This window comes from Maniola hyperantus, chromosome 3 (genome assembly GCF_902806685.2).
Source record: "Maniola hyperantus chromosome 3, iAphHyp1.2, whole genome shotgun sequence".
Taxonomy (NCBI): Eukaryota; Metazoa; Arthropoda; class Insecta; order Lepidoptera; family Nymphalidae; genus Maniola; species Maniola hyperantus.
In genome coordinates, this window is record NC_048538.1 from 12,978,040 (window position 1) to 13,429,163 (window position 451,124).

At 37.0% G+C, this 451,124-nt stretch overlaps 14 protein-coding genes and 2 long non-coding RNA genes across 28 annotated transcripts; 8 read left to right on the forward strand and 8 right to left on the reverse strand.

Moving 5' to 3' along the window:
* Window positions 1–23,224: 23,224 nt before the first annotated feature.
* Window positions 23,225–58,918, forward strand: LOC117996452 (myelin transcription factor 1). 3 transcript variants are annotated; one of them, XM_069509290.1, is made up of 17 exons: window positions 23,225–23,276; window positions 40,786–41,828; window positions 42,483–42,555; window positions 42,769–42,809; window positions 44,337–44,495; window positions 45,349–45,637; window positions 46,144–46,341; window positions 46,563–46,767; window positions 47,175–47,338; window positions 47,486–47,583; window positions 49,985–50,198; window positions 52,004–52,132; window positions 54,796–54,990; window positions 55,747–55,809; window positions 56,393–56,679; window positions 56,801–56,961; window positions 57,276–58,918. In XM_069509290.1, exons 2-17 carry the CDS (start codon window positions 40,913–40,915, stop codon window positions 57,594–57,596), a joined length of 3,513 nt encoding a protein of 1,170 aa, XP_069365391.1. In that variant the 5' UTR covers window positions 23,225–23,276; window positions 40,786–40,912; the 3' UTR covers window positions 57,597–58,918. The 3 variants fall into 3 exon arrangements, with proteins under 3 accessions (XP_069365391.1, XP_069365392.1, XP_069365393.1); XM_069509291.1 differs by lacking the exon at window positions 52,004–52,132 and having other exon boundaries at window positions 54,781–54,990; XM_069509292.1 differs by lacking the exon at window positions 52,004–52,132.
* Window positions 58,919–60,246: 1,328 nt separating this feature from the next.
* Window positions 60,247–69,511, forward strand: LOC117996178 (WD repeat-containing protein 46). Of its 2 annotated transcripts, none has more exons than XM_069509317.1 (12): window positions 60,247–60,264; window positions 62,806–62,909; window positions 63,003–63,113; window positions 63,846–64,081; window positions 64,457–64,708; window positions 65,219–65,369; window positions 65,843–66,078; window positions 66,652–66,816; window positions 67,304–67,443; window positions 67,736–67,926; window positions 69,181–69,279; window positions 69,366–69,511. In XM_069509317.1, exons 2-12 carry the CDS (start codon window positions 62,892–62,894, stop codon window positions 69,486–69,488), a joined length of 1,722 nt encoding a protein of 573 aa, XP_069365418.1. In that variant the 5' UTR covers window positions 60,247–60,264; window positions 62,806–62,891; the 3' UTR covers window positions 69,489–69,511. The 2 variants fall into 2 exon arrangements, with proteins under 2 accessions (XP_069365418.1, XP_069365419.1); XM_069509318.1 differs by having other exon boundaries at window positions 63,852–64,081.
* E2f2 (E2F transcription factor 2) lies at window positions 69,498–75,925 on the reverse strand. Its single transcript, XM_034984197.2, has 7 exons — window positions 75,712–75,925; window positions 75,487–75,596; window positions 75,306–75,407; window positions 74,764–74,935; window positions 70,568–70,657; window positions 70,155–70,233; window positions 69,498–69,840 (listed from the first exon to the last, which is right to left on the reverse strand). The coding sequence occupies exons 1-7, from the start codon at window positions 75,820–75,822 to the stop codon at window positions 69,740–69,742; spliced, it is 765 nt and encodes a 254-aa protein (XP_034840088.1). The 5' UTR covers window positions 75,823–75,925; the 3' UTR covers window positions 69,498–69,739.
* A 3,040-nt stretch (window positions 75,926–78,965) lies between these two features.
* On the forward strand, window positions 78,966–80,280 carry LOC117996207 (uncharacterized). Its single transcript, XM_034984236.2, has 2 exons — window positions 78,966–79,421; window positions 79,493–80,280. The coding sequence occupies exons 1-2, from the start codon at window positions 79,139–79,141 to the stop codon at window positions 80,278–80,280; spliced, it is 1,071 nt and encodes a 356-aa protein (XP_034840127.1). The 5' UTR covers window positions 78,966–79,138.
* Window positions 79,825–82,657, reverse strand: LOC117996351 (mRNA export factor GLE1-like). 3 transcript variants are annotated; one of them, XR_011238520.1, is made up of 5 exons: window positions 82,515–82,657; window positions 82,330–82,425; window positions 81,469–81,605; window positions 80,712–81,298; window positions 79,825–80,065 (listed from the first exon to the last, which is right to left on the reverse strand). XR_011238520.1 is itself a non-coding variant. In XM_034984409.2 (4 exons), exons 1-4 carry the CDS (start codon window positions 82,567–82,569, stop codon window positions 80,780–80,782), a joined length of 807 nt encoding a protein of 268 aa, XP_034840300.1. In that variant the 5' UTR covers window positions 82,570–82,657; the 3' UTR covers window positions 80,284–80,779. The 3 variants fall into 3 exon arrangements, 2 of the variants coding, with proteins under 2 accessions (XP_034840300.1, XP_034840301.1); XM_034984409.2 differs by lacking the exon at window positions 79,825–80,065 and having other exon boundaries at window positions 80,284–81,298; XM_034984410.2 differs by lacking the exons at window positions 79,825–80,065; window positions 82,330–82,425 and having other exon boundaries at window positions 80,284–81,298; window positions 82,515–82,613.
* Window positions 82,658–82,687: 30 nt separating this feature from the next.
* LOC138404694 (uncharacterized) lies at window positions 82,688–84,026 on the forward strand. 2 transcript variants are annotated; one of them, XR_011238522.1, is made up of 5 exons: window positions 82,688–82,830; window positions 82,973–83,176; window positions 83,301–83,424; window positions 83,673–83,751; window positions 83,864–84,026. It is a non-coding gene; the product is annotated as an uncharacterized lncRNA (long non-coding RNA). The 2 variants fall into 2 exon arrangements; XR_011238521.1 differs by lacking the exon at window positions 82,688–82,830 and having other exon boundaries at window positions 82,861–83,176.
* Window positions 84,027–84,561: 535 nt separating this feature from the next.
* LOC117996349 (ATP-binding cassette sub-family F member 3) lies at window positions 84,562–98,140 on the forward strand. The gene is made up of 12 exons (XM_034984408.2): window positions 84,562–85,329; window positions 85,507–85,612; window positions 86,081–86,249; window positions 87,331–87,545; window positions 88,674–88,937; window positions 89,246–89,446; window positions 89,982–90,164; window positions 90,301–90,474; window positions 91,618–91,792; window positions 92,775–92,955; window positions 93,292–93,512; window positions 94,245–98,140. The coding sequence occupies exons 1-12, from the start codon at window positions 85,257–85,259 to the stop codon at window positions 94,398–94,400; spliced, it is 2,118 nt and encodes a 705-aa protein (XP_034840299.1). The 5' UTR covers window positions 84,562–85,256; the 3' UTR covers window positions 94,401–98,140.
* Window positions 98,131–201,754, reverse strand: Cen (cerebellar degeneration-related protein 2-like). 3 transcript variants are annotated; one of them, XM_034984215.2, is made up of 6 exons: window positions 201,413–201,754; window positions 103,918–104,030; window positions 103,033–103,181; window positions 102,100–102,540; window positions 101,572–101,740; window positions 98,131–100,211 (listed from the first exon to the last, which is right to left on the reverse strand). In XM_034984215.2, exons 1-6 carry the CDS (start codon window positions 201,486–201,488, stop codon window positions 98,826–98,828), a joined length of 2,334 nt encoding a protein of 777 aa, XP_034840106.1. In that variant the 5' UTR covers window positions 201,489–201,754; the 3' UTR covers window positions 98,131–98,825. The 3 variants fall into 3 exon arrangements, with proteins under 3 accessions (XP_034840106.1, XP_034840105.1, XP_034840104.1); XM_034984214.2 differs by lacking the exon at window positions 201,413–201,754 and adding an exon at window positions 130,457–130,883; XM_034984213.2 differs by lacking the exon at window positions 201,413–201,754 and adding an exon at window positions 110,507–110,766.
* LOC138404758 (uncharacterized) lies at window positions 162,624–166,332 on the forward strand. Its single transcript, XR_011238560.1, has 3 exons — window positions 162,624–162,756; window positions 164,161–164,335; window positions 166,192–166,332. It is a non-coding gene; the product is annotated as an uncharacterized lncRNA (long non-coding RNA).
* Window positions 201,755–205,566: 3,812 nt separating the features above from the next.
* Prp31 (pre-mRNA processing factor 31) lies at window positions 205,567–231,646 on the reverse strand. The gene is made up of 9 exons (XM_069509326.1): window positions 231,308–231,646; window positions 230,837–230,972; window positions 229,829–230,033; window positions 229,275–229,417; window positions 228,064–228,248; window positions 227,479–227,619; window positions 226,824–226,973; window positions 221,058–221,282; window positions 205,567–206,401 (listed from the first exon to the last, which is right to left on the reverse strand). Exons 1-9 carry the CDS (start codon window positions 231,500–231,502, stop codon window positions 206,291–206,293), a joined length of 1,491 nt encoding a protein of 496 aa, XP_069365427.1. The 5' UTR covers window positions 231,503–231,646; the 3' UTR covers window positions 205,567–206,290.
* A 5,941-nt stretch (window positions 231,647–237,587) lies between these two features.
* Window positions 237,588–242,377, forward strand: LOC117996199 (probable nuclear transport factor 2). Of its 2 annotated transcripts, XM_069509286.1 has the most exons (5): window positions 237,588–237,827; window positions 238,121–238,192; window positions 239,169–239,267; window positions 239,706–239,810; window positions 241,975–242,377. In XM_069509286.1, exons 1-5 carry the CDS (start codon window positions 237,720–237,722, stop codon window positions 242,086–242,088), a joined length of 498 nt encoding a protein of 165 aa, XP_069365387.1. In that variant the 5' UTR covers window positions 237,588–237,719; the 3' UTR covers window positions 242,089–242,377. The 2 variants fall into 2 exon arrangements, with proteins under 2 accessions (XP_069365387.1, XP_034840123.1); XM_034984232.2 differs by lacking the exon at window positions 239,706–239,810 and having other exon boundaries at window positions 237,591–237,827.
* Window positions 242,378–249,433: 7,056 nt separating this feature from the next.
* LOC117996194 (uncharacterized) lies at window positions 249,434–254,726 on the reverse strand. The gene is made up of 7 exons (XM_034984226.2): window positions 254,392–254,726; window positions 253,560–253,702; window positions 253,322–253,484; window positions 252,569–252,787; window positions 252,160–252,318; window positions 251,746–251,880; window positions 249,434–250,963 (listed from the first exon to the last, which is right to left on the reverse strand). The coding sequence occupies exons 1-7, from the start codon at window positions 254,530–254,532 to the stop codon at window positions 250,805–250,807; spliced, it is 1,119 nt and encodes a 372-aa protein (XP_034840117.1). The 5' UTR covers window positions 254,533–254,726; the 3' UTR covers window positions 249,434–250,804.
* Window positions 254,727–256,906: 2,180 nt separating this feature from the next.
* Window positions 256,907–288,976, forward strand: Taf2 (TATA-box binding protein associated factor 2). Of its 4 annotated transcripts, XM_069509287.1 has the most exons (28): window positions 256,907–257,082; window positions 257,164–257,218; window positions 260,844–261,007; window positions 261,631–261,847; window positions 262,343–262,575; window positions 263,104–263,281; window positions 263,796–264,065; window positions 264,838–264,978; window positions 265,557–265,837; window positions 266,440–266,679; window positions 267,374–267,623; window positions 268,030–268,192; window positions 268,533–268,702; window positions 269,378–269,591; window positions 270,126–270,327; window positions 271,113–271,236; window positions 271,525–271,665; window positions 272,524–272,685; window positions 273,050–273,178; window positions 280,652–280,721; window positions 281,333–281,526; window positions 282,357–282,405; window positions 282,696–282,783; window positions 283,067–283,238; window positions 286,403–286,654; window positions 287,231–287,461; window positions 288,336–288,497; window positions 288,606–288,976. In XM_069509287.1, exons 1-28 carry the CDS (start codon window positions 257,039–257,041, stop codon window positions 288,675–288,677), a joined length of 4,668 nt encoding a protein of 1,555 aa, XP_069365388.1. In that variant the 5' UTR covers window positions 256,907–257,038; the 3' UTR covers window positions 288,678–288,976. The 4 variants fall into 4 exon arrangements, 3 of the variants coding, with proteins under 3 accessions (XP_069365388.1, XP_069365389.1, XP_034840102.1); XM_069509288.1 differs by lacking the exons at window positions 286,403–286,654; window positions 287,231–287,461; window positions 288,336–288,497; window positions 288,606–288,976 and having other exon boundaries at window positions 256,908–257,082; window positions 282,696–282,787; window positions 283,067–283,177; XR_011238523.1 differs by lacking the exons at window positions 281,333–281,526; window positions 282,357–282,405; window positions 282,696–282,783; ... (3 more) ...; window positions 288,336–288,497; window positions 288,606–288,976 and adding an exon at window positions 275,048–275,346 and having other exon boundaries at window positions 256,910–257,082.
* Window positions 284,251–286,071, reverse strand: LOC138404759 (uncharacterized). The gene has a single exon (XM_069509676.1). It carries the CDS (start codon window positions 286,069–286,071, stop codon window positions 284,251–284,253), a length of 1,821 nt encoding a protein of 606 aa, XP_069365777.1.
* Window positions 288,977–321,016: 32,040 nt separating the features above from the next.
* On the reverse strand, window positions 321,017–329,084 carry LOC117996189 (procathepsin L-like). Its single transcript, XM_034984217.2, has 14 exons — window positions 328,977–329,084; window positions 328,327–328,429; window positions 327,493–327,601; window positions 326,256–326,379; window positions 325,682–325,796; window positions 325,474–325,586; window positions 325,300–325,405; window positions 324,904–324,984; window positions 324,567–324,796; window positions 323,880–324,006; window positions 323,615–323,720; window positions 323,073–323,162; window positions 322,873–322,973; window positions 321,017–322,270 (listed from the first exon to the last, which is right to left on the reverse strand). The coding sequence occupies exons 1-14, from the start codon at window positions 329,038–329,040 to the stop codon at window positions 322,090–322,092; spliced, it is 1,650 nt and encodes a 549-aa protein (XP_034840108.1). The 5' UTR covers window positions 329,041–329,084; the 3' UTR covers window positions 321,017–322,089.
* Window positions 329,085–415,932: 86,848 nt separating this feature from the next.
* fng (Fringe glycosyltransferase) lies at window positions 415,933–437,826 on the reverse strand. Its single transcript, XM_069509436.1, is given in 9 exon segments — window positions 415,933–416,780; window positions 416,997–417,174; window positions 418,889–418,959; window positions 419,467–419,552; window positions 419,902–420,049; window positions 428,913–429,015; window positions 429,404–429,452; window positions 437,380–437,685; window positions 437,687–437,826. Coding segments are annotated over 9 exon segments (1,041 nt in total). The 5' UTR covers window positions 437,732–437,826; the 3' UTR covers window positions 415,933–416,725.
* Between the last annotated feature and the right edge of the window lie 13,298 nt (window positions 437,827–451,124).

The following is a 451,124-nucleotide window of genomic DNA, read 5'->3' on the forward strand; positions in this document are numbered from 1 at the left end:
CTGATATTGTTCAATTTCACGCGATCCGAACATTACCGTTGGATCCTCGCGAGTTGACGACTCACCTATTTGTAATACGAACCGGTAAATAAAACCTGCTTTCCATGTCCTTTGTAGAGCTCCGCTTTCGTCATTTCTACGTAAATTAATGCAATTTAAGCATTAGGTAGGCATGTTAAAAAAACCGGTCAAGTGCGAGTCAGACTCGCGCACTGAGGGTTCCGTTCTTGGGTATTTTTTCGACATTTTGCACGATAAATCAAAAACTATTATGCATAAAAATAAATGACAATCCCCAAATTCATAGTTTTCGGATTGATTCCTTTACTTGTCCTATGACCTACCTACCTGCCAAATTTCATGATTCTAGGTCAACGCGAAGTAACCGTATAGTATAGGTTTTCTTGACAGACACGACAGACAGACAGACGGGGATAGACAGACAAACTGAAGACAGACAGACAGACAACGAAGTGATCCTATAAGGTTCCTTTTTTACTTTTAATGTACAGAACCCTAAAAAACATCATAATATACCACACTAAAACTTTTTTTTTGCAAAAATTAAATTCATGTACATGCATACTTCTTCTTAAAGATCTCTTCTCTTCTCTATTTCTAAGGTGTATAAAAACAAATTGCTAATCTTCGTTTGTCTCTGAAGGTACACTTGCCCAGATAGCTTCTATACCTACTTTTAAGGGATACGGTTTCATTGCGGTTTTCACCATCTCCACAAGGAAGTATTGTTGTAATTGTATTAATTATATTCTACATTCACAAAACAGCTAGGACCAGCTACTATAACCCAGATTTCTTGAAATGCAAATAGGATTTTGCTAAAAGCCTAATTTTATTTCAACTCATAACACTTCAATGTTGTTATGGAATAGATTGGTATAGCCGATAGCAGCGATATGGACCCGTCGTGTATGTGTTTTGTACCGTGTACCGTACGGGTTAATTTGTTACGATGTTTATCAACACCGACAAATGTAGAGGACATTTGTGTAACAAGCCCATGCCTCATCGATACTAGAGACAGTGTGACGGGTATGGTTGTATGAACGATTTTATTCAGCTTCGTAGACACCCTATGTTTTTATCTGTCTAGTTAAAAACCATGTAGATATTTTTATGTGAAAATCAGCCAGATAGTTGATAACCTAAGACGAAGTACTATTAGGTAGGCATATTATACTTATCTAAACTGTGCTACAAGTCACTAAGTACCTAACTCTATATTTAATTTAATTTGTACCAAAAACATTTTACTTACGAAATATTTTTTTTACCTTTGCACTATTTATGGAATACTCCTTTCCCCTTATATTAACCAATTAGACAAGAGAAATAGAAAAAAGGAATCCAAGATTAATTGAAATCAAACGACTTCAAAATTGCTTACGAAATGACACGGTCTCTCTATATAATTTCCTGCTTAGTGGAATAAGCCGCTCGAAATTCAACTAAAGTATAGTATTATCAAAAAATTGGCTTTATTACGAAACTATTTGCCTTCAGTAACAATCTTGATCAAATAAAAAATTAACCTGCGAAGGGTGTATAGTGGGGGACAAATTGCGGCGAACCTATACGGAAATATAAAGAAAAATATGTGGGACTTATTTCGATATAATTGGCTAGATAATAATTTAATATCATCGGGTATAGGTTTAGTTTAGATATGCTATAAAATATAGTAGATAGTTTTTCTTTTTCAGAAATAGAATAAAATAGTTAAGAAAAACATAATATGTTTCGTATCTTCATACATCGACGAGGCAACAAATGTTTGTTTTTTTCGCAAAATCAACTTTGTAATAACTTTTGTTTACGGAAGGATTTTTTATTTGGAAAACTGATTATGCAAGACTAATTTGCACTTGGTCAGTATTTTTTGCTATGATAATATATTACGTACACCCACCCAAAAAGTGGTCCGAAATGATATTAATAATGAATATTTCGTCAATCAATTGGGAATTTGCCAAAAAAAATAACCAATTTTAACGGAAAATTATGAATTGTATTTTTAAATTATAGCTATGTACGTTTCTTTGTATATGTTGTAACAAAACTTTTTCACTTTCGTACAGAAAACGACGATCGTCTGCGACTCCGATTTGGCTATTTCAATAAAATTATACAAGACTATGAAAATAAAACTGAGGCGGCTCGGTGTATTCAAAAGCAAAATTAATTTTTTCCTTCAAATCTCTGTGCAATCACGTTGCAAAAATAGACCTTATTGTTTGAACAACAAGAATTGTTTTTAAAAACAAAAAGTATTACACGTTTTAAAGTTATTTGTAACCGCAAGGCGCATCAGCCGCTACGTGTCGCCTTCAACGAATCCAAATGTATTTTTTTCGATTTACCCTCGAATTATAAAATCAATTAGGCGACGACATTGCTTTACCAACAGACGGATTTGCAATCTTTCTTTTAAATTAAGTTACAATGTCGATGTACAAAGGGCTCGTGTGCATTTCATTACTTTTTTCTCCATTATTTTTCGCTAAAATAAAAACGGAGGTTAGCTTAATGATCTAAACTGATATCAAAATTAAAATATAGGTAGATTTTTAACTTATGATTATGAACGAAATTGACAGCTTTACATTACCGTATTTCTAGTTATTTCATGCAAACCACTTCATAGTTCATATACCTACAAGGGTATCAGGCGGGTCGTCCCCCCGCCTCATACCCCGATTGCTAGCTCGACCTGTCACGGATTATACGTACGTACTCCTGTCTAAATTCGAAGGGAATCAAAAAGTAAATTTTATTGGTCAGTTAAATAACTACCCGCTGGAATGAAATGACTCATGAAAATACTTGAGAGATAGGAATAATAATATGTATTTTATATTAGGCGGTGTATAATTAGTGACACTGATCTGATGAATTTAAAAAAATTTAAGAAATTTATTCATCATTGAGATTTCATAAAACACCGCGTCTCGCCTGAGCAGTCAAAAACAATACTTATTCAAATGAAACAAAAAGCAATTAACGGTGGAGATATCCCTCCGTCCTCGGAGGATACAAGAGAGGAGAGATTATTGAAAAAATAATTAATAAATATTTATGACGGGCCACCTGAGGAGCGACAGCACTCTGATTTCATTTTTATCCAGTCCTCGAGTACGCATCTGCAGCGTTACACGGGAAAGCGGTTTATTACGAATGCAAAATTTTCCATTCATATTCAAAATTTTATATCCCGATGTGGTCGGGAGAGAGCTAATTTATTCCGGGGGAGCCAAGGAAACGTCCCAGCACCTCGCGTCTTGGGGAGGATTAAGGAAGGGTTGAGCAGGAAATTGACAGGTGCCTGTCAAAAATTACAAATAATAATTGAGACCGCCGCACGCCGCAGCGTGACTGCATTGCATGCCGATAAAAGTTGATTCTACTTTGCAAGCTACATTCAATATTTTGACCTAATTGTTGGTAATTTTCCAAGGCCTTCTTGTTTTTCTCAAGAAGAGACTGCCATATTATGTCTTCTAATACAATTTAAGAAACAGTCATTAAATATTTAATTTCCATAATTTTTTTTGAGTTCTGTTAATCAGAACAAAAGATATTTTGTTAATAAATAAAATAAATAAATACTTACTTGCATAACCGTACACTGCCAAGGCAATTTGCGTTCCAACATAATCAGTGTCGCGAATAAGCTGTTGCGTACATAATTTTGTAAACGGCCAAATCGTTGAGAGGTTCTTATAAATGTAGATTGCAAACATTAGTGAGATCACAACCAAGTGCTAACATGACCTTAAATGATAAATAATGAAAAAAATGCTAAAAAAATTTCATTAGTCAACAATGTAAATTCATAGCATGCGAGGGCACCGGCAAGCGGACGTAAGAACCATTTAAAATTACCAATATTTTAGAAACCTGCATTCTCTATCGACCAATGAAAATAAGGCTTTCATTTTTTTAATTTTGCTTTGATATCTCCAGCGTGCCGTATTACGTCACTTATACCCAGGCCACTTGATTGTAATAAACGTGGAGGGGCATCGATTACCCGCTTTACAGCTGGGACAGCGTTTAATGGCGGTAATCCACTACTGACGAACTTTTATTGCCCGTTACGACTGGCAAATACAGCAATCACGATTTGTCCAACGATATCTCTCTAAGCCGCTATAAACTTTGATGTTTTTAACTTCATCTCTATTTTTCTGTCAAGCATCGTACACAATGTATTTAAACTCGATCCCAAATAATAAAAATTCATTAAACATTTTTTTAAATACCTAACTCTAGTCTTATACTCTGAAAAAGAGATATTTACGAATATATTATATGCTTGATATTTAAATGCTAGTGAAAGATGAGGCGCAGCGAAAACATTGAAGGAAAACCATATAAAGGAACTAGCTTATGCTCGCGACTTCGTCCGCGTGGACTACACAAATTTCAAACCCCTATTTCACCTCCTTACGGGTTGAATTATCAAAAATCCTTTCTTAACGGATGCCTACGTCATAATAGTTTTTACGGTCTATACGTCGATTTTGTTTGTTCGCGGTTTTTTACACATCGGACATATTCATTGACTTTTGATAGAGTGCCATCATTTGTTACGTGGCCTGCCAATGTTTGCAGCTGTTCAACTGAACAGTGATATGACAACGTGAGTTATGAACATGTGCAACTGTTGTTGCAGTTTTATTAGTTTTCACGCAGCACCACAGGGCGATATATCGACAAAAGGGGCTTATTACAAGCTTGTCAGGAAATTATGTAACTTTTGGTAAATCAAGTGACTGTTGCGAGTAAGATTTTGACTATTACGTCTCAAACGACGGACAGCTGGATATACTCGTATTTTAAACCTCTTATATGTATAGGGATATTCACAATCCACAAACTCGCATTTCAGTCCACTCTTCATTCTTTCAACTGCCTAAAATATTATCGTTTAATCAATCAATTATTGTTTTTTTTTTAATTTGACGCCCAACTTTTTTATACAACTACCCTTTGCTTTTGCAATATAATCAAATCAGGACATTTGACGACCTGTGTGTGAGTGTTCCGTTACGATACCGTGTACGAGTAGAAACCAATAAGGTTTTAATAATACTGCCATACTCCTTTCAAGTCAGCTCACTTCCCTCTTAGATTGTATCATCACTTACCTCCAGATGAGATCGCAGTCAAAGGCTGACTAAAAAAATCAGAACATTACGGTTTTTGTTTCATATGTACAACCTGCATATTTATTAATTTCCAAATAAAACACACCCAATTGCTCATCTATTAATACGGTTCAGTTATCTTGCATAATGGATGGATGTGATTTTTCACGCATTCGCACCGGCCGGGCCGCTGCCCGCAGGCCAATCACGGATGCACTGGACACGTCCGTTGAGTTATTGCTTCCAATTGATTTGAGCGACTCCCAACGTTGATAAATTGAGTCATAAATAATGTTAAATATAACATTGCAAGCATTGGTTGATAAACGTATTTGGTTCTGGATTGACTTGGTTCCCCTCTGGCACTATTTAAAACAATCGCAGGTCTGCTAACAAGTCAGTATATTCTAAGAGACTAGATATTGTCAGCCTGAGCCCTGAGCGTATGAAATATTGGTTATATTTCTGATCCAGTGAAATTAACTATATATAATGCGATCCTGATCGAATTTTGGGCACGGTGGACGGACGACGGACTGCGTGGGAGGTATTGTAGTGCACAAGTGTGAGCGATAAGACAGATGTATTCTCTATTCCGTCAGTCTCACAGCCCGATGGGACAAAAATCCGATACCTACTACGAGTGAGATCAGACCCAGGATCGACTGCTTCACGTGCTCTTCGAGGCATAGGGGTGGAACACCGCAGATAATTTTTTGGAAAAAAACCTGCTAAAGTAGTAGAAAACCTACATATTAAGTACAGTAATAAAAGTGGATTTTTTTTTCACATTTCGTTTTTTACTATTGCATAATAAAAATGGATTTATAGAAAACATGGCGCCGGCGCAAAGCATTTTCATAATCGAAACGGGCCCCACCCTGCAATTCCATCAAGAATTTCATAGCTCCATCGTAAATATTTTGTCCGATTAACCGTTCGACAGCCGCGAGGCGTAAGAAAATGTTAATTAACGAATCCATTGTTTTCCCGCCCGGCGGCTCCAAGATGGTGCCGCTTCCGTTTCCGCCGGCCGCCTTCTTTATGTGCGTTTCCCTTATTTTTACGTTAGACGGGTAGAGAGAGGTATTGTCGGCGGGCGCGCTGGGTATAATGATTTTAATTTCCTCTAATCAAGCCTTCGGCGAGGCTTAAGAATTCTAATCGTGCACACCGCCGCCGCAGAGCTGACAGAAACATCACCACTTATTCTGATTGCGACGAGTGTGGTGCTGAATAATTAATATGCCTTTATTTTGCGTTATGCGCTCCAATAGAACAAAGACGCTGGGAAGCTTTCATTTATGAATTGTGGCGCGGACTCTTAAACTCTTTTTGTTTCCGTCACCGCCGCCTTGTATCAAGAGTTGGGTTTACGTGATTACGAATTGCGACAACGACCTCGCTGTCTGAGATTCTGACATAAAAGTAACTTGAGTTTCTGGTTTCTGAATATCAGTTGTCATAAGTACTTCTGACTACTTCCTGTAAAAGCCCCAAAAAATAAAGCAAAACTATCTATTATAATACCTCAAGTAGAACTTTTATCTTAAATTACAATATAAGCTAGGTATATATCTACTTACTACCTAACTTACTATCTAATGAAACATAGTGAGGATCCCTGCATGTACGGGTTCTCCCTAATATTGTCAAAAAGGTATGTGAAATCTGCCAATCCGCACTTGGCCAGCGTGGTAGGTAGGGAGATAACCCTTTTCATTCTAAAGAGAGACCCGTGCTCAGTAGTGGGCCGTTGACAGTTTGATGATGGTGATGATGGTTGTGCTGTATACCTAATTGTAATAAATACACGTTGAGGCTATGAAAATCAAATCAGGACATGAATTAATAAAGCCGAGTCACTCTGTACCTACTTATTCGACAACTTTTTACAAATTATCAAAAAATATATACGGACGAGGTAAATATAAAAGAAATACCGAGTAGTTATGTATAACTTTTAATAATTTATTGATATAGTAAATATATTTAGGTAAAGTAAAACACAACCATATAAAAAGATAGCCATTATCAAAAATATAACAGCGTAAAGTTTAATTATGTGGGGGGCGAAAGTTACCCCTTCGTTCAATTCCCACTAACGACCACATTTCGGTCGTCCAAATCACGACAACGCCACTTGCAATTAATTTTTTAACTACAAAATGTTAAGTACATAAGTAATTTTATATTCGAAATCGGTAGAGACGCAGAATTTACGAACATGTTAACGTTGTACAAAGACTTGACTCAATGATTTTGAACTTTACAGCGTTTTTAGGGTTCCGTACCTCAAAAGGAAAAACGGAACCCTTGTAGGATCACTTTTTTGTCGGTCTGTCAAGAAACCTACAGGGTACTTCCCGTTGACCTAGAATCATGAAATTTGGCAGGTAGGTAGATCTTATAGCTGACATTTGGGGGAAAATCTGAAAACCGTGAATTTGTGGTTACATCACACAAAAAAATTAGATTGTGGTCAAGAACTATAATAATTAGTATTTTCAATTTTCTAAGTAAGATAACTATATCAAGTGGGGTATCATATGAAAGGTCTTCACCTGTGCACTCTAAAACAGATTTTTATTTATTTTTATGTAATATCATAGTTTTTGAATTATCCTGCAAAATGTCGAAAAAATACGACCGTAGTACGGAACCCTCATTGCGCGAGCCTCATTCGCACTTGGCCGGTTTTTTTTCTTCCACTTACTATTTCCATTTCAATCAGAATTTTCACAACAGGGATATTATGTGACGCACTTGCAGTTAGTTTGGTGGCAATGATTAATGCTGCACGTTCAATTGTAATTCAGCATAATCACAACTTTGAAGTTGATAATAATTATTGCCACTGTGTGACAAGACAATTTACAACATCAGGTGATAAAATAATTAATTAATAAATCACCGCGATTAATAGCCTCAACTGGTGACAGAAGGGCTGGCTCATTTTTTGCGCAGCGGATCAGCCTGGCTGTCCAGCGCGGAAATGCAGCCAGTATTCTTGGCACCATTCCACGCGGTCATGATTTATATAGTAATTAGATAAGGCTAGCTTTAAGTTTTATTGTATTAAAAAAAAAAAAAAAAAAAATTATATTTTATCTAAATTTCTATTAAATTTGAACATAGGTAGCTAAATTTTATGTATAACTGAGTTTCAGTGCGTAACACAATAACCAGGTATTTTTACTTATATCTAAAGCTTTTTAATGATGAAAGAATTGTTAAAATCGGCTCAGTTAGATCTGAAGATCAAACAAACAAAATCTTTCCTCTTTGTAATAGTAGCAGGACCTCGTATTTGTAGATGATACTAGTATTATTACAATGATTCCTTGAATTTTAAAAGTAACGTATATTTTCTACTACTTGATGCCAGCGACTTCGATCGAAAAAAAATCTCGTGGAAACTCATTGATTTTCCGGGATAAAAAGTAGCCCATGTCATTCTCCAGGTCTTTAACTATACCCATGCCAAAATCACGTCAATCCGTTGCTCCGTTGCGACGTGATTAAAGGACAAACCAATAAACCAACAAACAAACACACTTTCACATTTATAATACGGGTAGTGATAAAGTGTGGTCCACGGTTCCTACACAATAAAGACAACCCTTCATTTCGCAGCATTTCGCATTCAAGTCACCCTATAGACCCCTCGTGCGAACAATACAAACCTTTCTATCAAGAATTAAGTTAAATGAATATCCCCCTATCTATCTAGACATCTAGCTAACTAGAATCTAGCTATGTATCGTAATATAAGATTAATAGAAAATAATATAGTGTAGAACAGGCGCTCGCAGTCCAGATATTATTTTCAACATCACAAGAAGCCTGCGAGTCATCCGCCACTCCTAGACACTATTAGCACTAATATGGCACTATGGTAGGAAAGCTGCTGATTAATAACTATTCGTATCATACATATTTTTATTAGAAGTCAACTACCTACGCCATAATTTTACCTGGCAGAAATTCAATTTTTTAGGATTCCGTACCTCAAAAGGAAAAAGAAACCCCTATAGGATCACTTTGTTGACTGTACGCTTAGTATAAGATTTTACGTCTCACTAACGTTTCTAGAATTCCAGAGTCGAAATACAATAACGTCAAAGTAAAATGGACCTAATGAGCCTTGAATTGAAGTCAAAAATTCAAAAATTAATTTAAATTTTAATTTAAAAAAAATTTTAGCTTCGCAACGTTTCCGCTTGGAGCGCTGGCTGTAGATCTGTAGACAAACTTGAGCTTTAACTAATTGAGCTATGTGTAGACAAGCTTGAGCAAGACGAGGTAGTTTAGATGCAGTTTACTAGAACGCGGGAGTGTTTCAACGCTCGAATACTATCAACGTTTCGTATCAGTCGTAAAGATATGAAAACATTCCAAACTCTCAAAAACATTATTTCATAAATATCTGAACCATAAACTAGGTTTATAAGATAAAACAATCATTGGCATTAAACACATAGGATAATAAACATATATCTTTTATTACATATTACTCATATGAGACAAATAAAACAACCTTAATAAGATTTATTACAGGGAAACTAAACGAAACAACTCAATATCCCGAACACTCATAACCCCCTAATAAATAAAGCGGCAATAAAATGTGAAAAACGATTACAAATCAATGAAGCGTGCCTTCCCTCTCGGGGCGCAAATAAAGCCCAAGTACACACTTCAAATATGCTTTTCTTAATCGTTCTCATAAAACAAAGATCAGCCAATCTCCCCCGTACGTAAAAATATAATAAAAATTAGCAAAGCACGAAACTGGCTTTGTTTTAGCGTAAAGAGTTCCGTAGGAACTAAGTATTTCTACTGAAAAATAATCCAAGACCCGATCTTAGGATTTATTTTCCTTTTTCTCTAGAATTTATGGTTGATTCAAATGAAATACAGCCGATTTCTTTTCCTGTTGACCCCTGACTTTAGTTTTATTCAAGTATATATAAAACTAATAAAGAACTTTACTTTTACATATCAGAAAAAGCAACAGCCAGTTTATTTATTTATTTATTCATTGTAGGTATACGCTTGACCACAATCACATCTGATGGGAAGTGATGATGTGGCCTAAGATGGGACGCGTTTACCTAGAAGATGCTTTTCTTGCTGGTTCTTTTTGGTTTATTTGAATTAAAAGCTCATGTTTCATTAAACGCTAAAAAATCTAACGTCAAGTCAATACGTAATCCTATAACATAGATAAACGTAGACTGTACTGAAAAACTAAGCCCTTGCTTAAGTTTCCAGTTATAAAGTTTACCAAAATTATTATGACAAAAGTCATTTTTTATGAGGAACCCTAAAATCCACCCTTATTGCTCACATCACGTTTATCAGCGCGAATTTTTACCGCAAATCGTTTCCTAAAGGAGCTACCGAACCGATATTGTTTACATTCCGGTTAGTAATAAGGCAATCGAAAGTATACAAACCGTATTATATCCCATTCTGCACACTGCCTGATCTCCCTAAATTAAATTTCTGTTCATATTGTTTATAAAAGTCTGTATAAAATATATTTTTAGCTATGTACAAGCAGTGAAACATATCCTACTATTAGCAATTTAAAATTTATTAGGAACTACCCCTACTTAATTCGGCTGTTATTTCTGAAAATCCTTTCTTAGTTGTTGTTTCCATTATAAAGAAAACCACTATAGGCTATTCCCACCAGTAAAGTTTGCTTTGTCCGAATGGTCTCAAATTATATAAGTATTTTTTAGTAGGTAGAGGTAAAACGTGAGTAAAACTGATGATCTGGAAAAGCATTTTTAATTCTTACACCGAACCATAAAAAAGTTAGTGGTAGGTATTGTTTAGTTCAACAGAGTTAGAGCCAAATCTAATAAGATTTTAAGTAATTTGTATTGAGCTAAACCCCTTCCTCCTGAGTGACGCTAGCAGCTCCCACAGGCCTCCTTCAGAGCAAGAAAATACTTTAAGTGTATTTTGCTAGAAAGCAAAACAAAAACTCCTGTAAAGATTTACCTCAAAACTCTCCCGTTGGATGTGTCACAGTAATTTGCCCGGGGACGACGGATCCCGCGCCCCTGCCTATGATCATAATGCCGTAAGCCATTTTAATCTTAACTTAGTTAAAAATCTTGCGTCCGACATTAGCATTAATCACTTTTGACAGCCTCCGTTATGGATATGCTGTAATTAATGTGTTTAGATTAGGAAAATGCTATAGGAAACCTTCAATATTAGTTGAAAGCTACTATTACTACTAAATTACTGAAAAACTCTAGTTAAATAATAATAGTTTAGTCAATACTTTCAAGCATCTTACTGTCTTTAACTGAGTATAATAATTTAATAATTATTACAATATGTTTGTAATAAAATTGATTCTACCTCAAAAGTAAGGCTTCTATTCAAATTTTTAAAATTCAAAACCAACCATCGGGATAAAATCAAATCAGTGGATTCGAATGGCATTACAATATTATTTTGTAAGAAACAAAGGAAAATGCCCTCATCAAGCACGAAATCTAAATCTTAATTGAACGCCGACATTGAAAGATTTCAATTCAATTACTAAACCATATTTAACGAAATCCAATCTCCTTTCCCTTGTGAAATAATATTATTTATTCACAAAAAAATAATACAAAACGCGGTCGCGAGACGCCGAACGCTCTGTTGGTTTAACTGAGATCATTCGATGTAAAAGTTCGAGCTGAGTACGAAGGCAGGAGGAAAACTTGGTTAAGCGAAGCCCTCTAAAAATGATTGATGCCACGGCGCGGCGGGGACGATCGCTCAGCTACTGATGCCGCTCAAGTCGAACGTTTTAAAACGAATAAACGTCGAACCGCTGGAAATTTGAAAATGAAGATCATTAGCGCTATATCGACGCAGCCCTCGCGTTTCATTATTACCCCGGTGGAATTTTGCATTTTTGCCCCGCAGCCCCGCAGTTTTATTGGTTGCCTCCTGTCAGTCATATCGGCTAAATAATTTAAACTAGCAGCAACTCGAGTTGCAGACGTACAACAATAGCGATCGATTCAATCACATTGCATTTGCGTATAGCCAATTTCCTAACGTATTGGAAACATTGAACAATTGTTTGAAGACATGTTATTACGCGGCAGCGTTTAGCCTGGGAGCTAACAAGCTCTAACGTTTGTTTCTGTGGAGTCTTTGTTCAGAATTTAACAATTAGGTAGACAAAGCGGCCGGTTGCGGACGGTGTTATCGCAGGTGATGGCCGTGAACAATACCGCCAGCGACAATGCATGCTCAATATCTTTATGCTGGCTTCTGTTGAAGGCCGATGCACTCGCTTGTTGAATCAGACTCCTTTGCTCAACGTACCTAAGCAACGTCATAGATGAGTATATTTGCAGAGCACAATTTTGACATGCCTTTTTATGGTAATTATGGCAAACATGGTAATCTGACGATACCTAAAATCTTGCAGGGCGAAAGCCACTAAAGAAATCATCTACACCTATCAATACTTATAATAAAACTGTAACAGATCAAATTCTGTACATTGAAGATATTTTGAAATTTTTTTTTCGAGGGCACTCTATAATCGATACTGAACACAAAACTGTAATTTTTTTCATTTTTGTCTGTCTGTCTGTCTATCTGTCTGTCTGTCTGTCTGTCTGTCTGTCTGTCTGTCTGTCTGTCTGTATGTCTGTCTGTATCACGGCCGCGCATCACGCTGAAACTACTGAATGGATTCCAATGAAACTTGGTACGATTTGAGGTCATACTATGAGGAAGAATATAGGATATTTTTATCCCGAAATTCAGCATGGTTCCCGTAGGAGAGGGGATGAAAGTTAAAATGTATACTGAGTTGTAATTCATTAACGCGTAGTCCGATTTCATTCATTCTTTTTTTGTTAGAAAGGGGATATTTTAAAGATTGTTCCATAAATATTTCAAGGTAATCGGTTTTTAACCGACTGTCAAAAATGAGGTGGTTCTTTTTTCTACATCGATTTTTTCGAGGTTTCTGGACCGATTTGCAATTTTTTTTTTTTAAATCAACAAAAAAAGTTTTCGTGGTGGTCACATAAAAAATTCTGGATTCAACTCCTTAATCCTGATGCTGCAGGGTTACTGCCCGCCTGAGTTATCAAGATTCAGGAAGTGTTCATAGTGAATTCATATTGTAGGTACCAAGCAACGACTTTATTCTCAGACTTCAAGTCTCAACTCCTCAACCTTGATGATGTAGGGTACAGCACTCCTAAAATATAATGTTTCAGGAACTGCGGATGATGCAAAATTATTTTAGGTACCAAGCATAGGCTACATCATTGAACTTCGGATCCTAACTCCTCAATCCTGATGCTGCAAAGTACTGAAGTCCTAAATCGTGGGGATTTTACAATTTCTGATAGTGAATTGATATTTTAAAAAAAATTAAAAAAATTGAATCGACTGTTAGTCGGAACGAAGTTCGCAGGGTCAGCTAGTTAATAATATAAAGAGGTAGTTAGGGAGTTTGTATAATATAGGTCTTGGATAGCTAAGCTGCTACCTCGAGTGTATAGTTAGCCATAAATTATACTATCGTATGCTCGCGATTTCATCCGCGTGGACTACACAAATTTCAAACCCATATTTTACCCCTTTAGGGGTTGAAATTTCAAAAATCCTTTCTTAGAAGGTGTCTACGTCCTAATAGCTATCTGCATGCCCAGCCCAATCTGTTGAGTAGTTTTAGTCAGTCAGATTTTCCATTACAATATAAATTATATATAAATTGATGATTATAGTCGAAATCACGAGTAATAATAATATAAAAACAAAAGCTAGTAGCTAATCATATAAAAACAAAAGTGTCTCTCTGTCTCTTATCTTTTCACGGCTCAACTACTGAACTGATCTGAACGCTTTTTGGTTTTTTCATAGAGATAAGGGTTTTTTCTTATGAAGCAATTTCAATTGACAAAATTGTCTAACAGCTAAAACGATGTAGAGCTGCGCTACGAGATACAAACTACAGACGTAGACCCTCTACGTATAGTCTAATCTATGGGTACCTCGACGAGACACCTCGAAGCCGCCGCTTTGTGCTCACTTCCTTGCCTTGAAGCGTCTCTCACGACACTCGTTGTATTCTCACCGCTGAATGCACATTTGATGTTCCCTCCCCCCTTTACCTTAGAAGGTAGACGTAATAACTACTTACCGCATCGCACAGCGCCGCTCTTTATTACACATTATAATATTCTAATCTTACGTGCTTTATTAAACTGGACTCAGAGATTTTAGTTCTGCTAGCATTTTTAAGATGTGCCTTTTTCTTTTAAAAAGATCTAAGACGTACTCGACGACCTCCCTGGCACAGAGTTCAGCGCTGGGGTCTTATTAGTGGGAGGTCCCGGGTTTGATTTCCAGCAGGGTAAATTTGGAATTTTATAATTTCTAAATTTTCTGTGGACTGGTGGAAGGCTTCAGCCGTGGCTAGCTAACGCCATACCGGCAAAGCCGTGCCGCTAAGCGGTTTAGCGTTCCGGTACGATGCCGCGTAGACTAAAGGGGTTTAATGAAACTTCCATACCCCTTTCAGGTTAGCCCGCTAGCATCTTAGACTGCATTATCACTTACCACCAGATGAGATCGCAGCCAAAGGATAACTTGTATCTGATATTTTTTTTACTTAGCTACATAGTAACAAAACTGTTAGATGAACTGCTAGTAAGTACCTCAACTGGTAAACACATAAACCACCTCCAACATCATCTCAAACAAACCAAGAAACCTAACGAGATGAAACATTGAATCACGGGCTCATTCACAACTCGTCTGGTAGCGAGTGACGCGTAGTGAACGTTTACGCAACGAACGTCATGACATGACACCTGCGGATGTTGAGTTTAATCGTATAAAGAGCTAATTGTCTGTGCGGATTCCACAGGTAAACACTACACGGCCGCCAATCACAAACCACGACGAGCTACGAATGAAGTGTTCTAAATTTAAACTCCTTCGTTAGTGTAAATTGTGGAGGTAGTTCAGTAGAATTTAAAGGTCAGTTTGATTTGAGTGTTCTGTATTAGTAACTAATCACGAAATGATCAGAATTTTATGTGCTATCAAAGTAACTTTGACTGGATGTATCTTTTAATCAACACATCCCTCCATGATGACCTCCCTGGTGCAATGGTGAGCGCTGTGTCCTACAAGTGGGAGGTTCCGGGTTCGATTTTCCGCAGGGGTAATTTGGGAATTTATGATTTTGGTGATGATTTTAAAGAAAAAATACAGTTTTATGCACACATGAACAGCGTAGTGGACTATGGCCAAACCTTTCTCATACTGAAAGGGGACCCATACTCAGTAGTAAGCCGGTGGTAGGTTGTTGACAATATTATGATGATGAAGCTGTAGATATCATTTTTTTATTAAATGTGAACTGAAAATATCTTGACGAGTCTCATCGCGTAGCATACTCATATTATTTTCGTAGCTCCGTGTAGCACTATTACAAATGTACTCAATTACGTAAATCGTCGATCGTGTACCGGATTATTCGACACGGAGTGATTTAATTCCGACTGATATTTATGAGCGAGCGCTTACGGTTAGTGCCGATTTGACTTAATAGAGCCGCACGTTTTAATGATACGTCATTTGACATACGAGTGTAAACCATAATGTTCATTTAGGCTGATCGCAGATTACGAGACGAGGCACACGCGGAATTTTTTTTTGGGCAACGACCTTGTTTTTTCTAACACTGAAAAATTCTTTGCTTGCGGTTCGCCTGGTCTATAATGGGCAATTAGTATTAATCATATTTTTAGAGTACCGTACCTCAATAGGGAAAAGGAACCTTTATCGGATCACTTCGTTGTCTGTCTGCCTGTCTGTCTGTTAAGACCTGTCAAGAGAATCTTAATCTTCTTACGTACTTCCCGTTGACCTAGAATCATGAAATTCAGCAGGTAGCAAGTAAAAGCAAAAATCCGTAATCCATAAACACATACACATACACACCCAAACACACGCGCACACACACACTCGCATACATGCACACCACTATCACTTGTAATAGACACCGGTATAACATGTCCGACCTTAGCGCACCAAATTGTAATAACATTTATTTAAGTTTTTAGGAATGGGGAAGTCAACCTACTGTAATACAGTATTCACTAGTACAGGAATTGTCACGCGGCCCATTCATACGTCCTTAGTAACTAATGACTACGTAACATTGTAAAGGGCATAATATATTATTGTTAAAATTTCGGATTTTAATAAATAAATTTTATTACTATTTACATTATACATCACAAAAATATGTTTCTCCTACGTGTGCGAGTCCGACTCACACTTGACGAGTTTTTTTAATGTATTAGTTACATATTATACAAAGCATGAAATGACAAGCATTTATTTCCATGTGACAATAGTCTAACAACAAAAGAAATATAGGTACGAGAGATCACATAAAAATCGGAGATATATTTTATAGTGTACGTGCATAAAATAAAACTGTCTGCAAACACTTAAGGTGCTACCCTTTTAATGTGAATCTGAACGTTATTATTTATTCATTCGTAATACATTTTTGAATAACTAAATAAACTATACAAAACTATAGGTATACTTTGCTTTCAGGGGTGATTTTTCAAAAGTGAAATAACTTTTATTTATGCAATAAATTTGTCAGTTTTTGTATAGGAAATCTGTTAATTGGTATTTGTTCGTCAGTTTATTTGAGTATTGAAAAATAGAATAAGTCAAATAAATATGAATAGAAAGATTTTTATTCAAATAAACTTTTACAGGTGGTTTTGAATCATCAGTTCACGTCCACGTCCCTGGATACAAGCTTGAATTTCAGGAAATCATTCCTCAGTGATGCCCTACTATTAAACAGAAATTCTGCCAAGAATAAATCATTTTCTTTTCTACTTTCTGGACATTTAAAAGAATAAAGAGGTAAATAGACCATTGTTTTTTGCTATGTTAATAAATAACACGAGAACTAACAAAAATCGTCGTAGCAAGCCAGGAAGCGTAGAGCCGCGTCACCGTTTGGCAATTCTTTATTATTCATGGGGCGATCGTTCAGTGTTTTATATGAGCTACGATCGAGTATCAATTTGTATGTACCCCGCATTAGCATCTCCTCAGGCATACATTGTTTTTTACAAGAAGAGCCCCCTCTTTTATGTTAGTTTAGCGCACCGCATAATTATGGAAATTTTGATAGTAAGGAAGTACTTAACACTATACATTCTTGCATATTTTTTATGATCAACTTGAGAGATTGAATTTATTCTGTCTTCATATTCACACTGCTGTATCACTTTCGTGTTCGCTCGTGACTTTATCGGGTTGTATTAATTTATTTTCAAAATTCCACAATAATCTCAGTTTTTTTGAAAAGTATGCATCTTCATGACGCGAGCGATCTGTGGGCCAAACACTGATATCTATTGAGGAGTTGAGCTGTAAAGAAGTAACAAATAAACAAACAAACAGGCGAACAGATTCATAATATTATTTATAGGTATGCGTCAGAATTAGAATGGAAATATATTTATTTGCTAGAATGTAGTACAATTTGTTCTTAAATCTACTTTGTTCTAACAAAAATCGTGAAAGACAACAGTAGTAAAAAGAAAAAATGTAAAGAGCTCATGAACTGCAGTGCCAGGAGAACCGGCATTGAGTTACCAGCTTTTTATGATTTTTTGACCCCTTTAACTGGTGGGAATACGGAACACCGCCAAAGGCCGTTGGTTCCACAACCAGGCATCGAGGTGGCAAGGTGCTTGTGTACTCAATTACAGATATACACCAATTCACGTGGCACGTTCAGATTAGTGTAATCAAAAAGTTTCACTTAGATGTCAGTTCCAATTAAAAAACATCATTAAGTATAAAACTTTATAAATCAGGATTCATACCTATTCTGTACAGCCAATTTAGCAATCGTCGCGTCCGCTATCTTTAATGAACACTCATAAGCTTAGGTACACTACTTAGCGTATTGTGGCTCAGCAGCTTTTAAGACAAGTAAACTGTAAAAGGAACTGAACACGCTTTGTGGGATTTGAGTTTTGTTCGCGATATTCCTTTGTGAAAATTTATCTTTTTGCTAATATTTTTAAATATTTGGCAATCTAGCTTGAAGATATTCTTTAGTGACTTTCTTTATAATTTATTATAATAATTATCTTTAAGGAACAATAATTAGCATAACAAAGGTCACTTTTCCTAGAACCAACGATACAAAAAAATCGGGCAAGTGCGAGCCGGACTCTCACACCAAGGGTCCCGTACCACTACACAATAACACTTTTTAATTTTGTTTTTTCATGGCAGCCAATTTGAACTTTTTATTATTTGTTACTATAGCGGAAATAGAAATACACATTCTGTGAAAACTTTAACTTTCTATTGCGGTTCAGGAGTACAGGCCAGTGACGGACGGACGGACGGACAGTGGAGGCTTAATAATAGGGTCCCGTTGGCACCCTTCGAGTACGGAACCCTCAAAATTGAGACTGACTACTCTTACAGCTAGCAAGTAAAAAAATTACGAGTAAATACGAGTATGTATTCTTTACTATTGAATTTATTATGTGTCTTCAATATTAAATGAGAAAATATTGGATCGACTGGATTAAATTATAATTAAAATTTCATGAAATCTATTAATTAAAACAGTAGGTAACTAAAACTGCTCCATAAGGTTGTCACGCGCACAATCCCGATTTTCGCTTAGTAAATGAACATTCATTCCACTGCAATAGAAACTGTTTCCGTTGTAGTAAACCGACAAAATAAGGATGCTTTTAAAAGACGAAGAATAGCAGTCATCTTTTTCTTACGAGATTCATACTTGAATTGATTTATATGAATAGCCACATAATTCCAACGACTTCGTCCGCGTGGAATGAGATTTTTAAAAATCGCGTGGAAACTCTTTGATTTTTCGGGATAAAAGTAGCTTTATCCTTTCCCGGGATGCAAGCTATCTCTGTGCGAAATTTTGTCAAAATAGATTGAACGAATGGGCCGTGAATGGTTAGCAGACAGACAGACATACAGACACACTTTCACATTTATAATATTAGTATGTACTAGTTTATGCTCGCGACTTCGTCCGCGTGGACTACATAAATTGCAAACGCCTATTTCACCCTCTTAGGGATTTAATTTTTTTAAATCTTTTCTTAGTGGATGCCTATGTCACAATAGCTATCTATATGCCAAATTTCAGCCCGATCCGTCCAGTAGATTGAGCTATGCGTTAATAGATCAGTCAGTCAGTTAGTCAGTCAGTCAGTCATTCAGTCAGTCACCTTTTCCTTTTATATATTTAGATGATTAGTATGGATTTCACCATTCGTCCACCATTAGACAACAATTAACAAGGAGTGCTACTTAGTCGCCTACGAGTAGTACGAGTAGTTACATTCGTAATTACTATTGCTGCTGTATAATTTTAAACCAGTGATGGTATACAATTAGTAGGTTTAGTTTAGAGATTGTTCACAAAAGATTTAGCTTTATTGTCATCATTTTAGCCCTTATGTTAACCGATGGCCATCTACTGCTAGACATAATATGTCTCATTGATTTCCACATTCCACGGTTTTGTGACGCTCGTAACCAGCAGCTTGAAACTCTTTTGATGTAGTTTGTTCAGCAACACTACGCTGCAGATGCGGGGTCGTAGTTCGAAGAAGAGTAACTACATACCGTCAACAATATCGCCTAAAGACAATGGAAACAGCGCCACACTCGCGTATAGTTCAACTAACAAGGGGCTGTTAATTTAAATTTACTATCTTAGCAGCGCGTAATGAACGGGAAGATGATTGCTATAATGGGATTGTAGATTTCGTCGCTAAGTCATAAGTATTCTGTATTCGCGTCCCGAAACACACTTACACAGAGTAACTGTAGCTCTATATACTTACGTTAATTGAGTAATACAAATAAATGTATAAGTACGATTGAATACTGAACCGTTTCTTAGTCACACGACTTCGTCCGCGTGGACTTATTTTTTTTAAATCCTGTAATAATTCTTTGGTTTTCCAAGATATAAAGTAGACTATGTCAGTCTTCGATGTGCAAGCCATCTTTTGTCAAAATCAGTTAAGCAGATGGGCTGTGAAAAGGTGACACACAGACAAAATATTACACCTTCGCAATTTGTAATATTACTCTACATTCATCTAAATGACTTTATTGTTTTTATGAAAGAAGTCTCATGATAATCGTCATGATCAACCCATCGCCAGCTAACTTCTGAGAAATGGGTCTCCTCTCAAGATTTCTGTTATAGTACACAACGCTGGCCAAGTATGGATCGGCAGACTTCACATACCTTTGAGAACATTGTGGTGAACTTTCAGGCATGCAAGTTTCCGCACGATGCTTTCCTTCGCCGTGAAAGCAAGTGATAGGTACTTAGCTAATTGCTTTTAACGCAGATACCTCCGAGAGATGAGTGTCCGGGATCGAACCCCGGACTTCTTGACTAGGAGACAGACATCTTAACCTATCAAACGATCTCTCAAAGCTAAAATCATAAATTTCGCGTAGCATTATCATGTAAAATTATTTGACGGTGGCAATTTTTAATTACTACCGTCTGAGCATCTGTCTGGAGACGACTGCGGCGGGCTGAGTGGCTGGCAGGTGACAACGGAGGCGTCGGGGAGCGGTTAAACGTGGCATTTTACCGCTTTTATGCATATTTGATGGTGCCGCCATAATCTCGGCAAGGGGAGTCTCTCACCTACATATGAATCATAACCAAGTTATTTCTTTGTAGCCTGTATCAGTATTAACTCGTATTAAAGCAAAATGTCGGTAAGAAACTAATTGGATGATGTAGCAAATTTTTATTCCAAACAGTTAGATCTCTACGAATACAAACATCGTTTTAGAAGCAATATGTATCGAATTTTAAACTCAATTTCTGTTCACGTATCGTGTAAAATATTATGAAGGTGGCAATTTTTAATTACTAGCCGTCTGAGCATCTGTCTGGAGACGACTGCGGCGGGCTGAGCGGCTGGCAGGTGACAACGGAGGCGTCGGGGAGCGGTTAAACGTGGCATTTTACCGCTTTTATGCATATTTGATGGCGCCGCCATAATCTCGGCAAGGGGAGTCTCTTACACATGAATTATAACTTTGACAAGTTACACATAAAAAAAGTATATTATGAGTTAAATAGAAATACACTTATTGTTATTGGCTGACCTAAAGTAGGTTATGTTATACCCTACTAATGTAGGAGGTTATACAAATTTAATTGAGCTAGATTTGTAAATTTTAATAGATATGTTGTATTACAGCCTGGTCTAAGTCAGTTTAATATTAATTAGAGAAACATACCCAATTTTTCAATACATCAAAGCTATACTATACGTATTTAACTAATTATTTCGCTATTGATTTATATCTACAATAATTTTGCATCTTGATATAGTATTAAAAGCTACACCCGTAAATTAATTCAAAACAATAATGTTCGGAACCTTTAAATAATCCATCGCTTTAAGCCAAAGCCGACGAATTTGAAAATAATTACAGACATTAGTGGCGTAATAAGAGTGCCATATCAATTACTGGCCGTAAGCAAACAGGGTATTACGTGCTTAATATTAAAATCAAATTTAGGACCGCCCTCCGTTAGTAAAACGCCTGAATAACGCTACAGAAAAGCATCTAGGTACGTGTGGATTGAAGGCTGAAAGTACAGACAGAAACACAAGTAAGATTTTTAACCATTGTAATTATATTATATCATTACTATTAATATTATAAATTCGAAAGTGATTCTGTGTGTCATCCGTTTAACTAATTTTGAAGAAATTGGGTACGGAAAAAGAAGATTGTTAAAAACCTAAATCCACGTCAGTGATGTCGTGTGCATCATTTACTTGGCACAGAGACAGCTTGCATTACATCTCGGAGATCGGTTACGTTTATCCTGGATAATCTAAGAGTTCCCACAGTATTTTTAAAGAACCTAAATCACGAGGATTTTGTCCCTGTCGCATCATAATATTTGCTAGTCCATTCTTGTTGTTGGTGGTCCGCCAACTTAGCTGAACACAGCCAACTACATTGTGTCTATATAGCTATCGACATAATTATTATTTAAACTTTTAACAATGCTAAGAATAAGCCTACTATCGATTTGATTTCCTAATAGAGCATTAGGTACGCGAATAATTAACCTGAAATCTGTAACTCGTTTAAAAATAACAGCAGTATGAAAATAATATTTCCAAATAAGTACTTATACACAGTTACAAAGAGCTTTTTAGGTTTTCAAGTTTCACAAACATCTCGATCCTTGACCGGAAAATAGCCACTTGGTTGTAAAACATTTCGTCACTTGGTATCCGTACCCAACGTGTTTGGTGACCACTACGCAACGTCAATTAAAATCGCATTTCGAAAGTACCTCGAAACACGTCATGCTACGAGGATAATTTCCAAACTGACTGTACGAAACAAAAACGTGATCGAATTGTGACATCGAGACTCGAGTGTTTGTTTACTTTACCCGCCCTTAGGGCTTTTATTTCTTCATATCAAGGCATAGCCGATTCATATAGTACTTTGACTTAGGTATTTCTTTTCTTCATCATCATCCTATCGCCTGTCTAGTAAGGACAGGTCCCCTCTCAAAATGAGAAGGGTTTGGTCATAGTCCGGCACGCTGGCCCAGTCCGGATTGGTAGACACACCTTTGAGCACATTATGGAGAACTTTTAAACATGCAAAATTCCTCACGATGTTTTTCTTCACTGTTAAAGCAAGGTATATTTAATTGCTCAAAACGCACATAAGTCCGAAAAATTAGAGATGCCCCGGATCGAACCTCTGAATTTCCGACTATCACAGCTCTTGTTAGCTCTCCAACAATCTTGTACTAGAAACAGGTGTACAACAGGTTAGATTTTCATGGTTTTGAGTTGGTAATAAAACAAAAAAAAAATTAATTTAGTAATAAAACGGGTACCATAATTTATTTATTTTATTGTTACAGAATCAAGAAGAAGTAAAAATAACACACAAGCTCTTCCGGCCATCTACCTCAAATTCGTAAGTACCTAACTTCGTTGAGAAAGTAAACCAGCAACAACTCATAGACCAAATTTTTGCAGAAATTGTAGAGACAAAGAAGTTATAGACTTATAGAGTACTAGCTTATGCTCGCGACTTCGTCCGCGTGGACTACACAAATTTCAAACCCCTGTTTCACTCCTTTAGGGGTTGAATTTTCAAAAATCCTTTCTTAGCGGATGCCTACGTCATAATAGCTATATGCATGCCAAATTTCAGCCCGATCCGTCCAGTATTTTAAGCTGTACGTTGATAGATCAGTCAGTCAGTCAGTCAGTCAGTCACCATTTTCTTTTATATATTTAGATATTAGATATAGTTCAAGCCTTTGAAATGATACCGACCTCTAGCTAGTACGAAAGGGTATGCAAAATTTAATTTACATTTTATTTTTTGTGCAGGTAATGTCAATTATGTTGTTGTAGTAGATATCTGATCAAAATCTTTGTTTTCACTTCATTACTCACATAACGACTACTTGCTTAATATGTCGAGTTATTATTATTTTCTCGTAATGCTATCATATTTGTATTATTTAATGTAACTCGCATAAATATGTGAGGGGAGCGTGATCCTCGACTCGGTAATTATTGCGTGACTTATTGGCGAACACAGATAACACGTTCTCTTTACGACCAAATTATAATGAGCTCCCTGGCGCAGTTGTGAACACCGTGGTCTCACAAGTGGGAGGTTCCAAGTTTGGTTTCCGGTAGAGACATGTCCAAAATTGTAATTTCTAAATTTTAGCGTTTAAACTATCGTGAGTGATTTCCATATTATACAGACCCCACACCCGGCTGTACTCACGTGTTTAGTCGACGTTAGCCCGACTAGTTTTGAACCTATCCGGCGCGCAGTCTCAACCGCGACGCGTGCGCGAACTGACTCCTTGAAAAAGGACCCCGGATGGGTTCGAAACTAGTCGGGCTAACGTCGACTAAACACGTGAGTACAGCCGGGTGTAAGATATGTATAATTTATAAATTGTGTCTAGTTTGGTCTGGTGAAAGGCTTTTGCTGTGCTAGTAGCCATACCGCCTAGTGATTTAGCGTTTCGGCACGATACCGTGTAGAAATTGATGAGGGAATTAACAAAAACACCATACCCCTTCCAGGTTAACTCACTCCCATCTTAGATTTCATCATCACTTAGGTCAGCTACTGATACACTAATGGCGAAATTGGACTTGGTCGTTAACTCATCATTTGAGTACCTACCTAACTACCCATAATGAAATTCAGTATATTTTGACTAGAAGTTGACCAGCGATATTTTAGCCCAAATTCCGTAGACATCTGAATCTGAATGTAATAGATTAAAATGTGATTCCACCATAACGCAATAAAACATACACGTACAAACTTCGTAAACAAAATTCAAAACGTACGCTCATTTACGTGACAAAATCATGCAGTATTATAAGAGCTAAGTCGAAAGGTCTTAGCATAATGGTGGTGACGTCTGCCAGAGGGGTGTAACAGCTTTATCTCCTCCCAGCTCGATCGTGACTCTCCGAAGAGATTTCTGTAATTACGCTGATTATTACAACGAGTCGTGCCGCGCCGCTTCGCCAGCCCTGAAGCAATATTTAATCATCCTAGCATTAAAATAAATACACGAATTTCATTCATATTTAATGATTAAACATCTAGGATGGGTGAATTAAATATTAATTTTTATTTTATTTTAAATCCAATGACTTTTGGCGCCCCAGATTGTAAACAGGAATCACTAGCCGCTAGTGATGAGTGAGTGAGCTAGCTAAGAATTATATCGCCTGAAGAGTAACAGAGAACGTTACTCTTCAGGTGATTTGAATCCACGTTCATCCCAAGGGGATATCATCCGAGTGATCAAAGTGAAATATACCTACCGTAGCCTACCACTAACCGTAAAACATGTCTACATTCTTTACTGTTACGCTAATCATCAGGTGATTCCATTCCACTTTAACTTAAGGTCTATTTCCACTTTGTCTTAAAGTGGAATATAACCTGCAACAGTAAAATATGTCTACAAACTTGTTCTGAGGTGATGCATAACAAAACAATAAACCACATCAAAATCGGTCCAGTTGTTTTGAAGAAAGTCTTAGTAAGACACGTCTACTGCAGTGTCCTCTGGTGCCTTATAGCAGTCAACCAAGTGTATAAACCTGCTTTAAAATCATAAACAAAGTCAGTATAGCATTTCAGTAAATACTTAGCTTGTGAAATAAATATTAAAAATTTGAACCAAAAAATAATAACAGAAATTGCAGGATATAATTTCGAAATTCCAATTTGTTTAAAAGCATTTGGCACACTCGCTTGGCAACAGTAGGTATTGTTTCATACTATTTATATAGATACATATAAATACAAATGTAAAGCCATAAGATAGTTAAATAATTGTAAATATGAAGCACGTCATAAAACCGCATAATTTAATACCGTAAAAATAAAAATTGGAATTCTATTTTCCGTGAAACAAAGCTTTTTATCTGCTCCCTCCCTTTAAACAAGTTTTAGAAAAACAATAAGTACTTAAAGGAAAAAATCTTAATGTTACATAACATTACAGAAACCATAAATTACAACAACTATCCCGAAGGTCGATGAACCTAATGGTAGAATTATGAACACAACAATAATCCGAAAAGTTAGTTAGGCCACAGCGTTCGAACAAAGTAAATGAAGATACTTAACCTTGTTGAGAAGTTTGATCCAATAAAACAAAGTTTCGAACAAACGAATGCATTAAAGTCACCCGCAAACTGATCCAATCGTAATATCGCACTTCCAGACATCGAAAGTTAGTATGCATTGACTTTGAAAAGTCGTCCAAAACTTAGTTTGGTTATGTTTATGAAACTATTCGGATGCTGGTGTGTGCCGCCGATACACATGCAAGAACTCGCGCCCAACTCTAGGCATAGTTCGCTAAGTGGAACAGCTGTAAAACAAAGTAGCGAAGGGTCTAGGAACTTAGTGTGTACGTTGGCAACTATTCGGGCCCGAACACATGTCCTCGAAGACGCGACAGGCGCGGCGGAGGCATCGAGCCCGGTGCGCTTCACAACTTAGACAGTTTAATTCGGGAAGCACGGGCGCGGCCGTCGACCGCGGTCGTTTTATAAATAAGTTTAACTAGGTTTAACAAAGTATTGCTCTGAGGATGATAACGGAACGGTGCCTACGCTCCGCCCCTCGCACCCCGCTCGAGCCGCGTGCAGATAAACTTTTAAAATGACTTTGGAAGCTTTTGAGCTTTTAATCGGCAAAGTTGTACAGACAGACAGTTCGGGTACAATCCTTGAACCGCTTGCGCCGGCGACGGCGGCCGCAAAACTTTGTTTTACAGGACTACTTTTCTTCTTGTTTCAAGGTTGGACTCTTAAAACAAACTCCGGTTCGACGGAGTTCGTGAACTCGGGCGCCAACAATTTACAAATTTCTCTCTTTCATAACAACTAACTGCCGCTCGGCGCGCGGCGAAAGTTGTCCTGCGTAGATCTTAATCGCATTGTCTGTTGCGCTCGCGGCTCCAACAGCTGATTGTGACGACACAGTTTATCGAACTTTCGCATTAATTTGTCTACAACACATCTGCGAACAAGTGCCTACCTATCAGAAAAAGTCTCTAAAGTTTAGACTTTTTTAAAACAAGGTAGCGTGGTATACACCTAGTGTATCGTGTCAACTCCTAAATCTACAAAAGAAAGGTTTAAGTGTGGCGACAAAACGATCCCTCAACGAAATGGACGTCGGTCGGCACCCTCTGATCCATTTATTCAATTTGTTTAAGTGACACTGATAGCGAGACTGCGGTCGAAAAAACTCGTCTGCCGAATTTGACGTTGCAGTGCCCCCGGCGACTGGCGGCGACTTCTTTTTTCAGTTCATGGCTCACCTGCCGGGGGCTGTCGAAGTGGTCTCGCGTGAAAAACACTGATTGGCTTTTAATCTGAACGTTCTCCTTTTTCACACCAACTCGAGCTTTCGAACCTTTCAATTGAAGTGCCTACAAGTGTGTGTAGAATTTATGGCACTTTTTTCACGGTCTTACCTGCAGTAGGTACACGGGACTTTGGATAATTAATATTTGATATAAAAGATCATTTTTAATGTACAAACATAGTTGAAATGCAGGCACATATCGGGTATTACGCGTAAATTTTACGTAACTAGAAATAAATAGGTTGCGGGTGTGTGGGGCGGGGCGGGTGGGCGCGGCGTGCGCGCGCAGCCCCCGCGCGCCGCCCGCGCGGCCTGCACTCGGCCTCCGCATAGTTCGCGAATCGCATCCCGCGAGGAACCTGCGCTGCGGAAATCGCTCCGCGACGGACACGGCGTCGTCGCTACGTCCTACGGATAAACTTTTCCGACGTAGCCGTTCTACGCGGAGCTCTACGGTCTACGAACTTCCTTATCGGCTACGAAACCGCGATTTTGTGCAGTGATTTTTTTTATATATTTCTCAGTGAATTCGTGTAAAAACTTTGGTGCGTGATGAGGGATCGCCCCTCAGTTTTATAGCGATGTCGGCCCTCGTTAGACCCGTTTGGTAAGTCTGAATATTTATTTTCGAGAAAAACAACGTTAAAACTTCCGCGGGTAGTTACAGTTACCGTTGTTTGTATCATTACAGTAAGTTTTCGGATTTATTTCAGCAGTGAAACCGTCGCTGAAATGCTCAAGAAATATTCAAGATATAAAATAAAAAAATCGTTTACGCACAAATCCCACGCTCGTAAAACCATTTCACGAAATGCTTTCAAAATATTTACTAGAAATATACAATATTCTTTGGTACGAATTCAGCTATAGGTAGAAATAATTTAATTATGATTATGTTAATTCTCAGTGTTGATTATTCCGGCCTCCTTTGACATGTGGAGTGTAATTGAATAAGCGTAAAGCGCAAGTCGTGAAACCGCGACGTCATTAGCTTTATTGAGGGAATACGTAATCGCGCGATGACAACCGCGCGAGTAAATGTTACTTATACACACAAACCACAGTATGTGTACAAACAATTTACGTTTACACTAGATTAAGGCAGGATTAACTATGGCGGATAAAATAATATGATGTCGGTTGATATGAAGATTCTTAGTTTCAAAACTTTTTTGAACCAATGTTTACCTAATGTTTAGTCTAAAGGTAGACTGAGCTACTCAACCATAACATGCGATACTTGGGGGCGAGACTTAAAAATGTATGGAGAGCTTTCGGACTGAGCGACACTGCAAACAATCGCGCGACACAATGTCGCGTATCGTCCTCACGTGTCGCGATCGCATACAACAAAGTCTATCTTAAGTCAAAATACCTATACAAAGAAGTCATTAAAGACTTCAGCACTTAAAAAGGTATGAATTTAACATAACTTTGAAACAAAGCATCTAACTTTCCGCCGACCTAAAAAAGTCTCTTTATGGTTATAGGTTTTGTAATTTTTTTTTAAAAAACAATTAGTAACATAAATTTAAAACAATGTAGCTAACTTTCCGCCGACCTATGGTTATAAAAGTCTCTGTTTTGTAATTATTTTTTTAAATCAATTAATACAATAATATCAATTAATGTTTTTTAACTTTATTACACAACCAATGACTATATTAATACAAAAGGCGGATTTAAGACTCGAGGGTCTTGTCTGCCAGTCAAGCCTAGAAACGTGTGAGAATATTGTGTTGAAAATCAAATTCTTCATTTATTGTTGTGCTATATCCAAGTAGACAAGGAAATCAATTAAAACAACCTTTTTAGGGTTCCGTACCTCAAAAGGAAAAACGGAACCCTTATAGGATCACTTTGTTGTCTGTCTGTCTGTCTCTCTGTCATTCCCGTTGACCTAGAATCATAAAATTTGGCAGGTAGGTACATCTTATAGCTGACATTTGAGGAAAAATCTGAAAACCGTGAATTTAGGGTTAGATCACACACAAAAAATTAAATTGTGGTCATTAACTAATAATTAGTATTTTCAACTTTCGAAGTGAGATAACTATATCAAGTGGGGTATCATATGAAAGGTCTTCACCTGTACATTCCAAAACAGATTTTTATTTATTTTTATGCATCATAGTTTTTGAATTATCGTGCAAAATGTCGAAAAAATACGACTGTAGTACGGAACCCTCATTGCGCGAGCCTGACTCGCACTTGGCCGTTTTTTGTTAAATTTATTTCACAACCAATAAGTATAATACAAAATGAAGTCAACTTAAGAAAGGTGTCAGAATATTCTGTCTGAAAATCAAATTCATCAAATAATTTGAAGAATTTGATAATTGTTACTGTGGTTTATCCGAGTGTACAACCGTAGATATATCCCTATGCGTTAAATAGGAGCTCTAGGTTGTCGATTGCAAAACATCTGTTTACTTTTATTGACAAACCAAACATTGACAGGTATTTAACAGTTTTAGAAATGAACAGTGATGTTTCTACAACTTTACATTAGGTATATGCAAAGCGAAATACAAATACGAATTAAATTAAATTGACTGCAGTTTCATAGAAATCCACGCGCGTACAGCAACAGGAGCAATTTAATTACAAAATACACCACTTTTAATTACAAACCATAAATAAATATGCATCGTCAGAATTCGATAATTAACACGTTTATACAGTTTAAAAAATTAAATTGAGTTTCCAAAAATATGTATAAAAATTGGTCAAAACATTTTAAGTATATAAGTGACGCGCTACATAGACAATGGTATGTTTTGTTTTCATATTTTCAAAATTTATTAAAATAAAATTTTAAATATCCGATTGCACATTTAAAACAGAAAACCTTTCTTGCGTCCGTCCTTAAAACGTGTGTAGTTATTAAAAATATTGATGTAAAATAAAAATTGTAAAATAAAAATTACCTACAGAAATCCTTGTGTTGCGTTGCTTCAACCTTTATGCCGAGCCAATAGGAAGTGATACCGCGTTAAATAGGATGAAATAAACATTTTATTTTGAAAAGCTTGCACCCATTAGAGAACGTTGCTTGTGAATGATGATATTATAAATAAAAATACTAGGTATATTATTGAATTGAAATTTTATAACATGTATAGCGATTAGACACATGGATTTAGGTTTGTAAAATTGTATTCTAAGAAGCTTAATATAGTTTCTTGGAATAAAAATATGCCCTTCTTCAGGTAGTCCTAAATTTGTTGAAATTGAGACACCAAAAAGTAACAACAACATACATAGATTTTTGTACGTAAATTCATCTAGAAATTAAGTCTATTTATACTATACCTATACAAGCCTCGTTAGACTTACATCGTAGGTATATTCACTAGTTTTTTATATTCATTTTTTTTTAATGAAAAATATTTCTTTAGTTAGGGCACAACAAGACCTTACCACCAGTTCGGAAAGTTGATTCTACTGAGAAGTAATAACATGCAGTAATGCACCATGCTGAGAATGGAAATATAAAGCTTCATTTACACCATAACCACATACTTAGTGTGAGAGTGTCATGCCACTGAGCTGCAATAAAAATTCTTTTCAAAAAATTGGCTTCCAAAACCAGTACAACAAAACACCTAATGAAATTGTTTCTATAGTATAGTGGTCGAGATGGCAACCGGTGCGGGCGAGTGCGGGTGACGTGCGGATATACGGGGCGTCCCTCCCCCCGCCTTACACCCCGATTGCCTCAACCTGTCACGGACTATACACGTACAAGTATATTGAAGTCTGGCTAGCGTTACGCATCGATTTCTAGTTTCTTTGTACGCTCGTCCGACTTCAATACTACTTACACATAACAATACTGGCCCACCCACGCAAATGGCCAAGTTGTAAAGAGTTTTCTGGTTTAGTATAGTTTTAAAATATTTGTGCGGGGTTGTCACTTATGTTTATGTTTATGTATACCTACTAATAAAAAAATAAAAAAAATAGAACCTGAAACCTCAGGTCATTGATATAAATGACAAGATATGGTCAAGCGAACAAAACTTTTCACGGTTTAGGAACCAAATAAATCCGCGCCACCTCTTAGATACCAATGAACGACCCGTTTGAAATCCAGACATCACTAAGTTTGTTTGTTCAATAATCCTGTCTATACAAAGTAATATATAAGTCAATGCCTCAGTTATAATTATCACTAAACCTCTTGGAGCTGACAATTCAAATTTTTCATACCGCCGTGGTTTACCGAGCCATTCAAAACCGTTTAACTGAGGTAGGGTTGCCACTAAACGGATTTCACGTGTGCCGATCTTGATAAGAACACAAATTGTTTCCACTGAAGCCGCCGAAGTTATCTGATGGGACAGCGTCCCGTGTAATTGTGGTTTATTCTGTACACAAATGTGGATTTGTATCGTTGGAACTGTAAAAATCATTTTGGATTTGAAATTTTATTAAGTATAAAACTTTCACAAAACTGAACAAATCTGTGTTTTGTTTATTTTTCACTTACTTTCATCGTATAAATGTTGCAGTCAAAATATACCCTATTTTGCAGATAATTGTATTTTTTTCAGTATCTAGCGACTTTACACTAACTAAGGTAATTTACAAAAATATATTTTATTTTATTCTAGACAAAAAGTTTAATGTAAATAATGACGATAAATAAATTAAATTTTCTTTTATTAAAAAAAATCCTGTATCTTTTGACTAGGTCCAAACAAAAGTATATTTTTATTTCTGAATTAAGAAAAATCTTACTTGTATGTATTTATTCTGTTCAGTCAAATTTAAACTTATACAATGGGGCCGATTCTCTTGTACACAATCTCTAAACTAAACTAAATTAACAGGTCTATATCTTGTGCTATTCTTTTCCGCAAGCAACATTATGAAAGGGATGTCAATAGATTTAGACGTGCCATTTTAGTTTAGTTTAGAGATTGTGTATAATGGAATTAGCCACAATAATATCATTGTTTCTTGTTAGATAGCTGATATAAATAATATGTACAAAATAAGATATTATGCAAGCCAAGAATCTTCGTGAATTTTTTAAGTGAAATAGCAATTTTGTCAAGATAACAATAGAAAAATAATGGAACTAGCAGTTTTAGACTTCGGAGCCGTAATCTTTGCGATTACGGCTACCTTTAAAAATTATTAACTTTTAACCCTTGACTGCAATCTCACCTGGTGGTGAGATTGCAGTCAAGGGTGTGGTGGTGGTGGTGGTAGTGGTGGTGGTGGTGGTGATGCCGTCTAAGATGGAAGTGGGCTAACATGGAAGGGATATGGCAGTTTGTATTAAACCCATACCCCTTCGTTCGGTTTCTACGCGGCATCGTACCGGAACTCTAAATTGCTTAGCGGCACGGCTTTGCCGGTAGAGTGGTAACTAGCCACGGCCAAAGCCTCCCACCAGACGACCAGAAATTTAGAAATTATAAAATTCCAAACCCCTGCCGGAATCGAACCCGGGACCTCCCACTAATAAGACCACAGCACTTACCACTGCGCCAGGGAGGTCGTCATAATAGCTATCTGCATGCCAAATTTCAGCCCGATCCGTCCAGTAGTTTAAGCTGTGCGTTTGATAGATCAGTCAGTCAGTCAGTCAGTCGCCTTTTCCTTTATATATATATATATATATATATATATATATATATATATAATTTACGGTAATTTATTTAAATATATAATAAAAATTTACTCTTACTGAATTATTAATCTATATATATATATATATATATATATATATATATATATATAATTCAGTAAGAGTAAATTTTTCAGTAGGCTATACTTTCTACGTTAGTATATTTTGTTTTTTAACAGAATTAAAAAATCAGGCAAAAATATTTAAAATAACTAACACTTAATAAATAATTAAGGAGTTATAAGGTATCAGAAGGACAGAATTACAAACAGACAAACAGACTATTAATCTAAAAACTTTCAGACTGTACTTAGTTGAGTAATAAAAAGTGTTGAAGTAGATACTTTATTTTTTCTCATTATCATCATCATCGGGTGCCTCTTCAAAATAATTTTTAGCGGTCATCACTCGAAAACCTTCTTTATCTAAAGCCGCATCTATTTTATTCAGGTAGGGCACTGCCCACCTTTTTATCTACGTATTTTTATTGTATCTGTGCTCAGTAGTGAGCCGACAATGGGTTGATTATGATGATGATGGTGACCTACATCTCTGGCGATGGAGCCCTCTTGCCTGGAGTTCCTAACTTAATTTTTTTTTTAAATTCTGTTGAGTAACAACATTTGTTTGAAAGCATAAGTAACGAATACACGACTAAAACCCATTCGCACGAGGAGGACAGATTCACCGATAACCCTCCGTAAGTACACCCTTCGCATAGGGTTGTTACACACGTCAAAATATTATGTGTAGATACGAGTATCTATGTATCTCTGGTGTTATAAAATTTTATTTCTTTGCATCAGGAAAAGCTCACAGAATTTATCAGAATACCCTTCCCTAAACAGGCGAAGGATAATAAAGGCGTAAGCCACTAAAATAAGAATTTTAATTTTTATTTGGAGTTTTGAAAAATTGAAATAAAATCGTAGTAGAAAATTGTAATAACAAGCTAAATAATATTTATCACCTTTATGTCTTTTCTTGGTTTTTGTTTTGCTTAATGCAATTTAAACGATTTATTTTAGCAATAAATTAATAAAATCATCTGTAACGTCCTCTGTAAATTAAAATTGACACGGAACGGAACAGAACAATAACAAATAAAAAAGTGTTTCAAAGTTTTTTTTAGCTGTCTAGTCTAATATTTATTTGTTTTATAAAATAGTTGCGGTATGTAGAAAATTCATGTCAAGGCGCAAATATTTATGCCCGAGTCGCAGTTGAGGGTTTTAAATAGTGCCGAGAGTTAATTTTGAATGCGCACTTGTATAATATGATACAAAGTTTTTCAATATAATTGTTAGTAAAAATAATAAAGCCACTCATCAATCATTTTATTTTAAAACACTATTTTGAAATAGAAATATCAGTGTTTCTCAGCAGTATTTTTATGTTTCAGGCGTTTTATTAAAACGTACTAAAATGCAATCTCGGACAATGATTCTGTAATAAAAACTGTTTACGTTTAACAATAATAATTTTAAAGCAAAAGGTTTACATTTGCATTTTCTGATAACTTTAATTCATCATAAGTACTTCCTACAACTTTAATTATTAACTTACATGAAACAAATACATTTCATTTAATTTCATGTCGTGTTAATATTCGTTAATTAGCTATTTATTGCACATATGTGGCAAAAGTATGTAGGGGGTAATGTCCGGAACTAATCAGATCAGATTCTGAAAGTTCTTTCACTTTTTTTAACCGACTTCAAAAAAAGGAGGAGGTTCTCAATTCGTCGGAATCTTTTTTTTTTATGTATGTTACCGGATTACTCGAAGGCGCCGGCACCAAAAAATATTATTATGGAACTATATTAACACTTGTATACATAATATATTCGGTAATAAATTAAATTATTTTTCAATTTTTAGTGTTTGTGTATCGAAGTCGGTTTTTATTTTTTTTGTAAAAAAAATAGCTATAAATTATATCAAGCAGATGAAGTTGCGGGTAAACGGAAAATAAAAAAAATATCAAAATTTGTTGAACGGGTGGGCCGTAAAAAACTTACAGACAGATAGACAGGCATACACACGTTCGCATTTAGAATGTTAGTATGGTTATGAATCAACAACTGTTATTGTTTTTGATTATACATCGATATAATTAACAGAACCAGTAAAACTCTTGAACACAACCCTACATGATTCGGTCGAGGGGTTAGGGTGCGTTGCTAGTTACAATGCACCGCGGCAGTACCATTACCCCACTTATTTAAACTGAGTGAAACTACTGCGATATTGATTTTAGCACTCATATGTTGCTTTTTAAAATTCTTTGTTTTTGGCAATCGATACTTTAAAACGACCCTCATCTTTAAAACGTTAATACACTTGTCCCACTGCTGACGAGGAAGCGACTAACTATATCGACTATTTTCTCGTTCAAGAAATGTAAAATCGATGTGTGATTTTGTCAGTTGGTAAACAAAGTTACAGTCTTTAAATAACACTTTTACACAAATCGATGTGTGTAAAAGTGATACTCAAATAAATTAATAGTCGATCGCTGACTGTGCATCCTGCCAGCAAGAAGTCTCTCTTTCCATTAGTTTGCCGTTGCAACAAGAGCTGTCAAAGTAAAACTCGCTCAGATACGCTCTCCTGGCAGTCGAAGCACTCGTGCCTCACTCGCGCAATGATTACAAATTAAATGACGGGCGACTACTCACCCGTTGCACTCGCACACTCGCTCATAGCCCAGCGACAAAGCTATCCCAACTGCACACTAGCTTCTCGTTGTTCACCAACTCGTTCTTACTTACAGCTCAACTCGTTTCTCGCTAATCGTCGGCGGTCGGACAACTGTCTTTATTTCAACAAGTTTACCTACCTACTATTGACGCACAATCGCAGTCTGAGTTTTTATGGTTTCGTAGGACAACAAGGTACTCTTATAGCTTAGTCCGGTCCGTCTGTCTATCTTTCTGTGTGTCACAGACTAAATATACCTACTAATAAATAAACTATAACACCTGTAAGGTCTATATCTATACCTTGCTATCTGTACATAAATTATCGGACAATGACATAGTCACAAGTATATCACTTTTTAGTATTTTAGGTAGACCGTACGTACTTATAGGTACAGTGATTCCAAAATAAGTAGTCCAATCTGAAGTTGCAAAATGGTGATCTGCCGTCTGCGCAGGTACAGTCAAAGCCCTGCTGAGATCTGTTTTGGTATAATATCTACTACGCAGTCATATGCCTCATGTTTAGGTTGGACTATATTTATTTGTGATCACTGTAATACTGTAATAAAGGTAGTAGACTGTACCTTTTGGTAGGAGTTCTTGTGAAGTCGTAAAGCCTACTAAAAACATCGAATTCTGTTATCTTCTTTCATTGTAATTTCTGTCCATCGTGTCCGATTGTTAATTAACATTAAACAACAATAAGTAAACATCTTTACAAACTGTAATCGTGGAAGCGTCGTTGGCGATGCTTATCTAAAATTACCCTCATCATTATCATTTTAGGATCACATTAAACGTAATATATGTCTATCGAATTTAAGTTAGCACCATTATAAAACCCTGTCCGGTTATCAGACAGCGTCAGTTGTTATATGAGCTATAAAGTTAAGTTTTCGTTAAAGCCATTAAACGGGAAACTCAATTCGGGGCTCAGATCAAATTGGGAGAGTATTTATCTTCGGCGGGGAGTCGATTTAAAAGCAAAATCACGCAAGCACACGACGCCATTATCACTAGAGCTCGATCCTCAGGCCGCGGCAACTCTATGAATCTAATCCAGCGGATTTATCTTCTGATTTACAGCCGAGCCGAGCCAACGAGGGCGCGACTGCTTGAAAGAAAAGTGATAATGTCTTAATCCTACCACACTCGAGTGTTCTCCCCTCCCCCCCCCCCCCCCCAATTTTATGGTCGCGCGCCCAGATGGCACGTTTTGATTTATGATTTCAATAATTAAGAATTCTTAGGTGCAATTTGAATTTGAGCCGCGATGTGGGGGCCTGCGGGAGGCCTGCCTGTTTGTTATTGCCACGGGGCGAGAAAGGGTCGCCGGTCCCACGGCTTACCTTTCATTTTCTGAGGAATTATAATAGAGTTTCAAGAAATTACGACGTCTTATAAGAGCCTTGCATATATTCATGTTCCTGGCAGAAATCAAACGTTTATGTTTTTGCTCAAGCCATATTTAAACTTATCTTACGCACCTATTACTCTTGCTAAAGTCATTTAATAGGAATAATAGGAAAAAATATTGGAATATTTAAATATTTGAGTCATTTTTGTCATTAGTGAGGCTAGAGTTCATACTTCATATTATATGGAATATTTTTCTGGAAAAATACCTTCACAGTAAAAATCCATCAGCTAATCATGTGTAAATAATTAGTGAAGGTATTTTTCTTAGCTTATAGGTACTTATCATTGTAACCGTTATCATTCTGAGGGGCTCCATGCTCATAGTAGTCAGCCGTCGATGGACGCAAAAGACACGTGCGTTGACATTGTCTATAAGATTTTGTTCCACAACAATTTATTCTAATCGTCGTTGTATCAAAACAAAAGCTTATTTCGTAACGGATATAAGCTCTACTTTGATGCCTACTCGTACACTCGCATTACAGTATGTGAAGGCCTTTACGTCTCGCCGCCTTCTTGTAATCCTCGTCCCGCAATATAACCCCGTGGCTGTCCTTATATCGCGCCCTAATCTCAAGGCATTACAATTAACGCGGCCCAAGATAACCCGCCACTCGCCACCCACTGATAAAGGGTACTGGCACTAGTTTAAACTTAAGCATCCACCGCCCTCAGGGGCTACCTAATTACCCTATGCATATAAGTAGGTACGTTTTCATAAACGTACACTTGCGGGTTACAACCAAAAGCATGATAAGCTTTTTGTTTCATAACTTTTTGTCGTTCGGTTGTTCAAACACATGCCCTGATCACGCGGTAAAGACAGATCTTTAGATCTTTAGAAATATAATAACGAACCTTCGTTATTATATTTCTATATTATATTTCAGAAGCTTATATGACATTACATTCTGCAATTCTGCAAATTCGGCAGCAATGTTCCGCTACATTGCTGCCGCGACATTGCTGCCTAGCTCGAAATGTAATGTCATATAAGCTTATAGAGATTTTATGGGGACCAGTAGTGCCGCGACAGGACTGTGACAGCTGGTGACAGCACTGTTGCGGCAGCGCTGCTGCGTGTAGCGTGGTTCGGAATCATACCTTAAATCCGACATGCCGCTAACATGACAAATAAAGATTCGCAAAGAGAAAATTACAATAACAAAAATGTACCTATTCTATTTGGTATGTCTGGTCTGTCTATGTAAGTTAACTTATTTAGCATACAAAAAGTTCATCATTTCTCCATGTTCGTATTTATTAGTTTAGTAGAGTAGGTAGATACTAGGTAGTAGTCGTAATTTACTTTTGAAACTTTATTATGATTTACAAATCATCATCATTATCATGATCAACCCATAGTCGGCTCACTACAGAACACGGGTCTCCTCTCAGAGTGAGAAGGGTTTTGGCCATAGTCTACCACGCTGGCCATGTGCGGATTGATAGACTTCACACACCTTTGAGAACATTATGGAGAACTCTCAGGTATGCAGGTTTCCTCACGATGTTTTCCTTCAACGTTAAAGCAAGTGATATTTAATTACTTAAAACGCACATAACTCGGAAAAGTTAGCGGTGCGTGCCCAGGATCGAACCCGCGACCTCCGATTAGAAAGCGGACGTCCTAACTACTAGGCTATCACAGCTTGGATTTAAAAAAAATCATGTGTAATTCAATATACCTATTTATTTCAATTCATACCTCATTAGATAACATGAAATATGAATTAAACATTTATTATCCGTCATAATTTTATCGCGTCTTGCCTAGCTTACACCTTGCAGTCTTTCATTCCATTCCATAATGAAACAATTTGTAGAGCGACATGTCGCTAGAGTACCCTCGCTGTTACTCCCTTTCAGAATCGGTACACGTTTCGGGTAATTTCGGACAAGTTTCATGGCGACTTGGGGTGCGGCACGTACGTAAATGTTTGCGGGATAGTATCGGTATTTTGGCCTTCCGGCGGGCACCCGTCAAGGACCATCGATTTGTATCTGAACCTTGTAAATGGATGCATTGCTCAAGCTGAAGTGGACATTTGAAAGCGATAAATATCTACAGTTCACAAACCGTTTGGAATAGGGTTCCGTACCTCAAAAGAAAAAAAGGAACCCTTATAGGATCCTTTCGTTGTCTGTCTGTCTGTCGTGTCTGTCAAAAAAACCTATAGCGTACGTCCCGTTGACCTAGAAACATGAAATTTGGCAGGCAGATAGGTCTTATAGCTCACGAACAAAACTGTGAATTTGTGGTCATGTCACAAAAAAATGTGTTCATATCAAATCAATCTAGGTCAACGGGATGTACCCTGACACGACAGACAGACAGACAGACAACGAAGTGAGACCTTTTTCTTTTGAGGTAGGGAACACTAAAAATGAACTAGCCTGTGAAGTAATTCAATAGATATTATGACATTGAACGGAATAATATTTATCTATTTTTTTCTATATATAAAAATGAATCGCTGAATGTGTTGCTAACATCGATGGTTGCTAAGCGCAAATCTCGAGAACAGCTGAACCAATTTCGTTAATTCTTTTTTTATAATAGTATGCCTTGGAGTACGAGGATGATTCTTACGGAGAGAAAAATTTAAAAATTGACTGAAAAAGTCTAAAAACAACACTTTTCTATATACCCATACAAAAGATTCGTAATAATACTTAAAAGTCAATTTGAACTTTAATACCATACCATAAAGTTTAAGTGTTAGTGGAACGGTTCCGAAGGCAAAACGTGACGTGTTAGGCGGTACGAAGTTCGCCGGGTCAGCTAGTTTTTTATAAATACACTGGATAGGGCTGTGTCACTGGTATATCGAGAAGAAGTAACCCTGCTTTAAATACTCCAATAAAACTTATTTTCTTTTGTAGTCATATTTTATTTTAGTTTTAATTTGTGTGAGTATGATGATTTGCTTTGTGTTTTTTATTTCATTCTTATCAGTTATTGTAACAATGCTTTTAATACCAAACTGTAAAAAGGGCAAGCTTAATGTGCTCGTTGATATAATTTCTAGAGCAATAAGTATACTGTTTTTACCAGTTTTCCCCAGGTCTTCCCCAATAAATAATAATTATCAAATCCTTTTCATACGAAAACTATAATATAAAACCTTTTTTACGTACCGACGTCAATTGTCAAAAAACGATTAATAAAATGACATTAAGATTCTAAATGAAACTTCCACTTCGCTCAAAACTTTTTAAAAGTTTTGACTTCACTTATTAACCCACTGAAAATCCAACGTAGTTTAAAAGTTAACAAAATATCATAAATTCTCACATAATATGCGTGGTGCGTTACTATCAAAATTACTAAACAAATAATTTTAGTATATAGGTACTTAATTTAGTAGCTAAAGCGATTTTTCCTAAATTGGCAATTACCTGCACATCAGTTCAAGCAGCTCCGTGACGAATGAAAACAAAAGTTTACAGCTAATTTGTAGAACTACTTATACTATATAGAAATTTACCCTCGATTGTTGTCTTTTATCCTTAACTTTTTTTTGCCTCTATAAATTGGTCTGAAAGCTCTTGAGTGAAATGGTTTTTACGTGGGAACGATTTTTGTGCATTTAAAATAAATATCATCAAGTGTTTAATATGTGATGACGTCGACGGAATCGCCGAGAATCATTTCCGCGTAAAAATATTGTGGTTGTGGATGGAAAATCGAATCGCAAGTACACTACTTCTTTTAATTCCATCTCGTTGTTTTGTTAACCCGTAAGAATGACACTGACGAGGCTGTTTGTTCCAGGACGGCGCCGTTAAACACACACACGACGCTGTCACACCTCAATAAAAGGAGGCTGGAGTTCGGCGTAGATATAGAAGCGTTTAGAGTGAACGATAGAAGACTAGATCGCGTGGACAGTGAAGCGTCCATGGACGAAGACGCAGCTGCCAAGCGACGTAGACGACTTCTCGATGACGACAGAAGAGACGAAATCGATTCCTACCACAGAACGTTCACCGTACACAGACCTAACATTCTACGTCATCCGAGTGAAGACGCAGAATCGCTTTTGCAAAGGACACAAAATGCCCTTAAGTCTCTCAGTAGCTGGCCCCGAGATCAGCCATCTCTACCTAATGGTGATGAAAATGAAGATGCTAACGACTTTGATAATCTCTTTAATGATAAACGATCAGATAAAATGTTGCCGTCCTCCCCGTCACAATCATCAGATAGCGCACATTCACAAAGAAGTTTCTCACATCAAAACGATGAGAAATCTCATGCATGTGAGAGAATAGAAAACGTAGAAGTTCCTTACAGAGACGCTAAAATGGAAAGAGAAAATAGTATAAATAACTACGATAGAGGAGATAAATCTCCAAACCACTACGATACACCTAATTTTGATGAACTTGTAGACTCGTCGTCCAACGAATTAGAAATTGATATGTCGGATCGAAACGATGACAAGTATGAAGATGACCGGGAAACTAAAAGAAGAAAAGCCGAAATAGTTGCTGTCAACAAACAATCGCTTTATAACGCTTACAAAGCTGCAACAGCTTCCTTGCCTTACTCTACACAGTCCGCATTTAAACCTCCAGCGGAAGTTAAGCACAAAATACATGGTTCGTCATTTCCCAGCGAACCTTTTGGGGGTTACTCAAATGATCACGAGAAGAGTTCACTTCATAAAGTGTCAAAACAGTACACAGTGCTGCAGCCTGCCGGTGCAGGGTCACGTGCTGCCACGGCGCTGCAAGAAGCGCGCACCGTGCCTTCCACTCAGCCAGCCCGAGATTCACGTCCCCTCACTGCACTTTCTCCGCCAGTCGTCAGAGGTACCGTTCGTCTCTGACACCCATCGCCAAACTTCTTAACGACACTATAACGTTCAACTCGCGTTATGAACCAGACAAAGTTTGTTTCAAGGTCGGTCGCGTTGTTTTCACAATGGAGATAGAATCTCGTGCGGCGAACGTGTATAATTATGATAGCTGGTTTTCAAATAAACATTCCTACATACGTTGTGTTCGTCTTCAGACTTCGTATAAATATTTTTGATCTCGGAGAAAATTATTCGTGGGGAAGACATGTAACAAATGATCATTCATTCGAAAGACGTTTCTCATAATTCTATCGTCGACACATAGAGTACGTTGAAACTCCACCTACGTTGACGTCGCATATAATGTATGTGGAGGTTTTCCTCGTATCGCACATTTCGGATTTACGTCATGCAATAAAAACGGGTCAGGGCACAGGGCGGGGCACCGTAGTACCGCCCCGCTTCTCTTGAAAGAAAAATTGTCAGTCGGACCGCGCAGCCGCCTGGCGTTCTTTATTTTTTCTTTTAAGTTGTGGATGGGGTGGGTTTCGGTGAGTGGGCGGCGCCGCGCAGGTACGCCTTGTGGCACGCCCGCTTATATCGATCGCGCTCCACGCCCCGCTCGATGATTAACAAAATACTAATTTGTTCATCGATTTGTCCGCAGAAGGCAACAAGTGTCCAACTCCTGGCTGCAATGGGCAGGGCCACGTTACTGGTCTTTATACGCACCACCGCAGGTAAGCCTGATGATTTCATGAATTTCAGCTATGACCTCAGTACTAGCTAGTTACTTACTGCCCCCTACAAACATTTTTCAAATAATTTCCTTACTAACATTTAACACGATGTTGCATATTTAAAATTTTAGTGACGAAAAATTTTCTTTTAACGTTTTAATGATCTTAATAAAATTATATTTGGGTTTGACATGAAACTTGTTTGTCCATCAGTCTGTCAGGATGCCCAAGAAAGGATAAAGTTACGCCTGAGAGTAAGTAATCGAAATGTACGCTAAGCTAGCAGTTTTGAAGCTATTTCGTTTTATTTTAATTATTTTGTAATGTATTATTTCTGTCATTATTTATAATTTTATTGAATTATGATTTGAATGTACTGACTTATTTTTTATCAGTTAGCATTGGGTATTTACTTGTTGTAAAACTTACTGTGTTGTACATAGCTATTAGGCACTTAGGCATACTTAGATCAACTTGTTAGTTACCACCAGTAGGTAGGTAATCATTATAGAAGGTAGGTACCTACTACCTAGGTACGTATGTACGTAGATATGATGTTATAAATACCACTAATCTCATAGGTATTATAGTACAAGGGTGTCTAGTAATTTTGATAAAAAATTAAAACCCGGCCTTTGTATACCTACTCTCACGTTCAAAACAAATGTTAGTCTAAACATGTAGAAATTGGTTCCTACAAAAAGTTTATTTTATCACTTCGTTTAGCTTTTTAGGTCCCGATTCTCTAGTCTCTCTCTAAACTAAATTTAGAGTATCTGCATCCTTTTCTTTTTACTAATGCTAAAAAAGGAACATGACTTTTACATTTAAAGACTCTAAATTTTAGTGCACAATACAAATTTAAACAGTAGGTTCGCGAGTGCGTGTTAAAATCACGGGTTTTACCATCTAAAAATTAAATTTAAAACTGTCAAACTGTGTCATATTACATATTACATTAGTAAGAAGAGCAAGAGCAAATACTCTAAAATTAGGTTGTGCTCAGAATTAGGCCCAATACCTAGTCACGCTGCTTGCACTGAATGTGGTCGAATAAGTAGGTAGGTACAGTAGTTAGGTATTTGAAACAGAAATTTAACCAGACGCATGCACATATAAGAAGGTGGAGTTAATTTTAAAGTACACATAGTACTACCTACCTATAATATAAACAAAAAAACATATATTTAGCCTAGTTTTTTATAAAGCTTGAAATACACAATGACCGACGGCAGCGCGGCACCACGACAATTACACAGAAAATACGTAAAACACGTCAGTCCGTCAGTCCGTCAGTCAATTAAACGGACTCTTCGCAATGTATCATAATCACTGAAATAGACATAATATACAAGTACGCTGGAAGAGATGTGCCAGACACAATTACAGTTATTTTTTGTACCCATTCCAAGCGTACCGGAAATTAAAATTGACACATTGTGTCAAATGGTCTTCATGTTGACACTATGTTGACAGATCATACTAAAATTTAGTTTCGGGTACGTTCACGTGACACTCACCAGCGCGCTGGTGAGTGTCACGTGAACGTACCCGAGAATGACGGAAATCAAGTTTCTTCAAAAACAGATAGACAACAGCGCATTTGACTTAGTAGAGGTCAGTGTCCCTAATTCGTTCCTGGTATTAAAACCTCTAGGAGCTGCGTTGAGCTGCACTAGAGCTTACATAAGCTTAAACACACGAGTTGTGTGTTTAAGCTTATGTAATGAAGGTTTTTCTGTAATTTTGGGTAGGTATCCTAATAAATTTTTCGGTAACAGTTTTGGCACTGCACGAGACAATCCTAAAGTGCCCGACGCCGGGGTGCAACGGCCGCGGCCACGTCAGCTCAAACAGAAGCACGCACCGGTCACTGTCAGGCTGTCCCACTGCAGCCGCCCGCAAAGCCGCTGCTCGATCACAGAGAGGACGACCTCCAGGTTTGTTTGGTATATCATCATCATCATCAACAACAACAACAACAACCCATGGCCGGCCCACTACTGTGTACGGGTCTCCTCTCAGAATAAGAAGGGTATAAGCCATAGTCAGCCACGCTGTCCGAGTGCGGATTGGCAGACTTCACACACCTTTGAGAACATAATGAATAACTCATATTGTATCAAAATCATCAACAATTGCCATAAAGCATAAACTCTCTGGCATGCAGGTTTCCTCACAATGTTTTCTTTCACACGTTAAAGCTAGTGATATTTTACATCATCATCATCAACCGATAGATTCGATAGTCTCTTGTAGGGACTTCCACACACCAAGGGCTTGCGCCGCCTGAATCCAGCGGCTCCCTGCGACTCGTCTGATGTCGTCCGTCCACCTAGAGGGGGGTCTTCCAACGCTGCGTCTTCCGGTGCGAGGTCGCTATTCCAGCACCTTGGGACCCCAACTTGTACGAACTATGTGCCCTGCCCATTACCACTTCAGCTTTGCAACCCTTCGTTGAGCTATGTCGGTTACTCTAATTCTCCTACGGATTTAATTTCAAAGTCTAGAACGGACATAGCATTTTAAGTGTTTTATATGTATATTAATTAGAATAGGTCAGTTCTTGCTAAGTCTAATGCTTGTCCCTGTGCCAGTGTTACTAGTGAATGGGCACGATATTTACTCTGAGATAGACATCTCATTATAGAACAAGAATAGTGAAACCTTCTAGGCAGGCGCGCACCACTTTAGGCTGCATCATCCCTACCTATTTTTTGCTTTGATTGCAGTCAAGCGTAAGTCTATTATGATTACCTAGTTTAAAAAACTAAGTTCGATCCTTTTTTCCAGTGCAATTACAAGCATTAGCACCAGCACCCATCTCCATCTCCGTGTCAGTAACGTCCGCGTCCACGGAAAGCGGGACCGTGTCTCGCGAGCGGGAGCGCCCGCAGGCGGCGTCGCCGCGGACTCCGCCCGTGAAACGCGAAGCCCCCGAGCTGCTGGTGCCCAAGAGAGAGGCCGCCGAGCCCGAGCGCGACTCTCCCGGCATGGAGACGCGCCACGCCGGCTACGGCGCGCCGCCCGACCAGAGGTCGCCTTACGAGCGCCCGCCCGATGACCATGTGCGGTCTTACAGGTAACATGATCATCCCATCGGTGGCCCACTGAGCACAGGTCTTCTCTCCGAATGATAATGGTTTAGGTTAATGCAGATTAGCAGATTTCACATACCCTTGAGACCATTTTGGAGAACTCTCAGGCATACAGGTTTCCTCGCGATATTTTCCTTTACCATTAATGCACGTGTAAATCTTAACTGCTTAAAACGCAATAGCTCTGAAAAATAGAGTTGCGTGTGCGGGCTCAAACCCAGGATCGCCCGAATAGGAGGCCAACATCTTAACCACCAGGTCATCACCCCTTATGACCTTACCTTACATCAGTCAATCAGTCAGTTTGTTTGCGCCCAGGATCTAAGCTAACACTGTGTGAAATTTCGTCAAAATCGATTAGATGTAGGTATGGGCCGTGAAAACGTAGCAAATAGATAGACAGACGGAGAGACTTTGGCGTTTATAATATAAGTAATTACTAATTAGTATGGATAGGAATCAATTATTGTTATTGTATCCCTTCTCTTAGTCAAATGAACGAAGCTCGATACGGCTACGAATCTCGGTGCTACGAAGGCGCGCCAGCTTTCGAGCGGTACGACCCGGCCCAATGTCCGCAGCGACCGTACCAGTGGGAAGAGGAGCGGTACCACGACCCCCATCTACCCACACCTATGAAAACGGACCAGTCCGAGCAAGAAGCGAGTACTGGACCCATATACCCTAGGTACGTGAAATTACATCGGACATTATCACCATGAATGTTTTAGTGAGTTATTCTAATGCCTTAATGTGGTAAACGGGATTTAATAGTAATAACCTGATTATTCTAAAATTATTTGTTCATTAAAAACTTTACTTTGTTTTATGCGCGAACATTAAAACTAAACCCGTAGCCGACGCAAAATTAAGATGTTTTGTATAAGTCGTAACGACTTGTCCGTCCAGACCGATGTACCATTACGAAGCTGGTGGAGTAGGCGGCGTGGCAGGCGTGAGCGCGATGGGACCGGGTGTGCCCCCTGGTTTCTCGGCGATCAATCTATCCGTGAAGATTGCTGCGGCACAGGCGCAGCGACCTCGCAGTCCAACACCGAGGGATCCCAGAGATCCTCGTCCGGCAGATCTTTCTACGTCTAATGGTAGTCCACAGGTGAGATCAATTTGAAAGACTTCAAATTTGAATTACATGCCCTGAGTCATTGGTGAGCAAGCTCGCAACTAACGAGTTCAACGATCGGGACTAAAATTCGAATCAGGCGGCGTGACGAATTACATTATCGCGCTCCACAAATCTTCTAATGATTAGTTAGTGGGCTGGACTATAAGGGCGACCTCTCTCCGGTCGTTCCTTCGTTGCTGAAGATCTTGGTCCTGGCTTAATCCTACCCTCAAACGGATTGTTTCCAACGGCTTCTACTGGTAATCATTTTCACGACGTTATGCTGAAGATTAGAAATGACAGACGTTAAGGGCGATAGGACTGGTGTATATACAAGCCAATAGCAGGGTCTTTAATCATAAGGAACATTGATCTGATGAAGCCGATTTCTGCAACAGGGTCCATACGCATCACCGGTGTACACGAGCGCCGGTGGCGGGAGCGCGGCCGGGCCGCGGGGCAGCCCGCAGCCCGGCGCCTCGCCGCAGCTCACAGCCAGCCCTCAGGTCCCCAGTCCACAAGGCCAGACCCTCGACCTTAGCGTGTCCCGTTTACCACATAGGTGAGGCATTAACATAGGTTGTAGTTTTATCACTTGCACATACCACAAATATCATAAATCATGCATGTCTGTATATTTTATTTGAACAGATATTATGGTATGTATTTCATATAAAACTGAATAAAATAAATTATTGTTTGTCAACAGTCGAAGTTTTCCTGGCGGCGTTTCATATAGTCGAGAATCAACGCCAGACAGTGGCGGAAGCCATCCATATCTAGAAGCATACCATCGAGACACTGCTGGTAAGTATAGCCTTATATTTTAAGCAACTCCTTGGAAGTCTATTAACTGTAAACCAGTGCTACTTTATGATATTATCAATTCTAAGATCTAGCCACAGGACATAAAATTATAGATACCTCCACATCAGACCTACATTTTAAGTGTCCTCGTAATTAAAAAAAAAGTAGGTCAACAATCAATATAATTATATCATAATTTTGTTTTTAAAAATCTCGTTGGAATTCTTTGATTTTCTGGGATAAAAAGCGTTCTCCAGCATGCATAGTTTGCATGCTGTGGGTACCTGATAGATAATGATGCCTGCGACTTCGTACACATAGATTTAGGTTTTTGTAGAAACCCCGTGATAACTCTATGATATTCCGGAATAAAAAGAAGCCATATAGGTACCCATCCCTGGGATGCAAGCTATCTTAAGCCCTTTCCTTAAAATCAATTAAAGGGTTGGCAGAAATTTTTGTTTTTCGAAAGTGGTTATTTCAAATTATGTTTTCCACGTAGCGGGCCCTATTCAGCGAGATGGCATCACACACTTGCGTGGGTACTGGTTAGGGTAAAACATGCGATACAAATTAAGAGCGACCGCGCTATAATCACTCCCGCTAGCATTGCAAGCCACACTCGCGGTACAATGCTAATTCCACACAGCAGGCGTGATCTCTCCTTAGTGCCTCGGCACATGGCAACATTTTCACGCGTCGTTTTACGAACGCACGTCGACAACATTGCGAACGTATGCAAAGTTCTCTCTCTCTCTCTCTCTCTATCTCTGCGTACACATACGTATTCCTCGTTGCTGAAGGTCATGACTCCTTTTCATTAATCATATAAGGTAGGGGTTTCCTTGGGATATAATGCAATAGACCCCAGATCCTTCAGCATACTACTTGACTGAATGACGTGCGAAATTTGTAATATTTAAGAATAAAATCAGAAATTGGTCCATAACAATTTTTTATTTGACAAAAAAGACCGAAGTCAAAATCAAAGTCAAATGATTTATTCAAAATAGGTAATAAATTACTCTTTTCGATGGTCAGTTGTTGGATTTGTAAGATATAGCGGTGATAATTATTACGCAAACTTAAAACTAAAGCTACGACTCTTTGTCAAAATATAACAACGTTGCTGGATAATTACTTATCGACAGATTTCAATATTACTAATTTAGCCATATTAAGTAAGAGGATGGAATCCTGTAACTTACATAATATGCCACACGTCATTTATTATCACGTCATTTTAGTGATAATAACCGAAAAAAAAAAGGTTAAAGGTAATTTTCAAGACACGGAGCCAACGAAATGGCCAAATTCGGACATTCAAAACCAGTTACCCATCCAGGTACCGACTTAGATAAATCTCGGTTGACCAGTGCAATAAACTAATGTATAAACTGTCGCAATAACTCGTCTCTCAAAGTTACACAAGCAACTGTAAACTGCAACTGTATCGCGTCTGTAACGCGTTTTAGTCGCGTCTAACGCAGGTAATAATGTCGCCGTGTGCAAAGAACCTTATACGTACACATACACGTACAATGTGTATGTACCCACTTACTTTGTATAAATTATTGCGGTTAGGTACGTCACGTGAAATGTTCGCGCGTGCTAATTAAAATTTGCAACAAATTTTATCAGCGTTCTTGACCTGATAATGCGATTTGACTAATTAACGTCTTTGTTTCGCTACTGTTTTAATTAATTTGTATTTTAAACTATAATTAGATACGCCCTTATACCAATCAACCAACCATACCAACTTGCAAAAAAAATCTTTTTCAATTATCAAAGTACCTACCTATATTATTTCTCTCAATGTCTTTTTACTCGTTTTCTAAGGCTACCTAAACAGTTCTACCTACCTAGAAGTACCTACAGAGTAGTATTGTAGTCTTTTAAGAATGGGTTTCTAAAAGCTAATAAATTCCGGAGAATTTTATCATGGGTTTTTCTTAAAATTCTGCTGGAAAAAAACATGTCCACCAGATGTAGATCAGCCATGAGATGAACAGACCAAATGAGGCTGATGGACGTCCCCTTATATTATTATGATTAAACAAGGAAATTAGCCATCAGAGATGAATGGAGAGATTGGAGACGCATTGTCAAGCATGCCACAGCACTGCTGTGACGACCACAACCACTTTATCAAGAGCGCAACAACAGAGAAGAAAATATCCATCTCCAGCAGTAGAACCATGAAAAGGTCCAACTGCTGAAAGACAGACAGATACATTTTTATAATAATAATAGCACTTTTAGCAGACTATTAAATAAAAACAATTTTCGAAACACGCCTGAACGTCAACATTATCGGATTAACACGGGGGCCGCCTCAACCTGTCGCGACTATACGTCTAACGGTTGACGATGATGATGACCCTATATCTGTTGTCAGGTTACGGCGGCGTCAGTCCTCACCCCGTGGCGGGCTACGGGCTCGCACAGCCAGACTACGCGGCGGCGGCGGCGGCGGCCGGCTACGGCGGCTACCAGTACCAGTGCGGCGCGTACCCGCCGCCGCCCGCCTACCCGCCGCACGCGCCGCCCTACTCCCCGCCCTGCTACATGCCGCCGCCACACGCGCCGCATGACAAGCCCAAGGATAGCAGGTGAATATGCTCTTAAACCTGCCATCAGCACACACACACTCTTGTTTCACAGTTTAGGCATAGATATTTACTTATTATGTACTTAAGTGCTGTAAGAATTTTTGTATCCGTGGAAGGGACTACGCTCTAAAATAAAAGAAAATAAAAATATTTTTTATTCAATTAAACTTTTACAAGTATTTTTGAATCGTTAGATGCATCTGGTCTGAAAGGTTTTCCTAGGGAAAACCTTTCAGACTTTCTTATTTAACGTGTCCGATACTTACCTACATAAAATAAATATTTCTTATTAGTTATTTATTATTTAGTATGTTGTTCCATTCTATGTAATAGTGGTGGTAAAGTGTTGATAGCCTAGTTCACTAACCACTGTTAAGACGTCGCCTCGCGTCGGCGTCCTAGTCGGAAGGTCCGGGGTTTGTTAAAGGCACACACCTCAAATTTTTCGGAGCTATGTGCGTTTCAAACATAATACATTATATCGTCTTAATCTATAGAAACGAACATAAAGTGACAACATAAATTTTGGAATAATAGAAAATTAGAAATAAGTAGGTACATGAAAAAAGAGCTGACACTAGCCGGGGATTTATGGTAAATTACCTGCAAAAAGGTAATGTATTCGAATGTAGTACCTAAGCACGCGTCTATTATGTATTCTGGGCTTGGTACCTACTAGCTCAGAATACAGTCATAATAGGACAGATACTAAGCAGGATAGACGCTACGTTTTAGCTCTAAGTATTGTGCTCTACTGAGTAGAGCACAAATAGTCTACTCCTTAGATTAAAAAAATAAATTTCCTTACGAGCATCAATTATTTTTTTGTGATTTTAACTTTATGATAAGTTTAATTCGTATTCTTAATTTAGTAAAAAATAAATACTTAGGTAAGTAGTAGGAAATACAGCATCAAAACACCATCCGAAACTCAAACAACAAAATAATAATATTGAGTATAAGGAAACATACCTACGTGCCTACATATTATTATACATTATAGTAGAATAGGTACCTATATTCTACTTTGATTAATTATTATCATAATTGAACTAATAGGTAATAAGTATGTGTGTTTAAACGAATGGTATGAGTTTTTTATCGACCTAAATACCTACTTGCAAACCTATGAACACAGTAGCAATAATAATTCACACAATAATTTGTTTCATAGTGTGGGATTTCGAACGTATCTCATAGCAAAGTCGTTTACTCACACTCGAACTCGATGGATCAGTCTAAATATACCGGCGGCCGCGTGCGCGCACGCCTCGTACGCTCCACGTAAATATACAGATAAGATATTATACACCTTCAGTCTGATGAGCACAAACCCAAATATGCGACGAAACAGGTGAGCGATACTCGTGCCTACCCAATTTACAACCCTGTAAACTTTCAATCGCTTTTTATTAAGATTTTTTTATAAACCGCTATATTAAACGAGCTATAATATATTAGTAAACATTTTGTAGTGTTTACGTAAGGTGACCGTATAAAAAGCGGGCTACATTATTACTCAGTTTATACTTTTTTCGCTCGCTACCACATAGCCATAGGTTAATGACTTAATGACACTAGGTATTCATATTGATTGTATTGTAAACAACGCGAACGGTACGAAAATATGTAGGCGGTTTTGTTTTTATTATAATTAGAACATGCATTCGTAACAAATACAGAATACTTAATAAGTACCTATTAATATTGTATGTAAAGTTTTTTATTGTTCCGTTCTGTTTGTTTTATTTGTGTCTGTGTTATCGTTTATTGTTTTTGTTTTATTTTGTATTTATTTACGATAGCTATCACCGCGACGACTATTACGGAAAACCGGGTTACCGGATACGAGAGTCGAGAGAACTAATCCAGTGCCCCATCGAGAGCTGCGACGGATCCGGTCACATTTCAGGCAACTTCGCCACCCACCGCAGGCAAGCGGCGATATTTGCGCACTTGCGAATATTCCAGCAATATTAGCCACCCAGCGCAATATTGCCGGCGCAACGCAATATCAGCAACACAACTAAACCGACCCAGTGCAATATTAGCGGCACGATGCAATATTCGCCGAACAATATTACTGTGACAATTTGTGCTATATGTTCCACTTTGCACATTTCCGTCATCAATTGGCTGTGCTCGAGGTTTCGCTGTAAACTAACCGCATGACGAAACGCTACTGTGAAATCGTCTAGATGTTACCTACTCTACTTGCGCGTTTTAGTTTTGGCTTTTGATTCTAACAAAGTTTTAGTTCGTGGTAAGTTTTTATTTCAGCATCGTCGAGCTCACAAAAAATAAAATGGCAGTTGTTTTTCACCACAACTGTTTCTATAAAATATATAGGTACCTACATAGTCTACGTATTTTTAAATATCATTAGGCATTTATATTTACTTACATATTTTCCGATTCGGAGAGTCGAATATTCTTAAGGAGGTAAGAAACAAGAACATAAGACCTGAAAATAATATAAATGAAATTTAAAAACGTGCATTATTAATTCTCAATTAAGAAGTTATAAACCGTAGTTGTAAGTAGAAGCCAAGTGCACTGAATGAAGACGCATAAACACTATGCTAATTTTAGTGTAGACTGTGTAGAGATGCAAACTCGCTCATAAAACTTCACAGATGTTTCACACTCCAGATTATTTTTATCATTCTTAAAAGTACTTTCACATTCCCCTTTAAGTAGACGGCGACAGCTAAGTAAACATGTACCTACGTAATACGTACATCTACCTCATACTTAGCTGGTTCCGATAAAATATATCTAAGACGCAGTTTGTAAAGAAATAGTCAGTAGGTACTAGGTATGTACGGAAAACTTGAGGCAGACACATGTAATTATCTCCTTCATACTTCATAGACCAATGATTTGGACACAAAGCGCGACGATAAGCAGGATGTCACACTAAACGTGCGCGTACGCGTGGTTTGTAATACAAGGAACTGTATGAAGTAGGTACCTACCTACGTCACATTGTGCTGGTGTAGGTAAAGCACGACGGCGACAACGCCAGCAAGAAGCAAAGCAAGTTCTTGCGATTGCCAATACAAATTCCAGGAGCCGCGTTGGATAAGTTGTGTCCACTGTCCATCATGCGTGGTGACTTGCGTGTACAGTAGCCGGCAAGAAATATTATATATCGAGCTTTAGAAAGAGGTTTCGGCTTCGTAGTCTCTGTCTCTGTCACTCATATCTATGAGACGTTTTGTCGGTCTCAACCACAGAGACAGCGCTCTACAAATCCGCTTTCTCTTTTTAAAGGTCGATCTACAATAATTATTCCTGCCGAGTACTGTATCTGCCTTAAGTATGGCGTTACAACTTAGGGCGTTGAGCATTTGTGCAGAAGATAGGTATTATGTAACAGCGTTTCGGCTCCACCACTCATCACTTCTGTATAAACCGCTCCTACTCTGCACAATAACACTTTTGTTTTAATAAGTTGCTCTACATATTTATATGTGCAGCATCCAAAAAAAATCTTATTATACGTATCGACTTATTTACCTACTATGAAATGAAATATTATTTTGTTTGCAACTGCTAATGATTTTATTAAAACTTTAACTGTAGGTAGATAAGTACCTAGTAACGATTTGAAAAATAGGTAAATGGTTGCATGCTTTTGTGTCTGAAATACCTAAGTAGATAATTATACCTATTGTTTGTTTTTTATAAGTTTTTCAAATATTATAAGTAGGTACTTAGTTTATTTTTGGAAATATCAACTAATTACCTACTCACAAGATTTTAATTACTTTACGTATTATTTGTTTGAGTTTCAGTAAAAGTTAGTCAAACTTAAGTTTATATGGACAGCTTAGTTAGGTATCTAGTATTTATTAGGTAGATAGGTATTTACTCTAACTTACTACTTAGTATGACTAATTACGTCCACTATTGCGTCTCATTAAGTATACCTAACAATAATCGTCACTTTATCCATTTCAAGGAAGCAGGCTCATTCCCTACGTTATCGATGATAAAAACTCACTTTAGAAAATGGTTAAGATTTACCATCAAAGGGCACCATCTGCACTGTCTGCACAGTGCTATGAAAGATCTGGCTGTATCTTTAATGGTATCCTTAGTTACTCAATCTGTTCAACGAGGTAATAGGTAGGTACCTCTCAATTTCTCGGACATAATATTCTTAACCCATTAAGGGATAATTTATTTCAGCAGAAATTACCTGATACGTACCTAGGTACTTATAGGAGAAAGTCAGTCAGTTTCAAAGCGTTTCCTATCAGCTCAAAGTGTTGAATCTGTAATCCGTCGATTTAAGTTACTTAGCAGCCTTGGTAATTTTGTCAATAGTTGTTTGGTCTTTTTTTGTCAAATACTTAATAACGTTTCTGAGTACTTTAATCGACAGATTACAGAGAGTTTGATTATAAATTTCGGCCGTTAGACCAAAGTCAAAGCCTTTTATTCAAAATGGTCATAACCAATCGTATCACTATACATTTTTTGACGGTCGATTTGACCGCTACACAAAAACTCGTCACTTATCGTAAGTAATCGTAAGTTACCGCAAGTTTCTCCGTCACGCCATTGTAAGCAGTTTGTATATGTGCAGTCTCTCCGGGTGTCCGCGCGCCGACCGCTCGCAGCTGCAACCCCATTCCCAGGAGCTCAAATGCCCCACGCCCGGCTGCGACGGCTCCGGCCACGTCACCGGCAACTACTCCTCACACCGGTCGCTCTCCGGCTGCCCCAGAGCTAACAAACCGAAAAGCAAGCCAAGGGATGGACAGGACTCGGAGCCTCTTAGGTGAGCTAGCTCATTTTCCGCTTAAAAGCTCTCCCACAAGTCGATAAAATCCCGTCGTGGATTTTTCGCAATGCTCAAAGCTGCAGACTCTATTTGTGATGTGGCAGTATACTGCAGTCTGGCGCGATGATCGACCAATCGGAGACCGGAGTGCATTTCGAGCTCCAGCGCCAGAGCGTCATAACAATTTAAATGATATGCGATCGTCTTCTGCTGTCGTATCAGGAGTCAGGACGCAACTTATAGTCGCACCTTTTATTGGTAACGACAGCTACCTACCTACTTATAGAACTCTATTAAACTCTACGTAGTTTTTCCTAAAAAGCTGTGAAATAAAAATGGTCGCTTTTTAAACTCACTGCAACAATAAATACCTAAGTACCTACTTAGTAGAGTCGGTTGATATTTCGAGCCTGAATTTTCCAATATAGGCTATATTTCCATTATATAGCTGGTTAATGGGAGAGCCCTAATTGAGGTCTTTGGACTCTGACATTTTCTTTCTAAAATAATTACCTAATCGAAATTGCATTTCTGTGGAGAAAAGAAAATAAGCACCTATTTAAGTACCTACTATTGAGTAATACCTATAGGTATTCCTTATGTTTGACTAACTTTGAAAGATTTTTCTATTCTTTTCTTTCTGTTTTGCTAAATAATTTGTATACCTACACACAAAGAGTCTGAGCACCGGTTTACTGCTTAAAATAACCTCTTAACTAAGTATAAGTTTATTGGTATTTGCACGCTGCATAGATGCCCAATACCGGGCTGTGACGGTTCTGGACACGCTACTGGGAAATTCTTATCGCATCGAAGGTAAGAAATATGATAAAAAAATCAAGAAGGTAATGAAGTACCTGTGACGTATAAACATCCATCTAATATCATCTCATTAAATGCATCTCTAAATATCTAGGTATATAAGAAATTACCTTGTCTAGGTAGGTAGGTACTCTAAGAGTAGGTACGTACTAGGTACCTAATGACCTTTTCAACTCAATTAGATAGAGTCTCAGATAAAATCTCAGATAAAATATTAGGCATGAAGGTACATATTTGTATAGTAGTTAAATCTTATAATGTATTGATAAAACTACCCTTTATATTACATATTTTAATGCGAACTGCGAAGACGTAAAAACTTTTTCGTACCATTCTAAATCTGAGTTTAAAATTAACGAATTTCTTTATTTCATCATTCGATTATAGTGTTGTACCTATCTTAAAAATGGCCAATGTCGATAATTTTTATTTTTTGCGAAATTTACCCATATTTATTATTTTCAAATTTCAAATGTCAAGCAGTTTTAGACACGTATCGATATCTACAAAAATAAATAGGTAATTAATTAATGCGGATTTGAAGAAATAAATTTATTAGGTATCGTTTTCTCCTTAGCGCTTCGGGGTGTCCGATCGCGAATCGCAACAAAATGCGAGTACTAGAAAGTGGAGGGACAGTGGAACAGCATAAAGCAGCCGTGGCAGCAGCAGCATCCGCAATCAAATTCGACGGAGTCAACTGTCCGACGCCGGGATGTGATGGATCCGGGCATTTAAACGGTTCGTTTCTGACCCATCGTTCGCTGTCCGGCTGTCCGATCGCTGGAGCTGCAACTCCGACGCCACCAAAGAAGCCCAAGTATCCAGATGATATCACGCCACTGTACCCGAAATCATATTCAGGTCTGTTGTTGTATTTTTACTTAAGTACTTTTAATTTTGATATGAAAAAATAAATTATGTACCTACCTAATATTATTAATGTGGTTAGTAATAATAATTAATAAAGTTGCCCTAATTTTAGGTACAGATATTAGCATGCAAACTGGGAACGGCGAAGATCTTATGACATTGGAGCAAGAAATAACCGAACTTCAACGTGAGAACGCTAAAGTCGAATCGCAAATGATACGCCTAAAATCTGATATCAATGCTATGGAATCGCAACTCAGCCACGGAGAAAGAGTAAGTTTAAATCTCACTTACTATCTAAAAAACAGAGAAATTCTCAGAACCTTCTTGATCAAAATTTACTATAACTATCTTTGTCTGATAACGTAGATGGTACAGTCATGGCTCCAAACATCCAACTTTGAGTGCTACTAACATCACATAAATTTGTGAGTACCTCTTGTTTACTTAAAAATAAAGTAGCCATTTCGAAGAAGAGCCAGTTTTCATGACAAATTTAAATTCTGAAAAATAATGAGCGAATCTCCCAAAATATCCATATTTTATAAGCCAAAATGTACAGTACTCAACGTTCTTATTATTTCCAGGAGAATCAACAAATGCATCACAGCAACAACAATTTCCACGAGTATTACAAGGGCCTCTGCAATAACGTAATAACTTTATTGGAAACCGTCCGGCTCCCAGGGGGAGGCACCGCTCCCGCGCCCACTGCTCTAGGAGCTCCCGGGGCGCCTCCTCCTCCAGGCCCCGGAGAGAAACCTGCCTATGATAACTTTGACTCATATTTGACCAAACTACAGACGCTCTGCTCTCCTGATGGCTACTGTCCTGACGAGAATCGACCAATCTATGAAACGGTGAAAAACGCACTGCAGGACTTCACTGTGCTTCCCACGCCTATTTAAGTGTCACCCAGCGCCGCCGAAAATGAGCGACAGTGATTTCGTTAGCCATCATAGTACGATCGGCGGAGCTTATTTAGAAAAGGAAACACTTCCTGCTAGTGCGATAAACAAACAATTTAATAAAGCTATTTACCAAAGGTGTACTAAAGACTGTTGACAAAATGTCAAATCGAATACAGTGAACGATGAAAATGTAGTTGTGTACAGTGTATCGCCTGTGCGAAGGGTCCTTCGGACGTTATGTGTTCTATTTAGATAATGATGTCTATTTTATAAACCGTTGTATACGATGTGTGACTTCTATGAGTCATCGCGTTAAAGCTCGAAAAATTCGACTATTTATCATTAAGATGGACTTAAATTTAAATGAATTTTAAACACTGTTACTCGTATTATGCTTATAGTAAGTTAATGTTAGGGAAAGTTTATACAATTGTATTTAAGCTATTTTAGTCCCACACGACACACCAAAAGGGATAGACTTAAATAAGAGTGTAAATATGTACGTAACTCATTAATTAGAATATGTTATAGATGCCGGACTACGGCCAAGGTAGCCGGTGTATAGTGAAAATGTGAGGTCATTTTACTGAACAAAGAAACTTAAATAGCAAATAAGAATGTTATACCTACTGCGTTTTATGTTCATACTGGGTATGTGCCAAATGCTTCCGCAGGAGCACCCGATCGCTACCGTTTTAAGACTATATTATTATTGATATAGGTGAAAACGAAACGAAAATAAACAAACTTGTAGAAGACTCTAGTCACTCTGTAAATAAATTGTGAATACATAGTTGTCACGTCGTAAGGACGTTAATATTTATATTAGAGAATTACAGTTTTATTATAAGTATTGATAAAACGATCTCATTAGATCAAGTAAGTTAAATAATTCAGTCATTAATTGATAACCAAATTAGGGATAAATTAATAATTTCTTTGTTAGCCAATATTCACTTGCTGTGATTATGTTACATGTTAAGTATTTATTGTTACCTTTGAGGATGTGATAGCTCAAATCGAGGCGGGTTAGCGTTATTTTGCAATCTATTATTTGATGCGCTTTACAAAAATATGTGCAATTATTGTTTATTACTTATTTGTAGAAGCGATGCGTAACGTTTTCGTTGTAAATTATGTGGATTCACTGAAATTATTTCTCTAAATCGAATCGCGTACCTACACTGATCAATAATTATATACGCATTTAAATATTAAACCTATTACTATGTTACTAATCTGATTGTCATATACGTTTCTGTAAAATATTGAGTATGTGTTGTTAAAAAGAATAAAAATAATAAATACCGAGATAATGACATGATTTTTATCATTCCTATCTAAGATTGATGTTCTACTAAGCAATTCATTAAAATACCTACCTGATTCATTATTCTCACTCTTTCTCCTCGTCAATAAGTTTTTTTTACCATCCTGATACCAGTTAGCCCTTGACTGCGATCTTATCTGGTTGTAAGTGATGAATTGATAATGCAGTCTAAGATAGAAGAAAGCTAACTTAGAAGGGGTATTTTTTAATATGGTAGTTTCTTTAAATCCATACACCTAAGTAATTGGTTTCTACGGCCTACACGGCAGGCTTCCAAAACGCTAAATCGCTTGGCGGCACGGCTTTGCTGGTGCTAACTAGCCACGGCTAAAGCACAGGGCTAAAGCCTCTCACCTGAAAAGACCAGAGACAATTTGGAAATTATGTACCTACCTATTCCCAAACTGCCCCTGCCGCCTGCCGGACATCGTACTCCCACTTATAAGACCACTATGCTCAGTCACCACTGCGACATGGAGATCGTCAGAGAGGTCGTTAGTCATTCATTAATGGATGGTTTTAGTTATGTGATAGGTACTGATAAGATACCTAATATTATGCTAACTCCCTATGATACCAATAATATTGGTTTTACCTTAGAGGTAGAATAATTTAACAAATCATTTTTATTTTATCGATACCTACTCAATAGCAATTACCCATATTCCTAGTTTTTTTAAGTGTCACAGATTAGATCAAAGGCCAAAGCTAGACGCTTGTGGCAATTTGAGGCAAACAGATTCGTTATTTAAAAAATATCAAATATCAATATTGTTTTGATTGCAGTATACATGGTGTTAGTGTTACCACAAGAACGAAAGTGGCTTCCTCATTTAATTTCTACACTTTTCGGTCGATCTATAGCCTATACCAGTGTTTGCTGTTTGTCGTAAGCATGTGGATCCGCCATCATAGCGTACCTAGGTCATACCTAGGTAGATAATCTATGCTCATTTGTCATATAGATGATAGATGTCATCACTCTGTGTCATCACCATAGAGATAGTATACATCTTAGATGTACCTATACTACATCATTACATCTAAGGTCATCACCCATCATAGATCACCAGCTTAGATGATTTTTTTTTTTTTTTTTAATTTATTTTACGGCCCTGGATAACAGTCCTTTAAGGCCTCTTAGATGAATGATCACCAGTCATCACAGAACAATAACATCAAAGTATGGATGTTATTGTGACGTGTAGTCCAAAGAGTATAGAGTAAGAGGACCACACCATGATTATCATGGTGTGGTCCGATTACTGGTCTGTGGTGTGGTCATTGTCATCATACTCTTTGATTGTCATTGTAAATGTCAATGTCACATACGCAGTAGGGCGATTGTCTAAAACCTGCATCAATCATTATTACAATCTCAATTGTTCTGATTGGCTGAATTTGTGAGGGTCTTGTTGCAACAATGCATTGTGGCCAATAGTGAGCGAGCATTAACCAATCAGAGATGATTGCGATCGTGACATTGTAGCTGTCAAACAACCGCAGGCCGATTGCGAATCGACTGCACCTATCATTTAATGACAGCATCAATGTCAAAATATGGTTTTCCTATCACGGTTCGGTGAGACAGTCCACAAAGGATAGATGTGGACAAAAAAATGTTTTGACAGTTCATTTACACTATCGATAAAATTTATTGTATGAAAAATGCTATTGCGGACGCGTTTTGAAGTTTGATGTCATATAAGAACCTCGACAAATGTTACGTCAAATGAGGTTTTCATTGAAACAACTCGAGAGGTGTTTTTATCAGTGACATAAGCTATCCGCAAATCGTTTTACTACTCATATTAATTAAAATAAAGTTATGAAAGGGATTAAAAAAGGCTATAGTAATTCTTCTGCTAGATAAGAAATCAATTATTAATTTTAGAAGCTAGTATAATAGTATAAAAGCATTTTTAGATTAATATAAGTCTCATAAGTACTTTTAAAAGAATATGTGATGACTCTTTCATTAGTAGGTTTGATGCACAGAGTACATTAAATATAGAGGTATACTAACACTGAGAAATGAGAATCACAGAGTACTTTTTACACGCACCTATAACTTCTTGAAGAACAGTTATGTGCATTTTAAGTAAATAATTAAATATCATTGCTTTAACGGTGATGGAAAACATCGTGTGGAAACCTGCATGCCTGAGAGTTCTCCAAAATGTTATCAAAGGTGTGTGAAGTCTACCAATCCGCATTTGGCCAGCATGGTAGACTATGGCCAAAACTCTTCTCACACTCAAGAGAACCGTACTCTATAGTGAGCCAGCGACAGGCTGAACATAATAGTATACCTTTGACTCCTTTGAGAACAATATGGAGAACTCTCAGGCATGCAGATTTCCTCATGATGTTTCCTTCACCGCTTAATCAAGTTAAGTATAATTAATTGTTTAAAACGCACATAACTCGAGATGCGTACCTAGAATTGAACCCCCAACCTTCAATTATTCAGAGGTGGACATCCTAACCACTAGGCTCTTCGGGGGACTTCTTCTAAAATTATTCCCCAAAGTAATGTCCAAAAGTCAAATCATTTTCTGATTTAATTGATTTAGCTTTGGAAATTACTTTGGAATTTGAATTATTTAGGCAAATAAAACAACAGTTTGATGATTTTTATGTTTTCTTTTATTAAAGTAGATTAGATTCTGACATTTTAATTATATCATCATCTGCTTCTTATAAATCTAATCTGGCACCATTCATTATTTTATTTGTCTCTGCACGGGGTCCAAGAGCTCGAGTTCACAACATATCCCAATCCATATCTTTGTCAGGATGAAGAAATGAATGCAGCACTGTATCACCTTTGCCTGAAAAAAATTATGATAACTGAGTAAGTGACCACTGACTGTGTTGCTTAATCTATACCACTAGGCACTATCAGCTTCTGTTTAGGTATGACGTTGTCTGCGAAGACTTTAGAATCTGTGTATATGGTATCTTTGTTACTAATTTAGCTAATCCAAATTGTTTCTTTAAATATTTGTGGTGCGAAGGAGTAAGAAACATCCAAACTTTCATATGAAGAGCAACGTTTTAGGCAGCTCTAGGTACATAAGGAAACATACTCGAGAAAGCACTTGTAGTGTGGAGGTACTTACTATGAAGTCATAACCACCAGTAGCAATGGACTCAATTTGTATAATAGGTACTTTATGAAACGCTGTTAAAACTCCTCTAACTTTTCGGAGTTTAATACCATTGTAACAACTAAATATCACTTGCTTAGCTGTGAAGGAAAAGGAAGATCGTAAGGAAACCCGCATGAGAGCCTTCACTTGTATTGAATGATAACGTTTGTTAACTTACGATTTCTAACTTCTACCACACCTCGTCACACAACAACTTCTCGAAGCAGCCACAGTCCGTCAATAAGGGTCCCAATACTTAGGCAAATCAGTGCCCAGGCATTTGCGTATAAGTTCAGTGAGAAAAACTAAGTCTCCGGAGTCCGAGGAGCAAGCAAAGTTGCAGAATAATTAATCACAAAAAACAAACGGGTAAACTAAGGAAAAACAACAAAAAATTGTACTCTGTGGTCTGGGGTTCTAAATAGTTAGGTACCACAGACTAACTACTTATTTGTAATAAGTAACGTAGCCAAATTTAGGAGACTGTTATGTCCATGTAAATTGCTAGATTACCAAGTGATTACCATAGATATTCGATTTAGTCGGGTTATAAATAGGTCCGTGCTACCAATACGTCATCAAAATGTCGATAATGACCAAATGCGATATAGTGCATTAGTCGTCCGCGATAGCAAATTTATCAACTGTAACGATCACGGTTCTTAAGGATATTTCTATTGCGATGTCACATGTCAGTTTACGGCAATGCTGTAGGGCCACTGTGATACGCATGGCGTTTCTGCATTTGATTTTTTTGTAAATTAATTATTTTGGCGATATTTGGAATTAATTTCCTTTTATAATATAATGAAAGAAAAAAAGACGGTAGGTAACATAACAAGTTACATAAGAATTTAATAGTAACTACATAATTCAATTAAATAAGGTTATAATTTCTCTAAACAAACCAATTTTCAGGTCCGATATTTTGACACTGAGAGTGATAATAAAGATGAGGACAAGGATCAAAATGTAAAGGTGTTTAAAATTAAATCCACATCAAAGATTTTAAAAGGTCAAAAATATAGAGTAAGTTATAAAAGAAATACTTACCAAGCTTGCCATCTAATGACTGACTGAATTATTACTAGATGATGCCCGCGACTTTGTCCGCGCGTTAGGTTTCTTAAAAATCCCGCGGGTAATCTTTAATTTTCTGCGAAAAAAACTATCCTCTGCAGTATGCTCTTCCCGGGGATGTAAACTTGTACCAAATTTCATCAAAATCGAAAAAGTGAAAAGCTAGCAAACAGATACACATTCATATTCTCATAATATAAGTATGGATATTGTTATTTGTTATCCTATGCACAACAGACCAAACCTATGATTGATTGATATGATCTATGATTAATTGATAATATTTTTCTTGGATCTAACAACAGCGCCTGAATTTCACGAGATGATTGCTGACAAAAGTTAATATAATAATTATGTAATAATTATAAATAATAGAATAATCAGTACCCATATTATAAATGCGAAAGTGTGTTTGTTTGTTGGTTTGTCTGTCAATCACGTCGCAACAGCAACAGATTGATGTTATATTTTGCATGGGTATATTTAAAGACCTGGAGAGTGACATAGGCTGCTTTTTTTCATGGGAAATCAAAGAGTTCCCACAGGATTTTTAAAAACTTAAATCCATGCGTACAAAGTCGAGGGCATCAGCTAGTTACTACATATTAACGTAAGATAATACAAAATTCACTTATTAAAAGTTTTTTCATTGATTGTTGAATATTATTTTATTCTTATAAGAAACAGCAAAACAAAAATGTTCAAACAAAGAATATTGACACAAAGAAAGCTGCACAGTATCCTGGCAAGGCTCCAATAAACCCTGAGAAATTAGAACACCATACAAGAGGTGAAGGAATAGGGAAGGGTGTGAGACACCCCTTGTATGCATTGAAATTAAAGAAGAGAGAAAACAAGTTTAAGTATGCCGAGGAACAGGCTGTGAGAGCTGATATTTTACTGACCGAGGACCAAGGGTAAGTTTACTGTAATCGTCATCATCATTGTCTCCACTGATACACATGCACTGCTGCATGAAGGTCTCTTGCACAAATGTCTCAACAGAACACCATGTTTGTTCGATTATAAAACTATATAGATATATAAATCTTTTACCATAAACGCACAGGCGTTACAGTATTATATTATTACATAAAGTACTTAAAAATATACTGCAGATGAGTATGCATAAATATATGTATGGTAAATTATTAGGATGAATGAAAGAAATTAAAATCTATATGGAACTCAGGCAATTTTCAAACTTGTACTATGATTAAAAGCATGCAATAAATATGCATTGGTGATTCATTTTTAAATATGTAGGTACATAATCTCTTTTTTCTCATTAGTTTTCTAGAAGTAGATGAAGACAACCTCACAACAGGTATAACACAAAAAGTCATTGCTGATAATGTTGATATCACAGCGGCCACTAAGATATTTGAATTGGACCTTGCCTTCGGTCCATACCAAGCCAAATACTCCCACAATGGCAGGCATCTGTTACTGGGCAGTAAAAAGGGCCATCTTGCAGGTTTTGACTGGGTGACCAAGAAGCTACATTTTGAAATTAATGTTATGGAATCTATACATGACATCAGGTAATTTGAACAACCTCATTTGAACTGTACAAAACTGGCTTCTTAGAAAACTTGAATAATAATTTATGTGTTAAAGGATCCTTATTTACAATAGCTATACATACTTTTTATGTCAGTGACCTTGGTTATCCTGCGGATTTTTTATTCTGGGTATTATCCTTCAGGGAAATGCCTATGGAAAGGGCAATCCCTTTCCATGATTGGCTCAACGACTTTAATTTGTGGATCAGGCACTTTCATGGCAGCGTGATAAGTTAGGATACTGACTTAGTCCATACCACCAGTAAGCTAAAGCAGTAGCACCCTCCAGCATGATGGATTGACAATATAAGGGTGGCAGGAAGCGGCTGGATAAGGAAGGTCATGATGATGAGGCACTTTTTTATAAATAACTACTATAGTTAATTGTAAAAGTTGTAGTTTATATCTTTAGAAAGAAGGTAGGTCAACTAGTTAACTAGAGACTCCTTTCAAATTCTTTAAAAAAAATGATGATTTTTTTACTTACAGTTGGTTACACGTTGAAACTATGATTGCTGCTGCTCAAAAGGAATGGTTATACATTTATGATAATACAGGAATCGAATTACATTGCATAAAAAAAATGGACAAGATATTGAGGATGGAATTTCTGCCATACCACTTTTTATTAGCTGCTGTTGTAAGTTGAATTTTATTACTTTGTTATGTTACTTTCCAGATATGAATAACATTATACATATTATGATCTAAAACTATACTTGTTACAAAGAAAAGTTTACACAATTAAATAATACTACCTATTTGCTTTAACAGTGCAGGAAAACATCGTTAGAAAACCAAAGCCAGATGAGGGTTCTCCATAATGTTCCCAAAGGTGTGTGAAGTCTGCCAACCCACACTTAGCCAGTGGGGTGGAGTTAAATTAATCCTCCATCTGAGGAAACCCTGCTCCTTAGTGGGGCGGCGATGGGTTGAGATGATGACAATTCAATGATGGTATCAAATGAGTTCAGTGGTGGAAGTCTGTGACATCACGAGCATAATAATTATCTATGAAGTATATTTTTTAAACACTTCTGTACTTTTCACATGCCATGTGAAAAATTACGGAATGTACAAACTTTAAAGATGGATTGTTAAATATTGTTACAGAACGAATTCGGATTTATGTCATGGTTAGATATATCAATAGGAGAAATAGTCGGACACTACAACAACCACATGGGACGGACACCTGTCATGACACAGAACCCATACAATGCCACATTATGCTTGGGAAATTCGAAAGGAGTAGTTTCCCTTTGGTCTCCAACAGTGAAGAAACCTTTGGCTAAGATATTGTGCCATAAAACACCTTTGACTGCAATTGCTGTGGATAACCGGGGCATGTATGTAATCTCTGTACTCTCTAAATCAATAGCAATAGCAATCAAAGCTGTGCTCAGAGGCTCCCTTGTAATTTATACAAGGAATAAGCAAGCATAGGCTACTAGGCTTCTCGAGCGAGCTTGGATGGCTGGAGTGAAAACTTCGGCAGCGAGGGGCCATGCATGCACAACAGACGGAAACATTTAAGTGCAGAAACGAGCCCAGAGAGAAGAAAGATAGCAATGTTGATCGTTACTCTAGAGTGTGTTCTTACACCACAAAACAATGTTTGCATATTTATTAAAAAAACTGACCAAGTGCGGGATGGACTTGCACACGAAGAGTTCCATACTACTGTACAAGAATTATAACACAATTTTTTTTTAATTTGCATGGCGACAATTTTGAAATTTTTATTATAGTGGCAATAGAAATAAATACACTCTCCCTATTACGATTCATGATATACAGCCCGCTGACAAGCAGACAAGACAGATGGACAGCTGAGGCTCAGTAATAGGGCACCCTAAAAAGCTTCAAAAGAGACTCATTGTTTTTAATTTTAACATTTTTTTTACAATAAATTTTTCTAGGTACATGGCAACATCAGGAGTGGACAGAAGTTTAAAAATATGGGACATCAGAAATCTGGATGGACCATTGCAACATTATAAACTGCGGTCAGCTCCCGTAGATTTAGAGTTTTCGCAAAAAGATATGTTGGCTGTGGGTCTGGGAGAAATTGTGGAAATATACAGGTATTAAATTTTTCTAGTTTACTTTCGCTATTTTATTTTAAAATGAGACAAGGCATCTATAAAATATTCGTCCGGTTTTTGAAAACTTGAGAACTTTGATTCTCCGGGATACAAAGTAGCCTATGTCATCCCTGGGATGCAAGATATATCATATAAATCAGTTAAACGGATGGGCCGTGAAAAGGTAACAGACAGATAAATACACACTTTCGCAATTATAATATTAGTATGACTGTAGTCAATCTTGGAGTAAAGTCCTTGAGTGGAGACCGCGTTTAAGCAAGCGTAGTGTGGGACGCCCTCCAGCACGATGGACTGACGATATAAAGAGGCTGGCGGGAAGTGGCTGGTTGAGGAAGGCTGAGGACCGGGTGTGGTGGCGCTCTTTAGGGAAGGCCTATGTCCAACAGTGGACGTCCACAGGCTGATGATGATGATGATGTAGTCAATCTAAGATTATTTCAATAATATGTAATCTTTATTTCAGTAATTGTTGTACCCAAACAGCTGAAAGGCCATATTTAAGGCATAGAATGGCAAAATCCATAAACAATTTAAAATTTTGCCCATATGAAGATGTTTTAGGAATAGGCACTAGCAAAGGATTCTCAAGCATCATTGTACCAGGTAAATCTTTGTTACTTATAAAAAAAATTTTTGACTAGGTGATTGATGTCCACGATTTTGGTTTCAAAAATCCTGTGGAAACTTTGATTTTTGGGATAAAAATATCCTACCTATTTCATTCTGCAAGTCTTTCTTTACTTATATTTTCCATGCAAAATCGCTTTTACGGCGGCGTTTTGACATGATAGCTGTTGACACGTGGGGCAAATTAGTGAGTCCTTTCTCAAAAAAATTATGCATTATACTCATATTAAGTTTTTGTTAAAATTATTATTAATTTCCTTTATTACAGGCAGTGGTGAACCAAACTTCGACGCCCTCGAGAGCAATCCGTTCCAAAACAAAAAACAAAGGAAGGAAGCCGAAGTTAAGGCGCTACTTGAGAAGATTCCTGCAGAGCTTATTTCTCTCAATCCGTTTGATGTTATGGAAGTAGATGTGCCTACTATGAAAGACAAAATGGAAGCTAGGAATAATCTCTTGGTAAGTTAGAAAGAAAGAAAAAACGTTTATTTTTGAAAGCTTACCACACATTACCAGTTAAACCCAGGTTAGGTTATCCCGGCGCCTCCAAATACTTGAGCAGTAAAGTCAAAACACCTTAAGCAGAAGTTCCCTCATTATTTTAATATACTTTTCCTTAGTTGACGTAAAAGGTAGTTTAATAGCAGAAAACTTCTAGTAACGCGTAAGTGACGTGTTTTAGCGGGCTTTTTAGTTGTTGTGGTTGGTTTTCACTTGTATTACAGTTTGGTTAGTTCGCGATAAAAACGTCCACGTCCACGAAAAAAAATTTGATGATGGATCTATTATATTAACTAGCAGAAAACTTCTAGTAACGCGTAAGTGACGTGTTTTAGCGGGCTTTTTAGTTGTTGTGGTTGGTTTTCACTTGTATTACAGTTTGGTTAGTTCGCGATAAAAACGTCCACGTCCACGAAAAAAAATTTGATGATGGATCTATTATATTAACTAGCAAATGATGCCCGCGGCTTTGCCCGCATGGATTTTTGTTTTTAAAAACCCCGTGAAAACTTGATTTTGCAGGACAAAAAGTAGCCCGTCCCCTGGATGGTATCTCTGTACCAAATTTCGTAAAACATTTACATGGACGATTCTTTAAAAATCCTGTGGGACCACAATTTAGGAATGCAATTCCTTACAGCATCAGGCTTGAGGAGTTTGGTCCTCGTGTTCAACCAGTCTTTACCTCCAATATCAGTTTATAACCAACAGTTTCTAAATCCTATCCCATCAAGTTTTGGTGGTCTGGTCCCCTGCAGCATTAGGATTGAGGTTGGAATCAAAATTTTTATAGGACAATTGTCGCAAAGTATTAAAAAAGTAAAACTCAAATCGGTTCAGAAATCTCGGAGATTTCGATGTAGGTACATAGCACAACTCCTTTTTTGAAAGTGGGTTAAAAAGTAGCCTATATGTTACTCCTTGGTTAACCCTCTACTTGTCTGTGAAAGTCCCGTCAAAATAGGTTCAGCCATTCCGAAGATTAGCCCGTTCAAACTGACAGACAGACACGACAAAAATTTTAAAAACGTGTGATTTAGTTATGGTACAGTTCAAATAACCATACATGAGCTTAATATGAGGTAGTTAATTCGAAACTACAGACAGACACTTCAATTTTATTTATTAGTATAGATATAGATAAATTATTGAGTGAAATGTTTATGGGTTGAAATTAGATAGTCGTAAATAAAATCTAATTTATTTTTTTAGTATTTAAAACCGAAGAAAGTGGACTTTACGCCGAGACATAAGAAGAAAGGCAAAACCAACATTGCGAGAAAGAAAATCATGAAGGAGACAGCAAAAAAAGTAAGAAAAAATTAATTCAGGAAAAAAATACCTAACCCATTTATTTTTGAAAATATTTGATTGATTCAATGAATTATTTTTTTCAGGAATTTGTAAATAGAGCAATCGAAGCAAAGAAGATACTTGCTGATTCAGAAAAACAAAATATACCTAAACACTCATTTGGTGTTCTAGATAGATTTGTTCCCAAGCCTAATTCTAAGAAATAAAACACATAGTTTTAATAAAGAAATTGATTTTACTTAATTTAATACAACTTCTCAACATCCTCTAAATAAAGAAATACATAAAAAAAGTTTTTTACACATGATTATCTGAATTTTTGATGTTATTCACAAGATTTATTTACATTCTCGGAGATCATAAAATAATAACTCGATTATCAAAACTAACCTAAAAGTATTTCATAGATCACTAATTACGTAGGTATATAAAAATGTATATGAAACTAACATGATTTTTAACAAGGAATATCAAAGAGATCGCATAAACCTTCCGATCCACGCAATGAAAAAGAAAAGTCTTGCTTGCTAGCAGGTGGACTTAATCTTACAAGGTAATCTGGAAAAGAAAAACTTTTACTAGAGTGCATTAGTTTTCAAATATAAAACTCATGTTCTGTCCCGTTTTAGCAATATTAAAACGAAAAAGATGCAGATACTCTAAATTTAGTTTAGAGAAAGACAACAGAATTGGCGCCAATTTTTGGTCAAAATATGACAGTGTATACATGATTGCGCTCGATTCTGTTACTGATTCTGAACAAACTACTTTCAGGTTTTACTTACACTAAAACTAACGTTATATCATAATATCTATATTGTGTGATGATTTTGTGACAAGAACTTGTTTGAAAATAGTTATTGGGTACTTACTAGGGTATTGCAATACATTATCGTCAGCAGCATCAGTGTAACTTTGCACTTCTTGGTCCATGTTTTCATCCTCTGTTACCTGAAAGTATACTTTTGTTTTGACGTAATTTATAAGAATACAAATAACTCTCTGTCATACTAGATGATGCCCATGACTTCGACAGAGTTATAGTACGCGACAGCTCGGGATGGAAATCGAGGTGGGGACGCCCCGCACACCCACACAGCCCCCGCGCTAACCCGGTACGGGACACTTTCCTTTTTTTTCTATATATAAAAATGAATCGCTGAATGTGTTGCTGATTTCGCTAATTCTTTTTTTATAATATTCCTTGAAGTAGGAGGATGGTTCTTACGGAGAGAAAAATTTAAAGTATTAAATCAAATATATTAAAGAATCGACCATTTCTCACCATTTCTTTTTCCACATCAGACAATAATATGACTCCAATGGGATTGTTTGATTTTACATGTAAAAAAAAATTATGATCTTTTCCTGGCTCCTGGGAAGAAAATATAAAAATATTAATCTAAAAGCAAAAATACTAGTATAATAATTGTCCATAAATAGATTGTGGAAGTCATGAGGGTGAAGTGATCTATTTGTGTCAACTCAAGTCAGCATCTGGGGACTAACTTAGGCTGAGGTCTATAGATTTTAGACTATGTTGTCTATGCCTTTACTTAGACTACCTATTGAGAGTTAAAATGAGACAGATGTACCATAATATAGACATATTAAAGCCTGTCCAAAACCAATGTAAATTTAACTCGTAACACTATGCAAAATAGGTTAAATAGGTTACTTTTACATTAACACAAAATGATGTCATTGCCCATTCAGTTACAATCTCACACCTCTTTAAAGATTGCTACAGATTTGCAGTTATTAAATGACAGTTTTATAACTTTTCAGTTATCTATTGATAGTTTCATTAGTTGTAACTTGTAGTCTGTTGTCAGTTCAACTGTTCAGCAGTGGCGAAGGGTGAAAATCTGAAAAAGGGAAGCCGGAAACGTACTTACTTACCTAAAAGAATATCAGCTGATCCCCATCGATTTTTGTTTTCAAAATTTAATTTAGAAAAATTACTATCGTTACGTAACAAGAAATCTGTTAAACAACAATCTATGTGAATTAAGGCCATTTCTGATTTTGACTTACCAAACTGAATCAAAATTACCGTGAACTTACACTTATTAGTTATTAATCACTATCCCCAATTTATTATATCAAAATAAAACACTACTAAACTAGCGGCACGCTATGATGGCCGGTTTGACGTTTGTCCGCTCATGAAGTTCCGTATTAATTGATAACGACTTTGAAGGAAATAATTGTATTACTTTATTGACGATAGTGATGTGCAGAGATTCATAAATTTTATCGAATGTAGTTTTAGGTTTAGGACTCAAAATTTATTTATTAAATTGATTTCTTAAATGTATACAAGTGTAGAAAAATCAGTTTGCACCATTTAAGGGGTGAATGTACTTGTGAATATGAACAATTTTCACTATGTGGACAAACCTCTGAAATCGCAAAAAAATATCAATAAATTTTTAAAAATGGAATCTAATACGATCGTCACATAGGATCGCTGGCTAGCACAACTACTACCTCCGGCAAACTCGCGTCAATGCTCAATGCAAAACAAAGCAGTTTCGAATTGACGTTGCTTCGAAAAGTATAAACTGTCAGTGCAATGCGATTGTGATATAGTTTTGACCTGGCTTTGGATTTCAAATATTGATACTGCATTACTGTTGACCCTTGCTCGTTAATTTGGACTCTGTTCAAGCCCTTTGTTGTGGATTTCGTCGATATGACCGAACGTACGCAGAGAACTGTTCTAAATAGTCAGACACGTGAGTTCCTAATACGCCTTCGTAACTATTTCGATCGTGAAGCTCAAAATGGAGGGCCAATTTTACCTATAACGTCAGTGGTTGAACGCGTAGCTGATGCGCTTAATATTGGACAACGAACTGTTAGACGGATAACTAAAAAAAAATATGGCGAGACTGGCACAGAAGAAAATAAACTTCACACACCAAAAAAGAGAAAACGAGCAAAACCAGTCGTAGGCATCGATAGCTTTGATGCCGATGCTATCCGAAGACATGTTTACGGCTACTATTTACAGAAGGAGTATCCAACAAGAAAAAAGTTGGTGCATTCACTGAAGGAAGCTGGATTATTCTTCGGTGGGGAAAGTTCTTTAACGAAGATTTTGAAGACCATTGGATTTCGATACAAAAAATGTAACAAACGCAAAATATTGATGGAAAGATTTGATATAGCGATGGCAAGGTATACTTTTTTACGGCAAGTGAAAGAAATCAAAAATTGGCAAAATGTTGTGTTCTTGGATGAAACATGGCTTAATGCTAACCATACTGTAGGCCGTTCTTGGAACGATGACACAGCAGCATCTACTTCCAAAGTTCCTGTAGGAAAAGGATCGCGACTTATAATTTGTCACGCCGGAACCATCAACGGGTTTGTCGAAGGTTCTCTCATGGCTTTTGCGTCAAAAACCACTGGAGACTATCATGAAGACATGAATGGAGAAAAGTTTACTGAATGGTTTACCTCAATGTTGTGTAGCCTCCCTGAACCATCTATTATAATTATGGACAACGCCCCATACCACTCGATGCAAATTGACAAGCCACCTGCCCAATCCCAAAAGAAAGCTGATATCGTCGCATGGCTTCGTAAAAATGGCGTAGATGCAAACATGAATATGTTAAAAGCGGAATTAGTACGTCTTTTAAAAGAAAACAAACCAACCAAGATCCGATACGTCATTGACGAAATAGCATTAGAACATGGGCACAGAGTTATACGGTTACCGCCTTACCATTGTGAGTATAATGCGATTGAGTTGGTGTGGGCTCAAATTAAGGGATATGCTGCAAGACACAATACAGAACCCCCATTTACCACAAAAAAAATGCTAAAATTATTAGAAGAAGCTTGTGAACATGTGACTAAAGGAGACTGGGAAAAGGTTGTGAATAGAACTGTTAAATTAATAAGGGAAGATTATGAAAGAGATGTGAAAATAGATAATATTATAGAAAACGAACATATAATTATTAATGTATGTGATGATAGCAGTGACGACAGTGAAAATAGTAGTATGGACGAATCTGATTAATTATGGCCTTTTGTGGCACCTTTTTCGGTATCTTTTGTATTCATATGTTTCTTGTGTGCATATAAAGTATGTATATTCATTTTCGTTCAAATATTCAGTTCGTTCAAATAAATTAAATAAACATATACATTTTTGTTTTATTAAACCTATTTAATCAGGTACAAAAACAAAACTTAATTGTTTTTTGTTCGAGAATAAATTGACATTCCACATCACTATTGTAATGTGTCAAACCGGCCATCATAGCGTGCCGCTAGTGTAACAACTTTAAAAACAAACAAGCATGGCCGCTTCACAAAAACAAATGTATCAACAATATCAAATCACCCTTCAAAATACAAAATACTCAAAATAGTAGCATGTACCTGTTAAAACAATAATATTAATATAATTTTTAATTTGGACGTATTATAGGGTAACTCGGATCCAACCGAGTTATTTGCGTCAAATTTGTCTGACCTGTCAGAGTTGCAAATTCGTATTCCCTACTGGGCCCGATTAAATTGGTGGGCTCCTTGATGGCCACCCGTAAAGCGAGACAGACCTAGTTCGCTTCTTTCGCTTTCGCTAGGGAAATGAAAGAGATAGATACTAAGCAAAAATCTATCTGGGAAAGCCGATATCTTGCGGGTTGTACGGTGTATGGTACCTGCTACTTACTACCTACTTACATTAGCTGATATTATGCAGTATGCTTTTAATTTTTTTTTTAATTTAGCATGCGTGACAATCGAACCTTTGGCCTACATTTATGTGAAGTAGTACCTACGCTATAGGTATGCCAATTCTTAAAGGGAAGCCGATAGGAATCGTGTTATATTGACTCTTCGCCGCTGCTGTTCAGTAATAACTGCACGTGTGTATCCATAACACTTCTAGATACATACATACATACATCTTTAGAAAGAGACAGCAGATTTGTAGAGCACTGCCTTGGTCATTGAGACCGACAAAGCGTACGCTCTACAAAGATGAAATGTCATTCTAAAGGCAGATGTTCATCCCTTTCGGCTGCGTACTGTATGTACATTATCATATTATAGCATGTATTATTTTATCTGAGATTCTACCTAATTGAGTTACTTCTTATAATTTGTCAATCTCCCTGGCGCAGTGGTAAGCGCTGTGGTCTTATTAGTGGGAGGTCCCGGGTTCGATTCCTGGCAGGGATTTGGAATTTTATAATTTCTAAATTTCTGGTCTGGTCTGGTGGGTGGTAACTAGCCACGGCCGCCGTGCCGCCAAGCGATTTAGCGTTCCGGTACGATGCCGTGTAGAAACCAAAGGTGTATGGGTTTTATAAAAACTGCCATACTCCTTCCAAATTAGCCCACTCTCACCTTAAACTGCATCGTCACTTACCATCAGGTGAGATTGCAGTCAAGGGCTAACTTGTATCTAAATAAAAATAAATAAAAATCTATGGGTAAGGTATTGCTTACATTGCTAGGTACACGTCCAACAGCCAAATCAGCTCCAAGAGGGGCTTCCAAAACAAAAATTTGATCATCGTCAAAGCATTCCTTAATATCATTTTCTGTTACATAAGTCAAAGCCTCATTGTCTGTGTCATCAATAACATTTTTAATACTTTGTTCTATCCAATGCATTTGCCTGAAATTATCACTAATATTATAAAGGCGCAAGTTTGTATGTGTGTGTATGTTACTTCTTCACGCAAAAACTACTCGATGGATTTAGATGAATTTTAGAATGGGGATAGATTATATCCTGGATTACACTAATATTATAAAGGCACAAGTTTATATGTGTGTGTGTGTGTATGTTACTTCTTCACTCAAAAACTACTGGATGGATTTGGCTGAAATTTAGAATGGGGATAGATTATATCCTGGATTAACACAGGCTACTTTTATCAACACACTCTAATTTTAAACATTATACTATCCAATTGAACCTAAAACTTCCAATGTGAATTATCACAAAGCTGGTTAATCAATTTTTAATAGACATTTGAACATACTTATCTAATAATTGCTCGTGTTCTTCCAACAAATTTATTTCTTTTCTTAATTGGATCACCTTCACGCCAATATCTGATGTATTAGAATCGGGAGCCGCTCCTCTGCAATAATAACTGTATTGTTGAAGTAACTCTAGGGAAGACATGAATATTTATTAAAGTAAAACAGTAAATTACTTACTTCCATTGTATACTGTTTTTACTACGTTTCTCAATAAGTCCAATTCCTTCTAAAACATTCGTTATATCATATATTCTTCGTTTCTGCCTAACAGCTAGTAAGTCGGTGGCCTGAAATATAATTTTAAAACCACAATAATAATTAGAATACAAAATTCGCCGCTTGTGAATTCAAATAGTTTTATTTTCGAGCGTAAACTGACAAACAAAATGATGGCATACTTACGACTTTTAAATCCAAAACACCATCCTTTGCTTTTTGAAGAAGTGACACAAATCTCGTAGTAAGTAGCCCCAACGATTTCTCATATCGTTTATAACAGTATAATTCCGTCATAACTATAATTTCACACCTTTTTTATTTAATAATTCTGTATAAATAATTATTTATCTTATTTTGCGTTGCGGTGGGATTGTAAACACCACCGACCAGAAATAAAAGGTAAACACAGAGTACAGACCAATAACCAATAACATAATTATGATAAGATTACTTTACTCTATGATGATAAGATTGTACCCATAGGGGTGCAACTCTAGAACATTAAAAAATCGCAAATTGAAAATCGCTTGTGGTGCCATCTAAGCGCGAGCACGGCTAAACAAATAGAGAACAGTTTACAAAAGACGTCAATAGATGACGGGCACATTGTTGTAATTTTAATGACATTAATAAATTATTTATAACCAAGTTTTCATGTTTTCGTGTGCTGTAGTAAATATTTATATTTCTGTTAAATTTATCTGACCCTGCTTTAATAACAGGACTCTGTAGTCTGTATTTCCTTTCACCACCTCGATAACTATATTCTAAGGATTGATTTAGTGACTCGATTCATGCCCGAACGATTGACCACGGCTACGGATTACGGACTTGTTTTTGCTTTGTGAAATGTTTTTTCTGTGAATAAATTTGTGCAGAAAAATGCCACGGAGATCTCGATGTGTGTCTGGATGTGACTAATTCGGTAAGTATAAAATCAGCTTACTCGTAATCTAACTCAAAATTACTTCAATGAGTCAAACTCTATGCACCATTAAGGCACCATTAGCACATTAGGTATTTTATCATGATACTAGGTATATAGTTCCTGCGATTTCGTCCGCTCGAAAAACTATTTTAGAAATCCCGTGAGAAGTCCAATTTTCCGGGATAAATGTGGCCTACAAGTTACAACCGTCTGATGCAAGCTATCTCTGTACCAAACAGATGATGACCACCACTTTGTCTACGTGGATTTAGGGTTTTTGGGAATCCCATGGGAACTGTTTGAGTTTTCCGTGACAAAAGAAGCCTATGTCCTTACCTGGATGCAAGTTATCTCTGTACTAACTTTCATCATAAACGGTTACACAAATTTACTGTAAAAAGCTAGCATACAGACAGGTTGACACACTTTTGCATTTATCATATTGCTATGGATTATTAACTACTAATTCTGTAAATTTTTTGTTTTGTAATTAAGTGTACTTACAACATTTGTTTTGAACTTTATTGACTAAGTTATTTTTATATTATAGGTATCAGCTATCAACTAATTAAGTACAATAAGTAAGTATAGACTAATGCATATTTTATGTTATTACTTTTTCAGATGTTTGCATGGCTTTCCAAAACCTGGCTACTCCTCTCTTTGAAACCATTTAAACAATGAAAAGAGATAGTAGGACAACATTTAGAAAGCAAGACTGATAATGAAATAATATATAGTTACGAATTATCAATATTGCAATCACCAGTTTGAAGATCGTTGAAATACACCAGTTGTGGTAGTAATATGAAAGTTATGAAAAGTGAATAACCAAAAATTTTGGATTTGAGCGTTACCTATTTCACAATCTCGTGGGTCTTGAATTTGGGTATGTATTTTATGTACCTAGTTACGAATTTATGAAAATAAAATATTTTACAAAACCTTAAAACCTTTTTATTTCTATAGTGTTTTATAATTTAGTATCTTAAAGAGTCAGTCTTGTAATATATATTTTTAAACGTGTTTTAAACAAACGTTAATGGAATTATTGATGTTTTTTTTAAACATGTTCAAAAATATAAAATATAGTAGTAAAGTACATTTAAATAGCATTTAAATTTTCGCGCTCTCGCACGCCTAGCGCGCTTTTAGTGCCCTCTAGATGTGAGCACACGCGTAACTTTGAAAAAGAAATCTAGAGTCGCACATCTATCTCTAGTATATAGTAGATAATCTATGATTGTACCGGTACGTGATTGTAAAGCAAAGAGATATTATACTCTTTGGAGAACAAGTTTGTACAGTTGGTACCATAGTGAAGTATGGTTGGTACGTAGATAGAATAATAGGTAGATTTAAGTACTGTGTAACCGCGTATGAAATAGACGTAACGATGAATAACACGACAATTATTACCATTATTTAGTCGTCAATATTTGTACTAACCGATCAACAATATTTGTATTAAACGTTTTTTATGTGAAAACATGTAAATAGCTCATGAGAAATACAATTACGCCACGAATTCTCAAAGTTTGTTTTGCAACTTCTTGTATGTATTCTTGAAAAAAAACCAGTTACACGATAAGGGACAAAAATAGGTTAGCTGCGTCTCTGTTTATCACATTGGTAACTTTATGTGTGCTCTCTTTTTAGTGTGAATGAGAAAGCAAACGTTCCTGTCTCAGAATAAGGACTGTTAGAAGTAGCCCTATTGTTACACTTACTGTTAGAGCGAGATAGCTAAATGCATTTAAGCTCTTGTTAGAACGTGACTAAATGATTATGTTTTGTCCTTATCACCGTGGCTATTTTTTTTGTTTGTCAAAATGTATTTGTACGTATTTGACAAACAACGTGAAGTGTAGAAGGAATGACATTTCACAAGTAAGAAAATCTGCTTGAGCGAGAGGGACTGATGGGGCCACGCAGTTGCAAATCTGGACATATCTGTGGTTCCGGTATCTACTTTTATTACTCTATCTACGCCTCAGACCTCAGACTAAGAATCAAGGAGACTTGTCAGACGCATATAAAATCCGTAGATAGAGTAATAAAGGTAGATACAGGAACGTTTGCTTACTCATTCACACTAAAAAGAGAGCACAGATAAAGTTACTAGTGTGATAAACAGCGACGCAGCTAACCTATTTTTTGTCCCTTATCATGTAACTGGTTTTCTTCAAGAATACATACAAGAAATTGCAAAACAAACTTTGAGAATTCGTGGCGTAATTGTATTTCTCATGAGTTATTTACTTGTGTTCACATAAAAAACGTTTAATACAAATATTGTTGATCGGTTAATACAAATATTGACTACTAAACAATGGTAATAATTGTAGTGTTATTCATCGTTACGTCGTGCTATCGCTCTCATACGCGGTTACACAGTTCTTAAATCTACCTATTATTCTATCTACGATAAAATCAAACTAACTATACCTACACAGAGCACATTACCTATTATAGGTACTGGAATTACCTACCATTCATCTGTTAAACGTCACTGTCATATAAACGGTGGATTAACGTCAAATTGTTTGTTTACAAGACATACGAAATTACTATAAAATGTAAACTATTCTAAATCAAAATCATATTTTTCTATTAGGTTAACTCATGTTCTGTGGGTTAACTTAACTGCCCATAAGCAACAAGATTAGAGATATAAAATTAATGGCTAATAAAGCTATAGCACTACTCTTGGCTGATGCTGATACCTTGTCAACTTACAGTGGTAGTAGTGAATCGAGTGGCTGGAGCGATGTAAGCAGTATAAGATCAGAATTTTCGGAAGATGATAATGATGAAGATCGACTTTTTTTTCCTCTTATGCATTACATTATAAGATTAAGAAGAAAACGTGTGGACGATTACTTACATATCGTAGAATCTTGGACAGAAGTAGAGTTCAAAAACCGGTTAGGTTTAAGTAGAAAACTTGCGTACAGACTTATAGGTAAACATAAAACTAAAAAATATTCTTTGTATCTTCATAGCCATCGTTTTTATAAACTTACATTGTTTCAGATGATTTGGAAAAATCTGGGTGTATAGCAAATCATAAATTTGGCTTAAAACCTTTGGAACCCAGATTGTGTTTTTACATATTTTTATCTTTTATAGCAAATACAGAGCCCCTAACACCCATAGCCACAAAGTTTGATATATCAATATCGTCAACATTCCGAGTCATAAGGAGAGTTGTTGCTTGGCTTTTAACTAAAATGAATGAAGCTATCAAATGGCCACAGGACATTAGTGATGTTAGAACAATATGTGATAGTTTTCATGGTAAAACAGGGATATCTAATTTGCTAGGCATAATTGACTGTACACATGTGAAAATTGAGAAACCAAAAAATGCAAGAGAATATTGTAATACAAAAGGATATTTTTCTATAATTTTACAGGCAACAATTGATGCTAATTTACAATTTACTAACATATATTGTGGTGAACCAGGATCTACAAGTTGTACAAGAGTATTGAAGAAGTCTCCTATATACCATACTGCAACACAAAACCAAAGTGCTCTTTTTCCACATAATTCATTCCTAATTGGGCATTCAGGATATCCATCTTTGTCATGGTTAGTTCCTCCTTTCAGGGAAAACAAAAGATTGACTTTACATCAGAGGGAATTTAACATTTGTCATGCAGCTGCTAGAAAATTAAGTGATAAAGCTTTTAACTTGTTAAAGAGCAGGTTCAGAAGAATAAAGCTATTCACAGTTTATAGGAATATTGCTTTTATAACTGATACCATTGTTGCTGCATGCATATTACATAATTATTGTTTAAATGAAAATGACTAAAAATGTTTATTAATATTTTTTTAATATATTACATCCAAGAATATAATATGAGATGTAGATGGATCCAAGGACAGGGACAGATCAACATGGCAGTCGGTTCATGAGGCAGGGGAATGCCCGGCACACCTGCATGTCACCCGTGCTATCCCACACCTGGTTAGTGCGGGGGGTCCTCACTCCGATTGTCATGTCCACCTGTCGCGAACTATACATATTTAAAAAAATATTAGAGTACTTACTAAATATTTAAGATACCTAGTTTTAAAAAAAATGAACCGATTGTACATGTATGAAAAGTAATCACATTTTCAATAAATAATAATAAACATTTTTGTAATAAAATAAAATTAAACTTAGTACATTATTTCACAAACCAATGTCCATAAACAAATGGCTTCAGAAACCAATGCTTTCTGAATTTTGATACTTACAATGGTATTTCTGAATGAAAACTAGAAAATCTGACTTGTTTTCTAACTCATCAAGTATGTTATCGGCCTTATCGGTCATTTAATAATTGTCTTAGCAAAGCACATTTTTCTTTTTCAATTTTAAGGATTTCTTCTTGTCTTTTCTCTTTTAACTGTAGTTTTCTTAAAGCTATTGACTGTTTTATTTCCAATTCTTTTTTCTTTAATTGCAACTCTTCCTCTCTCAACCTTAAACTTCTTTCATACCTTTCATCTCTTATTTGCTTTTGTTCTTCCTGTCTTTTTATATACTCAATCCACAGCTTGTCTAGTTCAACTTTGGCCCTACGTTCTGCTCTCAATTTTCTGAAAGGTGTGGAACTTTTGAAGGCTATTTTTCCATTTATTGTATGATCTTTGACTATTTCCTGGCTTTGTATTACACCTGACGCTAGTCTGTAAGTTCCACTGTCTTCATTAAACCTTCCAAGAATCTGGTGCATTTCATTGAAATACTTGAAAGCTGCAGACCCTTGTCCACTGTCAATACAGTCTTTATACTTTTTTGTAAGTGCATTGATTTTCCACCTGACTTGATCTGGTGTCACCTAGGAAAAAAAAAATATTTTTGCTGAATGCCACCTCTGAAATACCAAACATTGGAGCTTTATTTACCACTATTTTGATTCTACTAAGCACAATATAATTTAATCATACAATTTCTTTCATTAACATATTTTCATGATTTTTAAGATTGAAAAATATAGTTTCATTTTACCTCAATATGAAAGGGCTTGAGTTCTTCTGCCATTGATATCCACATTTTGGATTTCTTTTTTGGATTATCTAACAGGTTGAGTTTAGTTTCATATAAATTCAACAACATTAATGTTGCATTTTTTGTCCATATAATATCTAAAATAAATAAAAATACTTAAATTTGGAATACAAAAAAAGTTTTTTTTTTTTTTAATTCTCTTTTAAAGAGCTGAGTCACTAATGTGACTATGTGGCTCTCGTAAGTTTACAAAAAAATCAGACACTTAAATCTAGATCTAAATACTACTTATTTACTAATTATTTCTACGACTTATGTTGTTACGGACCATCTTATACATACTTTTTGCAGCTTCGGACGTCGGGTTTGCCAAAATAATATTTACATTTCCCAGCGTCCTGTCCAGCACATCACTCCGGACAGGACAGGACGCTGGGAAATGTTCAAAAAAAGTTCAAAGACAATAAAAGAGAAACCTGTTGACAAGTAACATTCTAATTACCTATCATAATTAGACCAAAAGCACAGTTCACAGCAGTTAGGAACTAATTTTAACAAAAGGAGGCTTCAATGTTTTGTTACAAATTATTAGTTTTGTTACAAATGCTAGGTAGGCTATGAAATGACAAATTTTTTTGATTTCACATCACTCATAGCCTGATATTTGATTCAGAATCAAACAGAGTTCCTTCACTCTGCTAAAGGTAAATCATGCTTGGACCTATTTTAATTTAAAGTTTTCAAAATATTGGCTGGCACACAAAGTTGGGTAAAACTTACCACCTATAGAATTTTGCACACTCCTACTAGCCTTTGTAGATATACCTGCTTCATAGACAAATCCAAATTTTACCTACTTACTTTGTTTACAAGTTTCACTGGTTTCTATTTCTTCTTGATTTATTTGATGTAGATGATTATAGTTTGTGATGTTTATGTTCTGCTTGTATGGTGATGCTAATATTCGAAGGAATAAAATAAAAATGTTAGGCTTAGGTATTAGGTACTTAATATAGGTAGTTAGGTGAAAAACAAAATGTACTTACATTGATTATCCAATATAGCTAAAACTGCTACGTTATTATCAATATTTTCATCCATTGCAAAAAAATAATAAAATAATTTAATTGTATAAATTCAGGATTCGTAACCAAAAAGTTTTTTTATTTTAATTTTTTTACGGCCCTGGATGTCAGTATTTTAAGGTTTACGGCCAGGGGGTGGCAACTTTGTATGGGGCCACTGCAGACTTTTTTATGGAATCATTTAGAATGAAACAAAGAAATTCTTTGTCTCATTCTAGACTTCAAAGTCAGAGACAAAGTTTCAAACTATAAACAACTGGCAACTATCTACTCTATGGTACGTTTGTTTTTAGGTTGTTGGTTTAAATGTGGTTTAAATATGAAAGTTTTCTTTCCCAACAGTTGTGATAAATTTGTATATTTTTAGTTGTATTTCATGTGGTTTAGTGTTTTTGCTTCTATTTTTCTCTCCCTGTTAGCTTGAAGAAACTCGCAGCAGTGTGATTGAGACTAGAGAAAAATAAGGACAGTGACTTATTGTTTGTGACTCTTTTCGTTTGTAAGATTAAATTTATCATGTCTGATAAATATAGAAAGCGTGTTAAGTGCTGTGCATTGGCTTTCGACCCAACACTTACTATCCACTCTTTACCAAGAGCCGGAAAGGCATCTAATTATGCAAGGTAAATATTGTCGTGTCCCTTAAGTACCAGCTGTTCTTTTTGTCTACAAACCGGCTAAAGAAGTCAGAAACGCTGGTGTTTTTGATATTTTGGTTTATTATATAGTATTATTATAATGTTTCAGGCTTCGAATTTGGGCAGAATATTGTTTTGCCAATGTAACTGAGTAGGTGTTGAAAAGCTTGCACACCAGCTGCAGTGTGCCTGGCTCACCAGCAGAAACATTGCAACAACATTCAATTTCAGTGGTATGTACCTAGTTACTATACATTTCTATTGCAATTTGTAAAAAATTCTCAGAAAAACATCAATTGTTCATTTTGCCTTATTTTAGAACCTGTCCTAATGTGCCTATCTTGTCTCTGCCAGCAGACACATCACAGCAACATTTAATTCAAGTGGTACATAATATAGATTTCTATTGCAATATGTACCTACTTAATACATTCTCAGTAGAGAAACCAATATAATGATTGTGTATTTTGCCTTATTCCAGGAACAGTCAGTGTGGCTTCCGCAACCCACTAGGTACCAAATGTGCCTATCTTATCTCGGCCACCAGATACATCACAGTGGTATGTAATAAGATACATCACAGTGGTATGTTATATAATGTTTCTATTGCAATTTTTTATAAATCATCAGTTAAAAAAATATAATAATTTTGTGTATTTTGCCTTATTTCAGGACCTGTCTGTGCTTCCACAAACCACTACCAAAATAATATGCCTATATGCCTATCTTGGTTCTGTTCATTATTTTATTTATGATATATTGAATAAGTAGTTCTTGCTATGTAACATTCCCTAGTTTGAAAAACATTTCAGTATTAGATCTTTAATAATAATTAATCTGTTTAAAAGATAATCATTCTATTAAGATTTATTACTGTAATCCAACTTTGGTTTAACTTTAACCTGTTTTTGTAATTTCTTCATTATGTATGCTGTGGATTATGACATAGTTGTAATAAAACACTTTAAAAGTACATTTTTTTACTTCATCTAATAGCTTAGAAAAAAAATAAGTAAAAACATAACTTAAATCTTTGTATGGTTTTCACAGTATAATATAAAAATTTATTTCTAAAAATTATAGCATTTTAAAAAGTTTTTACTTGTTTTATTCCAGTTTTGTTATGGCCGCTTTCCAATCGCCATAAATAATAATCTTTAACTGTGGAATAAACTCCTCGGTTAAAGATTATTTGGCGATTGAAATGCGGGCCTAATATAGAAAAAAAAAAAAAAAAACGGGGTTCGTAATTTCGCGCCAAAAGTTTAATTCTATGGAATCACTAATAGATGGCGTGACGGTGCATAGTCTGCACTTTATTTGTATGTAGTTGGGCTTCTTCTCCTGGAGTAAATGTGTTCTGTGTTTACGGCCCTAGCACCACAGATCAGTAATCCAGCTGGCGCCCAAGAGTAATCACTACATGGCACATAGTACCGTAGACTGTCACAGAATAGGTACTGAGTTCATCACAGATCACTGACCACAAACTACACCACATATCACTGATTACAAATTCCACCAAAGAGTTTGACATTCATTGACTTATAGTGAGACCTCAGACTAAGAATAAAAGAAATAGTACTTACGTATGAAAGGTTATGTTTCATAATTTGCGTTCACTAGGTACAACTTTTACACATCAATGCACCATAAATGGCTTCTACACACCTTCAATACTAAATTTAAAACAGAAAACTAAAGAAAAACTCGTAATATTCGCAATAAATTACTATCACAGAGGTTTGTTGGGCACAAACTACAACGTGCCCAACAAAAAAAGCTAAACCATGACAAAGACAAAAAACTGTGTTTATATCTCTATCACTCTTCAGAGCTTTTCTATACACCTAGCTTGCTCTAACAAGGTATTATTATTCTAATGCCAAATCTACCTCAAAGAGTCATTGCACTCGTTGTCGTTGCAGTCTATGACATTTTTATAATTTTGTCTATGGTCCATTGACGTGACATCGGGAGATAGGTATTTACCTAATTTTCGCGTAAAATAAATGATAGAATTAATTTAATTCTCTTGGTTTTAACCAAGTTACTTGCAAAAATAATGGCTAGCTTCGGCGATTTTATTAAAAGTCAGTTTCCTCTAATAGATGAAGAATTAAAAAAATATGTTGAAGGTAAGGTTATAAACTTATTTGATTGTTAATTTATAATTGTTTTACTGTCTTGCTCTATAATAATTATTCTATTATCAATCTTATACGAAAAAAAACTTCATTTCGTGTTGGTACAAATGGTCGCACACTAAATATCTTCAATCAAGAATCTCCCCATTGATTAGCAATGTTTTACAGACATATTGGATAATAGTGCCGGAGAATTCGAAGATACGGAGGAAGTGTACGAGGCAGTAGGAGAAATTCTACAAGGAATATCTAAAAAATCAGAAGATGATATCAGGTTAGACTTTTCTTTATATTTTAACCCTAGATAAATGGTAAACAGATGTGATTTAGTGCTGATGTTCTGCTTGCACTTTATTGCACTCAATTTAATGTAACAACAGCACAGTCTCCTGAAAAATCTGAAAATGATATCAGGTTGTAATTTTCATAATATTTTATCTCTATGTATTAGTACCTTAGTCTGCCAATCCACATTTGGATTGGAGACTAGGGAGGACTATAGCCAAAGCCAAATCCTTCTCATTCTGAGAAGAGACCTGTGCTCAGTAATGAGCCGACGAAGGGTTAATGATGATGATAGGTTAAAAACCATTGTTGTACTAGTTTATTGCAAATTTTTGCTTTCTAATTTAACTCGGTTTACCATCACCAAAGAATAGTCTCAGTCAGCTTAGTTAAAAGATTAAAATTTTGTTTCTGTAATAAAAAAAAATGTGTGTGATAAAAGTATTTTTTTTAATAGAGATATATGTGAGCAACTATTAAACATGTTACAACCAGAGAAGTCTAGTTACACAAATGGACCAAGAAAAGTTTTAGATGCACCAATACATTTGGCTTCAATGACAAATAATGTTCCGGAAACAGAGGACCTTAAAAGTATATGGCTACAAACAAGGGATGATAGTTTAGTGAGTAACAAAAATATTCTTCAAAATATCTTCAATATCACTACTTTCATACTTGGTTATAGTTTTAGCCAAACTATTGACAATCAACAGGGAACACATAAAAGCAAAGTATAAGTACAATTTGACAGTCTTATCGCTACCTAGCGTCTTCTAGGCAACCAATACAAAGGTCTAAAAGGACAGCTATTGATATTAAATCACTTATTTGTCAGTACCCTTATTATAAATGCAAAAGTGTGTTTGTTTGTTGGTTTGTCCTTCTATCACGGTGCAACGGATCGACGTGATTTTTTGCATGGGTATAGATAAAAACCTGGAGAGTGACATAGGCTTCTTTTATCCCGGAAAATCAAAGAGTTCCCACAGGATTTTTAAAAAACTGAATTCCACGTGGATGAAGTCGCGGGCATCAGCTAGTAATGATATAATTTCAGGTTATTTACTGTAGATATCAAAAACTTTAACTTTTTAGGGTTCCTTAGCCGAATGGCAAAAAACGGAACCCTTATAGATTCGTCATGTCTGTCTGTCCGTCCGTATGTCACAGCCACTTTTTTCCGAAACTATAAAAGCTATACTGTTGAAACTTGGTAAGTAGATGTATTCTTTGAACCGCATTAAGATTTTTACACAAAAATAGAAATAAAACAATAAATTTTGGGGTTCCCCATACTTAGATCTGAAACTCAAAAAATTTTTTTTCATCAAACCCATACGTGTGGGGTATCTATGGATAGGTCTTCAAAAATGATATTGAGGTTTTTAATATCATTTTTTTCTAAACTGAATAGTTTGCGCGAGAGACACTTCCAAAGTGCTAAAATGTGTGTCCCCTCCCCTGTAACTTCTAAAATAAGAGAATGATAAAACTAAAAAAAATATGTGATGTACATTACCATGCAAACTTCCACCGAAAATTGGTTTGAACGAGATCTAGTTAGTAGTTTTTGATTTATCGTGCAAAATGTCGATAAAATACTATTGTACTACGGAACCCTCAGTGTGCGAGTCTGATTCGCAATTGGCCGGTTTTTTTTAATTAAATTGTAGCAATAACACATTATTCATCTGTTATTTTTAGAAAGTAGATGCAAGAAAATTAGAAAAGGCAGAAGCAAAACTGCAACAAAAACAGCAAAAGCAAAAAGATGCGAAAGTCCCATTTGTTGCTCCAGTATTACAGACTGCCACTGCATCTCAGGTCACCTCAAAGAAGGATAGCAAGCTTGAAGCCAAAGGCACTAACAGAACTCAAGATATAAGGATAGAAAACTTTGATATAGCTTATGGGGACAGGTAAATAGATTTTTAGATTATTGAGTTGGTTTTTTTACAAACTAGCGGAGAAAGTAAGCACTTTTAAAGTAAGCCCACATGAAATAAACAGTTTTGATTGTGACTAAAAGCTATGGTTCTGTTGCTTACCCTATAGTATGTGACAGGTCGAGATGGCAATGAGGGTGGGGATGCCCCGCACACCCGCAGAACCCTGGGGCTAACCCAGTGCAGGCGAGCGTGGGTGATGTACAGGATGTCGCTCCCCCCGCCTCATACCCGTGTTGCCCTCTCAACCTGTTGCGAACTATAGTTGAGCAGTAATATTTTTTCTTAAATCCTTTAAGACTGTATTTTCCTAAAGTTTGTTAAATAGTTTTAGAGCTTGTGAAAAGTGATTAAAAAGGGCATAAAAAGTTTGTTTCATGTCTAATTTCATTTCATTTACTAAAATAAAAATAAGTATTGAAATTCACTTTTGTTCTTCAGCTTTTCCTAAACACAAAGTCAAGCAAAGGTTTGATGCTGTTAGAGATAGCATCCATACTTCCATAATAAATTCCATATTATAAATGTGAAAGTATGTCTGTCTGCTAGCTTTTCACAGCCAATTATGTTTAACCGATTTTAACAAAATTTAATACACAAACAGCTTGTATCCTGGGAACGGACATAGACTACTTTTTGACACAAAAAAATCAAGAGCTCCCCTAGGATTTTATTAAAAACTTAAATCCTATATAAGATGCTTACTACTCTAGCAAATTACTATAAGCCAAGCGTACAGTGAATAGAATGTATAATTATTCTTGATGGTAATATTTACTAGTTAAGGAAAATCCAGTTGAAAACATGTTTGTGTTGATGCTTACCTAACAGCTAGTTCTGTATAATTTATTGCAATAATTAGCTTTTGAAGGTTTTGTTATGTTCTCTTGAAGGGTTTGAAAATTAAGTACGTTCAGCTATAAAAACTTGTGTATAAGTCCCGCAATTTGTTATTGCGCTGGAACCATGCCTCATTACCATCGAAATGACGTCAGCCGAAATAAAAATATACCATCAGCTCGAAACTTCAATCTAGTGCTGACGTCACTAAAATGGCGGCCACGCGCATGTATTATAATTATTAAAAAAAATTATTTACAGGGTGTTATTACAAGGTGCCGATTTAGTTCTTGCATTTGGCAGACGATATGGTTTAGTTGGACGTAACGGTTTAGGCAAGACTACGTTACTGCGCATGATCATGAGTAAACAACTAAAAATACCTTCACACATCTCCATACTGCACGTGGAACAAGAGGTAACCGGTGATGATACAATCGCGCTGCAGAGTGTTCTAGAATGTGACTCGATTAGAGAAAATTTGTTGAGAAGGGAGAAGGAAATTACAGCGGCTATCAATAGTGGGTATGTAAATTTATGTTTTCATAACATTTTCTAGTAAAGTAGCTCTTCTGTCTAAGGTTTTTTCTTTCGAGGGTCTCGAAAGAAAAAATGTGCAATGGTGAACTCTGTGATCTTATAAGTAGGTCCAAGATTCGGCTCAGTGAATGAGCAATGTAGAAACAACTGCGATTAAAATATGGCTCTGATCTGAATAAATCACTGAGTTCGCGAATAACCCTGCAGGTGCAATTGCATTCAAGGGCTAACTTTTATTAGAATTAAAAAAAACATTAACTTAAGACTTTGACAAAAGGCTTACCCTCTTCCAGATCAACAGACCCAAACCTGTCACCAGAGCTTAGTGAGGTGTATGCACAGTTGGAGAACATAGAGGCGGACAAGGCGCCCGCTCGAGCCTCCATCATCCTTAGTGGGCTTGGTTTCACGCCGGAGATGCAGGCACGAGCCACGAGGACCTTTTCCGGTGGATGGCGGATGAGGCTGGCGCTCGCGAGGGCTCTGTTTTCCAAGTTAGTATAATGACATGATAATGATGTGTGATAGCCTATTGGTTAAGATGTGAGCGTCCTAGGTCGGGGCTCCAGGGTTCGATCGCAAGTGTTTAAAAGACAGTGGTACTTATTCTGAGGACAACTAAATTTTAGAGTTTCGCATCTTTTTCTTACCAATGTTATTCTTATGAAAAGGGCAGACAAACTTAATTTAATTAAGAACTGTCAAACGGTGACTTTAGGTGCCAGTTGTGAGCCTATGGTTTAAATTTGTAGAGTGGACAAAAATTTAGTATTTCAATTTAAAATTCATTGTCCATCCTTTTTGAGTAAGATTGAAAAGAAAAAGTTGTATAGTCCGCGACAGGTTAAGATGGTAATCTTAACCTGTCCAAACCCCCCCCCCCCCCCCCCCCCACCCCCCGTCGACAGGTTAAGATTATAACCCGCACACCCGCGCGTCACCCGCGTTCGTCCGCACCGGGATAGCGCGGGGTCTGTGCATCGACGCCATTAATATGTAATTGAAACTCTTTTTGTTTACACTTTACAGACCAGACCTTCTGTTACTCGATGAGCCCACAAACATGTTGGACATCAAAGCAATCATCTGGCTGGAGACGTACCTGCAGAACTGGCCCACCACGCTGCTGGTGGTGTCGCACGACCGCAACTTCCTCGACACCGTTCCCACCGATATCATGCATCTGCACTCGCAGAGGCTCGACACATACAGGTATTTACACATTACGCTACATTTTTATTTATTTTATTTATTCATTATAGGCAAACGCTTGACCACAACATTTTTTAAAATCACGTTTGACTATAAAATGTCAAACGCGAAATTAAATGTTTGTATTTGTTTGCAGGGGAAACTACGAACAGTTCCATAAAACCAAGACGGAAAAGCATAAGAACCAGCAACGTGAGTACGAGGCGCAACAACAACACCGCGCGCACACGCAGGAGTTCATTGATCGCTTCCGCTACAACGCCAACCGCGCCTCCTCCGTACAGAGCAAGCTCAAGATGTTGGAGAAGTTGTGAGTATCTCTTGTCTATAAGGTAATTAACCAGCAACGTGAGTTGTTACAAGCATAAGAACCAGCAGCGTGAGTACGAGGCGCAACAACAACACCGCGCGCACACGCAGGAGTTCATTGATCGCTTCCGCTACAACGCCAACCGCGCCTCCTCCGTACAGAGCAAGCTCAAGATGTTGGAGAAGTTGTGAGTATCTCTTGTCTATAAGGTAATTAACCAGCAACGTGAGTTGTTACAAGCATAAGAACCAGCAGCGTGAGTACGAGGCGCAACAACAACACCGCGCGCACACGCAGGAGTTCATTGATCGCTTCCGCTAAAACGCCAACCGCGCCTCCTCCGTACAGAGCAAGCTCAAGATGTTGGAGAAGTTGTGAGTATCTCTTGTCTATAAGGTAATTAACCAGCAACGTGAGTTGTTACAAGCATAAGAACCAGCAGCGTGAGTACGAGGCGCAACAACAACACCGCGCGCACACGCAGGAGTTCATTGATCGCTTCCGCTAAAACGCCAACCGCGCCTCCTCCGTACAGAGCAAGCTCAAGATGTTGGAGAAGTTGTGAGTATCTCTTGTCTATAAGGTAATTAACCAGCAACGTGAGTTGTTACAAGCATAAGAACCAGCAGCGTGAGTACGAGGCGCAACAACAACACCGCGCGCACACGCAGGAGTTCATTGATCGCTTCCGCTACAACGCCAACCGCGCCTCCTCCGTACAGAGCAAGCTCAAGATGTTGGAGAAGTTGTGAGTATCTCTTGTCTATAAGGTAATTAACTAGCAACGTGAGTTGTTATAAGCATAAGAACCCATCGTCGGCTCACTACAGAGCACGGTTTCCTCTCAGAATGAGAAGGTGTTTGGCCATAGTCTACCACGCTGGCCAAGTGCGGATTGGCAGACTTCACACATCTTTGAGAACATTATGGAGAACTCTCAGGCATGCAGGTTTCCTCACGATGTTTTGCTTCACCGTTAAAATAAATGATATTTAATTACTTAAAACGCACATAACTCTGAAAAGTTAGAGGTGCGTGCTCGGGATCGAACCCCCGACCTCCGATCAGGAGCTGGACGTCCTAACCACTAGGCTATCACAGCCTCTATATATGTATATTAACGCTCAATCTATCAAATTTTAGACCAGAACTGAAACCGGTTGAGAAAGAAATAGATGTAGTCCTCCGGTTTCCAGAGACAGAACCACTCTCCCCTCCTATATTGCAACTGAACGAAGTCGGATTCTACTATGCAAAGGATAAGGTCATATTCGAGAATGTTAACCTAGGAGCTACGTTGGAGTCTAGGATATGTATAGTAAGTATATTTGCTAGATTATTTTCGTATAATAATAAAAAATACTGTTACCTGCAGTTGGTCGTCTTTCAAGTGCATAATAAGAAGTGTCTTTTTAACACCTTTCTCATGTTAGTTAAAAAATATAATGGTTTACATACTAAAAACTGATATTAGAGCAAAGGTTTACAAAAAAGTTAAAGATTTAAATCAGTACCCTTATTATAAATGCGAAAGCGTGTTTGTTTGTTTGGTTTGTCCTTTAATCACGTCGCAACGGTGCAACGGATTGACATGATTTTTTGCATGGGTATAGATAAAAACCTAGAGAGTGACATAGGCTGCTTTTTATCCCGGAAAATCAAAGAGTTCCCTCGGAATTTTTAAAAATCTAAATCCACGCGTACGAAGTCGCGGTCATCAGCCAGTAAGATTTATATTTTGACAAAGATATGAAAAACCTCTTGCATTTTCTTGCTATCTCATTTAAGAAAATGTAACATAGAAAATGCAACTAAATAGAGTACACGATGTTATATTACAAACTTATGAACCAATTGAGTTTGTTACCAGCGATAAACCAGAAGCGTGAGTTATTCCCATAGCTAAAAAACCATCAGCGTGAGTGAAAGCACACTCTGCCATGACTGCTACAGTGCCTTTGATTTATGGAGTTGGGAATGTATTTATTAATAGAGTTATACTATAATCAGTTTCTCCAAAAATGAGCAGTGCCCTGCGTCTAAGTCCAGCAGAATATTATTGGACTTGTCTGTCAGAAAACCCCCAGTCACTCTGCAATATTAAAAGCGTACGTCCAATCTGGCAACATTCAGACAGTCTGCGGGGTCTTGTTCAAAATATATGAGCCGAGTCCACTGCCGGAGTGGAATCTGCTCATATATTTTGTACATTTAGGAGTTCAGATTTTTTCCGACAGGTATTTCTGATAGCATGCGGTCGGCCTAAAAATAACACTACACGACACGACTTTTTTATGTAGGTCGGTGACAATGGCGCGGGAAAGACGACGTTACTGAAGATCATAATGGGCATCCTGTCGCCTACCAGTGGCATCCGCAACGTGCACCGCGGCCTCAAGTTCGGCTACTTCTCGCAGCACCACGTCGACCAGCTCGACATGAACGTCAATTCTGTGGAGCTACTGCAGAAGAGCTATCCAGGTATTGTTACATAAAGTTATATATAGGTCACCAATAATGGCGTAAGAAAGACAAGGTTCTGAAAATCAAAATGGGCATCCCATCGCTACAGCCATGTGCCCTATTTTTTTTAAATCTCTTGTTATGGGCGAACCTAGTATAATTTTTATGGTTACAATTAAGATTTGTTTAATTTTGTAACATTTGTGCATTGTCGAAATATTTTAATTACCGAAAATGCAGATTGTTATCACTTCGATAGTTGTACATACTTGCAATATTATATTGTTATGCTAGATTTCTTTTTCGATACTTAAGTATTTTCAATTATAATTACAAAGGCATAATATTTTAAAGGTAAAACCGTGGAGGAATACAGAAGGCAACTGGGCAGTTTCGGCGTGAGCGGCGACCTGGCGCTACAGACCGTGGCCAGTTTGTCCGGAGGTCAGAAGTCCAGGGTTGCCTTCGCGAGGATGTGCATGGGCAACCCCAACTTCCTAGTACTGGACGAGCCTACTAACCATCTGGACATCGAGACTATAGAAGCGCTGGGGAAAGCCATCACTAAGTATACGGTAAGTGTAAATAAAATGCCTAAGCCAGGGATGTCAAATAATATGAAGAAAGAGGATGTAGAAAAAGAGTGTGCTGAATTTTTTAAGTAAAATTTCTAAAAGCGTGAGTTGAGAGTAACTCAGATCTTTTTCGGACAATTTTCGAGACAGATGTATATCTCTCGTATAAATCTGTCTCGTTTTAACTCAATCTTAAGTCAAACTGCGCTCTATAGATCTTTAGCTAAGTAGTGTTTCGCTCGAATTCTATCAACGTTGGTGAAATGCAAAATACTAAGGTTACTGGATACCGTCGTCATCCTGATAACCCATTGCCGGCCCACTACTGAGAATGGCTTTCCTCTCAGAATGAGAATGGTTTAGACTTCACACATTTTGTTCGTTTTTTCCCTAGCGTTAAGGTTGTCTGGAAGAGATCGCTATTTAGCGATAAGACCGCCTTTTTGTACCTACTTATTAAGATTTCTTTTTGTAACCTGTCATTTGTGTTTCTGTGGTGCAATAAAGTATATACATACATACATTTTAAGAACACCTCACCATGTTTTTTCACTGTTAAAGCGACTGATACTTAATTGCTTGGAACACACCACTCTGAAAAGTTAGTAGTGTCAAGTGTGTACCCGGGATAGAAGAATAGTAGATTCAGAATAGTACTGCTTTTTTATAGAGATACTCTTGGAGTTTTACTAGATAAACTTATCAACTTTACTGTACTTATCTTGTTTCCAGGGGGGCGTTATTCTGGTATCTCACGACGAGAGATTAATACGAATGGTGTGCAAAGAGCTATGGGTGTGTGGCGGCGGCTCCGTCGCCAGCATCGAGGGTGGCTTCGACGAGTACCGCAAGATCGTCGAGAGGGAGCTTGAGGCACAGAACAAGTAGACTAATTACTAGCACATTCGCGGGACGATCGATAAGTTAGCCATTTTAAATAGCGCCTGAGGGTACCTGTCTACTGAAGCGAAGCGAAGTTAGCATAGAAAACTTTGTTGTATTTTACATTGTGGCTAATTCTCTTGCATGTACACAATCTCTAAACTAAACCAAATTGATAGGTCTAAAAAAATGGCAAAGTTCATACTACATTTTACCAGAAATCGATATATGCGTCTGTGTACAAAAAAATAAAAATACAATAGGTGTTTCATTACTTAAACGTAATCACCAAGATTTTTTATTTGAGGAGACCCCCCATAAAAATATATTAATTTTTTATGTTTTGAGGTTATGCCAATATGAAAGTAGATAGTATACAAATATGCTGCATTAATATCAAAGAAAAACTCTCAAAATACCTACTAAAGTCTTCGTCGAAAGGTGTGCAAAGAGCTGTGGGTGTGCGGTGGCGGTTCCGTCGCTAGCATCGAGGGCGGCTTCGACGAGTACCGCAAGATCGTTGAGAGAGAGAGCTCGAGGCACTTAAAGAGTAGACTAATTACTAGCACAATATGTCGCGAGACGATCGTTAATTTAGCCATTTTAAATAGCGCCTGAGGGTACGGTACCTGTCTTCTGAAGTGAAGTGAAGAGAGGTTAGCATGTTTCAATGGAAAGGCACCCTAATGGCCTGAGAGCCCATAGAAAATTTTAAGTGTTGTATGAAATGCATTTAAGAAAGTTGTCTGTTAGTATTAAGTTATTCTGATCTTTGTTTATTTTTGTACTAGCTTATGCTCGCGACTTCGTCCGCGTGGACTACAAAAATTTCAAACCCCTCTTTCACCCCCTTAGGGGTTAAATTTTCAAAAATCTTTTCTTAGCGGATGCCTACATCATACCATCTATCTGCATGCCAAATTTCAGCCCGATCCGTCCTGTAGTTTGAGCTGTGCGTTGATAGATCAGTCAGTCCTTTTATATATTTAGATTGTCCCGTAGTCCCCCATAACAATATTTATTTATTTTATTTAACAGCTGATAGTTGATGAGTTATATTCAGTTATACAGCCGGTATGATAATAGTGCATCCCCCGATTATGGCAAAAAAACCTGCTGGTCCATATGGGGAAAAGATCAGACAAAGAAAGTATGTTCTGGATGGCAGGACGTCGCGTCTTTGCGAGCTTGAGTCTTGAGCCAAATGCAGCAGTTTAAAGTCAAGTATTCCCTTTACACGCTTAATGGTATCTACTTATTATTACATTTAAATAATGGCAAGCAAGAAGCTTAAAAGTTTGTAGGTTTTTTTTGTAAATCTAAACATATAAAAGAGAAATACCACTCACTGACTGACTGACTGACTAATCACGAAATCTCAGAAACTATAAAGCCTACAAACTTGAAATTTGGAAGGTAGGTTCTTTCTAGGACGTAGGGGTCAGCTAAGAAACAGTTTTGAAAATCCCCCCCCCCCTAAGGGTGTGAAAGGGGGGGGGGGGTCGAAGGTTGTTTTTGGAGTTAGAGACGTGAAAATCGACATTTAGGTTATTAGCTTTAAATAATAAAAATCTGTATAAGTTAAGTTGGGAAATTCCCTCCTTAAGGGTAGTAAAATAGGGGGGAGATGTTTTTATAGAAAAGTTTTAACTATTGTTATTTTTACCTGAAATTTGAAATGTAGGCTATTTCTAGGGGGTAGGTATCAGATAAGAAAAGATCTAACTAAATTCCGCCCCTAAGGGAGTAAAATGGGGGTGGAAGGGTTATATGAAAATCCTATGTTTTTGAAGTTAGAAAAAAAAACATGAAAATTTGCCAAAAAGTAAGTTGGAAGAAAGTATGAAAATTGGCATATAGGTATTCTGGGTTTCGTGTCCTGAGTGAGTAGGTAAGTGAGTCCTTTTGCAGCGGAAAAATTTCAGATCTCATGAGAAACCAGAAATTTTACGCGGACGAAGTCGCGGGCATCTGCTAGTTCAATACAAAAAACTGTACAAACTTTTAAGCTTGTTCAAAAACCTCTCTAATATTTTCTACAGAGGCTCTTTGGCCATCGTGATTGGACAAAAGGATTTATTTGAATGGTTGTTTAGCTTCCTAGCAGGCTAGTTTTGTTGTTGCAATTTTTTTTTATTGTTAAGTTAAAAGTGTGATTTTATAAAATGGTATAAACATCGACAAAGGAGGTTGCCCACATTTAATAGAAAATTTTAGGATTTAAAAAATAACACTGACTTCAACATGTACATGATTAAAAGTCTGCTGTTTATTATTTATTACAGTAATGGCAAGCGATTTACTATTATCTGTTGAGGAATTCCATCCTTCTTGTCCGAAGATATTCATGAGATCTTCACCAAATTAAATCAACTTTTATAAACTCTTTTGCCGCGCTGTGGCTGCCTTGGTTACAAGTCTATGTGAAACTATATTTTGTGGCCTTCTATATTTTGTGCCCTGTCATACTATACCTACATAAATGATTTTGATCGACGCTGGGTTTATTTCTATAGAATTTGGGCATTCTCCTTTCGTGATGGTGATCTCTTTTTGTGAAATTTATGTGTAATAAACATTATTGTGATACATTTAAACCTGATTTGTCTTTATAAAAAATAAATAAGAAACAATTATTAAAATCAAAAGGGTAAAAATTAATCAATTAATACCAAGGTTTTATTAACAGTAGAATATCAATACCGTCAAGCGCAAGCATGTAATAATTAAAATTGTATTATCATTAGTATCATTGTTATTTAAATATATAATAGGCATCTTCTAGGCAAGCGCGCTCCATCTTAGGCTGCATCATCACTTGCCATCCAGGTCTGATTGCAGCCAAGCGCTAGTCTATAAATTTAAAAAAAAACATTAAATCCTTAAAGTGATGTGAAATTAAACGTGACGTCACGTCATCATTACCAAAATCATGATTCAATCTTAACAATTTTACTGTAAGAAGAAGGGTTCCGTACCCGAAGAATGCCAACGGGACCCTATTACTAAGACTTCGCTTTCCGTCCGTCCGTCTGTCCGTCTGTCTGTCAGCGGGCTGTATCTCGTAAACCATAATAGGTAGAGAGCTGAAATTTTCACAGAATGTGTAGGTATGTATTTCTATTGCCGCTATAACAACAAATACCTACAAAAAATTTCGAAATTACGGTACGGAACCCTTCCTGTGCGAGTCCAACTCGCACTTGACCGATTTTTTTATGTTGACAGATTGAAGTTTCAATGCGTTTTATATTATTCTTTTTCTGTATCTATAGGTACAGTACGCGACAGGTTGAGATGGCAATCGGGGTATGAGGCGGGGGGACGCTCCGCACACCCGCACGTGACCCGCGATCGCCCACACCGGGTTAGCGCTGGGCTGTGTGGGTGTGCGGGCGTTCCTTCTATGATTGCCATCTCGGCCTGTCGCTTACTATACTTGTCTATTTTGTTTGTCTTATTGTAAAATGTAAATACTTATTGCGTTCACGGAAGTTTAGCGTCTAATGTAAGCAAGGCGATAATTTGTGTATGCATTTATATATGTTTGTGATAAGCAAAGTTGAGCGCTTCCTAAAATAGCTAATTTTTCTTTCGTACTGCAACGTTCACACTGTGATGGCGAAAATTATTATCTGTGTAAAAAGTAACCTTAAATTATAATAATGTAATATAATCTGTGTGTTATTTAAAATTACTCGATTATAGCCAGTGACAAGGGCGAATGAAATACTGATAATATTTAATGCAAATTTTTATTTCATACCTTCAACCTCTCATTAAATAAAATTTCAGCATACAATTCCACAAAGAATTATAGTACTCGCAGATACCATGGCAAATAATTATTAAAGTATAAAATTAACTTAAAGGAATATTTACAAATAAATTCATAATTCAAATACATAATATACAATTAAAATAGTGACTGAAGTAATAACGGAATCGAGTTAACGGATAAAACTCATTCTGTTGAAAATATCAAATAATAAAATTTCAAATGAACAAATTTAACTTTAACAATATTAAAATTAAATTTTAATTTTAACGATTCTCAAGTCAAGACGTTATACATAGTTTCATGATTTTTTTAAATGCATAGTTTTTTTAAGTACGTTAGGTACTCTATTTTGTTACATCGGAGGGTAAAATATTTTTATTCAAATATACTTTATTATATTATTATTTAATGGACTATTTTTGAATTAATAATGTTTTATATATTGATAAATATACGATACAATGATCTATAAAAGAACATAATATATGGCAACCAATAAAGGTTTGTGGTACAAATTAAAAGTAACGCTAGCAGATCACAAAATATCTTAAACTAAATCTGTCCAGTTGGCAAAGACAAATGGCGGTTGTTCACTCGACTCTCACTGTCGAGTGAGAGGGGGTCCGTCGATAAAATTATAAATAACTTACTTACTGATGTTTCTTGCGCCTATTTTTAGTTTTGTCGGCGTTTCTTAGAACTTCGGCATATGAGAGTTCTAGTTTTCTTAATTTGTGTATTTCTTGGGACGCAGTGCTCTGTTTAATATCCCATGAGTCTGTTTCTGAATTGTACCCTTGATAGATCTTTCCCGTCCGGCCGCTAACACTGGGGGTTGGAGAATTTATGTTCCTATTGTAAAACTGAAGTGTGGATCCGTTCCATTCGGCTTCAGTTGTTCTCACAAGAGGACTTACTTCGATTGGCCTATAGTCTCGTCTCTTTTTGTTGGATGATTTCTGGTAGGTAATTTTAGGAGGCGATGGGAACACAGGTGAGTCAGCTCCTTGACGATCTTGGCTGTGCTTGCGGTTGCGATGTCTGGACTTCTTTCTAGTAGCTGCAATGTATTCCAGTGGCTGGCGCACCAGTGGTGTAAGCACTCGGTCTTTTTCTTTATCCTTTTCGTTGTTTTGTTCTTCTTCCTTGACAGTTTCTTTTGGTTTCTCAGAGGTGCTCTCAACCAGTGGTTTGTTCTCTGTGATATTTTTCTGTTTTATTTCATTATTTACAGGTTTATTTACGGTTTCGGGATTCAACTGCTCCTTTTCTTTGGACGCAGCTGATTCCGGAGTTGTAATATCAGATACTGGAATCGACTGTTCCGACATCACAGACGACAATACGCTCTGAGTATCATCAGTAAAGTTGCCAGGAGGTTCCTCCGTGGCGGGGGTCACTGGTGGTACTTTTCCCGTGGTCGTATCGTCAAGAAGTGGTAGCTGTTCTCCGTCATCTTTGTTCTCGGCTGCTTTCTTCAGTATAGTGAATATTTCCTTGAACAATTCGCGATATTCTGGTCTGTTGCGGAAACGACTATCCATTGGGCTTGCATCGTCATAGATGCTGAAACGATAGTCTTCCCCGTCTGCAATTGTACAAAGGAAAGAGCCGGGTCTCTCACGTTCTGTCTGCGTAGCTTTATTGCTAGTTTCATCTGAAAAGCCCGAGCTCGATGTTTCAGCTTCAGAGAAGTCCGGAGTCTGTATAATTTTCTTACGAGACGTTGGTTCTACTTTCTTTTGTTGATTGTTTTCTTTTTGGACTTCCTCGCCGTGTCCACTTTCTTCATCTGTATCTTTCACATTAAATTGACTGTAATCGCCCGACGTTTGCAATTCATCTTGCAGCGAAATTGGTCCTGATTGTGTTTGTGTGCTAGGCAACAATATTGGCTTATTCTTTCTGATATTCTTTCCCTGCGACAGTTGAACCTCGAGTAAAGCTTCGTATTTCTGCACCAGCTCTCTGTACGGGTTTTCGTGGCCATCTTCTTTGTTGGCCCAAATACCTTGTAGCAGTTTCGCCTTCGCATTCTGTAAAGATATTTTTTAACTGTAGGTATAATTTGTATCAAGAAAAAATAGCTCTCCTAGGACGCATATTAATGATAATAATAATTCTTTGTTGATTGTTTTATATGGTATGTCAGTTACAAATAAATGCGATGATTGTTAACAGTACACAATTAATTTTGAAAACCATAGTTATTCAAGGAAACAAGAACTTTGTGAAAGAGTTATTATGTCTTATGTATTACGGACTATTATAATCGATGATCTAGTATTACATAGTTGAATAATTAAGACGAGGTAATTAGTCAAAAATACACCCATTACTCCACCGTTCAAGACAAGTTTTGTTAGACCAACTTAGCTGATAAAGCACACGTTTATGAGATATGCACACTGAATTGTTTGGTAGATTAGTAAAGTGTTACGATCATTCAATGAAGTATTAGTAAATCGTTAACCGTTTCTAAACGCAAACATGGTTGGAAACACAAAAAGACAAAACATCACACAACACGGTTGGTAACCGAATACCTTCACCAAAGACTAGCGTGCATTCTCTTAGGTAATAAAGGTGTCAGTAATGGACGTACCTTCGACTACATGCGATATATCCAAAGAAAACTACTGCAAATGCGCTTCATAATGCATATGCAAAGCGTGATCAACAACATCAGGGGCAGTTGGAATAGTTTTGTCGCCTAGAAACGATCAAAACAATCTCATCAGATATCGGATCGGGACATACTATTGTAACTGAGGGGGATGAGGAACCATTCCGTACAATCGATGAAAGCGATTATAAAATAATATTTAGATTTTATGGGAGAGTCCCTTTACCTTGTGTGAGACTTGATAATATTGTTTTAGTTAAAGTTAGTGAAGTTAATTTTGTAAATTATTGCGGAAAATGTGTTAAAACAGTTAGATGTTAAACATGTTATAGGCTTCCGAGACGGTCAAGCGGCTTGACGTCAAGTACGTAGATTTTGCTTGAGCCAAGCATTTTGACCGTTTACAATGTTTGCTTGATGCTTGAGTCAAGCATTTACGTGCTTGACGGTGATTGATGCGATTTAATATTTTTGCTTGACGCGACGTTCGGACAGTGGTCGTCGTTCGTATGAGAAAAGTGTCGTTTGCTTGAACAAATTGCTTGACGTTCGCAGCAAGCAAAGTTAAACTACGTGCTTGACGTCAAACCGCTGGACCGTCTCGGATGCCCTTTAGGTGTTAATTGAAACAGGAAACTAAAGTTGACATAAAATGTCTACGGTTAAAAAAGACAGATATTTAAAGCTAAGAGGAGAAAACAAGGTTGAGAACTAAGGGTTAGATTGCAAGAGTTAAGAATTGTGAGGCGTGCAAATAGAAGGCAACTCACGTCGAATTTGACAAGTTTGCTGGTGACGTGGTCGTCCCTAGGACTCTGTTGACCAGGGGTGAGGATGAGAGAACTGATAGCGCTTCTGTCGTCGTCGTCTCCGTCCAGTATAGAGGACATATCGTCTCGTTCCATACCTCTTAGACATCTGACGCATAGTTGTCCTTGTCTGAAAATTATTATTTATCTAACAATGGTACTATCTATAGAAAAAGTTTAATAACCATTTTGAGGATAGAGCAGCGATAGAGCGGATAACTGAGTAGTTAAGACGTCGGCCCCCTATTCAGGGGGTGTGGGGTTCGATTCCGGGCACGCACCTCTAATTTTTAAGAGTTGCATTTTAAGGGAGGAACCCTGTATATGTCTGAGAGTTCTCCATAATGTTCTCAAAGTTATCAATCCGCATTGACCAGCGCGGCGTGGTAGATTATGGCCTTCTCATTATGAGAGGAAACGTATCCTCAGTAGGCCAGCGATGGGTTCTTGATGATGAATGATGATATAGATTTTAAGGATTAATATTACCTGACTTCTTCAAGGATAGAGAATTCTTCGTGCATGGATTTTGGTTCATCATCTCTTTGATGCCAATTTCTCAGCTGTTCTTGCAGTCTATTGTTCTCTTGTATCACTGATGCCAGTTGTTCTTCGAGCTCTGTGACCCTTCTTTGTTCTTGCGCAAAAGCAACTTTGTTCTCTCGTAACTCATCGCTTAGTCTGAGTAAGTCCTCATCCTCTTTAGTCAGTTCTGGGAGAGGTGCTAGTGACTTTTGTGGTGTGACGATAACATTCTTGGTGTTAAGCGCTACGGATTCCGTAGTCTTTATATCGTTTTCTTTGGGTTTATCATTTTCAGGTTTTCGCTCTGCTCGCCGCCTAACGATCTCTAATTGGGCGTTCAAGTCATCGACAGTCTTCTGAAATTCTTCACACTTGTTCTCCAACGTTTCGATAGTGCCGCATAAGCTGGAATGGCAACAATGATATTTTCAATTTTTACGTCAAGTTCTTATTTATAATTTACTAGCTTATGTTCGCGACTTCGTCCGCGTGGACTACACAACTTTCAAACCCCTATTTTACCCCTTAGGGGTTGATTTAAAAAATCCTTTCTTAGTGGATGTCTACATCATAATAAGTAGCTATCTGCATGCCAAATTTCAGCCCGATCAGTTTAGTAAGTTTGGGCTGTGCGTTGATAAATCAGTCAGTCAGCCAGTTAGCATTTTCTTTTTAAGATGTTCGTTTCTATTGTACATTGTGATATAGCTTTATTACTGTAACTTGGTGATAACTACTTTCTACAAGTGCATTATGATTTATAGGTAGGTATGGCATTATTATAAAAGTTATTTACTGTCATGTATCGAAAGCGAAGTAATCGGTATTATAAGAAAGGGTCATTAAAGTGGTAAGATTGGATATGAGTGTTACAATTTGTTACGGCAATGAACTCACGTCTTAATGTGTTTCTTGTCGGCGGCATGGTCTACAGCCAGCCTGTGATTGGCGCGCTCTAAGTCTTGGATGCTCACTTCTAGTTGCTCGTAGATTCTCAGTCTTGAATCGTTGACTTCTCGTAACGCCGCAGTTTGTTTCGTTAAATACTGTAATATTATAACACCATATTTATTATTAGACTTACCATAGATACAATATTCTAGAATCTCGGGTTGCGAAGCTGAAGTGGCAATGGGCAGGGCACATAGTTCGTAAAACCGATAGACGTTGGGGTCCCAAGGTGCTGGAATGGCGACCTCGCACCGGAAGACGCAGTGTTGGAAGACCCCCCCACAAGGTGGACGGACGACATCAGACGAGTCGCAGGGAGCCGCTGGATGCAGGCGGCGCAAGACCGTGGCGTGTGGAAGTCCCTACAAGAGACCTATGTCCAGCTGTGGACCTCTAACGGTTGATGATGGTGATATTTATTATTTAACATACCGTAAATAGCTACGCATAAACCTTATGTATTCTAACACTTATGTCATCCATATAAACAAAATTTAAGTGTCTGTCTGTGATTTCGTATTACCAATAAGTATTTGAATACGAATACCTACCTACCTACAATATATTAACATTAGGTACTTAGAGATTATTATATAACACAAACTCCCATTTTTTGTCTGTCTGCTTATCTTCGAAGCTGAACCGATTTTGACGTGCGTTTTCGCAGGTTATACTTGCTAGGGTACTTTTTATTTATAAAGGCACCTATAAGTAGGTACTTAAGTACCTACCTAATATAGGTACCTAGCAGACAATGTACCTACATACTTAGGTACCTAAGGTGATTTTGAAAGGTAAGGAATTATACATGTAGAACAAAATCTTACTTACTTCGATTTCTTGTGTCTGATCTTCGATAACATTTTGGTGTTGACGCAGTGCTGTTTCTAATTCCTTGTTCCTTTCCAAGAGGGTCTTTCCGAGTTCCGCCGCTAGCTGCAGATCTGAAACAAAAAATAGTTGAGTATTAGATTTCATCGTATTGAATGTTACAGAGGCATTATTAGAGAAATCGTACGATTATACTAAGAACGCAAAACAATGCGGACGCGGTGTTGGACTAAATTGACAATGCAATTATCCGATCTGATAGTAAGATGGCGCGATGGAATGGAATAAGTGACAGCGATGCGGCCAGTGATGCGATGAAAGTTAATTGTGATATTCCTGTTAAATCAACATTCTGTTAATATCTGCTAAAAGATGAGCTAGATTACTGGCCGCATACCTAGAATTATTAGAACATTGAAGAGGAATTATCATGCTCAAAAATCATTAGAATTTTCACCTATTCCATAAGTTAATATCCTCCATCCGTTAACCTTGTATGAACTAACACTGCAACATTGGCTTTGTTCTATGAGTAATCGCGTTCGCAGCCTGAAAGTGGCCTTAAAAATGCCGGTCAGTTGCGCCAATAGTTGTCGAGATGAAGAATGGATAATTAACTAGGTACTAGCACTGCGGCGTACCTGTATTGGCGCAATACTGTCGTAGGTACATGTCACGTGTTCTACTTAGCTTAGCTCTCGAATCACCACAATAAAGCAAACAAACTGTTTGGTTCAAAAGCTTAAAACAGTAGTCAATACGTATAGGTACCTACCTAATATCATTATTGTTAAAATTAAATTCCCGCTGAAAAGTACCTAGTTAATGTTTTTAATTAGGTACCTACTTAATACACCTACTCTAGCTTTTTGGACCAAATTAAAAAATACATATTTAGCAGGTGGAAAAACATTAAGTAAGGTAGGTAGACCTACGAAGCAATTTAAAGTTTTAACTTTTAATCGTTTATTTATTGCCGTGCAAAGTTCAACTCAACAAAACCGCATTATTTTAATTACAAAACTTAGATTTCCGTGTAGTAGGTAATATCGTTAAGAAATATGTGGGATTGAAAGTAGGTGGCTACTTGCAAGTTGAGATTAGAATAGAATATTGTATGGTAAGTCTAATAAGGATAGTTGATTATAGGAGTTCTTGCTCTGAATAGCTGGTTACGGAGGAATTGTTTGTGGTGGCACGTTCTGATCCAAAACGATACATTCCACTGGCCTACCCCATCACGCTATTCATCACGCATTATTTAACATTATTTACATAATATCTTTGCACATAGCCATGTAAATTATTTTTCTTAAGTGTGTTAAATAAACCCTCTTAAGTGGACTTAAGGGTGAGTTTCCACTAATATAGCTACCTACAAGAGATAGGACAACTTTAGCAAAGATTGTTGCAAACCTAAGTACCTACCTAATTCTAAATCTAGTTTAATAAATAATGATTATTTTCTTTCCATCGCTCGGTACAACAATGGAATTAATAATGAAAGTAATTAACTGCAATTGATTGCTATAAATAAACTTAACTGGATCGTCCTACATTCATTTCATGGCGTCGATAATAACTATGTACCTACTCCTACCTAGAAAACTCCAGCGTTGATGAGTAAAAATTACATAGATAGGTACTAGGTACATGCCTACAGTACGCGACAAGTTGAAATGGCAATCGGGGAGGGAACGTCCTGGACACCTGCACAGCCCCTGCGTTAACTCGATGCGGGCGAGCGCGGGTGACATGCGGGTGTGCAGGGCGTTCCCCCGCCTCATACCCCGATTGTCATTTCAATCTGTTGCGTACTATACCTATGTATTTCTTGCCTAACTACCTACATGTATTGAATATCAACAAGTGGGAATTACCCGTCAAAATGAGATCAAACGAGAAGTTTGAATTGTAAATTAACAGTGAAACAAAATATGGTCCTTCAAGCCGGATGTCTAAGATTAGTGAAAATTATCTATCAGAAGTATGGTCTTCTGAGCAGGTGTTCTACCATCAGTGAAAAACAGCCAAAAAGCTAGCAAGATGTCTACTAGTAAAAATGAACAGTTAAAATCGTGGTCCTTCGAACCGGATGACTCCATAAATAACAATGAAAATCGTGGTCCTTCGAGCCGGATGACACATAACTAACCGTCAAAATCGTGGCCCTTCGAGCCGGATGACACATAACGAACAGTCAAAATCGTGGTCCTTCGAGTCGGATGACATATAAGTAACAGTCAAAATCGTGGTCCTTCGAACCGGATGACTCCATAAATAACAGTGAAAATCGTGGTCCTTCTAGCCAGATGAAATCATAACAAACAGTCAAAATCGTGATCTTTCAAGCTGGATGACTCCATAATAAACCCCCCCCCCCCCTTTTCCACTACTAATTTGTCGTTTATCGCTTGATGTTTCAGTGGCAGTATATTTTAACACAAAATCGGTTTCGTACAAGTCTGTATAGCTATAGCTTCAAATGTTCTGCCACTGGATCATCCGACAAACGAAAAACGACAAGTGGGAACGGGGCACAACGGGGGGTAACAGTCGAACAGCCTACATAATATTATTATGTCAAATTACCTAATAACTGTCAAAATGTTATCCTTCAAAATATAATATCTAGCATTCGCTACAAAATTCAATTTTTCATTGGCGTTCAAAATAAAATAAGTATAAAAAATATTATCTCTGTAGATACGTCTGTAATTATTAGCTAGGAAGAACTTGCTGTACACGTACTCGAGCTGTCGTGAAACCGGTACTTACGCTATTATTGTTTTTTTTATTAAAACATGTAAAACCGCTAGTTTTTGTTACGATTGTATAAAAACGCCATATCATGATTTAAGAGTTTGCTAAAGACGACTCGACGCTAAGATTAGTAGACACTGGGAGCCTATTCAGTTGCACAGAAATCTGTAAATCGTATTGACTGGTTTAAAAGTACTTTTACAAGAAAGATTGAGAATAGATTGCACAATTAGGTACTACTTTTAGACCTATCAATTAATTTGGGTTTAGAGATTATTGTGTAAGGTCGGCCTCAGTATTCGAGTAGCAATTCCGCAAAACTATTGCATCAAAAACCACGCCACACAAACACTCAGATGTGCGCACAACCGTGCCGTGCAGTGCAAGCGAATTCGATCATTAAGGTGCTAAACGAGTTTTGGCCTTTGACTGTACCTACAAGGTAATAAGCACCGTTGAATACTATTATAGCATTGTTATGTGGATAAGTGGCAGATTGGTAGGTAGGTGAAACGTTGCAAAGTGATCTATCTACCTGCTCGTACATATGTCTTTATGAAAACTAAGGACCAACCTGAATGAGAACTTGAAGAGTTTGACCATTAATCTTAATTATTTAAATGATTTTCCGATCCGATAGTTTGGGTATGTATCTACATGTTATAGATACGTAGGTACTTAGGAATATTTAAATACAATGAATATTTCCGTTACTGCCAAAAATGGCTATAAAATTAAAACTGGTACATGTTCTTACTTACCTACCTACTGCACTGCAGGCATAAAATAAATTTTATGTGCATTGTATGTATATTAACAAGTAAAAAGGTCTTGACGTTTGACTGTTGATCTTTATGTGTTTGGTTTTAAACATTTTGTACATTATTATTCAAATTGGGAACACGAAGTGTATGACTACACATTGCACTGTACCTACCTACAATAATTAGATCTCAGCCAGCTCTTTTTATTTAAAATCCTTGGTCGGACCTGCGCAAACCTCAGATTGGACTACATCTTTTCGAAATACGTCCTGAAGAAGTTGTAAGGTTCTTTAACTTCTTTATGATCAAAGTTAAACAAGAATATTGTTGATTGCGTAGAGTAGGTAGTTTAATCTTGACGCGTGGAGTTTAAGTAAGCGTGGATTATAACTGAAACTTAATGACCCATGGAGTTATAGTTATTTAATATCCATTTTATACATTTACATAAACTGTTGTGTAAGAAAACTTAAGGAAATAAGATAGAAGGCTATATGGGTGTAAAATAAAAATTAACATGCAAAACAACTAGGTAGCTACTTTAGTTACACGGATTTAAATGTTTATAACTACATATTATACAGGGTGTAACCAGAACACTAGCAAAACGAAGGCAGGTGACTATGACAATGACTACTGAAGATTACTAATAAGATACCACAAAACCAATGCGAAAAATTGAATAAAAAACCTGTATTTTTAAAGTTCACAATATATTGCAAAAAACCATTTGATAGACGCTAGAGCTAACGGAGTAGACTACTCTACTAGCTCTAGCGTCAACCCATTTCCGCAACCGTTGCGTAAATAGGCCATTCGGGGTCAATGCCGCGTTGTAGGGCATTGACCGCCAGTTTTGCACGATATACATTGCGGGTTTGAAAAATACTACATCACTAAAACTACAAAACAAAGCAAATGGTTATTGGCATTGATTGTGTTTACACAGTTTTGCGTGGTGTTTAGTTAGTATAATAATACTAACGCTAAGTTTTTGCTAGCGTTCTGGTTACACCCTGTACCTACATAGGTATAACTTGTTTCATTCTGTGGTCGCTTATTTACAGAATATGTTGCGATGAATCTACAGATTATTAAAAATTGTATTTTGCTCTACATTTTAAGAACAAAACAGAATAATACAATTATTATTATAAGCATCTACATACTAACCAAAGCATGATGTCCCCGTGTCGAATTCATTTAGATATTGATATACTTTGATAACATTACACTCATTTTGATCCAGTCTTATAAAAACTGCGTGAACGGTGTCAACATTCGAAAACGTGCATAATCGTTCAAAACAATGGGTCAATTATTATTTTATCGATAAAATCACTGATATTACTGTTGCCGACGTTAAATAGCGATACGAGTTACTAGAACTTAGGTTTATCTTATCTATAAAAACTCATTCTTTAACCTTCATAATTACAACGCCGAGGTAATACCTAATTATAACAAAATTATGGCAATTGTTTTAAAATTAAGATAAATGTACCTACCTAAGTAGTACATAGATATTTACATAATTTGAATGCTTATAAAAAATATATTAATAATATTACTTAATATGTACCTATGTACCTAGTTCGTATTTCCAAACACCTATACCTTTTGCAATGGGCAGGGCACATAGTTCAGAAAACCGATAGACGTTGTATTATATTTTCTGTGGTTGGGGTCTCAAGGTGCTGGAATGGCGAATTCACACTGGAAGGCGTAGCGTTGGAAGACCCCCCCACTAGGTAAATAAATAAATAAATAAATACGAGTCGCAGGGAGCCGCTGGATTCAGGCGGCGGAAGACCGTGGCGTGTGGAAGTCCCTACAAGAGACCTACGTCCAGCAGTAGACGTCTATCGGTTGATAATATAATGACGATGATACCTGTTATGTGATATTACACCTACCCAGTCTACCTTCATACCTACCCATATACAAGTAGGTAGGTACCTAATGATTTATGGAAAATACAGGATTAGGTGTTTGTTCCCCAAAGTAACTAGGTATTATTTATAATAATAGGGTATTTGACAGCATGTAAAATATAGCATATTTTGATGGCATCCGTATTGAATATGAATTTTGGGAACCAATTATTTAGTCAGTTAAGAAAAATATGAGATATTTTAAGAGAAAATATATTTTTTTGTCTTCAGGAAGGGTGTGTTTTTTAGTTTTTATACAATGTGTCAGTGTGTAATGGGAAATCTGAAAATTCTACTTAGCATACCGCTAAGAATATCATGATTCATAATATCATTTTGTGGTTTCAAAACTAGCCAGACAAACTATTTTTCTCAGTTTGAGTAAAGCCGGTTTATTTATGAACGCAATTAAGTTACGCGTATCCATCATCACTCACCAGTTATTTTTGAAATTATACCGAATGCGTCCTCTTTAAAACGAAAATAATTATACATATTTCAAAGTAGTTAACGTATGCGGAAGATAATATCATACCTAGTAACTAAATAGACCTACTCGTATGTGTTTACGTTTATTTTTTTACAAGTTATCTGTTATGTTAATTCATCATAGTTTTTGAGCGGTTAACTTGGTAGTTCACCGCTCAAAAACTATGATGAATTACGCTGCTGCGCTACAAAATGCAAAAAAAAAACAATCAAAAGGGATTCCTACCTAACATTGCAATCCACAAAAAATATATCTGCATATCTTTTTTAATTATGCTGCCTGTTAAACATGGTGGCATTATAGAGCCTCAAATTGCTTATTTTCAGTTCAGTCACATAACAGACAGTTAAAGTTACGTTATGCGTATTGTTTTTGACTAAAGAATAGCCAAGTGAGCTACACAAGTCAGTATCCACACTTTTATGGTTATTGTTTTAGATAAAATTTTAGAACAGAGTTAACAAACCCCAACTTGTGCAACGAATTATATTGATGGTTCAAGTTTAATGGTTACCATAACGTAACTTTAACCACCTGTCATGCTGGACCTAAGGTGGCAATTTTTTGCATTATGAATTGGCCGGGCGTCGACGACGCAACGGCGACCGCAGCGCCCCTCTCTTTTACGCAACACTAACCTTCGGTTCCTTGCAGACACTCCAGTTCCACTGTGTAATCCCAAAGGTCTAGCGAGTTCAATCCGTTCAGTTCCCACGAATTCAAAGAATCACACTGTTCATGTTCTTCGGTCATTCTTGCATCGGGCACTTAGCTTGCGGAGCTCACACGCGGCAGTGTCGTTTTCATGTGCCCGCGTTTACCATAGTTTTTTGCTCTTACATTCGCTTGGTTTGGCCGACCGACGTGAACAGCGTGGCGGCGCAAAACGGACTGAGCGCCGTTGGGAACAAATACCACTGCAATTAGGTAGGTACGCCGCGCCATCGCCTGTCCTATGCAATCTCATTTCTTTATTCGCTGATAGCACTGATGCCGCCGATAGCAGAAATTACAAACGTTATCACGCCAGCGCGAGCGGCTACGGACCAAAAAGTTAAGTGTGCATCAGGGGAAAGTGAGCCAACTACCAATCAAGCCTTCTGGTATAGTAATACGGCATGGATATATCCAAGAAAGTGTCCAATACTAATCAGATGCTTTCGCGCTTCATGGGTTTCACAGCAATCCAATATTCACAAGCAATTGAAGATCATTTAAACTTTCGTTAGTTTAGTGTTCTTAAAATATAATGTGAAGTTGGTAATGTCAGGTATTAAGTAGAGTCCTCAATTTGAGAGAGGTTCAAAATAAATTGATCTATATATAGGTCTGGTAATTTGTGTTTGCGTTAGTTTAAGTGAATCGCAAAGTTTACTTTTATAACGTAAGATTTTCCGAAAATTAAAAACAAAACAATGCTACTATCGGCTGTGTTAATCTGTCGCTGATTTAGCTGTTTCATATTTTGTGCTCAGGAAATAATCGTAAGGCCTCGTTCTGCGTTCAGGGACCTGTGGGTGTCGCTGCGCGGTGCGTCTTGCGGTTATTCCGTTCCTGGAGAAGCTGGTGGTGATTGGTGGCATCCGCAGCGATACCTGTGGCGGCGGTGCATGCAGCGGTAATCGAGCCACCCCGCACCTAAACCATCCCATCCCGCACGCACCCTCCGGCGAATGCGACTACCGAAGCTTACGCGCACGCGACGGTGTTCGCCGCGTGCTCTACAATTATTCGGTTTACGCGCGTGACAATAAATTACGCTTCTGCAAGAACACTCTCGCACCTGTATTCACAATCATTATTATATAAGGTTTCACTGTGCGCCGGAAGGCACAGGTTTAGGTTCCAATCAGATTACTGCACACTGTGAGTTTAAACACACTTGAAATCTCATGGTAAAGATTGTGAATACGGGTGTCAGACATGTAGGTACCTCCTAGTCTTGCAGTGTGACAAAATTCGATACAATCTCTATGGGCCAATCTCCACAGGGCAATACTATCGCGGCGACAGTTTGTATTGAATTTTGTCACACGGAGAGACTATCACCGCGATTCTCTCGTCCGTGGAGATGGCACCTAAAATATTCAAAAGCCGTAGATCTAAGTTGAGCGAAGGCTAGATATTTAATTGTTCTTGGTTAAAGCAGGCTGGTTCGATAAATAGTGCTGAAGTCAATTGATTGATGATAATCCAGGTCCCAAATTGAGAATGTAGAATACCTAGGTAGTTATTTATTTTAACCTTAGAATAAATCAACGAAGTATGACTGAAATGTCTGAATGGCCTGAATTCAAATGTTACTTAGCAATTTTTTTGCAATGTACCTACCGAATCATTAATGTGAGGTAAGTATAGTACCTACTTAACATAGGGGTGCAACTCCAGAACATTAAAAAATCGCAAATTGAAATTCGCTTGTGGTGCCATCTAAGCGCGAGTACGGCTAAACATATAGATAACAGTTAATAAAAGACGTAAATAGATGGCGGGCACATTGTTGTAATTTTAAATTACAAACATTTGGACAGCCACAGTCACCGTCAGTGGTGCCAGATTAGGCGAATTACCGCCATTTAGGCTACCTCGGCGGGCCAATCGGCGCCCAAAAATCCCGATTGGCTACCAGTAACCATTTAGGCTACCAGTAGGGCGATTGTCTAAAACCGGTATCAATCATTATTACAATCTCAATTGTTCTGATTGGCTGAATTTGTGCAATCCTTGTTGCAACAATGCATTGTAGCCAATAGTGAGCGAGCATTAACCAATCAGAGATGATTGTGATCGTAACATTGTAGCTGTCAAACAACCGCGGTAGGGCCCCTGGAAGATAGAAACGGGCGATTTTAGGCTACTCAGCAGGCAAAATCCTAAAACAAATTCCTAAAGGCCGGCAACGCATCGGCGGCTCCTCTGGTGCTGCAAATGTTCATGGGCGGCGGTAATCACTTAACATCAGGTGACCCGCCTGCTCGCTTGCTCGCTATATCTATTAAAAAAAAAAAAAAAACGGGCGAATTCAATTGGTAAATATCTGGCAACCCTGGTCACCGTTGAAGTTCAAAACTTTTCATGTTTTCGTGTATTGTTGTTTGTGCGGTTCTAAATATTTCTATTTCTGATAAATTTATCTGACCCTGCTTTGTTTACTGGACTCTGTGTTTCCTTTAACCACCTCGATAACTACCTAAGGATTGATTTACGGACTCGATTCATGCCTGAACGATTGACCACGGCTACGGATTACGGACTTGTTTTTGCTTTGTGAAAAGATTTTCTGTCGATAGATTTGTGCAGGGAAAATGCCACGGAGATCTCGATGTGTGTTCGGATGTGAGCAATTCGGTAAGTTTAAAATCAGCTCACTTGTAATCTAACACAAATCTCTTAAACGAGTCAAACTCTATGCTCCATTAGTACATTAGGTATTTTATCATGATACTAAATAATTCCTGCGATTTCGTCCACGTGGATATCATCCAAAAAACCATTTTAGAAATCCCGTGAGAAGTCCAATTTTCCGTGATAAAAGTAGCCTACAACCGTCTCCGATGCAAGCTATCTCTTCACCAAATAGATGATGCCCGCCACTTTGTCTACGTTGGTTTAGCGTTTTAAAGAATCCCATGGGAACTGTTTGATTTTCCGAGGCAAAAGTAGCCTATGTCCTTACCTGGATGCAAGCTTCTCTGTACCTTCTAACTTTTATCATAAACGGTTACACAAATTGACTGTGAAAAGCTAGCAGACAGACAGCCTGACATACTTTTGCATTTATAATATTGGTAAGGATTATTGACTACTAATTCTGTACATTTTTTGTTTTGTAATTAAGTGTAGGTACGTAGGTACAACATTAGATATTATTTTGAACTTTAATGACTATGGTTTTTTTATATTTTACTAGCTGCCCCAGCGAACGTCTTACCGCCTAGTCGATTTCGGGCAATTCCATAAAAACCATCCTCGTACTTCAAGGAATATTATAAAAAAAGAATTAGCGAAATCGGTTCAGCTGTTCTCGAAATTTGCGCTTAGCAACACATTCAGTGATTCATTTTTATATATATATTATAGAGATTAAGTAAATAAGTACAATAAGTATAGATAATACAATAATATATTGCATATTTTATGTTACTACTTTTTCAGATGTTTTGCATCACTTTCCAAAACCTGGCCACTCCTCTTTGAAACGATTTCAACAATGGAAAGAGATAGTAGGACAAGATTTAGAAAGCAAGACTGATGATGAAATATATACGAATTATCGAATTTGCAATCACCACTTTGAAGATCGTTTTTTATACCATCACAGTAAAAGACTAGCAAAGACAGCATTTCCTTCTCTTAACCTTGGTGAGTTTTATTTATTAGTTATTACAGTAGAGAGGATTTTGAGAAATTACATTGATTGACATGTCAATAATAGGTCAAAGCACAGATTGTAGAAGCTTGAAAACACTGGCCAAGTGTGGGTCAGACTTGTGCACAGAGGGTCCCATACTTCAGTCGTATTTTTCGACGTTTTGCACGATAAATCAAGAACTGCTATGTAGAAAATAACTGGCCAAGTGCGAGTTGGACACAGCACATAGGGTTCTGTAATACACAAGAGTAAAACAGATCACTTTTCTTAACAAGCCGCAAAACTGTAGAGGTTTATTGTTAATATCAAAAAAATCGACTTGGCAGCGCTACGGGATACCCCACTTGGTATCAAATGTAATAAGTACAAATGTTTCTATGGAATCTTCAAAACTGAAATCTCCTAATGAAGTTGCAGACAGAAACTAACTATGTATAACTAATAATTATAACATAAACACTTCTTCTAAAACTCTATTTTGCATATTTCAGGTGCCATTGATTCAAGTCTAGATGCTAATACAATAAATCAACCAGAAAGTTCTACACATAATCAATCGGTCGCTCAAAGTACCCCATCTGTGGTTCACAACATCCAAGCAGGATATTCTCAAACTCAGATTCAGAAAAAAATAATTACTAGTAAGTTGTGGCCATAAACAACAAATAATACACATACACACATACACACTGGGAGGTTACCTGGCTGGCACCCCACTAGACCTAGGTCTACTTAATTGTTATTACTTGTTTTTATCTGTATTATAAGTATTTTTTGTGTTCCTTATATGTAATTTAATATGTAATAATATCCAATAAATTTAATTTAATTTAATTAAATAAGAGATAAAAAATCTTTACTGTTTAACAAGATTTTAACAAGAATAGAGTATTGAAAATTGTCTAATAGTTAATGTATACTTAATAAAAACACCTTTTTTTTTTCAGGAAAAGCTGGTCAAAGACATGTGAATCTCAAAGTTCAGAAATTGTTAAGGAAAATAGTTAATTTGAAAAATAAATTATTCGAACAAAGAAACCAAGTAAAGATAGCAAAAAAAATGTCAAAAACAAAATTATTTAACAAGGTTCTAAAATACTTACCTATGCCTGCTCAAACACTTGTAAAAATGCAATTAACACAGCATAACAAAAAAAGCCGTGGAAGAAGATTTAATCATGCAGAAAAATTAATGTCACTCTCGATATATAAGAAAAGTCCAAAAGGCTATAACTTTTTGAGAAAAATGTTAACTTTGCCATCAAAACGAACATTACTGGATGTCCTTAAACAAATAACAATTAAACCAGGCTTAAACCCTGCGATAATTAAACTTTTGAAAAATGCGGCAGACAAATTGGGGATGGAGCAACGATTATGTGTATTAATCTTTGATGAAATGTCTTTGTCTCCATCCCTACATTTCAATACAGCATTCGATCAAGTAATCGGATTTGAAGATTTTGGGGGAAATGAAATTACAGAGAATATTGCTGACCATGTTTTGGTATTCATGATAAAGGGGCTAAAAGCTAAGTTCAAACAGCCAATTTGCTATTTGTTTTGCAAAAGTGCCACAAAGGCAGTAATATTAAAAAGGTGTATTAAAAACATAATTACACAAATTAATCAAACAGGATTGGCTGTCGTCTCAACTGTCTGTGATCAATCTACAATTAACAACAAAGTTATAAATGAGCTGATAAAAGAGACTAAAGTAGATTGTCTTAGATTAGGCAACGAGCCTAGGGATAGTAGTTTTGCTGTAGAAAATAATAATATATTCCCCTTATTTGATCCCCCACATTTGTTAAAAGGAATACGAAACAATTTACTGACAAAAGAATTAAGATTCACACAGGAGGACGAAGTAAAGACTGCTAAATGGATACATTTAAAGCTTCTGTTAGATATTGATGCAGGAGAAGATGACTTACGAATGTGCAACAAGTTAACAGAAGCTCATGTACTCATAGAGAAAATTCCGAAGATGAAAGTAAAACATGCTGCACAAGTTTTTAGTCAGCGTGTATCAGGAGCGCTACGATTTTGTGCAAGTAAGTACTGGTTCTGAAACTTTTAAAGACCTGATATTTGAAGACCTTCTTCACTTTAGAATTAATTCATCAGACTTTGGTACTACTTGACTAGCAAGGACTAATCTTATTCTCAATAATTATTTATTAGCAACATATATGGCGCTATTTTACATCTGTAATGTGATGATAGTGCAACTTTAAAACATCCACAACTCCATACTAATATTATAAATGGTTGACGCCAGCTCACTATTGGCTACAATGCATTGTTGCAACAAGAATCGCACAAATTCAGCCAATCACAACAACTGAGATTGTAATAATGATTGATGCCGGTTTTATGAAATCGACCCACAGCCCACCCAATTTTGACGTTTGGTATACAAATAACTTCTTAGGGAAGGACACTACTTTTTTCTCTGAAAATCATAGAGTTCATAGATTTTAAGAAACCTAAATCCACGCGGGTGAAGTCGCGAGCATCAGCTACAAATCCATGTAAATGTGGCCTGACATTTATGTATAAAAAAATATATTTAAGTATTTATTTAAGTATTTAATTTTTAATCTTTTTTCTTTTTCAGAAAATAATTTACTACCACAAGAGTGTGCTGACACAGCCGACTTGCTGCTATTATTTGATCGTCTTTTTGACTCCTTTAATGGAGGGTCTTATAAAAAGACCCATAAAATATATAAAAATTGTTTGAAAATGAACTCTGACCATTTTAAATTATGGGATGAAAGTGTGCCAATATTAAAATCAATGCGATTTAAGATGGAAACAAAAAAAAAAGATGGAACAGTAAGTATTCGTTATGAACAGGTTCCATCAATTAAAAATTGGATCCACAATATTAAAGTTATGAAAGAATTGTGGCTATATCTAAATGAAAAACATAATGTAACTAGTTTGTTAACGCGCTGTTTTAACCAAGATCCTGTGGAAAACTTTTTCTCCTCTGTGAGGAGCCACGGGGCTAGAAACACAAACCCTACCTGCCAGCAGTTTGAAAGTATTTACAAAACATTACTTGTAAATAATTTAAATTCAAGTCACTCATTAGGGGCTAACTGTGAGGAAGATCCTAACAAAATGTTACAAAATTTAGATTGTCTTTTGATAGAAAATGACATCAAAGAGCCCCCGATGAGCAATGAGCCAATGGATACAGATCTAAGTATAGAAAATTTGGCAGATAGTAGTTCAGAAATTGGAGACAAATTAATAATCTCTGAAACTAAAAAGTATGTGACAGGGTTTGTCATAAAAAAGCTAAAAAGGAATGTGTGTAAATCTTGTATAAAATGCAATAATGAATTGTGTGACACCACCCCACCTCAAGCAGATGAATACATACATTCTATCGATATCACAAGGAGATCTCTTTACCGACCCTCGCGTAACTTTTCAAATTGTGTGAGAAATATAATAAAAATAGTAAAAAGCATGTTAAAAAATGATCCTGGGAAAAGTGGCAAAAGTCAAATGATAAAATTATTAGTTGATCAGAGTACAAGTTTTGATTTTTTAACATGTGATACACACAAAGTCAATTTGAAAAATTATATAATAAATTTTGTGATCAAATTGATTATTCACAGCTGGTGCAATAATGTAAATAAAATTTTAAAAGGTAAAAATTCAGATACTGAAAATGATAGCATAAAAATTCAGGCGTTGAGATATTATCAAACACATAAAGGTAAATAATCTATTTTATGCAATCTAATGAAATCAGTAGTTGAATTACAGACTTCGTTTGATAAAACTAGCTTATGCTCGCGACTTTGTCCGCGTGGACTTCACAAGTTTCAACCCCCTATTTCACCCCCTTAGGGGTTGAATTTTCAAAAACCCTTTCTTAGCGGATGCCTACTTCAAAATAGCTATCTGCATGCCAAATTTCAGCCCGATCCGTCCAGTAATTTGAGCTGTGCGTTGATAGGTCAGTCAGTCAGTCAGTCACCCTTTCCTTTTATATATTTAGATAAGGGGAATCATTCAAGCTTCTGTCAACTATTGCACATTCGTAAGTCATCTTCTGCATCAATATCTAACAGAAGCTATATCCGTTTGGCAGTCTTTACTAAATTGTTTTCTTTAGTAAATTGTTTTGTATTCCTTTTAACAAATATGGGGGATTAAATTGTTAATTGTAGATTGATCACAGACTCTTGCCAATCCTGTGTGATTAATTTGTGTAATTATGTTTTTAATATTACTGCCTTTGTGGCACTAGTCAAATATAATATAATCTATATATAAAAGGAAAAGGTGACTGACTGACTGACTGACTGACTGATCTATCAACGCACAGCTCAAACTACTGGACGGATCACGCTGAAATTCGGCATGCAGATAGCTATTATAACGTAGGCGTCCGCTAAGAAAGGATTTTTCAAAATTCAACCCCTGAAGGGATAAAATAGGGGTTTGAAGTTTGTATGAAACTCTGTCAGTTTTGAAGTGTCTATAAAGTTTTGTAGTTAATATTTTTGCAATTTGCAGTATGACATATTTTATTAAGCTCATATGTTAAAATCTCATTGTTAAAGATCAACTCTAAGTGTGTGAAACAGGGGTTCAAAATTTGTGTAGTCCACGCGAACGAAATCGCGGGCATAAGCTAGTAAACATAAATTCCCATCAATAAAATCAATCTAGTAGATTGGTTTTATTGATTACTTGATTTAGTATAATTTATGTTTATTATTTTACAGTTTATTTACAGGGAATTTTATTTAATATAATTTATGTTAATTTTTTTTATTTTTAATATTACAATAAAACTTAAAGCTAGCTTTATGTTAATTATCTTTGGCTCATATAACAATTATTTTATTGTTTTCTGACTACACAAATACACCAATTGTGGTAATAATTTGAAAATTATTAAAAGTAAATAACCGAAAATGTTAAATTTGAATAGTAATTATTTCACAATCTTGCGGGTCTTGAATTTGGGTATGTATTTTATAGTGTTTACATACACTTCGTATTGTTTTCTATTCTATTGTATTTTATGTATCTACCTAGTTACGAATTTATGATAATAAATATTTACAAAACCTTAAAACCTTTTTCTTTCTATAATATAGTTATAATTAAGTAGCTCAAAGAGTCATAGTCTTGTAATATATATTTTTAAACATGTTTTAAACAAACGTTAATGGAATTATTAATGTTTATTTAAAACGTGTTCCAAAAATATAAAATATTCTAGTAAAGTACATTTAAATAGCATTTAAATTTTCGCGCTCTCGCACGCCTAGCGCGCTTTTAGTGCCCTCTTGATGTGAGTACACGCGTAACTTTGAAAAAGAAATCTAGAGTCGCACATCTATTTCTAGTATATAGTAGATAATCTATGCTACTTAAGTAGGTATAGCCTGACTAGATATATAAAAAATTGCTCTGGGGCCGCCACTAGTATATGGTCTATGGTCTCTTAAGTATCATGTATGTCATCTTGAATGGCTTTCCGTTTCCGCAATATGGAGGGTATTTTATTTTTCTGGTCATTCTTTGCTTATAGCGTTTAGCTATTCTGGTCTGTGTCTCTGATGACCTTTTCTATAATTGCTACCTATATTGGATTGTTTTGCAGAGAAAAGTGTCAAAACTTGTAGGTTTAGTAGCCTGTAAGTTTATACCTAATGAAACTCTGAAAACTTGCTAAAAGGACGAGTACGCGACAGGTTGAGATGGCAGTCGTGGTATGAGGCGGGGGGATGCCCCGCACACCCACAGGAGGCTGTGCGGGTGTGCGGGGCGTTCTTCGTATAGTGCTAAAACAACTAGGTATTATTGTATATAGTTGTTTTAGCTACTCACAAGCCGTTGACTCATTCACAAGCCGTTGAGCTAAGTCGGCTACTCTCCGCAGAAGACTGCGGATAGAATAGAATAGAATAGAATATGTTTTTAATCAAGTATAGACTTTTTACAAGCGCTTTCGAATAGTTGGGTAGTTATAATTTACCACTGGTTCGGAATGCCGTTCCTACCGAGAAGTACCAGCAAGAAACTCGGCGGTTGCTCTTTTTAATTTTAATTTTACAATTTCTCTTTCTCTCTTTACCTATTTCTGATTTAATCACGTAGAGAAACTCCGAGCATTTAACTCTCTCCATCAACCGTTGAGTATCTATTCATTATTCAAGTATCTATTTACTTGGATATACCTAAGTTCTGAGTAAAGTCCGTGTACATACAACGTGTAAATCCAAAGAATGATAAAATCGCAAAGGTCACCGACCGTACGAGGTTCACACTTCACAGTGCGCGGTAATTATACGCGCAGTTAAGCAGGGTTGCCAGATTTATCGGAAACAATGAGATAAGTAGGTATATAAATTACGTATTAAGTCAAAAATCACAACAATCACCAACCCTGATAAGCTTGCAAAAAATGTGGCACAGCATTTTAATTTTTGTAGCCGTGTGGTAACTGGTACCTACCTATAACCTAGCGGAAACTCAGCAACCCTAAAATTCCATGAGATGACACTATTCGTCTTTATAATTTTATTAATGTTCTGTATAAATACATTCCTTTTATAATATTTTTTTTTTAGAAAATAAATTAAAAAAGGAGTTTTAAATTACAATTGCACGTTCATTATTCATGCCCAATTGCAAATTAATCGCAGTTATTGACACCTCAATACAATCATGACATAGGTAGAGGTAGAACTTACCTTTACCGATTTTAATTCGATTGAAAGTCGTCAAACAGGCTTCGAAAACGGACAAGGTTTACGGGTCGTAGACCTTTATCAGTAACTAAGAACATTATGAAATTTTCAAGAAACAATTAATACTGCATTGAAACCTTCGTGACGTTGGTAATTTGAGTAATGAACTGTTTCGATTGTTTAGAATGATTGATAATGTCTTTATCCTTATACTAACATTGAAATATTAATTTGTTGGCATTAGCTATGCATTAGCTATATAATATCTTTTTATGCAATGCCAATTTTATATCTACATATCTAATTAAAATTTAAATGGAAATGTAACTAAATATATAAAAGGAAAAGGTGACTGACTGACTGATCTATCAACGCACAGCTCAAACTACTGGACGGATCGGGCTGAAATTTGGCATGCAGATAGCTATTATGACGTAGGCATCCGCTAAGAAAGGATTTTTGAAAATTCAACCCCTAACGGGGTGAAGTAGGTCTAGTAGGTATTTGTATAGTTCACGCGGATGAAGTCGCGAGCATAAGCTAGTTAGGTATAAAATAATAATTATTAAACTGTTTTTTTTTTTTCAAAATTTAAAATGCCTCTTTGTAGCACTAGAAGGTTTTCATTACTGTGCTAACTTTATAGGTCTAAAATAAGTTTATTTTTAAAAAACTGTGACACACCGACATACTGGAAAAAACTTGAAGGGTTCTTTGTTTCATTATGGAATCCTAAAACAAATTACAATTAACTTTTTCCATTAGGTCTAAGTAAGTATTATATCTACAAACGTTTCAGTAACAAATAACAAATATAATTGTGTACGAGTCATCTATCTGAATACACTATTATCCAACAGTAATAACTACCACTGCCATTGCCCATAAAACATTAAACAATCATCGCGCCTCGATTGTTGTGACTAAATTAATGCGAGCAAGAAATTGCTTGCGAACGCGCAGGCGTTATAGCAATTATGTAGATGAACGCAATCAGAAAAAGTAGGTACCTACTTATGCATTTAAAACTTTTGTACAGAACATAATAGTAAAGACAGCGCCATTAGGATGAGTAACTAATACTAGTTCTCTAACTGCCGTACTCAGAGTCGCTTAAGTTTAGTTAAAACGAGACCGAGCTATATCTCTCACATAAATCTGTCTCGTTTTAACTCAATCTTAAGTAACGATTAGCGACTCTGAGTGCGGCTGTTACACTGGAAAGTGGAATTCATAGTCAAGTCAAGAAGTCAAGTCTTTAGAGGGCGATTCAAATGATATGTGTCATGTGACATGTCACAAACAAAAGCTGTGATAGCCTAGCGGTTAGGACGTCCGCCTTCTAATCGGAGGTCGGGGGTTCGATCCCGGGCATGCACCTCTAACTTTTCGGAGTTATGTGCGTTTTAAGTACCTACCTAATTAAATATCACTTGCTTTAGCGGTGAAGGAAAACATCGTGAGGAAACCTGCATGCCTGAGAGTTCTCCATAATGTTCTCAAAGGTGTGTGAAGTCTACAAATTCGCACATGGCCAGTGTGGTAGACTATGGCCAGAATCCTTCTCACTCTGAGAGGAGACCCGTGCTCTGTAGTGAGTCGGAGATAGGTTGATCATAGTGATGATGTCATGTCACATGTCGTTTGAATCGCCCTCATTTCAAATTTACACATATACTCATACTTACACCTAAAATACACATTTCAAACTATATTATGTGACTTTAACAATAACTAAAACTAAAATAACTTTTTCTTTTTAAATGAACCCGCGCTCGGCCGCACCGGACTAGCGCGGGGGCTGTGCGGGTGTGCGGGGCGTTTTCTCCTCGATTGCCATTTCAATCTGTCGCGTGCTATAGATGGCAGGTACCTAATGCAGGCAATTCCTAGAATGCAGATCTGTCTAGAAGAAAACGAAATGTAAGCCACTTCTCGGCAGACTGACTGTCGATTAAATACAGTCAAAAACGTTAGTTATTATTTAGGTAAGAAATGCAGTAATGCGACTGTGTTGTGACTTACTTGTGTATACAAACAATGTTTCGTAAGAGATTCAAATAAAAAAAACAATTAGGCATACATGAAGTAACATTAGTGTACTGTGTATTCTATAGAACCTCATCAGGGTCGCATAGTTCTACGAATGACTACCATTACATAAGGAGTTTCAAAATATTTTGCTTCACACGCATATTACTGTGATGTATTATAATAGCTTAGGCATTGTGAAATTGGTGCATTGTCTTGCCTCTTTGAAAGTAATGTTCATTTTCATTCTATTATTCATCATCATGATCGACCCATCACCGGTCCACTAGGCACGGATCTCAGAATAAGAAAGGTCCGCCATAGTTCACCACGCAGGCCTAATGCGAATTGGCAGACTTTACACACGTTTGTGAACATGGAGAACTCTCAGGCAAGCAAGTGATTTGATTGCTTTAAAACACACATTCTTAGAAAAGTTATGTGCATTTTGAAGCAATGAAATGTCTGCCTGGGATCCGATAGAAAATCTATTATTTTATTATTTAGTGCCTACAAAATATAGAAATCATTTTATTTTTGAAGTTTACAGTATCGAGGTCTAGTTTTTGCAAGATTATAATAAGTACTTTATTTGCCACGCCGTTTATGTGTAAGATATTGATGAAATAAATATAATTTGGAATATGTAATAAGAAAGGTGGACTTTTATTTAAAGCTCAAGCCAAAAGTAGAACAAATATCTAGGACTTAAACAGTATCTTGTATAATATACAATGGCCTTGGTGCCATGTGTAAAGCACAACCCAGTAAATAAAACAAAACTGGTTCATTTACGAACATTAACATCGCATTAAGTAACATGTTGTGAGGTTGTAACATCAATGTGTCTCGGTCTTGTTATTCGAACAATTTACCGTATCTACTTACATCTACTGAAAAGGATTCATAATATAATCATCATTATTATATCATATCATCTTTTGGTATGAAATTAGGTACATGTCGAGGCAATACGTTTATTCTCATCTATCCGTATCTAATATTATTATGATTGTATGCTAAATCTAAACAACTAAATATCTAATATTAATATGTATCAAGTAGGTAGTATACCTACCTACGTTTTATCTTAGAGTACGATTGATCAGTAATTATTATCGAAGAAATTAATTAAAAATTAGAATACGTATGTGCATTATCTATTCGTTGCTTTGGATACAATGCCTAAAACTTATGTATACTAGGTATGGAAATATATATTTATTATATATTTATTTATAGCTATTCGAATACACCACCAATTCAAATATTGTTAGAAGTTAGAAAGAACTAATCAAAACTACAAAATGAACTACGTATTGCACAAATAAGGAACTTCGTAAAATTAGTGCAGAAAAGGCGAGTCCATAGAACAATTCGCTTTCTAAAGCAAATTGATTCGACTTTCAACAAATTGCGCGCAGCGCCCTGCGCGTGCGACGTCTGACATTTGCCATTGCGGCCTTCCTGTATTGTACACGGTATACCGACGAATGAAATGAAAATTTTGCCTTTCTTTGTATTTATTACTTTACCATAAAATAATAGTTTATTTAATTTGCTATTATCTGAATCTGAATATATTATAAAACGAAAAGGTGACTGACTGATCTATCATACGCACAGCTCAAACCACAGGACGGATTGGGCTGAAATTTGGCATGCAAATAGCTATTATGACGTAGGCATCCGCTAAGAAAGGATTTTTGAAAATTCAACTCCAATGGGGGTGAAATAGGGTTTGAAATTTTAAAATTTGAAGACGCGGACGAAGTCACTAGCATAAGCTAGTAACTTATAAGCAGCACTAATCGGAATGCATTTGTAGTCCTTAGATTGTAGTATTTACTTACCTACTTAGGTTTTATTTATTTCAAATAGTAGGTATGCTTTTCTGTACTTTAAAAAATCATAGGTAGGTGAGTATATAGCAGTGATGACTTTCCAATGATGATCCCTAAAAATATTCATAAAATCTAAATGATATCTGTCCCGGCTTTACTCACGTGTTTAGTCAACGTTAGCCCGACTAGTTTCGAACCCATACGGGGTCCTTTTTCAAGGGAGTCCGTTCGCGCACGTGTCGCGGTTTTGACTCAAGTCAAACACGTGAGTAAAGCCGGGACAGATATTATTTAGAATGGAAATCACTCACGGTAGTTTAAACGCTAACATTCATAAAATCCTCATTACTCGACCTTTATTTCTATTGTTTTGGTTTTGGTGTACAATAAATCATAATATTTTACTTTACTTTACTTTTATTTTAAGCGTGTATATGCAAATAGTATTTACAATATTCACATTGCGCAGTAAATCCATACCTACTAATATTATAAATGCGAAAGTGTGTTTGTCTGTCTGTCTGCTAGCTTTTCACGGCCCAACAGTTCAACCGATTTTGGTAAAATTTGGCACAGAGTTAGCTTAAAATCCCGGGGAAGGACATAGGCAACCCCTGTTTTATGTGTATTTGTATCCCTGAAAATTAAAGAGTTCCCGCGGGTTTTTCAGAAAACCTAAATCCACACGGACGAAGTCTCGGGCATAATATAGTATCTTTCAATACTATTACAAGCACGTAAATTGTTTAAGATTAAATCCATGTATATTGTATATTGTATATGTGTGTAACTAGATGAGTGAAAAATAAACGTTTTATTTATTTATTTATTTATTTAATATCATGATTTGGTATCGCATAAATTCAACCATCACAATCAGTATTGTCGCTACGGGCGATTAACATTCACGGATTTAGCTTATCAGGAAATACAATAAGTATTTATCATTATAGGACTACCTACTGGTAGGATATTAAATTTTATTTGATTTTAAACACTTATATATGTACCAATACAAATTACTAGTTGGGTATGAATATAAATAAAATTAGTAGGTTGATATTGACTGATGGTTTGAGTTTGTTGTGGGCTCTTCTCAGACCTGGGCGCGATTGGAACCCTCGTAGCTTTAGTTTTAAGTTTGCGTAATAATTTTATTATCACCACTATATCTTAGAAATCCAACATCTGACCATCAAAAAGAGTTATTTATTACCTATTTTGAATAAATCATTTGACTTTGACTTTGACTTTGGCCCTTCCAAGACCATACACCATCATCGAAGTATGGGTATAGGTGTAGGTACCTACCTGACTTATTTATTTTATTTTTTAAGATATTTGATACCCTTACACGATCTTTAAAATATTATGATCAAGCTTGATGCAAATTGGCCTCTCTACATTTCATGGTAGGTATAGAGCAGCTTGCATACTGATTTTATCAATAGGCAGGTACAGTTACAATAATGAACAAAATATTTTTTTTAGACTTATTGCTTGATAATGTTGATTATACTTTTTACAAATTAATTGGACTCAATTTTGAAAGGTAGCCTAATAATCTTTACAATTTCATTTCCGTTTTGAAGTCGGTTCTTTAGCTTCACATGATCATTAGCAGCAAAAGTTTCGGATAAAAACTTATGATCTGCATTTACTATTACACTTACCTATGTAAGTATGAGGTATCGTAATAAAATTACTTTCTTCGAAAGACGGAAATCAAAAATCAAAAATTTAAAAATAAATATTTATTTCTAAATCTACTCATATACGTAATGCAGGTACCTACCTACTTACTACTTTCATCGTAAAAATAACTGACGACGTTCAGTTGTTAATCCTAAAAATAGTGCCTACACAATAATTAAAAAAAAGTAATTAATAGCTCTGTCACTGAAATCAATATGGAGAAAATAAAACTGAACATAACATTTCCATTGAGATGAGTTGAGGTTCAAGGGCGATCGATGTACCGGTTTTACTTGAGAGTGTATTCGTTATTTATTAAAAACGTGTAATTATCCACCATGACTTGAAGGCTTTGCGGCTATAGAAAATTATATTACGAACAACAACTCTACCTGTGTCTACTATTAATATATATTCTGAGACTAGACTTAAATAAAAATAAAGAACTAGATATTTATAAATGTAGGTTATTTGAGAAAATTGAGGGCTAAAGCTACGCTACAGCCTAAAGGGTAGGAACTATAAGAGCGGCGGTGAATACCTATATCTACTGGTGTGGCGAAACTGTGTAAGCACTGAAAACAACTCTCTGCTCTGAGAACAAAACAGTTTACCTATTGTAAAATGGGCAGGTGTAAGATGATCATTGATATACACCCCCAACGGTTTTTGTATTTTTTAGATCACGTTCAGGCGACGTCCTCTATGCTGGGTCAGTGCCGTACAGGCCAAGAGAGCAAATATGAAACTCGACGGGAGCTTAATATTTTATGCCTTTTGGCGTAGAGACCTTGGGGCCGTGGTGCCCGGAGGCTCGTGTTTTTTTATTTTTATTTTATTCAGATACAAGTTAGCCCTTGACTGCAATCTCACCTGGTGGTAAGTGATGATGCAGTTTAAGATGATAGCGGGCTAACCTGGAAGGGGTATGGCAGTTTTTATTAAACCCATACCCCTTTGGTTTCTACTCGGCATCGTACCGGAACGCTAAATCGCTTGGCGGCACGGCTTTGCCGGTAGGGTGGTAACTAGCCACGGCCGAAGCCTCCCACCAGACCAGACCAGAAATTTAGAAATTATAAAATTCCAAACTCCTGCCAGGAATCGAACCCGGGACCTCCCACTATTAAGACCACAGCGCTCACCACTGCGCCAGGGTGGTCGTTTTGGGGATCAACAAATAAATATTTTAGATTTCTACAAATTAACTAAGATTTAAAACCTCATGCATGCTGATTCGCTAACTCAGTGTTAAACAATTAGTCAATAAATGATTGCCACAGTCTATTTGATATTGGTTGGTTCTACATTGCTGCTTCACTGAGTAATATTAAAATGATGTTTTGTATAAAACCTTCAGTGGATTAAAAATAAATGTCGAATGGGCTCGGTGGCTATTTATCGTTGAACACTGAGTTAGCGAATCACCCCGCTGATTAGTAAATGGCATGGAAAGTTCATAAAGGCATGAGAAAATTTCCCTACTTGTGTATTCAATCAGTAGGCTACTTACTGACAAAGCGCACAATCTACGTAACACGATGTTTGATCACTTTGATGGATCACATATCATGACATAATGACGCTTTGAGAACGCATTGTGGACAATTCCTACTATTTTCTGTACGTGATAGATGTATAGTGATACTACCCAGTCGACTTTAAGCATCATGTTTTATTCATGTCATCTAATTAGCTCTATCACGTTTGTTTCATATTTATTTATTTAGTCTAATTTCTTTAGATTTACCAAAAAAGATGAGAAAAGAGCTTTACGTTGAAAATAAACTAACACCTAATAAGGTCCCTTTGTTTTTTAAGTGTATCCTGTATTCCTACTGTCTGTAAATCTATCAACAATAAAGTTGTTTTAAATTAAATTAAATTAAATTAAATTAAAAGGAATAAGACCAAGCCCATTTAAATATTAATTAAGGTAATGGGAAAAAAATTAAAATATCCAAAAACAACTTTGCAGTGACAACAGAACCTACCTTACAAAGAAGGTTACTTAAATAAAAACTGGAGTTTTATAGCAAGAAACAATCCAATCCAATATATCTACATAACTAACAAGTAGGTATATTGGACAGAACAGGTGGAAATGCTAAGCGATTATTATTTTACACAAAGATTGAAATATTTTCCAATGAGAGTTGGTTAGAACAAAGTACAAATAATAGATCAAAACTAGGCTGTATCAATAGAAAGAAGTAATACATACTAGCATGGACAGTGGCGTAGCTAGGTAACTAAGGGCCCTGGGGCAAATCAAAAAATGGGGCCCCACTAATATCTAAACTGGTTAGGTTTCTCGAAAAAAAATCTCAACTCAAACTCAAGATGAATAATAAAACGCACATATCGCTATTCGTCAAATTGACTACACTGCCAGCCCACAGAAACAATTTAGGGGAATTCCCTAGATATAAATTTTGAATTTATCTCAACTGAGTTGCCATTATTAAACCCGGGTTGCAACCTGTCATATTTATTTTGAAAATGGGAGAAATATTCAAAAGTTCAGTTCGATCGAGATTTTCTGGTAAGGATTCGAGGGCCCTCTGAGCTTGAGGGCCCCGGGGCACTACCCCGCCTAGCCCCTAAGTAGCTACGCCACTGAGCATGGACTTTGCACAAACAACGTGTATGTATGTAGATCCCAAACAACAAACGAGGCCATGCTAGTTAATAAGCCGCTCTATAGTCCACACAAATCAAGTTCAATCACGAAAATGAATTAAGTCAATAATTACCTACCTACTTAATAAGGCTATAACGGTCTATCAATTTACGTGACATTGGGAATAATAATGAGATTGCGAATTAATCTATGATGCAAAGCAATCGATTTGTAGTCAAACAGATATTATAGACAAGATTAGGAAGCGTTATAAAAACGTTCATCATTTTATAGGGGGAATTGGTATCGATTTTAAAACCCTATAAAGTGTGTGAGGACTGAAGGGAGACAGGGTGAACGCACGCAGCGGTATTCAACAAGGATCTGTGGTCCAAGGTTTGCCTGCCAAAACGGGATGCCATCTGTCTGAGTCTGCCCTAGCCCTATCGACCAACAACTCGTATAATTTTTCACCGTATTATGAATTGTGTGACTCACACATCCTTTTTATTAAAACTTGAGCTGTTTATTTTATGAAATGATCAAGAGACAAAGGTACCTACTTAATAATAATAATTTCTTAGTACAAATTACCTTCACCTCTAGAGAGTGAATGAAACACGTTTTGTATGAGCAATTATTATTGACTTATCAGTCAAACTTTACGTCGCGATTGCCCTCTAACTAGACAAGACATTAGCGCTGAACCCTGACCTGATTTATAATTTCTGTTTGATAAACACGTCAAACATTATAATAAACAGAACGATAAGAGTACCTATTCAACTGCCAAAACCAAAGAAAAGAACAAAAATAACAAGTAAGAACAATAAGTAACTGTGGTCAATTTTAAATGGTCCTTCGAGTTCGACTGACCACATTGTGTTGTAACATGATATTAATCTCACTAAATATTTGACCAGACAGCTGATCGAGCATGCGCAACTGTAGTTAAGTTATTATTTTAAATAGCATGTTGCTATGATATAGGTATTTGTTTTCTATGGAATCATAACCAGAAAGGACAGGAAACAATGGCTAACACATTAGCTATTCTTACTTGTAAACAGACGCCATCATTTCCAGTGTCATTTGCATGGAAAATCAATACATCATATATCTGTAGTGTAGAGACATCACACTAACAAACAATTTGCACATGTGAGCGGGATTTGTTAAGTGGGAGAATGCGAACAAAGATCCATTAAAATTACCTATGAACCTCGAATTACAGATTACTCGATACCCTTATTTGTCAATTACATTAATGAGTAATGACTAACCATCTAGCATGCAGCGACGTGAATTACAGTCGTCATCCCCAAAGTCATCCTGGAAACCTGTCTTTTCCTTTGCCACATCCATGTTTCACTTACACAAACAGCATCACACAGACCACTAGGTACTAACGATGCACTTTATCACAAAATAATGCCATATCACAGTATAGTTTCGGAAACTTAGCGCCGGAAAACGTTATCGTGTTCGAATATAAATAATCGTATTGAGGCGACCGTCGAGCACCGGCCGTTCAATGTCAGTATTGACTGGACGACCAATTATGCGACACAGCGAGAACCAGAGTCGTGTGTCGCAAGACGACTCAGGCAAAATATCCGAACAGGGTGGCGCATGCGTGTGTAATGTGAATCCAGCGTTTTTGTTCCTGTACGCTTGCGCGAGACTGGTCGCCTGTCGATACGGCCAGGCGTTCTGGCGTCGACGGGACGCCATGCATCACTGGGCACATTCCGTCATAGATCTTAATTGGTCAATTGATTACAATTTCCAAACATTATCCTTCGCGATCATGACGTCAATTGTTTTAAGGTCATTATGCTATAGGTGTGAGTCATATAGCCATGTATCTCGTGCATATTAATAGGTGCATTATAATTTATGAGGTTCGATAGTAATTACTTCAAGGTAGGTACCTACCAGAAAAATCACTCCTGTTGTAGTCTATCAAGTATCCTAGTTCAAGTAGGTATCTATTTCAATTAGGTCAGCATCCATTTCATAGTTTAGGCAATGTTAATGAATAGGCTTTATAGATTTTTTGTTCAACAATAAAAGAAACTGAACGCCTGTCAAAATAAGCAAAGCAATTTGCTACTATATTACTGGTAGGCGCCTGAACTTCTAAAATTTTTATTGTGCTGTTGACTTGCTATTCTTGACGTTTCAGGCAACCATAATTTTAATAACTATTGTGTATGTACTTTGTATTGTTAGTTTTGAGTTAGTGAAAACAGAATTTACTTATTTTTAATGAGACAGTTTTTAGGGCAAAAATAAGGTGTTTTAAAGGGTTTCCGCTACAACTCCAGCACTAGGAAATAAAGGAATCGTCATTCATAGAGATTTATAAAACCTATCAAATTATATACAAATCTAATGGACGTTGACGAGCACTTTTGAAACATCACACGTCTTTTATTGCATATATCTAAGTAGTTTAAAACAGTTCTTAAGAACATACTGTTTTCTGATCACATAAATAAAATTCTTAATGCAAGCAGATACTACATTACATTATTAGACGTAGGATAGGAAGGAGTGACATAATTTAAAATTTTCCAAAGAGCTAATTTAAACATTAGACATCCGTATTACAATTTCACACATGACATCAACTCAGGTGGCAAGGCGAGATCGATGATGTCAGATTACACTAAACGAACAACTAAATGTAAAGAAAACCTAAATCAGTATTTTGAACAAACAAGCCATCAAAACATGTTACTATTGACAGGTTATAAGTAAAGTTCTGGAATGAAGCCCACAACTTAATCTTTATCATCAGTCTGTATCATCTCTTGTTACCATGTGATTGTATTCAAGTCTATGTAGTGAAAACAAAGGTTTCTTTGAAAGTTTAGGTACCAATAATAACCAACAGTTAAATACAGCTACTCCTCACTCAGAGAGTAGACTCGTGCTCAGTAGTGGGCCGGTAATGGGTTGATCATGATGATGATGAAATACCTATTTAAAGTTGGAATATTAGCTTAACAAAATAGTTCAGAAACAAGAAAAGGTAGGTACGTACCGATTTTTTAAAAGAAGAACTAACGCACTTATTTTTTCATGTATAGTTAACTATGCGTCTACTAGGGTATTTCGAACCAGTGTTAAATCCAGATGATGATTCAAAAGCACATCTATAAAAATTTATTTGAACAAAAAATCTTTCTATTTCCATTTTAGTCGTAGTCGTAAGTCGTAGATTAAAATAAGTCCAATAGTTAATTGGAAACCACACCCATCCCAATCATATGTTTTGTGAGACAGATATCTGATAGATTTCTATGGTTAGAACAAACAACAAATTATAATTGTGGTTTTATGTAGGTTAAAAAAAACAACCAATGCCTTCATGGTTACGTTATTGAACCATACAAAATCGTGGTCAACTTATCCAGTAGGTACAAACTGTACAAGTAATAGGTATCTTTATACGATACATTAATAGATAATAATGTGAAATCGATAACATAATAATACACCATCACTTATCCAAAACCGATAAATATGAATCGGATAATTATTATCAATTACTATTACACAAGTGATAGCAGTAGACAATGAGAGTTCAGATAAAGATACAATTTATTGCAGGGTACGAGAACAAAGCTTCATTCACAGAAAACAATAGTAAGATTATTTTATTGGCGAAAGCACCTTATGTAATAAACGGCTATTAAAATAATTAATGAACTACCCTAATGACTTACATCACAAACGAAGCCGACAACAAAGATTTGTTTAATGAACATATTATTATCAAATGTAATTTGATAAATGGTTGGATCATAGTTTCAGTTAGCTTTATTATATGCCTACATGGCACAGTTACCTGCTAATTGTTTTGTGCTCTACAAATCTACTTATGTAACCACATTTAAGTATTATAATTGAACGGGATATAAAGCCAGGAGTCTAATATTATTGTATAGGTACTAGGCACTACTAGATAAGTAGGAGTAGAAGGAGCGGCAATCCGAACCAGTGCTAAATAAAACTAGTTGACGATTCAAAAGCACTTGTAAAAGTTTACTTGAATAAAAATATATTGTATTCTATTCTATTATATTCTAAGTCTGATAACGATTGTTTTTGAAGTCTTCAAACAAAATCCAATTCATCTTATTAAACGTTTAGGGATATTGCAGTCTCACGTATAAAACAACAACTACAATATAAATTCCACTGGCATATTCAGATCAAACGATAGTACTTATTACGGCGGTTTTTGTAACACCATAGTCGCGTGCCAGCCTCCGTGAGATCTGAATACCATTGTTTCAATTGAACAGACCTATTTATTAGCAAACGTTCACTGAAAAGAAAAGTAAGGTGTTGCTATATTTATGCCAATTTACATAAGTTTAAGAACATTCTTAATTTGTTGTAAAGTAAGTCAACCTTTAATAAGATAATAGATTCGTTGCATACTAAAACCATGATAGGTAAATATAATAACAAATCCTAGAAAACAAGGTTTGTCATAATATTCTGTTAAAATAATATAAAAAGTCAATATTATTTAAACTAGAATATATACTTGTAAGTACCTAGGTCGTTGTTTTGCAAAAAACACAGATGCACGAGAAACTATTAAAAATGAACATATCGTACAATTGTCGTTCCATGGTGTGATAAAGATAAAATACGTAAGAATACGTCTAAAGTAATCACTCTGATTGTTATGTTCCAAGTTATGTATCACATTATAATAAGGAAATGATAATGTCCGTTGGTAATATAATGTATATATATATAACGTTACCCAATCTATAACGTTTTCATGGTAGGTATAATTAGGGTTTATGATCAGCACCCATTTGCTTTTCCGGTCAAGTACAATTGCTTCCTGAGGGATAGGTATCTAAGTATAAAGGCAGGATATTCTTGCACCCAAACATTTAATGTAATGTTGCATAATTTATAAAGTTTTACGGGTTCATAATATGTTAATTATGTAAAGGAAATACTGTAACAGATTTTTTGATTAATGACGGATGCTCTACCCGAAGCATCGAGTAGGTATGACCTAATATGCGCGGTCTCACGGCCTAAACAGTGTTGTTTCTTGAATAATATTTATTATATTTTTGACATCTAAATAACGAAAATTATAGTAAAAGCCAAATCACAACTTTTACTTTCATAATTACTTACTTTATTTTATGAAAGAACAAACCTCATAACTTATCAGTAATCACAAAACAGTTTTAGCGTGCATAATTTTCTTAACTATATTCGACAAGTCTTCATTTTTTTATCGGCTTACGTGTCGTTGACATATGTGTTAATTTCTAGTTTGTGAACACGTGTAGGGGTACTTTTACGAGGGCTCTGTTACAAGGCTTCCAGTAAAATAGCCTACTTCGGCTTACGCGTTCAAAAATGAGAGTTGATGTAATATATGCTTTCAAACATACATACTTAGGGACGGATTAAGGTTAGGTTGCAACATAAGCTCCTTTCGATACGGCCCTTCATGTTTGTATCGTAATTTTTTTCTCTATAACAATAAAATTTGATTCGTGCCTCTACCATCACGTTACTTTCCCCTTGAAGGCATGACGCAAGGTGTTTCCGCTTTACCTAGAGCCCTTTCAACGGGAGATGATAAGATAGGATCAAAATTAAAATAATGATTGTTTTTCTAAATATGCTCGCCTGCTTGGGGATATTTTAAGGAGCACATTTAAGTTTTTACAGACAGTTTTAGTTCTAAAAACTTTGCATGAGGTCTCATAAGTCGAAGCAATGACACTTCACGTAATTTTATGATGTCACATTCAAACGGAAATCTATTACGGACGAAAACACCGGCGGATTTTGTTTATTAGATAATTCTTATAATAAACTTTGATAAGTTTGATTTAAGCATGTATATTTCCTACTGCGAAGTACCAACAAAACAACCGGCAAAGCGTTTGTACCATATTGATAACATGACCATGTTATTTCCGCCTTCCGGACATATGATACCAGCTGGATAATGTTTCTACAGATGCAGGAACTTTATATACTTACTACGTAACTTGGTGGACGTGTCGCATTTCATTGTGATTATAGTAGGAGACGTAATAACCGAAACGTAAATATTGACATTCTCAATGAAAAAAACAACTACTCGATTGGGTAATTCCTATTTTTTCTGAATTTCTACCTTATATTTTTTTAACTTTCTTCGGGTAGGTAGTCGTTAGACACAAATATCTGCATTTATAAAATATTTTTTATCATTGACTAGCTTATTCCCGCGACTTCGTCTGCGTGGACTTGGTACACAAATTTCAAACCCTACTTTATCTCCTCAGGATATGTATTTTCAAATCCTTTCTTAGCGAATGTCTACGTCATCATAGCTAATTGCATGAATTTCAGCCTGATCCGTCCAGTAGTTTGAGTGGCCGTGCGTTGATAGATCAGTCAGTCAGCTTTTCCTTTTATATAATATTATGTATATAGATTTTATCAAAGGTACCAACTACCAACTTAATTGACTATTACATTTTTGTTGATACGTTGTTAATGCCAGATTTGTAACCAATCCTTATCCGTAACTTGTAATTTTACGTAATGTATTGGCAGTCACATACCTACTTATTTCAAGGAAAAGAACTAAGTAGTACATTTATTACGCGAGAAACGACAACGCCCAATCGATAAAAAATACAATTTTGCTCTACCTATAAAGCTTTAGAAAATACCACTCGGGCTCACAAAAACTAAATGTTACTACCTAAACCTATTTTTCTGTTAATGGTAGGTAGGTACTTATAGGTAGGTAGGTACTTATAGGTAGTTTATTAATAGTAGAAAATCTTATCGACCTGCCCTGACCGAATTTCGGCCACGGCTGACGGCAGCCAATCGCAGCTGAGACTAGTCAAAACTACACACAGTCCGACGGGACTGCACCGATATGACCAGAGAAAGATCCAGCGCAAGACCGACTTCTTTACTAATTTTCCAACTCCTGGCTACCGAGAATTGCTTGACGAGTTGACATTCAACCCAAACCAAAACAAAATTTTTTTAGCCTGATCTGCGACTCAATTCCAGGACTCCATGTTTTTTACTTTTTTGTTTTAATGCATGATCAGCTTGCGCTTGACAACAATCATGATTTTAGAGAAAGGTTTAAACTGGAGCGGGCTTGCCTAGAAGAAAAAGTACTTAAGTTATACCTAAATACCTAAGTTAGAAGGGCGTTCCAAACCTTAGCGGTTCGTATCAGAAACGCTGAGCAAAAACGCTTCGTGCGAGTAAATTGGATGTCAACCACATAAGGATGCCAAAGCTCACATGTATGGATGGAGGATGTTCCGTAGGTGTATAGGCTAGCCATCAGAGTAACTAGCAGTTTATTAGTGATCAGGTCACGTGCTTTGCTATTATTTTCTGAGCGTCTAGCCTCCAGTAGCCTGAAGCAAAAGCTCGATCATCTCTACCTACAGCAGCTGTTTACCTACCTGCTTTGAGTTTCTTCCGTTCAGACATCCGAATCGTCCTTTGGAAGCCTAGATGAGTTGCTGAAAAGAATCGACCGCTGCGATAGAATATCAACAGACATCTAGACTCAAAGGACATAAAAGATCTGATTGAGAAAATTTTAAGCGTGGGAAGATCTTGACATATCACCTATACTAGAGGTATAGTCTATAATTTATCTAGCTTAGGAGTTAGGTTATAACTTATAATTTATAATGAGAACTGATCTCTTGCGCAGCTTAACAAACACAAAGGTCAGGTACTTTCATCGCAACAGTAGAGCATGCCCTAAGTGTAGATAAGATAACGTGAACATGATAGTAAGCGAATAGAAAGTTAAGTGGCTATATAGGTTATTGGATCTAGTTCTGAGTATACTTCATCAAGTTACGAGTAGGAATGCTAATTGATATTATAATTGGGGTTAACCCACGAGACCAGATTTAGTATCAGACCAGTAGAAAAGTGGGGTTTTTACTAAAGATATTCTGCGTTATTAATGTAAAAAAATTACAAGCTTCGCATTTTCAGTAAGTAGGTCATCAAGTAGGTAGGTACTTGAAATTCGTGCTTATGACATTCACATTTCTTTGGCAAAGTCCAATTATTTAGTAGTTAGTAGTTACATACCATGTTCAAAAACTCACAATCGCGGTTTATTGCACCAGTCAGTGCATCATTTCAATCAACGTAATTATTATTATGGCCAAAGTTTTGCAACCGTATTTAACTATACTTAGCATGAATTTGGACAAATTTACACACTATCTTGACAGAGTTTATAAAGCATTTAGTTTGTGTTGCAGAAATGTTCTAGAGTCGCATTATTAAGACCATTAGATTTACAACGTCGTTCAGTCGTTCCATCTCCCAACATTACACGGATAAATGAGTTTCATTACAAATGTAAGCAAATTGTATGGACGCGTCGTGAAAGCGGAGCTATCTCGCTGTCAGATGAACACTATATTATTGTAGGGACTGATGATGCAGATTCTCCATCAAATGTAAAGATTACCACAAACTGCCACTGCAAATGTTCAGTCGTTTATGCGGCTTAATGTACTTTACTGGATAATGTGTTGAAGAAAATAGAGAAAGTAAACACTGATGACCTAGCACTTGTCTCGAGTTTAGAAGGGTGAATATTTTTCGGTTTTTAGGGTTCCGTACCTCAAAAGGAAAAAGGAACCCTTATAGGATCACTTTGTTGTTTGTCTGTCTGTCTGTCTATCAAGAAAACCTACAGGGTACTTCCCGTTGACCTAGAATCATGAAAGGCAGGTAGGCAGGTCTTATAGTACAAGTGAAGGAAAAAATCCGTGACGTAAGATTTTTTTACACCTTTATTACCTGTTATCCCAAAAGCCACCATGATCCAAACTTCATAGTCTCTGATCATTCCTCCCTGGTTGGGGGCAATACGCAGAGAAACTTTCAGCTCTTATAGAATAACTAGCTTATGCGCGACTTCATCCGCGTGGACTACACAAATTTTAAACCCCTATTTCACCCCCTTAGGGGTTAAATTTTTAAAATCCTTTTTTAACGGATGCCTACGTCATTAGCTATCTGCATGCCAAATTTCAGCCCGATCCGTCCAGTAGTTTGAGCTGTGCGTTGAATTCAGTCAGTCAATCCTTTTAAGTATATATTTAGACGAAGGTATGGTACGCACTGGTTCGCTCTCTATAAGTGATCCTTATTCCTTATAAGATAATTATAATAATGAAACACTCAACAAGGCATATGTAATATTACATCTGTAATGATAAAATTATAGTGAAAGCAACTACGTAAAAAGGGCTACAGGATAAAAAGAGACTTGATAAAATAAAATCAACATTCTCTTTCAATTTACTTAAGTATTAAACCTTTTTAACGAATTGTTGAAAAAATAAACAATCAAAATCAAAAATATTAGATAATAATTAGTATAGTATGGATGATACTGATCTTGAAGGACATATTCCTTGTTTCGTTCGATCCATGCAAAATGTTAGGATTAAGTCTAGCTGGTACCTAATACATAGGTATCTCTTACTTTCGAAACTTTCCTTATATAATTTGTTTATAGAAGAGTAAGAAATTTTAATAATTGCACCTAAATTCAATCAGGAAACGGTAATAAGGCTGCAGTTAAAGTAAAAAACTATTTAAAAATAAAGCAATTATCTAGACTTTATAGATCACTGAGGTTTTGTTCAGATTTTGACTGACAAATAGACAAAATATACTGTTAGCGCCACGCGACGCTATCTAAGTAAATGCAAATAGCTTAGGTACGTCAACAACTTTTTTTATATAAATATTTATTTGTTTTACCAGCTGTCTAATCTATTTTATTCACAGTTGGTTCATCATGATAATCATGACCAACCCATCGCCAGCTCACTGCAGAGCACGGGTCTCATCTCAGAGTGAGATGGGTTTGGCCATAGTCTACCACGCTGGCCATGTGCGGATTGGTATGCAATGCTGGACTGGAAAATGTTGTTTAGAGCATTTATTCCAGTCTTGGACGATTTAACCTATGGACTTGTAACGCGCCTAATATTACGAATAAAAATTTCTGTCACTTTTGGTGCGGGACGAGGAAACACTACATAGACAACTTGACACACTCACTCAACAAAGTTTTGTGTCATTATTAACACACACATATCTAAATCTTCAACACTACTACATTTTACGCACACTAATAAGTTATATACATCAACATGCAAAGACATTACGAGTGTAAGACAGTCAAATTGATTTGCGATGCTACCGTATCGATATTTTAAAATATATCGATAGTTTTTCAGAAACAAAAGTAGAAGTAAGAATTTATTACTCGTATTTAATTACTTAAAACCAGTGTTTGGTCAGCGTAGCGTATTCTTGCATACATTCACCTCACTTAATAGGTAACTATCCCAAAAACTAATAATGCAACGTAAAAATAAGAAAAATATTTATTTAAAAAATATGCACATACTTTTTTACTTATTTTATATCATTTTTAATCTTTTGTATTTTTTTATATAACGAAATTTTCATTTAAAATTTCGATAGTGAAAATGTGCTTATTAATGACTTATATTATTATATAATAAAAAATAAACCTGACCGCGCAAAAGCCTACCAAACATAATTAGTAGGTATATCAATCAATAAAATGTTTTTTTCTTTCCAATCAATCATTTATTTATTGCACATTGGGTTTACATGGTAATTCCAATATGGTGTACTCTTTGTCCAAAAAAATTAAATGTAAGTTATTAAATATAACACGTATTGCCCTTAAAATATATAACACGTAGTGCCCACTTCATTTTAAAGTGGGCGTCTTTAGGAAATCTGTAAAAATAAAACGATTATGATAAATTATTACCTGATCCTCATCCTTGAGAAAGGTACACCTTTTAGCTACATATTACCCAGTTCAGAGACACCCTACCCCGTTTCGCGCCTATCACTAAAATTGCGTTGCTTTAATTTTTTTTTTAAATGTATTAAGTACGTGAAATCACAGAAATCGACCAGTTTTATTACAAGTATAGGTAGCGAAAAAATTGTGGTAATTAATAATAACTATTCTTTACTTGACTTGAAGACGGTAATTTAGTCGTTAATAATAAAGAAAATGTTTTCATCGATATCGATAATCGAACCGCAATCACTATCGTACTACTACGTAATTTCATGCTGTTCACGCGTATTCAAATTTAAACCTAATTTGTATATATCGAGGGTTGCAATTGTTTAGAAAAAACAAAATATAGTCTCGTGAGGAGTGTAACTCGTTTCTACCGAATTATTACGTACTCAATTACTGAATCGGTAAAGTTCTCGATTGTTATTTTATTATAATAATTTATGTAATTTAATTTATAGAAAGCGTTTATTACACCAAAAATACTTACTTATGAAATGAAATTCCATCTTTTTGTAAATTTGATGTGTTTGATTTGTTCTTGCACTCACTAACGGCACAAACAGGCATTTTTCACCCAGCGTGTAAGACGTCGTCACACATCGAAAACGATTCTTACAATGACAAAATCGATTCCGCAAACAGTGTTTATAAACGCAGTGGATTAAAAATCCATTACTATTGACAGAGGGGAATAATCATGCGAGGCGCGTCCTTAGGTTAAATCGTCCAAGATTCCAGTAATTTATCTTTGGTATTATTATAGACTATCGACTGCACTAGTTTGATAAATAGGTACATACTATTTGATCAATCGAAATCTTTTTTTTATGCTGGATGCAAAGAAAAGCCATTGGACTGGATTGCTATTGGAATTATGTAAATTAAGTATAACACTTAAGCTGATCGCATACCACCTGCAATGTTGAAGCGCGTTACAAAAGGCCTTGAGCCTTTTGTAACGCGCTTCAACATTGAACGCAGCCTCAAGATTTGAACGAAATGGTATTTTCATAATCTACTGAAAATCTGAATGAGTTTCAGCAAGCAACGCAAAAGTGTTACGACCCTCGGCAATCTAAATAAATAAAAGGAAAAGCTGATTGATTGACTGACTGATTGATCTATCAACGCACAGTTACTGGACGGATCGGGTTGAAATTTGGCATGCAGATATGACGTAAACATCCACTAAGAAAGGATATATGAAAATTCAACCCCCAAGGGCGATAGGGGTTTAAAATTTGTGTAGTCCACGTGGACAAAGTCGGGGGCATAAGCTGGTGAGAAATATGACACATTGGTTGCACCAAAGAAATACGTATGTATTCTCTTGCAAGTATCTATTGCCTTGCCGCTCTTGCGCCGCTTGAGACTCTTGCGGTAATAGATATGCGATCAACTTTAAACAACAATCAAGCTTTAGCTACCGGATGTATTGTGATAGTCTCGAGAATGCAAGCCAACTTGATGTAATTTAAATTGGTAGGTAAGTAATCGTTTTTTCTTGTAATTCTTCATAGGTTTAAATTACTTCGATGGACGTTAAATAATAATGAAATGTGGCATCCTGAATGAATATTCACATGATTATATAAGTTACATAATATAATATGTAATAAGTAAATATTCATCAACGAAACATTATTAGGTATACTTTCCCAAATGAATAGAATCTTAACTTTTCTTTCAGACGGAATGCCCAATCTCAACGCAAATAATAATAATATGTTCCTACATACTTAGCTATCTAAACTTTGACTTGGTATGCGATTTGACATCGCTGTAAAAAATAGCGAGGATATTTATCAATAAATAAAAAGATTCTTTATGTAGGTTTTTCTTTCCATTATTTATTTAGGTAGGTACCTATCTCTTTATTGTAAATCTCTATGCTCATATGCCCTTCAAGCGTTACAATATAACTCGCGCGCCACTTATTGTATTAACGTACCATCTCAAAAGCCTTCACGCAAGTGAATACCAAGTTTCAACTCAACCAGATAACCAATTCGCGAACGCATATAGCTACCTATCCCTAGATAGCGAACGAATACACAAACAATAATTGTGATACATTTCCTGTAAGTACCTATATAAATATTTATATAGGTAGGTAATCGTGAACGAAGTATTTTGTCATTAGCTTAAAGTCAGGCAAAAGTTCATAAAGTTTATTCCATACGGACGTACTTTAAATCACTGCTATCATCAATTTTACGCTTGTTCCAAGAAAGGCAAGAAAATTACTTGGGGCTCCAAACTCGGCGGGCACTTGCCGGGAACGATCACGACCACACTGAATTCTCGACGTCCATTTGATAAAGGATTTGTTACGCCTGAGGGAAAGTTTAAGGAATTTTATCTATTAGTAGTCCTATAAGTTTTATTGCAATAAGTATCCATCTACCTTTCGACGCGCTCTCTATGGATTTCCGATTTGGGGTTTTGGACGTTGTTAGGAAGCTTCCCCTCTGTAGGCATATCTACTCATGTGCTGGACACTGAGGTCATGCACTAATTGTGTGAACCATCAACCAATGTTGAGATGGTGATGGTAAAATTGGGTAATAAAGAGCGTACGGGAATTCTTCGTAGTCCCAAACTTAGAGGATTTATTTTGTTTCATGTTTTGCTATTTATCTAGATTTTCCGGGACAAAAGTAGCCTATGTCCTTCACCGGGATGCAAGCTATCCCTGTACCGAATTTCGTCAAAATCGGTTGAACGGATGGGCCGTGAAAGGCTAGCAGACAGACAGATGCTCCGCAGCTCCGCACGTCACCCGCGCTCGCCCGCACCGAGTGTGCGGGGCGTTCCCTCCCCGATTGCCATTTCAACCTGTCTCGTACTATTAGTACCTACCTACAGGATATATCTTAGTAAATTAACTATAAAATAAGTAAGTACGCACTTACTTACTTTATAGTTAGTTGGGTGAGTAATTATTCAAAGTTACTTACAAAATAACGAATTCGCCGGAAAAGGGCTCTAAACTAAATGTTGAGTATTACGAAATTCTAATTGTAGGATTTATTGATGTAATTTTGGTCTTAACTAAGATAATGCTATAAGATAAGCGTTCATTCCTAATGCATATTCGCCAAACTACGTGGGAAACTTTCTTATTCAGACCCGTACTGTAGGGTTGTGCCACTGACTTGGAGAAGCTATAGATACCGCAAGCCGTCCGTCCAGCATGCTGATTCGCTAGCCCAGTGTTCAACGATGAATGATCCCCAAGCTCATTTGAAATAGGTTGGTTCTACATTGGTACTTCACTGAGTGATACAAAAATGATTTTTTGTAGAAAGCCTTCAATGGATTAAAAATGTCAAATGAGCTCGGAGGCTATCATTCATCGTTGAACAATCAGCGAATCACTCCACAGGTGTGCTCGGAGATTAATCGTGATTTCTAACATCGGCGTCGTACTGGAACGCTTACGCTTGGCAACCTACGCTACGGCGATAACCAGTGACTAGAATTGGCCCTTACTGGGAATCAAACCCGGGACCTCCCACTTATAAGACCACACGCTCACCACTGCAGTATCTAGCTTCCAAGTTTTTAGGTTGTACCTACTATGAGCACTCACTACACTGTACCAAGTACCTACCTACCAACCGTTGATACTTAGGTACTGTTGCAAATGATCAGATAAAGAAAGTGGAAAAGCTAGAGATATGAAAGTCATTTTGTCGTAAAATGCAAATAATGCAATGCTAATCTTAGTGAGTACCTACACACAAAACACTAGTAGGTAACAAGATAATTTTATGGCGGTGATAAGTACGAAAAATCGCCATTAACCAAGAAGTAAATGTATAGCTAGAGGTTTTAACGATATATTTATGCAGCACTTAGCTTCTCAGGAGAGTAACAAATTGTATCAAATGAAGAAGCAGATTTTCAGGAGCAGTAACTAAAGGCAAAGAATACTTATACAAACACACATATACTTATGTAGAAGAGATAAAGCTTTTTAGAAGCAGTAACAAAAATCATCGACCACAGTAAGAGACGAAATATGTTTTAAGAGCAGTAAAAAAAGCATTTTGTTACTGTAGAAGTCTTAGGAATTAAGGCAAAAAGTAAAGTTGACTATTGACTCTACTTTTTGCGTAAATTTCTTTCATTTTAGGTGAATTTTGTTGGAGGTGCAACAACCCTGGTTCACGCTAAAATATGTTCTGATAACAAACTGTGTTAGATGAATTGCAAACGTGATAGGTCCGCCTTATCGGAGTGAACGTAAAGCCTTATTATCATAACCTCGGGAAACGCTTATACAATTACTGTAATTATAACTAGCCGACAAATGATAACATTTGTCGGCTAGTTATACGACTTACGACAAAACTTCATAATAATGTTTCCTAAATATCTTATTATGTAAAAAATATGTAGGTTGTGCATATTAAACATGCCTACAAAAAGCCTATTTTAATCAAGAAAAATCTATTTTATTTACATTTTTGGCTCAAAATTATTTTTTATTTAAGTATAGTTAGATAACGATTATTTATAGTTAGTCGTTACCGGTAGATTATAGGAAGACTTCATATCTTATGATGTGAGGATCACAATAAAATTATACCTAGGTATAGGTAGCTAAGTTTTTACTGCAGATAGAACTCTGAAATCTGAATTACCTGTTGTATAGATACTCATGCAAAAATAAAATAGACTTGCCAATTTATTATCAACTAGCTGATGCCCGCGACTTCGTCCGCGGTTCCTGTGGACACTCCTTGATTTTCCGGGATGAAAAGTAGCCTATGTCACTCTCTAGGTCTTTACACCCATCAGAAAATCACTTCGATCTGTTGCTAGTATAGTTGCTAGTGTAGCTAGTAGTACAGGAAATGTATAAAGCAACAAAGTATAGATAATCATTAGCTATGTATTGAGGTGTAATGAAAATAACCGAGGTTCAAACGAGCTTTCCCCGACGAATCTCACCGACATACAGCCGACTCCGTGAGTCCAAGAATTTAGAACTGTATACTTATAGATGTTGTCAGCGACTTTACTCGCCGATATCCTACTTTGAGAATCGATAAACGTGACTACGCATTTTATTGTGAAAACAAATAAGTAGTCATTTCCTGTTACATTATTTTATTAAATTACGTCCTGTTCTATTAAAATTTAACATTCCGCTAGACCGCCCAACCGGAGTTCACGTGGACGAAGTCACGGGCATAAGCTAGTCATTTATATAATAATATTCTTAAAAAAACGCATCACAGATTAATATTTTAGCTATGCTCAATCCGCACGGGAACTGGAGGAGGCCTTTACCAGAAGACATGAAGAGATGAGAGACATCATATTATAAAACTATAGGAAAAACAAACTAAAACTAAAAGGCTATTTTATTTATTTGATCAATTATTTCATTAAGGTCTATCTTCCAGGTATAAATCATTATCTTATTGACGGGCTGCAAATTTTTGCACACGATTGGCCGCCTGACCCCCGTTAACTTTTAACTAGGGTTAAAGATTAAGTATTCATTATCATCAGATACACATAAGTGATAATAACTAAGAGAAAGTATATGGTCATGGCTATGTTTAGTATTGCAGTAGGTAGGTAGGGTGCTTATACGTATCGACGCGTAGTTAGGAAGCATCTTCATCAATGTTGCGAGAATCACTTATATGAATTTCGCAAAACACTATTTAGTTTATTTTGCTTGGAACTGTTAAAGATGCATCGGGTATAGGTGGTATGTGGGTTTATTGCATTGCAATGCGGAAAAATGTAAAGTTATGTAAAATTTGCGAAATCTTATCAGTCGATTAAACGCTGATTAAATTAGGTTCGTGTTTTTATTGGGATGCAAAAGTAACACAGGCTATTATTGTTAAAGTGCATACATTATGTAATCATTTAACACTTCATTGGAATGGAATGTATGATTGAATAAGATGGTTCGTTACGAAATCCTTTTTTTCTCTCCTATAAATTACTTGACACATGCAATTAATGAAGCGACCGCATTTCCCATTTTTACTTTAAAAATGTTGTATACTTGAGTCTGTAAATAAGTTCAGAGTTCAGTTTTTAAGAGCATATTTTCCAAATCATCCATGTAAACATGGTTACCTATTTAAACTACACCTAACGTAATGTTAGCCGCCGATTGTGAGCATGCGGGCTTACTCACCTTACCACGGTAATGTTATCTATATAATATTACGGTGAGCTTACTAATTATTGCCGAGAGTCAGCCATTGACGTTGGAAGAGGCAGCCCGATCTTATTCTAGGGAGTCAGCGACTAATAGGCATTAGCGAAATAAGCGTATTTGTTGGCTTGGACTTTGGTGTGAAAGAAAAGTTTAATATTTTAGAAAAGCAGTAGGTAAGTTTACTGCGTGACACTCACTCACGTTAGGTCTGAATGCGCACTAAGATTAATCTTTTGAAGTAGGTAGTTTACCTCTAAATTTTTAGTCATTCACACATTAAATGTGGCTATAATACCAGTTAATTGCGATTATTTTGTTATAATATAACAAAGCCACTTTATTAAACCTGGAAGTGCAATTATAAATGAATATCTCTAATAAATGTAAAATTAAGCATTTATGTATTTAGGTGATCACTGCATAATCAAGGAACAGAATATAACAGAGTAAAGTTAAGAAGATTTTTAATGGTGTTTAAATTGGCGGTTAATAGGTACCTAGACTAATTAATAACCCAATAAAATTTTCAATTGAAACAATCAAAAAATTCTTTTTTAAAACTGAGAACTGAGCTTTAACTGAGAAACGTATTATGTAGAAACGTAAAGTTCACAAACAAAACGACAGGAAACTAGGCTCAATTTATGGTGATTCTGATTAGGTACCTACAGACAAAACATATCAGTTACCATTATGCAACGACAAAACTCTTCGATTTGTCTTGTTGAAATAGATCCTTAGATATATGTGATATACAATTGCATTCTTGCATACAAACGAAAGATCGAAGGCAAACCTGTCACGAGTCGGATCATAATAACCGTATCTAAAGCGTTTAAACGTTCGCTAAACATCAAAGTCGATCGATGTTTCGTTATAGAATTGATTTTCTTCGGCATTGATCTGTCAATGCGTAAAGCTGAATGATTTATTATACTTCTACGTGCGAACTCTGAAATATAGATGAAGATAATGTAGAATGAGAGCACTTAGATTAATGACTTCACTTTAGATTTAAGTAAAGTAACAATCGTTAAGGCAACTGCTTGTAGGAGTTACAAAATAAGAAATACCTACTAGATGATGCATACGACTTAGCCGTGTGGATATAGGTAGGTTTCTTAAACTCCCATGGGAACTCTCCAATTTTCTGGAATAAAAAGTAATTTCTGCAATAAGAAGCTTGTAGTTTCGTCCCCGGGATGCATGCTATCTCAGTACCTACCGAATTGTCAGAATCAGTAAAAAGGTAGATAACAGACAGACATACCATATAGTATACAGTACCATAACTAGCTATAGTAACTTAAATGCTTTGTCAAAATATGTCTATACTTTATAGTCCGTACAAAATGGCTCCTCACGTGCCATTTTAACTCTATTGGTCAAATGTCATGTTAAAAGTACGATTCACCTTTAAAATAAAGACTAAAATCGTACTTTTGACATGAAATTTGACACAAAAAGTAAAATGGCGCGTGGGGTGTTCTTATATATATTTAATCTTATGATTTGCGCTGACAGCTCTTGAAGATATTATTATAAACACACCAGAAATGCAGTTAAGTATAATCACGACGCGAATAGGCTTATCGAGAGTTTTTACCTTTTATAATAACTTCTCTGCAATATAAACTTGATTAGGGCACAATTGCTATTTCAACCTCAATTAAAATGGCGACCTAAACACAAAAAGCATTTAATAGTCGTTCGCCACCCGTATTTATACAATCGACTCGAGATGTTGACGCTACAGATCACGTGACGTCCGTTTCAAAGGCGGCAATTATACAAGTGCGATAACATTATAAATGGTTCTATTTTGGTTCTATCAATAGAGACGAATAAGTTTGAACAAACAAAAGAAGTATTACGAATTACTATTTCATTTAAATAAAGAGTTGCTACATAAATCTTGATCCAATAAACATAACTGTTTTGTTAAGTAATCATACCAATACAAACAACACAACACTTACAAAATTGCTCGTAAGTCCTAAATTACATTGCTAGTTCATTCAGAATTATTTTGTGAATTACGAAGTGGAATTATTAGGTACTTATCATTTTCCTACCTGTAATAGAATATATCAGCTGATACTTACAATAAAACGTAATTTCTTTAACGACTTTATGATGGTTATCGCTTCCACATACTTAGTATCTAATAGACATTTAGTATAAACTCATAGAATGCTTATACATATGTAAACGGCTTATAGGTCATACAAATAGATTACCACTATTTAATTTATCTTTAGTTACATAAGTTGTAGGTAAAGATTCAGTGCATGACAGGCGATTAAAGTTACGTTATGGCTACCGTTAATTTTGATCACCAATAAAAAACCAAAGTGGGTTGCACAAGTCAGTTTTCATACACAGATTAAGGTTTTACACACATTTATAATAAGGGTAGGTACTGATTAATTTAGAATACATAGAAACTACATCTAAGATTGTCATCTACATTAGAATATGACATAGTCTAGAACCTAGATAGCAACTTATCTACCTGTTAAATGCATAAAGTTGAATACCTATCTTTAAGGTTAAAAGTAAAAAAATTGTCCAAACTTAGCACTGATTTGTACAATGTATTTGCCTTTCACCATCATCATCAACGCATCTCTTCTTAGAATGCTTAAGGATTTAGGCTACAGTCCACCATGATGGCCACAAACAGACTTTACACACCTTTGATGGCATTATGGAGAACTCTCAGATATTCAGGTTTCCACATGATGTTTTCCTTCACCGTAAGGCAAGGGATATTTAATTGCCTTAAATGCACACAATCAATGACATCCGATAAGTTAGAATAGAATAAAATAGAATGTTTTTTATTCATGTAAACTTTTTACAAGTGCTTATGAATAGTCAGGTAGTTTTAATTTACCAGTTATAATTGCTTGGTCGGAATCAGACCCTGGTCCCCAGAATAAAAGGCCTAAATCACTAGGCTATCACTGCTTTTTTTCTCCCTTTTTTTATTGACGGTCAAAGTTTATCCTAAATTTAACCGCCTGTCATGCAACTGGACCTAAGTAAGCATTAAGCTCCTACGCTGGTAGTCATGTTTCGGTGTTACGTGATGTCAATCCCCGTGGGAGGTAAACCGTTTGCCACATTTCAAATGCCGTCCCAGGTTTCCGCATACTAAATAATTACTTATTTATTGCTGGCAATAGTTAAGCTTTGAGCTTAAGGGCTCAGTCTGAAAGCTCAAGTTATCTGATGAAGGCTGATTAAAATGACAATAATAATAATATCTAGATAAGTACTATAATATTATGTAGTTGGACTAGTTGGTATGCTCTATTGCCGGGAACGGGATAGCCTAGTTGTTAAGACGTCGGGAGGTGGGGTTCGATCCCAGGCACGCACTTCTAACGCGTATGCTTATATAACTTCTAATGTGCGTTTTAAGTAATTAAGTATCATTTTAACGGTGAAAGAAAACACCTCGAGGGAATGCCTGAGAGTTTTCCATAATGTTCTCAAAGGTGTATGAAGTCGACCAATCCGCACTTGGCCTTTATAGTGGACTGTGGCTTAAAAGCGCTTGTCATTCTGAGTCAAGTAGGTACCTAACTATTCAAATTTAATCACTTTTTATTTCTCTACGTTCTGTAATTTTGAAAACTTTAAATAAATTGAGCTAGGAAAAGTACAGTTATTATTATTACTATAGGAATATTATAATTTAAGAGTAAATAAGTGAGTATCTATATTAATAAAAAGTTACAATTCAATTCACGTATTTATACGTTGAGAATATATATTATATACTTCTCTCTTTCAGTATAGGTACCTACACTTTAAAGTTAAACAAGTGACCTACTGAGTAAAAGTTAAAAGCATATAGATGTGATTGGACTCCACTTGATGTTGGGTCATTGACGAACAAGTGTTGACATCAGTAAACAATCTTTTAAAAATAAAATTACTGCATACGGTTACAAGAGCTAAAAGATTGCATTTTGATGATTATTAAAACATGATACGTGTGATATAAAAAATATCAATTTACTGACGATAAAATTAAACTATTGTATGAAATTTGAATATACTACTTACTTACTACTACTACTAATGATACTGAAACTAAAAATATCACTACCCAAGTACCTACCCATAATATAAATGCGAAAGTACAGTGTTTGTTTTGTTGGTTTATTGGTTTGTTGGTTTGTCCTTCAATCACGTCGCAACAGAGCAAAGGATGGTAGGGTAAGGGTATGGTAAAAGACCTGCAGAGTGAGTAGTGACATAGGTGCGCGTGTGCGGGTCGTCGTCCCGCCTCATACCCCGATTGCCATCTCGACCTGTCGCGTGCAATACCTAGTAGGTTCAATTCCCATCCCGACTATTGTAGTCTTTACAATTTCTTAGCACAAGCTCGTTCAAGAGAAACAATAGGTAGGTAAATATTGGTCATGTTATCGGCCTAAATTCGTAAACTGAGTTTACTCGTCGTTGAGTTGAGAAAGTAAAAAAATAATCTACTTTTCCATCACAATGCCCACTTTCTTAGCCATACCTACACGATACTTTAGACATAACAAGTAAGTACACTTACCTGTTTAGAAGCCCAGATTTTAAAGAAAGATAAAATCAAGTAAGTACCTAATAAGTATGAAAACAAACACTGCTCAGTTCAATGTACCTGAAACAAACAAAGAAAGCTCATAAGTAATGCGTTATACTTGTTGAAGGAAAGTGTAGGTTTGCGCGTTCGTTAACTGTAACATTAAATAACTTTTCCCAATAACTTTGCGAGACGCGTTGTAAATCCTCATCGTGTCGATTCAAGATCTACTTGAGTTATGATTCTGTCTTTCATAGGGCTGCCGATTGCCGTGTATATTCCAATAGGAATAAACTTAGTAATTATTATTCATGTTCGGTACCTTAACCTGGAGATTTTTGTTCCATTAGGCAGTGAATTATAAAGAATATGATTCTATAAAATGTGAAGTAATACAAAAATTTTTTACATTAAGTATATTTTTCTCGAAGCTCCATTGAGCTTTCACTTTAATACTTTGCCCAAGCATAACGATTTAAATATCAAAAGAATGTGTTTTGGGTTAAACCAATAAAATCACATCATATCAAAGGTCGGTTTATTAAGTTAAGTGTAAATTTTAAACTGAAATCTTTATGTTAAACCATTTTATACTTTGAATAATATTTTAAAGTCACTTTTTTATGTCGTTTTTTTGGATTTTGCCGACAATTTTATGTACTTAGTGCGATAAACCGTAGGCCGATCTGTTGAAGATGAAACACGAATAAAATTGCGTTTGATTGCTTCTACTTACATAATAATATTGTCTTGTGAGTTAAATCACTGAAAAGCTTTGCCATGGGCAGTCCGGAAGTCTTAACTAAATAAACCGAAAAATAAAAATTTGATTCTACAACTGAATATTACGAGTAGGTAAACCTTATGATTGTTGTTAACCCTGATTAGGGCGTAGTCGACGGCATGTTTTTGCACAACTTTCATTGCCGCTTTAGGAATTGGTCAAAGACCTATCCCAACCGCAATAATATTACTTAACTGTATATTAAATCTATGTGTGAGTTTGTTCTATAACTACAGGCGAAAGGGATTAAACAACGGACGTCAGTACTTGAACTTATCAAAGAAAAGGAAAGTTAACGCTCCCGAGTGCTATTTCACAAATCAGTGTTAATTTTCGGTTGTACTGTGCCCTTTCGCCCTTCAGATGTTCGCAAAGTCAATAAAAGAGAAAGGAAGATGAAATACTTTATACTTATCCTTTTTTCTCTACAAAAATTTCATAAATTGTATAATAATAATATTATTTATTTAGAATATAGAGACTACATCTCAAATTCTCATCTACATTAGATTATGACATAGTCTAGAGAGCAATTTGCCTACTTGTTAAATGCATAAAATTGTATACCTATCTAAAATTCGACTACGAGACTTGAACTCAAAAAATATCTATAGGTAAGTATACGATATCGAATAGATAATAATAAAATTATTATATATTCAATAAAAATAAAATTATCGTCTAAGTAGGTACGCTACGTAATGAGTAGTGACATTGCACTTTGCAGTGTAGTTTTTCGGATCATTTCAGGTAACCTTTCTTTAGAACTATCTATTGCACAAATTTAAATAACTGGATATGTTTAGGAAACATAATATGATATTTTCATTAACCGTGCTAAGACACTCGGCACAGATTGATTACAGCCGTGTTTTTTGCTGTGTCGCAACGTCAGATTCATTATTAAATATTTGATTTCTTAAACTAGTTTTTGGATAACTTTTTTTAGAATTACGAGCCTGAGGTACGTACATCAATTATGATTATTAGTCATTTATTACTATTGCAATATTTTGCTTCTTCCTCGTAGATTTAATTTTTATTCCGGGATAAAATTAGCCTAGATATCTTCTCGCATAGTGCGCGCCTCTACCTGCTTAAGAGAGTTCCGTCAAATCTGTTTTTTTTTTATTTTTTTTATTCAGACACAAGGTAAAAACCCATTACCTACCTATTACCATAGTGATAGTTTTAGCTTAATAAAAGGCAATTAATTACTTTTAAATTACAGGAACATACTTCAATTTTATTTAGGTAGGTATATTTAAGAATTACCTACCTAATGGATTCCTATTTGAGATGCCAAAAGAAACGAACATCTCCATATTAGCTAATCTGGGTTTTCTGGCAAGAGGCACTTAACTAACTGGTGGTAACTGTTTAATTCAATGGCACTAAAAACTTATGTATAAGCTGTGATAGCCTAGTAGTTAGGACGTCCGCCTTCTAATCGGAGGTCGGGGTTAGATCCCAGGCACGCACCTCTAACTTTTCGGAGTTAGTGAAGGAAAACATCGTGAGGAAACCTGCATGCCTGAGAATTCTCCATAATGTTCTCAAAGGTGTGTGAAGTCTACCAATCCGCACATGACCAGCGTGGTAGACTATGGCCAAATCTTTCTCACTCTGGGAGGACATCCGTGCTCTGCAGTGAGCCGGCGATGGGTTGATCATGATGAAAGGCTTAAATGTTAGAATCATCAGGTGAGGACGAGGTCAAGCACCAACCTGTCAATTGTCAATTAATTGTTATGTAAGTAACTTAGCGCCGGTCATATACCTGACAAGATATTTGAAAGTATAATCTCATGTCCTACTAGTAAAGCAGGATCAAGTAGATGACCTCTGAAAAATCGTGATTACAAATTAAGCTTTCATCATCATGATTAACCCATCGCAGGTTCACTACAGAGCACGGGTCTCCTCTCAGAGTGAGAACGGTTTTGGCCATAGTCTACCACGCTGGCCATGTGCGAATTGGTAGACTTCACACACCTTTGAGAATACTATAGAGAACTCTCAGGTATGGAGGTTTACTCACGATGTTTTCCTTCACCGTTAAAGCAAGTGATATTTAATTACTTAAAACGCACATAACTCCGAAAAGTTAGAGGGATCGAACCCCCGACCTCCTTAGAAGGCGGACGTCCTAACCGCTAGGCTATCACAGCTTTAAATTATCATTTTAACATGACGCATTCAATTACATAGAACACATAATACATTACTTATTTGTATGTCTTTGTTCAAAGCTCCAATAATAAACACCAGTTTCTATTAAGCAATCTATCTATTGCTTGCGGCTATTAATTAAGTAGGTACTATTATTTTGCTCGCTTTGGCTATAATATGATGTATTAGTAATTAAGCTCTGACAGCGGGTCTGCCCTCGTTCGTTTATACATCTATCTCGAGATTATTACGTTATTTCCATTGAGTTTTAGTCCCTAAAGACACGAAGATCATACAAAAAACGTCAAAAAGTCCATCCATGCTCCAGACAAATTAGATGAAGGCATAATGGAACTAATAAATAAATAAGATTTTTATTTAAATGAACTTTTATAGTGCCCACTTTTGAATCGTCAAATTCATCTACCACTGGTTCAAAATGCCCTTTCTACCGAGAAGAACCAATAAGACTCGGCACTTGTTCAACTTTAAAAAAAAAAAAACTTTACTTGTATAGCTCTTAAAAAACTTAAACGGAAATAAATACATAAAGTGTGATTGATTGAGATCTTTCACACCCACATATTGAACGCCCCCAGTTTCTCAGATAGATCATAGTAAACACATCGATCATTTTAAATAAGAAACTACCAGCACGGATACACTGGTTACCATTTGTTTACTTTTTATGATTGATTTACTACCGCTCGACTAAGGGAAAGTAGTGATTTAGAACAGGTCAAACTTATCCAGATAGGTAATTAAAATTATAGACGAATTGTGTTTTAATTAGGTATATTTAAGAAACACAGCAAAACATACAAAGTCTAAAAACTCAACCTTTTTTGCGTCTACTCTCTAAATTCTAAAGTTAACAATTTACTGCAAAACTTTAATGCTCTTTTGCAATATTTATCTTTCACGTCTCTACATAAAACTGTCATGGTGGTTGGCAATTTATTCGATAGGTATAGGTACGCATAATTAGATGCACATACAAAGCCGGTTATAAATGCCTGCATAAGATTTATTGCACTTCTGACAACGCACCAAAAACTACCGGTTCATTATTCAATATTTGAGTCTAAAGTTACATGCCGACTTAAATTACTTCTGATTTTATGATGCGACCTCATGCAGATACATGCTCGACGAGCAAGCTATCATGTTTTATATTGCAGCTTAGCAAAATCCGATGTTGAGTCCACACTCCACATGTTCAAAGCGGAACTCATGCGGAGCGCGGAACTGAACTTCTGGAATGGAGACCATCTACCGGTAAGTGCATTTTGGAACTTCTAGTTCGATGCGAAAAATGGCTTGAGGACGAGTGTGGTGGCGTGCTCCCCGAAAGGCCAGCTGTGGGACGCAAACAGGTGCAAAACGTCGAGCATTCGTATTTCGTAGGTGGGTACGCATATTTTGGATATCTAGCATTCATTACAATCGATAATAGGCATTCGAGATTAGACAATAAAATTGCGTCCTATACTTAGTACTAATCTAATTCCTTAGTATGCTGCGTACATTAATATTCCTACGTAGATCTATTTCAGCAAGCACCGGTTTTACTTCTTTTGCAAAGTAGTATTTAGATTATGTATTAATATAGTAATTTATTTCTTGTTAGGTACAGCTTTTAGAAATGTTTGCACATTACTTAATTTTAAGATAAAAGACCTGTTGTATGTTTTTCATGCACAATATTCAACAACCCGATTTACGAAGTGAGAATATTATAAGGCTTGCAACAGACATAATTTTCATCTAAGCAATAATTATTATTATTATTAAGTTGTCAAGAAATTTCACATACACTTACAAGTTTTGTAATGTTTGCAATTTAATGTTCACGTTTAGATATTGAGTGAAGTAGGTAGGTAGGTAGGTCTTCTCTTAAATTCATTTTCTAAACTCAACAGCTGAATCTAATCATCAATTTTCATTTCCTTGACAGTGGGTGTTGCGTCAGGCTTTAAAGAGATGTGTCTACAATTTCCTTGAATTATTTATTGGTTCATTATTATGTCTTAGAATTTTGCCATTTCCGACCAATTTACTCAAGTTGTAACTGTATTTATTAATTAGCACAGAAATGCAGTATAGCAGTATTGATACCGTACTACGCGGACATGATTTATGTAACAGCTTAGATTTAGCTTCTAAGTACCTAATTAAGGATGAAACATGTCTTATTGTAAAATATAATTAAGTTGTTTTTTCTAATCAAACTATAATTATAAAGAAAATACCTTGACTTTTTAATGCGCCTACCATACTTAATATTTATCAAATTATTTTTGTTATTGTATTAACCTTAATTCGTTTTAAATGAAAATAAATCGAAAGAAGGTTAAGCTAATTAGGTACTTTAGTTTAACTATCAAAAGCAGAGGCCTTTTAGAATTACCCAAAAAACCTTATGATTGATGTTATCTCGACGACGCGGACGGGTGATGTAGGTAGGCACCTAAAAAGGCATTTTTAACTGGTTTCATAACAGAGCTCAACGGGTGGGTGGGTGTCAGATTACGCAGGCACCTACTGGCACCTGTTCCTTGAACAATGGTAGGTATTTACTATTTGTTCACTTTCGCGCCCGCCTTGTTAACATTTTCGAATATCGAGCGGAGTCGTGACCGAGCCTCTCGGAGTTCCCTCTCGAACGTCACGAGCCGAAGACGTTGATAAGCAGCTCAACATCTGAACGCACGTAATTGCGTTCATGAAATGTGAATTAAGATACGATACAGATACTACGATTATGTAAATTGTGTTACATCGTAGTTGAGTAATCGTTTACATGCTCGTCTCCGGAGACACGAGTGACACACAAATCTTCAACTGAACTACTTAATGTTCGCAGGACTAAATCTTTATCTTTCGTTTCCCTTGCAATCTTTTGAGAAAACTCTACTTAAAAAGTCATCTAAATATATTTACAAGGAAAAGGTGACTGACTGACTGATCTATCAACGCACAGCTTAAACTTCTGGACAGTCGGGCTGAAATTTGGCATGCAGATAGCTATTATGGCGTAGACGATTGCTACGAAAGAATTTTTGAAAATTTTGCCCATAAGGCGGTTTCATCTTTTATGATTTCTTTAGCATTTTAAAAATATCTCTGCTTGCCTGTTAGTGTAGGTAACAAAACCGACAAAACATTTTAGGACTCTTAGATATTTTCCTCATTTGTTTCAGGTCGAGGCAGTGTCTCAGCTTGAGCTGTAGTTGCTTTGACCCAGAACTACCACTAATCAACAAGAAGATTTTGAATGCAAAAATGATGGATCGACTTTAGCGGCCAAAATTAACAATCAATCTACTTATCCCTAACCTTGATAGATTGATTATTATTAATTTCGACTCTGATTATAAGAGCTCATTCTTTAATTTTTAACTTAGAAATAAGTCGGACGTTTTGACAGTTTTTCTTTATCAAAGCATAAATAAGACAGTCGTTATCTAGCGATTAAATAAAGTTACTGTCAAAACAAATCTTGATAACTCATAATATCATCTCAATTCTTACTCAACATTGTATTACAATAAAACTCCTATAAAGTATTTTAATGATCATATTTCCTGATAAGTAAAAGACGTAACTGATACCGGCCTACTGGTTTTCTCTATTATAAAGTACCATTACTGAGCTCATGACTTGTAAAGAAGATTGAATTTAAGTCCATTATGTAAGCTTTGTTTCACGAAGCTTCAAGATTTACTTTGGACATGTTTTAAATATGCGACGTTAACATAACTTAATGATTTCTCCTCCATACCAAAGGTAGGACTTTAATTGCATTGATGAATTACTTTGCTGTGAATAAAGGCATGTAAAAACAACTTCCAGGTGCTTACATAATACATAACATACAGTTGCTACTGAAGATATCTTTCTGGACACCTTATAATTATTACAGTAAATGTTTTTTATGTCTGTTTCTCTTAATTTAATTTTTCTTACTTCGCAAATTGTGACGTAATGTGTTTCAAAAGCACTTGTAAGTTTATTTAAATGAGAAATTTATTTTATTTCTATTTCTAATACAGCTTTATATTAATCTTCGGTGACACTGTGTGAATCCAGCAGGATCGGAAAGCGAAATAAGCGCTCGTATACCTGGATTTCCTCAATTAACTTTATTGTTGTTTTTAAATTGGTGCGGGCTAGTCGTATATTTGCGATTTGCGCAAGATGGCATGTCACATCCCATATAAAATATTTCTTAGTACGATCATAGCATAGAATTTAAAAAAATATCTTTCATGTAGGATTGTAAACCAATTTTTTGGCTTGAACCGATAAATAGGTTAGTAGTAGGTACAGCCTTATAGAAGGGTGAGACGAGAAACATCTAATCTTTACAATCTACATAACTCTATCTAAATGTAAATGGAATGATATTAAAAAGCACGAGAGCACAGTCGGAACAAATGGTACAATTAGGCATTGCACCATAATACTGAATTCCAACAAACCGCGTAACCTTTAAAGGCCAGCTTGTATAACAACGATACAATCAGGGTGCTTGTACCTTGTACTGGAGGCATTTTACCTGCTTGAAACTTTACGCACCAAATAAGTAAGAATGCGGAATGCCATTGAAGAGAAATCTTATACATATCTATACTGCCACTATAATAGTATATTTGTTTCTCTCATTACGCGTATTTAATGCACAATTTTGATATTTATATAGCTATATTGCGTCTTAAATTTCCATAAGTTCTTAAGTATGGGTTGCCTGGAAGAGTATCACTTTAGTGATAAGGTCACCCTTTGTTTTTTAAGTGTACCTATCCTGTATTTTTTTCTTTATCATTTTGTTAACAATAAAGTTGTTTTAAATTAAATTTTCAGCGTAATTACAGTCGGCCTCAGAAATCGAGTAGCAATTCCGCAAAACTATTGCATCAAAAACGATGACGCTCAGACGTGCGCACAACCGTGCCGTGTAGTGCAAGCGAATTCGATCATTATGGTGCTAAACGAGTTTTGGCCTTTGACTGTACCTACATAGTTTCATACGAGCTTCTAAGAGCCACATTGGACCGTGTTCTTTTGGTTTATCAGTAAGTCAGACGCTCAGCTTCTACTGAGATGCTGCAATTTAGATGCCTCTAGATAAGACCATTGTTAATTCATTATCATCATTATCATCGTCAAACGACCGAGCTCCACTGCTGCACATGCCTCTTGTAGGGACTTCCACACGCCACAATCTTGCACCGCCTAAACCCAGCGTCTCCTTGCACTTTAGGACCCCGACGTCTATCGGTTTTTTTTACTATGTGCTCTGCCCATTAGCATTTCAGCTTCGCAACGCGTTGAGCTATGTCATTACTCTGGTTTACTACGGATCTTCTCATTTCTGATTTGATCACATAAAGAAATCCCAATTTCCAAGTATAGCTCTCTCCGTCACCCGCTGAGTGACTCTGAGCTTTCTTATGAGACCCATAGTTAATGACCAAGTCTCGGATTCATACGTATCTATATCATCACTGGCAACACGCACTGTTCGAAGAATTTAGTCTTCAGCCACTGAGGAATTTTGGACAAGAACACATCTCAAAGCTTTCCGAACGCTGTATTAATAGTTATTATTTAGATCAAAATTACAAGATACTTAAAAAGAAAATTGGCTATTATATATAGCTGGTTTGTATCAGACAAAGGTAAAGACAACAGATTCTACTAAAACAATGTCTCGCACCATTCACAATATTAACTACTATCATAGTAAGTATAACAATACTATTGTTTATTATCTATGTATCATTATTTGTTATTTTGTTCACCTGCTCAACTGCACGACAATGCTTATACAATTATAGATTGGTAAACATTGATATCGATTGTAGTTTAATAAATCGAAAGTCATGTAGTTAATTGATTTATGAAGATCATTATTTGACTACGAAAACTTGTCGAAAAGTTGATGAGAACGTGGAGGAAAAAAGGCCACGAAACAGATCTCCAACCCTATTGTCCGACCAAGTTAAAGCAGCTGCTCTAGATTTCTATGACGTTGTCCATAATTAGGTATGCCCAAAGATAGGGACTTGAGTAGGTGAGCTGATAGGGGAGGAGGAATATGACTATGAGGAAGATTACAGGTACCTATATCATAGCTTACTTTCCGTGATGATTATCACAACCCTGTCAAGAGGGACTAACTGCAAAGAGAAAAACTACGAAAACTGTATAAGAAACCCTAATTATACGTGCGAATTTTATTAGGAGTTGTTTAAAACTTCAAATATATGCAGTATTTTTAAATAGCGATTATGGAAGGCAAGACTAAAGATTCTAGCGCAAACAGTAAGAGGTAGGCATATAAAATCAAAGTCATAGTAGGTACCTACTCTATTTCAACATAAAAATTGAAATATAAACTATCTTGTTCTTGGCGTTACGAATGAAAAACAATTTTTTCTAAGCCTTTGGTGAGTACAATTTTAGGCATACCTTAAACATACAACGCAATATATTTACACATTATAATAGTCGCTAGATTTCATGAATCTTATACCACGGTACATAGAGGTGTCATGTTTCTTAAAAAAATGTCACAGTGAATTATTTTCATAACGCATTATACGATATATTCTATTACATATTTACGGTGTATTTTATTTCAAGTATTTATTACGTCCCATGTTAGCTTTTTTTGTTAATCCTACGTAGTTTTTTAGTAACTTTATTTTTTAGTTTTTGAAAACAAAAAGTTCAATGTTAAATTGATTTCTTCGGGCCCGTAAGCACTTCACGGATTGGCTGAGTAGGTACTATGTTTCACACATTAGTTTATAATACACTAGATGATTCCCGCGACTTCGTCCGATTGGATGTAGGTTTTTAAAAATCCTATGAGAACTCTTTAATTTTACGGGATAAAAGGTAGCCTATGTCCTTCCCCGGGATGTAAGATAACTCTATACCAAATTTCATCAAAATCGGTTAAACTGTTGGGCCGTGAAAAGCTAGCAGACAGACAGACAGACAGACGGACAGACAGACAGACACACTTTCACATTTAATTTATTTTAGTTTTAATTTAATATTGTTTTCTTTTTTTAGATTTAAGTTTATTAATAGTTTATTTGTTTCCATCTTCAAGTAATTATTAAATAATAAAGGTACAAGAAAAAAGACATAAAATACAAAACGATAAAAAACTTTCACATTTATAATATTAAGTATGGATTAGTATGGATTTTTCACACCACTTGCTCTAGAAAGTACATCATAACAGTCCTATGACTAAGCCGGGTTGTAATATTGTACTGAAATCCAATGTAACCGAAGCAAATTATATTCCTTACAAGGAGTTTTTAGTTCAAGCTGCTACTGCTGTCTCGCTTTGTCGTTAATTTTATTAATTAATTATTTATTTAATTTTTAATCACATACAAATATAAAAATACAATTCTTAAGTAGGTGATTAAATTTTTTAAAATTGAAATACAAATATCGAGTGACGAAGAGAGCAGCAGTAATTTAACTCCCGAAACTATTAATGGTCAAAGTGTTATAAACGATTTGCTCCCAGAAACTTCTAAAGGTAGATAGATAGACCGTAGGTACCTATTTATTATTTTGATTTCATTGTCTTACGAGGTGTGAAAAGTAGAGTATTGAACTTGGGGGGTAATACTGTCCTTAGTCTTTGGCGCCCCTAAGCCCCGCGCCCGTGATGTAAGACATTACATTACCCCCATGTTGAAGAATCTACTATTAACATTCTAACGGACCTTTTCTGACTTAGATATTATCAGAAGCTTTTTGTTAGTCAATACATTTTGGATCTTAGTCTTCCAGGTGGTTTAACGGGTGATGTTTAGTTTGGCTTCACTTTTTTATCTAACACCATATGCTATGAAGGTCACGTCATGCGATCCGTCGTAACAACTGCTATGAGAACTACACTTAATCATTGTGTTTTGTCTTAAAAATAAAAATAATATACTAATAAAAATTGTTTTTAAACGAGAAATACGAGATGCGAAGGCCAAGGTATTGTGAGATTGATGTTCGTAAAATTTACTTAATTTTTGTTGTGGACATTTATAAGCTAACTATACGTTTAAAATTACAGGTAAGTTACATATATCATTATCATTATCAACCGATAGACGTCCACTGCTGGACATAGATTTCTAGTAGGGACTTCCACACGCCACGGTCTTGCGCCGCCTGAATCCAGCGGCTCCCTGCGACTCGTCTGATGTCGTCCGTCCAACTAATGGGGGTCTTCCAAAGCTGCGCGCCTTCCGGTGCGAGGTCGCCATTCCGGTCGAGGAGTTATATATTAGGTATATATAAGCAAATAAAAAGAAGGTAAATAAAAAGACTGTATATTATCCAATATCCACAAACGTACCCATAATATTATTATAAATGCGAAATTGTGTGTTGGTCTGTCCTCCAATCACGCCGCAACGGAGCAATGTATCGACCTGATTTTTTGCATGGATTAGTCAAAGATCTGAAGAGTGACATAGGCTACTTTTTATATCGGAAAATCAAAGATCTCCTACGGGATTTTTAAAAACCTAAATCCACGCGGACGAAATCGCGAGTATCATTATAATTAGGTAAGTGATTCTGTGCGGTTATGCAGAGAAATACTACCTAGTGCCAGATTAAGAATAACTCGAAACCTTTCTCATAGCTATTAATTATTTTGAACACAAAAACTTAATTGGATTTCTAAATTCATAAGATTGTCTCAATTAGTAACACGTTGTTATAAATATCTACAGCTACCCAGACCTCTCTCTCTGTTACTGACTAAATTACATACCTTCTACATTCACACATTTCATAATTGGAAAAATCTTAGTTGTTTACTTTCGATGAAACAGTATTAACCTTTTATTATGTTATTTCTGAGTAAGTACTTTAATTCACATATTCATTACGCAGGTAGGTACACAAACGAATTAACATTTTTTGATTTTATTTTATTTTTTAAGAGATTATTTTCTTTTAGAAGAGGCACGGAATAGGGAATGGTGGAAGGATCGGAGGGAGGCCTTTGCCAAGACGTGGGACAGTGCAGACTGATTTAGATTAGACTAGATGATGCCCACGACTTCGTCCGCGTGGATTTAGGTTTTTGAAAATCCCGTGAGAACTCATTAATTTTCTGGAATAAAATAGCATTTATGTCCTTCTCCGCGGTATAAACTATGTCTGTACCAAATTTCATCAAAATCGGCTTGACTGTTGGGCCGTGAAAAGCTAGCAGACCGACAGACGGACAGACACACTTTCGCATTTATAATAATACTAGCTGATGCCCGCGACTTCGTCCGCGTGGATTTACGTTTTTCAAAATCCCGCGGGAACTCTTTGATTTACCGGGATAAAAAGTAGCCTTTATATTAATCCAATCTATCTCCATTCCTCAGCCAAATCCTTCTTGTAGTTTTTGCGTGATTGAGTAACAAACATCCAAACATCTAAACATCCACACTTTCACATTTATAATATTATATTAGGATTAGGATTATGGATATTAGTATGGATTAGATTAGATTTTGTTTTATGTGAAACACTGTTCTATTAGGTACCTATACCGAACTAATAAGTGCAAGAGAAAGGCGGTAATCATGCAACACAATTTAACTGCTGATACATCAAATTAACTCATTTTATTTTTGGAGTTGGTAGTTTCTTTGATCACTCTAATAAAAGACTTTATTACCAAACTAAATGATGCCCGCGACTTCGTGCGCGTTGATTTTGGGTTTTAAAATTCCGTGGGAACTCTTTGATTTTCAGGGATAAAAAGTAGCCTATATCCTTCCCCGGGTTACAAGGTATCTCTGTACCAAATTTTGCCAAAATCGGTTTAACGGATGGACCGTGAAAAGCTAGCAGACAGAGAGACCGACACTTTCGTATTTATAATATAAACATTATTTTTATCCAAGATTTTCTCATAATTAAGTACTACAATACAAAGTAACAACTAGCAATCTATATAGTAATGAGAGCTATAGTATAATATACATGAGAAGCTGGTGAAATAAACGGTATATGTAATTGCACGAAATAAAATTTTACAGGAGCCAAAAACTGAATGAAAGCTGTTGAAACTTTACCAAATTTTTTAAAGTTTTGATCAGAATCGCAAATTTTGCACTAAACTTTAGCAGAGTGTGGCGTCCGTGTACGGACAAGGCACGGTGTGCCTCGTCCGCGCCTTGTACGTGGCACGGCTCATGCCCGTCATGTATCAGCATAAATCATCCCTTAAAATACATAATATCATTCCTCTTTGTTTTTCAGCGGGTCTTTTTCTAACTATGGCTCTGCATGCACATGCTTGGCCCTGTCGCTCAAAAACCCCAGTTTGCGGCATCGATGGACGTACCTACAGCAATATATGTGAATTTAATGCAGCCAAGTTAATGGACAAAGATTTAGAAATACTGTATGAGGGATCTTGTTTAATGAGGCTCAAGTATAAGACGCATAATTATTTAGCTAGCAATAGAGACAGATTTAAGGAAACCATAGTAAAACATGCACACATATACCGAGCTGGCCCTTATAAGTACATCTCATTCGGTTGATTACCACGATCTCGTAAATTGAATACCTACCTATTTTGACAACAAACAATGATGTTGTTTTATCAATGTATCTAGAAATTAATTATTATAAAGTAAATATATTAAAAAAGTAGCAATGCCCGACTTTATCCGCTTGGATTTTGGTTTTTAAATAATCCCGTAAGATTCTTTGATTTTCCACGATAAAAAATATCCTTTGTCAGTCTTCAAGACTTCAGGATGCCAGTTATCTCTGTGTCAAATAATATCAATGTCGGTCGGTTCAGCGGTTCAGCGGTTGAGGGGTGAAAAATAACAGACGGACACACTTTCGCCTTTATAATACTAGTATGGATGTGTTTCATAGAAGTGCAGTGCTTTTGAGTAGGTATATTTTATAAAAATAAATGACATAATAAAAATAATTAGTATCATTTATTATTGATTCAATTTGAATTTAGGCTACAACCACAGACAACTAAAATCCCGCAGATTACTTGTTTTATAAAAAAATAAGATTACTACAACAATCTGCATCTTTGTTGTTCTACATCAAGGCAGGTAGATATAAATGCGTACCTACATAAAATTTACGTTATACTAAATATATAAAAGGAAAGGACTGACTGACCTATCAACGCACAACTCAAACTACTGGAAGGATCGGGCTGAAATTTGGAATGCAGATAACTATTATGACGAAGGCATCCGCTAAGAAAGGTTTTTTGAAAATTCTATTCTATTCCAAATTCGTCTAAGTGTAGTCCACGCAGACGAAGTCGCGAGCATAAGCTAGTACAATATAGGACACATTTTGGTTTATTCATAGTCATGGTTCATTCTTTATATGGAGGATGGATTATTATTATGAATTCGTGTTTCTGCATTTATATCTATTTAATAAGCGCGACTTTTACATTAATAGCTATATGGCTATAACAATGCGTTGCTATTATTCAACATGTCCGACATAAGCCAATAATTTTTTTTGATTGATACATAATATACCTACCTTATTGATTTTATAGAAGACATTTTATTAGACTACTAGGTACTATTTCTTCAGTATTAACAAGACTTACTTATATGAAAGTATAAAAAAAAAATATCAGTACGATAAAAAACATGCAAATTTTTTTATAACGCAGGTAACTAAGTAGATCTTTTAGATTTATTTTAAAGTAGACAACTAAGTAGATCTTTTAGATTTATTTTAAAGCAGACAGATTTTTATATGCCTACAATTTTTTTTAAATCTTCCTAGTATCTATATTAAAATAATTACTTACTATACTGTTAAAGTTTTCTCGATGTTTGTTCAGTAAATTTTAATTAAGTATATGTATAGTCGAGAATTAATAATATATCTACTAACGGTATCAGTGGTTTTGATTTGCAGCTATCCTAATGATTCTGAATAACAATAAGATATCCTGTTTTCATCAATCAATTTTACTAGGGCGCGGGTTTATTGGTTTGTCCTTCAATCACGTCGCAACGGAGCAACGGATTGACCTCATATTTTACATAGATAATACTTACTTTTTGTCCCGGAAAATCAAATAATTCCCACGGGATTTTTAAACATCCATGCGGGCAAAAGTCGAGGTCATCAGCTAGTTTACCATATAACAATAGAAATGTACATAAGTTGATGAATCTACCACTTACAGCTGGTACCGAAAATTGAGTAGGTAAGTACCTACTTATACCGAGTCTTTCATTACATTACCTATACAATAAAATTATTAATTTTATTTTTCAGAAAGGATCAAACGAAAATCGGACCGAAATTGTTAGTCGGCTATGATTATTATGATATTCATTAAATATTAACTAAGTATCATAAATTATGTTTTATTAATATTTTCCTAAGTATTGAAAAATTCTCTTCTTTCTTTTCTTGTATGGTGGCTTTTTATAATGCCCAAATCCGCACCAAAGAGAATATAGCCACTACCTACTGACCTACATCTACACTTCGCCGGTGGAAAATAGCTTGAAGAAGGCAAGAAGCAGATTGGTCGGTGAAAATTAGGGGGTAATTCTGAATGTGCTACTTATTGTTTTATAATAGAAGATTTAATCATATTATATTATGCTCATTATATCATTTAGGTTGTATTTATATCACTATCATACCTACGTAGGGCGGTTTCAGACTAGCGTATTTTTTGCGCGTATACGGTCGTTTCAGCATACGCACTTACACGCGCGCTACATTACGCGCTTCAAAAAACCGGATTCGCGTATACGGGCATATTTCGGCGTGTTCGCTGGAACCGGTGGTGTTGTCAGTATCAACATGGATTCTGACGAAGAAACATTACTATTTGCGTTACCTCTTGCGGCTCACGCTTATACGAGCTTAGAAGCGCGTCAACGCTCATACGAGTTTAGCGTGTGCCAAAAGGCGCGCCTATACGCGCCTACATGCGCTTCCAAAAACGAGCTAATAAGCGCGTATAAAACGCTAGTCTGAAACCGCTCTTAGCTCTCCAGGTCTTTATCTATACCCATGCAAAAAATCACGTCAATCCGTTGCACCGTTGCGACGTGATTGATAGACAACCCAACAAACCAACAAACAAACATACTTTCACATTTATAATAATAATTACTATATATAATAATGACATAGATAATTATAATATACTATTTCACCCCTTGAGTTTTCAAAAATCCTTTCTTAGCGGATGCCTACGTCATAATAGCTATTTGCATGCCAAAAAGCCGTTGAAGATAAGATCGTCGAATAACGGACGTCGTGGTCATCGTCGTTAATGACGGAATTGAACAATCACTGCCCTACCTTAAATACCGGTTTTCCACCCGCTTTCAGGAGTTCTGCCGTGATTTCGTCATCACCTGGTGCCTTTGTTGTTTTCGAGTTGTTTGGGAGCCATACTAATCCCGTATAGGCTGACGTCCGGGATATCTTCAGTATAGTGTCGGGTCAATTTGGCTTTAGGATCTCTAGCCAAATCTTCAAAAGGCTTTTGTTATTAAGAAAACGAGAATAATATTTTATAATTATTTCAAAGATAATAATATATTCAGTTTAAAATAAAATAATTACAATAATTGAAATTTTAGCAGTGTATTAAGCAATCTCTAGTGTAAAGGTTATCTTCAGTTGTTCCGAAGTAATAGTCAATACCTATTTGGTATTGATTGTTATCAGATGGTCCAGACAAGACTTTGTATGGAATACAAGGTCCCTTATATTTTGCGCGGAGTCTGTTTTCAGATTTTTTCATCGCATATTCCAGTTGGCATTCATTGTGATACGTTTTCCCGTTGTTAGCGCAAACAGGGGCATAGATTTGGCATATTTTTTTGCATTTTCCCTCATGTAATACGGAAAGTGTGGGGTTTCTTTTCTGTGCCTGCCAAAACAGGATTCTCGTTGCGTAGTTTTCAAAATCTGATCCGCATAAGTATCCATATATGTATTTCTGTATGCGTTTAGGTAACACACTCACACTTTCATTATGATTAATTAACACCATCCAAATAACTGAAAAATAAAATAAAACAAGTGATAGTCTTTCAAACACTAGGTGTAAGTAAATAGTGATGCTATTTCTACTGATCACAGGTCTTAAATTAGTAAAATTATTTTCACAATATTTCCTGACGATAGCACTAGGTAGTACTTTTGGATTTATTTAGTTTAGCTTAGATTTATGTACGTTATTTGAACGTACATAAATAACAATTTGGACGGCGTATATTTTTAATAAATATAAAATTTTTAGTGATAAGTTTTTATACATGTACATTGTACATATTATATTTTTCTTTGTACTTACTGTTAAAATGTATGTACAGTTCTATTAAATAAATCTTGCAAAACGTGCAATATGTAGGTAATGTAATCACCTACAAAATCTTAAAAAACTACGATTTTGATAGATTTCCTTTTACTTACTCAGTTTAATAGCTGTATTTACTTCCATTATAATTGATATCAATTTATCCAATATTTAAAAATAAATGTTGATTGATATAACTCTAAATATGAGTTAATAATAATTAGCTGTATTTTTCACAATGAGCAGGTGTGACAGCTCGTAGCCGCCACACCATAGGTATAATATAAAAACAAAATTCAATTTGTTTTGAAACAGCATTGAAATTGCAATCACAATCTACAACCATTTTACATAGATTTTATATTAAACTACTGCAGCGCGTCGGGTATGTTCGCGGATGCGCATGTGGACTGTTTCTACACTACCATGCGTTAACGGTGCACATCCCTGGTGCGCAGGGTACGGGCTAGCCCCAATGGCATCCTGAGGGCATTTGCTGACAGGTTTGATTGTCAGTACCTGAACCATTGTCATATGGTGCACGTGCTGACTAATGCCTGTCTTAGATATAGTATTAGGATTAGGTAAATAGTTATAAGATCACTAACATTAGTTTTAAGGTGTGTGTTATTACTAACAATTATGATCTGGATACTTCATGGTCGAAATAAAGGTTTTTATTTATTTATTTATTTATTAAACTGTAAATGATATTTAATCGTTCCGAGTATTTCAATTCCAATGATACGTAATCAATTAAACTACGTCAATAAAAATATAAGTAAAAATGGGCAGGATAACAAGTGTACATTGAATACATTGATTTTATGCTATCCTTTAATCCTCATAGACTGTAGTACTGCGTATAAAAACCTACCTAAAAATTTGTACCTGTATAATAAACCGAGGATTATTTAAAAGTGACAAGGTATGGCTAACTACTAAAATACTTAAATTTGGTGACCAAAACTAATAAGTAATACTAAAACCAAATGATTTTAAAATATTACCGATACAGTATATTGTTTTATGATCAATTGATAAGCATGCGTACAAAATTTATTAGAAACATAAGACGTAATAAGTTTTAAGCACATTTAAAGTTAATTTATAAGAAACAATCTTCCTGCTAATGACGTTAGTGTTGATAGCTTCTACGAAGTGGTTACACTAGCAGATAGATCTTTAATCTATGTACCTCATTATAACTTTATAGGCTTGCAACTTAATATAAGGTGCTACAAGCTACAGGTAATCAAGTGTTTTTAGTTCCCACGTAACATGATCCAAGCGGTATACTTAATGGTACAAAAAGTAATTTACTTATTGGTTCTTATGTGGAAGAACCACACAGAAAAGTACATTAGCACAGTAAAGCTATAGGTTTTCCAGGAAAGAGGGGCCACTAAATAGCGGCTGCAATAAAAAATACATAGATACAAATCAGAAATGTACATAGATTTTTTAAATTCAAATAAACTTTAACAAGTGCTTTCGAACATCAATGCTGCGTTGACTGCTGTGAAGGTACTGTTTGGTCGCTATGTCAGATGTTATTGCAAACAAATAGAGGCTGGTCATCATCATCATCATCATCAACAATGAGAACTCTCAGGGCATACAGGTTTTCTCACGATGTTATCCTTCACCGTTAAAGCAAACGATACTTATTGCTGAAACGCAATACCCAGGATCGAACCCCCGACCTCTCAAATAGGAGGCGGACGTCTTAACCACCAGGCCATTGCAGTTAACAGCGGTAATAGAGACTAGTGACTACCTAATAGTAAATCAATAGTTGCGTAATCACGCATACATAAAAGCAATTGTTTAGTTCAGATGTTGCCCGCAGGTCCATCGCGTGGGTGTCTCATGTTTGGAGCACTTGTTTCGAAACAAGATGATACGAATCTCACTTGTTTTCTAGTCCTCAGCATACGTAATCCCATACCCGTGCTCCGTAACACTCCGCCCATGCACATAAATGATGAAATTTGGACCACCTACCTAAATACTATACCTATCTACTACTGAAGTCTGAATTTCTCCTACGCTCATGCCGGTCACTACGTCGGTCGCGCGTTTTCTACAGGCAGCGCAGTTAACGCTGCCATCAGCGTAGGAGGAATTAAGACCTTATTTAGGCATACCAGCCATTCATTAGCTCAATTCTATAACTCAACGGTTAAAGGAGCGGACTGAAATCTGAAATTCATCATAACAAACATTGCTAATATTCTTTACAAAAGTAAATTACAAACATTTTTCCAATCTGAATAAACTTTTCACCACCCGTTTTTTGAAGAGACTTTGATGAAATTTGGTATAGAGATTTACTTGCATCTTGGAGACGAGCATAGGCACAAAATATAATATAACAGTAGGTTACTTTTCATCCCAGAAAATCAAACAGTTATCTAGGCTGACGAAAATCGCCTTTATCTAGTTAAACATAGGTCTTATTAAGAGCCGTTAATACCTATCTATTATCGTGTTTTTCAGTTTATAATATTAAGTATGCATAAACTTTTTATCAGATTACTAGCTTATTCCCGCCACTTCGTCCGCGTGGACTAAACAAACTTCAAACCCTTATTTTACCCCCTTAGGTGTTGTATTTTCAAAAACCCTTTCTTAGCAGATGCCTACGTCATAATAGCTATCTGCATGCAAAATTTCAGCCCGATCCGTCCAGTAGTTTGAGCTGTGAGTTGATAGATCAGTCAGTCAGTCAGTCACCTTTTCCTTTTATATATTTAGATTATTCAAGAAGTCGGTTAGTAAATACAATTTTGGTTATGTTATGTTGTATGTTGTGCCGACCCCACGTACTTAGCGTGGGATAAGGTAAGGAAGAAGAAGACAATTTTGTTTACTTAGTGTGTTTAGAATTAGACAGCATAATCAAAACGTTGTATTTAAATAATTTTAATCGCGTAGCGAAGCGAACTTTTAAAAAGTACAGGTTTATTAATTATTTTTCGCGTATTTTTGTGGTATCTTAACAGTACTATCCACCTGTCTTCGTTTTTGCTAGCGCTCTAATTACACCCTGTATAAGTATAGATTTATGTACTCAACAAAGAATAATTATTTACAGAAGGAAAAGTAAATTAAAACTGCATCTCAGATGTGTCTCATCAAATATGCACAGTTGTCAACGCATCACCAAAATGAAGTACTTCGCACACTAACTGTCACCCATTTAATTTAGCATTACAATAGACAATCCCAGTGTGCTTTACCAAGTAAATCACTTCCCCACAGTCGGCTCGGCTGATATGAAAGTACCTTCAATCAAAGGACCCTCATCCTTGTGTAAACTAAGGGTTACTGAATAAGTGTGTGCACAGTTTTCATTTTTGGTAGGCTTGGTTAGTTTAAAAGGATTTGGTGACAAGTTTACTCAAGATTCACAGCTATAATATATATTTACGATTGCCAAACAATCACTATTATAGAAACCAGATATGTAGGTGCATACTAGATCTAGTTTTAGTCTCTACTGCTACCTCTTTCATGCAAGTAAGTGCATTCCATGTTAGAATGCACGCCCGTGCCCCGTACCTAACTGTTTACCCTATATCCATTAGCTATATACAGACCAATTAGTTTATCGTACCAACGGAAACAAAATAAATAAGTTTTTTTTATTGAAACTCCTAAAAGGTAATGTGACATGGTGTATAATACTTATTTGAGGTGCCAAAAAAGTAAATACGTAGTGTCGATTTTTAAGACGTTGAGACAGAGTGTTTAAAACTCAAATATTGACCAAGTACACATTACGTTATTTTGTTAACAAAAACCGGCCAAGTGCGAGTCAGGCTCGCGCAATGAGGGTTCCATACTGCAGTCTTATTTTTTTCGACATTTTGCACGATAATTCAAAAACTATGATGCGTAAAAATAAATAAAAATCTGTTTTAGAATGCACGGACCTTTCATATGATACCCCACTCGACAGAGTTATCTTACTACGAAAATTGAAAATACTAATTAATATTGTAACACAGGGTGGCGATTCCACGTGGAAAGCGGGATCCGGACGGCCAAGATAAAACAACGTTGCGTGACAACACGTTTATTTCGCGTTAAAAGTTACAACTTACAAGTCGTGTCCCTAACCTTCGTCCCACGCAGTGGAAGCGAGAGGTCGGAAGCGCGACTGTACTGTGCGAAAGTCGTGTCCCGTGCACCCGTCCCACGAGGTGGAAGCGAGTACTGGAAGCGCGACTGTAGGAGAAGTCGATTCACGATAGCCGCGTCCCGAACAAACGTCCCACGCAGTGGAAGCGCAGTCGGAAGCACGACACCGATTACTCGAGAACTCGGATCGCATGACAAATGTTGGCTGTGGCGGAGACCCTATACTAAGGCCGGTCGATCTTCCTAGCGCAATGCGTTTTTGGCCAACCTACAGCCAACGCCATCTAGTAGCAACTTGGCGAGTTAGGTGGAGTAGGCGCGATCCATAACTTGCCTAGCGCCATCTGGTTATTGCTTGTGTTACAGTCTCCCCCTCAGTTTCCGAAGACGTCCCGACGAGGAAACTGGATTAGTGAATTTGTTTCTTACTTGTGTTTCCGAGACCGTCCCCTTTTTCGTAGAGGTTGAATCGGGGCCGGTGGTTCTTCCTCAGGTCCAATAAACTGCTTTAGGGATGAAGCATGATATGTGCCAATGACTGCATCAGGTTCTCCCGCATTTGCGAGTTTGTAGGATGCGGGACCGGACTGCGCCACTATCAAATATGGTCCGTCCCGCCTGGGGGTGAATTTTGAACTGTAGCCTTTAGACGCTCTACTTATAGGGTGAACGTCAGCTAGGACTAAATCACCAGTCTTGTAATGGGGACTCTCCCGTCTCTGTTGATCGAAATATTCTTTACGAGCTTCTTCTCTCATCTCCTGCACCTCTCTGGCTTTCTTCATGGTATCCGCCAGTCCTAGAAGCTTTGGTGTAATCTCGACAACGAAGTTTTCGGATTCAACAATTTGGCGGAAATCATTCTGGATATCGTCAGTTGTTCTTAACTCTCTTCCAAACGTTAGGTAGGCGGGAGAGTTACCAGTTGAAGAACAGACAGCTGTATTCATGGCAAAGCGAATGCTCGGAAGCTTTTCTGGCCAGTTGCCATGATTCCCTTCGACTAGGATCCCAAGCTGCGTTTTCAGATCTCGGTTGCGTCTTTCCACTGGATTTGCTTGCGGGTGGTATACTGGAGTATAGGTATGCTTGATTCCAAGACAAAAACATAACTTTTGCATCACCGCACTGATGAATTGGCTTCCGTTGTCACTTGTCAAGCGTCTTGGTAAGCCGTATCTCAAGAGCACCTCGTTGAGCAAGGTCTCGGCGCATGATTCTGCAGTGGCACTTTGTAGAGCAAACAGTTCAACCCAGCGTGTAGCGTTATCCTGTATTATCAAGATCCAAGCTTTTCCTTCTGGAGAAGTTGGTAGCGGACCGAACAGGTCAAGGGATATGGCTTCAAATCTTTTGTTGATAGCAGTTGTCTGCAGTAATCCTGCTGGTTTTAGATTGGTAGGCTTATAGCGTTGGCAGGGTAGGCAATTCTGCACGTAAGCGTCAATGTACTTGCGCATACCCTTCCAGAAGTACCTTCTTGAAATGCGAGCGTACGTCTTTTCTGCGCCATAATGTCCAGCCATAGGGTCATCGTGATATGTAGCTAATACACTTGCCCGTTCGTGCTCGGGCACAACTAATTGTGCATCGTCTGCGTCAGAATCAGGTGCTAAGCGATAAAGCAGGCCGTTGTTAATAAAGTATCCCTTGTTACTCCAATATGTAGCATTCTCGTTAGCGTCTTTCTCTAAAGCTTCAACAACGCGAGTGATAAAAATGTCCTTCAACTGCTCTGCGCGTATTTCGCTCTGACTACGTGTTGGCATATCCACGGTGATTGTACAAATACCACACTCAGGTTTGCTTTCCTCAGTGCACGGAGGTCGTGACAATGTGTCTGCAACAACGTTAGTACGGCCAGGCTTGTACTGTATGTTGATGTTGTACGCTTGCAGTTGTAAAGCCCACCTGGCTAATCTGCCGGTTGGTGACTTTAAGGACATAAGCCACTTCAAGGCTTCATGATCAGTCACCACTGTAATTGGTACTCCTTCAATGTAGCCTCTGAATTTAGCAACTGCCCAGACGACCGCTAGCGCCTCGCGCTCAGTAGTGGAATAGTTTCTTTCTGTTGGGGTCAGGAGTCGACTCGCGTATTCCACCGGGTGTTCATCTTCACCCTCCCCCTGGATCAAAACATCTCCCAGAGCATAACTACTCGCGTCTGTTTTGATAATGAAGGGTTTTGTCTCATCGGCTTGTCTCAATATCGGAGCAGAAGTGAGACGACGTTTTAGCTCATCGTAAGCATCCTGCTGTGCTTGTGTCCAAGTCCACTTGGCATCTTTCTTCGTGAGCTTGGACAGGGGCTCTGCGATAGCCGAGAAATTTTCAATAAATCTGCGGTACCACGAGCAAGTCTGTAGAAACGTCACCAAATGCCGCAGATTGCTGGGTGTAGGAAGATTCGCTATTGCTTCTGTTTTGTCGGGATCTACCTTCAGTCCAAAAGGTGTGATATAGTGACCCAAGTATTTGATAGTCGAGCAACAAAATTTACATTTTTTCAGATTGGCGGTGAGATTGTATTCTCGCATCTTAGTAAGAACCTTGGCTATATCAGCGAGATGACTGTCGAACGACGTGGAGAATACAATCAGGTCATCCAAATATGCGAGGATCTTGACATCAACTAGGGATACCCGAAAGGTGTCGATCAACCTTTGAAAGGTGGCAGGCGCGTTGCGCAACCCAAATGGCATGCGTTTGAAAACATAAATTCCGAATGGTGTAATGAATCCGGTTTTGTCTATATCTTCCTTGCTGACCTCGATTTGCCAATATCCGGCCTTGAGATCTAGACTAGACATAAAGGGTGTAGGCTTTGCTTCATGTAATAAATCATCAATCCTCGGGATCGGGTAGGAGTCAGGTACAGTTATGGAGTTAAGCCGGCGATAATCGATACAGACTCTTATTTCTCCATTTTTTTTGGGAACAAGAACTACCGGTGCAGCCCAAGGGGTTATGCGAGGCTCAATTATGCCGTCTTGTACCATCTTGTTGATCTCTTCGCGTAGAATTTCACGGCGTGGTGGAGATAGACGGTAAGGTGGAACGGAAATGGGTCCTTTGTCTGCTGTATCGATAACATGTTTCACGTGTTTGGCTGGTTTGCTGTTTGGTGTGAACACATCCTCGAAACTGGAAAGCATACTCCTTAATTGATTTTGCTGATCTGGGCTTAACTCGTCATTGGGGAGTAAGTCAATGTCCACAGTGTTAAGACCAATATCCGTTGAGTCCGGAAACAGTGACAGAGAATGTGGTGATAGCTCCACTTCCTGCGTTTGAATACTCATCTGTGCATCTTGAAACATATAATTCAATCTAGGCGAGTAACCATCAAAGACCGTCTTAGCGCGTTTTGGACTATCGAAGGTTATTGCTTTAAGCTCATACTTTCTCGCGGTCTCGTCGCTACCCTCCGGAAGGCTTGCCTCTTCCTTTCTTTCTGGAATAGATATACTATCAGGATCAGAGTAAACGCTCATATTGGTATGCTTAGGAATTGCATGAGCGGGTGCGCATGTTGGGTATGGCATTGAGACTTGCTCTTGCACATTCATCGAGTCAGCTGGTTTACCAACGTCTTCCTTAAACTTAACAAAATCCTCCGTAAACAGTTCGTATACTTCATTTGGGTTGTCCATGTAGTGCCACGTGAATTGCGGTAAGTTTAGGATCATCATGGCCTTCGTAAGGAACCCTATGCCCAGTAAGGTTTTATTTTTCCTTGATTCAGGAAGTATCATGAAGCTTGTGGGAAATACTCTTCCGTAGATCTCTACATCCACTTGAACCGTAAGGACAGTACACTTCTTAGTGACACCATCGGCTAAGGTAACTTCTACATTTTCTTTCATGAAGCTGTAGCCTTGCTCTAGCAGACGACAATATAATGAATACGAGCCGACGTTTGTTTTTGCACAGGTGTCAACATAGGGGTAACCTTTTATTCCGCCAATTGTAGCTGGCACGACTGGTCGTGGTCTAGCTTCGTCACGAATGCTAAATGAGCAGAATCCTACCTCCTCGCCTTTCACGACAGGTTTCGTTGACTTCTGAGCGCAGGTAGGGCAGTTCGTACGTACTACGTTTGGGGCACCACAACCGTAACATGAAAACTTTGGTTGCGGAGGCAGCGTGGCCTGGGACTGCGCTTGCCCCCCTGTTGAAGTAGTTTCATATCGAGAAAGACTTTTCTTCTTTTTACGGCATTCTTCTGTTGTATGGCCGGAGTTCTTACAGAACCCGCATTTAACTTTCAGGATGCGGATTGAAGGATGCTCGCAGCGCTTTATCCCTTATCTCCAGACGCAGCAGGTGGTAAATCATATCTAGTTGTTGCTGCTCTGGGTGTTTCGGTTCCGGAAGCAGGGAGAATAACATTCTTTTCTTGGTGATAAAGTCCTCGGTTGTGTCCGCGGCGCCTTGTCTGATGCTCGTCAATTCTTGATAAATAATATGAGGCAGTTTCAAGGGCGCAAACTTTTCTCTCAGGCGTGACTCAAAGACTTCTACACTTTTAATCTCATCTTTGACTCCTTGCCACCAGGTACCGGCATCGTTGCGTAGTACTAACGGTAAGCCCTGAATTAAGTCCTCGTCCGCTATTCCTTCTAGGCTTCGGAATAGGTGAAGGGCTGCCAAAAAAGATTCTACCTTTTCCGTCTCTTTTTCGCCGTTGAAGACGCATTTACACTTGGTCATGTTCCCGCGCTTGTTTTTGGTGAGAGCGTCGATCACCGACTGCTGCTGCTGGCGATTTTGCTCCAGAAACTTCTGGAATTGCTCCGTCGTCAGCGCCATACTGGTTTTCTTCTTTGGAGTCTTCACGCGATATGTTGATGCCCGTCCCGATCTCGTCACGTAGAATTTTGGGCCTGGTGTGTTCGCTTTGCCCGAGGAGTCCGCCAGTTTTGTAAACAGCGGCCCCACGTTGGGCGCCAGATTGTAACACAGGGTGGCGATTCCACGTGGAAAGCGGGATCCGGACGGCCAAGATAAAACAACGTTGCGTGACAACACGTTTATTTCGCGTTAAAAGTTACAACTTACAAGTCGTGTCCCTAACCTTCGTCCCACGCAGTGGAAGCGAGAGGTCGGAAGCGCGACTGTACTGTGCGAAAGTCGTGTCCCGTGCACCCGTCCCACGAGGTGGAAGCGAGTACTGGAAGCGCGACTGTAGGAGAAGTCGATTCACGATAGCCGCGTCCCGAACAAACGTCCCACGCAGTGGAAGCGCAGTCGGAAGCACGACACCGATTACTCGAGAACTCGGATCGCATGACAAATGTTGGCTGTGGCGGAGACCCTATACTAAGGCCGGTCGATCTTCCTAGCGCAATGCGTTTTTGGCCAACCTACAGCCAACGCCATCTAGTAGCAACTTGGCGAGTTAGGTGGAGTAGGCGCGATCCATAACTTGCCTAACGCCATCTGGTTATTGCTTGTGTTACAATATTAGTTTATGACCACAATTTAATTTTTTTGTGTGTGATGTAACCACAAATTTACGGTTTTCAGATTTTTCCCCTAGTACCAGCTATAAGACCCACCTACCTACCAAATTTCATGATTCTAGGGCAACGGGAAATACCCTGTAGGTTTCTTGACAGACCGACACACAACAAAGTGATCCTATAAGGGTTCCCTTTTTCCTTTTGAGGTACGGAACCCTAAAAATGAATGTATAATTGTACCTACTAATACTGTACCTATGTGTTAAACTTGTGCCCAATTACTTGCTTTTCATTTTTCAAACACGTGTCTGTTTGAAATGTTTTTGTTTTTAGGGTTCCGTATTTATTCCTATATTCCGTATAGGATCACTTTGTTGTCTGTCTGTCTGTCTGTCTGTCTGTCTGTCTGTCTGTCTGTCTGTCTGTCAAGAAGCCTACAGGGTACTTCCCGTTGACCTAAAATCATGAAATTTGGCAGGTAGGTAGATCTTATTGACATTTGGGGAAAAATCTGAACACAAAAAAAATTAAATTGTGGTCATGAACTAATAATTAGTATTTTCAACTTTCGAAGTGAGTGACTATATCAAGTGGGGTATCATATGAAAGGTCTTCACCTGTACATTCTAAAACAGATTTTTATTTATTTTTACGCATCAAAGTTTTTGAATTATCGTGCAAAATGTCGAAAAAATACGACTGTAGTACGGAACCCTCATTGCGCGAGCCTGACTCGCACTTGGCCGGTTTTTTATTATAATAGTTACGTTGTTCACCACAACTTAACGGTTGAAAGGTGTCATGACCTTTCTTTAAGTGTTGGCAATACGCAGGTTGAAAATACGTTCATCCTTGATTTTTATGCATAAGTATTTCACACAACTTACACTCTTTGCTTACAACTAACATAATAAAATAAAATGAGATTGTTGTTGTCAGATACCTACGTAAATACTTACAGACAAGGGTGCATATACGTACCCATTTTAGTATCTAAAGTGTCAGTTTAGAATGAAGATAGGTATCCCAGAGAAACCTGATGATTCATTTTTTAAAATTTTAATGACTGGAACTCTACTTTATCTAATTTGATATTACTAAAACTAACATGTTCTGGAAATGTGGTGCTGGAGACGCCTCTTAAGAATAAAATGGACCGCACATCGTACAAACGTCTCCATCCTCAAAGAACTAAAAATAAATCAGAGGCCATCGAACACCTCGTGGTACAAGGTCGAGTGGAGGGCACACGTCCGCGTGGGCGTTCCCCAACTAGGTGGACGGACTTAATCCGCTCTGCAACAAGCACACCTGTCTCCGTGTGTGCAGTGTGCACATAATGCCACCAATAGAAGTCGCTGGAGGGAGATCGCACGAGCAGCAGTGAAGAATTCATAGCCACGACCACTCTGTCAAGAGTGAACGATTGAGAAGAAGAAGAAAACTAACATAATGAAGTATGTATAATATTTAGTGCGCGACTGGTCGAGATAGCAGTCGGGGTGGAGATGCCCCGCACACCCGCTCCACCCCCGCGCTAAGCCAGTACGGGATAAGGCACCTAACGTGCAGGTGTGAGCCCCGTCCCCCGCCTCATACCCCGATCGCCATCTCGACCTGCCCCGTACTATAGATATATCGTTAAATATTGCATAAAATATGGTTTTATCAATCTAATCGAGTTATTAGTGATAAGGTAATATTCCGCAACTTAAAGCTACGAAGGTACCTACCAAATGCACCATCTAAACTCATACTTCTTTACTTTGTTACAAATCCGAAAGTAGGTATATTAGACTGTTTGTTACTTTTTAGGGTTCCGTACCTCAAAAGGAAAAACGGAACCCTTATAGGATCACTTTGTTGTCTGTCTGTCTGTCAAGAAATCTACAGGGTACTTCCCGTTGACCTAGAATCATGAAATTTGGCAGGTAGATAGATCTTATAGCTGACATTTGGGGATAAATCTAAAAACCGGGAATTTAGGGTTAGATCACACAAAAAAAATTAAATTGTGGAATTAGTATTTTCTACTTTCGAAGTGAGTGACTATATCAAGTGGGGTATCATATGAAAGGTCTTCATCTGTACATTTTAAAACAGATTTTTATTTATTTTTATGCATCATAGTTTTTGAATCATCGTGCAAAATGTCGAAAAAATACGACTGTAGTACGGAACCCTCGTTGCGCGAGCTTGACTCGCACTTGGCCGGTTTTTACATAGGTACGACTCAACTATAAATCCATTTTTAACGAGACAAATGGAAAAAGGCATGTATTTTATGGGTATTTTATGGTACCTACCTACAATAATTTTATGGGTAAAAGCTTTTTCAGTGCAAGAACCGTGATGTTAAGCTGTCAGTGCGGCTAATTCCGTTGTACACTATCTCTTAACTAAACTAAAATGGCACGTCTAAATCTATTGCTATCCCTTTTATAATGTTGCTTGTGGAAAAGGATAGCACTAGATTTAGACCTGTTAATTTAGTTTAGTTTAGAGATTGTGTACAAGAGAATCGGCCCCATTATCGCTATAACATAAACATTTCTTAAGCTTAATCAAGTTTGATATGCATCTAATAAGGAACTAATATAAACAAGAAAGAGCTGGTGAACTTTGAACGGGGAAGAATCAATGCACGCCGGATGTAGGAGAAAATTTCTCATGTCCTAACTTCTAATTATATTTGACCGCGGATTTCCACGTAGCTTTGATAGTAAATAGGTATGGAATATAACAGAATTGTATGGAAGCACGTTTTGCATTATAGCAAGCATGGTTTGTTACATTGCTGTATATTGGTCAATAACATATGTATTTATTTTTGAAAAGTGTATCTGTCGAGTTTTTTGTCGGCTCTTCTCAATATAATCTACTATCCAGACTATGACAATCTTTAGTTATTATAGGTAAGAACGTCCCGTCGCGTCGCGTCGGTGTAAATCGATATGAGCAATATTTCGGTGTAGGAGAATAACTAACATAAGCATTTTAATTAAATTATCTATCTATGTATATAAAAGAAAAAGCTGACTGACTGATTGACTGACTGATCTATCAACGAACAGCTGAAACTACTGGACGGATTGGGCTGAAATTTGGCATGCAGATAGCTATTATGACGTAGACATCCGCTAAGAAAGGGTTTTTGAAAATTCAAACCCTAAGGGGGTAAATGTGGGTTTGAAGTTTGTGTAGTCCACGCGAACAAAGTGTATAAATAAATAGTATTGTTATAAATAAAATTTTAAATTCAGCGGCGGTAAAATTTCTTGTTTTTGAAAATCACCTAATAAAGTAGTTATTTTTAATTCGTTCACGTTTGACAGCGATTGATTACTTACCTAAATATTAAGTAATCAAAATATTGCACCTAGTAAGGCAATAGAATTTAATATCTGTTATTATTTATCTATGTAGAACAGGATTAATATTTGGTCTACATTGAGTTTTATATCTTACTTTGCGTAATCTTAATATTATATCGAACAGTAAGCCGACAATGAAGATTTTATGTAACGTTTAAGGTCTACAGGTGTCGCGTCACGTACTTATATTTTTTTGGAAGCACTTACTTAAATGCATAATTTTTTCGTTGTTCCTTAGTAGGTCGAGCTTATTACTAAATAAGTAGGTAGATAATAGTAGCGTGAATGAGTATATTATTAGTTATTTATCAGTTACTTATCTATAGATGTAATTTTAAATGTACATGAGAGCTATTTAATAAGAAATTAAGCTTGAAACACACACAACGCGAAGCGGTCCAACGCATCTCCTAAATGTTGAAGGAACAAGGAACTGTATGATAGGCCTCCATAATGCGAAACTAGAACCGCACTCCTGCCGTTGTCGTCGCCAACACGCGTAGCAGTACGGTTTCTAGTAAAGCGGAGCGGAGCGGAGATGTGTTCAATCCACCAATCAGATTATTGTGAGGTGACGCTATAATTTTCAAACGTCATTCGTTTAAAGGGTGCGTCTTCACTCCACTCCACTTCGCTCCGCTTTACTACAAATCGTAAGAACACAGGGTCCTTTTATAGTACTTGCGCTGCGCATCGTAAAATTCTACAGCAACGCGCAACGCATCGTACACCGTGGGAATTAATATGGGAATCGCATTGAGGTGTGACGTCGTTATTACTGCAAGTGTTGCACCCATAGGTAGGAGTGTGGCCGCAACTATCGTAGCGCGTAGTATTTGTTTCAGCCTTTATCCGTTAACAATTTTCTTCCGCTAAGACGTATGGACTGTTGTGTTAGCTGTTAACTCTGATACAGTCAAGGCTAGCTAATTGTATAGGTATTATCTCAGGATTTCAGTTAAGATCCCTGTGTAGAAAAGCCTTGGCACGGCTATTATAGATTTGCCTCAACTTTTTCATGTAGGCGTGTAAATAAATTGTTGTTTGTTTTGCTAAATGCCAAGAAAGGCTAACTTTCTTGGCTGCCTAAACGATCAAGGTCACGATGAACATCTATTCACTAGGCCAATCACCTTATAAGTATTTCTGAGGCTTCGTAAGCCAAATTTGGAGGCTATTACACTAAACTGAACAGTCATCATTGGCGGTTCATACAAATTGGAAACGTTGAAAATTGACACAGAATTTAGAAGAGATTCTTCTGAACACAGATTAGAGAAGTACTGAATGAAAATTTTGTTCGATAACTTCAATCCATCCATAATAAATGCGAAATTACTTACGTATGTTTTTTGCTAGCTTTTCATGGACCATCCGTTTAACCGATAGCTTGCATACCGGGAACGAACATAAACTAGGTTCTTTTTAAAACTAATTTTAAAAATTAATTAGTTTTTTAAAACTAATAATTGATTACTTGGGATCTCTTAAAACTTAAATCCACGCAAATAAATTTAATAACGTCTAATATTATAAGTACCTACATTTTATAATACAATAATAACAAGGCAACGACAAAGGCGCTATAAAGGACCGTATTACATTTCAAACGTCTTCTAATATTAGTACCAGGTGATGCCCGCGACTTCGTCCGCGTGAGTTTCGGTTTTTATAAATCCCGTGGGAACTCTTTGATTTTACGGGATTCCTTCCCCGGGATGCAAGCTATCTCTGAACCAAATTTCATCAAAATCGGTTAAGGGGATGAGCCGTGAAAAGATAGCAGAGAGACAGACACACTTTGGCATTTATAATTTTAGTATGAATAATATGGAATGCGGTTCAAAGTATAGCGAAGCGAAGGTACATTCATTCAACACTGTTCTATTTTATGTTCACCTTGTAGGTATCTATTAGGTATTCCTAGCAACTTTCAAAAAGGTATAGTTTAGTGCACTACAACTTCAAAGTAAGCTGCGCACCATACCGCACTATATATTATACCTAAGTTGCACTGCGCACCTGTGTGGTCAAGGTCAGAGTTCTTTTGAAGTGAAACTTCTTTAGGCACAACTTGAGAGTAACGGCGGTTACGCACTTGTTATATTACGATAAAATTGGATACATAATTATTATGCTAAAATTCATCTAATCATAAACTTGGGAGTCCGAAATAAATATTTGTTGTGATATTTAAAACAAAATCGTTATTCCGTTTCCGGATTCAATGTCAATGTACGGAAAGGGTATGATTTAAATAGTATCTTTCTTGTATGTTGTTTAATTTAATATTTAGGAATGTGACAATACGATAAATAATATTATGTGAATTGTCAATACTGATAACTAATTATTCATCGTAAATTAAATACTGTCAATGTACTAAGAGTGACATTATACTAAGCTATTGTCAACATACAGTTGGCAATAGCTATTATGTGAAATAATAATGTTGTGTAAACTGTCAATTTAAGTTGCTTATTATTATTGTAAATTATTAATACGTAGACCATCAATGTTACTGATTTTATTATTGTAAATCGGGTGTGTCGACATACCTTTTGTCAACAAACCTAAAATAAATAATGATTAATATTAAGATCATGTGATAGTCGACATCCGCCCTGTTTGCGATGGCAGTGTTATAAAAGTACCCTACCTCGACAGAGAGGGGACAGTCTTGTATCGACAGCCCAGAGCAAACACAGCGGACCTTACTGAAGTTAAGTATTCTTATATTTTATTATAATGTAATGTAATCATTTGCCTTTTATAGGTTACCTGTTGTAACTGTGTACCAAATATGTACCTACTACTTTACTCAACGTTCTAATGTTTTAAAAGATGTGTGTTATGGAGTTTCTTTGCCCTTTCTTCTCCATGACTAAACACCTTAGCGAAATGGGTGGTAGATTCATTTTAATATAAATAGATCAATGCTGAACAATACAATTCAATTATTATTGGACTTGGTTGGTTTTACTTCTTTATTTATCACCTACCCTCTTGTGCTATTTATTTTATACATTGAGATAAAAGTAAACACTAGGTTGTTAGCTTCTAATTATTATAGAAGCCTGTTTAGATGATTAGGATTCTTACTTTGAAATAATACAGCAGATGCTTTGCTTGATTTTTAATTACTTAGTATTTGGCCTTACCTGACAAATAATTGATAAATGATAACTTTCATTAGTAATCATTGGATTTAATTTATCATCACTATTAAAGCCCACTACATTAACTTCTCTTCTTTTTATACAAAAAATCTCACATCAGAAGTGGGATACGATAATTCTTTTCTTGTCGAAATACTAATACTTTTCAAATGCTTTTAGCAATCGTGGATGCGGCTTCTCCTCGAAGCAACAGGCTACTGCCTGTCATCGGCAGCACTTGGTATTGGTGCCCGATGATCACAAAGCGATGGGCAACGCTGTTGTCAGCGGCACTTGGTGCTGGTGTGACACCGCTGATCGAAACGTCGCGTCGCTCCAATTGTGAAAGATAAGTGAAGTGTAATTATGTGCTGCTTTAAAGTGATCTTAAAACCACGTTTGTGGTATTGTTTCTATGGAAAAGTTTTTGTGAGGGTAATCATAAAAGATTTTAATTAGTTAGATAAACCACGTGTTGTGGTATAATTTATTTGGATAAGAATAAGTCTAGTTAGAGGTCAGATTGGCCGAACGGTTTTTGATAAAGTATATAACAATGTGAAATCATTTAGAAAGTTATGCTATACCGAAACAATAATAATAATCAAATCAGTAGGTTTGCTTTTGAGAAATTGCATCGTACTTACAACTCGAAACTTGAAGAAATTACCTTATTCTGATTTATGTAACTTAAACATAAACTATATTTATTTATTTATTTTTCTTCTTAAAATAACTCGACCATTTTTCTTCTCTTAAAAAAAAACACAAAAGAGATGGTCCATTCAAGTAACTTTTATTATTTAACTAAATTACTTTTTTAGCAACGTAAGGCAGATTACCTGCTCAAGTTTTTTTCTGTTTAGTAATGCTATCAGAACATTTTAATTTTATAAATACCTACGTTACGTGTTATCAATTTATTCTTGTTTTGAGTTGGTTTGATGTACATACACTACACTTGTTTATAAGACATAATCAACAAAGAAAACATATTCTCTTCTACTCTAATTTCGGTCTGACGTCTATCCTAGTTTTTATGATAGTAACATTGACATTGAATCATTGAATATCGTTTTGTGAATGGAGCAATCTTATATTTTTTTTATGTCGGTACTTTTGTTGCCGCTGTTCATTTAAGTTCACTGGCTGCATTTTTCTATTTTCCTATGTACTTCGGGAACGAAGTACTTATCAAGATGGCCGAATTGTAATAAAACCTACTAATAATTTATGCTAAATGACAGAAGCAGAACAGAGAAAAAAAAAAGAAAAGAAAAAAAAAAAAGAAAAAAAAAATTTTTTTTATGGCATATGATACAAAATGTTAAGACTCACAATATGACAATGTTAAGACTCCCAATAGGACAAAGTTAGTGAGGTCTGCCTGGTGCTAATCATTGCTAGTACTAAGTAATCATTTTGTTGGTCTAGTAATGTTAGATGGCTCGACTTGATTACACCACTGGTGTGATACATGTTACTGGTGATAATCCAGTAATGTCCTGGTAGCAGTTAGGACAGTTAGTTAGGCTGCCTGGCGCTTATCATTACTAGACCCACTGCAAAAAAAAAAAAAAAAAAGAGTGGTTAGTAATGTTAAATGGCTTGACTTGACAATGCTGGTATTACACCATTGGTGTGATACATCTTATTGGTGCTAATCCAGTAATGTCCTGGTAGCAGTTAGGACAGTTAGTTAGGCTGCCTGGCGATTATCATTACTAGACCCACTGCAAAAAAAAAAAAAAAAAAAGAGTGGTTAGTAATGTTAAATGGCTTGACTTGACAATGCTGGTATTACACCATTGGTGTGATACATCTTATTGGTGCTACTCCAGTAATGTCTTGGTAGCAGTTAGGCCAGTTAGTTAGGGCTGCTGGCACTAATCATTACTAGTACCAATACAAAAAACAAACAATAAAAAAAAAATATTGGTTGGTAATGTTAGACGGCTTGTTCGGACGGTGCCAGTAAGTAGCGAGGTCTAGTAATGACCTCTACTGGGCAAGAGTCTAGTACAAGACCCATTGCTTTATATATATTAAAAAAAAAAAATTTAAACATTAAATTATGGGGCGCAGCCAGTTAGGGACAGTTAAACTAGGTAGCTGTAGCTTATAGATCTTTTTAGCTTATAGATCTTCCTTAGCTTATAGATCTTTTTAGCTTACAGTTAATTTTTTTTATTTAGCTCTTAGCTAGATTTTTTTTCTTTTCTTTCTGTTTTTACCTATGTACTTCGGGAGCGAAGTACTTGTCAGTATGGCCGTGTTATATTACGATAAAATTGGATACATAATTAATATGCTAAAATTCATCTAATCATAAACTTGGGAGTCTGAAGTAAATGTTTGTTGTGATGTTTAAAACAGAATCGTTATTCCGTTTCCGGATACAATGTCAATGTTCCTAGTTTCTTGCTGTCATCATACAATACAATAGTGTAAAACTATTATTGTTTATTCTTGTTTAATTTGGTATCTAGGAATATGAAAATATGAAAAATAATATTATATAAATTATCAATACATGTCACTAATTATTCATTGTAAATTAAATATTGTCACTGTACTAAGAGTGACATTATACTAAGCTATTGTCAACATACAGTTGGCAATAGCTATTATGTGAAATAAAAATGTTGTGTAAACTGACAATTTAACTCGCTTATTATTATTGTAAATTATTAATACGTAGACCATCAATGTCACTGATTTTATTATTGTAAATTGGGTGTGTCAACATACCTTTTGTCAACAAACCTAAAATAAATAATGATTAATATTAAGATCATGTGATAGTCGATATCCGCCTTGTTTGCGATGGCAGTGTTATAAAAGTACCCTACCTCGACAGAGAGGGGACAGTCTTGTATCGACAGCCCAGAGCAAACACAGCGGACCTTACTGAAGTTAAGTATTCTTATATTTTATTATAATGTAATGTAATCATTTGCCTTTTATAGGTTACCTGTTGTAACTGTGTACCAAATATGTACCTACTACTTTACTCAACGTTCTAATGTTTTAAAAGATGTGTGTTATGGAGTTTCTTTGCCCTTTCTTCTCCATGACTAAACACCTTAGCGAAATGGGTGGTAGATTCATTTTAATATAAATAGATCAATGCTGAACAATACAATTCAATTATTATTGGACTTGGTTGGTTTTACTTCTTTATTTATCACCTACCCTCTTGTGCTATTTATTTTATACATTGAGATAAAAGTAAACACTAGGTTGTTAGCTTCTAATTATTATAGAAGCCTGTTTAGATGATTAGGATTCTTACTTTGAAATAATACAGCAGATGCTTTGCTTGATTTTTAATTACTTAGTATTTGGCCTTACCTGACAAATAATTGATAAATGATAACTTTCATTAGTAATCATTGGATTTAATTTATCATCACTATTAAAGCCCACTGTGTTAACTTCTCTCTCTTCTTTTACTAAATTTGACACACTCATCCAATACGAGTCCGTGAAAATACGTCTTGAAGTTGTCATAGATCTATTTATATGGTAGCATTGACGTAGATATTTTTCATATCTGTATTTTCGCGAGTTTCGTGATCGCTCTCACTCAGATCTTTTCCCGGAAGAAAATTCGTAATTGGCATTCTCGTCATTGCCGCCAAACAGAACTGCTGTTATGAGGCGACCATATTTTAGAGTACCAAATATGTAGTTAGTGCATTAGGCTCTATTAATTTCTAGATGATTTCTGTCATAAAAAACGCAGAGTTTAGTTTTTTCTGCAACAGCGCGTAAAGCTTATCACACATTTTATTTAACGGTACGTGCACTAAATTTTGTGTTAAATGTTAAGGGTAAATACGTGGGTACTATTATAACTACATATTATTTTGAACCAACAAGTGGATGCAGTTGTAGAGTGGTTTAACTTGAAACAACAGCAAAGAAAGAGAACTTGGTTTTTATAATAGGTAGATACTAGTTTGGATTCAATATCTAGATAAGTACCGTATTATTCTGTCATCCTTAGGAGTAAAACAACATGATGGAATGTGGTTCGTAACTATACGGTGCTATACTATAAAGCGCAGGACACACCGAGAGCTAAGCTAACTTCGTTTAATCTTCCTTGATTCACACAGCTGCGGCGTCATTTCATACTTCGGTTCACATCGCGAACTAAAAGCTTAAATAATCGATCTAATCATACTACGATTATACTACGACTATTATATACAATGCCAACAAAGCTGGCATTTCCTTAACATTTACGTAAACCGATAATGGCATCGATTCTGATATTTTTCTCTAAACTAAATTTAGAGTAGGTATCTGTAACATTGTTTTATATTGCAAAAAGGACCAAAATTAATTTTAAATTAAAGACTCAGTGCTACTTGACTACCTCGTGACCTTAAGTACCAGTGCTGGTAACTAAAGTCATGAGGATTGAGTTTTAAATAAAATTAAGTTTGTAAAATGAGAATACTCTAAGTCTAAAATATAGTGGCGATCAGATGATGCCTACTACACTGATGCTACGTCACTTGAACCTTCGTTTATCCAAGGTTTTCGGTGTGAAACCAGATAATTTAGCTTGCTTAGCTGTAAGCTAGGCTATGGCTTTAACTAAAATAAACAAAGTTAGCTTCGCTTAACTCGTGGTGTGGTCTGCACTTAACTGTGTAACTGTAACCTGTTTGATATTCACCTTGCACCGCTTTACTATATTGCAAGTGCTAGTATTGTGATAAAGTATTATTACTATTACATACGATCTTATCTACATTCTACACTATTATTTATATTCGTGGCTTGAAGTGAAAAGGTGTGATAAAAACAAATACGGTGAATTGTGTAACGAATAACGATATACGATTAGTCATGGATTAGTGATAACATTATATGTATTTTATCTACGAATGGTATCTATACTTAATTAATATACGTATTGAAATTCGTCTACGTTTTGCTAATATACTATTTTTCACAGTTACATTACTAATTTAGAAGAGGATTTATCTATTTCTACGTTAAACGCGAAACAACATAACATGGAACGTAATATAAAACATAATAATTATCACTAAGTAAGTTGTTTTTATAAATATTTACGTCATAGAACTTTTTTAAGTCTGAAGTAAAAAAATAATTAAAAATGTTCTCTTGTTCTATCAGACACGAGACATGGTCATGCAATAATCGGTAAAAAACGTGTATCTGCGAGAGACTGGGCGAATCGTTAGCACATGGTATGTAATGTATAAGTTCTTACCTATACATATATCTTGTATTCTTGCTATGCATATGTTCGTTTACTTGATTTCCACTTACTTATATAATGTGCTAACTTTATGCAACATCTAGATTGATTACTGTTGCGAAATATTTATTTCTTTCTGTGGCTAAGATATTTACAATCCACACCGCGGCTGTGACAAAAATGTCGCCGGATATTAATTAATACTGTGTTAATTTTTTTATTGTTGTTTTTTTCAGGGTTCATGTATATGAGTTTATTTATTCCATTATAACTCCTGAATTCCTAAAAAGATTTGGATGTATGGGATATCGTTACAATCCTCAAATTATTCGTTAAACTTTCCTTTTGAGATCGCGTTTGGAACCCTCGTAGCTTTAGTTTTAAGTTTGCGTAATAATTATCACCACTATATCTTAGAAATCCAACATCTGACCATCAAAAAGAGTTATTAATTACCTATTTTGAATAAATCATTTGACTTTGACTTTGACTTTGATCATAATATAGCATGAACAACAAGTAGTAGGTATTCTTATATCAGTTTAAAAAAATAGGTATACATACATAGAAAGCTTCTTTTAGTTGTAATGAACATGTAAGTAGGGATTTTGTTGTAATAAAGCTTATCAAGCACAAACGGCCCTAATATAAAGTACCAAATGGAGGCTTTATCGCAGACGAGTGATGTCCTCCATACAACTAACTGCTATAATAAATTATGTAAACGATCTTTTTAAAAAAACTTTTTTAAAGCAACATAAATATGTGTATTAGGTTCACGCACTTTTCGGTGAGAGCTAATCTGAGGGTGAGGCGAAAACATGTCGAGGAAAGATAATAAGTACCTATAGGTATTATTTTGAAAATATGTATGAGAAGCCGGTTGGCGCCTGCAGAATTATTTCCAAGAGGGTGCATGTAGGGCAGTATCTGGAGTAGATAATAATATTATTAGTTATTATTATCTGCAGTACGTAGTACAGAATAGAATACAAATTTTGCAGTCATTTTATTATTTATTTATTTAGAAATCTATTTCTTCTTGAAATTATTTCTTTAAAAAATTTAATTCTTCTTAAATAATTATTCTATATGAAATTATTTCTTCACCACTCTCCCTCCCATAATAATTTCCTCCTCTTTTTAAAATTATTTTTGGCTTTTCCAGAAGTAAGAGTAGAAATTATGTAAGTACGCATCTTATCACTTCATTTTTAGCAACATTAGAAAACTTGGGTGTCTCCCATTTTCGACGACCATCATGTAACTGGAAGCGAGAAAATACAACCGGAAGGACCCACAAATGCAACCCGGGTCCCGTCGATATAAATACCTACTACTTATACATATTCTTCCATTTTCAGATATCCTAGGTCTCTGAATGCATGCTAAAAAGTACCAGCTTAACAAACGCTAACTTGCGTTCAATGACACTATGCGAGGTGTTGACGGTCTCAGTACTTGACACCACGGCCACAGTCACGCTCGAGAGCAAACCCGGGTCTCACACGAGTATGACAAATATCGGGTTACGAAATGCCTCGAGGGTTCGCAATAATAGTCAAGAACAATGAGTCTCGACTCTTGGCTCTAGAGTCTTTTTTTCGTATAAAACACGTATTTAGATCTTTACTAGCTCACTATAAAACAGGTTTTGTTGAAGTTTTCTATTTTTTTTAATTTTTAGGGTCCGTACTCAAAGGGTGCCACCAGGTCTGATTACAGCCAAGTACTAGTCTATAAATAAATAAAAAAGTTTAATAAGTATATTAATATTATACTTATTTAAATATTAACATTAAAATATGCTACGTTTGCTGTAGCATATTTTAATGTTTGCTGATGTGCCACATCTTTCTATTTATGTAATATATTTTGAACAGTATTCGATTGACATAAACACTTTAAATTCAAATCCGGATAAAAATCATTTACAAGTATAATTTTGTATTGGTTTTTATGTTAAATCATAATTTTAAATTATAATATAAAAGAAAATTACTACTGTTTTGTCAACAGTTTACTGATGAGTATCTAAGCGGCTTAGTTTAGGACTGCGGCTTAAGGCTTTAGCTAAGCCAATGTAATGCCACGCACGTGGGAATTACTATACGTAATCTTGGCGATTATCAAAATAAGGTCCCACTTATGTGCCATTTGAATCTCCATCCTTGGTCACCAACCTCTAAATACGGATGGAACCAAGATAAAAAAATATTTAATTAAACGTTTGCAAGTACTTTTGAATCGTCAAATGCACCGCTGGTTCGGGATGCCTTGGGTATAACATTAGTACATAGTTACATCCGTAGCTGCATGGTTAAGGATCAGATGGTTCACACACGAATATAAGCCATATGATCGAGGCGGCCCATCGTTTACTTTTACCTACATTAAACACCAGTCGGCATTTCGGCAGAAGTTTGTCAGTTTTCCCGCAAAGCAATAAAAATGTAATTTAAAAATAAAATAGGCATAAACAAAACTTTCTCGTCGACCTCACAGGTGCTGCAACGTTGCAATTTCTTACCTCGTCGCTTGCAAGTTAATCCGGGTTTGTTTCCCAATTGGGCACTTTTTAGGAAAGTTTTGCTTAAACTTTTTGTCATGTCATATTTACCAAAAACACGTCGGTTAAAAAATCATACGGAACCCTGAAATAACTACCCAACTAGCTCGTTATGATGTGCAATCAGCGTTCTGATATTATGATCGATATCATAATATCATAAAGACAAGGTGCGAATTTTGTGAGTTAGTGTGGACAGTAATCTCCGGAAATACTGCACGTTTTAGAAAAAATCGCTCCAGAATAAATATATGTTGTGTGTATCACCCGGACAAAGTCGGGGCAGGCCGCTAGTCTCTTACTAAAGCAAGAGATTTAACTACTAAACAAGTAGGTACAAAGTTACCTAGGCCACGCCAGGTTATATACATCTTAGACTTTGTAGTTAGTCTCTTATAAGCAAAACGTAAATATTCATTACTATAATAATTACATCCTGTTTACAGGTTGGGAAAATTGACGGTTAATATACATTTTCATTTTACACATTATAGAAGCATTTTGCTACCCGCGTGTTATTTTACAACCGGTAAATCTCGTTATCTATTTTCCTTCCGGTCCAACTAGTATCGACCAGCCACTATACGGTCAACGTTCTTGTTTAAAAGTATTCCATAATCTCCTTACTAATTATATAATCTATACAATATGGACAGAAACTATACCTATGTACTTATTATACGTAGATATAGTGCGTGCAAAACAAATAGTGCAATCTGCGTAATCACGTAGGTATTTATCGTAATCGTAATCGACAGCAAATCCTACCCCTTGATTGGTTAAATTCCCTGTTCACATTTTCACAGCCAATCAAGGGGCAGAATTTGCTACCGATTACGATAAATACGTTTTTCTTACACAATCGGGATGCTGAACACAAGGCGTATGGTTGCGCATTGTAGGTACCTACAAAAATAAATCTCACCCATATCTCCCCCGGGTTTTTGTGTTTTAGCCTAAGGTTTCAGCCTGAGTTCTTCAAAACTAAGCTTAAAAAGTTTAAACACGTCGATACGACAAATGAAATTTTCCAAACCTACTATGAAATGTTCTTTTTTTATGTAATTAAGTAAATATATCCGATTTTGCAAAGCTCCAAAAGAATATGAATAAAACATTGAAACCTCCATATCTACAAACTCAAGGCAACTGCGAAATAATCAGTTTTAACGAGGTTTTGAAATAACAAGGTGGCAAACAAGTACGTTCCGATTTAATACACTCTCGCTTTACAATTTTCACTCCTCCTAAATCTATAGATACAATTCGATTACAATATAATTTGTGATATTCAATAACAATAGCCAAAAAATTTACACTTTTTCCTTTTTTTCAGCTGGAAATTGCATAAAGTCAACAAGCTATTTATAAGTTTGGTGTTTTATTTTTCATACTTGAATTTTGAAACTATTAGGTACCTATAATAAAATATTGCGATAATGATTGATAGGCTAAACAACAAGATTATCACGTTTAGCTGTTTAAAGAATTCAAACTGTAAAATTGCGTTAAGAAATTTTTATCTTTTTAACGGAATAACCTTGGTGGAATAGCACCTCGAAAACATTGTTTAGGTATGTGATCTACCACTCCAAATGATTTTCCGGTTTCAGAAGTAAATTTAAGTTCTTTGATAAATGATAATTTTATTATTATCGGTATACTTTTGACAACTTTTTTAAAATTTTGCAAAATAAAGGACAAAAGAGGGAAACGAGGCGGCTAAAGCTTATACGGTCGATGACCCTTTAATACCTATTTAATTAATTTAAAAATCTTTAGTGTACCTACATATAGAAAAAAATCCGAATAGGGTGTAATAGGCTACGCGAATGCATGTTGTATGACATGCATTCATTGTCTTCACTTTTCAAAATACAAATGAATATATTTTAAGCTTTGCCTATATCAAAGTAAAAGTTTTAGTAGTTTATCTATGATGGCAAAGATATACTTACCTATAAATAGAATTATTTTCAACTAGCTGCCCCGGCGAGCTTCGTACTGCCTAAAAGTCGATTCTTTCCAAGATTTTTTTAAAATTTTCTCTGCGTAAGAACCATCCCCGTACTTCTAGGAATATTATGAAAAAAGAATTACCGAAATCGGTTCAGCTGTTCTGGAGATTTGCGATCAGCAACACATTCAGCGATTCATTTTTATATAGGTATAGAAGAAAGAAGATATAGTAGGTATACTTAAACTCTTTTACTAAGAACAATTAAAATGGAATGAAACATAACAATTGAATAATACTAAGAAATATCCTCACAACATTTTACAAATCACATATTTCCACACGCACTTGGTTTTGTGCTACTTACGATACAATGAGATATCCACTGTTTTAGCAATGAGCAACGACGATACATATTGATGTATTGTGAGTTTTGTGACTGAATCCATTGAACAGCAGACAGATTTAAAACATGATGAAGGAAATGTTCCTTAGTAGGAAGATTGACGATTAGTGGATATTTTGGTGGTAAGTATATAAGTACTAATCTTTTATTTAAATCTCACTAAAGTGTTTAACAAGGTATGAGTTACTGTCGAAATCAATAAATCCATGCATTATGGTCCTTAATCTAATAATTTGTTATTTGACCATACAATTTTTGACAAATAACAACGTTGCTAAATTGTTGCTAAATACTTTTAATCCAGCGACAGATTAAAGAGAGGATCGATCAGCCGTTACTTAAATTGTTATTTAATTGTGTAATTGTACGGATGTGTGGAAATCGTGAAAACATAATATTTTACATACTTAATATGCATGTGCTTACACATTTTTACTGCAATCAGCTGTCTTTAGAGTCATTAATCAAAATAAACTTGGCGGTAACATTGCGCTATTCTTGTTTGCACCGTCATAATTATCATGGCATCTATAAACTACTTAACGACTGTCAAGTGTCAATTGATTTTAATCTCCACTCATAACCTGTTATATGGTGTTGGTGGGCATGTGTAACCTTGAGTTTTTGAATGATGCAACGATGAACGTATACCTATCAGACCTGCTCTACTAGAAGTATAATAATATACTTATGTATGCTAAACTCAATTGTTTGTAGGAATATGCCCGACTAGTTTTAGGCCCGTCCAGGGTCCTTACTAAACCTCTGCACGCGACTTGACGCGGTACCCAGCAGACTCATTGATCAAGGCATCGCCGGCTCACTGCAGAGCACGAGTCACTTCTCAGAATGTGTAGGGTTAGGTCATACCTAGTCTACCAGTTACCACACTGGCCAAGTGTGGATTGGCAGATTCATACTTAGTAAGTTTATACTTGCCAACTTAAAAATGAGTACCTGTAGACTCACGACAGTTTAAACGCTAAAACTGCTTTGCCATATTTTTTTGAGTCGTTTTGAATAATAAGTACATATTCGTTGTTGACCGATAAATGGTTACTACTGGACATAGTTTTATTGTAGAGACTTTCACGCGCCACAGTCTTGCGCCGCGCCACTGCCTGGATTTAGCGGCTCCCAGTGACTCGTTTGATGTTGTCTTTCCCTCTAATAGGGAGACTGCCAATGCTGCGCTTTCTGGTGCGAAGACACCATTCCAGTACCTTGGGAGTTGGGACCACAATGTCTATCGGCTTTTCGAACTATGTGTACCCCGTTTATTGCCATATAACTTCACAAGCCAACTGCACAACCCGTTGAGCTCTGTCGGTTACTCTGGATCTTATTGCCAGTGATGACATACGGATATCGCTGTGGGCCTCATAAGGAAGCTCAGAGTCATTTAGCGAGTGATTGAATAATTATAATAAATTACTAATTGATAGATGCTTAAGGTGTAAAATGACTACCTGTTTCTAAAGATATTCTGACATTTTCTTGTCACCTAACCAAATATTTCGCCCCCAATATATTTATCCATTGTATTTCCACATTTATTAAAAATATTAAACCACTCATAATATAAATGCGAAAGTGTTTTTTCGTTTGTTGGTTTGCCCTACAATAACTCCGACATGATTTTTGGCATCGATAATAATTATGTATTTTAGAATAAGCTAGTGTATTCACTAATTCCTAAGGAATTTTATTGAATTATTCGTCGTGTGACGTGAAAATAAGTAGGTAGGTCCTACCCAGTTAAAGTCTTTAACTGACAGACATGAATCACATAACAAACGTTAAATTAAAGAAGGCCACAAAATTTGGGTGGCCCTAATAGTGGAAACGTGGCGCCTAAGAATTCGGCTACAGTAACGTTTTAACGGTTGTTTGGCCATGTCAACCTCGTAGGTTCATTATTATTCAAGCCAACGGCCGGCACTCTATAGTTGGCGACTGGTCGAGATGGCAATCGGGGTGGGAACGCCTCGAACACCCGCACAGCCCCCGCGCTAACCCAGTGCGGGGTTTTAATTAACCTTGGTCCTGCGTTTACTTTGTTTGGCAATAATATAGCTATCTCTATCATAATGCATCTTAACGGTAATTAATTAAAAAGTGCAAAAAAGAAAACATGAGTACTTAATAGGTTTTCTAAAATAATGAGAACCAAGCTTACATTTTTGTATGCATAACTATAGAATTTGCTTCCCCAGTATAAGGCGTCTCTCTGATTACCACGCATGCTTAAGAATATTCCTGCGAATTTTTTCACTTAACTTGAATTATTATTTATCCAATCCTTTTTCGCTTCTTAATCGACTTTTTTGATATATAATATACGCTGTAATATCATTGATGATTGTCTAAAATTTGTAAATAACCTTAATAATAAATTAATAATTAAGTGCTTAACCTTAAATACTTTAAATGTACAAGCTCTTTCAGATATTCAAGGGTACATGTTTACTATATAAAGGTCTCTTGAAACTCAAATCTGAATAGTGAATAGTCAGACCATATAATTAATCTATGAGTCAAACTTTATTTAAATCGAAAATACTAAATTAAAGTACGTGCATAGACGTAGATGCAATGGAAATCAACTTGAACTACTTTTTAAAATATATAACAGAATGACATATAAATGTAATGATAACATACAATACCTGTACTAAAATAACAAGACGTCGTACATCTTTATAACAAGCATAATAATATGACGTTATTCTTTGAATAGCTATTATTGAGCTGCTTTGTATCGACTAATAACGATGTTTTTATTATATTAGCAATGGAGATAGACCGTATAAAATAACCGTTTCAATGAATAATAGAGCCCACGCACTCTTTAATGAGGTATCATTCAGTACAGAGCAGTTTTAAGAAACTTTTTTAAGACAGCCACAACTTCATCTGTACAAACAAAAGTTTTAAAATTCTTGATACAGTTGACATTTATCACTTAAGTACGAACCTAATAAATTAACACAAATTCACAGTTTTTAGATTTTTCCCCTCATGTCTGCTACAAGACCTACCTTCCTGCCAAAATTCATGATTCTAGGTCAACGGAAAGTACTCCGATGTTTTCTTGACAGACAGACAACAAAGTGATCCTATGAGGGTTCCGTTTTTCTTTTTGAGGTACGGAACCCTAAAAATCAGCAAACTAATAAAATGTATGTACGAATACAGTAGGTATCAAATTAATTTTCATATCCCAAAAACCAAATTTAGACGTGCAGAACAATTATTTTTCAACGGATAGATGTATTGATGAATGTGTAATTAATCGAAAATTTGTATAACACATTCCATTCATATCAATGAGGTCACCGTCAATTTTCATGGGTAGCGTCTCTCCGAGTACAATGCACTCATACTTGTTATACAGAATATGTGTCACTGATTAATTTTTATAACAACGTATAATTATTTTGCTGCTTAAAGACGTTGAAATTAATTTAAAGAACCATCGAATACTGACCCAAAGTGTACGGACCAATAATATACCTAATAAAATCATTATTTTTGAAGTCGTGAGAACATTATTATGAATTGCGGTACATTGGTTTCCTAAATTATAATTATTATGTAAATTAATTAAAAGGGCACCCTGCCTCGTTGCGGTGGTTTAGATGAAATTTTAGATCTGTAATTTTTACGTTCAATTGTTTAAATTCATTTTATGTTGTTTTTTTAGATTTAAGTTTATTAATAGTTTATCTGAATTGTATAAATTATATAAATTAAAATAGAAATGAATTTAAAAAAAATTGTTGCTAAAATATTGTAATTAAAAAAAAATAAAGATAAAAACATTCTTTTTATCTTTATATTTTTACTCCATTCTATTGTTTTACTAACTTCAAATTATACGTAACATAATACTTAATTTCAGTATTATTATTATTTGATTAACTCTAAAGTCTAAACTGTATTATTTACTTTTATGTTAAATTTAAATATTTAATCTGAATGATTTGGTCACTAAGGTATATCGGTTCATTTTATTTAAAGCATCTCATACCTATCTAAACCATTCTTATTATGTAAATAAATAAGTTAAATAAGCATATTTTGTATGTGTAATTAATGGAAAGTAGTCTAAAATTATTATAATTATTATAACACTACTATCACTACTAGGTATTATAAATATGAATACCGTTACATTACAAATAACAATTAATTATTATAACTATACATAATATAACATTATACTTTGCATTATTTAACTGGCATCAGACACTCTTAAACTAAAAGAGATGTTCAGAAAACCAGCAGTCTAAGAAAACCTTCGCTCTTTTGAATGAGATGAGAAGCATATTGGCACAATTCAATTTTTTTTCAAGCGTGGACTTTCCATATAGTTTAAGATTTCCCTAGAGAAATAAAACTCATTGCGTAATAATGATTGCAATTTTTGTGCGATTTAACTTTTGTCTTCTATCCAAATCATCTTTTCAGGTTTCCGTACCTCAAAAGGAAAAACGGAACCCTTATAGGATCACTTTGTTATCTGTCTGTCTGTCTGTCTGTCTGTCAAGTAACCTACAGGGTACTTCCTGTTGACCTAGATTCATGAAATTTGGCAGGTAGGTAGGTGTTATGGCAGACATTCGGGGAAAAATCTGAAAACCGTGGTTACATCACACAAAAAAAAATTAAGTTGTGGTCATAAACTAATAATAATTAGTATTTTCAATTTTCGAAGTAAGATAACTATATCAAGTGGGGTATCATATGAAAGGTATTATTCAACTGTGCATTCTAAAACAGATTTTTATTTATTTTTACGCATCATAGTTTTTGAGTTATCGTGTAAAATGTCGAAAAATACGACTGTAGTACGGAACCCTCGTTGCGCGAGCCTGACTTGCACTTGACCGGTTTTTTTATTTTATTCCATTACAAGTTAGTCCATTACTACGATCGCACCTGATGATAAGTGATGATGCATTCTAAGATGGAAACGAACTAACTTGGAAGGGGTATTCATTAAACCTATACCTACCCCTTGTCGGTTTCTGCACGACATCGTACCGGAACGCCCAATCGCTTGGCGGTACGGCTTTGCCAGTAGGGACCAGAGGAAATTTAGAAATTATAAAAAATCTAAATTTTCCCCTGGTGGGAGTCGTCTATTCGGTAATAGACCACAGCGCTCCACCACTGCACCAGGGAGGTCGTCAAAAAATTCATATTCAAATTATCTGTAGTAGTCTGCTCTTAACATATTCGTGTCTGTATGAAAGCGTGACTGTGGACTGCGCTAAGTGATAGAACAAATATTTACCTAACAAACACACGCACACAATGATACGGTATTTGCAAAACAAACAGTTTTACGTAACGTATGGACGGATACCTATTGTTATCACGTGGAATTCCGAATTTTAAGGGAAGTGAAATTTTGACATTTCAGAAGAGCTATGAATATACTAATTACTTATTATAATATTGCTTTTAAACTTCAGCTTCATAGTATGTGACATCCATAAGCCGTGACTGTTACATTGGCCCCGTGCATGTCATATCACGGAGACAGCATCAAGACCGGGAGCCGCAGCAGAAACAGCTGAAAACGGCAAGCGGCGCAAGTATGTCTCTCTTATCGAGACTTACATTTTTGTTCCGTTTGCCGGGGAGACCCTGGGGCCATGGAGTCTTAGTGTTAAAAAAAATTACGATACATTTCACCGCGATTAAGAGCCTCATCTGGAGATAGACGTACTGGTTCGATTTTTGCGCAACGGATCAGCCTGGCTGTCCAGCCGGAAGTGCAGCCAGTATTCTTGGCACCATTTCTCGTGGGCATGATTTATATAGTAATTAGATAAGGCTAGCTTTAAGTCTTATTGTAATATTTTCATTAAAATAGATTTTATTATAATCTCTCTATTTTGAGAGAAGAGCCTCACTCGCGTTGAATTCTTTTGAAAAGCTTTTTATTAACTTATGTAATTCGTTTCCGCTGAAAATGGTATCAGATTTTTTGGCAACTTCCAATATTGTAGTGCTAATAACTTACTTAAATACAAATTCAGTACTTTAACCGAAATAAATTATCTTTTTATAGATACCTACCTACAAAATATACCTACCTTAAAAATATACCTAATCTTCACCGGCAAAGTTGCACGCTGGTTTTAACTCGTTGCGATTAGCGAATCATACTCAAAATCAAAGTCAAAGTCAAATAATTTATCAAAATAGGTAATAAATTACACTTTTTAATGGTCGGTTGTTGGATTTGTAAGATGATAATATAGTGGTGATAATTTTTACGCGAACTTGAAATTAAAGCTACGAGGGTTCCAAATGCGCCATCTGAGAACTTTTGTGACTTTTCACGATTTACATTTATGTGTTTACATAATAACCTAAATCGTGAAAACATTGAATTAAATAAACTTCGTGCTTACGTTGTAAGATGTAAATTGTAAAAGATATAAAAAAATTATTACCTATTTGATTGCATATTTTAAATCCTCGACATACCGCAGCAGATCTACCTAATGTAAATATGTTACAAACTGTAGTGTGTGTGAGTCAATAGAAGTGCCATCATTCGAGAGTAACGCAACGGTCAGAAAATGCAGTAATTACCAGCTATTACAGTATTAAGTATGAATTATTAAGATTCACGTGAAAGCCATAAAAAGATCATCTCGAAACACCCAATTAAATACGAAAGGTAAGCTCGGCGAAATGGCGGGTAGGTAGGTAGCTAAATCGTACCGGTCAAATTCAAATTTGCATGTAATTTGTTTTAGAAAACGAATAATTAAGACTTCCAAGGATTCAATTTCATTTTCAAAGTATGGGTCACTGACCTGATGCCGTCCAGCACTCGGGGCACTCCTGGCACAGCGTCGACCAGTCGAAGGAGAGGTCCTCGAAACTAGCCATGTCTATGGCTTCACCTATTACAAGTCCACAAGAAACATGCTCTTACACAAACACTCAACACTGCTGTCCTCGTCAGATGTCAATCCTTGCGAAATTAAAGCTTTGCGAATTTATAAAGCGGTTATTATTGCACTTATTAAATCATATGTTGTTATGGGTGAAGAAACATAGCTTGCGGCGTTTCCCGCGTTCGTTGGTTTCGTATGTGCGCGCGCAAACACATTAGCGGCCGGGCGAGCACTGCGCTCTGCGGTCTACCAACAAGAACAACCTCGGTCCTCGCGATCGGGATGTGTCGCTTGCCCCTAACCTGTTCTCCGTTCTCGGGCTCTCAAGTCAAGCAATCAGCTACGTTGAACGCACAGAGTATAGAACGTTCAACGTTCACTAGGCACTCTTGGTTCTTTCGATTTTATTGAACCGTTAACGCTTTTCTTTAGACACGTCTTTATCAACTCATCGCGTAATGTGCATCTGCCACCTGTTTCCGATTAGACATATAATTATTTTTGCGTTGATAAATAGAGTAGTTAATATTTATGCATTGATAAATACCTTTTTTTTTACCTTGGGTACAAATTCCGGTCATAGAACGACCGTTGAGTAGTTGTCCTTACGCACGCCTACGCAATTTCAAATGCAAAACAGTGCCATAAAATGAAACTTTGCCATTATAGTAGTATTTATGAGTGCTTGATATTATAGTCGTAAATCGTATGCGAATAAATAAGAAAATTTATTTCAGAGAAAGGTAGAATAATTTCTTAGTTTTATTACTAAAATCTAAGCAATTAAGTCTAAGTACCTACCTAGGTACTCTTCCGGGAAAATAGCTAAGTAGGTACTTGTATGTGTAATAGGTGAATAGTTTCGAAGTTTTTTATTAAGTAAATAGTAGGATGCAAACAGATTGAACAAGTGTTTACCACCCATGAAGTCGGTATGATTCGTAAAATAGTTATTACACAACTGATAACAATACCTTAGTACGTGCTTACCTACCTCATTTTGTAGTTTTAATGATTTAGTATTTTTCAAACCCGCAAAGTATAGCGTGCAAAACTCGGGTCAATGCCCCACCTACGATGCGGCATCGACTCCGAGTGGCCTACTTACGGAACGTTCGTTGACCGCTAGCGTCAGTCAGATGTTTTATTTGCAATAATATCGTGAAATTTTATAAAATATTGTTATTTTATTTTTTATTCGCGTTTTATTTTGTGGTACCTATTATATCACTGATTATCAGTACCTACTATCACCTGTCTAATGTCTTCGTTTTTGCCAGCGTTCTGGTTGTTGAAATGTTAGAAGTGCGTGCTCGGAATCGAACCCTGGACTATGAGCCCAAGGTTAACCACTAGGCTATCACCGCTTTTTACCAGTAGCAGGTAGCAGTACCTACTTCCATAATAGAAATCGTCCACATACGAATGCACCTTTTATGCAAATGCCTTGCCTACTCGTCTTTATTTCGTATAAAGCATGGCTTTAATTGCGAGGCTGTTGCTTCAGTCATTGCCAAAGCAGAAAGCGGCAAGTTAGCGTTAAGTATATTTACACATTAATTTAATTTAAAAATCTTTTACTAAGACTGAGGCCACACCACATGAGTAGGATGCGTTTCCGTTGCGTTGCGGCGCCGCACTGCTGTGGATTTGAGTATTGGGTGCCACACTGGCACTGCGTTGCCGCTCGTTGCACCTCACCACCCCTCCCCGCCTCGTCACTCTGGTCTCAAGTCCGTGCGCGTGCGGTGCGGCGCCGCACGATGTCGGAACCGTTACGACATCGTGCGGCGCCGCACCGCATGCCACACGTGTGGCATGGTAAAGCGATTTCTATGTAGGATGACGCTCCTGCACCGCTCATGCGTCGCAGCAGTGTGGCGTCACTCTTACGTTGCTTCTACACAGTCATATATTTTGGAAAAAATATTTTTTACTAGATGATATCCGCGTCTTCGTCCGCATGGATTTAGGTCTTTTTAAAATCCCGTGGGAACTCTGTGATTTTCCTAGATAAAAAGTAGCCTATAGCGGAAGCCTATCTCTGTACCAATTAGATGATGATCGCGAATTCATCCGCGTGGTTAATTTAAGTTTTTCATAAATCTCCTGGGATCCCTTTGATTTTTCCGGGACAAAAATTAGGCTATGTTCGTCCCCGGCAAGCTATCTCTGTACCTTTCGTCAAAATCGGTCTAACAGATGGACCGTGAAAAGCTAGCACACTTTCGCATTTATAATATTAGTATGGATTTTACTAATGGGTACACGTACCTACACTTCTTAATAGTACGCGACAGGTAGAGATGGCAATCGGGGAGGAAACGCCCCGTACACCCACACAGACCCCGCGCTAACTCGTTGCGGGCGAGCACGGGTGACGTGTAGGTGTGCGGGGCGTCCTTTCACCTCATACCCCGATTGCCATCTCAACCTGTCGCGGACTACACCTATCTACCAAAGTACGCTCAAAAATTCACACTGACTTACGCAATTCGTAGAAGTAAAAAGTTGTGAAAGCGAAAGACAGCGTTAATTACGTTATACTTAATTTAATTTACTGTAAAGGTAGCGTAGCACATCGTCCTTGAACTATACCTAGTAACACAGATACATATGTAGTAGCATGTAATAATGAGACATGAAAGTATGTTTATTTCTCGATATAGGTAATTTCAATTTTAGGCACGTGTCCAACCACGGACAATTATTAGCGATAAGAGTTGAGCTAAAAATTAGAAATGTGTTTGGAAGCAAAGAGCAAACGAGCACGCGGGTCACCTGATGTTAAGTGATTACCGCCGCCCATGAACATTTGCAGCACCAGAGGACCTGCCGATACGTTGCCGGCCTTTTAGGAATTTGTTGGTGCGCCCCTTGAATAATCCCATGTTGTAATCTAGTGGGAACACCGCCGATGGGAGTTGATTCCACAGTTTGCATGTGCGTGGAAAGAAGAATCGGGCACAACGGACGGTCGAAGTGCACCAGACAGGTTGTAGAAAAGGGAGGGTGGAATGAGGTCAAAAAGCTATTCAGATCACTCCCCATTATAAAGGCGATAGAACACGCATACAGAGCTTACATCTCTGCGATGCTCCAGTACTGTACCAATACTTACAATGTTTGCAGTAATTGCAAGTGCTCGCGCGGTAAATAGGGCGTGCCGGCTCATGTTTCTCGTTATAGTGAATGCACGAGACAAATTAACACGTCCGTGGGCAGCTCACACTCAATTTAAGATTATTATTAGTTAGGTACCTACAAGTTATCGCAAATCTTGTCCTATCATATCACACTACTTTTCATTCATACGCATATAATATACTAGACGATGGCCGCGACTTCGTCCGCGTGGATTTAGGTTTTAAAAATCCCGCAGGAACTCTTTGATTTTCCGGGATAAAACGTAGCCATGCCCACCTCCGGGATGCAAACTTTAAAAAATTTGAAGAAAGATACAGTTTCATCAAAATCGTTGGCCGGATGGGCCGTAAAAACTAGCATATATAGACAGACACATTGTCGCATTTATGATATTAGTATGGATTGATATAATGATTATAACATAATCAATGCTCCATTACTCACATTATATATTTTTTTAATTGCATCGTCTTATGTACGAGGATTTATTTCTGTTATAACTAATGATTAAATAAATCATGAAGCAATGCTCGAACATTCACTGTGTAGACTTGCTTAATGTGAAGTAAAATGCGGGGAAATGATACGAATCAGACTATGCATGTAATATGCTGTATAAAAAAATATAGGAAAACGTTGTGAGGAAACCTGCATGTCTTGGTAGGAATTGTGGGATATACGCATACCGTACTCGTATATTTCCTGTGAGACAAGAATTTTCTTTGATGAAAAATTTATCGCAAGCGAATGATCTACGTGCTTGATTTTATTTTTTGCTGTATTCGAATCTTTTAGGCTCAACACACAATACGGTACACATCTTTCTAAAATGTTAGTTAGTTCACGTGGCAACATTTTTGAAGACAATAACGTGCCAATGAGCCTTTGATTTACAGAATGTTTCGATTGAAAAAAAACACATCTTCAAGAATAAAATTAAATTTATTACACATATAATTATTATACGCACACACACACACACACAATCACAGAATCAAAATGCGTAACATTGTAAATTTCTTTTAATAATCATTTAAAGCAAATGACGCAAGTGAGAACGCATGGAATTTATTTCATTTAATTTTTTTCACGTAGGTATCTAGCTCGCAAAAGTGTTGAGTACGTCTTGGTCGTTTTGGCATGTATTACTTAATCGTAGCGTTTTAACTATCGTGAGTGATTTCCATTATAAATGTAGAAGAATCCGGCTGTACTCACGCGTTTAGTCGACGTAAGGCCGACTAGTTTCTTCTAGATTCTTCTATTCAGGGTGTAACCAGAACGCTGGCAAAAACTTAGCGTTATTGTTATACTACTTAAACACAATCCAGTACCAATTACCATTTGCCTTATTTTGTAGTTTTAGTGATTTAGTATTTTTCAAACCCGCCAATGTATAGCGTGCAAAACTCGGGTCAATGCCCCGCCTACGACGTGGCATTGACTCCGAGTGGCCTACTTTCGCAGCGTTCGTTGACCTCCAGGGTCATTCAGATGTTTTATTTGCAATATATCATTAACTTTTACAAAATATTTTTACGCGTTTTTTTTTGTGGTGTCATATCAGCAATCATCAGTATTATCACCTGTCTTCGTTTTTGCCAGCGTTCTGGTTACACCGTATTTATAATTACTTAATCATTTGACTCATGTCGTGTTTTTGCCAACGGATAAGAATCCGGACGTATTCGAAAAGTATTTCGCGTTAGCTTCATTAACGCGAGTCTCAGCCGCCTGTGGATTTACAATTTCTAGACCCTGTAACAATAAATATGATCTGTTAATTATTGGTCCTTCGAACCAGATATGGAAATTAATATAATTTTTACAACCCTCGACTGCAATCTCATCTGGTGGTAAGTAATGATGTAATATATTTTAATGTATATAACGGGTACATACCACGATTCATTTGATGTTTTTATTTGTCGATATTTCAACCCGATTGCGAAAAATCGTGGTATGTACCCGTTATCTACATTTAAATATGTAAGTAAAGATGCAGTCTAAGATGGAAGCGGGCTAGCTGGAAGGAGTCTGGCCGTTTTATTAAACCAATAAGTATATCTGTAAATTGTTTCTAAGTGGCCGGAACTCTTAATAGCTTGGCAGCGCGACTTTGCAGGTAGGGCACTAACAAACCATGGTCGCAGCCTTTCACTAGATCAGACCAGAGCCAATTCAGAAATTCCAATTTTCCGAATTGTCCCAGTTGGGAATCGAACCCAGGACCTTCCACTTATAAGACCACACCGCTCATCATTATGCCAGGGAGGTCATAAAGCATATTTCCGCTATGCTCATACTCCGAAATTCTTATATTATAATTTAAATAACCATGTTTTAAGTATCTTTTAAAAAACTGTTATTCTAGTTGGAGACGACATTAATTGGGATACAAACATACATTACAACTTTACGAAAACGATAATTAAGATTGAAGTCATGGTATAAAGAAATAATTGGATTTGTGATTTTATATCTGCCATCAATTAATTACTTATTCGTTACAAGAAAAATCGGAGAACACCAGACATCAAGAAACACAAGTATTTAATGAATTTGATAGCCATACCATCTGAAAGTCAAGATCGTATTTATATTTAGAAATAGCTTATGCTCGCGACTTCGTCTGCGTGGACTACACAAATTTCAAACCCCGAATTTACCCCCCTTAGGGGCTAAATTTTCAAAAATCCTTTCTTAGCTTACGTCATAATAGTTTCTTGTTCACTCTGGACTGGTTTCCGCACTTAAACGTTTCCGTCTGTTGTGCAGTCAGCTTTCCTCATAAGGATATTGTATAGATATATAATGTACTATCTAATGCTCGCGACTTCGTCCGCGTGGGTTTCCCAATTTTCAAACCCCTATTTTAGTTAGCGGATGTCTACGGCATAATAGTAACTATCTGCAAGCCAAATTTCAGCCCGATCCATCCAGTAGTTTGAGCTGTGTGTGGATAGATCAGTCAGTCAGTCAGTCAGTCAGTCAGTCAGCTTTTCCTTTTATATGTAAGTATAGAAGATATAGAATAATATATTATATTAAATAGATATATAGATATTGCGAGTATCATTTTATCAGTCGCAGTCAATAGTCAATTCGTTCTATAGCCCCATTGTCGGCTGCGACTTTAATGATGGTTGTAGCAGCAGTCACGAGAAAGAGGAACACGGCATTAGCAATAAAATTGCAAACTCGATACAATCTCAGAGACATTTGTCAAAATTACTAGAGCAACATAGTGGACAACTTGAATGGTGTACCAAGTTTATCAGACTGTCTTTTGCCGTACCTATATACCGTAATAGAATAGAATCGAGATTTTTTAATCTAAATATTATATGAAAGGAAAAGCTGGCTGACTGACTGATTGATATATCAACGCACAGCTCAAACTACTGGACGGATAGGGCTGAAATTTGGCATGCGGATAGCTTTTATGACGTAAACATCCACTAAGTAAGGATTTTTGAAAATACAACCCCTAAGGGGATAAAATAGGGGTTTGAAATTTGTGTAGTTCACGCGGACGAAGTCGCGGGCATAAATGAGTTAAATATAAACTTTTACAAGTACTTTTGAATTGTCCAAAAATTTACCACTGGTTTGGAAATTGCAATGCTATTCCAACCGAGAAGAACGATTCTGTAAATTGGCAATAGCATGTCAATAACACTATATTTTACCAAAAAGAAATACGACTCCGTCAAAATATACTGTTCATCTATTAGTTAATTGTAAAAAAAATGTCACATCATTGCTACAATCCAAAATGTTGTAATTGGCTGAATTTATGGTATTTTGGGTGCAATAATGCATTTCAGCCAATAGCTAGCCTGCGGGAGAAATGCATTCATTAATCTATAGGTACTCTTCCTCACGTTTCTTAACAAAACTATGCACCTTAATGACTAGGGTTCACTTATGTTGGCTTAAAAATGTTTATTACTTCCGTCTAAGTTATCATTACGTGCGGGCGCTTTTTTACGCTTGATGTATAAGATCTGCTGCTCCATGGTCTAGCTCATTGCCATTTGATAGCAATAACCATAGCTCTATTCCACGCTCGCCATTTCTGGCTATTATCATTTAGATCTGTGATTACTAGACGCGGTGTTTCAGCTCCGTCACACAAGTAGATAAGTAAGCCAATGGCTGGCATGACGTTTCATTTGTTCGTAAAAGTGCGATTTGTTGCCCACCCTGGGTGCATGATAAGACGTTGCGATTGTCATTGTAATAAGTAATAACGATGGTTCTGCCTTGACTCGGCTATTTATAACCTAGAAAATTACATAATAACACGCGATGTCGCAGAGACAATACAAAATTTTAATAAGTTTCAATAAGCAGTGAATTATGATTGGTAATGGTTATTTTAAATAATATGTTATATCATCATTATCATCATCATCATGATCAACCCATCGCCGGGTCACTACAGAGCACAGGTCTCCTCTCAGAGTGAGAAGGGTTTTGGCCATAGTCTACTACGCTGGCCAAGTGCGGATTGGCAGACTTGACACACCTTTGAGAACATTATGGAGAACTCTCAGGCATGCAGGTTTTACTCACGATGTTTTCCTTCACCGTTAAAGCAAGTGATATTTTAATTTCTTAAAAACGCACATAACTCCGAAAAGTTAGAGGTGCGTGCCCGGGATCGAACCCCCGACCTCCGATTGTAAGGCGGACCTCTTAACCACTAGGCTACCACAGCTATGTTATATCAATAATTGTCAATTCATTAAGTTAATACCTATAGTACGCAACAGGTCGAGATGGCGATGCGAGGCATCCCCTGCCTCATCCCCGATTGTCATCTCGACCTGCCGCGTACTATACCTACATAATCTTAAATAGTATTTAAAAAAACATTGGCACAGATTCCGTTGTCTTTCTCTAAACTAAATGTAGAGTATCTGCATCCTTTTCTTTTTAACAATGCTAAAAAGGGACAGAACATGAACTTTACATTTAAAGTCTCTAAATTTTAGTGCACGCTACAAATTTAAACAGTAGGCTCGCGACTGTGCGCTAAAATCACGGGTTTTACCATTTTTTAAAAATAAAATTTAAAACTGTCAAACTGCGTCTGTCCTTTTCATATTACATTAGTAAGAAGAGGATGCGAATACTCTAAAATTAGGTTGTGCTCAGAATCAGTACCACTGTAATCTTAGTTTGCCTTAGTTTGCCACTATTGAACTTGGGTCCCCTTTCAGAATAAAAATAGTCTGTTGCGGAATGGGAGATTTCGTACATCTTTGAGATCATTATGATAAACTCTCAGGCGCGCAGATTTTCTCGTGTTTTAATTTCTTAAAATGCAGATAGATGTAACTTTAGAGGCCGTCTTCATAAGCAAATAGGTATATAATAAATTATTGTTTATATATACCTACTACTAATATTTTATGCTCTAACCACGAGCCTATTTTCACATAGATGTAAGTAATTAATTTGATAATCTTTAAAAACCATAAAAACGTAATTAACACATCAAACATTGTATAATTTGGTGATTAATGATCGTGTTTCAAACATGTTAATTATTGAAATACGGCAACTTTACTTACATCTTTTAATCAATCTCACCTAATATAATAAAATGGGGAAATCTGGCGAAATCGCTAACTAAACATTTTAATCTTCATATTTGTAATTCAAATGTATGAATTATGGCTTGAGATATAATAAAGCCAACGCTAGATTCCAAAGATTTAATAGTAGGTAGTAGATTTAATTATTTTTTTGTTTTTAGGGTTCCGTACCTCAAAAGGAAAAAACGAGCCCTTATAAGATCACTTTACTGTCTGTCTGTCCGTCCATCTGGCCATCTGTCTGTCGTGTCTGTCAAGAAAACCCAAAGGGTACTTCCCGCTGACCTAGAATCGTGAAATTTAGCAGGTATGTATGTCCTATAGCACAAGTAAAGGAAAAAATCCGAAAACCGTTAATTTGTGCTTACATCACATAAAAATACAATGTGTTCACGAAAAAAACATTTTACTAAATCACACATAAATGGCGCAGTCCGTCATTTACTTGAAGTGTTTAACATAAAAGTGTTAGGTATTTCTTGTACGAAGGTACGGAACCCTTCGTGTGCGAGTCCGACTCGAACTTGAGTGGGTTTTTTAATGTAATAATAAAACTAGTCTAGATAGATAGCCTTACCTAATTAATAATTATCATACAAATCATGCCCGCGTGGAATTGTTGAACTTGCTTTAACGTCCAAAAAATCGTGGAGGCGGACAAGAGAAAAAAGATTATAAAAGAAAGCGCGATTTCAGATATTATCCCCTGTTGTTTAGATAAACTTATATCGGTAATGTGGCTAATTCCGTTTTACACGATCTCTAAACTAAACTAAAATGGCACGTCTAAATCTATTGCTATCCCTTTCATAATGTTGCTTGCGGAAAAGGATAGCACTAGATTTAGACCTGTTAATTTAGTATAGAGATTGTGTATAAGAGAATCGGCCCCATTATTTGCTTTCTTCGTTATAAAACTTAAAGCGTAGGTGCAGTTTAATTACAATAATAAAATTAAAATGAAGCGAGTTTGATTGATAGAAATTACAATCTTCTATAAAAAAAAGAATCGCCGAAATGTATGTAGGTACGTGCGTAACTTCTGAACGACTGCACCAAATTGGTCTTTTATATTATTTTGTTGTGTTTATAGGTAATTCTCAGGACAAGGTTTGTAAAACAGATTTTTTTTTAAAGTCAGTTCCCGCGGGCAACAGCTAGTAGTCAATACATTGGTAAATACGAGTACAGTATTCGACGATTCAGATCAGAGTTCTGACAATATCCTCGCATTTATTTTCGATAGCTTGGTTGGTTGTGGTTCATACATATTATGTACTCCATACTCATACATAATTGAACTTTTAGGCACAGTAAACAAACCGTACGTCAATAGCTACGTTGAGCATTGCAATTTGAAATTCACTGGAGTTATGAAACATTTACCTTTGTTCACGTATGATCATAAACACTACTAAGGCCCGCATAATATCCCGCGGCGTCGCAAGCGCATAATCTTAGCTGATTGCCATCTGCCTAGCGGTGATACGCTAGCACTCGCATTGAGGCATTGGCACAAAGATTTGTCAAACTATACACCAATAATTTCCTTATATAATTTTATAATTATCTTTACAGATTACAGCTTATAGGAAGAAGAGGGTGATAGAGCATCTTTGCGAATTGTTTTGATTTCATTGGTTATCATCATCATCAACCGATAGAGGTCTACTGCTGGACATAGGTCTCTTGTAGGGACTTCCACACGCCACGGTCTTGCGCCATCTGAATCCAGCGGCTCCCTGCCTACGTGATCAAATCAGAAATGAGGAGATCCGTAGGAGAACTAGAGTAACCGACATAGCTCAACGGGTTGCGAAGCTGAAGTGGCAATGGGCAGGGCACATAGTTCGTACAACCGATAGACGTTGGGGTCCCAAGGTGCTGGAATGGCGACCTCGCACCGGACGACGCAGCGTTGGAAGACTCCCCACTAGGTCGACGGACGACATCAGACGAGTCATTGGTTATACTCGAAGTTTATTAAAAAATGGTCATTACCTACTGGTCCATTCCTCAGATATTTTGCCAACCAGCCAGCCTAATATTTTTTTTTAATCTTTTATTATCAGGCTTTTAAGCCTAATATTTAATGAAATAAAATTAATGAAATAAAATACATAATGCAATGTATCAAACCGTTTACAACGACATCTAGGTTTAACGGCGTATTGGATATAACGAGTAATGAACAAACAAAACATACATAAGTACCGGGCTATTTGGAGTTTAAAGAATCCTCGATGTCATTATTACAGATTTTAACTGTACTTAATTGTAACCAAAAGACAGTGCCAAATTGCCAATTTCCTACGTTTGAATATTAGTTTGATAGAGAAAATTTGGGTCGCAAGATTTGCAAAGAATTTCTGTCTGCATACTATATTTACACGTTGGATATGAAATGGCAACAAGTTGGCCAAGTATGGTCACCAAGTTGGTCTAGTAATACCAACAAGGCCAACAAACGCAATCCTGTTGCACAAGAAGATTCCGGGATTCCGTGCAAAGTGGCTATGGTCGCGAGCGTGCGCCGTAATAGCACCCAGTTCTCTTAGGTCGTTAGCACTTAAGAATAGCGACTTTAGCAGAATAATAGTATTGGAAAACCGCAGGTATGAGGAACTGAGAGCTAATAGCATTATTTAGGAGATACTGGCGATAAGGGTTAAAACGAGACTTGAAATCACAGTACAGTACGCAGCCGAAAGTAATATACATCGACCTTTAGAAGGGATAGCAGAGCATTGTTTCTGTCGTTGACACCGACAAAACTTCATATTGGTATGAGTGACAAAGACAACGCTCTACAAAGCCGAAATGTCATTCTAAAGGCCGTTGTACATTACTTTCTGCCGCGTACTGTAATCTAAGTTTCGTTTGCTATTCGAATGGCTAATCGCCATAATACTTATTATTAGGTATGAAGATCTACGAAAAACGTCAGGTTATATAATTGAAATTGCATTGTCTACACTCTACATTTATTTTATTGTTTTCAAAAAATAATAGATTCTCACGAATCAAAAAAAACTAATTTTAACTTAGAGCTATAGTCTTTTTTAAGTGGAAGGTTCTGGGTTCGATCACTGGCACGGACAATTTGACAATTTATAATTTTTAAATTATCACTGGACTGGTGGGAGGTTTCAGCTTTCGCAAGTTATCACCCTACCGGCAAAGACGTGCCGCCAAGCAAAGGCATCACTTATCATTTGGTGAGATGTAATCTAGGTTATCTAGGGAATGTGATCGAATAAAAAATATAATTCCTTCAAAACTTCAAAGAACTTTTCCGTCGCGCATGTAAGTTTATAAATCCGTTATCCGACACAGTGCATTCAAGTTATAATATCTATCAAAATAATGATCAAAATAATATTCCCTACCCACGCTCTTGTCCGTGCGAAGCTTCACGCGTCGCGGTTCATTGAGCGGATTGCTGCGCGGCGTGTGGGCTTATTTTGGTTTTTGCTCTAGGCGTTTCTTTGTAAAAACGTAAAAGTTTCTTTATTGATTAGTTACTTTTGATCTATAAATAAATTCACAGACTGAATCGCGAGTATTATAGCTGTACGATGAGGTACAAAAGCCTTTGAAACATCATCATTTCAGAACTTTCTGGACGTAAAAATTTATTGCAGTGACATTATAAATTAGATTGCAAAGTTTCAAGCCAACACGGTCTAAAATTGAGTTAAAATTGAATTGTAAGATTAGGCAAAAGGTATGCTAATTCTGTTACACAATCTCTAACTAATATAAATTAAATTTGGCTTGAGTTGGCTATCCCTGTATCTTACGGATATTCCGTAATCCTAATCCTATTTATATTATAAATGTGAAAGTGTGGATGTTCGGATATTTGTTACTCAATCACGCTACTAAAACTACTGGACGGATTTGGATGAAATTTGGAATGGAGATAGATTATACCCTGGATTAACACATAGGCTAGTTTTTATCCCGGAAAATCAAAGAGTTCCTGCAGGATTTTGAAAAATGTAAATCCACGCGGACGAAGTCGCGTGCATCAGCTAGTTGTTTTATAAATGAAAATTACCACCTGCAAATGGCATTTACTAACCACTACAGCAACTTTCTCTCTTTATCAAGTACCAACCCCAATCAACTTCTTGGGCACCGAACCTATTAGAATAAGTAGAAAGTACAGATCCATAGATTTAATAGTTACAAGGTTCTGTATCACATTACATTCTCTATCAACAATAGAACTAAAGTACATTTGCATTTTGCATACAACCCAATAACATCTTACGGCTACATCTAATAGAATGTCAGCACTTTAACCAGCAAAGGGCGTCATTTCCATAACACAAATACCAACAGCGAAACCTAAACGGTGAAAGTCCTAACCAAATCGTCTGTAATATAAATGCATGGTTATATTTTCCAGTTACGTGCAATTTGTTAGACTGAGGACACACGATGCGCTGTGGAAATCTGCTGCTCGATTGCGGTAGAATGACAGCTAAAATGTCACGATCGCAATCATCTCCGATTGGTTGATGCTCGCTCACTATTGGCTACAATGCATTGTTGCAACAAGAATCGCACAAATTCAGCCAATCACAACAATTGAGATTGTAATAATTAGAGCCTCAATAGCTCAACCGGTAAAGGAGTGGACTGAAAACCTAAAGGTCGACGGTTCAAACCCCGCCCGTTGCACTATTGTCGTACCTACTCCTAGCACAAGCCTGACGCTTAGTTGGAGAGGAAAGGGCAATATTAGTCATTTAACATGGCTAATATTCTTTATTTAAAAAAAAAAGAGATTAATGCCGGTTTTACGAAATCGACCTGCTGAACAGCTGCAAACTTCTTTCAAAGTTTTATTTTGATAATGTCTTTTCTGAACCCTTTCTGGTAAATATTTTTAGGACCATTAATATAAGTCAATAGTTGGTTTTGTAAGCCCATCACAAAAGCAACTAACTAATTGTCAAATCAATACTAATAAATATAATTGAAGTGTGTCTGTAATTTCGAAATAACTACCTCATATTCTGAATACATCATAACTGAATCATACTTTTTAAAATTTCTGTCTGTCTGTCTGTCTGTTTGAACGGGCTAATCTTCAGAACGGCTAAACCTATTTTGAGAGGACTTTCACAGACAAGCAGAGGATTAACAAAGGTTAATTAAAGTTAAAAAAGCGAGTAATGTAGGCTACTGTTTAACCGACTTTCAAAAAAGAGTTGTGTTTTTCTACTTATGTAGGTACACCGAAATCTCCGAGATTACTGAACCGATTTGCGTAGTTTTTTATCGCTAGAGAAACTTTGCGACATTGTCTCATAAAAATTTGGAGTCCAACTCGTCAATCCTGATGCTGCAGGGGACCTGACCACCAAAAATGATTGGAATTAGAAACTGTCGGTTATAAATTGATATTGAAGGAAAGTTTTTACGTGGTACAGATATACCTACATTGCATCCCGGAGACGGGCTACTACGGATAGGCTACTTTTTATCTTGGAAAATCAAAAGTTCTCATGGGATTTTTAAAACCATATAAATCCACGCGGGCAAAGCCGCGGGCGCAGCCGCGGGCAACATTACTTCCCATTACTTCTGCAAGGATTATAAATAATATATAAACCTTGCAGAAAAGTCTTCAATATCATTTATTGTATGTATTGTCATTTATTGAAGGCAAAACCAAGCAAAACCTATAAAATAAATACAGAAATAGGGGTGTATATAAAACTTATAAAGCCGACGTATGCCAGATTTCTACTTTCTCAATGAACTCGAAATATTACATTCGCCCCAGAAGTAAGATGGTATTAACGATACTGTCCATCCACATTCAAGAGAGCATCGTAATGTTTTACGATGCATAAACTATTTCAGTAATGTTCTTGTCCAAGAGTACGATACATTATAGATAGATGCAGGTTTGGGCCCTTACGTTTAAGACTGGAATTGAATATTGAATTAAGTATTGATATTATTTACTTAACGGTAGGTTTTTTGTCATTATGTACAGTACGCGGCAAAAAATAATGTACATGGGCCTTTAGAAAGACATTTCGGCTGTCACTCATACCTATATGACGTTATGTCGGTCTCATCGACAGAGATAATGCTCTACAAATCCGCTATCTCCTTCTAAAGGTCGATGTAAATTATTTTCTGCCGCATACTGGTACTGTTCTATGCACACATTTCGAACCAACATTTTTGCATATACTGCAACTCTGCAAACTCTTTTGTCCACTTTCATACTTGGCAGTTTCATAGAACAAGGTTTTTTTTGGTTTGAAATGGGCATGGCTTCTTCTATCGGCACCTTAATCATTTACTATGATAGATACATGAAAGATACAAGAGTAAGTATAAAAAATAATGTTTTAGCACTTTGGTGGCGTAAATATTTATCAGTTAAATGCGGATAGATTCTAACATTCAAATGACATGTCGTATATTTGAAGACTTGAACCACAGCTCTTGAACTAAATAATACTTCATAGTATTATCGAAATTAGTAAAAAAATATTTCAGATTTCGCTGTAGACCATTCAGTGTTATCTGAGTGTCTGATCAAGTGAGAAAGAAAAATTGCTGCGCCTTGACCTTTGTGTAATCCGTCAGTTTCTTAATGTGGTTGGAAAAATGCAGCTTTGTTACAGAGTTCAACGCATTATTATAATAATAACGTATTATATTATAACGTATTGTGTCAAGACCGCACACATAATTACCTATTACTTCGCTCTTATGTCTTCTTGTTGCTTTCATAATTTCATACAAACTACTTAAAAGTAAAAATTGCTAGCCAACATGTAAAATGCAGATGTATGATAAATTTAAAGATTTTTGTTCTGGCAAGCTATCTTTGTTACTTAAGTCATGAACTTTCCCCAAAAAGAAAAAGTACATACCTATCAAGTAACTCGGAATGAATCTCGCTCATAGCGTAATTAAATATGCTATTTTGTACAAATCTCAGAACCAATTTTGTAGCATTTAAAAACGTAGTTACATTTTATTAATGGACATGGGAAAATCACTTTTTAGGGTTCCGTACATAAAAGGAAAAAAGGAATCCTATAAGGATCACTTTGTTGTCTGTCCGTCCGTCTATCCGTCGTGCCTGTCAAGCAAACATATATGGTACTTCCCGTTATCCTACAATTATGAAATTTGGTAGGTAGGTAGGTCTTATAGCACAAGTAAAGGAATAAAACCGAAACCGTGAATTTGTGGATACATCACAGAAAAAAAATTAAAATGTGTTCATGAACAAATATAAGTATTTTCAAAGTTAGATAACTATGCCAAGTGGATATCATATGAAAAGGCTTTACTTATACACACTAAAAAATTTATTTATTTTTACGCATAATAGTTTTTGATGTAAGTGCAAAATGTCGAAAAAATACGACTGTAATACGGAACCCTCGTTGCGCAAGCCTGACTCGCACTTGGTCGGTTTTTTTTACTGTGAGATAGGTTTGCGCTTGACGACAATCACGCTTATAAAAAGCTATGATGAGGTCTTCACTTGGAGCGCACTTGCCTAGAATATCCCTATTCACCTTATGCCTTGGAGGTATATCAGAAACGGCGAGTAAAAACGATTCGTACGAGTAGATTGGATGTCGACCACAGAAGGGTACCAACATTCACGGATTCTCGCTGTTCTGTGGTAGAATGGTGAAGGCGGAACAAGGTTGCGAAGTTCCTGAGTCCACTCTCCAAAGTCCGACCAAAGACCAAGTAATAGGCGACATTGCGTCGGTTCTGCAAGTCTTCTTGCAAAAAAGAATTTACTAATGTAAATTTTAATTAAAGATAATATTAAAACTAAAGAATAATAATAATCTAAATATATAAAAGGAAAAGGTGACTGACTGACTGACTGACTGATCTCTCAATGCACAGCTAAAACCTAAGTACAGATCGGGCAGAACTTTGGTATGCATAGCTATTATGACGTAGACATCCGCTAAGCAAGGATTTTTGAAATTTGAACCCCTAAGGGGGTAAAATCGGGGTTTGAAATTTGTGTAGTCCACGCGGATGAAGTCACGGGAATAAGCTAGTGATTTATTATTAGGTCTCCGGTCTTCGTTCGCAAAGCGCAGTATAAGAATTTCAACGATATTTTAGATAAGTAAAAGTAAGTAAACCTTCATTAACGTATAGAATAACGAAAGAACAATCGTACCGTAAGCCAATATCAAATGATGCGAGTAGATAATAATTTTATTGCTGTAGTGTAGACTGATTGATGAATTGTTTTATGGTCCTTCGTGCTAGATTTTATTTCTGTTTTTGTACGAATTCCTACGAAAATGACAATAGCGTCGATTCTGATGTCTTTCTCTAAACTAAATTAAGATTATCTGCATCTTTTTCTTTTCAATATTGCTAAAAAACGGACTGAACATATTTTAAGTGTTACTCTTCAAATTTAAACACTATGCTCAAGATTGACATCTCACGAAGTTTGACGGTTTTAAATTAAAACAATAAGTTCGTCTGCGCTTTTCTTATTATAGAAAGAAAAAGATACAAATACTCTAAAATTTTGTTGGCATCAGAATCAGTACTATTGTCGTGTTTATTCAGCACTACAGGTACTCGTATAAAAGACGGTGTAGTAATTGATCAATCGCGTTTGCTTACAAAAAAAACTACACAAGAAGATGGCGCGTATATCTTGTGAATAAAACACTCGTGTATGCATATTTAGAATACGTGAGATAATGCAGGTCCCATTATGGAGTTCTGATGACAATGGAACTTGTTAGCCGAGCACATCGGCACAGTTTCTAACAATACTTGATGGCTTTATGTAATGTACTTTTTAGGGTTCCGTACCCAACGTGTAAAAACAGGCTCATATTAATATCACTCTGCAGTCTGTCTGTCTATAGTCACAGGTCTTTAGCTCGTAGACTATTGTTTTATGATTTCATGTCACCGTAGCCTAATATTTGACATATCGTCGATTCAGGATCAAACCGAAAGTTCCCTCACTTTAATTCACTCTGGTTTTGGTAATAAAAACTGGTCAGGAATATGAAATTTTGGTTTATGTACATTATTCATTCATTCATACATATATTCGGTATTTAAACAACAAATACTGAAAACAACAAATTCATAAAGTAGTTTGTAAGCTGTGACCAATACAAACGAACAATTTTTGGGTGTTTCTTTCACGATTTGTTGCGATCGATGTCTCGCTCGGAAATAAATTGGCTTACACCCAAAATATGTTCATTATTATGTACAGAACCTAAAAGAGCGAGGCTCGACACGCACTTGGCCAGTTTTTTTATTACCAGTATATTTTCATTGATATCTTTTTACGGATCACGAGTCAGTAATTAACTCTATTCGCAAATTTATAATCTCTCAACACTAGCCGCTTCTTTCTCACGAAGAATATAGTACTTTTTCTTTGTTTGCTAATTAGCACATGAAATTTCTAACTTTATGCGTTATTTAAGAAAACGTTTCATAATTTGTTATATTCACATATTAACATACGCATTAAGTAATTAACTGATATGGGAATTAGTTATGTTGTGGTTTGCCTAATGACGACCATTTTGTTATAGAAGGGTTACGTTTAAAATACTATGACGCAGATAATTGTATACTATTGTGAAAAGGAGTACTTTAGAGGTTTCAATAGTATTCAGACATTTGTTTACAACCAAATAATAATTTATTAACAAAACCGGCTTTTCGCTTAGTCTTGTCGACATGTAACTACATAGGTACATAGTTTTATGAGGAAAATACTATAAAGAAATTTAAGTTTATCGATAGTCGACTAGGCAGGGCAAGCGTTTCACTCTATATCCACTAAACGATGGTATCGAACAGCTTTATTATGGTGTCGTGTTCGTTTTCTACTCGAATTCAAGATTACGGGAATACAATGATTGTTATCAGCTTTAATTTCTCTAGGTCAAAAGGGCTAATGAAATTTATATCGATTTACTTTTACCACAGAACACATAATAGTACAAGTCTTTGTTTAGATTTGGTAATATCAGAACAATTTAATACATTACACGCCTAGTCACTAAAAACCTGACAGCAAAAATGACCGACTTTATTAATTTGGTTCCGCTGTTAATAAACACTGCAATTGGAAAACTCATCTATACTATTATATAAATGGAAAAGCTGACTGAATGACTGATCTATCAACGCACAACTCAAACCACTCGACGGATCGAGCTGAAATTTGGCATGCAGATAGCTGTTATCACGTTGACGTCTGCTAAGAAAGGATTTTTGAAAATTCAACCGGGGTAAAATAAAGGTTTAATAGCGCGAGCATAAGCTAGTTATTTATAAAGGTTAAGTACTAAGTATTTAATATTATAAACGAAGATATCTGTCTTGCAGATGGTGATCAACTATTTTAGGGTAAAAGAGGTAATAGCAACATATTGAAAAGCAAAAGTATTTACAGTACTCGGCCGAATGTACTGTACACCGACCTTTAGAAGGAGATAGCACATTTATAGAGCGCTGTCCCTGTCGTTGAGACCGACAAAACGTCGTATTTGTATGAGTGACAGAGACAACGCTCTAGAAAGCCGAAGTGTCATTCTAAAGACCGATGTACATTACTTTCTGCCGCGTACTGTAAGTACTTTATACGCAAAATTATTCAATTAAAATGTCTACTAATTATATTATATACTTTCAGTGTTTGCGAAGGTAACTGACCAAACCGGTCAGCGTGTCTACGTCACGGTAGGCAGTCATAATTTAGAGGTCATCGGAGTCAAGTTACTGACCTGCAAAGGCGTGAAGGCGACCGAGGACGCGGTGCCAGAAACCTGTCTCCGTATGCTGGTGGCGCCTCCGTATTGCTGTTGCTTCTGCAAGTTCTTCTGCAGGGTCTTGCTGATGCGCACTTTGGTCTTCTCGTCTATTTGCGGCAAGCGCACGCGTCCAGTGCGCGACTTGCCGATCGTGCCGCGCGTGTAGCCCAAATCTTCTTGGTAAGCGTCGTCTTCGATCTGTGGGAGAAATATCAAGTTTATAGCCCAACTATAGCTGATGCCCGCGAGTTCATTCATACGCGTGGATTTAGTTTTTAAAATCCCGTGGGAACTCTTTGATTTTCCGGGATAAAAAGTAGCCTTTTTCACTCAATAGATCTTTAACTATACCCATGCCAAGAATCACGTCGATCCTTTGCTCCGTTGCAGCGTGATTGAAGGACAAAACACAGACACACTTTTGCATTATTAATTATTATTTTCTTGCCACATAAAGTCGATTATTTATCTCTACTATTTGTATAGTATATCCTACTAATATTTAAAGGTATGTTTCTTTGTCCTTCAATCATGCAGCAACGGAGCAAAGATTTTTTGCACGGATATAGTTTAAAGGCCTGAAAAGTGAAATAGGATACTCTCTATCCCGGAAAATTAAAGAGTTAAGTTCTCGCAGACAAAGTCGCGGGCATCATCTATAGTCACAGGTAAGATAGACAGTAATAGCAGCTTAGTTGTAAATTAGCAAACATTTTCACAGATATAATAATAAATTTTGGAGTCATTCGATACAAAACATCGCCTTATAAAATCGCGGTGCATTTAATTTCTAATCCGTGGATGTAATAAATAACCTTGCATCTGCACGAGTGGGTAATATCGTTCATCTATCGGATCACGAATCACGATTGACCCACTTTTTACATGCAGTGCATTTTAAGTTTCGGTTAGACCAGCGGTCTCCAAACTTAGTCCCGCAGGCCAAGACCGACCCGCGATAAGCTGAAAATGCCGGATAATTAGATAGATCTTGGCCCTTTGGAGTATAGTGAAGGAATCAGTGTGGCCTAGTAAAATAAAGTACTTATTGGGGCTCACGCACACAGACAGAGTAGAATTGAGGCGATTCATTTTTATAAAAACTTAAACTCAGCTTTATACACTTCAACACATAACACGGAGGAGACTCGAAAGACGTATGGCGCGCTCTGGGTTGGCGCAGTTTTATGCCAAATGAAAAGTTTAATTTAAGGTGTTATCCAAAGCAAGCCGCCACACCTCTCCACTCCACTCTGCCAGTGTGCATTGCGCTTTAGAATTATTGAGACGTATTAGGGAGGTGATTGAGAAATTTATTATTTTTAGAAGTCGGTTTTTCATACGTTTTTCGATCGTAGATCCGAAACCGAAGAGCATCTTAAGTTATGCGAATTACATTACCCATGTATAGCTTTGTAAGAGTAGGTACTAGTGAAGTCATTACCATTAAGCTTTAAATTCAAATGTGTTTACGAGACTAAAATAAATTACTACTTAACCCTGACAATGTGAACGCATGGAATGTTACAGCGCAAGTAAAACAAGATTGTATCAAAGAAGTGCGCGACAGGTTGAGATGATATGTAAAAACCAGGTAAAAAGAACTCTGACAAAAATCGGAGGATTTCCGATGATTTTAATAAAAAAAATAAAAAAAATCGAGGTATGAGGCGAGGGGACACCCGCATATCACCCGCGCTATTCCGCACCGGGTTAGCGCGAAGGCTGTGCGGAGCGTCCCCACCCCGATTGCCATCTCGAACTGTCGCGCACTATACGTTGTGGACTGTGGTTCTCACACCTTCAAAGTGTTTAAATCCTTCCGAAGCCTTATGCATTTGCATGCAGGTGCTAACGCGATTTACACCTGCCCTATTCCTAAGCGCGGACATAGTTTCTAAATGCTCATTTTATCTTAAAGTATGATTTTTCACATATCGAAAACTTTGTACTTAATATATTTCACTTTCATAAGTATAATTTTTTCCATGTCGGAATAAAATGAACCTACAGGTCATGTTTTTAAAATAACATTCTTCGTAAAGAGATATATATTTTTCCTAAAAATAATTTTTAACTTCTTTCTGTACCTAGATATAATTGAGAAACACCTCCACATCGAAATTCGTTTTAATAAAATAGAATAGAATAGAAATATTTTTATTCAAATAAACTTTTACAAGTAGGTACTTTTTAATCGTCAAATGCATCTACCACTGCCTTTCCTACCGAGAAGAACCATTAAGAAACTCGGGAGTTGCTCTTTTCAAAGCTTTGATATACAATATTATGCCGTGTATAAAAGTAATTGCAGTCCCGCGCATTGCTGGAGCGAGCTGCTCAGATCCAAACTCTTTAATATAAATATATAAAAGGAAAAGGTGACTGACTGACTGACTGACTGACTGATCTATCAACGCACATCTGAAACTACTGGATGGATCGGGATGAAATTTATGACGTAGACATCCGCTAAGAAGGAATTTTGGAAAATTCAACCCCTAAGGGGGTAAAATAGGGGTTAGAAATTTATGTAGTCCACGCGGACGAAGTCGCGGGCGTAAGCTAGTCATTTATTAAAACTCGTATTAGGGCTACTGTTCCTAACCGCACATGTTTTCTAAATGCTCATGTTATCTGAATGCAGCCGGCGCGGGCGCTTTGGATATCGAGGCCGTCCGCGTCGCTCGGACATCCGTGCTTCACCAGTTAGAGTTCCGGTCTATTTGAACACGGTGAAAAAACCATTTGAAATTCTGCTCATCTGCAAAGTGCCGCTACTCGCCAAGCGTAACATAAGGCGGGGGTTACATTCGCTGCATGAACGCGCTGTGTGCCGTACGGGCTGAACGCATCTTTAATAAAATGAGCTTATGAAAGTCAGACAGTCAATAAATACTGAGATACAAAATAGTGATCTTAAAAGTCAAAGTCAAGTGAAAGTCAAATAATTTATTCAAAATATATAATAAACTACACTTTTTGATGGTCGGTTGTTGGATTTGTAAGATGATACATATATAGTGGTGATAATTATTACGCGAACTTAAACCTAAAGTTACGAGGGTTCCAAACGCGCCCGAAGAACTGAGAAGAGTTCACAAAAAACTCAGCCGGGAAATAATTTACAATATTTTAGGTTCTAACGTGATTATCGCAATAACTTCATAAACAATAACGAATATCGCGTTTGTTATTTATCTTTACTTTTATTTATGTGAAATTATGAACTAATCACACTTACTTTTAAAATTATAATCATCGATAAATCTTCTACGTTACGTTTATTTTGTGTGAAAAATAGTGAAATAAATCACCAGTGCAGCAAATTATTATTCGATTTGACGAGGATGGCCATAACAGAGTTTCCAAATTAACGCAACAACAATATTGCAGTAGATTAAATCTATAGACCGCAGTTTGAGTTTGCTAGACTTATGATTTATATGCCTACATAAATCTGTCTCGTTTTAACTCTGTCTTTAGTCTGAGCAAAGTCAATGTGCGCTCTATAGATTTTAGCCTCGAATGCGTAGGTAGTAGGTAGGTACATCATTTTTGCGTTGGTTGTTAGCCTATAACCTATAACGTTCATAAAATTGCACTCTATTCAGTACCCTGGTATATTTCATTATGTAAAGTTAATTGGGTCAAATCACGTTCCAAGTTTTTTCTCTGCTGAAACTTTTAAAAAAATCGCTGCGTTTTTCGCGTCAATGTGTACCCCGCTATAAATGTATAAGCATTCCGCGAATATCGGTAATTATTACAGTAACGAGTAAATATTTGCATGTTACTGGTTTGTTACCGCAATCCGTATAACTCTGCATCGTGTCTGTTCTTACAATTATTTTAGGGTTCCGTCAGTCTGTCTATCTGTCTGGCTGTCAAGAAACCTATAGGGTACTTCTCGTTGACCTAGAATCATGAAATTTGGCAGGTAGCCAGGTCTTACAGCACACGTTAAGGGAAAAATCCGAAAACCATGAATGTGTGGTTACATCACAAAAAAAACTAAATTGTGTTCATGAACAAATAATTAGTATTTTCAACTTTCAAAGTAAGATTACTTTACCAAGTGGGGTATCATATAAAAGGGCTGTACATTCTAAAATAGATTTTTATTTCCATTCATAAATAGTTTTTGATTTATCGTGCAAAATGTCCAAAAAATACGACTGTAGTACGGGACCCTCGGTGCGCTAGTCTAACTCGCACTTGGCCGTTTTTTTTTATTTCGTTTAAGTATGTAACGCACTTTGTATGGTAACTTGTTAGAATGTGGGTTATTGCTTGACTTAGTAGACAGTCTGTACCACAGACTAGATTTATTAGGTAAACAACTTAATGAATCAGCTTTTTTTACTTTTAAGTATATAATGTGGCTAATTCCATTGTACACAATCTCTAAACTAAACTAAAATGGCACGTCTAAATCTAATGCTATCCCTTTCATAATGTTGCTTGCGGAAAAGGATGGCACTAAATTTAGACCTGTTAATTTAGTTTAGTTTAGAGATTGTGTACAAGAGAATCGGCCCCAATGTATACTATAAAATAACATATTGGCATTAATATGGCTCACAGCTTATATTATGTTTTGTTTATGTTTTGAACGTTTGGAAACGTGAATCAAAACTGACACTTTATGTGAAATGGCCTTCATATTGGAAGTATGTTGACAGATGTATAATCCCTAACATTTAGTTCCGAGTACGCTCACACGATGCTCACTGTTGCTATCAGCGCCAAAATGGCAAAAATCCAAATTGCTTCATAAACAAGTCGGCAATCGCAGATCCAGCGTTCCTGTATTAGTCGAGATCAGTGTGTGTGTGTGTGTTGCTCTATTGTATAACTCCTCGATCGTTGCACAGTTAATGTCGTGGCGGTTACCACAAAGAAAACAGAAGTCGTTAAACTGTTGGCAAATGTAATCCTGGAGGCAATTACGAATTCAATTCAAATTGTGTTTCGTCCGTAATAGGATTTTCATTAACGAAGCCTATGTCCGTGTGTAATTTATATTGTTCTCCGCAACCTCAATTATATGTGGCGTTTAATTCATGTTTTGGTTTAAAACAATTACTGTTTTACGACTTCGTCTGAATAAAGGTTATCACCGTTGTCTAAATATATAAAAGGAAAATGTGACTGACTGACTGACTGACTGACTGACTGACCGACTGACTGATATATCAACGCACAGCTCAAACTACAGGACGGACCGGACTGAAATTTGGCATGCAGATAGCTATCATGACGTAGGCATCCGTTAAGAAAGGATTTTTGAAAATTCAACCTCTAAGGGGGTAAAATAGGGGTTCAAAATTTGTGTAATCCACGCGGACGAAGTCGCGGGCTTAAGCTAGTAATATGTAAGTGTGGTATTTAAATGGGAATATATTGGTACACCAAAGATAAATCTGGAATGCTGACAAAGTAGCAGGTTCACGAGGTTTGCGAAGTGAAATCCCCGCTTGTAGTCTGGAGCATCAAAGTTAACTTCGATTCGTATGAGCAGGTATACTAGCGTATGCTCGCGACTTTGTCCGCGTGTTTCGTTAAGTTTCAATTAAAACGAGACAGATTTATGTCAGCCATATTACACTGTCTCATTTTAATCTTAAGTCTGAGCAAAATCAAAGTATGTTGTATACATTTCAACCTGAGTTTTGTTTCTTTACGTAGTAATAATTAGCGTGCTGTGATATTATATAGATTGCACGTTACACTCACGTCAGCGAAGTTGAGTCGGTTCGCGTTCTTCCTGAACTCTGTCATAGCGTAGCGCTCCTTCATCTTGCGCACGCGCTTGCCGCCTCGTTTCTTGCGACTCTGTTCTATCGGCTTCGGCAGCGGCTTTACAAACTTCACTGGGGGAGGTTCCTATAGGAAACACATTATTTATTAGCCATTTATATATTAGGCGGAACGGACCTATAATACGCCACTCATGCATTTTGAGTCTGATCGAATTGTAGTATGACTAGAAACATACCACAAACACCCACTTCCACTACCACTATATCAAATCCCTTTTTTGCAGTGTATGATGCCTATAACACGAGTGTACCACTTATTTTAGGCATCAGTGGCTTAACCTAATCTGGGCTGTAAATTTTGGTGAAACAATAAATGATTTAGCAGCATGTGGGTGGTGTTTATGTATGTGAACGTGCGTGTGGGAGGTGTGTATGTATGCAGTGTGTGTGCATATGTGTGCTTTATGTACAGAGGTAGTTTGCATTTCAGAGGCATAGGCTACTTTTATCCTCATGAAAATTCAAAAGTTCCCATTGGATTAAAAAAAACATAAATCCACACGGACTAAGTCGCGGGCATCACTTGTAACGCCTAATATAATATCAGAAATAAAAAGTGTAGTATGTACCTGCAGTTTGTCAAGTTTCTTCTCAATACTCTCTCGGAGTTGTCGTCCTATTTCCCCATCAGTGCTTTCATGGCACGCATCCACTCTCGCGGCTAGGATCAGTTTAGTCGACACTAGCTTGGCTGCCTTGTATCGTAGCTCCTATAATAAAAAATAACTAAATATTATATATAAAACTATTACTAGCTAAACTATATTAATATTAATTGGGTATAAAACTATTTAAGGGCTTATTGGCAATTCTAGGAAGTATTCAAAGGGCCTCAAAATGAGAGCACAATGAGCTACTTTTTTACCAAAATTTCTTTTTATTTGATTTTTTATACTTCTACTTGATAAACCATTAAGTGTCTACATCATGATCAAAAAAATAAAGTTAAATTATTGTGTATTCGTTTGTTACCTATGCGTTCTTACACTGGTCATCAGATTGAAATCAAAGTTTGTACAGTTATCGTTGAAACTTGCGAGGTTTTCGACATAGTATCATCAACATAGTACTTACAAGCATGCAAGTTGCAACGCATGCGGGGCATTATAGCTAAGTAATAAAAGAGAATTAAGAGAATTGATTTTTACACTCACAGGAGTAGCATCCTGAACAATTTGCGAGAAGTAGATGAAGCCCGTATGAGGTAACGAAGCGGCCTGAGAGAAGCCGGATAGGGTCTTTTTCTGCTGTCCAAGAGGCAACACATTGCAGGCTGGCATTCTGGATAGCTTTGATAGACCACCTGCTACACCCAGGATCTTTGCTGCTGTAGATGCACCTAATGGATAAAAAGAACATCAACTTTTATGTGATGAAATGTTATAAATGCAAGAGTATGTTTGTTTGTTCGTTTTTCAATCACACTGCCGCAAAGAAGCAACGGATCGACGTGATTTTTTGCATGGATATAATTAAAGAACTAGCTGTGATAGCCTAGTGGTTAGGATGTCCGCCTTCTAATTTTCGCTCTAACTTTTCGGAGATATGTGCATTTTAAGTAATTAAATATCACTTGCTTTAACGGTGAAGGAAAACATCGTGAGGAAACCTGCATGCCTGAGAGTTCTCCATGTTCTCAAAGGTGTGTGAAGTCTACCAATCTGCACATGGACACCGTGGTAGACTATGGCCAAAACCCTTCTCACTCTGAGAGAAGACCTATGCTCTGTAGTGAGCCGGCGATGGGTTGATCATGATGATGAAGAATTAAAGACCAGGAGTGATATAGGCTAATTTTTACCACGGAATATTGAAGATTTCCCATGGAATTTTTGAACAACCGAAATCCACACTGACAATGTCGCGGGTGTTATCCAATCATCATAAAAAATTTTTTTATTCATGTGGAGATTGATCAAGTGTTAGTGATAAATAACTAGGACCAACGGCTTAACCTTCTCTCCAAGGCACGGAGGCACACGAGTAGATATATAGACCAGAGGGGAAGCTTCATACTAGCGGCTGGCTGTAGGTTCACTCACTCTAGCGCAGCTCACGCACACCACGACGTGTTACGGACGCTCCATTTGCCGCCAAACTGGGCGCACGGAGCATCCGTGGCACGTCGTGGTGTGCGTGAGCTAGTGTGAAGCTTCCCCTCTGGTCTATAATATCTAGTCGTGTGACGGAGGTATCGAAAAGGTTAAATTCGGACCTACCAAGTCGGTCATCCATCTAGTTACTTGGGTCAATGTTGCTTAACAATCGCAATCGACTTGCATTGTCACAATTAGGCCACATGTTCTTCTGCTTACTATAATCTAGGCAATATGCCAATATAGTATCTTCTCCACAAATTACTCACCAACAATAGCAGTTATATTAGGAGCTATGAATGTCATCCTACTCTCCACATATTCGTAAATGTTTGATTTGAAGGTATTCAACTCTGCTGCCATGTCACATGCTTCAAAAATCTCACTCAATTCATACTCAGATAGTAATTTCCTGCAAAATTTAAAAAAATATTAATGATGAGTAGTAACAGAAATGAGGAGATCCGTAGAAGAACCAGAGTAAGTGACATAGCTCAGCAGCTTGAGAAGCTAAGTTGCAATGGACAGGGTTACAGTCTCTTAAAATTAAGAGCAAAGGGAACTAAGAATGGTTTTCTTTTTCTTTGCATCCATTTGGGTTTTCCCCATAACCCAAACAAATAAAACTAACAGTATATTCTTATTAACCATGGCAATACAATCAAAACAACATATCAGTTTTAATGCCCAAAATGTAAGTCAGCTATTTGTAGCACTGATAATTACAACAACTGCATTTTGCAACCTAATAATCATGGTCCCTTCAATGTTGTTATAACAGATTTTGACTGTATTACATTTATCAATTAAGTAGCAACGTTACCCTTGAGTTGTAGATGCTGTAACTGATACAATCATAATAGTAGCTTGCGTCAGGAAGCTCTGCAGTGTTTCATTATTTTTAGCTCTATCCAGATCGTTGCCAAGCTCTTTCACAGTGCGGATGTATTCCAACGGAGTTACAATCAATGACTCCAGTTCTGGGAACCTTTTCTGGTATTTATCCCGAACGAATCTGTGGATAATAGCTGGAAAATGAAATTTGTCATTTAAAGTTAACCTACATTAGGTAGGTTATGATTACAACATGTAAGAACTATAAAATACAATGAACCAAAAGCTTAATTTGCTATAATCCGCTGAAACAGATCGAATCTGTATGGAGCAACATGCAGCTTGCGAAACACACCGCCCGCCCTCCTTCTGCTAAACATGCAGGAAGAAGCAGCCACCAGGCTAGCAATACGCACCACCACCACACAAAGCCCAAACACACTCGACACACATTTCGCCCCGACACAGGAGCATCCTCAGGAGATGTAGACCTTACAATGCACAATTGCAAAGACACAGATTCGACCTGTTTCAGTGGATTATAGCAAATTAAGCTTTTGGTTCAACAGGATTATAAAAGATCCAATTCACAATTATAGAATTTTAGGACAGTTAGTTACCTACAGTGAAAACAAAAACAAATTGCAATTATTTTCAACAAGAAATTTGCATAAAAATGCCTTGATATAAGAGATCATGTGCACAACAGACGGACACGTTTAAGTGTGGAAACCAGCCCAGAGTGAAGAAGAAGAGATCATATTACACTATTGGGTCCTGTAACTATCACTAAATATCTGATAGTAAGTGTTTCACCTAAGAGTCAAAATACCATACCCTTATCTTCATAGCATTACTGTCCCAAAAAACTCCATTATTATGTGATAAATGGAAAGGGGTCAAGACCCTCAGCAATGGATATATGGTGCAGAACCATAATGTTATTCTACAACTTATGATTTTAATTAATTTTTTAAATCAATCCAATATTACCTACCTATTTCACCATCAATCTCAACAGCTATATTGTTAGCCTCAACAATCAACTGGTATTCAGGGTCTGACTCCATTAAACCAGTCACCTCAATTTTTTTCCTGTTATTACCAACATTTTGTTCAATTTCAGTTACCACCTGAAATTTTAATTAGGCATGTTACCATTTACTATTATTACTCAATATCATTTACTAGTATTAAACAAAATAATATCAATCTTAGGGATAAGCAAGCAGAAGAGCTAAGGAGTAAAGACAACAAATAAAAGTCCAGTGTGGAACAATCTCCAGCCTAGTAGCTCAAACTAATAAGATCATTAATATGGTAAGGAGGTAAGTGAATGAGAGGCGGAGAATCTAACCACATGCTCTTATAAAGCCATATGCCCACTGAGCATAGTAGCTGATGCATGCATGCAAATACCAGTCCATGAGGGACAATAATTATGGCTGAAAAAAAGTTTGAATCATACCCTTTGCAAGCGATCAGAATGCCTTAATTTAGCCAGTTCTCTAATAGACACATTTTTAATTTCTTCTTCCTTTGGTACAACCGGAAAAGGTACAGCAAATTCATGATCATTTGATGTTTTGTTTTCAATCATGGATTCAAGTTCTCCATCATCATTTTCTTCCAAATCCGCCAAGAGCTCATCAGCTAAAGACATTTTTGATACAAATTAGTTAAAACTTGTGGTTTTCCCCCAATATAAATGCTACTATTTATTAAAACAACAGATTTAAACAAACTGTTTTCAATTTTCAAAACAAAAACTTTTAGGTTATTTTACAAGGTTACTGTCAGTGTCACTGTCGGTCAGCGACTGTCACGGTGTCACGGACTCAATTCCGTAAAACCTGCGATTGGCTGAATTTATGGTATTCTTGTTGCAAAAAGGTAAAGTCCTTTTCATGAAAGAAGTCCCGCGGTGATTTTGGAACTATGATGTCGGCGGACTATGTTGGCGGTGATTGTCGGCCATGTTGTCATTCGTCGATGTTATCAAGTTCGTTTGTTGTGGTAGATTTTTGTGAGTTTTTAACTAGCTTCGTGCATTTTAAAGATTGTTTACAATGTCATAATGTCACGCGATTACAGCGCTGCGTCTGGTGGACTTCTTTCATGAAAAGGACTTTTTTTTTTTGAGGTATTTATTCTGAGCAAATAGGATTGGGAATATTGTAGCCAATAGTGAGCGAGTAGCTGTCGGAGTCATCTACTAATTATTTGTGTTAGACTCCAAAAGCCCAAAATCCAGAGCCATAAAACCAGTTAAAAAAATGATCATCCTACTCTATGCTCATAAATCTGGGGTCCCACGGCCCGTGTTATCACAGGCCAGGCCGGATCGTGCCACGCCTGTGGATGCCTGTGCGTCTGATTGTGTCTCGCGCAGTGCCGTTCCCAAGGCCTGTAGCGGCCTGTCGTTACTGCCAGTTCAACATGTTAAGTGATACGGAGCGCATGGCTGCGTGTGCAGCTGCTGTGGTACCCGTTGTTGTAGATTCCTTGACTTTAACTTTCAGCTTTCTATTGATAGAAATTAATTTATTTCCTTTGCCTTTAAAAATATCTAGTCTATCTAAGCGAATCTATGGTAATAGAGTAAAGAGTTAGTTTAAGATATTTAAGAAAAATAAAGTTGTCTGTGGTCTATTGGACGCCAAGTAAAATGGTTTCATTTTAATGATCCGTAAAATTAAAAACTAATATACAATAAAACTCAACATGGTAGCAGAGCGTTGGTTCCGATAAACGTAAAAATAAATAATAAAACACCTATACCGTAAAAATAATAAACATAAAACTGTGTAAGAAAAAGTTGTGAGTTGTGAAAACTCGTGAAAACCAAAATGGAGGAAAAAGACGAAATTTCTCGTATACAAAGGCTTACAAATGAAAAAACGTTTACCTTATGGAAATTTCAAATAGATATTCATCTCCGAAGTACTGATTTGTATGAAATCACACTTGATCCGACAGACAAAACGTACACCTCCAAAGAAGAAATAAAAAAAGATGCCCAAGCTAAAAAAATTATCACCAGTACAGTTGACCGTAAACACCTACCATTATTACTATCATGCAGTACTGCATCTCAAATGTATAACAAGCTATGCTTTATCTTCGAAAAGAAAAGTGACCAACAAAAATGTAATACTTTACAAGAATTCTTCCAATATTCTTATAACAAACAACATGATATGACCTTCCATATTAGCTCGCTTGAAAACATAGCATACCAACTGAATTGTCTTGGTGAACAAATAAATGAAAACATGCTCATTTCAAAAATTCTGTCCACATTACCTGAGCAGTACAATAGCTTCATAACAGCATGGGAATCAACTATAACCTCTGACAAAACTATTAACAATTTAATTTCAAGAATATTAGCTGAAGAAAAGCGCTTGTCAAACACGAATAATACTGAAAATGTTGCATTTAAAGCCTATAATAAAAACAATAACAATAGAAAGTTCAAATCTTGCAAATTTTGTCATAAAAATAATCACTTAGAAAAAGACTGCTTTCATAAAAACAAGAAACCTTTTTGCACTGTCTGTAAGAAGAACAATCATCAAGAAAAAGATTGCTTCTGGAAAAAGAAACAAGTATCTTTTCTGGCCGTCAATGAAAATTTCATAATCGATTCAGGCTGTACCAGTCACATGACAAATAACGACTTAATATTACATAATAAAAAACAATGTGAAATAGAAATAAAAACCGCAGAAAAGAATAACACAATAACAGCAAGTAATATAGGCACAATAGAAACTAAAAACTGCAACTTTGATGATGTGCTTTATGTTCCAAAACTTGAAAAAAACTTACTGTCAGTTAATGCTATAACGGAGAAAGACGGAGTTGTCATATTCACAAAAGATAATGTTATTATTAAAAAGGACGATGAAATAATACTACAAGGCGAAAAAAATATTAAAGGTTTATATAACATAAATATCAACACAAATACTGAAGAAAATGTCTTGATTTCATATAAAAAAGAAACAGCTGAAGAGTGGCACCGTAGATATGGCCATCCTGGAAAAGAAACATTGAAAAATATTATTAAATCAGTAAATGGCATAAATATAACAAGTCAGGAAATAGATACACTTACCTCTACTTGTGACATATGTATGAAGGCAAAACAAACAAGAATACCATTTCATACTAGACAAAAATCTGAAAGAAAATTACATACAATACACACAGATGTGTGTGGGCCGATTTCACCCATAACGTGGGATGAAAAGAAATATATATTAACATTTATTGATGACTATACAAATTATACTCAAGTCTATCTATTATCTAATAAAAGTGAAGTATTTATGTATTTAAAACAATACGTTCAAGAAATGGAAAGACACACAAACCAAAAAATCAGCATCATACGCTGCGATGGTGGTGGAGAATATTCTAGTAATAACCTGAAAGAATGGTGTAAAAACAAAGGTATAAAAATAGACTATACAATACCCTACAGTCCACAACTTAACGGCAAAGCTGAACGTTTTAACCGCACCTTGATGGAGAAAGCACGAGCTATGCTATATGAATCTAACCTAGAATTTGAAATGTGGGGCGAAGCTGTACTGTCAGCAACCTACTTGTTAAACAGAACTCCACGAGATAATCAAACACTAACTCCAATAGAAATGTGGTCAAATAAAAAACCAAATGTGACAAATATTCAAATATTCGGTTCAGAAGTCTATACAAAAATATTAAAACCCCTAAAAAAATTAGACGAGAGAAGTGAAAAACTTATAATGATTGGATACGCTCCGACTGGATATAGACTCTGGAATTCTGAAAACAGAGAAATAATAATAAGAAGAGATGTCAAATTTGTTCAAAGCAAAAAAGAAGTAAAAAGTAATAACCTAGAAAATGATGAAGATATAGTTGAATTAACTCATAGCTCATTACAAAATAAAGAAAATATGGAAAAAGAAATAGAAGAAGTTATGAATGAAGAAAACACTAAGAACAATGAAACAACACAGACACAAACAGACAATGAAATCCAAAAAATATATGAAGAAGAACCAAAAACAAATGAAGAAGAAATAAATATACCCGATGACATAACAGATACAAATCAGGATGATGACAATACAGAAAGTTCAAAAGGTAAAAGACAACGAAAACCACCGCAAAGATATGAAGATTATGTTATGATTACATATAGTGAAGCAATTAGTGGTAAAGACAAACATAAATGGCAAGAGGCTATTGAAGATGAAAAGAATTCTTTGATTAAAAATGAAGTTTGGAAAATTGTAAGTGAAGAAGAGACTAAAGGAAAAAAGATTCTAAGTAATAAATGGGTATTAAAGATTAAAGATGATGGCACATACAAAGCTCGTCTTGTGATCAGAGGATTTGAGCAAAGAGAGGGAATTGACTATAATGAGATTTTCAGTCCAGTAATAAACAGTAGTCCTTTAAGAATGATTTTAGCAATTGCTGCTCTAAACAATTTAAAAATCAAAACATTTGATATTAAAACTGCATTTTTATATGGCAGATTGGACAATGAAGAAATCTATATGTATCCACCTGAGGGAATGAATATTAACGGTATATGCAAATTAGAGAAAGCCCTGTATGGCATGAAACAAGCTCCTCTTAAGTGGAATAAAACATTTACAAATTATTTGAACAGTCAAGGTTTATTACAACTTAAAACAGAACCATGTATTTTCAAAAATGAGGAAAATTCAATATTTTTAGGCATCCATGTAGATGATGGAATAGTAATTGGGAAAGATGAAAAAGAAATAGACACAATAATAAGAAAAATAGGAAACAGATTTATAACTAAAGTAGATAACAACCCAAAAAAGTACCTTGGTATGGAAATAATACAAAAGGAAGATGAGTTAAACTTAAAACAAGAAAATTTTATAGAAAACCTCTTAAACGATTATAATATGATGGAAACAAAAATATCACAGATACCAATAGAATCGAGTAAAGTAATAGAATCACCAAAGAACACTAAATTTCCTTACAGAGAACTACTCGGAAGTTTAACATACATTTCAAATAAAACTAGACCCGACATAAGTTTTGCTGTTAACTACTGCAGCAGAAAAGTAGAAAACCCAACCGATCAAGATGTACACAATTTGAAACAGATATTGAAATATCTCAAAGGATCTAAAGAGAAAGGTCTTATTTACAAGAAAGAGAAACAAGATATCGAACTAACAGCATATTGTGACTCAGACTATGCTGGAGATTCTGAAACAAGGAGAAGCACAACGGGATATATAATATTCCTGAGCAACTGCCCAGTAACATGGTGCACGAGACGTCAACCTATAGTAGCACTTTCTAGCACTGAGGCTGAATACATTGCCGCAGCTGAATGTTGCAAAGAACTATTATACTTAAAATCAGTGATTCAAGAACTCTTGGACTTAACTAGTGTTAAAGTGACAGTGTTTATAGACAATCAAAGTGCAATTAGACTAATTGAGAATGGAGTTATAAATAGACGTTCCAAACACATAGACGTTCGATTCAAATTTATCCATGAAAAAGTGAAAAACAGTGATCTGATGATAAAATATTGTCCAACTAGTGAACAAACAGCTGACATTTTTACTAAAGTACTAACCAGAATCAAATTTAATTATCATGCTAATAAGATTGTTGTATAAATTAAATTCTGTGTTTAAAATTTAAAAATATTGCTTAAAACTTAATTCAAAGTAGGAATTCTATATAACTTTTGTTTTAATCTAAAATTGTATAACTTTATCTTAAGAATGTTTTAGTAATAAGTAATAACTTAGTAAATGTAGTAACTAAACTAAAAACTATGTATAAGGAAAATAAAACAACTTTTTGTTTATATAATTGTCATTTAATAAATAAGTGAAAAAACCAACATTGTTAAAATTTTGAATAAGTAATTTCTGTGTAACTTAGTATAAAAGAAAAAAATTGTTTTTGTGTTAAAAAAGAAAATTGTGTAAAAGACAAAGGAAACAAAATTAGGGGAGTGTGATAGAAATTAATTTATTTCCTTTGCCTTTAAAAATATCTAGTCTATCTAAGCGAATCTATGGTAATAGAGTAAAGAGTTAGTTTAAGATATTTAAGAAAAATAAAGTTGTCTGTGGTCTATTGGACGCCAAGTAAAATGGTTTCATTTTAATGATCCGTAAAATTAAAAACTAATATACAATAAAACTCAACATCTATAGGTAGACATCAAATTTCCTTTTTTCTTTTTTAATTCCATCTTTTATGGTATGGTTCCATCTTTTAAGTTATTTTTTATTCGGGCATCATGCGCATCGTGTTTGTTTTTATGCTGTGGCGACGTGCTATTTATTCCACATCGCCTCAGCTCATAAAGGCTCAGTTTCATAAAGAGTTAAAAACTCGAAAACTAAATCATTCGACCACTGTATCACGTGCGTGTACGCGCATGCGCCGTCGCAGGTGAAATAAATGAGTTCGAACCGACGCGGACGCGCCCGCACAAGCCGCGGCAGGCACCGTCGCGCCGCGCCGCGTCGTGCCTTTGAACTTACCGACTCCCGACGGATCGGACGGGCATGGACGGGTGACAACAGGCTTCATCGGGTGCGATCGTTCCCATGGCCTGTTGGTCTGGCCTGTGACAAAACGGGCCGTGGGACTCAGCCTTTAGTGATTCCAATTTAGGTACTTACTCTTTGGCTCATTTTGGCTCTCCAAAACTGTCTGTGTCTGGTCTGTGGTTACATACTCTTTGCTTGGTTTTTCTGTGTTAAAAGGGAATGCAGGAGGCCCTCAAAAGCCCTAGATTTTCACAATTTATAGTGATTACTAGTCGCTCAAGTGATATTTAAGACAAGTAAACCGGCCAAATGGCGCTAAACCCACAGTACGATGCAATTGGAAAGGGTTTCGTACAGCAATATTACATACTGTTTGATGATCCGGCACAACGAGCGAATTTGGCTAATATGTACAATGTGAGTGCCTATTAAAATAATGTCTGCAACTAGGCTATTATAACGCTTTACATTCCTATAGTAATTGTTTTAACGTTTGAAGAAAGTTGTTAAATGTTATTACTTTTTAGGTTGTCTTACAACCTCCCGCCGAAATTGTCAAAAAAGTTTATTATTTTGGCAGATATAAACTTTGTTTTTAGACTTAGTTCTCATTTACTTGCAACTAAGGTTTAGGGAGTAATAATAAACTTGTATTAGCTGTTTTTGAAATTCATATTGAGGTCTTAAAACCTGGTATGTCACCATTTCAGGTTGAAACTTCATTTATGACTTTTGAGGGTGTCCAACTACAAGGTGCTGTTAAAATAATGGAAAAACTCAATGTAAGTACCTATCTAATCTAACCATGCTGATTATTTATTAATAGCTAGCTGATGCCCGCGACTTCGTACGCGTGGAATTAGGTTTTTAAAAATCCTGTGAGAACTCTTCAATTTTCTGGAATAAAAAGAAGCCTATGTCCTTCCCCGGGATGCAAGCTATCTCTGTACCAAATTTCGTCAAAATCGGTTGAACTGTTGAACCGTGAAAAGCTAGCAGACAGACAGACAGACACACTTTCGCATTTATAATATTAGTATGGATTGCACTATATTCTAAACCAAGTCGCTACTCTGTTGCTAAAAATATTAAATCTTATTTGCAAGACCTCAAACCAAAGTATTGTAGTAGAAACATTGGAATACGAAAACATATTATCTAAATATATAAAAGGAAAAGGTGATTGACTGATCTATAAACGCACAGCTAAAACCACTGGACGGATCTGGCTGAAATTTGGCATGCAAAGGATTTTTGAAACTTCAACCCCTAAAGAGTAGAATAGGGGTTTGAAATTTGTGTTGACCACGCAGACGAAGTCGCGGGAAAAAGCTAGTACTTAATATAGTTTAAGAGCTTTCCAAGATGTTTAATAACTTTTTGACTTGGTATGTTATATGAATAACATCATAGCATTTGGCTGTAAAAGGCATAGTTATTCTGGACTAGGCTGATGCTTGCAACTTGGCCATGCCATGCCATGCCATGCATGCTGCCATAGAGATTTAGGTTTTTAAAGATTATGTGGAAACTAATTTTCCAGGATGAAATTTGTCTTGTTACTCTCTAAGTCTTTAAGTTGATTTGTCGCTCTGTTGTAGCATAAATAAAGGATAAACCAAGAAACAGACATACTTTTGCATTTATAATATGGGTAGTGATAAGATTTTGACTTTTTACATAATATCAACAATTAATCATTATTTTGTAAATTAATTAACAGCTAGAATGTTAATATATTTTTTTTACTTATTCCAGAGTCTGACATTTCAAAAGATTGGTAGGTTAATAACTTCGGTTGATTCACAACCCATGTTTGATGGTGGAGTTTTAATCAATGTGCTTGGTAGACTGCAGGTAATTATGGTTTTGTTAATAAATAATAATAATTCTAAAACAATATAGTCAAATATTTTGCATCGGTTGAGTAGTTGACTAGTCATATGAATGGATATGCATACATATAGGTCAAAACCTTTTGTATGCATTGCCATTTTAAAATGAAGAAAATGATGAATTTATGAAATGAAGAAATGCAAATGGAGCTGAATGTAATTATTCCATATCTATACTAATATTGTAAAGAGGTAAAGTTTGTAAGTTTGTTTGTAGGGGGTAATCTCTGAAACTAGTGAACCAATTTGAAAATTCTCATTGGTAGGAAGCTTATTATTCCTGAGTGACATCATATTTCTAAAATATCCTAACAAAAAATTGTAATTGAAACCCATGCGAAGTCGGGCGGGTCAATAGTTAACATATAAAAATTGTTAAAATAAAATTACCACTATTCAGACAGATGAAGATCAGCCACATGCATACTTTCAAACATTTGTATTGAAGCCTATAGGAACTTCGTTCTATGTTGAACATGACATGTTCAGGCTGGCACTACATGATGTTTAAGGGTAAATAGAGTGCAACCAAGCATGTGTACCATTAGAGGCCCGCACACTGTCAAGCATGTTTGACAAATAGGCTACTTGACAATTTTTTTAAGTTGGTCTTAAATGGTTAATATTTGTCCTATTATATCAAAAAAATTAACACTATATTTTTTTGCGCCCTAAAAACCGTAAAACTTTAATTTAAAAAAATATTTTTCTTAGACAGGTGAAAACACTGTCGGCCATGTTTGGAAAACACTGTCGGCCATGTTTGGCCGATAGATTATCTGTGCTCTGACGTCATGCATTTGTAAACAACAGTATAACCCTGTGGTTACGAGGAGCACAGATAATCTATCGGCCAAACATGGCCGACAGTGTTTTCCAAACATGGCCGACAGTGTTTTCACCTGTCTAAGAAAAATATTTTTTTAAATTAAAGTTTTACGGTTTTTAGGGCGCAAAAAAATATAGTGTTAATTTTTTTGATATAATAGGACAAATATTAACCATTTAAGACCAACTTAAAAAATTGTCAAGTAGCCTATTATTTGATCTTCTGCAGTTGTTTTTCACGTGTTTGTCAAATTTAGCATATTTGATTGGCGGTGTGTTTGTCAAACATGCTTGATGGTGTACGACTATGTTCGTCAAACAAATGCTCCATTTTAGCTCCATATTTCTTTCAGAAATTTCAAGTGTGAATATATTATCTCGCTGTTTTAACCATTTGCGTGCCCAACATCTCCTTTGTCTGTGTGGTGCTCATCACTCAGCGCAGTATCCCTTACTTAATTCTGAGTCGAAAGTAACACCTTTGACAAACGTTGACAAGCCTGTTTGAATGGTGTCTGCACCATGCTCTTGGATGAAGTGTTTGATGATCAAACCCTTGATCAAACCAAACGTCACAAAACGTAAAATTTGACAAACATGCTTGACCGTGTGCGGGGCCTCTTAGTTAAGTGCACACTTGTAAATAACAAGTTACAAGTACTACCACTTTTATAAGTTACGCGGATGTACGTGCGCAGAAATCTTTGGCGCGAAAATATCTCAGTCAATCATAGCGCGCATCCGTCTGCTATTGGTTGTTGCCTACGCGTCATTTTTTGTACCCGCGAATTACGAGCGAGATAGCACGAGTCTGGTTCTTGTGTTTAAAATCGTAACGTCAAGCAATAAGGTCTGTATTGCAATGGTGTACATCCAGTTTTAGTCTGCGTTAGGTGGCGCCACGTGGCCCTTTACTGCGCAAACGAATTTTGTCGCTGTGACTTACAAAAGTGGAAGTACTATTGTACCCAATAATAAATACTCAACTATTTATTAATGCAACTGAATTTGTTACCAAAAGATCATTGCAACTGTTCTTCATAAGTAGGGTGTGCTTTGTGCCATGCTCTAGCCCACTTTGGCCGGACAAAGTGGGCTAGAGTATGGCACTAGCTCATTGATACTAACCAAATTACTACAAATCAAACTATCCTTTCCCACAGAGTACAAAGAGAAAAAGAAGGCATTAACTTTTGTTGAGTGTGTCCCGATTATTTAGCTAAAGTGGTGTAGAAATTGGATTATTTTGTGTTCAGCATTTTTTTGGTTTACCTTAATTAATTGGTTCTTACTAAAAACCAATTAATTTACGTTAATGTAGATTTATGTTAAATGTGCCTTTCTGGGGCACTCTTCTGTATTTTTCTCAAAAGTAGTAACTGCAAAAATAGTTTTTTTAGTTATCGCCAAAAACCACCCGAATTTTCAAAAATTGATGTTTCTAAAAAAAAGACTGCAATTTAGCACCTGAGGTTTTAGTTAGTTTCTAATTTGGTTCTATCAATTTTAGAAAATTCATGTGTTTTTGGTGATAGCTCAAAAAGTACAATTTAAAGTTAACCCCTTTCTAGAAATAGAAGGGCAAAACTATCAAAGATCAGTATGCTTTTGTATAAACGGCTACACCTGTAAGTTTTACTCACGTAAGTAGATTACATGATTAACTTACGACAAATTTACTCATGTAAACTCTCTTAGAAGTACATTTACATTAGTAAAGTTGTCAATTAATTACATTAAGCTACTTACGTGAGTAAAAGTTACGTGATCTAATCGCGGCTTAAGGCCATGTCTTCTTATGATAGTTTATCAGTCTTTAAAACATAATGTTTTCTTTTCAGTGTGACGATGACCCTCCACATCCGTACATACAGACATTCGTATTGAAACCACTGGGAGATTCTTTCTTTGTTCAGCACGACATATTCCGCCTCGGTATCCACGACGTCGCTTAATTTATACCTAATATCTTATATATTATATCGCGAACACAAATTCATGGGTTACATACGATTTTATCTAATTATTGTAAGTAATACTGCAAATTGTTTTGGTTATCTAGGTATAAGCTAGTATCATTGTCACAGCTCACTAAAATTCAACCTGTTAAGTGTTTCTAAAAAATATTACAGCAATACAACACACGATGTTTTGGCTTAGGTGGATTGTCGATGGCTTTAGTCAATATAAAGGCATTTTTTTCAGTTACATGTATACATTTTATAATAAACACATTATTTTCTATGTTTCCGCTTTTATTTCTGCATATAAATTACGATTACTCATCGACAAATTAGTCTAATAATCGTCAATAAGTAAATTATCAACATAATAATAATAATTAAAATAATATACTACTCACAATAACTCCTTAGTGATTAAAAGTTTTTAGGGCAGTAAGCTCTAATAAAACACCTAAGGATTCTTTGAAAATGGAAGCGTTTCTTCATGAAGTAAACAGGACATGTGTAACCTGCAAACCCAATATTGCATGAGCAGTATGGGTGGGGAAATTTTCAAGAATGTATGGAGTAATAAAACAAACATAGATGCTAAGACAATCATGTATTTAAGTAATAAATAGTCAAAAATAACAAAAGAACGATTGAAAACAGGTACATTTTTTACCAATCTCCAAATTTAAGACTTGCAACTTTAAAATCCTTAGACGCTACGAACACTTAACAAGTTACTTTACATGCACTACATGAAAATACACACCGGTTTTAGACCAGAACTTGTCTAAGTGAATGACTAGGTTGCAGTGTTACGCTCATTTACAAATCGCAAGACTGGCGCGCCAAAAACTGTTTGCGTCTTCCTATGCTTAAGTTTTGTCGATTCCTTTTAGGTACATTTTAGCAGTTTTGTTTTGAAAATTCGAGATTGTTCATTCGGAATTATCTTACAAAATATATATCATAATAAAATATAATACGGTAATATGTACAAATGTGGTACAAAATGTGACTGTGAGCTACTTTGCACACTCAAGTTTTACGGTGCTTTTCCACTCGCCGTAAAACCTAAGTCTAAAGTTCCACTTAAAGCGAAGTCGAGATACATGTGTGCGTAATCCCAGCAAAATAATGTCGAATTTCTGGATTTGAGTTGGATAGATTTTTAGTGCGTAACGTCGTGTAATTGTGCGTGAAAGTTTTAAATTTGTGCGTCCAACCAATAAGTAGATATTCGAAAAAAACGCGTTCTGCCAGGAATACGTCATCCCAGCTACACATTTTTTTCCCAATGGACGTACGAGAAAAAAAATAGGTCCATGAATTAGTGCGTTTTAAGAGGTAAATGGGGCCAATTCTCTGGTACACAATCTCTAAACTAAACTAAAACGACACGTCTAAATCTAGTTGCTATCCTTTTCCGCAAGCAACGTTATGAAAGGGATAGCAATAGATTTAGACGTGCCATTTTAGTTGAATTTAGAGTTTGTGTACAAAGGAATTAGCCCCAATGTGCGTGCTAAAATTAAATTTGTGCGTCATAACACTTCGAAGATATTCAGTTTTTTGCTGGGATGACGTTTAACCATTTCTTATATCTCTTAAACGGTTAAACGTATAGATGTGATTTTTTTTACACATGTTGCTATGAATTTGTGCGTAATGTTTGTAAAAACAGAATTTAAAAAAAAATTACCGTTCAGTTTTTATAATTAAAAAATAAAATAATGTTATTAGGTCCTAGTACTTTAAATATGACCTCTAAAGATAAACTTATACCGTTGATTTGTCCCTTATAACGGCCCACAGTATCTTATCAAGTTTCATTGGAGTATTTTAAGTATTTATTGAATTATGAAGAAAATTACTACGACAGGACACGATATTTTTAGACATTTAATTGGTCGAGTTTTTTATGAGTTGGCTAATTAAAATTTCTACCAATAATTAGTGCGTCAGCTCATTTATCCATCTGCAAAAATATAGCCCAATACACAGATAAATTATAGAGATATAATCAAAAACCTATAAGATGCGCAATACAATGATAAACCGACAAAGTTTGAATAGCCACAAAAAAGCGACCGTGTCATTATATCGTGCTAACCTTCCAAAATTGATAGTATTGTACCATTACTTTTTTCGCACTTAAGTACAGGTACGTACATAATAGTTAGTGAAAATTAAAACAACAGAACAGTTCAATATATTTTTTATTTTCTAAGTTTTAGTTGATCAATATTCTGACTGAATACCGATTGTAAATTAAGTAGGTAATCTAAAATTATTGTATTAACATAATTTGTCATATTAACATAACAATAAAAATAATCAACAGTAACAAAATAGTAAAAAAATCTAGAAATAGAGATAAATCACGTTGAATCAACTAGTAGCTGGTGCAGTGCCCCATATTTTCCCTAACCTACCTAAGAATTTGCGTTACCTAAGTTACGTGCGAAAAAACATCTAGGATGGATCCCTCTAAAAGGGAACAGCTGTATAAACAGCGAGCGTCGTCAAGAACTACATCAGCAAGCCCAAGAAAAGGACAATCACAAAGGACAGGAAATAAAATAACTGTTAAGTCTAATTATAATAGGAAATAAAATATCTATTAACCCTCATTTATGTTTTATTTTAGTGAAATAGTAGGTAGATCTTCAAAGTTTCAAACAAGTTTTAAGTTCCTACATTCTTACGAAAGACATACCTACTAGGTACTGCCTTACATTAAGTAAGTGGGCTGTATGTGGTCAATACGTAATTTCAAAAACTAATGATTTTATGTATTTGTAATGTAAGTAGGTGCATAGTGTTTGTAAATATAACTAGATACAGCCTATAGAAAGCTGTCCACTAGTACACTTGTAGCTCTATCGGTTTATGCCACAGATTCACGGCGGATCCTAATTGCGACGTTGCCAAACTTAATAGCATGGCTTGTAAGTAAAGATGGCTGTGGTCGGAACCTTTGGTACCTATTAGTTTTAAAATTCAGTTTTATTGCCGTGTTTTGAAGACGAACGGGTGGCTTAGTTTAACAGTTTCCAGAAAACTATATTGTTTAATTATGGCTTGTGACCAGACAATAGGACTGTTTGCTTTTGTTTGTTAAAATCCCGTGGGAACTCTAATATTTCGGAATAAATGTAACGGGTCACTTATGCAAAAATCACGTCAATCTGTAACTCTGTTGCGGTGTGATGGAAGGACAAACCAACAAACAAACATACTTTATAATAATGCACGCATTTATAATATTATAGTATGATTAATAAAAAGCTTAATAATTTTGTGCGCACATGTACCAGAAAAGAAATGGCACAATACTATCAATTTTGGAAGGTTAGCACGATATAATGACACGGTCGCTTTTTTGTGGCTATTCAAACTTTGTCGGTTTATCATTGTATTGCGCATCTTATAGGTTTTTTGATTATATCTCTATAATTTATCTGTGTATTGGGCTATATTTTTGCAGATGGATAAATGAGCTGACGCACTAATTATTGGTAGAAATTTTAATTAGCCAACTCATAAAATACTCGACCAATTAAATGTCGAAAAATATCGTAGTCCTGTCGTAGTAATTTTCTTCATAATTCAATAAATACTTAAAATACTCCAATGAAACTTGATAAGATACTGTGAGCCGTTATAAGGGACAAATCAACGGTATAAGTTTATCTTTAGAGGTCATATTTAAAGTACTAGGACCTAATAACGTTATTTTATTTTTTAATTATAAAAACTGAACGGTAATTTTTTTTTAAATTCTGTTTTTACAAACATTACGCACAAATTCATAGCAATATGTGTAAAAAAAATCACGTCTATACGTTTAACCGTTTAAGAGATATAAGAAATGGTTAAACGTCATCCCAGCAAAAAACTGAATATCTTCGAAGTGTTATGACGCACAAATTTAATTTTAGCACGCACATTTACCTCTTAAAACGCACTAATTCATGGACCTATTTTTTTTCTCGTACGTCCATTGGGAAAAAAATGTGTAGCTGGGATGACGTATTCCTGGCAAAACGCGTTTTTTTCGAATATCTACTTATTGGTTGGACGCACAAATTTAAAACTTTCACGCACAATTACACGACGTTACGCACTAAAAATCTATCCAACTCAAATCCTGAAATTCAACATTATTTTGCTGGGATTACGCACACGAGATACATGTAGGAAAAGATAAATCAGATAAAATTGAGATAACCTGTACGTAGGAACTACAGGACGGGTCACTGAACAAAAAAATCTGAACAGCAACTCGTTTTTGCTCACAACTTGATGTCTTGCGGAAAACCTGGATCAATCATTATTACAATCCTAGGACAACAGGACTACCTAGTGTGGGTACCATAACACAATGTTATAATTGATTGATCTATGGTAAATAAATATTTTTTCATTTTTCACAATCACAATTGTTATGATTGGCTGAATTTATGGTATTCTTCCGCAAAAAAAATATATATAAATAGCGAATACGATTAATACGATGATTTTAAGTTAACGATATTTCGACCCAGTTATATGGATCATGGGTCTTCATATAACTGGGTCGAAATATCAGTAGCTGGGACTGTAGTCCTTCAAGAATTCAAGTTGGAGCCTATGGAACTACCCACTTTTCGCACTTACTTTCAGTAATATGTCTTTACACCACGAAATAAACCTTAAATCTTAATAACAGAGAGAACACGATTTTTAACACGGACACGGTCTTAATTAGTTCAATGAGATAATAATGATAACATTATCACGTCATAGTATTATGTAAATAATCTGATTGGTCTATTTATGCGTCTCGTCTTCGCTTCAATGAACAGGCAAACTTATGTTTCCCGAAACACTTGCCTAATTCCGATTGGAATATCCATTCGGTAATTTGCAGCTGAGCAGGTGATTTCGTACCAAACGTACCTACTGAGAACAGTATCGCAATATCACTTGCTAGAATATTTACGAAATTTCACACCTTAGGAAACGATTACGCCTGTAAGTTTTACTCACGTAAGTAGCTTACGTAATTAATTGAATTGACAACAAATTTACTAAGGTAAATGTATAAGAGTGTTTACATTAGTAAAGTTGTACAAGTTAATCATGTAAGCTACATACATGAGTAAAACTTACAGGTGTATCTGCAGCCTTTGAGGAAGACTTCAGTCTATTAAATATTAATGTGCCTCTGTGCTGCAAAACATACGTTATTGTTATGAAGAAGCAGTATGCACTTTACTGGACTTCTGCGATCTATCCATAAACGGGTAGTGCATATTACCAAATATAGGTGACCCAAGTATCTCACCCAGCAATGCAGTAGTAAACTTAAACATCAGGTGATGTACCGACTGCTTCTTAACAATGCTGTATGTTTTCCCTCTTGGCACATAATAACGGTTTGTATATAAAACCGTCTTATTATAGTAGAATATTAGTTAATTATTGTTGAAACAAACAATCTCAATTGCAGTACACTAGTCTAATTTAAGCCTTAACATACATAAATGAAAATTCGAGATAAAAACCTCTCATTAAACTTAATATTTCTGTTTTACCGATCTGCTAAAAGGAACACCACGTTAGGTACAACCGGTACACACTATCATAAGGTGGTGAAGACTACAAAGCGGAGATCAAATCAGACATGGCAAGACCATGCAGGTCACTTTCACATAAAGATTATTTTGTACAATAAGCCATTAGCCTCTGTTCACGAGTACTGTTCTGTTAAATATTATAATTCAAAATAATATATTATATTTGTTTGGTAAATTATTTTTGTGAACACAACCTGTCATTTCGTGCTTGTCGCGTAGCATCTAAATTCACAACATTGGCATTTACAAAAACTGTTGAGTTATAATAGTTGAACAAGGCCTCTCATTCTTAGGGGCCTTAAAATGAGCTTATACAAAATGCAAATTATAAATGATAACAATTAATTTTTTTAATGATAACTACCTACCACTAATCTGTCAAAGTGCAAATTTAATTTTCCATATATTTTATAAGAAATTATAAGATTTAACAAAACAGTACTACAACTTGTCGGTTCTCGCCAACAGGTATCAATAGCGATAAACACTTGCGTAGGTAACATAGCGTAATATTACCTACTCATAATTTGCACTCAACAAGCGAATAAATATTGTACGTTGTCAATCATTAGCCCGAGTTTAAAATCTCTTACAAGTAAAAACAACAAGTTTTGGAAGTCACAACCTTAACTAAATTACAAAAAACAATGAGCAAAAAGTAATTTTACAACATAATTATTATTATTAACTAAACTTAGGAATCTCAAAAATGTAATACATGTTTGTCTACAGAGAACTTAATGTTTAAAAAAATAGATTGATATTAATATAATAACTGGTGAGATTTTAACCTCTGTCAAAGACAAAAAACCGGCCAAGTGCGTGGCGGGCCACGCGCCGTTTAGGGTTCCGTAGTCACAATTATTATAGCTGACCTAGGATAGTGCTTTTATTTTAGTTATGAATATTGAGGATATTTTAATTGGGTTACGATCAATTACAAATACAATAGAAACAATAAAACTACTATCATTTGGCTGATAAATGGGGGGGGGGGGGGGGGGGTTTTTTACTTGACTCTAATAAAAGTTAGCACTTTAAAACATCATATTTTACAAACGGATCTAGAAATCGAAAAATGATGTTCCCACACCCACCACGAGAAAAAAAAACATCCCCACTTTACATGTAGGGGAGCTACCCTTAATTTTATTTGAACGCTTTGTCGTGAATTATATTTATACCCGTGCCAAATAACAGATTTCTAGCACTAATAGAGGACGGACGGACGGACATGGCGAAACTATAAGGGTTCCTTGTTAGTTTACTACGGAACCCTAAAAATGAATCATTATTTTTGTCATGACCAAGCACACAACAGTTTGAAGTGAAATAAATAATTAAAGTATTAATCAAATTGATAACCTCGTAAATGGTAGTCCTCGGTAAAAATGTTAAATAGGCACTTAGAGGAACACATTCAAAAATGCTTTTTTGTACTGAATTTTGAAAAGGTTTTCCAATTTACAAATGGCAAAACAATATTAAGTGAGGCCCTGGGTTTTTGTCAGGCTGGTTTATATTCACATTCTTAAGCAGCTGAGGCCCCCTTAAGGGATGAGGTTCAATGTTTAAGCCCAGGTGTGTCCTCTATTGTTATGCCACTGTTTACATTAAGTTTATTAATAAGTTAGAACATGTTTAAATGCCAGGAAGAATATAAGCAATTTTTATATTGTGCCTATGATATTTTTTAGAAAAGTTTCAAATAAAACCATACTGAATAACGAGAAGCAAATCAAATTTATAAAAGAAAAAAAATTAGCGCACAACAAACTTACTAAAATAAATTAAAAGTAAAATTAGTTGGCCGTTAATAATATTATTATTAATTTGAGCATTAATCAGTAAGTACCTTAATAATTAGTAGGTAGGTACCTATGTGTATCTATTTATTTGTGGATCAAAGTACAGTAAAATGGCTAAAACGTCGTATAAAACAAAAACATTTTGAGTAAATTATAATATGACTTTCCGTTTAAAATATAATGATGCATTTAAAACAATGAATCATTCAGGCTAAAATGTTCAGTAACTTTGTAATAAATCATAATATTCCCTTTAAAAACTACAATAATTTTAACTTACTAAAAGGCGTTGTATTAATAGGAACTAAAAAAATACAAATCGAAATGAGAACCTACTACCTACTTTTGAGGTTTGTTTAAAAAATATTACAACTTACATAATATATCGTATAAAATGGGCACATACCGCGATAAGTATAATAATTTGTGGGAAGTGTCGATATTTCAAACCAGTTTTGATTGTGGTTGTGGTTGATAGATTCTGCAGGAGAGCCTGTTTCACTATAACGTTTATCTGTGTACATATCACATACCCATTTTATATGTTAAAGCTATGTACAGACCGAGCAGCAAAAGCAGGCGAAGACGAGTTATGGGCATGGCCGATGGATAACGAACGATCGATTATGATAGGCGAGGCCGAGGACCTTTGTGAACGTAAAAAGTCCGATTTTCGGTACCTTGTTAGCAAATTTTTAATCATGAACCCTAAGCGTTTGCTGGTTTTAATATTCTACATGATGAAGTTACATCGAGAGCCCACGGGAAGACGAAAAAGAAAAATACGATAAAAAAATCGGTATTCTATAAATCAACACTTTTCTGAGGCCGCGATAACACCGGTAAGTTTTACTTGCGTAAGTAAGTAGCTTGCGTGATTGACAACTTTTTTACTAAGGTTAATGTACTTATAAGAGTATTTACGTTTGTTAACTTGTCGTAAGTTAATCATGTAAGCTACTTACGTGAGTAACACTTACAGGTGTATCCGCAGCCTTAGAAACATCAGTTTTTGAAAATTCCCACGTTTTTTGGCGATAGCTCTAAAACTACTTTTTGCATTTAACCGTTATTTAGAAGTAAGACGGCAGTCTGTAACAAACCTTGGTCTCTCCTACAGAATCGCTCGCTTTCGCTAGGTCTACAACAACGGGCAAGCAAGTGTCCCTTCGCCTTCGCTGCTCGGTTAGTACGCGGATATATCATGTCGTTAAACCACGAAGTGTGAAATCATCAGTTATAACCTACTTGCAGAGGTTGTAAACTCGGGGCTGGTGGGGCCGGTGTCTAGGCGCCGCCTTTCTTGCGGCCGCGCGCGCCGGGCAACGCCACGCCGCGCAGGGAGCGCATGGCCATGGCGCGGTTGAAGTGGCGCTGCGTCTTGTGCTCGTCCGCGTCGCTGCCGCAGTCCACCGACGACAGGATCACTAGCAACACGCCCATTACCTGTGGAACGGGATAATATACACAACTGCTTTTTAATTACCATAAAAAATTTAAGGGTGTACACTGGGATAGTACTTATGTTACTGTTCAGGCCTGATATAAAACAATTGACGGCATAAGAAACTCTGCTCGTGCAAGTGATTTCAATAGGACGTTGCGGCAGCGCATTGAAAATTTCCACGATGCATTGTGACTTGTGCATCGTTGTAGATTTTTGCCACAGATTTTTGCAATGCGTTGTAGAATCGCATTATGGTCTTAGCCGCCTAACGTTAACTTCTTTCTGACCACCCTTTTTTGGTCTGACTTGGATTTCGCGCTAGAAACCTTATGATCCGCAGCCGAAGCCTTCGTAGACATTTCATAAACTATGACGTTATTAATTAATAGATTTTATTCACCAAATAAATGATAATAAGGAGCGTTTACACATGCACAGTAGCTTGCAGCAGATTCTCGATGACCTTTCACGCGACTAGTGCTCACTCGAAATCGGGCCGCAAGTTTAGCGCATGTTGTCCAAGCTTACCAACAAATGATGATAAGTAGCGTGTACACGTGTACAGTAGCTTCCGGCGTGTTCTCGATATCCTTTCGCGCGACCAGCGCTCGCCCCAAGTCGGGCCGCAAGTCTAGCTATGTTGTTTAGGCTTACCAAACAAATGATGATAAGCAGCGTGTACACGTGCACGGTAGCTTCCGGCGTGTTCTCGATATCCTTTCGCGCGACCAGCGCTCGCCCCAAGTCGGGCCGCAAGTCTAGCTATGTTGTTTAGGCTTACCAAACAAATGATGATAAGCAGCGTGTACACGTGCACGGTAGCTTCCGGCGTGTTCTCGATATCCTTCAATGCGACCAGCGCTGGCTCGAAGTCGGGCCGCAAGTCTAGCGCATGCTTGAGGTGCACGGCTGCTTCCTGCACAAATAATGACGAAATAATGCAATAACCAATCCGATCTCGACCCAAGAATTGACACATCTCGAAAACTTTGATGGTTTTCGAAGTTTCGAAATTAAAATGGTATGGATAAAATCCATACGCCTTGAATATCTCAACTGTTCTTCTTCTTCATTCTGGTCTGGTTTCTGCACTTAAACGTTTCCGTCATCTCGACTGTTGTCAGGCGCTGCGGTCGGGCGGCTGCACCTCCAGCGAGCGTCGCGTCAGATAGATCGCGTCGTCGAGGCATTATACCTGATAGTGTCCATACGCCTTGAATATCTCGCCGAGAGTGAAGTACTGCTGCCACGCGCTGCGGTCGGGTGGCTGCACCTCCAGCGAGCGTCGCGTCAGATAGATCGCGTCGTCGAGGTACTGCAGCGTGAACAAGACTCGCGCTAGGTTTAGTAGCACCTTTGGACAAATAACATTACCTACTCAAAAAAATCCATTACTTTCAAAATTGCATGCACTGATAAAATTAAAGTATCAACACTATTCTCACTAGAGTTTTAATGGCAGAATAATAATTCCTCGAGTTAAATTACCTCAATTAGCACACTAATTCGTAAATCGTAACCTTTCTCATTTTAATTTATTTATTCAGGTTCAAATAGTTTAAAATGTTATTTGATAGTTGAAATCATAGTATATTGAAACTTACTTCAGCATTGTATGGTGACACTGCAAGCGCTCGCCGGAAGCACTCAATGGACTGTCTGGTGTCACCCTTGATCCTCCAGAAATTACCAATTTGATTGTAAAGCTGCACTGACTTTGGCTTCTCTCTTTTGGCCTTCTTCAGGCGTTTCTCCAATGCATTTATGTCCAATTCTGTTACACCGTTTTTGAATGCTTTCTTCTTTGTAAATATAAGGGCAACCTAAAAATTTAATTTTTAAATTAAAAACCTGCACTTATTATCACAGTAAAATCGTGATTTTTTTAGAAAAAGGGTCCGATTTCCGACCTGTGGAGATTTTGATCTTCTTAAATAAAGTTGTTCTTGTTTCCAAAATCGATGCAGTGAGTGGTCCCTAACAGCCAAAATTAAGAAAGAAATAGAGCTATCAGTAATCTGTCGATAAGCAATTCTGCAACATCACAAAAAGGCCGAACTCCAGACAAACTTTATTACCATTCATGGAGCAAAAAACCTGTCAGGTGCAAGTCAGACTCATACACGTAACGTGTTGTGATGTAACCACAAATTTACGACTTTCGTATTTTTTTCGTATTATTAAGAAAAAAAAGGAAAAAAAAGACTTGCTACAAGCCACATTTCATGATTGTTGGTCAACGGTAAGTGGCCTATAGGTTTTCAACCCTTGACAGGTCTTGACACACACAACAGACAGACAGACACTGAAGACCTTTTGTGCTTGAGATACGGAACCCTAAAAAAAATCCTTATAACCTGGGGCTCAGGTACATTGGGGTGTCTGTGTCGCCTCTGCACTCCTACGAGGTTGTCATAGTATGTAAAATTGACAGATTTGCCACAGTCCAGGTATTCATCATCCATATCACTTCCATGTGCCTCCCTTGCTGAGCTATCTTCACCGTTTTCTCCACTAGCCCTACAAAAAGATTTTATATTATCAGGTGGAGTTTTACAATTTGTTAAAAGAAATCACAACAAAATTAAATTTTACCTTTGCTGTTCATACATCTGGCAGTCGGTACAAAACATATCAACTCCATGTTTCCTCCAAGTGTTGAGTTCATAGTACACAGTTGATGTCACTATGTTAAATACTGTATCTTCTTCATTGATTTCAGTTTTATCAGTATCATCCTGAAAATGATTAATAGTGTCAACACTTAGTTTAATTATAATTGTGTAAGTATTACTTAAATACTAATGTTTTATTAATAATGATTTTAATGCAGTGGCATGCAAGTCATAGAGGCATAAAAGCCCTGCTATCTCTTGATGAAATACCTCGATATTTATTTATCATCATTGCCAGTAAATAGGTAAACAATGGGGCCGATTCTCTTGTACACAATCTCTAAACTAAACTAAATTAACAGGTCTAAATTTAGTGCTATCCTTTTCCGCAAGCAACATTATGAAAGGGATAGCAATAGATTTAGACGTGCCATTTTAGTTTGGTTTAGAGATTGTGTACAATGGAATTAGCCACAATGTCTATTCTGGCTTCAAACTTTGTGCATGCCACTGTTCAAATGTGTAATTAGTGCAAGATATTATATTTATTTAACATAATGAACTTTGTTAAATATTATTTCAGTAACTACTTATTTTTTTAAATTGAAAGAAAGATGAACTAAAGATATATTCTAGAATAATAAATAACATGTTGCAAAGAATTTTATTCCATAAGAATCTCCTTCTATTCAAGGCTAACGAGTTATGCATAAAAATGTAAAGTAGACTTGTGACAATATGTATACCAGAATAATATTGAATACTATTGCACTGATTATATAAAACTCGAAAACATGGCAAACACCACTGACCTGAGGCAAAGAGTTGCCGTCAACGATTTGTCCTTCTTCAACGTCCAATTTCCAAATATTCGAGGTGCGAGAGTTAGTAGCGATAATTTGAAAAGAAAATATATACAGAGCCAAACAAGTAAAGTATGGTGAGTCCCACATATTGATTGGTAAGGTCAACAGCAAACATGAAAAATGTTTTGATGTCTGTTACTCAAATGGAACTTTCACATGTAATAATTAATTTGGGGCACAATAATTGTAAAGCTTTAATTTAAAATCGTAATCTCCACTTCTTATCTTATTTATTTTGACAGATGAAATGAAATTGAAAGTTGAAAGTTGAAACCCACAGAGTACATTGAATATACGGGTATAGAGTCATCAGTCCCTATTTTTTGGTAACGCCATCTATTGAGCTGAGTTGCAACTACAGGATCTGCTATATATACTAATCCCTATAGGTACAGTATATACGCTACCTAGATAGGTACCTATATATAGGTTTTAAATTTTCTTTTATTTCTATTTTTCTATGGTTAATTTCAATAAAACACATAAATAAGGTAATAATCTTTTATTTATTTTTATAACTGGGCACACACTTTTTTTCTGTTATTACAGCAAATCGTAGTCCGAGAAACGTAGTCGGGGTTATATTAGTTAGGTACTTATAGAGCTCTTCTTTTTTCTTGTTTTATGGCTTTTTCCATCACATCCAGATCAGCACAATGCACTGTAAATCCATACTTTGCAGTTTCGAATAGCTAAAGAGGTACAAAGAAATGAAGAAAGTTGCTCGGTAGAGTTGTCAGAGTTCAAAATAAAGCACAAGTCACTTCACTATAACAGAATCACCAAAATCCAACTAACAAAGTCAAGTCGTTGGAAAATATCACATAAACACCTTGATATAATGGAAAACCTCGGAAAAAAGTGGTTGAAAATAAATAATTTTTAATAGACACAGACCACAGACTTGACAATTTGTGACTGTGCCAGTGTTTCCATATGTAAATCAAGAATTACCGTGTTGTAAGGTTAAAAATACGGTGTTTCTTGATTAAATTACGGTGGATGAGCTAAAAGAATACCGTGTAATTTTTAAAAAGAAAAAAAACGTTACGAATTTGCTTTTTAATTAATTATTAATATTATTCTGAGTCTGACCCTCCTAGCATAGCAATGTCTTTTCATATATTTTTTTTATTGCATTCATCCATCACATTTAAGAATTTTTACATTTCACTTCTTGCTAATTGCTTGAATAAGGACGAAAATAGATTGCCAAGATTAATAATTGATACTTTAACTGTGTGTGTGTGAGTGTGGCGTTATATTAGAAAAATAATAAGATTAGATAAGTGGGGCGATAGATTAGAAAAATAATAAGGATTTCCTTGAAATCTGCCACAATCTACCACTTTGTTAAATCGTCAGCTTTTTCTGCCAGAGTTAAAATTTAGGAGCCAAATCTGCCCAAATGGCAGAAATCTGCCACAAACGGTCACACTGCTGACCGGCCACAAAATTTACAAGTAGTGCCACCTGTTGCGCGTGGTTGGCAACAAAACTTACTACTAGTGCCATCTGTCGAGCTAAGTCTGAGTCAATGTACCCTGTGCGATTTTGTACTGTGGCTAAAATGTACTGAGTGAAAAGACCCTGTTGAAACCCACACAGAATATGAACCAGGAACCACTATGCACCCCAATCAAATAGGTACTTGTTTGGTTTGGAAATAATAGGTAATTATGTTCATAAAAGGATAAACTATAATTTTGGTGATATAGATAAGAGGAATCTTGAAAATAATGTCTTACATAGTTTTAATCGAAGAACTGCTCTTTTAAGATACAATTCATTTTATATTTATTATTTGCTGATTGCTTATGCTTCCGACTTTTATGATCAATGGTTTTTGAACGGAAAATTAAATATTAGTGTTGCAATATGCAAGCTTGAAAAAGAATATTACTTAAACTGCTTTTGAAAGTAACCACTAGAAGTGATTAAAGAAAACGGACGCCAATGTGGAATGCACTGGTGTTGACACATTGGCCCCGTGTCATATGAGACACAGCATCAAAATCGGGAGCAGCAGCACAAATAGCTGAAAACAGCAAGCGGCGCGGCACAAGTAACTATGCCTCTCTGATCGAGATAATATACTTTTGTTCCGTTTGCAGTGGAGATCTTGGGGCCATGGAGTCTTTGGTGGTCAAAATTTTTTACGAGACATTTCATTCACTGAGATAAATAGCCTCGTCTGGTGACAACAGGGCTGGCTCATTTTTTGCGCAACGGATCAGCTTGGCTGTCCAGCGCGGAAATGCAGCCAGTATTCTTGGCACCATTTCACGCGGGCATGATTTGTATATTAATTAGATAAGGTTAGCTTAAGTTTTTTTTGTAGTGATTTCTAGATACTATCATGTTTAATAATATGGCACATCTCTGGTTTAGTCATGGTTTAGTGTCAAATTTCATTCAAGGCTCAAGTCAAATGTTATTAGTTTGTGTCTTGGGTCTGTGTCAATGTCAAGCACGATTTACGATTATTCATAATTCATTATTTGACTTGTGTTGTTGGAAAGGAATTAATTGGAAAATCATAAAATGTGGAAAAAACTTAATAAATGACCAAATCTATAGTGTTTTACAAACCATGAAAAGGGAGCGAACAGGCGACAATTGTCGCCCGTTTAAATTATAAGTATCTTATAGATGTTGTGTACTACCTACTAAACTCGATGTGTGAAAGTTTGTGTTCATGTTTTTATTTATTTTCACAGCCCATCAGATTCTCAGTTTGACTGGAATTAGTTTTGAGAGGAGAAGTGTTATTGTGAGTGAGATTTATTCATTACTATTAGCACAATATATTTTTTTTAGTTGTATTAACTTCACGCTTTACATAAACAAAAGCCTTCACTGTTATTAATTCTAAGTCTAGACTCTCTGAATAAGAGGCTGATACCTTAACCACTAGGCTACCACCGCTATTGCTAACTGATAATTTTATTTATTTATTTTATTTTAAAGGCACACAAAACAGGTTTCAGCTATAAATGGTCCAAATAAAAAAACAATAGATTAAGATCTAAGCGGTAACCCTTATGTGTACACAATGCTTATAATATAAATATATGCACTAAACAAGGTTTTTTTTTTTTTTTTTTTCTACCATAAAGCACCATTATAAAATGGCAGCTTTATTACTACTACCATCTAGCCTATGGGCTAATAAGTAATATTATTCTAGCTTAAACTTCTACTTATGATTAGTTTTTAAATCTAATTTACAGTCCAATAACTGTCCTTAGTTTATTCTAACACGTACTTACAGTTCACTATGTTCTTGTGACCTAGAAAAATAAAGTAGCACAAGCACTATTACACAAACGCCGCACTTATGTACTTTTTAACACAAATTCGAACGGCTTGGTTCTTTTGAGCCTCCTTTTGATATCCATGTTATCTAGAAGCTTCACAGCCTCCAAATTAACATGATGGCGAAGTCGATGTTGGTGAGCTTCTGCGTACTTTTGGATGATTTTGTTTACGAACTCTATCTTAAGGTCCCTGTGGAGATCGTGATTCTTACATACCAGGGTGCATTTGTTATTTCCCTGAGTACTTTGTTCTGGAATCTCTGTATTACTTGAACATTGGTCGGTTTAGTACACCCCCAGAGTTGTATACCATACGTCCATACAGTCATCAGAACTTGCTTGTATAGCATAAGTTTATTATGTAATGAGAGCATGGAATGCCTTCCAAGCAGCCAATACATTTTTTTGTAGCGTAATTCTAACTCCTCACGTTTCTTTTTAACATGAGCTTTCCATCGAAGCTTTGCGTCAAGCGTCATACCCAAGTACTTCGCTGTATTTACGTATGGAATAAGTTGCCGATTTAGATAAATTGGGTGATATTTTGGTAACTTATTGGTAAAATCTATATGCATAGATTTTGACTCGTTTAGCTTAATTCGCCACTTTATAGTCCAATCGTTGACTTTATTTATGGCAGCTTGAACTTTTTCTACTGCTTCTTTGTGACTTTCTCCAGTTGCTATTATGGCAGTATCATCAGCGAATGTTGCAATAGTGTTATTTTCTAGTGCTGGAATATCACAGGTGTATAATAAGTACAGTGTACTTCCTTGTGGTACCCCAGCTTTAATTTCCTTGAGTTCAGAATACGCATCTTCTTGACGAACTCTAAACCATCTATTTGAGATGTATGATTCAAGAATATCTGCAAATGACTTTGGTAGCATATTTCTGAGTTTATAGATAGGCCTTTCGTGCCACACTTTATCGAAAGCTTGCGCTACGTCTAAAAAGACTGTAGAACACACTTTCTTATTTTCTAATGATTTCTCTATTAGTAGTATACAGTAATTCTGTGGACTTGATCTATGGTTGAGTGTTTTTCACGGAATCCAAATTGGTGATCTGGTATTAATTTTCTCTCCTCTAGTATAGGTTTTATTCTCTTGAGTAACAGTTTTTCAAATAATTTTGAAATAACTGGTAATAAACAGATTGGTCTGTATGATGTTGTTTCATGGGGTGGTTTCCCCGGTTTAGCGATCATAATAACTTCAGCAACTTTCCATAACTCAGGTACATGTCTTAGTCTAAATGATGCATTTATGAGATTGGTAAGTTTCACTAAAGCTTTCCGAGGTAGGTTTTTTTAAATTTCTCCGGTAATGAGATTTTGGAGATTTTTTTTTTTGCTTAAATTGAACTTTATTTCTTCAGATAGTTCCTTTGGTGTCACAAGTCTGATATTTTGCAGATCATCTTGTCTTTCTTCATTCTCACTGAAATTAATTGTATGGCCCTCATTTGGTTGGAATATATCTTCCAGGTGCTGAGCGAATCTATTAGCTTTTTGAATGTTATTGATAGCCCATTTTCCATTTGATTCTTTAATAGGTGGTATATGTGTGATAGGTCTTTTTAGATTACCTGTTACTTTCCAAAGAGAATAGTCAGTTTCTCGGTCATTGGTCAAGCTTCGTAGGTAATCATTTAACTTAGTGTCATTATGACTTTTGATTGCTTTCTTGATTGTTTTCGCGAGTTTGTTCAGTATTCTTTTGTCTTGTGGCGATCTCGAGGCATGCCATTTTTTTCTCTGCTTTCTCTTTGTTCTAATGAGGTGTATAATTTCCTTAGGATAGGTGGTACCCTTACTCCATTTTTTTATCGATGGCGTATTATTCCAGGCTGATTTTTGTATGTCTGTTATAAATTTAGCTACTTCCATATTGAGCTGGTCTTGGCATTTTAAGGTACTAAACAAGGTAACATACAATTTGTAAAATGCAGAATAAAGAAATCGACAATTATTATAAAATATATAAAGTGGTTTAGGAAAATTAACTATGAAAAATATACTTAAGGTCGAGAAGATGCAAAATGTTGATAAATATGTTTTTTAAATGTGTTAAATAAAAAGCTATTTGGCTTAAAAATTATTTTAATGTTCATGTAGATTTGCTGTATAATGTATAGACTGCTCTAGTTCAGACTTCAGTCCATTTTAACCTACTGTATCCCGGTATGGGGAGGAGCTGCCACATATGATAGAAATAGAACGGGCACAGAGAGCTAACGTTATTATGCTACGGAAATGACGTAGACTGTACAAAATACCATTCTATGATATCATGCAAACAACTCCTTTACTTAGTTGCCGGAACATAAAAAAGGCAAAAGACATACATTACTTTGCCCAGGACCAAAACCACTTTTGCCAGACAACAATTTAACTGTCTAGAGCCATATTTGTTTAGGTTTATCAATAAAAAATCTAAAATCACTCATTTAAGGAAACATGGTCTTTAAAACTGCATATCTAAATATAATTATGTTAAAACAGTCACAGGGACTCGTGTACACTCAGGCTAGCACACACACAGCAACACACACACTCACACACAAACACAAACAACCTTTATATTTTGTTACAAATTTTTAAATACAACCACTATGTATGGGAATGCACTGGTCTGGCCCCTAAGGTACGGGATCTCTTAGTTTATAGGGGCTAGGTCTCCATGTAAGCAATTTTTGTAACCAATAAATATTTATTATATATATTATCATCATGATCAACCCATCACCGGCTCACTACAGAGCACAGGTCTCCTCTCAGAGTGAGAAGGGTTTTGGCCATAGTCTACCACGCTGGCCAAGTGCGGATTGGCAGACTTCACACACCTTTGAGAACATTATGGAGAACTCTCAGGCATGCAGGTTTCCTCACGATGTTTTCCTTCACCGTTAAAGCAAGTGATATTTTAATTACTTAAAAACGCACATAACTCCGAAAAGTTAGAGGTGCATGCCCGGGATTGAACCCCCAACCTCCGATTGGAAGGCGGACATCCTAACCACTAGGCAACCACAGCTTCTTATATATTATAGTTATTTATTATTATTACTTTCTAGGGTTTCGTGGAGTTGACAATAGTGCCACTGACTGACAACTTACGGTACATCAGGCTTAATGCTAAGCAGTGTCGTATTTATCGAGTGTGCCTAAATGACCAGTATGAAGCAAACTTTCAATATTTTGACCCATTCTTGGATATATGCCAAAGTGACCCAAACACGTAAGTAATGTATTGTATACTAGCTGATGCTCGCGACTTCGTAAGCATGGATTTAGTTTTTTAAAAATCCCGTGGGAACTCTTTAATTATCCGGGATAAAAAGTAGCCTATGTTACTCTATAGATCTTTAACTATACCCATGCAAAAAATCACCTCAATCCGTTCCTCCGTTGCGACGTGATTGAAGGACAAACCAACAAACAAACATCCTTCGCATTTATAATATGGGTACTGATGACAATTTTAAGTTATAAATAATAAGATATAACTAGCTTATGCCTGTAGACTGCACAAGTTTAAAACCTCTATTTTACCACTTAGGGGTTGAATTTTCAAAAATCCTTTCCTAGGAGATGTCTATACGTCATAATAGATAGCTGTGTGCCAAATTTCAGCCACAGGAATTTTAAAATCCTTAATCCACGTGGATGAAGCCGCGATTATCCCGGGTATCTTTAAAACAAGAGTGAATAGGCATCTTCTAGGTAAACGTGTCCCATCGTGAACGTGGCCACATCATCACTTCCCATCCGGTGTGATTGTGGTCAAGCGTATACCTATAATGAATAAAAAATAAATAAAAATAATATCAACTAGTGTTGTGACATAAATTAATTTTTCAGGAGATCTTTGGAAGTGTTCTCGCAGCATCACTTATCTGCAGCACAGAAAATCGACCCAGACCACAACTCTGGCGAGCTTCACATACAAGTGCCAGATGATGCTGCCCACTTAGTAGGAGAAGGGAGAGGTCTCAGGATAGGCATTGAATTCTCATTGGAGTCACCTCAAGGTGGTATGCACTTTGTTGTGCCTGAAGGAGAAGGTACTTTGGCTGAGGTAATTATTACCACATATGAGAAATAGTTCTGCGACTATTTACCCAATTTTAGTAGCTTCATATTACAGTGAAGCCCTGAACGAAAAACAAATATTTCATAAGACTTTTCACTATGCTGACCTTTTTGTACATTAGCCAAAATGAGTATAGCATAATAAATTAAGTAGCTATAATTGTTGTTAATCTTTATGGCGGCACTGAAGCACGCGGAAAGTCCAATAAGCGAGCTTGAAATTGCGCGTGGTAAACGCGCACGTCGGGGGACGTTTGTGTACGAATGTAGCACTCACAATAATGCAGATGGCGAACGCGGTTCGCGACGCGGCGCTGGGGCTAGTGTGTTCCGCTTCCTCACGTCGCGCAACCCACTGACGCTTAAAATGCTATTGTGACGCGGCATGCGGTTAACTTCAAGAACTACTATTTAATTGGCGCGGTCTATACCTGTACCAATCACCTTCACCTTGTTGACGACTTATCTATATTTTTTTTAGAAATCAGCTCACATGTTCACCTACGGCCACTCAGCGCGTCTCTGGTTTCCTTGTGTGGACAGTTTTGCTGAACCTTGCACGTGGAAGTTGGAGTTCACTGTGGACGAGGCGCTCACGGCTGTGTCTTGCGGGGAGTTGCTTGATGTGGTCTATACTCCTGATCATAGGCGGAAGACGTTCCATTATGTCGTTAATACGCCAGCGTGTGCGCCGAATATTGCTGTAGCTATTGGGTAATCAATAATCACACTTACTTATTGTGTGATATATATTTTTTACAAGTATCTAATTAAGATAATTAGTCAGTGTTTTTCTTATTTGGTCTGTATCCGAGATGACTCAGTGTTTGCATCAGTTCTTACAGTCAAACATAAAAAATACAGTCATACAATTTTACTTATATTTTAGTACTATTCAGGACAAACGTTTATTTCAAATCCTATATTATTTTAATTTAAAATGCTTTGCTTATTTATTTTTTACTAGACGATGCCCGCGACTTCGTCCGCGTGAATTTAGGTTTTAAAAATCCCGTGGGAACTCTTTTATTTTCTGTTGTAAAATGAAATGTCCTTCCCCGGGATGTAAGCTAACTCTTTACCAAATTTTATCAAAATCAGTTGAACTGTTGGGTCGTGAAAAGCTAGCAGACAGACATACTTTCGCATTTATAATTTTATTTTTATTTTTTATATTTTGTCTGTCGCTAACTTAGCTGGTAAATTAGATCAGCGAAAATACTAAAAAGTCATAATTTTCAGACCGTTTGAGACATACGTCGATCCGCACATGAACGAAGTCACACATTACTGTTTGCCCAATCTCATGCAAATACTCAAGAATACAGTGCGGTATCTACACGAGGCCTTCGAGTTTTATGAAGAGACCCTCTCTACTAGATACCCCTATCCTTGCTATAAGCAAGTTTTTGTGGATGAAGTAAGTATCCATGTCCACACCAATCAATATCAATCAAATAAATTAATATTTATTTATTTGTTTACTTACTTGTTTATTTACTAGCTGATGCCCGCGAGTTCGTCCGCTTGGAATTGGGTATTTGACTCCAATTTTTTTATTACTTTATTATAAACTAGGATAAAAATAATGACGTAAACTGAAAAAACTAATTAAATCGATCAAATAATAAAAAAGTTATAAGCATTTAAATATTTATTTTTCATTTACTTTTTATACTAAATAGTAATACAAAAATTCTCTTGTACACAATCTCTAAACTAAACTAAATTAACAGGTCTAAATCTAGTGCTATCCTTTTTCGCAAGCAACAATATGAAAGGGATAGCAATAGATTTAGACGTGCAACTTTAGTTTACATATTATGTACAACGAAATTAGCCACACTAACTACCTAACCACGTAATATTACAAACAATACTAAGCCCTCTCTACTCCCTTCCAAAACTTTCTTAAGAAAGCTTTTGCATTTCAGACTGAAGACGATGCAACAGCATATACAACAATGTCAATATTAAGCACCCACCTGCTTCATTCTATTGCTATCATCGACCAAACATACATAAGCAGAAAGGCCATGGCCCAAGCAGTGGCCGAACAATTCTTTGGCTGTTTCATAACCATGCAAAACTGGTCAGACTTGTGGTTGGCCAAAGGAATACCTGAGTATTTGTGTGGATTGTACTCTAAGAAGTGTTTTGGGAATAATGAGTACAGGTATTGGGTACACCAGGAATTGCAAGAAGTAAGCAACATTCTTTCTTAAAATTATCTTATAGTTTGTATTGTATATTGGAGTGGAGACCGCGTATCGGCAAGCGCAGTGTGGGACGACCTCCGACCCGCTGGACTGACGACCTTAAGAAGGTAGCGGGAAGTGGGTGGATGAGGAAGGCAGAGGATTGTGTGTTGTGGCGTGCCCTTGGGAAGGTCTATGTCCAGCAGTGGACGCAAACAGGCTGATTGATTGATTGATTGTATTGTATAAAACCACGATTAATTTGTCGATTTTAACTGCCGATTTTTCGACTCGTGAAGTTCCAGCGAAGAGAACAAAACAGCAGGTAGATCGGTACTGCCCATGACAGCTCGAAATTCTCTCTCTCGCAGCACTGCAATCCCGTGGTGACCACGACTCATGCAACTGAGTCGAAATATCGGCAGTTAAAAATCGACCAATTGATCGTGGTATGTACCTACCCGTTTTATAAAATACAGTATGTCGCTAAACCACGAAATAAGCTTAAAATCATTATTCTATAGTTTTCAGATTTATGGTAATATTTATCTGAGCTATATTCCAAAACATAGGTTTGGCATTCGTTGCTTGGTTTTTAAAATGGTTTAGTGTTAAGAATCCCATTATGAGATGTCTGAAAAAAAACTTTGTAAAAAAAAGTACCTGTTGAATGCAAAACTTTTCTATTATGCTCTAGAATAAAAACCTACTTGTGGGGTAAAAATAAGTCATGTTGGTAGTTTATCAATTTATAAATACTCCTTATATAATTTTTTAGGTAGTAGGTTACGAAGAGCAATATGGTGGGATAGTGCTAGATCCCTGGCAGCCCCCGGCTAGCGGCGCTCGCGTCGAGCCCAAGGACGTTTTCTACTTCCCTGTACGGAACGTACACACTATGTCACCGAGGTACATTGAGGTGAGATTGTTTTATACGAGTATAGTATGCGACAGGTTGAGATGTATCGATGTATGTGTGTGTGGGGCGTCCCTCCGCCTCATACCCTGATTACCAGTGGCGTGCACAGGGTTTGAAACCAGGGTAGGCACTAGTTAAGTAGGAGCCTGTTTACTGGCAGGTCATTATGAAAAATATGCATTGAGCTATTCAACTGGGGTAAGCAGTGCATTTATGCCTCTATGACCTGCACGCTACTCCTGATTACCATCTCAATCTGTCGCGGACTATATAAATTCACAAAACGTAAAGTTCTGACTCACTCACTGACTACGGTTGAGATCTATAGAGTGTACTTTGACTTGTTTCAGTTAAAACGAGACAGCTTTATGCCGGCAGTATAAAGCTGTCTCGTTTTAACAATGTCTTAAGTCTGAGCAAAGTCAAAGTACTCTCTATAGATCTCAACCTGACTCAGACTCAGAATGAATGACTCAGACTAGAATGTGCGGAAAAAAATAAACAGACTAAAAAAACTAAATCAGACAGTTGCTACTCAAATTATATGCGGTAGTAGAAAATAAGGTTTCTTCTACCAGGTAATGCGGAAGAAGTCTCATCTAGTACTTCGAATGTTAGAACAGAGGATAGGGCAAGAGTTACTTCTTCAAGTATTCAACAAGCAGCTTTCTTTGGCCACCAATGCCGCCAATACCAAGATTGGTAGCGGGTTCTGGGGCCAACTGCTACTGTCTACCAATTTGTTCGTCAAAGCCATATTCACTGTGACGGGGAAGGACATGGCGGTGTTCGTTGACCAGTGGGTACGGACGGGGGGACATGCGAAGTTTCAACTGACGTCTGTGTTTAACAGAAAAAGGTTAGTGAATCTTGTTTCTTGGTTGGTTTTAATTCACAAAATACCTGCTAGACTGGGCGGTTTTTAATTGCCAAATAAGTTTTACAGTACGCAGCTGAAAGTAATGTACACCGATCTGTAGGAGATAGCAGATTTGTAGAGCACTGTCTCGGTCGTTGAGACCGACAAAACGTCATATAGATATGAGTGACAGAGACAACGCTCTACAAAGTCGAAATGTCATTCTAAAGGCCGATGTACATTACTTTCGGCCACGTACTGTAACTTAGGACAATTTCTGTGTTTATAATGCCATTGAGGATGTTAGGTTTTTTGCAATAGAAAAATTAGCTTTTACAAAATAACGAATTCACCTCTCTGGTATTGAAGTTGGAGAAGCAGTTCAGTTCAGTTCAGCCATGAAAGGTAATAGATAGACACTTTCTCGGATATTTCGGGTAGATAGTATGGATTACTATCTACCTGGCTTCGTTCAAGTGGGATTTCTGAAAATCATTTCTATTGCATTCAAAAATTCAAATTTGTAGACCCAGCTGATTGAGGTTCGGTTTTTCCTTTCATGTGTACGGATTTTATGGATATGACTGAAATGTTTCTTATAGAAATACAATAGAACTGGAGATTCGTCAAGACAGCGTCCACGAGCGCGGCATCAGGAAGTATGTGGGGCCGCTATTGGTGCAGCTTCAGGAGTTAGACGGCACCTTCAAACACACGCTGCAGATAGAGAACACAGTGGTCAAGGCGGATATCACGTGCCACAGTAAGAGTAGGAGAAATAAGAAGAAAAAGATCCCGCTGTGTACTGGAGAAGAAGTGGATATGGACCTTTCTGCTATGGAGTGAGTATTATACATTACATATATAATGTACAGTATGCGGCAGAAAAAAATGTACATCGGCCTTTAGAATGATATTTCGGTGTTGTAGAGCGTTGTCTCTGTCTATAGGTATGTTATACGACGTTTTTTCGGTCTCAACGACAGAGACATTGCTTTACAAATCAGCTATCTCCTTCTAAAAATCGATGTACATTATTATCTGCCGTGTACTGTACACACTAGCTGATCCCCGCGACTTCGTCCGCGAGGTTTTTAAAAATCCTGTGGGAACTCTTTGATTTTTCGGAATAAAAGTAGCCTATGTCACTCTCCAAGTCTTTAACCATACCAACGCAAAAAATCACGTCGAACTGTTGCTTCGTTGCTACGTGATTGAAGGATAAACCAACAAACAAACACACTTTCGCATTTTTAATATGAGTATGATAATTTTATTCAGTCACATACATTCACATATTATAGTCATTATTATTATTGATTATTTCAACTTTAAGATTTTGAACAAACTAGAAAAACGAATAATTTTTAAGGCATCTATTTGACCTTGAAGATCATAATTTTTGATCTCAAAGTTTAAAGATAAATTATAAAAACTAATGGATTAAGAATACACAAATTGTTTAATAGTTGACGAAATGAATTTAACTGAAGATAATTTTATCTTCCGTTAAATTCATTAATTATCTCTTGTCAGCGATTCTCCAGTACTATGGATCCGTTTGGACCCAGAGATGTCCCTATTACGGAGTACAGTGATATCCCAGCCAGACTACCAGTGGCAATACCAGCTACGTCACGAGCGTGACGTCACAGCGCAGAGCGAAGCCATAGACGCGCTACATAACTACCCCGAGCCCGCTACGAGGAAGGCCTTGACTGATACCATAGAGAATGAGCAAACTTACTACAAGATTAGGTGCAGAGCTGCACATTGTTTAACAAAGGTATGCGTCATTTTTTGATTTTTCTATTGGAGCATGCTAAGTGTATTCTTCTTTTACTAGCTGATGCCCGCGACTTCGTTGGCGTGAATTTAGGTTTTTAAAAATCCAGTGGGAACTGTTTGATTTTCCGGGATAAAAATTAGCCTATGTCACTCTCCAGGTCTTTAACTGTACCCGTGCAAAAAATCACGTCGATCCGTTGCTCCGTTGCGACGTGATTGGAGGTCAAACCAACAAACCAACAAACAAACATACTTTCACATTTATAATACGGGTAGGGATAAACGAAATATTTGCGTATATGCAGTATGCACTAACTTAATATTATCACGTCAGCAGCACGAATCGACCGCTGACGTAGAGAACGTGTTTGTAAAATAAAGAGATTTTTTTAAATATTATTTAGGTGGCAAACGCCATGATAAGTTCGTGGGCAGGCCCGCCGGCTATGCTGACAATATTCCGCAAAATGTTCGGCTCTTTCGCCGCGCCCCACATCATCAAGCAGAACAACTTCGACAATCTGCAGCATTACTTCTTGCAGAAGACCATTCCTGTCGCGATGGCTGGTAAGCAGGAAATGTATTTGCTCAAAGAAAATACATTTTCAGTGAAATTATGATGGTTCTTTATTTCTAAATAATTTTAAATTCATATATACATTTACACTGTTTCGATAGCTGTAAAGTGTCGCTACTAGATGGCATGAATAGTCGCTTCAGTACTGAGTGAACATACATATCACAAATTTCGTCACTCTCAGTAAGCGAACCGTAGCTAAGTAATTAGATCCCAGGAGATGCGGGTTCGAATCCTGCCGGTCGGCAATTTTTGATATCTATTTAAAATTATTTACAAATCTCCTCCAACACTATAAAAATTATAAAACATGGTTATTTATTTGTTTAGGCTTAAGGAACATACACGGCATTTGTCCGCCAGAAGTGGTCAGATTCCTTCTAGACCTGTTCAAGTATAATGACAACTCAAAGAACCACTTTTCCGACAATTATTACAAGGCTTCTCTTGTTGACGCTTTGGCTGCCACTATCACGCCTGTTATATCAGTATTACAGCCGGTGAGTATAATATGATATTACTAGGTCACGAAAAACATTACATTTCATAATATTATTTTACATAGTTAAATTATGTGCTTGGTACAGATGAAAGCTATTGAATATCGTAACGTTTGACATATATTCTTCTGAGGGTAGTCTTGCTAGTGTATACGCAAGCATATTAAGGTTGAGATCTACAACGTTAGTTTTAGTATAAGCAAAACCTTAAAGTAGTTTGTTTAGAATCAGTAACAGAATCGATTGCAATCATTTTTACAACGTGTTATATTTTGACCAAAAAATACTTTAAAATCCTGCAAGATTGAACACCTAGGTCCTAGTTGAATGACTGCATGCACCAGCTGATTCAAGCCGCGCGAGTGGGAGCGCGCACGATCGACGCCAGCCGTCTCGTTTGCTCACAGCCGCTCGCTTGGGGTGATCATGTTTTTGCGATCACAACGACTCTACACAAAAAGCTTATAACTTCGTAAATTTTCTTTAAATATTTCTGAGATTTTGTATATATATTCTTTATGTAAAAATATTCGATACGTGTTTCGGTTTTTGCGTCAACTAAACCTAACATTGTATTGAGCGTACTATAACGCACGTGTATAGCATGCCCCATACGGCATTTTCTTCAAGTAGAAAGTCTACTAGTAGTAGTTAATTAGGCTTTTTATTTTTTAGGGTGCCCCAATAACAGCGGATTCCCTATCGGCGGACACTAAACTAGTGCTCGAGGAGATAACGCGCGTGCTCAACCTGGAGAAGGTCCTCCCTTGCTACAAGAACACTGTGTCAGTCAATTGCTTGCGCGCCATCCGACGCCTGCAGCAGTGCGGACACCTGCCCAGTATACCCACTGTGTTCAGAGCTTATGCCCAGTATGGCCAGTACATCGGTGAGAAAACAGTTCTTTTTAGGGTTCCGTACCTCAAAAGGAAAAAGAAGGTGCTAAGGGTCACTGGTAGAGATCTCTCATAGAGATAAGTGCTTCCCTGTCCACTTTTACTCTCTTTTTCTCTTAACTGTAAATGTTTTTGGTACAAATAAAAAAAACCCTTAGGATCACTGTTCTCTGTCGTGTCTGTCAAAACAAGGAAATCAAAACCTATAGCGCACCTACTTCCCGTTGACCTAGAATCATGAGGCAGGCAGGCAGGTAGACCTTAAGACCAACGTTTTATAGCTCAAGTAAAAAATCCGAAAACTGAATTTGTGGTTACATCACAAAAAAATTAAAGATTTGTGATGAAGGGAAGATTTGTGTTCTCGAACAAATTAGTCTACTAAATTATATCAACATGGCGCTGTCCGTAATTAACTTGCGAACCTTTATTTTACTGGTTTGAGATCGTGCGGAACCCTTCGCGTGTGAGTGCGACTCGCGCTTGACCGGTTTTTGAGGAGATATAAACCCCTAATTTGTTTTAAGACGTAAGACTGGCAGCATTCGAATGCCTCGTGGACTTCGTACGCGTGGATGGCAAACCGGAGGACTTGTCATCTTTGCTGACAGCGGTAGAGAATGACCCAGACCCAGGAGTAAGGCACGGGTTGGCGCGATTGATGGTTTCCATGCCGCCTTTTGAACGCGCACAAAGGCATAGATTGGATACAGAGGCCGTTGTTCATAGGTAAGTTGGGTTGGTAGCTTTAATTGACACTGACAGTTGGCCTTGTCCACAAGTTCAAAGTCGCTCAGCGTGCTATGGAACGGGCTATGTTGGGTATCTCTCTGAGGGACAAAATCCGTAGCGACGAAATCCGTCGGAGAACCAAAGTGACTGACATAGCTCAACGAATTAGCACTGCCGAAGAACCGATGGCCGCTGGGGCAGACGTGTTCTGGAGTGGAGACCACGTATCGGCAAGCGCAGTGTGGGACGACCTCCAACCGGCTGGACTAGCGACCTTAAGAAGGTAGCGGGAAGTGGGTGGATGAGGAAGGCAGAGGATCGTGTGTGGTAGCGCGCTCTTCGAAAGTCATATGTCCAGCATTGGTCGCAAACAGGCTGAGGGGGTCGCCCCCCCTTTCCTTGCTGATATACCTACATAACAACAATCTTTCAGTCCAGGAGATGGCAATCGGGGTATGAGGCAGGGGGACACCGCGCACAACCGCACGTTACCCGTGCTCGCCCGCACCGGGTTAGCGCGAGGCTGTGCGGGTGTGTGGGGCGTTCCCACCCCGTTGTCATCTCGACCTGTCGCGTACTATACTTCATGTGCGGTTTTGTTTACCAAAATAACAACGGTGCTAAGTAATTTATCAACAGATTACAAATATAATTGATTTTGGTCGTAAGGCTATCATACAAGTTCGATAGCTTCTTCTACTTGGCCTAGATCAAGTTAAACGGGCAGTATGCTAATAAACTAGTAATAATTTAATCAAATTAACACAAAACATTGTTTACAGACTGTGGAATAATATAAATAGCCAATTATCGAATGACGCAAGACTGAGATGCGATCTCGTGGATTTGTACTATACATTATACGGTCTGAAACGGCCGCTATGCGTGCCTCTACCAGAGATTCAGGTATAATCAGATACAAATTAACAATTTTGATTTTTGACTATCAGTAAATGTTACAGTTCTTGCAATTCACGAAGGCTAGTGAACTTTACATGTGGTAACGTCGTTTACATGGTAAAAAAAAATTGCGTAAGTGTGCGTGCATGTCGGACCAATCAGTCAAACGCACACATTTAGTGTACCTTACGTATACCGATACCACTTAAACACAAGCATGAGTCTGTGGCCTTCGTGAAATGCAAGAACTATACCTATTCTGAATAAATCATTCGACTTTGACTTTGACTTCAGGCGATGATGAAACAGATGCACAGCAAGGAAAGGGAAAGGTTGGAAAGAGAACGGGAGAGGGTGGAAAGGGACAGAGAGAAGCGGGAACGAGAACGGGAATTGGAAGCGAAGCCGGTTATCAAGCAAGAGTTAGATGAACTAGTACGTACTGTCTAAGGGCCTTCGCACATTGGAGGACGGGACGGCAGCAGAGTATTTTAAATTTATCAATTGAATTTAATATTTATCCAATCTATATATTTCATATATAAACATTACATATATATTTCAATGCTCGGTGATTGATCTCAGCACAGTTTTCTCTGGAGCACCGAGCATTGAAATATATACCTTATTTCATTTCAATTGGATAAATTTTAAATTCAATTGATAAATTTAAAATCCTCTGCCGTGCCGTCCTCCACTCTGCGCAGGCCCTAAGGATGCCTGTCCACTAAAGCGGAGTGTGAGTCAACCAGTCACATTTTTGAGAGATGACTATAAAAATATGACGTTATCTATCTATAATCTGATTGGTCTTATACTTCTTAAACGATTCTCTGTGAGCTGAATTACATTTTATTGAGTCGTTACTCGTAACATAGGTGATAGCCTAGCGGTTAGGACGTCCGCCTTTTAATCGGCGGTCGGGGGTTCGATCCCGGGCACGTACCTCTAACTTTTCGGAGTTATGTGCATTTTAAGTAATCAAATATCACTTGCTCTAACTGTGAAGGAAAACATCGTGACGAAACCTACATGCCTGAGAGTTCTTCATAATGTTCTCAAAGGTGTGTGAAGTCTACCAATCCGCACATGGCCAGCGTGGTAGACTAGGGCCAAAACCCTTCTCACTCTGAAAGGAGACCCGTGCTCTGTAGTAAGCCGGCGATGGGTTGATCATGATGAAATCGTGACATAAGTCGCTATTTTAAACATCTTTGCGTTCCTTCTGCACCTGTAAGGTACTATTTTAGTATTCTGTATTCGTAGTTACTAAAATAATCACGTTACTCACAGATACCAGTCAAGAACGAAGTAGACATAGGCCCGTTGGAATCGGCGCCTAAACCGGAACTGCCCAAGGAAGACAACCTTCCCGTACCGATCTCCAGCATCAAGGAAGAGGACAACAATGTTGACGTCATCACTGTCCACGATATGCCTATCAGAGTCTATAGTGTAAGTAGATATAAGTCCCGCAAATTGCTATTGCGGTGGAACCATGTCTCATTAGTATCGAAATAACCTCGTTTTGACGTCATTTGACGTATATTTAAGTAAAAATATACCATAAGCTCGAAACTTCAGTCTAGTGCAGACGTCACTAAAATGGCGGCCACCCGCATTAGCAATTTGCGGGACTTATAACAATGTACCTTTTTTTAAAAATAGATAGCAACCAAACAAGCAGGTGAGTCACCTGATGTTAAGTGATTACCGCCCATGAACATTTGCAGCACCGAGAAACCTCTAGTTGCGGAGGAACCTCTAGTTTTAGAATGAACTTTCGCCTTTATAATATTAGTGTGATTATCTTTCGTAGGATGATTCCAAACGCGAGTTCATATCAGAAAATGCGGTGCAGCTGCCCGGCATACCCGGCTCGTCGGGCCCGGTCGGCTTCGAGCCGGGCATGTTCAGGCACGATCAGGACGACTTGGGAGCTCCTAAGGTGAGAATATATCCGTATTAGCGTCTTTATCTATATCCGTAACTTTAAACGTTAATACTTAGCAACTACGCCAAAAAATTGCCTAGGGAACTGAAAAATTTTGCCCTATGAACAAAAACTTATAAAAGTTGGACTCAGCACCCTCAAAAGCAGGCGAGAAGGAGGCGATCTAATTGAAACTCTCAAAATACTAAATAATTATAATGTCCCAAATTTTGAGCGCATGTTTCCGAGCAGGAGCAATCCTAGATTTCATCATCATGATCAACCCATCACCGGCTCACTACAGAGCACAGGTCTCCTCTCAGAGTGAGAAGGGTTTTGGCCATAGTCTACCACGCTGGTCAAGTGCGGATTGGCAGACTTCACACACCTTTGAGAACATTATGGAGAACTCTCAGGCAAGCAGGTTTCTTCACGATGTTTTCCTTCACCGTTAAAGCAAGTGATATTTTAATTACTTAAAAACGCACATAACTCCGATCGAACCCCCGACCTCCGATTGGAAGGCGGACGTCCTAACCACTAGGCTACCACAGCTTCTTTAGGCTAGATTTAGGTGACATGATATATTATGTAGCTACAATATCAATTGCCATCGTCAAATCCATTAAAACATTTTCTGACCAACAGAGTTGTTCACATATGGAATAAATTGCCTAAGGATGTGATTATGTCAAGTTCTGTTAACCAGTTCAAGAATAGATTAGACAAACATTTGGAAAACTCGAAGCACTTCTGAAAAATAATAAAAATTCATTGTTTTATTGGTCTATAACCATAATCATTATTGCCTTCCTAATGAAACCAGTTTGGGGCACATCGCTAAGATGGTTTCAAAATCTATAACGGACATAGGTAGAAACATTTTTTGTGTTCGATGAGATCCGTATGAGAACCAGTCCACTAAGTATGTGATTTTACTTGCCACCAAATTTGATAGTATTCGAGAGTCGAAACAAAATAACGTCAAAGTAAAAGTATCTACTTGACGATTAATAAGCGCCGTCTCCCTACTAAAATTGCTATGCCCCAACGGGGCTTCAATATTGTTATAATATATAATAGTTTAATAATTTATCAATATTGGAATGCATGAATAATAAATGAAATAAATAAAATGGACCTAAAGCTTCAGGATTTAAAGTAAAAAATTCAGTACCATTGATTTTAATTTCGCAACGTTTCCGCTTGGAGTGCTGGCTGTAAATATGTGTACAAAGTTGAGCATTAAAACAAGACAGTAAGGGCCCTTTTACTTTAACGCTAAAGTGTATCGACTCTCAAATACTATCAAGTAAAGTGAGAAGTAAAATCTTATACTAGGCGTACAGAGTAACTGTCATAGCTCAATGGTATGCCAAGCTGAAGTGGCAATGGGCGGAACATTTAGTTCCAAAAATCGATGCCGTTGGGGTCCCAAGGTGCTATAGAATAGCTACCTCGCACCGGAAAGCGCAGTCTTGTCTGACCTCTCACCAGTGGCGTGCACAGAGTTTGAGGCCAGGGTAGGCATTAGTTAGGTAGGAACCTGTTACTGGCAGGCTATAATGAAAAATAAGCATTAAGCTATTACAACTGGGGTAAGCAGTGCATTTATGCCTCTATGACCTGCACGCCACTGCCTCTCACTAGGTGGACACACGACATCAGACGAGTCACAGGGAGGGATTGTGGCGTTCCTACAAGAGACTTACAGTACGCGGCAGAAAATAGTTGTACATCGGCCTTTAGAATGACATTTTGGCTTTGTAGAGCGTTGTCTCTGTCACTCATTCCTATATGACGTTCTGTCGGTCTCAACGACAGAGACAATGCTCTACAAATCCGCTATCTCTTTTATTAATACTGGATTATTTTGTCATTTAGGCAAAGAAGAAGAAAAAAGACAAGAAAAAGCATAAACACAAGCACAAACACAAGCACAGTAGCAAAGACAAATCCAAAGAGCACAAAGATAAAGACAAGCCACTCCCGCCCCGGCCTCCCTCGACCACGGAACACTTGAAGATCAAAGAGGAGACGCGGGAGACATTGAGCTCCTTTAGCTCGAGCCAAAGTCCCTCAGAGGACATCACGTCCATGCCCTCGAATATGAGTTTTTAAGTGAAACAAATCGTCGTCGTCCCCACCCCGATTGCCATCTCTACCTGTCGCCTTTACCTTAGGTATTTTAAATTTTTACGTTTCTTTTATGATAAAGACAAAACCTGACCTTGAAAATAAATTTAGCTTTATTATAAAGTGTAATGAGTTATTATTTATTTGCTTATGGACTTCGTAACAGGGCTGTACCAAAGAATCATATTTACAACAAGTAACGACCTGCAAAGAAAGTGGTCGGAGCCAGAGTGGCGCGTGCCTGGCGCGTTTTTGCTAGTTGATATCTTTCGCTAACTGACCAATCAAAAAGTGTACAATGGTACCAAACTAACAGGGATGTTACGGATATTCGCATCCGCAAATGTGGAATATTTGCATTAATTCAGACATCCGCATCAGCGGATGTGAACTTCTAATAATCCGCATCGGCGGATGTCAAAATGTTGGCCCCTACAACTACAACATCCCCAACCCTGCTTCGTAATAATTATTCATTTATTAATAAATAATTACTTTTTCTAGGTAGGTATGTAAGTAAGTAACTAATTGAATTATTAATTCCATTGTACTTAAATTCAATATTTTTTTAACGAAATGTTTTACATAGGTAGACTTAAATTAATGCAAATAGGTATTTGCCATTTTTTGCAAATCACGTTTTTGGAATTTCATATTATTAATAATATATTCTGTGCGTGTACACACGTACCTAATAATATCACCATTCAAATTTTGAAAATCCTTCACATTTTGGTAAAGATTTTCCGCCTTGTTACCTTGTAATATTTAAATTAATTATTGCACAATATTTTGTATTGAAAAGACAGGTTTTCGTCACTTTTAGGTATGCATTCTAACTTGGACTTACGTGGAAATAGTAAGTAGGTATGTAAAATAACGCGAATCTCTTATTGATAAAATATAACTATATAAGTCGCAATCCGCATTTGTCATTTTTACCCTTCTTTTACTTCGCCGTGGTTGGGTAGTAATAGGTATGGATGGACCGACGATTTAAAGAGGCTGGCGGGAAGTGGCTGGATCAGGAAGGCTGAGGACCGGGTGTGGTGGCGCTCATTAGGGAAGGCCTTTGTGCAAAAGTGGACGTCCACAGGCTGATGATGATGATGAGGTCATATTAGAACAAAGATAGATATATGTATATATTATGTACCTAGTTATACATCAGATCAAAGACTTCCAGCACATGAGCTTCCAGCAAAATCCATAGTATTTTTAGTTATGTTAGGTAGATATAGTTCACGACAGGTCGAGATGGCCATCGGGGTGGGAATGCCCCGTACACCCGCACTGCCCCCGCGCTAACCCGGCGGTGCGGGATTGCGCGGGTGACGTGCGGGTGTGCGGGGCGCGCCTCCACCTCATGCCCCGATCGCCATGTCGACTTGTCGCTAATTATAGGTACCTACCTAACTAGGCTACTTACCATAATTCAATTGAAGACTTTATTCAGTCGTAATTATTGGTATGGCTAATAGGGTTAATGGGTTCGGTATCGTTTAAAGATGTTTTGTAGGTTAATCAGTTCTGGGCTGGTGGGATGCTTCGATCGTGGCTAGTGGCTAGTTATCACACTACCGGCAAAGCCGTGACGCCAAGCGATTTAGCGTTCCGGTATAATACCGTGTAGAAACCGATCAAGGGTATGGGTTTACTCAACATCCAGAATGATGCCGACGTGTTTTACCAAAAAGAAGCAGCTTTTATAAAAGATTTTTTGTTCTATTTAAATAGATTAAAGTTAAGTAGGTACTTTTGTGCGAGTGCGAGTCAGACTCGCGCACCGAGGGTTCCATACCATAATTATTTCGACATTTTGCACCATAAATCAAAAACTTTTGATAAAAATAAATAAGTTTAAGAAGGTATAGGTAAAACCCTTTCATTTGATACATCAAAAGGAAAAAGGAACACTTATAAGTAGGATCACTTTGTTGTCTGTCTGTCTGTCTGTCTGTCAAGAAACCTATAGGGTACTTCCCGTTGACCTAGAATCATGAAATTTGGTAAGTAGGTCAACTTTCAATGTATTATTAGGTAAGCGGGGTATCATAATATGAAAGGACTTAATCTCTACATTCTAAAACAGATTTTTTTGCATTAGGTATAGTTTTTGATTTATCGTGCAAAATGTTGAAAAAATACGATTGTAGCACGGAACCTTCTTTGCGCGAGTCTGACTCGCACTTGGCCGGTTTTTTAGACTTTTATTTTCATTAAGTAGGAACCTATCTAATTAGCTGAATGGTCGTCCGCACACTATAGTATAGGTAGTACCTAAGTAATCCGATACCTTTAACCTCGTTACAAACCCAAGTAGGTATGGCTAGTAAGTAACACAATAGGTACTTGAAAGTAGATTCTTGATGGCAAGGTAAAAAAATATCACGTTCCTCTCTAAATAATTTTTTTAGCGTCACTAGGTAGCTAACTAAGTATGAAGGTTTTTTGATGTTTGTTTGATGGTTTTTTCTTCAATAATGCCGCAACAGAATCGTCGTGATTTTTCCCCTAGTGTTAGAGCTACATAGGCTACTTTTATCCCAGAAATTCATAGTTTAAGTACATCGTTTTTCAAAAACCTGATACCACGCGACGCGAACGCTTAGGTAGATACAATAAATATCTACAGTTAGTGTCTGTTTGTGATTTTGAAGTAATTGTCGATGCTGCCGATAAGTAATAATTAATTATATCTTGAACGATTTTGATGAGACTTACACAGGTAGACAGAGGGCATGATTAATCATGGAAAAATAATTTTAACGTGGACGAAATCGTGGATAACATGGTACCTATAATAGTAAGCATCTAATTATGATATCTGGCAAAGCAATGGTGATTATAAATGCCACACAATTCGACACCTATTAGATATGCCTAATAAATAGCTCGGCCATATACTTAATTATTTTGCTAGAATATCGACTTGTAGATACGATACTATAGTAAGTTTATTGCTCGGAGGACGCACTACGTAGTCGGTCCTTCCTGTTCAGTCACTTAAGATACATCGTAAGGATTCGACGTTGATTTTGTAAAAACATAAGTAAGAAAAGAAGATACCTATTGTACATAAAAGAAAGTGCATTTGTTTATAATACACCTAGCAAAAAATTTAATGGGAAGATGTCGAAACAGAACGGAAATGTAAAAAAGAAGCTGAATATCGCCATCGTTGGTGGTGGACTTGTAAGTATTTTTAAAAAAATTAATGTTTTTTTTTACTTAGGTAGGTACCTGTATACTTGGGTTGGAATAATACTTCAAAAATTTTAACCCCTATTTCCTTGGTTAATTATAATAAAAATTATAACCCTAAAAATACAAAGATGCTATAAATACATGGATATGTATTTATAGCATCTTTGTATTTTTAGGGTTCCGTACCTCAAAAGGAAAAAACCGGCCAAGTGCGAGTCAGTCTCGTGCAATGAGGGTTCCGTACTACAGTCGTATGTTTTCGACATTTTGCAGGATAATTCAAAAACTATGATACATAAAAATAGATAAAAATCTGTTTTAGAATGCACAAGTAAAGACCTTTCATATGATATCCTACTTGATATAGTTATCTTACTTAGAAAATTGAAAATACTAATTATTAGTTCATGACCACAATTTAATTCTTTTTTTGTGTGGTGGAACCACAAATTCGCGGTTTTCAGATTTTTCCCCAAATGTCAGCTATAAGATCTACGTAGGTACCTGCCAAATTTCATGATTCTAGGTCAACGGGAAGTACCCTGTAGGTTTCTTGACAGGTCGACAGACAGACAGACAGACATTTCACGCTTTTGAGTGAAACTTCGGCCACACATTTAACAACAAAAAATTGTAGAAAGCGACTTATAAAAAATACCAATATTATGAACACACTCTCAAAATTTGTATACTGGATTTAGTTATATGGTTTAGTTAGGAAAATGTAAGCATTAGAATAACCCGGATTTCTTTAAATTATCGCAATTTCACTAATAATAAAAAATACAGCACAAAAGTTCAGTATTCACTTAGCGTAAATTGTAAAAAAAAATAGTAATTAGGAATACGGGTTCCTAAGTTTGCTAGAGCTACAAAGCTTAGGCAACAGTCTGTAGTACTTGAATGAACGAGCGGTTTCAAATCAAAAGCTATACATTTGGTTGTTCAGGCGATAGTAGATTACTTAGTAGGAAAATCAGCGTCTTAAGCGACTAATCAACCGTCGACAAAAAACATTAAGCAGTAGGCCCCAATCTCAAGCACTTGCTATCTACTAACTTGAGCAAGTTTTCAGATTCGCAAAGGCACGACAGATTAGCCCAGAGCCTGTCTGCGGTATACCTAAGAGCCTGGTTCAACTTACCCTTCTAACCTATTGCTATTACGATACACTTAACCGCTGGAGAAACTTGCCAGGTTAAACCACTCGAAAGCGCTGGTCAAATCCTTCATCAAGAAGGTAGGTCATCTGAGGTGCTGGCGCTTAATAGGAGTAATATGTGCATCCTGGTGCGAGCTTTTAACGGGTCACTGTGGCCTAAAAGGTACACATAAACTCCAGGGCTTGGACACGAGCAGACTGTGCCACGAGTTTACCGAGACTCTGTTGCACATTATCTGCTACTGCCCTGCTCTGATGCGCAAACGTAGCATCCACCTAGGGAAACATATCGTTTACCCTGAGGATGTTACTTCAATTCCAGTCAAAAAAGTGCTGCTGTATTTGGCGGTCACAGGATTTGACAAGGGAATGTGAAGTCTAGGCAAACACAATAAATCGAAGACGTTCGCAGTGATACAGGGATATCAAGAACCTGCATAGCCCCAAAGTAGTAGTAGAAGAAGAAGTTTTCAGATTCAACTGTCAACTACGCGCTTTGTGAGTGGAGCCAAAAATCTAGTAGGTCGTGATTGATAGTAATGTGCGGCCAGACTTTATTTGCCACCAGAGGGCCTAACATGCGCCCCGCGAGAAAATTTTGTCTACGCAAACGGTTATTTGAACACTACGTTAAATTATATTGTGCAACTTTCATATTAGAATACCAGTGACCGGCCAAACTACTCCCAAAATATATCTACTCGTAATTATAAGAACGTCGTTAAATAGTCTTAGTAATGAATAGTGAAATAAGAGCCGTGATAGCCTAGTGGTTAAGACATCCGCCTCCTAGTTCGGAGGTCGGGGGTTCGATTCCGGGCACCTCTAAATTTTCGGAGTTACGGAATAGGTACTTAATTTGTAAGAATTCAATTTTAAAATCGGTGAAAAAACGGACTTACTGCGTTTATCCATCGTGGCCTTTTAGTAACTCTGTATATGTATTAGTTCTTTTAGTTTAGTTCGAGGTATTTTTATTTCAGGTGGGATCTCTGGAAGCACTCTACTTAGCCAAAAGAGGACATCGGGTCTCAATCTACGAGTATCGTGAGGGTGAGTTCGATGGAATACTAACACCACAAACACAAGTGTACACTCGTAGTCACCCTCACCACACACATACACATACACCCTGGTACAATGTGCATACATGCAATCCGTTTCGCCGCGGAATGAATTTATTTATTCGTCAGGCAACCTTTTGCTTCCCGTGCTGTAGGAAAGGATAGCCCCTCGGGCTACTGTCGCGTCGTATAGACTCTAGAGCTCTTTTTACTACCGGCCGTCTTGTAAGAAAGAAAGAAGTAAGAAAGAAAATGCATTTATTCGATGCATGGGGAAAAGCTGACTGACTGGCTGACTGATCTATCAACGCACAGCTCAAACGACTGTACAGGTTGCCATGCAGATAGCTATTATGATGTGGGAATCCGCTAAGAAAGGATTTTACAAAATTCAACCCCCAAGGGGTAAAATAAACGTTTGAAATTTATATAGTCCACGCGGACGAAGTCGCGAGCATAAGCTAGTTACAAATCTGTAAGGCTCTGATTTAATTTTCAGCTGTGACCCGGATGACGTCATAGCTGAAAATCAGCATCAGAAGCAGTAAGGAAGTATATTACTATGCGATTAGCTTTAGTATTGTATTGTGTCATTGACAGATATAAGAAAAACACCTCTAGCCCGGGGGCGATCAATTAATTTGGCGCTGTCCATACGCGGTCGACGAGCACTCAAAGATGTGGGTCTGGAAGACCACATGATCAACCAGCATGGGATCCCCATGCGAGCCAGGATGATTCACCGCCCTGATGGTTCCACGTATGCGATGCCTTACGATGCTAGAACCAACCAGGTTTGTTAACCACGTTCTATGGGGATGTTCTGATGTTATCTAACGTTATATGTGAGATGTTATTTTATTGCACTTGATATTATTTTAAGATCTATCTACCTAGGTACCCTTAGTTTTCGGTAGTTACTAGGTAGGCAGGTTAACTAAAGTAAATGATTTAACGAAAGGTCCAAACTTTCTGATTTTAAGTAGGTAGGTAGAGTATGCGGCCGAAAGTAATGTACATCGGCCTTTAGAATGACATTTCGGCCTTGTAGAGCGTTGTCTCTATCACTCATCTTCTTCTTCTTCGCTTTGGGCTGCTTTCCGTACTTAAACGTTTCCGTCTGTTGTGCGTGCATTGCCCCTCCCCGCCGAAGTCTTCACTCCAGCCATCCAAGCTCGCTCCAGAAGCCAAATAGACCGCCCAGGTTGCCGAGGGTATGTGACACTCATAACTATGTGACGTTTTGTCGGTCTCAACGACAGCCAACACACAAATCTTCTGGAAGACACGCAACAGGTCGAGATGGCAATCGGGGAGGGAAAGCCTCTCACACCCGCACAGTCTCCGCGCAACCCGGTGCATACGAGCGCGGGTGACGTGCGGGTATGTGAGGCGTCCTCCCCTCCTCATACCTCGATTGCCATCTCGATCTGATGTTTCACAATGGATTATTATTAAGCTTGTGGTTCCTTTCCTACTTCCTTGTATAACAGGACTTATGTTGTTTAGCAGCTGAAGGTTTTACAAAATCCCATGGGGTCAAATTGGTGTAGGAAGGTTGTATGAAAATAAAATATACCTACGATTGTTTTAATTTATAAAAATGTTTATTTTTTATTTTCAGTGCATTTATTCTGTGGGAAGAAATTATCTAAACAACATTCTGTTGAAAGGTACGTATTTTTTTCATTACAGCTTTTCTAAAAATAGGTTAATTACTTAATTTACAACAACAAAAAATAAAGTACCTACTAGGTACTTAACTACCTAGTTACTTACCTACTATTAGTTATTTACATTCCTCAGCATTAATCGACAGACATCTACCTACTGCAGGACATAGGTCTCTTGTAGGGACTTCCATACCTTGCGTCCCTGAATCCAGCGGCTTTCTGTAGTTCGGTGGCCTAAAGTGGCATACTTGAATAGGTACAATATTTTTAATGTAGCCCGCTTTTTACAGAATCAGAAAACTTTGAAAATGTTGAGAGGCATTTCAATCATAAGTTGATCAAGTCGAACTTTAAGGACGGATCATTGACATTTATAAAGTAAGTAAGTACTTATCTACGTTTTAAATAACGACCCTTAGATTAAGGATCAAGACACGAAGCTCTTCCAGACAGATTCCCGCTAGATGGCGTTGTTAGGTCGTTGGTTGGTCTCCACTGCGCTGCGCTCCGACGGATACGGGTCATAAGGGGCTAAACAACGAACTGTGTGTGCTACGGACTAGATGGGTCTAGATCTTATCCTCATATCCTCGTTCTCGAGGTTGACAATTGGGGCGCTAAGATGTAGATGCGCCCCCTCTAACCCAAATTTTGTTTTTAGAATGGACTCAAAAGAGTCGCTGCAAGTGACTGCAGATTTGATCATTGGTGCCGATGGTGCATTTTCCACTGTGCGTAAGGAGATGATGAAGCAGCCTCTGTTCAACTTCAGCCAGCAATACATAGAGCATGGCTACTTGGAGCTTTGCATACCGGCCGGTGAAGATGGTGGTGTAAGTATTCTATAAGCTCCGTACTTCAGTACAGTACGCGGCAGAAAGTAATGTACATCGACATTTAGCATAGCAGATTGATAGCAGATTTGTAGAGCATTGTCTCCGTCTCTGTGTGACAGAGACAACGCTCTACAAAGCCGAAATGTCATTCTAAATGCCGATCTACGTTACTTTCTGCCACGTACTTTACACGTTAGCCCTGGCAAGTGCTGACTAATAGTAAATACATGAAAACACAAAAATCGATCACCTGTCGGTAATGCCGACTGGTTTGATCAAGATTAGCGTGCCAATGCGTAGGTAAGTACACATTGGCACACTGCAGGTCGATTCCGGAAAACCTGCATCAATCACTGTTACAAGCGCAATAGTTGTGATTGGCTGAATTTATGGAATTCTTGTTGCATTAGCCAACAATGCATTGTAGCCGTGAGCGAGCGTTAACCAATCAGAGGTGATTGCGATCGTGACATTGTAGCTGTCCCTATAGGTACCGCAATCGAGCAGCTGATCTTGATCAAAATATGATGCAGGCTCTTTAATATAATCTGAATTGATATTCTAAGTTAAATCTTTAGTAGGTACCTAGGTACCTATTTAGAATTTTTAAATTTCTAAATGAAATTTAAATTATTACAATCAGCCCTTAGTTAGTTGTACCCAAAAATTTTAATCAATTTAAGTCAGTAACTGATGGTAATCTTGGAGGTACGAATTTGGGCTTCAACTTTACTTCTTGCCTCGCAAAGCCGGTTCTCTTGCTTTAGGTAAAAATTGAAATCGTACCACAACCGAAACCTTGGTTGAGTCGGATTTGGAAGCTCCTGGGGCTGGGAGCCCATCGTATTGTTACCCCAAGAAAACCTCTACCATTATTGCAACGGTTCATACTCATGACATTCAGTAATGAGGAATATGATGCATAGAGAAAGAGTTTATTAAGAAGAACTACTCCTTACAAATACTTATAGGTCTTAATCTAATTTAATATAGTAAGTAGGAAGCTAGTTTATTTATTGATTTCAATAATAAAACACACAGAAGAAATGAAGTAACCGAGGAACAGAATGTAAAACTCGACCTTATAGTCGCTTAGGCGAGAATTTCTGTATTTAGACTTGTAATGATTGTAAAATATTTTATTGCTGTGATATATTTCCTCCATATGTTTCTGAAAAATACCAGATTCAAAATGATAAACAGCATATCTTTGAAATTTTTGGAGAAGAGGAAAGCCCCGTTTTGTGTACAAGGTTATCGCCATATCACTTAAATACTTCGATTTCTGGAGTTTAGAGTTACCATCCTCATCTAAATATCTGTATTCTCTTAATTTGTAACCGTAATCCAAATCAATGGTGTAGTATTTACCGCTGTTTGCCACTAAGTCCAAGGTCATTTGTGAATATTGACAATTTTTATTCCCTTTTCCGGGCAAGGTCTCATTAAAATTATTATATTTGAAGAACATACGAGTAACATCGGTTAAACAAGGCATGTATGGTAAAGATTGTAGGTTAACCGGGTCTTCACGCAACTTTTGTTCATGTTTTCTTGTAAGCAAACTATAATATGCCGTATTGTAGAAACTTGAGATAAAATATGTAAACAAAATCCAAATTAAGATAATGATACGCATTTTCTTAACTTGAAATAAACCAAGGTCTGGATGCCCGTAAATATAACCCCACATTTTAATGACTAATAGTAACTTATCATCTTCTTTACGTAATAAATATTTGCGTACAACTACTACTACAATCGTAGTAAAGAAAAATGATAAAACTATTAACATCCACGTAGTGCCACTGAACTCTCGAAAGACTTTTTTCCAATTTTCCTCGCCAAATACTGGCGTGAATATGTATAAATTTGCATAGTTGTAGCCCCAAATATAATCAAACAACTCCACTCGATTTATTATTAAAAAGAACCCGCCTCCCGCTATACTGACAGTATTGTTTTGTAAATAGCTTAACACGCCGGTAATAGTATGATTTGGTAAAACTACTCCATACCGCATGTCTTTTCCAACTAAAATATATTCTATCCTTAAGTTTTCCAATTTTGCAATATTTTTAAGCAAACACTGCTCAATACCTTCTGTTTTCTTTCCTATGTTTAAAAACTCTGTGTTAGTTTCAAAAATGAAATTAACTAAGTCTTGACTTGCAGCAATAACTATAGTGCAGTTTTGAAATTTGCGCTCCAGAGTTTTAGAGTTCTTCTCAATAGTTTCTACGTAATTGCATTCTTCTTCTTTAATAATATCATCGGTTACTTGGCCACATTTTTGGTTATCATACGGAAAATAGCTATAAACTTTTGAGATCCCGTTTTTAGCACCTTTTATGAAAAGAACGTCAAATACATTATGTGTTAAAAGTACTTCGAACATTTCAATAATTTCTTCTTTCTCTAACTCGTGTATAGTTAAGAAAACGGTGGCTCTTGGGTTCCACCCAATTTCTTTTGTTAGTTCATCTTTCAAACTTGATCTCAGCTGTTCTAAATTTAAACTAGAAATAATGTAGACTTCTGTTGGTAGGAACCGCCAGTGCCTATGAATTGACCGTAAAATAAAAGAAAAACAATTGCTGTCACTTAAGGATTTAATTAGTGGATCGATTCGGTTCGTTGTATCCACTACCGTCATTTTCGCTCCGCAGCGAATAAACTTTTTTGTCAATTTAAGAATACAACTCATTGCAGACATTTGATATTCTTCAACTGGGTTATTATCTGGTGCCATTAACATATTTGACTCTGTTTGTCCGATTACTAAATAAAAAGCAACACAATATGCAATATATCTTTTTAAAAACTGCATGTTAACACCGGACAGCATCTAGTGGCTTAGTGACATAACACTACTGATTTTATCGTATTTATTTATTTTGTCGTATGCGGTATTGACTTTAATAACAGCCACTTATTATTCAGTTTGATGTCCAATTTTTCATGATATACGATGTCGTAATGATGAATTATTATGCATATCTAAAAATGTGATAACGTAACTTGTGATTTATGAGTTTTCTTCAACTAGCCACAATTGTAATTGCTGTCTAAATATTAGTTTATGAACAAAATTGTTTCTAAAGTCAATGTTTCCCATATTTCTGTTTTAACAAGTTTTTTATGCTTCTTCATTTCTTTAGTTTCAGATGCCTCCAAATTATTTGCATATCTGGCCAAGAGGAAATTTTATGATGATTGCACTTCCAAATCAAGATTGTTCGTGGACTGTAACACTCTTTATGCCATTTAAAAATTTCAAGAATATTGACTCCGAAGAGAAGCTTTTAAATTTCTTCAAAAAATATTTTCAAGATTCGATACCGCTCATAGGAGAGAAGAAGTTGATTGATGACTTCTTCAGTGGGTCACCATCGGCACTGGTTGCCATAAAGGTAGAGAACAATCGAATATTCCTGGTTTGTTGATGGTTATAGATAATGCCTGTTCTTAAAGTTGTATTTTTATGGTTTATTATAGCGAAAGGAATTAGTTTACTTAATTAGTACACTTTCAGTTTGTATTTTGAAAACTTTTAAAAGCACTTTGCAGCATTATGAGATTCCCAAGATAATAGGTTCCCAATCGAGGTTGAGAACTATTTTTATGGACACTTTTTGATTACCGAGAGCTTATCTAGAACATTATGTTTACATCTCTTTCTTTTTTTATGTTTCTCCTTTCCATTTTCACGTCTTCTCGTTACTCGTCTTTTTTACGTCTCCTTTTCTTATTGTACGTCTCCTTCTTTCTTATATCACTATACTTAATTGCCGTCCTTTCCACGCCAGCAACAAGGCTCTTTTGATTGACGACGCAGCACACGCAGTAGTTCCTTTTTAAGGTCAAGATCCTTGCTCCTCTTTTACTACATCTCTTCTCTTTTCTACATTTCCTTCTTTCTCCTTCTTTTCTTACATTACGTCCCCTTCTTGTGTTATATCAATTTCTTATATTTTTGCCCTTTTCAGTGCCGTCCTTATCACGTCAACGACAAGGCCCTTCTGATTGGCGATGCAGCACATGCAGTAGTTCCTTTCTACGGTCAAGGGATGAATGCCGGCTTCGAAGACTGCACTGAATTAGACCGGCTCTTCCAGAAGTATGATGATGATATTACGAACGTTCTAGAAGAGTTCTCTAATGTCAGATGGCGTGATGCTTTTGCAATCAGTGATCTGGCTATGTATAATTATATCGAGGTAAGTTATTGGTATTTGTATAACGAAATTCTAAAATACTTGCTTATACATTCAGTTTTACATCGTTACTCGTACGGTGCATGTAACTAGTACTTACCTATATTAATTTTATCGATAAAAGGGTTTATTGAAAGTGAAAATATAGTAGATGACTACAAAACCTTTCCGTTCCATTTTTTAAACGAAATACTTTTTCAATTACTATAGGTACCACAATCACACATGATGGGAAGTGCTGATGTGGCCTAAGATGGGATTGCTTTGCCTAGAAGATATTATTCACTCTTATTTTAATAATACCCAGATTGTAATTGGAAGCTGTTAAGATCTTAAGGTTCACTTTAATTAGGTATGGAGGGTATTAAAATACGTGTGCCCCTTTCTATATTTATTTTGCGACTGTTTTAAATAGCTTAACATAATTCTTTTCTATCGAATATGGTTGTGTGAGTGACAGGCTTTCTTGTGCGTGATATATAGGTACGTAGATGCAAACGGGCATATTATAAGTACCTAGGTAGCTGGTCTTATTTATTAATTTACTTATTTATTAAACAGAAGCAAACACATTAATCGAGGAATGGCATTTCAAACGATAACCATTGCGTACGAAGAATATTAATGACGTAAAGTGTTTTGTGCTTGAAGATGGAATGCTCATCTGGCGTCTTGCGATACGTTAGTAAAAGATCAAAAAACTTTTAAACATTTTCTGCGAAATAATCCTATACAACACAGATAAGCCGGTGACCAAGACTGAAGTTTCACCAGTATTTCCAGTAGACGAGAATCTTAACCTATGAGTCTACTACCTCGACGATCGAGTCATCTACCTACCTACTCACTGAAAATTTTGTTTCTCCTTTTATTCTAGATGCGTGATCTTGTCACTCGACCATCGTATCGGCTGCGTAAATCTGTGGACGATTTCTTATACTGGTTACTACCGGATTTCTGGGTTCCTCTTTATAACTCTGTAACCTTTACAACAATGCCTTATGACCAGTGTGTACGAAATCGGCAATGGCAAAATAAGGTTGGTGTAAATAATAGAAATGCGATTTGATATAATTATTTCCTTCTTTATGGTACTTACCTATTTATATGTTGCGCTGTGATATTGATACATAGTTTTCTTTCACAGGTGCTTGCCATCGTTGTATTATCTATTGGCTTAGTTTTATGCCTTATTTATTCCTACTATAGAATAAATTAAGCTATTCTTACTCAATCTTGTACTAAGATCGGCGTACATAGGATAATATTCTTAGGCTGGTATTTAATGTTTTATGTTTTTAATATTTAAGTCAATTTGAGTGATTTTCGTTTGTTCTAATTATGACTAATTATATTATGTTGTCGTAATAAAACCATTTTACCTACTTAGTTATAATTATTATAGATACCTATTTATACTTAAGTACCTAGATAGGTATTATCTAGAAAAGTGTGTCCAAAGGAATGTGCTAGAAATAATATTTTATTAATTAAAACACTTTAAGACCATAAGACCAATATGTATACAAATGCGTATTATTCCAGTTCATCCTCTTTGTCATAATTTTTATTTTCTGTCAAGATTTAGTCTCATGATCCTCATGATAAAAAGTGTGTTATTTGCAAACGGTTAGTCTTAATCTAGGTAGGTACCTACTTCCTTTGCCTGCGATCTCGCCTGCCCAGATTCTAGTAAGTACGCATCTAGTAATAGGTAGTTACTATTCTGTGCTTCCAGTCTGATTTTTTTAAAAGTTTACTCAAATAGATCAAAAATATTTTGCTGATTTATTAAAATGGTGCCAGTATACCGGTAGAAACATGAAATGTTCGATATTGAACGGGTTTCATACTATTACACTTTAAAATGAGTTGGATACTCAGTGCAGGTGTTCCAACATAGCTAGTTAGTTTATATACAATCTAAATCTACGTTGCTGTATGCATAATTTTTGCTCCATTAAACTTTGAACTTTACTTCGGTTTGTAGGTAATTTATTGGGGTTTGTTCACTAAGCTGAACCACATTACATAGATTTATCTTCTGACCGGAGAATGTATGTTTTGTTGGCTTGGCACTTTTAAGTATAAGACAGGCAACTGGCAAGTTATCTATTTGATAATCAATATTCATGTTTGATTCGTATGCATAATAATCTGCGAATCGTGAAGTATCGGATCAACCCAAGCTTCACCTCTAATAGTCCGCGACAGGTTGTGATTGCAATCGGGGTATGAGGCGGGAGGATACCTTGCACACCCGCACCTTATCGGGGGCTGTGCGGGTGTGTGGGGCGTTTCCCCCCCGATTGCCATCTCGACCAGTCGCGTACTGTAACTAAAACATAGGATATAGTTAGTAGCTCCTGTATTATGTTTATACTTTATAGCAATAGTTGATATGGCCAACTCTTTGCTGGACTAAACCAAAATAATGTAATAGATACTTAGCTATAGTACACGACAGCTTGGTAATTCGCTAACTCAGTGTCTAACGATGAGTGATAGCCACCGAACTCATTTGACATTGGTTGGTTCTACATTGCTGCTTCACCGAGTCATAAGTTAAATAATTTTTCGTAGAAAACCTTCATCATGATCAACCCATTACCGGGTCACTACTGAGCCGGGTCTCCTCTCAGAGTGAGAAGGGTATAGGCCATAGTTTGCCACGCTGGCCCAATGCGGATTGGCAGACTTGACACTTCTTTGAGAACATGAACTCTGAAGCATGCAGGTTTCCTCACGATGTTTTCCTTCACCGTTAAAGCAGGTGATACCTATTTTATTGAGAAAACCTTCAATGGATTTAAAATAAATATCAAATGAGATCGGTGGCGATTCAGCGGTAAACAATGAGTTAGCGAATCACCGTCATGGCAGTCGGGGTGGGAACGCTCCGCACACCCACACAGCCCCCGCGCTAACCCGGTGCGGGATAGCGCGGGTGAATTGTAGGTGTGCGGGGCGTCCCCCCGTCTCATACCCCGATTGCCCTCTCGACCTGACGCGTACTATAAGTAAGTAGTACCTAGTCTACTACGAGTACACACGCACGCCCGCTAATTTGTAGGAATTAAAAATATGTCTCTCAGCTTTTCTATAATAAGAGTTAGCAAACAAAGAAATGCATTACTTTCATTTAAAATACGTAGGTCTTGGACGATCTAACCTATGGACTTGTAACGCGCCTAATATTACCGTAGGTAACTGTGGTAGATACAATAACTCAAAGCTTTGAATAGAATTAGCATCCTTTTCCTTGTTGTTGGAGGCACAGCCGCTCTGCAAGTAAATTGGTTGATATGAATTATTATGAAGTTATTCTGAATGTATGAGTGATATTTTCTGAAATTTAAATATTTGAATAAAATAATGATGTTGGATATGATGATGTCAAGGGACGTACCTAGGATGAATATAGGTACGGTCTACTTAGTGTTGGATATACCATTGTATGTGGGTTTATTTTGACAGTAATTTATTCGAGAAGTAGGTAGATTAAGCTATTGCATCGTTATAAAGATCATTTTTTTCTTACGGGAATGCACTCTATGGTTTATGAAATACAAACTAATTTGCAAAAAAGTAGGAAGTAGGTACCTAACTATAGTACCTACGCGACAGCTCGAGATTTACCATCGGGGGTGATCGTGGTATGTGGCAGGGGGACGCCCCGCACCTCCGCACCATCGCACGTCACGCGCGCTATCCCAGGACCCGCACCGGGTTAGCGCGGGGGCGGTGCGGGTGTGCGGGGCGTCCGCACCCCGATTTGCCATTCCTACCTGTGGCGTACCTACTATAGGCACAGAGTAATATACCTACTAGTATTAACTACCAAGAATATAAAGAGGAAAGAAATTAAGATTAATTCTTTATATTCATTAATGTTTTGAAAAAAGTGTTCCTGAGTCAGCACTTATTCGTCGTCCAGACAGGATGAGGGCGTATTCAAGGTCCAAAACATAACATTCCGAAGTTTTGGCGACGAATCGAAAGTTCCCACCAAATTAATTGGCCCTCAGTTTTGACAACGAGAAAAAGAATAAACTACGCCGACGCTAATGAAAATTTATTGTAGGGCAGGTATCCAAGGAATTGGGGCTACCACGTCGCATCTTATAAAACTAGGATTTAAGAACTAAGTAAGTATGGGAATACGAGATAAAATATCGGTCTAGTGCGAGTCGGTCTCGCACACGTAGGATTCCGTAGGTATGGTAAGAATAAGAAATAACTTTTTTTAATTTTCATGGTGCATGGTGCATTCATATCTTGTAGCATATTAATAAAGCGGCTAGTTGCACTGTCAAAAGCCATAATGCTTTAATATGACAAAATATTTTTTGTAAATTCGCTCATTACCTATTTTCAAAGTCCTCGTCTGTGATATTGCTTAGATAATCTGTAAGCGTCATAAATGGCAATGCTACAAACATAAACTTTGTATACAGCTTCCGTATAAAGGTATGATTCCGAACCACGCTACACGCAGCAGCGCTGCCGCAACAGTGCTGTCACCAGGCAGCTGTCACAGTCCTGTCGCGGCATATTACATTGCGAGCTAGGCAGCAATGTCGCGGCAGCAATGTAGCGGAACATTGCTGCCTAGCTCGGAATGTAATGTCATATAAGCTTATAGAGATTGTATGGGGACCAGTAGTGCGGTGACAGCACTGTTGCGGCAGCGCTGCTGCGTGAAGCGTGATTCGGAATCACACCTTAAAGCATAAACATTTCAGTCATATTTTTAAAAACGCGGCCGGCATTGCGCGAATTTGTGCGATAGTTTCAGATATTTACGACATACCTACCTACCTGGCGTTTTTTATTATTACAGCGCGACAGATGATAAGATGAGTAAAATACCTTGTAAAATAATGGTCTCAAGAATTGACGACGCATGGTGATTCTACAAGGGCCTATCTGAAGGTCTTATTTAGCACTTTCTTATAAAAAAACGGAGCTCGCGAAATTTGATGACGTAATAAATGGGTTAGACAGCAACTTTGAGCGTAATTTAATCTCGGAACTTTTGGGTATAAAAAGTTTATCCTCTGTAACGAAGCGGGATTACAGGCGAAGATTCAAGTTAAGGGTATCAATAGAATGCTCGTATAGGGTAGCTATTTTGAGATGATAATAGAAATACTTTAACCTGAAATATTTACAGATGGAGTAAGGTCCGAGAAACCGAATGGGGTTGATATTTTGAGGGTTCCGTACCTCAAAAGGAAAAAAGGAACCCTGGTAGGATCACTTTGTTGTCTGTCTGTCTGTATGTCTGTCCGTCTGTCTGTCATGTCTATCAAAAAACCTATAAGGGTCCTTCCGGTTGACCTAGAGTCATGAAATTTGGCAGGTTGGTAGGTCTTATAGCACAAGTTGGTAAATAATAAATTCCAAAAACCGATCCGATAACGATTTTTAATTTGTTTTTGGTTACATCACAAAAATCAAGATTATGTGTTTACGAAAAAATAAATTTACTAAATCACATATCAAATGGCGCAGTCCGTCATTAACTTGCTGTGTTCCACATAAAAATGTTAGGTATATTTTGTAAAATGGTACAGAACCCTCGTGTGCGAGTCCGACTCGCACTTGACCGCCTTTTTAAGATAAGAAAACCTGCCACAGCCGTGCAATTTAGTGCCAGTAGGTAATATAGGTGGGCGTGCCAATTAAGGTGCAGCCTAATTTGCGATAACGCATATCAATCGATTGTGCTGGTTAAGTAACGTTGACTAAAGTCCGTTACAGGATGGGTTACTACTATTATAAAATAGAAACACAGTAGGTACCTACTATTATTCCCCTATTTCCCTAGTGAATGACATGACATCTAAATCCTAATGCATCTACCCTAATCATAATATAGGTAGTAGGTAGGTACCTACTCTAGGCTAGGCTCTAGTGTATTTACGCGTTAGTTGATACAACTTAATTAATACCTACATTGGTAGTTGATCATTACATGCAAATCTATAAATTACTACAACAGATTGCGTCCTAATCTTCGTGAAATACGGTAAAATACACCTCATTAAAGGCCTGCTAATATATTACAGACTCAGAAACGAACTACTGTTTCTGCGAATTTCCAAAGCTAATGATCTCCCTCTAATCCGGGATAGGTGGGGTCTGGGGTCAGGAAGGCATTTTAATTGGCGGCTTGATCAAAGCCGCAAGGACGGTCAACGGCTATTCGACCAATTCGAAAGGACTTTTCGACTCCTATATATTGGTCTTTTTGTTCTAAACAAACCAGGTTTCTAATGGATTAGGTATTAAGAATCCCAACGAAAAATACTCATGTAAAAAACTAATTCGGGTCTTCTTTGGCTAAATTGGTAAAACAAGCAGTGTTGAAAATAAAAGAACGCTATAGTACGTTAGGTTTTCGAAGACATACCTAATAATATGGAAATGAGTCCTTTATTTAGATCATAGACCCAGAAATAAAACGGAAAAAATAGGAAGCTGTCAAAAAGTATATTATTAATTTTGTCTTGAGGTAGGTAGCAGGTAGGTATATCTTATCTGAATTTAAAACCATCTACAACAATGTTAAAAAGCTGTGATAGCCTGGCGGCTAGGACGTCTATACTCTATACGTGATCAAATCAGAAATGAGGAGATCCGTAGGAGAAGCAGAGTAACCGACGTAGCTCAGCGGGTGGCGAAGCTGAAGTGGCAATGGCAGGCCACAGTTCGAAAAATCAATAGAGATTGGGATCCCAAGGTGCTGGAATGGCGACCTCGCACCGGAAAGCGTAGCGTTGGAAGACACCCCACCAGGTGGACGGACGACATCAGGCGAGTTAAGTACAGGGAGCCGCTGGATTCAGGCCGCGCAAGAACTTACAAGAGACCTATGTCCAGCAATGGACATCTATCTGTTGTTGATGATGATAATGACGATGATGATAACAAGTGTAACCGTGGTCAACATCAGCTGCTAATAAAGATTAAAGATTCCTACATAATTAGATGATACGGCAAAATTATATATTTTTTTAGTTTTGTATTTCGTTTTGTTCAATATAAATCCCTACCTTTACAGCCTTAACACCTTGTATTCCGACGTTGTAATTTATTAATGGTCGTTTACAAGGATACATTCCATAATAGGTAGGATCCAATTAACACGAATGACGATGCAATCGATTCAACGGGAGCGATAAATATTGTTTGTTACTTTTATTTATTCTGTTTTACATGCGCACCTTGAATTTTGTGATTCATTGTATTTTTTTTAACTATATAGTTCTTACCCCGACACAACTTCGATTGTGAATTCTGTGTATCTTTCTGGCTCAAAATATTCTCTTGTGATATTTAGATATGAGGCACCTAATGTACGTCCATTGTCAGGCTCCAGTGCTATCTCTATGCCATTATAACAAATATAATATGTATTCTTCATTATACTTCCCACCGCAATCTCAGATGCCAACCTATTACGCTAAATTACTTCCATTTAGTACGTTATTATAATATCCGGGAATATGACAAAGATGAATTGGTGATTGATTAGATTGTTACCGGGAACAGAAAAATCTCGTTCCCAGACATAAATATCTTACTGGAATAATATTATGAGAACAACCATGTGTTATAGCTGCGTTCCCCTAAAGTCTAAACAAACAATGAAAGAGTAGAGTTTAACACATGTGCCGCATTACTTGATGTCTCTGGATTTACATATTTACTATTTTTTTTTTTTTTAAGAAAGAATATTAGCCATGTTAAATGACTAATATTCCCTTTACCTCTCCAACTAAGCGTCAAGCTTGTAGCTAGGAGTAGGTACGACAATAGTGCAACGGGCGGGATTTGAACCGTCGACCTTTCGGTTTTCAGTCCACTCCTTTACCGGTTGAGCTATTGAGGCTATTGTGTATATATATTCTTTTTGACAGATTAACGGTTCTTCTTGAGGTTGATCTCACCTGAATTAAGTGTTATTGTGCTTATTGTTGAAGTAACACCAATTATTTAAATATTTCTTTTTAGGGTATTCAAATTTAGTTAAAACCGAAAACGGAATGTCATTCAGAGATAGAGAAACTAAAATTAAAGGATTTGTACCTAATTTTTTAGGTTAGAGATGGTGGTAGGTATACAAGAGAATTAGCACCAAAGTGTAAAACACCGTATTAACAACATATTAATATGTAATATCTCGACCCACGCACTGGCTCTGATTCTACTTCTAGAAACTTGAATCTTTTTGCAGGTAGGTTTGCTGTGTAGCGTAAACCTCAGTTAGGATTATTATCAGTAATTCCCCCCGAACAACTCCACGGCGGGTCAGCTAGTAGATAATGCGGACTTTATTAAATACCGTAATATTCGGGTCGTATTTTCGTTCCCTTTCACCCCACAAAGCTTGTGATTATACTAAAAGCTTATAATCCTCAATATTTTTCGTGGTAATATTATTACTGTGCGGTGAGGTTTAGTACGTCATCATCATCATGATCAACACTCAGGTCGGGATAAGAGGGCTTAGGCCATAGTCCGCCACGCTGGCCTAGTGAGGGTTGGCTGACTCCTTTAAGAACATTATGGAGAACTCTCATTTATGCAGGTTTCATCACGATGTTTTCCTTCACCGTTAAGGCAAGTGATTGCTTAAAACGCACATAAACCTGAAAAGTTAGAGATGCGTGCCCAGGATCGAACCCCTAACCTCTCGATTAAGAGGCGGACAAACCACTAGGCTATCACGGCTTTTGTGATTATACTAAAAGGTTATATGCCTCAATATATAAAAGGAAACTGTGACTGACTGACTAATCTATCAACGCAAAGCTCAAACTACTGGATGGATCGGGCTGAAATTTGGCATGCAGATAGCTATTATGACGTAGGCATCCGCTAAGTATTTTTGAAAATTCAACCCCTAAGGGGATGAAATAGGGGTTTGAAATTTGTGCAGTCCACGCGCACGAATCGCGAGCATAAGCTAGTCCTCAATATTTTTCGTGGTAATCTCATAGGTAACTGTGCGGTGAGGTTTAGTACGTCAGTGATCAATTCAACGAGTTTTAACCATTACTCTAATTAATTCGGCGCAAAAAGTGCTACCGTATTGTAGCGCGTGAGAATGAGGATGTGGTAAGTAATGGGTATTGGTAGCTGCCGTGGGTTATTGTACCTACAGAAAAGCGATAATACCTATAGAGATATTATTATGAGTTTGTTGTGGGCTTCCTCTCAGACTAGGGCGCGTTTGGAACCCACGTAGCTTTAGTTTTTAATTATTACCGGTTGCCGGTTTTTTTTGTAACTAATCTTAATTCCTTAATGTACCTACTTATTATAGTTTTGGAGAGTTTGCGTAAAATGGACCTTTTTATTTTTTGACTAAATCACGGTAGGTACTAGGTACCTACTGGTATCGATTTACCGTTTAAATGTCATTTCAGAAGTGCCACAACCAATGAATTTTAAGGATTATTACCTCCTATGTCCATGGCCACAACATACTCACAAGCACAACCAAGCCACAGAGGCAGAAATGACAAAATCAACACAGAATTTGGGACTGCGAGAGCGAAAACTCCAGACCAGTGAGTGGTTTTGTTGGGGTCCATCTGAATAGACTCTTAGGTTGAGATCTATTGAGCGCACTTTGACTTTGATCGGACTTAAGACATAGATAAAACGAGACAGCGCTATAATGCTGGCATAAATCTGTCTCGTTTTAACCGAAACTCAAAGTACGCTTTATAGATCTCAGCATTAATATTTTAATCGTCGCTAGGTCATCAGCTATGTGATTCTCTAAAGAACGGTTCAACGTTGCCAACATCGATGCGGTCTGCGATGTAACATCGTACAGATCGACCAGGCCAGCAACAGTTGTAAATTTGTGATTCTGTAGTGGCTTTAAGCTCATTGGCGATCTTATGGTTGAGACGGGCTCTACGATGTTATCTCGGATGAGCCAGTGATGTCATCTATTTTTATTTTCATACCGATAAAAAGTTACGATTACAAAATATGGCATTTATAGTGGGTTTAAAATTCATTTCTGATTACCATTGCTATTTTTATGCAAAGTTAAAGCAATAAATGCAAAATACTATGAAAAATTATCATTATTTAAAAAATCTTGGACATAGGCAGGAGACCTTTGCCTTTGTTTTGCATCATTAAAAAAAGTTGCTTCCCGCCGTGCAAGATGTCAGCCAGCACAAAATTAAAAATGGTATTGGTAAATTAATGATCACCTACACCCATGAAAAACGATTACTCGACAAAAACTCTAGTGTTAAAACAAACTGCACGTAATAAATCAAGTGGTTAGTGGAGCACTTATAATTCCTTTACTGCCTTGGTGACTTCATAGGTCGTCACAACAACTCAACAAATAGTGCGTGAACTTCGTCTTTGTACGTCGTTTTATCGTGTTTTGTTTTAAAATACAAGTGAGTATTAAATTAAACTTAATTTACTCCGATATCAGTGGTTTTAAACTTGTGACATTGCCTGTGAAACTGTTCTTTCGGTGCTGACCAACGATTTAATTATAAATTTCAGTGCCTCGCAATATTGCTCCATCTACTGCTCAACTTGAAAAATTGTTCAAGTTTATGGAGTAAAAACCATGGTTAACAACTGGGCACGCTCGCACTGTCCTTGCTAGAGACCGTAGTCATCAAGCATAGATGGAAATCACCAAGAAGTTGGATAATATTGGATGAATACAAATGGCTGCATCAAAACATGGCAACAATAGCAAAAGGTATGTAAATATTATTTTCAAAGACACAATCTACTTTCTAAGCAGAGTATAAATGTTAGTACCTACCTAGTGTTAAATGTTGTCATAAAATACAGTATTGAAAAGATAAAAAAGATGATGTAAAGAGAAAATGCAGTAGCATGATAACCTTGAGCAAATACCTAATAATTGTTTCTCTTATGGGTGTAGAAAGTTTTGCAACAGGATAGGAAGACTTTGAATTGTCTGTTATCTAAGTTATCTCTATAAATGAATATTTAAATCCTGTTGGAACTCTGCTTTTCTGAGATAAGAAGTTGTCTATGTCAATTTCCGGGATGCAAGCTACCTCTGTACCAAATTACAAATAAATGCATAAATGGGTTAAATAGATGGCCCTTTAAGAATCCTGTGGGAACTCTTTGATTTTCTGGGATAAAAATTATCTAGCTTATGTCCGTCCTTGGAATGTCAGCTAACTCTGCACCAAATTTCATCGAAATTGGTTTAATTTTTGGACCGTGAAAAGCTAGCAGACAGATAGACACACTTTCGCATTTAAAGTTTAAGTGTTATGTATGACTAGTATGGGTACGTAAATATGGATTTTTTTTAAAAATAATAATATAAAGTACCTACTATATTTTTTTCTTATTTCAGAAAGATACATAAATGATGAAAGTTTACCACACTTGGGAGAGTTATTTGGAGCCTGCGGTGTGTATAATATTATTGTATATTATATTATTGAAATAAAGCAGAGATAGCCCAGTGGTTAAGACGCGTTGGTCTCCCTTTCGGAGAGTCCAAGGTTCGATCAAGGGCATGCACCTCTAACTTTTCGGAGTTATCTGCGTTTTGAACAAATAATTAATATCACCTGCTTTAAAGGCGCAGGAAAACATAGTAAGGATAATTTATTTATTTAAATATCTTTATTGCTAACAACAACAAAGAGATATACTTAAATACAGGATTCGCTTAAGGACAAAGGGTGATAATTAATGGTAAGGAAACATCTGCAAAGAGTTCTCCATAATATTCTCAAAGGTGTGCGAAGTCTGCCAATCCACACTTGGCTAGCGTGGTGGAGTGTGGCATTAAACCGCTCAGTAGTGGACCATTAACCCATTGGTTGATGATGATATGATAATTATTGAAATCTAAATCAAACTAATATTATAAAGGCGAAAGTTTGTATGTATAAAATATAAAATGTATATAACATTAAAATATATGTAAATAGTTAAGATTAAGATAAGGAATAAATAAAGGCTTTGAAATTGAGAATTATCTAAATCTACTCTTTTATTTATTATTGCATCTGTCTTGCACGCCACGAGCGATTAGCAAGGAGTTCTCGGCACCTTTGTCCTTCTTCTAAGCCCTCTGCTCTGCTTTGACGAGGATTCCTTTGCAGCATGCTCATTATCCTATGTTCTTCTTCATTTGGCAATGACAACGCTGGTAATGTTGTAGTATGTTGTGTAAAACGTGCATGCAACATGCTAAGTATATAATCTTCTGGCCACCATCCCTGGGTCATAATCGCTATGAACTAGAAGGCATCTAAATCTTCGTTTTAAACTCCAAATAGTACATACACCACTGCACGACTAGCTCTTGATGTAGGGGAGCAAATCCCTTTCTAACATTGCCACGAGTTCCTCCGTGATACTAAATATTCTTACATAATCCGTCTGTCGAGAGCAGACGAAGACCACGTATTTGACAACCTTTTGCATGCCTTTTTATTTTGTATTACTCTTGTTTAGCTTCTTCTAATAAGAAAAATGTACTTGAGCTAAGCGAGCAGCCATCTGAAGTGAAAAAACGATAAATTATATTATTCAGATATTTTTTTATCATTTAATTATACTTACTATAGAAAATAACAAAATAAAACTCACATTTTCACCTTTCTTTTAAAGGTTTTCTATGTTTACAACGAAATTTAACTCGTGCATCGATGATGCATCGTAGAGAAAAGCTACACCGGAGACGCTTTTCCGTTTGACACATAGAATCGAAGGCGAGGGCGTACGATGTAGTCGAAGGCGAGCAATTAGAATAGCAAAATCCATACATAAATGTCAAAAACCCGTTTCCTACATCGATCACACTCGCTAGTGAAGCACTAGTGTCGCAGAGGTGAGTCGAACGCGATTAATAGAATAACAAATGTGCTACATCTAAGGAAACATCCGATGTGCAACGGATGTAAATATTATTTTACCTTAGAGAATCACACTGCTGGGCTAAGCGCCGCCGTTCTCGGCCCGTCCATCATAGTGTGAAATCAGCTTAACGTGGGAGTGAGAGTTCCGTATGAATTGAATGACACCGTGGGTGGTTACAGTTAACCCATAATTTGTGCATAACTTCTGATTAAAATAACTGTACACTAGATTAGGTATGTTTAATGTATGGTATAGAAGTATGGGCCTAATAATCACAGCAACACTTGATAGTACCGATAAATGGCTTAGTAGACTTTAAAATTATCGTATAGACTTCAATATAGATTATAGAGGCTTGACTCTGATGCGATTTCGTTGAATAGCTTACAGACCTTCCTGTGGCAAAACTTTTAACACAAAATAAAAAAAATCGCTACAAATTGAGAACCTCCTTTCTTTTTATTTTACCTAATACCTAGTAGCTGATTATGCCCGCAACTTTGTGCGCAAGGATTTTTAAATCTTGTGGGTACCTACTCTTTGACTTTTCCGAGACAAAATGTAAACTATGTCCGTCCCCGGGTAAATCTATTTTTTTTTACTTAAAGTAATATACATTAGTTCTCCTACCGCAATAAATAATTTAACAGAACACTATGAAAAATGATTTAATATTTAACAATGTTAAAATTAAGCGTTATTACTATTGAACACGAAATTATAAAGGATGGAAGTGATATTTAATTAATTGTCGAAAAGTAAACAAATAGGGTAACCATTATTTCAGATCAAAATAAGTAGGTATGTTCTGCTTTTTATTGAGAAGTAAAGGAACCACTGTTTATTGGTTCTGTTCTGTTGGAACCACGGAGTACAAATATTGTACTGCGTGGTTGGAACAGTTTGTTCTATAGGCTTAGTATAAGATTTTACGTCTCACCAACGTTGCTAAAATTCGAGAGTCGAAACACGATAACGTCAAAGTAAAATGGACCTAAAGAGCCTTGAATTGAAGTCAAAAATTAAATGCCACTAATTTATTATCGCAACGTTTCCGCTTGGAGCGCTTGTTGTAGTTGTGTAGACAAACTTGAACTTTAAAACAAGGGCGTTAAGATCCAGATTACTATAACGCGGAAGTGTCTCGCTACTCGAATACTATCAACGTTAGTGAGAGATAAAATCTCGAACTATAGCGTACTGAGCTTATACGGTGCGCGAGAGTGGTCGTTGAGAAAATACCTTCCCATGAAAAATATTAGCCATTTTAATCGTGACCAATCCTCCTTTTCCCTCCAGTTTATTAAAAAGATTGGCCTTGGAGAAGGTATGACATTAGACGGACCATTCGGATTAGTCCAACCCGAAACGGCTTTGAACTTATCAGCGCTTTTAAATCAGGTTTAGGATATTTTGTCCTCGCGAAGGTTTTTACATGGTATCCCTAACAATAGGGTAATAAAAGTAGATTTATTATCAACCACTGAACACGCCATTCCAGCTTGTAATAAAGGCTTGGTCAGATAATGCGCCACGGCAGTATCGCGCATAGGAAACGAGCCCAACGTGGTTCCTAAAAGATTGATGCTGAAATCTATAGAGCACACTTTGACTTTGCTCAGACTTAAGATTAAGTTAAAACGAGACAGATTTATGTGAGAGATATAGCCCTGTCTCGTTTTAACTCTGTCTTAAGTCTGAGCAAAGTTAGAGTGCGCTCTATAGATCTCACCCTAAGGGCCTTTGCACACCATTATTACATTGACTCAACGGGCTCAGCCATATACCAACACCGTTTCAACTCCAACTCTCGGTTCACTGTCTGTTCGGCGTCAACTAGGTGGCCGATCCGCCAACCAGCCGACTGCAAGAGTCAGTACGGCTACAGCATAGCGTATACCTACTATCAAAATTCAAACCTACCACATCTTAGTTCACTCAGAGGAATGCGCGCGGAAGTAACGCGTTGTCCGCGAGAAGTCTGGGCATTGAATTTTGAAAATTTTATTGTGCCCTCCTTCTTCTTGTTGAAGTAAAAAATTGTACTGTTCATATTAAATTAAATTAAACTCACATTTCAATGCTTAGAGTTGAGTTGGTGGGTATAGGCATTTATACAGCTCTTACAGCTACAGCTCACCATGCCTCTTCTGTAGCACCTCACTTCTTACTACTAAATAGATAGATAAATCACCTACTGCGCAGGTACAAGGACAGCGGTCATATTTTTACGTGTAACGAATTGTACGCCTTCGTGCAGTCACGGTTGTGTGGGTCTGTCTTTAATTTCAACCACTGAACACGCCATTCCAGATTGCGCCTCTAACTGCATCTTGTAGCCGCATTTATATGTTAATTCATTATACGTGACTTACATTACTGAGATAAGTGCGTAATTTATTTTCAAATGTGTCCATTGTCATGTTCGTTTGAAATAGTGCATAGTCAAATGAGGATATTTTAAACATTTGAAACATTGTTCTTTGAGATTTACGACTACTAGCTACGATTTCACCGTTTTAAACTTGAAACTACTTTTGTATGTAACTATTTTGAACCGAAACAGGTCCAAATATGCAAATCATCACCAAAAGTAAATATAATTTGACTTGGTATTATAATTAGCTGATACCTACGACTTCGTCCGCATAGATTTAGGTTTTAAAAAAATCCGTGGGTACTCTTTGATTTTCTGGTACCTATAAAAATTGCCCGTGTCCTCTCCAGTTAGGCTAACATGCGCACCACGAGAAAATTTTGTCTACGCATTTACTCGTCTTATTTGTATGAAGAAACACGAGATAATGCGTAGACAAAATTTTCTCGCGGGGCGCAAGTTAGGCCCTCAGGTCTTTAACAGTATATCCATGCAAAAAATCACGTCAATCCGTTGCGCCCCTCGCGCCTCTCTACCTGCCTTCTATACTCCTTTCCCTGCCGGACTGCCGTGGCCGTCGCCATTATTTTAATTTCATGACATCTCCTAAGATATTAGTCTAAATGAAATGATACAAAGGGCAATTTTGGTCTTAATCAAACAATTGAGATGACGAACAATTTTATTTTTATAAAGCGAAATTAAAGCTTTGTTTTAGACCACATTTCAAAATCATAAAAATGGTTATTGTGAGCCTACCGTAAAAGCTAGATATAATATATGCTATCGCGGACTTTTTTAGAACTGTTTAAGTGGGACAATTCCACCGAACATTATTTTCGTGTGACTTTATATGGTAAGAGGCGGGGGGACGGACGCCCCGCTCACCCGCACGTCACCCGCGCTCCACACCGGGCGTTCCCCCCCTGGTTGCTTTTTCGACCTGTCGCGTACTATAGGTGTGCACTATTGTACCTAGGTAATAATAATAATAGAGTATACCCATTATGTTACACTCAAACTATAGAAGTATGTACTTAAGCTAGTCGTTACTTAAGAATTCCTAGACTTGACTTTATACCTATTTAACTTATCTAGGTAGCGAGTTCTAAGTACGCCTTCCAGTTGCGTGCGCAGGTCACTACGGAATGAGATCGTGGCCCCCGAGCTCCGATAGCGCGCACGCGCACCTTTCTTGGTTGTTTTTACTTAATATTTTAAGTTTCAACATGGAAAGTGATATTTTAATTCTGTTGTACATGTTCTGAAAGGAGACCCGTGCTCAGTAGTGGGCCGGCAATGGGTTGATCATGATGATGATGATACATACCTAGTAATATTTTTCCTAAATGAATATGGCTTAGGCCTGCAACTTACTATTTTGTGAATGTTTTCTAAATAGTCTATATCCTTAAAGAATGTAACTACCTACCTACAAAATCACCTACAGAGATGTACAAAGCGGAAAGCACAGCGTTAGAAAACCCTCCACTAGGTGGACAGACGACATCAAACGAGTCGAACGAAGCCGCTGGATTCAGGCGGCGCAAGACCGTGGAAGTCGCTACAAGAGACTTATGACCAACAGTGGACGTCTCTTGGTTGATAATGATGATTATGATGATGATACCTTGATTTGCGTAGGAATATTTCTGCTTAACTTCTGCTGTTTCTTGAATTGCTAGGAATTTTACTTTTTATTCTATCAATATTTCAAAGCAATGTACCTACTAATTTTTGCAAGGCATTGGAAACCCAGGTTGTTACATGCCATGTAAACGTTATCTCTACAGTTGGTAGGATATCGGTTGTTCGAAGCGATCGTATTTCAAGCTGACCTGCGCATGCGACTAGAAAGCTGCTAAAACTGTACTATACCTAGATTACCTAAATGCCTCAGGCAAAGTAACTGTACGGCTAAGCATTTGAACGCGATATTGCTTTGTTTAAATAACTAGACATACAATCACTACCCATTTTATAAATGGGAAAGTGTGTTTGTTTGTTGGTTTGTCCTCCAATCACGCCGCAACCGAGCAACGGATCGACGTCATAGTTTGTCATGGATATAGTTTAAGATCTCTGAGGAATGACTTAGGCTACTTCTTATTTCCCACGGGATTGTAAAAACCTAATTCCTAATCCTAAAATAAATGCAAAGCCTACAAAGTCATGTGGATACTTACTGCGCAGTTATATCACCAACCAGTACCTAAGTAGGTTTCCATGAAAGTCGAATTCGTATTTTAGTTTCATGTTTGCAACATTAATTAACGAGAATTAATAAATTATGAAATCATTATTATCAAAGGCTACTTTTAATGAACGTTGCCTTTTAAAATTATTATTTAAATAGTCAAAAAGATATTATAATGAAATAATGAGCACTTCAAAACTGATTAAAAATTGATTCGAATCGCAAGTTAATTCGATACTAATTACGATTGCTGGTGTCAATCGTTTATAATCTCATTTGGCAAAATGAAATGAAATGCCGACACATTGACTGAAAATCTGCTGGTATTAATGGGTTTTGTGCAATTATTATCTGAATGCAATGTAACGTAAATTGCGTACCTAGGTATTCATACATATTTTTAAGGCTTGTTCATTAGCTAGTGTTTTTATTATTGTCAGCCTATGGACATCCACAGTTGGACATAGGCTATCACATCCAGTTCTCAGCCTTCCTCATCCAGCCACTTCCCGCTACCCTCTTTATATCGTCTGTCCATTATGCTGAAGAACGGCCCATAATATAATACATTTAAGTACTTGTAGGCGATCTTTACCCCTAGGTACTTTTCGGTTCTAACTTCTAGTAACTAGCAAGCAGCTAATACCTATAATACTTACCTACTGATTTTATGCATAATAGTTTTTAATTTATCGTGTAAAATGTCGAAAAAATACGGTGCGCAAGTTTGATTAGCACTTGGCCGGTTTTTTGGGCAGTCGTGTAATAATAATAGGTAATCTGAAAAAAAAGAATCATCAAAATCGGTTCATAATTGACGGTGTGATCGCGTAACAAACATACAAAAAAAAAAAAAAAACATACAGTCGAATTGATCACCTCCTCCTTTTTTTGAAGTCGGTTAAAAATTACGGCTCTCGGCGAATGGGGAATACCTATTATTCGGTTTTCTACTTCCAAAGCGGAAAACGAGGAAGGAAAGAGGTCAAATAAACGCAAATAAAGAAAGAAAATTTTAATAGTACAGTTATTCTGAAACTTATTCCTTTGTGGTTACTAATTATTCTGAGATATACGTAGTTACTTTTGTTTTCTTTATTCTTGTCTGACAAGAAACTGCGAGTTCAAACTGTACGTGAGTTTTCTTTTTGAACGTAGAATTTTTATGGCATAAATAGATAGGATCTTATAAAGTATTTAGGTAAGTTTATTTTCAAAGGAGCTAGGCTAAGTTGAAGTTGAATTCCTGCTACGAGAAATGCAAAAGCTGTAAATGCTTTACCTACTGAAGCGCGCTAACAATGTAGCTGTATAGCCAGCGACAGGTTGATGGCAATCGGGGTATTTGGGGACACGCGCGGGGGATAAGCGGGGGGTACATTTCTAATACATAATAAGTATATTTTTTATTTTATTTTTATATTATATTTTTTAGGGTTCCGTACCTATCTGTCTGTCGTGTCTGTCAAGAAATCTATAAGGTAAGTACTTCCCGTTGACCTAGAATCATGAAATTTGGCAGGTAGGTAGGTCTTATAGGTGAGGTGAAAAATCTTTATGAAATACTTTTCTGGACAGTTATAATACCAACTACAACAACAACATGGGCAGTCGTAATATTGTCCGGCAAGTTTTGAACATTCGAACCAATTTACAGGATATGAAATGTGTAGGTACATATTTTCATATAATTTTTTAGAAAACTCCTTTATCGTTGTTTATAAGGCGATTACGCCTATAAGAGGAATTCAAAACTTATGAGTACGTACGTACGTACGTATTTTTTTTGCCTAAAGCTAGCCTAAAGCCAGCGTAAAGTCAATTGTTAAATCGATAAGTATAAGTACCTACCTACTATAGTCAGTCAGTAAATGAAAAATGTGTAGTTATAGTTCTGTAAGTTGCACTTTTGTCTGTGCTGTTGTTCAATGGTCGCGTGTCTATTGTTAAGGGCACGTTTTGAGTAATGCGTCCCCATGGAACTTATGAGGGTGACAGATTCACATAGGAAGTAAACTCGAACAAAGAATCACAATAGGTACCTACTTACTACTCGTAGTTTTTGTAACCGACTTTAAATATATTGCTGGCGAGTTTACTTTCCTTGTAAATTCACATTTACATATATAAGGAAACCCAAACAACCACAAATTTTCACAAATTTTGCTCTATATTGATGATGAAATGTGACTTATGTGTTTGTAAATTGCAGAAGTTTTTCTAGCAGAATTTTATAAACAGAAAATACGAACAATGCATAAAATCACAGAATATAGTTATGTTTTATTAAAGTAGTAATTAGTTACCTATTTAAAGACTACAAGCACAACCTCGCCTCCAACGCTGACTCAGCGACGAGGATGATCTGTTGTTGTTCCAACGAAGACTTCAACGAAAAAAACAATTGACATTTTCATCACTGTCTTGTCTCAATAGATAGACGCCCACAGCTGGACGAAGATGTCCACAGAATATGAAAAAATACGGTTTATTGTACCTACTTTTGTATATGAAAACAATACAAAATGTAATGACTCGTATTTTTGTCCCGAGTGTTGTACATTATAGTCGCATTTTAAAACAACCTTTTGAACATAAAGTGAAACAACACGAAATTATCCTGCAAAGGATACAGAGAAAGAGTGTAAATAATAAAAAATAACGAGGTCAACCATAAAGTGAAGTAAAGGCTGTTTGTGGAGGCTTTTGTTTTAATGAGGCGGTTATGTGTCCCTCTCGGTGAAATGTAGGCTTCCTTGCGACGTGGCCTGCGACAGCACGCTGTGCTGGATGATAATTAGGTTACAACTTGCTTAGAAAATTGTGTGAGTTTTATGTTAGTGTGTTCAACCTATTGGTTCATTGAAACAATGAAACAAGTTTGATTTAACCGCCTGACTCTCAAATTAGGGGGCCCGTATCTTGGGAGGCGGGGTCATGATCGTGATCGTGATCAACCCATCACCGGCTCACTACAGAGCACGGGTCTCCTCTCAGAGTGAAGTGGTTTGGCCATAGTCTACCACGCTGGCCATGTGCGGATTGGTAGACTTCACACACCTTTGAGAACATTATGGGGAACTCTCAGGCATGCAGGTTTTCTCACGATGTTTTCATTCACCGTTAAAGCAAGTGATATTTAATTAATTAAAACGCACATAACTCCGAAAACTCCGCGTGCTCGGGATCGAACCCCCGACCTTCGATTAGAAGGCGGATGTCCTAACCACTTGGCTATCACAGCTTAGCTAGGGTCATGAATTCATGATACAATAAGTTAAATTACTACGTATTATGAACGAGTAATTACCTTATGCAAAGTGTATTTATTTTTTGGTTTGTGAACAACCAATCGACATGATTTTTTGCATGAATATATTTAAATACCTGGAGATAGCATAAGCTACTTTATCCCGGAATATTAAAGAGTTCCTATGAGATTAAAAAAAACTGAAAACACGCATTTAAAAATGAAGTCATAAACTAAATTTATCAAAAATATACCTATTTAGGTATACTTATCATTATCAACAATTTTACCCATCATAAAATCGCCCAACGACCGCGCCGAAAAAAAGAGACAACTACATATTTTTCAGAATATTTTACTGTTAAAATATTTTCAATCTGCAATCATTTCTCCATAATAGCAGCAGTTGAATGCCACGCCAGAATTAGAACGCGCCACAGCTCGGAGCTTGATCACTGTAGTTCCCCATTCCTTGAATTAAACCTTTTGCATAGTTATTGCAGAGATGTCTGTTATCTTCACAGCTCAGTGGGTCAGGCCGGGTAGCTCGTGAAATTTATTATCAGGACTAAGTAAGTATATAAAATAGTTGTCGAGCTTGAATAATTCCTAAATATGCACCTCTTTTGGCATGGTTATGAATTATTTTCTAAAGTATATCGAATACTGGTTACCGGAGCTTCTGCGTGTGTTTTTTTACTATTAGAGTAGGTACCTATAGAGAAATAGTACGCGACAGGTCGAGATGGCAATCGGAGTATGAGGTTGGGGGACGCCCCATATACCCGCACGTCACCCACGCTCAACCGCACTGGGTTATAGTGAGGAGGATGTGCGGGTGCGCGGGACGGTCCCTCCCCGATTGCCATCTCGTCCTGTCACGTACTATACGTGCTACTAGGGTTGCTAGATCGCCATATCTAATAGCCGGACAGACCAGCCAGTTTGACCGGACATTTAGGTAGAAAGGTCGGACACCCTACATTATTGAGGATTTTGTGTCTTAGTATTAATAGGTACGACAAAAAAATTGTATGTAAAATCAAGATTTTTTTATTATTGTCATAAATCTTGTTGTCAGGCGGCACTGCCGCCTACGGGAGCGACCGACAGTCTACTCGTCTGCGCTCGGCCAAGCTCGTTTGCGAAATGTAAAAAGCCGGACAAGCCGGACACCGTTTATTTTGACCGGACACGCAATCAAAAAGCCTACATATGTCCGGCTTTATCCGGACGCCTGGCAACCATACGTGCTACACTAGTTTTTTAAATTAACTTCTTAGTCAATGACAAGTTAAGTAGCCCAGGAGGGCGATCTCACCTGGCAGTAAAGATGGAAGCGAGCTAACTTGAAAGGGTAAATAAGTAACTAATAAGTAGTAGGTATAATCTGTGGTATGACACTTTAATAAGCCCACACTTCTACGGTTTCTAGTGGCATTCTACCGGAACATTAAATAGCTTGGCGGCACATATTTTTCGGTAATTAAAAGTAAGTAAGTATACTAGTTTAATAACTTGGACCAACTTAAAGTCGTTAACAAAGTGGAGGGCAAAATACCACGCGGGCCACGGCTGATCACCCAGCCCCCGTGCTGCTGGTCTGACCATGAAGGCTGCAGCAGGATGATTGGCTTTTTTTTTAATTTATAGAATAGCGCTTGGCTGCAATCAGACCTGGTGGCAAGTGATGATGCAGCCTAAGATGGAGCGCGCTTGCCTAGAAGATGCCTATTCACTCTTGACTTGAAGGTACCCTTAATATTATAATAATTGGAGGGGAAAACTGATGCTGAAAGGGTGTTCCAAATCGTAGCGGTTCGAATCAGTAATGAGGAGGCAAACCGCTTCATACGTATCCCTATACGTACGGGTGCAGACCTTGGTAATGCCTTGCGGTACGGTATTAGAAAGGTGAAGGAGGAACCCAGGTTGAACCAGCTTACTCTAGCAGTGTCTAGCGCTGAATGGTACCTAGCCACCGAGCACATGACCTCCAAGCATATTATTAATACCTATATGATAAAAGATTTGTTGCAATGTTCAAGAATCAGAAAAGCCGTTCTAAATAAAATAGAAATTAGATGGTGCGACAACACCGGCACGACCGAGCATAAACAAGCCAATAAGACTTTTGTAACAAAGCGCAATAACACTAAAAATGAATCAGAAAAACAAAGTGAACTGCAACGAAGCACACAAACGTGACCACAGAACTATATAATTATTAAGTTAATAGAAATGGTATCTGATATCTATTAATATAAGACCGAATATTGGGTAAGATACGCCGGAATAGTGTTATTGCTTTTTTTATTTGTACAAAAAAATGTAATAGTAAGAAGAAAAAAGATAAGAAGAAGATTCACACATCTTTGATAACATTATGTAGACAGTAGAACTCTCGGCGTGCAGGTTCCGTCACGATTTTTTATATTTAGCAATTAGCTCAAAAAGCGTACAACTCTAAAAAGTTTAAGGCGCGTGCCCGGGATCGAACCCCCAGAATCATCGGATCCTGGAGGCCGTCGTCGTCTTAACCACTAGGCTATCAATCTTCTCAATCCATACTAATACACTAATATTATAAATGCGAAAGTGGGTCTATCTCTCTGTCTGTCTGCTAGCTTTTCACGGAGCGATTTTGATGAAATTTGGTACACAGTTAGCTTACATCCCGTGGAAGGACAAACTTTTTATCTCGGAAAATCAAAGAGTTCCCACGGGATTTAAAAAAAAACCTAAATCAACGCGGGCGTAGCCGTGGGCATCAGCTAGTATCTAATAAAACTGTACCTCTAAGCAAAAATGTCTGTTTTTGTAATAACGCCCATTGTTGGTTCACTGCACATCTGCGCGCGACAATCTCTCGCTGCTTTACACTTCTACACTTATTCTGAGTTCTGTGGACATGGCTTTTGGAAAACATATCCGAATATCGGTCGACGTGCCTGATGCCTCACTTATAATGCATCGCCGGAGGAACAACTTGCCTCCGCCTGCGACGTGCTCCGTTTGTGTAATAATAAACCCTTCTTTATTCATGAAAACTGTACGCCTAGGAAAATTTGCCTCCAAATTCCTGTTACAGCTGTTTTTTCTCTTGCAAAGTCTATTAATTATAGACGCACAAAAAATTTGTCAGGTTTCTATATACCTACCCACTACCCAGGTCTTAACCAGTATTCCCACAGGTACTACCGAATAGGCGGTGGTCCTACTGGTAATACCACGGGAGATTTTTTTGCCCATGGTATTTACTACTTACTAATTTTATACCTATCTCGTCCTTGTATAAGATTTTTTTATCTAAATATATAAAAGGAAAAGGTGACTGAATGACTAATTGACTGACTGATCTATCAACGCACAGTTCAAACTACTGGACGGATCGACCTGAAATTTGGCATGATAGATAGCTATAATTTCAGCCCAATTCGTCCAATAGTTTCAGCTGTACGTTGATAGATCAGTCAGTCAGCTTTTCCTGTTCACACACAGAGCACGGGTCTCCCCTCAGCACGAGAAGGGTTTGGTCATAGTTGACCACGCCGCCGCCGCTGGCCAAGTGCGGATTGGCAGATAGAAGATAAAATAGGTGACGAACGCGTCGTTACCGTAAATCGGGTCATTTGGAAGCCTGCCAAGGAGATTGTCATCATTCACAAACTATAACCGATAGCCTATTTGCCTCGACAGTGACTTATGCTCTCAAGATTCTAGGTTGCCTCTAGGTTACGTCTTAATTAAATCCGATCGCGTCGTTAAAAAGCCATGATGGTGAAATTGTCAACTATGAGACTCAAATTGAATTAGTTTATTTAAAAGCGGATTTGTGTAATATATTTTTAATTTATTTTAATTAAGTACCTACTCTATAAATCACAGGCAGTACAATAATTCATCTGTGATACAAAATATGCTTGCGTGGAATGGACTGGCTGCATTTCTGCGTCAAATAGCAGTTCCACTCAAATTGAAAATAGAGTTGTTATTTTCACTCTGACCACAAGTTTTACAATATAGGCAGTTGTTGGTAGCGTTCTGTCAAATATTTAACAAAGCGAACCTCAGGCCGAGGCAATATGCAGTATTTTGTTAGAAACAATGTTTTAAAACAAGAAATACGTGGCGGGTCCCGGAATCAACATAAAATATTCCCGGCACGTCCCGAGGACAATAACCCCTAGTACGAGCTTACGGGCCTCGAAAACTTTGATGGTGTTTGTGATTTCGATACTATAACGCCAGCATCGATAACGCCAGTGATAAAGTGCGACGGCAGCGATGCAGCTGCTGCTTACTGCACGCCAGGATATACGATACACTTTAATACCCTATCCCCGGAATGAAATTAGTATAGCACTCTCTCTGTTTGGCTCTGTCATTTGTATAGGACTACGTAACAGAGAGAGCGCTATAATACTAACTTATCCGCGGATAGGGTAGAAACGCGCGTGTATAGGATTTTAAATTTTAATACAAGAACATTGTGGCTAATTAAGTACTAACTAAACTAAAATGAGAGGTCTAAATATATTACAATCCCTTTCATAATGCTCCCTGCCGAAAAGGATAGCAACAGATTTCTAGGTCTGCCAATTTAGTCTAGAACTAACCACATTGTAGGTAAGATGTCAAACTGCAGAGCCTGAAAATCGCGATTCGCGACTGCTGCTGCAGCGTGGCAATCTCAGAGGACCTATAAACGCCTTTAAATACAGTTTTTTTAACTTTATACTTCGAGAAGTGGCGTAAAACATATTGTTCGTCCAGTCCTAATCGTTGTATCAGCCTATAACATTTAAAGCTACAACATTAAGCTCTTTTTATAAAATCGTACATTTTTCACTACCAAACATTATTTGACAAAGTTCTAGGGGCGCTTGCCGTTGATGTGGTTAGAGGCACTCGACATTGAATTATATTATTCTCGTCAACTATAAAAAAAGTCGTATTAGGGGTAGGCTCGTACTGTATTGTTAACGCCCAAAAACAATTATTGAAACTTAACATTGTAAAAATATCATTGCCCAATAATTGGCATCTGTTCGGGAGAAATTGTGCAGGTAATTAAACAATACAATCGCATTGTCGAAAGTTTCGAACACTTTTTACCATCATTAATTATTATTATAAAAGTAAAGTAAAATTATTCTACTTACTGTTCACCAAAGACACAATTAAAGTCTTGTTTAATTAATTTTTCAAGTTTTGTATATCTACTAGAAATTAAGTTGCGAGTATTTACACTGTGCAAGTGACTTGCTAGAGCTGATCGTTTTAGGGTAGATAATTCAATAAATAAAGTTTGCGGACTAAAATAAATATAAATTAAGTTTTAAAATTCAACATATAGATAGTTAGTGATACTGTTTAGGAAAAAAGTAGGATCTACGTAAAAAATGCAAAACTTCAGAATCTAAGTAGCTTGGTATGTGTAAAAAATTTACCAATCTATAAATCCATTTTGAAAGCGTGTTTCTCGAGAAATAGCAGTTTGAGAACATACCTACTCGCAATATATTTACTCTCCAAAATATGTATGAGCTTTAGAAATTACATTTTCAATTTAAAATAGACGCAAAATAAACTTAGCAGACCTTAGCGACCGGCTGAGTTGCAAAGATAAGAAATGGTAAAGCCATTGAGTTGTAGACAATAGAGATGCAGACCTTCAAAAAAGCGCCTCTACCATTATACAAAGATATACCTAATGTGAGCACAGAGTGATCTAAGGTTGAATAATTGGATGGATGAAAATGGACGAGGAAAAAATATCTGTAGTAGATAGAGCTGCCAAATTACATAAAATATACTTTGCTATGCTTTTTTGTATCTCTCTTCTCGGTACTAATTTGTATGTCCATACATAAAAGCATAGCAAAGTATACATTATGTAACTTGGCAGCTCTATCTACTATAGATATTATTTCTTCTCTATTTTACTTGTTATTTGTTATTGTAGTGTACTATTCTACAATAACAAATAAGAAGTAAAATACAGAAAAAGTACTTAGTATGAGAGTTGCGTCATAATGATAAAGATTGATTTGATGAATGACAAACTCTTCATCAACCTATACTCTTGTCACTGTATTCAAGTTGGTACTCAGAGTAATATGAATATCAGTGAGTTTTCTGCAAACGAAGGTTCTTGATACCAGTCAAGGCCGTTTACCATTATTACCTCTCTACCTAGGTGACATCTCTCTGACTAGAGCTAACCATAGCGCAAACGATTCAAAGCTATATAATACCTAAGTGCTAGACTTAGGTGCCTTGAATAGTGGGCGGTCTTCGAGCGCTGGTTGTTCTAATTCTAGTTTATCTTTCACCGTACAGTAACGAGTATTATGAATGCTTTGCTATTGTTCAAAACCGGTTGAAAATAGAATTGAATTAAGCATCCACCGGATCCGATTTTACACGAGACTTCGTTTTTATTCTTACTAATATTGTATTGTTAGCTACCACGCGATTTAGGGTTTTACTGAACTGCCATACCCTTTCCAAGTTAGCCCGCTTTTATCTAAACCTGCATCGTCACTTTTGCCAGGTAAGATCAGAGTCAAAGGGTGACTTGATTCATGATTATGAAATTATAAATCACTAGCTGATGTCCGCGACTTCATACGCGTGATTTAAAGTTTTTGAAAATCCTGTGGGAACTCTTTGATTTTCCGGGATAAAAATTAGCCTATGTCGCTCTACTGCTCTTTAACTATACCTATGCAAACATCGTTGATTCATTGGCATTGTTCTGTTGCGACGTGATTGAAGGACAAACTAACAAACAAACACACTTTCGCATTATTTTATAATATACCTATGTAGTGATTTAGGGACACTGCAAAATTTTACCGTTATACCGCGGCTTTTCGCGCGTATATTGTTCGTTACAAAATTTTACGGATGGAATCGCGCGGTCAAATTTTTCAGCGCGGACCATAGTCTACTCTAGTGGTGACTGGTGCAAGAGTGCAGGTGCGGACTGACTTGCCCAATTGTGGGTTACTACTAACAACAATTTATTTACATAGGTACAGAAACTTTTACCTGGACACAACTCTGGAAACTGTACAGAGACAGTGTGCAAAATATATGTAAGACTTTTAAAATACTTAGTTAAAATTATTCTAAAATGTACTCATCGAATAAAACGAGAAAAGAACTTTATTATCATAAAAAGTCAATAAAGTGTATTGTAATAAAATTAGGCTTAAAACATCATCATAAAGATCGTTGTAAAGCATTTTCAAAATTCATAAACATAGTATCTAATATTATCCGAGATCAGGCAAGAGATAACAATAACACGTGTTTGATGCTAAAACTAAATAATGTATCGGATTACAAAGGCTTTTCTACTGTCCATATGTAATAAAATGGCGTCGATTCTGTTGTCCTACTCTAAACTAAATTTAGAGTAACTGCAACTTTTTTAATATTGCTATTTAAAAGGACGGCAAATGAGTTTTTAGTTTTAGTGCTATTTTATGTAAAGTTTAAACACCATGCTCCAGACTGGCACCTCGCGTCACGAGGTTTGACAGTTTTAAAATAAACTAGCTGTTACCCGCGACTTCGTCCGTGTGTTCGCGGATATCCCGTAGATTTTTCAAAACAAAATCTTTCATACAAACCTTGTCCTGACAATCATAAAGTCAACAAAAAAAAATTTAACCAATTTGGTGCAGTCGTTCGGCAGTTATTCGCGTAGTTACATAGATACATTTCGGCGATTCATTTTTATTGTCTGTTCTTTTCTTATCATATTGGTAAGAAAAGGATGCGAATACTCTAAAATTTTGTTGCCATCAGAATCGGTACCAGTGGCGATAAAAGCTGAGGTCACCCTGCTGTGAAGCCTTCTAAACATTTCCATACATTGACGCAAGTGTCAGAAACAACGATCCGGCTCGAATTTCCACACTGGGATGAAATTGTGGGATTATGGTCGAACTTGAAATCACATGTGAACTGTGAAGACAGTGACGTAAGCTAAGATCATCATAAACGTACCTATACCTACTATAAAAATCTCATAGAATTATTAAGTTGGTAAGTACTTACCTACCTACCTATTAAAGTTTAAAAATCAACGTGCTGTAGGTAGCCTGTAGCAGATCTAGGTTTTTATGTGGCTGATAATTTTAAATTTCAAAACTCTTTTTGGTTGGTGCCAACTGCCTACCACTACGTTTTTTTTTCAGTGCATTTATGCCATTAATATTGCACTTATTAATTTCTTAAAAATATAAAGGCAATTTTCCTAATACTTAGTGGCCGAAATTATTGTCATTAGATTGAGTCAACTAGTTTGTAGACCCATTGTTGACCAATGTTTGATACTTCATAGATCTTTCATCTTATTATCCAATCAAATGAAATGATATCAGCCTCCTTTAGTAGGCACAGGTTAAGAGGATGTCATCAATCTAGTGATGACGGCCCTATTAATTAAAGCATTCAATCAATACAAACCCCTGGTGGTGGATATTCCAGGATTTACTGGATTTACTCGCCTACAGATCTGCAATTATAGCTCGTAAATTTCCACACCGATATTCCTAAATATGTGGTCGCGACCGCGACGAGTTCGATCATACTGATTTCTAGTGTAGGAGTTGGTTTTTTTTTTTTTTTTTTCAATAGATATAGCGAGCAATATAAAGAGAGAAAGAGATATAGAGAGATATAAAGAGGCTGGCGTGAAGTGGCTGGATGAGGAAGGCTGAGGACCGGGTGTGGTGGCGCTCTTTAGGGAAGGCCTATGTCCAACAGTGGACGTCCACAGGCTGATGATGATGATGATGATGATGATAGCGAGCAAACGAGCAGGCGGGTCACCTGATGTTAAGTGATTACCGCCGCCCATGAACATTTGCAGCACCAGAGGAGCCGCCGATGCGTTGCCGGCCTTTTAGGAATTTGTTGGTCCGCCCCTTGAATAACCCCATGTTATAATCTAGTGGGAACACCGCCGCCGCCGCGTTGGTGATCGTGAAGTTATATCTAATGTGCAGACTGATTATATCTTTATAGTTTTATACATTAAAACATACGATATACATTTATTTTATATCAGGAGAAGCAACAGGAAACCGGAGTTTTTACAATGGAAGTACTAAAGGTCTTTGGTTTGTACCGAATTAAAACTTCAAACTAGAAACGTCATACCGACGGTGTTGCTTGTTGACTAGGTATCTGTCTATTTTTTCATTCACATACAAGTTAGCCCTTGACTGCAATCTCACTTGGTGGTAAGTGATGATGCAGTTAAGATGGAAGCGGGCCAACCTGGAAGGGCACGGCAGTTTTTTATTAAACCCACACTCACGTAACTTTCACTGTATGAAATAAACTCGCAGTCAATATTAAATTAATCCTAGCACAAAAACTTGCAGAAATTGACATAGATTGACATGACAAAGACGGGTGAGTTTTTTACTTACCTATTTACGATTTCGTGAAAAACATCTTGAATTGACTCTAAATAACATTGTGATGGCATGTTCTTAGCCTGAATCGCTCGCTGCGCGGTCTCTACAAATTCATCTTTTTATTGCCCGTACCAACAAGGACGTATTGTGAGCGTTCAATTGTCTGGAACCATTTAGGGGCTAATGTTGACCATGTTTAAGAACTTACTGGCTGTTTCAAGGCGGACGCTGTGCGGGACCCGCGCATTAATGCGTTTTATTCGTTTTTAAGCTGCAGTATTATGGTAGAGTGCATGCGGTTCCATGTCTTTAGTAATGTTTATAATCTAATTTACTTGTTTTTACAATTATTCTATTAAATAAACTTAAATCTAAAAAAAACAACATTAAATTAAAAATTTATTTGTACTGTTATTTTCATGTCTATTTAAAAATTAAACCGTCACGTTCCCAGGTTAGCCGGAAAATATTGAGATAAAATGGAGGTTGAATACAATGTTGTTACTAACTATGATTTATGTGATTACTAGCTGATGCCCGCGACTTCGTTCGCGTGGAATTAATTGGTTTTTTAAAAATCCCGTGGGAACTCTTTGATTTTCTCGGGATAAAAAGTAGCCTATGTCCCTCTCCAGGTCTTAAACTATACCCATGCAAAAAATCACGTCGATCCGTTGCTCCGTTGCGACGTGATTGAAGGACAAACCGACAGACCAACAAACAAACACACTTAAAATACACACATTTATAATAGGGGTAGTGATTTCTAGCAAAGAGAACTGAAAAAATATGTTTAAGCATTTATTTTTTACTAAAAGATGCCTGTGATTTCATCCGCGTGGATTTAAAATTTTGGAAAATACCGTGGGAACTGTTTGAATTTCCGGGATAAAAAGTTACCGTCTAAGCTAACTGAAACTAACTCATATATACATTACATATGCGAGTAGGTACATGGCTAGAACAGTTACGCCATAATCACGGGAAACAGGCCGGCAATTCTTTATGCGATACTAAAGTACTAAATAGATGGGAAAAGAAAATTCACACGCCGCCATTCTAATAGGCCTAATTACTTCCTACGAGTATCTCGATCAGATATAGAGTAGGTACATCGGGAAAGTAGACAACGAGATGTCTGTGGCTATTTATGTTCGACTTTCTCCGTTCATAACATTTTAGCTTTGAAAGGTTTCCTTGGCCGAGTGTGGTTTCGTACTTTGGTCACCTACCTACGTATCTATCTAAGTAGATAGCTAGATAGGTATTGATTTCGCTTAGTGCTATAATAATAAGAGATCTTCTGACATAATGCGATCATTGTGGTACTCGTACATATTATTCACAATTTTCTAAGGTCTTAAAGATTTTACTCTGAATACTTATTAAGTAGATTGCGTTCGAAAATAATCGACTACTTAGAATGATGCTAGAAACTAAAATCTGAAATACCTACTACCTAGTTTAGGGACAATTGACACAGAATATAATATATAATGACTAGCTGATGCCCGCAAATTCGTCCGCGTGGATTTACGTTTTTCAAAATCCCGCGGGAACTCTTTGATTTTCCGGGATAAAAAGTAGCCTATGTGTTAATCCAGGGTATAATCTATCTTCATTCCAAATTTCAGCCAAATCCGTCCAGTAGTTTTTGCGTGAAGGAGTAACAAACATACACACACACACAAACACACACACACACATACAAACTTTCGCCTTTATAATATTAGTGTGATGTGATACTAACCCTATTGAACTTTAGATATTTATTACTTCTTCGTTGGATTGTGTTCTATCATACTTACCATAAAAATATTTTTTAAAATATAAAGTTTTGTAAAATATGTTTGTGCCCAAGAATATTTAAGTAGGTATCTATATTTCATAGATAATTAAACTACTTATACAAGTTTGTGTAGGTTGGGTACCTTTGTTACTTACCAGAGAGTTCATATATTCCTAGATGATGCCCGCTTCGTCTGCGTGGATTTATGTTTTGTTAAAAAACCCGTGGGAACTCTTATTTTTCGGGATAAAAGGTAGCCTATGTCCTACCCGGGCTGTAAGCTAAATCTGTAACAGATTTCGTAAAAATTGGATAACCTGTTGGGCCGGAAAAAGCTAGCAGACAGACACACTTTCGCATTTTTAATAATCGTAAAACTTATATTACAGGATGAATGAGGAAAATCGTCATGATTTTGTATGTATTAGATTAGGTATGTTTAAACCCATGTAAGACATTAGTCTAAAAATTAGTTTAAAAATCTTACTGAATAGGAGAAAGGAATACAAGATCAAAGTTCAATATAAACATATGGCCTGGTAAAGTGTTGGTGATTAGGGAAGATTGTTGGACGCACGCAATATAAGGCCACGTTCACATCGCTGTATATTTTATTCCCCACTATCTATTCTAATATTATAAAGAGTAAAGATTTGTTTGTTGCTTTGTTTGTGACCGGTAACTCTAAAACTACTGAAGCGACTTTAGTAGTTCTTTCACCATTAGAAAGCTATTTTATCCAGAAGTAGCATATGCTATATAGCTTCTGCTTGCGGCTTCGCTCACGTGGCCTACAGGAAACAAATGGCATTTTTTTTTTCAGAAACAAACATGATAACATCAGGACACGCACCCTGAACAGCACCGAATAACACATATAACCTTCCAACCCCCATTTCATCCCTTTAGGTGGGGATTTTCTCATAGTCGTTTCTTAGCTGACACCTAACCTCAAGAAAAAACCTACTTTCCAATTTTAAGTTAATAATATCAATAATTAAAACTTTCCCATATAAACTTTCATCCCCTATTTTACCACTCTTGTGGGCGAATTTTTCAAAAATCCTGAAACACGTACTATTTCTTCATTTGTGACCGAGAACCCAAATACCAATTTTCATGCAAATAACTTGAAAATGACGGACTTTCATACAAACTTCCATCCCCCTTTTAACCCACTTAGGGGTAGAATTTCGAAAAATCCTTTCTTAGTGGATATCTACTCTTTACAAAGAATAGACCCTCCAAATTTCATGTCTTTAGGACCAGCGGTTTAGGCTGTGCGTTGATATATATGTCAGTCAGTCAGTCAGGACTTTGAATTTTATATATATAGATAAATTACATAGGTGCCGCGGACGAAGTTGCAGGCAAAAGTTTTCATATTATTACTACGGAACCCTAAAAAAGCACCTATCACATTACAGACCGATTAAGATGAAACTTTTGCAGTTTAATAGCCCGTAATTATTTAAATGTTTGTTCCACTTAATATGTCTTACTTGAAAAAAATGCAGAGACTTTTGATGTGATAGGTAGGTATATTTTTGAAATAAATAAAAAAATATTTTTTAATTTTATTACTAGCGTAAATAATCCCAACAAATAAATTCCACGTGTAATCTTATGCTACTTATAAATATTACTAAAACTATACAATATAGGTACATCATCAGTAAAGCCACAATGTTAATCGAGAGATGACAATCAAAATGGATTTCCTTTACTATTGGTAGCCTCATTTAAGACAACTGTACCCTATATGTGGAGATATTTTAAAACATGGAATGCCTTTTTAATTATTATTTTGTTATAAAAGTAAAACGTATTAAAAGCAGTGGGTATAAATAGAAAAAAAAATTGCTTCGGTTTACCAGTTTCGTACAAAGAATATTTTGTCCTACTACAAAACCAGCTACGTACGAATACATTTATTTATTACGGTTGCAGTGATAAATTCTTCGGAAGATGAATATAAGAGGTAAGAACAACTCTATTAATAGAAAAAACTTGAATAGTGAACAAGAAGTATAACAACTTTGTAGTTCGCAATGAAAATAAAAAGAAGATACGCGTGGCTTCATACTTTTGCACACATAAATTAACTAAATGTTCAAAGGTCATGCTTTATTCCTAACTTCTAAAGTTTGGTACGTTTAAGGAAGCCACATTCAAAACTTATGTTTTGAATATAACGAAATTAAATCAAAACTTACTACTTAATTAATAAAAAACAAATAATAATATGCTGTTTAGTATGGACAAAAATGTTTTCATTCTCAATTAAAATACGTTTCAATATGAGCCCGTCAGACTGCAAATTATTATGCTTACCTATATTTAAATTAATGAAAATGCATAAGAAATTAATAAAATCTGTTTTTTTGATAGATTTATTTTATTATGTTCATAGAGTGTTTATTACTTGTAAGAAACCAGTTTTTAAATGTTATAAAATATCTGGCAAAAATGTGTTTTTGTTGTGACTAATGTTCTCTGGTTAGAGACCCTTGCGTGCCAATCTTTGTTGGCTTTAGATTTTTTATTGCAAATGGATGAAAAATTAAAGAACTAGATGTAAGGAATGGACATTACAGTTGATGACTTCACCTCTCCATTTTTCTCTCTCTCTGTTCATTTCAGTTCATGGTTTATATTACAACGTACGTAGGTTCGGTGGCGATTCCACAAGCGTTATCACGAGTGGAAATGTGGAAGTAGCCATCGATGCCCCAGTCACGGCCCCATGAGTTCTTGACGATCCAGTAAGAGTCACCATCGATCTCCCCGTAGCCAACCAGCGTAACTTCGTGATCTAATTTTGTTGCGGTACTGGAACAAATAATAATATTGTTAATTGAATTCAAAATTGGCAAGGTAGCTGCTATAGTGTAAAAAAATGGAAAATGAAGATTGAGTTGAACTCTACTGGATATGTTTTACCTTCAGTTCAACTGAAGAAGGATTGAGAAAGGTTTGATCATACAGAGAGGTCTTAGATAGAAATGGAGAAGGCTAGTCCGACATTAGCGCGGTGCTATAATGCAAGAAGAACAATTTTTTTCGATCTCATTGCAAATCACTTGATAATATTCATCATCATCATCATCATCATCAACTGATAGACGTCCACTGCTGGACATAGGTCTCTTGTAGGGACTTCCACACGCCACGGTCTTTAATATTATTGTAAGCTAATGAATCAACGTCATCATTTACCTGGAAGAAATCGCTAGGTAGCGCTAAGGCTGCCAAATTGTACCTGCCTAAATTTTTGTTTTGCTTTGTATGTGTTTTTCTGTACTAATATTGTGATGTACAATAAAAGTATATTCATTTAGCATTAGATAGCGAAAGCTTCGCCTAGATTTCTATTAATTTCACACCCACAAAGTACAAACAAATTATTAAAATATTAAAAATAATAATCTCACCAATCTTTGTCGTAGTAGATGCCGCCATTGTAATTGTATAAAGTGTCAGAGGAGCCTACATCAATCGATACTGACAGAGGGCCATGATTCATCACTGCTATCTGAAATACATGAGTTAAACAACAATTACTCCTGTACTAGAAGAAATTATTATGGATGAGGTTATATCAAAATTAATGAAAAACATTGTAATTTTTAACCTTTAGAGCTTCGACGCTAAATGGAGTAACATCAGTGAATCCTTTGATCGGGTAAATAGATGTCATATTGTCGATTTCGCAGAAACCATCCTAGAACATAACAAATTAGTAAGATAAGGTTTTTATTTTTATTAAAATCATCGGAAATCCTCCGATTTGTGTCAGAGTTCTTTTTTGGGTATTACATTTTGTTAGTCTCTTACATTATTTATTTACAGTTTGTTTTTCTATATTAACTATATTATACCTATAAATTTTTATCAAAGTATATACATTTATTCTTATAATAAGCATACAACTATAGATCTATATTTACAAGTATAATATATATTAAAAGATTTACAGTTTTACTTAGTTTTATTTTTCTTTATAGTACATTTCGCTATTTTGGTGCAGTATTCTAAAAATGCTTTTTGGCACTTTTTGTCTCTTAGGAGTACTTCCAGCGTTTCTTTCCTTATTTGCACTTCTGTCTTTAGTAAGATAAGGTTTAATCGTACAGTTGAGATTTAAGAGGTAGTTAGTAGTACTACAGTTCGTACTTTATTTTTGTAAGGTCCGTATTCTTCCTCTGTAGGAAGACCGTACTTTATCATCCAGCGGTAGGCTGCTGTGTCACTGCCACCGTTACAACCATTAGCGCCAAATCTATAAAGGAAAACATTATTATAAATTACAAGACATTAAAACATTTCCGAAAGTATGGTATAATGTATCAGCAAGACCATATTAGGTATTACAATGGTTGGTTCTTCGAGCTAAAGATAATAGTTACATAGAATCAAGAATAGATATGAAGATGCTTACCCCCAAGCGCAGTCAACTAGTGCTTGGTTAGCAAGTCTTAGCAGTCTGCCTCCATTTGAGCGAGCTAATGCACCTTCGACAGCACTGGTTGTACCAAATGACCAGCATGAACCACAATCTTCTTGATCTATAATGTATTTTCAATTTATATTTTAGTTATTTGATTTCAGACTGTAATAATATTTGTACAGAACGCGGCAGAAAGTAATGTACATCGACCTTTAGAAAGAGGTAGCAGTTTTGTAGAGCATTGTATTTGTCGTTGAGACCGACAAAACATCACATAGGGATGAGTGACAGAGACAACGTTCTATAAAGCCGAAACATCATTCTAAAGTCTGTACCCATAGTACAAGATTTTACGTCTCACCAAACAAAACCAAATTCGAGAGTCGAAATACTTCCGCGTTACAATAAACTGGATCTCAAGTGCCATGTTTTAAAGCTCAAGTTTGTCTACACTTCTACAGCCAGCGCTCCAAGCGGAAACATTGCGAAATTAAAATCAGTGGCATTGAATATTTGACTTCAATTCAAGGCTCTTTAGGTCCATTTTACATTGATGTTATTGTGTTTCGACTCTCGAATTCTAGCAACGTTTGGTGAGACGTAAAATCTTATACTACGGGTACTGCTGCTAAAGCATTACTTTCTGCCGCGTACTGTAATCTTGTTCAAAATGTTTACCTCTTACAGGTGACACATAACCTAAAAGTCTTAGGTCAACGTCTGCTGGTAAGGTTTCAACTAATTGAGATATTTTCTTTTCGTCATATGGGAACGCATGTGTGCCTACTTCTCCTTCCTTTCGCCTTATAAGTCCTGTACTTTTCTGTTTCTCTTCTCGGGTGCGGTCGGAGAATTTGTTTAAGGTCATTTTGTAACTACTATTCTTGCTATTGTGGGCTTGAACTTTTCTAAAAAAAAAATTAATATAGAAGTTTTCATGAAAATGATAGAAGAAAGATGAACATGTTATGAACATTCCTTTTTAACAGTAGGTATTTTTTTGAAAATCACTCACCTCAAAGTTTTTTGGAAAATATTCTTTCGCATCTCATGCTCGTCATCGGTATCGTAATTTCTGTTATGTTCCTGCTTAAATCTTGTTTAAAAAAAGAATATGAAATTAGAAAGATATGAATTGACTGCAAAAACACATTATATGATTATGTACTACAATGTTTTTATGATTGGCAGTAGAAAAATTAAAAATCAAAGACTATAAACAAGCAAAGCCAGTATATTTTAACACGGGCATGATTAATAGTATGTAATCAAAGTATATTAAAACAAACTTATTAGGTATGGTCGGCAAATAATCCAATGAAAGTCAACTCTTCCCAGACCCATATATTATGGTGGTTGTTCCTGTATATTACAAATTTTCAGTATTCTACCTAATTTATCGTTTACAAACCTATTGAAGGCGGCTTCGACATGATCATCATTTTCAGGATCGAGTATTGATAAATCAATGTCATCCTCTTCGGAATCTTCTACTGCTGCTTCTCCAGCGCAATCATCTTAAAGGAAATTTAAAAATCAAGGATTTTTCCCCTTAAATTCATAAAAAATGTTTGTTGGTACTTACATTGATCCACATCAAATACGTTTTCATCGAACTCTGTCTCGAAATTGTAAATATCATAAACAGTATGTTTTTTTAAGGTTTCCAGCCAACTGTTGAATTCGAGATCTTCTATCCTGAAAACAACAATTTACACAACCATTTTCCCCTCTAATTAAAATTACTAAGTAAGTATAATTTTATTTTCATAAAAGTATAAAGTTATATTTACCTCACTGGAACCCAAGTCGAATTCTTTAAGGACGCCCACAAATATTTTTTTGTGTTCGACTCTTCGTCTTCACAAAGATATTTTTGAACTTCGCCAATATCTAGGAAGTCTTTGCCTAAAATCAGAAAGAGAAAAAACTAAGTATGAAAATAAGTATTTTCTTGTAGATTTGTAATTTTTAAATCAAAATCCGTATGACGTAAGTTGTGTGGCTGCGTAGTTTTATAAGTTTTGACTTGGGAGACTGTATTAATATAATGACATATACAGTTTTTAATAAATTAGAAAAATGTTTTAATAAGCATGATTTCGCAGCTAAATAATGTATTTTTCAGGTTTGCTTTTGAATTCAAAACTAGTATTTTCACAGTTTTGCTTGACGTAACTGAATTGAAAAATTCATCTGGACCTAAAGTACATGCACTGCACGTATTCTGAAGAATCATTTTGTTGATAGAACTGTATACAGGTTGCAGGTAGTAGATATTTTCGTCCCTCAGTTCTTACATACAAATTCATTTTTCAGATTTACATTTCATTTTGTCATAATTGGATTGATAAAAACTGAACTAACCAACATGTTCGAAGTCCCTTGCACGTGGCAATATATCTTCGGGTAGGATTCGCTTAGTTAGTGTTCCGTTTTTCCTGGTGCACTTTAGTTCGTTCAGATATTCCTCTGTTGTTTCTGGATGAATCTGAATCAAAATTAATAAGAATTCGGATAATAAGTTTGATACTTAATAAGTATTTTATAACTAGCTGATGCCCGCGACTTCGTACGCGTGGATTTAGGTTTCTAAAAATCCCGTGGAAACTCTTTGATTTTCCGGGATAAAAAGTAGCCTATGTCGCTTTCCAGGTCTTAAACTATACCCATGCAAAAAATCACGTCGATTCGTTGCTCCGTTGCGACGTGATTGACACGTCACAAACCAACAAACAAACACACTGTCACATTTATAATAAAAAAACCAATCGTGTCATAGGGATTCTATGAAATTTATATTAATACTTACCTACTAGCTGCCCCGGCGAACTTCGTACCGCCTAACAGTCGATTCTTTTTCAGGAGTTTTTTTAAAATTTTCTCTCCGTAAGAACCATCCTCGTACTGAAGTAAGTAAGTAGAATATTATGAAAAAAGAATTAGCGAAATCGGTTCAGCTGTTCTCGAGATTTGCGATCACCAACACATTCAGCGATTCATTTTTAGGGTTCCGTACCTCAAAAGAAAAAACGGAACCCTTATAGGATCACTTTGTTGTCTGACTGTCTGTCTGTCTGTCTGTCTGTCTGTCTGTCTGTCTGTCTGTCTGTCTGTCTGTCTGTCTGTCGGTCTGTCAAGAAACCTACGGGGTACTTCCCGTTGACCTAGAATCATGAAATTTGGCAGGTAGGTAGGTCTTATGGCTGACATTCGGGGAAAAATCTGAAAACCGTGAATTTGTGGTTACATCACGCAAAAAAATTAAATTGTGGTCATGAACTAATAATTAGTATTTTCAATTTTCGAAGTAAGATAACTATATCAAGTGGGGTATCATATGAAAGGTCTTCACCTGTACATTCTTAAACAGATTTTTATTTATTTTTATGTATCATAGTTTTTTAATTATCGTGCAAAATGTCGAAAAAATACGACTGTATTACGGAACCCTTGTTGCGCGAGCCTGACTCGCACTTGGCTGGTTTTTATATATAGAGAAGACCTAAATGGCGATGGCCCACAAAGTGTTGTAGAGCTACTAGGTAGGGTGCTATACTAAAAGACGACGTAATACCCGAAAAAATAAAAAAATAATACTCACATCATATTGTACTCCAAACGCAGCGCTACTAGCCTTCCTTTTACCCTTTATTTTAATCGATTTGACAGCACCGCTATTGTAGTCTACTCTGGATTGTTTGCTGGTTCGCCTGAAACAAGAAATCTAAATATATATAAAAGAAAAAGCTGACTGACTGACTGATCTGTCAGCGCACAGCTTAAACTGCTGGACGGGTTGAGTTGAAATATGGCATGCACATAGCCATTGTGACGTAGATATCCGCTAAGAAAGCATTTTTGAAAATTCAAGCCCTAGGGGGGTAAAATAGGAGTTTGAAATTTGTGTAGTCCACGCGGACGAAGTCGCTGGTAGCTGGTATAAGCTAGTTATGAAATAAAATTGCTTGTACTTACATTTAAAATATTTTAAGACAAATAGTTGAAAGAGATTTGAGTGCTGCATTAACTTATACAACTCTTTGGTACAGCCTAAGATGCAACACATACTGACGGAGTGGAGGCGACCCGAATCGCAGCGTCTTTTGGTATGATAGTGCATAAAGCCTCAATAGCTCAACCGGTATAGGAGTGGACTGAAAACCGAAAGGTCGACGGTTCAAACCCCGCCCGTTGCACTATTGTCGTACCTACTCCTAGCACAAGCCTGACGCTTTTGGAGAGGAAAGGGGAATATTAGTCATTTAACATGGCTAATATTCTTTAAAAAAAAAGATGAGTATGAGTTGTTGAGTATAAAATATACCCGGCTTTACTCCACTCTGTCTGTTTGCGCTGGCCCTCAGGAACCAAAAAAGACTAGAAATACTACTAATACTTAATAAAAAATACTAAGTAGGTATTTTGTGAATCTTACCAGTATTGGATATCCTCGACCAGTGCAGAAGTTAAGGATACTTTGGTGGCCTCGAAGGTGTATTTCTTAGGCCACTTTAGATCCGGAAGTTCTTCAGATTGAACTGTATAAAATTTTAAGATCAATATTATCAAAAAAAAACTAGTTAAGTGCTTGTCACGCATAAGGTGGGATTAACGAGGTCCTCCTGCTCGAAGAGTGCAAAATTTTTCAGAATCACTTTTCATGTTGTAGGTAGGTACTTTGAAAGACTTTTAGCAAAATATTAATAAAGATAATCAGCATAACAAGTTTCTACTCTGCTGAATTTCAACTTTTAAATAAAATGACCGCAAAACATGGACAGACAGACTAAAAAAAACTCCAAAAGTTCGAAAACCCTCAAAAACTGCACTGCGCTTATCCATTTGAAATTTACATTTGTGAAAACAATTTCTTTTCCAACTATAACATAAGAAATACATTTTTTTTTAAATTATCCTGAAATGTTTGTATCATATGCTCATAGATCACTAAGAAAAGTTAGAGGTGCGTGCCCGGGATCGGGCCCCCGACCTTCCGAAGAGAAGGCTGACGTTCTAACCAATAGGCTGACGTTCTAACCGCGTAGTGCAAAAGTGCAAAATGATATTGCAATTCAAAGCGCTTACCAGATTTCCCTGTTACCGATGCAACGGTGAACAGGAGTAATATTTTCAATAAAAACAAAAACATTGTAGCCCCACAATATTTTAACTTCTGTGTGGTGGATTAATTCAAAATCACCCATTTTATATTCGATATTATAATCAGTCCACCGATTTAATTAATTACAAACACTTTTTGTATGTCGATAGATCCAATATGGTATACGTAATGTGGACACGTTTTCGCTGTTTTTTTTGTTTGACGTAAGTTTTAGTAATGTTTTATGTATTAAAAGTAAGTGTGATCATTATTTCAGAAATTGTAGGGCTCTGTCAGACAGACAAATAGACGGATGAACGGGCAAAGTGCAACACAAGCAGACTCGGAAGTCTTGTTCAAGGCGAGCTATTTGAAGCGTGCAAAGCGCTTACTCAAGTTGGTCCTAGTGGGCTAAGTTTGATTAAAGTTGAAACAGAATGTGTTGAAACAGAAACTGTTTAACTTTCATCTTAATTGGCTCAGTATTATTATTTAAAAAAAGTACTAAGTGTATTAACAAAATAATTATTATCAGTACCCGTATTATAAATGCGAAAGTGTGTTTGTTTGTTGGTTTATCAGTTTGTTTGTTTGTTGGTTCATTGGTTTGTCATTCAATCACACCGCATGGGTGCAACGAATTGACGTGATTTTTTGCATGGGTAATGGGTATAGATAAAGATCTGGAGAGACCTACTTTTTAAAGAGCTCCCTTGGGATTTTTAAAAAAAGCTAATTCCACACGGATGAAGTCACGGGCATTAGCTAGTAGTAAATAAAAGCCAGCAAATGGATATTGCCTAAATGTAAAATCCAACGAATTTCTATTTCTATTACAAAATATGACTGAAATGAGTAATAACTTTTATCAATGTATGAAATATTATAGGATAGTTGTTGATTTAAAAAACTTGTAAAAGATAGAGTACTTTTGTGTATCTTAAACTGCAAGCATGTTAACTAGGTAGTTACAATAAAATTAATATTAAATTTACTAAGTATTTTAGTTTTTGTCCTATCCACGTTATGAATTATGGTTTCAAAAATTACAGAAAAATAGTGTAGGCATTCATTAAATTTTAATGAATATTGATAAAATTTTACTTGATTTAATAAGTTTTACTAATTGATAAAATTGCTGAGAAGCTGTGGTAGCCTAGTGGTTTGGACCTCCGCCTTCCAATCGGAGGTCGGGGGTTCGATCCCGGGCACGCACCTCTAACTTTTCGGAGCTATGTGCGTTTTTAAGTAATTAAAATAGAAGGAAAACATCGTGAGGAAACCTGCATGCCTGAGAGTTCTCCATAATGTTCTCAAAGGTGTGTGAAGTCTGCCAATCCGCACTTGGCCAGCGTGGTAGACTATGGCCAAAACCCTTCTCACTCTGAGAGGAGACCCGAGCTCTGTAGTGAGCCGGCGATGGGTTGATCATGATGATGATTGATAAAATTAGCCAGTTAGGTATTTTTATCTACTTGTGGTGTGTGGTGTGGGCACTACGTAAAAAACATTACCCATGTTATAAATGCGAAAGTGTGTTTGTTTGTTGGGTTGTCCTTCATCACGTCGCGTTGCAGCGGTGCAACGGATCAATTCTTTGCATAGATATATACCTAGTGACACCTGAAGAGAGACATAGGGCATAGGTATTGATTTTATTTAGCCTGTGACTGTAATCTCCTCTGATGGGATGACGCACTCTAAAATAGACGCGCGCTAACTTGGAAGGATAAAAGGATAAGCTGACTGACTGTCTGACTAACTGATCTGTCAACACACAGCTAAAACTACTAGACGGTTAGGGCTGAAATTTGACATGCAGATAGCTATTATGACGAGACATCCGCTAAGAAAGCATTTTTGAAAATTCAATGCATAAAGGGGTAAAACAGGGGTTTGAAATTTGTGTAGTCCACGCAGACGAAGTCGCGGGCATAAGCTAGTGCTTCGATAAAGTCGATGGCTATAATTAGCAGTTTTTGGTTTCAGTCATTTTCTACATGGCATCGTATCGGAATGCTAAATCGCTCGGCAGCACGACTGCTTTTTTTAGGGTTCCGTACCTCAAAAGGAAAAACGGAATCCTTTGTTGCCTGTCTGTCTGTCGTTCTGTCGGTCTGTCAAGAAACCTACAGGGTACTTTCCGTTGACCTAGAATCATGAAATTTGGCAGGTACCTAGGTAGGTCTCATAGCAGACATTCGGGGAAAATCTGAAAACCGTGAATTTGTGGTTACATCACACACAAAAAAAAAATGTGGTCATGAACAAATATTGCTATTTTCAACTTTTGAAGTAAGATAACTATATCAAGTGGGGTATCATATGAAAGGTCTTCACCTGTGCATTCTAAAACAGGTTTTATTTATTTTTTATGTATAATAAGTAGTTTTTGATTTGTCGTGCAAAAAGTTGAAAAAATACGACTGCAGTACGGAACCCTCAGTGCGCGAGTCTGACTCGCACTTGGCCGGTTTTTTTCATATTTGATCGTACTGTATACCACGAGACAACCTGCAGAACCCCCAGGTGCCATCCAGGGCCTTAAGACAATTTTATAAATTGGTGTAATAGATCTTAGCATTTTTGATTATAAAGAGTTAAGTCTATCCAGTAATTCATAGAGATATTAATCAAAAGTGAAGCCAAGGGTAGTCTCAAGGGATCAGTGATGACGCGAAGTTAATTATTTCATTAGAGTGAAATATCGCCCTAAGTCATAACAATTGAATTATAAAGGTACGAACAAAAAGCAACCTGTTTCCCCTAAAGGAAAAGGCCGTCCGCGTTGCTTGATGGCTTCTAAAAATAAGCCTTAGTTGTATCAAATCTAAAAAAACCGGCCAAGTGCGTGGCGGGCCACGCGCAGTGTAGGGTTCCGTAGTCACAATCCTCGAAAAACTGATATAACTCCTTAACCTGTGAACCCTACTTAGCCATGATAGTTTTCCTTTAAAATTGATTATACATATATACTACTGCTGTGAACTTTTTCACGTTCCTATATACTACCATTTGGCTGATAGAAAAGGTGAGGACACTATATTGACTCTAATAAAAATTTGCACTTTAAAACATCATATATTACAAACGGATCTAGAAATCGAAAACTGATGTTCCCACACACACAGTATTTTTAAAAGACCTATTCAACGATGCCCCACACTATGGGGTAGACGAGAAAATAAAATCATCCCCACTGTACATGTAGGGGAGCTACCCTAAAAAAAATATTTATCAAAATTTTATTTCACCACTTTGTCGGCGTGATTAATATTTATGCCAAATTACAGATTTCTAGCACTAATAGTCTCTGCGATTAACCGAGGACGGAGGGACGGACGGACGGAGAGACGGACGGACATGGCGGGACATCCTTGTTTACTACGGAACCCTAAAAAGTAGTAAACGTAGGTAGGGTACCGCAGTTGCCCTTCACAATATACCCGCTAGCTGTTTTAATACCTAGTACCTACTACTAATAACTTCATCTACTTAAATAAATTAAATGTTTATAGGTACGACTTGAGACTTCTAGTAGGTACATGTACAGCCTATACCTAGCTTTGTGTGTGTAGTTTTCCTTTTAGAGCAGTGGCAAAAATTTAGCTGTTGGGGGGGACACCCCACACTCAACTCTGTCAAAAAATTAGCATTTTAAATCACTATCACTACTCATGCACACTTCATGTCTACTCCATCAATCCACCGACCTCTAGGTTGACACTTAGGTAATATTTCGCAAACTGATCCTTGATTCGAAAAATGGTTTTCACACACCTGGCCAAATTACAGCTTGAAGCTATAATTAGGTAAACTGACACTCAGGAAGAATAAAAAAATGATCTTATTGTTTAATTTCTCATACAGCGGACGTGGATAGGATTAATTAAGTAGGTCAATTAATTGATCGAGGCGAGCTGAGAAGGATCAACGGGGATTAGCGACGACATTGAATTGACTTCATTGTAGACTTACTTCGAATAAGTAGGTACCTAAGCATACTTGGATAAATAGACGTGAAAATGGTAGTAAAGACAGACGGTCGGATGGACGGATAAAGCGGAGGCTTAGAAATAGGGTTCCGGATAAAACGTGTTTGCTTTTTTTTTACAAAAAAAAACTCGTATAAGAAAAAGTGTTTCAGTATCGAACTCAGTTTGCTTGACAGTTGATTTTCGTTTATATGGAAAGTTTTGAGGTATCAGACATCAGTAGAACTTTGAAGCTTGTTTTTGCTTGATTTTATGGCAATCCAATAGTGACCACCCATCATGTTTGACAGAATGTTTTAATTAAATATCTCTTTAATTATTTAGTTGGATTGTTTTGGATTTGATATACTATTATTGCATGTCCATTGTCCATATTGCGTGTAGTGTTTATTAATGGATAAGTAGATATGATGCCTGGATCCCACGGTGCGTGATTCTGTGTTATCTGTTGCCTATCACGCACGGCCGACGATCACCGACAGCACCGACAGCCAATCACCGCGCACAAGGTTTGGACGACGACGACGACGTGTCTGCTCTACCACGGACGAACCCTTCCCAGTTCCCATCCATGGTGCAATGCGTCTGCGTCGGTCCACCGCGAACGCGTCCGTCAGAAATATAACGCATCGTGGGAAACCGGTATAAGAAATTGTCAAACTCACAAATTATTGAAGAACAGAAGAATTAGCTAATTAATTAATTGATTAACTTTTCTATAATACCTATTATTTGTCTCTTTAACAGTGTACTTACTATTGTTACTTTGTAATGTCCCAATTTAAATTCTGTAAGATATGGAAACCCAATGCTATTTAAATCAGGTTGGCGACTTCGGGACCGCAAATGCAAATTTCATCTCGATTGGAAGTGAAACTGTCCACGCTCCGCTACAAGTTAGTTTAAACTCGGTAAAATACTGCGGTATGGTAAATAACTTGCTTCTGTACTCTCTCGCTGTTAGGTTATTTGCATTTACAAATTTTTGGTAGGTTTTTTGCCCGTTGATTCTCTGAGGACATTAATTTAAAAAGACGGTACCTTTATTTTACTGCTAACCACAATAAATTAGGAAAGTACCTACTCCAACTTACCTAGATTTGTGTGTCCATCGCGTGTTCTCCTCCGTGGCTAGTCTGGAAGGGCTATGGTACTCTACCCCTAAATGGTTTCTATGCGGCATCCTACCGGAACGGAAAGCTTTCTCTGGTTTTTTCAATTAGGAGTAAAAGTAGGGAAGCTGGAAGACATCTCTGTTTAGAGTCTAGAGATAAGCTTTTCTTAAAATAGAGATAAGCTTAAGACTGGATATTTTTGCAAGGTTGGCACATGACGTGTATTTTCTATACATGCACATTATTCCTGAGTGACACAAAAAATATTTTCAAAAAAATTAGCAATCCATATACGAAACTTTTAAAAAGCTACCCGTGCGAAGCCGAGATGGGTCGCTAGCTATTTATAAGGTAACTGAAATATAGGTCAATACTACAATAGCTGTTTATCGAGGCAGTAGAAGGAAGATTTATTACCTTTTTAATGGTAAGAAATTTTACCTTCGTTACTTGCTAAGAGCTTTTACAGGATATAAGAAGCATAAGCCTAAAGTGATTTTCGCCGAAGGCAAACGATTATCATCTTTAGGTCGTAATTTAAAACCAGTCTATCAAACAAAATGTATCGCAATTTAAAGGCACCTTGTATAAAATAGCCCTTAATTTAATTTCTAATCAGCTTAGCCCGTTAAAATAAATTTATGCGAACATAATACAGGAAAGACGATCAGAAATTTAATTAAAGCCCTTCATATCGGGGCCTTGGTTTTATTACAATATACAGTATAATAGGTTTGCATAATGAAATAAGTACAAGACGGCCATATCTGCAGGTAGAGACTAGTAGAATAGGTACGTAGCTCCAAAAAAATTGGAAAGTAATTTAAAAATCGGTCAAGTGCGAGTCGGACTTGCACAGGAAGGGTCCCGTACTATCGAACAAGAAATAACTTTTTTTTAAATTTTAATAGTGGCAATTTTTTTGCGTTTGTTGTTACAGCGGCCTTAGAAATACACTTTCTTTTTTTAAATTTAATTTAATTTATTTTTTGTACCAGAAACATTTTCAATAAAGAGAAAAAGAAAGTAAAAGTGGACAGGGAAGCACTTATCTCTGTCATCTGTGAAAATTTCAGGACTCCTATCATGGTTCATGAGATACAGCCCACTAACAGACAGACTAAACGGACGGACGGACAGCAGTCTTAGTAAAAGGATCCGGGATTCGGGTATGGAATCCTATAAATAGTTTAAGCTAACTCAAAAACCCAATCTATTCTGTGTTAGCTTACCGTTACCTACTAAAGTAAACAAAAACGGGTGAAATACATTTTTGATCACTTTTTACGTCCAAAGCCATCACTTTATAAATCACTCGACGCAGTTCACTCAAAAAACGGCGCAAAAACTGCATGTTTCTGGGTCCGGCAACGAAATCGTGGCACGAGATACATCAAACGAGCATTGTGTTGTAGCGAAGAGCAACAGTTTGTCACACCATGACGAATTCTAGCCATAAAAAGCATAAAAAGTCCAAGTCAACGCTATTTTGATAGTCGAAAGAATCAAATTGGAAAGCACGCTCGAGCGGCTCCGAGTCGATTCAGCGATATAGAGTTAATAGTCTCTTTGAAATTATAAAACAATTTAATCCCTATTCTAGATGCTGAAGGTATTATTTCGATTGTGTAAGAGCAGGTAGTTTTTACCAAGATGGTAGCTCTAGGAAGGAAGGTAAAATGCACCTGAGAGTTATCACGCGCCAAAATCTCTCGATTCCTCGGTCCCTAAAAAAATTTAAACTTCTAATAGTGTTATTTATAGTAATTTTTATGATAGTGTTTTACCAAAACTTCAGGGAAATTTCTAAATAAGTACGTACCTACCTAGTACCTACATACCAAAATCACACCTTTTAATCCTATATCCCTATATTATATATAGTAGGTATGTAGGATTGAAAGGTGTAGGTACATCCTATTAGGATCTCTATTGTTTTTAATTTTTAGTGCTTGGCTGCAAAAAAGCTGAGGGCAAGTGATGATGCAAACAAAAACAGCCAGCTAGAAGATATTATATTCACATTTGATTTGAAGGTTAGATACCCTCAAATCAAAAGTAAATAGGCGCTATAATACATATTATCAAAATCTGGAGGGGGAGAAAAGGGAAGGGCATTCCATTTCCTAGCAATTCGAATTAGATACGAAGAAGCAAATCGCCCTTGAAACTTAGACTACGTAGATACGGGTGCAAAGTGCAGACCTTGACGATACCTAGATTGCAGTACGATAAAATAGAATGGTGAAGGAGGAACGAGGACTCTTGTATGCTGACGACGTAGTTCTTATATCTGACAGTGCGCGAGAGCTGCAAGAAGACCTAGAAAAATGGAGAGAGTCGCTGGAACAAAATGGCTTGCGCATAAGCAGGACGAAAACCGAGTATATGTTCTGTAACTTCAATCCCAACGCTTTACTGGACCCGGGCATCACGTTGGGAAGCACGGCCCTCCCTAGAGCTAAAACATTCAAGTACCTAGGATCCGTTCTCTCCGAGGATGGCTCTATAGAAGCGGACGTAACACAAAGAATGACATCTGGATGGATGAAGTGGCGTACTCTCACAGGGGTGCTATGTGATGCTAAAATGCCAATAAGAACTAAAGGCAAGGTCTATAAAACGGCAGTACGACCAGCATTACTGTACGGGAGCGAAGTTTGGGCAGCTAAAAAGACCCACGAGCAGAAGCTACACACCACCGAAATGCGTATGCTGAGATGGGCAGGAGGAGTAACACTCAAAGACAAAGTACGAAATGAATATATAAGAGGAAGCTTTAAAGTTGCACCCATAACCGACAAAATATCGGAATCAAGGCTCAGATGGTACGGACACGTAATGCGTAGGCCCGACGATTATGTGGTGAAAAAGTGCCTTTCCATGGCTACAAGAAAGAGGGGTAGGGGAAGACCACCAACTACCTGGATGACAAATGTCCAAAGGGACATGAAACGCCTCGGCCTCAACGACGAAGACGCGAACACGCGAACTACATGGCGCCACGTGATAAAAAAAGCCGACCCCGCGTAACGGGATAAGGCGAGGTCAAAGAAGAAGGTGAAGGAGGAACGAGGACTATTACGAATATTAAACTGTACATCATTTATATCTACCATGTTTTTATTGAACTGATATACCTAGTAGTCTGTGCGTGCTCCATGTTTCGGAAGAAATAAATATTATTATAAAATCATGACATAATTTACCTCCTGATTGTACCTAGTAAAACCATTTGGTCATTATACCTCAATTTATCTCATCTGCAACGTAAATGTACCTATTAAGAGTGCTATTACACTAGCGCCTGTTGAATATACGATGGAATCTAACATAGACTTTAACATATATACTATTTTTATTATATAGGTCCAATTAAAAGTATTAAATCAAAGATATTTCGGGATTTTTCTTAAATTTTTTTCATAAGTTTCACACCTTCCATCTGACGTTCATAGCCTAGGTACATTTCAATATTTTACTGTAGGAATCATCTTTTTCTTTCAGATTTTTTTAATGTACCTTCTTATATTGAATTTTTGTAACGAAAAAAACGTTCTTAGGTGGTACTGCATAGCAAGGTAGCTCACGCCTGCCTCGAAGGCATTGGTTGGAATTAGAAAGAAAATAAAGGAAAATCTTTATTTGAAACTAGCTGATGCCCGCGACTTCGTCCGCGTGGATTTACGTTTTTCAAAAATCCCAAGCTTTGATTTTCCGGGATAAAAAGTAGCCTATGTGTTAATCCAGGGTATAATCTATCTTCTTTCCAAATTTCAGCCAAATCCGTCCAGTAGTTTTTGCGTGAAGGAGTAACAAACATACACACACACACATACAAACTTTCGCCTTTATAATATTAGTCGAGACAAAACTTAATACATAGTTTTGTATAAAAGTTGTCTAATACTTGCATAGATAGTTATGTATTGAAAACCTTCATAGTGTTTATATTTAGTTTCGTGTAAGCGTTCGAGAGACGCTAGTGCAATAAGGTCCTAACTCTACATAAGCCCAGCTACCATAAAAACGTTGGTTGGTAGTCCGGGTGTGGGCGATAATTACATTAATCTATGTAAAGCTTAATGACCCCGGCTATAAAAAATACCGTTATTTGTTGTCTTTAGTGATAAGATTTTCATAGATCAGAATGCAATGGTTAGAATACTTAATGACTTTTACTAAATTTATTGCTCCATTCTCATATCAGTAAGTTTATCGTGATCCAAAAAAGTTAATTACTCTGGCGACAGGAAAATAAATCATGGTAGTAACCGTGGTAGTAGATACTTTAAAACTTGTTGAATTTCCTACGACTGGATGCATCTTTTACATAATACCTTTTTAGGGTTTCGCAGCAAAACAGGGAACTCTTATATTTTCGTCCAGTATCATTTATATCAGTCTGTAGTCCGTCCGTCAGTCCATCTCACAGCCATAATGTTTATAAAGTCGGTGTGTCACAGCCCAAGTATGATAATTACTGTAAAATTGTTTGATACAGTTTCAGAACTCAAATCACCGCTACCTCAGGTGCGCTGCGGTGCGGTACGCTGTGGTGCGATGCGGTGCGGTGCGGTGTGGTGCGGCGCGCTGCCGCTACATTAAGTAGGTATTTTAGAATTTGGAAAAAAACCACGTAGGTAAGTACTATTCTTTCTGGCTAACTCCTTCACATGAAAAGTGAAAGTTAAAAAAAATTGGTATAGGTACTTCGAGGGGAACCGTGTTGACTAGGTATTTTGAAATCGGGCATCAGCTAGTAAATAATAAATAATTAGACTCCCAAATAAATACAAATAGTAATAAAACAAGTAGGTACCTAGGCAGTATCTACTATCTACTCGAGTTATCATTGACAAACAAACCTCCAGTTAGGCGCCAACATTGTGAAACATTCAATCATAATATCTAATGTCAATACCATTTCTAAAGACACCGCCCCATTGTTTGCCGCCGAAGAACTCAATAAATCATGTCCCGGTACGCCATTCTATCATTACGGCTTATATTGTTTTCAAATACACTATCCCATTGTCTTTTGTGCCATGCGTGATACCTACTACGATTAATATCTCTTTCGAATTTCTATAGACGATTAATTGAAAAAATTAAATGATAAGATTTTATGGTTCCCTGTTGAAATATTATTGGACGTTTATTATTTCTTGTTGCTATGTTGCAACAAGAGTTGTTTTATAGAGTGATGCAGTGCAACTGATAAGTAAGTAATTTATGTTCACCTATAAAACATTTTCTGCTGCTATCTGTGAGGATCTTATAGGAACGAAATATTCGATTTTACACTAAAATTTGAAACGCTCCATATGTCGCTGGTTCAAATCCGGCTCGAAGGACCAAAAAATGTACGGGACGCGTCGGGTTTCTCGTACAGTTTAGTAGTTGTTAAAGTTGTTAATAGATAAAGTTAGTTATAGATATAGTTCATAAGTTGTAGTTAATTGGTTGATACGTTAAAAGTTCATAATCAGCGCTATTACTAAACAAGGATTTAAAAAAATGTACGAGTGGCTCGTACAACTATGACGATCTATAATTTAGATAATTTTTCAGAAGTTTTGCTGAGATCAGATTTAGATCTCACCTAACCTAGAATAGATACAATAGTCTAAGTCATAGACCCATACTTCTAATGACGCGCCGTGATTTTAAATTACTAGGCGGCGAGTCTTTACCAGAAGGTACAGCCGATCTATCAAGCCATAAGAATCTTGATTTTTCCACTACGCTTGGCTAGGCATGTGCAGCTGTTAATTGCTCCGATTGGTTCTAAAAGGCTACCGGAGTCAACTGAATGCTTTGAATGCCAATGTTGTACCTGATGCTATCACCAATTGATTGACGTTGCCGCGGCGGCGTTCATAGTTGATTCTGTACGACCGACTATGTATAACTTTTATATAAGTATATATTAAAGCCGTGGTAGCCTAGTTAAGATAAGTTAAGTTAAGATAGCCGCCTCCTATTCGTCCTATTCGGCGGGTCGGGAGTTCGATCCCGGGCCCTAATTTTTCGGAGTTACCTATGTGCGTTTTAGGCAACTAAATATTGGTGAAGGAAAACATCGTGAGGAAACCTGCATGCCTGAGAGTTCTCCATAATGTTCTCAAAGGTGTGTAAAGTCCGCCAATCCGTACTTGACCAGCGTGGTGGACTATGTCCAAACCCTGAGTTTCTTAGAGGAGACCCGTTCTCAGTAGTGAGCCGGCGATGGGTTGATCATGATAAGGTATAGGAATACATAATATTAGTATTCCATTACTAAGTTTGCACTTTGCATGCTACAGCTACTAGATTAAGATCCCTGATCCTTGTATGTTTTTTTGGTATGTTTGATATGTTTGGTGTATGTGCGTGTGTGTGCGTAGCCCTTGACTGCGATCTCACCTAGTGGCAAGTGATGATGCAATATAAGATGGAATCGGGCTATCTTGGAAGGAGTATGATAGTTTTTATTAAACCCCTTATTGGTTTCTACATGGCATCGTACTTATAAGACCATAGTCGTTCCATAGTGCTCACCAATGCGCCAGACAGGGCGACAAAATATAATATCTTTTGGTGATTTTAACAATTTTTTTTAACAATTTTAAAAATTTTAACAATTCGCACCCCATTCCCTACATAATCCAGAAACGCATCGTTTCGTTCAGTCAGAAACAAGAAAATGAATGAGGTTTCCACACGATGTTTTCGCTCACAGGTAGATATATAAAGCAAGTGCTTGTTTAATTACTTAAAACACACATAACTCCCAAAAGTTAAAAGTTAATAGTTAAATAGTTTAAATAGTTTATTTCTAGATAACATAAGTTTACGGTAGCTCTAGGAGGTTGGAGCCTTCTTTTAGTGAGTGTGTGTGAAAAGTGCGTGTTCGGACTCGAACCCTGATCTCCGGATAGGAAGCCGAGACGTCTTAACCCTAGTCATCGTTAGTCAAACATACCTAGTAACATAACATATTGATAATTAAATAGGGAGGTTAAAATATAAAAATAACAAAATACAAACGGAAGAATGTTTCAAACATTAACAAGTTTTTATCAATTCAATCAGTGCCCAACTGCCCAACCCAGTTCCAGGTTCAGATCTCTCCGAGCAGATAATTCATACATGGTCAGCTGTAAAGTCAAAGCGACTTATCATAACAATCAGTTCGTTTACGCTCGTCCATTTGTTTAATTGTCTATGGACAGGGCGGGAGCCAAATGTTATCTGATTGTCAATCTCCGCTAGGGTGCACCTAAAATTAAAGAAACAAAACTAGGAAACTGCGAAAAGTTCCAGAAACAAGCAATGCATTAGCGAATGTAACTCCTGGTGTATTGCTAATGTAGATGTTGAAAAAGCAAATGATATTGAATCGCTTAAAACGCACATGGCTTTAAGTCCCGCAAATTGATAATGCGCGTGTCCGCCATTTTAGTGACGTCAGCACTAGACTGAAGTTTCGAGCTGATGGTGTATTTTGATTTCGGCTGACGTCATTTCGATGTTATAAAAAGTATCTTATTTTATAAAAAGTGAAAACAAATTCGTATAGGTATGTCAAGACGTATCAACACATATTATGCGTAGCGATACGGACTACATACATAGATACTGAAAAGTTGTTGCTTTAACTAGGATGAAAAAACTAGCTTTTACCCGAAACTTCATCCGCGTCGATTTAGAATTTTTTTATAGTCCCACTGGAAATTCCCAAAACTTTTTCTTAGTGATGGGCTCACGTTACAAAGAGAGCAAGAGACCAAGAATATAGAAAAACTGTTAAGTTTTTCAAAATTTCACTTTTCCTTTTCTATCCGTGCTAAACCCTGTTGACTGGTCACATCATTCGCGTTAAATATTTCAAAAGCAGCTGTACCGTTACATTTTTTACGTTGCGCCTGCCCCTGACTTCACCCGTGCAAACCTGTTATGGATTAGTTCTGCTCTCCAATATGACAAGTGATCATAATTCTTGACTAATTCTGTAATCTTGATTGACTAATTTGCGATAGATTACAGTTAGGATAGTTAGGTATATCTGAAAGCCAAATTGGTTGATTAATGATGTAAGACTTTTTGAGTCAATCTTTGGGACTCACATTGCCATACACCTTCCAAGTTAGGCCGCTATCATCTTAGACTGCATTATTTATTACTTACCTACCGCGTATCCGTACCGCGTAAATCGCAGTCAAGCGCTAACTTTTAATGGAAGAAAATGTTGAAATACCCACTTTTTAAGCTGAAGATTCCGGTTGTGAACATTTAGGAAACTAATATTTTAGAGTACCTACATAGTATAAAGTCCTTTTGAGGTACGGAACCCTAAAAACATGTCAGCGACATAAAATCTATCTTTAAACCTTACTAAAAAAGCAAAGTTATCTACTCAATAGGAGGAAAAAAACCAGAGGTGCGAAAGGATATAAGCTCATAATGAGATAATCTGCGGTGAGCGTCTACCGCTGCATTCCAAGGAATAGAGTTATCAGCCGGCACCTATCATTTTATTTATGAAACACACTTCAAACATAGTAAGATAAATGCATTGATTAGACCAAGACTAATGGATTGAGGCGAAATGTTTGGATCCGACGGCTCTTGCCTCTTTGTCGATTGTTTAGTTGATTATGAAATCCAACTACTGTATCTGACAGCATACTTGGAGTGACCACTGTTTCCAAAGCTCGCTGTGTGGAGATTCTTATCGAAACACGCTTCAAATTGTCATAAAAATATTATAGGATGTTTGTCTTCGATTAGCGTTTGAAAGTTATTTTTGAGGCAAGCGCATACCAAATACTAATTTATACTACCTACGTATTTATCTGAAATTTTCAATCAGGGACCAACAAACTTTTCTTGCTTTGATGTTTCCACTTTTCAATCGGTTAATCGTTAGTTAGCATAAATCGTTAATGTTAATGATTAACTTAAAAAATATACAATTTTTTTTAAGTTTACTCCATTCATTTCAGGAGATTGGTATCGTTCACTCTCGCACATATTTCGACTACCACGACGATCGATTTCAAAAATAATGCCTGAATGTTGTGAAGCATTCAGATTATTAAAACAGGATTACATAGCCGGATATTAAAACAGGATCACATAGATTACTTAACTACAGAGCACGGGTCTCCTCTCAGAGTGAGAAGGGTTTTTGTTACCACTTGCGCGGCAGATTGCTCTAGCTAAAAGTTTTGCGCAGGTTCGTAATTCGTACACTTGTGTCGGACACCTCGCGCGCCCCATCTCCTCGGCGATATCTCTGACACTGAACGACACCGACACTACAACCTACAACTAGGTGTCGCGGTGGTGGACACATGTTGACACTCGATGTATACAATGAGTGTCTATTGTAAAGTGTCGTCGTGTGTCTTGTCTTTTACAATATGTAGGTACCCGTACTTCTATTGAAGTTGCTTGAATGGCTTATATTCTAATAACAAACAAATCAAAGTCAAAAACAGCCTGCATCTGTTTTAAAGCAGACGATCTAAAAGGGGGCGATTAGATAACTCTTTTGAGACAAGATAAGGGTTAAACAAGAAGGGTGGCCGATGTTATTGACTTGAAGAGCTCAGCCAATCGAGCCCGAGAGCCAAGGCAGGTGTGCAGAGATGAAAAAAACAACGCTTATAAATAGCGGGAACCAGAGAGATGTTCATTTCTAGAGCTTGCAATCTCACACAACCCCAGCCAAACTGGTATTTATTAAGGAAACCAGTTGTAATTTTTGTATTTTGTATAATATTATGATCCTGCAGACTGATATGAATAGAAATAGAAAGATTTTTTATTCAAATGAACTTTTACAAGTATCGTCGAAATAATCTACCACTAGTTCTAATGCCTTTCCTACCGGGAATAACCAGAAAATGACTCAGCGCATGCTCTTTTCAAATAATTAGTAAAACAATATAATTGCAATCATTCTCCTAATAATGGCTACAATGCAGTTGCTGCAACAATATTATAAATGCTTCCCTTTCCACTTGTACTCTTTTTTTGTCTTTCTCGTAAATATTTTTGGTACAAATAAAAAAAAATCAAATCAAAAATCACAACAATAATAATTAATAATTATTATAGTATTAAAGTGCAGTGTAAGCTCTGCTGCTTTTTTTGTCTTATAATAATGATAATTCTAGTACCGTAAAACCTGGAAGAAATCTCTGACTAGCATTTCTAATATGACTTAATTTGTTATTACTTTGTAACTGTAATTTTGGTACATGAAAAATAAAAATAAATAAATACAAAATTACTAGCTAATTCCCACGACAACGTTTAAGTGGATTAAGGTCTTTAAAATCCTGTGAAAAACCCTTTGAATTTTGGTATATAAATTTCTAGGTTACAAGCTTTTTCTGCATACAATTTTATCAAGATCGATTCAATGGTTGAGTTGTGAGAAGGACAAGACAGATATACACACTTTCGCATTGATAATAAAAGGTATTGGTATGGATAGTTTCTCTTTTAGCGTTTAAACTACCTTTATCTAACTTTAAGCTCAAAAAGTTTATCTAAGTTTAAGTTTAAGAAGTTTATCTCTTCTGTGAATTTTGAAGCTCTTGACGTAGGTACCTATACAACGCGTACGAGGTCTGTTGCTCCATAGATATTTATCTCAATGGTAGGAATGGTGTATGGAGGACCGTTGCGCTCTTGAACTTGTCTTTTAAATAAAGTTGTCGCTGACTGTCCTATACAGCGCTTTTAATATTACCTTGGAGATATTTGAAGGTTACTGAAATCAATTTATTTTTATTTTTTTCATCACGAACACAGACTATTGAGAAAAGAATATATAAAGAAACGAAGCTCTTCATTCAATAGGTAGGAATAACTGGCTAGGACTTTTTATTCCTTTTTTCAAACATCACCTCAGAACACAACATACGAGTAGGTAATGATTTTACATCATATAGTACATAGTTTCGTTTCTTTGCGGCATCTTCACACAATCGTCTCAACTCTGAATTGGACACTCAACGGACGTTGTAATCGTTGGTCAATTATAAACATTATTATTGACTTTTTACGACAGAAATGGTCTGCAGTCTGAAGTGAACGCTATTATCGATTAATTGTCGTAGTTTAAAATAATAGTATGATTGCAAGATGAGAGAAAGGAATAATTATCATAATAACTAGATGATGCCCTCGACTTCATCCGCGTGGATTTAGGTTTTTAAAAATCCCGTGGGAACTCTTTGATTTCCGGGATAAAAAAGTAGCCTATGTACCTACCTACTCTCCAGGTCTTTAACTGTACCCATGCAAAAAATCACGTTAATCAGTTTCTCCGTTGCGACGTGATTGAAGGACAAATCAACAACCCAACCAACAAACACACTTTCGCATTTATAATATTATATATTTATGGTTAGTGATTATAATAAGGGTAGTGGCTCTGATTTAAAGTTAATTTTTTACGTCAATTTTCTCGGAATAATGCTAAAATAAGTAGTGTTCAGCTCGGAGCACTTAAAATATCCTTTTTAGTTGTGTTTGTAATTGTCAGGACAAGTCACAAGGTTCCCAAGCCACTTCCCGCGCGACGCGGACGAAGTCGAGGGCATCAGTAGTAGCAATAAACTAATGATAAAAAATATTTTTTAGGGTTCCGTGCCTCAAAAGGAAAAACGGAACCCTTATAGGATCACTTTGTTGTCTGTATGTCTGTCTGTCAAGAAACCTACAGGGTACTTCCCGTTGACTTAGAATCATGAAATTTGGCAGGTAGGTAGGTCTTATAGCTGACATTTGGGGGAAAATCTGAAAACCGTGAATTTAGGGTTAGATCACACAAAAAAAATTAAATTGTGGTCATGAACTAATAATTAGTATATTCGAAGTTTCGAAGTGAGTGACTATATCAAATGGGGTATCATATGAAAGGTCTTTACTTGTACATTCTAAAACAGATTTTTATTTATTTTTATGCATCATAGTTTTTGAATTATCGTGCAAAATGTCGAAAAACTGTAGTACGGAACCCTCATTGCGCGAGCCTGACTCGCACTTGGCCGGTTTTTTTCTAATTAAGTTCCTATACAAAAAAATCTGTTTGTAAGTACCTACAAGCAGCCCGCATACCTACAGGTATGCAGGTCGAGATTGAACAACTCTCTGGCAGGTGATCCGGCGCAGATGTTAAGGGATATCTAAATCCACGCGGACGTAGTCGCGGGCATACTTTGATTCCACGACTAAGCATTATAGAAAATCGTGATTCAAGTAATTACCATATCTAATTAGTGATGTCTCTTGACCGCGACCACACGCGAGCAGCTTCGAATTGGACTATCGTGCCGGAACTAAGCCGTTTGACCAAATTACAAACATTTTAAGATGGGCATAAAGAGAAAGTGATCATTTTATGACTGTTTTATTGTATAATTTCTATGCTGGAAGCTTGTTAGGGTTCTGTACCCGAAGGGTGCCAACGGGACCCTATTACTAAGCCTTCGCTGACCATCCGTATATTGCCGCCACAAAAATAATAATAGTTTCAAAATGGCCCCCATACAAAAATAGAAAAAATTAAAGTGTTATATTTTCTTGTCTGACGATGGTTCGTAACCCTTCGTGAGTGAGTTCGACTTGCACTTGACCGATTTTTCTTTTTGAAAAGATTATTTACCAAGGGCGGGCTCTTCTCGACAGGAAAGACATTTCTCCTGAAATACATATCTAACATACATCTAATTTGTGATGTCTCTTGACCGGGGCCACACGCAGCAGCTTCCAATTGGACTATCGTGCCGGAACTGAGCGGTTTGACCAAATTACAAACATTTCAAGATGGGCATAAAGAGAAAGTGATCATTTTATGACTGTTTGTATAAACAGTGCTTAGTGGTTAGGACGTCCGCCTTCTAATCGGAGGTCGGGGGTTCGATCTCGGGCACGCACCTCTAACTTTTCGGAGTTATGTGCGTTTTAAGTAATTAAATATCACTTGTTTTAACGACGAAGGAAAAATTCGTGGGGAAACCTGCATGGCTAAGAGTTAGTCCACCAATCCGCACAATATGGCCAGCGTGGTAGACTATGGGAAAACCCTTCTCCCTCTGAGAAGAGACCCGTGCTCTGTAGTGAGCCGGCGATGGGTTGATCATGTATAAACAGCGATTTTTTTGGTATAAATTTTATGGTGCAAGCTTTTTAAGGTTCTTTACCCGAAGGGTGCCAACAACGGGACCCTATTACTAATGGCCTAAGAGCCAGCGCGTGCCAGACCTTCCTTATTTTATAAAAGCTGAAAGTTTCTCTGCGTTCTGTCCCCAACACTGGAGGGAACGTTTGTTTGTATGTTTGTTTAGCTTTGGGAGACAACAGGTAATAAAGGTGTAAAAAAATCTTACATCAAAGTATAAAGTCAATTTTTTTTATATTTTCTTCAGAACTAGTACCTATTAGAAATCACGTCATGCATTGCCAGACACTTAGTATGGTGGAAGCCCCCTATCTTTAAAGTTTAATTGTTCTTGTTTGAATATTCTAAGCCTCTGTTCTCCAACAGCGCCCCCCTGTCAATGTCATTCAAGTGCCAAGAGAACCTTGTCGCACTGTAGGTACCTTGCATTTTTCTGGTCATAATTTTTAGCTGAACCTATAGCACTTGGTTATAATGAAAACACGTAGCACCTTATCTACAGGAAAATAAGGAAAGAAATGCGATATAGAGTTTCAATAAACGAGTTAGAAAACAAGGCTTTCGATCCCAAGCTCCCAGTCCAATCTGTAGCGTGCGAGCGTATTCCCACAGGTCCGAACTATGTGGAAAAGCTTTAAGAGGTTCGAGTAACCTTAAAATCTTTCTTGCCCTTAAAGTCGCCTCACTAGAGCACAATGCAACACAAAACGATAGATGCTGACATCGAGTTTCCCCTTATCCTAATTTGTGTACCTATAGTACGCGACAGGTCGAGGTGGCAATCAAGGTATAAGGTGGGAGGACGCCCCGCACACCCGCACATCACCCGCGCTATCCCACACCAGCTTAGCGCAGGGCTGTGAGGGTGTGCGGGGCGTCCCCACTCCCATTGCCATCTTAACTAGTCGCGTACTATATTGTCCAGTGCTATATTGTCCAGTGACAAATTTGCTATCATGCCAAACTGAACTTTATTATCAACCACTCAAGTTCTTCATTCGCGTGGTGTCTTCAAAACGCAATTATCTCTTTATATTTTGAAGGTAACTCAAATTTTGGACCATTTCTGTGCCGTTATAAAATATAATCTATTCCAACGGAGGTTGATATAATTTTGCTTGGTCACTTCTAGCATTTGATCTTGTATTTTGGGATTTTTTTTCCGCCGCCCTCGTTGCATTTTAATATAATAGCACAATTGTAAAGGCTATAAAGTCGTCACACTTACAAATAACATTTCCCATTAAACCTTTTTTAGGGTTAAATGTTTGTATTTTTGGAGCACGCGTCTAGAATGAATGGGGCCTGAGGTCAGTAAATAAAATTTCGGGTGCAAAAAGCGTAGGTTCAGATTATATCAGTCAAAATTTTAATCCCCGTTGTTATAAAGCTTGCAACAGTCCTACATTGTTTACAGTGAAACTTAATAATGAAAAATCCAAAATAATGACTTTTAAAAATTGCTCAAGCAGCTGGTAAGAAAGCTGTTATATTATTACCTGATTACTTACTAGCTTGATACCTACTGGTTTGACTAAAGAGTAGCCTGTGTACGTCTCCGGGATGAATGCTATACCTATCTTATAAAATTTCGCCAAAATCGTGTAAACGGATGGGCCAAAGTACACGGAGACAAGACATACATCTACACTTTTGCATTGATAATATTGGTAAGCAATAAGCATAGATTTCGTCCATGACTCTGGATCAGGCCCGACGCGATATGATATGAATCGCTCCTTAGTAGACACATGATAGGCAATATCTTAGCATTAGGCACTGTTACCACTCTCTTGTATGGTTGCGAAACTTGGGTTCTCAAAAAGGAAACAACAAACCGCCTGCAAGCTTTCGAAATGTGGATCTATAGAAATATGCATAAGATAACCTGGAACAGCTTTACACCCAAATATTAGTGTTGCGTGGAAGAATTGAAGGCAAAATGACTCCATTCCACCAACGACGTGTATGATTGAGCTAAAATAATATAAGGGGTGGACAGGGTTTAGTTACCCGAAGTCAAAAGAGGCGGCTTTAGATAGAGAAGTCAAACTTCGTTTCGAAGAGTGCACGCGATGATGATTATGATCAGGTACTGCGAAATGTATCTAGGTAAGTAAGTATTAACAGCAATCAATCAATCAATCAATTAATTAGGGGGTGAAATAGGAGTTTGAAATTTGTGTAGTAGTCCACGCGGACGAAGTCACGGGCATAACCTAGTTCATTAATAAAACTGCTTCATACTTCATGCTATTGGGCCTGGTAGTTACTTCGCAACATGTTTTCGTTTCTTTGTTGCGAGCTTTCCCGTGTTCATCCACTCGAACAGTTTTTTAGGTCAGCTGACAATCGGCTTCAACTCCTGTGACGTTAAACTTGAGTTAACTTAGCAAACTATGTTTACACGTGACCGCGCCAACTTATAAAATGTTGTGATAAAAATTAAAGTGTAACGTTTCTATGATAAGTTTATAACAAACGCTAATTTATTAGCTACACCAAGCCCAATAATATGAGCCAAGCAAGGGTCATATTTTTTGTTTTTATCATCTCGGTTTCAAAATCACAATCAAGACTCATCATCACCTCATCAAGATCGAAGCATCAAAGTAATCTTGGTCTCACTACAGAAACTAAGACTAGGTTTAAAATAATGTAACGTGGTAAACACGTGTTAGTACGAGCTAAACGGGCTTGAAGTTTTTTCAATCAAACTTTCTAACCGCATTTTATTAGGCTGTGTAATAAAATAATTAGGTATATTATTAGGTCAGATTAGGTAGGTAAAGATTTTTTAAAGTTAGGGACCAGTTATAAAATACCGGCCCAGTTATAAAGTGCGAGTCGGACTCGCGCACGAAGGGTCTCGTACCATTATCTATGAAAACGAGCAAAAAATCACGTTTGTTGCATGGGAGCCCCCTTAAATATTTATATAAGAAAATTTCAACTGTCTAACTATCATGGTTTATGAGACACAGCCATGACAGACGGACAGACAGACGGACGGACAGCGGAGTCTTAGTAATAGGGTCCCATTTTACCCTTTGGGCGCGGAATTCTAAAAATGATGGTATCCGCGGCTTCACCCGTGTGGATGTAGGCTTTAAAAATCCGTAGGAATTCTTTAATTTTCCGGGACAAAAACTAGCCTATGTCCGTCCTGGCAATGCAAGCTATCTCGATACAAAATTTCGTGAAAATCGGTTAATGTGTCATGAAAAGATAGTAGACAGACAGACACACTTTCACATTTATAATATTAGTATGAATGGATGTAGGTAAATAAAAAGTTAAAAGCGACTTGAACCAAAGACAATAGCAGGAAGACTTGACTATCTGTCACGGTTTGTAGGCATGTTCTAGCAATACTTTAGTAGTTTTTATCGTAGGTATTGTCTTGTTTACTAAATGCGTACTGAACCGGTAAACGTGGTAGGTGACCCGTGAAGCTTGTGTGAAAATTCTTCTGAAGTCACAACCAGAGTCAATTCTCTTCTTAAAAACATGATCCTTGTACTAGGAACGTTAGGGACGGGTACCTAAGGTCAATCAGCTGAACTTAGGTAGGTATACTTATACATATCATACAAGTACCTACTTACTTCTTTTATGGCTAAATAATTATATGAAATAACTGACCTATATTTTTGGGGTGGGCAAAAGTCAGATTCAAACTTTTTTTAAGGTTAAGGTTAGGTTAATCCTAATGAGCTGCGTTTCCAGAATTCGTTTGCGTGGATATAGATTTTTAAGTTAAGGTTAAATTAGTCCTATAAGTTGCGTTTCCAGACTTCGTTCGCGTGGATATAGGTTTAAAAATCCCGCAGGAGCTCTTTGTTTTTCCAGGATAAAATTTCTATCCCCGGGATATAAGCGATTTCTAAACCAAATTCCGTCAAGTTCTGTTTAACGGAATTCCGTAAAATGGTAACAAACAGACAGATACACGTTCGATGGAAGTAAATTAGTACCTTCAACTGACTTATGCAATCCTCATGTACGATGACAAATGACTCTTTTTTTGCACTAAAACGGATAAAAATAATAAAAGACCGAAATGAATAATTAGTCATACCTTTAACTCAAATGTCTACCCAATTGTCGTAATAAATACATCATTGCCATATTGGGTATCTTGTAGGTATATGCAAATAGGATGTCGGCTCAAGTTACAAGGGAACGACGTGCGTGGCTCCTAATGCAAGACCGGGCTTAGCCATACTAACAATACCCTTGAACGTTAATGTTACACTCTGTTTATACCTTAAGGCTAGTTATACACTAAATAATTTTTGAATATATCAAAAATGACGGAACCGGCAGGATTCGAACTTGCTTACACTTGCTCGCTTTATGTATACGGGTATACCTAGCCTGAGTCAATTTTCCAAGGTAATTTTCAGTTCAGTAAATACGATATTGATTTTACATACCAGTACCCTTATTATAAATGCGAAAGTGTGTTTGTTTGTTGGTTTATTGGTTTATTGGTTTGTTGGTTTGTCCTTCAACCACGTCACAACGGTGCAACGGATTGACGTGATTTTTTGCATGGGTATAGATAAAGACCTGGAGAGTGACATAGGCTTTTTTTTACTTTTTATCCCGGAAAATGAAAGAGTTCCCACGGGATTTTTAAAAACCTAATTCCACGCGGACGAAGTCGCGGGCATCAGCTAGTTATGATAATAAAAATGGCTATGTCCAGCAGTGGACGCAAGGTTGATGGAATGGAAATACAAAATGACTAACTCGAGTCGCTTAATCGTTAAGGCATGAATTAGTATGGATAAGGAATGCCTTAAGTAACGATGAGGTGACTCTGAGTACGGCTGTGAAATAGCTAAAATTTAAAGAAAAATAACTGTCTCTGGTGTAATAACCGCTTAGCGCATAGTATCATAAAGTGTCGTTATGAGAGCTTAAAAGTTTTGACGCAATCCATTTGACTTATGAATTCGGGGCCCCCTTTAATTACGGTCAACATTCAATTAAAAAAGTGTTGATGCTAGGTTTCCACAGTACACTCTGATGCTATTGCTTGCACTGCATAGAGATATAAAACTATTCATCCAAAATGTACTGTTATTTTTTATTTATACCTACTTCATACCACAATGACGACCATTTTTGACGACCTCCCTGGCGCAGTCGTGAGCGCTGTGGTCTTATTAGTGGGAGGTCCCGGGTTCGATTCCTGGCAGAGGTTTGGAATTTTATAATTTCTTTCTGGTCTGGTCTGGTGGGAGGCTTCGGCCGTGGCTAGTTACCACCCTACCGGCAAAGCCGTGCCGCCAAGCGATTTAGCGTTCCGGTACGATGCCGTGTAGAAACCAAAGGGGTACGGGTTTAATAAAAACTGCCATACCCCTTCCAGGTTAGCCCGCTATCATCTAAGACTGCATCATCACTTACCATCAGGTGAGATTGCACTCAAGGGCTAACTTGTATCTGAATTTAAAAAAAAACCATGACCTACTCATAGGTCATGTTGTCAGTTTTTCCTTAGGTTACTTAAAATATAAACAAATCTCAGACCGTCGTCGCGTCGTCGTGTCGTCGTTGAGCCGTAGGGATTGGTTTGGTAAAGTCAATAACTACCATCTATATTCCCATACCTACTCGAAGAACTCATAGGTCTATCGATGGATAAAAATAAATTATTAGGCACTTGAAAGATGTAAAAGGCAATAATCTCTATACATAGTATAAAATAAAGTCGCTTCCCGCTGTCTGTATGTATGAACGCGTAGATCTTTTAAACTACGCAACGGATTTTAATGCGGTTTTCACCAATAGATAGAATGATTCAAAAGGAAGGTTTATAGCTAAATTAGAGATCCCTAGAGAAATTGAAGTAATGTGAATTAATTCGGAAAAAAATCCTCTCATTTGAGAGTTTCCGAGGCAAATACACCACAATGACACCACATTAGTATTTACATTGCACCCATGCGAAGCCGGGGCGGGTCGCTAGTTTATAATAATACATTAGTGTGGATTTTGAAAAATGTACTTAAGTAGGTACTTAAAAAGGTAATTGTTGAGAAGTACTTAGGTATCTTGTTCTTGGGCTTGCAAGTTGCAGGTTTCTTTTTTAGGGTTCCGTTCCTCAAAGGGAAAAACGGAACCCTTATAGGATCACTTAGTTGTCTGTCTGTCTGTCTGTGTGTCTGTCTTTCTGTCTGTCTATTGATCTAGAATCATGAAATTTGGCAGGTAGGTAGATCTTATAGCAGACATTTGGGGAAAAATCTGAAAACCGTGAATTTAGGGTTAGATCACACAAAAAAAAATTAAATTGTGGTCATGAACTAATAATTAGTATTTTCAACTTTCGAAGTGAGTGACTATATCAAGTGGGGTATCATATGAAAGGTCTTCACCTGTACATTCTAAAACAGATTTTTATTTATTTTCATGCATCATAGTTTTTGAATTATCGTGCAAAATGTTGAAAAAATACGAGTGTAGTACGGAACCCTCATTGCGCGAGCCTGACTCGCACTTGGCCGGTTTAAAAAAAATAAATAGAAAAACATAATGCATTCAACGGCTCTTTGTACATCGGCGCCTACACCAACCTTCAACTCGTTAAACTCATAATCGCGAACAGGTTTGTACGTGTTCTGAACGGGACACATCGGCATTCGGCAGGTGTTCCATACGTGTAGGTATAATGAGATGGTAGCCGAATGCAATTTATTGAATTACTCGTAAAAAAACTAGTTAATCGAGAGTTAGGCGGCCAATAATTAGGGTTCCACGTTATCTTTAATGTAAAAAGTAAAAGCTGACTGTCTGACTGACTGACAAATAAAGCAAAGCTCAAACTACTTCTAGTAGCGACAAGCGAGTAGCGAGAAGTGAGAAGCACTTTTTGCTTCTTGCTACTCGCTTCTCGCTTCTCGCTACTCGCTTCTCACTTCTCGCTACTCGCTCCTTGCTGCTCGTTTCTAGTTTCTAGTTTCTTATTTTTAGAAACTAGAAAATAGCATTGTAATTTCATGCAATAGAATGAGAATCTGTCACTGTGTAGTTTATACTATCGCCAATACCGGTATTAGACATATTTTCAAGACCAGTATTGAAAAAAGACGAAAAAGTATTGGAAGTCCTAGAGGCAAACACATAGCTATTATGACGTAGACATCCGCTAAAAAAGGATTTTTGAAAATTCATGGGTTTGAAATTTTTGTTAAAAGTTTGAGCTTGATATGTAAATTGTAAATGAAAAGTATGTGTAATGTAACCCCGTCCTTTAGTTTGGCTCGTCTTGGCGAGGGCACTGCCGTGCCCTCTAATAATTTGTGTAACTTGCAATTGTGCTCCAATAAAACAAAGACTGATTATAGAAAACCGACATCTGGTTCAACTTGACGCTCTCTAGATAGTGCTAGATGCTTCCCACGGTCATGGAAGCTTTTAGGGTTGCGCAGCCAGATGCTAGACATCCCACTACGATATTTCTATAATATAGATAGTCTGAGCTTTAGGGATGATTTATGCTAGATCGTGCCGGGCCCGAGCCGTACCACGTCTAAGGCAGACTGACGCGCGGACGATTCACGGATTGAAATTGTGTATGAAGAAATGTACATACAGTACGCGGCAGAATGTAATGTCCACGGTCTTAAGAATGATATTTCGGTTTTGTAGAGCGTTGTCTCTGTCACTCATACCTGTATATGATGTTTTCTCGGTCTCAACGACAGAGACAATGCTCTACAAATCTGCTATCTCCTTCTAAAGGTCGATGTACCTTATTTTCTGTCGCGTACTATAATACCGATGAGGCTCGGAAGACTCGGACACGGCACGGTCTGATGTGACCTCATACAAATTCCCAATTGGTGCCTCGGACGCGGCACGGCTCGGGCATTGCACGGTCTAGCATAAATCATCCCTTATAGTGCATGTAGAACTGTCCAATCTGAAGTTGCAACGTGGCGGTTTGCGCACACTTTCGTATTTGTGCACTCACTTGATTCGTATTGTGAGACGGATCCGCAACGACAAGCGTATTTACGTTTTGTATGCACGTCATCCGCACTCGCCCGCACCGAGGGCTGTGCGGGTGTGCGGGGCGTTCCCTCCCCGATTGCCATCTCGACCTGTCGCGTACTATACTTACTATTTTTTGGCTTATGATGGCAGAATAAGCAAATTGATTCGAGTGGATTAAACAATTTTGAGACCTGTTAAAAACGCTGTCTGTACCTAGGTGTATAAAATCGTCATTCGATACAAAGCTAACGATCGAATACAAAATGGAGTGGGCATACGTATAAATAAATATTAATAAGTGATTGTGTGAATTCGTATGTGCAAAACCGGTGGCTCAAGTTCTTTTGATGGATCGCTTTAGTGGCTATAGAGTATGGATACGAGTTGGACTAGTTATGGACCTTCCAGTAATTAAATTGAGCCATTTATAGTTTTTAAATGGTTCAGTCGAGTTCGGAATAGCGTTTTTTAGGGTTCCGTAGCCGAATGGCAAAAAACGGAACCCTTATAGATTCGTCATGTCTGTCTGTCGTATGTAACAGCCACTTTTTTCCGAAACTATAAGAGCTATACTGTTGAAACTTGGTAAGTAGATGTATTCTGTGAACCGCATTAAGATTTTTACACAAAAATGGAAAAAATGGAGGTATCTAATATCATTTTTTTCTAAACTGAATAGTTTGCGCGAGAGACACTTCCAAAGTGGTAAAATGTGTGTGTGTCCCCCCCCCCCCTGTAACTTCTAAAATAGGAGAATGATAAAACTAAAAAAAATATATGATGTACATTGCCATGCAAACTTCCACCGAAAATTGGTTTGAGCAAGATCTAGTACCTAAGTAGTTTTTGATTTACCATGCAAAATGTCGATAAAATAAGATTGTACTACGGAACCCTCAGTGCGCGAGTCTGGTTCGCACTTGGCCAGTTTTTTAAATTAATAACAGGCTGGCGTTGATAGCTGATGCAGTCCACATGAAAACATGGTAGGTAACCTTGAACTTGATGGGTAGTGTAAGGTTATATTTTATTCTGCTACTAGCTGATGCCCGCGACTTCGTCCGCGTAGATTTAGGTTTGTAAAAATCCCATGGGAACCCGTTCCTTTTTCTAACTGACTTAGCAGTGTTGGAAGGCCCCCCCGCCGGACGGACGATAGCAGACGAGTCGCAGGGAGCCGCTGGATTCAGGCGGCGCAAGACCGTGGCCGTGGCGTGTGGAAGTCCCTACAAGAGACCTATGTCCAGCAGTGGACGTCTATTGGTTGATGATGATGATGATGTGAACACATTTCATGGTTTTTGGATTTTTTCCTTTACTTGTGCTAGACATTGCTACCCAGTCATTTGGCGATTGAAAAATTGGCTCTAAACAATCATTTCATTCAGCGTTAAAGATTGACCGCGATAGTTTTAATGAAATAAATTTAATTAAAATTCCGTTCGCAGATCAAAGCCCTTTATAACAATCTAAGAATTCCGAGGTATTCTCAAAATGCCTCAGTAGTTATCGGAGGCTGGCGTCGAGTGGAATGCTTTAATGAAATTAATTGGTTAGCGATTTCGGCCTAATAAAAATATCCCGATATTTTTGATGCTAATGAGAATATAGTGTGCCAGCTTGATAAAGGAAAAAGCTGGGTGGTCTCGTTAGTATGATTAGGTATAATGCGTAAAGATACCGACCAAGTGCGAGTCAAACTCGCGCACCGAGGATTCCGTACTGCAGTCGTATTTTTTCGACATTGTCAAAAACTATTATGCATAAAAAAACTGTTTAGAATATACAAGTAAATCCCTTTGATATGATACCCCACTTGGTATAGTAATCTTACTTTGAAATTTGAAATTATACCTATACTTACCTACTAATTAATTTTGTCCATGAACACGTTTTTTTTTTGCGTTGTAACCACAAATTCACGGTTTCCGGATTTATCCCTTTACGTGTTTAATTTTTTATAAGACCTACCTACCCACCAAAATTCATGATTCTAGGTCAACGGGAACTACGGGTTTCTTGACGTCTGTCAACTGTCAACAGACAGTCAGACAGATAAGGGTACCTTTTTCCTTTTGAGGTACGGAACCCTAAAAATGACTTCTTACCCGCCATTTTAACTTTTCGTGTCAAATTTCATGTCAAAAGTACTATTTTAGTCCTTATTTTAAAGGTGATTAGGGTTGAACTGTACTTTTGACATGACAGTTGACCCATAGAGTTAAAATAGCGCGTGAAAAGTCATTTTATACGGACTATACCTACCTATACACAATACTGAAGAATACTAATTTGTGAGAAATTCAAATAATAGCGTCACTGCGTAGGTATGACAATTCCGCTAGGTACGCGGAAAATCATTTCAGGAGATGGATGGATGATTCTTTTAAGTTCGGAAATCAGCTATTGTGCTCTCTCACGACTTTTCAAGGTTTTCTCGCGGTTTTCGCGACAGTGTCGCAATGATCGTGCTAAAACTGCTTATAATAATAATATCGGCATGTATTGCCCAATATCAATAATCTTCTTGACTATGAACTGTGTATCTCGTAGGTATACGGCATGCGGGAAAAACTGCCGTGTGAACGTGTCCTAAATCTTACATTTCTTGCGCCCGTAAATTTGATTGAATATGGACCGGTTATACGACAGTAATTAAAAACGTTCAATGCTCTCTCATTCTGGAGGAGTAATTAAAAATATTCGCCTCGTATTTCGGCCGTGAGCAATCCCGTATTAGGAGCAATTGAGCTGATGGGCTCAATTGGATACACTTGATTAGTTAAGACATCTTAAATGGGGCATGTCGTAAGTCGTGGAAATGTTATATGATTAGGGTTTGGAACGGATTGCATAGCGGGAACTATGTGTTTTAGTGACATGATGTCATACGAGGATAAGGACGTTCCCCGAAAATATCATGCACACAATATGGCTAATTCCGTTGTACACAATCTCTAAACTAAACTAAACTAAAATAGCACGTCTAAATCTATTGCTATCCCTTTAATAATATTACTTGCGGAAAAGGATAGCAATAGATTTAGACCTGTTAATTTAGTTTAGTTTAGAGATTATGTACAAGAGAAACGACCCCGTATCATGCACAGTACACAATTAGGTAGCTTAGCTTTTGCTTTAGTTTAGCTATGTCCGCTGACAGACAGACGGATGGACAGCGGAGGCTTAGTAATAGGGTCCCGTTGGCACCCTTCGGGTACGGAACCCTAACAAATCGGTCAAGTGTGAAGGTTTCCGTACCGTCGTAGTAACTCTTAGGTATACCTAAATAACATTTTTTAATTTTTCTGGCGGCCATTTTAAAGTTTTTATTATTTGTTGTAATAGCTACATTCTGTGAACATTTCAACTCTACCTATAACGGTTCACGAGACACATCCCGCCCATAGACAGATTGACAAACGGACGGACAGCGGAGGCATAGTAATAGGGTGCGATTGGCACCCCTCGAATACGGAACCCTGAAAAGGAAACTGGTTATCAAAAATTCAAAATTCAAATAATTTATTCAATTTTCAATTTCAATTTTCAATTTTCATTTATTGCATTTCCATAAATAATTACATCATATTAAGTATTCAAAATCTATAATATAAAAATGAATCACTAATTATTATGTTGGTCATCGCAAATCTCGAGAACAGCTGCACTGATTTCGCTAATTCTTTTTTTATAATATTCCTTGAAGTACGAGGATGGTTCTTGCGGAGAGAAAAATTAAAAAAATTGAATCGACAGTTAGGCGAAACGAAGTTCGCCAGGGCAGCTAGTAGGTAATAAATTACTCTTTTTGATTGTCAGTTGTTGGATTTGTAAGATATAGTGGTGATAATTACTACGCAAACTTAAAACTAAAGCTACGAGGGTTTCGAACGCGCTCAGGTCTGAGAAGAGCCCACAGCAAACTCAGCACACGTTACACGAAATAGTAAACCTTTTGATACGTGGAAAAGTTTTTTATTTGTCGTCGCAACGGTGAATGATGTTACCTATCCGTAAAGTCACACAAAAGAGAAAATTATCACGTCAGCGGGTTGGAAAGCGTTGAATATGATTGATTACCCCTTACGAGGTTGTGTGAGTTTCAATTTACAGAAGAGACGTTTTCTCTGTAAATGTTGAATGTGTTTTTGAATAACACGTTTACAGCTTTCACTGCGACAAATTATCAGACAACAATGGATTCATTGTTAGTGACAATAAATACTCAATAATTATGTTAGCACTTAAAAGGAGTTAACAAAATAGTTAATCACTATGTTAGCACTTAATAACTAAAAGTTTAGTTCTCTGCATGAGTTTCCCCATCAGAGGATCATCCATCTTATCGGCTATCATGGGCAGGATGCTGTTATTATTTACGCTTTTAACTTTGGAGGTAGGTACACCATATCAGAGTGAACTAGAGTGAGGGAACTCTCTTGATCCTTAATCGACGATAAGCCAAATATTAGGATATGGTGACGTAAAATCAAAGAAATAAATAGGGCTACTCTAGGGCTTCCTGCGCGAAATGTACTAACATTTGATGCGCGCTTTCAAGAGATTCTATGACAAACTTAACAACAAAACCAGAGTGAACTAGAGTGAGGGGACTTGATCCTGGATCGACGATATAGTGCCGTGAAATCAAAGAAAAATAGGCTATTCATAGGCTACATAGCGCCAAATGAAGAAACATTTGATTTGAGGCTCGACGTTTTGTTACAAGTTCCCTAACTGTCGTGACCTGTGCCTTTGTCATAATCAGTAGAAGTATCTGCCTTAGTTTTAAAGAGATAAATTCTACAAAATATAGAGTTCCGCAAGGTTTAAAAAGCTAAGCTGATTCCTAGTTCCTTGGTTACAAACTACCTAGACACTGACTTCATCACATTAGATTTAAAAAAATATATTGTATTTTTCAAAAATTGCTGGCAATCAATACCACTAAAAGCCTGTCTCCATAAAAGACGGTCGGCTAGATATAATTAAAGATAAGAAGTCTAGAATATTTTAACAGGTTTTAGGAATACTTAACGTTTTATTACTATGTGAATTTGCCAATTAATTAACGTAATAATTCTGATTCTAAATTTTCTAAAGTTTCAATATATCTGCAAAAAATATAGGTAGGTGCATAAAATATGTGTTTAGAATATAAAGTTTGGATACTTGAAAAACAAATGTATTATAAGTATTTAAAAATATGATATCCACTTACTGACAAAGATAGTTAATATTAAAAATATGTACCTACTGTTCAGAAGGTAGTCTTAGGTAGGGAACATCAAAAGAAAATTTTAAACTATAATAATATAATTTAATAGTTAAAATTGAAACAATTTCCGTTCATTAATATAATAATCCTTGGAGCCGAACTTTAATGGGTGTCATTCCCTTCACCAAATTTAAATGTAAATGCAATAATATCAAATCTCATCAGAATATTACCCGAATATAATATACGGGTCGTAAATAAATGTATATGGGCCTTCACGACGGCAAATGTAGTTTCTTTTGGGATCATTCGGCCCATAATTTTTGGAACATTAAGAACTTTACACCTTGGTATGAGGTGTCGGCGTGGATCGTGGGTGCTGTAAAGGTGTAACCATTTCTATGGGATTAAAGTTAGTTTTCATAAACGCGAATCGCTGTGAAGAGTTCTGTGGACAATTGTCGCAACATAATTTGTAACGATTACATCCATAATCATACTAATATTATCTATAATATATAAAATGTGTCTGCATGCCTGTTTGTTACCTTTTCAAGCCAATTTAATTTCATTTTGACGTTTGACAGTTTCCAGGCGAGTTTTCCGGCGATTTTAAAAATTCCACGCAGGCGAAGTCGTGGATATCATTTTTATTGTTAAGAGTTGGTGTTAATATTTGCATCACAAATAATATGGAATAATTAAGAAAACGTCCACAGATTGAAATAATGTTGATAATGAAATATGAAAGGTGTTAAATAAAGAAGGAGAATACTGCTTTGCTCGATTTAAGTAGGTACTTTGAACTTTTTGTTTTGTCGCAGTCAAACATTACAATACGCTTGATGTAACCGTTGTAATTTTCTAAACCAGTGATGGACGAATTTATTTTTTTAAAGTTTTTATCATATTCTTCAAAATCAATCGTCTCCGAATTTTATTATAATTTTTATTGGTGACACGTTTAACTGTAGGAAACCCATTATGTTTAAAATTAACGAACTAGTGAAACCAGACCTTTAGGATAAAATTACTAGTCAATAAAAATATATCTTTAGAGGAGTAAGTTAAACTTAATAACAAGAATAACATATTATGTAATGAGAAACCACTGTGACATTTGACCGTGATTACTTGCCTAAGAGTTTGTTTACTGTTTAGTTTAGGTAAATATTTCTTTTATAAGTCATCGAAAGCCAACTCAATTTATTTTATAGGTAATTTAGGTAATATTTTGTGGGTTTTTCTAACGGAGCTTTTATGAAAGATTTTATATTTACAAAATAGCAGATTTGAATAATTTACAAACTCAAAATTGGAATGCATTTAGAACAATTTTTATAAGAGATAGAATCTTCTTCGTAAGAATTTAAGAATTATTGAGAGCTAGGTTGGTATACCTACTAGGTAAGTGTGAATTTGTAAGTTACGTACAAGATAATAATTATTATGTAAGTCTTATCTATACGAAAACTTTCTTCGTGAAATGATGAAAAAATAAAATGATGCGATGCTGAAATCCACTTAGATTTTGGAAATTATAGCTTTGTAAGCAAATGTACAAAATGTCGTGGCTTGTGATTTCATGTAATAATGTTGTCTCTGCAAGAAACTCAGTAGTTAATTTTACCTAAGATATGCAATAAAGTGCATTCTTGGGCATTGCTGGTTACAACTTTTAGCTGACTTATAGTTTAAATAATCTTCTTTTATGGAATAAACTTTGTGTATCCTAGTCATGTATACTTTCGTTTAAAAAAGTCTGATCACTAAGCGAAAGATCAATAGGTACCGATTTACGAATAATCAGATTTAACTGTCAAATTGACCGTTAACCATTTCACAATCGTTACAAACAAATGTTTACTTTGCGATAAACTTGTCAAGCTTCAAAGGTAAATAGCGCACAATAAACGATACAATAGTTTAACTACCATACAGTTCAGTAACAACGCAAACATGCGAGTTAAGGCGCTTGTGCACTCATTCGTATTCGTAATTCGTAAACCTACGATTCGTAGTGGCCGTCATACTAACCAAGCCTAAGCGTACGTACATTTTGTATGGCGGCCAATACGAATCATATTTTTACGAAAATGAATACGAATCGATGATCGATCGATGAGAGCACAAACACCCTCATAGGCTCTCTGGATGCCAATAACACTTGTGATATAACCTGCAGAATACAAGTGTGATAATATAAAAACTTTTAAATGCTAAGTTGACCAGTTTCGATTATAATAAGTAGACTAAAGCCATTCACTATTCTGGGACACGTGTCACTTGACAAATCATGTGACTTCCCCATATTGTGGCCCAACTTCGCAACCCGTCGTTCAACGATGAGAGAATTGACTAAAAATATGTGGACGAAACATTCGCAGAACTAGATAGACGCCATAGCAGAATGGTTGCGCTATGCAGACTAAACAGCTTTTTAAGAACTTTTAAACTTGCTTGATCGAACTGAAAACATTGCACGTCATGTTTATAAGTAAAAATCTGGAGCGCCAAAAACTTCCATTATGAGATAAACGATTCTAAATTAGTTCTAAAAACAGTGTCTAAAAATAGTTTTCATCCTACCGTTTGGTGGCGGTAGACCGATTACGAACTGTATGGTCGCGATACTAGGTTATTACCGCGTTGCAATTCTGTTGAACCGTACCGATACCGTAGAGTTCCGCGTTCGGACTTCGCTGATAAGAGAACTACTGCAAACAAGTCTGGACTATCGGTCATCGACCTGTGAAAGGAATGGACCGCATTAAGATCATACTGGAGATCTGTCGGGCTCTAGAACGTAATTGAGGTTCGGATTGCGGTTTACATACGGCTGCATGCAATGAGGTGGATGCATACAAACTGGACTAGAAATCTATGGCATTTCATCTATCCAAGAACTAGCTGTTGCTCGCGACTTTCGTCAGTGTGAAATTTCACAGTTTTGTATTTTCCCGTGGGACTGAGATATGTTTCTATATTTTTCGGGATCGGGAAAAGAACCCATAACGGTTCCAGTTTTAAAACTGTCTCTATACGCAATTTCGTCAACATTGGTGGTTATAAAAATAACAGACAGATAAACAGGCAGACATACATTTTAACACTAAGTATTCTAATTATTACCAGAAACGATGGCCGCTGGGGCAGACGTGTTCTGGCAAGCGCAGTGTGGGACGACCCGTTGGACTGACGACCTTAAGAAGGTAGCATGAAGTGGGTGGATGAGGAACGCAGAGGATTGTGTTGGGTGGCGTACTCTTGGAAAGGCCTATGTCTAGCAGTGTACGCAAACAGGCTGATTGATTGATTATAATTATTATGAGTAGGTACTTTTAGTGTCGTGATAGCCTATAGTCGTTGAGACGTCTGCCCTCTGTTCTGGTTCATGAGACCCGCTGACAGACAGACAGACGAACGGGCAACGGAGGCTTAGTAATAGCGTTGGCAACCTTCGGGTACGTAACCCTAAAAAAGATTCTATAAAGATCCCGTCAGTGCTGATAGGTCCTGAAATGCAATAACATTTAGGTACGTTCTTAGTGTTGGTTTATTTAGTTATTTTTCTTCTTTCAATAGAATTTTCAGTATTTGCACGAGACCTGCAGTAATTCACTATGCAACTGCGAAATGTTTTCGTGTTTAATTTTCCTTGTGCCACGACAAGCAACCAACGAACTCTAAACACGCTATTTTGTTCTAAATACCTGTTTTTGAAACTAATAAATCAATAACCCCTAATAATCCATAGTAATACTATAAATGCGAAAGTGTGTCTGTCCGTCTGCTAGCTTTTCATGGCCCGTTTATTCAATCGATTTTGACAAAATTTGGTACAGAGATAACTTGCATTGCGGGAAGGACATTGGGTACTTTTAATCCCAGAAAATCAAAGGGATTTTTAAAAACCTAAACCCACGCCGACGAAGTCACGGGCATCATTTAGTAAATAATAAATAAACACTTTTTGTCTATGATAAAATACATGACCGTGTTTTATTGTCAAAGGTTTAATAAAAGGAAAAATTAACTGACTGACATTATTTAACTACCTACTGGGTCTAAAAGTTGAAATCTTGCACAGAGGTTTTCTTTGACGTAGACCCCCTACTATTTTCTACTTTTCAAGAATAAAGTTCCATCTAAGCGACGCTGGGGCGGGTCCCCAGTCAGTGTTGAATATTTTTCCTGTGAATACCGCTGACTGTAAGGGTGCGTTTCCACTGGAAAGGAGCGGAGTAGAAATGTCAGTATTCAATAGTCCAATCAAGTTAGTGTTAGATGACGAGATACTTTAATGGTCTCAGGTCCGCTCTGTTTCAGTGAAAACGCACCTTTATAACTACCAAGACGTACCTACGTATTACCTACATCCTGTATGTAGGTAATACGTAGGTAACCAAAACGGTAACAAAAACTTTGCGTTATTATTAGACTACCCAAACACAATCCAATGCCAATAAATAATCATTTGCCTTGCTAATCTTGTAGTTTTAGTAAATTAGTATTTTTCAAACCCACAATGTATGGCGTGCAATACATTGGGAACTTTTAAAAATACAGGATTTTCTTTTTTGCGTTTTTTTCTGTGGTATCATTTCAGTAATCATCAGTACTATCACCTATCTTCGTTTTTGCTAGCGTTCTGGTTACACCCTGTATACTACAGTAACGTATGCACAATAAAAACAGACAGAAGCAAAGCAGTAATAAATTGCCATGATTCATTTAATTCTGATATTATTTATTGTCACATGTGACGCAAAAAGTTGATCAATTAAAAATTGTCTCTTGTATTTAAGTTTTAAGCACTGGCCATAATTTTCAACTCGACTGGTTAGGTATACTCTGTCTACGGAAAGAAGTTAATATAGAGCTGTCTCTGTTATATGATCTCATACAAATGACAAAGACAAAAAAGTCAGTGAGCGTTAACCATTTTCAGTGACCAACCAATCATAAACGACCGTTTCCGTACTACCTTGTTTCCGTTGATAGAGTAGTACGGAAAACATAGACTCGTTTGTGATTGGTTGGTCACTTAAGATAGGTGGACCAGAATCTCATGAAAAATATTGAAGTGGGATTCCGAAGTTAGCAGCGCTATACTCTGTGAGTATCCTGTGTACATAGTGCACTGTGGTGAATATTGTGGTGAATTATTAATATTCACCACAGAATACTATATGGCGTGTTCGCGGAGTACAGTGTTGCTAAATTTGGAATTTCATATCGTGAGATTTTGGTCGACCTATAACACCCCACTGACTGTTTTGTCTTTGTCATTTGTATGGAATTACGTAACAGAGAAAGCCCTTTACATGAAAGCTCTTACATGAAAAGCGCTACTTCAGGTAGGGCCGACTCTTAAGTGCTATAAAAAATTGGACCAGTAATTTTTGTCATCTGCTGACCTTATTAAATCAAGGCCGTTTTTAATGTCGAGACTTTTGATGTGAAGTTACGCCCAATCTGGGTAGAATTTTAGCCAGATTGTCCACACACGTAAGTATAGTTCGCGACAGGTCGAGATGGCAAACGGGGAGGGAACGCCCCTCACACCCGCACAGCCTCCGCGCTAACCCGGTGCGGCGAGCGCGGGTAACGTGCGTGTGTCCGCCTGATACCCCGATTACCATCTCGACCTGACGCGTACTATAAAAACGTGTGAAATTTGACAACTTGCTCTTGGCCAGCTTTGACAATTTGCTCTTGGATTATGACTAAAACTATTATGTATGTACAACATTCTGAGAGGAGACTCGTGCTCAGTAGTGAGCCGGCGATGGATTGAGATATACCATTGAAGTTCATAAGATTTCGATCGAGATATTTTAACAACTAGGTACCTATATCAATTTTGTAATAGTAAGTAGATATATATGTATGTATGTTCTTTATTGCCCAACGAAACACAAATGACAGGTTACAAAAAAGAATTCTTCAAAAGTAGGTACAAAAGAATATTATTACTAGGTACACTGTAAAACTGTTTAAAACGTAATCGCCATCCGTTGCCTCTGTTTTTGTCATAGTTTTAAATTCTGACTGCGACGTAGCCATTACAGTTACTATTTTTTCCTAGTAATACGTTCCCAAGGAAATTCAAATGCAAATCTAATTGCAATGCAAGCTGTTCATGTAAATTACTATGAATTTTTAAATCAAGTGGCATTTTCAGTTCGACTAAAACATCGGAAAAATCTCTGAATTTCAAAATGAATTCGCAGCGGGCTACGTCAAAAATTCCAACTTTCATGTCTCTGCGGAACGTTGTTGGAATTAAAAATTTGTTCCCCTATGCGCACCATTTGCGGCTGTAGACTTTGTAGGCTTTAGACAAGACTATTTTATACTTTGACACATTTTAAACTTCTCTCCTTGTCATAAAAACCGGCCAAGTGCGAGTCAGACTCGTGCACTGAGGGTTCCGTAGTCGGGTATTTTTTCGACATTTGGCACCATAAATCAAAAACCATTATACATCAAAATAATTAAAAATCTATTTTAGAATGTCCAGGTAAAGCCCTCTCATATGATACCCCACTTGGTATAATTATCTCACTTTGGAAATTGAAAATACTAATTATTATTTGTTCATGAATACAATATTTTAATTTTTTTGTGATGTAACCACAAATTCACGGTTTTCGGATTTATTCCTTTACTACCATAAGATCGACCTACCTGCCAAATTTCATGATTCTAGGTCAACGGGAACTATCCTATAGGTTTTTTTTCAGATACGACAGACGGACAGACAAACAGACAGACAGACAACAACGAGGTGATCCTATAAGGGTTCCTTTTTCCTTTTGAGGTACGGAACCCTAAAAACTTGTATTTGCTTACGTCGAATAATATTAGTAATGTTTAACATTATAATAACTTGTTATAAAGGAAATATAATACATGTAATATTAAATAGGTATGCTAAAACATGATTAAAAATGATTATGATTAAAAACATGAATTTAGATGAGATCATATTAATTATTCTTGTGATTTTCACTAGCTGATGCCGGCGACTTCATCCGCGTGGATTTAAATATTTAAAAAATCCCGTGGAAACTTGATGCTTCGAAAATAAAAATAAAAAGTATTCTTATGTCCACCTCCAGTATAAAACCTGTCTCCAAATTCGTCAAGTTTCGTCAAGATTGGTTCAGGGACTAAGCCGTGACAGACAAAATATAATAGACAGGCACTCATTCGCATAGGTATATTGATGTGGATTAATAATTATTATTTTTGCACGTAATTACCATAATATTTTAATATTGATTATGTTACTTATAATAATAAGTATGTATGTTATTTGATAGTCTTTTGCATATTTGCATTTTAAATTCTTAGTTACGTCGTAAAACTAATTCGAAGACCATCGAGGACATCCACTCTTACTGAGTTGCAAATTTCTGTGATCTAGTGAGAGGTTGGCTCTGGCTAAAGCACTTTCACGAAGCTTGAAGTTTAACGCGCAGTAAAATTTTGAGGTTTTTAAGGTGATTTGGACATCATTGCCATTTTGGCCTTTACTTATTAGGGTTCCGTAGTAAACAAGGAACCCTTATAGTTTCGCCATGTCCGTCCGTCCGTCCTCGGTTAATCTCAGAGACTATTAGTGCTAGAAATCTGTAATTTGGCATGAGTATAAATATTAATCACGCCGACAAAGTGGTGAAATAAAATTTTGATAAATATTTTTTTTTAGCTTTGCTCCCCTGCATGTAAAGTGGGGATGAACTTTTTTTTCTCGTCTACCCCATAGTGTGGGGTATCGTTGAATAGGTCTTTAAGTTCAATAATGCGTTCAGGATGTTAATGGCTCTACCTCGTTACTGTAGTGCGTCGGGGATGTTCGCGGATGCGCATGTGGATTGTTTCTACACGACCATGCGTAAACGGTGCACATCCCTGGTGCGCAGGGTATGGGCTAGCTCCAGTGGCATCCTGAGGGCATTTGCTGACAGGTTTGATTGTCAGTACCTGAACCATTGTCATATGGTGCACGTGCTGACTAATCAGGCCTGTCTTAGATATAGTATTAGGATTAGGTAAATAGTTATAAGATTACTAACATTAGTTTTTAAGGCGTGTATTATTACTAACAAATTATGCTCGTGTTTTATGATCGAATTAAATGATTTTTATTTTTATTTTATTTTTATTTATTTAAAGGAAAACTATCATGGCTAAGTAGGGTTCACAGGTTAAGGAGTTACATCTGTTTTTCGAGGATTGTGACTACGGAACCCTACACTGCGCGTGGCCCGCCTCGCACTTGGCCGGTTTTTTGACAAGTCAAAATGACAATCGGAGAGAGAACGCCCCGCACACCCGCACAGCCCCCGCGCTAACCCTAGCACCTACATAAATTACTTTTGTGACGGCGTCTGCAGAATGTGTTAATATACATTCAACCTTAGGCACTTGTCCCACCATCGACGATTAGCGAGAAACGAGTTGAGCTTAAAACTAGAAACATGATGGCGATCAACTAGATGCGAGTGTGTAGTTGGGATAATTTTGTCGCTGGGCTATGAGCATGAGAGCCTGCCTACAATTAATGCCTGCGCAAACTGCTCACTGCTCAACTGTTTTCACCGCTAAGAGAGTAGGTATATTTTTCTTTGATAGCTCTTAGACAAATTAGTGGAGAGAGGTCTTGCCGACAGTATGCATAAGCAGCGATCAACTATTGATATATTTATGTCTTTTATTGACACGGAATCATACACGACTGTACAATACCTGGCAAGAAATATTGTACATCGTCCTTCAGAAAGAGATAGCAGTTTAGTAGAGTGTTATCTCTGTCGCTAAGCTCGACAAAACGTCACATAGGTATGCCTGACGGAGACAACGATCAACGAAGCCGAAATATCTTTCTAAAGATCGAAGTACAATATCTCTTGCCGGCTACTGTACGTTATTTAAGCGAGAAAATATTCATTAGCTATTCGCTTCCTCGTCGCCTGCTGGTGGGACAAGTGCCTTTGAGTCGGAGATACGATTAACAAGAACTTAGGCTTAGAGCGTATCTATAGAGCGTACTTTGACTTTGCTCAGCTCTTTGACATTATAAAAACAGTGTCTTAAGTCAGAGATGGAGTTATATCGCTGACATATCTGACTGTATCTCAATCTGTACTGTTTTAATTGAAACTTAAGTCTGAGCAAAGTCAAAGTGCCTACGTTCTATAGTTCTCAGATGTTCTCAGCATGTTCTCAGCCTAGGGTTAAGCATTGGTGTCCGCTACACTGTCGGAGCGCAGTGAAGATCATTCCTTAATCTAAGACCAAGATGATACAAATGTGAATCCATCCTAAGGGAAAGGGATTCAGTAGCCCCACGGGTGGATATTATAGTTAATGTTTATACATAAAACAAAGGCGAGGATATCATCCTGCCTGCATCGTTCACACGAGGGCGTACTGAAACACGTGGTGTTTGTTCCCACCAATATTATGGGCCGAGCAGTATCATGCGGGCATATTCTACCGATATTCCCGCAAACAATGCAAGCCATTCCGAAAATACATCACGCAATATTGAAACTTACGATTCTCTGTTATGGCCTATTTTAGTACGATGTAATTTTTTGTTTGGTACTTTATTAGAAAGATGTATTGAATTCTTAAAAGAAGTAATGGATAGATTGCCTTTCTTAATGGAAAGGATTGATGACAAATTATTTGTGGATATTGTATGGTTTGTATTGTATGCCCTGCGTTGCCTACTTAGTGCGTTGGAAGTAACAATCCATTACACAATTATTAATGAATTCCTTAATAACAATTAAGTATTAATCAAAGCAACCAGCTGAGCTTTCAGTACCTAACCCACAGGATGGTGTAGTCAAATTTTTAATTGAATGAAAACTGGGATGTTTAGTTTCGTTCAAAAATGAAAAAGTCACGCAAATTTTCAATATTTAGGTATTTTTGGAACGTTTCTCGATTTTCAAAATTTCCACTTGTGCAAACCCAGGGTGGCTCAGATTTTAGATTTAGATTTATTCATTTCATTTCAAATCAGAGTTCCTACGGGATTTTTAAAAAACTAAATCCACGTGGATGAAGTTGCGGGCATCATCTAGTCACTACACTACACTACACATCCATATTCATAATATCCATATCCTATCCATTATCAATGCGAAAGTGTGTTTCTTTGCTTGACCTTCCGTCACGCCCTAACTAAGCAACCAATCGACTCGATTTTTGATATAGAGATAGTTAAAAGGACGGAGAGTAACACATAGGCTACTTTTTATCCCGGCAAATCTTTCGGATTTTTGGCAATTTTTAAAAATCCAAGCCGTGTGAACTAAATTTAAATGTTATGAATATTGGTATTTTTAACTGTATTTTGAACACACCTTCGAGCATTTCGGCAATAAAAGTGTATTTTGTTAGTGATTCTCTCAAATTGATATAGTTGTAGGTTTCATTATGTAGTTTGATTTTAATTTAGTGTGTAACGATGGGGCTGGCATATAGATAAGTATCTATAAAAGCCCCTTAGAAAATGTCAGATTAAAGAAAATCCAAGCGGATAGAAGACGAAGCGGGCATTAGCTAGTAAGTAAAAAAGTGAGGGAGCTAGTACCTACCTAATAAAGTAAAGAATGCCATTTTTCTATCGGAATAAACTTGATACCGAATTGAATACCCTCGTCGAAGATAACGAGGGCCCTCGCTGTAACAAGCACGCGTCACTCGCTTTTTATCATATCGACACATTTCTCCCTTTATTTCACCTTTCAAACGCACCGGGCTTTGATACATAGTGACACATTGTGACACGGAATCACAATAAAGGTAAAGTTGGAACATAGTAAATTACATTCCTAAGGCGCTGTCCTAATACAACGGGATTGCGCGATCATCGCGCGAGTATGCGATGCGACCATCGCGTGCTTGCATCTAATAGAACGCGAATACGCGATCATCGCGGCTCTACAAAGCCGAAATCTCATTCTAACGGCGGTTACGCACTCATCCGATCCTAGTCCGTGTAAATACGTTCCTTTTTGTTTTTTATGGGAGCTTATGACATAATATGTCGTAGATAATCGCTGGTTTTCTCACGGATGACGGATAGAACTCGGATAGTGGAATTGCAGTGCGTAATCGCCGTGAAGGTAGGTACATTATTTTCTGCCGCGTACTGTACTAGGTACGTTGGTTTGAACTCCTCCTACCTTTTCAGTCTCCGATAAAAGAGCGACAACAAGCTTACGGACCCACATCTCACCTATTTACCTAAGTACATATTTTTATTTACAAAATAATAACGGAATATAAACAATAATAAACAAATCACGACAAAAGGACACGGTTAACTTGAAAGAGGTATGGTAGTTTTATTACACCCCTAATTGGTTTCTACGTGGCATCGTACCTACCGGGAAGCTTAAGTATGGCAAGCTTACGAGTAGATAGGCATATAACGGTTTTATTATAATGCAATTTTGATACGTACGCGTTAGTAATTTTCATTAAAATTTATGAAGCAACGCGCAGGCTGCATGGGCTTTTGATGTTAAATAGATAGAGCGTTTGAGATAATTATTGACTACCAGCGTCGGTGATTTTACGTGGTTAACGAAAATGGGACGAGGTCTAACCTCGGTCGGTTAGTGGTCGGTTAAAATTATGCAATGTTACTATGTACCTACATATTAAAATATCCACCTGTTAAATCGGTAGATTTTCTATAGTTATTTGTAAGAAACGTGTAAGCGTTTGAAATATTGATTGTAAGTATTAACTTGAAAACTCGCTTGTTGTTTGTCGCCCGCGCGGCGTACCTGATCTAGTTAATTTTAAATCCTGTTTAATGTTCTTTAACAGTCGGGGATAATATAGGTACGTAGCTATCTAGCAGTGAAAGAATTTCCCGAGATTACCCCTAGGTACATACAAACTCACAGATACAGATTTACCTCTTTATCACTGCCGTGAATGACATCTTAATCATCTATTAACTTGGTACATGCCGTGAAATGACATCTTAATCGTCTATTACTACATGATACAACTTATTATAACCAGTCTGTCTGTGTGGACTGATGTTATAAACAACAGCTGAACCAATTTTACGGACAGGTAGAGGACTACCCAAGGGGTGAGTAAAAGATAAAAGAGGTACTTACGGGACTATATAAAAACCGGCCAAGTGCGAGTCAGGCTCGCGCACCGAGGGTTCCGTACTACAGTCGTATTTATTCGTCGTCGATAATTCAAAATCTGTGATGCATAAACATAAATAAAAAATAATACTGGTATACCAATACCCTACTTGGTATAATATATATCTACCTAGTTATCTAACCTTGAAAATTAAAAATAATAATATTTGTTCATGAACACATTTTTTTTTCTATGATGTAATCACAAATTTACGGTTTTCGGATTTATTCCTTTACTTATGCTATAAGACCTACCAACCATGATTCTAGATCAAGAGAAGTACCATATAGGTTTTCTTGACAGACGGACAGACAGACAGAAGACAAAGACTGTGATCTTATACCTAAGTCTTATAAGGGTTCTTTTTTCCTTTTGAGGTATGGAACCCTAAAAAACCAGGTGGACGTAGGTGTACCTAATCGTGGGCAAAATATACAATAGTTTAGACTAAAAATTGAAACATCTATTCTAAGTGTTCTGTCACGTATTTTATGTGACAGAATTAAAGACTGAAGAAATATGCTGTCTGTAAGTTAAACTTACGGGTATCTTGCGGCTCGGCGAGCTTTGAGCGCGATTGGGTTTCATTCAAAAGCTCGTGGTGGTGGTCTTGTTAAAGCGATAACTTTAAAATAGAGTAGGTAATTTAATATCAAAATCACCGTCCACTTGGTCGAGTGGATGCTCAAAACTTGTTTCAAATAAGCCACAAAAAAGCTGTATTCTATCTAAAAGTGTATATTAGGTAATTAAAACTCCATTAGGTAGGTAGGTACTCAGTTGAACCATTTGTGAAAAAATTCTTAATTTGCGTGGCAGCTATTTCTTTATGAATTCTATTATATTTTGTTGTTATAGCGGCAATAGAAATACACATTCTGTGAAAATTTCAAATCTTTCTGTCACGGATCATTACAGACTGACGGACGGACAGACAGATGGATGGCCGAAGCTTAGTAATAGGGTCCCACCGTATACCTAGCCCACTAAACAAACACCTTTTCGTTATAGATGTCACCCTTCGATGGCTGGAGTGAAGACTCCGTCGGGGAGGGGCAATGCACGCAAAACAGACAAAACCTGCCTAGCGAGAAGAAAGTAAGAACTATCAAGATAAATTCGGAAACGTAACAAATCTTACAAGTATCCGTGAAAAAAGTTTTATTTCGCTTCATTAAATCACTACCTACCTTCGTCTTTTGCCCAAGGGAGACAAATACTTTAATAAAATGTTGCCTCAATCAATCTTCAGCCCATTAGGCGATTAGATATACTCTATTAAATAAAATCGATCCCTCCCACGCTACTCTTTCGATACATCGATATCATTTGTACACAAAATTAATTTACTATTCGTAGATTCGTACACATCCATCATTTATAAGGTCTGATATTGTCAGTCTGTATAAATTTTAATTAGCCGTTTTTAAATTGTATATTTGAGTTGTGATACACAGATTAATTCAATCATGTTTTTATGCTTTTCCTTATTAAGATTTTCAAGCTTTTAATTAGATTCGTAAGCTTTTATCTGTGTGTTGGAAAATATCAAATATTCTAATAATGCTCTCTATTGTGGATTTATGGAGCGAACCCCGTTGAAATTTTTTTAATGTTTAAAATATAATGAACTGGACCCGTGACTTCGTTCGCGTGGATTTAGGTTTTTTGAAAATCTCGTGGGATTTTTTTGATTTTCCGGGATAAAAAGTTGCCTATATCAATTTCCGGGATGCAAGCTATACCTCTGTTCCAAATTTCATATACATCGGTTAGACGGATGGGCCTTTAAAAATCCTGGAGGACCTCTTTAATTTTCTGGGATAAAAAGCTTTACCTACTAAATAAAGACTTTTTGAACTCAAGGACCCAACTCCTCGGTCCTGATGCATTCTTAAATCGTGCTGATCCCACGGGATTTTAAAAATGTTTTTACGAAATTTGGTACTGAGATATCTGACATCTAGGGGATCAGCTATACGTACGGATAGACTTTTTGTCCTGGAAAATCAAAAGTTGCCACGGGTTTTAAAAACCTAAATCCACGCAGGCGAAGCCGCGGGCATCAGCTAGTCGTTAAATAAAAACTTGGTTAAAACGAAATATTACCGATAGTCTTGACAGTTTAGTTAAAATAAAGTACATTTGTGCCTGTATGAGTAGGTATGCTTACAGTGTTGCGGAATAATCGCTATACAAATGTGTATGTTTTTATGTCACGGTCATTGCATGACAATGACAGTGCAGTACCACTGGTTGATCTCAGTCAATTCTGGCAATTTATTTTATAGACCTTTATATTGTGTAATGGTGTAATGTATTTAATGTAAATCATAATGCCAAACTATTTAGTACAATTTTGATATGTATAGCTGTAGTATGTCTGTCTGTTTTTCACGGTCTTTCCCCTTTGTTCAACCGATTTTGACGAAATTTGATAGGAACACAGCTAGGGTTTAATTTTCAATAACTTAATTAAAATGGATGCATATTATAACTATACTATTGCCTGATTACCTTTTTTTCAACGCTGGGAAATGCGTTTACGCATCCACCTCTCTTGGAAGCCAGCCAGCTAACCGGCCAGCCAACCAACTGGAGGGAAGGTATGTGGGACTCGCCGGCATGCAGAGAAGCGACCGGAAAACCCAGCGGCTCGGCGCGGCGCGGCGCTCCTGCACGTCGCTTGGCGACTGGATCACGGGACCACCGAAGCAATCGACCCAGCCAGCGGCGTTCGCCGAGGCGGACCCTCCACCGGGGACCTACTCATGAGGTCCCCCACCGCACGTCCGAGGCGCACCGACGAAATGCGTGCGCCTCCCGACCCGGGGACCCAACGGGATTGCGAGGTTGCCATACCAGCACCGTAGGACCCCAGCGTCTATCGGTTTTACGAACTATGTGCGTGTCCTGCCCATTGCCACTTCAGCTTCGCAACCCGTTGAGCTATGTTGGTAAGTTCTATGGTGTAAGTAAGTACAATTAATTTATAGATTTCCTACGGGCTCAGCAGACCCATTAAAGTCCAATCAGAAAATTATTTGCCACACAGAAAAATGACTGTAGCATTTATCCTTTAACCGGTGACGCAATATATCCGCTGGAAATTATAACAAATGCGGCCATAAACAGGCAGCCAGCGGCAGTCGTGAACAACCACGCCTATGCTAAGGTACCAGTCCGAAATCCGAATACCATGCCAAATCTAATTATACTTATAAAAGGAAAAGGTGACTGACTGATCTATCAACGCACAGCTCAAACTACTGGACGGATCGGCCTGAAATTTGGCATGCAGATAACTATTATGACGTAGGCATCGACCAAGAAAGGATTTTCGAAAATTCAACCCCTAAGGGAGTTGTTGACTGTTCAGCGATACGGTATCGCTCGATACCACCTGTTGACAAAGACAAAACAGGTTTCTTCCATTAGGGATTAAATGCAGGAGCGATGCGTTACTATAATCTACATCATGTGGTTCGGTGATGTCTATGAGAGATGGCGATATCAATTAATGCAAATCTAGAGATGGCAATACATACCTTTTTTTTTTTTTTTTTTTTTTTTTTCGAGGGGGAAATCTTCTAAAGATACCCAATCGGGTTATGTGGGATTTCTACCCACTAAAACCCCCTCGGTGGCCCTCCTCCGCGCGTTATTGAGAGGCTCCGGGAACTCTAAAGAACGTACGCCGGTGCCTCTCTCGCGCGACGCCCGTTGGACACATCCTGGCGAAAGTGCAGCTAGTCGCGACCTCGAAGTCCTAGCGCCTGGGACTATTGGTTAGACTGATCAGGACGTTGATCAATGTCGCCCTGATGTCTCCGCCTTCGAGCAGGATCAGCTCGCTCGCGAACCCGCTCGGCGGCCTCCTTCTTGAACATTACTGTTTCACAGAAGGAGACCACTGCCCGCCATGCTTCATTGTTTTTTTTTTTTTTTTTTTATTCAGATACAAGTTAGCCCTTGACTGCAATCTCACCTGATGGTAAGTGACGATGCAGTCTAAGGTGGGAGCGGGCTAACCTGGAAGGAGTATGGCAGTTTTTATTAAACCCATACACCTTTGGTTTCTACACGGCATCGTACCGGAACGCTAAATCGCTTGGCGGTACGGCTTTGCCGGTAGGGTGGTAACTAGCCACGGCCGAGGCCTCCCACCAGACCAGACCAGAAATTTAGAAATTATAAAATTCCAAATCCCTGCCAGGAATCGAACCCGGGACCTCCCTCTGATAAGAACACAGCGCTTACCACTGCGCCAGGGAGGTTGTCAAAAACCTTGTCCTCCAGCATTGCCGCTATGACAGCCGGTGGTGACAAGTCTCTCCCTATGCAGCCGACCAGGGTGCACCGCTCGGACTCCCAGGTAGGGCACTCTTCAAGCGTGTGCTGCGCGGAGTCCCTGTCCTCTTCACAGTGGTGACATCGCGGGGTCATCTCGCGACCGATCCGACACAGGTACTCACCGAAACAACCATGTCCGGTAAGTACCTGCGTCAGTCTGAAGGTTACGCTGCCATGTTTTCTCCCCAGCCAGGCTTCGAAGTTTGGTAGAATGGCATCGACAATGCGTTGGCGTGCGTTTCTCTCCTCGTCTAAACGCTTGCGCCAATTTACTAATGCTTGCCGGTGCGCTTGCCGTCGCAGAATTCCGGTATTTAACCCGCCTGCACTCCTTTCGCAAACTGCGCGGGTCTGGGTATACAGTCTCGCATCCATGTCCGCCAATATATCCAGAGGCGGAAAACGAGCCAGAATAGTAGCCGCCTCGAAGGATATGGTCCGATATCCACGTGCAACCCTTATAGCTATCTTGCGCTGTACGCTATTTAGCTTCTTCCTGAGACGCTGGACACCTGAAAGCCTTTGCGACCATACAGGCGCCCCGTAGAGAGCTATTGATCGTACTACCCCGGCGTAAAGTCGACGAACCCCTTCTCGTGGCCCCCCGAGATTAGGCAGCAGACCGTGCATTGCACCAACTACTTTTTGGATTCTGGGGACAAGGCGCTCAAAATGTTCTTCAAATCCCCATCTGCCGTCCAAGGTAAGACCCAAATATTTTAAGTATTTTCCTACCTGGACATCTACGTCACCCACGCGAATCAACGAACTGGGTGGTTCCAGACGCCTGGGTAGCCCGTGGAACCATAGTGCCTCTGTTTTATGAGGCGCTACTTTAAGTCCGAGTTCGTGGATTTTACCCACTACGCAGGCCACCCCGGCCTCTGCAAGCCTTAATGCCCCCTCAAATGTGTCGCCTTCGGCTAGCACCATGGTATCATCGGCGTAGCAGACCATAGTTATACCAGACGGGACAGTAACACGAAGAACTGCGTCGTAAGCCAGGTTCCACAGGAGAGGCCCTAATACGGAGCCCTGTGGAACACCGCAGTTTACTTCTCTCCTGTGCGTGAGACCATCCCGCCCTGTATAAATAATTGATCTGTCGCTTAGATACGCCCCTACTATGTTGCGCAGGTATGGAGGTACATTGCAGTAGGTAAGAGCATCCCTTATAGAGGTCCAAGGGAGGGAGTTGAAGGCGTTCACAATGTCTAAGCTCACCGCTAACGCCACTCCACCCCCCCGGACAGCCCGTTCAGAAGAATCGCGAACACGAAGGATTGCATCTACTGTTGATCGCCCCTGTCGGAAGCCAAACTGACTTTCAGATAAGTCGGGGCCCACACGGGACAGATGGTCACTGAGGCGGGCAGCTATTATTCGCTCGAACAACTTGCCTACTTCGTCCAAGAGACATATGGGTCGGTAAGCTGATGGAGAATCCGCAGGTCTGCCTTCCTTTTTAAGGAGAACTAACCGTGCTTGTTTCCAGCCGGTTGGAAAAATGCCCGAACGAAGACAGCTGTTGAACAGTTGTCTCAACCTGTATCCTAAAACCTCCAGGGCTAAAACCCAAGCACGCCCTGGTATGCCATCTGGGCCTGGTGCAGTATTACCAGCTGCTAGACGCCTAATCGCTCGTTTCAGCTCCTCTTTCGAGACGTTTAGTTCTTCTGACCAGACTTCTAGCAGTTCCATGGTAGTAGAAGAGCTATTCTGGGCCCTGGGAAAAAGAACATCGACTATCCGCTCTACACAGTCTGGGTCAAGGGTTTCAGTCAGTGGAGGGACCCACGGTCTGAGTTTGCCAAGTACAATTTTATACGGGCGCCCCCATGGATCCCTATCCAGCCCTTCGAGCAGCTCTCTCCAACTCCGCGCTTTAGCATTTGCAATTGCAACCTGTAGTGTTTTTGTGGCTTCCCGGTAGGCAGAGTAAGCGACTGCGGTTGCTTCGGCTGTAGATCTCCGCCTTCTTCTGGCCCTCGTATACTGGCGTCTAGATCTTAGGCATATTCTACGGAGTTGCGCTATGTCTTCGGACCACCAGTAAACTGCCTGGTTTTTGGTCTGTCTGCATTTTGGCATCGATGTATTGCATATGCCCGTCATAGTTTCCCGGAACCAGACCGCCTCCTCTTCCGGGTCGGGTAATACCGCTTGAGACCGTTCTGGCCAGGCTGCGATGCAGGCAGCAGCAACTAATAGATCGCGGTCGAGCTTTTTAAGAGACCAACGTTGCGATTGGCTGCTATTTTGTCGTGCAATACTGTCAGAAGTTCCCGTGGATACTACAAAAACGATGTGGCGGTGGTCTGAAAGTGTAACCACTTCTTCTGCAACCCGCCATCCCGACACCATGCGTGATGCAGAAGGAGTCGCCCATGTAAGATCCACGATCGACTCACCCTGCCACCGCACACAAGTGCTTGTGGAGCCCTGGTTTAGAAGTCGTAATTCAAGTTCCGCCGCCCATTCTTGGATGATGTCACCTCTGCGATCGTCTCGTTTATCTCCCCAGACCCTTGAGTGTGCATTGAAATCACCTAGTACTATAAGTGGGCGGGGTAAACATCTGCGGATACAAGCAGCCAGTTCGTCCAAGTATGCTTCGTAGGCGGCGAGACCGGAGTTGGGAGAAATGTAGCAGCCCAGCACTGCTAGATGCCCCCACTCTATGGCAACATAACCTGATCCTTTCTCAAGAATGGAGCAAGATGGATCGCCTTGCCTTCCCCCCCAGTATATTGCAACAGTGTCTCCAACGCTACCAAACCAGCGAGGGTGGTTGGGGACTTTGTATGGCTCAGCCACCACGGCTAAGGCAACAGACCATTCTGCTAGACTTTGCAGAAACAGGTCCTGCGCAGCCCGGCAGTGGTTTAGGTTGCTCTGATGGCAATACATACCTGCTTATTAGGTATATATATTGCCATCTCTAGATTTGAAATTTTAGCTCGCCTACCTTGCTATCTTAACCGTATTGCTTACTGCTTAGAGTTAGTCAGTATTCTGTGCTATAAATCAGCAATTTGATCACCTGGGTTTTAAGTGATTACCGCCGCCCATAAACATTTCGCAGCACCAGAGAAATCACCAAAGTGTTGCCAGCTTTTCAGGAATTTTGATCCGTCCCTTGAATAAATGCTTTTCTAAGGAAAAGCATTTATTCAAGTATTATAGTATTCAACTTCCTCGTTGGTCTAGTGGCTAGTATGTTCAATTGCGGCAGACGAAGGTCCTGGGTTAGATTCCCGAATCAGGCCAAAAAGGTACTTTCTGGGATTTTCTGTTAAGAAATTCTCAGTATTAGTCCGATTGGTAAGTTAGCGGTGTGTCAACCGCATGCCTCGGAGAACACGTAAAGCCGTTGGTTCTGTCGGATTTCCATCGGGCTTTGCGAGTGAGGGAATAGAGAATGCAATTGTGTTTGCCCACACACTTACTTCCCGCGCCGTTGGCTAATCTCTGCCGTGGCCAAAATTCGGTCCGGAGGCCATTGTTATTATAGCATTTAATAGCTCATCGAAACCAATACAACCACAGCATGAAAGCTGTGCATAAATAAACAAACGCGTAAATCGCTCGCGGAGGTGCGCGCGCGCCGACCGCTTGCAGCTGCGCCGGCTCAGGTTATCTTTCATACCTGGACTGGTAGGATATTATTATGTGGGTAGACTGCAGCTAAAACGCAGGCATAACTAAGTGCTGATAGCATTTGCCTCTATAGTAGGTAGTATAAATTGTAGATAGGTAGGTACGTGAATACGCGTGAATACAAGCTGTGGTAGCCTAGTGGTTAGGACATCCGCCTTCCAATCTGAGGTGGAGGGTTCAATCCCGGGCACGCACTTCTAACTTTTCGGAGTTATGTGCGTTTTTAAGTAATTAAAATGTCACTTGCTTTATCGGTGAAGGAAAACATCGTGAGGAAACCTCCATGCCTGAGAGTTCTCCATAATGTTCTCAAAGGTATGTGAAGTCTGCCAATCCGCGCTTTACCAGCGTGGTAGACTATTGCCAAAACCCTTCTCACTCTGAGAGCCCGTGCTCTGTAGTGAGCTGGCGATGGATTGATCATGATGATGATGACGTGAATACGACAGCGCTGATAGCCTAGTGATTAAGACGTCGGCCTTCTATGCGTTAGGTCATGGGTATGATCCCGGGCACATGCTCTAACTTTTCGGAGCATTTTAAGCGAATTAAATATCGCTTGGGAAGGAAAACATCGCGAGGAACCTGCATGTCTGAGAGTTCAGGTACAGTGTGTGTCTGGCTGTCTGTCTGTCTGTATGTCTACTAGCCATTTAAGGCTCATCTGTTTAACTGATTTTGAAAAGAACATCCTGGAGACAGGCACAGGCTACTTTTTATCCTGGAAATTCAAAGAACTCCTACGGCATTATTAAAAGACGCGCGAAAGAAATTCACGCGGATGAAGCGTCAAGCGGGTTTATAACAAGTATTTTGGTCAAAATAAATGAGATATGAGTTGCATTTTTTTAAATAAAATAATTTCAAAATACGATAACTATCTACTGGATTCTACGAATATCACATACTTCATTGACTACGACATTTTTGCATGAAATGGCAAAATATCAATGACACAAACTCCCCATAAAAATACTATCTCTTCATTCATATTTCATTCTATAGGTATTTCAGCTACAGAATTGAATTCACGGTAAATTACCTTCATAAAGCTGTGAGTATTTTATACAGCGTGAAACTATGCCAGTAACTTCAAATGAATGATAGAGAGTTTTAAAATTGAACGCCCGAAATTTGCTAGATTGGTACGAGAGCAGTAGAGCAATTCACATTTATCGACTAATCTGTAAGTATAGTAGCAGTTTTTTAAAATGAAAATATTAGAACAATAAAACTTAAAGCTGGCCTCATCTTATTACTATACAAATCATGCTCACGTGGAGTGATGCCAAGAATACTGGCTGCATTTCCGCGCTGGACTGCCAGGCTGATCCGTTGCGCAAAAAATCAGTCAGCCCTTCTGTCACCAGATAAGGTTATTAATCGCAGTTTTAGATTTAGTTACTTAATATCTTTGAAATAGCAAACAGCAATTTTGGGATATCAGAAGTTAAGCTTCGAAACTATCTACATACATACTTACTCAAATGCTTAAACTTACTTATAAAGCTTGCTTTATTGGTGGCTTAGTAAACAATACACGCAATGAGTTCCAAAAGACTAGGAAGGGCTACGGGTGAAGCACAAAAATTCCTTAGAACTTCACAATGCAAAGTCTAAAAAGAGATGGGCGATAGAACTGTGACGCAGAGTTTACACTAATGCAGTTCTATTGTTTATTATTTTGTTTTTCTGTACACATATTTCACTAATTTTTAATTAATATTGTTTTTGTCAAAAATTGTGTGTAATTTAGGTAAATGTTTAATAATGTTTTCATGGTGTTTAGTAATATTTTAGTAGTGGTGCGCATTGCTTGCTCGGTTGCTTGGTTTTCCTGTATGTCGATTTGACTATTAAAGTCAGATGTCGTATCGTAGTCGTATAGTTAAAAGGCACTATGGCAGATTGGAATGAGGGAAATATTGGATGAATCACAAAGTGGATGCCTTTTGACTGTTCCAGCGTCGATAAATTGCCCAATGTCCAGAGACCAGTGTTCACTGTTCATGTTGAAATGCAATAGAACAAGCGTTCATTTGAAACGAACTTACTGATACGAGTGGACGCAAATTTAGTTTACTATGCACTGGTACAGTGTAAAGGTCTACACGCACTTATGTAGGAACTCGGTAGGAACGGCATTCCGAACCGATTTCCGATTCCGTGGTAAATTAAAACTAAGTACCTGACTATTCATAAGTACTTGAAAAAAGTTTACATGAATAAAAAAACATTCTATTCTATTCTATTCTATACGGCACGACGCGACGCGACGCGGCAGCACATTGCTGCATACAAACTCATATGAACTACTAGATGATGTCCGCGACTTCATCCGCGTGGATTTAGGCTTTTAAAAATCCCGTAGGAACTCTTTAATTTTCCGGGATATCCTATAAAATATCTACCAGATCTATGCCTTTTAGAATTTATGTCATGTCAATGAAAAGGCAAAGATCTGTGGCATAGATAGTATTTTTCCTTTTTCGTGGCGACCTATGTGAAATATTCAAGTGAGTATTCAAGAGACATCTATGAAAATTTTATTGAAGCTTGTCCCTGAAACTTCCTCATTACATCACTCGGACAAAGTCACAGGCGAAATCTAGTTAAACAATATATATAACAAAACAATAGATATAAAATATGATTACCTGATAAGACTAACTTTATGATTCCCTAGAAGTATCTTTGATTTTCCACCACCCAGAATATTTCATAGGAGTAAATATATTTTAATCAAAATTTTAATCATGTAGGCGAACCTTTCGAGATGTTGTTATTTTTAAGTGAAGTGTGTAGCATTAAGTTATTAATATTTTTGCCGCCAACATTTCATTGCAGGGTCCAGTTTATCTGATCAGTGTTTAATCACTGACCGGATGCGAGCTTCATTTCGTTCTGACCGGTAATTAAAGCAGCGTTTATAAATAGCATGTATATTATGAAAAGTTAGGTACAAAAGCGGCTATGCTTGTGAAGAAAATATCGTATGGTCAACCGTTTCGAAATAATTTTTATTTCACAAAAAACTATTCCACACTATCTCTGGAACTGATAATCCGATTGTAAAAATATCCCCGTATGGATAATTAATTAAATCACGCGGATAAAGTCACAGGCAAAATCTAGTTAAAATATAGATATAACTTATGATTAGGTACCTAATAATATCGACGACCCCCCTGGCGCAGTGATAAGCGCTATGGTCCCGCTACGCTATTAGTGGGCGGTCCTAGGTTCGATTTCCGGCAGGGATTTGGAATTTTATAATTTCTAAATCTCTGTACTGGTCTGGTGGGAGGCTTTGTCTGTGGCTAGTTACCACCCTACCTGCAAAGTTGAGCCGCCAAGCGATTTAGCATTCCGGTACGATAATCAAAGAGCTTAGTAAAAACTGCCGTACCCCTTCCAGGTTAGCCCGCTTCCATCTTAGACTGCATCATCACTTACCATCAGAGGAGACTGCAGTCAAAGGCTAACTTGTATCTGAATAAAAAAAAAGATATTAAGTAGGTACTTTATGACACAGCTTATGAAGTAACCTAAAATCTCTACTTGTCTCTATACTGCAGGGACCCAAGGTCTTCCACCAAGGCTTCCGTGCATGGACCCGTACGAAGCGATTTGCCTCCTTGTTTCTAACACAAACCGCAAGGATATGGAACGCTCTTCCGGCGTCAGTTTTCCCCTCAAAATTTAATATAGGACCTTTAAGTCAACTGCGAATAGGCATCTTCTAAGCAAGCGCATTCCATCTTAGGCTGCATAGTCACTTGCCAGCAGGTCTGATTGCAGCCAAGCGCTAAGCCAAAAAATAACAATGGTAACCGTTATGCCAATTAGGTACACCATTAGAAATCTGTGTGACTGCCCATCTATTGTAAGCTTTAAAACACAACGATATTCTACACCACAAATAAAATCATCCGTACCAAGAGATAATCACCGTATAAATCGCTAAATTATATACATTCTGGTTCACTCCTTCCTCCAATGTCGCCTCAAGCGACACGCTTCAAAGGCTATGATGAGCGACGGAGCTATTCATTAAGCTTTTTTATACCCCATTGTGATTTGTGGTCATACAATCGACCACTGAATTTTCATTTACAAAATCTGTTCACGCTATTACTGTCTTTATTATTCAGCCATAAATATCAAATTAGCATCACTGTATTATACGAAGATAAAGTAAAGCTTTTCTTCTAAACATTAGATAGCTATTACAACGCGCTTTGCATGCTGCTATTAATTTAGAGTGTTTAATGAGCACTTAAGCATTAAAGAAATTCATGTAAAGAACGACTTACTAAGTAGTAAGTACGCTTTATCTAATTATTAATATTGACGTGTTTTTCCTGTCTCTATTTGTTTATTTTACTAAGGGAAAATGAGTTTGTTGTTGTTGTGAAGGGCTAAATTTACTCTACGCTGATGTCGGTCACGCTTACAAATTAAGCTGATGCTCAGTGGTACAAATATACTACAGTACCTACGCGGCCGAAAGTAATGTTCACCGGCCTTTAGAAGGACATTTCAGCTTTGTAGAGCGTTGTCTCTATCATTCATACCTACATGACGTTTTGTCGGTCTCAATTGGTCTCAATACTCGGTCTCAATGCTCCGCTTTGGTATCTCCATCTAAAGGTCGATGTACATTAACTTTCTGCCGCGTACTGTACGTATATATTGGCACCCACGGACTCCGTGTTGGCACCATACTGCAAATGGACGCTAACATTGTGAACAAATGATAACCCAGAACAGTCAGCACGACTGTTCTGGAAGTAAGAATAATTCAGTCTGAAGTACGCTACCGCCGGTAGCCTAACGACATCAGCATAAGATCAAATCAAGCCTTTTTAAACTTCTGTTGACGATTACTATTAGGCAAGATTAGATTTACATACTCAGTTTTGATTATGTATAGCATGAAGGGAGCTAGGCAAAAAAAGTGACGGAACCTTCGCTGGGCAAAAGCAATAAATATTTCGACCGACTAGACTGTTCGTTCACCTTGTCCAGCTGTCTAGTTCAAACAACCCACGCTGAAAACTAAATTAATGTCTGCTAAATAAAACAACATAGGCAAAGTAGATTATTAAGAGCACCTTTCCAACTGTTTCCTGACTTTTGTGGACATACGATATCAAACGAGTCGCAGGAAGATTTTGGATTCAGACGGCAGCGCAAGGCCGTGGTGTTTGGAAGTCCCTACAGACCGGGACCCCTAAGAAAGATTTTTCAGCGAAACCTGGGTGGTTCAGGTAGTCTGTAGTTCTAGTTAAGTGTATAACCTCAAAATAGAAAGGCATTAGAAATGACCTGGTATAATTGGGTTATAGTAAATGCAGTTTATGTGGGCGGCGACGCTGACATGGCGGAGGGTAGGCGAGCCGTGTATTTTGTAGAATAATTGGATTTGCTTGACATGCCTCACGATAGTAAATATTTTGAGTTAGATTGTTAAGCTTTTGAGATATATACAATAACTAGCGACCCGCCCCGGCTTCGCATGGGTGCAATGTAGATACTAATGTGGTGTCATTGAGCTGTTATTGCCTCGGAGTCGGAAACTCTCAAATGAGAGGATTTTTTTCCGACCTAATTCACATTATTTCGATTTCTCTAGGGATCTCTAATTTTTTGAGAATTAAACTATAGCTATAAACCTTCCTCTTGAATCACTCTATCTATTGGTGTAAACCGCATTAAAATCCGTTGCGTAGTTTAAAAGATCTACGCGTTCATACATACAGACAGCGGGAAGCGACTTTATTTTATACTATGTAAAGATTGACACAAACAAAACGATTGATAAACTATGTACAGTACGCAACAGGTTGAGATCGCAATCGGGGTACCTACGAGGCGCTGGGAGACATGCCCCGCACACCACACGTCACCCGCGCTGTCCCGCAGCGATTGCCATCTCGACCTGTAGTGTACTATAATTCTAAGAACAGTCATAGTCTGGTGGTTAAGACATCGTAATGTCGTTAATCGGGCGGTTATTACATTAGAATATAATAAGAAATCGAAAAATTCGATCTAGGATCCCGATAACCTGCACTGAGATGGCAATGGCATAGGCAAGTCGTACTTACAAGTGGTCTAGAGTCGTACCTACTCTAGGTAGGTATATGTAGCTGAAAATATGTCCTAGTGTAGAGACCATGTACAAGAACCAATGAGGGGCGCACGATGCACTTACAATACAGTAGCATTACATTACAGTAATTATGTGGCATTGCCCTTGCCATATCCAACATTTTTAGGATTCCGCACCTCAAAAGGAAAATGGAACTCCTATAGGATCACTTCGTTTAATGTCTGTCCGTCTGTCCGTTTGTCTGTCGTGTCTGTCAAGAAAACCTATAGGGTACTTCCCGTTGACCTATAGAATCATAAATTTGGCAGGTAGGTAACCGTGATTTTGTGGTTACATCACAATAAAAAGAAAACTAAAATATGTTCACGACAAAATTCATTTACGAAATCTAATGTTCTATATAAAAGAGTTAGGTATATCTTATACGATGGTGGTAACTCTTTGTGTGCGAGTCCGACTCACACTTGACTGGTTTTTTACAGTATTGCTGGTTCTTTTAAATACCTATTAGTGCATATATTTTGAGTCCCTTCTGTACTACTAATACGTGTTCTTTACGCATGGCTCCACACATGTACCTACCTATGTAAGTACTATTTTGTTTCTGCTCTGATAGTCACATTTACATTTCGTGGGAACTGCTTCGGTTTTGATTTAATTTTCATTGTTTTCAAATTTTCACACATGTAGTGTTTATTCCTTCAAAATATTATTGGTCTACTCTTTTAGAAGAGTCACAGTCTTTTATATTCTATGTTTCAGAATATAAAAGACTGTCCGTCTGTCTGTCAAGAAAACCTATAGGCTACTTCCCGTTGACCTAGAATCATGAAATTTGGGTAGGTAGGCCATATAGCACAAGTAAAGGAAAAAATAAAAAAGTAGTTACATAGTTTTTAAATTGTACTTAATACAAAATCTTCGAAAAAATTCTATTGTAGTACGGAACTCTCGGTGCGCGAGTCTGACTCGCACTTGGGGGCTTTTTTAAGATGAGGCTATCTAAATCATAAACTAAATTTCTATTTCACCGCGATCAATATCCTCATTTAGTGACAGAAGGGCTGGCTCATTTTTTGCGCAACGGATCAGCCTCGCTGGCCAGCGCGGAAATGCAACCAGTTGTCTTGGCACCATTCCATGCGGGCATGATTTGTATAGTAATTAGATAAGGCTAGTTAAAACTTTTATTGTAATAATATTTTCATTTAAAACCACTATCGTAGGCACCTAGATCTGTCTGAATCAAATGCATTCAGAGCTTACCTTCTAAAAGCTTACTTCAAAACCACAGTGAGACCACAATAATTTTCCAATTACAACTGTTCAAATTGCTGCATTGTTTCTTAATCGACACAAAGCCTCTAAACGTGCCCATTGATATTATCTTATTACACATTTGTTTCAATTTAGTTTTAATCAAGAGCGTGAATTGCAAAATGATCAAAGGAGAAAGGCACAAAAGTACCGCGCTTCTTATTATATGCGTTTAGTTTGACTCACTCCACTGAATATAAAAGGAAAAACTATTCTCCTTAGGTAGATACGTGAGGCTAAAATAAAAGCCGCCCAATCTTCAACCTGAAATAAAAATCTTTTATATAGGTACTTCAGTAATAAAAGTGAAGTGACAGTAAAGTGTTCTAGACTAACTAAATCAGACTTTAGGACAGACAATTTCGGGCTATTTCGGCACTTTCATTCTCCTTCAGACGTCCTCGTTACGGATTTTGTCCCTCAGAGAGTAACATATTTTACTCCATAGCTCTAGTATAGTGTCTATATAAGTAGCCATGTAGGTACATGTAACTTACATGAGGTCAGTACACGCCGCAACCGATTATCCTAGTAATTGCTTATTAACCGACTTCAAAAAAAGGAGGAGGTTCTCAATTCGTCGGAATCTTTTTTTTTTTTTTTTTTTTTTATTTTTTATGTATGTTCCCCGATTACTCGAAAACGCCTGGACCGATTTTGAAAATTCTTTTTTTGTTTGAAAGGGTATACTTCAAAGTTGGTCCCATTTCAATTTGGTGAAGATCTGATGAACATCTTCGAAGATAGATACTGGAACTCCTCAACGGATAAGAGTAAATTGCTCGCGATCAGTGTAATAGCTTAGTAAACAGTAGATTTTTAACCAGTCATAGCATAATTTCATGGGGCCACTAAAAATTGTGAAATAAAAAAATTTTACAAAAAAAATAAAAACCGACTTCGTTACATAAACACTAAAAATTGAAAAATAATTTAATTTATTACCGAATATATTATGTATACAAGAGTTAATATAGTTCCCTAATAATACTTTTTGGGGTCGGTGCCAATGAGGTGCCATTGTGGAGTCCCATAAAAATATGAAGTCTAGACGATTCGCGCAGCTAAAGCTAATTGGCACCGGCACCAAAAAGTATTATTAGGGAACTATATTAACTCTTGTATACATAATATATTCGGTAATAAATTAAATTATTTTTCAATTTTTAGTGTTTATGTAACGAAGTCGGTTTTTATTTTTTTTGTAAAATTTTTTTATTTCGCATCACTGATCTTGATACGCTTTTACCTACCATTGCTATATAAAGCTGAGCAATATAATATTATTATCAATGCAATACGCATACACCATTCAATCGATACTATAAGTACTTCTGTCTATTATTAAATGTTGATTTTGCCGTCCATAATTACCATACTAGTGCTAGGAGTAATTAACAGTTGTAAACCTTTCAAAAGAATGATATTTGATTTGAACCTATACAGACTCGGATTGAAGATTTATCTATTATGCATAGAAAATGGAGTCGAAATAATGTAGAGTGAAAATAATTTAAAAATACACACCCACGTACTGGTAAGCGCAGTGTAGGACGATCTCCAGCCCGCTGGACTGATGATTTGAAGAAGGTGGCGGGGAAGCAGGTGGATGAGGAAGGCGGGGGATTGTGTTTGGTGGCGCGCTCTTAGAAAGGCCTATGTCCAGCAGTGGACGCATACAGGTGATGGATTGGATTGGACACATCTAGGAGAATGGCACAAGATTCATTAACGTTTGTTTGAATCAAAGGCATTTCAGAGCAGTGGTAGATTATTTTGACGATTCAAAAGCACTTCTAAAATTTGTAAAATCATTATATTTCTAAATGTCTGCATTTATTTAAAAAAATATAATTAACTAGCTGATGCCCGCGACTTCGTCCGCGTGGAATTAGTTTTTTTTTAATTCCGTAGGAACTCTTTGATTTTCCGGGATAAAAAATAGCCTATGTCACTTTCCAGGTCTTTATCTTGACCCATGCAAAAAATTACGTCAACCCGTTGCACCGTTGCGACGTGATTGAAGGATAAACCAACAAACCAACAAACCAATAAAACAACAAACAAACACACTTTCGCATTTATAATAAGGGGATTTATCTTCCAAACCATAAAATAGAGACAAAAGATACCCAGTTAACCCTTGGACATGGATTTAGAAAAGGATGCTTGCGGTGTTGAAATTAATTATATCTGTAGACAGTTACGGGCAACCTTTGGGCAACAACTGAATTAAAAATAATAGCATAATTTTTTAAACAAAATAATGTATAAATTGGCATAGTTAATTTACATTGGTAGCACAATCTAACCATCGATGAATCTAACACAATGAAAATGCTGGGCAATCTAATGCGAAATGAGCAAGTAGCAATTACGGGAATAATGGAGTGTGGTGTAGCGCTGACCTCATGTTGGCTTTGAATCAATCAATGTACTTTCCTACTTGATCAGAGTTTTTTTTAGCATTTTGCAGATAGATCCCCTATTTTTTTTAAACGCGTATCTGCTGTGATAGCGTATACCAAAATAAGAATTTTGCTTTTGTTAAGTTATGTAACTCAGTTATTATTAACTGAGGTATAACATAGGTACCTATGTCATAAGTTATGAACTCAAATTGAATCTAGCTTTAAAAAGTCAAAGTATGATAAGTACGGGACGGTAAAATAATAATTCGACATCCTTTATTCGAATAGAGGAATTGGATTATTATTATTGCAATAGTACCTAATTGTTATTCAGGTGAGATTGCTGTCAGGTCAAGTATTAACAAATAAGAAAATTAGGCTACAGGCCTAGAAATATTCATTTTCGGTGAGCGAATGGTTACCCCACAACTAAGTCCAAGGATTATTTATTGCAATCTGTCCTTCAAAAATTTTTTTTATTCATGCTTCCTTTCCTGAAGAAAAACCTTCCTTCTAGTCCAGTCGGGTAAAAACACTCAAAATATAACGTAGAAAATGTTAGAATTAGTCAAAAATATATTCCTTAGAAGTGTGTGGTGTCACTGTAGGTACAATGTCTAGGTACATCACTTGATCCACTTGAGTTGAGGCAGCAGCGGTTAGGGTTCGTGCTCGGATGGTAACAGGACCCTGTTACGCCGACACCATTCTCTCGAGAGGCCTTCCTTTCAGATATTTTTTAGGAACTGAAAATGAGGCCTTTGTCCTTAAAATATTTTTCGTGAACTTAAAATTATTTTTAGCAGAGAGACACTCGTAGGACACCTACCTATCATTTGTAAAATATAAACTTTTAAATTACATTTGACTGTAATTACTATCTTGCCTTAATTATCATCATGATCAACTTATGGCCGACTTACTACTCAGCACGGGTCTCCTCTCAGAATAAGAAGGGTTTGGTCCATCGATTATTTGGTCATAGTTTCCTACGCTGGCCAAGTGCGGACTGGCAGACTTCACACACCTTTGAGAATATTATGGAGAACTCTCAGGCATGCAGATTTACGTAGTCACGGTCTATTCCTTCACCATTAAAACATAAGTGGTTATAATCTGTTTTGCGTGCCTTTTACCCATAAAAAATGGTGTTCGCCAAACTGATCCAATAATGAGGAATCGGACCCGTTCAAACTTAAGAAGTTGAGCAGACATATTATGTTATAAAGGTGAGATTTAAAAAAAACATTAGATTTCGAAACCCTTATATTATTTTCCCAACATTAAAAATTCCTTTCAGACCACATTACTCACATTTTCGACCGTAAACGTAAATTTTATATGAGGGATTTAAAAAGTTTAACACGAAATTTGAGGCCACAAAATGGAATTTACAGAGAGATTTCCCACAATGAAGTGTATTAAACTGTGTGATTATTATTAGTAACGTATACTTTTGGACCTAGACAGAAATACATCATTAGAATTATAAATGAGTCTTAAGAAAATTAACGTTTTCTCAAGTCAAGTCAAACTCATTTATTCAAAGTAGGTAACACTGTATACTTTTTGAATATCAATTGTTGAATTTAAACACTAGGTAAACCTAAAACTAAAGCCATGAGGGTTCAAACTGGTCTAAGCAGAAGCCCACAACAAACTCAGTCGGGTATTCCTTTTATTAAGCACGCTGAAGAGTTCTTCATTCTTAAATGTATAAAAGAAAAAGTTTGACTGACTGACTGACTGATCTATCAACGCACAGCTCAAACCACTGGACGGATCAGGCTGAAATTTAGCATGCAGATAGCTATTATGACGTAGGCATACACTAAGAAAGTATTTTTGAAAATTCAACCCCTAAGGGGGCGAAATAGGGGTTTGAAATTTGTGTAGTCCACGTAGACGAAGTCGCGAGCATAAGCTAGTTAATAATAATTATGAATAAACTGTTGTCCTATAGAAGGAAATATCAGATGCGAAAAATCGACATGCTTACACGCACTACGACATATCCGAATCTGGGAGCGTAAACTTGACGTTACTATCTACGTAAGGAAAATCCTTAGGGATCGGAAACTATGAGAAAATTCCTGTAGTCGTAGGCACAAAGTCAAAGGGAACAGTTAGTGGTAACATAAATCACATTTAATAGCATTTTTCTCGGGAACAAAACTCCGTATTTGGTATTTTCACGTCTGCTGAAAGCTGAAAGTAATGCAAACACATTTCGTTGACGCGATTTATTCACGCTGGGGAGTACCAACTGTCTACATTCGTTCATGAATAGTTAAAAGGGGTGTCCTATCCATTTATGCAAAAGTGAATCGAAATAGTTACGATTCTGATATCAACTGTCGAAATCGTTCACGTTTGGTTGATGCTACCAATAATAATTTGTCTGATGGGATAGGAAACTTATCACCCTGCCGGCAAAGCCGAGTCACCAAGCGATTAGCCCATAGCAATCCAGTACGATGCCATGTAGAAACCGATAAAGGGTATGGGTATCTAAGTAATTAATAGCCCTCTTCCATCTAAGTTACAACCAGGTGAGATTGCAGTCAAGGACTAACTTGTAATGGAATAAAGAAAAATTGCTTTTGACTGAATTTGGGCTACAGAGATTAGCCAACTGCTTATAAGATTACACAAAAAAAAGTTCTGACTGACTCATCTACGCACCGCCCAACACGCTGAAATTTTGCACAGACGTTCCGTTTATATTGTAGACAAGAAATGAGGCCGTATTTTTCTTAATTTCCACGAGAGCGAAGCCACGGGCAGTCGTTGTTCCCATAGATTTTTATAAGATAGAAAGTAACCTAAGTGTTAATCCAAGGTATAATCTATCTCCATTCCAATTTTCAGTCAAATTCTAATTTTTTCGTGGAAGAGTACAACTTACAGAATTACACACTTTCGCCTTTATAATATTAGTGTAAACTGTAAAGTGTGATTAAAATCATGACCGTGAAGTATTGTAAGCTTCGAATAATTTGCAGCCTCACTTATAATAATGATAGGCAGTATTATTGTTCTACATAATAACATTGAAATGACAGCCAGTAAGCCTGTCTAAAATATCTGGCAGTTACCTAAAATTAAAATATTTAAAAACACACCACGAACAGTCTACTATACTGGATTACTTATGAACAATTCGCTACTATGCGTTCCAAGAGAGTTGTTAAAAAATGAATTCTATTTGCTCGCTAGCTGTGTACATCTAACATGTCACATGTATGTCGATCTAAGCGTATCTGTATATATATTTTTTTTCTGTACTAATTACTAAGCTCAAAGGTTTATTTTATCATAATCTTAAAATACTGATTTGTTAGCCCGGTTTCTAAATTTATTATTCGTATTTACAGATTGTAATATGTATTATGATTTTCAACTCTGTGATTGACACCTGACAGTGACGTACAGACATTGACGGATTCACGGCTTGACTTTGACATAGCAATAGCGTTCGGAAAGTGGTATCTATAGTCGGTAACGTCACTTAAAAACTCTCATACGTTCCGGTAGTGTAACGTTATTTATAACAGATACTTATTTGTAATGTGATTTTAGTTTAATTTTTCTTTTTTCTTTTTTTGGCTTGTTTTGATTTAAATTACCTAGACCGTACGATAATTTTAATCAATGTTTGTAAATAATTAAATTTTCTTTTTTTTTTTTTTTGTCCTTTTTTATTCTGATATTTCTGTTGATTAATTTTTATACTTAACTTCTATACTTATGTAAATCTCTTTCAGACAACTGGCGGGTGAGGGACCTTTGTATGTATTTGTTTTAATTTTGATATTTGGTTTTTGTTTTTATTCTTTTATTTATTTTATTTATTTATTTTATTTTTATTTATAATTTATGTCGTTAGATAATATAAGTATTACTTCTGATGATTCTGGTGATTTCTATTCTTTGCCGTCAGTTATCGATTCATCTAGTGAGGTTAGCTTTCACAGTACAATATCTTCTATTCCACTTAATGATGCCCTTACTTCGTACTTCTCAGATTCTCTGAAAAATTTCAATGTCATTCACTTGAATGCACAAAGCATTCCGGCTCACTACTCTGAAATGCTTGCGTCTTTTGAATCTCGTAACATTCACGCCATTCTTGTCTCTGAATCTTGGCTAAAGCCCTGCTTACCCTCCACTTCTTACTCTTTACCAGGGTTCGTTCTTATACGCAACGACCGTATTGGCAGGGTGGGTGGAGGGGTGGCGATTTACCTTCGATCTTACATTCCCTTTGCGGTCGTGAGTTCGTCCACTCAGCCTCCTCCCTCTAATGCGGCCGAACATTTATTCATTGAAGTTACACTGTCCCATACTAAAATTCTTCTTGGCGTTTGTTATAGTCCATCTCTACACATTGATTATTTCTCTGCCTTTGAACGTTTACTTGAAAATTTGACCCCGTCATATAGTCATACCATTGTAATGGGTGACTTCAACACTTGTTTACTCAAAGGCGACAATCGGTGTAAAAAGTTACAGTCGGTTACCGATGCGTGTAATCTACATATATTGCCGCTCCTTGCTACTCATAATAAACCCGATTGTGTCCCATCTTTGCTTGACTTAATTATTGTTTCCTCACCTGAATTCGTTCTGAAGCATGGCCAGCACGAGGCTGATGTTTTTTCTCACCATGATCTTTTATTTCTTTCATATAAAGTCCGTCCACCAAAAGCAAAATCGAGAATCCTTCTGCAACGTAGTTTTAGTGGAATGGACAAAGAACGTCTTGTTGAAGATGCTCGCCTTTTGGACTGGTCTGCTGTTATTAACGCTGCTACGGTTGACATGAAAGTCGAATTATTTAACTCCTTTCTCATTCAGCTTTACGACGTTCATGCTCCGGTTAAGCCTATAAAAATCAAACATTTACCAGCACCTTGGCTAACAGATGATCTCAAAAAACTTATTATGAATAAAGGCTTTGCGAAAAGTAAACTTAAGGCCGAAAAGTCTGATAAAAATCAGCGGAATTATAATAAAGCTCGGAATCGCTGCAATACATCGTGTAGAGACGCACAACGACGCCACATTCACAAATCTGTCGAAAACGGCGACCCTGCCAAAGTTTGGAAATTTCTAGAATCTCTTGGAGTTGGTAAAGCATCCCCTAGTTCGCCTCATCAGAATATTGATATTGATCTCCTTAATAAACATTTTACTTCAGCTAGTACAATCGATAACTCAGATAAGGATCGCACTCTGAGTATTCTTTCATCTATGCCAGCTCCTGATTATCAACCGTTTAATTTCAATCCTTTCACTGAATGTGATGTTAAAAAGAACATATTATCAGTCTCGTCTAATGCCGTGGGTGATGATAGCGTTAGTCGTAATATGATCTTACCTATCCTTGACGTTGTTATTCCTGTTCTAACACATATTTTAAATGTATCTATCTCAACGTCTAAATTTCCTGAAGCTTGGAAAAGTGCTCAAATTATTCCTCTCCCAAAAAAGGCTCATGCCTCACATTTTTCTGAATTTCGCCCTATTTCAATTCTCCCATTTCTATCTAAAGTTCTTGAGAAGCTAGTTTTCCACCAATTGTACCTATTCCTAAACAGAAATTGCCTTCTAAATCCCCTTCAGTCTGGTTTCCGGTCGGGCCATAGTACGACTACAGCGCTAGTAAAAGTCACCGACGACATTCGACGGGGCATGGATAATAAACAGCTCACTGTGTTGGTATTGCTGGATTTTAGCAATGCATTTAATTCCGTCGATTTTGACATCTTGCTGAGTCTGTTACGTTCCATTAACATATCTCCATCAGTGGTTGGTTGGTTTCAGAGTTACCTCAGTGGGCGGCGGCAGCGTATTCGCATCGAAGGTATGTTTTCATCTTGGTGCGAATTGCGTGCTGGGGTTCCTCAAGGTGGCGTGTTGTCTCCTTTACTCTTTGCTATCTTCATTAATTCAATTTCCCAAATCATTACTTCTCTCTATCACATGTACGCAGACGATCTCCAAGTGTACACTCAGTCAACTCTCGAAGACTTGCCCTCTGCTATTTGTACTATTAATAGGGACCTGGCGGCTGTCAGTGAATGGAGTAAGAGTTATGGTTTAAAAGTGAATCCTTGTAAATCCCAGGCTATTATTATTGGTGGTGCTGGCTTGATTTCGAGGGTTGATTGGGATAATCTACCAATACTTACATTAAATGGTGTTGTTATACCTTATAGTGCTACTGTGAAAAATCTCGGTGTCTACTTGGACACTACTCTCTCGTGGTCTCATCAATTAAAGGAACTCAGTAGAAAGACCTTTGCTGCCATGGGTTCTCTCAGGCGCCTACGTTCTTTGCTTCCCATTCCTACTAAGATTATGTTAGCTCAATCTTTACTGCTCTCTATTCTCGATTATGCAGACGCAAGCTACATTGATTTAACCGAGGACCAACTTAATAAACTTGAGCGAATTCAAAACCTTGCTATTAGGTTTATATTTGGCTTGCGCAAATATGACCATGTCTCCGAATTTCGTTCAAAGCTCAAATGGTTACCCATTCGCTTTCGCCGGAATCTGCACATTGTTTCTCTTCTGTACTGTGTATTGTTCAATCCAATGACTCCAAGTTATTTAAAAGAAAATTTCAAATTTCTAGGCCATGACAGACCAGATAGAGTTTTACGATCAGCGGGAAAACTCATTCTAGCGCCACCTACACATCGGACAAAATACTTTAAGAATTCCTTCACGGTCACTGCTATCTGTTTATGGAACGAGCTTCCCTCGCAAATCCATCGTGCTGAATCCCTTAACAAATTTAAAATTGACGTCAAAGATCATTACCTATCTCTTTGCTATCATCAGTAACGGCATAGTTTATTATTTAAATCTATATGTGTATATATATCTATGTAGTCTTATGTATGTCTATTATACTTTATTTGTATGTATTAGTGTATTAACAATATGTATTTTATATTCTTATTATATGGTTTAGTTTATTTAGCTATTGGTATTTAGGTTTATTTTACACCACCTCCCATTGTCCATTTGTTCGTTTTTTCCCTAGCGTTAAGGTTGTCTGGAAGAGATCGCTATTTAGCGATAAGACCGCCTTTTTGTACCTACTTATTGAGATTTCTTTTTGTAACCTGTCATTTGTGTTTCTGTGGTGCAATAAAGTATATACATACATACTATACAGTGGTGTGCAGGTGATAGAGGCATACAAGCACTGCTTACCCAAGGTGAAATAGCTCAATAAGTATTCACTTTTCATAATGACAGTAAATAACCTGACCAACTAATGCTTACCCTAGCATCGAATCCCGTTCACGCCACTGCTACTATACCAAGCTTTTATCAAATACCTCCTTAAAATTTCCTACGAGCTCTCGAGCCGCTTAGTAGTCCCGAGTTTAATAGCAAAGTTTTTCAACCACATTGGCTATTAGTGGCTTTTATACAGGAAGTTTCAAAGACGCGGTCGCAAATAAAAAGTTTAAATGAAAGATATTATTAGTAGGGATATTTTATACAAGTTGTGGTTTCGTAACGATTTTAATTCTCAAACTTTCGCCTTTTATAGGATCGAATTATTGGTTCGGTCGATCTTATTTGGTTATAAGTACCTAACCTACTGTGGTTTTGCGGGCACAAAGTAAAAGAGATGATAGGTATTACCTATCAATTTTTTTTTATTTTTTTTATTTTATTATATTGATGTCAAAGATCACAATGTTCCATCTTCTGTAATATAAAAATGAATCACCAAATGTGTTGCTCATCGAAAATCTCGAGAACTGCTGAACCGATTTCGCTAATTCTTTTTGTATAATATTCCTTGAAGTACGAGTATGGTTTACAAATTATTTAAATTTTTTTCTCCGTAAGCGGAGAAAAAAATTTAAAAAATTTGAATCGATTGTTAGGCGGAGCGAAGTTCGCCAGGGCAGCTAGTAAATTATATAATTAGCAATTTCAGCCGTAAATAGATCATCATCATCATTTACCGATATATTCCACTGCTGGACATAGGACTCTTGTATGGATTAATACACGCCACGGTCTTGCGCCCTGAATCCAGTAGCTCCATGTGACTGGTTTGATGTCATCTGTCCACCCAGTGGGGGGTCTCCCAACGCTGCGCCCGCCGGCCGTAAATTACACGACTCAAAACGCAACTTACAACTTAATTATAGTGCATTCAATATTAACTGGCGTGTTTCCACTTGAGACCGTCATTAGCAATAACAATGGGATTACATTCGACATGCGATTTTCCGGGATAAATGTAGCCTATGTACTTCCCCGGGATGTAAGCTAACTCTATACCAAATTTCATCAAAATTGGTTAAACTGTTGGGCCGTGAAAAGCTAGCAGACAGACAGACCGACACACTTGTCGCATTTATAATATTAGTATGGATTAATTACGCTCGTTTGACTTCACCCTTAATATTACGTGAAGTGTTTAGATTTTCTCTTTGCTCGTTTTGTTCACGGCTAAAGCTTACAGTTGCTGAGATACCATAAAATTAGAAGAGAACCGTAGTACATTATTCCTGTTTATGTTAATAGCCGCGGCCGTTTAGTTTAAGGATCGTGTCGCATTAAAACGAACGCACCTAATAACTTCCTACAACACCACAAGGGTTTAACATAGTAAATAAGTTAACATTGAAAGAATTCTTTTCTATCTCTACTACTAAAAGTATTAGGGTTTGTCAATTTATTTTTATATCTTCTCTATATATATATAAAAAATAAAAATGAATCACTGAATGTGTTGCTGATCGCAAATCTCGAGAACAGTTAAACCGATTTCGCTAATTCTTTTTTCATAATATTCCTTGAAGTACCTACGGGGATGGTTCTTACGGAGAGAAAAATTTAAAAAAATCCTGAAAAAGAATCGACTGTTAGGCGGTACGAAGTTCGCCGGGGCAGCTAGTATAACATAAAAATAAATAGACAAACATGATTTAACACAAGGGCTTCATAGTTTACTTTAAAAGCACAATTTAAGAGCGCACTAATTTTTCTTCTCAATCGTTCACTCTTGACAGAGTGGTCGTGGCTATGAACTGCTTCACTGCTTCACTGCTGCTCATGCGATCTCCCTCCAGCGACTTCTGTTGGTGGCACGCACGGAGAGAGGAGTGTTTGTTGCAGAGCGGATTAAGTCCGTCCATCTAGTTGGGGAACGCCCACGTGGACGTGTGCCCTTGACTTGACCTTGTAGCTTTCGTGCAAAATAAATTTGGCTAACATCTTCCAAACACAACGAAAAAGTGTCCGAACTTACCCCAACGTACCTTACCACGAGGTTTTCGATGGTACCACTCTTCCTTGTGATGTGAGCATACTAATACTAACCAAAATTGGCTGGGTAATACCATAAACAGCCAACCTCAACTCAACTCGAATTTGTAAGCACTAAGCAGTGAATAATCTAGTTTAGGAGTATAGTAAGATAGGTATAGTACGCGACAGATCGAGATGGCAATCGGGGTATGAGGCGGGGGACGCCCCGCACACCCGCACGTCACCCGCGCTGTCTCGCACCGGGTTAGCGCGGGGGCTGTCACGTCATGCCATCTCGACCTGTCGCGTACTATGTCACTCTCGCTGTGACATATACAGTACGCCGCCAAAAGTTAGTACACATGTGACATTTCGGCTTTATAGAGCGTTGTCTCTGTCACTCATTCCTATATGACGTTTTGTCGGTCTCAACGACAGGGACAACGCTCTACAAATCTGCTATCTCCTTCAAAAGGTCGATGTACATTACTTTCGGCCGCGTACTATACCTACCTACCTATCTTAAAGATAAACTGAGTCAGAAGAACCACTACAGTCTTTGTTCTGTGGAACATGTAAAACTTTTATCATGGGTGAAGCCGTGGACAGGAGCTATCTAACTACTAAAACTTTTTAAATTACTCGTTTAAATGTACTTGAGATAGTCCAATAAACAATGATATCATTCGAACGGTCATTACGATTGACGATTAGTCGAGAATTACCCCATTACAAAACTTTTGGAATTGCTTAAATAATTTAGTGATAACACCGAGACAATTAATGTCATAAGAGCTTTTAAGATATAGACAATTAGACGATACCTGCAACATCGCCCACGAAGATTTAGGTTTATTAAAAATTCCGTGGGAACTGTTTATTTTCCGGGGTAACAACGCCCGTGCCCGGGGTGAAAGGTTAATTCTGTACCAAACGTCAAAATTGGTAAAACGGATTTGCCGTTAAGAGCTGACAGACAGACACATCTTCGTATTTATTACTTTTGACGACCTCCCTGGCCCAGTGGTAAGCACTGTGGTCTTATTAGTGGGAGGTCCCGGGTTCGATTCCTGGCAGGGGTTTGGATCATTATAATTTCTAAATTTCTGCTCTGGTCTGGTGGGAGGCTTGAGCTAGTTACCACCCTACCGGCAAAGCCGTGCCGCCAAGCGATTTAGCATTCCTGTACGATGCCGTGTAGAAACCAAAGGGGCATGGGTTTGATCAAAACTGCGATACCCCTTCCAGGTTAGCCCGCTTCCATCTTATACTGCATCAGTCTTACCACCAGGTAAGATTGCAGTCAAGGGCTAACGTCTTGTATCTGAATAAAAATAATAATAATATATACATAATTATATATAATAGCTCAAAATCTACCTTTAACCATAAACTATAAATATGTTAAAATCCTTAAAAATGATAACTTTGGGATTTTATCGCTTCTAAACAGAGTAAAATGACCAGCTGACTTCACTTCATATTCTAATAAATTATAGAGCTATAGAGATTTGAACAGGGACTTGAAATAATTATTACATCTTGTGGTTATCAATGCCAAATACCATTATGATAATTGACATCAGATTTCAGAATGATAAAAATCTGGCGTAATTTTTGGCGTACATAACATGAGTGATCTACTTTCAAATTATTACCTTACATTTACCCTCAATTCATTTATAATTACAACTTTCAAAACGGCCTTTCACTACTAGATTTTAATATGTATTTAAGTCTCCCGTTAAGTTTTCCGCGACTTCGTTCGTGGATTTAGGTTTTAAAAAACCCGTGGGAACTCTTTGATTTTCCGGGATACAAAGTTGCTTATGTCAATTTCCAGGATGCAAACTATCTCTGTACCAAATCCGTACTTCTGTACTAATATTATAAATGCGATAAATAGGCAACTTTTTATCCCGGAAAATCGACGAGTTCCCATGGGATTTAAAAAAAAATTTAACTCACGCAGACGAAGTCATGGGCGTTTAAGAATCCTGCGGGAACTCTTTGATTTTTTGGGATAAAAAGTAGCCTATGTCACTCTCCAGGTCTCTAACTATACCCATGCAAAAAATCAAGTCAATCAGTAGCTCCGTTGCGACGTGATTGAAGGACAACAAACCAACAAACCAATAAACCAACAAGGACGTACCTAAGCTAACTTTGGACCAAATTTCATCAAAATCGGTTAAACTTTTGGGCTGCGAAAAGCTAGCAGACAAACTGACAGACACACTTTTCCATTTATAATATTATGGGTAGTGATTGTACAAGTAGGTACTCCTTGCCTCTAGCCACACCTATATTCTATAAGCTGAGGTTTCTCTGCATTATTTGTTGACTACTTGCGCACTTATTAACTGATCGCAAGTCATAAACTCAGAGCTCAGCGAGCGATGGAGACGACTTTGCTTGGAGTTTCTTTACGTGAATGGGGAAACTGGTACGGGAACCAGAATAGCCGACATACTCAACGGGTTGCGAAGCTAAACGGCAGAACACATAGAGCTGTTGGATTCATGTAGTCAGCTTGTCGCAACGCAACCCTGCCTCAGCCTTGTCGCAGTCTTGTCGTTGCCTTGTCGCAGTCTTTGCGTGGTCTTGTCGTTGTCTTGTCTTAGTCTTGTCGCAATCTTGTCCTAGTCTAGTCGCAGTCTTGTCGCAGTCTTGCCGTTGTCTTGTCGTAGTCTTACTATTGTCTTGTCATTGTCTTGTTGTAGTCTTGTCGCAGTCTTGTTGCAGTCTTGTCATTGTCTTCTCGCAGTCTTGCAGTGGTCTTGTCGCAGGTCTTGTCATTGTCTTATCACAGTCTTGCCGTTGTCTTGTTGCAGTTTTGTCGCAGTCTTGTCGCCGTCTTGTCGTAGTCTTGTCGCAGTCTTGTCGTAGTCTTGTTGTAGTCTTTTCGCAGCCTTTTTTAATTTGGGTCGTTATAATCCGTAAACTTAAAATTAGATAAGAAAGTAAATAATATATGACACCCACTTGCGATTGAAACCCACTTGAAACAACCACGGCACGTGTAAAAAAGGCGCTGAAACTAATTAACAATAGCCTTGACTGGACTACAAGGCCGTGTGTGTGGAAATTCCTTGTGGGTCACTGTGGACGTTATAATAACATTATGTCTAGCTGTAGAGGTCTATCAATTATTACAACATAACTACAGAATAAGGAAAATTCAGAAGTTTGCGATTTATTGCAGGACCTCATACCAAACTCGCTATTTTTTATAACTTGTACCAAAAGCAATTTAGTTCATATTAATATTAGCACTTAAGAATGGGTTGACTTTCATTGCCCCACGGATCTATTAAGCTAAATCGCGATGCAGGAGTTCTGTATTAAATTTGCATGAAGTTGCTATTAAGTTTTCTTATATGACCCTTGCTCTGGGGGCGCCACTAGTATCTATGCTCATTATGGGTTGTATAAATTGGTTCCACGGGTTTTCCGCAATAGGGCGAGGTATTTTATTTTTAACCGACTTCTTCTGGTCAGGCTTTGGTTACACAGTTTGAAGAAATTACTACACAATATTGTGGGTCAAGTTTATATCGAAGAAGGTAAGATGAAAATATAATAACGATACCTATGTAAACGAATTTAAACGTTTATAAAAATTGAGGATGCATAACTAGTGGCTCTGACAGACGGATGGACGGCTCGACGTACACAGTGCAAATTCAGTGAAGTAGTCTCGAAGACCTTGCTGCTAATGTTATCTTCCCCTTTCTTCTATCACAAAACAATCATCATCATCATCATCATCATCATCATGGTCAACCCATCGTCGGCTCACTGCAGAGCACGGGTCTCCTCTCAGAGTGAGGAGAGTTTTCTCCACAGTCTACCACTCTGGCCATATGCGGATTGGTAGACTTCACACACCTCTGAGAACATTATGGAGAACTCTCAGGCATGCAGGTTTCCTCACGATGTTTTCCTTCACCGTTAAAGCAAGTGATGTTTAATTACTTAAAACGCACATAATTCCGAAAAGTTAGAGGAGCGTTCCCGGGATCGAACCCCCGACCTCCGATTAGAAGGCGGATGTACTAAATGCTAGGCTATCACAGCTTTTACACAAAACATTAGGTACTTCATAACACTAGTATTTATTCTGCAGTACCTTTTTGTATCTACCAATATAAACTAACTGCTTGGTTTTAATTGCGTAATATTACAATGTGATTTATTGCAAACCTGCCGGCTTGGTTCCGCGTGTTAAATGTTATCTTTGATAACAAAGCCTGTTTGCGAGTGTTATGGGTGTGGACTGTGGTCCTTTGAGAATTGTAATAGCCCTAGAAATAATAATTCATAGCCATGGTAGGTAACTAAATAAAACCAATTAGGTACTAACATCCTACCAAAATAATAGTGAGTTTTATCCCGGAAAATCAAAGAGTAGGTAGGTAAAGTCTGTTCACTAACATAGTGTCGCCATCCAAATAGTGTTTATTATTGTTTATTTTTATTTATTACAATAAACATAAGAATAATCTAGTAGGTATTCAATTTTATTCTTAGAATAGAAAACATTTATTTAACAAACACAGTGAAAAATAATATAATAAAAGCAAAATAATAAATGCGCCTGCGGGTGTAGCGACACTAAGTTAGTGAACAGACTTTATATTCTGTGGAATATAATATTGGAGATGTTTCTCAACAAGCTCAAAGTAGCTTGAGTTTTAAGTTTACGTAGGTGCTTAATTAATTTATCAGGCATTAAGTACCTACATCTTATTCTTACAAATCAAAAAGGGCAAAATAGTAAGTAGTAGGTACCTACGTATGGTACGCGACAGGTCGAGATGGCAATCAGGGTATGAGGCGGGTGGACGGCCCGCACGCCCGCCCGCCACCCGCGCTATCCCGCACCGGCATCTCGACCTGTCGCGTACTGTACCTACTTTGAATAAATTATTATTTGACTTTGACTTTAGAATTTTTAAAAATCTAAGTACTACTCGTGCGCAATAAGTTGAGACGTGGGGGGCGGTGACGCCACAGACGCGTGGTTGTACTGTAGACAAACATCGGAGCGCGTCGTCGTTGCGTGACGTAAGCAAGTACGAGACTAAGATGTTAAAAAAATGGCGTTGTCTACAGTACAACACGGGAGCTTGAGGGGAAGTTACAGGGCAAGCGGGCGGAGGGTTGCATTCCAGGCGAGTCTCAACTTATCGCGCACGGGTAGTAGTATATCTCTCTTTATTATCACGCGGAAGAAGTCGGAGGCATCATCGCAGGTATTATTAATAGGTAAATATGGGTTTCTGTATTTATCATCATAACACTGTTTCGAATCGTGACCAGTTGCTGTCATTTGTCCATTAGTTGTCTGATAATGAGAAATACATAGATGGATAATTATCGCAATAATTTTGTTAGACTTAGATAAATAGGTAATATTATGCGTGTATGCCTAGTGGGCAGTAAAATATAGCTTCCCATTAAAATGGTGCTGTGATTAAGAGGCGCCGCCGTCGTGCTGATTTCAAATTCACAGTTATTTATTCGTTTATGTTTATCTGAATTTATTTATAAGTACGCCAAAAATATAACACACCACATAGCAACATTGTTTTTTTATGCGCTCATCATGCAAAATCTAAGTAAGTACAAGACCTATTGATAGAATCTTTTAGTTTGAAAGCATAATCTTCTTTTCTAAATATATAAAAGGAAAAGGTGAATGACTGACTGACTGACTGACTGATCTACCGAAGCACAGCTCATACTACTGGACGGATCGGGCTGAAATTTGGTATGCAGATAGCTACTTTTTTTTTTTTTTTTTTTTAAAGAATATTAGCCATTTTTTAAATGACTAATATTCCCCTTTCCTCTCCAATTAAGCGTCAAGCTTGTGCTAGGAGTAGGTACGACAATAGTGCAACGGGCGGGGTTTGAACCGTCGACCTTTCGGTTTTCAGTCCACTCCTATACCGGTTGAGCTATTGAGGCTCAAAGCTACTATGACGTAGGCATCCGCTAAGAAAGGATTTTTGAAAATTCCACCCCTAAGGGGATGAAATAGGGATTTTAAATTTGTGTAGTCCACGCGGACGAAGTCGCGAGCATAAGTTAGTTTATTATATTATGTATCGTAAGTATAGTGGCGTCTATAGAGTTCAAGCCAGGCTAGACATTAATTAGGTACTTTACCTATTTACTCATGAAATAATGAAAAATGAGCAGAGCTATTTCAACTGGGATAAAAAGTGCTTTTACGTCTCTATGATCTGCATGCCTCTGATAAGTATAGTACGCGACAGATCAAGATGGCAATCGGGAAGGGAACGCTCTACACACCCGCACAGCCCCCGCGCTAGCTCAGTGCGGACGAGCGTGGATGACCTGCGGGTGTGCCGGGCGTCCCGACCACCGTACCCCGATTGCCATCTCGATCTGGCACGTTTTATAGGTAGATAGGTAAGTATGTAAATTATGTATTGCGAAGGGGGCATTCAGGACATTAGTGTATCTGTGTCACATTGACGATTCAAAGGTCGTCAGCATTCATCAAGGAAATAGGGAGTGTCGTACAATTGCCCTATTCAATAGCATTCAGAGTTTCAGACCAACCTATTGTAACAAGCATAAAGGTCAGCTATTCATTGATTCTTTTGAAAATGTGTACCGATTTGCACATTCAGTGCCACGGGCGCTTTGGTGAGGTGGAATAAAAAAACTCACACACCTACAAAGTACCCTGAAAACATGTGTTTTTGGGCAGTCACGTAAAAACACAAAAATGCTACCTAATAGGCTACTTGACTCATATCTAATTTCGTCCAATAAATGATTATTTATTATAGTATTTTGCTTAAGACAACGAAATATATCAATAACAATTATTAAAAACGCAGGATGGATATATAAATCCAATTTAAAAAAATACAGTTTTTATTTTTTATTTGAAACTCAGAAAACGCTGTCAGCCATGATGTGACGTCATTAAATATGTAAACAAACAAATGTCATCCGTATTGACTAACGTAGTATCCATATATATAAAATTTCAAGTCCTCCTGACTAACTTATATATCAACGCACAGCCTAAACATCTAAACAGCTGGTCCTAGATACATGAAATTTGGTGGGTGTGTTCTTTGTAGGTAAAGAGAAGGTATCCACTAGGAAAGGATTTTTTGAAATTCCACCCCTGAGTGGGTTAAATGGGGGTTTGAAATTTATGAAGTCCACGCGGGCGAAGTCACGAGCATAAGCTAGTTTTTATATATTTCTCACTAATAACATAGTAAACGTAAAAAAATATCGTTTTCTCTTTATAAATTGAATAAGTTATTAAGTAAGACTTACAACAAAGTGATCTTTGCAAAAATAAATTTGGGTTGCAGTCGTTAGTGATATAGGATCCCTTTAAGCAAGTCTTCGCGTGTTACGTATATTAATTTCACTGGGCACTCTAATCCACAACTTTCCTGTGGTCTTTATCGATGCGTTTTTACATTCTCGGATGATACAATAACGATAATTACTATATTTTTCATGTAAACTAGTATAGAAGTCATGTTTATTAAACTTTGGGAGGTTATGCTGTTGTTTACAAATGCATGACGTCAGAGCATAGATAATCTATCGGCCAAACATGGCCGACAGTGTTTTCACCTGTCTAAGAAAAATATATTTTTAAATTAAAGTTTTACGGTTTTTAGGGCGCAAAAAAATATAGTGTTAATTTTTTTGATCTAATAGGACAAATATTAACCATTTAAGACCAACTTAAAAAAAGTGTCAACTAGCCTATTACTTGTTATATAAAGTACAACATAAATACGAAACGTTCTAAATCCTTTCACTATTACACCGGACAATGAGTAACTGGCAAGGCAAGGGTGCGGCTGTCGTGAGGTCACGCCCATTCAAATATGGTACAACTTATCTGCATGCCGGTTATCTGTGATTACATTCTGTTGGGCAATGGAACTTGAATTGAGTTGAGACTTATATTGCGGTTCCGTTTGCCACCTGGTACAATGATCTTATCTAAATCCACAAGGTCTTTTTTATGGGAATTGTTTGAACTTTTTACTGTTAAGGCGTCATTACTACTGCCAGGAGTCTAGCATTCACATTCATTAAGATGCATTGGATTTTTTACTCTTTAATGTTCAGGTTAGCTTATTCCAGCGACTTCATCCGCGTGGATTACACAAATTGCAAACCCCTATTTTACCCCTTTAGGGGTTGAATTTTGAAAAATGCTTTCTTGGCGGACGCCTACGACATAATAGCTATCTGCATGCCAAATTTCAGCCCGATCCTTCTAGTAGTTGAGCTGTGAGTTGATATATCAATCAGTCGGTCAGTCAGTCAGTCACCTTTTCTATCTAAATATATAAAAGGAAAAGGTGACTGACTGAATGACTGACTGACTGATCTATCAACGCACAGCTCAAACTACTGGACGGATCGGGCTGAAATTTGGCATGCAGATAGCTATTATGACGTAGGCATCCGCTAAGAAAGGATTTTTGAAAATTCAACCCCTAAGGGGGTTAAATAGGGATTTGAAATTTGTGTAGTCCACGCGGATGAAGTCGCGAGCATAAGCTAGTAATTATATATAGACACGTTAGTGTACCGCGACCAGTAGCCTAATTAGCTATAATTCGCCAAAACAGGAAGAAAATGAGTAGGACCTACTTTGCAAATAAATTGTGTAATGTGGGGTGGAGTCTAAGTATATCTCCTGAAGGTGATCCGTGCTTTGAATGTATTCTAGAAGATTTGTGTGGTATTGTGTGTTGGTGGTGTGTATTGCTTTCTTCATTAATAGTGGGAGGACAATCACCTTCTAGGTTATGGACAGGAGTTTGGTTTTCAAGTGTGGTAATAACTAGATAAGTTATTATGTTATAGTCTAAACTATGCTAACTTAACCGACATTTTGCCTCATAATTTGCAATTTGCACATATAGTTATCTATATATTTTGCAATGCAAAACTTATAATTACGTCCACCTTCCGTCTCGTATAATTTCAAACAGCCAACGGAAAATCGTTAATCTTTGTTTCTCAACACGTGGTGTGATTCTTGCTGCAGACGACGACGATTCGATAGATATCGATGCCGTATCATCTTTGCCTTAAAAAGATTTTAATAACTTTAAGATTTTTTGAGATCTCTGCGTGTTTATGTATCTACATCTAAATACATAAAAGGAAAAAGTGACTGACTGATCTATCAAGCACAGCTACTGGACGTCAGGGCTGAAATTGCAATTTGCATGAAGGGCATTCAGATAGAGCTGTGAGCTGGGCACGAGAGATCCACTAAACAAGAATTTTTGAAAGTTCAACCGATAAGATAAGAGGGTAAAATAGGGGTTTGAAATTTGTGTAGTCCACGCGAACGAAGTCGCGTTTATGTTTATAACTAAACTAGCTTTTTTCCGCGACTTCATCCGCGTTATCTTATTTATAGCCTATAGCACTCCGGAATAATGTAGCCTATATTTCAGTGCAAAAATATTCAGAATAAGATAATTAGTCCCGGAGATTAGTCCCTTCATCCAAACTTACAAAGTTTAACTACTTTACAAAATTAGCGCACACTGTAGAAATTCAATATGTTATACTTAATAAGAAATTTAGCTACCTCAATTTCGTTCAGATACCTAATTATTTGTGGATGCATACCGAGCCAATTATTTTGACTATTTCTAACCCATTTCCTGCATTCAGTATTCATGATTTTGATTTCCTAAATTGTGTATCAAGATCGTGTCGACAAAATGTCACTGTCGCAACAACAGAATGTAATTGTCGTGAGCTATAAATGGCAATATCGACGTTAACATGTCGCAGTGCAGCTGAGGGCGATTTAATTGACACGGACCGGTCCTGTCGTTCACTTGACGATAAAACTGTTATTAACTGGTCCGAAGCCAATTATAAAGCTGCTTCAAAGACGTCTCTTGTACAAAATACTAGCTGATGCCCACTACTTTGTCCGTGTGCATTTAGGTTTTTAAAATCCCGTGGGGACTCTAGTTTTTCGTGATAAAAACTAGCCTAAGTCTAATCCAAGTCTTTATTATATCCATGCAAAAAATCACACCGATCAGATGCTCTGTTGTGACTTGCGGCGTGATTGAAGAATAAACGAACAAACAAACATCATCATCATCAGCATAATATATCGCCAGCCCATTACTGAGCTCGGGTCTCCTCTCAGAATGGGAAGAGTTTAGGCCATAGTCTGCAAGTGCGGATTACCAGACTTCGCACACCTTTGAGAACATTACGGAGAACTCTCAGGCACGCAGGTTCATTGTTAAAGCAAGTAAGATTTCTCCGAAAAGTTAGAGGTCTAACCCGCGACCTTCCGACATGGATTCCGACGTCCTAACAATTAGTTAGGCTATCACCCCTCGAACACAACACAACCAAATAAACGCGCTTTCGCTTTTATAATATTATGGGTAGTGATTCAAGTCTCAAGATTGTGCAACTTGTTTGATGTTTTTGACTCGTATCCCGCCCGAGGGCCACTTTATTAGCCGCTGCATACTTCGATGGCCGCTGTAACGTAATTATCGTGTAAAATTAAACAGTTAACTTAGAATGCGTATGTTTATTTTATGATTCATGATTGTAATGACTACAAGATTGATAGGAGCCGCGATTTATTATTAAGTTAGTAATTAATCAAAATAACCTGTCTATAACTTATAAAGTCGCGTAGGTGTCATAAAAATTATACATCTATAGAGGTCATTATCAATAACCAAAATTGCCTAGAACCCGTTCTTTTTTTAAGAGATAGCTTAAACGACTGACCCAAGTTTAAAGTAGTTTAAGTATTTTAGGCGTCAGTGGCTCAGCCTGAGATATTTTTATCAGAATAAGTAATGATTTTTTTATTTGTTTATTTTATTTACTTACTAGATGATATCCAACTCACTTAATTCGCGTGAATTTAGGTTTTTAAAGGTCCTATTAAAAATGTCCTGTGTCCTTGCAAGCTACTTATTTCTTTACCTCAATTAAAATATTTTCTTTCTTTCGCTTTTCTCTTCCAAACGACAAAATCAGACTGTGAGAAGATAAGAGACAAACAGACACATTTTCGCATAATCTCTATATATAAAAATGAATCGCTGAATGTGTTGCTAATCGCAAATCTCGAGAACTGATGAACCGATTTCGCTAATTCTTTTTTTATAATATTCCTTAAAGTACGAGGATGGTTCTTATACGGAGAAAAATTTAATAAGTTTGAATCGACTGTTAGGCGGTACGAAGTTCGCCGGGGCAGCTAGTTTATAACAATATTAAGTACCTACCTGTAGATTGCTAGTTTCCTTGGTGATTCAAATGTTATTCGGCGGTGGCCAGAACTAAAAATCAGGCGACCTCATTCATTAAAAAATACACTAGGTAGGTAGGACCTACTAGTATGCAAAATAATTTTACATTAGTATTTTTTTTTCAGAAGTAAAGAAAATAAAAAAGAAAAGAAGCGAAGAAAATACAGATTACCTTCCATTTTTAATAACGGGTAATACAATAATATAATGAAAGGGAAAGCTGGCACCAGTCAATCAAATTACTCATGGATTATTTACCCTAAACCAGGTGCCTCTGCAGCTAAAAACAAAAACAAAGAAGTCTCAGTCAAGACTAGAGAGATGGGCGGCGATACAAATAGGGGTCCAGCTTAATTGGGTGTCATTTCCAAACTAATGGCTAAGTAATAGGGAAGCCAAACATAATAGAACTTTTACAGGATATAGGTACAGGTCTTGCACATGACTTTGTACCACTTGAGTACGTTGGTAGTTTAGAACTAAATAATTTCCTGGTAAAAAATGGACTGAATACCTATACCTATTACCTAGTCATAGATATACCTAGTACCGTACACCAATAGAAGTTGGTACCTACTTAAATAATTTTACTATCAAATCTCAAATATAGTGATTTTACTATTTAATTTTACCATCAAATTCTATAAAAGAAACTTATATCCAAATAATTAAAACTAAAAAAATATTAAATTAAAAGTAAACTAAATTAAACACGATAGGAAAGTTGAAAATTTATAAGTACTTATAACATGAGTTTTAAATAATTTAGTTTACCAATGTGGCTAATTCCGTTGTACACAATCTCTAAACTAAACTAAAATGTCACGTCTAAATCTATTGCTGTCCCTTTCATACTGTTGCTTTCGGAAAAGGATGGCACTAGATTTAGACCTGTTAATTTAGTTTAGTTTAGAGGTTGTGTACAAGAGAATCGGCCCCATTGCATACCTATTTTTTGTTTAGCATAATATAGACCAAAGTAGGTAAATAGTATCAGCAGTTCCATGTAGTTAAATGTCACACCTATAATCTATATGTGTATTAGTAATCTACAATTCCATACTGGGTAAGCTCAGTCGTAGAGGTGAATGGTAATTTTGTAAATCTAAATCGTGATGCATAGGTACATTGGGACGGTATACTAAGTCAAAGTCAAAATCAAATGTTTTATTCAAAACTAGCTTATGCTCGCGACTTCGTCCGCGTGGACTACAAAATTTCAAACCCCTATTTAACCCCCATAGGAGTTGAATTTTCAAAAATCCTTTCTTAGCGGATGCCTACGTCATAATAGCTATCTGCATGCCAAATTTCAGCCCGATCCGTCCAGTAGTTTGAGCTGTGCGTTGATAGATCAGTCAGTCAGTCAGTCAGTCAGTCACCTTCTCCTTTTATATATATAGATGAGTAATAAATTACACTTTTTGATGGTCGGTTGTTGCATTTGTACAAAGTCAAAGTCAAAATCAAATGTTTTATTCAAAATAAGTAATAAATTACACTTTTTGATGGTCGGTTGTTGCATTTGTACATTGGGATGGTATTACACTGGGACGATCCCAGAAAATTAAAGGACTTGGCAACCGTAGTGAGTGATCAATCGGCAGTCTTTGAAAGCTTAATTATATTGAATTCGAGCAATTGAACAGCTCGGTTAATCGAAAGGCATGTAGATAGGAAACTGTTATACTTAGTAAAAATTAAAGACACAAAGTTTTATTGACGTACTTTAATGCCACCGCTTTTAAAGGAAATTATGACATTAATTTTTAGCTCCGATAACCGTTAGGAACCAAGTGTGATTCGAATGTTTATCATTTAAAACGACGGCCGTCATTATTATAAAACATAAGTCGAACACCTTTTAAAGTTGCGTAAGTGTATTTTATAATAAAGGAGATATAGTAAAGTTATGTACCTAAATGCCGTGCGTTTGGTGGCTCCCGGACTCACGGTCCGGAAGCCACCAATCCTAAAAGCTCCGTGATCGGCTTTAATTTTTTTTATGGAAATTAAAAGTAAGTTTACCTATAGGTATACTTAGAGTTAAGACAGAGTTAAAATGAGACAGATTTATATCTCTATATAAATCTGTCTCGTTTTAACTCTGACTTTAGTCGGAGCAAAGCCAAAGTGCGCTCTATAGATCTAGTCTAAGCAAAGTCAAAGTATGCCTTATAAATCTCAGTTTTATTCTGGTAAGGGCAGTAGCATCCAACCATGAATGATTAGTGATTACGAAAAATCGTATCGAAGCCTCCGATACAGAACGAATCAGGAGAACTAACGGAGAACCCAATTACGTAGCATGAGTCGGTAATAATCGATTAGTAAATAAAGGAAAACGAATTGGCCAGGTGCCACGACAGGAAATGTCAGGACCCGCCACCGCGAAGCGAATGAGGCATGTCAATGTTAATTAATCGTTAAAGAAGCTTAATTTAATGCCACATAATCGGCTGTTGCGAGCACGTTTCAAATTCACTGTAGCATACCAGATTTAAAAGAGAATCGGATTAGATTTCGGAGTCTCCAAGCCCTTCTTATCTTGTCATCGCTTTCAAATTATGCGTTCTTAAATCTATGGTCGTTCTGATTTGAAACTAAGTAATAATCGTGGATTTTAATTCTTTCTACCCTTTTAAATATTCATTTACCTACATTGTAATAGGGTTTTCCAATAAGTTTACGTTTTATGAAAACTTTGAACTTGTTGAAAGCCATCTCCAATATGTCTGCTGGAAGCTTATTATTAAAACGTATAGAATTACCAACAAATGAATTGCTAACTTTAATTAAGTATATTGCAGAACTGTTCAAAAAACTCGAGACCCTAATATAATATTTCAAGGCATAAATCCTAGTCCTTTAGCATACCAGAGGCGGCCATAAATCTTCGCCTAAGATACTTTTAGTCCCGTTTACGGAACGAATTCAGCTTTCAAGTTCGAAATATACTAAATCACAGGCGTTCAGAATGTTCAGATTATGTTCATGTAAGGCCATTCAGGTGTCATTTAAGCTATAAATAAGGTGCTAATGTGAGTAGTGCTACAGTATGAATTGAGATGTCCAAAAATGGAAAAAGGGAGTTTCTTCTGCCAGTGATGTTGAAAAGTGAAGGTTGAATAGTATTACTAAAACAGGAGCAACATAATATAGAAGTAGGTACCTACTAAGTTGATAGAAAAATCTTCAGGCGACATTGATTTAACTATTTTTGAGATTGTTTCGTCGTCAATATCAATTAATCTACTATTGATATCATAATCATTGTTTAGTTTAGTAAAATATAGTAAAAGTAATCTAGCCGCTCCCTGCGACTAATTTGTTATCGTATGTCCACCGAGTGGTGGTTCTTCCACCACTATGCTTTCCACTGCGAGGTCGATATTCTAACGCCTTGAAACCTCTATCGTTTCGAACTATGGGCCCTGTCCATTGCCACTTCAGCCACAGAATATATTATATATAATAGTACTATCGTACGTCATCTTCGCAACCCGTTTAGCTATTTCGGTTACTCTGGTTCTCCTACGGATCTCCTCATATTTTGATCACGTAGAGACTCCAAGCACAGCTCTCCCCATCGCCCAGAGTTTATATGAGTCCCATAGTTAGAGAGCATGCCTCTTTTTGACGTCGTATTGCACTGTTGATTTACTAGTGTTTGTATAAATTATGACCGTCCCATAGATTCGAACAATGATACTGCCCTGGCATATAAATCACGTTTTTATATAAATATAGGCACGTCGGTAAGGACATTAACCTAACATTCCATGAATGTTAAACAGCTGTGAGCTGTCGCCAGACATCTCGTTGCGATTTGCGACTGGTTCACTTAATGCATACCATTTGTATTCTATTGGTGCCGGCTTTGTTTTTTTTTCTTGACCTCTGCCAACGGTTATCACCATACCTATATAATATTGGTGATATTGACGAAACTGACTATAATTTATTAGATAACAACAGATAAACGTCATAGCTTTACTGTTAAAAATGTACACCTACCTGACTGTCATCATACTCATTTTAGTTCAGCTCAAGTCAAGGTCAAGAAATATCTTTACGAGATTTCCACTAAGAAATCGAAAAATGATTTTCAGAAATTCATCTCCACAATCATATTTTTATTCACTCAAAATGGTAACGTAAAAGATTTATTGACTAGACTATTGATAGTGACAGGCATCTATCGTGTATCGTTTAGCATAATATTAAACCAATTTTTAGGGTTCCGTACCTCAAAAGGAAAAACGGAACCCTTATAGGATCACTTTGTTGTCTGTCTGTCTGGCTGTCAAGAAACCTACAGGGTACTTCCCGTTGACCTAGAATCATGAAATTTGGCAGGTACGTGGGTCTTATATCTGGCTTTAGGGGAAAAATCTGAAAACCGTGAATTTAGGGTTAGATTACACAAAAAAAAATTAATTGTGGTCATGAACTAATAATTAGTATTTTCAATATTCGAAGTAAGATAATTATATCAAGTGGGGTATCATATGGAAGGGGTACCTGTGCATTCTAAAAAAGAGTTTTATTTATTTTTATGCATCATAGTTTTTGAATTATCGTGCAAAATGTCGAAAAAATACGACTGTAGTACGGAACCCTCAGTGTGCGAACCTGACTCGCACTTGGCCGGTTTTTTTCGCTGTTAGGTAGGTTAGAAAAATGAAAGATGATATAAAATTACAATTGTTTATTTGATAAACAACATATCAAACAACTTCATATTAACATACCTATTTGACTGGAAGAATTTTAAATACAATATTTATTAGTAGATCTAGATAATATAAACAGTACTTAAAATTAAATAAAATTTAATATCACAGTAAGTTTTTCATTTATCATAAAACTATACAACACAAATGCTACATCGCGTAAATTATCATAATATTTTAATTATAAAATTTTGATTTGTACAGAGATTGTTAACCAATTATCACATATCACAAAATAGTTTTTAAATTTGTTCAAATATAGTACCTACTCAAAAAATATAAAAAAGATTATTTATTGCACCTACTTACACAACATTCAAATCTTTAGGTTACATCACAGCTTAGTGTGTGATCTCTAAACTGTGGTTATAATAGGAATGTAAAAATAAACTAATGGTACTGATTCTGAGCGCACCTAAATTTTAGAGTATTCGCATTTCCTTTCGCTTACTAATGTAATATGAAAAAGACAGACACATTTTGACAGTTTTAAATTTAATTTAGAGCTGTCAAACCGCGGGACTTTAGCTGCCAGTCGCAATCCTACTGTTTAATACGCTATTATTTGTAGCGCGCATTAAAATTTAGAGTCTTTATATGTAAAATTCCTGTTGCGTCCTTTTCTAGCAATATTAAAAAGAAAAGGATGCAGATATTCTAAATTTATTTTAGAGAAAGGCGACAGAATCAGCGCCACTATGTGGTTAAATTAAACATCTTCATAGAGCACTTTTGTGCACTTTCATTGCGGTACTACCTCGGACAAAATTTGAAGTATGGAAAGAGGAAACAATGCAGTGAAAGGAACCTGTAACAAATAATCAAAGTCAATGTCAAAACGTTTATTCAATGTAGGTAAAAAAATACGTTAATACTCGAATTTATTAATACTCGAAATAATTCAATTTATCTTAATATGACACAATAGCCCTTAACTTGGATTACGGGGAACGAAGTAGCGGGCATTATCTAGTAATTTAAAAAAAATGGTTTACCTACTCTAGTATTTATTCTATGGTCTCACCTCGTAGGATCATATCTGACGTTGAAGCCCGGAACATTGATAACATTCCATCCGTAGTTGGTCTTGGAGTAACTGAATGATATTTGGTCTCGGAAAGTTTCCGGATCCAACAGCTTCATTTGCTCCAAATGGGAATGTAGTTCTGGCACTCTCGTCAAGTTTTTCTCCATTAGATGTTCTGTAACAATAATAGAATAAATATTTAATACTAGAGGATGCCCGCAACTTCGTCCGCGTGGGTTTAGGTTTTTAAAAATCTCTCTTTTGTTTTCCAGGATAAAAAGTTGTCTATGTCAATTTCCGAGATGCAAGCTACCTCTGTACCAAATTTTTTCATATAAATCGTTTAAACGGATGGGCCTTTACGAATCCCGTGGGAACTCCTTGATTTTCCGGGATAAAAAGTAGCCTATGTCCTTCCCTGGGATATAAGCTAACTCGGTACCAAATTTCATTAAAATCGGTTAAACTGGTGGGCCGTGAAAAGCTAGCAGACAGACAGATACACTTTCGCATCTATAATATTAGTATGGATGGATGGCAACACGTACTGTTCAAACACTGAGGAGTTTTGGAGGAGGTACTAGCCTCATAAGAAAGCTCAGAGTCACTCAGTGGTCGATGCCTATGCTTGGAGTTTCTCTACGTGATCAAATGAGGAGATACGTAGGAGAACCAGAGTAACCAACAGGTCAACGAGTTGCGAAGCTGAATTGGCCAATGGGCAGGTAAGATAGTTCGAAAAATCTATAGAAGTTGGGCCACAAGGTGATAGAAAGGCACTTCGCACCGGAAAGTGCAGCGTCCGAAAACCTCTTCAACTAGGGGACAGACTACATCGAACGAGTCGCAGCCTGCGACTCGCTAGGAGCCGCTGGATTCAGGCGGCGCAAGACAGAGGCGTGTGAACTGTGACAAGAGATGTTATGTCCAGCAGCGGACGACTATCGGTTGATGATGATATTGATTTTTTTCATGGCATTTATTATCCCAAAAATTTTCACTGACCGAGATTACAATTTTGGGGGTTTCATATTCAATACTGATAGAAACAAATTGCATTATGATTATTTCGCCGAGCTTTATGGCAGATTAAAAAGATTATGTTTCCCTCAAAATATTTTCCCAGCGCAGCGTCCTAAGAGCATGAGATGAATTGTAAATACATATCCATTTCAATTTCCGCGGTAAGCAAATGAAAACGCATACAAAGTAGACATTTATAAGCTTATAACAATATAATCTTCGTTGTAAAAAGATTTTTACATACTCTAATTTTAATTTTTTTGGGTTCCCTACCTCAAAAGGAAAAAGGAACCTTTATCGTTAATCGTGTCTGTCAAGGAAGGTCGTATAGTACGTGCCAGGTCGAGATTTCTATCGGGGAGGGAACGCCCCGCACACCCTTGCAGGCTACAGCCCCCGCACTATCCTGGTGCGGGCGAGCGCGGATGACGTGCGGGCGTACGGGGTGGCCTCCCGCCTCATACCCCATTGCCGATCACAAAGAAATTAAAATGTGTTCATGAGCAAATAATCAGTATTTTCAATTTTCAAAGTAAGATACCACCTACACCTTTACCAAGTGTGGTATCATAATATGGAAGGGCTTTTACTTTTGTACATTCTAAAACAGATTTTTATTTATTTTTTATATAAAATAGTTTTATGATTTATCGTGCAAAATGTCGAAAAAAATACCCGAGTACGGAACCCTCTGTGCACGAGTCTGACTCGTTTTCTTGTCAGTTTGTTACAAATTTTGTAATCGATTTTAACTACCCAATATTATTGTTGTTATTAAATTTTATTTTGTAACTTTAACATTTTGTTTTGATGATGTACGAATACCTACCTCACTACCGCTTGGTTTTGAATAAATAATATCTTACCGATAATGAATCCCATAGTGACATCATCTGGGAATCGAATATTTTCACAGATACTGATAAATCTGCCACCACTGAAAAAGAAATAACGTGTAAGTAACATGCTGGCGTCAACTCTGATGTCTAACTCTAAAATAAATAAATAAATTTAGTTTTTAATTAAAATAAGTTTGACGGTCCTTTTCTGATTACATTGGTAAAATGATGCAAATACCTACTGTAAAATTTTGATTGCCATCAGAATCAGTAGGTACTACTAAGATTATTTTTTATATAGAAGATATATATATATATATATATATATATATCTGACTGACTGACTGACTGGTCTATCAACGCACAGATCAAAACGGAGCAAGCTGTAATTTGGCATGCAGATAGCTATTATGACGTAGGCACCCGCTAGGAAAGGATTTTTGAAAATTCAACCCGTAAGGGAATGAACTAGGGATTTGAAATTTATGTTGTCCACGCGGACGAAGTCGCGAGCATAAGCTAGTAAGTAAATAAAATTTCACTTATCGAGATTACAATTTTGGGGGTTTTATTATGTAAAACAAAATATATTATCGATACTTTACCTTGCAATTGGTAACATTTTTAAAGCTAAACTCCTGCTTATACATATTCCAGCACCTCCAGTTGCAAACCAAAAGGTATATAATAACTGAAACAATAGAGAAATAGGTTAGACTGAAAAATTTGCATATCAAAAGATTTCATTAAATTGATTAATTTTAATAAATGAGATAATAATATGAGTCAATATGAAAAACAAGATATTTTTGTTGAGTAGCTTCTCGCTGAAATACCTAAGAGGCGCACTGTTCGCGGTCTATCCGACCTTCTTACGGCGAACTGACACTGAAAGTGTGTGAAAGTGTAAAACTTAACTCCAGAAGATCTTAAGCGCCGGGCAAATCTCCGAAAAGGTTTCTGCGCTAAAGAAAACTAAAGTATATTTGCACATAGAAGTAAATGTGACATGGGATGATTTTTAGTGAATAATGACTTACCTTATTGGTAGGCTTCTTAAATATATTTACAGGTTTGTTAACAGAAGTTTTTCCAAGATACCAGTCTTCTTGATGGTTATACTTCTGTAACATGGCGACCAGTCGTGGGACGTTCACGTAGTTGTCGTCGTCAAAGTGACAGAACCACCTGATGAACAAAATTCAAACATTAATTTAAACAAGAATTTCCATACTATCTCTTAACTTAAGTCCCAATCAAGTTTATCCAGTTTGTTTTTACATAGACGGCATCGATTCTGATGTTTTTCTTTAAACTTATCTAGGCATCTTTTTCTTTTTAATATTGCTAAAAAAGGATGGAAAATGAATTTTAATTGAAAGACTAGTGTTACTCTACAAATCTAAGCACTGCTCGAGACTGGAGCCTAAATTCACGAAGTTTCACAGTTTTAAATTAAAATAAGTTTGTATGCAAGTACTTTTAAAAAAAGATGCGAATACTTTAAAATTTTGTTGCCATCAAAATCAGTAGGAACCCATGAGCCTAATTTCGTTGTACACAATTTCTAAACTTAACTAAATTGATGGAAGTAGGTAAATAATATATTTCTATGTTTTTCATAACGCTTCCGGTTTTCAATCGCTGTCAATTTAGTTTAGTTCAGAGCAGAATTAGCCACAATTTATCAGTTCATTTGTCTAGTTTTTTATTAACCTAACATCTTTGTAGAGACAAATGAAAATATAGTATTAATAAAGATGAATATAAATAGCCCGCAGTCATCTTAAATGCTAATATTGTGGACAAAAACAAAATAAAATGTAACCAACAGCTGCCAAGCTCGACGCTGTTTTAATCAAGAAAATTACATGATTGTACACACACATATACGAAGTAAAAAATGTCTTCAATGAACTATTTGCGAGAACTTGGTCTTCGTACCGATTATAATAAAGCTACAGCCACACCTTCGCATCATGAATGCGGGATACGGGACGCGAATCTCTGCGAATTGCGAATCTCAATTATGAAGCGCGTGCGTGCCACTCTGCAGACGCGGGCGAATCCGGTTGTAGTCGCGTAGGTGCACTGTGCATAGCACCATTAAATATCGTGGGAGGCAATCGCCGCGCGGCTGACGTCCCGCTTCGTATTGGTGGCGCAGGTTTGGATGGTGCTTTAGTCGTGCAGTATAATTTCCAGATATTACGCTGAGCTCAAATAACAGCTGCTAAGAGCATGCAATTTGAGACCACATAATATTATTGCAAGATAGAGCTTACGACAAATGGCCACCGATGCAAGTCATAACATGGATCGTCTTTCTTTACAGTGAACTGAGATTATGCTTTGGTTTAGTAGCAGTCTTCCAAGAAATCTACTGTTTATGTTCTGATATTGACATTAGGTTCAACAAATCTATTTTGATAGAACAAAATACAGTAAATACATTAGTTTCATTAATACCTACTCAGCGAAAAACATAATTAGTAGGGCTAATTAAAAAATTGTCTATTAATAAAATGGGTCTGAAACTCCAACTAATCGGGTATATTCCGACAAATGACGTGATTTTCTCCGGCTTACACATATTATGTATATTCATAAAGTTTTCTAAAGTATAAAATTAGCTCAATTAATAAATTGACTATTAATAAAATGTAAGTGTTCAAAAGTATGTAGGTAATTACTACACAGAAGTGCTGACTGCTTACCATATCAGATCAAACGTTAGATGGATTATAATATAACACATGGATACGAGTAGGAACTAGGAAGTAGGTACATTAAACGGAGCATGAGCTTTATAACAAAGCAGGTAGGTAATGTAGACAGTGGTCGTAAATATCCTGAACGGGATTAATGTTTACGAGTTCCAACGCGGTGCTAGTTCCAAATATCTTCCCCACATCGGCTACCCCGTTAATAGGTTTACTGTAAATTAAAATAATAAAAACAGGACATGAAAAGCAGAAAAGTAAGTTAATGTTTAGGCTGTTCTGATACTTATTACTTACTAGCTGATGCCCGCAACTTCGTTTGCGTGGAATTAGGTTTGGCTAATAATACTCTTCCGCGATATGTGTTTCCTACCAATTACAACCCGGGTATCTTTAAAACAAGAGTGAATAGGCATCTTCTAGGTAAACGCGTCCCATCTTAGGCCACATCATCACTTCCCATCAGGTGTGATTGTGGCCCAGCGTATACCTATAATGAATAAATAAATAAAAAAAGGTTTATTAAAAATCCCGTGGGCACTCTTTGATTTTCCGGTATAAAAAGAAGCCTATGTCACTCTCCAGGTCTTTATTTATAGTCTATACCCATGCAAAAAATCACGTCAATCCGTTGCACCGTTGCGACGTGATTGAAGAACAAACAAACACACTTTCGCATTTATAATAAGGGTTCTAAGGGTTCTAATTGATTCAACTGCATCGTTGGTTTAGTAGTCAGTTAGTGTGTTCGACTGCGGTCGACGAACTCCTGGGTTCGATTCCCGGGTTGGGTCAAAAATAATCAAGTACCTGTACCTATTGTGATTTTCTGTCGAGAAAATTTCAGTAGGTACTAGCCCGGACTAAGGAAATAGAAGTGCACACTAAATGCCCTATAATATTATTATTATTACTGATTCAATATTATGACTAAAACAATTAGAATTAATTTAGTAACATAAGGACACCCTTTGTCTTTAAGTTTATCCTGTTTTTTTTATTCTTAAATAAATAAATGAATGAGCTTGGAAAAAATAAATAAATCTGATAATTAAAGAAAAATTTTTACATTGCAGAGATAACTTACATCCCGGGGAAGGACATATGCTACTTTTTATCCGGGAAAATCAAACAGTTCCCACGGGATTTTTAAAAAACTGAAAATCCACGCAGAAGTTGCAGGCACCATCTAGTTCAAAGTAAAATCGGAACAATCCTACCAAGTTCAGAGGTATGGTAAGCGAGGCTTTAAACTATAAAGTGTAACAAAAACTATAAGAATGTGGTCATGTGGTAGTGTCGTTCTCTTTGACCTACCGCTAATGTTCATTTCATGGACGTACGGAGTGAGTTTATTTAACAAACTCGTTATTATTTTATGCGTCGTTTAACTAGGTGCCACAGAGAATTCAACCTCAAGAGTACGCATTTACAAGGTTTTGCATGAAAACAAAATCGTAAATTGTTGGCGGGGGACAGGGGTGAATGCTTTGTTGTGTTTGGTGGACTCAAAAGTCACGTAATCAAGACAATGTGCTGAATGAGGGTACCGAACGGGCGTGGGCCGACTTTTATGCTAAGAAACTTGGCGATCGGGGCTGTCCGGCTATTAAGCGTCTATAGGTGGTGGTCTGTGCTAGGTGCTTATATAGTTTTAAAGTATTAAATGTTTAAGTAATGATAAGTTAAAAATAATATTTATTAGCTTAAGGCGTGAAAATAAAAATAAAGTGAGGTTTGCGTACTATTCTCATATCAGTGAGGTGAGGGATCGCTGTAAGGGGTGGGTGGAGACGACCTAGGTGCACAATAAAAAGCATTTACAGAAGCATAGGGGTTTGCTGCATGTGACAGGTAGCGAGTGGAGTGGACAAGTATAATAAAGCAACGGAAGTTACTTTACACTTAGGGGATGACACTACCGTCAACCCTCTTTGCAAAAAAGTAACAAGGATCTCTAATCTTATGTTTCTAGCTGCTATATTTACACATATGCTTGTACCATACCTAGCCATACCGCCATTGGAAAATAAAATATAGCCTATGTCACTCAGGAATAAATGAAGCTTTCTACTGGTGAAAGAATTTTCAAAATCGGTTCAGTAGTTCCAGAGATTACCCCCTACAAACAAACTTACAAACCTTACTACTTTATAATATTATATAATATATAATTATATGTATATAAGTATAAGTACCTATAGATTACCTACTAGCTGACCCGCTTTTATTTTTCGGGACATAAGTAGGTAACCTATACCACTATTCAGGTCTTTAACTCTATCCAAGCAAAAAATTAAATTGATACATTGCTCTGTTACGGCGTGATTGAAGGACAAACCAACAAACAAACTTTCGCATTTATTACCAGTATATAAATATAGGAAGGTACAAACTGATAAATCTGATATTTATCAATAGGTATGGACGTTTCGCACATTTTATGCTATAAATATTTTACTATCGACATCCATTGCGGTTTTCCTTCCGTGCGTGTAATTAAAATAAATCAAATGAAATGGAAAATGTATTTTTAAAAACTTTTTCAATTTACAGACAATATACAATTCCTACAATATGAAATTACTGGGCATAAATAATGCGTTCAAAGTTACAATGTACAACTTCAGTTGGTAAAGATCTACATTATATTTTGTTTAAAAATGTGAATATGCACTTTAAGTCAACAACTTCATGGTCCATATTACGTTGGCTCGTGTGCAATAAACTGTAATTTTATTATGTTCGCTTTAAAGCGTTTAATTTGAAATGGCAAATTGGCAATTAATTTAAAGATCGGTTTTAGCGTTATTGTTTTGATTCCTTCAACTGTGTAAAGTGTTGCTGACTGTAAAATACAATTTTTACGATATCCTATAGATTTAAATTGCAGGAAACATAATGTTATAAAATAAGAATTATAATAAAGTAAATTATAATGTTATGTAATAAAATATATTTTATGATTTAATAATTCTTGGTACTAAGTTCCCTATGTAGTTCTATTTTTAAATGTTCTTTAAAGAGTTTAAAACAATAATTTAAGTTTTGCTTAGCAGTGATAGATTGTAAGACTCAAGGTAGGTATATTGCGGCACTCAATACGAATAAAGATAATAGGTACGAGTAACTTGTACTTACAGAAATTTTGAAGAGGGTTATTACGTATGAAGATCAAATTCAGTTCATTTTGCATTATTTTAGTGAAACCACCACATCGCATCTCTCCCGGAATGTGTCTTGACTCTTAACTCTTGACTTTTAACGGGAGATACGAGATATATTAACGGTTATCTATAGGCCTACATTGAACGAGTTTAAAATATAATTCATACCGCTGCGATACCAGTCTACAAATCTATGCCTACACGATAAGAAAAACTTGACTGACTGACTGATTGATTTCAACACACAGCCTAAGCCGCTGGGATTAGAAACTTGGCCACAGTAAGCAGTTTTCTTTCATAACGTAAGTAGGTACTTAGATAGTACTCACTAAGGATTTTGGAGACTCCACTCCTAAGGAGGGCAAATAGGGGTTGAAAATTTGAAAATTCCGTTATTTTTCAAGTTATAGGCATCCATGAATTATTGTATATGTCGCCGGAAGATAACAAGAACCGCAAGATTATAAATTTATAAAACTAAGAAGGTTTATAAATGTCTTAGGAAATTTATAAACTTGCAGTTCTTGTTATCTTCCGGTGACATATTGCGCTTTCGGTCAAACATGAAAAGACGTTGCAGAATTTTTGGAAATTCTACTCTTTCGGCGAGATTCAAAAATCCCACACAAACGAATCCAGAGCATGTTAGCTAGTGCTAGTATAAACATGGTGTAAAGAATAAAACAGATTTAATGTGTTTATCCAAAGTAAAATTAAACAATACAGCATGGGAACACAGCGTACACCCGAACTTGGTCCAACAAAAACAGTTGTAGAAAGTTCGGGTTAAGCGTGAAAATGATTGTGAGCCCAAAATAATATTGGACTTGCTCTCCAAAAACCATTAGCACATGTTGTGTTTATTCAAACCAGGTGGGCCGAGATTAAAGAGCCGAGGACACAGCTTAAGCGGTAGTTAAGAATTCATTGACTTCAATGGCTGTGTACAGTTTTGCGGGTAGGTAGAGATAGCGCGAGACTCGTGGAGTGGTTAGACAGACTATCATTACATCCCAGGCTGAAGGATCGCGCACACGGGTGACTTTAGTCGCCGCCCGGAACGAAAAAATTACTATCTTCATTGAGTCGCTGACACTGCGAACGCCACAACCGGACCACATTTTTTCTCAACGGATGAGAGTGAGCTGGAAGCGCACAGAGTAAGTATATTGTGTTATTACCTACTAGAGGTTTAATGAAGCGACCCGAAACGGCTCCAGTAATTCTGGAATCTATATGGCACTCATGAGAGAGACGTACAACGTCGTCATTTATGAGATTGAAGGCGTCGGAGTACTGTGTCTTTCCTTATACTGTGGAAGGAAAGTCATGACGTCAGGAATGACAGGAAGTCAGGAAGTCATACTTGCTAGCAGACAAAAAAATCGCCCTGGTGTCGCATCGTAACGTGTGCACATCTCTATAAATCTTCATGCCACGAACGTGATAAGTGTGACAAAAAAGTCGCGGCAACAAAGGTATCCCGTGAGCGCGGTCTCTATATCTAAATTATGATACGACACATGGAATAATCAATACGTTATATATTACAGAACACTGGCAGAGAAAATGTATCAAGAACCAAGATAGAGCTGAAGAGTTAAGAGAGCTGAGACAAAAATATAGTGGAATTCTGCGAGCGAAAATAACGACATGCAGTTTTTCTTTTCATGTCTGCGCTAAAATTTCAATATGTCATGTTGTATCAAAATTCCTCTACATTTATTTTTAGGAATGCGCTTCTTGATTGTTCATTATTAATTGTCAAATAAACTAGGAAGTTGGAGGGTCTTTCAGTTTCATTAGGAATATATCTTACTAGCTTATGCTCGCGACTTCATCCGCGTGGACTACACAAACTTCGAACCCCTATTTCACCCTCTTAGGGGTTGAATTTTCAAAAATCCTTTCTTAGCGGATGCCTACGTCGTAATAGCTTATCTGCCTACCAAATTTTAGCCTGATCCGTCCAGTAGTTTGAGCTGTGCATCGATAGATCAGTCAGTTAGTCAGTCAGACAGTCAGTCACCTTTTCCTTTTATATATTTAGATTATTTTAGGCTTTTAAGGGTTGAACCTACTTTATATTTTCTGACAAAAATAATAATTGTAGGATAAGAAAATAATAAACGGCAGATAAAAACATAAAATCAGAAAGCAAAAGCAAGACATAGGGTTGAATGGAAAATAAATCGCTAAACAGTCAAGTTATATTGATCAAGATCTTGACTCATTACTTACTTAGCAACAGGTGTGATCATGGTCAACAAGACCTGTTATCAAGAGAGAAATACTTGGAACCATCTTGTCCCCGATATGGCTCATTTAAGTTGTCAAACAATGGCTCATGTTCGTTGATCCAGACAAGCTTCTAAAAACAGAAGTTGAGAGCATCTTGTTTTTAGTAAAAACAAAAACGCTCTCAACTCGCGCTGCGTAAGTAAACTTGGCCGCGGAATATAAATTACCGTGTTTGCTTTGGTCTTCAAAATTAGGTTTAAATATTATTTCTGAAATGCCGACTCTCGAGTAGGTATCACCTGGACGTTTTGGTATTTAGTCATTTATTTATGTACACATTTTATTTCTAAGGCTAAAGCCATATTATCTGTCAGCATAGTTTTACATTTGAAAGTAGCTACCTACATAATATATTTTGTAGGAACCTAAACAGTTCTCCTTTTCGTATTGCATCTTCATTTCTTCATACACAAAGGTATCTTGATTATTGGCGATACTAAAATATTTAAAATCTAATAAACTTGTTAGTTTTAAACAATTTCTAGATAACTTGTTTGCATCAATTTAAATAATATGTACTTAGGCTCGTATTATGTGAATCATCATCAAAATGATTAATGTCAGTAAGGGCTATGAGCTGGGGGCACGCCCCGCACACCCGCACGTCACCCACGCTATCCTGAGGGCTGTGCGGGTTTGCGGGGCGTCCCCACGCCGCGGATTGACATCTCGAACTGTCGCGTGTTATACCTATATCAGTTTACGATATAACCCGTGTTCTGGATAAATACTCCAATCAAATATTTGTTGTATTCGGTCTGTGTACCTATTCATAAGTCTGAGCAAATAAATGGAACAATGAAATAAGCACATTTAATATTTTGCTAAGAAACATTTCGGTACCTACTACCTACTTGTGATTGATTAGGTATTCGATCACGTCTATTATAGGTACCACGTAATTAATGAACTGGCCTTTGTTAATCGATGACGATAACCTACCTATTATTTCTAATATATTATACCTACCTTATATAATTATAGTATGATTAATTACACACATCTTCTTGTGACATAGTATCTGTATTGTACAGTTGTATAGCTTTAATTGCATTATAATTAGTGGGCAATTAGTGGGAATTTTTATACGCCCGAATATAATTTATAATTGGGGATTATGTTAGTCTGTGGTTATACAAATTATGATACTATGTTTCTACAAAATATATATTTACTAGCTAACCACCCCGGCTTCACTTAGTTCAGAAAATCGAGGGTAGGGTCTACGTTAATAGAAAAACATTGCAAAATCTCATAATATTTCTAGACTCAGGGTTTAAGCTATAGGATGTTATGAGCCAGTTTTTAACATAATATTATGATTAATAAGTTAACACCTTGCAGTGATAATAAAGAGACAAAAAGAAATAGTTAAATAAATGATATATTAATAATTAATATGCTTGCAAGGAGACTAGGAGAGTAATATATTTTGTGCAGTTTAACATAACACGTACATAGCTTCACCTAATTGGACCTGTGACCTGTCCAAACGTGCTGTAGTCATCGGTGAGGGTTGCTCAGGGTGAGGAGCGCGTGGGCTACTTAACCGAAAAGTAGACTAAATTCTACTCTACTTGTTTACTTGCATACTAAATTTTAACTAGAAACTTATTACTAAATTCACTGCTTACATGCATTATGTCACTTAAAATTTAGTTAACTATTTAACAACTTAATGCGTGTAAATTAGGCTTATGGCTATAGAGTTCGTCATTAGGTAGGTACATAGATTGTCTTGTATGTGATAAGTGAACAGCTCCCCAGTTTTGTTTAAAATTTATATTAAAACTCCTGCAGAATCGTGTAAAACTGCTCTCAAAGTCCGTAAAGCTTATTTATTACAACAACTTAACTTACTTTTTACCGCTCTCCAGAAAATGATCGTACTCCACGGACATTTTGCAACAGAGGTGTTTTCGCTGGTGTGACGCCGAGCAGTTCGTGTTTACCATGTGACCGTCTGCCGACAAAGAAGTGCAACTTAAAACCTTAATACGTCAGCATTGAGTTGCTTTTCGACTGTGTAACCGTCAAAGTGTTTTGTAGCAATGAACTCAATTGCTGCACTGAAATGAGATTTGAAAATTTCAAACTTTGATGGCACCGCGCATAATATGAAGAAACGTGACATCCATTTTCCGATATTATAGCACGAGTGCGGGGAAGTTTTTAGAAAAGCAATTTCTACGTATGACATTCTCTGCCAATAACCTCTTTATTAGGTACAGTGTGAAAAAAAAACAAAGTGATTTTAAAGGGTTCCGTTTTTCCTTTTGAGGTACGGAACCCTAAAAATTGTGGAGTGGAGTCGAGTTGTAAAATGTGCAAGGTAACTTAAAAATACTTACTCGTTTGGTTTTGGTGTCGCGCGTTGTCTGTGTCTGTGAAGAACCACGTCTGGAACAAAAGAAACAACATAAGTTTCGAAGCTATGACATTCTACCATAGACATCTTACGTTTATATTACATCTAAATATATAAAATGAAAAGCTGACTGACTGATCTATCAACGCACAGCTCAAACTACTTGACGGATCGCGCTGTTTGGCATGCAGATAGCTATTATGACGTAGACATCTGCTAAGAAAGGATTTTTGAAAATTCAACCCCTAAGGGGGTAAAATTTGGATTTGAAATTTGTCTGATCCACGCGGACGAAGTCGCGACAATAAGCTAGTGGCGTATAAAATTCGTGCTCTGAAATAAAAAAAATTAAATACAAATAACTATTGTGCCCTTGTGCCATTCGTTTTTTAAAATTTTGCCACTATGTTTTGCCAAGACGCTAGCTTACGTCACTTTCCAGGTGTTTAACTATAGTTGGCACGTGGAAAGTTACTATAAGCTATTTTTTTATCCTGGGAAATCAAAAAGTTGCCACAATATTTTTAAATATCAAAATCCACGCTGAAGAAGTCATGAGCATCAGTACAATAATAAAATGTTAATTTTAGTTACTTAAGTAAGTACTTATTGTGGTTTCTATTTATAGCCCGTCATAACTTTATTGCTTAGAGCCAGTCGTGTTTAATAAAACGTAAAGCCTTACAATATTAATTATTGATAGTCGCAGGTGTGTTGTTCGCAGGAAATCCACGACATGCCAGGAATACAATTATAATTGCAATAATTGTTTTTACGATTGAATAATAGGTAATATTATGATCAGATTGATTAGGTATGCTAATAATTCAGAACGTGAATAGGCTGCCGCGCTTGTCGACAATCATGCTTAAAACTTAAAAGACAATAACGAGGCCTAATTTGAAGCACGCTTGCCTAAAAGATGCCTATAGTATCCCTACGACATCTAATAAAATGCTACTACGTCATAAAATATAATAAAAGATTTTTAAAAAAGTACACTGTACAATACTTAGTACATACCAGGTACAAAATATACCTATTGCATTTATACCTACTTGTACTTATGTACTTGGTTTTAAACCACGAATACTTGGGCGGTTTGTAACTTATCCGCAATTAGATACGGAAACTCAATTTACATCGATAGGGTTCCAAAGTTTGTTCATGATAAAGCTTATATTCATAACTTTCAAACCATAACTTTTACCACAAAAGATCATACCCTATTATTATTATTTCGATAACAACAAATGCTTATAATATTTAGTTGCTCAAGTTTAGTTACGTTTAAACCGCTCTAACTACTCGATTACGCGAAGGATTTTGAGTTTAGCAAATAGCCTACCTAAAGTACGTAAAAAATGACTCCTCACGTGCCATTTTAACTTTTGGATACGATTTCAGTCCTTATTTTAAAGGTAAACCGTACTTTTGATATGACAGTTGATCCATAGAGTTAAAATGGCGCGTGAGGAGTAATTTTTTACGCATTATAGTCGTGTTTTTGATCTTAGTCTAAAACGAAAAATTTAGCTTGTATTAAGACTTTGATTAGCAAAATCAAAGTTCAAAGTTCATAATTCGAAAACAAAACACCAGAACCAGATAAGAAAGATGAGAAAAAAACTGTGATTATGAAAAAAAAAAACTGGGATAGGCCGGAAAGAGATCTGTCAACGAATAACTAACACAGCTTTCGTGATATATTGAAGATTTATGGACTTGACGCGTTGAAGTCGGTGAAACTACGTCCACATTGAGTATGTAAGCGATAATAATCGCATTTTTAGGGTTCCGTACCTCAAAAGGAAAAAAGGAACCCATGTAGGATCACTTCGTTGTCTGTCGATCGTGTCCATAGAATTCATTGGTCGTGTCTAGTGGAAAAATATCTATTTACTGATAGAAAAGGATCTGGTCGAAAACGCTAATTAGTACCTACTAAGGTACCTACAGTACGCGACAGGTCGAGGTCGATGAAAATCGGGGTGGTGGTGCCCCGCATGTCACCCGCGCTATCCCGCATCGAGTTAGCGCTGGGGCTGTGCGGGGCGACCCCCGCCTCTTCCTCCGATTGCGATCTCGACCGGTCGCATACTATATCTGATTACGTTGGTTAAAGCAAACATGGTTTCGGATTGCACAAGAAGAATGTGTGAACAAAGCCATCGACTTCTTGGAACTTGAGAGGTTATAGTGATAAGACTCCAGATAGGACTAAGGAGATACGATAGTCCGACGAATTTTGTTAACGAGCCACATTAACGATGGCAATAGTATCATGATAGTACATGATACTGTTGCCATTGGGAATGTGTAAGCTCAGAATACATAACAGGCAGCTTGAGCCTCAATAGCTCAACAGGTAAAGGAGTGGACTGAAAACCGAAAGGTCGACGGTTCAAACCCCGCCCGTTGCACTATTGTCGTTCCTACTCCTAGCACAAGCTTTACGCTTAGTTGGAGGGGAAAGGGGAATATTAGTCATTTAACATGGCTAATATTCTTTTAAAAACTGATGAATATGAAAATGTTTCTTTCTCATTTTCGTAATATTATTTCTATCCTATCTATAATAATATTTATTGTTGATTTGATAAGTTCGAACTGAATTTCACGATTTTAGAATATTGTAGCTATCTTTCAGTAAAAGTATTTTTGAAATCTTATGAGTGGCTTCGGAGATTACCTACCTCTTTCACCCACACTTACAATTTATACCTCTTTATATTATTCGTAGATCTAAATTGTATAGATGCGCACGTGTGACGTGTAACACATGAAAAAAAATTAAGAATAAAATATGAAATGGGGAAATGAATTAATTATTCCCAATCAAACAGAATCATGAAAGAGAAAAATTAGAGACAAAAATCTTTGAAACTTATACAATGAATAAACATTCTATTCAGTAAGCTGTACATAAATCAAAACCGATAAACCGAACCGAGAGCTTTTGATACAAAAAGGGGAAATCAAGGCAACAATCCGGTCACGTGGCCGGCGCGCGCCTTCGTGCCACGCGCTGCGCAAGCGCAGGGCCTTTGATGTACAATAGTTATTTATGTTGGTCCTTCGACCGGATTAAAGGCCTGGATAGAAAGGTACAGTACGCGGCCGAAAGTGTCGAACATCGGCCTTTAGAATAACATTTCATCTTTGTAGAGCGTTGTCTCTGTCACTCATACCCATATGAAGTTTTGTCGGTCTCAACGACCGAGACAGTGCACTACAAATCTGCAATCTCCTCCTAAAGATCGATGTTCATGATCGATCACTTATGGCCGCGTACAATGCGCAAAACTGTAATAGCAGAATGTAAAAAGTCCAAGACGGCTCTAAAAATTGATACCTACAAGGAACTGTAAGAAGGTAGGTATATTTACAAAGTAAAGCTCAAGTAGAGGCCGCGCTGCTGCTACATTTGCTTGTTTAGGGAGTTGAGCAGATATATCATTGTGTTCAGCAGACCAATCAGATTTTATTGATAGATGACGTGAGAAAGTTTTTAGAGTTCCCCGGAACCGGAAAAACGGAACCCTTATAGGATCATTTTGTTGTCTGTCTGTCTGTCTGTCTGTCAAGAAACCTACAGGGTACTTCCCGTTGACCTAGAATCATGAAATTTGGCAGGTAGGTACATTTTATAGCTGACATTTGGGGAAAAATCTGAAAACCGTGAATTTAGGGTTAGATCACACAAAAAAACTAAATTGTGGTCATGAACTAATAATTAGCAACTTTTGAAGTGAGATAACTATATCAAGTGGGGTATCATATGAAAGGTCTCCACCTGTACATTCTAAAACAGATTTTATGCAGCATACTTTTTGAATTATCGTGCAAAATGTCGAAAAAATACGACTGTAGTACGGAACCCTCATTGCGCGAGCCTGACTCGCACTTGGCCGGTTTTTTTCTAAATCTTTATTTTTAGTCGGAGCTTTATCACTTTGCGATCATGTCGCCCCTCATAAACAAATCAACAATATCAAAACTTAATCACTAATAAAATACATTATGTTAGGTAAATTAATTATATTTATAGTCCCGTCCCGTGACATGCATTATGCAGTTCATTTTATTATAAAGTATAAGAAAGTAGGTAGGTATGTAGTTATTACAATTATTGTAAACTCGTTAGTTATGGGCGATATTCCGCTGTGATACTGTCGCGCCGCGTCGCTGCGATCAAGCTTTGTATCTGTCCAGGCCTTTATTTAATGTTGGTCCTTCGGCGGGATTAACGGTCGATTATGCTCGCTCCAGATTCAGGAAACTAGCTAAACGAGCGGTTCATGTTTGACCTCGGCAGTCAGCACAGTGCTCTCTATTGTACCAGCAATTTTCGAATTATAAAGTATATACCCGCGATTTCCTCCACATGGATTTAGGTCTTCTTTTAAATTTCGTAGCAAATCTTTGATATTCCGAGACAAGTAGGTATTTCATGTCCGTCCCTAGAAATCCAAAGGATCTTAGGTATCGATAAATCGCATTTATAATAATTTCAAACCTCTATTTTACCCCTTTATAGATTGAATTTTCAAAAATCCTTTCTTAGTAGACGTCATAATAGTTATCACTTATCAGCATGCCAAATTTCAGCCCAATCCGTCCTGTAGTTTAGTTTGAGCTGTGCGTTGATAAATCACTCAGTCAGTCAGTCAGTCGGCTTTTCCTTTTATATGTAGGTACATAGCTACTGACGTTATTATTTTGTTGATTGATTTTGTAGAGGAAAGTCAATAATCTTAGGAAATGCATTTTAAACGATTTCGCATAACAGGTCACTTTTCTCGCAAAATTACTATTATATATTATATATTAATATATATATTTTGATAAAATTTTTAGGGCAATGGGTTAATTTCGTGCATGAGAAAGACAATTTGTTTGTACCTACTTACTTAGTTACAGCAATGTTAGCATCAGTTTAGTTGGCATTTAGCATTTTAACAACATGCAACCACCAACATGACAAAATCTTTATAGGAACACCAGAAATTGAATTAAAAGTTAATGAAATAAAAGTAGTTGTGTCAAATTTCAAAGATAGAGACATAAATTTTCATGAACGATAAAGGGATAAACGTGAATAAATACGGGCACAGTTGTTGGTCTCTTTAAATAAAGATAAAAATATACCTACAATTGGGTTTGTATTTGTATTCGGGAAATGAGATACGATTAACGAGTCAGTCTCCAACAGTGAAATTAATGCAGTCTCAGAACAGTTAGGTACCTATCTGTTATAACGATGTTTGTTTCGGTTGTGTGAAGCGCTCGTCTACATCATCAGTTCATCGTTGAATTACATGAAAGCAAGACATGAAGCATCATTAAGCCTCTTATCAGGGCAGATAGCTTAAAGAGATCTCTGTCAATTTTTAAGTCCTAGACACTTCTCATGAGGAGACTGGAGATCCGTGCCCAGTAATGGGATGCCGATAGGTCGAGATAATGGTGATTATGTACATATTCTAGTTGGAATACATATTATACCCATGAAGCGTGTACAATGAACAACTTGTTTGCACAAGGGATCAGCATTTATTATTTTAGTAATTTACAATCCAGCCTAACTATTTATAACCGCCAATGCAGATCAGCAATTCTTTAGCAAACTATGGTAAGTATAGGTAGGTAAATACGTAAGAAAAATTCTCACTTATAAAAATTCTTAGGTCTAAAAACCCTCAATAAAGATAATAAAGACGTAGGCTAGGCAAAAAAAACACAACAAAAAATACAGCTATTTTCCCATACTGTAAACGGAAAATGGAAGAGATTCTTAGTTTGGAAATTGCGCAAACATGAACATACCTACTTACTACCTTACTGTTGATTTACCCCTTTTAAATTAAAAATTATAATAGTACTGCAGCATTGAAAATAGAAAACCTCGGCCCATCATTCAATATTGAAAAGGGCATTAAACAGGATGATCCTTTATCTCCAAAATTATTTACATGCGTACTAGAAGAAGTATTTAAGAAATTAGCTGCAGGGTGGATGGAAAGGGGCGTTGAAATCGGTGGGCGTAGGCTAACAAACCTCCGTTTCGCTGATGATATTATCCTATTTTCATCATCGGCGGCGGAACTGGAACAGATGCTGGATGATCTAAACTCGGTAAGCCTTGAGGTTGGGCTGAATATGAACATGTCAAAAACCAAGCTTATGACAAATAGCACCAAGCGGAGGATAGAAGTGAGAGGGGACAGAATTGAATATGTCCAGGAATATATTTACCTTGGCCAAATAGTTTCTTTTCAGGCTCGCCAAGATAAAGAAATCACAAGGCGCATCGAAAATGCCTGGAGAAGCTTTTGGTCATTGAAAGAACTGTTTAGAGGCAACTTTCCATTACATCTTAAGCGAAAGCTCATGGACATGTGCATTCTGCCAACTCGGTGCTCAGACTTGGTCCCTGACAAACTCTCAAAAGTCCAAGCTCAAGGTTTGCCAAAGAGCCATGGAACGCAGCATACTAGGTATAAAACTAGCAGATCGCGTAAGGAATTCTGTTATACGTTCCAAAACGCGAGTAGCTGACGTTGGCCTTGCAGCCGCTTTACTCAAATGGGACTGGGCAGGTCATTTCGTGTGCCGTATGCCAGATGAGTTATGGGCAAAATCTGCTTCTTTTTGGACGCCCCAGAATCATCAACGCCAGCGTGGTCGGCCGAGGCGACGTTGGCGTGATGAATTAGATAAATTTACAGTTACGTGGCCTGAAGAGGCACGAAATAGAAAATTGTGGAAGGATCGGAGGGAGGCCTTTGCCCAGACGTGGGACAGCACAGGCTGATTTAGATTTAGATTTAGAAATTAAAAATAAATGGGCAGATCTGGAAGCCATTAAATTTTCTTAAAGTAGATAGGTACTTAACACACATCTTGCTCAAGTCAGCAAAGTAGTACTAATACCTACACAACTAGGTCCCTAATATTTTTGAAAAACCCACACAATAGGTACTAGGTATTTGCTTAGCGTTTGAAAGTTGAAACTAGTTGAAACCCCTAACAGCAAAACAGATCAAATAAGACAAGTTTTGTTATCAAGTGTCTGACAAATAATTTGGATATCAGGTTATGATCAGGTTTTACCAAAAACATGTTTTGGCAGATGTTGTCTCGAATGGGACGAGCTTTTTTTAGGACGATGGAGACAAGTTAAGTAGGCAAAACGATAAAAGATAAGAAAATGAAGACGTGCTAAGAACAAAATTAAAGCTGCTGACCCTTAAATCTCTGAATATCTTTGCGGATTTATCAGGTTCCTTTCAAACTATACATATAACTTCAAACAGTTCTTGTGGTTCCTTCTGATTAGGAAAGATTTCAGGTCTATTGTGGGCCTATTTTAAGATAATCTGAATATCTTTGCAGATTTATCGGGTTCCATTCAAACTTTATAACTAGGTACGAACAGTTCTTGTGGTTGCTTCTGATTAGTGAAGACTTCAGGCCTATTGTGGGCCTATTTGAAGATAATCTGAATATCTTTGCGGATTTATCGGGTTCCTTTCAAACTAGCTGTGGTTAGGATTAGCGAAGACGTAGGTGTACTTTAAAGATAATCTTAGCATAACAAACATACATAATACCTATTATTCCGTTGAATTTGCTTATGTAACTAGTTGCTGTTTTTAATTTTGTGTAGGTACCTACATACCTACCGAAAAAATTAAGTAGGTGCTTGGTACAGAATAGTTTCAATGGAGATAGTGAATGTTTTAGTCACGAATGTATTATCTGTTGAACGTATTCATCCTTAAATCTTATTCAAGTACCTAGATCTGTACCTACCTAAGTTGACGCCAAATGTTAAATCTTAACTTTATGAACGTGCCTACAACTTCTTTTGTATTTTGCTAATAATGCAATCCTGTACCCGTAGGTCTTGATTTCAAAACAAACTAGAAGTACGTGTAAGTTTGTTTAGCTTACCTGTCCTTTTGCCAATTGAAACCATGTCTTCAGAATAATAGGCAGTCTTGTATGTTGATAAAACTTAGTTGTCTTTACACTTATAAAAATGTCATCCAATGTAATGTTTTTACTCTGACCACTGTCCAAAATACTGGTTTTTGTCACAGGCTCTATAGGTAAATCGGCCACTTGCACTGGCCGACTTTCTTGGAAATTGTAATTCACTCCGCCTTGATAAACAAGCAAACTGCAGTATCCCAAAGTTATCAATAGGGCCGCAGTTTTGATTATCCTACGCCCACCCATGCCACAGCCGGCTGGCGCCACAGCGCTGATGATCTTGGCTAAGTCTTTGCACCTTGTCACTCATCTGTTGCACTTTATTATCGAAACACTAAAGATTTACAAAGTCCTCTAAGCCGTAGTGCTTCCACGATGAAGAACGGTTACAAACTAAATAAAAATGTAGCACAGGCGGTAAACACGCCCGCGCCTCCTCGCAGCCCCACCACGTGTTATAAGCGAGAGGTTCGATATAGCTGTCTGCGTCGCTCCCATTTGTCCTACCTGCGCGTGCGCCTGTCCGCCGCCTGCGCAACGGCCGGCAGCGACACTCATGTCAATGGCTCAAGTAATTATTGTTGCCTTCATCTGCAGGTTCATCTGTATGATGCACTTTTGTGAGGAATAATGCTGATTCACTTATTTAAAAAAAACCACTCATATCGTTTCGGTTTCATTGAATGATTGTTTTCCTTCAATGTTTTCCTCAGTTAAATCAATAATTGTACCTATTTTTCAACCGGTACGTACCTACCTAATTGGTAAGAATAGCAATTACTTTTACCAAAATTTTATGCTGGTTTGTGAAAAAATTTAAAATACCATGTTTCCACCTTTTTAAATGCTTTGAAACATCAAACCAATTAATATACCTAAAACCAAATGAACCATATTATCAAAAAACAGACTAACCTATGATCAAAATGAACCTAACTACTTAGGTGCATGATATCATATACCTACCTACTTAACAAAAAATCTAGTCGCAACTAACTTAATAATTCAGCATGATCTAAATTCCAGATTCCAGGTAACGATAGTATCTAATAGGCAGTAGGCTTCGTACCTATTGACCCTAATGCACGCCATTTTGGAAAGGTCTGCAGAGTTGGTATTTACGGAAATTAATCGACCACTATAACCTGGGTACTACAGAACCTATTTGTTAAACAATGCAGACGTAGAGCCATTTGTCATTGAAATCATGTGAATATATTGTATGGGGTTTGTGTAAATTATCATAGCGCGTACTAGGAAGTGACACAATTTAGTCAAATTTTTTAATGATCTCTTTAATAAAAAGAATACCCGGCTGAGTTTGTTGTGGGCTCTTCTCAGACCGGGGCGTGTTTGGAACCCTCGTAGCTTTAGTTTTAAGTTTGCGTAATAATTATCACCACTATATCTTACAAATCCAACATCTGACTATCAAAAAGAGTAATTTATTACCATTTTATTACCTATTTTGAATAAATCATTTGACTTAAATCTTATTTTGATACTTTGGAAAGAGGATATGACTTCAAAACTACTATCTACTGGTAGAAGGAGGTAGACTGTAAATTGTGGTGTGCTCTCGAAAAGGCATAAGTTTTTACCTGATGAGGAGAATTTTCAAATAGCTACCTAAGTACGAGTGTTTTTCCAGATGTTTGCTTATGCTCGCGACTTCGTCCGCGTGGACTACACAAATTTCAACCCCCTATTTCACTCCCTTAGGGGTTCAATTTTCAAAAATCCTTTCTTAGCGGATGCCTACGTCGTAATATCTGCATGCCAAACAGCCCGATCCGTCCAGTAGTTTGAGCTGTGCGTTGATAGATCAGTCAGTCAGTCAGTCACCTTTTCCTTTTACATACTTAGATTATTGTTATAATCAGATAGGTAGTGTAATAATTAATTATTGTGTGTCAATTACCGTAATACAAAATTATAAATAAGGAAAATAAATAGTTTTTAACCCAGTGCTCAGTAAAGAAGACCTTGGCGTTTATATCAAGTTTCATAACTAAGATATTGGAAAGCACTTGATTACTCTACTTTTTAATTTTAATTGTATCGGGAAAGAAAATACATAAATAACTAATCTTGTCCGCCCACTTTTTATAGTTCTATTCAGGGCTTAATTACGACAGCGATCTGAGACTTTTATAACATGAACATAACTAATTAGAAATTAAACTAGTTTCGCTCAGTTATACTGCTCCATCGATCATTAATGGTATATTAATTATATCACTCTAATTACCTATTTCCCCTATAAATGGTAACTCACGTCCGTCATCAAATTCATCTCATCAAACGATCTTTCAGTGGTTCAGCTGTAAAAACTTCATTAACAGATTTACAGACACGCACTTTCATATCTTTTAATTATTAATAGGGAAGCTTTCTTCTTCATGAGGAGCTGTTTCTCATATCTTTTAATTATTAATAGGCAAGCTTTCTTCTTCATGAGGAGCTGTAGAATAGAATAGAATATATTTTTATTCAAGTTCTTTTGAATCGTCAACTGCGAGTAGTTTAATTTACCACTGGTTCAGAATGCCGTTCCTACCGGAATGCCTATATCTTTTAGCTGTTGCTCATATCTTTTAATAATTAATAGGCAAGCTTTCTTCTTCATGAGGAGCTGCTGCACCAAAATTTAAGTAAACTGTATAGAACTTTAACTGTAGGATTTTAAGATAGAGGATCTACGAAGCCAAGCTATGGTATTGGACGTATTTAAATTGAAACAAATTTGTCATAAGAATAGGAATTATATAAATACAACTTCATAAATAAAACAGGAGAGCGTGGGAGTAAAATGTTTATATAAACCACAATTTTCTTAATCATAATCGGTAGAAAACCTTTGTTCATGATTTGGTCGTAATTATCGTTAATGACATTTTTATCACATTGGATTTCTTATTCAGGCGCCGACCTTGTCTCAACCCTCAACCTAGTCATCTACTGTTGGATCCACGTCTCTTGAATAGATTTCTACAATCCAAACAGTGTAGTTAACTAGTTAGTGTAAGTGGCCATAACTTTGCCCTTTGAGCACAGTCGCTGTCTCTTTTGATATCGTCTGTCCAGGATTATAATTCAAAATGTTATTTATGTAGTTTGTTGCATTTTGGAAATACATATCAAAAATGTTATAACGACAGCCGTTTGCGGCAAGTTTAGATCATTAGCCGCATTTGAGTGGTGTTTAATTTAAGTCCACATAAACGAAGTCGCGAGCACAGCTATTTCATTTATAAGGTATTTCATTTACAAGCGGCTAACATGAAATGACTGCATTCCACGTGAAGTATTAATTAATCATATTTTAAGGTAGCTCGGAAAACACGTTTTAGGTCAAAGGGAAAAGTGTTCATGACTTGTATTCTCTATCAATTAACGAACGGTTTGGTATTTGAAATTTCATTAATTTTACAACCTAAGCTTGTGGTGAATTAGTAATTTATTATAATCCAATAAACCTCTGTCAAACTGATAGCTGTATATATTTTATCTCCACACTTATAAAACATGATTATAATGTTTCGGGTGCTTTTAAATCTGGCATCAACAATATATTTTCAAATTGGAAAACTGATTTATTTAATTGCTGATTTCTATAAATTTCTATATTATATCTCCATTTTACAAGCTAAAGCTTTGCGTAATATACCTAATATTCATAACCAGAAGGCGGAAACGTTTATACTGCCAACTTTGTTGTTAGAAAGTGAAGCCTATCACAGCTAATCGCGGAAGCTGGTAGTAGGAGCGTGGGACTAATTCATGTGTTTTGGTAATACAATACCTACTAATTTAAATCTATAGGGAATTATTAAATAGATAGTAAACCTAAATAACAATATCTCTGTGTGCAAACTAAACTTGAGGTGGATTAACTGAACTAAGCTTGAAATGGATAACAAAATAATTGTGAGATTTCCTTATAAAATCTCATCTACTCTACCTATTTTAGTATCTATTGTAACCTTTGATCAAGGTGTCGTGTGCCACGCGAAGGCAGCGCGGCTGCAGCGCTGCAGTTGCGCTGTTTTGTAAATCCATATAAATAAAAACGCGCGACTGCAGCTCTACACCCGCACTGCAGCCGCGCATCAGTTCATCGATCGAAATTGTATGAATTTACAAACTGCCTCCACCCTGTTTGTTCTCAAATCAAATTAAAAAAATTAAAACGTAAGAAATTCACTAAAGTATTATTAAATGGAGAAAGCTACACGTGTTTCGAGATTAGATCAAAGTAAATATTTGGACGCTACAAAGTTACCGTTACGGTAAAAGCCTTTATTTTATGGCAAGCGCACGTCCAAAATTGACTGCACAAACAATATGGAGCGAAAACTGTTTTCGAGCAACATAATATTCATTATTTATCTCTACGAACAAGTGTCAAACTTTGCTCACGAATAGCACAGGAACCGAAATATGTTTCGGATTTTAGTATGTTTCAAGATCATCATCCTAACCCATTACTGATCTCTACTAAGCACGGGTCTCCTCTCAGAATGAGAAGAGTTTAGCTTTAGACCATAGTTTATACTTAACTAGTTATAACTAAGACAGTTTCCCTGTATCTCCTCTAGTTCTGGATTTCCCCATATTGTCTTAGTTAATAAACACACTGTATATCAATCAGCTAAATCAGTCATTCGTATAAATATTTCAACATATCAGTATCCAGCTAAACAATTGCGAACACTTGTCAAAACTTACAGCGATGCGAAAACAAAGTTCAGTCATGCGATCTTATTGGATCACAGGATCACAACATACAACCATATTTATCAAGATAATGCATGTTCGCTGTTATAATTTATTGAATCATACAAGTACCTATCTATGTTTTTTTAAAAGTAAGCCATGTTAATGACTACTATTCCCTTTTCCCCTCCAACTAAGCATAAAGCTTGTGCTAGGAGTAGGTACGACATAGTGCAGCGGGTGGGATTTGAACCACCGACCTTTCGGAATTCAGCCCGCTCCTTCACCATTGAGCGATTGAGGCTATGATCCATCATGTCTCTATATTTTAATCAGATACTACTTATTTAGTATTATCCTACCTAGTGCTTACTAATCTATTCCATATTTGCCAAGTTTCTAGTCTTTTATTTCGATTACTTAATTGATATCATCTTCATCTTAAAAAAACACCCATGGAGTACCATTTAGGTCCATAACATTATGGTATTTCTAGAAACCTATTCTTATTTGTGGTAATAATATTATCTATATTATAATTGGGGATATTATTTCTTATTTGGTGTTTTACCTCGATATTCTTAGGATTTTCGGAAGCATTTAGAATCATTGTAATTTGTATAGAATACATTCCCTCCGAGTGATCAGTTCAAGTTATTATAAGCTAGTTAAAAATTATATTAAGATTAGATTTTGGTGATTTTGTACTTTGTGTAACTTACGAAGCGACATCGTCACTAAGTGACCAAGCTTCTATTAAAAAATACTAAGAATATCTCATCCATCGATTTGAAGACTGATTTTCTCTTTGACGAGGACCTTGTTTTAAATTGTATAAAAAAATATTGCCATTTTGTTCTAGTTACGCTTTAGTAATCGCATTACCACAATTACTGTATCAGTAGGTACTTATAGAACCGTGTTGCAACTATGTCACATTGAATATCTCATCCAACCATAACATAAGTCCTTATCGTGATTCAGCAATTCAATTTGATAGGGTTCTTTAAATTATTATCGGCCGTGCCTTTACTTATAATAACTGTCCAGAGATATTAACCTGGCTCAAACGCCACGGCTAGAATAGCATTACCGCGACGTTAGTCTGACACTCACAGCCTGTCATTGTCGGGATTAAATTAAGTATTAAATCTGTTATTTCGATACGTTCAATCTCTAGCAGGCTTAGAAGATTTGATTCAACGAAATGCTTATTGATAAGCGTATCATAAGAGCGACTGTTATGATTAGGCTATTTTAACCGGCTTCAAAAAACCTCCACGGTTCTCAATTCGGTAAGTTTTTATCTACATAGGTATACCGATTTCTCCAAGATTTCTGGACGGATTCACAAATTTTTCTTTATTCTTTTCGCCATAAGCACGCTATGGTTTTGCGCCACCTGAATCCAGCGGCTTCATGCGAATTGCGATTCGTTTTATATCGTCTGTCCATCTATAAATGAGGAGGATCCGTAGATCCGTAGGAGAACCAGAGTAACCGACATAGCTCAACAGGTTGCGAAACTGAAGTAGCAATAGGCAGGACACCTAGTTATAAAAAGTGATAGAAATTGCGGTACCAAGGTGCTAGAATGGCGACAAGATGGAGAGATATATGAGAACAATTTAGTCGAATCTAATCGATGAGATTGCTACTATATAATAACTTGCCGAAAGACATTTTTAACGAAAAATCTTTTCCAAAATTTAAACAAAAATTAAAAATATATTGTCAAACAATATACATATATACACTATAGTTTTAAAATATATATAAGTTTTATTATTGTATAAATTCACCGTATCTTAAATAATGTTTTGTTCTATATTTATGTTTAAAATTGTTCTCATGTAAGTGAACTTTTGTTCTTTTTTGAGAAAATAAAGTCTTTAAACCTATTGCTCGAAAGTATGGTTCCCTTTGCGTCACTAAGTAGATTCCCAGACGGTTTTACACGAGCTGTATTAAGTTATTTATGTGTACAACACAACTACATTTTATAAGCTGGAAGATATCAATGTCAGTCACGATAGGCATCACAAATTGGATAATGGGGCAGCGTCGCGGCGGACGTCACCAATCAGTACATTGGCGCAAGTGCCGATAAGTGGCGGTGTAATGTGCCGCTTAATGCAATAAGCTGTCGCTTCCGAACACCAAAAACCTTTAACCCTCAACAATACTCGTTATTTTGTATCATATAACTAAACTGCGCGGGGTCCTAGGTGAACCAGAGGGCCTGCGTGCATTTACCCAATATACCTGCGTGTATTTACCCACATTTGAACAATATTTACTAATTTTTAACATCGATGTTGGCGTCGTCACTAATCGGAACTTTGGTGCAAGTGCCGATAAGTGGCGATGTAATGTGCCGCTTAATGGAATAAACTGTCCCTTCCGAACACCAAAAACCTTTAACTCTTAACAAGACTCGTTATTTTGAATAACATAATTACATAACTACACTGCACGGGGGTCCTAGGAGAGGGCCTGCGTGTATTTACCCAACACAAAAAGAGAATTACTTAATCGAATTAGATAAGGCTAGCTTTAAGTTTGACCATTATATTCTTATTTTCTGTTAATAAACTTTTGTTGTGTTTGTTTCATATACAAAAAGTGTCAAATGATTAATTTTTTCCTCAGATAAATTATTTCGCAATTAAGAATTTTGCCATAAAATGAAAATAAAAAATACAAAAAAATATTTTTAGTGCTAAGTTCAAATACAAGCTTTTTTGAAGTTACTATAGATGAAAGGCAGACACGATCTGTTAATAGAATAAAGATAGTATGTAAATCAATTCTTAAAATAATAATGGTTCTTGGGACAAATTTGTCCTTTAGTAGTGATTTTAAGGGTTAACAAGTGGATGCTTCCATAAATAAAATTATTATAAGTTTGTAATGACACTTCTTAATTTCGATGACCTCTCGGGCGAAGCTTCTGAACTTCTGGAACTTCTGGATTCTGTTCATGCATAAGTAGGTAAAGAACATAAATAAAAGAAGTAAGGGTAAAGAAGCATTATTAGTTGTATAGTTTTGTATAAGGTGACACTAATTGTGGACTTCCCACGGGGTAATAAGTGTAATCTATTTTACTAGGGCATGTACACACTTTTTTCAAATATACAGGTAGGTATAAACTTGTAAGTTTATTAATTCTATCTTAAGCATGCAACATTTTTTTAAATTTTGTTTTTTCAAATTTAGTAATTATTTTAATTTGCTTCGGGATTATTTTAAGATCTAATAATGAGAAAAAGATAATATTTTATTATTTATATTTTGAAGGAATTTTTAATAGAACAGAGACCCTGAGCAAGTTTTTTAACGTTACCTTTATCAAGTTGCGTTGTATCTAAATCTGCCAAAGTTGTATGGAGGATTGTGAAGGTCTCAAATCACAACGTAGTAGGTCTCTTACAGACAGACAGCCACAGGCAACAGATTTACGTAAAATTTTGTTAATGGAAATGCTATCTGCAGTTCCAGGTATAGACCGTAGTAAAAATGGTAAAATATTGCAAAGAAATATCAACAATATATTATAATAATATAAGTAAGTACATGAAAGTCACTAAGTTTCTCCTTAGTGCTTACACAGATTCTCTTTGAATTTCTACCGTCTAGCATGTCAGCTACGCTACTCGTCAGCATTATTACTTCATAGAAGTTAGTTCTTAGTTCACAGGGGGCCTTATATCAAAAGGAAATTATATGACGTTGCACACAGCGGGACCTCCCGTTTTTGGCTCACATTCATTCTGCTTCACCTCGTATAAATTAAGTTAATGCTTTTAACAATTAATTTCTTCTCAAACAGATTCGTTGTAATAATTTTTAGGGTTCCGTACCCGAAGGGTGCCAGTGGGGCCCTATTGAGCCTCCACGGTTTGTCTGTTAGCGGGCTGATTTAACTCATGAACCGTTAGAGAACTGAATTTTCACAGAGTGTGTATTTCTAATAATTAAGGGGTTTGAGTTTATTTTAGTATGGAGCCTGGCCTACCTGTCCGCCATTTTTTTTTTCAAAATAGTAGGCACGCATTAAACCTTCATTAATCAATAGCTGGCATCAATACAAACAAGTACCTATTGTTTAAGACAAAATCTTCCAAAGTGTCACGTTTCCGAGATTTAAACTATCAAAGTTGTACTGGTGGCCACACTGTTGTAGGTACTGATGACTCCACCAGTACAACTTTGATAGCCTATATCTCGGAAACGTTACGCATTGGAAGATTTTGTATCATACAAAACTTATTTGTATTGATGGCAGCAATTGATTATTACAGGTTTTATGCGTGGCCACTATTTTGGAAAAAAGTAAAATGGCGGACTACTAGGTAGACCAAAATATACAAATCCCTTTCAAAATGGCTACCATGCAACCTAAAAGAAACTAAAAAGTACATTATATCTTGTAGGTACGATTGTGGTACGGAACCCTTCGTGTGCGAGTCCGATACTTTCTTCACGTGAGGTATCGTGCGTAACAAATTACAAGTTAAACAAATTAGTTTTTTAAGAATAATTAATTAGTAAATAAACGTATCTACTTAATGTGAATAGTGATAGATAATTAATTATGATTTTAAAACTGTTTTGTAGGTACGCTTTTCATTTTAATTCTGTGGTCTGTTCGAATATTAATCGCAGAGAGCATTTTAAAGAACTTTTTTCAAAATTTTCATTTGCAGAAACATTTTTTTTAAAGTTTCTAAAGTCTTTTAATAAAAGATGTGTTTCTCCTTACGTAATCAGGCATGCAAGTGGGCGAGAATTTGAGATGGCAATCGGGGAGGGGACGCGGACGGCCCGCACACCCGCACTGCCGCCGCGCTAACCCGATGCGAGATAGCGCGGGTGACGTGCGGTGTGCGGGGCGTCCCCTTGCCTCATACCCCAATTGCCATTTCAACCTGTCGCATACTATAAAATTCGGGCTATTACCTATCTAATTCAATTATTGTTGGCCGGCAACGCATTGGCGGTTCCGCCGGCGGCGCTGCAAATGTTCATGGGCGGCGGTAATCATCACTTAACATCAGGTGACCCAACATGCCTGCCCCTTTGCTCGCTATATTTATTTAAAAAAATTGTTTAGAATGTAAAGAGTCAGAGTCAGTTTCAGAGTCATAAATTTTCTAAAATACACTTAGGTATGAACACCTGTTACAGCGAATGGTATGACCACTGCGCTAGCATCGGACAGTTGTCGCCTATAGTTTATTTGTAGGCTTAATAAGCTATGATTTATGTACAATTTAGGCGATCATTGTGCCCGGCACGTTATTATGGGCTCGTTGGTTTGAGTAATGAGTACAGAGTCAATATTTTAATGGTGATAGCAAACATGTCGCATTTTTAGGGTTGTCACATCGAATATTCAACCTAAACTAATCGCAGAGAGGTACTTAATTCATTCTAAAGCAAACTTGTAGAAATTTAATTATTTATTTATTTAATTAATAATTTTAATTATTTATTGTGTCGGAACCACCGGGACGCTAAATTGTTTTAAATCCTTTTTCAAAATGACCGACAGTGACAGGTCGAGATGGCAATCGGGGTATGAGCTAAGGGGAGGCCCCGCACACCCGCACATACCCCGTGCTAACACAGGCGAGCGTGGGGGCTGTGTGGGTGTGCGGGGTGTTCCTACCCCGATTGCCATCTCGACCTGTCGCGTACTATAGGTAAATATTTTATGTTATTAATTTTGTCATAATATTATTTAATTAGATAATCAAGGCAAAATGTGATAAGTGATGTAAAATTTTGATAAAATGACACAAAAAGCCCTTATAATTAACAACATTATAATTATTATCAAATATAATTTCAAAGTCTGCTTCAAAGGACAGTCTATAGGAAAAGCCTCCTTTGAAGATTAAAAATAGATTAGAAATTCATACCTATACTCCATTCAATTTTCTTTATATTCATAAAATATTAACCAGCCATTAGAAATGAATTTACTAAATTTAAAACATAATTTAGTAATTCGTTATTTTATAAACCTATCATCATCATTTATCACCATGATCAACCCATAGCCCGGCACACTACTGAGCACGGGTCTCCTCTTGGAGTGAGAAGGGTTTTAAGCCACAGTCCGCCACGTGGCCAAATAAATGTTCACACACCAGTGAGAACATTATACAGTACTTTTATGCATGCAGGTTTCATCAGGATGTTTTCTTTCACCGTTAAAGCAATAATTAAAACGCTTATAATATGTACCTATTACCTATTACCTCCGAGAAGTTAGATGGTGCGCCAGGATCGAACCCCTGAACTTCCAAATAGGAGGCAGATGTCTTAACAACTAGGCTATCATGGCTCTTCGTAATAAAAAAAATATGTTTGTGACAATTCACAAACGCATACAATTAATTACCAATGTAAGTAATGTATGCGTTCACGCTTTGTTCATCCGATTGAGTAAAAAAATTGAGTAAATTGTAAATTGAAAATTTGGCCTAGTGCCAAATATTAGATACTAGTTTAGGTACCTACTATACTAAGAAGGTATAGAAGAATCTTATTTTATCATTTCTGATGTGATCACGTGGAGAAACTCTGAGCATAGGTAGATAGCTCTTTCCATCGCCTGAGTCTCGAAAGTATGCGACTTTAAAAAAAATTAAGTTTGAAGGTGGGAACCCTATTATGCGTCGGTTCTTCTCGATTCCATTCCATAAATAACACATTAACCGACACTTTACATAGCATCCGATGCAGTATAATTAAATTTTATTGGGTTTAAGTAAAATCGATTACTTCATAAGTCTTTTAAATAAAAGGAATCCAATTTTCAAGGGCAAGGAAGGCATAAGTTCAACGATCAGCTTGTACCCATAAGATAATGTTTTCTTTTGTGACTTTTTTTTTTTTTTTTTGTGACTACCGAATTCAAATTTTAAAATAATCTTTTACTCCTACGATAACTTTAAAGCTTACATGGTTCTGGTATAATAAAGGGTCGTTACACTAAGTACACACTGCCTATAAAAAATAAAAAATTGAAGCAATAGAATAGGTAACTAACTTATGAAGAAACCAAATTATTTTCGGTTGCTACTTGGGCTTTATTTGAGACTAGCTGATGCCCGCGACTTCGTACGCGTGGATTTTAAAAATCCCGTGGGAACTCTTTGATTTTCCGGGGAAAAAAGTAGCCTCGAATTTTCGACTTCAACCTGTTATCCCAATACCTGTATCTGTATGTATCTCCAAAAGCCACCATGATCAAAACTTCATGGTCGCTAATCGTTCCTCCCTGTGTTGGGGACAATACGCAGAGAAACTTTCAACTTTTATAAAATGACGAAGGTCCGGCACGCGTTGGCTCTTAGTCCATTATTTTTTGAACGAAAAAAGAAAGCACTGCAATAAATTCGATAAAGTTATGCCACAAATTCTGCTGTCAGCGTTATTCGCAGACTACACTTGCACATAGAACAAAAACAGAGAAAATATTATGTCATGATAGAACTTCGTAGTTTTATGATTTAGGTAGGTACCTACTTCCATTCTCTGTCAGTGTTTAGTGTTGGCGAACTTTTACATGGTTTTGAATTTTGATATCAGATGTGTAGGTAGGTACGATATGTAAATGATTTTGCATTCCGGTATGAGGCTGCGTAGAAACGGATTAGAGCATTTAGTTAAGTAAGAGAAGTAAACCTCATCAGGCGTAGAAAAAGCGCCTTCATCTAATGATACTAAGACGCATGCTTTGAATTTATAGATACCTACTTACTTTCACGATAAGTCTTTGTTTAACTCGTTTTATTATTATCGACAGAGTTGCGTCATTTTATTATGAAAATATAAATAAATTCCTACCTATAGAAAGAGTGAAATAGGACTAGCGCCGTCATAGTTCCCGACGTAACCCAGCTCAGCGAACCAGAAGTGGTAATGGGCGAGTTTGAAAAACCGATAGACGTTCGGATCCTAAGGTGCTAGAATGGCGACCTCGTATCGGAATGCGCTGCGTTGTCGGTGGGGTCACTAGGTGGCATGTCATGATATCAAACGAGTCACAGGATGCCGCTGAATACAGGTTGTGTAAGAACGTGGCACATGGAAGACCCTTCAAGAGACCTATGTCCATTGTCCAGTTGTGGAAGTCTATCAGTTAGCGAAGATGATGATGATGACGACACAGATTAGTTTTACGCTGAGGTCGTTTTACGGGACATCACTAATTTCAATTAATAATATTTATGGTAACTATCTACATTAGGATTATTTTGAAATTAAGTTTTCTGAACTGAATCCAATTTTTATAATATTTTTTCTCCGCTGCGTTATTGCTGTAATAATTCTTCAGGCGCCGCAGCCATCTTCTCATTGAAATAATCTTAAAAGAAGCGTTTATTTATGAATTATGATTTATGATAGATGTTGATTTCTCAAATATATTTTTCAATTTAATTTCTTTATCAAAAAATTAAACCTTGAGGAAGGTTGAGGCTGTGGGTGGTTAAAAGTTAAAACACGCGCTAAAAGGCCTATGTTCAGACTCCAGCTGTCGACCTATACAGGACAGGGGCCTTACTATAGGTACCATACCAAATAATTGATGGAGGATTTTTGGTGACTAGATTTAAATTTTAATAAAAATACTGCGCTAAAGTTGAATTATGACCGTGGTTCCATTATGCAATAAGAATTCTAAAATTCTCTCTTAGACAATTTTTAATACTGCTGAGTGCTGACATTAAAGGGGCTGAAAATTATTCGCCTTCATAATCTTAATATCAAAGACACCTTCCGTTCCCAAACGCTATTTATGAGAAAAAGAGCAGGCGAAGAGAATTTCTGAAAGAAACGCGACACAAATTGCGGTTAAAAAGGCTCACAATGGTCGAATATTCAAAACAATCCCGCGTCGCCTCTGACGGGATTAAGGAAAGGGATTTTTATTTTCTTCATAAGAATAATGAAAGCTTAAACGA

What these genes read in the sequence shown, in the direction of transcription:
- LOC117996199 (XM_069509286.1), top strand. Translation starts at nt 237,720, where the DNA reads ATGGCGCTAAACCCACAGTACGATGCAATTGGAAAGGGTTTCGTACAG. An exon ending in AAATAATGGAAAAACTCAAT is followed by an intron (nt 238,193 to 239,168) that starts GTAAGTACCTAT and finishes TACTTATTCCAG; the next exon opens with AGTCTGACATTTCAAAAGAT. An exon ending in ATGTGCTTGGTAGACTGCAG is followed by an intron (nt 239,268 to 239,705) that starts GTAATTATGGTT and finishes ACCACTATTCAG; the next exon opens with ACAGATGAAGATCAGCCACA.
- E2f2 (XM_034984197.2), bottom strand. Translation starts at nt 75,822, where the DNA reads ATGACGGAATTATACTGTTATAAACGATATGAGAAATCGTTGGGGCTA. An exon ending in TTGGACGTGTACCTAGCAAT is followed by an intron (nt 70,658 to 74,763) that starts GTAAGCAATACC and finishes TTTTCTTCCCAG; the next exon opens with GAGCCAGGAAAAGATCATAA. An exon ending in TAATGTATTGCAATACCCTA is followed by an intron (nt 69,841 to 70,154) that starts GTAAGTACCCAA and finishes TTTCTTTTCCAG; the next exon opens with ATTACCTTGTAAGATTAAGT.
- LOC117996351 (XM_034984409.2), bottom strand. Translation starts at nt 82,569, where the DNA reads ATGGATGAAAATATTGATAATAACGTAGCAGTTTTAGCTATATTGGAT. An exon ending in CAGTGAAACTTGTAAACAAA is followed by an intron (nt 81,606 to 82,329) that starts GTAAGTAGGTAA and finishes TATTTATTTTAG; the next exon opens with ATATTATATGGACAAAAAAT. An exon ending in TCAAGCCCTTTCATATTGAG is followed by an intron (nt 81,299 to 81,468) that starts GTAAAATGAAAC and finishes TTTTTTTCCTAG; the next exon opens with GTGACACCAGATCAAGTCAG.
- LOC117996189 (XM_034984217.2), bottom strand. Translation starts at nt 329,040, where the DNA reads ATGTTTTTGTTTTTATTGAAAATATTACTCCTGTTCACCGTTGCATCG. An exon ending in GTCGAAGCCGCCTTCAATAG is followed by an intron (nt 324,985 to 325,299) that starts GTTTGTAAACGA and finishes TTTTTAAACAAG; the next exon opens with ATTTAAGCAGGAACATAACA. An exon ending in ATTTTCCAAAAAACTTTGAG is followed by an intron (nt 324,797 to 324,903) that starts GTGAGTGATTTT and finishes TTTTTTTTTTAG; the next exon opens with AAAAGTTCAAGCCCACAATA.
- Prp31 (XM_069509326.1), bottom strand. Translation starts at nt 231,502, where the DNA reads ATGTCTTTAGCTGATGAGCTCTTGGCGGATTTGGAAGAAAATGATGAT. An exon ending in TGAGATTGATGGTGAAATAG is followed by an intron (nt 230,034 to 230,836) that starts GTAGGTAATATT and finishes TTCATTTTCCAG; the next exon opens with CTATTATCCACAGATTCGTT. An exon ending in ACCGACTCAACTTCGCTGAC is followed by an intron (nt 221,283 to 226,823) that starts GTGAGTGTAACG and finishes TTTCTCCCACAG; the next exon opens with ATCGAAGACGACGCTTACCA.
- LOC117996178 (XM_069509317.1), top strand. An exon ending in GAATCTATACATGACATCAG is followed by an intron (nt 64,709 to 65,218) that starts GTAATTTGAACA and finishes TTTTACTTACAG; the next exon opens with TTGGTTACACGTTGAAACTA. An exon ending in GAAATTGTGGAAATATACAG is followed by an intron (nt 66,817 to 67,303) that starts GTATTAAATTTT and finishes TCTTTATTTCAG; the next exon opens with TAATTGTTGTACCCAAACAG.
- LOC117996349 (XM_034984408.2), top strand. Translation starts at nt 85,257, where the DNA reads ATGGCTAGCTTCGGCGATTTTATTAAAAGTCAGTTTCCTCTAATAGAT. An exon ending in AAACAAGGGATGATAGTTTA is followed by an intron (nt 86,250 to 87,330) that starts GTGAGTAACAAA and finishes TGTTATTTTTAG; the next exon opens with AAAGTAGATGCAAGAAAATT. An exon ending in TGGAGTCTAGGATATGTATA is followed by an intron (nt 91,793 to 92,774) that starts GTAAGTATATTT and finishes TTTTTTATGTAG; the next exon opens with GTCGGTGACAATGGCGCGGG.
- LOC138404759 (XM_069509676.1), bottom strand. Translation starts at nt 286,071, where the DNA reads ATGCAGTTTTTAAAAAGATATATTGCATATTGTGTTGCTTTTTATTTA.
- LOC117996452 (XM_069509290.1), top strand. Translation starts at nt 40,913, where the DNA reads ATGGACGAAGACGCAGCTGCCAAGCGACGTAGACGACTTCTCGATGAC. An exon ending in CTTTATACGCACCACCGCAG is followed by an intron (nt 42,556 to 42,768) that starts GTAAGCCTGATG and finishes TTTGTCCATCAG; the next exon opens with TCTGTCAGGATGCCCAAGAA. An exon ending in GACAAGCCCAAGGATAGCAG is followed by an intron (nt 50,199 to 52,003) that starts GTGAATATGCTC and finishes TATTTACGATAG; the next exon opens with CTATCACCGCGACGACTATT.
- Cen (XM_034984213.2), bottom strand. Translation starts at nt 110,621, where the DNA reads ATGACCGAAGAACATGAACAGTGTGATTCTTTGAATTCGTGGGAACTG. An exon ending in GACAAGAAACACATTAAGAC is followed by an intron (nt 102,541 to 103,032) that starts GTGAGTTCATTG and finishes TTGCCATTCCAG; the next exon opens with CTTATGCGGCACTATCGAAA. An exon ending in TCTATCCTTGAAGAAGTCAG is followed by an intron (nt 101,741 to 102,099) that starts GTAATATTAATC and finishes AATAATTTTCAG; the next exon opens with ACAAGGACAACTATGCGTCA.
- Taf2 (XM_069509287.1), top strand. Translation starts at nt 257,039, where the DNA reads ATGAAAAGGGAGCGAACAGGCGACAATTGTCGCCCGTTTAAATT. An exon ending in GAGAAGGTACTTTGGCTGAG is followed by an intron (nt 261,848 to 262,342) that starts GTAATTATTACC and finishes TATTTTTTTTAG; the next exon opens with AAATCAGCTCACATGTTCAC. An exon ending in AATATTGCTGTAGCTATTGG is followed by an intron (nt 262,576 to 263,103) that starts GTAATCAATAAT and finishes CATAATTTTCAG; the next exon opens with ACCGTTTGAGACATACGTCG.
- LOC117996194 (XM_034984226.2), bottom strand. Translation starts at nt 254,532, where the DNA reads ATGTGGGACTCACCATACTTTACTTGTTTGGCTCTGTATATATTTTCT. An exon ending in CAGATGTATGAACAGCAAAG is followed by an intron (nt 253,485 to 253,559) that starts GTAAAATTTAAT and finishes ATCTTTTTGTAG; the next exon opens with GGCTAGTGGAGAAAACGGTG. An exon ending in TGTCACCATACAATGCTGAA is followed by an intron (nt 252,319 to 252,568) that starts GTAAGTTTCAAT and finishes ATTTGTCCAAAG; the next exon opens with GTGCTACTAAACCTAGCGCG.
- LOC117996207 (XM_034984236.2), top strand. Translation starts at nt 79,139, where the DNA reads ATGGCTAATAAAGCTATAGCACTACTCTTGGCTGATGCTGATACCTTG. An exon ending in ACTTGCGTACAGACTTATAG is followed by an intron (nt 79,422 to 79,492) that starts GTAAACATAAAA and finishes ACATTGTTTCAG; the next exon opens with ATGATTTGGAAAAATCTGGG.